General features: G+C 32.6%; 29 protein-coding genes and 2 pseudogenes across 41 annotated transcripts; 14 read left to right on the top strand and 17 right to left on the bottom strand.

Annotated features, from left to right (window-relative positions):
- Positions 1–9,780: 9,780 nt before the first annotated feature.
- On the top strand, positions 9,781–22,034 carry LOC116771666 (hemocyte protein-glutamine gamma-glutamyltransferase-like). Its single transcript, XM_032663559.2, has 15 exons — positions 9,781–9,911; positions 11,575–11,656; positions 12,143–12,273; positions 12,617–12,735; positions 15,319–15,451; positions 15,770–15,953; positions 17,112–17,329; positions 18,205–18,411; positions 18,909–19,128; positions 19,578–19,736; positions 20,104–20,224; positions 20,398–20,506; positions 20,756–20,916; positions 21,292–21,483; positions 21,733–22,034. Exons 2-15 carry the CDS (start codon positions 11,586–11,588, stop codon positions 21,823–21,825), a joined length of 2,118 nt encoding a protein of 705 aa, XP_032519450.2. The 5' UTR covers positions 9,781–9,911; positions 11,575–11,585; the 3' UTR covers positions 21,826–22,034.
- LOC116771667 (BOS complex subunit ncln) lies at positions 22,027–30,251 on the bottom strand. The gene is made up of 10 exons (XM_032663560.2): positions 29,967–30,251; positions 29,327–29,514; positions 28,755–28,941; positions 27,124–27,254; positions 26,641–26,853; positions 25,839–26,060; positions 25,179–25,340; positions 24,698–24,788; positions 24,291–24,420; positions 22,027–23,881 (listed from the first exon to the last, which is right to left on the bottom strand). Exons 1-10 carry the CDS (start codon positions 30,139–30,141, stop codon positions 23,740–23,742), a joined length of 1,641 nt encoding a protein of 546 aa, XP_032519451.2. The 5' UTR covers positions 30,142–30,251; the 3' UTR covers positions 22,027–23,739.
- Positions 30,252–32,670: 2,419 nt separating this feature from the next.
- LOC116771640 (sodium/potassium/calcium exchanger Nckx30C) lies at positions 32,671–66,388 on the top strand. 4 transcript variants are annotated; one of them, XM_032663531.2, is made up of 7 exons: positions 32,671–33,364; positions 37,265–37,288; positions 50,730–50,886; positions 56,032–56,225; positions 57,726–57,864; positions 57,988–58,240; positions 62,586–66,388. In XM_032663531.2, the coding sequence occupies exons 1-7, from the start codon at positions 32,681–32,683 to the stop codon at positions 62,827–62,829; spliced, it is 1,695 nt and encodes a 564-aa protein (XP_032519422.1). In that variant the 5' UTR covers positions 32,671–32,680; the 3' UTR covers positions 62,830–66,388. The 4 variants fall into 4 exon arrangements, with proteins under 4 accessions (XP_032519422.1, XP_032519420.1, XP_061384130.1 ...); XM_032663529.2 differs by having other exon boundaries at positions 50,730–50,895; XM_061528146.1 differs by lacking the exon at positions 37,265–37,288 and having other exon boundaries at positions 32,671–33,325; positions 50,730–50,895.
- Positions 39,458–41,022, bottom strand: LOC116771641 (uncharacterized). Its single transcript, XM_061528147.1, has 2 exons — positions 40,942–41,022; positions 39,458–40,853 (listed from the first exon to the last, which is right to left on the bottom strand). Exons 1-2 carry the CDS (start codon positions 40,949–40,951, stop codon positions 39,565–39,567), a joined length of 1,299 nt encoding a protein of 432 aa, XP_061384131.1. The 5' UTR covers positions 40,952–41,022; the 3' UTR covers positions 39,458–39,564.
- An 896-nt stretch (positions 66,389–67,284) lies between the features above and the next one.
- Positions 67,285–70,845, bottom strand: LOC116771714 (uncharacterized). 2 transcript variants are annotated; one of them, XM_061528148.1, is made up of 5 exons: positions 70,321–70,845; positions 69,462–69,699; positions 69,033–69,195; positions 68,727–68,888; positions 67,285–68,354 (listed from the first exon to the last, which is right to left on the bottom strand). In XM_061528148.1, the coding sequence occupies exons 1-5, from the start codon at positions 70,349–70,351 to the stop codon at positions 68,229–68,231; spliced, it is 720 nt and encodes a 239-aa protein (XP_061384132.1). In that variant the 5' UTR covers positions 70,352–70,845; the 3' UTR covers positions 67,285–68,228. The 2 variants fall into 2 exon arrangements, with proteins under 2 accessions (XP_061384132.1, XP_032519534.1); XM_032663643.2 differs by lacking the exon at positions 70,321–70,845 and adding an exon at positions 70,146–70,273.
- On the top strand, positions 70,802–79,587 carry LOC116771713 (uncharacterized). Its single transcript, XM_032663640.2, is given in 19 exon segments — positions 70,802–71,267; positions 71,358–71,534; positions 73,467–73,482; positions 73,485–73,643; positions 73,865–74,044; positions 74,249–74,425; positions 74,596–74,714; positions 74,948–75,089; positions 75,378–75,448; positions 75,514–75,736; positions 76,153–76,341; positions 76,729–76,826; positions 77,236–77,355; positions 77,583–77,741; positions 78,196–78,273; positions 78,457–78,505; positions 78,508–78,527; positions 78,814–78,990; positions 79,336–79,587. Coding segments are annotated over 19 exon segments (2,502 nt in total). The 5' UTR covers positions 70,802–70,991; the 3' UTR covers positions 79,408–79,587.
- Positions 79,588–83,331: 3,744 nt separating this feature from the next.
- Positions 83,332–115,053, top strand: LOC116771665 (zinc finger SWIM domain-containing protein 4-like). Its single transcript, XM_061528024.1, has 21 exons — positions 83,332–83,668; positions 106,385–106,478; positions 106,624–106,751; positions 107,655–107,866; positions 108,316–108,396; positions 108,556–108,706; positions 108,820–108,956; positions 109,350–109,483; positions 109,649–109,714; positions 110,069–110,158; positions 110,573–110,727; positions 110,937–111,046; positions 111,325–111,517; positions 111,778–112,070; positions 112,171–112,394; positions 112,580–112,707; positions 113,115–113,293; positions 113,567–113,682; positions 113,757–113,907; positions 114,018–114,549; positions 114,796–115,053. The coding sequence occupies exons 1-21, from the start codon at positions 83,371–83,373 to the stop codon at positions 114,924–114,926; spliced, it is 3,603 nt and encodes a 1,200-aa protein (XP_061384008.1). The 5' UTR covers positions 83,332–83,370; the 3' UTR covers positions 114,927–115,053.
- Positions 115,054–117,509: 2,456 nt separating this feature from the next.
- Positions 117,510–121,499, bottom strand: LOC116772174 (Bardet-Biedl syndrome 4 protein homolog). Its single transcript, XM_032664258.2, has 9 exons — positions 121,342–121,499; positions 121,016–121,149; positions 120,775–120,887; positions 120,607–120,701; positions 119,652–119,811; positions 119,162–119,438; positions 118,693–118,848; positions 118,202–118,405; positions 117,510–117,687 (listed from the first exon to the last, which is right to left on the bottom strand). Exons 1-9 carry the CDS (start codon positions 121,379–121,381, stop codon positions 117,568–117,570), a joined length of 1,299 nt encoding a protein of 432 aa, XP_032520149.2. The 5' UTR covers positions 121,382–121,499; the 3' UTR covers positions 117,510–117,567.
- A 428-nt stretch (positions 121,500–121,927) lies between these two features.
- LOC116771847 (peptide-N(4)-(N-acetyl-beta-glucosaminyl)asparagine amidase) lies at positions 121,928–126,883 on the top strand. The gene is made up of 11 exons (XM_032663833.2): positions 121,928–122,274; positions 122,393–122,563; positions 122,643–122,808; positions 124,197–124,375; positions 124,452–124,631; positions 124,922–125,092; positions 125,214–125,294; positions 125,390–125,460; positions 125,527–125,801; positions 126,063–126,224; positions 126,603–126,883. Exons 1-11 carry the CDS (start codon positions 122,062–122,064, stop codon positions 126,764–126,766), a joined length of 1,833 nt encoding a protein of 610 aa, XP_032519724.2. The 5' UTR covers positions 121,928–122,061; the 3' UTR covers positions 126,767–126,883.
- Positions 126,884–127,938: 1,055 nt separating this feature from the next.
- On the top strand, positions 127,939–130,029 carry LOC116772133 (deoxyribonuclease TATDN1). Its single transcript, XM_032664181.2, has 6 exons — positions 127,939–128,149; positions 128,442–128,621; positions 128,697–128,880; positions 129,011–129,214; positions 129,334–129,543; positions 129,883–130,029. The coding sequence occupies exons 1-6, from the start codon at positions 128,116–128,118 to the stop codon at positions 129,983–129,985; spliced, it is 915 nt and encodes a 304-aa protein (XP_032520072.2). The 5' UTR covers positions 127,939–128,115; the 3' UTR covers positions 129,986–130,029.
- A 1,984-nt stretch (positions 130,030–132,013) lies between these two features.
- LOC116771784 (transmembrane protein 214) lies at positions 132,014–139,884 on the bottom strand. Its single transcript, XM_032663751.2, has 10 exons — positions 139,671–139,884; positions 139,416–139,579; positions 138,903–139,185; positions 138,635–138,823; positions 137,811–138,028; positions 137,214–137,439; positions 136,850–136,992; positions 134,210–134,333; positions 133,316–133,712; positions 132,014–132,698 (listed from the first exon to the last, which is right to left on the bottom strand). The coding sequence occupies exons 1-10, from the start codon at positions 139,789–139,791 to the stop codon at positions 132,572–132,574; spliced, it is 1,992 nt and encodes a 663-aa protein (XP_032519642.2). The 5' UTR covers positions 139,792–139,884; the 3' UTR covers positions 132,014–132,571.
- A 295-nt stretch (positions 139,885–140,179) lies between these two features.
- Positions 140,180–155,072, top strand: LOC116771833 (protein fem-1 homolog B). The gene is made up of 14 exons (XM_061528061.1): positions 140,180–140,609; positions 141,864–142,017; positions 144,266–144,510; positions 144,719–144,866; positions 145,364–145,518; positions 147,559–147,684; positions 147,961–148,158; positions 148,662–148,745; positions 148,874–148,969; positions 149,480–149,563; positions 149,951–150,084; positions 150,308–150,426; positions 150,837–150,956; positions 151,904–155,072. Exons 1-14 carry the CDS (start codon positions 140,448–140,450, stop codon positions 152,059–152,061), a joined length of 1,983 nt encoding a protein of 660 aa, XP_061384045.1. The 5' UTR covers positions 140,180–140,447; the 3' UTR covers positions 152,062–155,072.
- On the bottom strand, positions 147,178–147,275 carry LOC116772228 (U6 spliceosomal RNA; annotated as a pseudogene).
- Positions 155,073–158,061: 2,989 nt separating the features above from the next.
- LOC116772204 (uncharacterized) lies at positions 158,062–190,795 on the top strand. 2 transcript variants are annotated; one of them, XM_061528128.1, is made up of 7 exons: positions 158,062–158,445; positions 170,016–170,134; positions 171,839–171,960; positions 172,660–172,852; positions 173,064–173,283; positions 189,645–189,846; positions 190,025–190,795. In XM_061528128.1, the coding sequence occupies exons 2-6, from the start codon at positions 170,118–170,120 to the stop codon at positions 189,840–189,842; spliced, it is 750 nt and encodes a 249-aa protein (XP_061384112.1). In that variant the 5' UTR covers positions 158,062–158,445; positions 170,016–170,117; the 3' UTR covers positions 189,843–189,846; positions 190,025–190,795. The 2 variants fall into 2 exon arrangements, with proteins under 2 accessions (XP_061384112.1, XP_061384111.1); XM_061528127.1 differs by having other exon boundaries at positions 172,657–172,852.
- A 489-nt stretch (positions 190,796–191,284) lies between these two features.
- LOC116771732 (5-formyltetrahydrofolate cyclo-ligase) lies at positions 191,285–194,957 on the bottom strand. Its single transcript, XM_032663671.2, has 5 exons — positions 194,842–194,957; positions 194,035–194,161; positions 193,048–193,300; positions 192,675–192,799; positions 191,285–191,689 (listed from the first exon to the last, which is right to left on the bottom strand). Exons 1-5 carry the CDS (start codon positions 194,871–194,873, stop codon positions 191,594–191,596), a joined length of 633 nt encoding a protein of 210 aa, XP_032519562.2. The 5' UTR covers positions 194,874–194,957; the 3' UTR covers positions 191,285–191,593.
- A 3,140-nt stretch (positions 194,958–198,097) lies between these two features.
- LOC116771730 (transient receptor potential cation channel trpm) lies at positions 198,098–331,980 on the top strand. 7 transcript variants are annotated; one of them, XM_061528215.1, is made up of 33 exons: positions 198,098–198,397; positions 208,992–209,066; positions 288,685–288,767; positions 294,614–294,770; positions 294,881–295,094; positions 297,329–297,488; positions 301,104–301,240; positions 304,491–304,647; positions 305,483–305,630; positions 307,773–307,962; positions 309,199–309,457; positions 310,559–310,742; positions 310,895–311,084; positions 311,199–311,410; positions 311,776–311,928; positions 313,927–314,124; positions 315,326–315,483; positions 316,072–316,262; positions 317,106–317,251; positions 318,210–318,431; positions 318,918–319,151; positions 319,225–319,347; positions 320,933–321,124; positions 322,143–322,226; positions 323,050–323,239; positions 323,555–323,672; positions 324,627–324,766; positions 325,064–325,220; positions 325,527–325,691; positions 326,369–326,554; positions 326,851–326,966; positions 328,558–328,718; positions 328,908–331,980. In XM_061528215.1, exons 1-32 carry the CDS (start codon positions 198,308–198,310, stop codon positions 328,716–328,718), a joined length of 5,190 nt encoding a protein of 1,729 aa, XP_061384199.1. In that variant the 5' UTR covers positions 198,098–198,307; the 3' UTR covers positions 328,908–331,980. The 7 variants fall into 7 exon arrangements, with proteins under 7 accessions (XP_061384199.1, XP_061384200.1, XP_061384198.1 ...); XM_061528216.1 differs by having other exon boundaries at positions 313,924–314,124; positions 326,396–326,554; XM_061528214.1 differs by having other exon boundaries at positions 313,924–314,124.
- LOC116771731 (venom carboxylesterase-6-like) lies at positions 231,046–234,202 on the bottom strand. The gene is made up of 3 exons (XM_032663670.2): positions 233,980–234,202; positions 231,709–232,958; positions 231,046–231,619 (listed from the first exon to the last, which is right to left on the bottom strand). Exons 1-3 carry the CDS (start codon positions 234,145–234,147, stop codon positions 231,346–231,348), a joined length of 1,692 nt encoding a protein of 563 aa, XP_032519561.2. The 5' UTR covers positions 234,148–234,202; the 3' UTR covers positions 231,046–231,345.
- LOC116771735 (allergen Tha p 1-like) lies at positions 265,039–267,320 on the bottom strand. The gene is made up of 3 exons (XM_032663673.2): positions 267,244–267,320; positions 266,181–266,368; positions 265,039–265,778 (listed from the first exon to the last, which is right to left on the bottom strand). Exons 2-3 carry the CDS (start codon positions 266,365–266,367, stop codon positions 265,594–265,596), a joined length of 372 nt encoding a protein of 123 aa, XP_032519564.1. The 5' UTR covers position 266,368; positions 267,244–267,320; the 3' UTR covers positions 265,039–265,593.
- On the bottom strand, positions 292,920–293,549 carry LOC133320288 (uncharacterized). Its single transcript, XM_061528222.1, has one exon. The coding sequence runs from the start codon at positions 293,442–293,444 to the stop codon at positions 292,986–292,988; it is 459 nt and encodes a 152-aa protein (XP_061384206.1). The 5' UTR covers positions 293,445–293,549; the 3' UTR covers positions 292,920–292,985.
- LOC133320287 (uncharacterized) lies at positions 298,396–302,166 on the bottom strand. The gene is made up of 3 exons (XM_061528221.1): positions 301,783–302,166; positions 300,289–300,472; positions 298,396–298,766 (listed from the first exon to the last, which is right to left on the bottom strand). The coding sequence occupies exons 1-3, from the start codon at positions 302,152–302,154 to the stop codon at positions 298,606–298,608; spliced, it is 717 nt and encodes a 238-aa protein (XP_061384205.1). The 5' UTR covers positions 302,155–302,166; the 3' UTR covers positions 298,396–298,605.
- A 31,142-nt stretch (positions 331,981–363,122) lies between the features above and the next one.
- LOC133320293 (uncharacterized) lies at positions 363,123–366,024 on the bottom strand (annotated as a pseudogene).
- A 17,923-nt stretch (positions 366,025–383,947) lies between these two features.
- LOC116771883 (cartilage oligomeric matrix protein) lies at positions 383,948–400,864 on the bottom strand. The gene is made up of 21 exons (XM_061528059.1): positions 400,727–400,864; positions 399,708–399,791; positions 393,817–393,984; positions 393,541–393,737; positions 393,172–393,472; positions 392,830–393,000; positions 391,753–391,869; positions 391,389–391,505; positions 390,932–391,051; positions 390,525–390,710; positions 389,903–390,132; positions 389,496–389,645; positions 388,642–388,848; positions 388,156–388,324; positions 387,568–387,745; positions 387,206–387,381; positions 386,834–386,939; positions 386,392–386,601; positions 386,041–386,224; positions 384,834–385,071; positions 383,948–384,719 (listed from the first exon to the last, which is right to left on the bottom strand). The coding sequence occupies exons 2-21, from the start codon at positions 399,784–399,786 to the stop codon at positions 384,634–384,636; spliced, it is 3,390 nt and encodes a 1,129-aa protein (XP_061384043.1). The 5' UTR covers positions 399,787–399,791; positions 400,727–400,864; the 3' UTR covers positions 383,948–384,633.
- Positions 400,865–402,114: 1,250 nt separating this feature from the next.
- Positions 402,115–409,970, top strand: LOC116771736 (FAS-associated factor 1). The gene is made up of 16 exons (XM_032663674.2): positions 402,115–402,243; positions 402,672–402,740; positions 402,911–403,034; positions 403,258–403,380; positions 403,854–404,025; positions 404,482–404,626; positions 404,794–404,916; positions 405,219–405,339; positions 405,588–405,733; positions 406,084–406,238; positions 406,524–406,660; positions 407,040–407,202; positions 407,639–407,735; positions 408,064–408,204; positions 408,374–408,451; positions 408,736–409,970. Exons 1-16 carry the CDS (start codon positions 402,205–402,207, stop codon positions 408,814–408,816), a joined length of 1,914 nt encoding a protein of 637 aa, XP_032519565.1. The 5' UTR covers positions 402,115–402,204; the 3' UTR covers positions 408,817–409,970.
- LOC116771737 (ionotropic receptor 75a-like) lies at positions 409,962–413,559 on the bottom strand. The gene is made up of 6 exons (XM_061528070.1): positions 412,844–413,559; positions 412,603–412,770; positions 412,157–412,383; positions 411,602–411,813; positions 411,256–411,527; positions 409,962–410,287 (listed from the first exon to the last, which is right to left on the bottom strand). Exons 1-6 carry the CDS (start codon positions 413,551–413,553, stop codon positions 410,056–410,058), a joined length of 1,821 nt encoding a protein of 606 aa, XP_061384054.1. The 5' UTR covers positions 413,554–413,559; the 3' UTR covers positions 409,962–410,055.
- Positions 413,560–416,628: 3,069 nt separating this feature from the next.
- Positions 416,629–418,503, bottom strand: LOC116771993 (lanC-like protein 3). Its single transcript, XM_032664010.2, is given in 2 exon segments — positions 416,629–417,527; positions 417,529–418,503. Coding segments are annotated over 2 exon segments (1,299 nt in total). The 5' UTR covers positions 418,356–418,503; the 3' UTR covers positions 416,629–417,055.
- A 148-nt stretch (positions 418,504–418,651) lies between these two features.
- On the top strand, positions 418,652–423,529 carry LOC116772201 (leucine-rich repeat-containing protein 49). Its single transcript, XM_032664306.2, has 11 exons — positions 418,652–418,879; positions 418,953–419,125; positions 419,225–419,356; positions 419,478–419,687; positions 419,759–420,037; positions 420,103–420,256; positions 420,406–420,545; positions 420,767–421,888; positions 421,987–422,185; positions 422,320–422,544; positions 422,775–423,529. The coding sequence occupies exons 1-11, from the start codon at positions 418,853–418,855 to the stop codon at positions 422,976–422,978; spliced, it is 2,865 nt and encodes a 954-aa protein (XP_032520197.2). The 5' UTR covers positions 418,652–418,852; the 3' UTR covers positions 422,979–423,529.
- An 802-nt stretch (positions 423,530–424,331) lies between these two features.
- LOC116771842 (SNAPIN protein homolog) lies at positions 424,332–425,929 on the top strand. 2 transcript variants are annotated; one of them, XM_032663826.2, is made up of 3 exons: positions 424,332–424,625; positions 424,848–425,013; positions 425,131–425,524. In XM_032663826.2, exons 1-3 carry the CDS (start codon positions 424,477–424,479, stop codon positions 425,254–425,256), a joined length of 441 nt encoding a protein of 146 aa, XP_032519717.1. In that variant the 5' UTR covers positions 424,332–424,476; the 3' UTR covers positions 425,257–425,524. The 2 variants fall into 2 exon arrangements, with proteins under 2 accessions (XP_032519717.1, XP_061384050.1); XM_061528066.1 differs by lacking the exon at positions 424,332–424,625 and having other exon boundaries at positions 424,873–425,013; positions 425,131–425,929.
- Positions 425,867–426,848, bottom strand: LOC116771840 (inactive glutathione S-transferase D3-like). Its single transcript, XM_032663824.2, has 3 exons — positions 426,442–426,848; positions 426,166–426,333; positions 425,867–426,072 (listed from the first exon to the last, which is right to left on the bottom strand). The coding sequence occupies exons 1-3, from the start codon at positions 426,781–426,783 to the stop codon at positions 425,938–425,940; spliced, it is 645 nt and encodes a 214-aa protein (XP_032519715.2). The 5' UTR covers positions 426,784–426,848; the 3' UTR covers positions 425,867–425,937.
- Positions 426,849–427,180: 332 nt separating this feature from the next.
- Positions 427,181–428,735, top strand: LOC116771839 (gastrula zinc finger protein XlCGF17.1-like). The gene is made up of 5 exons (XM_032663823.2): positions 427,181–427,393; positions 427,482–427,792; positions 427,877–427,994; positions 428,072–428,229; positions 428,421–428,735. Exons 1-5 carry the CDS (start codon positions 427,220–427,222, stop codon positions 428,710–428,712), a joined length of 1,053 nt encoding a protein of 350 aa, XP_032519714.2. The 5' UTR covers positions 427,181–427,219; the 3' UTR covers positions 428,713–428,735.
- Positions 428,736–429,366: 631 nt separating this feature from the next.
- On the top strand, positions 429,367–430,942 carry LOC116772181 (cyclin-dependent kinases regulatory subunit). Its single transcript, XM_032664278.2, has 3 exons — positions 429,367–429,560; positions 429,898–430,025; positions 430,141–430,942. Exons 1-3 carry the CDS (start codon positions 429,505–429,507, stop codon positions 430,194–430,196), a joined length of 240 nt encoding a protein of 79 aa, XP_032520169.1. The 5' UTR covers positions 429,367–429,504; the 3' UTR covers positions 430,197–430,942.
- A 113-nt stretch (positions 430,943–431,055) lies between these two features.
- On the bottom strand, positions 431,056–432,162 carry LOC116772138 (uncharacterized). Its single transcript, XM_032664189.2, has one exon. The coding sequence runs from the start codon at positions 432,053–432,055 to the stop codon at positions 431,075–431,077; it is 981 nt and encodes a 326-aa protein (XP_032520080.1). The 5' UTR covers positions 432,056–432,162; the 3' UTR covers positions 431,056–431,074.
- Between the last annotated feature and the right edge of the window lie 1,349 nt (positions 432,163–433,511).

Raw genomic sequence — 433,511 nt, 5'->3', positions numbered from 1 at the left:
TTCATAAAATTTCAAACTCACGATGTTTCCAACAGAGCTCAGGAGCCAGCAGAGACGTTGGTACATCATCAAATATAATAAACGCGGACACTAGATTACTAACATCTGTACAAGAGAATAATTTTATATATATTATAATAAGAGCAAAAATAACCGCCAACATTGTGGACATCGAGAAACAAGTAATACTAAGTGAGTTAAAAAAGAAAATAAGCCGAAAACATTGCATAATGTATCGGCTAGCCCTAAAGACGTATTTTTTTAACCGTACAGTTAGTAGATAAAGTATTTTCAGTGTAATTTCAAATGGAAATCAATCCTCCGTTTTGTCCGCTATTCCGTATAACTCATAAATTTTTAACGTAATATTTAAGATACTATAATCTTAATACAGCTTTTGCCTGATCAGGTTTCGATTGAGCAAAAATTTAGAGAAGTAACATTAATGGTAGAAGCATCTTAATTTTAGATGCCGATATAATTTTTTTTTTATAATATAAGTATATTTATAATATATTGCTATAATCAATCCCTTTTGTAGTTTTTGTTTAAATATTTTTTAGTGTTTTAACTGTGCGACTATAGTGTGTGTATCGGCTATAGCCAGTCATTGCTTCCAGCAATACTACAAGGAATTATTTATAATTTTATTATATTCACAGTATCTTAGTATTAATACCTATGATGGGAGCTTACGGGATTGTTCCAAATTTACACTTATATACAGTCGGGGTGCTTAGTTCAACAAGCAAGAACGCTTTGATTATTCCACAAGCTATACTATTGCCCCGGATATGTTCGTTGGTTTAATTCAAATTATTCTGAATAATATAAAGCGTAAGTTTTATTTCGACTGTACCTAAAGAGTATAAGGTATTCACTTTAACTCACAGTCCGCCCATAAAGATATTACCCTACTTAGGAGTTGTTAGTGTGTCATTACTATTTGTGACTTTTTATTTATTTAAATATACAAATTACGTGCTCACTGAACGGATATTTCTATATGAAGTACTAACTTCATTTAAATTTCAATATTATAACGAATAAATAGCACAGATACTTTGAACAAAATTCCATGTGCTATGATACATAAAAATATTTTATATTGTTCCTACAATCGATTGATGTAATCGTAAGATAAATATTTCCACTGCACATTTTTATATGACTATTAAAAAATATTTTTTCGATGCATGTAGGTATATATTTTAAGAGAGATATTGTTTTGCTGTAGTGGAATAACGTAAATTACTTTATGTTTAGACATGATGGACAGAATTTAATGCAATGAGATGATAATTTTGGTGAAATTTAAATAAATTGGAAATGTAGAAAAATCTAGAAAGACCTTAACCTCACTGCAGTTAAATTAGAAACAGTTTTTTATTGAATTACTTTTTGCTGGAAATTTTAAAACATCGCTAGCTGTATTTGATCTCTTTATTTAGATATTTGCTTCCAGATCAAATACTCCAGAAGGCATGCCGATGTTAGGTTCTTTCTTTTTTCTATTATATCCCACAATAAGAATAAATTAAAGTGTAATATAGAAAAATATCACATTAATTTAGTTGGTAACATGTTACTGTCGACGCCGATACGTTTTGAAATCTTATTTCAAAGCAATATTTTATCACCGAAATCAAATTCTATATATATATTTAAATACACCTAAAGTAAGCAAGGACATATTTAATCTGTCACTTGTTCAAAGGAAATATATAATCATTTAAAATATAATCATAAGAATATATACATTACACGTGTTAACAAAAATATCTGATATCCTTTCGTTAACAATGCTGTTTAATATCTATTGACGTTTCTGTCAAAACAACAATTAATTTTAAGGTAAATTGTTGAAATTTTTGTCATTTTCCTCAACGTAAAACTGTGTATTGAACAATGATTTACACGAAGATTTTTTTCCTTAATATGTTTCGTGTGTGTTTCAATCAAAACCCTTTCATTACTCAGTAACTAGTCCCTTGACACGAAATGATAAACCATAGCTTGGTATCGTGTATTTGAGTCAGCCATCTTGGTTTCTTGGAAATTCAATATGGCGACTTGAAATTAATTTATGTCATAATGCCGACCTCGATGAATGAACCATATCAATTTTATAATTGTTCAGCCCAATAAAAGTAAATTTAAGTGTTACATTTTAATTTATAACATTTTTATATTTATTAATAACAATATTAATTGTTTACCGAAGCAATTTTGACTACATCTCCACTTATCACTATTTGAGATAGTAGTGCATTGACCTTTGTGAGTAAGATTAATTTATACTAATTAATTGTTTGTTAACGAAATCCACCGTCTACGTTTAATGTCTACTTTGAATATATCACAAATATTTATAAAAAATATAATTGACTTAGATGAAAGACCAGAATGAGAGAGGTGTTGCGAGAAGTCTTTTTTAAATTCCTTTGGACGCAGATCGTTTGTAACTATCGTTTATTTATTTGCACAGAGATGAGGTCCTGAATATTAAATAAATAGTCTGATTGAAATGAAATTATTTTGCGTCTAATTTTAACATTGGTTACCCTTGCTAAAAGCTTTGCTATGATTCATCCATGTAACAATCATAAATTGTTTATATTAAAAATATTTATAGTTTTTTAATCTGTGCAATTATGTTTTTGCTACTCCTACAAGTAATGCATCATCAGAATTTTAGTCACCTATTAAATATCACGTCAGAGATGCATTTCGACGTGTTCACGATTTGTTTTTCGACGAAACATCTTTATGTCTGTACGCTATGAGCGAATACGATATTCCTAGAACAGTTTTGCCGACGCTATTTGATAATTATGCCAATTCTCAAATACATTGCCGATTCCACTGTGTTTTTGTTTAATAGTATCTATAAATAACCAGCAATGGATACATGTGTGTATAGTGAATTATGCTGTCATTATGAAAATTGCGATACAAGGTGCTTGCATCCGTAGCTTGCGGGAACGAAGAAAAATTGAGAAATTGCTTATAATAAATTAGTAGCAAGTGGGTGTCCTCGTTTCGTAAGAGGCTATGGTTTTCCTTATTATGCCTTTTATCATATTAAGGAATTGTCTGTAAAGCTGTGAAACGCTCGACTGTAATTTAAGACAGTTTATCTTTTCTTTAGTATTTGAACCGTACTATTAGGAATAAGTATAGTTAATCATACCTACTCGTAGCTTAGTTTTCCAGGTACTAGAATTTCATTTACAACTATTTTTGTTCGCGGTTTTGCTTATAATTTTGTTCGATTCCGTTCATAACGACTTTCTGGTTAGTTTTAATTTATGGTAATCTTTGTATGTCAACGAACATGCCCTCATATACAAACTTTTGGATTTAATATGAGTTGTGACTTTTGACTTTTTCTTTTATGATTGGTCGAACCTTACGCTATAATAAAACATAATTTTTAATATAGAATGAATGCAATTAGACGCGTGTAATCGTAAAATATATATTGTTAATGATTAATTCTCTGTATCAATAACTGCTTCGCGACTGGGAATAATTTTTTTTGACTCAACGGAACACGTATTGGCTTTGGCCCGGCCTTTGATTGACTTAAAAGCAACAGAGGCTAAAGGCAAAGTATTTATCATATCAAAATTAGTATTACTTAAGTCAATATTAATAGTATTATAAATGAGAAATTATGTGAGGAAATTTTGATGGACGTTTGTTCCTCATTAACGCAAAAAAATACGTAAGGGATTTTCACGAAACTTCCTACTAATGTAGCTGGGATATTAAAAAAAAATATAGGCTATAAATTATCCCGAAATACCGTAGAGTAATCGTGAAATCAATTCCAAATTTCATGCGGACGAAGTCAGAGACGGTATATAGTAGTAATATATTATTAATTTTACTTTCTTTAGTCATAACATAAGGTTATTTCCTTCTAAATTATTTCTTCATTTCGTGTGTTACGGCGTGATATCCGCCATCTTGGTACAGTCATGCTTGATTCCTTGCATCACCTCGTTTCGTAATCGCGGACTTCGTACATTTTTGTATGATTAATCGTTATTTTTGAACAATCATCCTCATGTGTGATAGATTTATTAATTTTCTAATTAAATAATAGATATATTTATACGCCGAGTTGGATCTGTTTATATTTATATAAAAAAAAAGAATTGGCACGTTCCTTAAAATAGTTTGTAGTTATATTTTGTCTATTTTGTAGCTATAGTCTCCTTCAGTGGTGTTCGGTTTACGCGCCACAGAAATAGATTTAGTCTAGACACTCGTTTTATCTAACTATATCTGTATAAACAGCGTTAGTTTATACAACAAAATCAAGTTTTATAAATACTAGCAACGTTTGCTTGATTACGAAATCTGAATTATCATATCGAAGCGATTTGCATGAAGGAATTGCAATTAATTTTAACAACATGTTTATGTTGCTTAAATCTAGATTCTAGTCCTTGCTAGATTGTGTCAAAAGATATATCTGTAAATATAAATTATAGGAATTATCTCATTCATTAATTACTATTTGTCCAACGTCGCCTTCGTATTTACATAAAGATGTTATTGTGATGCTTCAATTCTTAATAAGTATTTTTTCTTTATCAAAACCCCATAATTATTTACCCCATTTATGGACTTTTTAGTAAATTAAAAAAAAAAAAAAAGTCCACCTGGATATTTTAGTTTTAGACGGATGTAACATTTATGACCTTTGCATAACTGTTGATTGGTCAAAATAGCTATTATTTTTTTTTTATTTTATGGCTTCGTTTCCAGAAGCATATATCTAGAACTCGATGCCGATGTCCAAATTTGCACGGCCATCTTCGACTTGATGCAAAACCAGTCGCACGGGTTCAGTGTCCTATTTTGCCTTTGGGAGGATTTAGGGTACCTTGGGAATGGGCTGAGATAATGACACTTATTGACTAATTACAATAAACGTTATCAGTTTTATTGGATTTTATTTCTATTTTATATATATTATATATGATTAAACGGCTGAGCTTGATAAAAAAATATAAATATGATCATTTTTTTAATTTATAATCTATTTTCTATTTAGATACCGTTCTTAAATTCTTTACCGCATTTATTAATATTTGGTACTTAAATATTAATATTTGCGCCAAGACAATGTAGTCCAGAAACTTGGACGTTCCGCCATATTGGATATAGGATGACGTCACACAGTTGAACACGCATTGGTATTTCAACAAAATGTCTACAAGTAATAACATCAGAGCAAAGAAAATACTATTCTTTTAATTTTATTACAGTCATCTATACAAAACTGTATTATACCTTTGATGTCTATCGACTAGTTTCTATATTAAATTTATTTGTGGAATCATTTTATAGTTCGTTCTGATATTTTAATGGGAAAATAATAGCCCGTAAATATCGTCGGAATAGAAACTCAGGCCGCAAAATTTACGAAGCTTTGAGCTGAGATATTGAAATAAATTTGTAAGTGATCGCCGCATGCGTGAAAAACACATGCAGACATAAACAACACAAGCTGTTGACACTAAGATATGAATATAAAATGATTTAAATGAAACTAATATATTTCGGATATACTACGAGGATTTTATTATTTTAAAACTACATAATCCCGACGTTTCGGTTACTTTTTAGCAGCCGTGATCACGGGCAGACGAGATGTGCATGTCTGTCAGTCGGTCCTTGTTATTTATCATATAAATATATAAAATGATGTTTCACTACTAATAATGATTGTCAAATCACTTAAATATGCATATATTTTAAAATATAAATAAGTCATCATGCTATGAGCCATTTTTTTTTATTTTTTTGGAAATCTAAGCTGACTTCAAATCCTATAACTTAAGGTTTAAGTATTTATAAAGTAATACTCATAGATCACATAACCTCTAACTTCCAATCTATTTCTATACTATAAACAACTGTAATGTTTCCAAACAATTTTGCTAAAACGACTCTACTTATATACAGTATGTATTTAAACCGAGTCCCATAAAATAATTTGTTGTTGTTGCAATAAACAGAAACAGAATGACTGGAACCGCTTCTGTTTATCGACATTTGTACCTCTGCCAATAACCTAGACCAAATATAAGTTTGTTTAAATAGAAACACTATTATATTTCTTACGCTATTGACTGTGAGAATAGACATGTGTTTATTGAATTATTGAAATCATATTCGACTTAACGTAATGTGGACATGGCGCATCTCTGACATATAAAATACAAATTCAGTTAATACAGTTAATATATATATATGAACCTGTGCATAAATTTAGATGAACATAGAAGATGAAATTATTTATGTTTTGGCTGTTGTTTATGTCTTTTCCCGGTTATAAAATCCTTTTTGGGATACGCGTTATAATTTTTATGAAATTTCATCTGCGTTTCGAGGAACCGTTGGTCAGATCCTGACATGGTGATAATGGAACAAGGATCTGGACAATAGAAAAAGGAAAATCATCTTTTGATTGAAGGAAAAAAACATAAAGTTGGATTTTATTCCTCCTCCTTTTGAGTAAAATAACCGTCACAATTAGTCCATCCAATCTAAAAACCGTAATGAACCGTATGAACCGTAACAATCAGACGGAAAAAGAGAAAGACAAAAATTTGAAATTATTAATTGCAGTTTTGTTGTAGGTGTCCATATACATTCATATGTATTAAGAGAAAAGCTGACAATTGGAAACGAGAAAAAGACAGTTGAATTTTGTTTTCATATAGTTATATATATGTAACATATGCTGGGGAATTATGACTGTTTTAATAATATTTTATTTGTACTTTAAAATGCTAAAGAAGAATATGGCACATACTTAACTTATCGACTGAGAAGCGATAGAACCGCTCTAGATGACCGGGTCATTGATGGAGACTTTAAGGTCTACTGCCAGGAACGAGATTACCTAGAAATTCTGAACTAGCGAAGTTTATTTGGTATCAAGGGAGAGGAAGTTAAGACTTCCAGAACTCTAACATAGACCGCGCAACCTTGTAACCTAGCAGTTAACTACCATCCTCTCTTAGAGAATGCTATCACACAATCTAAATTTGATGAGCTTGAAGCATTACATAAGATAACTGAAGAGATCATAACAGAATCGACATCCACAATATGTACATAGATTTTGAAAAAATCTTTTCAATAAATAAAAGCCAAATCACGGATACAAAAAACAATCCAAATTTAAATTAAGGAAACTGAAAAATCAAGCATAATATAGACAAAAAATGGATATTATTGAATTCATGTTAAATAACAATGACTTACATACTGACAGATTAACGTCATAAGTGTGACGTCACTAACGTAAGAGGCTTGAAGATTGGAATGACTCAAACAGCGAGAATAATATAGATATCACTCGTAATTACTAACTGTCGAAGGCTATAAATAGTGAAGAGGGAACTTACATCACTTATAGACTGACTAAAATTTCACTATCAATTGGCTAGTACCCAAATATAATTATTATAAACCTTATAACCTAACAACGACAATGTTGAACTGATATTATTATCAAAATTAATTATATATACAAAGTTTCTAAAAGATTATATGTCATAATTACAGCATCTTAAAAAATTCAGAGTCATAGATCAAGGTCATGTAATGTCATCGCCCAGCAACGTCACAACAGTGACGCTGTGTTCAATGTCACGTACCCATTGAAAGGGACCTTCGCACTGACCACTCAATGACGTGACATGGATTCATTATTCCTGGAACGTCATTGTCACAAGCAATTGTTACGTCATTAAAATGACTTTAACAATATTTCTATTTTATAAATATGACAAATGACATTTTGATTCCCGCTATTTACTGGATACCAAAATCATATTTATATTAATAGTTGATTTATTAGAAAAAGCAGTATATATTATTTAAAATTATTATTTTATCTTATAAAATATAGACATAGACAATCTAGATGTAGATTAATTTCACCAAACTTTAATGTATTTCTCATTCATGTGTCCCATGTTTATTATTTAGCATTGTATTTTTGTTTTGACGTCATTTATTTTTACTTATCTATAATAAAAAATCTATAAAATGTGGCAGTCCACATAGTTAAAACTATTTTATTGATTGTCACCATTATCAACAAATAGAAAAATAATAATTATAAAACATATAGGAAAAACCGTCGATTGATAAATAAAGTTTCATGCTAACCGAAATATTCTCAATTATTTTTTTTTCTTACAGAGAAAAGATAATGTTATCAATATACAGCTTTAGGTGCGAAATTAAGTTAAAGATATAATTAAAATTAAAATATATAACATATAAGAAAAAATAATAATACTGACATGACAACGGTACTTCTCGAATGAATTAATCAAACGCAAATAATAGTCACGTGTAATATTAGACGCCATCTTGCAATACATCGCTTATAGCTTTTTTTTTTTGTTAACGCCGGGAAAGGTTTTATACCGACCCCTCCGTCTAGGGGAGAGGGAGGATCTTATGTGGGATTCACGGGCCAGAAGGGCCCATGGTACCCACTAAAACACCAGCGGTCACTCTCCTCACCGCCTGGTGGATCGACGCGGGAATTGCTTATACCTAAATCAAGACATCTAAATGTCAATGCAATAAGATCCTCTGATAGAAATCCAGAGACCAAAGTCTTTTGAATAGAGAAATATATTGTATGATATGATTATGATATAAAATTTTAACTACACGATATATATTATAATGATTGAATATTTTGTTGTTTACGTAACAGTGACGCGTCTCATCTCTCGGCCTTTGGGAAACACTCGCGATTACAAACACATCATTTATTTATAGGAACTAGTGAATTTCACGGCTTTTGGTGCGTTCACCATAAATTAATATATTCTAAAGACTTATCAGTTAATTCATAATTAATTAAAAATATTTTTTGTGAATTTTTAATTGATATTTTTTATGGATTGTAAGGACATTTATGTTTTTAAAGGAATCAACTCTCAAAAGCTTGTAGAGACGTAATACATAATTATTTTTTTTATTCAACAATCTTTATTTTAAAGCCTTTGTCTCTAGAAAGGAGGGGCACATTAACATGGCATTCGTTAAGCACAGAAAAGTTTGTTTTAGTCAACGCAAAATTAGATTATTACCATTCACTAGTTAATTCCCTTAACTCCGTCTGAATGTTATTAGGTTCGGGGGAAAATTAATAATATATAGATACTTAAATAAAGAAGCTATTGTTACTAAGTTACATTGTCATATATAGTATGTGACACGTGGCTTCACACATGATATTATAACTTTAATGTAAGGAAATACACGGCATTTTTGGATTAATTATTAATTATATGTTATTCTGATACTTGATGGGCTACACGAATGAAAAAATTTATCAAAATCTGATAAGTAGTTTTTGGGTAAAAGAGAAATGAACATCAATATATTTCAAATATATACGAAAAAAATATTTAGCGACTTTCAAACGTCCGAACTAAAAATATAAAAAGTTTATAAAAAAACAAAAATATTATTCGCCAACATTAACAAAAAAAGCTGCGAAATTACGTTTTTTTAACACTTAAACTTTTTTAATCTATTTATAGTTTGTGTACACTTTCAATATAAGCATTATTACTGGTGTCGTTTAATGTTAATATTTTCAAATTAATGGGGGTAAAAATGAGACGGCGAGTAAAAGAAAAAATATTAAATACATAATTTAATATATTTCATGGTCTCCCTATTGGGTGTGAAGACGCACGCGCATCCGTAGATATACCCCGAGCGTGGCTCCGACTACTCAGTCGAACGTGTGATTCGCGCCATTCCACATTAAAATAGTTTTTTTTAATTGTGCATTTCGTCTCATCAGCCAGGACGAGCTGTGATTTTTGTGTAGTGACAGCAAAGAGGTAATAAAGAAAATATATATTTTTTTAGAATTAAAATATTATACGAATCCGCGTATGAGACAAAATTTACATTTAAATAGACATACATATACACGTTTTGATAATAAATTTCGTTGATCGTGTATGCAAATTATTAACTGGTTCTGTTTTTTCTTTGGTTATATCTTTTTAAGTTTGGCCGGATAGGTAATTATTTTTTATTAAAGTTTGATTTCAATTACAAACATAATTGACTAATAAATTAAATATACTTTTTTAGTTAAAAATAATAAAGATACAACATGTAAATAAAATGTATTTCGTAGCACAACACACATATAGCGTATTAAATAATACTGTTATTGTCAGGCTCTATCCTTATTTATTTTTTTGTCTTTAAAAAGTTGCCAGTAACGGAAGATAAACTGCAAATAAGTTTTAAGCTTTACAAAAGAGGTCGGTGTGGTTTTGTATTTTTTATCCACTTTCTGGCTGACTGTAAGCTTGTGGTGTGAAGTGTGTATTTTATAACACAAATTAAGTAAATGATTAGAGCTGTTTTATATTTAAAATAATATCATAAACCTGTAGTCGGGGGAAGTTAAACATTAAAGTCATTGCAATTCAACATGACATACTTAATGGATACAAGGAGGTGTGATTTAAGATATTATTGGTATTTGAATTATTAATAATTAACAATCAAAACTATTTAAAATTCTACTGAACATATTTTAACTTATAAGGTTCTATAAAAGAATTGCAAATTCTTGAACTGAAAGTTAAGTGAATATTTTGCTTAGTTGTAGGTACTGAATGAAGATGTATAACTAAGTAAAATAAGTACGTATTTTAAAATATGCACTTAACTTTCAGTTCAGGAATTTGAAATTCTTTTATAAGATATTATTGTATATTAAAATACGATTTTTAATTTAAATAAGTAAAAGATTGTGTATAGTGTATAATATAAACGACGATAGTTGATTATAAAAATCAAAACTATATGAAAATAACCTCTGCTATATAATAAACATCTAGACTTAATGGATAATGGAATAAATTATTGAATGCCGGATCACGGATTGAGTTATTAGATTATTAAAAATATAATATAATACATAAAAAAAATATATATACAGATATGCTTATATTTATAAACAATAGATTAAGAATAAGTACCTTTACGCAGACTATAAATAAAAAAAATAATCCTAAACTTATATCCAACAAGTATTTTATATTATAATCCGTAACAAACATATAGCTATACGTCTTATTTAAATGTACACGGCGGAACGGTATTCATCGGGCTGTCAATGTTTTAAAGCTGTAATTGTTGCTAAGTAAATAATGGTTTCTTCTCCACGGCCATAACTCAGTCATAAATAATATTGAGTTAAAGCAAAAATTATACGTAATATATCTTTTTAATATTATATTGTTATATGAATGAAACGGTTAATTTAATCAGAATTATCGAGAATACATTAGTATCGATATAATACGAAGACTAAATATATATTTAAAAAGAAACCATGTTTTTCGGATACTACACGTTTTTCCATTATTTCACATCTACATACTCCTGACGTTTCGGTTCCTTTACAGCAACCGTCATCACGAGCAGACGAGATGAAAGTGTCTGTCAGTTAGTATTATTTAAAATGTTTCTTTGTTTTAGATAAAAACAAGATGGAACCTCTGAAAGTGGATGTTGTTCATTTCTATCCCAGAGAGAACGCACAAGCACACAACACCATCAAGTATGTTATATATTATGAGAAAATACGTAACATATGTACACACACATATGTCGACACACACCCACACAAACAAATATATAAACTCATTTATAGAATCTAATACATTAAAATAACTCTTTGTCAAGTAGGTATTCTTATTGAAATAAATTTGTAATGTTTACTCAATACATATTTTCCCGAAAATAATAATGCTGAAAGACCCAGCATCCAAAGCAGTCCTATTTATCACTAATTATTTGAACCTATAAATACAATTTAATCAACATTAAAATGATAATTTCTTTTGAAAAACTTCAAGATATTATTTAAATCGGAAAGTTTATTTTGTATTTAAATATAAATAATACTTTCATATAATATGTTTAGGGGAAATTTGATCATTACATACGTATATTTACAGCAATATATACTTGGACAAGTAGTTATATTTTTTTAGTTTATAGTTTTTGTTGAACAAACATCCGCATAACATTTTTAAAACTATAGATACGAGGTGGTGAACGATGAGGTCCCTACCATAGCGGTCCTTCGCCGCGGAAGCCCCTTCAATGGGGTCATAAGATTCGATAGACCCATTGTCGAAGACGAAGACACCGTGCAACTTGTGTTCACACTCGGTGAGACCTATATTAGAATTGTCTTTGATATTTTTTATACAGCCAATGTGAAAAATAATTATTAAAAAAATCTAAATTTCTATACAATTTTGATTGAATTTCATAAGTATATGCATTATGTTATAATTGTTTTATTCATACACATTTTAATAGTTTGCTTAACAAATTAATTCTACATTATGCACCTATAGATAAAACCAACATTTTGTTTTTTATTTATGTTTTCGAGGTGACAGCTCACTATAATATTATGTTAAACAAATGGTTAATATAAATATAACGTTTTTTCACACTTAAAAGGAAGTATTATTAATATTTGTCTATGTTAATGAACTTTGTTAAGGCGACAAACCGATGCATGACACACAAGGATCCATGTTCCTCCGAAGAGATGTAGTGTCAGACAAATATTCTTGGAGCGCTAAAATCACCAGCATAGACGACATACACATGAACTTTGAGGTAAAAATATTATATTAAGTAAATTTATATATATATATTGTGAAAAAGTTACATAATATGTTGATTTATTTATAGAAAAATTCAAAAAAATTACAAAATTCATAGAAAGAGGTCTTATTCGTAGAAAAGTTGTTTTTGTTTATTATTACTAGCGTGATAGAATTCCATTCTTAAATCGATCATGACCACAGTTCCCGAGTTAACTTATGATACAGTTTTATACGCTGCCAAATTCTATTTTAAAATATCATCATCGACGGTATTAATATTTTGTTTTTGTTTTAAATAAAACATTTTAATATTAAGAGACAATAAATTACTTTAAGTATTACAATTTGTCCTCCATTTTAAGTTATGTGCTTTTTAACATTCCAATAAAAAAAAAAAAAAACGTCACCTGTCACGTTTCACAATAAAAAAGGTACTTCGAATAATATAATAATCAGACGCAAACCGAATCGTAGATTAAGTATACGATGTTGTCCGTCATTCGGTCACCTTTGATTTTAAATTGGTAATTTTTACTAATTTATAATACTATTCGCGTTTGCTCACACATTCGTTTCCTTTAAATACTATCTATTTCATTTGGTATTTTGACATGACACGAGAATGTTTTATATAGAATCATTAATATATGAATCATCGAATATATTTTATTTAAAAAAAAGTTTGTCACATTTTTAAAGACACCTTTAAATCCGTTCAGCCGATCTAAAATAAATAACAATCAAATAATATAAACGTATGTTTTTATTATTAGACAAACTTCGAAAAGGTCGTGTTTTTTAGGATCGTGTAATCAAAAGCACTTTGAAAAAACGTAAATTATTTAGGTATATTTTAGAATCGCAAACGTACCTTAATTTTAGTAATATAAATTTATTTTTGAGAAAGGCTAGAGAAAAACAACAAAAAACTTAAAAAAAAATCATATGTCATCCTGACATTAGGCGTCCACGTCTAGTTTTAAAACAAAGCCTATTGTCTATGCTCTTAGACGATTATATAACACTCATTAAGCCAAATTTAACTCGTCGGTAGCTTAAGGGAGGCTTTTAAATATGAATACAATATATTATAAGAATATTAATACTTCTTTATCATTGACCGACACTTAATCAATATTAAAACCAATGTTTAGAATAATAGAACTTGTTGCCATATTTGTAAAGCTGTATTTAGAATACAAGCACTTAATTTGTTTGATTTTAGCCGAAATGTATATGACGTTTTGGCTACGTGTTAATAGAATGAATGAATTGTTGCAAGGAATTAATTAACGTTCTATGTTAATTACTTATTTAAAATATGTATAATAAATTTAATTTATGAGACTGAAAACAATATTTGGATTGATTTTTTAAAGAATATTCTCTTAAGGCATTACTTTTTCGTCTTTGATTCAGATTCAATAAAAAAATAAAATATAAATATTTAATTGTACACATGTGGCTTTTGAACTAATTGGACACGTCTAGATTGTACAGACTTCCTCGTTTTTTGCGTGTCTAAAAATCAAAATAAATGTTGATAAACGTCGCTACGAGGTTAGGTCTTATCCGTTTTCCGAGATCTGAATTATAATTAAGTATTTGTAGGTAGGATTTTCCGATATCCGTTTGAGTTATATTTAAATTTGACATTAAAATAATATAGATATTAAGAATCTCCCAGACGTAGAAGTGAGACAGTAGTATGAGTTTTCCATTATTAAGAGAATACTGACGGTTTCATTGTTTGAATTAATTAAATACGATAATGGTGTTCGTAGAAAAATTACAAAGTTTTCAATACAATACATGTATATATATATATTACTTAGTCGCTTATAACCTTAACAAATATTCACGTAATCTTTCCAAGAACACCATTTTTGTAAAGATTATTATAAAGATTTTTGCAAAGCTATTTTTCACATATTGTAGGTTTAAAATTACACTTATTAACGATTTCGTTCGCATTACAAAACTGTTATTTTTTTATTTAATATCACAGCTTTGTATTCTGTCAAGATCATCCACACACGTAACGACAATTATAGCCAGTTCCATTGAACAATTATATTTATGGATGTGAAGTTATACTAACATTCATTACATGTGAATAATTAATAATCATAAAAAGTCTCATTAATTAACAAAGATTCTGCCAGCATGCAAAGGTTACCACGGCCGCCATTTTATAGGATATGTTATTGTTTATTTGTATTGTTCTAGCATGTGAAATTATGTCATGAAGCGATCTCATCTCATGTCAAGAAATAATCATATTAGTATTAAATAAAATTATCGTTTTTGTATAGATTCCTGTGTTTATATCGACTGGACCGTGTTTGACTGTCGTTCCTGTTGTTGATAGATGTAAATTAAATCAAAGGCGCTAAAAATTATCTCACTAACAGCCTGTTCATTCTGTTTGTTCCGTCTCGAAATCATTTAATTTGTTTTATTTGGCTTTCCCACTATAACTGCCATCAGTTCGGCCTTTATTTTATAGTTCCTTGACGTGATAATGAACAACGTATTTATGTTTAAGGTTTTTGTTGTAATTTAAACCATGACAATATGTGATTTTTTCTAGGTATCAACCCCAGTGACATTGCCCGTTGGTAACTGGGCGCTTCGAGTTGTGACCAGACTAAAGGGTTCACCAGCGAGAGAAATATTTGACTATGAGAACGATCTCTACATACTCTTCAACCCGTGGAACCCTGGTTAGTTTGTGTTAATAACTATAAAATTAAAATAAAATGCTGTAAAAAAGTGTATATTTCGTCAACATTTTATAATTCAACTGTCTGATAACCTGCCCAAGGAGACAGGAGTGTAGTAGTTGTGAATATTTGATTCAAATACCAAATGTTTAGCTACTTCCTATAATATGTAAAGGCTTCTTTTGTATACCTACATCTCAGATGTTAACAGCAACAACGAACTCATTCCACCAATCACGCCATGTATATCTGATAATGTAATACATGAGGAAAAACCTAAGTCTTGATAAATGACGCAGCGAATTTTATTCTTCCTAGATGACCAGACGTATATGGAGGAGTGTGAGTTACTACAGGAATATGTGATGAACGACGTGGGCAAGGTGTGGGTGGGACCGATCAAAACCACTCGTGGGAAGCCGTGGTTCTACGGGCAGTTCGACGCCGTAGTGCTGCCATCTGTCATGTTTATGTTGGATCAGGCTGGACTACCTTTCCACCAGTGAGCGACTATTTACTAACATCAACAGACATCTTCCACCAGACTAATGTTTGGACTAGAACTTGGGAGATGCACCTTCGCGTTTTGTTCTCGCTTTACTCGAAAAAAACTCTCGGTATAAGTTGCGTGTAGCGACCTCAGCGTTTCGGTGCTGTACCGTTTTTTTGACATAGGTTCATGGGTTCGTTTTCCGGCCTTAAAATTTAAATTGGTGGTTCAATCTAATTTTTTTTTGATACAAGCAACCCCAAATAACTTTGCTATCGAAAAAAAAGCCTTCTCGATGGGACATTCCATTGTTGAGATATAACTCCGCGAATTAATGACATGAGTCCCCGGTATAGCGTCCCGCACGCTGCGCCCACTTCAAACATTTCGATTTATCAAATTGACTACTGATAATCTTGTGGGTGTCTTTTTGGAGGTATCAAAATCACAGATAAGTGATGGATTAAATTAAGAATATATTTAAATATCAGTAATGCTTCTTTGAGCATAACTAAAAGAAGCTTTGCGTTCGACTTTAGGACTATAATATAGGACCAATAATTTTTTGCACCCGTCAAAAACAAAAGTGATCTTTAATCATGATATTTAAACATAATCAGCCCCAAAATATATCACGCCTGCATCTTATCGCGGCGGACTGGAACATATAATTCGGCGATTTGAATGTAAACTGTTTGTAAGGTGACCGGGGCTGTATTTACATAATTATAGATTAACGTAATTATTGAGGGACAATTTACTATGACCTTTTGACCCCACAGCATGATATAACTCATATAATATTTTACGACTCTCATTATCAAGTTAAAAAAAAATCAGACTTTTAAACTCATTTCAAAATGTTATTATCTCATGTCAACGGACATCGGGTTCGTTAAATAAATATTTAGTTATATATGACTTGCTTCGAATGACACTTGAATTTCTCCATAAATTTATTCTTTGGCGGCAATACTATTAATATGTTGCAATCGTTTCTGTATAAACCTGCTTTATGTTTATGGATATGCAAAAATTTCGTTATACATGGACCATGCTGTAACAGAATAGCACATTTTCACAACATTAGCGCATTTTTCTCAAATATAGCGTAAGTTTCCGTAAATTAGCTCATATTTCTCAAATGTAACTCTTTCCATCGTAAACCAGGCGTGGTGATCCAATCAAGATGAGCCGCGTTCTCTCTCGTATCGTGAACTCTAATGATGACGACGGGGTTCTGGTGGGTCGTTGGGATGGTGAATACGAGGACGGCACCGCGCCAGCAGACTGGACAGGCTCCGTGGACATCCTTGCCCAGTACCTGGAGACGCAGGCGCCGGTCATGTACGGGCAGTGCTGGGTCTTCGCGGGAGTCGTCACTACCGGTGAGATCATTGATCGTATTTCATGTCACTTCATGAGGACCACTTTCTTTTTCTGGTCATATTAAAAACTATATGATTGCAAACATTTAGGTTAATCTTAAAATCTTAAAATTAATCTTAAAATACTTCAACGATGACACGATAATACGATAATACAGTAATAAGAATGAATAACTATCAAACTATCGGTGTTTAGTTTTGCGTACTAACTGTAAACATGTAGTAATCTGATCTGCACATACTCTAAATGCTTCGTGATCGTCATATGACACAAAAGGCATCTCATCAAACGGCCGCTGACATTTACTACGTGTGTCTCATACAAATATAATATAATCGTAACATCTGAATCCTGGATGCTTCGCTTATTACCGCATTTACTTGTTTAATTCGATTATCAGCAGTCACCGCAGCACTTAGATTGAAACGAATTAAATGTCAATTGATACGTGCCAAACGATATGACTTTGACAGATATATCTACAGATGTCTTTGATGGAATCATTTAGTTGTAAGAATTGAAATGTTAATAAAAAAAAAACTATTTATATTTAAATCGATGGTATATTAAAAAGGGGGATAATTAATCTCATATGGGGAAGGAAATATAACATTTATTAAACCGGATAAGACGAGCAGCGCAGGCAGTCATTAAAGACGACAGATATTAATTCATGCAATAAAATCTCTGACAGATAATTTACAGTACTCGAGGATTATAGTGTTTTAAAACAGATATTAATTTAATAAACTAATTCATATATAAAAAATAAACATTACACTAACAGAAAATATTAAAAGTTTTTTTTTTATTGAGTTTTTCCCACTTTTAGATGGATTGAAATCTTATTTATATAACCTTTATATTATGTTAGTGTGCCGAGCGCTAGGGTTGCCGTCCAGGGTTGTCTCTAACCTGGTGTCTGCTCACGACGCGAACAGCTCGCTCACAGTGGACAAGTACTACACAGAGACCATGGAAGAGCTGGACATAGACCCTAACAACCCTCAAGGAGCCGACTCCATCTGGAATTACCACGTCTGGAATGACGTCTGGATGGCACGACCTGATCTCCCACCAGGTGAGACCGATGACTCGCCTTGTTTTATGTCGAATTTACGAGTACCTATTATGTATAACTGAATGAATCAAACTAAGCTTTTAGGACACTTCGAGTTTTTATTATTATATTGTAACTTCAGAAACCAATATGATAATGTGGTTACCAAGCAATAAAAACGCGTAGTATCCTCAAAGCTTGTTTTGATTTAAATGAGTATATTCGAAAAATTTGGATATCAGTGTTATTTTAATGAAATTTAAAATTTTATCTACGACTTTAATGAATTTATTTGTTTATTAAATGTTATGTTTCTATGTATATCAGATATCGTAATTAGTTATTTTAAAATATATAAATTGCTTCTCTGAAAATGCATGGAAACAACATTTAAACTTCACTATTATCTTTTTACACGTTTTTATAATAATATAATGCAGAGAATACATACATATATATATATATATATATATATATATACCCATATAGCTATACATATAATATATATTATATCCCAGGTTACGGAGGTTGGCAAGCAATCGATGCTACTCCCCAAGAAACCTCTCAAGGCATGTATCAATGCGGCCCGGCGCCGCTAGAGGCTATTAAGCAAGGAGTCATAGGTATCAGCTACGACGTCGAGTTCATGTTAGCTTCAGTGAACGCGGACCTCATGAGGTGGAGACACGACCCTCAATCGGAAAGTGGCTTCTCTGTGGTCGACACCAACAATTATCAGTGAGTGATCTTCATTCTTACTGTCTAATAACGCCATTATATTCTTAATTATCTGTGCCGTTGACGATAGATTGAAACTATATAATGAATCTAATATAAATTAATTAAAATAAATTATTGAAGTATCACGAAATACGCTTAACTGTAAAGCTCAAAGCGGATACCAATTGTTTCTTAACATAAAACAATTCGTGAACAGAATTTTTGACATAAATAAATACTTCTTTTTATATGTTTTCGTATAGAAATATTTTATGAATATGTTGACTTATTGTAAGATTTTAATTTATCTAGCTTCCTATATATAGTATTTGTGATTCGTGATAGTACAAAGGAGTTGACACAACGATCATATTAATCTAACTCTTTCTCCATATTCCCATATCGTCCATGTATCTCGACAACCGAGTAAGTTCTTCCTTGAATCGTATGTGATGTTTCTTCCTCAGCATCGGCCGCATGGTGCTGACAAAGAAACCGTACGTGTTCGACCCGCTAGGAGACGCTGATCGTGACGACATCACCGTTCAATACAAACACCGCGAAGGCACAGCCTCCGAGAGATTGGCCCTCATGAACGGTGTACGATACTCCGAGAGAGCGAAACGGTAAAGTAACAAACTGAAAGGTTATATAAGAATTAATTTTGTCTTTTATCAGTAAGCCTCATTACGGGAACGAGATTAGAACCCCACTTCATGCACTTGGTAAATTAGCTTCAGCTATAAATATATTAAGTTAATATAACTAAGGTTTCGGGATATTACTGTGCGTTTTACTTCATAATTCGACGTTTGGTATATGATAAAAGATATTCCAATTAAGACACAATCGCCCATAAATCACTTTCTGTATTATCTGCTACAGCTTAAAAGGTTTCTAACAGTGCCATTTTCTCTGCCAAAAAGGGCCACATTAAATTTTGTTTAATAAAAGATAAATTTCAAACAAAACATGTTATTTTTGTGTATTCAGATACTACGCAGTGGCCGCTAACCTGTCCAACGACGTGTCATTCAAGTTGCGCGACATAGACACGGTGACCATCGGCAAAGAGTTCAGGGTCATTGTGGACATTGATAATAATTCAGATGAAGTAAGAAAATACTTACTAACGAATTAAATACACTTTAATCTTGAGCAACTTTATTTCAGTTCAAATTAATAGTACATAAAAATGCAATACGTTATTAAAGATTTGTTTTTATAAATTATCTTGTTAAATTGGACGTCTCATTTCTCACAACTTGTGTTATTTCAACCGTCCAGGGTCGTAACATTAAAGCGGCTCTATCGGCGACCAGCGTCTTCTACAACGGAGTGAAGTCGGACGTTGTTAAGAAAATCGAAGGAAAACTTTTCGTTGGCCCTCAAAAACGTAAGGGTCTTGTTTTAACTGTCACTATCAATCAAAAATAGATAAGTATGTTTAGTAAGAATATAATAAGTGATAGTTTGGATAACAAAAATATTGATTAAAGATTTACCTCCAGAAGCTTATATTAATTTCGTAAAATCTTTCATGGCGGAATTTACTACAGAAAAAGACAACATAATATAAATATCGCAACACACTTCCGTCCTCAAAAATTGAGTTTTCATTAAACAATACAATTACTATTAACAGACGAAGAGATAAGTATCCACGTTCAAGCGGACGAGTATCTTCCTAAGCTGGTGGAGTACTGCAACATGAAGATATCGGCTATGGCCATCGTTGACGAGACCAAACAGTCCTGGGCCGACGACGACGACTTCCAGATCCTCAAACCCAACATCAGTATCAAGGTATGCACGTCACATCCAAAACCTTAGATGCAACACAATATTTGCTTATGAATTGTAGTGATTGTGCGTGTTTTTAACTATATAACTTTAATATATTATACCTCATCCGAAGTAGTGCAGGATCACACATTTAGTTGGGTTTATATGCAAATGTGTATATGATTCAGTTATTGGGATCTCGATAAATTTACCAAGCAACACTTCCAGAATGATCCCAATATAAAAGTGTTGTACTGGATCTGGTATGAGATGTTTCTGGAGAAATCAGAAAATTAACTTCTCAGAAAAATTATTCCAAATGAAGAAACGTATCGGTTAATATAATCGTCCACAATCGGTAAAAATAGCTATTCCATGATCTTGAATGTATTCCAGTTCAACGAGGACCTGATCATCAACCAGCCCACCGCCGCCTCTCTGTCGTTCGTGAACCCCCTGGACCGTCCTCTGTCAGGAGGAGAGTTCCGCGTGACGTCATCAGGCGTCTCCGGTCGCTCGGTCCGTCTCGCTGCACCGGATGTCCCCCCACACGAACTGGTCTCGGTGGAACTACCAGTACTACCGAATGTGAGTACGCTTCCCACGACACTACTGCAGTTGTATGATAAACGTTGACGTTTTTTAAGTTGGCACACTCACAAACACTCAGTTTAAAGCCTACCTATTAAATTCTTTTTGCGTTGGAAAGCATTAAGCGACTATATTGTTCGATCGCGTTATGTATAACAGATAACATATATCCTAGGCACCACTTCAGTTTTGCCAGCCTACCGTCATGTTATTCTTCATTTCAATAACTTAAATGTTTATTATCAGAAACTTGGCAAGATCAACATCGTGGCGACGTACAGATCCAACGAGCTCAAGGACATCAACGGAGCGGCCAGCGTCGAGGTGTTCGAGGGATGAACTGAGAACAAATAATCAAGACCTAATTTAACTAAGCACCACGCAGCATACACTCAGATAACAAGATAATGCCGATGTATGAGCTTATATAATGAGAGAGACGGCTATATATTACGATATTTCTATTTGAAATTATATTTTTGTCAAAAAAAAAATGGCGTCAAGTCGGCAGCTGTAATGTAATATAAATAAAAAAAACTATTTAGCAACCGAAAACTTTTATTCAAATCCATGCATGTACCTACATTTTCTCTTACAATCACAACATGTTTGTTCCTACTGCTACCTAACAAACATTTTAACCCGATCTTAAAATTTACATCTTAAAACTAATAACACATTCGTAACAACAAAAAAAATAATGTAATCATGACTTAAAACAGATAATACGAAAAAAAAAAGCTTCCGGGAACGGAACGATCCACCGGAGATAAATAATTAAATAGATAAAAAAAAAAATCGATCCTTCCGTAACGGCTCTAGAATTAACACAAGAACAACTAGTCAGGACTAAAACGATCGTTGTATTTACTAAGAGGTAAAACACAGCACGAGAATAACGTGCGACTCGCATCACACAAAACGTGAACTGATGGAGATGTGTGTATAAAATAAGGCATTTGTACTGAAAATGATTCAATACAGCACAAAGGGTAACTCAGTGTTTGATACGGAATATAAACTTGTTAAAACTTAATATGTGTAGAATGACAACGAGACGAGATAAATTCTGTAAACATAAATTAAATAGCATCGTTCGATTATAAAATGCCGTTAAAAATGTATCGAGTTTTAAGTTTTGTTTACGTAGTTTATCGTGTTTCGTTGTCGCTCACACAATATTTCTTAATGATATGATTTTATTGCTTCAACTGTATTTATTCAATACATTTATAAGGAACTGTGGGACGTCCGGACACCAATGTGTGTGTGGGTGTATATATATATATATGTTTATATATGTTCTGTGCTATGTTCGGAATACCATATATATATTACATAGCAGTTAACATCGTTAATATTTCTTGCATATAATCCATATTTATCTTAATAACAATACTCTCTGTGTTGTTAAAATTCACTTATATGTATGTAACAGGTATTTATTGGACATGTTCATAAACATTTATCACGAGTCGAAATAAAGGGCGTATGTTAAAAATTATGTTTTAAAATTAATAAAAAAAAAAATTAATGTCTTTTTTTTCATTTACAATGTATATAGAATAGTCGAAATGTAACAACGGAAAATGATCAGATATTAGTTGAGGGACAATTTATATACTTATTGGTACACGATGGCTCAGCATGAGTCAATCACAGGTCGCCATTTTGTTTCTCTTCCATAACCTTGTATATAGATAATAAATATTGTTTTGATTGAATATAAAGTTTTTGTAAACGCTCAGATATATAATCTGTTAAATTAGTTATATGAGATTTGTTTTAAAATATTTTGTGTAATAAGATAAAATAATTTTAACAACCATTACAATACACCGTCTGCTTACACATTATATAATTTAAATAAATAAACCTTATACACCAAGCGCTTCTAATATGACATCTATGTCTTGTATATAAAGTACAAATTACAATGCTTCAGATTTATAAACTAATTCTCATTTGTTCACTCGCTTAGATACAATGTACAACATGCGTTTGGTTTTTCAATCACTAATTGTACTTTAAAAAACTATTTCATACAGATTTAAAGAGCGTCGCACATTGTACATAAGCTAAATATATATTTATTAAATATTATATAACATCTAGGGCGACGATTTGTTTGTACAGCGTACAACTCGGATTTGTCGGTAATATGATATTACGACGTACATTACATTGATATTTGTGTCGCACGTTGTACACACGCGATTATGAATTTTATTTTGTATATGTTAGGGTTGATATTTAATGAACCTTGGCTTTCCCTGTCACTATTTTCGCGTATTCTTCATAGAAACGTGGGAACACTTGCATAGCGAAATACAAAACTGTGAGGTACGCCACGATCGCTAGGGTCAGGATAAGGTCGAATACAGCGGGTTTCACACTGGAAGAAATCAACAGGTTAAAAATGAACACAGACATTTGACTTCATAACTAAACCACTAGATGGAGCCACTTGGCACATTTTGTACTTCATAAATTCGTTTCATATAATATAAACTACTTACTTTGTAAATTAACTATAAATATATATACAAAAGTATTGTCGTCTGGTTGTGGTATCGGAGTAACCGCAGTAGTAAATGCGTGTATGTGTCAACAATACACATGATCATATATTTTTTAACTGTTTGTCTGTCTGTTCAGGTTATTCTCTAAGACGGAAAAACCAATGGTGTAACTAATGAGTAACTTGGGATATCTATTTATGCAATTTTTGTATTAATACAATAGAAAAAAATTAGGGGCGGGGGGGAGCGAAGTCTCAACCTAATATATATATATAACTATACCTGTATACATATAACAGCGCCCTGGTGGGTCCGTAGAGCGCGTGTTCGGGCTCACGGCGGTCGGTCGCGTGCACACTGACGGACACCTCCACGTACTTCGCCAACGCTCGCTCTAAGGCTCCGGTCACACCTGGGTATGAGAGTCATAGAATATTATAACAATTAAAGCCTACAGAAGCTGTTGCTAACCCACAGAACACATATATATATACATAAAATTTGGTAAAATGTTCACATACTAAATATATGAAGGACATATCTCTTCACATATTTAGTTTAATACAAGCTTACAATCTTTGTATTATTTAAACATTAATAAAATGCTATCATTAGTAACTAGGTATCGCAAATTATTTGTGAATTAACTTGAATATTATAGAGCAGAGTTATATGTATATGTTACATGCCTCCGTTCTGACTGGTCGTGACGATGTGAGGCGCTCGCGGCTGAGAGGACAAATAGTTGTACCACAGCTTGATGGATTCCATGTCAACACCCTGTATAATTAACAAATGATTATTGATTACGTCATTAGTATTGAAAAAAATGTGTTTCAGAGACTTCATGTTGATATCTATAGAAATAAAACAAAGTGGATTTTGTTTGTTATATTGGAATAACGACGTATTATATGCACGCCTTTCATACATGGTACGATGTCTATCCTTCTGTTTGTTCCGGATAATCTCTTAAACGGCTGAATCGATTTTGATTCAACCATCGGGGGAGTGTTGTTAATGGAGTAAGAAGTGTTTTAGGCATCTCTTATTAATATAAATTATTTGTTTTTATATACACAACCATTCGGTGTAAATGAGGTTACAAGTACACATGTAAACGATGCGTCAACTTTGAATATTACCAAGATGATATAGTTCACATCTCACCAGGGCCTCGTCGTATAGATGCGTTTGAATGTGTTCGTCTGTCAGGTTGTACACGTGGGAGGCGAGGGCCCGGGATATTTCCACCACGTTTGTATACAGGGTGTTCAGTGAGCCCTCACTGGCAGTGTCCAGGATTGAGCTGCGAGATGGATCCCTGTGACTCTGAAAATATGGTCGGTGGAATGTTTATATGAGTCATAAAAAGCTCAAATATATTCCACGTTTAGAACATTTGGCAACATATTATTATAATATAAATTATATATTGATTAAGTACTTGTTTCTGTTAGTTTCTGTGCACACCCTACGAATTTTTAACAATACACATGGATACATTGCGACTTAATGACATTTATACTTGAAAAAAAAAATTTAAGTATCAGTAAAGATTAAAACTACCACAGATATCCGTGAAATCGTACCAAAAAGTATATATACTTTATTTTTTATACAAGCCAGTGATATAATTGAAATACTCTATATAATCATACTACTAAATTTTCGTTCCCAAACCTAGCACTATAGACTATTTTGTCAAAATTATGAATGGCAACACTGCTGAACCGTGCTTCGTTTGATAATGAGGACTTGTGGTATGGAGTACGATATGGGAATATATCAAAGGTCGTGGTCAAAGGTCATAGTCTCGGCGAGCCCCACCTGCAGCGAGCTAACGGTGAAGGCCGTCATGCGCTTGATGCTGAACCTCTCGTGATGCCAGGCGAGGGTCTCGTCGGCCAAATTGATCTTCTTATGAACGACCGGGACTCGAAGCCGGGACTTTATGGAGTTGGCCGGCGTCCACGGCTTGGGAGGCTTCGACACGTGCATTGACAGAGGCCCAGATGATATAGAGTCCAGACACATGATGAACGACACGTCCTGGAAATAAAAAAAAAAACTCATATTATCGGATTGCCAAGCGTTTATTATATTATTTTTAAGACTACCCACCACCTTAACGAAACATTAAACATCACTGTTAAAAAATTATAAATTAGCTCGTAGCACGTCCTATTACATTAGTTTAGTTCAACCGAGTGCTCGGAGTTAGATCTCACTGAGATGAAATCATTTAACGTGACATTAACCATCCCCACAATTAAAAGTACAGACAACAAAAACTCTGATCTTATTTATGCTCACCTAATACCAGTATATTTTTTTAATCTATGAAGCATTTTGGATATTAATTTATTATATATATTTGTAACAAATCCCCCTATCCTGAGCTGCGAAGCTTTCCAGGCTATACATATAGTTAGTATATATTTTTTCTTGTTTGAAGCTGCTTGGAATACTTAAACATTTCTATTGAATTGTTAATTTTCATAGTAAGGGGCTTTATAACGATGCCGTTGTTTACGGTTCTTGTTAACATAAAGCGTTGCAAATTTATCTAGATTTTAATATAGCACAAAAACAATGAATTAATATATATATATATATATATATTTATAACCTGTAAGAGAGTCGCATCAGTCGAATCCAACTGTTCTTCGAGCCACTTCTTAGTAGAGAAATAGTTGAGAGAGTGTCCGGTAGAGGTTAGGACGAACAATATCGAAGGGCCGCCTCTGTCAGAGCTGACCGAATAGAGGCGAGAGAAGATTCGCGCCAACTCTAACAGAGCCGCGACGCCGGACGCGTTGGAATCAGCACCGGTTGACAACTCCTGGAAGATATTAACATTAAAAAGATACATTATTTTACCAACTAATAAACTATGGTTTTGACTGATAACTTATAATTTAGATCAGAAATTTATATTTATATATTGTAATATTAAATACCATAGACAGTTCAAAATTTAATAATTGAGTGTCAAAGTGTCTATGTCAGTGTAAATATAAGGAGAAACATAAAAATATTATGATTATTAGTAATATAATAAAGACAAAGAAAATACAAAATAAAAACTATTTAAAATAAAGATAACACATACCGGCACTAAGCTGTTGGCGTCGTAGTGAGCTGCTATGACTATGGTCTGAGTGTTCCCAGCTCGGCCAAACAGCTTGCCGTGAAGAGTGACCGGCTTGGATTCCAGCTTGTGAGGCGACGACGTTGATACGACTGGAATTTATATTAAAACTCATCAATAGTCGGGATGATGGAACCGTATGTTTAGTCTTTGAAGACAAACCGACAATCATGGAATAAAAAATATATTATACTCCATGTATTTATTAGACTTTAAAAATAAGTTACATATATGAAAGAATTTCTAAATTTGAAAAAAAAATTGATTAGGGTTAACACTTATTCATAAAAACCTCATCTGTAACAGTTGCATAATAAATTTGATGATGTGTTACAACCCTGGAGCTGTGACTTTTAGGATCAAACGCATATTAATAGATTACTTAAGTTATGTATATTCAAATTATATATTACAATAAAATGTGTGCCACGACCATTAAGGCATCATACAGAAATTTCTAAGGTAACCTGATTTATGGGACTTAAAAACACGTAACCAAGAAAAGACAGGGAATAAAATATGTTTATCGAGCAACAAATGAGATACTCGATTAGTTAACGTAATGCTGTTGTACCAACAGACAAGTTGTTTATTTTGTATTTTATACCGGTTATTAATATTAAAGCCCCCGTTCTGATGTACTGTTTGATTCACTACGGACAACTATTTATAACTTTACTATTTATGAACATCTATTTTGTTCAACTGTTGCTATATTTGTACTATCGTATTATGTGAATATAACTATGTATGGAGATTGTTCCTATGCTATTGTACGAGAGATTTTTTACATATATACTAGCTGTTACCCGCGACTATGTCTGCGTAAGAAAAATAGTAAGAAACTATGACAAAACTTTAAGGCCCCGTATACGCCCTGCCTCCCTAAGTTACTTTTTATTGCATCAGCTACCTGCCAATAAGTCCCGTTAAACGCGGTTCAGCCATTTTAGATGTTAGCCGAAACAAACATACACTCGTACTGTGTTTACATATATATAAAAAAGTAGGGGTTTGTGATAAAAAAGCAGAAATTTAGGGTTGTATGTATTTTTGATGCCGCATTATAAAAAAATAAAAACAAAAAATTTCGTTAAAAAATTTAAAAAAAGTTTAAGGGTGAACAACCCTTATCACTAAGGGGTATGAAAAATAGATGTTGGCCGACTCTCAGACCTACTCAATACGCTCACAAAATTTCATGAGTATCGGTCAAGCCGTTTCGGAGGAGTGCGGGAACGAACATTGTGACGCGAGAATTTTATCGTATAATTATCTATCGTCGAATAAATATCTTTAATTTTGTATTGTTAGGGATTTTTCGCAATGTCGCAGTTCATTTTAAATCTGTGGCCATAATACTTACTGTTTAAAATTCATAGCAGACAGACATACAGTTAAAGCTATGTGTATATTACAGAAATTCATTTAAATAAAATTTCTACAACAATTTAAATTAATGAAACGAAATACTTTAGTTCTCTGTTTTTCATTGACTTTGCTACATGACTGATTATATGAAGAAAAACATAAACTGTGAGTATTGAGTATGAGAATACAAACGCGTCCTAAGGATAAACACAGTCACTCACCTATCTGATATCCGTTTGAGGACACGGTATTGAACATGGCCTCTAAAGCCGTTCCGGATTTATCATCGGTGATGAAGCTATGTTGGAGATCGGCGATGATGTCTTCAAACTCCGGTGACCAGTTTGCAAAGTACACGGGAATGTTGATCTCTTGCTGCATCATTGCCATCTCTAGGAGTGTCATGTGCTGGAAAATTGGTGACTATCAGGTCTTCGAAATAATGAGATGTTATTTAATTTATATTACAATTATTATATAATTAAAGAAATAAATAATTCCTTTTTAGTCTTTTTAAGACATTTTCTATGTTATTTTTATATTTGCCTGGCCGGCGGGTGATTTGTAATATCATTTAGGAAGAATAATTCATATGGTTTTACGGAAGGCAAAAAAATGGAGGTGCACAAAAATAATTTATTCTCTAAGCTGGCAGTAGACAATAGTTCAGGAACCCCTAGTAAATATAAATGTATATGAAGCTTGTATACTATATATTCTATACTTTTTTTGGCATAACGAAAACATTACAAAATGCATATAAATTAAGAAACCTACTTAACACCGGACCTACCTCTTTTTCTTCATCAGTGAGTAAAGTGACGTTCTTTGGTAAGACCAATACAAGGGCACCAGCCTTATTTCTTGTTTCTACAAACTGGTCCACTGAGATATCTTGAAGGCGTGCGACAATGCAATGACGAGAGGTTCCCCATGAGCTCAAGGAACGGCCTTCCAAGTTGAAACTGGAGCTTCGGCAACCTACATAAATTGCATATATAACAATATATTCATAGAAAATATGACTTAATATTTATTGCAGGTTGTCAATATTTCAAATTAATTGATTAAGTAATTGTTTAAGTTTATAAACAGTGAAACATTATTTATTTTTAATAACCACCTAGTTATTTTAAGTAACATCGTTGATAACTAAAAAAAATTTTAATATTCAAAAGTAGGATTAAAGATTTACTAATTGGCCCCATTAATTGTTTTTTCTCTTGCCTGTAAGCAACATATTAAATAAAATACTGAGTACAGGTAGATTATATTATCAAGAAGAGCAAATATGTTTTGAGCTAGTATTTAAAAAAATTGGAACATAGAGATAAGACACCTGTCTACTTAGAATTCAATAAGTTCTTATAACCTCAAAATGATCTAGATCTTTAAATTAATAAATTAACTTCAAGTCCTTCTGAGTAGCTTACCGTGGGGAACATTGTGTAGATCATATTGTTGCATTCTGTATACTGAAAATTCATGGGATGCGGCAACAGGGTTCACAGGGGACATTATAATAAAAATAGGAAAAACTACGAGTAAATAGTAAGGCAAATAGCCTTTAAATATCTCCGCGAAACCGTCCGCCTGGTCGAGCCACATCTTAACAACTGTTTGTGATATCTTCTTAACGTAATTAACTAAAAATCAATTATAATAACACAATCCCATTTAACGAATCCTTACGTGTGATAACTCGGTCAATGACATTGGCGTGACTTAACAGTTAACAGAGAAAAAAATGTTGTCTATGGTTAACGTTTCTTTTCACACATTTAATATTCGTGATCATTCAACAAACACTCTATTGCAATTAGAATTTCAATATATATATATATATATATATATAATTGTGAATTTATATCCTACCACAATTTATCTATTATTTGTATTATAATTGTATTAACTGATAAATGTTGTTTAGTTTTAAAACATCATGAAAAAACTTAACACTTGGAAAATGTGAATGATAATGAGAAAACAAGTAGAAACAAGTTGTCTATGTGTTAATTTTAGTTTCATTTTACTTTTAGGAGTACTTATCGAGTACATAATATATACAAATAACCAAAATAATGGTTGTCAATATTTGAATCATTGATCTAAACAAACAAATTATATGAATCACTTGGACGAATGAATAAGAATGCCACACGATTATCAAATCGGAGTCGAGCCCTGCAGAGACGCTTTTATTTAAACATGCGAGAAATAAATAAAAACCTTTGACGATACAAAAAAAGCTTCATTTATACACATTTAAACAGTGAGAACCGAAATTAAGTCAACACTTTGCAATGTCAATCATACTAAATTTAGTTTTAGTCTGTTTATCAATTATTTAAACCTATACAAAATACGATCCTACGTGAAACTTACTAACTTGTTTATTTAGGACAAAATTCAATATAATTACTCAAAACTAAATTGAATTTATTTTGAATAAGAGAAAAAGTCAATAAAATAATTACATATAATATTTTTATAATTACATGACGTATTTACATTTACAATATATTCATTGCATTTATCAATAGTTGTAGAAATAACCTTTAGAAAGCAATTACCTCTCCATAACCGTATCAGCCTTATTTTATGGTAAAAACAGAAAAAATAATGCATTGGGATAATGTTATTAAATTAACTCCTTAAATTTTTAACTAACTAGATTAACAAATATTATAAATCGTAAATTATAAAAATTTAATAACACATAACAGTTGCTTTTAAAATTATTAAATAATTTGTCTGTTAACTACATATAGAGATGAATTGTAGATAAGGACAAAATATAAGGTGCCTTATATATATATACGGTTTTCAGTGCCATGTAATAAGGCACCATAAACCGAAGCTTAGTATTTTCTCTACGTCATACGTATGTTGTACACAAAAGATAATACATTTAATAATACATAGGAAGCTCCAAATTTTATGTAAAAGCTTGAAGGAATTTTTTTGGACAAATGACTCTTCCACCTCGGTCGGATTTAAAAATGAGATTAATAGAGACATAGCGATAAAATTTACGACTTCGTGAATCGAGGTCGCTCGAAAATTCCGTGGACCAAGAATTGAAATTTTTCATGAGCTCTTATAATATCTCTTGGCAATAGCTATTGTATTAATATATTGATTATAAGCGAATTTTCCTTATTATTGATGCCTTATTTATGTTATCCTCGTGGAAAAATTAAATCGATCTGTTTGATATTGAGATTCAAATCGTATTCTATTTGATTTCGCTTCAATTACTTTTTTTTTTATCACGGAAAATAAAAATATTCATCGTCCAAAAATTGTAAAGGTTGTCCGTTATAATTCAAGGAATCCATATATATTTTTTTTATAAAAAAGAAAAATAACCATAAAATCCACAAAAAACTTTACACAGTTACGAAACTTTTGTTGGTTATCCGCCAAATTATTAAGGGCCCTTCCTTGTAAGACGGTTGTGATAATTAATGAAGCGAGTTTTGTTAAAATTTCTAGAAAAGAATAAACATTTGTAAGAACAGTTCGGATATTTAGGTGTCGCAGACGAGTTATTACGGATTCTTTATTCTGAAGTATTTTATTAATAATTTGTTGAGTGTATGTCATAGTGTACATTAATTAGGACTTGTAGTACGGCATGGCCGACGCATTCAGAGTATCTTGTACACTGTTTTTAGGGCAAGTCTATTCATTCGTAGCTTGGAGGGGCGGCGCGGCGCAGTGCGGGACTATCGAGCGGCCAGCCCGGGGTAGGGGTGGCGTTTATCGATGTTCTTACGATGTATCGATATTAACAAATGATTCGCTTTAATTTTTATATTAACAAATACTTTTGATATACTTTCTATGTAAAATACGTTTTTATAAAAGGATAAATTTAATTGTTGTAGATTATTTTATTAACATTAAAGTTAAATGTTTTCTAGTTAACAATCCAAAACATATATATGTATAGTAACAAAAATGGTAGGGATTTAAGCAATAAATTATTTCAGTCACTTTAGAAAAATTAGGCGGAAGAATAATAATGATATTGCATGAATTTTTATCGATAACATAATCATCGATATCTCGTTTCGGAGGCGATAGTAATGTCGACGACGGCCGGGGCCGTCAGTGTGGTCGCAGGGCCCGGGAGCGCGGCATGTGTGGCGCGCTGCTGCTCGCGCTGCTAGCGGCGGCGCGGGCCGGCGAGCCCAACGCGACGGACCTCGCCACCGAGCAGACAGACCTCGAGGAGAAAACGCCACTCTTCCCGCCGGATATATTCACCGAGGAACAACGACGCTCTGGCGCGGTCGTATTCCACGTGATCGGCATGGGCTACATGTTCGTGGCACTGGCTATAGTCTGCGACGAGTTCTTCGTGCCGGCGCTCGACGTGATCATCGAGAGGCTGGCCATCAGGGACGACGTCGCCGGGGCCACGTTCATGGCGGCGGGGGGCTCCGCGCCAGAACTCTTCACCTCCATCATCGGAGTGTTCGTGTCCTTCGACGACGTGGGCATCGGGACCATCGTGGGCTCGGCGGTCTTCAACATCCTGTTCGTGATCGGAGCCTGCGCCCTGTTCTCGCGCACGACTCTGTCTCTGACGTGGTGGCCACTGTTCCGTGACTGCACGTTCTACTCCATCAGCCTGCTGGTGTTGATATACTGTTTTCGTGATAACGTGATATATTGGCAGGAGGCTCTGGTGCTGTTCTCGTTGTACGGGGCATACGTGCTGTTCATGAGGTGGAACCAGCCGGTGGAGAGGGCGCTCAAGAAGCTGATATACAAAAACAAGGTGACTCGAGTGAGGAGTACGGATCAACTGATGCCGACGGTAAGCTCGCCCGCACAACCCTCCATCATAGACATGGATTTGGTCACACGCACACTATTATCAAATATATAAAAAATACTATAAGAGACCATCGCCACGCTGACCACATCACGCCAAATCCATGTCCTGTTAGTAAACTTATTAGTACATGTACATATCTGTATCAACATTCCTCTCACATTGACTCACAATATCTATCATTCAAATAAATCGATGCCGTAATAACATAAATCATTTTCGATGTTGTGGTTATTAGAAATTATTACAGACTTAGAAATACATAACTCTCACTATTAAGCATTAGTTGTATAGTAGACACTTCCGACAGCATGAGTACATTATCAAAAAGTATCACATTTAAACTTCTTGAAACCACATGATTTAAAAATGGAATTCCTATCAGCACGACTGTATACAGCCAAAATTCTAAGTCGTCTCATTGTTTTAAATGTTATGAATACTCCTTGGTGTAAGAACTATTTCCATATTGTTTATTGTTTATAATAATCCTGTTTGAGGTGCGTTGTTATGGAGACTAGTCAGACTCGCCCTATGAGTTACGTAACAGTGGCGTGAGTTGACTTGTATTTTTTGAGTCGATTAGGGTGAATTATTTTTATGGGAACGATTATTAACAATATTTTTTAAGGGAGCCAGGAATTGGGTTAAGTTTTATAGCTCGCGTGTGTTCGGATGGCGGGTGTCATGGCGTGATGTGTTCATATTTTCTTCATTAATTTTAATTTCCGATAACAATAATAAAAATAACAATTTCATATAACACGTAAAAAAATATACGCCCAGTTTTTTATATATTTTCAAAAAAATATTTTTTAAATATATATATTATATAAATATAAAATGTATATCCACAATTATGAACATAAAGCTAAATAAAAAGCAACTTTGCTACGAAACTGCTACGTTTGGCTACGGGCCTACGAGCTACGAGCTACGCCGGCTATTAAAATGTTGCTTTGTTAAAACTCGCGCTTCTATGAAATGAAAAAAAAGTATTTTTGATACAAATAAAAACATTTCTATTCGTGCTCAATCAAAAGCCAAGTTCATCACAAATGAATGTTGGAATAATATACCTATGAATATATATTTTTCTATATCTTTATAAAATAAAAATCTGTTTAATTAATTCATTAAATTAATACTAATCAGAAAAAAATGAAAATATTACCTAAAAATAAAAAAATCAAGATACCTGAGTAATATATACGTATCTATATAGGGTTTGAAGAATTTTATTCTTATCTATTTTTATTTTTTATCTGTGAATGCCGCATTGCATACGCCATCTTAGATCTTTCCTGGAGAAGAATCCAACTGCAGCGTTGGCGTCGCATACATTATCTGTATATAGACAAATTAGGAAATAAAAGTACTATTTTAAATGATTACAAATTAATTTGTAGAGATTAATTTATTTTTTTTATAGAAAAAGTATATTTTTAATTTTACCAACATTACTCGCTAACATTTGATTACAATATTTTTAAAAAATTAACATAAAATCGAGTTAGACATTGAGGTATAGAAGTTAATTTTAACATGACAATAGTAAATAATTTAAGATATTCTGTATTGTTTTTAAATATTGGAAGTAAAGGATTTTTTTTAATTATATATATAAAGGAATATCCAATGAAATAAATTCTTAAAATCGGACATCCAATCCTAGTACGGTCAGCCAATTAGAACACGAATCGAAGTCATACTGATTGGCTGCAATCGATTCTGACGGAGAATCGATTACAAAATTATTGAGACGATGACTAATTAAATTAAATATTAACAGTTTATTAGATTAGCTATGGCTATAATATATTTTTTGTTGGCTATATAATTTATCTGGTAAATATGGATATTAGTTAAAGTTAAAAAAAAACATTGAGTTTTGTAAAAAAGAAAATACTTCAATAAATTTCATAATCAATTTTTTATATACTTAAATTTAAAAAAAATATAAATAAAAATAATTCATACAATTGTTATTTTTAAAACGAACGCAGCCATAAAATATGTAATAATCTTATTTTAAATAAAAAGCCGCAGGGGATGTGCAACACGTAAATCAAAAATGTCCGTGACCTCGTATGGCGACTTCAATTTAATTCTATACAAAGATTAAACATTGCATCATACAATTAACTGAAGCTACAAGCTTGCGAGTACTCAACTCTTGAGAACTCATTATGTCTAGAAGCAGAGGCATTTTAAATAGGGCAGGGACATTGGTTAAAATAAGGCCACATGCTCAGTGCCCTTAACCGCGTCGTTAGCGTTCGACGTTGACAGTGACAATCTACTTTTTTTTTTAAATTTCTGTTTAGGTTAAGGTGAACTTTTACAGCTTTAATACGATTAATGTCAACAGAGGTTTTACAAGTGACATCAAAATAACATAGCATTATTTAGCTTGTCGTGATTAATAAAATTAAATGACAATGATTTAATTATAAATTAGGACTCTATAAATTGTATGATGTTTATAATAATTTTAACTAGATTTTGATTGATTATTAATTATTTTTATTTTATGACGGTAACATCGTCTAGTTATTAAAATAGTGTAATAGTTTTTACTACGGCAGATTTTTTAATGTACTACACTCTGATAAAAATGCTTTTACGACTTAAAGATCTATGGGACTAACTATAAATATAACTGTAGTCTGTAGGAATATCTGTGGGACATTCATTATTTAGCATACTTATCGAAAAGTACTTGCCCTTATTTTAGGTAACCGAGACACTAAATATAAAAACATATTTTATTGGATTCAAGTCTTTCTCCTCTTATTTGTATAATGGATTTTATTTTTGTTTCATAGAATTTCTATAATAGATTATGAATTAAGCTATAATAGATTATGAATTTTGGTGTAAATAAGTAATTAAAATGTTAAAATCGTTAATAGTACTGCGTCAACAATGTCCGTCGGATAATAAATGTATAAAGATATATAATTTAAAAATCTCAAATTAGAGGTTGTATAACATACAAGCCTCGGCGGAATCGTCAGATTATCTCTGGACCTTAGTCTAACCCAAACTCCATTAAAACGTGCTACATTCACATAAATTGGAGTGTCACATCTGCGTGTTGGACTAACGCCAGACTTACAACTATACTAGCTTACATTTATCCCGGTGAGCACATGCACAACTATGTACAACTAGGTACAACTCGGTACAACTGCGTTATATGTATATATTTTATATATAGGAAACAGTTGTTTCGTTAACACGCTTCAAGCTTCATATACTCAGCGGTTCCTGTAGAAATTGTCGACAATAACTCATATAGTTTAAATATTTTAATCTACTCGACATATTTGTGACTTATGTTTTCTTGCCAATTAACTTTTTTTAATATTAAATTTATTTTACAGAATGTTTTAATGTTTTAAAACAAAGTAGAAAAGATACATTTTTTCTGTATTAAAATCTATATTTAAAATATATAAGTATAGTATAATACTTAGTAGAAGTGGTTCTAAAGTTTATACAAATATAAATTTAAATTATAAATTGTATCTTTGTAAAAGATAAGTATTTCTTTATTTTACTTAACAAAAGATAGAGAGTACTTTTCACCTGTCAACATAGCATGTTCAGATGACATGACAGTACATGGTCGCGTAGCGTTGCTACGAGCATGCTACGTTACGTTCTGTAGCACTGCTATGATAACACGGACAGCTATTAATGATATTTCTTACAACGAAACAAGATAAATATTGTAAATAACAAATAAAGAACAACACACATCACGTTATGACACATATACAGAATTTGAAAATATTTATCTTTTCTAATAATTCCCTCTGTTTCTCTGAATCTTTCTTCTTCTAAGGCTATATTGACTTGAGCCCGTTTTTCCAGCACCAGTCAGCCGCCCAAGCTTTGGTGAGTTGTTGCCATATTTTCCACTTTATTTCTATCTTAATCTTTTTCTACCGCTTCCTTTTACATAGCTTCCGATGACACTGTCATCTGACACAGTAGACTTGGTTTATATTTATATATATTTATTTTTATTGAATCGAATATCATGCACAGTTATAATATATATTTATTATAAACACACGGTCTGATACGAAACGGACATTCATATGTTTTATAAATTAATAGGAGAAAAAAATAAATAAAAAGCGTTCCAAAATTGTGGGCATAAATAAGGTCGGCAGCGGCTGGCGTCGGACCAATTTTTAATGTTACCGATACGAGCGGGCAATTTAACAAAACACTGCTATACTCGCACACTCGCAGAGTTAACATAAAAGAGAAAATAGTGAAATAAATCATAACTTTACTATGAAAAAACACTTAACTTTATATTTAATTGTGTCATAGTTATTCTATCAAATCATTTAAAACCGGATCTGAGCTTAATCATCATTGCCTTGCTTATCACGTATATAATGCATTAATTTATTATTTAGTCCTTTTATTGAATAATATTATTTAGCAAATTTATATTTTCATTATAAATCCAATTTGATTTTAAATAATGCTTGCAAATAAAACAGTATGTTACCATTTATTTCCACAAACACCGTTTTATAAACTCACAAATTATTCCGATCAGTCGGTGTCCGCACGTACACAATATATATATATATATAACCCATATGGTTTATATAATAATCTTTTACTTTTACGAATTCCTGTTAGTATTCCAATAAGGTTATAATGATTATGGATTTCGAATCAATTGATTTTTTCCGCTGTAAGTATAAACAGTCTTTATTATTGTACCCTCATATTAATATCAGAAAGAATGAGAAAGCTTTTACTTAGTAGCCTTACCATCTAAGGCTACGTCTTCACTTACCATAGTGATGTGATAACCAAACCTTATCTAGTCTATCCAATGGGTTATAAAAAAAATTAAAAATGACAACTTTACCTATAAAATTCAGAGAGTTTGTTAGTGTAAAACATTAATACATGTTTAATCACGACATACAAGTCCTTCACCGTGATATTATCAATCAAAAAGCGGACGTATCAATTAATCATCGAAGAGAAACATTCGCGATGCATTAATCACGTACAGAATCTGAAATGAATGACTTGCTTATTTGTCGAAATCTGAGAGATCAGATCTGTGAAGTGCTTTATACATAGTTACATCAGAATTCCTGTAGAAATTTTTATGACCTCATTAAGAGCTACGTCCTGAATAATCTGTTCATTATTTAAATTCTTGTAGGTAGGAATTGTGTTAGGTTTAAGTTCTACTTCGTGAACCTTAAGTCATTGTTATTCCTGAAGTTTCACACAAGGATGAGAATGAAGTAATTTGTCTCGTAGTTATATTGTTTTGTGCTAAATCAGTAGATTACCAAATATAAGGCGGTCTACATAACAGAACAAGTCTTCTGTTATCCATGTTCACCCTTTAGAAACCCATGAAAGTACTTCGAGGGGAAATTAGAGAATTGCAACGTTCGAAAGGAAAAAAATACTTTTCGGTTTTCGTGATTCACATTGAATCTATTAGCTACTTTAGAATGGACTAATATATATGTCTTCTTGCTAGTATTTATATTTCCAAACTTAATCTAATATCTTTCAGATACATACATTTGTAAAATTTCTGTTAGAATAAGTTTTATATAAATTTAAGTATTGAGTTCTGATATTCTCAAGCACGTCCAACACAAATACAATCCTACGGCTTTACACGGGTCGTTTGTCTTCTATTAAAACAATATTAGCAAACGGGATTGCCCGAATCGATTCATACCTCGGCTGCCTCCGAGCTTTGGTGTAACAATATCGATGGGCAATGGGAGTTTCTCATACGAGGATGAATTCAAAGGGCACTAACAACTAAACCGATTGTATAATTTGCTGGGCAAAAACATTGCTCTTCAATACTATCGAACTATGATTTTTAAATGGATTTACAAGCGAATCGTATGTCCTATTTAATATATATACATTAAACATTATATATAATACTAGGTAGTAAAAATATTATCCAAAAAGCAAAACGTTCCTTTCACTTCCATTGAAATAATCTCCTAGTATTTTTTAAATAATTATATTATCAGATTTGAATTAAATTTCAATTTTTATATATATTTATTTGATTTAAATTACATATTAAATAATTCTAACAATATAAACTATTATATATCAAAGTTTAAATTGGAAACTATTAAACAACTATACTATAGCTTCTGAACAGTGTCAGTCCAACAATATCTTGCTGGGATTCTATTCAATCTATCTGGCCTAACGCTTGTTTGTCCGGATGCTTCATAATTCTTTGGGACATTTTCACCTTTAGCTAAATCGTCAACTCTGTTTCCACCTTCTTTTTCACTGACCATTGTAATAATTGGTGCGGGCACCTCCTTTCTCTTCTTCATGAAAGTAACTTCAGCCAGTTCTTCTTCAGAACTGATGTCGTTATTTTCTTCAATTATATCTTGACTCAGTTCCTCTAATTTTGATGACTTTACAATTTTTTTTTTAGATTTTTCTAACAGAATTTTCCCGAATAGGTCTAGTTGTTCCTCGAATTTGTCCAATTTACCCATTATGCGGTCCAATTTAGTTTCTTGTGACTGTATCGCTGTGTGTAAACACTGCAAGTCCAAATTGCCCTCATTATTACTCTGTAGTTCTGTAAAGCATTGTTTTATAACTCTTACAACGGGCGCTCGTATATTTTCATACAGTGACTGTTTTTCCTTATCATTCATAAGGTGGACTTTTATCTTTGCGTCACTCGTATCCATGTAATCTTCTGCGATGGCTTCAAAAGACTCGGAAACTGTAATTTTTTGGTGATCATTTTTCTTGTTCCTCTTGTCATTATCTTCTTTATTACAATGTTTCCGCTCCGTAGATTCAGAAAGTGAGAAGCATAGAGACTTATTTTCGTTTATGTCGTCTAAGGTATTACTTTTAGAGGACCTACTAACGGATTCTCTAGCACTGAAGCTCTCTTCATTACATTTATACTTGTCTTTATCTACGATTTTTATTGTACTCTTGGACTTTTGTTTATTAAAAGTGACATCTTTGTAATGATTTAAATTTTGTTGGCAATGTTCGCGTTTCCTTTTTATGCGTTGACTAGGTTTTATAGTATAATAAACAGGATTACTTACGTCGTTTGTGCTTGGTGGAATGGTTAAGGGAATTATGTCCGTGGCAAACTTAATGGTTTGTTCTATTAAGGGATCTTTGTAATCCGCGTATTTAGTTTTTGTTTTGTACGTTTCTCTTTTGATTTTATCGAAATCGAACTGTTCGCTCTTATCCTGTTTTTTATTTTTTTTAACTTCGTTCTGTGAATTTTGTTTTTCTACTTTCGTTGATTCTCTATTAGTCTTCCTTTCTTTTGAAAGAAATTTCTTATGCATATATATGACAGGGTTGTAAGAATTTTTAACTGGGAAATATTCAGATAAATTTACACCGTTTATTCCGACGGTTTGTTCTATGTTCGCTGAAACAAAATATAAATTTAAATTTATATCTCATTGAAACTTTGAGTATAGTAAAGAAAGGCAGTGGAATAAAATAAGTTGATTTACTTAAATCCATCAATAGTCGTTTTTTATATCCCTTATTACGTACAATTATATAAAATTCAGTTTTGTGACAAAATGTGAATGCTCTGGATTCTGACAAGTTTTTTTTTTATACTAAACCAAAGAGTTTTCATTACAACATTAATTTATTCCTGTCGAGAGCAGATCCGTTGGAGATGAAAAGTTAATTTATGGTTCAAACTCGCAATAAATTAATACAAAAATATTAAATCTTTTATGTCTCAACGAAATTTGGCTAAATCTTAATGTCCCCTGCAAACTTCGGATTCGTCTTATCGAATTGGCTCGCTTCCAATAGATAACTGTGTAATGGCTTTAGGACTATATCTGATACATAGATATATTCAATAATTATGCTCTGTTAAGTTCCTATACATATAAGAGCAGTTACAATTAAGCCTGTAGTTTGTACATTAATTCGTTTAGTATCAGAGAATTTTCATCTTTATGGCTATTGTAATTGATTCGTATATTGAATGAAAGTTAACTGCTCGGTAAACTAAGGTTTTTAAGTGACATACGATAGGCGATCCCGGGCACGGAGCTGAGGTTTGTTTGGCTTTATTGAAGCACTCTGTGCCAATATTATCCCTACTTGAAATCAAAATTTAACAGTTCTCTTACTTTATACATAAAATGTGACGTCAAATTTATTATAGACTATATACATATTTTTATAGCGTACTTAGCTAACTAAAATTTTATAATATGAATAATTTCCAACAAACGTTTCTAAGTGTAATGTCACCATGTATTCTTTTCGAACATTAAAAGAAATGACATATCCACTGAGTACTAACATTTGTCAAATGTCAGAATAGAAGTCGTATCCCTAAAAATCATACATAACTCATTCTTCCGCTCACCATTCGTTCACATTATTTACTCTTTCAAAACGTCGAAGCGATCTTCCTGGGTTATCACATACGAATATGATATATGTATCTAACATTCATTCTATTCACGACAACATTAGCGACTTCTAACTTATGATACTCTCAGTTAAATTTTTATAAATATGATATAAATGTTAGCGGCGTTTCAATCAGAGCAATACTTTAAAAGCACTGACAACATTGCTTTATTAGACGCTGTCACATGATGTCTTGTAAATTTACGGGCGTCACAATGTACAATATTAGAATACTGAAGATTAATGAACACTTTTATTATACGTAAATAGCTTTCTAAAATATAAAAAAATCATAGACCTAATTATTTTATTAAAAATTATATATGTATCAGACAAAATTATGTCCAAAATTTTTATTGCGTTTTTATATTGTAAAACGTTTAATTATATAATTTGATATAGTTTGAATTAAAACAAGTTTATGTGTCCACTAACATAACTTCGTCGCGTCTCGTTCATTGTTCCGTCCGGAGGCTGTTTTCTATTTAATTTTCACTTAACTTAATGCCTTTCCCTCCCGATGTTTTACGAGCAACAACGTATGAGCTTCGTTTGATGAGAGTACATTTTCTTTTACAAAAGTAAGAAACTCTCGCTCTACTAAAAGACACCAGCCTTTATTATCTTCCAAAGCATTTATTTCATGAACTAGAGATATTTTTTTATTTCTAAGACTGATTGAATCTACATCTATATAGTTAAATACATTTGTTATGACCGAAATCAATCTATATTTGTTATAGATTTCAATTAATGTGATTATGTCAGTACTTAAATATATACAATGGAAGCCTAATCTTTCTTTTTTTTTTAAAGTACTAAACTGTACTAAGATCCAATATAGAATAAATAATTCGGCTCACACAAGGTCAACTTGTAATAAATATATAAAATTAATAGTGACTTTATACTTAAACAAATATTTAAATTAGAAAATATACAATGAAAAATTTGTTGACTCGAGGAGGATTCGAATCTGAACCCTCTGAAAATTGTTTCCCAGTTGCTTTACCAGCTGAGCTGTCGTGTCACAGAGCTGTCGATCACGATGCCTTTATTGGTAAATTCGATCTTCCAGAGGTTCGAATACTGCTCATGGCAATGAATTTTGTCATTCTATATTCTGTAATTGAAATAAGCCATGTCACAATTCGTTTAGTAATTATAAAATAGCTTTGTCTGCTTGATGCAAAATATTTATCCACAACGCTACACGAAACTAAAAAATATTAATTTAATAAATAGATAATTCTTGCCGGGCAACACTAATACACTAATTAAGAAACTTCACATTGACAAAGTTTCGGTACATATTTGTTATTCGTTTAAAATTAAAATCATAAGCGTAACCTACTTATGAAGTAAGCTGTTCGATCAGCTTAAAAAGTTGCCAATATTTTTAAATTTCAACAGTACATATTAATATCCGATGAAAATGAAAGCAGACGAAATTAGTAGTCATTTAATTGATAGCACATTATGTAACATTGGAATACAGATTCCGAATCAAATTCATTGTTAGGAAATAAGTCGCATTCACGGAACCCAAGAATAAATGGCGACCTATTTCAGAAAGATTTGAGGCAGAGCTTACTTCGTTTTTGGGTCAGAATTTCGAGGTGAACAACGCCTTAACACGACATCCGAAGCTTCAAAATCCATTGAGATTTTGTTATTTTTTATCTAGAATATTCCTCAATGACGTATCGTTCACAGTTTTAACGTGAACACAAATCAAAGTTTATCGCTGTCTCTTCAACGTAAACCTAATATATAAAAAATGTTATTTGAAATTTTCTCTTTTATTTCTTTGTAACGTCATGCTATCACACGACTCGTTAGAATGTTTCCGAACTAAACGTATGTTTGTCAATACATCGTAATGCATATATAATTTATAACTTCGTACATTTTTATAGCGGTTTATTACAATTTGATTGAAAACTTCTCTGCAACAGTGGTTGGATAAATTTGATTTTGCAAGCAATGTCTTTTAATATTAATTAAAGTGCTTTCAAGTAGTGCCGTGGACATTTTTTTATATCCGGCTCTAGTATCCGATTCGTCTTGTTTAAGCAATTAAGAGAACTGTCAGCTTATTAATGGGTTTAACTCCAACTACCTCTGGGAGTGTTTCAGAATGTTCCGTTAATTTCACAAATCTAGCTATTTCTATTTAGTTTCAGTATCAAAAGTTTCGTGACGTTATCTCAACCAATGACAGTATAGCTTAAAATAAATTTCCATATTTAAAAAATTTCATAAGCATTATAAAAATGTTTATGATTTTAAACGCGAGTCACAGATTTTAAGTGAATTTTTCGTGTATCCGGTATGCGTTATGCAAACGAGCCTCTCACCGATTCACCGGCCAGGTGGAACTGTTGACCCAAATGATATTTAAGTTTTGAGAGCACATTTTTTTTTCACGATGAGTATCATGTAACCTTACAGACACTACATTAAATGAGCTGCTTGATTATAATTCAATTATTATTAAAATAAAAAGCTTGCAAATATTCCTGACTTACGAGTATATTTATTTATTAAAACTTATATCAGTCGACTTATCATACTGATTAGGATAATATAATGTTTTTAATATAACGTTTGCTGGTTTTAAAGTTAAGATATTCAGGAATTGAACCGAGTATTCAAATCAGTTGGCAACAAGCTGACCGCCACAGCAGGGTTTAGGGAACTTAGTCCAACACTGCACTCCGACACTCACACTTAATGCATTATTCACAAACGTGGCCAAAATCAGACTAATTTCCATTGTATTACAATACATATTTTATAATATAAAACAATCTATTGGACAATAAAAAACGTGCGTATTTCAATAATATCAAACATAAAACAGAAATAAAATTGAAGTGACAGATAAAGAGTAGAATTTACGATTAAATGTGTAATTAAGGCCATTATAACAATCAAATAACAAGCCAGTTAGTTAGTTAGTTAGACAAGAGGCGGTTAGTAACGCATGGGAGTTTATTTGTAGTTAAAATGTTTGTTAAGGATGAACTATTCAAGAACAGACTTTCGGTTTAAGAATCCCAAAAGGATTAATTTGCCTCTATCCATCAAAGTCTCTGGATACGCCATTTGATTGCCAGCAATGAAAACCGAACGCAGGCAGTAAAAAAATTATCGTATACTGAACGTGTCTGAAAAATTTACTGTTTCTATATAGATTAAATGACTTTTACGTAACTGTAAGGATAAATTAATATGGTACGATTAACATAAAACGTCTGTGGAACCTTAAAATTAATAATTTTTTCATCGATATTTAAGCATTTAGCATCATTAATGAACTTTAATCAATAGTTTATTTATATTAGATTGACGTTTATCATTATCATTAAAAATGATATCATATCATTAAAAATATAGTACATTATAATATTCTAGAATTATAGAGCATGTTCTAGAATATAATTCTAGTACCTTATCCTTAGTTATCCTTAGAAAAGCGGGCGAGCTACTGTTAATTATTTATAATTAATTATAAGATAATTAATTAAACTATTAGTTAGTTTATGTTAGAATAATGTTAGGGCTGTTGTTGTATGATTAATGTACTTTTTATATAAAAATAGTTTTCTCAAAGTTAGATTTACAGAGATCTCTCTTATAGTGGGAAAGAAAAAAATAAAATATCTATATCAGGATTATATATAACATGAACATCAAGATGTTTTAAAAACAAAATATGTTTTACGAAAGGAAAATGGTATTTCTTTGGGAAAATGCAAGAATTTCCCACCATAAATATATGGCACAAACTTTTATATTGAATTATTAGTAAGTTAAAATATTTAGATTGAAACTTTAAATTCAATCTGTGCCCTACCGATATGTTGTAAAAGTTTTTAAAGAATTTAAATTTTCAACATTCAGCGATGTGAATTCTTTAAAACATTAAACGGCCGGATTCGAACCTACATAGTGAGCTAGGTTTCTCACCCGGAGCTGATTCTATATAATCTATGGTTCTTTATAACCTTTGTTTAATAACGGACAAAACATTCCCTTAATAAGACAACACGAAGAATCTATTAGTTATTAATAATGTGATTTCTTTCAATGCTATTCGCAAAAAAGTTCTCAGAATCTAAGTTCATCTGATTGGGCTTGTCTTGTTTCTTCTACGAAATGTCGCCAGCCTGTGGGATCAGTAATCCAGCACTTTTTCACATGTTTCCGCATTTCCTTAGCTCGGATTAGGATAAGCCTTGTGAGGGAAACTTCCATATATAAAGCCTTAAGTTTTCTATACTTGATATTCAATTGGATGTTGTTTGTAATGAACGGAATTCCGATGATAGTTTTGGCTCTGTTATAAATAGTTTAAAGATAATTTCCTATAAAAATATAATTTATCTACGTTTAACGAGAATTTAATTAAAATTTTGATTCTAAGTTAACGTTAAATATATTTTTATGGAAATTTCACAAATTAATATACAAACTCAATAAGGCATTATAACATAATTTATCAACTAGCAACAATTTTAACTGTCAAGTAATGTGACAGAAACTCAACGAAACATTAAGAAAAGGTATTATTAATAAATAATTATAACAAAAATTTTAGTTTTTAATGAAATAACTATGTAGTACAATGTAATTTTTTTATAAGTATGATAATAAATTAAGTAAACGGCACTCTTTGACACTCGGCGCTTGCTAATGCAAACAAAAATGACGAATTTAACTTTTATTTTTTCAAACGACAATTTATAAGGAATTATATAAATGAATTTTAATAGTTCTATTAAATATGTATAAACGATATATAATGTGACATGTGTTGGTTTTAAGTGACACGAATCTTTAAAGTTCAGGGTCAAATAAAATTGGAAACACAGAGGAGAGAAATCGTGTTCAATATCATCATAATTCCAGCTCTGACAGCAAAAATTGAACGGACTCATCATTGGCCTTGATACGCATATTAAATAAGTCGTTTTAACGTTTTACTCTATATACAGCGATAATTATAACCCAATTCTAGTAAAATTCTATTCAACATCAGTAACAAAAAAAATCAATTTAAATTTAAAATCGCAATTTTAAAGACTTTTATTTTACTGGCAATGTTTTTGTTTTAATTTCATTTATACGTGTGTAACGTCAATAATTTTAAGAAATCATGATTGATGTTTAAAAATATAGTAAATGTCACAGTTTTTAATTACCATTTTATAATACGATATAAATTATTTATTATATATTTTATATTGCAACTATATTATGTTAACTAACAAAATCTCAAGTGATCGTAACAAAGGGTATTTTGAGCCAATTGAATAAACATTATATTAACATTGAAATTTGGGTTATAAGAAAAATTACTCTCACAATCCATCCAGTCACTGACTTTAAAGAAAACCTGAATTAATAGCATTTTATATATAAAATAAAATATTGTATTTTTTTGAAAATATAAATTTTAATTAAACTACTGACAACCAGATTTCTTTTAAAATATATTTTTTGGTATTTTCAATTTCATTTTTTTTTTCCAAATATAAAAATTCGTTATAAATATGTATACAATAAAGTCTGTGGTTTATTTAGACGTTTAGTGTCCTTGAGGTCATTCGTTAACTTGCGCGCTAAGCGTGTTACAAGGTTCCTGGGGATGTCACTGAGGGTGATTTCAGCCTTAATTTCGAGCCTGGAACGTATAAGCAAACAATATTTAATCATTTATTATACGGTGCTAAGCGAAGGTTTGCTAAAATCATCATCCATTAAGCCTTCTTTGTGTTACCAAACCAACGCTGACAGCAATGATTGTTCGTCAAGTGTTTATTTTCCACTTCGCCAAAATTAATTTAACTGCTATATAACGGACAGGGACCATTTAAATGTATTTATTTTATTAGAATGAAACTTATAACTTACATTACTAATCGTTTTATTTTTACTACATTTTGCTATAACTTGAGTTAAGTCTTTACGGATTAAGATCAACTTTATCTATCACACACTTAACCTATTTACTATTCTATAATTAAATGTAAGTGCAGATAAATTTTAACATAAAAAAAACTAAGACAAAAAGTGCGTTTCAGGTGACAGAACTCGTAAATATATTAAATGAGTATGTCAAACTCCTTGCAAATGTCTCTACCTGCATATATATCAGTTTGTAGCCTTGTATGTTTGTTCATTCTATATTGTCTGTGATTAATGAGGCTAGACCCAAACGCTTGGTTTATTGACTTCATATATAACCGTGGATTACATTTAGTTTGAGATGAGCGGTTTAATAGTTAACTTGTATTTGCTCTGTGATAGTTAATGATTCGTGATACGCCTGATATGTGTTCATATGATACAATGTCACGTCACTATTGCCTGTACATATAAGTTACCGGTTTACTAAAGACCTATTTGAGAAAGTTCGAATAACTATTTGTTCAGTGTTGTCATTTATCAAAGTTATTGTTTAAGCATCTGATTTAATTCATACAACCGATTTTTGGAATTTTCCATTTATGTAAAAAATATTCTTTTTTTTCTGACAAATGTATGACTATATTTTATGATGGATTGAATTCAAAAAGCCTCCGGAATTGAAGAAATACGTTCCAAGTTGTCGAGCAAATAATACATATTTTTATTCAGTAAAAGGCATTCCATGTAACGCAGAGAGTGACGCGGTATTCATAAAAACCCGGTTCGATTAAAAGATCCATAGAGAAGAACAACAATCGTTAAACAAGTGTTGCCCTATTAAAATCATTTAAGTATAGCTATATACAATCACTGCTAATACTGTATAATTATATTGATATTAAAATTAAATATGAATAAATTTTTTGCGCTGCTATAGGAGATGCATAGGATATATATGAGAGGATAATAAAGTAGAGAAATTTATTTAATTATAATAATCAGGCTCGTGGCGGTCCCTGGCGGTTATAAAAAACATGACGCCATATCCGCACGTACAAGTGAGGTCAACGATGTGAAGCTTCAAATTCATTCGGATTTGTCTATTTAAAACATTAAATTATACGACAGTTTTATAAAAAACAAAATATTCTGATTATAATTCAAGTATTAAGAGCATAAAATTATATATTATGTTAACACACGTATTTAAACTGTCCGTTGGTTTTCGTTCAATTAAATATTACAAGTGAATGATATTTTTTCATTCGCTTAGCTACGTATCAATAATAAACTATAATAATTTATGTAATTATTGTTACATATAATGATTTTTATTGCTAATGATCAAAATTGGTCATTTCCCCAATACAGTTTCTATATCTCCTCAGTTTTTCTGAATCTTTAAAAGTTTTGCAACACACAATACAAATTGAGCCAATCGTCAAAAACTAAGTTACGTATAACAAACGTTAAGTGACAGGATAGAAAACATTACTGCATTAAACGTTACGTTACGGAAAAAATAGCTTTATTCGTTAAAACGTAACATTTTATTTAGTCTTTTTTGAATGCCAATTTAAAAATTTATTACGACTGAGCCTCGCTAAGATAAAATTACAAGACTCCTGTATGTCATAAGGTTTGATTGAGAATTTATTATGTTTCAAATGATACAGTTGTTATAAATTATAGTTATAATTACCCACGACATGGCTCAACACAATGGACTATGAAATTATTTTTGATATTTATCAGAAGTCACCTCTATTACAACTAATAATTAACTATTGTGTGTTGCCTTATATAAATATATTATGTAGAGGCTATTGCTTGCGTCTTTGCCTCCATATTAAACCTCCTTACAGATAGCAGTTATCATAATTCTGATATTTCTTTAGATTTTTCGAAGATCCCTTAATCAGATCCTGGCTGGCGTCAGTGGATGCCCTGTGGAATAAATAATGTAATCGAATGGAGAACTTGCTCCTATTTGAAATCGATTAAAAAGTAGCCATAGTTACTCCCTATGATTACCTAAAGTCGGTCCAGCCTTTACAGAGATTAGTCAGAACAAACAGACAGCTGGACAGACAAATTTGAATAATTTAAATGCTATTATATGTACATAAATACTTCATATGCCTCAACAGAAAAGCTGTTAATTTGAAACTACAAACCAACCCTTTAATTTCATTTATGAAAAGAAGAATAGATTTTGTACCTATATAAATATATTCAAAATTAGAATATTATATCAGAGTTATATATAATATATACATAACATTACTAAGAATAAAGTTTCTTTCAAATAAGCTTCGAGAGCCCCTTGTATTGTTTTATCGCCGCCATTGTTGAAAGCCCCCAAACAAAGGGATAGTCTTTAAGATAATTAAAACTGTTACATAACAATGAGGTTTTATATAAAATATGATGCTGTAAACAATGGCTGTTGGACGGTTTCCGTTTGTGTTTTAATTAACTTTAAAAAAAAAAACATGACGTAATTTTAGGCTCTCACCAAAATACACTATCAACTTTATTATTATGTTATAATGCTTTTAGCGGTTTACCCCAATAATTCCACTTACCTAACTTTAAACTTTAAACCCAAATACTCAAAATGTCCAAATAATATGAATAAAACAACCGTGTTAGCTAAATAAGTAAAATCGATATCGAAAAACAGAAAAAAAGACCAATTTTAATATTATTTATGCAACAATAAAGATGACTGAAACATTTTTTTAGCTACTTCGATATTATAAAATATCATTTAAATGATATATTTACTGTACTGTATTGACATATGTTGTAAGCACAGGGTGCGATTAAATAGGCAATTATGTAAATCTAGATTGCTTGGTATGCATATCTTATGCATAAGTTTAATATGTACAATGATATATTATATCATATTATTGAGCTGTTCTTGTTCCAGCATGGGAACGCTACTACGTCTAGCGAGACGTCTGTGGGCACGAACACGGCTACGGTGACGGCGACACCTGGACCCAGCAAGCCCCCGCCGCCCGCAGCCAAGTTCAGACACGGTCTGCTGCAGCTCATGATACACACGATCGACCCGATGCACGACGGTGAGTTAGGTATGCACCGCAGCTTCGCTTCTCACTTACACCACATGCACGATTTTTACTCACTGTAACTCACAATTAATTTTATAACTCGTCATACTCTGTTACTGTGGGTGCATTGAGTAAAATTCTTGCATATTATCTTTTAAGGCTCATCGCAAAGAATGAATGTTGTTATTTATAGAAAAATGATAGCATTCTTTGTGATGTGTTACTATAAGGTACAATATAAAGCTATCTATTAAAGCATAATGATATAGATATATAATAATATAAGAGCTTAAAGCACCGTTTTATAATTACACGCCTGTGACAAATACACGATTGTCGATTAATTTTTTTTCTATTGCAACTGAATAAAGCAAAATTTGCTTCATAACACGACGCGTTTAAGACTTACGCTTTGGAACACGACTTAAAAAAACACACAGCTATGTAAATGCTAAAATATAAATAAATAAATGATTTACGTTAAAATTGATATTATATTACAGAATTCGTCTTAATAGATTATGTAAATATAAAACAATTATACCAACATTTAAAAGATAATGCGATTTGAAATATCGAGAGCGTAGACTTCAATAATGACTTTAGAAAATTAACACAGAAAATGAATTATATTGATATATTAAGATAAAACGTAAAAGAAACTATTGTTGAAGTCTCGTTAAGATTTCCATTTAGAAACCAAAGATTTGAACTTGGCCGGTTTTATTTATCAGTTGTGCATGTAAGTGGGGCGTGCTGATTGCTCGGGTCACGACTAACGCTGAATAAGACTCCAACTTTTCTTTACCGCATCACACATCCAACTGTTTCATATAAAAAATTTATGTAATATATATTCTTAAGTAACCACCAAAGCCTCCAATGCGTATTCACTTCTTTGATATATTAATAAAGTTCATTTCTGCTGTGTGCACACGCCAAGATTTAAGTTGCCAACAAGCCGGGCCAAGTTCAAATGCGGCAGGTCTGAGTTCAAAAGTGCCAACTCGAAAAGTCACGACATTAAAATCGTTAAGTACGAAAACGAGATTCAGAAATCTTTTGGATATATGCAAAAACAGGTCAAATCTGATTGATGAAACATCTTAGCCGTTTTGCTAAGAAATTATTTTCCTTATCAATTGTATTCGGATAAATAATCCGTCCCGATTGAAATATTTGTCAAGCCATGTATTGGGACCACGAACAATTGTATATACCCCGGCTACACCACACAGGCCAGCAGGAATAGGATTATAATTTTCAAGGGTAGTCTCCTATCTCCTCATCGACAAAAGACCCTTCTAATATACAACTCTTTATGTACACGTACATAACATCCCACAATCTTCTCTTTTTGTTCACAGCTCGAATTATTTGTATGGCACTCATATGTGGCTAAGCCTCATTGTACGCAGAGATTAACACTTTTATTTAAAGTCCATTGAAAATTCAATGTTACAACGTCTTTATACTATATATTCTTTATCAAATATGTGATATAAAATAATATTTATAATACTATAATTATCATCTGTTTAAATTTAACAGCCTTCTTTTGTGGTACTTAGTAATATCAAAACTATTATTAATTCTATACTCTAAATGTGGTACATTATCATACATTGACGATGTGACTGAGGCATTATAATGTGGAATCAACAAATAACATGTGCACAAATAGAATTAAGTCTAGTCAAAGGAAACGTATATACAGAGATTAAATGAAACTAAGCTCTTGATACAACACGATTTTTATTATTTTATATCTAAAAGATCACTACGTTTCTATTCCTTTACGGCACAATAATCACTGGCAGACGATATTAAGTGTCACTGTCTTAGATGCCATTATATGGAGATTGTTCGTTCAGAAACAGAACTATACTCGCCAAAAGAAAAAAAAAAGGAAATGTTCAAATTATTATGACTTTTACGTATAAATTTAAAAGATATTATATTTATTTTAATCAAAGAAACTTCAATGAAATTTAATTTTCATAAATACAAATTACAAAATCTCATTGCTACATAATTATATTAATTTAAGTATCTTTGTGACAGTGCTATAGATAAATTGTATCATGCGTTGTATGTATTGTATTATATTGCACATTGTTTAATATTTCGAAGGCTCCTTATTACATTTGAAACATCTATCAGATAAAAATAGTTTTAAATTTAATTTACATATTAATATAATTATATTTTTTTATGTAATTTTTTTTTAACTTGTTCAGTTTGAAAATTTGTGCTATTTCATAGTTCTAATGATAATATATTTGGGAGCCATCAACAAATCGTGAAATAGACCTTCGTGGCTTTCTATAAACATATATTTTAGATAATTTCATTAAATAATTATATTGTTATACAACAAATTTTTTATTTATGTTTGAATTAAACTTATTTTCTTAAAAATGTCATATCGATAAGAACTTATGTATCTGTATTATCTCGTCACGAACATTGAATATACACCGTGAAGTACAGAGCATACACAGAACGTCGCAAGCTCGATTCAAGCCCTGGGATTTCTTGAAGCACTGGTAAACGCGGGCATTAGTAATTTAAAGTACTAAATTCTTAGTATTGTGTACTTTATTTTGCTAAAGCCTTAGTTTAGCCATCATCAACAGCCGTCTGGAGCAAGATATTAACAATTTGAAGTTACCATAACTGATACACATCGACCAACTAAACTATATTTACTAATTTCAACTGACCTTTTTATGTATATACTTTAATGTCTTTCAGTGTAAGTCACAATACTCTGTACTCTTTCCATGACATTGTACTCTACGAAGAAGTGTAAAACATTTTTTCTTGTATCCTTATTAATAAAAATAATTTATAATTTAAAATATAAATATGGTGCTGGTGTGATCTAATATTTTAATATCATTGTTAATATGAAATGTTCAATAATAGTTTTTATATATACTAATAACATTATATAGATATTATTTCTAATCTCACTTAAAGTTTAAAACACAGTAAACATTAGGATAGCTTTCTGATTATCTTCTAATTTTAAAATTGAAGAAAATTTTATTTGAATGTACTAAACGTATTGTTCATCGAGCTTACAAAAGACAGTTAAATTTTATCAATACCTATGTACAATAAGTATTGTTAAAGGCTTTACATGTAGCAGGCGGTAGTCGGTAGTAGTGTGTAAAGATTATAAATCATACAACCCTGTAACGTTTGACCTTATTTCTTCGTCGTAAGGGCGAGAAGGTAACCTTCTGACCCCGTAGTTTATCGATTCTTATTAACATACTGTATCCGATGAGATTTTGTACAACAAACTTATCGTAACGTATTCTCATTCAGAACAAAATTTAAATCTAAATATATATCTCATGTGATTCAATGACGATGGAAAAAAATTATTTCAGTCTCAAGTATTTTGAACATTTCTTTTGTATGATTAATTTCTCGAATATTCGTTTGAAGTGTCATAAAGGGAAGTCACAATGAGAGTCTAGAGTCTGATATCAGTTGTGAAGAGTTCTCGCCTCCCATGGACTAGTCACTTGACATAAAAAAAGGCGAGAGCCGCGTTCATTTAAAGATCAATGAGAACAGAATTTATTTTTAATTTTAGAATCATTTCTGCTATAGAAAAATATATATATTCTATAGAAATATCCGTAACGTATATTACAATTTATAGTATATCAAATACATAATTATTTCCACTATTTTTTATCAAAACGAATTTCAATTTAAGTAAATATTTTTTGACAACCGTGATCAAGAACAATCCTTTTTTTTTATATTTCTTACACAAGTCTACAGCCATTAAACCGCATCGACGAATTCACAAATACATACAAAATAAAAATAGTTCCTAATAAACATTTCCTAAATAAATAAAACCTCCTGTTATATGAATATCGCAACCCATTATATATCTTATTCAGCCCAACATGAAAAATATATTGTCTTATATTTAAACCTGTTCGTACTCCATCCTACATTGTTTTCAGCGCGAATGTTTTATGGGTCAATAAAAACCAGAGTTCCCAATATATTAACATGATTTTAACACCCTACGATAGATATATTAACGTCACTACCGAGATAACTTAAAAATATCAGAAAATAAAGTTATATTCAATAAGCTATTCTAAAGGATCCTCACTAATATTATACAATCGCTTTATTAAGTGATGAACTTTTGAAGAACAGAGAAAAATAATATTTTATTTCCTTTTGTTTATAGTAAAGCTGTACTGTAATAAATGGATTACAGGGATATGATCTGGCTCGTGCGGAAATACCCTTCACCAAATTTACCGTAAAGCTAAAAATACTTTCTTTACGATAACTGAGAGTGCCGGAAGACCTAACTGCCCGAACCTTTTATTCCTTATTCCCGAACCTGCTTCCTTCTGTTCCCGATGGAACAATATAAGAAGTTTCTATATCCAAGTTATAAACGTACGATCTCGAGATAATTTACCTCACTTTAATATTTCTATCTTACAAATCGTGGTAAAATGTTATTAGATAAACTCAACATAACGTTTTACGAAATAATATGCGACTGATTAAATGTCACAGTAACTTCAAGGCTGCGAACTATTTTGAACAGCTTAAGTGGGGTCACTATCTTTACAGAAATTTATCCGAAATTCCAATTGCAATCTTCAAAAGAGACGCCAAATTTATATCTGGCGTAGTATCTCGGTTGGTCGGCGCTATCGGCGGAAATCGTTTTAAACTTACCAAGCAGTCATAGTCTGCTGATATTATCGTTTTGTGATCTGCGTTTGGAACGTACGTCTGAGAGTTCATCATTGTTACGAATAGTTGACCCATTTTTCGTACTTCAGGGTATAACTCAACACAAACTTAATATACTTGGAAGCTGTTGTTTAAACTAAAAGCTTGTACCGTCCTATATTCTACGTATCAAAATTGTATCTTTATTCAAAACGCATTTCGTTCTTTGTTGGTAACACTTTCATTTTAATGATATCTGGTTGACTAAAATTTATTTAATGTCAAAAGAAAATTGACAAATTTAGATATAATCGCCAATATGAAGTCAATCGCTTAAATGTTATTTAATTTTAAAAAATCCTAGATATAATTAAATTTAAGTATTGCTAGAAAATATTATAACATTACCATTTTTCCCAGGGAAAGTGGATGAAAAAGCTACGCAGCTTCACGCGATCGCTTCCCTGAAAGTGCTGCTAGAAGCGACGCGGCCGACCGCAGGCGGCGCTGGAGCTGCAGCAGCGAAGCACTCGGCAGCAGCAGCAGCCAAAGAGACGACCCTTGACCTTCCCAACGGAGGACTAGCGGACGTACAATTAGATGCTATAGAGGAGGTAATATCAATATCATTTTGTGAATACTAGGACGTTAGTTACAAACAAATGTCTTTATATCTTTAAACACCATCAATATGTTAGATTTTATCAATTTTTTTTATTAAGTTATAATTTTGAACACGTGCAGTGTACACGTATCTTAAGCGATTTTCTGTAAAATCCTTCTACGGGCGTCACGACGCCTTTGCCAAAAAACAATTCAAACGCTTCGGTTTGTATGACATTTTTTCTTTTACATGAGTTAACTGTAAATATTTTCATCTAAATAGCTTTGAATTATATACGTCCGAGTCTTTATCATAGTTAATATTTAAACTTATAGCAAGAAGTCATTCAAGAAACATACAAAAATTATACGGATAGAACTTTTCAGATAGAATGTTGGCCACGAAATGCGACGAGAAATGAGCTGGTGGAAAGTTGAAAAAACTGTTATAAAAGTGACGTTGAAGTTGGTAAAGCAAAAAATAACGCTGCCAAAATATAAGTTCCGGCTCACAGTTTTGCCAAAAACTAAAAACTATTGGAACGAACACAGAAAATATAAAATGTAGGGATATTCGAGTATAAGGGAATCTTATCTTTCCACTGCACTTAGCCATGCTGTTTCCAATCAGAAGAGCTTTTCTAACGCTCAAAGAGATGCAGAGCCTCTTTAATTAGGAGATTAGTATACACAACACAAAGCTAGTAATTCAGAAATTAGAAAGAGGGTGCTTTTTTATTAGACTTCTAGACTTCATTTATACTTTTACTTTTTTTACTTTATAGACTTCATTTCGTTGTTAATATTCAGTGATTGAATGAAACCTAAACCTAGCTATTACAAATTTAAATATTATTAAATTTCAACTCATGCTAAGGTAACTTGCAGAAAAAAAGAAAGGATTTTTTACGTACCCCAATACACGCGTTCACAGCATAGTATATTATGCAACCCTTTTTTAATAGTACGGGGAATAATTTAGTTTCGTGTCCTTGGAGAACATTCAAATGTTTCTGTACAATTCTAGACCACCACTGTCACTATATGTCCCTATTTTTTATGTAATTTTAATAACCAATCCGGTAATAAATATTATCAAAAACCATATATATTAAACGATTTATAGCTAGACTAATGACGCTACATTTGTAGAAGTCAGCCAGGCTATTCAGTAAGGCCATTGTGGTATTAATAGCTGGGAACGAACAAATAGAGGTCTATACGTTAAAATCAGATCGAAATACTATTGGAACATTTAACAACGGATTAACATACTGTACTATAAAGTGATTATATGTTTGTAAAGTAATCACATTTAGACCGAACCTGTACTTTAGATATGATAACATATTTCTGTCCATTTATCAAACACGACGTAAACTTTTTAAACATTAACATAACTTTTATTATAAATTCAATAGAACCTCCTTGAAGGAATCGTTAACGGGAAGCTTGTAAGTTTTATGATGTAGAATATGGAAATGTTGAATGGATGTCACATGTTCATGTAGATCGGAGACCTGGAAGAGGACACGACCCCCCTGGACATGTCCTGGCCGTCTGGTTTCCGGAAGCGAGTGACGTACTTGTTGGTCGCACCTATTGTCTTCCCACTTTGGATTACTCTCCCGGACACAAGGACTCCGAGAGGTAGACTTTTACACGTTGAACAAGTCGGCTTATCAAAGACTCCAACTACTTCTAGTTCAGACAACTTGTGCTTGATTACAAAGTCAGTACTAAAAACATGTTTAACTATTATTTTGTTCGCAGGGAAGAAATTGTTTCCTATAACATTTATAGGATCAATTGTTTGGATAGCGTTTTTTTCCTACCTCATGGTGTGGTGGGCTAATTTGGTGGGGGCGACGGCGTACGTTCCCCCGGAGGTGATGGGGCTCACGCTGCTTGCCGCAGGGACCTCGGTGCCGGACTTAATAACGTCGGTGATAGTCGCGAGGAAAGGTTTCGGTGACATGGCCGTGTCGAGCTCCGTGGGCAGCAACATATTTGATGTCACAGTCGGGTATGTTTGATATACATTCAATATAGACTAATAAAGTTATTAACATATCTATTAAATAATTTATTGCTTGTTAGTTTGTTGTAATTCATCTTACGAAATCTTAAGGCAGCCTTTCCTTAAGGCTATATGGCCCCCTAGTGGGCGCTTCAAGCTTAAAGGGATGTGCAAGAGACCCAGAAAAAAATAGCGGGGTTATGCAGAGGCGGGGAGGATTTTAAGGGATAATTATCTTTAAAATAGATGCTGATGATGATGAAAATCAATACAAATGGACCCGGCTAAGTAAAATGGAAGAACATTGAAACTGACCGTGTTCAGGTCGTTGATTAAAATTTGCAGTAAAATTTGAAACTTATATTGCGAATAACAATTGACTACAAAATCATTAAACCCAGCAACATCTGCACAGTTTAAGTCACAATTTCGATCCACCTCGCATCACCAAATCATTGCATTGTAAACATACAACATGTGTAAAAACACATTTTAATATTAATCAAACATTTAAATTTAATAATTTCGATTATTAATTTATTATTAAATTTTATAATTCGTTAATACGAAATAATGTTGAAATCTGTGTTATCACTGTTTTACTATTTCAACATATGTCTTTCGAAAGCCGACCTTTCGAGAGTTCCATCTCCAGGCGGTAAATTGCTAAGCAACGCCATGTCCGGTTGTTCTAAGATGTTGATTTTGTAAAACTAAAAATATGGAAGTGAAGTACAGTTACATCACAGTTTCGGCGGAGCTCGTTTGGAAGCGAGCCAGCGCTCCACGCCGGAGATACAACGCAAAATAATTGTATTTTCCTTTCTAAATTATCTCGCAGTTTGCTCTTGACTTTAAAGCTTAATTGAGAAAAGTTGTTGCTGGTTAAATATGGGAATCTCTCTCATATTTGCTGCTCCCTTTGAATGCACATCGCTAGAATTTTAGTATTTTGTTTTTGAGACTACCATTGTGGGGAAAATTAAGTGTTCTTCAACGTGTTCTTTTGAACTGAAATATTTTTGTCGTTTAAACATGAAATTGTTTGTAGTTAAAATATTTATTGAAATAAATAGCTATGAGTAAACCGCTTATGAATATATGTTACTTAATTAATATACGTTTAAAGTACTGACGGAATTTCAACGTTGAAATGTGCTTTAGATATTTTTTAATTCTCATGATTAATATTAACGTAGAATATTTTATAAATCTACGTCTCCTTACACACGTGCTCTTTGATCCCAACGGCAGACGAAACAAATGACTAATAAAGATAATATATTTTTATTTAAAAAATATATATACTTTTTGCAGTTGCATATCTAGTAAATGAGTGCTGAAAATAAAAGGAACAAAGCAACATCGGACAAGTAAATGATAGTATTTTATATGTTATAAAAAAGACTGATTAATTTTTTTGTCTCGAGACCTCGCTTTAACTGAGATCCTTTATCTGGGTATCACGTTTTCAATCAATATTTAATTTTCCTCTTTATTCGTAACTAATATTATATTATAAACAGGATTATAATTTGCTATATCAGACCCAAGTATTCGTTAAAATATAAAACACTGAAACATTTGTATATAGTCGTGAACATTTGTAAATGTTAAGTAATTGAAATGACAGTTCAAATAATATGATATAAAATTTTATTTGAAAACAAAAACGCGGGTTAAAACTCGAAATAAGCAAGAGGATAAATACAAAAGATAAACCAATAGAAACAACGGCATGAAAGACATTACAATCTGAAATAAAAAATATAACATTACAATTGTTTTTGTTATTCTTTAAAGATAACATTTTTACTTAACAGTTATTTTAAACTAAATTCGTTTACACACATTGTTTTTTTTTAATAAGGCAAGTTTTTACATAGCATTAGCACATAGAATTTTATTTCAAAAAATTTGTTTACAGACAATGAATAAATTACATGCCAAATAAGTAGGAACGTACACCTTAGTTCACGTTCGAAACCTGGCAAGTATCAATGTGATCTTTTCCAAATCATATATACTTTCTAACAGTATTTAGACACCACTGACGAACGGTGAAGGAAAACATCGCGAGGAAACCAGGTCTTATAATTTCGAATTATAGGCTTGAAATCGCCAACCCGTCCTGAGCAAGCGTGGTGATTAATGCTCTAACCTTCTCCATGTCAGAAGAGGCCTTTGCTTAGCAGTGGGCTCCGATAGGCTGATGATGATGATGATGTCCACCTAAGTGATGAGTGCTTCATATTATTCAAAAATACTATTGACAAATTCTACTTCATACATCGAACTTGTAACTCCGTAATAGGTGTTGTAAGTGCTATCTTGCACGGGAACATAAACCTTCAATAAAACATTTCTGAATTACTGCCGGCGTCATGTTATTACAAACTATTTCTGCTCGTATAACATTTACAATTAAAATGTTTTGTGTGACGTTTGAATATGTTCATATTCTTAAGCGATTCAAGAAAGGAACTTCAATTTTTTTATAGTTTATTAAAATATTTATTATATTTTTTTAGAAATCAGTCAAGGAATATATATTTTGTGATGTTTTTTAAACCGTAAAACGGTTTTTGGCAAACGCGTTTTCTTTTATAAGTCTTGTTATTTTCTTTTAAAAGCCGCGAAGCCTTTACTTACTTCACGTGGTACTGCTGTAAAGGTTTGACTACACAAATCCAGCAAATCAAAGAATTCCTCTAATTACGCGACGTAGACTTTCAGGATTCAATTTCAAATGCAATTCACTGCACCATTCCAGGCCTACATGTGATTTTGGTTCTTATAATATAGCGAATAAAGTTCAGATTGTCTAAAATCGTAGTTACTCAGCAGCCACCGAGCCAGACAGCGATCGATGCTCACGATACGAGGGTAGACGAGTTTTTAAATGAAAATAAAACAAAACGGCTGTTTTGTTTTGCTTTGAACGATTCTGATTGGTTTAAATGTAAAGAGCATTATTGGCTTAAATTCATTTGAATAGACGTAATTGGTCTATATTTATATATTATACACATCACACAACTGATACCTGTGATTTAGTCACAATATCAAATAATACTTTACTATCATTACTGTAACTAACTGTACCAACATTATATATGCGCATGTAATTGTATGTATTTTTTTAAATATATTCTAAGGTGATGAAAAAAGGTTCTACAACAGAGCATTCTTTTTCATGTACCACTGAACTATACAAGGGTTATGTTGGAGGCACTAGACTGCAACGGCTGAGATACATCCTCCGATCAATAATTCAGTGTTGGTTATATAAGCTTTATCTTTTATACAATAAAGTTCAAAGTCACAAGCGCTGATAAAACATGGACTGTGACCAGGAAATTCAGTTCTATTTGAATAGATTTAAGGTGCAATTTTATGTTTACGATGTTTCAGTAGAAAACTATGGCTAGATCGTGTCTGACAATGAAAACATTCTCTTTCTGACTGTACTATTATTCTCGTTTGATAAATTTACTAAAATGAAGTTTTTCTCTAAATGCAATTAAAAGTATAATTTCATTTCAATCTAGTTTCAATGGCTTTTTAATGAGCTTTCATTTAAGTTAAAATTTGAAATGGTTTGTAGTAGACAGCAGTCCAAATTAACAGTTTAACTTATTTGTCATGCATTCATATAAATATGAATGCTAATAGTTACGTGGAAAGGGAATCGGAGAATATATATATATATATCACTACATTGTTGTTGGGTTATAGTTTACAACGGTGACCTATAGTAACCCGCTCGTAAATGAACCGTAAATGACGTGAAAATTTGCATTTTGATATTATCTTTATAACAAACCTTGGCCCAAATAGTGGGCCAAATGCCAATTACAGGATTCGGCCTCGCGTGACCGAATTAAAAAAATAATTTGATACAATCTGTATTTGAACATGCTCCTTATCGAAAACATTGAACATTTAAATGTGTGTTTAAATTGTTTATCCGTTTGACCTGAATAAAATTTAGGAAAGATTATAAATTGTAATCGCTACTCGATGTTAAATATCGTTTTCAAAAATAAAAGTAACAGAAATTAGGAATACGGACTGCGCAACACAGAATACGGGATACGGTATGACTTCTAATGATGTGTCAGAGTGTATTGAAAACAATTCAAGTCGTATCATTATGTGTTAATGTCGTTTTTTTATTGAAACAACATAACTTAAATTAATTAAACTGTTTTACTTATTATTTAAGTAAAACGTAGGTTCAATTTTTTATATAACACTAAGCGAATATTTGTGTAACGAAACAAAAGAGGGACAACCATTAAGGACAGCCATTTTTTATATGTTTCACGATATCTTAACGATGTTCCAGTCTGCCGCTGCCGTGGCTGCTGTACGGCATCATCAACGGCGAGCCGGTGCAGGTCAATTCTAAGGGTATGGTGTGCAGTATTGTGCTGCTTTTCGCGATGCTGATCTTCGTCATCATCAGCATAGCCTGCTTCAGATGGAAGATGAACAGAGGTCTCGGTTTCACCATGTTTCTGCTATACTTCGTGTTCGTTGCCGTCAGTTTAGGTCTAGAGTACGGATATTTGCATTGTCCCAGCGAATAGTGCTTAGAGACATTAGTTTAAAGTCACGAGCACAAATCGGTTCAAACAACAATACATCGATGTTACGATATATGTAATTAAGATCGGTTATTTAATTTCAATATTATAGCATGAATATTTCTATATATTTTTATTGGTTCACAATTTAAAAAAAATAAATTATAATGTTGTATTTATAACCAACTCTCGCCTTATCTAAAGTAACGTCGCTTCGTTTAGTTTTTAAGTGACTTCGCTCAAACAATTTTCCAACCATTTTAAGTAAATTTTGACGTAACTTGAATTGGTGTCGAAAAGCGCAAAATGAATTACCTGATGGGGTAGAGTGGTGTTTTGACTTGATGTTTATCCGGGATCCGGGACCCGGGATCCCGCGGTAGATTTTATAGACAGAAGAATAGTAACTGACATAGATTGTAGATATATTTATATAAATGTTAGTTGTTTATAGCTTTACGGTAATTTTTAGTGTAGCCGTGTTTGAATGTTTTTTATTTAGTATATTATTATTATTATTGTTTTGTTTTAATTTTTGTAAATATTTTGATGTATCCGTAGCGAGTTATTTTGAACGCTAGGTCGAGTTACGTTTCGTCCAAGACATAGCGCGGACGTCGAAGTTTCATGTTTTATACAATTTTTTATACGAATTGGATAAATTCTGCAAATTTATTTTACAATAAATAATACAATGAAAACATATAAAATTATATTTACCTTAGATATAATGATCCCAAACAGTACCAATATTTATACCATTAGTTATTCCATAGCGATTAACTAGTAATCGAATAATCGAATGTATATAATCGATTATAGATAACGGAAAGTTTTAAACGTTCATAGTAATTTGGCTTCCAATACAAAGCACGAAAGGTGCGTCTCCACAATGAGCCCTCGCTGTCGTGTGCTGTAAATGATATGAAAATCTATGTCTCAAATATTATATTATAAATATTATAACAAATTATAATTATACAAAGACGATGTCGCCGCACAAGTGTTAGATAAAGTAATGTAAATACACATAGGAGCGGGGCGGACGCGGCCGGCGCGGCGGGTGGGGTGGGGGGAGGCTGGGGAGGTTGATATTATTAATAATAATGAATATTTTACATTATAATCAGATTACATTTAATGTGCCTAAGAGTTTGAAAGCTCTGTCATTTTTAACTAGCTTATATACGGGTAAATATCTTCGATATCCTTACTACATAGCTGCTGTCTGTAACAAGAGGCTCTGTCCCGCTCAAACTGTCGCTCATTTCAAAGTATTACGATTTCAACACTAGTCCTATCCTACGGCTGTTGTTCTAACTTTTCTCTTAAATGAAAAATTTATTGATAAATAGCTTAATTTTATATAATTTGAACATCTTAGTAAACCGTCCGTAGAGTCACTGATAACGTCGAGATTGTTTCGCTAAAATTGAATCTATCGGAGATTGTTATTGAACGTTTGTTAGTGTCACACGAACTATATGAGAACCCGCCTATTTGACGTAGCAATAAATAGATTATATTAGATAGATTGTAAAGTTAAGCTTTAACAGTTCAGAGGATCGTCAGCGGGTCTAATCAAATGACAGAGAACGCGCTTCGATGACAAAAAACTTTGATTCAAACGAAAAAAAAAATTAACGTAGTAGTTCGATGAAATTGATGAATATTTTAGTAAACGAGAGCGGTCCGGGTGCACATATCGCTAGGTGTCAGGCGTTTCATATTCTGTGATAAGGGCATGCTTATGACATATATATATGACAAACTCCTTCTCGTCTCACACTGTATATACTAAGGTTGGATTTGATAATAGTGATAATAGATTTCTGTAGTTCGCTTAGCGGCGTCGTTTGGACTTGCAGTTTGTTACAGAGCCTATCGGTGAGATCTCGATACAATTGATCGCGGTCCCCCGTCGCGCTCGTGGAACTGGAAGATCCAATCGGCCATCTATACAACTATACTTAAGACGTAAACGAATTTTCTCTCCCTCGTGTTATTCATAAACGTGTCGGTGATAACGGTTTGACGATTTAGATTCGTGTAGGACGCGGTTATATATATATATAAATTAAAAAGTTATATTTAATGACATGGAAAGCACCAAGTATGTGTGTACGTATGTGTAAGAGTATTCACTTCTTTACCTATACTATCCTAAAACTTATACACTAGCGACTTCTATCTATCTTCTCTTAATATATTAATTAGATTCTGTAAAACTTTTCATCCTTCCATTGTAATCAGCGTCCGCGGTAGGTTGTCGTGAAGCGACGCAGAGTGTTGCCATACGACACGCTACGTGCGTTACGCACTCTCATCTGTAGTCGCATCAAATGGCATTTGTTCAATACCAAATAGCACAGCCGACTTAGTTTCCATTATATTTATATTTCAAATGTTATTAAAGCCTATACGATTTTTGAAGATATCGCAATCGGTAACTTATAAGACGTCTTTATCCCTTGGTAGTGTAAGACTAGGCTTAAAGCTAAATAAAATTGAGAAAAAAAAAAATGTTAATGATCTCATTATTGAGTATGATATCCAGGTAGAATTGTTACTAGAATGATGGTTTTTATATAAATTAATAAATTTAATGGAATAACGACACACGAACCGATCATTGTATACTCTTGGACGCGGTCGGAGGGACTTCCTTTTGTCGTTAAAGATTATAATCTAATGATAAAAGATAAACTGTGTTGATGTTCAGCTTTAATGTGTCGCGTCTGAGGCAATACAATGACTTTAGTCATGACCTTTTTTCATAGCTGAGACATCGCGAGCTCGACAGTCATTGGATGTTAAGAAAAATCATTACTATTAATTTTGTTTCCTTGAGGGAATTCACGAAGACTCTGTATTAGTTCCATACAGTTTGTATTCCTTCAAACTCTAAATGGATGAATTTTTTTTTTTATATACATATATATTTTCTAAGACTGTCGAGCTCGCTATAGCAGCGTAGATTGTTAATAGTGATATTAATTAAGTAAAAAAAATGTTATTAATTAGATAAGTTTAGATTTTCAAAGTTGTAAGAGGCGGCTCTCGACGGTTCAAAGTTGAAGTTATGTATTATCTCTTTCGAAAAGTATTGATTGTTGAATTGTTATTATAATTTCCTATAGGAACTGTACATTTGAACACTTGATGTGATTTATTTGTGTTTGTTAATGTACCTCTCGAATGGATTCATTTATCTTTACTATAATACTGTCAGTTTGTCGTATAAAGTAGTTATTTATTTACAACGTGAAAGACGTGACTAATATAAACACGAACAGTGAAACGAATGCTAGTACAACAGAATATAAATCGATTATTTTGTTATGTTTTAAAATGTTTAATATTTTAAACGTGACCGTTAACAGTGTAATGTTTATTGATCGTTGACTGTTGATTGTATGTGATTATTTTTTATATTATGATAATTAAATGAATTAGTTTCGATTAGTGTTCAAGTAAGTTTTTTTTTTGTCATACGTAAAGAGCATCGGCGTGTCAACCGTATTATGAAAAATTACAATAAAAATTATAAAATAGTGAATTATTATGTGTATTTATTAAAATTAATATCCCCTTTAGATGATATTAATATAGTTTATTTGATATTAGTATGATAATATAAGGAAAACGTTCGGACGAGTTTTGATAACCTATCAAAGATTTGATATAATTTAAAATTCTTTCGATTTTAATCTTAAATGTTTGTTTTGTTTTTATATATGTAAAAAAATTCAGGAACACTTTATAAAACATCTTAAAATTCATGAAAGATAACACAGAGAAACGAAGTGACAACTGTCATTAAATTGGAATTATAAATACAAAGATATTCGCGAGTTACTAGTATTAGAAATCTCAAAGCAAGACTCATTCTTTGTTTAATGAGACAATTTGATGAAGTATCAAAAAGGAAAAGAATATACGAGAGAGACTGTCCAGTAGAATGTTGTAAAAATAATATAAATTACCAAATCACAAGGAACTAGTGTATAATAAAAGTGTTTTGTTTTCAATACAGATATTGGAACCTGTACAATTATTTTGAGAAATTACAACATTTTAATTAACTTAAAAAATGTAAATGCTAAGTTCTTAGTAATGTTTTTAAATATTTTTTTGTACATCCTAATGTAGTTGTGAATAAGGCGCAGTGAGGTTCAAAACAAGAAATTATGGTCATTTAACTAGTGAAAATCTGACGAGAGGAGATGACTGGCATGGATTGAAGTTGGACTCAGGGCTGTCACTTATATTACATAAGGCCTTTGGTATAAATTGTAATGATTCTAAGTAAAATAGCCTGAAATGCAAAACAATACGACCCTTAGTTCCCCGACATTTTTCCTGTTACGCTATTATAATAGATTCGACCAATCTTCTTATTTTATATTTAGAATATTCAAAAAATCATATTAGAAATATTGTGATTAAAACACTGTGTTGTATCATAATATTTATTACACAAAAACATGTGGTAAACTAAATTTGAAACATCGAAAAAGTCAAACATTAAATTATATTCTCATAATAAATTAATACCTATATTATGTTCACATTCTATTGTATTTTTCTGGACAGAATTAGACTTATTTTGGAGTATTTTGAGTGATCGATAATGTGATCTTTATTAGAATAACTTTTTTTAAAAAAACAATACATATTGGACATATTTTTTAATGGTATATTGTAAGCGCAACTTCACTAGCAGCCATTTTTTTTTTGTTTTTTGAAGCAAATATTGAGCTGGTCCTTTACATACATGTCAAGTTCCACGTGATGTCTGTTTAAGTAATTATTCAATTATTTTATATACCAAGTCGTTTTAGTCTACACACGTATCCTATTCATATGAAAATACTAATTTTTTCTCACACAAACGGAGAATGAAATATATATAAAAATAAAACATAGTATATAATAAAATTTATAGGTATTTTTTTTATTATTAAATAGTGCGCGAAGACCTCCCGTAACGACATTAATATGTGTCTAATTCAAAAAAAGCTAAAATGCTAACAACTTTACTATAAATACTCTTATTCATATTATACTTTATATTTATTAAAATCACATTTAATCTAACACATACAAGAATTCTGTAAACTCTTATTTGTGTTCAAAACTTTCTTATGGTGATAACATCACATGAACTAATAGCAACATTTTTGTATTCACCCTGACTAGAGAAAGACTAATTAGGAGATGTAAATGACGCATACGTAATGCAGGCAAATTTGCATTTTCAGCAATAAATTAATGTCACACTGAGCAGTCGACAATCCGAACTGTTCGAGCCACATCTTCCAAACTCAATATTTCCTTCTGATTATCATCAGAATCTACTGAAAGCTGAAGGCGATTGAATCAGCTTACCCTGAACGATATCAGAGTAAAGCTTGTCGTAATCGTGAGCGACAGAACAATAGAAAGGCAAGTAGAGCAGCTATGGCCGCACCAGCAAGTAGAGCATCATCACGACGAGGCCCTCCCGCACGCTCTACGACCGCGCTCTAGGAAATGTAAAGATATGTTTATTAATATAACTAAACTGAAGATAAAACTTAGTCTATTCTTACTAACTCATATAGTATTTTGATTTATATAGCTGGGAAAATAAACATCTACTTAATTTATATATTAATGAAATAAGTAGCTTCTGGGAGGAAAGTAATGTAAGTAATTTTTCGATATTTATGTAGTAAGTTTTGGGAATTTTTAATTGATGGGCTGTCAAACCTATTATTTCGAATGGAAGCTACATGACTATACTCTCCTCTATATGACAGAACCTGGGAAGTTTATTCAATTAGTAACAATAGTGATTCGTGCATACTTTAACGAAATCTGTTAATTTTTAAGAACGAAAACAAGTTAATACATACCCAACCACCATGTTTAACAGCCCAGGGGGTGGCGCACTGAGCGACGTGCTTGGCGGCCCAGTCAGCGGCCCGACACCAGCCCCCTACCCTCACGGCTCGCCCCACCACCTCACAGAGGAACGCCATCACTAATAATGCTCGTTGTTCTATGTGTACGCATGCCTGTGACGCATCAAAAGTGTTTGTAACTTGGGCCGTATACAATTCATATTACCACTGATACAAATAGAAGGACAGAAGAGCCTTAGCTGTTAGCTTCGAAATATACGGAAAATATTGAAGTTCTATATCTGGAATTAACCACACCTGACAGAGTTCCTGCATAATATCTTCAAATTGGACCTCATCTAGACTCAACAGCGGTATGTGTTCAGCTCGTGCCGCGAGCTGAGCCTTCGCCTTGGTCTCCCTAAACCTAAGGACAGCACGCTCAAGGGAGCGCCAGTCTCTCCAGTACATCCACCAGCCCCTGGTTGCAAAATAATAAACTTTAACTAAACCCCAAATGACAATATTAACAGATTTCTTTCTGGTATAAAAAATGTAACGATTTCATTAAGGACTTGTTTTAGAGTGATCAAATAAAGTTATTTTATGAGTTGAAAGAATTGTTCATATTTTTAGACTTTAGGAATGCATGATTTAATGGTTAAATCTTTTCTAAATGTTGGTAATACTTACTGGTATTCGGACAATTATTCATCGTAAAGAATAAGACTTCATAATCAACATTACCTATCATCAGGGTTGGCAGCTGTGACCATACAAGGAGGTGGTCTCAGATCCTCAAGTCTGAGATGTTGTAACAGCATCGCTCTGAACAACCGAACCCCCTTCTCCTCCTCAGCTCCCTCCAGGTAGGGTCCTCTCCAGTGGCCCTGGCAGTCATCTCTTCGCTCTTCATCCAAAGACACCTGTCGCCGTAAAGGTGCTCGTGGAGCCCTATATTCATCTAAAGACTGGACACTGCGAGCTGGAAAGGCATTTACATCATGTTTTAAAACGAGTTTTTACTTTCGTTGTAATATTTTTCTGTCGAAAATAAATATATACTTTTTTGTTTTTTGTGTTATTGATTGAAACATCTTAGACCTGAACATCAAATTAAATTACATGTGGAGGTAAAATACATACACAATCATATATATCAACACAAAGTAGTCTGTCTGCTTTATTGCATTAATTGATTTCAATTATCTATAACTTAAATTCAATTATCTGGACCCAAGCTCCACTGAGCTTGCCACAAATAGAATAATTAAATTAATTGTATACAACATTGATGCCACTCAACTGTGAAGAGTTTACACATGTAACTACAGACAATGACATATATAGTCTAAAGTAATCATACTCAAATGTTTAACAATAGCCCCTGTTTTGTTGAGGTTACATCAAGCATTTACTGCTCAAGCGTACCTTTCATACAATATTTATTCTTCCTTTGTCTATTTGACTTTTATAACAAACGAAAATAGTAACCGATGTTGTCAAAATATATTATTTCTTTCTTGCGAGTTGCGACACAATCTAACCTAAACGAAATCACAAAACCAAAGACAAACGTAGCATCTAGAAGCATCTTAGGACTTGCCTGTGGCAGCTCTCGGTGGGGCGAAGTTCATAACGGTAGCGGTTGTGACGAGTGCTTCCTCTGCTACCGAAACGTATACTATTGTTTAATCACTAAACATAAATGACCTTGTGCTTCATGTCATCTCACGGCCCTGACATATATACTAGGACATGCGCAGACGGGTGCTGACATGAGAGGGAACTTTTGAAACCTTTAACAACATTTTTAATGATGTATTCTTGTTAGAGCTGTGAAAGAATTACGTGTAGATTAAACATTTAATTTTTGCTAAGTTATAACAACCAGAAGAATTGGATCAATAAAACATGACATTATTATTATTGTATTGTATTTAAAACTAATTGATATAAGCTGATCGGGAAGGCGATGTTATAAAGTGTTCCATAGTTAGTAGAATGATACTGTATGTAAATTGTCAAATGTTGTTAATAGTAGGACTCAATTGGTTATCGGCGAGCGGGTCGAGCAGCTATCAGACAGGAAGGACCACTTCGTTTGGATTATGTTCAGATAATACGTAGCCCTCCGCACAGACTAACAGTCACTACATATAACGGCGCACACGCATCCGATACTATCAAACTGGACGACAGTAACGTTATTTAAACTGTGGCTATTAGAAATTTAAAATAAGTTGGGAACTGTGCTCCAGTGAAAATGTTGGAAAAATGACTTCGGACTTAATCAAGGATAATAAGAATAGAGAAGAAGTTGCTGCTACAGATGTGCCGTGCTGCAAGAAAATTACTGTGTTTGCCTGTGTCTGTGGCGTTTTTTCACTAATTTTACATGCATATAGCTATGCAGAACTCTCGGCCATTAAAATTCATGAAGACTTACATTCTAGACACATAAATAAACTGATAGAAAATAGGATTCAAGAAAGATTTATAGAGTTAATGAGTACAACTAGCCCACATAGATTAAAAAGAGATGCGATGCTTGTGAGTATAAATATATATTATATCATAATTCTCAAAAACAGCACAAGAAAATGATTTTATTATAAATTAATTTTTATTTTATTTTCCCAGAAACAATCTCCCATCGAGGAGGATAATACGGTTGCTCCACACGTGGAATTTTTCAACCCTAAAATGAGACCAGAACTAGAAGAGAAAGACTCCATAGAAATGAAAAGAACCGGTGCCAAGGGACCTGCCCCGGGAGACGACACTTGGGTTTGGCTGACGAGCTACTCCAGGGTCCCAGTAAGTTACGATCTGTCACTCATTTGGCACACGAGTAAATAGTAACGATATTTGATGTCATAAGCATTAGGGTATTACACATGTAATGCCTTAAAATTCGGGTCATGAAGCGAGGTGAGATAATTCATCCGTCAACATTTTATTTGAAAACCATAATATTCATACAAATTTAATTTCTTATCTACAAAGCCACGTACATATGTTTCACGAATAATAATATACTAGGCCTCATATCTATCATTTTATTGGACTTTCAGAATGTTCCTCTTTTAAGTTTTTACATTTAGCGATACTAAATTCTTTAAACTTTAATATGTTAATGATCCCTGGCTGACAGCCAAAAGAGGTTCTTTATATGTTGAAAAGTTTAAGATTTTGAAAAGTTCTATAGAAATTGCACGTAATAATGTAAATTTCATTTTATTATATATATAACGCATACTTTCCTCAGGGTATAAGGCCCCAGGAAACTCTTTATTGAAGCCACATGACCGACCTGTACGTTTATTTCAAGTTTCCCTCGTCACACTTCGTACGAAACACTTCCCGTTTTTCATCAAATAATTTACTTTAATACTACAATATGCGGACATTTATTTTTGATAACTACTACGATACTGTAGACTTATTGTCAAAATTACAAGTGTGTTTTTAAAATATTCAAAAATTATATTTAAAAATGTCTTAGTTGAGGGTATTGCAATATAAGAGAATTAATTTTCCCTCAGATTTCGCCTTTGCCATCGGAATTAAAACAAAGAGAAGTACATAAAGTGTATTATAAAAAATAAATATGGTAACCAAGTTGCAGCGACATCTATAGTTTGTGTCACGTGATTTGTTACCAAATAGAACGTTTACGTCAGCACTCTGGTGTAATAAGACTTAGTTTCAGGATAATTTTTAACCTGTCCGTCTTATCATTAAAAACTATTAAGTATTTTTTGAATGTAAAAGAAGCAAACGTCCATACATAAATTCATTCAAACTTTATTACAACAATGCAAACGAAATTAATAATAAGAAATAATATTGATATTTTAACAAGATAAAAACGTTTGGGATAAAATCAAACGGTATGATTACAACACAAAATGGCAGTTTTTTCTTATTAATTCAACAAAAATCGATCATTCAAGAAATAAGTGATCGCGAATGTCAACCTCATAAGCGAGATTATAAATGACTTCAGACTTAAAAGAAGCCATGGCGTAACTCTACCACCAATACAGATGTAGTGTCAACAATACATCATTGGTATAGAATCTGTGTTTGAAATAGCATAAGCTTATTTCTATAAAGTAACTTCTCTTAAGAGTAGAGGAAAAAGATCACTTCCCCTTTCAGAGAACTATTCCAGGGATGTTCAAATTTGACACACAAGATTCATCCTGGCAGGATCTTACAGTTGTTAGCAAAAAACATATTTTCGGCCGATCTTGTATGAAATATTACGTGTTATAATTAGCCTTTACCTAAGGGTTCTTAGACGCTTCCATCAAATGGCCGCCAAGAAAGAAAGTTGTTTACATATATATACGTAAACAAGTCATATGACTGCCATTATTTCTTCCTCATTACAACGACTTCGGTTCATGGATGATATACATGTTGCTCCAACAGAAAGCCTAGAATAGTTTAAAACTCGCTTTGTTACTTTATAACAACATTAACTTTAACTGGTTATCTGTTATAATATATACTTAGAATGTTGTTGTTGTACTTTTTGTTTATAAATAGAATTTTTGTTTGCATATCTGTAATTTAAAAAAATCAAGAGGACTGATCTTCGCAACTCGACACGAATATGGCATGTGCATGTCGCTTTTAATTTTTTGTAGTTCTGAATATAATCCTTAGCGTTCGCTCAGTTTCTGTATGGACTGCATACATTAAATTGATTCAATGTTTTCATAAGGAAATTTGTTTTAGTACAAAGTAGTTCAGGGATTTGCAAGGCTACTCAGGATTACTGTCCTCCTGGTGTCCAAGGACCAAAAGGTCCCATGGGTCACCCAGGTCCAAAAGGAGACAGGGGGTCACCAGGGGAGGCTGGCATACCTGGTAGCCCAGGTTCAGTAGGACCTTTCGGACCCCCTGGACCAAAAGGTAAGTGTCGTAATTGGAAACTCATATCGTAGAAATGGACTTATTTCGGAAACTATGTTGAGGATAATAGTCAAATATTAATATCTTCGTTGGTAGCGATAATTTTTTTAATAATTTGTAAGATTATTTAAGAATTAAATCAATAGACTGACTTTAGATCTCCTCAAAACTCAAAATGTAAATTTAATTCTATTATTTGAATGATATATATTTTTTAAAAGGCGAACGTGGATTCCCGGGCAACCCTGGCTTAGATGGTAGAGATGGAGTGCCGGGAGAACCAGGACTTGACGGCTTGCCGGGGCGGAATGGGGCCGACGGAGCCCCGGGTAGGTACGGACAAGACGGGATACCAGGCAGGGATGGAATCCCAGGAAAAAATGGAAAGGATGGAAAAGATGGTAAGAATACTAACCATCTTAAAGTTGAAAGATATCTCAAATATAATGATTGTTTTTTTAGTATCACCTTGGCTCTAAATGTCAGCCCTACTGGCTTTGATAGCGTCACCATCAGGGAAATATACTGATTTTTTTTAACGTCTATAAAATGTATTAAATTTGAACAAAATGGTGCTATTTTTGCGACTTATTAAATGTTTGCAGGAAAAGTCGGAGCTCAGGGCCCACCTGGTATTCGAGGCCCTAAAGGCGAACGAGGTCCAATCGGCCCCAAAGGCCCGAAGGGAAATGACGGACTTAACGGAATACCCGGCAAGCCAGGACTATCCATCTATAACTACACCAAAGAGAACCAGATGTTCATTCCCCCTTCTTTTGCATGTAAGAAGCAACCAGAAAATACGAATAAATATTTTTTAGGAAAATAATCTTTGTCCAGCATGATTACCAACTTCAATGTAGAGCTTAAATAAGCGATCAGTAAACAAGTGTTTAACTTATTCTGGCGTCACTAAGATATATCAGATACGATCCCATGTTTCTGCTTCCAGTGGATAATCCGAGACTTATAGTAAGAGAGGGGGATACTATGAGATTGGACTGCAATCCCAAAGGCTTCCCTGAACCCATTATTGAATGGAGGAGAGCTGACGGCACACCCATTATTCAGGTAAGAAGATTTTATTTTACCTTTCTTTTTGGGGAAGCGCATATTCGTTTCTAAATTATATTCATTGTTTGTTTTTTTTACATTCTGGTTGCATATTAATGACGTCATGTTCTTATTGAAATACTATTTATTGTATGGTCAAAGTTTTTACTTACTGATAATCTATTTGCTAGAATATACATGTTCTGATCCTATTTCCTGTTCTTCTTAATAAACTGAATGTTTTATTCCAGGGTTCATGGCGTGACGCCTCCGTCAGTGGTCACGTGCTTAACATACCAAACGTATCTCGTTGGCACATCGGCAAGTATGTATGTCTCGCTAACAACGGCATGCAGCCTCCCGCCAACCAGACCACGGACGTTGAAGTCAATTGTAAGTTTTCTTTTTAAAGCATGCACAGCATCAACGAAAATAGGAAAAGTCTGTCTGAATTAAAGGGTATATTATAAACAAATAAATACTTTTCTATCATATTCTTACAAATTTGCCTAATTTAACTGTAATTTAATAACATAATTTTAAATTTTATGGTCAAAGTTAAGCCTGAGATGAACCTTATATATTGAACCGTTCTTATGTACATACATGTGCTTTTTTAAGCTATATTCACACTTGTACATATATTTTAATACAGAGTTGCTTTCTACTTCTTTATTGCAGTCAGCCCATACATAAGGGTGCCAAACAACATAGTCTACGTATTTAACAAAACTGCCCACATCGAGTGTGAGGTAAAAACATTATATTATTTATATTCAAATAGAAATTCAATTATCAGAGAAATCTCTCTATCCAGATTCAAGCCTGGCCGGAGCCAGTGCTGGCTTGGGAGTACGACGATGGAACAACAGTCGAGGGATCACACTACAAGATTGAGGTGGCGCCAACACCGGATCCCTGGAGGTGGATCATGAAGCTGGAGATACCTCACATCAATGAGCACGACATGCGCCAGTACATCTGCGTGGCCAAAAATGAACTCAATAACACAACCGTCAGAGGCTATATTAGACTGTCCCGTGAGTTTAACTTCCTGTCTTGTTATTTATAAAGTCGTCATTACGAACAAACAATAATGCTACCAACTGTTACTTTAATATAAAAATGACTGCATTTTTCAAGTTCCACGTTGCTTTTTAGTGGCTGTCTATAACAAATGTACAATAAAAGTTTGTTAGTCACATTATTGATTACCAAATATGAATTTTATTTATTTATTTGAGGCTTCTGCAAAACCTGGACTTTATTTAATACCCACTTTTTTTAAATGAAAATTTTTTTTAAATGAAAAGTTTTTAAATGAAAATCTTCGTCCCAATTAGACAATTCGAATACATATAAAGAATCATATTAAGAAACTGCTGGTGGTCTCATCTTGGTGCTAAATAACTTCAAATGTATTGAATATTTTTTCACGTGAACACATTTTACCTAGATCCTGGTCCGAAACAACAATCTCAGATACAACAACAACCACGCGAATTCGGCTCCCCGCCGCCCACGTTGACCTCGTACGAAGAACTGTGCTCCGCCCAACGCTGCCCATCCTGCCCACGATGTGATCGAGCGCTCATGATCACGCCCATGAACGCCAGCTTAGGCAACAAGCCTCACCGTAATACCAGTATGTAGACATTACTTTTACAAATACACATTGACATTAATAAAATAAACTTGCTGAAGTTTTGTCTCTATAAAGGGATTCCCCAGTTTGTAATTAATTAAAAACTAATCGAGTTATGATTAGTTACATTAAACAAATTAATGCTAACTAGTCCAAAATATATTTTTTCTATTCCAATCCTCTGTTAGTGACAAGTGCCCTTACCTATTTTAATATTAAACATCAGTTTTAAAATATAAATCTTATTTTTTTTTTACCAATTACAATCCAATTGTTACCGAGCAATCACAATAAAATCCATAAGCAATATTTGATCGTAATTTATAAAAAAATATTTCAAATCAATACAAGTTTTTTATTATATATAATTGTAACTTAAACATCTAGATTGTCAGCTGTACGCGATCGGCAAACCAGTGTACCACAAGTACAAGGAGGAGTTGTTTGGTGCCTGGCTGAGAGATTCAAATTCCTCTGAAGCTCAGGTAAACAAGGAAAAAGATACCAATATATACTAACCCTAGCTCGAGACTTCATCCGTGTGAACTTCGGAATGGAACTAAATGGGAAATTAATAATATTTTCTCCAATAAAACAGATGTGATGACCAACTGACAGCGCCATCTTTAGTCTGAAGCACGCGTCATCATACAAATTATAACATTTCCTGATAAATTATAGCGTATGAACTATGTTATACTAAAAATTCATCTAACAACCATCCACTCGACCATCCAGATATTCCGCTTTCTTTTTCTTTACTAGCATGATACGCGTAATACACCAGCTATTTCCAAGGTCCAAGAAGAAGAGCCGAAAGCAACGTTTAAAGAAAGATAACGTGATGACAAAATCAAATAAGAAAATATAAAAGATAAATGTTTCTTATTACAGCGAGAGAAGCTGTGGACTACCCAGGAGAACGACGTGGAGAGATTGCACGAATTCCGGAGTAAGGCAAGCTTCAAGTCGGATAGAGTAGACGAGTTCCACAAACTCCAGAAACCTTTCTTTGTAAGTTTTAATATCATTATATTATAAGCTTGGCATTTTTATTAACAAAAAATGATATAAAATTCTGTTCATCCAACTGGCTAGCTGTGCTACCTTTAACCTCAGTACATAGCTAATATTTGGAGAACAGATGGACGAAGTCTTTTCCTAAATTAACCAATATCCCTTGTAGTAATGATTGCTATTGTTTTGATATCAACATATTTGCTATTTTTTGCTATTCCCAGGGTAATGGTCACATAGTGTACAGCGGCTCTTTCTTCTATCAAGCCAACGAGTCCGGTACACCCGGCGACATTGTGCGCTACGATCTGACACAGAGCCGTATCAAATCAGCACATCTACCGCACGCGCAGGGCAGACTGTACACGGCACAACACAACCAAGTAACGATTTAGTAACCATACCTTTGAAATATTCCGATTATTTTAATTTGTGTTCATGAAGGTCAATATGTTGATATTACAATGATAGCATTTTAAAGCTAATCGCTTATTATAACAATACCTTTATCCGTACCATATCAAATAAAGATCATTTAAGTTTTATATGTATACATTTAAGCTAATACTACCATAAGATGGCGTAGGGGTGAAACCTGAACATTTCAATTGTCTATAAGTTGACCAAAAACACTAAGACACTCTCAATACATCAGGCATTTACCCTAAACCGCTCAGAAATTACCACCGAATCTGCTGTAATTTATAAAAAAGTGCATTAAAAGTCACAATAATCGCTAACACTCAGCCAATTATGTTTGTTTACAAAAATATATAGCGATAGAACTTATCGTAATATTAAGTTATACAGCTTTTTTGTATAATTTTATTATCTAAGGTCGACTTCAGCGCCGACGACAACGGCCTCTGGGCGATTTACTCAATAGAAGGTTCGAATAACACAGCAGTTGCTAAGGTAAATGAAAATAACTTTATAATGTACTTAAATAACATTATCAGTTAAAAATTAAAACTGTTTGAATTAATTAAATTATTTGAATTATGAAGAGCTGACTGCTCGATTAAAAATCGTTATCTGTTGTGTCCAGTGTTAACGCCTTTGATGTTTTATAAATCCTTATTGTTTATGTTTTTTCAGCTGAGCTTTGATCCCAACAAGGATGATCTTAATATAGACTATATCTGGAACATTCCTTAAATCATAAACAAGTAAGCCATATTGTCTGCCACAGTGATATACATATCTTAATATAATTTTTTTAATCTGTGCTTTCTAAGTGAAAATATTTTTTCTTATTGTTTAGATGGCATGAATAAACAACAAATTTTTTTGTCTATGTTATATTTCTCTTAGTTAGGCTCAACACAGGAAGATTTCAACCAATTTTATTATTTTTTTTGTATTAGAGGAATTTTTAGGTCCTATACTACTTTACTACTTTTGAATATTTCGATATTATTATATTAGTAAGCTGAACTATGTGACGTATTGTAGGTAGGTGAAATGTTCATAGTTTGCGGCGTCCTCTATGCGTTGGATTCCGCAACAGAACGCGACAGCAAAGTATCGATCGCTATTGACTTGTACCTTAGCAAGTCGATCGATGTCACACTGCAGTTCACGAATCCATTCAGAAAAACAACACAATTAGGATACGATCACACGCATAAGGTATTTATTATATTATTTATTCGTAATAAATGTTTTTGTACAAAATTATTAATATTAATAATTTATAATACATATTTTTAAATAAAAAAGATATATTATGATTATTTTTTACATAATGTTTGAATATTTTATGAACAGCGCCATCTCTGTTGACAACAGAGAATTAAATAGCAACAATATTTTATGGTATGATTAAAATATATGGCATTTTACTTTTTAATTGCTCAGTTTTTCTTATTTTATCATCATTAATGTTTAACAATTACATTAAAAAATAGTGTTGTATAACTGTATTATTAAATATTGCATATCTGTGTATGGAATCATAATTTTAATATTTTATAGGAACTATATTCCTGGGATAGGGGTAATCAGCTGACATATCCAGTCCGGTACAACGAACTTCCGGGCCCCTAACGACCAGCAATCTACTTAATTACATGTATTAACATACTGTATGTGATGATTTTATATTATATTGAATGATAAAATTAACAATCTCTTAAATAAAAAACCAATTTGAACATTACGATGGATCTAACTATTATGGTTATTGGAATTGAAATTATATTTTTATAATAAATAATTATATATAAATGTTCTATTTTATTAACATTCCATTCCTTCATCTTCATTCCAAAAAGTTATGTAAATATAATTCAACACATCTAAGGAATTTCTGTTTTTATTCTCATAAGTACGCAGTGAAGTCTTAAGTAACACAGAAGCGGTAACAAATTTCCTAGATGGCGTTGCTATCAGCATTAATCAGTGACACCGCACTATTAAGACTTACGATCTCAAGCATTTTATTTAATTAAACAAACATAGAACACATTAAGTTTATTACAGTTTCTATACTAATAATAATTTAACGGTGGTTATTATCTCTTTTATGATAGAAATATGCAAAAACATAGTATCATAATAATGAATTCGGCTCATTAACTTTAGCCAAAGATCAGAAATAACAGTAGTAATCATTAGCACTACACTTTATAAATGTAAGCGAGATTGAATGGAGTTGCGTCCAAACAGCTTTTTTAATATAAAAAAAAAACATAATAGCCACGATCGTGAAATCGGTCGGCATTCAGCATTCAGGCCGACTTCGGGCCCAGTAATTTTTCGCCACAATAGCACCAATACATTCCGTGACTTGGCAGAACTTGTTCAGAAGTTGGCCCCTGCTCTCGATCAATACATGCGCACAACGCCATCTAGCACCGACGCGCACCCAAATTACACTTTAATAGTTCATTAGATCTGACAAAAATGGCGCGGACATACGGTTTAAATTCGGAACACGATATTGATTCGCGGTTTTGCTACGGGACGATTGGAAAAATTTACTCTAGAGGTTTCGTCACTGACGTTTCATATGTCAGACTTTTAAATTTAATTCAATGTATATTTTTTAAGTCTACGATTTACAGTATATTGCCAAATGAAGTCCGTTTAAATGACATTTGAGTGTTAATGACTATCGATGTACTTAAATATCTGTTTTTTTTGTGTATAATCAACTTTTTAATGATATTTACCCTGAAATAGTGCTTTGGTAATTTAAAATTCTGTTTCAACTGAAACAATCCATTTTGAGTTTTACAATCAAGTATCAATTATTGGATTCCTGTAATGAATTGCTTAAAATGTATCAACTTAATAAATATTAATAATTAATTTATAAAAATATAATGTAAGTACGGTTATAAATAACCGCCATAGCAACCTCTGGGAACATTCTAAATATGTAAACAGTATGAAGCACGTCTGGGTCAACATTAGCTCTGACGACTCCAAAATTGACGTCACCTAAAAGCTTTTCTTTCTTTTCTTTTACATGTTTTTTGTCATGAATATTTAACAAGTTTTTTAGATAAACTTATTATCTCACACCACGGGATATTATTAAACGAATTGACTTTACTTTATGCCTGAATCTATTTATTCCCTAAAATTTTATTGAATTTCCCTATGTGTTAACATTAATTTATTAAAAAAAAAAAATCTATCATTTTGCATTTTTTTAAACAGTCAAGCATTACTTGAATACTCGAATTTCAAATCAATTGTAACTGGTAATGCAAAATTTAAAAAAAAAACAATATGGCATAAATTAAATGTAATTTCGTTTTATTTGCATTCGCTTTAAATTTATTTATATATTTTTATTATGTGTACATAAGCAGTAGCGCATATATATCTCCCAGTTGTGTATAATTATATGTATTTATATTTATATAATTTCACTTTAACAACTCGTTTCCCACAGTTTTGTACACGAGTTGTATTTGTACTTCAAAAATAAATTCAATACAATCTCGTAGAGGACTGCCTTTCATATTTTTTCAGAATAGAAAATGGCGGCTACGGGTTGACTGTTAGATATTAAAATTTAAAGGTAGACGCGATGCGTCCGTTATGACCATCTATAAATGAGAAACGTTCAAACTGTCGGTCTTACATTGATAATAAAAACCACTACTAAGGATATGCCGTGTACATATTCAATTAAGTTGAATTAAGTAATTAATAATTATGGTTTCTTATGTCCTCTATTTTTCCACATTCTTTAGCCACAAGGTTGAAGTGCAAAACACTAAATTACTGTATTTTCTATATGTAACGAAAATATTGAATCTTATCAGCAGGAACCTAAATTTCAAGTCGAAAACGACGTAAGTTAAATTAAAAATTTTGATCACGTAATTTAATTGTGATTATAAATTTAAATTCGCCAATTGTATCATTAGGAAACTAGGTCAGAAGGTGGATCTGAAAAAAACTAGGAACAACGCCAAGTCCGCTCGGATTCCGAATTGCTAACAGATAACATTACAATATATAACAAATACATTACAATTATTCGCTATTTTCATTACATACCACATATATAAAAAAAAAACAAGTTATTTTTATGATCTACTAAGTTATTTATTTCAAAAGGACATGCAAACAAATGACACGAGAACAATGTACACGTACTTTTTTTATATACTAATAGTAAAGAGATCGGCAGAATGTTGAAGATACAATCAGTCCCAAACTGATTAATTGAATATGTAATTTTTATATCTTATAAGATTGTTTACAGTCCGAGGGAACCCTAAAAACAATTCATAACACAGATCAGCTGACTGACACGTAATTTGTATTATTATTATGTACTATATATACGTCGAGACATAGATCCGGACCGCTCCAGCGCTGCAGCGCTTCATCACACTGAACACGTTTACTTTCATTATATACATAATTTCCTTTCTATCGACGCATTATGTTGTTTATGTTCAAATTTAGTTCTGTATGTTGTGTGTAAATTTTATATGTGTTAATGTTACGGCTACGCTTACAGTCTAATGGCGATTTATATAGTACCGTTCTTAGTGTAGAGACCGATTATTGTTAAGCGTCATGTCCTTAGTAGTATACATTCAATCCTCTCACATCGTCGTAATCAACGAAAACAATTCAAAGCCACGAATTATCCGCAGATCGTAGAAGTCTTTCACAAAACGCTATTCATAAAACATCGGAACGATCCGTCGTAATGTTCCCGGAGCGGCGTTGCCTCGGTGCCGTGTACCTGCGGACGGCGGACACAATACTTGTAATACAAAAAAACATTATAAACAAATAGAGGTCATTGTACGTGGGACACCACTCAGCGGCTCTAGCGCTTTTGAAGCGAATCACAGCTGAGCGAGTCGGACACCTGACGTCGAGGTTCCCCCTCCCCCCGGCCCCGGCCGTCAGTGGTGCGCCCTCCCCCGCGCCCCGCACACACCCAGCTATCAGCTGTTAATGTAACCCCCACCCGCCTTTCCCCTTCGTTTGTGTAATGTGAGGAGGCAGGACCCGAATGGATTAGATGCTTTTTGTGCCATAATTTTTTATGTTAAGCTTGCATTCTTTATGGCGCGAGTTCGTCGAAACGTTCGACTCAACTCTCTACTTATACATTCAGATTGTGTATAAAAACTAATATAACGAAACGGCGGACGGTTACTGATATTATTATACGTGTTCGTATCTTAGTAGAAATGCTTAATTTCGTTACGAAACGTACACTATCGAAGGAAGCGCCGGTACGAAAGGTCGATTTGTTTCGATCTCCTTCACGGAAATTTTAATGATTTTATAAATTATCGTCGTCACAGAATATAACAGAAATGCCAACTTTTAATAATATATCGCACATTATGCTCGCCAAATGAATAATTTATAGTAGTATGTCGATGTAGGGCGGTCGTCCCCGCGGGGGGCTCTCCCGGGGGACGGCGGTGGGGGACGGAGGGGGCCGCGGAGCAGGAAGGGGGAGGGGGCCGGCGACAGTCGAGAGCACGTCAGTCCGCGCCGAGCGGCCGAGCGAGCGCGATGTCCACGTGTGCGCCGCGCGCGTGCTGCCGGCCGCGCGCCCCGCCGACGTTGCTCGATATCACGGCCAAGATAGTGGCGGCCGCGATCCCCTTCCAGCGTATTGAGGAGCGCTACGAACGCATCCCGGAACCGGTGCAGCGGCGTGTGGTGTACTGGTCTTTCCCGCGGGACGAGCGCGATATCTGCATGTACTCATCGCTGGCGCGCGCGCCGCCAGACGACCACCGGAACATCGCCTTCTGCCGCGGCCTCAAGCTGCTGGAGGCCGGCTGCGTGGAGAACGTGCTACAAGTCGGTGAGTGCCGGCGGGGACCGCGCCTGCGCCTGTTTACTAATACGCGCCTCGCCCACCCGCGACGTATAAATAAAAACCTCGACGTGTGCGATCGATAGCGGCTCCTCGCGGGAATTATTCATGCGTCGAGTGAGATCAGGGCTCCGGAGACGGACACGACTCCGGCCGATCGGCCGCTATCGAAGGATACCTGCGAAACTCGTCCGAGCGGTCGGATAACGTTCCTGTACGTCGGCCAGTAGGAAATCACTGCCGGTAATTGATCGGAATTCATCGAATCGTTCGAGTATGAACTGGTCAGCCGAGGGCACGTTCTGCTCGGGCTGCTTGGCCACGCGTCCACTTCCTTCGAACGGGAGCGATCGTCGTTATATCAATCTACTTTCGAAACGCTCGTGATCGTGAAATTCGGCTATGATTACCATAACTGGATGTCCCGTTATGAGCGTAGGGAATTACCGAATGGTATGTCAGTCGGAATCGGCTCGAGCACATGAGGCGCGGCTCGCCAGACCGGGCAGGCCTCTTTTAATGTCTCCGCTGTGAGTAACGGACGCGAATAAACAATATTAATTGCCCGTTTCATTTCCATAGGGTCAGGCCTGGCCCTGTTTTATTATTGCGGGCGTGGGAGGACGCTTTACATATTCATTTGTGCTTATCTGCCATCGAGATGGCTATAACTGGTCGTTTGTGGTCGTTTCGGCTCCGACGCCGCTTCGGAACCGGAGCCCCATAATGTCGGCTTAAGAAAACGCCTAATGCGTTGGAACTTATCGAGTGTATGCATTCTCATTTTAGGCTGGCCGACTTCCAACTTTAGGGCAATGCTTCGGTTACCGTTTTAGGTATAAAGACATTACATTGAAATGTACATAGTATTTCTTTATTATTATCAGCTCTTAGATGTCATGAATAAGTCATAATTGCGATTCATTTCGTTAACTTATTTTTTTCCTATGTTTAGTGAAGTAATTTGAATGTCAAAACAATTAACATTATAACAAAATGAACAGAATAAACATTTTTAAAATATCGTCGATAATAATATTATTAACGCCACCGATGGCAACATTAAAGAGACTGGCCACAAAACAAGAAATGCCAGATTCGTAAATAAAAGAAAAAGAACGGGGCGCGTTCGAAATTCGAAGGATCGGAAAGTAATAAACACGAAATGCAAATATTGTAATAAGTATTGAATAGTTGGATGTATCAATACCGGTTGGTTTTACATAGACATTGATTTAAATTTGAGACTGGAAGGGTTACTGTGAATACGAGTAACATCAATTCATGGAATAATAATAGTAATATGCTTTAGTAGTTTCACAGTTAAATTAGCATTTGAAAGTAAGCTTTTAAAACGGATCGTCCAATAAAAGACTTTAGTGACAGTGAACCATGTTCTTTGGCTGTTTTATACGTAAGTGTAGGTGACCTCATACGTAAGTACAAATTCAGCTTAATATATCTACAGCGTTTTAGAGTTGATGACTGACAAAGCTAGCAATTACATACCGACGGTTGATCTTTAATCTTTAATGGTGGTTTTATGTTAAAAAATTATAAATATTACTTGCGATAGAAACGATTCTGAGAAGGTTTCAAACGTTTTATAGCTCGTGATTCATACGTGTTGTGATCTTTGATATCCTTTTGTACAACGTGTTTCTTGGGAACCGAGCATTTTGTTACATATATTTTTTTAACATCTATGTTTATAGAAATTTTCTCAGGAACATGGCTTATAAGATGCACGTATGGTATGATTTATGTTTGGGAGATTGTGGAAAGGGAGGCGCGAGTATACATGCGTTATATAATAAATAACTTTAATTAGCTATTATGAATGTCAGTAAAAATATATATAATTAAGGGACTATTGCAACTGTGATCAAAGATAACATCGAAATTGACACCATCCAAACGGAATTGTAATTGAAAGTAGTTAAATAATAAAAAAATATACGTGTTGCGATATTTTTTTTTATAAAATCAATTAGTCCGAGGAATGATAGCAATGTTATGTGAAAGGTATATGGGATATCATAATCTATCAGACGTACCATTAACAAAGCTTTCTCGATGTACACCGGGGTTTATAACATGGCGTGGCTGAAGACGAAAACAAATCCTGATGATGCAACCATTACCCTTAGATGAATGCATTAACTAATATAGTTTTAATGGCCGTAATGAATACGGTTTCACCTCGGATATCAATTGGATCGGGGGTTATTATAAAACTATTAAGGTTTAACAATATGTTATTGTGCTAATTATTTAAACGCGTTTCATTATATCTTTGATAACCTTGATATTTTTTTTACCGTGGTTTAAAATGTATTTTCGTATGTTTAAACTAGTCTTAATTATTGAATTCAGTGTTGAAAGTCGTATCGAAACTTTATGGTGTTGCTATTATAATACAGGAAGTTGTGGTTAAGGGCGGATTAGAGCCCGTTTCAAGATTTTAAAATTATTTGATATCTTCATAGACTGCTATTCATTTTAATATTCTAACGTCATCCAAACGATATCTTTTAATACTCGTGAATCGTGATACGTGGTTTCTTTGTATATACAAAAAGTAGCACTCAGCTTAAATTAATGGAAAAAATTCCAACATCTGTCAATACAGTGGCGATACATAGCAACAAAGAATTACTGAGTAACGGCGGACATACAAACTATGTGAATGATGCTCTGTCCAATAACAGAGTCCCATAGAGACCACATGAGAGCGCTTCTGTCGCCCGACCAGCATACAACGACCCGCCTCGCTCCTTCATCACCGCCGCGGACCTGCGACGCGACATACGATCGGCGGGGGACGGGAGATCAGCACGGTCGGTCAGATTTACAAAGACACGTTGTAAGTGCCGAGCACCTCCGCGTTTTAGAGCCGGTTGGCGAACTTAATAGAATACACAGAGACGACTCTATCTTGATGTGATAAGACGCTATTTAGATCGATAATTATTTTGTGTGCTGAAGGCGAACCGGGTTCTGATGTTGAATCGTCGTATTATTGCATTGTTTTCGATGGTCGATATACATCGGACGATTCCTCACTAGAACACACTCACTACTGATACGGAAACATGCGATGTATGTAGGTCGAGGTGGTGAGCGTTACCGGGTTAAAAAACATGTTCACAGACGGATATTAGAAGGAATTGATGGCTCAATTAGTCGTGAGAAAAACAAACAAATGTTTAGTCTGTACCAGCTACGGATCGACGGCCTTGTGTTAACTGTCGACTGTCGTACATTAAAAATACACACTTGTTGGTGTGAATTGGCCGATATTGGTGCAAGTCGGTCGATTAATCATGCATGTATGTAGAAATTTCTTTGTAATCAAAATTTATACTAACATACCCTTGTTGTGAAATGCAAGCAAATTACTGACGACAGCACTGTTTTATCGTGAAATGCTTATGAAGTCGCTATACTTTACAGAGTACATTTGATTTCTACTAAGAATTCCACTCGGGGCTGATGTTGCTTTAATTAAAAAAAAATAATTGTTACATTAAATACAAAACTATTAAATTCTCCACACGTTACTCTTCAAACTGCATTTTCCTGGTTCGAAGACGTCTTAATCTTAATATAAGTATTGTAATTGACCCAACACGACCTCACGGGTCGGGCTTAAATAATAAACGCGAGACTCAATTAGCTCCAATTAGTCACAGGAAGACCGAGTTATTTCTAGACTTAGTCTTTCAAACGAGTACAAACGAACAGCTTGTATTATTTGTGTATAGAAAGATAACATATAAAAAAACATAACATTTTCGCGGCGCTGATTCATTAACTCACAATAATAATATGTTGGACTGTTGGATCCATCACCGAAGACGGAACAGCTCCGATGGAGATGAATATCATTTGTTATTGTCAATTATAATGATACGGCCGGTTTGACTGGCGGCCTATTGTTGTATAGCCGGCGTGCAAAGATGGCGGACACCGGCGACAAAGTATGCTAGAGGAGGGGGAGGGGGGAGTTTTTAAATATTTATTATATACAAATATGATTAATGTATTAATTAATTTTCTCAAATTTATATAATAAATGAAGTTGTATTAAATTCAAGTATAGTAAATACAGTTTATTCTCAGTGTTCGGACTGGCCATGGTCGGGATTATTCAGCCAACAGTGTCGGGTTGTGCCGCTCTCCTGTCAGAGGGTTCTAACTTCTGTTCCGTAAGACAGGGATTCTATTTGACGTACAGCACACAGACACTCTGATATGGATGAAAATGTACTACATTAGACAATATTCACGATTTTTCTAAATGATTCTTTTAAGATTCAATAAATTAGGTTCAAAGGATACGTGGTATATATGTAATTTTTCTATTTTTTCTAGTGTGTGTGTGTGTGTGTGTGTGTGTGTGTGTGTGTGTGTTGATTTATCATATCGGACATTTTATCATGATAGTTATTGACTGACGGTTGGATTACGCGAATTTATTGCGTGCAATCATTCAACGAATCGGTGAAGTGACAACGACGCATTGCGTCTGCCGGCAGATACCTACCATCACCTTACACTGAGTGACAGGTCATTGGCATAGAGTATATACTGCACAGATTATGTCATTGAAGTCTAATAGTTTGATATTACCTATATTTTTTAATCAATAAAACCGTAATACTAATATTAAATTTCTAGTTTTATATGGCAACCCTAACTATAATTTACGAGGGTATGCTGTGTACTTGTGTTGTTAACTGTATTAGATTAGATCAAAACTGTCACATGTGTTAGGTTGATCACTGTTCATTTAGCTTATTGATTTTTGTAGAAGTACTCGGAAAATTTTACAAATATTAATAATTATTAGGTATTAAATACCCATGATTAAGCAATGAAATAAAGGCGACAATAAAAATCATTATCATCGCAATATTTAAGTCACAAAGCAAATCAATGTGGGTCGATGCAAACATTTTATTACATATACATATAACCCACTGTTTGAATCTGCAACACACACATTACTGTCTTAAAAAAATCACGTTTTAAATCGATGCATTTTATTGATTTGCATGATCAAGTAATACAGACGGCATACATTTTACATTGTCTCGTGTTTGGTTACTTTGTTACTTGTACATATATTCGTAATCGTAGGTAATAACATATCTAGTATATCGTCGTATATTCTATATAAACTCTAAATTTGTTATCCGATATAACGTAGCTGTCAAGTTTTATCGATGGCCTTTCATAGAATCGGGGTTAACCAACCAAATATCCAGGTCTAGATACGAAGAGTTGAACATCTTGTGCAAGCTTCGCTATCAACGAACGTCTATAGGAGCCCCAGATACAGCGATAATTTAAACATGTCAAATAAATATAGATGGTATTAAACGATACGGGGTATATCGGCGCTCGATAGAAACTCTGAACAATGTGAGGAGGGGTCAGTGGTATCATTAAGACGGTTTACGGAACAGAACGGAGAGGAAGCGGTTTGTTAACAGAGCTGTTTGAGGTATGACGCATCTGAGGCTGCGTGCTAGCTCGACATTTGAGTTTATAACACCTTCCATCTATAATCATCGAAAAAAATACTTGATGAGGATACTTGTACTTCTTACATTAGTCACAAGCTGATACGGTTTCAGCGTCAGGATGTATCTTACGGGACTGTACACACGAAACAGACCGAACTATAAATAAGGCGGGCTCCTCCTACAATCATCTGTAATTTGGTGCAATAACTTGTATCAATATTAAATAAATTGGCCTCACCCGCGCGCGCCATCACTCCACGTTAATAACCGACGCCGCGGATAACTTAAAACATAATCACCGACATTCACATGTTGAGAATGACGGCTTCTCAAACAATAGATGGAGGAAATCATTTAACCGTTTTTAAAAGGAATAATGAGAAATAATGTAAGGCATTAATTAACATGTATAGTAAACTACCGGCCGGCCCTCTACGGACGACCAGCGGAGTTCGCTTTAGTTCGCCTTCCCGAGATCACTGCGCCGAGAAGACAAATGGTCTACCAACAGATTATAAATGGTTCCGGTACATCGATCGTTATATTTCACGGTTTGTGTTAAACTAGAATTAATTTAAAGAACGAGAGAGAAAAACGTTGCCAGATCGTAAAAATATAACTTTGAATTGCTGTGTTATGGTGCGTTGTTCGGCCGAGGAGCAGCGAGCTCGTTCTCAAACAAGGCCGTATACAAACAACAGCAGACATTCTACACCGCTCCCCGTGGACCTCCAGGGTTGGATTAAATTTCACATTAAAAAATGCTTAACGACATCTGCTATTGTGACGTCGACTTCATGAAGTCTCCGAATAAAAATATAGAAAACACAAACATAATTGGCTCAATGTTTTGGAGTCCCGAGATATTGTATACGAGTTGATCATGTCAGCGTCAGTGCTCGATAAGAGGCGTTGTCGCCAATTTCCTCCCTAACATTTGCCGCATTCGGTCAGAAACCTTAAACGGATGACGTCTTGGCACCTGGCGGACGTCTCCCGTCCAAGATTCAGTAGAAACTTGGCACGTCCAGCAACACAGTTGCCAATATGAACACCGGCGATTTGGCAATCGGCGCAGTCTTGACGATCTTGGCCACATCCACACCTTGTACACAGCGGTTTTATGTTACCCTCTGCAGGCTGTCGACGGTAGAACTCGACATATATTACTTAAGTTACACTTGTAACAATATATTGTGAGTAACATATTTACGTGAACGTGCAATTTCACCAACAATTAACAGTGAACGACTGTATGGGGAATCGTGACTACAAAACTCAAAACGTAATCGATTTTCACATTAGCATCGTGCATTGTCCGTTGCGTGCGCTCGTGTCTTCCAAGCCGGCTTATCTGTTTCTATCGGAACGAAAAAATACTAATTAACTGAGACTAGAAAAATAAATGGCAAAAAAAATCTCGCCCGCCGTTAGGACCCTACCACGCGGGGGTTAGATTACAGACGACTGGAAATGGACCTTATTATGTACTCTTAGGGTGTGATTTTGTTGTGCTCGGTATAATACCCCATTGCGAGAGCGGGTTTAGTTGTTTTTTTTATATCTCTACCTGCTGTACAAACCCGAGCGACATGTGCATCTCCGTCTGAATGAAGGTTTCCTTAAAACTTGGTCCTCGATACAGTTTATTGTATGTACATACTACATATACCCCGCAGCCTAGAGAACCGAAACACCAAATCAAATGATATTTCTATTCAATTCGATCATCATTGAAAAATTTACGAAAGATTATTAATCTTAGAAAAATGTTCAATAACATTTTAATTATCGATCAACTTCAAGATTCCATCAACGATTTGTACACACGTCAACCCCGGGGGGTCCGGCGGAGGAAACTAATGAATGTAGAAACAATAGTCCACGCGAGTTCCGACGGGATACAGGAATATGTGTACGGGATAATAACGCCTACACCCGTGATGTAAGGTACAATACTGTACGACATCTGGGAGAGGATAGACCGCTTCCCGCTACCATAACCTTTGATTGGATATAGTAACTTTCATATAAAACCAAATAAACCCTTTAAAATTATATAAAAACACATTAGTCATGACCAAAAAATTCATACAATAAGTCTGAAAGTGCTTATATTAGAATCGGTCCTTAGTAAACATGTGTTTGCATCACATTTATACTGTCCGTATTTAGGTAGACCATAAAAACTCGTAGCGAGCGTTACAGATCAATGTTAATTTAAAACCCGCTCTGAACACAAAAACAATTGCATTAACATATCCAATATTTAAATTTGTGCTTTTGTCTTTGATGAATATATTTGCACTCGCACTGAAACCTTCGCGTGGACTGATGAGCTAGGTTAATTCATATTGATTAAAATATAAAAATAACATTTAATATTGTTACGGAATAATCGAAATCGATTTATAACTTATGATAAAAATCGATTTATTATAATCGTATTTAAATTGAACCCGGGATTGTTCTCGACCATCTGATCCCATCATGACGACGCATAAATCCATAATTACTTTTTATACACGCAGACGATTTGTACGTTTATTTTATAAAAAATATTAACAACAGATAAAATTCATAATAGCTATCGGTAATAGGGCACCAGAGACTAGTTTGTATATTTTATTTCAGCAAAACATTCACTTTTTTGCTGGATGCGCAATAAATTCAAAATAAACATAATTATTCTTCACTTTTATTTCACACACGGCTTCCTAGTCCCTTGATAAGTGCGGCTTGCATCGCTATATGTCATGTTGTTCTTACCCGCAAGTGTTGACATATCCAATAGATCACAGACGCTTCCACACAATACTCAATAATTCCATTACGAACAATTTAATTAAATCCTCTTGCATATCCTATACTAATTTAAAGAAATAAGATTGAAAATGCTAAGAAAAATATATTTTTTTTATGAGCAATATAGTCGGCATTACTTTATGCTGTAACGATTGCTGTTCACAAAATTACGTACTAAAATGTAAAGTAACAGATGTGTCACGATCTGTCGTAAACGGAAAGTTCTCGCAGACCATTATAACACGAGCCGTGCGGATCTTCAAACTTTATGGATATCGAGGCATATACAAGAACGGCTAGGGTCTGCCCGAGCTGGTGGTGGGGGAGCCATCATCTCTTGATATCGATCTTCCGTTACAACTCCCTCGAGTTCGGAGTCCTTGGACGGAATTACTCCAGCGATTTGTGCTGGAGGGTCGTTTGGCTTTTGGTTTGGCATATATTACACATAACTCTTAATTGGTTTTCCCTTTTGCTTAAATACGTAAATAATATATAATATAAATTATTATCATATGGTATTAAATCATCTTATCTATCGTTAGCGTCTCCGAAATTGTTTGCCGACAAATATCCCCATCCAGACAGAAACGAATGTAGGCACAGACAATACGAAAACGAGTTCGTGAGGGATGCCTTATCATATGTAGATAGGCGTTCCAAACTACCATAAAACGAGCCAGCCACCCTCCCCGGCCGCCATAAAACGAGGTCATAGAAAGGAATGGCTCTGTAAAACGAGGGTTCAACCGTAGCCGGTCGCTAAAGCTTCGCCCGGTCTACATCCAAGTGATAATAAGCTGATGGTGATCGGTCGATATCCTGTGTTCACTATTTCCTAGGATAACGCGGCCCTGACTCCTCAGGGCTGTGCCACAGAGCACCTCTCCTGCATATGTAATACTGATAACTGATCGATATTACTCGCGTTTTATTTTCTGTCATACTGTTTTTATTAACCCTACGACGCCTCGTGAGCCACTGTGAGCCACCCCTGCCTGTTTAATGATTTAAATAATCAAATTGCAGGGGACGTTGTATAGAGCTGGTGTCATTGTATACGTTACTCTGCGTCTGTTTGTGTGTGTTGTATCAGTTCCATCACAAGTCTCAGAGTATATATATTTGAGATGCCATTGAACATCACGTTAGTAGTAGTTCTCACTGATTACATTAAAATGTCTTCAATCGGACACACAAAGTATTGTGTAGAATATTCTTAGTTATTCGTTGGTTCAAAATTATTATTTTTTATTAAAAGTATACAGACCGGAACAAACATTCGCCATGTTATCTGTACCGGGAATCGAACCCGTATGTCTTATCAATGCCAGGTGAAGACGGGCCGTTGAAGTGCTCGTGTAGGCCAGTACAGGGGCGGTTGCGAAATTAAATGGGATATAAATCATTCGGACGCGATTAAAATAATATATACATATATATATATATGTTGTTTTTTACCATATAAAATTAACTATACCTATGAGCGATATGTCATAGCCATAATTTGTATTGTAGGAATTTATTTATAACACGCATGATACATATGTACGTACATAATAATTTTTTTGTTGTTAGTAAATACATTAGTAATTGTCCAAACTCTATTAGTATCTATTAGGACACCATCATTTTTTGTGACAATGAGTTACTGTATACAAAAATTTTACATAAAACACAATCATTACATTGTCACATAAAAAGTAACAGATTCAGAAGTATTTGAATATTACCGTTAAATAATGTAAATAGGTTTATATAAAACTGTTCTGCTAACTTTATACGCTTCGGATCCCAATATAAAACATGCCATAATGTGAAAGAGCTTAGAACCAATAATTATGTATATTTTTATTTTATTTCAATATCAATGTATAATCATTATTACGCAACTGCAAAAATACGTTATAAATTTAATGGACGCAGCTTTTGGGAGTCATTAGGATGTAACGAAGAGTAATATCAGCTTTTAACTGACCGTACGTACTGTTTAGAGGACTGGCCGGGAAATGACGTCACTGCTGGGAATACACCTGGACGGTGGATATGTTTTTTAATTTAACGCAGCACAGGTTTCAGACGTACGTACAATTGTTATATTATTTAATAGCACGCAATGCTTTTTGAGATAATTCAGCGTTTTTATTGAGCTGAGGTGTGTATGCCGGTGTTACTTGAAGGCAATATCGCCCTTACGCCGTAAGCATTAAGAATCATAAGTGCGTGAAGTGTAATGACAATAGCTTCACAGTTTTTACAGCCGTACATTCTTTCTGGTCATTGGGTCGGTATTTCTTTGAGATTTATGTGGATTTTTGTCATATCGGTCTGCGAGGCGCGGTCGTAATCCATCATTATATGTTACACACGCGTTTTAATATGGCTGTTACTAATTAAAATTTAATATACACATGGAGGATTATATTAGTATATAAGTTCTCTTACACGTCACGACATGTCGTGTCGTATTCGTTTCGTGCTCAATTAATAAATTTTAAAATTCTTAAAACATTATAATTAATATATATTTTTTACCAGCAACAGAAATAATGTGTTGTGTGAAATAATTCTGTCTATTTTATATTTTTTTGTATTAGAAAATGTATTTATAATTATGATGTGTATAGCTAGATGGTTTCCGAGGTTAACTATTAAGTAAGGTAAGGGTCGGATGATGGTTAACAGGTATAAATTACGATAATATATCATTTATACTGGAATCGTTTAAATGAAACTAGTATTATTCGGATATACTACGCGGATTTTATTATTTAAAAACTAGATAATCCCGACGTTTCGGTTACTTTTCAGCAACCGTGATCGCGGGCAGACGAGGTGTACCCGTGATCACGGTTGCTGCAAAGTAACCGAAACGTCGGGATTATGTAGTTTTTAAATAATAAAATCCGCGTAGTATATCCGAATAATACTAGTTTCATTTAAATGAATAAAACTCGCGAAAATCTTAGATCTCATTATATACTGGAATCATATGAAAATATTCTTAGTACAAGGGAAACTTTCAATATAGTACAAAAACTATGATCGAAGTTTGTTCACATATAGTATTACTTCACGTTAACTTGGGTTCAGGCTTAAAAAAGATTTGATCTCGACACAAATACACAAAGAATTATCGAAAAAAGATATCTTTACAATAAACCAATATATATATATATGTATTATAGGGAGTCAAGAAAATTCTAACATACATAACGTTTTATTTGTATGTATTATATTGTACATATATAGTATGTACGTGGGTTCCTGTTAGCTAATGGTTTTGTGGGTCACGCTCTTAGGATCTTACCTGTTTCGAGGACTCTGTAAACGTCGTTTATATCTTACGTTTTTGTTGAAAATACATTTTTGTTTTTACTGTAGCTCCTCATATTATAGTTTGAATCGTTATTATATGAATGATATACCTACCACTGTGTCCATTTTGGGATGAAATTTACTTGATTTTTTTAATGATGGCGACCAGTGACTTGAACAATAATTTCATTAACTGCCTTATCTACGTACAGTCAGTCTGTTGTGTTGCTGCAATGGTTATCAATATTTTATAAATATGAAACCGATGATGCATAAATATATGAGAAGGAGTCGGCCAGCGCGTCGCAACTGTTCAAACACGTCACAGATTAAAAACCGCCCCCAGAAGCGTTATAATTTAAAATAAACTGCGCGTATCGAATCGACCAGCGGAGGAGGCCCGCCGTTACGCAGATTTCAATGTTTTACAACCATTTCAATGGACCCCCCGGACCTCCCCGGGGCCCCCGCGGTCGTTATACCCACGGGGCGAGGGAGGGGGATGTGTGAAATGGCACGGCTCTAGCTATAACGGCCGGTCCCCCTCAGGGTGTTCCGTATAAAACGCGTAATAGAATTTCATTCCTCCCGTTGCCCATCTAACATTGTTAGTGAGGCGCATGCGTCCTGCCATCAGCCACGCCGCCGATCACCATCGCTGACATACAGCTGAATCCCTCGAGCGAGGCTGTTCGGGACACCCTCGGAGGCCTGGTGTGGGTTAAGTATATCGTAACTATGATATGAGAATACATTCATATACAGCCCCATGATGACGGACGAGAGCTTCCACACGAAACTAAAATTCGGAAGACGTTGTAATAAAAATATAAATGTCATATACAATTTATTACATTTTACAAATATTTACTTGTCTCGAAGTATGATATAAGCAGAAACATATAGTAATATCTAGGCTGGAAGAGTTTTGACGAGTACTTATTATATTATCCAAAACGGATACACAATTCTTCATAGTCTTTGAAACGCTTATCGTTGAAAGCTATCTTGGACCTTGGTGCCTGGTATCAAATCTCATTTTATGTCTTCTCAACTTGTATACAATCCAACTAACATATAAATAAAACTAATATTTTCGGATTACTACGCGTCATTTTATTATTTTAAAACTACGTACTCCCGACGTTTAGAACCGAGATCACGGGCAGACGATATTTATTTACATGAATACTCGCGAAAGTCTTAGATCTGATTATCACATAGTTAATTATAAAAAATTATTTATAAGTTCTTAAGTGTCCAGTGAGGTTTTTATCTTCTAAGCAGAAATCATTCTGAACCACTGGTACACTCAATCTATTTTAAAGTGCTCTTAAATACTATAAGTGATTGAAATATATAAAGAAAATCTAACATATATATAATGCAGTCAACGGTTTACTATTTTAATTTTATTAGACTACTTGGATTATATTTCCGTAGTCGTGTTCACGTGAAGAAAACTACTGCTCTGTAACAACATATTATGATAAATGAAAGGATTTTTTCAACTCGAATCCTTATAAACAATGAATTTAATCAATGTTTAGAAGTAAGAAACGCCGAATAATTGTCAGTGTAGTAAAATATAGTATAAGTAGTATTTATGATTTCGTTGTCATAATACCGTTCTATACGTTCCCATACTAAAAAAATATACTTTATCAGTACATTGCATGCCTATCTTACACACATCATCAAGGAGTAATCACTAAAGCTATTTAATATTAACTATATGTATATATATATATACATGTAGGTATAATATATGTCAGTATGTCCAGATATCTTGTCCATCTTGAAGGGTGGCGCCTGCATTATTATCCAATTACCTCCTTTGAAATGTGCCGCAAATTTAAATCATGGGGGGAAAGGTCGATGAACCCTATCAATTGGACCCCACCCACCACTGGACCACATGTTTAGTTTGGCTGTTCTTATAGATAACTAGCATCGTGTTATCTGGAATACCGAACACTCGAGTAATTTATTTTTGTTATTTTTTTATCTTCATACTTATATATATATACGAGTATATATATATGTGAGTGTGTATATGTGTGTGTGTGTGTGTGTGTGTATGCGTGTGTATGACACTACCAGTTTTACCATAAGAATTTAATTTTTTTTAATTGGCAGCCCTGATAATAATAAGAATATAGGATGATATTAAATAGCCAATATCCAGGTCATGTACTACTAAAGCGTGTCTTAAACCAAAATGGCCGAGCTTGAATCAGTCATAAGTATCAAATGATGGTTATCAATATACTTTTAAAAATGATGAACTATGGCGTCGTCTTCAAAACACTCAGTGTCTATAAATATAATAGCCTTAGATTCAAAAACAATCATACAACTAGAATAACAGGTTAGGCAACGTTAAGAAATTTTAAGTATTAACAAACCACATATCTGGTCAGACAAATCAATGCCTATATTGTATATGACAGCTTCACATACAAAACACCACGTTCGTTTTCTTAAAATCTATAAAGATAGTACACAAATGATACCTTGTTTGTGTATGAAAGAACTTTCATTGGCGTTGTGGTATTTATAATGGAATATTTGATGATTATTAGAATATTATGAATACATTTTTAAACTAGACTTAATATATATACGTACTTATACGTCTTCATACGTGCTACAAACCTTCTATATAAGAAATATACTACAAGTTAGGACCGACCCCTTTAAACAGACCGTAGGAGGAGATATTTCTTTTGCTTTTTGTTATATTACTCTTAGAAGTTCGACTCACCTCAAAACTATATCTAGTGTACACGAAAGTCATAATTTCAGCTCTAAATAACATCTTATCTGACATAACGTTAAATATTCAGATAAATATGCTAAATATAAGTTGAAGGTATAAGTTGATGCGAGAAAGCGAGATCAAATACACGTAGACTGGATAGAAAAAAAATGTATGGTCAGATTGCCACATAACGGAGCTTATATAATGCACACTCCATCTCAATATCAATGAAATGTAAATAACGCTGTGTATATTATATACATATAGACAGTGTACCGCAGACGAGACGGTTGACAGTTCGATATTAAAATATAAATCCAATACAGTCTCATAAGTAGCTGACGAGACCAGGAAGAATATCGCATGCGATATAATATATCGAATGGTGTGAAGGCGTGCATTTCAGGTGACTTCTATTGAACTAGTATTTTAAACAACTTAACTACTGTACTAAATGACATTGATAACGTTCTAATTGAATCGTATGTTAAACGTGTCTCATAGAGAGCGCGTGTCGGTTAGGGAGTATTATTACAATATGTTAGGAACGAATGTCAAGGAACTTACTCACGGCTGTAGCATTTCACAAAAGGTAAGTTATCTTAAAACAAAGAATAAGAACGTTGTCACACAGTCAATAATGTGTTTGCTCAACGAATTCCCGTCTGTGAGTAACGCTTCAAACCATGCGACCAAGACACGACGTTATACACGTAATGAAATGAGGTGTACGTGTATATATTATAATAAATCAGTTTAATTAAGTTGTTACAATATCAAAAAATTACTCCGACTTTTAGGATTCCTTTATAAAATAAGACAAACGATATATTGGCAACATAGGTACTATATCATAAGGAAATACATAGCAGACGTTTGCAGTTATTTAAATAAATATATTACCTCTTCAGATATTTAAGATAGCCCAATAATTTTCACATGAAAATTCATTTATTTCCAAGAAGTATACATTAACATCCAGCCTTCATAGAGAGAACGGGTACATAAAACACTCACGAGGAACATAGACTACAGATTCATATCAAAATAACAAAAACAGACAATAGTCAATCTTGAGTTTCTGAAACAGAACATCTTCAGACAATTAGAGTGTAATCCGCCACGTTACGGCAAAGAAAGTCTGTGGGCGACGCTGGCAGTTAAGTTATGCTGGGGCACGTTATCCTTAGACTAGACTTGGACAATCGTACAAATATTTGACAGGAATCCTTCCACAGATATAAAATACACTTGAAGTCTGTAACGACAGATATCAACACGTCATCACTTGACGGTTAATTCAGAATATTGAACGAAAACCAAGATTAACTTTGTATGAGAGGCATGGACTAGAATAAGAAGTTGTTATTGTCATGTGTACGAATATATAAAAACAAATATATTATTATTTAATTATACATAAATATTAAGAATGGTTCCTTTTTAAATCCCTAATTACACTAACAGAACAAATACTATTGATATTACAAAGAATGAGGTTTAATATGAAACAATATATCCTTGGATTTAACAATAAAACGCATACTATTGTGTGGCACTGTCATGTGCTGGATATACAATAACTTAGGAAAAAACGCAATTTTCTCTTAACATTATCCAAGCTCGGCACAGTAAGGCTCTATAGTCTATAGAATGAGAATTCGCACATAACTTTCAATTATTCTTACTTGTGTATTACCAGTTTAAATTATTTGTTACTTGTGTATCAGTTATTATATATATGAAAAATAATAATAATTTAATTTCATTGATATATTAAACAAGAAAACTTGACTTAAATCACCTTAAACATGTCGTTTATATGTATTTTACACACTAACATATATAAAAACACTTAAATGTAACAGTTTATTTATAGTATATAAAATATATTCCAAAATAATAATATTCATTTAACAATATCAACGAATTTATAGAAATCAGCAGTTGTGATTGAAATTATATGAAAAAAAATACGAAAGTTCTAAAGACAAAGCTATTGTTGTAATCATCATGTTCAGTATCTTAACCGCATACGATTACTTGGTTAATATAATTGATACCGCGGACTAAATAGCGGGTACCAGCTAGTTTATAAACAAAATAATACATAGACGTACGGTCTGGTCGTATGAAATATACATATATAATGTACTTATATGTATATAGATATAATCAAGCCATTACATGTCCATCTGGCCCGCATCACGAGACCACCTGGGCGACACATATAACGTACATAAATTATATACACCCAGCGGTCCAGCGACCATCACATACCACCTTAACACTATTCCGTTTCCGGTTCCTTATTATTTATTATAATTAAGGCATTACAAAATAAGAATTTATAATAACTAACTGTAAACAGTAACAGCTGACTGTACAGAATTAAAAGACGCACTAAACTGGAAGACCGTTATTTGTTTTTAAAATATGTATAACAAACGAAACAACAGAGCTAAAGTAAAACGAAACGTAAAATAATATGTCCTGACAAAATGGCCGCTGTTTTTATCATCTGTGTTGTTTTCATATGCAGCTGAAGTTTCATAGAATGTGAATGAAAATTTTTCCTTTCTATAGTTTTCACGTGAAGAAATAATAAGTATCAGCACATTCGTATATAACACCATTATATATTATAAATGATCACTGCAATGAATATAATAAATATAAGTAAAATGTTTAAAAACTAAAATTATAAACGCTAAATCACAGACATCCAGTTAATAGTGCCGCGACATTCCTCGACACGTTGTTGAGATATTTATCGCCATATCTTGTAATTGGTCACGTTATATTTTTAATTGTGTTAATGGCGAATGGAACGTGTCAGTTATGATCGTTATAAGAACGGGCAGCTGATCGGCGGTTGTGAGGAAGAGATGAGAACCTTGAGACGTCAGTAGTAACCCTTAGAACGAGTCTGCGCTATCAGACTGAACACTGAAAGTCTGAACGTTTCACGTACATAAATCTCTTCTTAACAACAGCTATCTTGATGAAATGCGTTGAAATCTCACTAGCGCATATAATATGTGTCAAAACATTCCTATTATTTCAAACCAAGTCATACTTTAAAATTTACTTGAACCTACAAAGTACTAGTTATATCGCAACTTATCATACCAGCATTAGAATTGCAAACTACTCATTCATAATACAGTACAGTTTTTGAATACATAGAAGCTCACAATAAATAATAAAGTCCGTCAGCTATATCACTGTATGTTATAATCATCAGCATATATTAAAATACTTGATACATGTCAAGCGACGCACTTCAAATAGATTATTAAAGTGTGACAGCTGTCACGCCTACAGGCGCACAGATACACTAAAAGTATGATTAAATATATATTTACAGGTACATGTATATCTATGTACTTTAAAAAAATATATATAATACATCAAAAAAATCACACTACGAGACACATTAACGCAGTGCAATGACAGGAAATCATGTTCATTTGTAAGGCTACATTTATTATACACGAAGATACAGGAGGGGGCGAAGGGCTAATAGATCCTCACCTGTGTGGCGGCAGGCGGCTGGCGGCTGGCGGCAGGTGACGGGGAACGCCCCTTCCTGACACACGAGGAGCTTGACATTTGATATTTTTTAATATCACAAATGATTCGCGTCGCAGGCGAACGGGCCGGGTCTAGGCTTTCATGTCACAGCGTGTGTTGGATTGCTTAAAGCAAATCGCTTCCTGAAGGCATGCATGCTAAGATTATTATATAACATGCCTAATTTAATGTACATTCTTAGAAAGATTAATAGAAATATTTTTTGTTATTAATAAAACTAGAATTTATTATGATTAAGATTTATTTTATGCAATTAAATATGGAAGCAAAACTCGAAAACATGAGTCGATGTTGGCTTCTAATTAAGTCTTTGCAAAAATTGCCTTTATGTTGTGTGGACAAAGACGATATTGCCATAAGATGTTTAATGCACCCCCCTGATATCCGCAGATGGCGCCACATTCACGAACACCTGTTACAAAATGAATGAATCCTAAAAAATATGTTCAGGGGAGGCTTTATTTGTTACATACTCTGAGACGTCGAGAGTTTGTACTTTATAAAGCTGTAACAGACAACTATAATTTGATTTATATTTTAATTACTTACTCGAACAGGATTGAATGGAATCCTTCCATTAGAATTAGGAATAAAATATGAAAAGAAATTTAGATAAAGCCAGATATATAAATCGAAACTATATATAATATGTTGTAGATATCCCGTAATGGCCATCAGAATCCGTATCCAGGAATTAAAACTAGCGACAATTACGTAAAGGACGAGTCTTGCGAAATCTACGGTTAAGGTCACAAAAAAGTAACATTGACTCGAATGCACACAGCGGTCCGCAGACGGCACGCACACACCGACACGCGGCGACTGTGACGACACGCCGTGACGTCACAGTCGGCACGCGAACACACCCACACGCGCGCACACACACACAGGCGTAAATGTAAACAAAGTGACGTAGAGACGTGACGCACACAAAGGCGCTGGCCGCGGCGCACACAGCCAGTCATCAATGTAAACAAACCGGTTTGAATCGAGTCACTCACACAGGCGGACGAGCTCGAAAGTGGGCCATCTTATTTGAACGATGGAAATTAGCTAATAATATTACGATACTATATTGTTTACGTTCTAATTTCGAACTGTTCTATTTTATAGCTTTGTTTTTTTTAGTTGTTAACCACGTGTCTATAGCAAAAAAAACAATTGCGGTAGGTTATGACACGAGACCCGAAACAATATTATGACAGTTTCTCAATGTATATCGGGGTTGAGCTCGAAATTGTTGCAATATAAATTATCTATTATAGATTCTTTGGTGGGGAGGCTTAAGTCATCAGACAACGCAAAAATCAGGATTTTTTTAAAACAAAGGACGATAAAAACCAGTGCAGATAGTGGAGTGGTGAAAAGAATTAAATGTAATCACAATGCAGTCGCGAACAGAAGTTAAAACCGCCTGGATATGAAACAAGTATGGTCATAAATAAACACGAATAGCTCACGGCCCACGCATACTGTTATTACACGCGGATTTATGGCTTTTACCAAAAAATTACCGTTTTCGGGGCGGGCCATTTTTATTGTACCCGGGATAATAAAATAGAGAAATAACGGATGCGGTAATTTTGACGTTTTTTTTTTTGCAAAAATTTAATGAATGTCGTGGATTTTCGTCACTGGTCCCAAATATAAAAGACCCATTAGATTGTGACAAAAATAAATTAGTTCGTTCTCCGCGAGATATTTCATCTTATAAAAGAAATTTAATTTAGCTGTAACCCTTAATTTGTTCGCTTTCTAAACTAGTTTTTGTATTTGGTGGGTGTGAATTATGCTTCCGAGAATACGAAAGCGGATTTTATTTGTAATAATTATTAACGTATCTGGCAACTTTCTAACGTTAAAACAACGAGTGACGGAAAACATTTCATACGAATAATAAAAGGACTAAATGCTAATAATTTTAAAATCACTACTATTTTTATGAAACTATTCGTAATTTATTAATTAATTCATTACTATGTGTAAGTCCTTCCTTTTACGTAACAGTGTCTCCCATCCTTATCGAGGAGTATTATCGGAATAATATAAGAGAACATCCGACCACATGTATCTTCGGTCTAAAAATCCTTCGTTTTAAAATTATTATTATATTAAATTATTTAATTAGAAACTTTTATTTTCATCATCAAAATCACATTGTTAGGCCTGCCATGTCTCTCCGTACGATTATCAAACTACTTTTATTAAAATCAAATTATTTAAAGAACGTTCGGTGATTACTTTTCAATCGACTTTTTTAACTGCCAACAAATAAAAAACCTGTTTTCAAATCATCAACTATAAATCGTTTAAAAATTATTTTTTGTTCTTATTATATATTTAGACTTAATGTAAAACAATACAAATGAAATATAAAGAAAAAAACAGTCCGAGTACAATAGAACAGGCCTCGACCTCGCCACTGACCTCTATAACACAGAGTTCATATCACAGCTGTAACAAAAACGACTTGAATAAATATTAATTCAGATTATAAGAAATATATTCATAACTCATTTTTCAAACCTGTACATTCTAAATATGAATTTCAGTAATAACGAATGATTAGTTTTGGTCATAACGTATAACTGTAATCATATTAATCCGATATTTTCCGTTTAATTATTGAAGTCGGATAAGACCTCGTGCTGTCCCAATTACCAACGTTACTTTTAAAAATTTTACAAGTTTAAGCCTGTTTAAAAATTCAACACACGACCAATGGCAACCGCCGCGTTCTATACGGACTATATTAACGACTGGTTTATTTAAATCGTATTTAACTCGACCGATGTCTACCGCACCGCATTCCATTTTGTTCGGTATCTCGAATACTGTAAAGTGCATTTTGCGATGTAAATTAATTGTAATCATTCGTGTATAGAAATGAAACCAGATTCTCATCTATTTCGTATTACGTCACGATCTGTATCTCATCCGTTCGTAATAATTTAACCTTTATGAAGTCCCCGCATGGACCGATATCGCATAAACAGTTCCGGGTGTGATCGGCTGCACCGTACGTGCCTACAACGATAACGAATCGACAATGCCAATAACAAGGCGGACTGTGGAACAGCTGTGCTATCGCCGCCATTTTTTATTTTTATTTTTTTTTCTAATCAAACGCTTACGGCTCCCGTCGTCGAGTGCCAGTATTTTCCGTCTCCATCGTCAAACTGAATAGAAGTAAATCGAATCTTGAATCGATTCCACGTGATATTCGACTTAATTCAGTAGATTGCGAAAACGTTAAGTCGTGCGGCAATTCTTTACAAATGGTAGGTACTTCAGTAACGAACAATGAAACGTTCAATTTTAGATTTGTATGATCGATTTGGTTTTAACGAGTGCTATAATTGAATCTGTTTAAAAATCATGTTCAACTTATCAGAAAATTACGTGTTAGTCATGCTCGCACGTATTTTATTTTATACACGAAAATCATGTTTAATATCGCCTTCCTTGTGTTCTCGTACCAATAAGAGTTATGCTTTTTATTTTTAGCGTTATTATTCAATGGAGTAACCATAAAGTGGTACTTTAGACTCGTTCTAGTAAATATAAGACTGCTTCAAACAATGTTGCCCTCCACAAATGACAATTTATGACAACATTGAAAATAAGCCTGTCTCATGCTTCAGTCAATTGCAAATCATTTTAATGTGCACATCTGTTATTAAATACCTCTGTGTCATAGTTTTAATCGTCAAATGTTATTATGATCACGAGTATTTAATACTGTATAACAGGATATAAGTGTGTAAACTGTTAGTAATCTTTATTATCCCTCGTTAAATCGTGCCTATCGGTATTTATAAACACTATTTATGAACATATTTACAAAATAACAGTCTCGAATAGAAAGTTACGTTTAATGATTTACTAGATGGGTTCGTATAAATGGGTAATGTTATGATTTCAGATTCATCCTATTGTTTATTTATTATATTATTAAATATTATAAGTCATGACCTCTTTTATTTTAAAATGCATGTGTTCGTCAGTATGTTTGTAACTTATTCGTGATTATTATCTCAATAATCTAGAAATCATAGCAACCCATAGAATTTTGGTAAACGAATTTATTTTGATGGAGTAACTTATTTCTCGAATAGAAGAAATATTGTCATACAATTGTATTTACATTATATGACAATAATATTTTTATTTGTACATTAAAAGTAACATAAACCGTTCTCAAAATGTCATGCTCTAGTAAGTTACAGCGGTTCATTTAACTTGCGCAATCGTAACCGGCGACGAAAATCAAGCCGTCCTTAGACGACCTCAAAAACTATTTCATAAAGAAACGTGATAATGCAAACAGAAAAATATTTACAACCAATCGCTTTGAATTACAACAATATCTTTAAATTACAAACATCAGATAGTAATATTAAGACCATATGTTTTGGAGATACTTAAAAAAACTTTCCTTTTTTTGTATATTATAATAAATTTAAACGTTTGTCACGGGACTTTATTGGAAGTACTTGAGGTGGACCAAGTATAACCTCTACTAACAAATATTTCGATATCCCTAAAGCAAGGGTCAATACTAAACACATTAGCTAATTGTGATATACGGTCTTACGTCTGGTTATCTTCAGACCATGCCACGTATTCCTGAACTATCACCTATGTATCTGGTAGACTTGTTATTAATGCCAGCTATATTCCTAGGTTTCCACCTGAGTGGCGTGGTCCGGGCCCCCGCTGCCGTCCCTCCCTGCTCCGAACCGGAGCGCCTCTACAGGGTCACTGTCTCCTTTGATAGGTAAATATTTGGCAACAATCATGTAAGCTATATTAACAAAAAAAAAAAGTATATAGAAGACTGACATTAAATAATATTTTTAATACATCCAAAAATCTGTTTCTTTTCTTCCATTTCCCTGATCTTGTCAGTTTTGTACGTCCAGGTGTAAGATCACAGGTGTAACATGCAGCTGCGAGGCTCGCGACATCTTCTGGTGCCAGCATGTGGTGGCCCTGGCTCTGTACAGGATCAGGAACGCAGACAGCGTCCGACTCAGGGTGCCCATATCAGGTGACTGATCATGCTAGCTGAAGGATGATATACACTCGTAGAGACTTGAATTGGATGAATCATTAGGAAATTTTATTTCAAACTAGCCTTCAGACAAAAGCTAGTTTAAATAAAATTTCCTAATGCTGCAGACAAATCTTTGTTTCACCGGTCCTTTAGTATATATATATATAATGAGTTAGACACAGATAAACATAATATATATATGTTTGTCCGTGTCTAATTGTTCTTAATGTATATGCATAGTATGACATATGCACTATCTGAAGAACATAATTTTTGTCATAAACTCAATAAAATAATCATTAAAATGTTATGAATATGTATGTACTCGTATTGCTATGATGTGTATTGAGGAATGCTCTGACCACAAGGACAGTCTGACAAGTTATATGTTATACTATCAGGAATTAACAACCAGCCGGAAGCCATGGAAGGAGACACTCCTGACACATCACAGTTATATTGATGTATATTTAATACATCACATGTTTTTGTTCCATGAAAATTTGCCAAAGAAATATATTTTTAATTAATCAATACACAACCAAACATATATTATAAAATATGTGTTAAAGGTTTGGTCAATATTGTTGTACATAGTGTGTTTCAGAAAAATATATTGAAATTTAGATTTAATAGCAAACATAACAGTTTACAAGTGGTTTGTATTAATGGAAAGATGAAAAATGAGGACATGTATGCAGTCTTTCACACTCTCTGTCTCTCTATCTCTCTCTCTCTCACTATTTCTCTTTCTTTCTCCCCTTGTCACTCATATTAAATGAAAAAATCTAGACAAATCTCAATTATATAAACAAAAACATAGCTAAGATAGAAGGAATCTACATAGGAATACATCAAATGAGGAAGTTTAATTTGATTGTTTGGTGTATTTAACAGAAACACTGCTGCAAATGGACCGCCAGCAGTTGCAGAAGTTCGTCCAGTACCTGATAGCGGAGCATCACACGGAGGTGCTTCCCACTGCCCAGAGACTGGCGGACGAGGTGTTGCAGGCGCGCTCCGCTATCAACAGGATTTGCGGCGCCCCTGACCCCACCGCGGGCCCCCCGCCTGACGCACACCACGCCTGGCATCTGGATGAACAGCAGGTAGTTCTATAATAGACTAGATACATTGACGAATGGACATGAACTGTTGCCTTTGAATAATATAAATGACATTACGAAATGTATGATCTGTATGAACACATTGGCTGAATAGTGAAGAACTGTTGCCTGTATGGATAATGTTAATGACATTATGAAATATATGATCTGTATGAACACATTGGCTGAATGGTGATGAAATGTTCTTTGAATAATATGTTTTTATCTTGTTAAAATGTTGGGCTTCCATTTTGATACTTATAAAATTAATGGTCTTTTTTATAAATTGAAATATTACGTTTATGGACATTGTCTGATGATTTATTCCATTACATTTGTAACGATCCTTACATTCAACTGAATTTTTAAAATAATTAAAAAAATTGTCATCTGTAATGCTACGTCGATTTTCCTAGATACCTATTAAGAATGTCGTCATTACTTTGTTTCAGGTGTGCGAGCAAGTCAGGGCGTACTTGCTGCAGGGAACATATTACAACGCTAACAAACAACTAAATTCATTATTTTCTAAAGTGAGTATTATTGTATTAAGAATTTAAATTATTTGTGTGATTCTCAACTGATAATTCAAAAGAAATCGGAGTTAGAAATTTGTTACATGACTAAACTTTTTAGGAAGGAAATGATTCATTTTCAATTTAAATTATTAATATTATTTATGTGTGACTTAGGTCCGTGAGATGCTCCGAGCCCAAGACTCCAACGGGCCAAGGATGTTGATGCTGATGACGGAGCAGTTCCTGTCCGACCCTCGCCTGCTGCTGTGGAGGAACCAGAACACGCCCATGACAGAGAAATGTCGACAGCTCTGGGAACAATTAGGTACCTGTCACACACATTAGGACCTGGAAACCAGACACGTAGACATCTGGAATCCCACCGCTTGAAAACTAGAAAATCATTATTTGTTCTCAATGATCCTCTTATCTCTCCAGGTGCCTTATGGGTCAGCATCGTCCTGGACCCCGGGAGTAACAAACAGTATCGTATGCAGTGGAGACATCTGTTGGAGAAGTGGTCCGCAGTCGAGGTCTGCCCCACGGAAGACCCTGACTACAGATCCTTTCCATTGGTACGCGACAAACATACATACATTTTAAACATTATTAAAGCTATACATTTAATGTTTTGAAACCCATACAAGATATTGCCAGTCGTCTAAATTTAACTTTCTCATAGTACCTATTTATTCAATTTAAAATTATTCTCCATTAAGTCTCTATGTCACTATTATTATGTGAGTGTCATGTCATCTTATAGCTTATATTTATATCAAGTAATTACATAGAAGCATATTATTTTTAATTATTTAATAATATCGAGATGAAAAATTGGACAAAAATCCTTTATACATTTACACGTGATAATATTTATTAAATTTTAAGTACGAAAATTCACTTACATCGATTGAAACATGGAAACAGCAGCACTGTAATATATATTAGTTATATTAATATGTTTTCAGTACGCGAGAGAAAGGGAGAGAAACGAGAGAGACCGAGACAGAGATCACAGAGATAGAGATAGAGAAAGACATAGGGATAGAGAGGAGAGAGATAGAGATAGAGAGAGAATAAGAGAGAGAGAGGAGAGAGATAGGTGAGCACTATTATTATAAAGAATAAGTATTACAACTGACTTAAAAAGATCAGTTTAAATTGTTTGTTATTTATTTTGCTATGAAATACATACATACATATAAATATGGTTGTATTGGATTTATACATAATGATATGTAATTTCGTTATATTTGTATTTTTCCAGGGAGAGACGGAGGAGAGAGCTACATTCCCACTCTGAGAGTTCTGACGAGGACTCCAGACCTAATAAGTAAGAGAATAGTTGATGGTAACACTTTACTTCTATCACAAACTCCTGCAGTCTGAGACAACAACCATCCACAGACCTAACGCTCTATGGAACTCCGTCACAAATGATTACAAATACTTATATAGCAAACTAGTATTAAATAAGGAATTGCGATGGCCATTCTATGTGCTACTACTACGGAACCCAATTGCGAACTCAATGTTCTAAACTATATTTCAAACACAGGAACAATTACAGTATAATTCATGGTACATCATAGTATTGATGAAGTTCTGTCTCGTTTAACGTAATTCATGTAATTTCAAAGATATCTTTTATGCATACTATATGTTTATGTCGTACTCCATGTTCCAGTTACGAGAGAGAGTATAGACGAGCCAGCAAGCGACTCAGACTCCACAACCAGAGGAACGCTCCGCTCACACCGAGGACTGTCTTCCACAAGTAGGAATATTACCTGCTCTACCTGAGAAATACTATATATATGAATGTTTGTCTGTGGAACTTCACGGTGCAAACACTGAATTGATTTAAATGATCTGTTTATGTACATGAAGTATATTAAGGAATAGTTATTAATGACGTAGTCACGTGACACGGACGATAGGTGGCGCTGGATAATTGTATTTACGCCACTATTTTATTAGAGCACATAATGTTAGACTTCCGGTTTGAATCCATTTACGAATACCACGCGGATGGATTCGCGGACAAGAATTAATATAAAACATTTTGTATATTGACATTGGAATTATATTTGGCCTTTAAAACTCTTAATTATTACAGACAGTAGCTTTTGTTATGACTTAAACAATTGAAATTTTATAAGTGATTGATAATGTTTGTGCGATGTTCCAGAGCGTTGGATGCCGTGGACATCTCGTGGGAGAACGAACATCTGAAGAACATTCTCAGCTCGGACGAGTTCTGCGACCCTGACAAGCCGGACAAGACGCCCACCACTCTACAACCATACCCTAAGTTCAATGAACTCGGACAACCCTTGTGGCATGGTGGGTGATAACACTGATCAAATATATCAAACAAGGATTCACCTCTTCTATTATTTAACAACTACAATAAGTTTCTGTATACTTTATAAGTATACAAGTTAAATATTAGGTCTCACAAAAAAGTCTGTGACATATATACATAAATATATTACAATTCCCTTAGTAGCCGTTTTAATAGTGTATTGATTCTCTCTCTCCGTGAACTGTAGAACACCTGCCAGTAGTGGGTGCTCGTATCGAGGCGCTCCGAGCCCACGGCCGAGCGCCCGCCGCCCTCAGACTGGCCGTGGCCGCCGCCCGCGCCATGAGACATCGACAGGTTCATACAATGCTTAATACTAGAGGATATAGTAATAGGACTTAATATACAGTAGACAACATTTGTTTGAACTAAATCCTTTCGTTATATTATTCCAATGATAACTGCGATATAATGATTGTTTGTAACTGCTTACTGTACATATTGTTCCTTGCCCTTAGGTCACTATGAGCCAATTTTTGTTATATACAATTACATATTAATGTAGTGAATGGTATTTATTGTGTGTGTGCTATGTGTCACGAGCCCTGTCTGATGTGTGTGTGTGTGTTCTCCAGGAGGTGTCTCAGCAGCGGTGGCAGGAGTCGATGGGCGGCGAAGGCAGCGAGGCGGCGTGTGCCAGCGACTCGTGCGCCGGCCAGTGTGACCGCGCCAAGCTGTCCCTGGTCACCGCGCACATGGACCCAGGGCTTTGCGTGTCCTCCCGCGACACTTGCGCGCTCTCGCACTCACACAGGTGTATAGGCAGAGGTATGTACACGGGAGGCTGCCAACAAACATCACCTGACAGTGTGACGTCACAGCTTTGATTGATCAGCTGTTTCGTTTTTTGGAATCATTACGAGATCAATATAAATGATCTTTGTTTCAATTTATTGTGACTGAGTTGCCTCTTATCAGATATCGAAACGTCACCCGGATACTTGTAACATGTATTAATAGGAAACATAAATATAGTATCTGATTGAAATAAGTATTAATATATGGTACGTCGCATGTGCGCGGGTCAGACAGCAGATGCTGGACGGGCTGGACGCTGGAGGCGATCTGGTGCGTGTACGAGTGTCTGGCGGACGCGTGCCTGGCGCCCGACGACCAGCGGGCGTCGCCGCGGCTGCACACGTACATCGACGAGGAGCCCAACACGGGCCTGCCGCCTCGCTACCAGCACGTGCCCGTGGCCGGCACCAAGAACCCCGACGAGACGTACCTGGCGCTGGCGCTCGAGGCGGCGCTGCTGGGGCTCGGCATGCAGAGGATGCTGCCCAGCGGCCTGTACGCTCAGGAGCGGTACTGCAAACAGGTGTGGACACGCGGAAGAAACGCGCCCGCGATACATAAAAACAGCCCAATATGATAGCTGTTTGCTGTTGGTGTTTGTCTAATATGACGTTGTACACCAGGAGGAGCGTCTGATCGCTCAGCTGCAGCGGGTGGAGGGCGAGGCGGCTGCGGGGGTGTGCGGGCGGGTGGCGCGCGCCCTGCTGGCGGGCGGCCCGGCCTCCTGTCTCGGCACCAAGCTTCACCCGCGCTCCGCCCCCGCGCACACCTTCGCCCGTTTCCTATTCCTGGCGCTCCTGCCCACGGACCCCGAGCTGGCGTACCGCGTCGGACTCAGAGCTATGAGGTTCACAAACATATTTCACTCTATTGATACAGAAATAGTTGTGCTTTACATTCAGCGTCAAAATTTGTTACTTATATTTAAACCGTCTCAAAGATAATTCCCTGTTGTTGTTTTTTTTTTTCAATTTGACGTAAACTCGTGACATTATGCAAGTCAAACGATGTTATATCTGGTGTGTGTCGCAGACTACCGATGGTGGAGGAGGCGTACTCGCTGGACGGCGGCGGGGCGGCGGCGGGCGGCGCGGGGGGAGCCTGGCACACCTTGCAGCACGCCGAGCAGCAGCAGGCGGCACTGGCCAGCGCACTACTTGGTGATTATCACGACGGCACTTGTTGCACAATATAGTTGATTGTACAATATTATTATCAGTGTAGGGATCATATTGAAAACTTGTCCAATCATTGAACAGAAGCCTGAGCGAGCTTCAACTTTGTTGGGCAATATGTATGTTATGTAGAGTGTGGGGTTAGTATTGCGCAATATTTTTTCAGTTCAGTGTTCTGAGCGGTTGTGATAGATTAGTCGCGGGAATGGTTTGTCAATCTTATTGCTAAATTTTATTGAACGTTTGGATTCAAAGACGGCGTTCAATGTTATTGCACAATAAAAATATTGTGCCAAAATTATTGTAGACGTATGAGCCGCCTCACACTGTCCCGACTATCTCACCAAACCTAACATAAAGTGCTCATGTATGGACCCTCTCCGTGTCGCTAGGTGCTGCTCGCGGCACTCCGTCCCGTCTCCGCGCGGCGTTGGCGGCCGCCCAGCGTCACGTACGGTCGGCGGCACAGCTGTTCCGCCTGGCACAAGACGCTCTAAGACACGCCGCGCCTCCTGACGCTCCTCATCACCACAGAGACCTCCTGGCGGCAGCCTTCGAGCTCGGCCTTCAGGTAATCATGTCATATGTTTATTGTTTAGATCAGCTTCACGGTCCACTGATGGTAAAACTGTCGGTCCTATCACAATGCTTGTCTTTTACGAGATGATACACAGGAAAATAAAATTGATTCATCCAATTAATCTCTTCCTAAATTTTAATAAACGCTCCAATTTTATTGACTTACAAGAACCCCAATTTGCATGTCAATCCAAGGCGATATTGAACCTGAGGTCTAACCAGTATTCTGGTGATAAGTTAAACTGCAATGTGTCGTTTGTGCCAGGTTCTTCGGATGACGTTGTCCGCGGTGAACTGGAGACGGAGGGAGATGGTCCGCTGGCTGGTGACCTGCGCCACCGAGCTGGGGCTGGACGCGTTGCTCTCCATCATGCAGAACTGGTGAGTCCGAACACATGAGACGATTGCTCCGACCGGGCTACGGTATCTATACACAGGGTGTGCTGATGTGTCAGGTACGAGCTGTTCACCCCGACGGAGGCGACCGGCCCCGTGGCGGCGGCGGCCATGTCACACGCCACGGCGCTGCGCCTGGGACTCAGCTTCGAACAACAGGAGAAGCTCAGCGCCTGCGCCAGGACACTCGCGCTGCAGTGTGCGGCCAAGGTACAAATAATACCAAATTAATAAAGAAGCTCACTCTCAAGAACGAGAGAGAGAGAGATCATAATAGTACAAAATCCTTCATAGTTATGAGCGTAACGTTTATGTGTCAGGACCCGCCTGGCTGCGCCCTGAGCGCGCTGTCCGTGTGCGAGGGCTCGGCGGGCGCATTCGAGGCGGCGTGCGCGGCGGTGGGCGGCGCGGCAGCCCGCGGGGCGCTCGCCTCCAGCCAACTGTTCGCGGTGGCCCGCTACATGGAGCAGCGCGGCCAGCCGGCGCGCGCCATGAGGCTCGCAACCCTCGCCATGAGGAACCTGCACTTGCACTACAACCAGGACACGCACCCCGCCATCGCCGACGTACACTGGGCGGTGGCGCTCGCGCATTCCCTGGGCCGCGCCGAGCTGCAGGCGATGCTGCCGTTGCTGGTGAAGAACGTCCAGTGCGCGCCTGTGCTGTCAGACGTGTTGCGCCGCTGCTGCGTGGCGGCGGCGGGCTGCTCAAGGGCGCGGCCGCCTCCTCCCCGCCCGCCCACGCCCCTCAGACCCCTGCTAGAGGCCGCTCTCAGGGCGTACGCGTCTACCACACACGCACGGCTGGCACACATCTCTCCGAGACACTACGCGGACTTCGTAGACTTCCTCGGTGAGTGGAGTACTTACTCCAGCTGTACATCCGCCCACACTCCATACAGTAGTGTAGTGGATTTTTAATCTAATTACACATACGACACACCATTCACGGTTTCAAAATTGTTGATTCAAACTTAGACCAGAATGGAATTTCTTTATAATTATTTTTAGAAGGTCACAAGTCACAAGTCACAAACCTAACTAACGACTAATGTAGAAAGCTATTTAAACAGTACGTCACTTGGTGTGTCATGTCCAGGCAAGGCGCGCGACACCTTCTCCCTGGCCCACGACGGCCCGCATCAGTTCGCGGCGCTGCTCCAAGAGATCAAACTGAAATACAAAGGAAAGAAGAAACTCATGTTCCTGGTGAAGGAGAGGTTCGGATGAACGCGGCTCGGCCTCGGCGGGTCGCGGCGGGTCACGGCGGGTCACGGCGGGTCGCGGGACGAGCGACGGCATTTATGTTTATATACGTTTTACTATGTGCAATAGCGACACACTCGATGTATATTTTTATACAGATATAATTTCTAACGAGAGACGTTGAGTCCGTCTACATCGGGAGACGTAGCGCGGCTGGAACATTACCTCATCGGGAATCGCGGGCGCATCGCTCGCACCAAACCAGTCTATTCTAAAGTATTATTTTTATGTAACCTAGGATATAAATACCTCTTAAACACCGTATTGTAAGTAGTTAACGTTGTAATGATCTCAATGATTCCATTCTGTAAATATTTAGTCTGTACATATAGGAGTAAGTCTAGCTCTAGTTCGTTGAAAATGTTAGATATATAAATAATAACAGCAGAGTATGGAGCGTCGCCACCTGTACACGAACCTAACACTGTGCGGAACACCGAACGGCTTGTATCATATCTCGTAACGATAGCAGGGGAGCGGGAAGTGACAACACCAAAGATATATATTGTAAGCGAGTCAGTCCGACGAACAGCGCCATCTATGTTTCAGTATTGTCGAGTATTCATATTATATATATTGGCATATAGGAGTCTGTCGCCCCACAACTCGTTTGTCCATTTGTTTGTTTGTTTTCATTGCATTTTATTTTTATTATATTTATGTATATTACTTTGATCCGACCTCTACATTAGTTTAGATGTAAATTTATAAAAAGAAGTGCATTTATAAAGGTAGAAATGTTTAATATTAAATGATAGTGTTCAGAGAATTAGGATGAATTGATTATGAATAGTGGTAAGCTATGAGGGACTTTTGTACTTTTTGTGGTGTGTTAGGGTTGTGCAAAACGTTTCAGTTACATTGCCATAAATGAATGATTTGCACTTATCATGAGAGCCAACCCTTGGGGGAAACGATGCAGCGGTTAAACCACTATTGGTTAACATTCACATACATAGACAGACAATTGTATTTCTATTATTACAAGTACTGACGGACATTATACATATTGCTTTTACTAAAAAATGAATCAGACTGATATTTTATCAATTTTTAGTTTGTTTTTTAACAACTGTTATACTGCAAAATCTGTTACAGCTGTTGTTGCATACTTTTAGAGTTAGACCATGTCATATACCATCTAAAGACTTTCATTGACTACACCATACAAGACAAAACAGGTTAACATCTCTAAGTATGAAGTAACATATAACATGTATGTATTTAAAAAAAATATATTTCAACGAGCAATAATAATTTTTCTCCTTCATTGGCCGGTCTGTTTTAGTCTATTAAAAAAAAAAACAGGTAAAACACAAAAGCAATGTAAAATTATTACTAAAGTTAACAATATAACATCACTATATGCAATATTTATATAAGCAATAATTATATTTATTACTTTCATGATGTATTAAAATGTCTCGCATATACACAATAAGAGCATATATCAAGGTAAAGCATTGGTTTTGTGTTTTATGTTTCTAGTTTGTAACTTATCGCAATAATAAAAAAAAAATGCTGTTGACTTGCCAAATTTTCAACTTTAAGCAAATAAATCCTTGACCGCAAGTGCCTTCAGGCGAGTCCAAATTATTTACAGGCCGGCTTTTAGTTCTGATTGTATTGTATTTTACTTTGTCATATTTATAACCGCATTAATAACCTTATGATTTCAACTTGTGTTTTACGTAAAACGTAGACACCCCTTAGTGCTGAGTAAGATGGTGATAATTTCAATAAAATAATTAAACACATTTTTGTTTCTTCTTTCAAACATCTTCTTAAAGAAAAACACTATTAGACGTTGTACCTACATATATATTTTCGTAATATTACATATTTTACGATCAAGAGTCGAATTTATAGTTATATAAATAACAATTTATAGTTTTATAAAGATTAATGTAGTTTTGCCGTTGCAAAACTAAACTTATGTGCAACATTTATTTTCGTACAATTTTAAACTTGATTCGAGATCTTGATAACGAAATTTTATGTTTATGAATAGCGGCAGGGATACTTTTTGTTTCGCGCCATTATTTTTCCAACGAATGTGACATCTCTGCCGTTCAAGTTATAGTTACAGTCATGTTTCTTGTCGCTGTTGCTCTTTTCGTTGTCAATATTATTTTCTTCAACTGATTGATGCAGTTTTACTTCTGGTGCTGGTTTATCGTTTAGATCGTCGTAGCCTAAAATTATCGGAGGCAATATAATGAGGCCAGCTTGACGTTCATCTGCACTGAATACCTGACATAAGGCACAGATTATAAATTTATGATACAAAAAAAAAATAATAAGTTTAAAATTCAACTTACACATGAAACATATAAACTCAAACCGAGAACCAGTTTAAATAACATTTCGATAATAAAAACGTTATCAAACATAATCGTTGGCGGATTGCGATTTCTATTCTAAGTATGTGCATGTAGTATATTAAATAAAAAATATTTCACGTTTTGCAAAGCGTTAGTTTCAGTTAATACATGTTATATAAAAGTAATGCTACGAGTTTATGAAGGCATGAATGACATACACGACTCATGTACATAATTTATTAATAAATATTAATAATAAATTAATTTTTCCATCGTCTCCTTTAAACTTCGTCTGAAGCCAGTTCCTCTCTGGCCGTGTATGTCTCATCAGGTTCCGTCACTTGTATAGTAATTCCTGCTTCAGTAAGTAATGCCATCAATGTGGCCAATGAGCTCGCCAACTGGTAAACATTAAAACTTAAAATTAATTATCATTGCATAATAGTTGACCGCCTTTTAATCACATTTTTTTTATTACAAAATTTTATCTGTACTCAACCAGTAGTTTTCTGATCGTATAAATTTCATATTTCTTTGCATATAGAACTCTATTTATTTTGACTGAGCCGTGTTTAAATTATTAAATCAAGTAGAAAAATAATGAAAGTGTGTTTCGTCATCCATTTACTTGTCAACCTTCGAAATTAATATAATAAAAATAATGAACTTTCTAGAAATGTTATAATGTTTTGAAAGTATTTTTATAGTTTACATGGGAAGTCTTTATGACAGTTGTGTCGTAACTTAGAACGGCCAATAAAAATAGTAATTTGAATTAAATTCTATTTTTAAATAACCAGTTTATGGTAAATTTTAGACAACCTGCTGTTTATGACTATTGACTTATAGTTAACGGCTATCAAATTGCATGTTTATAGAAAGAAGCGATATTTTTTGTTAATTTCTAAAGCTCACATGAGCATCCGGTTGGTCTTCTAGCAACCTTGCTACGACGCCAGCCTCTCTAGCGGCGTGTTCCAGTCGTCCCACACGCGCGTGTCGCCCGCCGCAGTTGATCCTCACGAGCGCGTCATGCGGGGCCAGTTCACACGCGCGATCGAACGCGGCGTCCGCGCGACCGTCTCCCACACGCTCCAGTGACAACGCTATCAGTAGAACCTTCCGGAATAAAATACTATTTTACGCCCGCAATTTCAGTCGCATAGATTCGGATTTGGGCTTAAAAAGAGAACACTGTCCCAAAAATTTTATTTCATCATCAGCGCCATCTATCGTGTGTCTTCAACGTGATCTCCTACAACTCTCAATCGCTATTTTTTCTATTCCCGTCTCAAAATTATTCTCAAAAATGATAGATTTTATAGACAACATTTTGCTCTAAAGAGTAATATGCATCGTACAAGCCGTCATACGTTCAAATTTCCACTATTATAAGGTTATCTCACAGTGTAAGCGTCTCGAGGATTTAGGGCGGCGGCGGAGGCGAGGCGGCAGAAGGCGGAGGCTGGGCGGCGGCTCGCGAGCAACACCAGGCCTGCGTTGTGAGCCGCCGCCGCGCTCAGGGGCGCGGCCCACGACGCGCGGAGACAACACCACAGAGCCTGTACACACAACCGCGTGTAAAATATAGCATCAGCATCACGGGTCAAACTCAAACTGAAAATATAGATTGAGGAACACATCGACAGGGCGCGGGCCCTCGGAACTTTGCGCTCAAGTTGCTCTAAGCTACTCCGCCCTGGGTTTGATCGACGAATCAAACGTTCTATACAGTATACACAGAACCCACGTCGAAACGTAGCTGTCATCTCTTACGTTTTCTTACAAAAATCCTGAGCTTAATTTTTCTAATTGTACAGTTTACAAGAAATACTGTAATAGTGGAATATCGAGGGTGATGATTTGTTGATCCACCGCTATGAACTTCTTCTTGGAGAACAGAGCCAGGCCGAGGTCGGAGTGTGCGGCGACACAATCCGGGTGCGCGGTGAGGGCGGCCTTGAGCCTGGCGAGGGCGGCGTCCTCGTCACGGTGCTGCAGCAGCATGGCGGCCAGCGCCAGTGCCGCGGCGTGCTGGGTCGGCTGCTGAGACAGCGCCTCGCCTAGTAACTGGAACGCCCGGCGGGGAAGTCCCGTCCGCAGGCACAACGCTCCCGCCGCAGACAACGTGTCTGCCCCGCACGAGTACTCACTGGGACAGTTACATAAACGACTCTTTCAATAAATATGACTCATCTAGCCTGTGACGACTTAGACATGTATTAGCTACCGCTTCCTGTCTGAACATTGTCAAATTTAAAAAAGAATCCCATAAAAGCTCGTCCAAAAAAACTTAAAACATTTAATGTTCCCAGTGTTTCTGGATCGCATCCTCAGTACTGTTATATAATTCTATTCTTGTCACCTGACAGCGTGTTCGTAGACCGCGAGTGCGTCCTTTGTGTCTCCGCGAGCCAACAGTCGCGCGGCCAACAGCGAGGCGGCTCGCTCTCCTCCGCCCGCGGACAGGGCCGCGCGGGCCCACGACACGTCGCGAGGGTCGCTGATGGACGCCGCACATGACGCTGATACACGATACCACATGAGACTTAATGAGACCTTACGAGACCCTTTAATCCCATGAGACCAGATTAGTTAAACTTAAGATCATTTAGGCTATCCTTACGATAGCAGATGAACTTAAGGAAGGGGAAACAATTTTGTGTTTAGGAAACAATTGATACCACAATGTTGAACGCTCCGATAAATGCTTTGGAACCTTTGTTATTCAAATATTAAAGTTACAATTTTTTTGAACGTCCTGCAGGTCTGAGCTCTTTTCTTCATATTTATTTAGGCTAAGTTTCTTTGAGAAGCAGCTTTCGACAAAATCTTTAATATATAATCCCTAACAAAAATATTCAATGAGATCTAAGATTTTCGCGAGTTTTATTCATTTAAATAAAACTAATATTATTCGGATATACTACGCGTGCTTTATTTTTGTAAAAATATACATACTCCCGACGTTTCGGTTACTTTTCAACGACCGTGATCACGAGTAGTTTATGCGAAAAATATTAGTTTCATTAAAAAAAAAATTAAATCAGATTCACATTTACAATTATTAATCATTACAAGGAAATACGAGTGAGACATCATTTTCACTACAATGTACTTATTTGACGAAAAGGTTTTTATTTTGATAATTTTGAATATGAGCATCTACAAATTTCAGGTCTTGGGAATGCACTCAGAATATCAACTCCGATGTGAAATGACATATAGTTCCTTATTAATAAGTAACGTTAAAGTTAAATTGCTTTACTTTTTTGACAGTTAAGGACTACTTTAAGTAATCAAGTATTTAATAGGTTCACCCAATCCACAGTAAACGTCGGGATCCGGATGTTTCGATATTTTTTCAGCCTCCAAATAAGCTTCGAGCGCTAATTGCGTTCTGCCTTGTTTATACCTACAACGCAAGTTCTTTATAAGATCTTAGTTTAATAGCATTTTGTTATGTTTGTTTATTTCTAGGTACTTACAAACATTTCGCAACCTGTTTTAAAGGATCCGGATCTCGGGGCTGCAATCTGATACAGCTGTGATACTTTTCCACCGCCTCCTGTAACCTTCCCGCGTCGGCTAACATCGCACCCTATAACATAGTACATTGCCTAGTAAGACAACCAAAAGCCTGAAACCAGAAGCTATCTATACTACGAGTATATCCAATAAATAATGCACGGAGTAAATTAATGCGTGTCTATTGTGTCTTTAAAGAACCTTAATATAATGTGCGTATCTGTGTTTGTTATCTGCATCCTGCTGCAGACGGTCCACCAGCTCCAGGCACAAAGTGTTCTCGCCCCGAACATACCGCGCGTATAACAGCCAGTTGAAAGAATTGTTCTTAAAATCTGGAAAACAATATCGTAACAACACTACATTTATAGATAACATTAATTTACATAAAAGATGTTTTATAGATATAATATTTCCCACATAGATTACTATTTACAAAATTAACTTAAAAAAATATATCTTTTCCAAAAGCATAAAAAGGTAGGTTATTTAAATAATTCTTATTTTTAAAATCTTTACTCTAATACCGTTTGTCGACAATGTCTCAACAGAAGACTGTTTTCGCATTTTAAAAAATATGTTTCTTCAATTGTTTTTATTTTCTTATCACCGTGGAAACATAGAAGTAATGTTTCCACAATCTAAATTTAAATACCGTGAGACCAGTTCTACAGAATAGTATAATTATAGCTAGTTTTCGGTTCTATTGTATGGTTTTTATTATTAAACCATGACATATGAAAAACAATCATTTCATATATTTTGTATATATTGAAACATTACATTTATTTTCACATAAAGCTTTCAAAATAAATCAAAGAATAGAAAAAAAGATTCCTTGGTGTTTTTTAATAGTTGTAAAAGAAGAATCTGTAGTCTAGTCAAAACATTAAATATTAGTAACACCTTAATATTTATTTAGAAATGTTTTTATAAAGAAATAGAACAAATTTCAATTAGGTTATCTATATTTTAATTCAAAAAAAGAATTCGATTAATCCCACATAATTCTATATATAATTATTACTTATAAAATATCAGGACAAATATAAATGTTTCATGATTTCAAAACGTTATCAATCCAACCTGTTTCTCGACGTTTGTTTTGATGATACTTCAAAAATAAAAATTGTCAAGTGGAAATCGCAATCACCAAATGACTTGGTTAATAAAAAGATAACATTAAACACAGACTTATATCCTCCTTCATAAACATTCCATCACAATAGAATTATATTAAGCTAACCATGGAGGATATGGCACGTTTAGCGCTGGTTGAGCAGAGCGTCAAAGATGAAAATCAATATAGAAAAATACTCTTCGATCTTTTGGACCACATAAGCAATATTTTAGATAATCCCCACGATTACGATTTGAGAACTATTAAGAGTGATATCCTAGAAAAAGTGTTAGACTGTGAGGCCTTCGCCGACTACCTGAAATACATTGGATTTCAAATGGTATTGAAAGCATTAAAGTTTCGACTCTCGCTTATTGAATAACTAAAACCTGTTGGACTGTAGATGTAATAAGTTGACGTAATTATTTGCACAGTAGATTCATTATATTATTTTACAGGGACAAAAAGAAATTATGTTTCCCAGAGAACAAACTTTAAGTAAATTGAGAATAGCACAAGCTGCTCTGGAAAGAAAAATAGGTTTTTGTTGTGGCAATCTTAACAAGACTGTTACTGTAACAGATAACAAGAAGACCAGTAAACCAAAACTTACAGAAGCCAATGTATTGGTGAGAAAAAAGCCTTTCATACATAAAAACATAATAATCTATAATCAAGTATAATAATCTTATGTTCCTATATTTTCAGGTAACCAATAATTCATTTTTATTAAGAATCCAGTCACTTTTCAATGACATGATAAGGTATGAGGATGAAGAGCTCCAACAGAGAGCCAGGGAACACATCCCACTTGTGACGCTGCAGCTCATGGCACTGGACAGGATGAGGGAGCATCAGAAGAAAATTAAAATGGGTATTAACCAACATCACTAGAATGGGGTTCTGTATACAGATATTATACATGGTTGTGCTTGTGTGTGTGTGTTTGTGTGTAATTGTGTGTGTGTGTGTTTCTCTATATTAAAATCATATATTATTTTCAATGAAGACCTTTGAACATTTGTTAGGTAGGTTTTGCATGAGATGTGTGTTAAAACGGTTAATGTCCAGTTTTCTTAATTCTCTGTATTTGCGTCTCTGGTGTGGCCTAATGGAGAGCCGTTTGTCTATTGTGTGAGTCAAGTGAGACAACCTACCTTTAATAGTTGAGTTTGGGGCTCTTGCAGGCTTACTTATTGTGAGTATGCTAGTGTCTGACCCTGTTAGCTAATAAAAGAGCTTGCTTTGAGTCCTCACCCGATGACAAACATTACAATAATAAATAAATTTACATTACTAATTCAACTTATATCAAGAAAAAGTTTAATTAAAAATTTTAATGAATAGATGTTTGGTTATACTTTAGTAGAAAGTGTTTAGAATCGTTAGTTGTGATTTTTTTTCCAACCTCTTCCATATATATATATATATACATACAGTCAAAACCGTTTATAACGACATCGAAGGGACCGTATAGTTGCCGACGTTATATCCGATAGTCGTTATAAGCAATGTCGTATACACAAGTATACATATGTAGTTATATTATCATAGTTATCTATCTAGAATAGGCAGGTATGGGTTATAATATGGTACATTAATACTATAATATGTAAACGAGTCAAAAAAGAAACAAAAATATTTATAACGAAATAATTAGGTACAAAAGTAATCAGTCATTTTGGTCTGTTTTTTTTTAGCCCAGTCTCAAATATTTTTTGCATTTTACGTTTCATACTCCTCAAGGAATGAGTATCACCGGTATCAAAGTGTTCGTTAAAGGCAACAAATTTTTGCAAAATTGTTACAGCGTTAAGAGCCTCGGAAATCGTTGTTGGCTGAAACTGTTCTTCAGAGTCTTGTTGGTCTTCGTCTTCTTCGTCAGTGTTACGGTTGTTACTTTCAGCTTCTGCAAGAATTTCTTCCTCAGTTGCTAAGGCGCACACGTTCATAGGCGCAATATTCACTCAAGCGGTTGGTCGTTATAGCCGATGAACATCGATATAATTTCGTCGTTGTAAGCGATATGTCGCTGTATCCCATGTTGTTATAAGCGGTTTGTTTACTGAATAGTTTACTAGGGATTCGGACGGGACCATACAATCTGGTTGTAATAACCGATAGGTCGTTGTAAACGATGTTGTTATAAACGGTTTTGACTGTATATGTATATATATATAAATAGACATATTAATGTCCAAGCAATATTCAATATAGGTAATGCTGGAGTCTTAGGCATAACCATACCTTTATTATACACAGGTGAGATCAAAGATCAAGACATGTCTTTCGACATGGCCTTGTTAATGGAACTGATTGTGTGGTTCAAAAACAAGTTCTTCACATGGGTCGATCAACCAGCCTGTGACAAGTGTGGCCGAGCTACCTCGTTAGTCAGTGTTAGCTCCGTCAAGACTGACTTAGAAACTTGTAGAGCTGAGGTACAAGTTTAGTCTAACAAAACATGCTCTTACAGTATTTTGTATGTATGCATATAACATCCTTGTACTTCACCAGCTATATAAATGCTCGTGCGGCCGCGACGTGCTCTTCCCGAGGTACAACAATCCCATCACCTTACTGAGAACGAGACGCGGCCGCTGCGGGGAGTGGGCTAACTGCTTCACGTTGATGTGTCGTGCGCTCGGATACGACACAAGATACGTGTACGACACGACCGATCACGTGTGGTGCGAGGTGACGTCACCAGAACGTACACGGCGGACTAGTGGTACATGATGACGTCATCACACCAGAAGATGCGTCGTCGCACACATCGTTTCCGGTTCATAACTCTTCCTTCATACCGTCATGTGCTAAGATTTATGTATGTAAAGGCAGAAACACGTCATATAGCGTGGCGGTACAATCTTGTGTCGGGGTAGTATTGCAAGAAAAAGAGATGACGTCATCACATGTCACGAGTCTGTCCTAGCCTGGGACTGGTCTATTGAGAGCTCAGGTCCCATCATGAGGTCTGTTTAAAGGTGTTCGACCAGGACTCCCAGCGCTGGTTGCACGTGGACCCCTGCGAGGGGTGTCTGAACGCTCCCCTGATGTACGAGCACGGTTGGGGGAAGTCCCTCACATACATCATAGCGGTCTCACGAGATGACCTCCAGGACGTAACGTGGAGATATTCCAGCCACCATAAAGCGGTAACTTAAGTTTTGTATGTCTCACTTTGTTAATCAGCGAGTCCAATGAGACAATATAATTTTTGTCAATAAAGCTATTGACAAGCCAAACGATATGTTCTGTAGTATACATCTTCCTTAGCTGCTGCAGCGTCGCGATGAAGTGTCCGAAGCGGACCTGGTGCTAGCAATCCTGGCTCTCCGTGATCATCGTCACGACCAGGCGAGTGAGCTAGTACAGTTAGCTACATTGAGTTATATTTTGAGTGTAAGTCGTTCATTCAAAGAACTGATCTATGTAACTGATTATACGAACAGGTGAGTCCGGCCAGAAGGAGGTACCTCGTCATCAGGACATTGAAGGAACTTGTGGAATTGATGGTGGAGAGGTAATATGTTGTTTGCATTATTCATTACCGATGAAGCCGAGTACTCGACGCCCGTATATTGCTCAGGAAACCCGGCGAAATGGAATCCCACGGCCGGATATCCGGTTCGAAGGCGTGGCGGATGGAGCGCGGTGAGACGGGAGCGAGGAAACACGCGTTCATACTAACAGAACCCGGCGACCATTGTGTACAATACCGCACCAGCTCAGATACATATAGAGTACTACTGAATAACGTACAACGAGACGAGATAAAGAGCTGGAGGGGGGGAGTGTTCCACAGCGAGAACATGTTCAGGAAGTTGGAGACGGACTGGCAGCAGACCTACCTCGCCAGGGAGGGTATGTGACACGACCACACTATTACTGAGTATAGAAATATTGTTAGAAGAAAATTAACTTAAAGAGAAACATTCACATCTCGTCTGCCCGTGATCACGGTTACTGAAAAGTACCCTAAAAGTTGGGAGTATGTAGTTTTTTAAAATAATAAAATACGCGTAGTAATCCGAAAAATATTAGTTATATTTAAGTAATATCGACATCAGTAATACGAATACAAGAAAATCGATAAATATCATTATAATAAATAATAAATTTCAGAGGGAGAAAACACCGGCAGTATATCGTGGAAGCTGATGGTGGAAGGAGACTTGATGATATCGAGCGTAGCGATGGACGTCACCACCGCTCAGTACGAGGATGGCAGGATAGAGTGGACCTACGAGGTGGACCACCAGCCCCCGAGGACCTTCAGCTTGAACGGTCGGTTTAAGAGTTACTAGCAAATGAACAGCCACAGACAGACAGAATGTAGGTTTCAAATGTGAAAGTTTGTAAGGACTAAGTGCGTGTCAGAATGCCAGAATATTACATAAGTTACATTTTTTCCCTAAATTCTATGTATTTTTACCAGATACAGTATATTTCATGGATAGGGTCCATCCATGTTTCATAGACGGAAGAAGTCATAGGCAAAAACTAGTTGTATATAATTTGTAATTGTCGTTTTTCACGACCGACCACTCACCGACACGAAAGTTTTGTATATGACGCGCAAGCTCCTAGTGGGGTCTTAGAAATTAAAATTATACTTAGTGTTGAATCACAAACTTCATATAATATCATCATTATGTGTCTCAGCGGGTCGGTGGCAGATAGACGGTAGGTGGTCATCGTGTGAGGTGAGAGCTCGTCTGGTCGGGGGGAAGGGGGTGGTAGCCTGGCAACACGCGCAGATCGCCCGACAGCACGCCTCCGACGACAAACCAGCGCTCAGCCTGCTAGCCACCGTCGTGCCACGGTGACTCACACGCCTCCCACGTACAACAATCGACACGAATGATAATTACAATTTAATTTAACAACAAAATAAACTGTATATACATGAAATATGTTTATTAAATACGTTATGTTGCCATGTATTTTAATTTTTGAATTGTTATATCTGGGAAATTCTGGATAATTGCAACACTGACTACATTAAAATGACAAGTGTTATAATGTATTACCTTATAAATGCTTTATTATGCTATATTAGCTGCTTTAATATACGCTGGTCTATTTATCACAATATTATATCCGTATTAAAAACTTTTAAATATATATTAAAACTGTTATAAAAATTTGCTGTTGGAAATAAAGATTTTGCTTTCGATAAGAATTTCATTTTATATAAATGAAGTCATGATAATAATTAATTTACCCTAAAATAGTTCATAATCATCTTTAATAAATTCCTTAATATATATATTTTTTACTATTTATATACATATATTATGGTAATAAAACAACAAGAGGCTATCTACCTATTAAAAAGTTATGTTAAAACCTGCAAAGCAATTAAATCTTCATAGTCGTTCCTTGCTAGACGCCTCAACCAAAGCACCCGGCCAACAGCCGCTCTTTTTAAACCGCCGGTTCATCATGCTGCAGCGCATCTTACACTACTTTTACCTAAATATGTTTTCGGCTCCATCGATAATAAGAACTTCTGACGAAAAGATAATTCCTAATTTACCCTCAATTAGTTTCTCTAGTTAAACGACTACTGACTTTATTGAAATGAACTCTGCCAAAGAGACTAATAAGAATAAATATTATTACTTATTTTTTCAGCTGATCAATTTACTACTTCATCTGATCACAATTATCTCACTAATATTATAGGTGAATAAAAGTCTATCCGTACTTTTAAAGCAAATTTGCTCCTAAAAGCAACCTATAGTGTAATCAATGCTCTATAAGTGTATATTCCCTGTGAATACCAAAATAAGTTTGATCAAAATTAGTAGAAATTGTAATATTATTATGTTAAGGAGTTCTTGAATATTTTACCAATGTCAACATTTTTATTTATTGAAGAATTAAGCTCAAAAAGACTCGTATCCAGAGCCGTAAAAACATTAACAAAAAAAAAAATAATTGAAGAATTAAGTCAATTTAGTTGACACTGACTGCTGACACAAAATTAGACACATTCACACAACATGTGTTTTATAGTTGCATCTAAGTTCTGACAGCCTCTCTTTGCCCACTGGTCCTTCGTTAATTTAAGTTAAAAATACAGCATAAGCCCGCGAGGACAATTAATTGACTGGAGAAAAATATTCTTTCAATTCCTAAATTAAAATACTTTATTTAGGAATTTGTATTAATGAAAAGAATGTCGTCAATTAGAAGATTTATCGGTAATATATTTGCCACAAAATCTCTATAAATACAAAATACAGCGTCTGCAATTTAATGATTAGCTTTATAATTATAAGTTATTGTATATGTATAAGTTTTTTATTTTAACTTAATGTAATAAAGTTTTAAAAATAAAAGTATTTTATAAGCAATATATTATTACTTATTAGTGATGTGTTTATTACCGGTAAGAAAGCATTTGCCAAATACCTAAAAATGCGGATGTGGTCGCGGTTATTTGATAGTTATAAATAAGAGTTATATCTACGTAAGAAAAATTTTTTTATTCAGATATTGGGGCAAATCTAACTGATGACATGTATCAAGGATCATATCATGGAACAAAGAAGCATGAACCTGATTTAGAGAAAGTTTTAAAAAGAGCTTGGGATGGAGGAATGAACAGAATTATTATAACTGGAGGAAACCTGATTGACAGCAAAAAAGCTATAGAGTTAAGTCGCACAGATTGTGAGTTACGCCTTAATATATAAAAAAATTAACTCAATTTTCGATATATTAGCTTTGGTTCGGTTTTATTTACAGCTAGATTATTTTCCACTGTAGGATGCCATCCAACTAGGTGTGGGGATTTTCTCCCAAACCCCGAAAAATATTTGAATGATCTAAAACATCTGATTGAGGAGAATAAAGATAAAGTAGTCGCTATCGGGGAGCTTGGCTTGGACTATGAGAGGTTACATTTCTGCGAGAAAGAAATTCAACAGAAGTATGTATTTAATTTAAAATTGATTTTTGGTTTGCTAATTACCTTATTTTTCTTTGACTGTCATCAAGAGCATAGATTAAACATAATGAATATATAAAGCCTAAATAACAGTGGATTTAAATTATTTTAGGTATTTTGAATATCAATTGAAGTTGTGTCAAGAACTTCAATTACCGTTGTTCTTGCATTGTCGAAATGCAGCCGATGACTTAGTTGAAATTTTAAACAGAAACAGGGAACATGTAGTGGGCGGAGTTGTTCATTCATTTGATGGAACTCAAGAGGAACTGGAAAATATATTGAAATTAGATCTGTTCATTGGTATAAATGGCTGGTAGGTGGGCATTATCATTAATGTCAGAATTACATGTAGATTTTAATAGTTATATGGTCGCTTTACAGACTTGTCGTCAGGAAACTGTTTGAAAATTTAATTAGTCACTTTAATTACAGTTCGTTAAGAACGAAAGAGAATCTGGAGGTAGCCGCTAGAATACCACAGGATAGATTAATGATAGAGACAGACAGTCCTTGGTGTGAAGTGAAACAAACTCATCCAGGCTATAAATATGTTGTCACTAAGCCGGCAACGGTGAAAAAAGAAAAGTACTCTGTGGAATCAGCCTGCCAAGTGAAGGGTAGAAACGAACCTGTTAATATTATGTAAGCATTATTATCTCTTTCATATTTATGTACTTAGAAATGTAATTTTAAAACAGTTTTTTTGAACAACAAGTAATGCAAACAAGATGCATATATAAAACAATAGATCAGTAATGCAATGGATTAAAATGGAATTAATTGATAATTATCTTTCACATCAGAACCGCTTAAAGCCTAAACAGATTTATACAGAACTCAAAACTGACTGTTTTTAGTCTGACAATACAAACATGTGGTAAGGTTTTAATGTATATTGGAATAAAAGATATTAAAATTTATTTGCACATATAAGCTCCATACTGCATCAAACTATAATATAATTTGTTTTAATGTTTTCAGACAAGTCCTGGAAATACTAGCAGCCATAAGAAACGAACCCATCGATGAACTCGCTGAGGCAGTGTATAACAACACCTGCAAGTTATTTTTTAACAATAAGTGACCAATTGTAAAGTTTATTTTAAATAAAGTCAATTTTTGACTCTACCTTTCTTATTATTGACTGATATATATAAGTATTATTAAAGAATATTCATAGTTTTTATACTAATATTATATACCTGACGATAGTTAATTTATTTTCATATACTTAACTGGCCTACCCAATATAAGTAACACGCATCGACATGAAATGCTTAGTCTTAGTTTAGCGGGCATTGGATTAACGAGAGTCGCGTATTTAATCAAAAATTTCGAAAACTTAGTAACGAAATGTCATAGTTTCTGTTTAAAGGTTTATTACTTGCTGAAATAAAAGATGTAAAACTAGTCTGCCCCCTCCTGTGGCACAGTGGTACTTGGGGAAAGAGTTACGATAAGGGAGTGAAACCATCGCAGATATTCGCCGCGACGACCTGTGGAAGTGCTCGCTCCCGAAACGATTGCTCTTATTGCAGAGGAGAAGCCGCCTAGAAAGGCAAAGGTGAAACAATAGATTAAAAAACTGATTTGCACAATCTTTGGATATTATCAAGATATTTTAAAGGTGGTATTTAAAAAACGTAATACAGTCGTGAACGGCGATTATTATGCTTCTATAATGTATAAATTTCGAGATAAGTTAAATGAAAAACGTCGAGGCAAGCTGTCTAAAAGGTGGCCTGTTCCTCTATGACAACGCCCCCGTTCATACCGCTGGTGTTTTTAGTGATGTAGTCCCTAACGCGGGTAATCACAGAAATGGAACATCCACCTTGCAGTCCAGACATCACCTCAACCGACTATTATTTATTTCAAAGATTAAAGCGGGACTTAAGAGGAAGAAAATTTATACAGCGATGAAGAGTTGCAGGCGGCCGTCTTCGGTTATTTTGAGGATAAAAGATGTTTAAAGATGTTGATTCACAGATGTCAGAAGTGTGTTATTAGTCATTGTGATTATATTGAAAAATGAAAATTAGTTCATTTCACTTCCTTCATTACTTCATAGTTACTGCAATTCATTATGGTTTTATACCGAATAAATACCATTTATTCATCAAAAAAGGTAAATTTTCATCGATTTGATAAAAGGATTCTCTCATCTAACCACGATAATAAAAAATAATATTTGAAAAACTTTCATTTGAATAAGAAATAGATCAGTGCAATAGTTTTGAGTTTTGACTTTTGAGAAACGTCTTCACTACACTACTCGTGACGTAGAACAATGTTAAACGAACACGATAATGTAGAGAGGCGCATCGGCTTACTTCGTCAAACTTTACTTCGCCCCGGGCCACTTCCATTGGTTCTCAGTTTTTGCGCAAAAGTCAAAGGGCCCGATGTTGTACTAAGTACCTACCTCTCTACACTGCTCGGTCCACTTCAGTACTTGACTTCGACTTTGAAAAGCAAATAATTAAAATCATCTAATGATAATCAATGAAAATTTTCGAATTCCCCAGATGGCTTTCATGCAAGTTCAAGAAATTGTTCCGCCATAATATGTGTAAAAATACAATATTACATATTACAATATATATTACTAACGCGCTCAGACTTTGCGCGCCATATTGTTAATGAGCTCATCCGTCATCGCGACGTTGAACGTGTGTAGTGATTTCTTCGGATTAAAAGTTTCACGAGCGCTTAAGACAAGTGTAGAGGAAATAAGATTTTATAATCGTGGTTGATTATTTTTGTTATTAAGTAAAGATTGATTTCGATGCCTTATTTAAAAGATCCAAATGTCATAATTTTCGTTTCAGTTTAAATAGAAGTCGATGTAATGTACATTTGAGGTATCTTCCCACTCACACGTTACATTAATTTGCGTGATTCAATGTTCAATAAACATAGATGATTTCTTAAATGACAATTTTTATCTGTAAGATTACTACGTTGGTATGCTCGCATTAATATGAAGCGTTTTTCGTTTCACTCAATAACCTAATACAGTGCACCAAGATTTTTTGATACTTATTGACAAAACTCCAAATAAATGGAATGTAATAGTTATTATAACTTCATATGCTAATAAAAAACAACATGAATAAAAATTTTTTTATTTCAGCATTTAACACACAATCTTTCAACACAAATAAATACACTAGGAATCTTTATTATCTATAACAGTTAAAATCAGAAGGGCTAGTCTTCACCGAAATGCGTTTGACGGAATGTATTAAAAAAAAAATACTGATCTTGCCATGATTCTTTCAATTGATCGATAAAGGGCTTTTAATTAATTTAAAAAAAATTTATCTATGTAAAAATTTCACTTTAATCATTCACAATTGAACCTTCGAAACAGACAATTCATTGCACAGCTTCTACAAAGTTACCGTGAGGAACAAACACTGAGACATAAACTATATACAACAAAAATTATTCGATCTGAACTCAGATAGTTTAACAAGTAAGGCGTTGTACTTAACTAAACAATACCTTCCACACTGATGACTCATTTATAAACTAAAATTTGATAAAACACATTATCCCTGAACAGTTAAAATTTGTAAAGATCGGTCGTGTAAATATAAATTAAATAATATATCGAAAAGAAATTGTTTCAGTGTCTTTCACTGGCCGTCTACAACTACAAACTTCACGGTATCTTGGAGTACACATTCACCTGCTCTCTGAACCAGTGGAAATATGTACACATGTGCAGCTTTGTAGCGTTTAAGGCCAACTGAGTCTTGTTGTGAAGGATCTCCGGAGCCCAATCACCTCTGAAAAACAATTTTATTGTTATATAATAATTAATTGTATAGCAAACGGACATTTGCTAAAAAATGGTGAGCTAATTGTTACAAGCGTTCTCTATCAGACAGCTTTAGGGGTGTACAAGATAAAAATGCTATGGAAGAAATAGATAATAAAAGTAATTTAGAAAAAAATTAAACAGGATAATGTACATTAAAGTAAATAATTCTAATATTTATAACAAAGATACTAATAGTGATGAAGATTAAGTCATCTCTCTTTAAAAGACGCTGCTGTATAGACATGTATAGATATTTATATGAAAGCATATCTTGACAGCTTTACATAGACTCTGGTAAATCTTTAAACAACTCAGATAAAAATTCAGTTCAATGACAAGGACTTCGAGACAATGAATTGATTAAAAAGCTGTCTGTCATGACATTGATGCAGCAACAAAAAAATACATTTTAAATATGAAAGTACAAAGATTGAACGAGTTAAGTAGACAAAATTCTCTCAGATACATCTAATGTATGTTTTTAGCTAATGATCATATTAAATAAGGTGGGATCGACCAGCATCTATATATATATATATATATATATATATATATATGAAAAGTTTAAAATGAATTACTTACACAAAGACCTTAGTCGATAAATAATCAACTGTCATTTGATAGTAGTCATTTGAATATTTCTTAACAGCGGCAAAACCATTGACAGCGTAACTTTGAACAGTCTCAACAACGCCGGGTGCATACTGTTCTATAGTTGCCACAACTATAGGTGTCTTGTCAACAACGTATTCCTTCATATTGACATATAGGATTCCAAGCTTCTTGACAGCAATGGTGACTGCATCCTTGGAGAGCTGTGCATATGGTTTGCAGGCTTCCACAGTTTGGGCATAATACACTGGTGCATTGCTTTCCATCCACAGATAACCCCGGGCCGACACTGACAGACCCTTTTGCCATGCTCTCTGACTTTGTTCAAGAATACCCAAGTCATTCATCAGTTTACCAGTCGCACTCTCTGTGGGTTATATCAAAGAATCAGAAACACAATGATCACAAAAATCGGTACACTTCTACGAGTGTTCATGTTGGAACAACATAAGGACACATGTTTGCAGTTATAAACCTTTGTACATATTAATAAAAAACTTGATACTGTCTGTATTAAGTATGACACAGCAAACTAGTGGTTATGGAACAGGTACGAGGGCCTATATATTAAATAATTATGCTATTGAACCAAAATAAATAATAAACAAAAATGTTTGACAAATAATAAAAACACTTAAGATAATTTATCAAAGACAACATAAAGCCAAAGGGTAAAGATGAAATGTGTTATCAATTCGTTACACACATTTCTATCAGCAATATACAATTTAGTTGAATGCTGACTAAGTTTTACTCCTTACTGGTACATGTCAAAGGTCGTGCACTCCTAATATGATATAAATAACTTTATAGAACCTAAATATATTTCTATACACTATAAGTATATACTAGTAATGAACTTACTGGGGAAATCTCCTCCGACCCTGGATACATCATATGCAATCAGCCCACCAATACTGATCAGCACCAACAGACTGGCCCAAACCCACGGGAATCTTCTAGTGCTCGTCATTCTGTCTAGAATATCCTGTAATTAACATTCTCACTTTAGTTATTCCTAATTTGTAGACATAAAACATATAATGGTATCATAAATGAAAGCCTGATTTAAATTTCCCGAACTAAGCCCATACAATCTAGTTAATACTAGCAATAATTTTAATAAAACTTTAAAATACCATTTTCTTAACCTATACATTATATCTTTAATGTTTTTTGAAGAGAAAATCTTGACAAATATAATTAATTCTATTTTGTTATTGAGATTACTGGGACGAATAAGAAAAAATATGTGTTCACTCATTTGTTATAGATTAAACATGCAGTATGAATAACAACAAATAAAATGATTTGGTTTAAAAAAGTGCTTAGAATATATAACAATAAAAAAATCATGTAATAATATTAAGGAATATTACAAATTATGTGTTAAAATTAAAATCGCATTAATTCAATGCGCGAATATAATTTATCACTGCACGTAATAGAAACTGGATTCTATAATAGCATAATTGAAAATTAAACTGCAATATTTTACATACTTTAATTACTTCACCTGTCTTTTTTAATTACGAATACTTTAAATATAACCACTTGTAATCTCCCACCGAGTAACGGATATATCGCGTTACTATACTGTTGCTACTCAAGAATTTTGGACAACCGATATTGGACACGTAATAAAATATAATCGAGTTTTACTGTTATGATACCAAGTTTAAAATACAATGTTTCACTGGCTAACTACGATCTTCACGTTTCACGCCCATAAGGAAAATTCCTATTACGTACTTTTTTATATCAGCTACTCACCAACTGGATTTCAAAACAAGTATTTTTTGAATGTCAAATAAGATCTAATTTAACAATATCTTGTTTAGTTTTTGATATTATAATTAGATTTTAATGGGAGATGACAATAAGATTTCGATTATTTCATTTATATCTCCCGTCTCAACTCTCGAGTCTCACTGAGTTTTTGTTTGACATTGATTAAGAGCAAACATCGGTGTGGCCATTCCGATAATGAGTGAGATATCCATTTTATATTCGTCTTAATGATAAATCAAAGTTATTTAATCGGAATATTTTAAAAAGGTGAAACGGAAATATTAAGGCAATTTTTATTTAACGAATTTATAATTGCTGTTGGAGAAACGACGCTAACGGTCAGAGAGTAACCATTAAAAATAACAAAAATTAAACTTTACTTCTTAATAAAATAAGATTTATAATTTCATAAATAAAATAGTTTTTAAATAAATTACCAATCTCCGGAACCCTGGCTTCCAGTTATTTACTTAGGTTATAATCTTGCACGTGTCGATGTTTTTTTTTATTATAAATATATTTTTTTATAATTCAATTATTAGCTCAACAAAACCTTTTCTATTACGAACATTATTGAAGAATGAAAATTTCATATGTATAAAATAATATATATTGCTACAATCAAATAATATAGTAGAAAATCATAAAATATTATTTTGGTAGATTTCATAGGAAAGGGCATTATTATCTTATAAAAGGTATTGATTATAATGTCAATGTTAATGATAAATAGAAAAAACAATAATTACTTGGTGCAATTAAAAATCAATGCATTGGATGTTATCCTTTAAAAATTTACGATTTTTTCTTGCACATAATCTGAAGTACATTCTTAACAAATACATTTGTACATCTAAATACTTTTAAAAGTAATTTATATTAAATTTTTAGACTTAATGAAACTATTATATTAAAATCTATTTTTGAACGTAATATAAATAGTTTGTGGTTGTAAATGTAATTTGAGTTCGTATCCACAAGTGTAGTTATTTTATTAGAATGATTATTTTATAATTTAAATATATTGTGGACATTGATAACATGCTTTTGATTATCTACGTATAACTGAAAAACCACGATATTTTCATATTTTGTTAGCATACATATTTAAGTATAAGAAAAAGTGTATTTAGTGGATTTCACATTTAAATAAAAGAGTAAAATAGCATAAGCTAAGGCTTCATTTACAATGTATTTCAAGCTTGGTTGGTTTGTTGTTTTAAATAGGGTCTTCATCGTGACGTGCACGGTACATTCGATCAGTGTCGTGTAGAAAGGAGGAGACACGATCCGGGTTTAACTTATGAATGTAATAAAATTTAACAGCTTCTACTGAAGATTTCAAGCTCATCCCACATTTTGATAACGTTACTGTCATAGTGGTCATAAATTACGAAATGAAGAAACGCTGTTAAGTAACTAATTAAATAGAAACATATAATTCGTTCATTAGCACTTCTTTTAGAAATAATTAAGAAATAAGAATTTATAGACGTTAATTTATATCCTGTTTTTTTTTTGTAAAATCTGTACAATTAATAAAGAACTTTTGAAAGTCTAAGGATTCGTAACAATAAATTCGGGGCGAAAAAATATATAACTTGCCATTTTATTAAGATTTAACTGCAGTTTAAAACTTGAGAGAATATAATAGATAGAATTGTATTTTTAGCTGAGATATATGGACTATTATAATGTAAACATTTCAATTACCTGGCAGATCTTGTTAGCCTTGACGACTGTTTCATCTTTTTTCTTGCCCTTCAGTGTCTCCCCACAGACTTCCTTGAACTGCAGTACGGTCGCCTTCAAGGATTTCTTTTTCAACCTCGAACTAACTTCATCCCAATTCGTATCTGTATGAAATGTTAAAACAATACTAGCTAAATTAATACATAATAACAATGAAGAGTTACTATACATGTATTTAACAATGAAATAATTTATTTTACATACAAATTTTTATTTGGTTATTAAAAAAACTTTTATTTTGTTATCCTAACAAAATACCATGCCTTTGAAGTGCAAATCTTTTAAATTTTATACTGAATCAGATATATATATTCTACAATATTACCTATATACTCAATAACAGTTGCCGATTGCTTGCTGCATCTATTGAACAACTGTCTCCATGTCGCGTTGCAGGAATCGTCTAACCGCAAACAGTCAATAAGACTTTCAACTATGACCTTATTGTAACTATCAAGTGTGTTACCACTCAAGTACTGGTTTGGCAGTTTCTTCATTAGCTGGTTAAAAGTAACCTGGAGCTTATTACCGCTATGTTTAAAATATATATCCTGAAATATAACTTATGATAAATGATAGATATTTAATATGTAGAAAGCTTACGTAATCACCTCTGGTCATGATAGAAACTCTTAATCTGTGAGGCGACTAGGACATAATATTTTAGTACTATAACAAATATTATCTTCACAGCGACAGTTTTACTTTTTCATTCATAATTTTAGGCTGATAGTGTCATGTGTAAATTAATTAATTTAAATGGAAACACTCTGTATATAAACATAATGTTTATAGAGCACGGATTCGAACCCCAGTTGTGGTATTTATTTTTCATTATTTATATTCTATATGAATTTTAATTAAATATATATCTATACATGATGTTTTTAATTTATAAGTTCTGGTTTAAAACTGTATTCACCTTATATTTACTTAATTGCTTGATAAGGTCACTTGACAGGTCCTTTGATAGGGAATTACGTTTGCCATTCACCATATCGAACATGGCCAGGAGTTGGTCCTGGGTCACTTTTGTACTATCCATCACAGCGGGCTTGTTAAGAATCTCACATAAGTATAATATCACATATTTCGAGTAATTCTTCAATTCTATTAGAGGGAAGAACAAGTCTTGCCAGACTGAAAAATTAAATATAATTAGGCTGGTTGTATTTAAATTAAATTATTAAATTATATAACCATCTCAACAGACTTTCTTAAATATTAACAACTGAAATTATAATTTTAACATTGTCATTTTTAACTTATTGTTAAAATTGTTTGAAGTGTTACTCAATTAAAATTAAAATGCATAATTTTTACATAAATAAACACATTCACTTCAACAAAATTGTACCATAATGAAACATATAAATTTTTATATCACTAAAAATATGTAATTTACAACCTGAATAATGTATTTTCTAACGGTATGTTGTTACGCCATAGAGGACATGGACGGAATAAGATTCTTATCAGTTAGGAAACATGATAACAGAGTATTTTAAGAGTTAAGATAACATCTGGATATTTGGCCTGATCACATTTGATGGATAAAGTTGTTTTTAACTTACTTTTATTGTATAAAAGAAAATTTACTAAACTTGGACTTGGACAAATCGGAAATTACAAAATCTATCATTAAAATTTTAATATATGTGTCATAAAAAATAAATAAACAAAAATTAGAATAAATAATGAAAACAATTCAATAATAAGGGAATAACTGTTCAAACAATATCATACCTTTTAAACCCACAGCAAAGTTGTTAAAGCCGCCTTGGCCTAAAGTCCAAAGCAAGGACAGACCAATAGGCGGTCGATTTTGATAGGAGTTTCTTAAACTTATACTTTTAGGTAAAGAAACAAGACAAAAATCTGGATACTTTTGAGCCAATATTTGAAGCAACAATCTGTAACCATTGACAGACTGACCTAAAACGAAAATACTAATAAATTAAACAAAAGTATGATAAATGAGTGGTTTTTATAAAAATCTATAACAATAATTTACCTCGACTCATATCATTAGCAAGCGCTGTTAAGGATACATCGAAAAATAACTGCGTGTTCGCCTTTCCGGCGTCATGGAGAACATTTTCTAGTAGTTTGATGACTTCTAAAGGAGCGGCAGATAGCGGGTAGCCAGCATTGTTATGCAAAAATGTTGGATCCTCAACATCAATGGGAATTTTTGAATTAAGATAATTGGCTACTTCCTTCAACCAGACCAGAGGGGCATTGGAAAATCTAAGTTTGTTTGTGGTTATGATGCTTCCAAGCTCCGATAGATCAATCTGGAAAGAAAAAAACATTTATATATGTATTAGTAAGTAGCTTTATTCTGTCTTAATATAGTAAGGCAACAGAACTTAAACAATAAATTAGTAGGACATTAAACAGTTTTTATTAAAAATATAATCTTTTAGACAAATAAATGATATTATTAATTGCAATATGTTAAGGTAATTGACTTATTAGAAGTTCATGAAATTTAACATAGATAAATAACATAATTATTACATACCATTTCTAAAGCTTCTTCGATCGTTTTAGGAAGCTTAGGTTTAGGGGGTTCGGATTTTTTATCTTGCTTTTTCTTTTTATCGGCATTCTTTTTGTTATTTTGCGGTTTTTGAGTATCGTCGATTTCCATTCCACTGTAATATTGTTTTAATTGGGAATGGGGAACTAAAAGAACATTTAATTATAGGATATTTAAGCATGTTGTACAAATAACTATAATTAACCTAATAATGTTAAGTTAAAACAATAGTCTTACCGACATCTTCAAGTTTCGGTCCATTCTTAGTTGGTTTCTTCTCTTCTTCTTTAACATTTTTTACTTTACCGTTTTGGGATTTCTTATTTTTACCGACAACTTCCCACTGACCGCTAGACATGTCTTTTATTTTTAAAGAAGAATTAATTATTTAAATAAATATTTTGTAAATATATAGAGATTAGAGAAAGCGACAGGTAACACGTCAAAAACAAAGCAAAAAATGTCAAATTGAAAGGTGAAGTGTGATCCTATTGGTTAATAAATTCCACTTGGACAAAACGTGGCATACTATTTAATACGTTTAACGCAATTCTTAATTTATTAATGTGTGGTAAACAATTGTGTATAAAAATAAAATTATATATATTATCTTTATATATTGAATTTTAGAAATATGCTAAATATAATGTAAAAAAAAATAAGGGATAATTTGAGAATTAAATTAAAGAACATATTCCATCTTCTTTCCGAATAGTTCTTGAATTTTTACTACTTCATTTCTATTTAAAGAATTGTCTCCATTTCTTCCTATTTATTACATAGTAATATTATTTATCTAACCAAATAGCAACAAATAGAGGTGGGCACTGTCAAATTCAGAATAAAATGTCATGATCAAATCGTAAAAACTCAAATTTGAGTTCCTGTAGTATTTGTTTTTTGCACTCAGCTACTCTGTGTAGTGAATTTTGTGTTTTGCGTTATATTTTTATAACAAATTCGCTCGGCCAAAAGCAATCACGTTAAAGTGTACTAGGAACTACAGTTTTAATCATGGTGAATCTACATAATATAGAAGACAAACTAGTTATCGAGGACATTTCCAGCACCCTGAAGGATAGGGTGTTTTTTGCTGCCAGGGATGGAATGTCACTGACTCTGTATGCCCTATTGTACGAAAAACACATAGACGACATAGAAGAAATCTTAAACAGTGTAAGTAATATAGAATTGTTTCTTAATCTCTGTAACTATTTTTAATATTTTGGTAATGTCATGAGTCAAAAAATAATGTTCGACTAACGTGTTTAATTTCTATTTTTGTCTTCCAAATCAGATGTTAGCTTAATTTGCGAGTCATTCACACGTAGTAGCGTCATTAAAATATTTAATGTATACATTTGTTCTCTCATTTCCACATATCTTCTATTTAAGTCAAAGTAATTTTCGATTTAGTTTGCTTTTTTGGCAATGTTTTTATAACATTAAGTATAATCCTTTTGTTACTTTTTTTGATATTAATGAAAAATCAATAGTTTTTTTCATGTTAATGCAGAATAACCATAGAATATATATATTCTTAATAAAATTTTGAGCTACAATGAATTGAACATGTGCAACAAAAATATATATATTTAATTTTACATTGTTTTCATCAACCTTTTTATTATTTTTAATAAATATTTTGAATTAATAAATATGTAATATACACAATGTACAATACAGGTCACTTACTTAAAACCATTAGAGATTAAGATTTATATTTTATATAAGTTAAAATATTTAAAAAATTAAAATATATTTACACTTATATTATATTTTTATCCAATTTTCTACAGGGCTCTGGATTTTTTGAGGTTCAATATTTTATTTTAAAATTCAAATAAAAGAAAAATTAAAGAAACATAAAAAAAAAAGTTATCTAAAAACAATCAATAAAATTGATTTCATTATTTGTCATACATCTTGGTATAGACCAGTCTTTCCGAAAGTGGGTGATAACATCCCTTTGTGGGCGCTGCAGGCCTAAAGCAGACAGGAGGAGACACAGAAAAAAATTAGGATGTTGTGTAGGAGCCTCTGGGTTGATCTGTAATTTCATTATAGTGGTCTTTCAGTAGCTGAATAATAGCTAGAAAATAATTTATTCTCAAAGTGGGCAGTAGGCAAAATAAGATTGGGAACCTCTGGATATAGGCTTAATTTTTTTGCATATTATCATACAGTGGTTGATCTAAGAGAGGGTAACCGCTAGTATACTTCACCATACTACATAAAAAAATAATTTTGTGTTTCACAAGCCTTGATTGTATCTATCAAGTGTGTAGATTAATGAAAGAAAAATTATAAATATTGTGCTACAATGCCAACATGTTGAGGGTATGTGTGTTTGTGCGTTCCACCGATCATTCACCTCTCACTTTGTCATTTTAGTCATGTCCATTGATGTGATAATGTCAATAAATCCAGGATGTATGCTGTGATGGTGTTAAGTGTACCCCACTGATAGCGGCCGCGAGGCACGGCAGAGAAGGTGCAGTTCGGATAATGTTGGAGAAATTCCGACCCCCCGTCAGATTAGAACTTGAGGGGACCGTCAAATTTGATGAATATGTCATTGAAGGTTAGTTGCAACTTATTTGTTTATTATATTGTAAAGGAATTTGTGTACAGTGGATGTAGTGTTTTACATTTTAAATTTCTTTTCATATAATGCAATATATTTATATATATATGTCTGGTTGATGAAGTAAAGTAATCTATTTTTATTCACTCATAGCTATCATAATTGAAAAAATTCTATCATGTGATAATGAGAACTTAACAAGTTTGAGGTCAAAGGTTTTATATTTGTTTGAAAAATATATAATATTGGCTTTTAAAGTGGGTTTTAATGAAAAAAAAAAAAAAATATATATATATATATATATATATATATATGTATATAATTCGTTAAAAATTTGAACAAAGCAAATTAACAAGGTGTGCCAACAAAGGTCGTTATGCTCTCAATAAAATTACGGAGGCGCATTAAAACTATGTCCGTTGATCATTTGTACATGAAAATAGAAGTTTAACTAAATGCACAATTGAATAGTTATAACTTTTATTGTAAACTGTAATTTTTTAATTGATTAATGTTTTTCTAAATAGTATTTAAAAGTTTATTAAAATATTTAAAAAAATGTCTTACTAATCATATATTTTACTGGCATCCACTGTACAAAATCAAACATTTCGTTTATTTTTGACAGTCGGCTTTTTAATCTTTGTATGTATGTATTTTTTTGTGTTCAACACTCTTAGCACTCAGACATTGATGAAGCAGTTCTCACAATTCGTAATTTTTATAATATTACAGATAATTTAAGCGAAATATACAGATTCAAAATGTATGAAAAGAAATTATTCGATTCCGTTGTTCTGCTAAAGAAAAACTACTTCCTGAAGACGACCTTTACTAAACACATAGTGTGGGGAAATTACCTTGCATTTATTTTGTGGGTGCTGTAGGGAAAAATGTATTTTTCATGTTTAATGTTACGATCGTGAAACTAAGCGGAATTAATAAAGTTTAATTGATGAGATGTAATTGTAAGATTCTCGCGAGTATTCATTGAAATAAAACGAATAGTTTTAATAAACATACCGCCGACGTTTCGATTACTTTGCTGCAACCGTGATCACGGGCAGACGATATGTTATCCGAAAACCGGAAAATATATATTTTTTAAAGTTTTATTGATTAATGCACTATTAGTTTTATAATTATTGTTATTGTTATTGTGGTTATAAGATCTGCGGATATGAGGATGGCAACGAGTTCCCTGGGAGTGTCGTCAGTTGTGAGCGCATTGACTTTTTCCGTGGTGTGGTGCGCGTGGCTGTATATTAATAGAATAAATTAGTTTGTACACAAAGACTGTTCCGCCGTTTGTATATAGTTGTATACTATACACGTATTCTCAGTTGGCGTCCTACCAGAACTTTCTTTGAGGATGATTTTAATATATAAAGGAGTGTTTATTAAATATTTTGAAGTTCAAGCATCTTGTTCTTTGATGTCTGATAGAATTAAATGCGGTGTTAGGTGTATAATGCAACGTTCACACTGTTGTGAGGGAAACTATTGAACTTTTAATTTGAACTTTTTACTTTAATTTAATATGGAATTTAAACTTTTCCTTCAAAATTATGATGTGATTTCATAATAAATAAACCTCATGGTTATAATTTTTAAATATCGCTGTAAAAAGGGTTTCTATTAAAACGTATGTAAGTGGATTTCAGTCGCTAACAGAGTGTGGGTTACATATCTATTAAGATATCGCCTCTCCGTATTTATTTTATAGGATTGTGTCGATTGTAAAGTTTTAATTTAACGCGTTCATAAATGTTATTTTCTTTTCCTTTAGTCCTTATTTTTTTTTTTTTTTTTATAGTAGTTAAATGATCATATAAGCTTTATTGAAAATCTAACAAAGATGATAAATATTCCTAACAGTAGTGTGAATAGATGAGATTACTACGTTGAAAAAATATGCGCCGTGTAGAAATCATCTCAAACTGAAAATGTAATATAAACAGTGTAACATATTTTGTAATGAAAGTGAAGGTTACATTTCTTACAGACCGTATACAATTAAAATTCCTAATTAAATCTAATAATCAGAGCAGAAAACACTTTTATTTGTTACGAAATATCGAAAATGATCTGCATGTGCAATATAGATCTGAAAAACATACTAAATTGAACGCAACGCTATTTTTTAATAAAAATACAATAATATAATATTACTTAATGAGTATTCAAGATAAAGTTTTGCCCAAAAAAGTAATAAATTAAATACGATTGTTTTTGCACGGTGTAGGAGCAACAGCTCTCTGGTGCGCCGCGGGCGCTGGTCACCTGGGCATCGTGAAGCGCTTGGTGCGTGCCGGGGCGAACGTGAATCACGCCACCAAGACCCTGAGCACTCCCCTCAGGGCCGCCTGCTTTGACGGACGACTGGACATAGTCAAATACCTGGTCCGACACGGAGCGGACATACACAAGGCGAACAAATATAACAACACGTGTCTCATGATAGCAGCTTACAAGGGACACTTGGATGTTGTGAGTATAATTATAATTACTTGCAGCTAGTAAAAAAGAGTTTAATTAAATTAGTAATACTTTAGTGTAATCCTGATATAAACCTAGAATGCTAAAGGATCAATTCCAATGAGGGTACTATAGTTCAGTCGTAACTCGTTGCGACGCGAATCACGATAGCGCGGGTTCATGTCCTGTTAATGTTTGTGTTGTTTGTGCGCGGTCCCAGGTTCAGTTCCTGTTGGACAGCGGCGCTCGTGTGGACGAGCGCGCTCTCTGCGGTGCCACGGCGCTACACTTCGCCTCCGAGTGCGGCCACGCGGCCGTGGTCTGCGCCCTCATTGACCACAACGCAAAAATACTCACAAACGAACACGGTAAGATCAATGTAACTATATGCATGTTAATTTTTTCTATGATAAATATATGTATTGTATATTGGACATTTAAGATTACTTGTTCTGTATGTCTTTGTGTATTTAAATATAGTAGTCTGCCCATCACAACGTATCATGCTATGACCGTACTAGGATCGTGTCGGGACCGACGTACAACACTATACTCTTCCACACTATACACTGGTTGGCGACGAAACGATTTAGTGGCCATTTTCTCTTACCTTACAATACAAAGATATTTTTTGCCTGAAACTTTATTGCAACGTAGTAGTGGGTAGAGTCCTTTAAAGTGCGAAAATGCTGGTTTAATATACAGGTTGTATTTATTTCGTCTTTATTATTAAAAATCCACATAACTAAATAACAATTCTACTACCTGATGTGTTCGCTTGTGATATCTTTATTCATTAAAATTTATAACTTTTGCTGTATATTATTATATTCCTAGTTAGTAAGGTGTGTGTGTTTGTGTCTAGGCATGACACCGCTGCAGTGCGCCGCTGAGCGTGCCCGGGCCTCGGTAGTCGAAATTTTGGCAGCGAGGCCGGAGGTGTCCCGTACGCAGGCTATCGACGCGTACGAACTGCTCGGCGCCTCCTTCGCTAATGACAAGGAGTACTACTGCCTGCGGGTGAGTCGGCGCTCGTGACGTCACACGCTCATATTTTTATTTCTTATTGCCGTTGTTTATCTTTATAATCAAATTTATGTTATAAAAGTTCGTAGGGTATTGTTTTAAGATTCCAATCAAACAATGTAATATGTTCCTTCACCGTATTCTGTGTCGCGATGTCATTTTTGTTCTAGTTAGTCATTCGGACTGTGAAAAGTTTTTTTTCTTTTCTGCGACTCGGCGATCTGTTGTCTCAAACACTAAGCCACTAGTTTGTCCGATATATTATTTATCTTATGGTTTGAGCTGGAGGGACACAGCTCAGTTGGGTGTCTTATTCCATCCTGGTGAGTCTACTTTGTACCCTGAGTTGGAACCCTGTCTTTTCAATCTCCCATATTGAAGGCTTTGATCTCCACTCCATCTGTGGGCTGTTAACGTCCAGAGAGCCTTTTTTGATAGGCGTCGCTGTATTTCCTTATCTCCTGTTTGACGGTTGGTGTTTCTAAGTCAAGGTATATGAGTTTATTGCTGATGTAAAATGGGATGTTAAAAATGGCTGTCGGGGTTTTGTTTGATATTCCCAGAATCTCCATGTTTCTGTCGCTGGTTGCACCCGCAGCTGGCTGCCGTCCGTCCGTGTAGGTTTTAGGATGGCTTTGTATACTGTCAATTCACTGTGTGTGATCATTTGTGAGTGGCGTCCTATTAACCAGTACATGCTGCGCTTTGTCACGTCAGCCTTCTGTCTAAATGCATGCCCAAGTATTTGGCATTGTCATCTTGGGCGAGTTCCTCATTGTGAAGTGTCACTAGTGGACACGTATCTCTCCTTTTTTCAAATTTTTCCAAAAAAATGCTATCTATACCATCGTATCCCGGTGATTTTCTACCCTGAGGAGTTTTATTTCCCTGGCTACTTCGAAAGGGATCGTATATTTTTCCGGGAGACACATCTGTTATATCAGCGGTATCATCAGGTTTCAACTCGGGAAACGGTTGAAATACTTTACTTAAATGTTCAGCAAAGATTGAAGCTTTCTCTTTGCCTCATCTTGCCCAGTCTCCACTGTTTTTCTTATGGGGGGGGGGGGGGGAACCTGCTTCGTAGGACGTTTGATTTTTGTGTTGCCTACCTAGGTGAGTAATTTGCGTCTGTACGTGGAGTTAAGTTAGAGAGAAATGCTCGGAGATTGTCGTCGGTAAAACTTTTGATGAGTTCTTGTAGGTCGTTTGACGATCTGTTGAACACTGTTTTGTCTGCGGGATATCCAGTTCTGTGCCTTTCTAGCCTTCTTAGATTAGTTTGTTTTGGATAGATTTAGGATATTCGTTGAGTGTTAGGAGTAACTTTTATGTGGAGATTGAAGCCGCTTCGTGTATCATTTTATTGAGGCTCTCTATAGCAATTTCTATATCTTCAGCTGTTTTCAGCGGGTTTATCAGTTTAAGCTCTGTTGTGATTTTGTTGTGAGTTTTTACCTTTGTTGTACATTCTTTTTCTGGTCGCATCATTACCACCGTCGTACTTACATTCATTATGACTGTGTGTGGTCGGAAGATAAATCAGTGCTGGTTTGTATACTCATGTAGTTCTGACTGATATTTTTCGTAATGTAGAAGTCGAGTAAGTCTGGTGTTTTATTCCTATCTGTTGTCCAGCATGAAGGTTCCCTTGAAAAAGTAGAACGCTTCACGATTTTGAGTGTCATCGTTGCGCAGGGGTCATGCTGATTTTCTATGTATTTTACTATACGTACTGCCCAAGCATGTACCTTAGTACAAGATTTATGACATAATTTTTCTGTAGTATTAAGTAAAAAAAATAATGAAATATCGTTTACATGAGTTACACTCTATCACATATGAAAACATTAAATTCATATACAATTTTATTTTTCTAGGAAAACAAAAATTAAAAAAATCAAATTAATTGATAATAATCTGATACAAAGCGAATGTATCCATAGATATTTTTTTTAACCATTTTTTTTTAAACAAATAAAAATTTATTTAATAAATATTTATATTTGAAGCCCACGCCATGTTTGACCACAGATGGCGTACCAGTACTTACACCGAGCTATGGCCATGAGATACGACACACGCTACGGAGTCATCCTGAAGATACCAGCCGAGCCCATACCGGCCTACGACAACTGGAGGGAGAGCACCACAATGGCGGTGAGGAGCACTTTATTATATATATAAAAAAAGAAAGTCGTGTTAGTTACACTATTATTAACCCAAGAACGTCTGTGCGGGTTTCGCTGAAAATTGGTGGAGAGGTAGCTTAGAACAAGGGAAAAGACATAGGACACTTTTCAACCGATTGAAAAAGAAAAAAATAAGTTGATCAAATCCAAAATCTTCTTATCTACTGTCTTTAAGGAGGAACGGAGTTCGCCCGGTCAGCTATACATTTCTAATTCTGAAACTAACACAGGCGAATGTTATCAGGACATAGAGCGGCTCCCGGGGAACCCCCACGCCCTCCACATGGAAGGCCTCACCGTCCGCGAGCGTGTGCTGGGTAGGTCATGCCCGGACCTCCCCCACCCGGTGGTGTTCCGAGGGGCGGTGTTCGCGGACGAGGCGCGCTTCGACCGCTGTCTCGCTCTGTGGAAGCACGCCCTCTCGCTCAGACACCAGAACCAGGTACACTTTGAGGTTTTGTAATATTACTAAGTGGAATCTTTATCATCTGTCTCTGAAGATCCTTATAAACGGAATCTACGGCGAGTTATCTCTGCCGTTATGTATGTATGTTCTCTTACTTACAAATCCGCGGGGCATACAGAGTCACCTTACAGGTTTTAAAGTTTTTTTCAGGTTTTTATTATAACACAATGTTCCGTGCCAGAAAGTTCTTTTTGAGTAAGGTTTTTTCTGTATCTCATTGAAACATAGTAAATACCATAACGTGAAAGAAAAAACTAATAACTATAAGAATACAGTTTTCTCATAGACGACACTACTCAAATCTAGTACTAGGTTTTGTTTTGTAAATAAAAAAGAAAGAGTGGACTTCAAAGGGTTCAATATATCGTCGTATCGGCTCTGAGGAGTGGGGAGAGATGGTGAGGGGGTGGGGGAAGGGTTTGATCCGGCTAAAAAATCAAGTTCGTTTTAGAATGTAGCTCATTAGTAATTAATTCCAGGTGTCGGTGGTGAAGGACCTGCTGAGGTTCGCGCAAGTCTTCTCACAGATGATACACATCGGCATCGAGCTGCCGCTGTCACAGGTTATATATATTTTTGATCTATGGTTTTCATAATCATAAAAACTACGAAGATTTTCCTCCGCGAATACGATACGGGCATTTAATAGACGGGTTTGAACTAATGTAACATCTTTTAACATTAATTACAGGTGTGTTTCGTTCTGGAGGCGTGCGCCGAGGAGTTGAGACGAGGTCTGAAGAGGATCGAGAAGCCGCTCCCCAATCACGACCCTGACGCTTTGATTGTGAGGACGTGTATATGATATATAAAGCACTTACTATAGAAAAAAATAATAATAAATAAATGTAATAATATTAGGTTATTAATGACCTACTGAAAAATTAATAGAAGTGAAACTTCATATGCGACTTCCAACGAGGTTGCGTTAAACGTTTAACGCTGAGGGAGAGAGAAAGAGAGATACACAAATGTAAAAAGTGGGAGAGAGAAAGAGAGTCAGTCGGTAGGTTCCAAGCCCATGCGCACGGTATTGTTGGCAAGGAAACAGTGTGAGCGTCGTGAAATATGCTAAAAAAGTACTTGCGGTTATAATTATATATATATATTAATTTTTAATATTCATTAATTTCTTAGTTTGACTCGAGACACGTAGGATTTAGTACGGCAGTATTTTATTCTTCAAATTCAGTGAATGAGGATTGTTCACAATTACGAAGTTTCACTTCCGCGCGCGACCCCTGGCGCTGTATTTTATTATTAACTATAAATTGTTAGTAAATGTAGTTAATTTCAGGAGGAATACGAGAGCAACGTCCGCACGGCGCTGTACCTGGTGGCGGTGGCAGCGAAACTGCTGGAGAGTCCTGGCAACGATGAGGTCAGTCCGCGAGGGTGCTTGGTGGACGTTAATATCCCAGCATATTGCTCGGCAGCCTTGATATTTATTCTTGGTCTTCATATATTTTTATCTTAATCATAAAGATATCGTTCAAAACAACGAGCCAAACTATTTTTTTGTAACATTTACAAGGTTTTTAAGTTAATTTAATGTTTTTATCTCTTAAATGAGGCTAGTTTTTTTTTCGAAGTCTTTCTCTCGGTCACTATTTTCATAATTTTCTTCAATATGGTCTGGACGGTTCAACCTCACCACATCCTCAGCCCCTCTACGTATTATGTCCCTTGTTCATCTCAAATCATCTCCCATTATCTCATCTCTGCGTTCGTTCCATCCACCTCACCTCGCGCGACCTCTCTGCCGTAGAGCACGTGCTCGGCCGTCCGTCGCGCCATCTTCCAGCTGCGCGGCGCTCGCCTGAGGTCGGGTCAGACCCTGCTGCACCTGGCCGTGGACCGCCGCACGCCTGTCGATGATTTCCACACAAGCGACGTCTGCCAGTTAGTATATATTTATTAAATTTTCTGAACATATAGGAATCGTAACAATGAGTCCTATGACTGAGGTCTCAGTCTGATGTCCCCTACCATTTAAGATCTTCCATCCCCCCGATGTATGTGTCTGATATCCCTTACTATCGACTTACTTTCTTTCTTACTACTATTTAGGATTTTCTATACCCCCGCATTCTATCTGATGTCCCCTACTACTTTCCCTGACCAGGTTCCCGTGTCCTGTCACGGCTAGCCTCCTCCTGGAGTGTGGCTCGGCGGTGGACGCGGCGGACGACGCTCGCCGCACGCCGCTACACGTCGCCCTCATATCATACCAGCTCGTGCCAGGTCGGTGCTGTCCCACGTACAAGACGAGTAGCGCTGACACCTTATATACGTCTACAGTGGAAAGTGTTACAAATAAAGAATTAATGGCCGTCTTTTTATGGAAAGGTTTTGTTCCTTCGTATTACATTTCTGTGTTTTGGAACGATTAAAACTTGGCTGGTCGGTTGTAAAATAGTCAGATGTTTTGATTATATTAGTTGGTCCGCTAGTGTAACTGGACTTTAGAACCCAGGCTTTCATACGTAATATCTTTTTTGTTACAGAATATTGTTGTTGGTTTGTTTACAAGACTAACAAATGATTATTACAAATAATAGTTGTCTTTTCGATTGTCGGTTCGTCTAATATGTCAAATTCAAACGAGATCCACTTGCTTCATATATACATGTGTGTGTGTGTGTGTGTGTCAGACGAACGTGGTCTATCAGCGGCGGCTGTCCGCGGAGCTGTCGAGGAACTGCTGAGGCACTCGGCGCACGTGGACGCGGTGGACGCGGCGGGCATCACGCCTCTGGTAGCGGCCATCGGAGGTAATGCCAGGAAACACTTAGGAGTTCACGATAAAATGGCTGGTGTAGCTGAGTTTCTGATAGATAGATAGAAAGATGGATAGACGGAACTACAACCAACTGGAGTACTGAAGAATGATGAATATATATATCTATTGCTATGAACGTGTTGCCTACATAATTAAATAAATAAGCGTGGGGTGCTTTTTAAGATACTATCGAAATGATAATCACTCTCCTCATATCTGTCAATAAAATATTTATAACTATTGACACCATGCACACCACGCTTTTGTTAAAATAAAATACATTTTTTTTATTCACACTATTATTAATTTATATTTATTGAAATTTTTAACACTATTTTCTTAATTTAAATTTATTAAAATTTATTTTCTATTTTTTAGTTCGGTTTTCTATAAAAAGGGTGTTTTTTAGTTTTTTTAAACTATTATTTATTTTCTACTTTTTAGTTTGGTTTATTTATAATAGCTTGTTTTTTTAATTTTAATTAATTTTCTTACCTTATCGACTATAGATGAAAATTATATAAATTAACAAAAATCATATTTTGCAAATTGAAAATGGAATAATTTTATCAAATTAGTGTATTGTCATCGGTCCTCGATCAATCTACAAAATTTGAACGAAATCTGGCCGTTTAAAGTGGGGCAAAATCGCGCCCAAAGAAGTCGGTTACAAACAAACATACAAACAAACATACATGTGAAGCTAGTAATATATAGCTATATATTTAAGCCACTGTTTATTCCATTGTTGTCGTTGGTATAATATGTTATATGAATCTTCATTCTAAACCTATACATATATGTAGTTTTTTTGTCAATATAATCGTTCAATTTAGTTTATTTTCCATGTAAAAGATACAGTTTGTGTGATCAGTGTTTGGCAAAAATATTATACCTACTCTTATGATAGTGTTAATCCTATTATCTGTAACCTCCAAGGTCCCGCTGAGAGCTTGGTGCGTGCTGCCCTGAGTCCTCGCCTGTCGTGTCTGGCGGCGGCAGCCCTGGCTCTCCACGGCCGCACGTACCGACCCTCGCAAGTACCCAGAGACTTGCACGCCTTCTTGCACATGCACGGCGTCAACCCAGCTAAGTGAGCGACACACTAGCAGAACTACCAGAATATCGATGATGCCAACTATAGATTAAAAATAACACAGCGCATGGGAAATACTCTCTGAAACCATCTCATTGGCAATCCTGGCTGATTCATTTCACGCACGGGTAATATTCATTGGAATAATCTTTTGACAACCCTACCTGATTCATGTCTCAGAATATAGGGAATAATCTAAAAATTATCGTTCGTCAACGATCCCATCGGAATCATATCACAGCGCGTAGGGTATTATGGGATTATCGGTTTTGACAACCCTATTTAGGAGCTACACATCAAGCAAGACTGGAGGCTTGTAGGCAACCCTAGCTGAGTGTCAGAATTGATGGAAGAGTGTCTTGGAAGGAGCTTTCGCCGTCAACCCTAGCTTAATGTCGCAAAATATAAGCTTATCGAATAATTGCTAAAACATCGATACTCGATAGTTGAAGATGACATCCCTAGCAATTAAAAAAAATGGCTTAATATGTAGATTTCGATAGTCGATACAATACGTATCCTACAGATAGCGGCGTTAGCGGGTTTGACGGTGTACATGACAGATACATAATCTATATTTTCATATAACTTATATAATACTCGTAATGTTAGTTAATGTTGATATTAATCACATGTGAAGCAACCACGGCCGACGCTACAATATTTTGAAGCTGTTATTTATTTATTTCAGTTGCTAGTTGACTTATGAATTGACAAAACTGATTATATTAAACAACAAAATAGTTTTCACTGATACGGGATTCCTGTAGCTGAAGCTGTGTCAGTGGAATAGATGCATATGAGGCTGGGCTGTATTAGCAATGTAGAATATTATGTTTCTCTTAAAGATGCTACTTAAAATATATTATAATAATTTATAATGAATATCAGATTATTAAATAATTGTAAAATTAAAAAAAATTCTGATATTATATAGTGAAAGTTATTGTCTCTGAAGTAGCTGTCATAAGTGGTACAACATTAGATGTCACTTCTCTATGAAAACTCATTTAGATGAAAATTCTTAAAGATAAATAAAATACAATATGGTTATGTATGTAGGGTGTGTGCATTTTATTTAACACTCAGATGATATATATATATATATATAAAGATTGAACACAGGGTTGTATTGTGTTCCAATCAATATATCGAAGATGCTCAAATATATAATTTATTGTATGAAATGTGATAATTCATAGAATTAATTAATGTTAAGATTACAAGTACATTTATCATACTCGTATGTGGAGGCTTAACTAACATACAAACATGTATGTATGCTTGTACGCTCATACCAAATGACAATCTATGCACAGATAATGTATATTCTTAATTATCTGTGGATTTTTTTTTTTTTTGTATAAAAAAAGCTTAACTAATTCTCCGTTCCCAGTGTCTGATATGTAAACTGTCTTAAAGTACTAGTCATTGTATATAGATGTAGTTGTTAGTGATGGTTTAATATATAATGCAAAATTATATTTTATAATAGTTTCGGCCTCGAACGAGAACGGCGTCGCACTTGACATACAGTCACAGCTATGCACAAAATATTATTTAATAAAAAAAATATATTATGTATTGTTTATATTTTAATATATTTGATTTATTTTTTATATTTTTAATATATTTGTAGAAATTTCAGTTGTCAAGCAACATAATATAGGGTTTTGAATGTTATTTGGTCGAAACAAAATGGCGCTTTTTTCTGTTGATTTTACCAATGCCAAAGTAATGATGCTGGCATCATTACATTTAATTTTTTTTTTTTTGTCTATAACAGTATTTATTGCTGATATACATAAAAAAATATTTTAAATAATTTCTTTAATAACCGTACAGTACAGAAAACAATTTTCTTTAGAGTTTCTGTATGTTTTTCTAAAAAGAAATTTAAGAACTTTAATTCAACATACTTTTAACTGTTTCTTACAGAAAGTTCGTTTTTTTTTAATTTATAATTAAGACTGTTTTGTAACATTTCGTAGGAAAAATTCTTTAAAAGCTTTGATTATAATTTCATCTCAATAAAACGGTTTTTGTTTTAACTAATACCATATTAGATATAAAGCGCTTAACTTGTCAAGTAACGGATGGTTTTCAAGTCTTACGGCTGTCTTAAAAAATTCTGTTTAAAAACAGTAGAATTCAATATGAAAGTAAACTGTGGCCATATTTAAGGATTAGATTATTATTTTTTTAAGCATTTCCAATTAAAAAGGTTATAATCATAATAATGAATATGTATATGTTTTTTGGATCACTTACTATTCCCATATAAAGCCTATATGGCAACATTATATTTTTTTTTTAATTAATTTCATACAAAATTATTGTGATAAAAAAAAAAAATGTCAATTCATTTGTAATAATTATTTTATGAATAAAAACATTAGTCTGAAGTATAGTTTTGTAACAGACAACATTTAATATTGTATCATACTATATTTATGGTGAAAAATGATAGTATTGTTGAGTGATTTAAATTATATATATATATATATATATATATTTAAAATTTAACTTGTAAATGTTCTATAATCTATACTAAAATGTTGCTATCGTGATATTATATATTATTTTTTATATTGTAAATCTGTTGTTTCAGCTTAATAATTCAAGCAAAGACAAGTTTTTTTGGTTACCTTTTTCATTATTCATACAGAATTAATAAAATATATATATAGTTTAAAATTGGAAAATTTATTATATTAATTTATTTATGTTGTAGCAAGATGTGCAATAACTGTAGTTTTTAATAGAATAGTTTTAGATATAGCACAAATATTATATGTATATATTTTTAATGATACTCCGGTTCGGGAATCTCATGTAATTAAAAAAAAAAAAATGTTCTTAACGTCTATGTATAATTCGTCAACTGTCAGATGTCATGTATTTTGTAGATGTATGTTTGAAATTAAATAGAAGTAACAGAGATAATAATGAAATTATTGTAAATATTTTATTTTTCGTCCGAAATGAATCGAAATAAATATATTAAAGGCATTGTTGTGTGTTTTGTTTGTTTGTACCCTCGATTTTGTCCGCATCGTAATAGCATGTCAAGGGTCGTGAATGACGGAAGCCTCTTAGAATTTTAATTATTATCAATCGGAATCATTGAAGATATAATAGTTATTTTTTAAGCAAAGGCCATATATATATATATATATGGCCTATATATCACATACAAATATAATTTGATATATATATCGCCAAAAACATATTTTTTAAATTAGATATGTAAATTCTTTGTCTGTTTGTCTGTATGTTTCCTGTGAACACAAAAACTTACGTTTGAATGAGTTTTAATTAATAATTATTTTATGTACGTTTATAATGCTTTTCACTGAAGTCATTGGCTTGAAAAAAATACTTACGAATGTAGAATCTTGTATTTTTAACTGGAGATGAAAAAGAGGGATATGTGTGCGCGTGTAGCTCTCCAAAGTATTGACCGATTTTGATGTGTTTTTTTCATTTAAAAACCAGTTTTCTTGCGGTAGTCCTTAGATGTGTTTTGTTAATATTTTTCTAGCAGAGGAATAGTATCAGGTCTAGTTTAAAATCATTAACGGCATTGTTGTCTTACAATCGTAAAATGACAATAAATGCGTTGGGTATTTTTTTAATTAACTTAAATGTTGTTATTATAACGTGAACATAAAACTGGTTTCCTTATTAGGAAAATTTAGAAGTTCCGTTGTTAACTAGTTTTTCACCTCGGCGTCGTCCGCTTGGGTGGCCACTATCACTTTAATGGTAATCTACGTCCTACTTGCCTTCATACAAGTTACAGATAGACGGTAACATTTACATTTATTATATTTAGAATATTTTTGGAGAAACGAGTCTTGATTTGAGATTAATCAGAACAATAGTGTCGTTTGTATTGCCTTCCGGCTATCTCAATAGTATTGAAGAATGCGTTACAATAATTCCTTACACAAGTCAAACTTATTAATTTTAACAGCATTTTATTTAACTTACAAGTTTCTTATTTAAATTTTCTTCGCAGAACAATTCCATTAAAATCGGAGAAAACGAATAAAATATTATTTATTTGTTTTCTCTGTTCACAATTTATTTTATTGTTTGTGTCACTTCTGACTAGTGATTTGTAATAGTCTATTGGCATCGTCTTCCGTCTTCCGACGCCATGAGAACTCGAGACAATGGGAAGAAGTACCTAGTAACTGTCAGGACATCCGATAATTTATATAAGTATTGCAATTTGGTAGTTTAATACTTATCTATTGTTATAACAGACAACTGTATTTATAATATGCTCTACTACGTATGATCAATGATACTTTATGTATATACTAGCTTTTATCCGTCCGCTTTGCACGGAATAAAATACAGAACTTGAAAATTTTTATTCATTTTCAGCGCCCATCCCCCCAACCATCGTTGGGGATGAGTTATTATAAAATTCGCTTATTGATAATTTCTACATCATGCTACATGGAATATTCCTACTACCTTTGGAGCATGTTTTAGGAGCTTTATTTAAAAAATGTGTGGGTAGTATTTCGTAAAATCCGTTCATAGCTGACCTCTATTCGGCAAAAGGAATATACCTACCAAAGTCTTTAGGCTTTATGATTCCAGATATATCGTGGTGAGTCAATATATCGAAATCTCTTATGTACATAGAGACGAAACCTCTCAGCATTAAATGGGTTCTCCGTGTTGGTGCCGGGTCCAACGTTGCAGGGAGAGGAGCTTCAACAGTGCCTGGGACTTGCAACCCAGGTGTAGGTTTAAGGGGCCCCTAACTAACGCGCGTTAAACGCTCACCTCCACTGTCCAAGCTCCTCTCCTTACCTAACCAAATTTGAAAAGAACCTACTAGGGCTGCCTTCGGAATACGTTCCAAGAATGAATTGATGTTAGTTCTGGACAGGCCTAAGTCATTTAGTAGGTTGTAGATAAATTTAGCCGTTATACCTCTCGCTCCCAATTTTACCGCGTACAAATCCACGACGAACCTATTTCGAGTGAGTTATTAACCTATTTCGTTAGTGAGCTCGTAATATTTACCCCATCTTACTCAATTACTCGGATCTGGGAGAGTCATCTGGAACGTATTGAGGTAGAATTTTAGCAATGCTGGCGACCAATCATGGATTAAGGTGCGCCATTTTAGTGCTAGTGGGATGCAAAAATCTCCTATGTCTAACCACTCGTTCTGCATTTCTAAACTTATTGCATGGATCTTATATTTATCATTCTCGTCTTGCCGAATAAAAGACTTCAATATATCCGTATCTTGGACTTTCTTACTTGATCCTAACCCTACTCTGTTACTTTGTGCTCCTATGAAAAACTGCTTGTGGAATTGAAGCCTTGACTCTAGCTCTGGGGCATCTTTGTCTTTTGGGAGAAATGTAACGACGTCATCCTGGGATTTCCTTAGGATGTATCTCTTGGAAACTCTCAGGTGTTTATAGAGCTCCGATGGCCTTTTTAAGACTCATCCCAAAACGATTGCGATCCCTAAATAAAGCCCATGAATCAGCCGTTAGCGCGAGCCAACATCTTTATGACCCCTGCATCTAACTTTGACATAAGGGTTTTATTAAAATCATAGACGAGGAAAGGCCAATTTAAACGTGAAGTTAGGTAATTATCGTAGATCCAAGCTTTTCTAACAACAATATAGATAACAGTAAAAGAATGTAACTGACATTTTATCATAAGTAGTTTTTATGGCTACAAACAAGATTGGATAACGACCTGACAAATATTTATACTACAAACACGCGGAGTATCCAGTGTGCGGTAAGTGTTACGTGATTAAACAAAACAGCTAATTGGTTCCGACTCGCGTTACAGCGAACCAAACAATATTTAAATTCTGTCAAGAATATAACAATGGCGTCGGATGTTTGTAGTTATGAAAATGGGATTAATGTTAATGATTACCTAACAAGCGGTGCATGTTTCGCGGTGGTGGCTGTCTGCTGGGTGGGGTTGACGGAACCACTTTCAGTTTCTTTAATTCACTGGCTCCGTGTACACGCGTTGCGTAACTCCCCGTCCGACGGCCCGCATTCGCATGACACACTTTTTTAAATCCGTCACATAATCTAAATACTTTTGACTACTATTTGAATGCCAACATATAAACCTTATTACTATCTAATATCCCATTATTTTGTTTTGACGTTTATTTCAAATTTTCCCGCCATTTAATTCAGACAACAGTCCACAATCATTCAGCTTTAAAATCGAGACGAATTATTCCTGTTTTGTTTTTGTTGTGTTCTCGACTTTTTATGCAATGATTAAAACTCCGTGTATCTTTGTTGTGCTAAAAGTGCGATGTGTGTTTTAAGTGAGGGAAAACATCTAAAGCACCATCTGTCGAAAAGTGAGTATGGAATGTATTAAAAAAAACTCCTTAGATATAAAAAATATTTTGTTAATTATTTGTAACGAGATCTTTAATATTCATCACACCTTTTTTTCTATTACAAGATACTGATAGAAAAAAAAATTAAAGGCAATACCATTTTTTTTTTAATTACAAAATCTAAGAAGTATAATGATAGAAAATATACATTTTATAGATTTCTAAACTATGTCACTAGGTCCGTTTAAAAAAAATTACACTGTTAATAAAAATAAATAATAATGACATAGTCGACATCTTAAAATCTTAACATTTTAAAATTTATTTTCTTATTGGATTTTAGCTCGATTATTTAAAATGTCTGAGCCACTCAGTTTATTATTGTATTAATTTAATTAAGAGACAGTAAAGCTGTGGCTGTTGACTGATAAATATAATGTTACACGTAATTTATTGATCATGTAAATCAAAGTGTATAATTAAAAGAAGAGAATTAAGTTCAGTTTGAACATTTTGCGTAATATTAAGAGCTGCATCAGTGAATAGTTAATATCTGTTATTTAATGTGAACGTTACTGTTATGATTAAAATGATGAATTATGATTTGTTAATTACTAAACGTAAATTTTTTACATAATATCACTTCACTTAATAAAATATGTGTTTTTTTTAATAAATGTACATTGATATATGTATGCTTATACCTTTTAAGCAAAATCCTAGTTTTATAAAATTTTTACGAACTAATAAATGATAATAATTTTTGTCAATAAAATGATTATTTTAAGAACATGACAAACATTTGAAAAATATTTATCACTTGTTAGTCTAACCCGTTAACTGTCTAGGCGCTAATTTTATTTTATGGCCACCAGAATAAATATGTTAGTCGTTATATAAAAAAATGTATTCTTTTAGCTTGAATACAGTTGCAACGAAAAGTCTCCTAGCAAGTTTTTATATAGCACCCTTAGTGTCAGATTGCATTACAATGTGGTGCGTCTCCAGGTGCACATTTATCTGCTCCAGGTTAATGCGTTTAAACGCTGGTTTGTAAATGATCACCTGGTAACGCTCCCTATTCACGGTAAAGGTACAAGGATCTCAAATTAATTTATAGCCAGCCAGCAGATGGAATGTAACCTCTTTGAAAGAACGCAATTTTTTTTTTATATAGTAATGTTATTTAAAAAACTAACCAGTATCATTTTAAGCTCGTGTTGTTTATTCTGTAATTTTTTTTTGTAGTATCAAATGATTAGTTTTGTGAGTAACTTTTTGTTGATGAGTTTAAGTTGTAGGGATTAACAACAATTGTGTTATTCATTGCCGAATTGTGTAAAGTTTGGTTTGGTCTAGGTTGCGACGGGTTGCGAAACACCCGAAGGTCGTACCAAATTCGCAAAACATTTCAGGTTTGTATAGCGTTAGGATAAGAGTAATGTTATATTTTTTTATTACATTCATTTAATATGAATTTTTATATATTTTTTTAAATTAAAAACATATCGCTTTAAGTTGGTCGAGCTTAAAGTGAATTTAGTGGTCTGAAAAGCTTAAACAATCTTTTTTTTAATTTAATAATGTCCCAACGAGTATGGGTTTTTTGCTTGGTACAAACTTATTCAAGTACCTACCGTTTCGTTAAAATTTCATGAATAAATAACTTAAAATAATGCTATTAAGGATAAAGATAAAAATATACATAAAATAAATTAATTAAAGTCAAATTCTTGGGATTTTTTTGTTTGACAAATGTTCAATCATTTATAATTGTAGTCTGAATGACCAAAAGTCATTCAGAAACAAATAATTGCCGTTTTAAAATTGACACTTGTTAAGCGAGTTAAATCAGTTAATTCGCTATTCGATTACTAGACTATGTGAAGGGTAATTAGTATTTTCTTCACAAAAATAAATACTTTCCCAAAAAATACTAATTTAAATAATGTCATAGGGTATTTGGCAATGAAGAAACTTTTTTTTTAAATTCTCTCCGAAAGCTGCAGTAGAAGATGATTATTACTGAACGTTAAATTGACATTATTGGATTCAGGGTGTAACAGTTAAGTTACGTGACAACAGTTTATTAATTTGAAAATCAAAACAATATCATTTCAACCCAAACATGATCACTTGTTTCTTGATAACAAAATATGATCAGTGTTTACATTCTCGATCGCATTACGAGTACATCAAATAAAATAACATGTTATATAAATGTCATTGCCGGTTGTTGGAGTTCTCTCGTTACCACAGAGATCGTGTTTTAGTATCGGATGCCTGATATGACACCATCACAGATCAGGAAACATTGAGGTTGTGTGAATGAAGCCATAGATTAAATTTATAAAAAAAAAAATTGCTTGTAATACTTTTGACAAGTACCATAGATTTTTAAATTAAAGAATTGACAGTTTATGACAGATTGAAAGATGGAATGTGCCTATACGAATTGGTTACATTGATTGGATGGTGACAAAGTTAGAAGCACGTTTGAATAGTTAAATTGTTTTACGGTTATTTATTATCAGCAATGGCTTGGAGGTCTGTTTTATTGGGAAAAGTATAACAAAAAAATGATGTTTTCCTTATATGACAATGCAAAGAAAATAATAAGAGGTTCTGCTATTTAAATTAGTTTATATCAAATATTTCCAAAACCATAAACTTTGAATCCTATTACCATAAATGAAATTTGACAGTTAGTATTTTTTATTTAGGTTTAATATGTCAATTGTTACATTAGTAATCCAACTTGTTTTTATATTATGTGTACAAACGAAATGTTCGAAATATTAAAGCGAAATTACTTTAATATTTTACCTGTTTCTTTTTCTTTGCAATAATATTCTGTTATTTGTGATTATTATGAATTTGCAGTAATACCAAGTTATAAGTAATATATATATATATATATATATTGGATCAAAACTTGTCCTATTGACACTTTGACATTTTATTTAACTATACTGACATTATAGGCCTGGCATTTTTTTTTTATTAATGCTATGGCTTCCTTCACAAGGATTGTCTCTATTCTGATATTAAGATTAAAAACTAATTGTTACAACTTTTTTTAAATTTTGATTCCTTAATAAATTTGATAAAAAATTCTTGCATCTAAAGACAGATGTGATATTTCTTGCAAGGTTTTTTTATATAACTATAGACAGAGACTTAAACATTTATTATCATTAACTGAAGTTCACAATTCCAGACAATTTTACTTTATAAATCATTGTACGATTATACAAATTAATATTTTTACACGGAATTAATTCTGTTTAATTTCCCGATTTAAACGTTCTGCAATTTGTCGGTAGTTGATCACGACTTGCGATCAATTGGAAATATTAATGTTTCAACTTAACTGCTTTTGGTCTAAATATATATTGTGTAGATTTATTATTGCTATCGAATTATCGTTAAGCGATATTGGAGCCGTTTAAATTTTTTTGATACAATGTTTTTAATAAGTAATAATAGAGATATCATTTTTAATCTGGAAAGTAGATTAGGAATATTTGTGCAAGGAATTTCAAGAAAGCGACATGCTCGTTTGTTTCGATGATATGTTTTTTAGTTTTTAATCTGTTGCTTCCAAAGTGATATATGTTTATTTTCGTCTTGCGTTAATCTGTTAAATCATGGTTCAACTGCGGAATGGAGGTTAAGAAATACGACCTCATCATTAGAGAGCTCTCTGATTACAAATTAGCACGCACTTGATAATATTTATTACATACGTAACTTCTATATGAATTTATGCTATCAAAATTTATAGGTAAGAGAAGGCAAGATAAATTATTAGTGTTACATAAATAGGTATGTCAAATAATTTATATTTTAAACTTGATTAAATTCATCGCATTCTCAATACAAGACTTAAATGAGAAGAATTTAATTAGAAAATTCTGTGCTATAAAAAATAAAAGCAGTTTTGTTAGATTCAACAAATTATCATTAGATTTACCTAAGGCAATACAATATAAGTTATCAATAATATGACAAATAGTTTTATATCGTATGGATGAATTCGACCTTGGCCATAAAACATCTTTAAAATGGCCCTTCCTAACGCGGTCAGTCGGTAACGACAGTAACAGCGTGCGGTAACAAAGAGAAAATATACTTGCGTAATAAATGTGTGTGGAAATGATTTGCTATGGTTATTATTCTTGTTTACTTTATATATAATGTCGTGGTGGTCTGGAGATTGTGGGACCGCCTGTCATGCGTGAAGGCGCGGGTTCGAAACCTGGCGAATACCAATGTGATTTTTCTTAGTCATATGTACTTTTTAACAGTATTTAGACACCACTGACAGAAGGTGAAGGAAAACATCGTGAGGAAACCTGGACTTACAATTTCGAATTATAAGTTTGAAATCGCCGACCCGTCTAGAGCAAGCGTGGTGATTAATGCTCTAACCTTCTCCATGTGGGAAGAGGCCTTTGCTCAGCAGTGGGCTCCCATAGGCTGATGATGATGATGACTTTATAAATAAATATTTTATACTTTTTATTGAATCCTACTAATATTATAAATGCGTAAATTTCTGAAGATATATGGACGAATGTATGTATTGGTGTATGTTGGTCTTCCACGTATGACTACTGAAGTCTGAACATATTTAGCTTTAGGTTAGGCATCAGAGTAAGACATACGATATAATTTATCTCATATTCCCTTGTAGTTCCCGGGGGTTAAGGCATAATGGTTGTATTGTGCTCTATAACCAGATTTTTGATGTCAGATTAGGACAAGGACGAGTGAAAAATATATCTATTGAATTCGTCAGGCTTTTTCCGATTAGCGAATTACTTTACGCATAACATATTCAAACTATTATTTGAATAAAAAAAGTATGTTTTGAGTTATTCGATAATTGATAATTTTTATAATTATTAAATGGAGTATTGAATGTTATATAATATTGTTTGATTATAACTCTTAATTTAATCATATTCAGTATTAGGGTAATCAAAACAGAAAACAATTGGCCATTGTTGTATATATTATATATTTCGTGATGCTTAGAACGTTATTCGTTTTCAAGTGCTTTGGTAATTTATTTAATTTTAGGAAATGAACATTTAAATATTAACGAAAAATTTAAGTGTTGCCCACTCACTGAAAAAGTATGTCATGTATTATAAAAATAATACTAATAAAATTTTGAAATTATAAATAAAACCAAAACTGTATGCATAGTTTAGTTTCAAATATCATTCCAGTTGAATTTTCTATGAAATAGTTATATAATTTAAAAAAACAAGTTTTTTATGAGCATTTAATTTTATTGCCGTTTCTAGCGACTTACACAATAGTTTCTTTAAAATTATTCTTTTAGGTGATTTTGTAAATTATGTATATTTATATTAGTAAATTTCTTTAATTTTAATAACTAGCAAATATAACCTATTTCGTTGCTTTAAATTAATATAGAATCAATTTAAAGCTTTTTTTTTTAATTTTTTCAAATAGTTTGTATTAAGTGACCTTATGTATCTAATAAAAATTAATTGATGTCCATTTAAAAATATGAATATCTCATATAATTTAAATATTCCTCAAATTATTATATTCTATAGCACTCTCTTGAGGAACTTAATGAGCACGAAAAAAAAAATATTAAGCGTCTTGAAATTTATTTGAAAAAAAACGCGGTAGAATACATTCCAGATTAAAAAACGAGACATTAAAATAAACAAAAAACTAAGAGATAATAAAGTAACATAAAAATAACAAGAAAACAAAAAGCAAGAACAACAGAATTTTTATAAAATAACAATATTTTGTACATATAACTAATTAAATAAGACACATTATTGACATTTTTGATATAACCTCACAATTAAGTTACCTATGAAGTCTATTTTTTTAATTTCACATTCCTTAGATACTTATATTAAAAAAAACAAATGCCATGTGGCTTATAATGGCCAAGGTTTCCGATATGATGCCAGGAGATGATACTAATATTGGGGTCAATGAATATTAAACATTATTAACATCTTTTAAGAGTCTTTATAAGTTGTGTTGATGGTAATTGAAATTCACAAATTGTTTAAAGCTGTACATCTGTTGTTAGGTGGATACTTTGACCGTTAACGGGGAATTAATTGTAAAATCATATATCGTGATATTTGATGACAGATGTCTTAATTAGTTTTAAAGATGGCGGAACTGTCAGAAAACTGACATATTGTGACATTACAGATATAAAATAAGGTTATATTTTATATTAATATTTGGTATCAAAAAGAAAATACAAATTTAATGACGATCAAATTAAACTATTAGGATCTAACCGGTTAAAGTTTGGTATATGTATCAATTACTTGATCGGTGTTAAGAACATTTCGAAAGGACAGTTGTCATCGGTGGAATGAGATATTGAATACACTCAAAGCATGCAGGCGACCTTCCCAATACATCTGTCTGTACGGATATTTTGTAAAAGTGTCAGGAATTCGCGCCGTTTGCGGTCTCTAATTATATGTTTTATTAAATTTTAACTCACAATTTCCGTCACATTCATAGTTAATTTTAAAATTGGAACTTTTGATATATAATACTTAGTGAGCACAACTGATTCATTTTATTTTAATATAAAATATAGAGAAATAAAATGTGTCTTCAGAATACAAAAAGGTTTTATTTGTGTTTCTGACATATATTTCAGAATGTTTTTTTTAGAATAGTCAATATAAATATGATACAGTTCATTTTGTTCTGGCAAATATTTTCAACTAAAAATATAAAATGTTACAATATTTTATAGTAATCGGTGATTTAAATATTTTTTTAAATAACTTACATCTCGATTTAACGCAAAAATCTTTAACCATATTTAATAACTTGACAAGACCAAATAAAAAGAAGTAGGTATGTACTATAGTATAGGGTATGATTTCAGACATTTAAGTCAAAGTTAATCGGAATATTTAACCAGTAAATCGACTGAGTTATTTTAACTTGTTTACGATTTTTTTTGGTTAAATTTGTTTAATGAATGTTATTATTTGATTGTTTAGTTATCTTTTTATCTCTTTGATTAACTGTTAAATTATTTATTGATGAAGTGTAGTTTAAATATTAAAAAAAAAATTACTAATAAAATTATCTCTTGAAACTAACGTAAATGTGTTATTGTTATTGCTATACTATATATTAGACCTAGTTTTGTCGCTTTGTAATAATCCTGTTGATATTATATAAAAATATTTGCGTGAAATCTCATAGGTGTCTTAAAATTTTTATGAAATCATACAGCAAGATAATTATCGTCCTTTAGCTTGCATTCGGAATAACATCGACGAAAAAAAAAAATACAAATAATTTGAACTATAAATAAACCAATTAATGGCATTAAGTTTTCATCAAATGACACAGAACATAATAAAAAATGTATTACATAAAAAAAATGTGAATTTTTTATTATAGGTAAATGCAACGACAAATTTCTGTTTTATTATAAAGTGTTATAATTGATACAGGTTCCAATATCACACAGTCTGAATGGTACACATTCATCGTCCATGTTTTTTTCTGATCATTGTACAAATCCTCCGAGTAGCAACACTAATTAAAAGATTTAAACAACAATGCATTATTATCTAAGATATCACGCGTGTTAGCAAACTAACAATGATATAAAAACGACCTTCGAGACGATTCAGTTTTTTACAACAATCGGATTATATGAAGGCTCGGGATGTGTTTATTGTGTGTGAATATTAAAATTCCTATGAGGTAAATTAAATCGAATAAGTTGTAAATTCACCAAAGTGACATAACCACGGGTTCCAATTATACTGTCGTAGGTAGTTCACTCATGAACTTATGTTGATAGTAAATTGTAAATGACAAACGGGAAGTACATCTTAATTAGTTTCATGTAAAATCGTTGTTGTTCCTTAGATTGCTTAGTTCGAGTTTGTACCGTACGTACATACGTACGTTTTCTGTTTTCAGTTTCACATTCAAAATCCTGCGTCTGTACTATAATTAAAGTATGTTGAATTGAATGAAATAAATATATATATTATTTTTGAGAAATTTTGTCTCAAGGACAAATTTTGGAAAATTGCAATTCCAAGACTTTCAGATCTATCCTTACTTGTTACTTTTATTAAAAAATAAAAACAAGTTGTCTGTATGAAAAAATAAAAAAAAAATATCTATAACCATTTTATTATTTATTATGTCAAAACAGCTTCCAAATATTCAACTATCCGCCTTCTCTCTCCACGAAAACCAAGGATCCTATCAAAAAGAGGTTCGCTCAAGCCACTAAACAAACGTGACCTATCCGAGGTGCTTCAGACTCAAATTTTCAGAGCACGTCCCATATCGGCCTAGCAATTTCCAGCTCTAAGTAGTTCCAGTTAGACCTGTCGAACTAAACATTAATTCATTTGTAACTATATAGCTATGTACATGTCATAAGTCAGATGTAAATTTCACATCAGAGATACGTAAATACACAGCACCCTAGCGATCGAAGTCATGGCCTCTCTCATTGTTAACCAAATTCGGTTATCTTTTATTTCTTACACCCAAACGTAGTTCTCGTTTTATAGGACCTTTGAATCATAAGTGTCACTGGTGCAGATTTGAGGTTGTTTATAGCGCCCGCGCCATATTCAGTAAGATCAGTGAGTTTTATTGCTTGAGATAACTGTCAAAAAATGTTATGGCAAGTGAACCTCTTACGACGTATTATGCTTTATAACAGCCACATGTTTTCCCTAAATGAGAGAGACGTCTTAGAATGTGAATGAATTCTCTTTCAGCTGAATAGAAATACCTTACTAAATATGTGCTAACTTACAATGCTAGCTCATTTTTACTGATAATAAGATTAGTCCGCACGATGGTTCGATCAATAACGACACTATACCTAGGTTAATATAATTGACCATGCTTAAAATTAGTTAGGAAATGTTAGTTGTATTTTAAAAAGAATTTCGCTTTATCTTGAATTCATAGTTTAGACCTCCATTGGTGTTGCCACCTTATTATGTTTAGATATAAAAATTAAGTGACGCATTAAACTTTGTAGTAATACCTAATTAATCCTGAAATTTATTAAAGCTTGTTGGAGATGAACTTTTTTTTATTTTACCTGATTTTCAGTCAATACTTAAATGAGATATGTCTCTGTAGTTGTCTCCCAGATCTTATGTTATAATCCATTTAATAATTTTCCCAGCGTTGACAACCCTATCTCTAACGTCATTGTCTAATAGTTTTTACTGTTACCTCAACTCAACTTTAATTGTAAAGGTCGTATCAAATCGAATAAGAGTCATTACCGTCGCGATCACAATAGATTTTAATCAGATCTGCGTCGCAGCATCTTAACACAATGACATTTTACCGGTTATTTATGATACATCACTATACACTTGCATCAAAATGCTTTATGCAGTTTTTGGGCGTCAAAGCAACAAACGAACTTTTTCATTTAAAATATTAGTTTAATTGATTTCGTTAAAAAGTTCTTTGGATTTTTTCTTCGAACACACCCATAAAATAATTGTAAATTATTTAATCTTCATAAGACAGACAGATTCTAAAGGACTATTATCATATTAAGATACGGAATCCTAATGGAGAACGTTCCGAAACCTTTCATCCGTCAAGAGTAATATATCTCTTACACGTGAATAATTTATAACTTCAGAACGCATTCTAATTGAATTAGTTTAAGTGGTGTTGCAAAATGATCATTATCAACAATAAACGATAACTTTTGATTCGAGTTGAAGGACAGCTCTGATAAATTAATTAGTTTCAATTAAATGTCTGGATAAAATATACTTTATTTTTTTATAATTCTCATAATATGCGGACAGATATCAATGCAATAAAAACATATACATCCATGCTGTTGCTAGCTTTTTTGTGAAATGCAAATAGTTAAATTTTAGCCAATAAAATGTGCATATTTTAATAAGCAATCGATTGATCAAGGTCAGGACTTTTGTCTATTAATAATGATGGTATTCGTACGTGGTCGTCGCTTCATTGAAGGCTATTTATTAATAAGTTAAATATTTGGACTGTTTTATAAATATTGAAATCGATGTTGGGATAGGGATAATTTTACGCACTAATATGTATACTCGTAGGTTTTTCACAATGGAAATTTTTATTGTTACTTTTGAAATTTTAATCATTGAGCTCCAAACATTTTAACACCTTATTACTTATTGCTAGTAAGAATAATTTCGTAGTTAAACGTGTTCAGCGGTGATTGATGTGTTTTATTTATAACCAACAAAAAAACAAGTAGTTTTAAAATGTCTACTTTATGGACACGCTTGCAAAATATATTCTGCGGACAGCGACGCCACGTGAAGATGAGACGAAAAGGAATTTACTATCACCTTTTTAGACAAAACTAATATTTTCAGATTTATTACGCATTTTTTAATATTTTAACCTACACACTCCCGACGTTTGGTTACTTTGCAGCAACCGTTCAAGGGCATACGAGATCAATCTCATCTCAAAAAGTGGATATATTAGTTTTATTTAAATGAATGCTCGCGAAGATCCTAGATCTCTTTGCTATTTTTTTTTCTATAAACTCATTTTAAGTTCGCCAATTATGATAATCTATCGGTTATTAACATTAATATATACCATTCTCTCCGCTATGATAATATTGCAATTGTTCACAATCATGACAGATAGTGTTTTAGTTGTAGAGGCGAAGGTGCAATCGCAAAAGTCATTATGTCCGTATTTCGTGATAATTTGCTTTAAATGGGGCACTAGGGTACTAAACAATGGCTTTATGGTTGCCAGTTCTGTAAAGTAAATACTCTACAATTTTGTAATCACGTTTACATTAATGCAAGAAAAATAAGTTTTTAAATTGGGAAAGATCTTGTAAATTAGCACTGAAGATAACCTCCTTGGTTGTATCTTCAGATATGTGTAAGACATTAAAACATAACCGACCCTGATTAGGAAGACTATTGAATATAAAAATACTACAATAATTTGAGACTATATTTATAATATATCGTATAAATACTTTATGTTAGTAAAAAGTTTAAGTCCTCTTGTTACTCGACCATCACACGACAAAAACGTATAGGATCCAATTTGATAACCGTTAGTATGAAATAAATAAAAACCTTAAAAAAGGAGGTTATATCTGAACACGCTGAAATAAATAACTACAAACAAGATTGTTTAATATATTAAATGATTATTTGAAAATGTTTATCAGTGTCAAGCTAAATTAGTGCATTGTCCTGTGCGGTCCATAAAACTGAGGCCAATAGTATACTAAAATATAGTAGGTATATTGGGTAGGTATATCGTAATTTTTATATCTTACGCTGTCTGATACTGTGAGAGAAAGAATAACCTATATTAATTTTATACAGTACTGGCTGGAGATAAGGAAGCTCATTTGAGTTCACTCAAATATCTTCCTTGAGCGAAAACCTTGTTACTGACAGTTTTGTGGTCAGAATATACTGGCGTTTCAGATGAAGAAATGTTATGACGCAATGACGGCTGAATGCGTTGAATTATTTTATTACTTGTTGTTATAGGGTGGAGGGCGCCGCGACAGCGGGGAGGGGACCTGCGCGTGCGCGTGTCCCCCCCTCACCGCGCCGCCCGCCCCGCCTCACCCCCTGCGGGCCCTGGACGACATGCCGCCCGTACTCAGGTACGTAATGTCTTCAAAATCTATAGTTACCATATGTGCCACTCGATGTAATCAAATGCATACATTTAGAAAAATTCTGTCTCCTATACGAATTCCACGCCCACAAAGCAAATCTTTTATTAAACTTAACAAAACTTGTTCGTAACTCGTAATTTTTTTTTAATATATTAAACTTATATGTTTAAGAAATGTGTCAACGATGTTTGAATACATGGTTTTATAAAAATATAATGAAATAATATTTCTTGTATTGAAAGCTAACTCACACGGCTCAGTGTGGCGGCAACCTGCACCACTTTCCTGTGGGGGGTAGCAATTATAACTCGGGTCAATTAAAGACCACATCAGTACTTTGCCTTCAATGTAATTGTACATTAAGATAAACTTCATAAATATACATATTTATTAGAGCAAGATGATATAATATCTCATATCCTCTCTGTAATCACAACAATTATTTCACTGTTCTGTGTATATTTTGTGTTTCCCAACAATCCATCAGATGTTGCCGATAAGATGCAAGATAATCTCTGAATAATAAGGAGGTTGCGTCATTTTTAAGGCTGTATGTTATTCTGTTTGCCTTTTATTATAACGACAGAATATTGCTTTGTGGCATAACATTCATATATAAACGATGTATCCGTAGATTGTGGTGTAAAATGATTAGAAAATCTATAGCGGTGTTATAAGGAGAGATCAAGATTCAAGTCAGTGTTTTCTATGTGCTTCTAGTTATCAATAAATAAAGCTGTAGAAAATAATACCTATATGGCATTTTGAAACCAATTCTTGGTTAAGAGGATAAGAATAATTTACTTTAATTTTAATTTAAGTTCAACAAAAAACAGTGAAGATCAGGGAAATGACATTCTACGACGACGCATCTACTAAATGTGAACAGGTATTGAAAATTTAACAAAAGAGAAAGGACGGGCAATTGTTCGTCGACAGAATGTGATGTTTATGATTTATTCAGGATTCTTCAACTATTATGTTCAGTAGATCTTATTCCATTGCGATAAAGTATATTTTAGCGTCACGGTTAGTGAAACCAGTTACGAGTTCAACGACTTGGCAATGACTCTCAGTGATTTTGCATGCGTTCTGCATATCCAGATTTAGTATAGCTGCTTACACGCATACACTTGGCGACGCATCATCTCATCGTTAACAAACTGTGATCTTTATGGCATTGTACAAAATTTACATGTGATTTATGACATAAAGTATCATAGTAATTCGTTGCAAGATGTTCAATATAAACATGACCTGAAATACTCGATGATGCAAGACAGTTAAATAAAATTCGTTTCGTCGTAATCGCTTCCTCGTCGAGATGTTAATTGTGGTTGACCAATCTATTGGATTAAATAACGTTAGTAAATCAATTGAACTCTATTAACAGTCGAGTATAACTGACTGCTGGAGATACCGCTCTTAATAAGCCTGTAGGTTCTTGTCCAAGCTCTATCCAGTGTAATATTTGCGAAAATGAAACAAACATTATCGGTATTGTTCTGACTTTTTATAATATATGGTTGGTATTTAGGTTACAATTTTCAGGTTTAATTTTTCCATTTAAATCAGATTGATGTATAATTAGTACTTAGCAAAGAACCCACATAACTACAAATAATGATTTTGTATATAATGAGCTGATGATAGCTTAAGTGACGTTTATCGATTAATATTTGCTTATAGATCGAATCCGTTGTACACGGAGGAAGAGGAACAGGAGGTGGTCATCATAGTGGACTCGCTGGAGTCTTCGGAAGAGGTCGAACCAGCGAGGGTCCCACGCCGAGCACCCTCCACGTCCTCTGGTAAGGCTGAGCCAGAAACTTGAAAACCCTGTTAAGATTTACAAAATAATAACTATGCTATAATCAAAATGGCGGATCATTAAAATGTAACGAGAAAAGCGGATCATTTTATAAACATATTCATTTAAATATAAACTTCAGTTAAATCTCGAAATACGTTTTATTTAAAATAAGACGGAGACATATTCTCAATAACGTGATAGGTTAATGTTTAGAATTAAACAATAATAATAAGACCTTCATCGTTACTCAAATAATCAGACTCTATTAAACAAAATAATTTATTAAGACAGCAAAATAACGAAACTGTAGCATGCTTAAAACCATAGTGAAAATATGTAGTTGAATCTCTGTGTTTTGTTTTATGAACGATGATTAATTCTTAACATTTTTAATTTTTTTATTTTACGTCGGTTGACACACGAACAAGCGGTCACCGCAACATGACCTTGATCGATTGAATATTTTAGTCCAAGAAAGCTTATGCCAATTGATCGCAAAAAATCGGTCTGGAAATTGAAAACTTAAATTCTTTGTGCATATGTATACGTTGGACAGTTAGAGAATTTAGAACTGGTCTGTTGTTTAATGATACAATATCACGTTTTATTTAATATCGGTAATATAAGGTAAAACTATGAGAATCTTCTTGAAATTCCGTTGTGCTTAGAAAATAAGCATCTATTCAAAATAAAGCAGGCTACGGCAGTGGAGGCGGAAGTCATGGCCGCGTGTCGCCAACCTTACCAAAGACCGAGCAGTACGACACGCAGCCGATACGACTGAACAACAAAAATGACGGGTCAAACACCTCAGACTCGGAAGCCAGCCCCTCGTGCACGCTGTCGCGAAGTCTGAAGGACGATATACGAGCCTGCTTGGGAGGTTGCAGGTTAATCAGATAGCATTTAACACACGTACCAATTAACTTTAATTCCCAATCAAAATCCCGTTTTCCATATACAGTATAAATAGTAAACTTTCTTTTACACGTGACTTCCAATCGCGTGTATAATTATGTAATAAATCTAAACAACTTAATTTCTGTACCTACTTTATATTCCATAAATTTCATAAACTTAACAATTGTATCGTTTCATCAGGGAATTCACAGAGAAACCGGCTGTGCGATGGGAGAAAGACATCACTCATGTCGTGGAAGCAGCTGTCCGTGGAGCTGGTGGGATCAGCGCCGCACGAGCTCGTCTTCACGCGGCATTACTGGCTCTGCATGAACCCAACAATAGGACGACTCTGCCGTATTGCGGGACCGGTGTCAGGCCGGGTGATGTGACTATGATGTCTAAAACACAGTCGTATCTTGTAAGTAAATAATATATTTTTACAATCTACACTCCACATAAATACGGAAATATGTATATCACTTTTGTTTCATTGCAAAATTATACCAACTTAGTATTTAATTCTGCTCGCATTCGGTCATCAAGCGTTCTGGGTGCTCTCATATAATTATATCATCCATCTCCAACATCCATCTCATATTTTTATAATATATCAGTTAGACCAAACTAAAGGCTATTATCAATTAAAAACGTTTTATTAAGTGTTATTTTTCAAATGATATTTTTTAACACTATTGTGTAGGTGTTGCTATTTAAAAAAATACATTAATAGCTTTAAAATAATATTTAATGAATTTTGAATAATATGAGAGTCCATTACAGGACCATTAACCTAAAAAATCCTCTGCAAAGATTCAATCACTGTAACAAATGTTTAAAAACACTTTGTCAGTTCGTCAAAAGAACATATGGTAAGAAAATGACACTCGCAAATGGAAGTCAATAAATAGTTAGTGTAAGTTAGCATCGTTACTACACTCGGAGCGTTATCAGGTTTTCGTTTCATAAATCTTAGTACTATAGTATTAACGTATGATAACCTAATGAATAACGGAGAAGTGAGAACGCTTCGTATGTGGCGTGATAGTTACGCGCACCCGTCTTTAAGTTAACTGTTGCTAGAACTACAAATCAAAAAATCATGATTTATTTGTCGTTTTAATTCCGACCGTCACAATATATCATATACAACCATAAATATTACACAAGACAAAGGTCACTCGCAAATCTTCGATTAACACTAAGTTTAATATCTTTTGAAAGGTGAGCCGTTTAAAATCCTCGCCTGTCTAATTATCGCTAATTCACGTATAAATGGCATAACTGTGATTACTGCTTGTATTATTTGACAAATGAATGGAGTCTTAGGTCTATTAAGGTGTATGGAAACAGATTTTGAAGTAGTTATTAAATATTTTAGCTATAAAATGTATCAACAGTTGAGTTTCTATTGTGGCTTTAATATGCATGTTATTTTATGACACCGAACTCAGATACTAATCTTATCTTGTAAGGTTTATCATTCTTCTGTCGAAATAGTTTTATATGTTTGATGTTGCTATAAGTTTTTCGTAAACAATCCCGATCAGACGAGAGTCGGTTAAATAACAACTAAAATATCGAAGCGGTAAAGAATGAAATAAATAGAAATATTTTTTTTATAATACAATTTTTGATAGGTTAGTAGTGCCCTACGCAACGCTGAGAACAACTTAGAAACGTTTCTGTAACAAAAAAAAACTAGACCAATATTTTGTTTTCATACTAAAAATATCTGAAATATCTTTATGATGAGTAACATCCATTGCTGGGTTAGTGAATGAACATTGAATCCTCAGAATGTATCGAGCAATGAATGCATATAAAGTTGTGAATTTTGTTTCTTACGTTGACGCCCACATTTTTACGCCTACATTATTCTAATCTATATTTAAACCGTTTAAGTTAGCATAAATATAAAATATGATATTCTCAATATATTTCCGTGGCCTTAGATTAGCTTGAATAGTATCATTTTGTTATTTAAATGTCACGATGTTAGCATTGATTGGGTTTTTTTAAAATGAAAGGAAAGTTCTGACGCAGGATTCAAACATGCTTGGTACATTACAATCATTTCATAACAATGAAGAGTCCTAGAAGCATGGAACGGTTCACAATCGTTAAAACACGGCCTTCATCCGTGCAAAGACGTGCACAGTATATGCTGGCAGTGTCGTGTAGAATGGAGACACGATCCGGGATTAACTTTTGAATGAAACAAAATTTAACAGACTCGACTGAAGTCACAATTAGGAAATCCATGTGTTGGTAGATCTAAAACAACACACATTCAACTAAATGCAAACAAAGGAGACATATACTGTATAAAAAATGGTAAACTAAGAGTAATGTTATATAAAAGTTAACAATATATTACAACTTAATTCTGTTCATTTTAATATATTTACATATAAATTTACTAAAGGGACCAAACACAACAACAACAAAAATTCGGTATTTAAAGGACTCGGAAATATTGACAGGGAGGACATCATATAGAGGATGAAGGAGTTTAGGACAGCTGAAGAGAAGATGGGGAAAGGAACCTTCGTCAAGGTTACATTCATAAATAAAGTGACCCCTGATTCTTATCTTTTGTAAATGTGTAAACAGAGACGACGAAGAGTGGAAATTATTCATCTAGAGGAAGATTTTTGGGAGAAGAACCAAAGTCAAGTCGGGATATAAAGTTGGATATTTCCGTAAACTATACCTTTAGAATTTGAAGAAGCCCATAATTCATACCAGGATAAATTTTGATACCCTTTAGCCATAGGATAGAGGTCTTTCATGGGATTTTACAATAGGAAGTCAAACCAGTCGAAATGGCTGATTTAGCTAATAGGTCGGCTTTTTCATTGCCATGGATACCAGAGTGACTGGGAATCCATACCAAGGCAACAGACAAACCCCTTTGATAACACAATTATACATAAATATTTACAGTGATACAGTCTTGGGTGAAGATCGATGTTGGTTTGACTTGAAGGATCGTTGTCCTCGGGGACTCCATGCAAAATTCGGGAATTTCAAACTAAAGTCCAAAATGGACAACCCACCGTCTCCAGTCACATTGTAAAAACCAATATGGTTAACGCCTATGGTCAAGTCAAAAAATTCTGCTTAGTCCCATGTTGTAAAGTAACGTGGTAATTTCAATATTTTTTTTATTGAGATAGCTGAGACTGTTGCACTATTTAATTACAGACGAAAGCTTTTCTACAATTCTACTTACCATTTTGATTTTGCTTGTTTTTTTTATTAAAATATCAATATGTTTTATCACCAATAAATGTGTTAGAGTTCATGTCATTCATTCACTTAACGGGACAAATATCCGAGGACGCGTCTTAAGATTTATGAAGTTTCAATGCGGAATATATTAATGCTACGCGAAGATAATGAATAAAGACAATGCAGAGCAAAAGATTATTAATTTTCGTGTCCTGTGTATGTCTCGGTTGTTATTATCATATATTACCTGTTAAGTGGGTCATTGGTGTTGTGGAAATAATTCATAATAGGTAACGCATTCCTCTCAGAGTCACGACGTTTGTATACAATATTTTTATCTTTACTGATAACGTTGGACAAATTAAATTATTTTTCCAGAATACCACGCGTTTATTTCATTATTTTATACATACAAAACGTCGGGATTATGTTTATGTAAAATAAAAAAAGCGTAGTAACCGACAAACTTGGTTATCTTTTAATGTGTAGACGAGAAAATCTTATATATAAACAATGAATAAATTGCTAAGACAATTTGTTGTACAGACCCATGAATCATTGTTTTTGAAAACATTTTTAAAACTTTCTATATATGTTCGAGATATTTATTGTACATATTATATACTTATACTGAAATCGAAGAAAGTGTTGCTGAATTTGATCCCACTTGAACACACAAATTCAAAAGAAACACCTTTCTTATTAATATACTTTAGAAATGTCAAAGAAATATATTTGTTATTCTGAAATGCACGTTAGTCCATTTGCATCCTGATATGCAAACGAATAATGACCCTATTGTGTATCTCATAAGGACTAGTTATGTAAGTACATCTGATATGCAGTCCGTTGCTAAATTCCGCTCTTGAACTACATACATGGAAACATGGTGTTGGGTAATAATAAAATATGCTAAGCAATTATCATCCTTATGGTTATGAATATAAATTCTATGACCCTATTATTAGGTGACGAGCGAGGTGTATTACTAGTAAGTGCTCAGAACAATTAGTTCAGATTCCTTTTATTAATTATCTTAATTTAGTTTGAATGGCTGGAAGAATGAAATCGAACAAAATTGTCTCCCTTTTCGCGTGCGTGCATGCATGCGTGCGTGAGAGCATGCGTATATGCCTGTGTTCGTGTGTTTGTGCATGGATTACAATAAGTATATACTTGCGTGTGCGCGTGCGTGCATTTATATTAAATAACCCCTATGCTTTCATGTAGAGAGATATAATAACAGACATTTGTCATCTGACGTTTATACACAAAATTGGAATCTATTTTCACTTCCAGTGATATTTGCCTTTAATAAGATAAAGTTAGAAATCTTAATCAGCTTATAGCACCGGCTACGAGATATCACACATTAAAGTGACGATTTCAATATAAAATATTGAAACTTGAATACCTACACGAAACATTCTTTAGGATGGGGAATTAAAATAATATCACGTTAAATAGTTTTCTGAGCATGGAGGTCCATTAAAAATAATAGTACTTACATATGGTTTATTACTGTCGAGTGCCGTTATATATGTATATATATATATCTTATATATAAAATTCTCGTGTCACAATGTTCGTTCCCGTACTCCTCCGACACGGCTTGACCGATACTCATGAAATTTTGTGGTCGTATTGAGTAAGTCTGAGAATCGGCCAACATCTATTTTTCATACCCCTTAGTGATAAGGGTTGTTCACCCTTAAACATTTTTTTTTATTTTTTTAACGAAATTTTTATAATGTGGCATCCAAAAATACATACAACCCTAAATTTTTGCTTTTTTATCACCAACCCCTACTTTTTTATATATATGTAAACACAGTACGAGTGTATGTTTGTTTCGGCTAATATCTAAAATGGCTGAACCGCGTTTACCGGGACTCATTGGCAGGTAGCTGATGTAATAAAAAGTAACTTAGGGAGGCAGGGCGCATCCGGGGCCTTAAAGTTTTGTCATAGTTTCTTATTATTTTTCTTACGCAGACGGAGTTGCGGGTAACAGCTGGTATATATATAGTAACAGCTAGTATGTATATATGCTAGTATGTATGTATATATATATATATATATATATATATATATATATATATATATTCCTTACATGTCTCGCTTCTTGTTGTCAACACGCGTTGTTATTTAGAGCTTTTAATAAAACCTCTGATGTGCTCGTAACTCGTAAGTCGGTTTTGTTGTGTTAAGTTCAAGATATAAGATTAAAGAGTGTCGAGACAAATAAATATAGATGTGGGTTATAATTATTATATACGATTCTTAAATAAACATGATTTAAATTAATAATTTCTAGGGTCCTTCTGAAATTGTCTGTTTATTATTCTCAATAAGTCCAGTTGACTTGAAACTACTGTCTTTAATACAACCGCTTCATTTACAACTTCTGAGTTCGGAGAAAAGGTTTCAATACTGACGGAGTTAATCTAGAAGGTATTCAATCAGAATTGCGACTATATCGAATGTCAAATCATTAGGGTTTCGGTGATGCAACGTAAAAATTAAAAATTGCACTAACTAAAGATGGATTACTGATAAATTTTATAATAGCGCGAGTTTGTAAAGATCTATTTGGAATGAAGTAGCAACAAGAGCTTGTAATTGTAATTTTTTCTTAAATTTTATATTTTCTTCATATTTTTCATAGCAACCTAGAGGAAGACCTGACATAACAAAGACAACGATAAAATAGGGAAGTCGTTCCAGACGTCTACGTGTGATGATATATATATATATATATATATATATATATATATATATATATATATATATAGTTTTTTCCCGCAACTTCGTCCGCGTTAATTTCACAATTAGAAATGCAAAGCTAACAGAGCTCTGTTCCGCATAGCGACTAAATAATATAACCAGATTTTGGGTTTCATTAAATAACCACTTTCTTTTTCTTTCGAACAGGACGAAAAGTATCCTGTATCCGTATATATAAATCCGTATCCGTATCCGTATCCGTACGGCTGTTCTTGAGTTTTATATAGTATTACTATATTTTATTAACACGACTTTGTTTTATGTATATTAATGAGGGTAAAGTTTTTCTACTTAAAGATGAAAACAAATTGGACAAGACTTTTAAAAATTATGCATAAATAATTAACTAATTAATTAAATATTAATTCTTTTATATTGCATAAAATTGCCATAACCAATAAGGAAATAGCTTGTATTATTTAACTTAAAAGAAGATCTTATTTACAAGAACGAACCACATGATAAAGTATTACGCGAAAAATAGAAAGTTTAATCCTAAAATGTTTATTGTTCCTTTTTACTATTAAGTTCACGTAAACTATATACCGTCAGTATTTCTTTTTTTTTTCATTAATTAAAAAATTATCTAAATGTGTATCCAAGCATTTTTGCTCGAGGCGATTTCGACACCACGCTGACACTTTCGTTCGGAATTATGTTATGATTTAAATATATTTGAACAGTCGTTTAAAAATTATTATAATAGTGTTTTTATAACCATTTTATAACATATTAGATAATTTTGACTATTAAACAAAATGAGAGCTGTTGCGTTAAATTGTAAAGGAATTATAATATATTTTTCATTTATTTTTCAACCACAGATAAGTAATAGCAGATGATTCTTTCTAACATATGAATAATAAATTAAATTGTTACTTCTGAAATGATCATTGTCTTTGAGTCAATGTTCATTCTGATAATGAAAAAAATTACAAGATTAAAAAAGTCTTTATTATCAAACATATAATATTAATCGAATTATTTGGCCGTTAATAAAGATGACTGTAATATTTTTGACAATCAAGATTAAACTGGTTTTATATAGATTACGAAATTGCGATTCCTCGTGGAGTCGAAACGTTTGGTCACAATCGAATATAAGGGCTGAGTAAAATTTGAAAATAGTTTTATTTAAATGTAAGTTATTTTATATTCAAAAACCTCGACGTACATTGAGAATTCTCACCAAACCAACGACCGAACAGTATGATTACGACAGGTTTAATTATTTCAGTTTTTTATGCTTAAATCTATACAAATGTGGATAATATATGATTCCAGCTAATATAGGAAACTGTATGTGTTAAGTGTGACGTTTTAAACACGTCGTAAGGGTGGCTACCTTGCCGCGGGCGGTTAGACAGATACTGTTATAACGAACAAAACAGCTTTCAATAATTTGATAGTATTTGTAACATATTAAGAAATATATCACGATAGTTATGCTGGCTTCCATACGGTATCATATCATATCATATCATATCATACATCATAAATAATAAGTATTTAAAATAGTTATTAAATTATTATATAATCAGATGTCAACTGAATCAGATTGCGTCTATGAATATTTATATTAGTAGAATTCCTATATTTATTTTTATTACAAAACTAACAACGGCCAAATAAATATATCTATCGCCATGAATAATATTATAATGTTTATATTTTATTTTTATCTGAATAAACATATATAATAAAATTATTTTCGTGAGCACTTTTTATAAAATAGTAAAAAAAAAGAGTTTTTTTGACAAATCTATACTGACATTCTAAATATGCAGACTTTGTTTGTTTGTTTGTTTGAAGGTGCTTATCTCAGGAGCTCTTGGTCCGATTTGATAAAAAATTTCAGTACTGGATAGTCCATTTATCGAGAAATGCCATAAGCTATATTTCATTTTCAAAAAACATTAGAGATCCGTAAGAAAATTGCTACTTTGTAACCCATGGTGTGAAATCGAGAACCCATTCATGTGTGCTCCGCTTAAACAATACAAACAAATAATGTACTATAGCTTCGTGGGTCCCATTAAGATCTAGAAAGATGTCCGCAAGACCATTTACCTAACTGTCCTAGTTTAGTCAGAATATCCGCTTTATGTTCAAAAGAAATATTATATCGTTATAAGGATGAACCTACTTTAGATGTGTCATAATATTAATCCTTGATTAAATACAGCATTATCACGGGAATGTATGTATTAAAAATTCCTTTGGGTTTCATCGAAATAGGACAATTCGTTTAGAAGTTATCACGAGTATAAGTCTTAGAATTGGTAGCTGGTCATGAATTATTTGCCAAAGAGTTTTATCAACATAAGATACCTAGGTAATCATTAATATTTCATTGTGAACAAAATTGTCATTGAAATCATCACATCACCTAATTTTAATTGAGGTCTTAGAATACTATCTCTACTAATATAATAAAATATGCGAAATATTCTCTGTCTTGTCTGTTACTGAACCGAATTTGATGAGTTTTGGTATATAGATATATGGAACCGGGAAAAAGCAAAGGCTCCCTTTTATTCTGTTCTCGAATCCCGAATTCCGACCCAAAAGCCACGCGGGTTGCACCATGAAGTGCAGTTCCTATTCAGCGATCCCAGTGCCAGAGAAAAAATGTGTTGTTCACGCGGACGGAGTCGTTGGCTTTTGTCCTAACTAGTTTTTCATATATACAAGCATAAAACTAAAATATAGTTTCAATAATAATAAAATATTTAGTATTATTCTATTTAAATGTATTTGGTTTACAATAAATAATATTTAAGTATGTCATCAATCGTGTCTCAGGCTAACGTATAATGATCTCTGATCACGATACTGAGAGAAGGGTGCGAAGGACGTTCCGAAGAGTGGACGCTAATTGCTGAATTATGTTTGAAGATAATTTCAAAACAATTAGAGTGAGTCTCTGGTCGGCTGTGACAATCTATACGCTTCTGTGAACGTGTTGACTTACTCAATACCAAGAGATTTAAATAATCTACTAGTCTTATTTCAAATAGTCTCTATGTTGGCTCCGGCGTGTATGTTGTATAAAACATATTTAAAACTATTAACATATAATAGAAGATCACATCATCGTTTGTGTAAATGTAAATGATTTTAGATCAGAATTGTTGAGACACTTCAATAGGAAGGAATTTTTAAAATTGTAATATAAATAAAAAATAATTATACATGAATCCTTACCATTAAAATATAACTCCTTTAGATTTGAGAATCTCCTAATATTGAGTTAGTTTAAAATGTACAAAAGAAATGTATGAGTTGTAACAAATTTCAGCCGTTTTTATACGCTTTATGTTCGAAATTTCATCAGATACGATGTCGGTAAATTTAAATTAGAATTTAACATTTCGCGAAGTTAACAACCTCCGAGTCCCCGGATTTAATTCCTCTCCTTTGATCCCAACTCCTTATCTAATTTCCAGAACCCTTCATTATTATTCAGTAGACCCTCCTTCATCCTGCTGTGAATCATCGTGCGAGATAGATCTTAATATGTCTGTGTTATGACGATACATACATACATATGAATATATACTAAACATCTTCGACATTTTAACATGATTTTAACCTCAATGTATTATTTTACAAAATTTATATAACATAGTATAAAAATTTTACTCGTACAATCTCTTTAATTTGATGTGTTCTTAAACGCGGCTCACTTCTGACGTACGACTGTGTCTAAGCAATCGATGAAAGTTAAAATTAATTTGTACAATAAAAACTGAAGGATAACATTCGTTTTCTTTAAATTATGCAGCCGTTAATAAGTATCGTTAAATATATAAATATATAAATACTAAATTTATTATCCATACATCACATTAATCTGCGAAACATTACTTAAAGTTGTTTTACTTGGTACTTTGATTAAACCCGTTTAATGTGTCATTTATTTTTACATACATATAAAACAGCAAATAATCGTATAAATAAAATAGTAAGCAATGCATTAAATAAAATTATTCCACATTCCAAATAGTTGCAAAGTATTTAAATACAAATCTCCAAACGGAATCATTACGTGTCGGATATTGACCGTTAAGTCTTACATTATTCAGCCAAAATGTTATTTCACTTAATTAGATCGATTTCTAATTAATATGTAATATCTATAAACATTTTGCATACTGATGTCGTAATAAAGACTTAATTCATATAATATTGAAATGATATCTATTTTTGTATCACTTTCATTTTTATTTTTTTTTATTAATTAATTTTATTTTATATCTGTCACTATTATGTATTATTTTATTTAAGTTTTATTTCAGTGGATTTAAGCTTCTGAACCGTATTGAAAACGTAGCCTTATAGGATCTGTCTGTGAAGGCCCTTTACCGTGGGAAACCGTGGGAGAATCGGTTTTAAACAATTTGATCAATGAAAATATATTTCATGATCTTCTATCAATCAGTATCACTTAAAAATACCAGAGTTAAATAAGTTCTTTTGATGTTTAAAATATGATTATGTATTAAAACAGAAAATTTTATTAACTAAATGAAATCGCTTTCCAAAAGCATCAATATAGTAAATATGGATTTTGCATTTACACACACACACACACACACACATATATATATATGTGTGTGTGTATGTATGTAAATTAATTCATTTGCCTGCTATAAAAGTTTCTGTAAATAAATCGATTAAAACATAAATTACGTCAAGATCATTAAAAACTTAATTTGTTAGTGTTTTGCAATTATTGCTTTATTGTTACCTATAAATTTTTTAAAGTTACCAAATACAATTTTAATAATTTTTTACAGTATATAAGTGGTCCGAATTTGTTACTCGGATTAAATTACGTAAACTTCAACAATATGCAATCTATTTTCATCCGATATTTTGGTCACCCAGCGCTTGGATCCATTCACTGCAACAAGTCCCATGACCGACTTGCCGATTTGTCACTTAAGCTCAGGAATATTTCTATGGTTCCACTCCGTTTCGGTCATCAAACACTATATCATGCAACCTGTTTTTGGTCTCACTTTCATCTCATGGTCCCTTAAAGTGATGAAGGAAATTGCTGCTGTTTGATAGGAACTTACCGGACAAGGCCATTCGAGAAAAGCACCAACCAAATTCGCAGAACATTGAATGTCTGAGACAATACGAGTGCTAATAAAATATTACGGTATGTAAAAATGATTCGTGGAAGAGCGTGATACGAGTTATTTGGGCTATAATTAGAGAATACTGCTGTATTGGTCCTCGCATGCGGAAACTTTATTCGGTTGAACAAATGGCTCTAGTGCTATGTATTTCATTGGACATTAGTCTCCGTGTTGTGATGAGATTACTCCAGATGATGAGATATAAAGCGCAACTGTTACAAGGCGCATTATACTTTTCTAAACACTAACCGGTTAATGTGTAGCAGTTTCGGCAACAGACGTCTATATATTACATGACAATTCTACTTTCATTTCATTTGTTTGAAAAGGATTCTTTAAGGCTAATTGTAAAGTTACGAAAAAATTACAAAAATAGTCCAAGATCTCAATACACTACAGGATATTATATAAAAGACTTTGGTTTAGCCAACAGTGGCCTTACCATGAGTTAGCAGCGTAAAACTAATTACAAACAGTTTCCAGTATTTTTCCAGTATTCAAATCTTTTTTTATTATAGTAAAAATGTAGTCTTATCAAACAAAACTTAAAAGTGACTGTGTTTAACAATGAAAACTCCTGAAAATGACACTGGTGCCCGTTCTTTTTAACCTCCGACACAAAAAGAGTGTTAAGTTTTTTTCCACAATAATGTAATATCTTTTGGCCTATGATACTACGATTCAGCGCCTCGCTCTTACCATTGTAATCTCTAATTGACTATTAATGAGTAGGGTTTTCAAAATGTTACATATTTTTGTAATTGATATGTTTTTCTGGTAGACAGACTTCTATACAGATTGTTTAGTAAGACTTCTCATCCCTAACCTAAACACCGATATTTTGTCACGAATACATTTTGTTTTAAACTTCATCTAACCCAAAAATTTAACAGAGAGTCTGTTAATACTGGCCTTCCCTCCCCACTTGGCCTTTACGTTAGCTGGATAATTTTGCTTTTTACTTTAAGTGCTGAATCGAAAAAATACTTAAACACGATTATCTCAAGTGGTCACTCATAAACCTATGCTAAACTAAGTAAAGCTAGGCTATATCAACTAACAAGCTATGAACAGAATAACGAACTTATAACATTTTATATAAAATTCCTGAATTATAATTATCATATACCACGGACTGTAGATGTACTTGAAACAATATACTATATTTTTAATATATAATTAAGTGCATAGATATTTTTTCAATACAAAAACGGAAGTGTCCAAAGTCTTTTTAATACAATTAATATAATTACCGAAGTATTTTGGTTTTGCCAACCCTTTTAATAACCCTTTAATAAGACACATGAACTGATAATTTAAAATAGAAAATTAAAGATAAATGCTTTATCGGAACCAAAAATAACGAAACGCAAAATAAATAAGAAAAATACATGTAAATAAAAATACAAGTGTTTTAATTTGAAGTGTTAGAATTATGAAACATTTAAATCATACATTATAACTAACCTTTGTTAAACATAATAGTTGTTGATTGATATCGAGAACTGTTGACCTGAGAATTGCGCAACTTACAAAACGTATAATTAAATGAGTATCACACAGAACGGCTTACACTATCATTGAAACGAAATAAAAAACTCAGATGTAATGTTTTGTTATTTTACGTAAAGGTCGCCGGTTAATAATTAAGTTTATTTAATTTAATTTCATTTGTATAGCGACTGTGAGATTGATTCGTTCATTGATGCAATACAGCGAGTGTAACTTTAAAATTAGATTGATTGTATATAAGATTTATATCTGATAGAATGAATCAATGAAGATAATATAACGAATCTTAAATTAATGCGATGCAAAGCGTGATACTGGATTTCAATACGCTGGGACACACCACTTAAATAAAATAGGCTATACATTAAGCAACATCGTCTACTTTTTTGTTGAAATTAAAATCTTTATAAAGCCTTTGTAATCGAAATGTCCTAATATCGCTAGTTAAAGTCCTGTTAAAATATTTGGTTAATTCAAATTTGAGATCGCGAATTTGAATGGTACTTTTAAGCCTATGTCGATGTTTATACAAAATATCGGAACATCAATATTCAATCTGTAGGACAAAGCTTGTGTAATAAGGTCTCCAATGCGGCCCGGGGTCGTGGTCACAAACGATTCATTAATTTTCTGCGCATTCCTGTACGTAGCTTCGACAATATTAATTACTTCTACATCTCAAGAGCATAGGGCATTTGAATTACATTTGAATAATGCATATAAATACGACAGCAAAAAATTTAAATAAACATTTTGCGATATAGCTAATGGCATTTTGTAAACGTCGGGGAAATCATTATACCATCTCAATTTCAATCGTTCGAGTCAGGACTTAATTTTATCGAACTGCAATATTTCGTCTCTGATAATGAGATCTAAGATTTTCGCGAGTATTCATTTAAATGAAACTAGTGTTCTTCGGATTTTATTATTTAAAAACTACATAATCCCGACGTTTCACGTTTGACGTGAACCGTGATCACGGTTGCTGCAAAGTAACCGAAACGTCGGGATTATGTAATTTTTAAATAATAAAATCCGCGTAGTAAATCCGAATAACACTAGTTTCATTTTCGTCGCTGATTTTGGGCATTGCAGCAGATATGCTTCCGTCTTAAATGTTACATCTCTATGTCTGTCTATATGTTAACACAAGTTCAGAAATGTTGTCAACATTTTAATAAAGATGTAATCGTCCGCATTAGTTCAAAGGGCAAGTGAAATTGTGATGACACTGTCTTTATTGTTGTCGCTAAATGTCAAAGTTTATGTCGGCCTTATGGCTAGTGCAATGTGGCTTTTGTATGCGAAACAAATTCAAATGTCTATGGTGAAGATCGCCAAGAGGTTCTAGTTTTATAAAATTTGCTTTAGTTTTGTTATGGTTATAGATAAATTATAATTTGCAAGAATATGTAATCGGTGATGTTGAATTTAAGGGGTGACGCATAGAGACTGTTCCCAAAAATATAAAACAGAAGAAAAAACAAAGAAAACGTATCAAAAATTGTATTGATAAAAGAAGTTGACACAAAAGAGTTTTTAACAAGTTTTTTATTAAAAAAAAAAACGCTTTTATTAATAGTTTTTTTTTTGTCAGTAAATGGCTCTAATATTTTAGTTTTAACCCTACCGTAACATACATGTTAGTATATTATAAAAATTATGTAATTTCAATTTGTAAAAGTATTCTGAGCTCCCTGAAATGTCATATTAAAGTTTTTATTTTGCCTATGGTTTAATTTTTATTCTTAAAATATACTTTATAACGACATATAGATAACAATATGAAATAATAACTATATTTAAATATAGTTATAATTTTGCTAACGATAAATTTTGGTAACGATGCTAAATGCTAATGGTTTAAATTACAGCTCGTCTTAAAAAATAAAATTCTACATAAGATATGACACACTTGGCCCAAATTTCAATACATTTGATGGTTCCTCAGAACACGACACATCAATGTTTATTGTCACGTTACGTAATATTAAATTATGATTATAACCTAGTATTTATTTTTATTTGTTTCATTTTGTTGAAACCAAAAAAAAAAAAAAAAAGTTTTGCAAACAAGTTTAAAATAGTCATTAATTTTAAGGTAGATATAGTTTTGTGGCGTCGTCAGAGAAGATTGATTAACTTTCAGCTCGTTTCCTTCTGAAAATTAAGAAACATATTTCTCATGATTACGTCAAAACATTACATTAGATCTACCGAGATTGAAAACGAATTATCTGTTGCATGTTCGATGCAAGTTAATAATCAATCAATTATTTAAAATTTTGCCTTTATTCAGTGATATTCAAGAGATACAAAATAATACTATAGTCTGTGTGAATATTTAATATAATCTGTGTGAAGCTTTTACTGTAGCTGTCATTGTCAATTTAATTGATTACAATTAAAAGGTTCCAAATTTGAAGTTCTTTACAGCTCTCGATCGACATGACTTTTTTTATCTTATAATTATCTATCGTCGAATAAATATCTTAAATTTTGTATTGTTAGGGATATTTCGCAATGTCGCAGTTCATTTTTAATCTGTGGCCGTTTATTTTGAATAATTATCGGCAATAAATTTTTTATATATTTATCTGAGTAATGTTATATTATAATTAATTAGCGGATAAGATATAATTACTTTGAAGATAAGTTTAATTGATGCAATAATTCATTATTTATTTTATTGTGCAATTTAAATGCATACTCCATTATTGACTATAAATAAAACATTATTTTGGTTAATATCGAGTGGTTTTTGATAGTAACATTCAATTCTCGTTAACACATAAGATTACAAATCTTCTTTATCGAGTTTAAACTTACTTAATACAGCCGTGAGCGAGTGTAACTATGTCAATAGCGATTTTTATGAGTTTTTGTTACATTCGTAACGAAATATCAGTTCAGTAACATAAAATTAATAAACCTTTTGATTTAAATGTGACTATAAAATAATACATCTATAAATATCAATATGATATAAGTTTCTGTCGGTGACTTACGTCTAATATTAAAAACATACGCGACCTTTTTTTTAAGTCATTATCTATGTGGCTGTATGTGAAATAATTTAGCGCAGATTTTATTAGGACAAGTTCGCGAGATTACATTTTATGAGAATTATATTTTAAAACTTCTACTTTATAATTCCTAATACTATATTCTACGCAAACCCTATTTCATTTAGTGTGATGTGAAACTGACAAAAGGTCCCGAAACTAAAATATTAATACCACAGATAATAAGAAGACAGCAAAATTTAGAACACGCAACAAGATTTATGTATAAATGATTTAACCGTAAACAGCCTCCGATATTATTCTGTACAAACTAAATTCGCGAGTTTTATTCATTTAAATTAAACTAATGTATTTCATTTAAACATAAAGGATATTATGACACAAAATAATATTTACTACCTAGCTATTTTCTGTGTTTGGTTTTCTCTTTAGTAATTTTTTTTTTATATATTTAAACTTGTAGCTTTTTGATAACGAATGAACACATCCGTATAATAATGGTTGTATTTGTAGATAGAATGTTGTAATTTGGGTACAAGCTTCAAATGAGGTTAGGTTATTAGTTATTAATATTAATATTCAAATGAGGTTAGGTTAGGATATTTTTAATCCTTTTTCAATTTTTGCTTTTAATGTTTTAAATCGTAAAGCCCGTACGTTTGTTAGTTGCCGCCGTATCTCTCAAGTCTCACGTCTGCGTTCAGTCGTGTTCACTTTAATTGAACATTACATTGTAAGGAACCTTGCAAAATTGCGATTCCTCAACAGTTAATGCCGATGATATTTGAACTACGACTTATTCTAAAATTATTTGAAAATACATTACTTATTAAAATTTTTATCATATATATTCTAAATATTCTCTTGAATATGAAAAATATTATTTCCATTTGGAATGTGTTAGTCGTACTTATCTTTTTATAAATTAACCTAGTTTATTTCGTTATGCTTTCGAATTTTATTAATTTTTATGTTTAAATATATTTTAGATATAAAATATAATAATGATTACATATATCTATTACGGAGAAAAAGTATAAAAAGGTTATCAATTTTGTTTGTAGACGTCAAGCGCTCTGTTTACGCTTGACAGCGCTCGCGGGGAGGAACTAGCAAGAAGATTGGCCCGTGGTCAAAGAACCAGGAGGAGGTGTAGAGCAGCACTAGCTCTGGTGGCATTGATGTTGCTGCTAGCGGCTGTGGGCGCCGTGGAACTGCTCATGTCCAGGGGGCAGAGAATGTTTGGAGCGGTTCTACGATGAACTGGTAAATTTACAACAACATACACTAATATCGTTAATCATTTAGTATTAAATGTTAATAATCGTATATTATTGTCAAATATTTTTCATTTACTTTTTTCGAATTTAGTTCACTTGAATACAATATTAAAATATTTGGTTAAAAGATCTCGTTACACTAATTAACTACTCTTATTTTCCAGTTACACTCCAAACTCGTCCAATGAATACAAAGGTGGGGGGGGGGGGGCGACATACAATTTATATGTCAAAATATTCTTTATTCAAATGCCTTATGCAGTTAAATGTCGTTATGCATTGATAAAATTATTAATAAAATACGCCTTCCAGATTAACAGATTTGAATCCTGACAGTTATATTGTCTTTTATATTACTATAAGAAATCTTATTTATTTTGAACAATGATCAATCTCCTTGTATCAACTTACTCTAAAGATGTCTGTTTAACTAATTTCCCTTTATCTAACAACGAAAGTAGGTATTGCTTTTGACATTTGTGTCACAAGTTTTGTTAATTTTAAGACAAAATAATGGTAAAGTAAATACCATTGTAAAAATGTATAATAATATTAGCGTTTAAGTCGCATTATTTTCTGTTTAAAAAAGAATATATCATTCTTATTTCTGTAGAGGAATGAGTCCGTCATTAGCATATGGCAATACCGCGGTTCCGGTCGCAAATATGCAATTGAAAAATAATTGAGTGCTGTGAAAAAAAATCCAGTGTGCTTACGCCAAGTTTGCGTTGTGAGACCAGCGTTAACAGCTGTTAATTGATTAATGCTGTCGCCTTGTAGTATTGACGTGGGTTCAAAATAAGAAACGGTAAACGCTTCGTATGTAGTGTGATTACCCTGACAGATAGTAAGCGTACTGCGCGCAACCTTCGGAACGTCTGAATTCAGACATTCATTTTGTAGTGAGTCTGTTTGAGGTGTATGGTTATTAGACACCATTAAGTCTTTTTTATGTTTGTTTTGAAGCTCGATTTGAATTTTTTTTTTATTCTAATATATTGTACCTTGTAAACATATCTATGTATATTTCTTTTAAACTAATCCGGCATTACGGTTTAAATTGTAGTCCCAAATATGTCTAGTGTTGTAATTAAGTATTTAGAAATAAATTTCAACCGATAAAAAAAAATTGTATCTTAATCTTAATACGCTGTAGATAATTTACCGAATACTGCCATGAACTTATGTTACATATATATAGATAAATAATATTATATGTGTGTCTCAAACTGTGTCGGTAATATTTTGGGAAGAACAGTTTCTTGGCTGTGTATTAAATGTTTATAAAACACAATTATAGATACTTATAAGTATTTTACTGAAAAATGTAATTTTTATTAATTTCTTTATGTTATTATTAGACATGTCTGATGTCAATGATAATACGTGTGTGTTCGTCTGTATACAGTGGGAGAATAAAAGAATTTTAGCAAAAAAAGTATTTTATTTATCCTTAATGGCTATAAAATATTTCGAATACAACAAATATATATTTTCAATTGAATTAAAACTTCTGAGACTATAATAACGAAGCGTATACAATGATTCACATTCATTATAATCGATTGAAGATTACGTGACTCGATTAATATGTGTATAAACATGGTTAATTAAATACAACACAGAATTTATAAAATGCTATTATATAAAAAATAATCAAATAATAGAATTTATATGTCACAGTTAAAACAGAATTTAATAAACGTGTCCGTTGTTTAAATATTTTTTTCACATCAGTCTTCCGAAAATAAGACTTCGTCGATTCTTTGGTCTGATTCGTCCATAGGGACATCGTCTAACACTTGACACTTGAACGCGACGGCTAGAATCTGTAACAATATATATATATATTCATACGTATTCATATATATATATATATATATATATGTATAAATATATGAAAACACATTTAATTTGAACCGAACCTTTAAATTCCCGAACGCACCCGAAGTGACGTTAAAGCGATGACATCTGGTTTGCTCACTTTTACGCGGGAAAGTATTTTGTCGACGTGACTTGTGTCTTTGTAAATTGAATTTAACTTATTTAAGGTGGTTTGATTTAAGATAATAATGAGTTTGTTCTAGTTAAAAGTACTAGCTTTATAAGGCAACTTAATTTTTTTTTTAATTTTTTTAAAAACCTAAATTTATATATTCGTACGTATTTATGTATATAAATACATATATGAATACGAGATGCTATCGTGCAAACTATTCATAATTTCGATGGAAATGATCGACTTTATTTTGTTATTTATGAAATGTTTTGTAGTTTAAATGATATCAATACTGTTGTGAGAGACGACGTCCCGTCTGCCCGTGATCACGGTTGCTGCAAAGTAACCGAAACGTCGAGAGTATGTTGCTTAACATAATGAAATAGGCCTAGTACCTAATGCTAAAAATATTACTTTCATGTAGGACGCACTACTCTTCATTTGAACTTCATCTTCGCTTCCAGAACACGAGAGTAAATGAGTGCAATAAGCTAGTAATTTTTTGTTCTCCGAATTTAGTATGTACTAATATGTAAGGACTACGTGTATGTTAAATTTAATAACTTTCTGGTAAAGCTAACGTCCCAATAAAACACAGTCAGTTATCCCAAAGAAACTCTCGGTTAATGATATCATTAAAAGAAAAAAGACATTTAAAAAGATTTAGTAGAAATAATAGTGAGTGTTTAATTTGTTATTTAAAACTTAAGGAAACTATTTGTTTATGTAGGCAGACATTAACTATGAGCGGGATTTTGGAAAGATACTAGCGCCATCTATTATCGATTTGGACAACAATAATCGTTGGATCTTACTTTAGGCGCTGTTCCGGGGTGGGATCTGAGGTTGCTGATGTATCTGTCATAGTATCCCCCTCCGTGACCCACGCGACCACCGTCCTGGGAGAAGGCGACGCCAGGAGCTATGATCAGATCTAATCCTGCAAGAAGTAACATAATATACATATGTACATATAAGTCCAAAGTTATCCATACATACATATCAAAATTTTAACAATTTATACAGCGAAATCGTTCTACTTCTACAAATAACATAAACATATAATAATTTTTGCTTGTAAAAATAACAAATAATTTGGTATGAGAATGCTCGATTGTTACCAAAATACAAAAAAAATGACAAATTAATATGTATGTATATATAGCCGTATGTATAAACGCGAGTAACCTTTCTCCAAGGCGTCTTCTCTGGGCGCGTGTTTCGCGTGTTGTCGTATGCCGTGCCTCGTGGCCGGCATGTCGCGCTCGTCTCCCGTCTCCAGCTTCAACATCTTCATGACGCCGCCGGCGTACTGCGGCACGAACACCTGTCCGCCCTTAGCCTTGACGTGCTCTATGATGGGCGCCGTGTCCACCTCGGTGGGCGTGCTCATGAATACCGAGATCCTATTCGCGGATTTATAAAACGGATGCTTGATTAACTGTGGATAATAAGGTTATTAATATAACAAACACATTGCTTCTTCTTTGTCCATTATATATATATGTATATATATTATTTAGTACCTACTGTCAAAATGCATACGAATCGTTAACGTATTTCTCAAGTAAAATGCGAACAAATTCAATATATTGAAAAGATTCTCGTTTATAAAATTATACATTTTAATAGATAGAAATATTTAATGATTCATAATTTTAATATTACGATGATTTTGGTAACTTTTGAGATAAAACTTCTAATTGATATTCACGTAGAAGTATTTGCGAGTGTCAACACCGTTCCAAGTAAATATTGATCGGATATAATAAAGACCCTTCTCCCGCAGCAGTCACGATAACCTTTGACAGCATCGGCTAATATTGACTTATTTGCTTCTATTAACTAAGAAATTAATCGTTTCAATGACAACGAAATAAATAATTATATTATCTAAAACTTCTGAAATACACAAAGTTCTGATAGTTACAGCAATTTGACTTAACCTTTAAAACCATATTTTTGGAATAATCGAAAATCATCAAAGATTAGACTCTTTTATAGTTAAATGATATTTAGTAGCGGTACGCATGGCACGAATTCGCTTCGACATACTACGTACGAGGCGTTTCCAGTTTTTTATTTGCTAGCATACGTTAATAACGTGCGATATATTAATGAAATACTTCAAACTGTCCGTATGGAGTGATTAACATTCAGAACACTAACACGTACCTTATTAAAAACAATATCCGACTGTCTTTTCTTTTCCTCGTTTGTGAGAGTTGCCAATCTCTTTTCGATCTCCTCTCTGATAGCAGCCTTCGCTGGGTTTGGTACACGACTCATTCTGAACACTTTGCTGGGAATAGAGGAAAAAACGCTACATTTACATACAAAAATTGCTAGTATGTTTAATATTAAATATCAAGAATACACACAATAGTAGGAATACCACAAGTTTGTTTATTGGAATTTATAAAAATGTCTTTGATCCGGATTCTGTATTTACACCAAATCATTACAAGTTTTCTGTTCCCCCGGACACTAACTATTATCGTAACAATGTATATATGGAGCAAACACTAATGACTAAAGCAGTGACCGTCCAAATATTTGTTAGAAGGATTCTTACTGCTCAAACGCTACTTATTCTCGATAACAAAATTTATTGATTGTTATTCAGAAAATCAAAATAAGAAAACCTAAAAGAGTAAAAAAAAAACGTTAATTTAAGTTACTGGCAAGCTAAATAAATATGAAATATATGATTTGAAACTTTTTTTTTTTATTACACATTCAGATACAAGACATCATTATAATATGTTTTATGATTAGCACCGGTTTATTTACAATTAATAGTACACTGAACGCAGTTTAAACATACGGACTACGGACTGTGTTAACATATTTAATAACCCTACGATGCTGATATTCAGATACAAATTACGTTTGTACCAAGTGCTGTATTTAAATAACAAAGTTTAAGGCATTCAATGAGAACATTTTACAATAAATTGTGTACAATATCTTGTGGCTCACCTATAACAATCCCTGATATTCCGTAACAACATCTACACACAGACTAGTTTATGATAATATAATTTTATCAACATGACATGTTTACCCATTTCATTGCTAAACGTATCTGAGTTCAAGGGATCACGTGTAAGTGTACATTTCTTGCAACGCCATCTACAGCAATAAACACATACTTCTTGAAATTGTAGATAACTTACTTTTTCTGTGATTTAAAGACTTAAAACTAGATGTCGCTGGTCAATTAATGTAAGTAAAATTATTGATGATATTAATAACAACATTTATATATATATTAGATAGTAGATATTTTTATATTATTTAAGTTAATTAATATAATTGTCTGTCATCCATTCGGTGTCATTTGCAGTGGAATCAGCCGGATAAGACAGCATAATTTTATTTCATTTTATACTTCTATTTTGTACTACATAAATTATTTATTGTATGAAATCAATATACCCACTTTCTTTTTAATATATTCCATTACATGAAAATCTACGTTCATTTATAAACAAGCGTTAATTAAAATACAGGGACGAAAATCGTGCAATAAAAAGTGCAACACCCCGTCGCGTCGGGGGCCATCTAAAACCGGTTTATTGGCGTTTCAAATGAATATGTTCAGGTAAATAATTTAGATTTCCCAATAAACTCGGTGATCAATCTTACCGAAATATAACCTTAGAAAATTTAAAACCATTTTAAATCTATAGCAAGCTCAGAGCTGTTCATTATCGTCAAAACTATATACAACCATAAATCCCAGCACGATAAGCCGCTTAATAAGTACATTTGAATTTCGAATGCGCTGTTGTCGTTATAAGTTTTACCAGTCCGTTAACCTAATCTGAAACATACAGTAGTCTCAAAAACTAAACCTAAACCAAGATATTATGAACACATTGAATGTAAGAATTTTAAAATCGCTTCAATTCATTATTACCTTATTGATTGTTATAACTTGGTGCGAGTTATATTTAGAGGTTATGTTTTATCGACCCATACATTTAATGGCTTTGCCTTGTATTATAAAGTAATGGTGATAAAATCAATAACACTTCTAACTAATAGGTTTATGATGAGTGATGAATACGAGCTTATTAAAGACTCATAACCTTATCCTAAATTAAGATACTGATAAAAAAATGTTTGCATTTTATCTAATGAGGACGTGATAGTAATGTTTATATAATTCAGGAAAAACCTCCATACTACCTAATATGGTGTCAACCAAATGTAGGGACGTTTTAGGAGTACTGGATGAGATCTTTTAAGCATATACATATGTATAATGCATACAGAATTAGTTTAGCATTTTCTAAAGAGGTATTTGAACGTTTTACGTTTGTTACATCGACCAACATTTTATTTACCAGCGATAAATATTCGCCATAATGTTCTCATCAACATTGCACATACCATGACATACGAAAACCAATAAATGTATATCTCTGTTTGGTATTCGAGTTTAAAATATAAATTCGAACTATGGGTGAACAAAGGCATCGTGGCGTAAGATTAAATGTTCTTCCTGAATTTCGTTGGCGTCGTAAATTGTAGTGTTCTACAGATTTCCGCTCCACCGAGTCCTACCAGGCTGGCAGTGTATCAATAACTTTGGGAACATTAACCATATTAGAAATTTCCTTTCCGTTGCTAAAAGTAAATGTGTGAGATTTAAATTGTTACATAAAACAATGAACAGATAGTATATTTATAGCAAATGTTGCTTGTGATAAGCCATGTTTCCGGTATATTTTGAGATTACAATGCTTTTATCTTAAGTGATAACATACTCCACAATCCATTATTCTCGGCATCATTTATCGGCTTGGAGGCTCTAGACAATTTGTTACAGTCTTATAGTAGGAAATAGTGCTCGCAGCACCAAATACATGTATAATGTAATATATATATGGGTATCAATATTTTTTTTTACTCTATTGTAATTTTTCTGCCACCCTTGACAGATAATATTTGTGACAGGTGATGTTTACTTATTTTGACGTTAGGGAAATAACGTAAAAGTAAGGCAACTAAAATAACAAATGTTGTAATTAATTGCTTACTAATACTTCACTTCCTATGTGAGGTAGGTATTACTATTGAAGTAGTTATTATTTTAAGTGGAATATTTATAAAACGTAAGCAAGGCATGCAATGAAAATGCTGCTGCCTGCAATAGGTCACAACTACTCTGTGCTTAAAGATAGCTTTTTCTTCTACAGTCGTTTGATATCCATTTGTTACAGATCCAAGATAAAAAACTTCAAAACTAAATTACTTACATTGGCTTAGACACCAGGTTGAAACAATTTTCAATATATATTTTTACATTTAAGATCGTCTGTTGAGTTGTTAAGTTTTTTTTTATCATATTTTTATGATAAAACAGTAATAATAAACAGTGTAACTGTAGGTGTCAATTTGTCAGACCAAGTAATTGAATTAGCAACTCGGAAGGCGAGCGATGTGTGTCGCATTTGTCATTTTATGCATAACAGATAAGATGTATATATTTTTAAATGGATGTTTTTATGTAATTACAAATAAGTTTATGACTAAAAATAAATCGATTGCAGATAAACAAATTATGGATAATTTTAATGTTTCGTAAGTCACGAATGAGAAGTAAATTCACATGAAACAATGTATTTTTTATATAATTCAGTAGGTAACTTTTTCTTTTAAACTTGTTGACTATAACTACGAGAATATAATGAAAGCTACAATCTGAAACGATCTTCATTGTCAAGAATTACGGAGGTTAGTAGGTTAGAGCACATGGTGATTGAAATACATTTTCTATTCACATTTTTATTTATCGAAAGAGTTTAGTTTCTATACACTCGAAGAGCGGTATTTAGGATGAATGATTTGTGATCTCAGCCTGTATTGAAACTGACATGTGTATTGTATGTGTACAGTGGACATTATTTAAAAGCTACAACATTTAGGACGGTAATAAATGTATATATTACCACATGAAATTAAGTTTGGCTATTACTTTTGAAGGCCAAGCGTTGACCCAGTTGTGCGTTAAATTGATGCTAAATTTTAATATTTTATACATATATAATAGAGCTGGGTTTGGACGTGGTTAATTTCTTTTGTCATTGTTTGTACTCATAGAGGTGTGGCGACTGGCGAGTCAGTAGTAACTAGTAAGTCGGTACGTTTCTTCGTCTTTGTTAGAGTGTCCAGGGGGCGCTAGTGGCTGCCCTCAGCTGTCGCCCGCGGCCCGACGGCCGACATCGGCACCGCAGTACAACGCGATCGTTTTCAACGTTCGTACGTAAATCCACGTTCGTTATAACCAAAACTTTCTTACGTCAATTCAATGGATATAACCTAATACGCCGCGAGTGTTAAACTGTACGATGTAGTGTGATTATTATTGTAAAATAATATGTTGTTTTAAACGAGTATCGTGTGTTCAATTATGTAAATAGTGTAGTGTGAAGCTATGAGTATTCAAAAGTGCCTTCTGGATAACTCCAGTAGGATGATCAAAGCTATGTCAACTGCGAAATCATCGAACAATGAAGTCAAAACGGTTAGTTTGTGTTAATGTTAAATATATAAACATGCAGTTGTTTCGCTCAGTTCAGTTAACTCGGAGGTTATCTTTGACATTTAAGGTTAATGTTAAGTTGGTTATTTTGCTCGTTCATTTTGTTTTCCATTATTTATATACATTGGCATTTATTTATATAAGCATTTAAAAGTTAATAAATATTTTTTTTATTATTCAACTTTTCAGTTTCCGTCTCTAACTTGTTTTGAGTTTGATATGTAAAGAACATAAAATAAATTTCAATATTTTACCTAATGATATTTTAAATAAAGTTCAAATTCGAAAGATTTTCGTACATCCAAACATTGTGTTCATTATTGACATTCATATAGAGATATTAGTTTAAAATGTTTATTTTTCACAGCGAATATTGAAACTTTGATTTTAATTTGTAAACAACATGTGAACTCAAATCACAATAATTTAACACGTGTTAGTGAATTCGGCTGTTATTAACAGGTTTATGTTAAGTGTTATAATTTAATAAGAATTCAGATCAAAGGAAGTTTTGCTCCGATGGTTATACCGACAATAAAGCCTAATTTAAAACAAAGGCGTAACAGCTAGCCCGCAGACAATGCCTTCGATTGAACCGCTGGCGTGTTTAAAAAATATGAACATGCCGTATAATTTGAATTAGAAACAGTTTTATAATATATAAAATAAAAAAAAAACCTTACATTTCACGAACGAAAACCTACTAACATGGAAGGTAATATGACTAATTTAAAATCGTGTAAAACAGTACATAGCTGTAGATTTACATTCACAAATCTTTGGGGATTGGGAGGGACGTGAGAAAATATAGCAAAATTGTCACTTACCTTTAAGTGGAAATATTTAAGTGGAAATAAACTAATTAACTTACAATTATCCTGTTTCTACTCCGAGTATAATCCAACTAAATCCGACTAAACTCTATTCTTATCGTTGTATCTTTACAGCACGATCATACAAATACAAATATAGCCCGATTAACATCATGAGAATATTATAATGAATCTTTAATAGAACGATTAATAATTGATGTCATACTCCTGAAGCGGCTGTTTCTATATACCTTTCATACTCCATTATTATTATTATTTTTTTAATGGAATGCCAGTATTAGACTTCCATGTAACCTCTTTAGTGTAAATATTTAATCGTACGTTTTTTTTTAGTTATATTCGATTTGAAGCGTCACTTTAATGTAACTTATTGACATTAGTTTCCGAAATGTCATGTGTCATTCCAATACGTCATGGCCTGCTGATTTGTGTAATTGATTTCATATCACGTGGAGCAGTTTGCACTGGCAAGGTCATACCATTATCTCACGGTGTTACAGCAGCCTTGAGATAATTGTGAATTTATATTCTAAAACTATAGAAAATTTATATTATTTTCATATATATTTTTTTATTTGGATTACGTAATTTGTGTTGAAGGTGTAATTAATTCTAGTTTTAAACATTACCGTTAAGTCGGTCCGACCCTTATCATTAATTATGCAACTGGCTACCTTCGTTCTGGGTCCGTACTCTGTAGGATATTACAACAGATATGTTTTAATATGATACAGTAACAAGTGCAGTATGTACTGCGCATTGCGGAAGACTGTAGATAGAGCTAGCACAAGATCGCTAAATCGCTTGAACTATCAACATTCACGTTTCATATCGATACTCTTTGGTTATTTTTACAACACTGTAGTTAAAGTGTTATGTAATGATAGAAATATTTGATAATGAATTTAATATTATAGAAGTAGAGAGTACTGAATGTTACGAATCAACATTAATTTTATATATTTTATTAATGATTTTCTTAAAGCCCTATACATTATAGTATCCTCAAATGTCATGATGTAAAGACAACTTTATTAGAGATGAATAAATTTCTAATATTTTCGTTCCCGTCTGTCGTGTCTAGCTCCCTTAATTTGTTGATATACTGAAAAGAATATCCTGTTATTTCGTACACTCGTTAGCAGTTGCGTGTAGTAAAATAATTATATAGCAAGAATTAATTTTTAAACACACTAGTATGAAACATATAATAAATTTCCAATAAATTAACAACTAATGAATGTTCGTTTTATCGTCTCATTATAAGCTTTCACGTAATGTCAAAACTGAGGTTCAATTTTAATTATTAATACCTTTTCCTTTTTAATATTATTCGGATTACTATAAATAGCATGACACTGATGCAATTAGTGCAGAATTCGTTTGGAAATTGGTCGAATACTTTATGACCTTTAATTATTTATGCAGATCTGACAGGTAGATTTTTGCCATAATACAAATATGTAGGGACGTTGTTGCATATACTCGTGGGTGGCGGAAGTTCTGAAAACAGCCAATATTATTAATATAAAATAGCACTAAAAGGTCATTCCTTCAGATCCAATCAGTAACGACCTGATCAGAAAACCGCTGTCACTGACGAGCGAACTTTGAAACATTATTTGTAAGTGAATTACCAAAATGGAGGTTTATGTTTTCCGACATGATTGTAAAAAAAAATATTTTATTAAGGTTTTTTTTTGTCTATGAATTTTAAGTTTCTAACTTAACGGATGATCTTATCTCTGTTCTTGAATACACAACAGATAATATTAACTCATATTAATCGTATAGCTATATCGTGAATAAACTATTTCTTATTTAATATTATTTCGTTTCTTTAAATATTAACTATTACCTTAAAATATACGTCCTTACAAATTCCATTTACCAATTAATTAAAATTTATTTCTTGACATTTTATATACATGTATATGTATAGAAAAGATGGAAGCAAACTAAAATATATAAATATATAAAAACATATAGAATTAATGCAAATTATAAAAATGAATTATGTTGAAAATTGCTCTGACCCGAATCTGGTGAGCGAATTTCATAGTGACATGAGAGTGGCGTGCGTTGCGTGATAGAAAATACTAGAGCGGCCATTACTATAATAAATTATGCGATAATGTAAAAAAAAATAATGCCATGGTGGTGAAAATGACGGTTCCTGTACAACGATCCTGGCAATCTATCCCCGGTCGATCAGGTTTTACTATCATGAACACTCAAACTTATCTGACGGCGTATCCTTAGTATAGGCTTGCGCATCATTAAAATAACGATAAAATTTATGCAAAAAATACAAAATTTATGGTACTGACTAATGTCAGTTCCATAAATTATCCAACATGTTAGTATCAATGAAGATATTTGAATAAAATACTGAAAATTCTCCGTGTTCATTTTGATACAATTTGCGGTAAGCCTCTTTGGTAAGGAAAAACGCTTTAAAAAACATGTCTGTCTGGGTAGAAACTTTAAGATAAGTGACCCTAATTACTATGCTGGATCAACGTCCACACTGCACATAGGAATAGCGCAAAGAGCTCCTCAACGTCTGCAAAAAAGTAACCTTTAAATCAGCTTTGTCCGATTTTAAATATCAAAGAAAATGTGATATGAGAAGCCTTTAATACACTTACATTCACCCTAATACGTATATTCACCCTTATTCGGCCTGTTTTCAAACCAAATAAATACAAGAAAATTTTACTTAATCTATAAAATATTTAAAACTGTATCAAAGGCTAATAACTCGAATTCGTCTTTCTTATCCGACCGTATTTTAGTTTGGAACAATTCAATATTCAAATAATATCTTATTTGCACATATTATACTATTTTATATTAACTATACTTTTTGAACGACTAAGTGATTCATCAATATCCAGGCAAGATTGCGGACCGAGAGGAAAATGTTCAAATAATTCTGGTGTGTTCTATGGATTGAGGTCAAAGTTTAATAATGGAGACAAAAATAGTTTTTGATAATTACGGTTTAAAAATTCAATTTTCTGTACAAACACTGGGAGACTTTCACCCTGAGAATACTTGCTGATAATGTCGGTGTAATTATAAGTTTGAAATCGTCAATCCGCCGTGAGCAAGCGTGGTGATGAATACTCTAACCTTCTCCTTATAAGGAGAGGCCTTTGCTCAGCTATGTTCATCAACAGGCTGACGGTGATGATGATGATAATGAAATTTGGTACGACATGTTTAAAGTAGAAACAAAAATAAATTTTCTTCGCCACATAAGTAACTGTCTTCCGTAGTAATTAGTTCCTTAATATAGGCTTTGTTAGAGACAATAGATTTTTTTTATCATAACTGCACGTAACTTGTTTTATTAAAATCATTTTATTTTCATCGTATGCCTTTTTCTAAACCAATAACTGTCATGGAAATTAAGTGACATGGACGACAAAAATAAATACATTTTTATTTTATGAATAGGTTCATTATTAACTGCAGTTGCGAGCTATTTTCATTTAATGGTTGAAAAATCTAACAGTTTAAATTTATTCAGTAACTTATAATATAACAAATTGTTGTTATGACCATTATTCAAAATGTCTCGACCTCCCAAGCTGTGGATGTTTCGCTATCGGTAAAATTTATAAACATTGAGCGACGCGTGCGCAAGTCACCTGGCGACCGTCGTAGCTATTATTTACTATACAATAAACATCGTTTAAAGCAACGACATTATTATTTCATGTAATTTAATTTGCTGTTCTTAATAGTTATGCTTGTTAACGGCTGTTTTCTTTACGTTTTTGAATCTAGATTTATGGTTTTCAGATTAAAAATTCGCATACTACAAATGGTGATGATTTGTAAAAAACAAAACTCTAACTTACACCTTATTGATATTATTTATTTTGTGTTTATTTTGCAATGACTTCAGAATAAAATTCTTAAAATAAAATGCCTAAAAAATGCCATAAAATGGTTAGTATATGTCTACGTACGAAAATCTGTTCACAAAGGAAGAAATACATACTACAAAAAAATAGTGCGTGGAGTCTTTCCGAGCGGAGGAAGTGAAACTTCGTAATGTGGAAATGAAAATAGGAAAGGGTAGAAATGAATTTTTAGAGAACTGATATTGTTTCTCTAACACAAACTTAATAAACATTGCTTACCATTCACAATTGACCCCCCCATTTACTCTTTTTATTCCCCCTCCCCAGGAGAGTGGAAAGTTTAACGCAACCTTGTTGGAAGTTTACAAGCATTAGAAGTTTCACTTCTGAAATACAAATTTTTGAAGCCGCTATCTAAAACTTATATTTAAATATTTAGGTATATAAATATAAAACATTTAATTAGGCTAGTTAGTTTCCCATCAGCCCTGTATTACAAGACCGGAAATAGAGAGAATTGCCAATTAATATCAAATACAATACGAAGCTGGAATTTGATTGGTTCTCGTCACAGGATTTAGCAAGTTATTGAAATCGACACAATATGATTGGGGGATATTCGACACGTAATTATCTGGTACGATTTGGAAAGTTTTATTCGAAAAGCAGACGGAGTCTGGCACTTTATATAGTCTTGTTTTAGATGCGAATAAAATGATTACATTTGCATACAAACACTATACAGCATTACTTCGAACAAGAAATTTTAATGGGTTATAACGAGCGACGCGCGTTCCGACTTCTGATGCTTGAATCTTACTGTGTGAATGTTTTGCTATTAATTCATATGGAAACTGATAAACATAATGAAATCTAAACTTTATATGAAACTAAAAATTTTTGGGTTACTTATTTACTATGCGTATTTTATTATTTTTAAAAACTACATACTCCCGACGTTTCGGTTACTTTGCAGCAACCGTGATCACGGGCAGACGGGACGTTTTCTCTCACAAAAATATTAATTTCATTAAAACTACAAAACATTTAATAAATAACAACATAAAGGGGATCATTTCTATCGAAATTTTGGATTCCTAGTTTTCAAAATAACATGGGAAAGTCATATTTTAAACAAATAATAATCTAAATGAATAGATTCAGAAGTCTGGGAGAGATCGTAAGCAAAAAGGTTGTACATATTAGTAATTATAAATGTGAAACTTATTTAGGCTGAATGATATGATTGATGGTTTAAAAAAAAAAACTGATGAACAATTCGCTATTAAATTTAATTTCAAGTAGTTTACAAAACACTATCCATTGCACAAGTAATTGCACCGTCACACTTCATACTAATCATCTCAAGTTTCTCGCTAAATATATATTAACTATAAACGCATCTCTTTTTTAATGACAGGGGCTATAAGAAGAAAAGTATAAGAAAGTAGATAAGCCATTCAAGCAGTGCGTGTGTCGCAGAGTATGTTAGCTCTCAAAAATTATTCAAATATTGAATAAGTCTTCACATAACAAATGCCTTAAAGGCTTACTGTATGGTGAAGAAGGTCCGTTAAAATGTAAATAGAAGTAAATTTATTGATAGGTATCTTCTTATCTGTTGATATCTAATCATTCTGAACGCATCCAGAGCGGTGCGCTTGTTAATAAATAAGTCGTAGCCGGTAAACAACGAATAACAAGACCAGCTGACAGCTACTTTCATCTCGTCTGCTCGTGATCACGGTTGCTGCAAAGGAAAAAAACGTCGAGTATGTAGTCATTAAATGATAAAAATCCGTGTAGCATTCGAAAAACTCAATTTAATATAAATATCCTTATATTGTGTGAATTATAAATGACACCATTTTAATTTAATAAATGTTTATATATATATATATAGGAGGTAAGGTCAGCAATAGGTCTACATTTATCTGGTATCTTAGTTGTCTGTATTTTGGCATATTATTTGTGATTATAGTAGTTACAAGTTAAGTTTGCTATTATTTATATCAAATATATTAGATTGGGGTCACTTATTGGACCTACCATTGAAGTTTGGCTCTAAACAGCTTAATAAAAAAGACGGGCGAATTTTTTTTGTAACTTGCGATTATTATCGAATCAAATTATTAAATTTTCTTAGATGTTCTCATCGATATATAACAACAGTTATCTAATACTGGGAATAGATTGTTTATAAATAGTACGCTTGTATTGTCAAATTGCCATAACCGCTATCGCAGACGGCTATACGTATTAATAGAATGTGAAGTGAAAAAACTGGTCGAAAATATAAGAAAAAATATATATATAATTTGTTGTTATATAGAAAAAATTTATGATTTACATATAGACGAGATTAAATTTATACAACACATATTATTAAACCAACTAATAAATCACAGTTTAAGTTTATTAGATGATACAGTAACTTTTATACGTTCAACTCTTCAAATAACTGTTTGACGTCAGTTAAATGAGCTCTGTATGCTGACGCCGAGTTTGCAACGTCACATTATCTACCACCTGTTTCCCGTTTTTCCATTCATTTATTTATTTTAGACGAAACTTCTCTGCATTCCATGAATTCACCGTGCGGGTGCCGGGTCCATCGCGTAGCAGGGAGAGGAGCTTATAACAGTGACTGGGACTTGCGACCCAGGTGTAGGTTTAAGACCGTACCAAATGCGCCTCGCCTGTGCTCATCTCAACCTAACCAAATATAATACGAACCTACTAGGGCTGTCTTCCTATAATGTGTGTAAAGTTATGAATGAAAAACCATTATGTGGATAGTGTGTGTGTGTGAAAACTCGTGTTAAGCGCACTGATGTTTCTTGTTTTATATAATTTAAAAGTTATTTAAGTCACTATTTCATTATAAGTTTGCGTGGATCGTGTTCCTCGTGCAGCATTCTGTTTATAAGACATGAACTTTTTTACCTTTGTATCGCGTAACTTTAAACTGTATCTAAGCTCTACCTATTTATCTATATATATTATCAGAAACTATTCTCATTTATTACACAAATGATTTTATACATTTTAATGCTTATAATCACCTATCTAATTAAAGCAATATTTTAATTATGTTTTAAATTTAAATTTAAATGAGATGTTTTAACTAAAATTGTGGTACCCTAGTTCTTAATATAAACGAGTCTAGTGTCGCGTGTTACTCAGCTCGCATGCAATGTCTTTGTAAAATATATCATATTAATTGTTGATATTAAATATTCAACGGGTATGAATTAATTATTATAACTTTGGTTCACACGCGATTCAAAAGCTGATTTAAAATAATTTCATAGACTTGTATCGAAACTATATCTGCTTGATGCTAGATAATAAATACATTCTTTGTAACTTGTTCTGAATCCGGGCTTTGCTTCAGCAATATGTGACACGAAATTCTTCTCATATATAACAAAAAAATGTATGAAATAGTTTAGTATATTTTGGGAATTTCAAATAATGTACAGACATCATCATCATCATCTTCAGCCTATCGGCGACCACTGCTGAACAAAGGCCTCTTCTCACATAGTTAAAGTTAGAACGTTAATCATCACGCTTGCTCAAGACGGATTGGCGATTTCAAACTTATAATTTGAAATTATAAGACCAGGTTTCCTCGCGATGTTTTCCTTCACCATCCGTCAGCGGTGTCTAAATACTGTTAGAAAGTATATAATATAACTCGGAAAAGATCACATTGGTACTTGCCAGGTTTCGTACCCGCGCCCTCACGTATGAGAGGCGGGTCTTTAAAGGCGGAGGTCATTATAAGTGTGTTACGTTGAACCAAATCGTGTAGATTATTTTTATAGCTTGATAGCTATACGTGTTTAGCTATTCATGCTGTTTCCTGGTAAACTGATAAAAATTTTAAATCATACATACGAATGATGGTTATACAAACGAAAAATCATTTACATTATTTTTTATTCGATTTATTTGAGCAAAAGTTAAAGTGTTAAGTTAGTTTTACATATTGTATATTAAAATTAAAATTATTACGTACAGTGCAAATAAATTAACTATGATGCTGTTTTATACTAATACTTTCGCGTAATAGCATTTTAAAGTTTTTTTTTTGTACTTTGATTCTTTTAATAAACTTAGGAATAGAATTTTTGTGTAAGGCAAAATATCAATAAGTTTAAATTGTTATTTTTGCGAATTGCATTCAGACGTTTGAGTTTTGTAGTCGAGTTAATTTTGTCTGTAACTAAGGAGATGTTATAGTCTTGTTAAACATGTTTAGATATTAAAGCCATCGATTTATTTTACAAAAATTTCTAACCTTTTAGAACTGTTAAATGAGAAAAATGAAACAGTGAAGGCTTTGCCATTTAGTAGAACGATAAAAAGTCATACTGTACTGAACCAAGAGCTATTACACTGCGGTAGACCTGCCGGGAACGGTTGCAAACACTACTGGATATCGATTATTCTAAAAACAAAATTAATACATTTCTTTCCTATATGTAGTTTATTATAATAAAAACTAATTGTCCGTATAAATAATTTAAACTCTACTTGTACGATATAAAGTTTAATTTAGCACGTAAATTTGATAAATTTGGATAAGTTCACGAACGGCCTTTCAACCTTCAAATACAGCACTAACTATATACACAGTTAAACCGTGGAGCTTCCACTATTTTGTTAAAGCGGTAACATTTAATTGGATGCACACTGTTAGTTATTTAACGCCCGTCTGGCTCCTATAATGAAATGTTTAATATTAAAAGGTTATTAACAGCGCTTATATTTTACGATTATTTCAAAACAACTCTGTACTTTTAAAAACTGAATACAGATCGTCTTAAGTTTTTTTGTTCACGTATGAGATGCGTATGAAAAATACGGAACATGCTTGGTAATTTCAAACTTGTGGTAGGTGCATTGAACATATAACAATTGCCGGAACATGTACGCGATAAGATGAAGCTATTTTCATATTAGCATCTGAAGCGCCTTAATCTCGGAGCTGGCGATCAAAGCGTTCGAGTGGATCACCCTCGTTACTGAACCTCAAACCAGGTCATTGTGGAAACACCACTTAGTTGGTATCGCTGGAAGATATTTACGACCAGCTCTGTAAACCCGTACCTCTGTTTGTACTAAATATTATTATTAACTGAAATAATACGAGTCATTTCGTGAATAAGAAAGATATATTGTACGTCTGCTCCAGGTTGCAATACTTTTAATTTTACATTACAATTAAATTAACATAATTTTTAACATTAAATCATATGTGACAAGAAATGAATGTGGACGTTAAACGAAAGTTGAAAGTAATTTGTTGCAAGAAAACAATTATATTGAGATAAAAATTAAATAAACACCTTTATTCCATTCGACAAACTCCTTCGGGTTTCCTCCACACAGTTGGTACTCAAGATTATAATCCGTCCAACAAATAAATACGTTTCCGTTGGCAAAATATTCCACGATTCCACTGCGAATGAAGACAGCGTTAAAAAAAATTGATGTAGATATTACGAGTTTGATTTAATTAATACGCTTCCTTGAATAATAGTTTCAAATTGTAGTCATCGGTACTAAGAGCGCTTCATATTGCCTATAGCAAACTACAGTCGGCGTGAGTTGGTTGCAGAATGCCGCGTGGTTGCAATTATCTCTGGAACTACTCACACACGTTATTGTAAATGTCTTTAAGACAAAACTTCAATATTAACAACACTTTAAAATATCACACGCAATACGAAGGATGTAATCTCGTTTAAAACCGTCAATTTATTTCTATGTTTGTGAAATCAAGAAATGAGTGTGACTATAATGTTTATTTGATATTGTAATAATTAATATTTTACTTGAATTTCCTAACAGGGGGTGCAAAGCGGCCTCAAAAAAGTCGGTTTGGCGATGCTGTCTCTCTCCATATCCATCGACGATAAGAACAAAGTCAGTAATGGGGCAAGTTGTTACCCTTCATTAATGGGGAATGCGATACCCTTCCACGGAACCCATGGGGCATGTTTTGACCACTCCACATAATACAGCATGATTCAAAATGATTCACTGGAAGGTATGACCTAGATCCAGTGAACATTTTGTTTTGGTTGAGGCCTGCGCGTTGATTTTGTTTTGACAGCCATTTAAATATTTTGTATACATAAGGATTTTATTTCACCTGTGTATATGCCCTGCTCCTTATAACGTGGCTTTATATTCAGACGTGTTTTACGAGCTCTCATTTAACTTTCATCACGTACATGTCACTATTGCATACATATTTTAGATGACAAAGCATGGTTATTTGGGTGCCGCCCATTCCAGAATCCAAATAGGAGACAGCCTGAGACAGCCTCATTTATAATTTCAGTACTCCCACATGTTCTTCGCATCAACATTCAATCATCTCCATGCCATAAAGTCGAATGTCAATTCTGCTTACTAAATACATATATATAAAATAAAGAAAAGTTTGTGCTGATGTATAGACACAGGGATTTGTGTTCCAGTATTACGAAAACAATGCTTAACTGATGTTGATAATATATCACAATAATTTAGCTTAGATATCAGGAAAGACATAGACTATAAATTTTCCTGGACCTATTGGATCAAAGCATAAGAGTTGTACAGTTTATATCAGGTGACACAGAATAGAGTCGTCATATTTGTCGTTTCAACATGCTTTATACATTTCTCTCTATGTCCAGCATCAACTCAACACAGACGAAGACGTCTGTAAAATCTATTGCTTTCGTATATCAACAAGCATACCCACAAGACCGAGCGTCTATACTTAGTGACGACTTTCATGCTTATAATGTAAGTATTACACACGGATTCGATTACAGAATCAATAATCGTCATGACGTGTACATGCTTTTAATAGAAAATTTAAAATAATATGCAAACTATATTATGAAAATGAAATGATAATAATTCACAATGAAACAAGCTGCGCTATTATAATTAAAATTTGTTTCAGTGCGCCAAGTAATAAAACGTGTTGGAAGTAGTGGCATGCATTACATTACGTAAACTGTAGGTAGTATACAATTTTATTAGCATAGTTTCCTTGATGTGGATAAAACATATTTAAAATCCGCATTGAGTTAGTTATGAGTTTCCATTAATTTAATCATACGAGTTTATTATACAAGATTCGTTTAGACGTAAAACGTAACAACACATAATATATGGAAATAAATTTCTAAATTACGTCCGTGTATTTTTTAATCAATTACCATGCAAGCGGTTCGGACGTTTGCTGGGTATTTTTTTTATCGTAATTTGTTAGATGTGAAAGATGAAACGAATTTCAAAAAATCTAAGAACGTTATTTTTTTTTTTTTTATAATACTTAAGATCGGCCTGCGTTTTGTGATGTGACACGTATTTCACACAGAGTTCCTATGAATATAACTGTCTTTTTATATAAAGCAATTAATTAAAGGTCTCGTTTAGATCGTCGGTGTTCGTAGCTGCGATTGAATTTAACATATTTTAATACAGGTATAGAATTATTGTAAAGAATGAAAATGGATATATACTTGGAAGTTTATTTTATTGTACCGTCCTAATAGTTTAGCTTAAACGCATTTCCATATCGTAATACTGTATTCAAATCTGCAGGAAAAGATTTATAGTGCACACAGAGTCTATTGAGTATATTTTACGCTATAATAAGTGAAAGATTTTTCATGTAAGTGAAACGCTATTGTTGACTTTAAATGGCAGTTTAAAAGATTTAGTATCGCATAGCAGTCGTTAGAGTGGACGCGGATATTTTATTAACAAAATAACATTTCTAAGGAAAAAGTTAATTATTGCTATAAAATAAATATTATACATCTTCTAGGTTATTTTATGTTAAGTGAAATTGGCCTTCAGTAATACAGTAACTACGGGTAGTTTGAAATATATAAGAGGAATGCATAATTTTATTAGTTTTTAAATAATATACGCTTATATACACTAGTATGTAAATACCCTTAGTATGGATTATTTAACTGACAGTTTTGACGTTCACATTAATAGAATTATATCGATGCGAATGTTCAACATATGAACGAGAAAACTAGGACCTGGGTGTTTGCTTTGACGATGCAAAGTTACGTTGAGAGTGACGTAATAACATGAATCTGTTCGTAGTGAAACGTTAAGATAAATGATGAGAACTCTCATATATTATTAAGTATATTATTATAGTATTTAGTGTAGTATGCTATAATTATATACTATAGTGTAGTATGCTATAGTTTTGAGTTTGATTAAGATTGATCTATGTCGTAACGCCACTTTCAAGACTGTTGAAGTTCGGCAAGGCTATTCTCATTGATAGATGTGAAGCTGACTATAATGTTTAAGTTTTATAAATGTCGTCTGTAAGGATGTCAGTAAAAATATTACGAGTACGCAAAGTCTATCCAAACACCTAAAATCACAGTTTCATATTAAAAAAATCTATAAATGATATATTATAATAGTTGCAGATTCACTTAAGATTTATTTAATAATATTATTATTCAGTTATATTTGTTGATTAATTAAAGCAAAATTTATGAGCTGTACTTATTTAGTTTCCTAAATTGATGTATCGGACGTCGCTCTACTAAGACTTGTCCTGGGTGAACACGAGATTTATGATACTAATTTAAAGCCATTAATTTCTTCAACTTAATCGTATAGCTTTAATGAAACAACTTATATGTATATAAGTAACTAGTTTTTAATTAAACATAAATAAATATTACTTAAAAGAGATACAGAAATTTTGTTTATAATAATATATTATGTTTTTTTATATGCCTCTGATGACAGACCAATGTCTTATCTTGTCTCGATGTTTGAAGCAGCCATTAAAAGAGCGGGCGATTTAACAATACTTTTCATGACTGAGTAAATCACAATTATATTATAAAAAACTATTCGTGTGAATTTTTAGTAAAAATACATTTTTTTTTAAGAATTTTTTTTAACATAAATGTATAAAGTTATGTTTTTTTCTCGTGGAAACAAAGTTAACTTTCAATATTTTTATTGAAAACATATTTCGTTTTATACTTTCGTTCCTAAAAGCTGTCCTTTGTCGCGTATCGAATATAAACACTGTGGGACAGTTCCGAAACATCTGAAAATTGCTTTGAATGCTCTCTATAAATATAAGTGCTCACACAACATATAGTAATTTTTTTTTATGTATTTTACGAGCCTCGTTTAATTAAACCTATAAACCAGATTTTTTTTTAATTTAGCACTCAACCGAAATGCACAAGTTTAAATTCCGATGTATGAAAGAGGATGCGCTGGATTACTTATTAGTGATATATATAAAGCATCTCATTGAAAAATATTGCTGTATTTGTGCAGTATTTATTACCTTTGCACATATGCAAATGTTGCTTAAAAACTAGCTAATGCTTACATAACCTGATGTATGTACAAGAAAACAGGTATGCTGAAGAAATATTTATGTACAAAAATATGCTTGATTATGTCAATGAAAATTACATTAATTAAAATAAAATGTCTTATTTTTATAATTTTTTTAAATGGAAAGACAAATAAAAAAAATATACGTTTGTAATTTAATAATATTTTCTTTCGTATTCACGAAGTTGTTTTCTGATGTAAATAAAAAAAATATAAATACTTAAATTAAAATATACTCGTTGTTCTAAGTACCACATATATTAAGATGGCAACAGGGTTACATTACGTTTTGTAACATGACGTGTGCCGACCGCGTTGTCACACGACTCCTGCGATCACTGATAGCTTTACCCACGGTAAATACTTTCGCACGTACGTTTATATTTATAATTAGATCGGGTTTTACGTTAAAATTATAATTTTAGTACCTACAACGGAACTTTCCTTACATAAATTAACAAAATGATTGATAGCCGGCTGTGTAAACCTAAAATGACATGGATGTAGGTATGTCATCAGTCACGGCTGTTATCAAATGACTACCGGCAGTTATCAATTGCTAACTTACTCGTTACCGTTCTTAATGTTATTTTAAAACAACGTTTATATTCTTAAACAAATTTAATTAAGTTATTCATGTTATTTTTCTGAACAAAATATGATTCTTTATATATATACAATGTATATATATATGTATTCACAAACATACATACATCGTATCGTACTACAGTAAACATTTTCCACACAGGCCTCTTGTTTAAACAAATTGTCTGATTGTGGAGTTCTTATTTGTTCTTGTATCAACTTATCATGGCCTCGAGAGACGATGTGACTTTGTCAGGACGTAAAAATTTAAACTTAAACGTCTATTTTTTTTAGCATATAAAAAGTTAATATAATTTTTTTTGCAAAGCCTCATAACTGGTGGAGAAAGCACGTTGAAATTATGCTTATCTTTTGTGGAACATTTGTATTTATGCAAACGAAATACATTTGTAGTCTGTATTTATGGTTTTTGGTGGAATATTTTATAAACGGTAAAACAAGACTTCCATCACGAAGGTAATGGCTCTGTTGTGCTGTGACTATGTAGGGATGCTATGATAGTTGAATCACTTTACTAATGTACCAAGCAACACAGGATTTCTCTTGGAAAACTCAGTGGAGATTTCACGCATAAAGGATGAGTGGAAAAACGTCATTACATTCAGGAGTATCCCTTAACATTAGCTATCCTATTTTACTAATAAAGTGTAAAAAAGATAATAATTTACGATTTTATACGGGACTACTAGAAAATTTTACGTAACTCAAATTTTTTATGGTCTGATCCTCCACAAAAAGATCTGTTTTAGGAATAGGGAAATTATTACTATATTGAGTGCTCGAGTGGGTTATCATTATAATTTATTATACAAGTAATAGTTTGCTTCCTAAATCGTAGACCTGATAGTCGACTCCTAGAGTATTGTCCCAGCCCAAGCCCGAGAGGAACTGTGAGGTTTCTGAAATTGGATTTCTAATTAATTAAATTAACGGTTCGATGATCTTCTCAGAAAGGTGAGTTTAAACTATCTGCTAGTAATTTATCAGCTATAGGCAACGATTTTATTAGCTTCTTGCGATCGCTTTGTATATGACCATTAACAGAGTTAGTAGTAGGAAGCTTGTCGATTGTCTGTGTCCAACTGTACATGTACGATTGTACTTAGACTTGCTAAATTTTGCGCTCTATTATATTATCGGCTGATATTGGTATCTTCGAAACAGATGACAGAAATTCCAATTGACATTGTTGTAAAAAATACTGATATTAAACTACCATATTTGAATTTAAAATCATCGTATAATAAGTTTTAGAACGCACCGCTTAAGCCAATAGCTTTACCTTACTACCAAAGTGGAGGATGAGATTCGACAACAGAAAGTACTCTAAACTTGACGAGGTGCTTGATTTCTTAGCCTTGCGTCATTAAAATACAAAGAACAAATTTCACAAGCTAACTGTAACAGCAAAAGTTATTTTTATATCTGCTGTTGTTTGCAAAAATATAATATAAAACGAAATCGTTATCATTCGAAGTGATTTTAAAACGAATGGCATGGACCAAAAATATATTACCCTTTGTTCATAGTAGCCTCATCTTTAATAACTAGACGTGTCATTAATCTTCGTACAGCCGGCTTTTGTATTTTGTTTCGCAAATATCGAAAAAGGCTAAGGGAGATAAGTGCTTCATTGTTTATATGACGGCTTGTTTTTACTTACTGACTTACACTTGAGTGAATAAGGTTATACTTTGTTGCGGTTCCTCTTGAATGTTCCTGATCCTACCCTCTTCATACTTAAATTCTATTGAACTCTTGGCCCTAACTGGTTGGTCTGTTCACACTGAACTGTCAGTGTATTTTTTTGTAATGAGTAATGAATTGTCGCTGGTTGCTGCAGGTTTTAGGCGGGTGGAAAGACCTAAACTGTCTTTTTTTATACCTATCTGTATTGTATTTTTGTTAATTTTTCACTTATTATGTTTTTCACCGACAAATAATGATGGCATAATCTCTACAACCGCCAAATAATTTTAAATATATTAAAGCAAATAAATTACATTTCAATGCAATTTAGCTTGTTACTTATAAAAAACATCTATATTTTATAAAAAAAAAAATTCCCACCCTATTAAATTTTAGCATAACATATAAGTTTTAAAATTTATGTTGATATGATTACATTAGAGACAAAAACTCTCAGCATACCATGGATTCTCCGTGCGGGTGCCGGGTCCATCGTTGCAGGGAGACGAGCTTCAACAGTGCCCGGGACTTGCGAGCCAGGTGTAGGTTTAAGGGCAAATAAAAAAATTACGTAAAAGTATTTATGGATGCATGTACCTATGTTTGTTCATATTTGAGATAATGCAAGACAGATTTTCTTTAACGAAGTTAGTTAAAATTAACCGGCTTGTTGTTTATAGTTATAAGCGAAGCTGCAGACTCAAGATAGCACGTATAAAATATTAAATAGCTACCTTCTACCAAGGTTGTGTGTTCGCTTCGTGTTTATTTAACAGACTGACAACGCGTGTTGCGCAGTGCTCCTCGACATTACTGTGACATTCCTGATAGTGTTTTGATATGGTGACACATGTCGTCCTGTGTTTTTCTTGTTGTTGCAATTGTTATTTCCTTGGTATCATTTCAAAGGAACGTCTCATCTGGTTATTAGTATTAGATGAAACGATATCAAAACTATATAATAATTTTCAATAATCTCATTATTACTTAATGAAATAAAACAACGTAATATAGATAGTTAGCAAATGTTAGTTCAGTGTTTTTAATGGAAATAATTGATGTGACAATTGTTTTATGATATCTGGTAATACACTAACTCACTGACTGTTTGGAGATGACTTCCCTGGGTATACCCACGGAGGCGCCGATACATACAATCCTATTTACATCGGCGTACACACAGAAACCATGTAAAACTATAGCCAAGGTGAGTGAAATGTTATGTAAATTATTTAAAAAAAACTCGCAACGAATTGATTGAGTCCGTTTAATGAGGAATTATATTTGCTTTATTGAGTTTCTGTAACATATTATTGCTCGAAGCATTCAGAGACATTTTAAATACCAAAATATATGAAAGTGTATGTAGCGATTACTAAGTACGTGATTTAAATCAAAACCCTCGTTAGACAGGCAAGTAAATAAATATTTTTTTTTAATTTCATAATAAATTCTTGCTGTACAAGTCCTTAGATGTCAATTCAATAAGTTCTTCAATAAAATGTTTTATATTTATTTCATATAAAACTGTCCTATCAAATTTTCGGATATATGTAAAACTAATTTGATATTCATTAAGGATCAGGCGAACGCGTCATTAATAAATGTTGCATACATAGAATTAATATCAAAGCGATATAATGGTTTGCATTACTTAATGAGAATCGAGAAGCAAATGTGATGTTGCGCTTACAAACGCTTACGACTTTCGTTTATATTGAAAATACGGTACACGGACAATTTGCTAAATGAAAACAGTGCGGTGCAGGGAGTTAAATGATTAGGTCCTATAAGGGAACCCGAATAAACCAAGACGTAGACTTGCTTCATAATATTGTTTTATGTAATTTATAAGAAATAAAAAGATAATATTTGGGAGCTGACCATATTAAAGTTTTAACTCTTTGTTAATATAAAACTTAGGTGTTTGCAAATATGTCAATAGTATCAGGACGGCTTTTTAAATCGTTCGTATTTTTAACCTCCGAGTCACAAAGAGGGGTGTAAGTTTGACGTCAATGTCTGTGTATATCATGCGGCTCAACCGATTTTGATGCGGTTCTTCTCATTTGAAAGCCTGTTGTCTTGCGAGCGTTTTTGGCTATGTAAGATAATATTGGTCCAGAGGTGTAAGAATATAATGATTTTTTGGTATATGATTACTCGAATAAGTGCTTCACGAATAATTGCTATGTGAAAATCACTGGCGGTTTTTATTATATGAAGATATTTTGTAATTATAATAATTACCACTTGAAATGAAACATGGCCAAAATCGGAATTTGATAAAAGGGGGAAGTAGATTTTGTAAAAATGGAGACTTATCTAGTAAAAGATGCTTTCTACGTATTTGTTTTTCGCCTACAATATGTATTATTCAATGACGGATACGTTATGGGGCGACTTATCCTTAATACGCACTACTTTTCATTTAATTACTAAGTTGTTTTACTATATGCTTAATTCAGTACACGAAATGCACTTGCCTAATCCAACATACATACATCCACACACTATTTCATGCGATCGAGCCAGATACACACATATATATTTTAAGTCAGATTTTAAAATTATTTAGGTGACCTATAAAATACGTGACTTGGTACAAATACGTGGAGCTGATGCGGTTAGGAACGCGTTTGCAACGTACAGTGCGGTCGATTACCAATAAATCATGTGTACAATTGCGGGTAACGTTCATTATATCGTCCACATCTATAAAACTATCAATTTTATGCTGAAAATAGGAAAAGAATATTCGAACAGCCAGTTTTAATTGGAAAAATTAATTTAAGCTCTTATCGACGTATTTTTTTGGTGTATTATGTTTGCTTATTTATTTAAAAAGATACATACATCAATGTAAGTGTGTCTGTTTATTGTTTAGCTGTAATAAAACTCCTGAAAGGGAGCACGGAATTTGTGACATTGTGTAGGAACTGCGTGTTGTTAATTTTTAAAGCTTTTTGTTTTGTCTACGCAGAAGCAATATGAAACTTATTCGAACACCGGTTCCTAATTTAAATTTTTCTGCAAACTGCGTTGTTCTGTTTAGGCGCGTCTATATAAAGCATTACCCTCTTTTCTGGCTTTGAAGTAGGATAAAATTAACACGTATTGCTATTACAGACGTTGACTTTGTTATAATTCATGTTTATCGACTCACCTTCCAAGTTGAATTTCAATGAGTGTTCGTTACTGAAAGCTATTTATAGCTTTAGAGTCTATCACAGTATCATATTTATGTCAACACTGGTTCTTCTTAAGACACTATTCGGATCTTTTTATTAACCTAGAACTACGTTTTTTTACGGTATATATTTCCTAAGTGAGATTTTACATCGTCTTTTCATAAAAATGTATATAAATTCAAGTATATGGAAAATACAAAGGTCTTAAGAAACTGCTTTATTAAAGAAATATTATAATAAGAGTATTGAAAACGATTCTATATTTTACGTTTCTCTGCCCAAAAAGTATAGCACTTTTTTTTTTAATAATTATGTACTAAATTTGAGTTTTTTCTTATATATTTATTTCAAATTATTTATTTTTATAACCGAGAAATGAGTAAGTCACACTGTTTATTAATCATAAATTCATGGAATAATTTGACGTATCATAGGATGTATATATTATGCAGTCGACGGATACTAGCGTCGATAAAAAAAAAAGAAACTAAACGTCAAACGGCTGCCATTGTTATCGTCTGCAAACTAATGACTAGGCTGTATGGATTGATGTTGTTTATCGTCGCGTTTAAGGGCAAATAAAAAAATTACGTAAAAGTATTTATGGATGCATGTACCTATGTTTGTTCATATTTGAGATAATGCAAGACAGATTTTCTTTAACGAAGTTAGTTAAAATTAACCGGCTTGTTGTTAATAGTTATAAGCGAAGCTGCAGACTCAAGATAGCACGTATAAAATATTAAATAGCTACCTTCTACCAAGGTTGTGTGTTCGCTTCGTGTTTATTTAACAGACTGACAACGCGTGTTGCGCAGTGCTCCTCGACATTACTGTGACATTCCTGATAGTGTTTTGATATGGTGACACATGTCGTCCTGTGTTTTTCTTGTTGTTGCAATTGTTATTTCCTTGGTATCATTTCAAAGGAACGTCTCATCTGGTTATTAGTATTAGATGAAACGATATCAAAACTATATAATAATTTTCAATAATCTCATTATTATTTAATGAAATAAAACAACGTAATACAGATAGTTAGCAAATGTTAGTTCAGTGTTTTTAATGGAAATAATTGATGTGACAATTGTTTTATGATATCTGGTAATACACTAACTCACTGACTGTTTGGAGATGACTTCCCTGGGTATACCCACGGAGGCGCCGATACATACAATCCTATTTACATCGGCGTACACACAGAAACCATGTAAAACTATAGCCAAGGTGAGTGAAATGTTATGTAAATTATTAAAAAAAACTCGCAACGAATTGATTGAGTCCGTTTAATGAGGAATTATATTTGCTTTATTGAGTTTCTGTAACATATTATTGCTCGAAGTATTCAGAGACATTTTAAATACCAAAATATATGAAAGTGTATGTAGCGATTACTAAGTACATACTTAAATCATAACCCTTCATACACAGGCAAGTAAATAAATAATTTTTTAAATTCAATAATAAGTTCTTGCTGTACAAGTCCTTAGATGTCAATTCAATAAGTTCTTCAATATTACGTTTATATTTATTTCATATAAAATTGTCCTATCAAATTTTCGGATATATGTAAAACTAATTTGATATTCATTAAGGATCAGGCGAACGCGTCATTAATAAATGTTGCATACATAGAATTAATATCAAAGCGATATAATGGTTTGCATTACTTAATGAGAATCGAGAAGCAAATGTGATGTTGCGCTTACAAACGCTTACGACTTTCGTTTATATTGAAAATACGGTACACGGACAATTTGCTAAATGAAAACAGTGCGGTGCAGGGAGTTAAATGATTAGGTCCTATAAGGGAACCCGAATAAACCAAGACGTAGACTTGCTTCATAATATTGTTTTATGTAATTTATAAGAAATAAAAAGATAATATTTGGGAGCTGACCATATTAAAGTTTTAACTCTTTGTTAATATAAAACTTAGGTGTTTGCAAATATGTCAATAGTATCAGGACGGCTTTTTAAATCGTTCGTATTTTTAACCTCCGAGTCACAAAGAGGGGTGTAAGTTTGACGTCAATGTCTGTGTATATCATGCGGCTCAACCGATTTTGATGCGGTTCTTCTCATTTGAAAGCCTGTTGTCTTGCGAGCGTTTTTGGCTATGTAAGATAATATTGGTCCAGAGGTGTAAGAATATAATGATTTTTTGGTATATGATTACTCGAATAAGTGCTTCACGAATAATTGCTATGTGAAAATCACTGGCGGTTTTTATTATATGAAGATATTTTGTAATTATAATAATTACCACTTGAAATGAAACATGGCCAAAATCGGAATTTGATAAAAGGGGGAAGTAGATTTTGTAAAAATGGAGACTTATCTAGTAAAAGATGCTTTCTACGTATTTGTTTTTCGCCTACAATATGTATTATTCAATGACGGATACGTTATGGGGCGACTTATCCTTAATACGCACTACTTTTCATTTAATTACTAAGTTGTTTTACTATATGCTTAATTCAGTACACGAAATGCACTTGCCTAATCCAACATACATACATCCACACACTATTTCATGCGATCGAGCCAGATACACACATATATATTTTAAGTCAGATTTTAAAATTATTTAGGTGACCTATAAAATACGTGACTTGGTACAAATACGTGGAGCTGATGCGGTTAGGAACGCGTTTGCAACGTACAGTGCGGTCGATTACCAATAAATCATGTGTACAATTGCGGGTAACGTTCATTATATCGTCCACATCTATAAAACTATCAATTTTATGCTGAAAATAGGAAAAGAATATTCGAACAGCCAGTTTTAATTGGAAAAATTAATTTAAGCTCTTATCGACGTATTTTTTTGGTGTATTATGTTTGCTTATTTATTTAAAAAGATACATACATCAATGTAAGTGTGTCTGTTTATTGTTTAGCTGTAATAAAACTCCTGAAAGGGAGCACGGAATTTGTGACATTGTGTAGGAACTGCGTGTTGTTAATTTTTAAAGCTTTTTGTTTTGTCTACGCAGAAGCAATATGAAACTTATTCGAACACCGGTTCCTAATTTAAATTTTTCTGCAAACTGCGTTGTTCTGTTTAGGCGCGTCTATATAAAGCATTACCCTCTTTTCTGGCTTTGAAGTAGGATAAAATTAACACGTATTGCTATTACAGACGTTGACTTTGTTATAATTCATGTTTATCGACTCACCTTCCAAGTTGAATTTCAATGAGTGTTCGTTACTGAAAGCTATTTATAGCTTTAGAGTCTATCACAGTATCATATTTATGTCAACACTGGTTCTTCTTAAGACACTATTCGGATCTTTTTATTAACCTAGAACTACGTTTTTTTACGGTATATATTTCCTAAGTGAGATTTTACATCGTCTTTTCATAAAAATGTATATAAATTCAAGTATATGGAAAATACAAAGGTCTTAAGAAACTGCTTTATTAAAGAAATATTATAATAAGAGTATTGAAAACGATTCTATATTTTACGTTTCTCTGCCCAAAAAGTATAGCACTTTTTTTTTTAATAATTATGTACTAAATTTGAGTTTTTTCTTATATATTTATTTCAAATTATTTATTTTTATAACCGAGAAATGAGTAAGTCACACTGTTTATTAATCATAAATTCATGGAATAATTTGACGTATCATAGGATGTATATATTATGCAGTCGACGGATACTAGCGTCGATAAAAAAAAAAGAAACTAAACGTCAAACGGCTGCCATTGTTATCGTCTGCAAACTAATGACTAGGCTGTATGGATTGATGTTGTTTATCGTCGCTTTTCGGACTAAAAATTGAAAAGATATAAGAAAAATGACATTTTTTATTAGGAACTGTCATAGGAGCGAATAACGAGTAAGTTTTAAATTAATTATGTTTATTTATACTTAATGACATTCTAATATTATAGTTGCGAAAGTTTGTGAGGATGCATCGATGTATGTTGCTCTGCCGCGGAAAAACTACTGGACAGATTTTGATGATGTTTGCGAGTGACAGCTTAAGCAATGAAGTCACGTGACATAGAATACTGAATGTCCTGCCAGTTGGTTATCGTGGCTATTTTCTTTAAGGACACATTATTTTTATATAATCGAAGTCCGGACGGGTGACGTCACCAACGTAAACTAGTATTTCAAATATTTTTTTAGTTCGATGATACGAGTTGGGAACCTTGATGTAAATTTATCACTGTTTGGTAACATTTTTATGTAAACTTTGATTTATGGATCAATTGACGTCAGCAGTGCCAAAGTACGCTTAATACCCTGTAATACCCAGCTCTGCTTACGATTTCAATATTTTTTTCGTCATATATGATCATACGAATTAATATGGTACGTTGTTTTAACACAGAAATAATATTTACACAGATAAAACGTAATCATACCACTCTGAATTCACGGAGGTTAATAATTATAAATAAAGCCACAACAACGTTATTTAAACATTAATATAAGTAACTTCATTAGAATTATTTATTCATATACCACCTATGTGGTACGACCTCCTTATGTAATACAATAAACAAAGCTGGCATTATCTGTGGCATTAGAATACAGTCCTTAACATAGTCTTTCGAATAGCGTCATGTTTAACAACCGTGGACGAAATGCAAAACATTTTATAACTATAGAATTAAATGTTGGATAGTATTGGACACTATGATATGAATTTAATGTTAAATATTGAAATGAAAACTACATTTATAGGAAATGACGTGTTTGCCTATATTTTTTTAAATTTTGCATCAGGTTTCGATTACTTTGCAACGATCACGTTGATTCGTGTGCTCTCCGAAAAATATCGAGAGCTTTTTCGGTTGGGCGTCCGGAATCGAGAACAGCGTTTATGTGTTTTTCATATCGGTATAGTTTTTAAATTTATAGACTAGACTATGTTTTTCCCGCGGCTCCGTCTGATAACTTCATGCATTATTTCGGTAAATTTACACAATATATACAGAGTTATACTAGTTATTCTAATCTATATTTTACAGTTAAAATTTAGTAATTTTGCTACAGAGTATGAGTAAATGTATTATAATAAATGTCATTAACCCAGTTATGATTGTTAATTTTTGTTTCAGTATATAACAATACTCGTATTTCAAATGTAAATAGTGCTGTGACATGAGCAACGCATGTTAACTGATGTACTTATTCATTTCTTTTGATATGAATTTATATAAAATCTAAGTCAATTTTCTTAAAAAAAAAACGTGATTTATGCAGTTTTTTTTTTAATTCGCCATGAAGGGTAGATATTTTTTATAATGAAGCCGTATTCAGATGTCAAAATGTTAGATACTCTTAATACAAAAATAGATACACGTAGTGTCTCTCAAATGGAAATATAAAACGACCTGAAAAGGGAAATTCCATCTGAAAATGTTCTCGTTTAAATAAATTCACATTTTGTAAATATCTCTCCGACCGTTATTTTTTTCAATACATTTTTACAGCCATATTGTTGTTTGATCTTGAAAAAGTATTCTCAATATAAAATTTGTACAATAATAGATTTTGTTTCAGTATGAAAAAGGTTTAAATTTCATTACAGTTGTAATCTCGTTTAGTGTCGGTTACAATTCTCCGCCATTTTGTTTCTATCAATGATATTATTGTGATTTGCAAATTGTTTGTACAGACAGGAGACAAACTTGTATTGATTATTGATATATATATATATCAATAATCAATATAATATCAGTATTAGTTGCTTTATAAAATGTTCTTCATAAACCTTTATTTTATCTCTCTATCATGTTTGGAGATCAGAAAAATGCAACAACTTTTGTGTTTCCCAGGACCACTTTATTACAGTTCTATTTGACGTTTGATAGCTTTTTTGTACCAGAAAAGCAATATCACACGTCACAAGCGTAAAGAATCGTAAGACGATTTATGTAGGAAAGAAAACTGAATAGAAAAATAGTTATATATAAGTATATAACTTCACATGTATAATGAACATAATGAACAAAGAAATATATAATAATGTTAGTATGTAAATAACTTACAATTTTAATTTGACTTTATCACGCAATATTTTAGTACTTGAAAGTAATCGAAGGAGAAAATGTATTGGGGAATGGAAAATGCTGTTGTACAGTTGTTTTTTACCATTTTCACGTAGCTCCCTTCCGAGGAACATTTCTTTTTTAACTCTATATCTGCTCTGTGCTTAGCAAAAAATAAAACTACCGTATTCCCTCTTGGTTTTTCTTTCACAACTCTCTTAGACTAATCACTACAACTACAACTCTGGAAATGTTAGCGTACAAATCCGTTAATCCAATTAATGTTATTTGATCAAGTTTATTAATGTAATGTAGTCAATCGTCCAATTAGTTTAGTTATCTTGATTATAATAAATTTATATTAGAATTTGTGATTAACATTTGTCGAAGTTACAGTATACTGAGCCGATAAAAAAACGAAAATATAGACAAGATAATTTCTTTTTCTTATAGTGATATCGATTTAAACTTAATGTACTCAAAGAGATTGACTGAATGACAGAAAATATGGTTTCCGGATAATTTTTCACATGTATTAACATGTGAAAAATGCAGTTGTATTGGAAATTTCTATGATTCTAGGATGACGATAAATAAGATATTTTGATTGTACACATCTGTACACATTCAAACAACGCGTTTTTTAATATTTTATATTGAAAATTTTCAACCGTGACCTCGGGCAGTGCGATGAAATTGGTCACTGGTGCTGAAAAGTTATAGAAACTTCTGGAAAATTTAGAAATCAAATAATAAAAATAGTATCGCATAGTATCCGAAAAACTTAGTTTCATTTCTAGGATTACTTCATAACATTGTTAAATATGGTTGCTCTACGCTCTGTAGTGTAAATTTATGCGAAGTTAATATACAAAATTTTTTTAATTTAAAACTATTCGGTACACGTGTTCATTGAGCTGAAGTGCTGTAAGCTAACCTCAAGTTTTACATGGGACTACATACGGAGTGTGGGCCGTTTTTCATTGATGAATCCTCGCACATGTAGTATTGATGTGGGTTACGGAATGAGAGACGGGGAACGCTTCGCACGTTGTGCGATTACGAGAACTTGTGTTACGCATACCGTACTTCTGTTTATTATAAACCTACAGCCTTTAACGGCTTCGCTTGCGAATCTTATGTAACAATCATTAACTGGTTTTCCAGTTGGAAATTTTTTATATATGATTAATGGTATCCATAGATTTTGTTATTGCAAACAAAAATATTATAACATTGTCTTCGATACAAATATAGGCACTTATTTTATCAACATTCAACTGATAATATTCAAGAGCTCGGACGAAAATAATACGAAGTGGAAGTAAGTGTCGAATATGGAAAAGACGGAAGAGATTGGTGGAATCATTAGGGGATTGAAATCGGCTTTAGTAAGTAATATTGTAATGGGCAGGAATAGTTACGGATTCATTAGTATTACTTTTCGATAGTACAAACGATTTTGATATATATAATATCATTTTTAAGATTAAAACAATTTGTGTACATATTTATTCTTGCAGACTTATAAAGTCTTCTCGTAGGTCGTAACAATATTTAGCTGTTATACCTCCCGCTACCACTTCTACCACATACAAATTACAAATCTACGACGAACTTATTCTTAGTGAGTTCGTTAGTCTGCGACGGTGGTTGGAAGTGTGGAGATGTCATACTATTTATATGATACACTATATGTTACTTTCATTGAAACAGCGCATACATTGGAAGAGAGTTATTTATAATTACAACAACTTATATACGAACACAATACATATTTTACTCTTAGCACCAGCTTAAATCGTCCCCCTGAACACCGTTGGTATCAATGTTTTTCAGACATAAATCATCCAAAACGTTCCTATAGCTGACCATTTATGGATGAAAAAACTTCAAACGCTTGTGATTAAATTGACTATACAATACTAAGAATTACAGTGCTCGATTCGACTTAGATTTAATTTAGATCCAATATTGCCTATAAATTTGAAAGTTATCGAGACTTTTATATTGTATTTCATTAAGTATATGAGATATAATACGTGAATTTATATGTACTATGTGCAGATGTTTAAAATACATATAACATTATCCAGCAAAGAAATGTATTTACGCATCTGTCCTAAGCAAATATTTTATTGATCAATATAAATTTATTCGTTAAATTTAACATCTCCGGTATGATTGGACAGGCGCCGGTGTAGCGTTAAATTTATGAAAGGGAATAGTTCTTAAATATTCACGCGTTACACGATGAGCGGCAGCGGTGACGTCTCTAGTCTCCTTGACCATATCTTTTTTGACTAAAATTCTTAATGACACTAGCATTAACGTAGTTTAGAAGAAAATTATCTATGTTTCAAACACATCAAATTATAAAAGGTTTTACATTTATATTTCTTCTTCATTATAATATTTGTTTTGTTATTATGATATTAAATGAAATGTAGGCGTTTTTGGGAATACCTTGAATAGTAACGAAAAGCTTGTCGATCGGAGCAAAGTCCGTCGGACCAACGAAATAAAGTAAGCAAGGTCGTGTTATTATTAGTTGCATTTGAAATGTAAATATTTATTTCTTTCGTGCTTTAAAAAAGCTCTCTTGTATATTTAGATGACGGTCGTGTGGCACGCATCTTATCGTAAAAATTGTGAGATTAAAAATACACAAAACACATACGTGCCTACCGAGTAACACACCTTTGTTTTTGTCTATCATTTTGTACGATGTAAAAATAACTTAAATTACACCAAAAACGGAATTTAGTGAATACATGAAATACTTACGTTTCGTATTAACAAAGTACTTTTGGCTTAACTATTTTCTTCGTAGTCAAATAGTTGATATCCCGCATTATTCATAGCCGATAGCCTAACCAATACGTCGTACTTGTTAGTATAAATCTCTCGGAGGCTGGAAATAAGCGATTAAACCAAGATTGGCTGGCTCCAACAGCCCCCGGCTAGTTGGTAACGTCAGACGGATCTTTAATATTGCGCAAACAGTAATTGCTTTTTATGAAACATATTTTTCATTAACTTTCAAGTATATGAATACGAATGTAAGATTAACTTATTTTATTTATCGTTTGATCTACATAAATCTTTATAAAAAACAATGAGGGTGACCAGATTTACAGTTCGTAAATTAATCGATTAATGTATTAAATTATATATGTTAGGGCAACTGTCTCGATTAACGAAATACTATTCTGCTGTCACTACCGAATGCCGTTAGACGATGCGAGATAGTTGCAGTGATAAATCGTTGAAATAAGATAGAAGACTAAAAATGCTAAACAACGTCACGTGACCGCCGTGTGATGATTAAAACTACAATGTAATTTTATATTCTGAGATATTTACACGAATATCGAAGCCTTTTAATATTATACACATTATAATATACACTAAATTCTATAAACCTAACCGCGTTTTTCAACTTTCATGGTCCAAATTAACTGAAATTTTGTGTAAAGTCAGTATTAACAGGTCGATAAACAGAAAATGGTTATTAATTTAAAAACAGATTAACACGAACGTGGACGCAGACGAAAGTGAGTAGTTTTAACAAACTATAGTTTCAGAACACCACAGTCATCCTAAATTGCCTGCAGAGCGGTTCAATCGAATGACGTATCTCGAGATTTGGTTCCGTCACCTAATCGTGAAGCAAATGTATACCGTATATGAAAAACAGATAGAAAATATAAGCATATCCTGGTCAACGCTTAAACGTAATTAATATTATATATGATTGGAAAAAATCACCCAATAAAGGCATGTAATGTAAATAGCTTTTTGGTTGTATATTGCTACGAAATACAACTTTGTGTGATGTGATCTTTATACAGTTTCACTAGAAGTTTAATTAAAATGTCTATCGTGATTATTTAACAAATACTCATACTAAACATATACATATTTATATTAAGAAATCAATTTCTTAATTTTCGTTAGCCTGTTGTTACATCACTAATTGGTAGTGTCAGTTTTATGAGAGTACTATAAATATCAAACAAATCAAAGATACATCATATACCTAAAATTTATTTTAGTAGATTACGGGAACTTCACCATTACTGATGATAAATGTCTGATAATAGCCGCCCAGCCTCAATATCATCCCACGCAGTTCCACGTTCAACTCAAACACAGAATTACCTCTTGATTCTGCACCACGTAGGCGTACAGCAAATATAAACATACAGTAATCAGAACCTCCACATTATTTTAAGAAGTTATACCTTTAACTTCTTACTTTTTTCTTTCTTTTAATATTTTCTATGACAAAGGTTACTCGGAATAATAAAAGGTAGCTAAAATCTTTACTTTTCTTTTATTATTCCCAGTGTTTAAGCTTCTGTCTATCAAGTATTTTGAGACGCATATTAATACTAAGTACTTAACTTATATTCAATTCCTACTTACATGTGAATTGTTTGGACTTTTATAAATGTTCTTATTTTGTTAATTTTAATAATATCATCGCACTTATTGTGTCACATCTAAGCCGTGGTGGCCTGGAGATTGAAGGCCGGCCTATCATACGTGAGGGTGCGGGTTCGAAACCTGGCAAGTACCAATGTGATCTTTTACGAATCATATGTACTTTCTAAGAGTATTTAGACACCACTGACGGACGGTGAAGGAAAACATCGTGAGGAAACCTGGTCTTATAATTTCAAATTATAAGATTGAAATCGCCAACCCGTCTTGAGCAAGCTTGGTGATTAATGCTCTAACCTTCTCCATGTGAGAAGAGGCCATTGCTAATTAGTGGGCTCCGATAGGCTGATGATGATTTAAGCAGCTAAAAATTAGACAAAATTGTTTGTATAGATTTTATTTCGTTACAAAACAGATATGCATAAATGAGATCGATGGCCGTTTTGGATTCGGTTCGCGTGAGTCAAATACAAAAACAGATTTGATGGGATTTGGACCGCCGTTATCATAATTTGCTAAAATATATATTTGCGCACTGTTCCTTTGGCATATGCATTGTGTTTTGTTATCTTATTAAACCTCTGTTATGATATTCAGCACATAAACTGTGGCCCGCGGCATCAAAACGTTCCTATATAAACACCCTATTTTCCAATACGTTACAACAAATAAAATCTATATCATATTAAGATTCCGTACATGTTATTGTGAAGTTTACCATGAGATACTTACGTAAAGTATTCATGCTATATAAGATCGTTTAATATAAAATGAAAAGCAAAACTCCATGAATCGATTAGTTTAACATGTTTTTTTATACTCTTACAAAAAAACCTCTCACTTTTTAAACTCCCACAGTAATCTCATCCTAAATTGTAATAACAGTTTTTAATTTAGAAATGCTCATCAAATTCTCTTTTCCCAAAACAACACGTTAAGCTCGGGAGTGTTTGAGCTCCAAGATTGCAACGAACAGACAAATCTCTGAGGGCTGGCACACAAATAACATTAATGGTATAAGTTTTTTCATTTCCACCAGCGAAGGCATTAGTTTGAACGGCAAATACGTTTTTAGTTTGGGATATGTTGGCGTATTGGAAATACGGTGAGATTGTTACAACATATAATCTTTTATTAGTTGCTACATACTGTGATACTGTGTACTGTGATTCTGTAATAATGATATTGTCACGGTACACAAAGCCTCTTAACTATCGGTCCCAAATTGATTTGGACTTGTGAATGACCAACCACAACTTTTGTGGTGACACGAAAAACCTGAGCTGCTATTACAATAAACAGCGTCGACGAAATTTACAATTATGTTAATTTTAATTTGCATACATTTTGATAGTTCTATATTATTTTTTTTAAAGTTAATATATTTAATATTTGAATCTATTATTTAAAAGACAACATACATACAATTTCCGTTATGGCAAAAGTTAAGTAATATATTTAACCTTCAAATAAACTAGGATTAAGAAATCCTGTGAAACAACTTCATTAATATTTCCTCAGAAATGCAACCTTTCTGGATATTTTTTCGCACAGCCGTACAGCCTTATTTATCTGAGAAATGCTTTTTTAAGATACCACCCAGCGTCCTTTCGGGCGATCCGGCGTGTCGGACTGAAATAAACCTTAACACAAGGGAACTAGTTATCAAATGTATTAATCTGCTCCCGGCCGTTAAAGGTATTGGCAGGGTAAAGAAAAACTATTTACTTTCACAACGCGGCGCTCTTTCTTTAAGATACCTGTTGAAGCTTTCCCTGTAGACTGAAATATTTTTATGTATTGTGTTTATTATGAAGAAAAATCAACATCTGTTTTGTACATACCCTTATATATTCTCTGTTATCGTTATTTGATACAAACAAGGTAATGTAACTGTGCATTTTTTATGCTTTTTTCTGAATACGTAAGTTTTCTCTGGAGGGAATTTAGGTTTTCGGTTCAAAAGTAATGTCCTTACACAGAAAGTACATAGACTCTCTTCAGTCTTGTATATTTGTAACTATTATTTATAAATATATTTTTCTTACAGGTAAGTTATTTTACGGACGCTCTGTGAGTATATCATCGTGTTTATAGATTTAATTGAAATGATAAAAAAGTAATTATATATTTTATAGATTAAGATAAAAAAAATTATCTTTCTTTTATAATTTCATGGTTTGACTGGAAAAGATAATTTTGTACCTTTAATAAATAAATATTGGTATAGAAGTTTTTACGTAAAATTGACGTATTAATTATGCATTTAACATATTTTATATGAGTTGTATTTATGTGAAGTTAAATAACCCGTGTACATATGTATATATCAAACCACAATACAGCATTCTACAAACCAGGTCATATAACAATACATACTGATCAGCAACCGTAGAAAAATATTTATATAAATTAAATGTAAATTAATTTAACAATCACTCTATGTTTTAAACGAAGAAATATTTCGCAATTGAATTACATTTTGATTTATTTTTAATATTAGTTTGTATATTTAATAAGGACAGGTAAAATTTCCAATAAAACATTTATATTTGGATTTAAATCAGAAACGAATGCATTACAGACCATCGTCGGGAATGATTCGCAGCTGATGAAATTGTTTATTAAATGTATGAAAAACAATCTATCTAAGGTATTTTTTATAAAACTTACAATAATACTTAAAATACGGACGAATGCATTTGTTTTATCTTAATAAAAAAAATAATATTATAAAGAGAATGATATAAGCGCTTTGAAATACTGTAATAATTACGCAATCTGGTTCACAGTCTTAATTATAACTACATTATCTTAAAGAACAAAATTAGAAAAAAACATTAAATTATAACAACTTTGTCATAAGCTGCGCTACCAATACAATAACATGAAAGCCGATCAAGGTCTGCGCTGATGACACAGGTTTAGGTGCCTCGTAATGTCTGTCAAATATCTTGGACCAGAATTCTGTTCGCTCCTGGTTTAAGTTGCCTTGCATCTCCTCTTTATACAAAGTCAGCTTGTCAGCTACTTCTGAGCCACTCATGTACAACATATGCATAAAGTAGGGTGTAATCGCGTCCCATGTAGTCGCGTTGTAGTCCATGGGGAAGGGTTTCCTGAAAAATATGACATGATAATGTTAAAGAAATAAAATAATCATAATAATAATAATTAAGAAATATTTTTCTTCTTCTTTTAAACGTACCCAGTGAAAGCTAATCCAACAATGCGTTTGGTAATAGATTCTTGCGCCGTCTTGTCGCCAATTCTTAGGTCGAAGTCGAATAAATAATTAAGTATAGCGCCATGTTTTGCTCCGTTTATTGGTATGGTTGGATATGTCCAATCAGAGTTATGTGAGCCTCTGTAAGCATATTCAAACAATCTGACATTATCTGGAGATGTCAAAGCTCTCTCCCTCGCTCCTCTCATTATTGGTATAAGGATTAAAACGTCTCCGTGATAATCCAAATAATCCTCAATGACGTCCATGTTTATGGTTTTCTTTGCAAAGTAGAACTCTCGTATTTCTTGTGCTACAGCAGTTTTGTTGGAATCGTTCTTAAACGACAGATCGGTCTGAATGAAATCCTTAAAATTCATTTCCATTTTTGACAGCCAATTATTAAGAACGGCTTGTTGCGCTCTCACTGTACCTTCTCTATCAGTATAACCTGCTACATATGGTATTTTAGAATATTTTCCTGATCGTAATATATTAATTGGAGCATCGGACAAAACAGTTTCGTTTGGATTTAAATTGACATCTTCAACACAGGGTGCAAAAAGTACTGAGGCGTTATAAAAATCGTTATCAGTAAGAACGCCGTTTAGGACATTAAGGTCAGTTCCAGCGAGTAATTTTGCAAGTTCTGATCTAGATTTATGTGTGTATTCTAGTTTTGCCCCAACATATCTAGCACTCTCTAGAGGTTTAAATGAAACTGCCCAAGGAGCTAAAGCTGAGCCACTGAGCACTAAAGCTTTGTGGACTAAATCGTTTGATAGTGGCGATAGAGTGATAAGATCGACCATAGCAGCTGCAGAACCATGGCCAACCAGCATGACATTATTGGGATCACCCCCAAACCCTGCAATATTCTCTCTAATCCACTGTAAACCCTGGATGACGTCTTTTAATCCCGCATTTCCTGGTGCTTCTTCAACTCCAAGACATAAGAAACCAAAAATAGAGAGTCGATAATTCATTGAAACAACCACTAATCCACTTTCCACGAGATGTCTGAACGAGTACAGTGTCCCAGAGGTGCTTTCATAGTCTTCACCCTCAATCCATACCATAACGGGTTTGGGGGTTGTCAAGTTTTTTGTGAGAACGTTCAACATCAGACAGTTTTCAACTCCGATGATGCCTCTATACGAAGGTTGAGCGCATATTACGTCAGTGTCGATGGCGTGATAATCTCCAGGATATTTTGGAGCTGGTGAAGGCGCCTGGAATATTAGAAATAAGGTTACTACATTTTTGAAATTTAAAACAATTACCAAGGGACTGCCTACTTCTCAATCGGACGCCGTATGGCACTTGGCAAGCGACATGCGGCTAAGATTATTTTTCAATCCAAATGAAAGATTACAAATCAGTCTGGAAACTGGACCGAATATTCTCTATACATTAAAATGTTTCATTAATGTTTCGGAGTTTTTTTGTCAAATTTGTTGTAATATATTCTAAGGTAAATCAATTAAAGCGTTGTGACTTCGAGATTGTGTGTGTGTGCCCAATGCAATTTTATCTTATCATTGGGTATCGTTTGATTTATTATCAATTCTTGTTTATTTCTTACTAACACTTCGTCCAGCTCAAAAAGACCGTACCTATAAACTATAACGTACACATTTTCCTTAAGCTAAATGAAATTTGCTACAGTATATAGGTGTGTACATATACAATCAAGTCTTCAAAGTCATTATGATTGTGTTAAAGTTTTTTTAATAAACAAATACGAGTACACGATTATCTTCCTTATGTCAGTGTTCATAATGATCATTATTGATTGCATAATTTACCAGTTCTGAAACTGGTTTTTGGATGACAGCCACAAAATTGAAACGCATCGTATTTGCCATTATTATAATGACGTAATGCACAGACAGAAGCTTAACGGAGTTGTGTTTATAGTTTCTGAAGTAAATAAATAAATTAGAACCTTATTTATATAATGGTATATAGCAGACATTTGCTATAGATTATGCACGAGCATTCAAATTCAACACCTGTGTTCAGGTAACTTAGGTATCAATTTCTGCATCAGTTTTAAACTATACTGATATGGAAATTATACGGAATATTCCTCGCTATGTTCATTTATGAACCGTAAGGTTCAAAGTATAAAATAAATATTTGCATACGTCTGTTATCAAAGTGTATGTGCTAGTAGTTTCGCGAGCAGTTTCAAAACAGTTTGCTCCAATCTAAGTCGTAAGTTATGATTTATGTCTATTAAAACCTCACCTTAAATCTATTTGCACCGGAGGTGTCGCCGGCGTAATGTATTCCGTAAAATGAGAGATAGTCTCCATCCAGCGCTCTTCTGCCAATTATAATTCCCTGCGTGGTATTAACCCTCGGGTCTTGGGCACGTGATATCGCCAGCACGCAAATAAATACCAGCAACCACATTTTTAAGTAGCACACGTGCGCTCTGAACGATACCCAGCGCCGGAGTGAGGTGACGTCAGTCGTCACCACATTACGATACCATGCTCGTGATACTGGCCTTGCCATTAGACTTCGCGTTTTAATGACAGGTTAAATGTATGTCTTCAGTATTTTTTGTATTTTTTTTTCATGTGCATAAACTTCTGCTCCCCTCCAAAACAGACGTGGTTTAAATAACCGGTATTTTTTTATTATATTTTTGTATTGTATAGATAAATGATTTTCATAAAAATCGATAGAATAGGTTCCGAATACGAAACAGTCAACCCACATTCAAACTTCTGTGTATTTAATAATTTCAACTAAAAGTAATTCGGATATAAAAATGGACTATGAAACCGAATTTAATGCTTAGTTCTGTAAATCGTTTTTGTGTGATCGAATTTCAAAGTCACAAGTGAATTATTTTAAATACTTCTTTATATCTGAGCACATACATTAGATCTACCCTTCGTCTATGTTTACGTAATTATGCTACATACGCAGAGTTTACAGTTTTCATTTATAAGTCTTTGAAAATTATAGTTTTACCGAAGTCTACTGAATGATAAACAGCCAACGCTTTGTACGAAGGGTGGCGATCAGAGACTAAGCATTCTTTTTTTTGTAGCTCTTTGGTTAACTGAATTATTTATTGTGCACGTTCTAGGCCTAATGTTTGCCAGAATTTGATCTTCTTATCACCTTGTAATTGAATTATTGTTGATACTTTTTAAGATTGACACTATCCAACTTGGAGGAGAACGTTAAATATAACATTCGTTTTCCTTATTTTCTGTAAACAGAATTTTAACTTCTCAGTTGTTATCGAGCTCATTACGGATTCGTTTTTTTTTTGTTTAAGTACTCTCTACTGGATTGACAAAGTACAAAACTTGTATCATTCTATCTTTATATATATCTCCGTCACGCCTAAAAAAATTTAATAGTATTTTTATTATTGCGAATATTTGTTTATTATGCTTAATACATATAAAATTCCTGCATATGTTTGTCTTTGACACATTATCTAGTAAGCTGTAATGTGACAAACTATACTTTAGCGTCTCAGAATAATGCAACGGAGCTTAGATTTTCCTAAAGCTGCAAGGATTACTTTAAAAATCAATTTATTATTTACTAAGGATCTAAGAAGAGATACGTCGCAGAGCTATTAATTCCTTTTTAACTTATGTTTTAAAAACTGACTGCATTTTTTTCTATGAATCTCTGTAAACTTCCAGCATTCGGTCCTTTAAGTAATTTTGAAGTATTATTAAGAATAATCCAGATTAGTACATATTTTCCATTACTGCTGAGAAGACATCTATATCATATATATATAAACTTGTGTTTATGATACATGAAAACTCATTTATCACAGGCAAATAAATCGTGAACAATATGTTATTAAATATGAAAAGTAGACAGATATTCTCATCTGTATTGATTTGCTGTACTCCGTCTGATGGCTGAGAAAATTCAAATCCAATTGGTCAAATCACCAATAGTGTTGCCCAAAATCGGTCTTGGTCTTGTTCTTGCATTTTTGCAAGACCAACAACGCCTAATTTTAGCAAGACCAAGACTGACTTTGCAAGATTTAAGCAAGAACAAATCCAAGCCTGCGAGATTCTAGCGTCTTGCAGTTAGAACTGAGTGTAATTTCAGGGAGTTCGGGGTATACGCTTAGGGACTCTATGAGACGCATAACTGTTGACTTTTGACTGTTGACTGTTGCATCGCAATGTATTTACACAATTTTAACTCAAGGAGTATACTCTAGAGTCTAGACTCAGTGGACTGGACACTTAATTTAAGTTATATACTTATCCCATATAATACAATTTTTTGAATTTCTCCTAAAATGTTTTGACATTTATTATTTGGTTGGTTTTTACCATGGCTATGTTAATTCAAGCTCAAAATGTACCTACTCTGTTGCGTTATTCTAATATCTTAAGTAACGTTTAATAAAAAGCGACAGGCTAATAGGTAATTGCAAGACCTGCGAGACTCTTGCTGCAAGACCAAGAGTACAATCCCAGACCAAGACAAGGTGTCTTGATGCAAGACCAAGACTGGCCAAGTCTCGTCTTCTTCTTGCATTTGGTCAACATTAATTACCAGGTGTAGTGGTCATCTGGAGTGGTCTCCAGGTTGACTATAATAGTCTTTTCTTTTCAAAATATTTTATTTAATTATATTTGTAATGATCAATTTATTTTTGTAAACACCAAATACGAATGAAGAAAGATCATGAGTCATGAATCGTCAGTAAAGTGAAAATTAAAATTGCCTCTGTCATTCGCACTTACGCACGTAAAATTACTTATTTTTTCTATGAAAACGTCTAATAATCATTTTAGGTATGACAGTTACTTTTAATATTAGTTATACATCCCTATTTAGTTTTTATTACAGCTTGAACAAGAATTTAAGGCTTGTTAAAATTTTAATCTTGTTAATATAAATGTTCATGAACAGAAACTGATTATAGACGGACAGCGGAGTCTTAGTAGAGCCGTTTATACAGCCTTCGTGTTTGAACGCTAAGTTATTGAAACTGTATCAAGGTTGTATTTAGTTGTAAGAGAGATTATTTCTATGTAACTATTGTGTCGGATGAAAACGTAATGTACATTGTGAGCTTCCGTAATAACGTATACAATTTTCATAAAAGTTGGAGTTTATACAAAGAATTACCTACTACATATAATAAACTTAAAACACAGCCTAACTGGCACCGTGCTGTTGTCGTGGATAAAATATTTGTATGTCTAATTTGTTATCAATAAATGAGTAGTTATAAAAACACTATAAAGGTTGAGTTTAAATCAGTAACACAAAACAAACAATTGACTCACAACATTTGGCTTGAGTTTTTTTTTTCAAATTTTAAAACCGACACGAGTAAGTCGATTCCACAAAAGGAGATTTCAAAGTCAAATTTTTCATCAATTATATATCTCATATAATAGATTAATTCTTATAGTCATATGATGCTGAATATGATTTTTTCTCATAACATTTACAAATAACATTTTCTAAAAAAGTCATTATGAATTCTTACTTTTCAAGAGGCGATAATCTTTTTGGTTAAACATTATATTTTAGACATTTAGTAAGTATCTTTAATTTCCTTTTATAATAATCATTAGTGAATATCTCTTTTCTTATTAAAACATCTTAGATACTAGTCAATTTTGATGAAAAATACGAAGTATTATATAGTGTATTATATTATTGATTTATGTTTATTTTGTCAGGCAACAGTTAAACATTTATAATTCAGTCATTCCCACGGTAAGAACTAACGAAAAAACTATTTTTTATTTTGTATCACACATATAATTATTTATTAAAGACCGAACTAATTCTATTTATAGGAATCAAATAAACACTGTTGTGACTTGATTCCTTTAAGTATGACAGAATACTGTGTCTTTCCATATCCTTCCTCTTGCTATGTGATTTAGTTTCAATTTTTAATTATGGACTATTCATATCGAAATAATTAATATTACTTATATTTAAATTCTTTTATTTTTTTTAAATAAACTGATTTTAATGTATAAACTAATTTATTTGACATAAATTAAACAATAATGTCTTAACTGTATGATTTTTGTTGCATTTTATTTTCGTAAAAAAATTTCAGAAATCACTTTTTTTGATGTTCCAATAGAAATGTTTTAGACACATCGTGTAAAGTACGTAATATTTATGTTTTACGTCTCTCAGCGTGTTTGCTAAATTAAATCTTAAGGAGAAACTTATTCTGTTTTCTCCAATATATTTAGACGAAGAACTAAGATACATATTGAGATTATCTTTGCTTATTTCTTTTTTAAAATATAATATTGCATTTCTTTGAAATCGGACAAGAAATATGTGGTTATCAGTCACAGGTTAATTTTGATTTAGTTGTATGAAATATAAAGAATCTTATTCGACTTGTATTTTCTTATTTTAAATGGACTTTTGTATTTGACAAATTAAATAAATAATTGTTTTATCAATATGGTCAGTAATCTGTACTTTCGTATTATAAATACTTGTATTCGTTCTTTTATATTTTTTACTTTAAATTATTTATACTTTTGTGTTTTTTGTCTAATTTTATTTATTATTGGACGTATAGTTATGGATGTCCAAGTTACATTATAATTTCCGTTCATTTGGTTACTTTTTTATATTACACAGTTTTATTACAAGAATATAGTGGAATTTTTACAATTTTATGTCAACAAAAAAATCTTAGGTTAATTCTTACGTATTTTTACTGTAGTACATGTCTATAATAATAAATTTATATTGAAAATATTGGAGTGTAATGCGTTATAACAAGATATCTTACAACTGTGAACGTGAAAATAGTTAAATACCTACTTAGAAACAGTTATTATTGAATTAATAATTAATTAAATATTTTCAATATTTTTATATTCTTATAAAGTTTTAAGTGTTAGGTTTTGATGTACTGAGTTTTTTTTTGGACTCAAAGTATCTATCGGGCGTATTACAAAATACATATGGTAGCGATATCTGTCACATGACTGTGACACGTGTTATAGTTATGTATGTTAGGCGGGAAATTCGAATCGGTGTGATTTGCTTGTTTCCAACAGATCGACAAATTAAATTATTGGTGAGGGTTTTAAATGAAAGGAATTTGATATGTTCATGAACTATTTTAATAAATCAATTGTAAATAACCTCACGTTAAAATATGTCTGTGGTTATTTAATTAAATCAATTGCAACAATAATTATGGAATAAAACTAATATTTTTCGGATTTACTACGAGAATTTTATTATTTTAAAAGCTACGTAATCCCGACGTTTCGGTTACTCTTCAGCAACCGTGATCACGGGCAGATGGGATGTGAATGTCTGTCAGTTGGTCCTGTCATTTGTCATCTACCGCCATCGATTTCTTAATTTTCTGGTGTAACGCTCTGGACGCTGGCAGAATGCGCTTACGGTGTCACGAGGTCCTGCTGTGTGTTCACGGACATGGGATAAGGAGGGGGTTTGATAGATTTCAGCCATCTTCTCTGTTTAAATTGGGATGTTTTTTTTAATTTCAATAGCCTCGCGGATTAACCTCGGTATGTACCTTGTCTTCACGAGCGAGGATTTGTGGTTTATCAAACCGAATATAGTGGCCTGGTTTGTCCAATATGTGTTCACACGCTGCTGACTTCGAAGCGCGCCTATTTTGTATTGCGGCTATTATTTAGTTTTTAAAATAATAAAATTCGCATAGTAAATCCGAAAAATATTAGTCTCATTTTAATGAATACTCGCGAAAGTCTTAGATCTCATAATATTTGTGGAATTCATGTAATAATTTAATTTTTGTATATTTTTTTATTAATTTCACATTCATGAACATGCGGATGTCCGCGTAATTTTCAGTTTCACCCCAGATATGGAATGTTTCGAATCAAATAATTAATATTATTTTGGTGTATTTGCTAAAATGAATTTTAAAGATTGCCTAAGAAATCTGTTATTCTTGTCCGTTACTGTCTTGTATATATATGTAACAGAGATTTTAAATCTCCCGGTAAAAGGTTTGTTATAGAAAAGGTTTTTGTTTTGTCACAAACCCACCAAATTTACTGTAACATGTTCACATATCTTTAAAGTCTCTTTCGTAATATGAATGCTCAACGATTAGCGTAATTGTAGGTTTCAAACTGAACAAAAAATACGAATCTAATTATGCTTTTGTAAGCTTAGTAAAACGCGTGTCGTTTATACGAGAGTTCATGACGTGCGAGCTTCTTGCGAACTAAAACTGGCCTCTATAATCAATTACCGGGTGATTGAAAAATACTTATTTCTGCGTATATAATTTAAAGGCATCAAATTAGCAACAACAAATAAACCGTAATACTTTGAAATAAGGTTTATTTTTGAATTTTAAATGAAATTAAGTTTCTGTCATTTCGTCTTTCGTGATTATTTTATTTTATAAAATCAAACCTTTTGATGTTATAATAAAAAAATGTATGAAAGGTAAATTTATAAACCTGAACTAAGATACTTCGTTCAGATATATTTTTAATATAAATTCAAATCAGCTATACCATAACCGAGTATGGCAACATCGTAGGTAAATGGCATAGGAGAATAGATTGTCTTCGTCATAAAAAAGTGCAAGTGAATTTAATATTACAAAATAAAACGCGTACAATATTACGTATATATTATTTTTAATTAACTTTAAAGACCTAACACTGGTCTCGGACATGTTTATATAAACAAAAATGTTTATTAGAAATAATGATTAATATAAGGACCCAAGCAGGACTCGAATCGGCAACCTCCTTAATAATTCGTCTCAATTGCCTTATAAAGTGCGCTAACTTATTGAGACATGATGACAAAATCATAACCTAAATTTCTATGGACGATAATACATTATAATGATATCTTTATTACGAGATAAAGTATTTACTACACTACGATGTGAACGTTATTATTTATAGTTAATATGAAAACTCCTTATAATTTAGTTATATACCAACTGTTTCGAGACGATCTTCGCATAGCTCGTCATTAGTGCGCTACTTATTAAAATTCTTTCGAAGATTCTCCGTCTTTTAACTCTTCCGTCCCTTAATTTATAAGATAAAAGATTTTGTTCCGTTGTTTAAACAAGAATCTTTATTAAAGCAACAGTCTGTAATAAAAAATAAATCCCGATACTAACTTCCGAACGCGCGGTCATTTAACTTTGTAATATAAATCTGTAATGGGATACAATATATACAATTCTACGATGAAACATTGAAGAAGAAACTCAAAATCTATTTTAGCATGAAATTTAATGATGACTATTTCGTATTATTTAATCTTCGTAAATTGTTTAGTGTTATAAACTTCGACGCAAAAGAGTTTGTTTCGTCGTAGCGTAGCTCTAAAACGATTCGACCGATTTTGATGAGATTTTCTACATTTGAAAGTTCAATTTACTTGCGGTGGTTCTCAGCTATGTTGTATTAATATCGGTCCACCAGTGTAAGAGCATCAACTCTTCCAAATAATATGAGGCATTTTTAGCTAATGATTACTTAATTACTCAGTCCAACTCGTGCCCGCATAATCGTTTAATTACAATTAATATGGGGGTTTTTAATATGTAATAAAAAAATTAACTAAAAACCAAATAATTCGACGGTTGGATGAGAAATAATAGAGTTTTAACCGTGTCACTTGTAAATGATACAACATTTATTTTATGACCTTTTTTTCGAGTCATGAACATTAAATCGACCTGTACCACGTTTTTATCCTGAATACTCTATTAATTTTATATAGTATTACACACGAATAGAATTATTGCTTTGAAACTTTTATTAGAACATGTTACAATTCCTGACTGCAACTTTTAATGGTAAACGTCTAAGTGAGTGAATCAAATAACATATAGTATGTCCTTTTGCGAGATAATAAACGATGTTACATTCAAATAATTTAGAATTACTAAATTACTAATTAATTTGCATAATTTATATTATAAATAGATTATATATATACATATATATAGATCTTGTTATAACAATACCGTATCAAACACGTTATGTTCGTGAAATGACGACGTTTGTAGAGACTACAGATAATTTAAAATGTATAACTTTATATTTTATTATGACAGAAACGAAAATAATCACAATCATTACATATCTTATAGCTGGCAGATGTTCATTAATTTGTGGCGACAAGTTAATGTAAACACGGTCAGATATTTGGGTCAAATCTATTAGAGTCGCCCGTACTCCCTCAGCAATCAACAAGAGATGAACCTGGTTTACGCGAATACGAATTTTGTTAATGAATTAACATTCAATTATAATGTTGTTGTTAAGTTCGATTTAGTTAATAATATAGGAATTAATATTGATGTAAAATTTATCGTTGTAGACCTCTTTAATGTACTATCACATGCTGATAAGCCTTTGTTTGTATTGTTGTGTGATAATAGAAAAACTGGAAACGCTCCGTATTGCGTGTGACTTGAAACGTGTGGTCACACTGTCGCTGAGCCCGAGATCGATCATGTTAATATATGTAAAAATAAATGATAATTTAATTAATGTGACGTATTCAGTATAACCAGTGCTGTATTTGGTAATTTTTATTTGTATCTTATAATTATTTCAGGTTCTGATATTATTTTCAAATACGTCCTTTTTATAATTAAACAAAATATACGACCCTCATAATACCAATAGCGCGTGGCAGGCGGGGAAACTGTGGTCTAAAATTTGAATAATTAGTAGGTAATGTGAAAACTATATATAATTTAGTATTTTAATTAACAAAAAAGACTCCAGTAACACAAAAGATAACATTATTTTACCATTTAATGAGTTCCAGAGAAATATTTAAAATTTAAATTTTCACAAGTCACAAAATAGCTTAAACAGCTCATTTTTTTATCAACTCGACCATCCTTAACAAGATATTTACACATTATTTTCGTAGATATCACAGTTAAAATTTTTTCATTGTGTTTTTTTTTTCTTGTATATAATATATTAACAGTGTTGTAAATTGAATTTTTTTTTGTGTTCATATAACTTTAAAAATATATTTTTATTAATTTAAGTCAGCGAGTGCAAAAATTGGTTTGAACTTTAAAAAATAGTTTCAAATCAATTTGATTTATTATTAACTATTTCTAAAATTTCAAACCAATTCTTATTTGTTTTAATATAATAAATTTTATTTAATGGTAACGAATTAACGAAAATACATTTATACAAAAAAGGACGACAAAGGCAATCAAAGAACAGAAAGCAATCATGTTCTATACAAAATTTTAAACAGATACAACGATTTCTTTTATTCTTTGTGTTTATCGTTTTGAAATTTCTTTCAAAGTATATATGTATTATAATACACAAGCTTTATCTTACTTGTAGATTAGATAAGATTAACATAGATTAATGACATATATAAGGAAATAAATAAAATCTTTTTTACTCATATGGACCAGGATGTCTCGAGGGTAATTAAAAATCATAAGTCGTGGTGGCCTGTAGGTAAAAGGCCCGACTCTCAGACGTGCGGGCGCGGGTTCGAAACCTGGCAAGTATCAATGTGATCTTTTCCGAGTCATATGTACTTTCTAAGAGTATTTAGACACCACTGACGGACGGTGAAGGAAAACATCGTGAGGAAACCAGGTCTTATAATTCAAAATTATAAGATTGAAATCGCCAACCCGTCTTGAGCAAGCGTGGTGATTAATGCTCTAACCTTCTCCCATGTGTTAAGAGGCCTTTGCTCAGCAGTGGGCTCCGACAGGCTGATGATGATGATGAATTAAAAGTCCATGCGATAGTTTCATAACACTATGATTGATGCTTTCTTTTCTCGATGTTTCCACTTTCGCGACTAACATAGTATTTACTATAGCATTCCTATTGTTTAAAAAACTGCTGTAATAGAAGAACATTAGTAAATTTTAATATATTTACGCCGCAATCATCTTTAATTAAAAAAAAATATAAGGATCAAGATTAGTTTGAGTCCTTATGCAATTTCACTGTATTTTTTAGTCTGCCGTAATCAAATTGATATAAATTTTATTTTTAGTATTTACTTTATATATATTGCTTTACTTTTGGAATACAACAGAAGAAATAATTTTTAATATGAAAATTTGTTTTAGCTTTTACGTAAGCGTAATCGAATGTATGAAACATCTTAAAAAGTTCATTGCTTTGTATGTGATACAATAGTTAGTCTTCATTTGTATCTAGCAATTTAAAACGGGCCTAGGTTTTTTTAATTATTTTATTTTTAAATATTCCATGATTTTCGATTACATTACAGCTTCCGTATAGATCTTAGACAACATTGTATGTAGCCATGTTCATAGTTATCACTCAATTTTTTACCACAGTAAATTGACGAATGACCATTAACGGTCCCTTAAATATACATTTACCCTTGTTGTCGCTGGCGATCGTGTCAATCATTTCTATAAATCCAAACAAGAATTTGGAATCAATTAGTTGCTAGGGAAAATTCAGAAAATTAATAGACAAATCCTTTCAAAACAAGTTTTCTATTTCGGAATTCGATTTTTTTCAAATCTCAACTAGTTTTTCATAAAACTTGGTCGGAAAAAAAAATTCTTTGTGTGAAACTTTCTCGTTCTGAAATTATTCCATTAAAAAGTTGTTAAATACTTTACCAGTATCCTGGAGGTTAAATTGCAATCAGGTCGCTGATGACAAGTTTTATACTCCTAAATGTATTGTTAACTAGTTTTTGTCTGCGATTTTGTCCGTTTCGAATTTTTATTAAATAACCAAAAAAATGTAATAAGTATGTATTACATATATAATACATCATCTCATATCTTAGTTACATAAATAAAAAAAACATAAAAAATTGCTGCTGTAGTTTTTGTGTGAAAGACAAACATACAACCATATATCCTAACAAACTTGTCGCGTTATAATACTAATAAGTTTAGTTCACAGTTTGCTGTTTAATTATATATCATTTTGTCAACTTTACACTCATTGGACAACATTGAGAGGTCGTTATTGAGAAAATACATAGGACAGGACTACTAGAACTACACTTATAAGAACTATCACTTCTTGCTATCTTTTTGGTTTAATAAAACTGACACCAAACTCTCACTAGATCTTAATTGTTTATAACCAAACATTATGTCTATAAAAATTTCTATAAGGAAAAAATGTGAAACTCATTCATATAAAACGGTTTTAAAAATTGTTTCTAAGTGACACAGTACGCAAACAACACATGCCGGTCTCGTAAGCTTTTAGAGAATGTAATGTTCTGAAGTGAAAATGCTCAGTGGTGTAATGTTTTTACGGTTAGCATACATTTTAAAATGTTCATTATTTATATCTTACCCCGTTTCATATTTCATAGCGTCTAATGAGTTTTGTAATTAACACAGATTTTGTATTTAAAGGTTCGTGAGGATTCAAAATCAGTGTATTCGATTTACTATGCTATTTTGTATGTAAATTTTATTCTATTGGTCGTAATACATGTGTATTTTTAATAAAATATGTTTATTTCATCTCATAAAAAGGTATTTTGAATAAATTCACGACCGTGAAGAAAATGCAACAAACACAAAATCTCATAAATCCTTTCCGAAAATTACTTATGAATTGTATTTGGTGGAAGTATGTTTTGATAATTAAATAAAAGTATTTCTGAGTAGAAACGTTATTTTCCTGTAAGATCAGTGTAAGGTCAGAAGTCAAGCAGTAATCCTTTTAGGTCCGCAGCTAATCTTCAACACCTTTTAAGGTCCACGAACAATCTCAACTTAAGATCAATCATCTGTTACATGCCCTTAATTCCTATAAAAAATTATATGACATTATACGAAACTAAACGGTTACTTATAAATTGAATTTTATTTGGTTTGTATCTACCCTCATCAAAGTACAGACCAGGAAAAAATTATAAAAAAAAAAATCCAAAGTATATCTTTAATTAGGAGCAATCACAATTCACAAGATTTCCAGTCTGATAACTTTTTAAATTATACTATACTTAAAGATCAGGCCTGCGATAATCAGAATTGTCCTAATAACTTTATTTGCACCCGCACCAGCTTGGTTAGTTTTTCAAATTTGGTGCCGTTAAAATGCTGACAATTAAACTAAATATAACATTTGTGAAATATTTTGTTGGTTACGTATGTAATTATAACAGATAATATATTTTTTGTAAGATTTTCTGACCGTGTCTATTATCTGATTATACCCGTATCACGAGTTTGTTTTGTGAACTAAACAATGACCTAACTCCTTCATTCGCATACCATAACACAACCATCTAGTCGTGGTGGCTTGTAGGTTAAAGGGCCGCCTCTCACACGTGAAGGTGCAGGTTCGAAACCTGGCAAGTACCAATGTGATCTTTTCATACGTACTTTCTAAGAGTATTTAGACACCACTGACAGACGGTGAAGGAAAACATCGTGAGGAAACCTGGTCTTATAATTTCAAATTATTAGATTGAAATCGCCAACCCGTCTTAAGCAAGCGTGGTGACTAATGCTCTAACCTTCTCCATGTGTGAAGAGGCCTTTGCTCAGCTCAGGCTCCGATAGGCTGATGATGAACACTACCATAGGCGACTATTTATGAAATTCAAACAATTTTAACTATCAAATAAATCCTAGATTATATAGTCATAATTAATGGTATACAAGTTTTTTGCGTGCACTCATTAAAATCAAACAAATTTTTCGGATAAAAAGCTTTCTTTCACCGAAAAGTCAGGATTATGTAGTTATATTACTTAATTATTGAGATGATAGTTATGTTTAGTTTAAAATGCTCTGTTTTGAACTAACATAATCTATAATTTTTGAAATTATTATACTTGCATAATAACGAAACGATCAGGAAATTCATATAATGTTTAAATTAGACATATGTAATTTCAATATAAAATAGACATTGAGATTAAACAATTTATATGGGCACACAAAATATTCCTACTTAGAATTGTACTTTCCTTCGCAAGCTTACTGAATTACTTGGATATTTAAATGCAAAGAAAATAAGACGGCTTAATTAAAATTGAAGCCCAAGAAAATTACTTTGGTTATTCCGTTTTTATGAAGCATCTGCAATTCCGCTGTCCAAACTTCTCGAAGATCTTAAAATCTCAACTGTTGTTAGGTTGGCATTACTGAAGCCAGTTCTGAATTGCATCATTGAGGCGTTATAGAAATATATCCATCTGCATTTAGAATCTTTAGCAGATGCGATAATTTTACAAAAAAATAAATCCTAGATTGTATAGTCATAATTAATGATATTAGTGTGCTCATAGAAATGAAAAAATTTTTCGGATACAAAGCTTTCTTTCAACTTAAAGTCAGGACTATGTAGTTATTGAAAAACTTACTTTCGTAGTTAAAATTGTTTGAATTTCATAAATAATCGCCTGTAGTAGTGTTAAGGTATGTGAATGAAACAGTTAGGTCATTGTTTACTTAACAAAACAAACTTGTGATACGGGTATAATCAGATAATAGACACGGTCAGAAAAACTTTACAAAAAAAACTAAAAATACTCCATCTACCAATCAAAATCGAGAAATACGAATTCTCCCTTGTCATTCAAGCACAACAGCTGTGTTGTATAGTAAGTTTTAGACGAGTTTAGAGAGTTTTTCGATCGATATAAAACAAAAATTTAAGGGCGCATTCAGAAAATAAGTTGCTCTACATAGAAGTACCTCCTGCATATGTACCATTCTTTTAATTACTACGCAAGATTATCTATCCTTTTTTAACATAATCGTGGCTCTCGGGTTATGTGAAGGATACAAAAGGTCATTCCAGTCTGATTCCGGAGCATATTTTATTAATTATACAATGTTAAATAGACCTCTTCAGTGTAACGGCTCAAAGGGTCGTTGCGGGTCAATATTTAATTAAGATTTCCATAAACCAACCCGCGTTAAATGACTTACTCAAGCTATTTCTGTTTTACGTTTGAACTAAATGTAGTTTTGGTCCTAGAAGTTCTATTTCATAAATATTGTCAGTAATGTGTTACTTATATGATATAAATTTCTATATGTAAAACTTATCAAGTTGGACTGTGCATGTTTGTCGTTCCTTTACAAAATTTTGTTCTAACGCTTTTCCTCTAATCCTACTAACATTATAGATGAGAAGATTTGTGATTATGTACCTGTATCTATGGAAGTAGGGATGCTTCTTGCTCCCCAATCACTGCTTAACTGATTTTGATAAAGCTTTTTTAGCAATGCAGTCCAGACATCAGGATAAAACATTTCGGTTCTATATGAAGTTTAACTCAGGCTATAGTTGTAGCAGCCCGTTAGTCTTCCTGTGCTTATTTCAAACTTAATTTGACAAAGTCGCAAACAAAAGCTAGCGTTAATGAAAATAAGATTCAGGAATAAAATTATAGATACCTGTTTTTTTTTTGTCTCCGTTTATAGAAGAGAGTAGGAAAATATATTAATTAAGTAATGGAATAACAAAACTATTTAGTGCTTGTTAATATAATTTTGACGTTATTATGAAGTCTTCAAGGTTCACTTTAAAAGATAAAGGTAGGTTTTAAATTAATTGATCGCTAGTGTGTTTATTGGAGCTGGGAATTAGGAGATTTTTGTTATATTTTAAAGCGACTCGAGGACGCTGGTTCAAATACCGCTCCTGTTCATAATTTTTCAGATTTAAATTCTCTATTTAAATTTTAATTCATTTGCTATATTAACATCGCTTTAATGGTGGGAACATAAATGTGGAAAAATATCTAGATTATAATTTATGCTTCACTACATATAAAATAATTTTATACTCATTTTAATATTGAATCATCTATGAATAGTAACAGTTTATCAAACGTTCTGTGATGCCTCAGTTTTGATGGTTCCTCGTCTTAGGGTTACAAATTAATTTATTGGAAACATCAATGTCAAAGTAAAGTCGGTTATTGAAAGTCGATCAAGCTTGAATATTAATAGCTTGATTGATATTAGGACTATGTAAATATCATTACAATAATTGCATATCACTTAGTTTATGATATTTTGGGTCACAGTTAATCGGCCAAAATTAATTGAATTTAATGATCAATGATTAATTTATTATGTATATTATAATAGCCTTCTAGATATTTAATCGCTATATACATCCAAGTCAACAACTATTCAAAGTTCAGAAGACTGTGAACAATTTGATACTGAAGTGCCAGCCTTCAGCTCTCACACTGAGAATGTTTTATACCGAAAATTAACATAATATATTAAATACATGGATAGTAAGTCGTACTCTAATATAATAAGAATAAATAGCATCGCATATATTCTTGTTATATTAGAGTTAGGAGAAGCTCAGCGTGTTCAGTTTAAATTTAAAACTTAAGCGAGTGTAGTTTAAACAAAATTATGTGGTCGGTCTTTCTATGATACGTGTTCTCTTAGTGAGCTTGCTTCGGGTGATTCGTTCAAACGCGGTATAATTGTTAGTTATTGTTGGAGACACCCGCTCTGACTAATTGAACTAGCTCTTGCTTGCGACTCCGACCATATGGTCTGCAGATTTAGTTTCTATTAGAAACAAACAAAGTGTGCTTTAAAAAATTATTCGTTACCAACATTCGTTTGTGTCACATGTCTAAGTGGAAACCACAAATCTTTAGTTTATTTGCGGGTTTTTTAATAAATTATGTTATAAAAGCTATGTGTGAGCTATATTGTCGTTATGTATATACATACATATGTTATATTTAAGAGATATCTATTGTAAATATTTAATTGTTATCAAATAAAACCAGCATCACCTTAAACCTGAGCGTTTTAAGGAATAGTTTTGATCGAACGCTGTGTATGAACACATGTTTCTCCAACTTAGAACATCTAATAATCTGAAACATCTGCAGCTCGCAGTGAATAATTTTGCGTTCCTAAATAACCACGATCGTATTAATATTCTTTATTTTTACTTTACTTTACTTTACTTTACTTTATTATATATACATGTATCTTCATATGAAACAAAACAATAAATTAACAAAGTTATTACTTCTCCTACAATACAACTACATTAATTTCGATCAATCGATTTGTATTACTTCTCTATTTAATTCAGGTTGTATTTTCTACAGCAATACATTTATGTTAGTTGTTTTCATTTTAGTTTTCTTATTATATAAATGGATATAGCGGCGTAACTAACATTTAACTTTTCAACCTAGTCGTATCAGTTAACTTAAAGTCTTGCTATCCTGAAAAAAACTAACGAACAAATATTTGAAATTTATATTCTTAATAATTTCTTACATTAAACAGAACACAAAAGCTTCTAGTAATAAATTTTAAACGTTTAGAGGTAAGTTGTAGAGGACAGGATGAGCGCGACGTCGTGGGCTTTTGTTAAAAATTACAAACCGGTGCAATTATGTTGAAGTTACGCCTCGGAGAGAATAAATAAATGGATTATATTAAAGTATATATACTTTATATAGTTTGGCAAATTAAAACATTAAATTAGGATCGTTTTTGTGAAACATGGAAAATAATAATCGAGAAAAATGAAACAGTAAATTGGAAAAGTTTCTTCAAATTTACTATTCGGAAGCCTTTTTTATGTCAAAGAGTATGTATTTTTTTAGATATTTCTTATTATCTTTTGGTTAACATTGATTCGATGATACAATACATTGAAAAAAATGCTTTTCTTTTGAATCAAAATGTTTAACTAAACTTTTACTTGTTTCTTGTTTGATACATATACGGCTACTACGGTGTACGGGAAATTTATTATACCTCGTCATCAGGAGAAACATAGTTGTTTTTGAATAATATAGTTTTTAAATCAACAGCCTAGTAAACCTCATAAACTAGATCTTGGTTTTTTTAGATCGGTGTATTCAGACATATCAGTCACAGTTCGTTCTAAAGAACTGCTGTTTCATTAGAGTTTGAACTTTATTGTCGTTAGATAACGTTTTACATTATTTAATAATGTACGACATTATTTATAGTTTAATGAATAGGAATGGCAATTTATCTTGTCTCTTATATTACACACATATATATATATATATATATATATATATATATATATATATATGTACATATACTAGAACGAAAGACAGTATGGCGAATTCGTTGTTAAGTAGTTACAATCCGGAGACGAGGTAAAACTGCTAAAATGTGAGCTTTTACAACTTTATGCAGGCGTATTATGATCCAAAACAAAGGCTGAACAAATGTCGAATTAGTATTGGTTTTGGTATTGTCGAATTAGTATTATACTTATATTTAATGATTTTAATTTGACATTTAAATTTGTTCAGTGTTATACACAAAATATGTCCTCATTGGCTTAATCGTTTAAAAATCTAAATAAATTATTCAAAAGATAATAAAAAAATTAAAATGTTCGTAGCGATTTCTGAACCGAGCGAAATTAAAATGGAATAGCAAATGTTGAAGGTTGTATTAAAAGAGTGCTTCTAACTTAACTACCCTTTTCAAGCCAGCTTCCTTTTTGTTTTTGACGGACCTATCATTTTCGCGTACCCTTATTAGCAGTATACTCCGGATATCGGATGAGTTGTGTTATTTATCAACGACCCTCATTCAAAAAGAACTAAATTTGACATTTTGAAAAACTCCCGACGGATAATGTTCCAATTGAAAAATTATAACTATAAAATAAACTTTTGAAAAACCCAAATAAATAAGGTCGGTCAAAAAAAATCTGAATTCATTTTAGGGTCAAAACATTTTTAATTATTAGAATTTTGTAACAGGCAAGGTGTCTCTACTGACTGAATAATCTCAAACATCCGTTACATCTGAGGGTTTGATATTTTGAAAAAAGTAAAAATGTCATTGTCGAAAAGTGTCTAACTGAAACCCTTGCAGCATTTGTTAAAATAATTACATCATATATGATATGACATTTCAAGCAAACACCGTGTAAAAGCACTTGGTGGATCTTCTCAAACATATCTATGGATCATGCTGAATAAATATCACCTGTTGAGAGAAAATGAGATGTACAAAGATATGAACACATAATCAAACTTTGATCCTAAATTCACCCGGGCGTTGTTTCCGATTCGTCTGGCTTCACAAGATTTTTAGGACGTGCCCGGTCATGGCTATTTTTAATAATGCTAACTGACCTTTTAAGTATTTAGGATTCGACCTCGGATTGAGAATATATACATAAATATCTTCCTTTAACTAAATAGCATATATATGCTTTAGTATATTTTTAAAGGTTAGTTGTATAAGTCAATCTTTGCTTCAGATTACGTCTTTGTTGAGTAATGAAAAGGTCAAACATAAAACATTGTGACGACTGACCAATATATTATTATAGTTTAAATTAAACAACTGAATGTGGAAACACCACCCCAGCCTCGATGTGTGATATAAAAGCGAATGTTAGTAGTTAGTTAGTTTCGTAAGGATGCCGCTGTCGTTTACAACGGATGTGGATTACATCCCTACTAGTGTAGTCGTCGAAACAATTGATTTCCAATCATACAATGACAGGATTGATTGATGCTGAAGGATTCACAACTCGTCTGGAGGACAAGATTAATATACTGATCGTGCTAACTTCAAACTCAATTTCAAATCCAAATCGTGCCTTAATATTGGTATTATTCACATTATAATTTATGTCACAAATATATATCTTTTAGAGTAAAAATAAGATAAGTTTTCTATAGTACTTAAATGTTATATATATACACATACAAGAAATTTAATTTTATTAATAGTTTATATATAACATTTTCTTTGTAATTGAAGTTGGTAAATACTAAACAGCTATAAAAGTATTCTTTATGTCAAAATTATATCAAAGCCGTCCAATATCTTAATTATGTGACATTATGATATTGTTTTGTCAATAAAAAAAATATTCATAATTAACAATAATTTAATAAAATCATTTATGTAAATATTTGAAATACAATCATGAAAGGAATATAACACAAAAAGGTTCTATTAATCTAAACAAATATTTAAAATTATTATATTAAACTGTTGAAGTCCTCAGCGAAAAAAAAAAAACTACACCACATCATGTTACGACGCAAATTTAAAATCTTGATGGTCCATTATCAACATATATTTTAGCATTGACGTACAAAATGGCTGAAGCCAGTGTTAATACTTTCAAAATACAGATTCTTAAATATTTCTAGTTCAAAATAAATGAATTATAAATATAAAACATATGTATTATAATAAATAACTATGTACTTGTATTGATATAGTTTCTAAATATTTTTTATTTATTAAATAATTTTATCCTGGCAACACCAACAGCTGCTTTAAGTTATGGCAGAGCTAGCCAGCGTGATATAACTTTGAACCAGTACGGGTATAATTTTAGAAGATTTTTATTATACTTGTAAGAAGAGCAATATTAAATAAAGTTATTATACTGTAGTTACAGCCAGGCAGATGAAGTAGTGCATTTTTAATAGCCGTCTACAGCTTGGATGTTCTTAAACCTAAACTTTACTTTGGACGTGTCATAAATCATTCGTAGACATTTAGTTCACACTATACTATTATGGAAACGACAAAAGTATTTTTTTTTTAATTTAAAACAAAATAATATAATTTATATAAAGTGTGCGGGCTCTGGGTATAACTCCCTAATTTTCTACAACCCCTCACGTCAGGAACAACTTAAACAAAAGGTTTAAAGCATTGTTTGATGGAGGCTTGGATTCTTAAAACTTTATATTATTATTGAAACACAAACGAAATATGAATCAATATTTAATGTTTCGGTGTACACCCTTGATTTGAATGTTTTAATACATAGAACCTTAAAAAGGGAAAATTATTTTCATATTTAGAATAATTTAGTCGACATGAATATACATTTTTTTTTGCTTTGTTTATATTTCTTATTTCTTTTCGTTGGCCAAAGCCTATTAGAGTACTTCGATGGCAGCCCAAGAAGATTCTTTAGAAATTTGGTTAGATAGAAAGAGGAGCTTGGACGGTGGAGGTGAGCGTTAAACACGCGTTAGATAGGAGCCCCTTAAACCTACACCTGGGTCTCAAGTCCCAGGCACTGTTGTAGCTCCTCTCCCTGCAACGATGGACCCGGCACCCGCACGGCGAACCCATTGAATGCTAGGAGGTTGCGTCTCATACTAAGCTAATGTTTGATTTACATAAAAAAATATGTACTGATGTTATTTTGTAAACGATTTTTTTTATTATATACTGTCAAACATTTAAAGATATATTTATTTAGTGTTATTTAACAATTAGAATTTTGTTGCTGAAATATTTAAAATACTTTAACTGTTTCCTTATGATTCAGATTAATATAAACGTTGTTTTTCGCAGTGCAGGTTAAAGGTTTTATAAACACTATCGGAACAAAGAATAATATTTTACGAACATTAATTATAAAAGTTTGATAGTTGAAGCTCTAACTTGCAGACAAAGAGCGAAATGAGGTAATACGGAAAAAAACCTTTTGTTCAAAGTTTAACATCTTCAACAACTTTACATTATAACTTACAACTGATTGCTTGTTTGAAATGAAAATTTAAATAGTTTGTAAAAAGTCTTAAATGAGATTGTAACTGTAACGAAGGTGCCACAGTTTAAATCTGAGGGTAGGAACACAAATATGAATTTCTTGAGTGCCTTAAACTTGGATCATAACATCGGTATATGAGGCTGTGTCTTTAGATTTGTTCGGTTCAGGAAATATATTTTATAAATCACTTATATGTATATACTGATTATACATGTTCGTAACATTTTAAATATTTTTTTAATACAATAAAATCTATATGTTTAATAAAAAATAAAAAACAATTAAATAGAAATCCATTTTTTGTAAGCAGAAACCTGAAGTGACTTACGAGTAGTGGATTAATTTGCTTGTATTTTTTACCTTAGATTTTCTTTCACTTTCAGCGTCCTGAAAAGTATACATTGAATAATTGATAACATCAGCAGGAAATGATGTTTCTAAATAACAAAGGCGCGTAGCATTTTATCAAAATATACCAAAACATATTATGGTAAAGAGTTCAGCGAAGTTTCTTATTACGAACATTATGTGCAAGCTGTTACCTAAGTTCTCGCAGCAAAAGGTTCCTGTTGCTTACTGTTTGACAAACAGTTCACTAATTGATGTACATATATATTAAGTTGTAGGGTTAATCACACCTCTCCTTCACTTAGTTGGGAACATAAATTGTTACGTGTCTGAGTGTACACAAGTTTATATGATTTATACTGAAGGTATCACTTGATGTTAATTAGCGAGGTGGTTTCGAGCATCATTAGCCAGAAGTTCCAGAAATTTTTTAAAACATATTCAAACTTATGGTACAGTAAAAATACTTAATAAACCTCATAACCTCATAACCTGGGTATGTCCGAGCTTACGTGATGGCTTCCTTGTTTTGTAACAATGATTAAATATGTCAATTTTGATTCGACAGCTTCTGATTGATACAGTGGAGAGATAGAGTGAGTTAGCAATGTCAGAGGGTAAGTGACACATACATCGTACGTAGGTATGTACACACAATATTGTCTTCCCGGCAATATTAGTTTAATTTATTTAGTGTATAATGTATATCTTACTTACGTATGAAGTAGACAATAATTACGAACTAAAATAATCTACCCCGTATATTTTTCATTACCATCCGCGGTATTTAACACATTTTATAATAATAAGTGTCCAAAATATATTTGGTGATTTTTTTTTTTTATTTCTACTTACAGCATATTTAATTACTAATTGATAAACCTTATTAATACTTAATTTACGAAGATTCAGAATATTAATAATAAAAAAATTATTTATTCTATAAAAAAATCACAGTTGAATATATTAATACCTACAGCACGCATTTTAATATAGATGTGATTTGATCATAGAAGTTACGAACTAAACAAATCAAATCTTAACGGCGAACCGCTGAGCAGAGCCTTTTACGAATTGGCTATATATTGTATTACCAGTTCTGTGGTGTCAAGTTTGTGAGATAGACCTGTTACAAAATAATTAAAATATAGAATTGAAAGTATCGCCTGAAGCCTCGTGCTGGCTTTAACAAAAATATTAATTACGGAACCTGTTAGAGGCTTGCTTATCGCTCTATTTATCTTTGGAATCTGTTAATTTTTGTTTTGTGTTATCTTTGATCTTTTAGCTAATATATTTTCGATGTTGATTGTACGAAATACAAAATTTTGTAAATACAAATAAATAATTGAATATTTCGTCTTATTTTCTCATCAATCTAAATCACGCTAAGTAAAAGTTCTTTATCTCAGTTTATAGTTAACGTTAGAAACTTCTCGAACGTAAAAAAAATAAATAATGAAGATTATTAAGTATGCATTTTTAATAGTACTTATTAGTTAGGAGGGGGAGGTTATAAATTCGAACCGAATAGTTGAGAACTCTGATTAATATATATATATAATTAAATTCTTTTGATTCGTAAATGAGAAACGAAAAGGCGTCTTAAACTATCTCAACATATTAAGGCATATCATTTGAGTATTACAAGGTGGATATAAAACCTCTGTTGTTAAAGTTTATTTCATGTTTCCAAGGAAAATTATGCTAACTAGGCTTGTTGTCATTTTTTTTACAATTATACCTATTATTTTATAGGTAATTTAAAATAAAAATAATTCCAAACAAATTGTTGAAATCCAATTAAAGTGAATCGGTGTTATAGACAGCGAGAGCTTTGGTTCAATATATTTTTAATTATTTATTTAGTAAAGCTTTTAGCGTACGTATTGGCTTCCCACTGCCAAGTTCTTAAACGGTATCACACACTTCAAAAACCAATTTAAATCTGAAGTAATTGTATGGTACTGTAAGTTATTAGTCAGTCAGTCATCACATTCTAAAATAATTTTAATAACGTAGTTTCAAGCGACTTATATTCACAAAAATATGCAAAAAATAATTATCCCCACAAACGTTCAAACATTGAAAAATAATCGCTGAATTAATTCTACTGTTTGAAGTCAAAAATATTCCATCAGAAAAGCGGAAAAGCCTCGTAATTTTTTCAAATTATTTTTATTTATACATGCGAGCGTAACGGAGCTGGTCGGTTTCCGCCTTAATTATGCAAGGTCCGGACAACTCTGTTCATTTTGATCCTGGAGTACAACCAGTCTCACCTGAGCCCTGGTCATATTAAACATGTTACTGTATACAGCTTTTATTTATACGGTTACAAAAATAATTTAGTAATTCTGATCTGTGATTAACAGTTAATAATGTTATAAGGAAAATGGTTGAATAATATGAATTTAATTCATTTCGGTATTTCTTGTGACGGAATTGCTCACAGTGATATTAATTTCAGTGACGTCCAAATTTTACGAACAGATTGGATGCTTGTAATCTCCTAATCGTAATAGAATTTGGGCTCGAGGAATTTCAATTTACTATAAATAACGCCATCTGTTGGTGATTTGCTCACAGCGGAAAATTAATATATGCTATGCTATGCTGTAATAACAAGGACCAACTGACAGACATTCACATCTCGTCTGCCCGTGATCACGGTTGCTGAAAAGTAACCGAAACGTCGGGAGTATGTAGTTTTTAAAATAATAAAATCCGCGTAGTATATCCGAAATATATTTGTTTCATTTAAATGTATAAAACTCGGGAAAATCTTAGATCTCAAGATATGCTATGGCTTACGCAATTCACTGCATATATTTTATATTTTTTTAAGTTTAGTTGCCACAATATGAATGATTGTTCGTAATTATAAAAAACAAATATGTAGGAAGTGTTCCTAGATATGGATAAAACCTTTGTCTAGGCAATCTAGGCAATAGGCAATACATACGGGAAATATTAATAGTATAGGTAATAAAAGAAATAGTAATTTTACTTACATATATAAGTTCTTGACATTAAAGATAGGTACGACTCTACATTAATTTTATTTTGTCTCTCTTTCTTTATTCGTGTATATTCCTCAGCAGCCCTTAGAATTAAGGAACGGATAAATAAAATATATAGGGTTTCGCAGTGGAGACGAAATTCGTCTGAAAATGTTCCCATGAAGAAAACATGTTTGTTTGCTCATTAAGGGACTTGTTATATAAATGTGTCACAGCTAAAAATTTATATGTCACACATTTATATAAATAAGAACGATTTAAATATTTACGAATTATTATTGTATTTTAATCTGTATTTCTTTCTGCGTGAATTGGAAATAAATTATCGTGTAATTGGGTTGCTGTTGTATTGATTACGTAACATGAACCTTCTCTTATAGGGAGAATAAATTAATATTTGCCTCGATATAATTGTACACGTGATCAGACTTCTAAAATATAAGTTTATAAAACTACTTATAATGACGATCGAGATTTTGATACAATTTAGTAAAAAAAATGTTTTTAAATTCTAAAATGGCTTTGGATACTACGTTAAATATATATTCGAGCGAAAATATACATATACATTGAAATATAATTAATGTAATGTATATTTAGCTATAATGATATATAAAATTTATAAACGAACATTAGTTTTATTTATTGATATATATTTAAAGGCGTGTAAACGAGAAAATTACATGTCAGCTATAGTAGAGCCTTCCAGCTTAATAGTCTTCTTCATCCTGGCAATTATCCCAGCATTGGCCAGGGTCTGCCTTCCTGCTTAAACTCCTCCACTTTGCACGATCTTTAGCATCCGCGGTGGTAAGTCCATTGGCTCTCATATCCTGTTTCACGGTGTCCAGCCATCGCTTTCTTGGGCGTCCTGGGGGTCTTGCTCCAGGGACCGACATATCAAGGCAAATTTTTCCGACGTAATTCTCAGGCCGGCGTGCAACGTGACCATACCATCTCAGGCGACTCTCTTGAAGCTTATCCGCTACGTCACGGACTCCAAGACTACCTCGGATAAATGTGTTACGTATACGGTCAGCTCGCGTTACGCCACACATCCACCTCAGCATCTTCATCTCCGTGACGTGAAGCTCCTGAGTGTGCCTGGACAGTGTTGGCCAACATTCGCTTCCATATAAGAGAACCGGTCGGATTATGCTCTTGTATATTATTCCCTTGAGCTTGGTAGGTATTCTGCGATCGCAGACCACACCTGTGACCTCACGCCATTTCGCCCAAGCAGCGCTGATCCGGGCTTGGACATCGTGATCGATGCCTCCGGACTCATGCAGAATAGATCCAAGGTACCTGAACTTTTCCGACTTAACGGCTGGTTCAGGACCTATATGGATAGTGCAAGAGTCCGGGCTTCCGCAAGCCATGTACTCGGTCTTCGTCACATTTAGTTTGAGACCACCGTTCTCAAGCGTACCCTTCCAGAGGTTCACTCTTCGCTCTAGCGTCAACCTGCTCTCATCAATGAGCGCTATGTCATCGGCATACATCATCAGCCATGGAGGCTGGTCCTGGATGTTAGCCGAGACAGTGTCCAGCACTATATTGAACAAGAAGGGGCTAAGAGCCGAGCCTTGGTGAACCCCTACTGAGATCGGAAAGGGTTTTGTATCGCCAACAGCAGTCCTAACCATTGAAACGGAATCGCGGTACATGTCTCTGATGATGTCAATATAGGCCTCAGGGATCCCTTTGAATCGCAATGCCCACCAGATACATTGACGAGGCACGCAGTCAAAGGCCTTCTGCAGATCTAGGAATGCGACATGCAGAGCTCTCCTTTTTTCCCTGTATGCCTCCATCAGAGTTCTGATGGCAAAGATGGCGTCCAAGGTGCCCGATCCTGGCTGAAATCCATATTGACATTCCGAGACAGTACACTCTCGGCGGAGCCTGAGGTCGATCATACGCTCAAAGAGCTTCATGGTGTGACTCATGATCTTAACGCCCCTATAACTACCACAATCTTGAACACTGCCCCTGCCTTTGTATATAGGGGTAATGTAACTATAACGCCACTGATGTGGCATAGTCCCAGTGTTCAAGACGCGGTTAAAAAGGTCCGTCAGTATGAGCACACCAAGAGAGCCCAATGATTTCCACGCTTCGATCGGAATATCGTCAGGTCCCACCGCTTTCCGATTCTTCATGCGTCGAAGACAATTCCGAGTTTCGTCAGGTGTTATCGGGGCAATAAGTCCAAGATTAGGAGGTATTTCGGTTGGAAGACTGCACGGGTGCTGAGTATTTAGCAACTCCTTGAAGTAGCATCTCCATCTCTCCTTCACAGAGGCATGATTACACAGCAACGTGCCTTGGGAATCTTTGACGCTAAGACATTTTGCGATATCTCGCGTCGCCTTATCCCGAGCTCGTGCCAATTTGTAAATGAGCTTCTGCCCCTCCGCAGTTTCAAGTGTATCATATAATGGTGATAACCTATCACTGCGGGCTCTGGCAACAGCCCTTTTACTGGCACGTTTCGCTGCTATGTACTCTAGTCTGTCTTCAGGAGAGTTTGATTGCTGCCACTTCTTAAAGGCAGTCTTCTTTTCACGAATCACCTCCTGCACTTCGTCATTCCACCACCATGTCTCCTTGTCAATGACCCGTCCTCCCTTAGAAAGGCCTAGAACTCGTTTACCTGCTGTGATAATTGCTGACTGGGCTCGATCCCAAACTTCCTGAGCAGTTTCGGTATTAGTCGACAGATTTTGACTCTCAACCTCTGCCCGAAAGCTGGTCTGCATCGTTTCATTCAGCAACCACCACCTGATGCGAGGCTTACGTTTCTCGGCCACTTTCTTTTTCGGGGTAACGACATAGTCCATGACAAGAAGTCGATGTTGGGCCGTCAGGCTTTCACCAGGAATGACTTTGCAGTTAGTCACCTTGCTGATATGACACCGTCTGGTCAGCAGATAATCTATTTGGGTTGAGTGGGACCCGCTCTTATACGTGATAAGGTGCTGTGGAGTCTTTTGGAAGAACGTGTTCACGACGGCTAAGTCAGACGCAATACAGGTTCTGAGAATATTTTCTCCCTCTGCATTGCGGCGACCATAACCAAAACCACCGTGTACACGGTCAAACGTTTCCGTAGCCCTACCTACGTGGCCATTTAAGTCCCCCCCAACAATGATTACTTCAGCAGCTGGTATAGCACGTAGAACCTCTTCAAATTGCTCCCAGAATGACTCTTTTCGGACCCGCTACATCCAGCCTGAGGAGTATAAGCACTGATCAAGTTAGTAATCACTCCCTCGATCAGTACCCGCACCCGCATCAGGCGGTCGCAGCGACGATCAACTTCAAGAAGACCATTCCGAAGCTCTTCAGATAGCACTACCGCTACACCAGCTTTACCTGAAGGCGACCCAGTGTATATCAGCCGGTAACCCTGTCCGATGTTCCGAGACTTATTGCCCTTCCAGCGAGTTTCCTGGAGGAACGCACACTGGACCCGACGTCTCATGAGTACATCTGCGAGTTCTCTGCATCGTCCGGTTAGAGAGCCAATATTCCACGTTGCAAAGCGGAGTTTCCTTTGGGGTACTAACGTCTTTAGCCGTGCCCGTACTTGACACGGTAGCACTTGCCCACTTACCGCAGGTGTAGGGCCATGTGCCTGCGCGTCGTTTATCGGCGACGCCCTAGCCGTACCCAGTCCATAAACTTTTGCAACCATGAGAGTGGCGGGAGTGGTTTTAACGAAGCGACTGCCGTCTGACCTCCAAAACCCCGTTTTACGGGTTAAACCAGGAAAGGAAAAGATAGAGAAGGGGGGAAAGAGGTTAGGAAGGGGAATGAGGGGAGGTACAGGACACCACCTTCATGGACTGAGGATAGAGGTATGAAAGTGGTGGCTCGAGGATCCGGGGTCGCGTACCCGTATGCCCAAGGCTAAATATCGGAAAAATACTTAGTAGGACACCCTCTGGATACCAAGCCTATAGCCTTCCAGCTTAATAGTAAGCCATTTAATCCTAAATAAGTGTTATTTGTATAAGGTCCAGTTGTTAGGGTCAAGCTTATCTCCGCTAAGAGTACTTCCGCTGATGGAGTGGTCTCAAATTTATTGCACCCGACCTGATCGTTATAAATGTTGTTGAGATGTGGAGTTGTTTCACTTTTAAACCGGTGTAGGATCCGAGAGACACGATACTTTTGATTTTATTATAAAATTTAAATCTATATGTGTCTTACAAAAACACAACTCGTGACTTATGACCACCCACAGCCAGCTAAGTACACCACGACTATATCTTTATTATAATCTATTCAGTATATCCAAAACTTGAAATCTGTGCTAAGTCTAAGGACTTTTTATTATTCGGTAACCATTATGACGTACATTAAATGTGACGTCTTCAATCTTCCAACCTTATATTTCATCCACACAACTTTACTTATCCATACAGACTTCATTGCATATCTTATAATCGTCTCACTTACGTAACACAAGGGCACTTCACTGTTTTAGTATGTATTTTTAATTTCTTCTGTGTTTTCTGTGTGTATGTAGTAATTTTTTATTTATAACTTTTACACTCGTTTCAGATGTTTGTGTTGCGACATTTGTTCTTTCGTTCCTAAAACCACTTTCAAACTCAGGCTTTTTCAAGTAAATATAGTCATTCATTTAGTATGCACTTCGTGAAATGTTACCTACTTGGAAGTTTATACGTCTTTCAATAAAAATAATAAGAATTCGAGTGTGGAAATGAAATATGAAACCAGAATAAGGTATTGAAGTAGTGAAGCCGAGAATAGAGGTCGTATTATATGAATGAGATCTGAAGGTGGTTAAGGAAATTGTCTTTATAAATTTTGAGGTATTGCTGTATGAATGAAAATCAACAATATTTGATGAACTAGATATAAAAAGCTAATTAAATTAAAAGCTTACGATATTAGATTAGATTCAGAATTTTAACAGCTCCTTAAAAAAAATAAAATTTATAATGATCTAGTAATCGGAAAGATGGACGAAAGTAGAGTCAATATGTTATACATTATATAATTTTTAATGTTATTAAGCATGAAATAAAGAGGTGAGAATATTGACGGATAAAATATACACGTTCATCATCAATAGTTATAATCAGAACCGTGCGTATTTCTCACAGTTAGTAAGTCCTTTAAAACTCACGATATATATCTGTAACTTATAAATTGGGAATCTTGGATCGACAGTGTAAGTTCGGGAGTGTATTTTTATTCTTCTAAAACCGATTTAATGTTTGAGTCGTTATTTTAGTGTTCCGTTTTATACATGACTGGTTTTTGCCTGCGACTTCCCCCGCGTGAACATCGGAGTAGCGTCATAAAGTGATACAACAAAAGATATTAAGTGTGAGGCATGTGACTTCTTAGACAATGAAGCTGGTGTGCGGCAATCTCCAGGAACTAACTACACGTAATTCCGGCATAAATTAGAGTCTATATGTTATTTTGTTATTTGAGCTACATAATGAGTAGTTTCATCAAAATTCACTTCATGTTTTTTTCGTGAAGAATCAATAAACCTCCTTATTTACGTCCTTACAAACGTTTCCGTTTACAATATTAGTATAACATAAATTATTAAGTTAACTCACACACAAAATTACATCGAGTCTCAAAATTAAACGAAAGATTAGGACAGAATTCAATCTTATCGAGTTCTGTTTCTTTTTTAAACCTTAAAGCCAAAGTTGTGGAAAAACAACCTAAATGTACCCACCCACGTATATTACTGAGCAGAATCCAGGGCATTTTGTTCAACTTTATCTGCGATATAAAATTGAGTATACCATCGAGGAAATATGAAGTACGCTGCGGAACTTTATGGTTTTGAGAACCGCAAACATACATTATGTATACAAAAATGAATTATTATATACATACCTAATAAAAAATTGTTTGTGTTTACTAAAATATCACGTTTTAATGTAAAAACCTTTGTTTTTTGAATACTATCACATTCTTTACCTCTCATTCCAAATGTGTTATATATTACGCTTTGATACTTGTGTGTGTGTGTCTGTGTGGTGATGTAGCTCATAAACGGACTCATAAAAGCTCATAAAAGCTAGTTTCCCTGCAGTAGATTTTAGCTATGATCGGTTGATATCGGTAAACAGGTTAAGAGAATATTTTCCAAAGCAATTTAAGGCATAAATTGCCCCCGTCCTAGTAAAACCGTTGAATGACAATTAATGTGAAGAGGTTTTTAACTTAATAAAATTTGATTATCTTCACTATCATTCAGATTTATAATATGCTTTAATAAATTAAAATTTAAATGTTAGCGACATGACAAAATTATTTTTTACAGAATTAACAATAATTCTAAACAAAAAAAAGATAATGTCAATTAAAAAGGACAAAAATATGTTTAAATAAAAAAATTAAATAGGATAATATAACATAAAAATTAATAAAGGCGAGCAGGAATCGAATCCGCTACCTCAATGTAATCACGTTCCAGATATTTTTTTATATTAAAAATTTATTTTGTATGATAGTTCAACGTCGTTTTAATATTAAAGACAGTGATACGAATGCAATTGATATTTTTTTTATATATAAAATAAAACAATATGCTGTCAAAAGTCAGTAAAGTCGCGTGAGTTGTGACGATAGCATAGTCATAATTAATTGTTTTTTTTTTTATTTTTATTTATTAATGTGTCACATACTGATCATTCATCAATCTTCGCTCGGTTCATTTCAAGTTTCGTAAATTTTTTAGAGATTACCGTCTTTTTCGTTTATAAAATATTCATACAAATATTATTTCTTTACCCCGTTCGTGCTAAGTTTGCTGATCTTAAAGTGGAAAGCTTGTGAATTTTCGTCCGGAAAACAATTCTGGAAAAAATTATACACGATCATCATAACTCGTTAAAGTTTATAAGAAAAATAATAAAAAGCTTATACTCTGTTAAGATCAGCTTAATTATATACAAATAAAATACTTATAAAAGGATCTATGATTTAATCGCTAATAAATCAGCAATTTCAGGAGATTAGTTTTGTGAAATCCTGGCTCTACTGTGTTAAAGCCGGCTCATGTTTAAAATCTGTTTTTTTTTTTTTTTCGGGAAATAACTCCGTCTTAGTAATCTCTTTGTTGATTCATTTTATGAAGGCCTCGATTTAATTACGTTCAGAATAGATAATACTCATATAATATTAAAACAATATGTAATAAAATACCATTAAAATAAAGATAAATGTTGTGTCCCAGAAGAGATACGATACAATCTTTTTGACTCAACTTTCATTATAAAGTTGGCCGAAAGAAAGACGTTGTCACTTGATACTAACCAAAAGTTTGTGTTTTTCTTATCTATTTAAATGATTTGGAAATAATAATAGACTGCTGCTTCAAAAAATTATATAATTTTTCCTATCTCCAAGTCACCATTGCTCGAAATGTACGTCTGATCAATCAGCGCACTAATTTTAATGACTTGCAACAAATAAATAGGTCGTATACAACTGTCGGTATAAAAATAAAATATATTCAAATAATAATAATACTTATCACAAAAAATATTTACATAGAATTATAAAATTATTTTTCTAAAATCCAGAAGCACTACTTGACTAAAGAGTTCAATTTAATTCAGGAAAGCTAATGACAAATATGGACGCATTTTTTTGTAAACGGTTCGTAAGAAATTGAAGGATAAAGCTTTAATAAGAAATTGAAAGTATAAATATATTAGCGCAATGAAGAAAATTACATTTTATGCAATGGAAGGCATTTTTAGAGGTAAAGTCTCCTCTCTAAAAAGAGTCAAAGAAGAGTTACAAGATAATATAGAGATTAAATATCTTAGAAAAATTACAGACGAGCGAAACCTTTTTTAAAATTTTCTTTTAAAAGTAACGATGTCCTCATATCGCTTGTGTCTTTAAACCGTTCGCCATTAGACGTCTCTTATTTCGTCTTCATATTTCTCAGCGTACACTCCCTCCGGGTCGAATTTCTCCACCAGCTGTTTCCAATAATCACGTTCGTTTTTTATCAGGTGTTTTATTACTTTGCGTACGCCATCCTTCTGTGTTTCAGTGCATTTGTCGCAACCGCTTTGGAGAGCGTCGGCAATATGAGCTGTGAGAAATATAGAATTAACGCTTCGGACTTATAATTTAATTATTTCGAACTATTTCGATAGATTGTTAACAGACGGATTGGCACTTCATGATATATAAATCTATGTATTATTTAACTCACCGTAAAAAAAATATTTATCACTAATTTTAAGTTCAATGACGTTGAAGACTTTCGCGTGTACTCTTTTTAATGAAACTTATTCTTTCCGATAGCTATACTTTTTTTATCATTTACTCACAATCTGTTAGTTACTGGCAGACACTTATATCTCGTCCGCCGAAAAAAAACTAAATTATTCAAAAAAGTTATTGTCATTAACGTAAAAGCTTACTTTAAGTGTAAACTGTTATTATTGTAGAGTAAAATCTTCTCAATCACATTAACGGTATGAAAGCTTACATTTCAATTCTTTTCCCTCCGGTGTGCATCTACCCTGATCTAGGACACATTTCACGTATGCCGCTAGAAGTCTCTTATTGGAGAGCACATCGTCGATATTAACTGAGTCGTATCTCTTTTCGTATGTTTGTGTGTTTATTGCTGTGAAACACGCTACCAGGAGCACAGAAATTGGGAAGAGGTCCATTCTGAAACACCGATTAGATCACATCACATTACAGTGAGCCCGAAGATATTGATCAAGATTATCGTACATTTTGGGTTTATTGAAGTCTATAAGATTAGCGTATTATAATTTTGGATATACTAAATTATATGAACAAAAAGAAAAATGAGCAACTTTCTCTGTATATATTATATAGGTACATTATACGGCGTTGTTTTTTTTATTATGAGAGGAAATCATTCAAAATAAATAATACTATTTATAATCGCGTGAGTCGAACCTGCGACCTGCTTAGTTTCGAGTTTCAGTCACTTTACCAATTGAACTATCATGACACGTCGCATTTATTTTAATTTGACTTGAGCTACAAGTCATCGTTAATTAAATTATGACTTCAATGTTTGGAAAATGAGTAGTATAAGAATTATAATTTAGTTCATAGTAAACATAAAACTATTTTTAAAAGAATAAATATATTTTTGTTTCAGGTAAGCACCGGAAATGAACGCGACAAGATTCAGGAACAAAACTAACATATTAATAATGATTTTATGATTTACCTCTGAGTCTATTATGTTATATTTTTATTTTTTATTTCGACCACTTTACAGTGAAATAAAACTAATATTTTTTGGATTTACTACGCGAATTTTATTATTTTAATGTACTTAAAATGCCGACGTTTGGTAACCGAAACGACGGGATATATTAGTTTTATTTTCATGGATACTCGCGAAAGTCTTAGATCTCATTATTTTGCAGTGACGCAGTGACCACGATTATCGGAGTATGAGATGAAAGCGTCACAAAATCTTTAAGTTCATACCAAAAACCATAGTTTTATTTAACACACATTTGTCAAGTCTAAGATGAGTCTAAGATAATTATAATACTTACGTTGTTCATCTAAAATTTCTATGAAAATAACTAGAACTATAGACTGTCACGTAACAACTCCGACTACAATTGTAATGACATTTCTTTTATATATAGCTCCCTGTTACATAGAACGATCTTGACCGAGAAGAATTCTTATTAAAATTTAATAACTAAAAACACGCGATGTCTCTTTATCTAGATTAATTCACTTTCAATTATAGCATCAATATTAAAATACTTAATACTTGTGAATCTAATCTCTGATAATCGTCTCACAGAAAAATTATATATTTTTATTCAGGAATTACAAGGACAAATTAATTTACATTTAAAACGACCCTGTTGAATAAAACACTTGTATTTACGGATGATGTAGTTTAAAACAGTAAAAGCGCGTAGTGCATCCAAAAATATTAGTTTTATTTGAATGAAAACTCGCGAAAGTCTTCGATCTCGTCGAGCCTTATTAACTTTTTTATTCGGATAAGACATCATATATAAAATCCTTATTATAAACTATTTCTCAAAACATTTCAAAAAAATGTAATGTATCTATTTTTCTTTTACATTTCTTTACATTGCGTGGATTTTTAAATATACGACTATTTATTTAAAGATTTTTTTATCTAAATTATTTATGTTTTAAAACGAGGGTTATTCAATACGGGTCTTATTTAAGTTATGATTTCTTGGGAGCAGTATATACTATTTCGTCTCTATCTACGGCCTCGTCAACAAACGGCTCCGTGGGGACCTTCGAGTTATGGGAAAATTCATCAACAACAATCTTATGGGAAATTTTACTTCAACGGCACAATTACCATAAATTAATATTCATTTTATACAGAACACTAATATTCTATTTTCTTTTTGTGTGATAAACTTATAATGTATTACTCTTCATAATCCCATTTTAATTCGCTAGTTTAGTCCGTAATTTAATGCGCTGTAAATATCTTATAAATCCCAGAGAATCCGTTGTTGTATCGTATGCATATGTAAATTGTAAAATGGAATACAATCTGTATTTTGTTAGCGATTTAGACGACTAAAATGTTGTTTATTTTACCCTGTTACAAAAGAATTATATCCTCCACTGAAAGCCACTTCGACCGTTGATCTTTGTTCGTATGTATAAAATATTCGCCAAAGAAACCTACGAAAGCTGTTTACATGTCTTGTATCAAATATTTCATGTACAGGTTTTATTTAACAACTCCAAAAAAATATATATAATTTTGTCGAAAATCATCTTTGTGTTTTAGAGATTCAAGAAATACCATATAATGAGATGTAAGGTTTTCGCGAGTATTTATTTAAATGAAACTAATATTTTTCGGATTATACTAAGCGTATTTTATTTATTTAAAAACCACATACTCCCGACGTTTCGGTTACTTTTCAGCAACCGTGATCACGGGCAGACGACATGTGATCTTTCTTTATATTTCATTTAAAAAACTTAATCTGTCGCAGAGTTCGAGTGGTCCTAGAACAATATGAGATTTAAAACGCATGTCATGTCGCTAGGAATTCTTCCTTTTATACGTTGTAGACTTCCAATATCGAAGATTACTTTCAGACTCATAAATTTTATTGAAGAACAAAAATATCTTTGACAAAAATATTGGAAAGTTTGTCCGCTTTAATGTAAATTGTTGGATCAATGTTTATTTGTTCATGCTTCTTAATTTAATCACAAATCGATCTTTCCATTGTTAATGGTTTTTTTTTTTAACTAATTATTATAATATGTTTTATAAATCTTCGCTTGAGCTCTCTCTTATAATGCTCTAGTTTATGACTTATACTTCTATGATCGTCTTTCAAACTAATTCGTTATTTCATCGATGCGGAGATGATACAAATGTCCAAATTTAATCAGTCATGAACATAATGTCTAACTTTGTTAGACGGGTTTGGAATCGGTCTGTCATTAAGTCTCTTGTTTTGGTATCCTAACAATATTGTTTATGAGAGGTCACAGTTTACTTGACTGTTGGAACAAACCAGTCGAAACGCTTAAAGGATTATGAAGTGCTCCGCCTCCCATGAACTCATTACTGGTGCAGCCGACAAAGAATTCTTCATTGGATCATCAAAATTCTTCTCATACTTTGAACATTTAAAAAATATTCATTAACGATCGTGTAAATGCTGCGGAGGTGGAAATTGAAATTTGTATATAATTTAAACCTAGCAATAAAGATGTTAAATTAAATAATAATAAAAAAAAATATACGTACTTTTAATGGTTTATATTTGTATTTTTGGCTTGAATTCTGTATTTTGAGATGTGATTCGTTTTATTTTCTTTTGGAACTGAATGGTTTTAAATAAGTAAAATGTAATTCAGATTTTAAAGATACAAGATTGGTTAAAGGTACAAGATTTGAGAGTATAATAATATAGGAAGTTAATTTAATTGTTTTTATATAATTATTTTACTTAAAATTATCGTCAATATATAGACAATATTTTTCTTGTTATTATACCCAGAATTCCGTAAACCCTATATATTTAAGTTACTTATATAATTAATATGGAATTGTCATATAATTATTTGGAACAGCATTCGCGTCTCTTTAATAATACATACAATAATGTTATCATAACGTACACTCCTCAGTTAGCTCGAGACTGAGGTCTACATTGTTTGAATATTATTAAATTAACACAGCACAACAAAATCTCCACATTGTCTGAAATTTTAAACACTCTTAGTCTTATTTCAGGCAAGTTAGTTATTTCAATGTCACATATGGACAGTACTATTAAAGTACTGCCCAGACTTTGTTTAGTTTTGAAAACTATAAACCCGCTGATAGTGTTTCTTGTATTGAAATTAGTTTAAATTTTTAACAAATATCATTCGGGTACTATATTTTCTATGATTTAAATAAAAAAACATTAACTCAGATCTCATCTTTACTATGATTTTGAGCTTTATTTCATGTGCCCGTTAAAATTTACTCTACATCTTGTTATCTATTATGTCGTGTGTAAAATCTCTATAATGTTATTGTATATTATTTTTTAACATTTCAGTAATAAATCAGATTTTTCAGATTTATATTCCTTTCTTTATATTGTAAAATATTCATTTAAAATAAGCGTCTTAACATTATAAATATTCCTTTATCCGGATACGTTCTTTAGAGAATTCAAGAGCTCACTTTGTAAAAAAAATTTATAATAAGAATGAATACCTTGTATTTGGTGCTCATTAACATAAGTTATTTTATATATCTATAAATTTTCTATATATTTAGGTTTTCCTTATATCTATATAGATAAACAAGTCGCTAGATTGATTGATCGAGATCTGATTGTAATGATTATTTGAATGGTACTTATTTAAAGGCAACGATAATATCCATTTAATTTATATGAAAAAAATATCATACAATAGTTTGCTTGTATAAATCTTACGAACTGTCCTGTGGTTAGGCAATTTTTAATAAAAAAAGTTAAAAAAAAAAACATATTTTCTTAACATATTTTAACACTGCAAGAGATAACATCTTTTTCAAAATTTTATACTTTATTTAGAAGAACATAATATAACTCAGTCAGTATATTCAAATTAGTTTCTATGGAGGGGATATTTTTACAATATTTGGTTAAATAAAAAAACATTTCTGTTGCATTTATTTTGCATTAATACAAATTCTATGAGTTTTGTTGCTAACTATTTAATATATGCCACCAACTCTTATCACAAAGCACTAGCTGGGTGTTAAAAGCTTTGTTCTGTAAGCATAATGAAATACGAAAGTTGACTGTAATTTAACGCGCATTTTCATTCCATATCCATTAGTACGAATTTTTCATTGTTTACTTCAACACTGATAGTTTTAATGTGGTCACGACATACATAATCGGATGACGTTCCACGTCTGTGGTTAGATAGAACGTTGGTATTTTGATAGCAGTTGGAACCTATATAAGAAAAGGTTAACTAATGCACTAATACTTTTTACATTTCTATATCATAGAAGTACTGAAGGGAATTTTGGCATCAATGCTAATTAACTAAACGAAGAATTGCTTTCCAAAAATCCCTTATTCAGATATGATACGCATCACTCCAGGTCGTCCAGAGCATAGTAAAAAAAATCACGCATATTTCGCGTTACGAACACACCCATCAAATAGATCTAAATTTAACGCCCAGCGGTTCAGAATAATTTACTACCTTCGAATCAGTCGTTTTTTCAGGCTGTCATGAAACCCTTTCCTTTGTCGATATCGATAGATTTAGATTTTATTTTCTTCCCCTATTCAGCACTTCTCCGTAGTCGGTTTGTCATCATCACTGGTGAATATGCGATCGGCATAATATTAAGAAAGTCGCAGAATTTAGTCTCGTTAACCTAAAGTGTGAGCTAAAGTATTTTTTTCAGACGACTGACAGTTTGAGCTCGAGTGCGTTCTAATTTGTGTAATGAAGAAAAGAGTAAAGAAACCAGGAATATTACACTTCGAGATTAAAAAATCTTTTGTTTGTTTTAGACAGATGATGATAACTTTCGTAAAATATTTTAAAGACGACTTCAACTCTAAGAATGTCAGAAATTTTAATGCATCATTTCCACAATATATCTTTATATATATAATTCTTTTGTACGTGCGTATGTTACTTAACTCCTCCTAAACTATGTTACCGATTTAATTTTTTTTTTTTTATATTCAGATAGTTTAGTTTCACAAATCAGAGCCACAGATGGCGCTACAGTCGATTTCTAAGATATATGTAATGAAAAGACTGAAAAATACGTTACTATATGTATTTTTAGCACACTATATATTTCAGTACTTACATTATTAATCAGAAAACTTTGATGTATTCTAAGTGGAATTGGCCTAAAGATTGATTGTCTCCGTCGTACATGGATAATTCGTTATCTTTTTAATTTACTTTCTATAACTAAGTTAATTCCCATATCTATGAGATACCAACCGGTAACGAATTTTGCGTCCATAAATCAAAAAGTTTTGGAGCTTCACACACGTTGCATTGATTCTTTTGGTGGAAAAATATCTTAGAAACTCCCAATATACTGAAGCTTCTTCACAACCTCCCATTATCGATCAGACCTACGCAAATGTGATTATCATACACGTGTTTGTTGAATGTGTGTGTTCAATAGTTGTATGTCAGACGAATGTCATTTTAATCAATTATAAATTCTATAATTAAGTTTCAAACAACGTTATTATTTGATCAATATACAGATACAGCTAATCTGTGACCAGTTCTTGTGATGTCAATGTCAAAGTTCGTTGAGAAGTTTTCAAATCTGTTTGCTAATAAGATTGTTATCTTGTTTCGTTAGTTAAACATTTCAAAGGGTTTTAAATTGGACTGGTTATAATAATAGCTGTTCGAAATATAAATACTTCATTTTTTTTTTTTTTATAGAGGAGGTTTTAATATAAATTGTAAAGTTCTTTGTTAAAAATTTATTCCTTCATATAGTAAATTTTATTATTCATTGTAGTGTCACTTTATTAGAGTAAAATAAGACATACTTACTATAAATGTTTTTATTTCATTGATATTACAAAATAATATTGGTATTAAAATATTCAATACTTTTTGTTTATATTAAGAATAAGTCCTATGTGTAATAATAAAATTACATTTAAATAAAACTAATATTCCTCGGGTTACACAATGCGTAATATTATTATTTTAAAAACTACGTACTCCCAACGTTTCGGCTACTTTAAGGGAACGTGTTCACGGGCAGACGAGATGATCTCTCGGTGTAAAATACGCGTAGTATAATCCCGAAAAATATTAGATTAATTTTAATGAATACTCGCGGAAGTCTCAGATCTCATTATAAAATTACATGTTATTAAAATTCGTCATTTTCGTTTCGTTTACTTGTGGTATGTATGCTTATATACATGTGGTTAAAAATATGTCTGTCGACATTCAAAGAATCTCGTCAAGCATTAGGGTTAATCCAGAAATAGAAAATAAAATTATTTAGTTTTTTATATATGCATTTTTAACACTTACGAGGATATTGATTGATAAGTTTCTCGGTTGAACATCGTGAGGAAACCTGGTCTTATAATTTCAAATTATAAGATTGAAATCGCCAACCCGTCTTGAGCAAGCGTGGTGATTAACGCTCTAACTTTCTCCATGTTAGAAGAGGCTTTTGCTCAGCAGTGGGCTCCGATAGTCTGATGATGATGATGATGATGATGATGATGATCCTACAACTACAAAATTGGCTATATGGTCGTCATTCAATAGGAGTCATTGATGGATAGAGCCTTTTTGTACATAGTGACGCTAAAATAATATTATATTTTTCTGCTACTTTTGCTAATCATTAGAATTAAATATAGAGTGAGATAGATGGAAGGACAGGCAATGAAACATGTTACGATTTGATTAGATGGCGTCGGCGAAAGTCAATTTATTATTAAATGACACTAATATATTTCGGATATACTACGCGAATTTTTATTATTTTAAAACTACATAATCCCGACGCAGCAACAACCGTGATCACGGGCAGACGACATTGAAGTAGACGACTGAAAAGTAACCGAAACGTCGGGATTATGTAGTTTTAAAATAATAAAAATTCGCCTAGTATATCCGAAATATATTAGTTTCATTTAAATGAATAGAACTCGCGACAGTCTCAATCTCATCAAGCAGAATGAACTGGAGATGAAAATGTAATTATTCAAGAACAACTGAATTAATACGCGTTTATTTCATGATGTATGGGACTAAATTTGAAAGCTTTATGATATTTTGTGGTCGAAATGAAAATGTATATAAAGATAAATAAATTATAGTAATACTGGCATTATTTTCTCTTTATTATGAATGATCTTGTTACACAGTTATATAATTATATATAAATATAACTGTTTACAACACTTTTTCTGGAACAGATCCTTACTTTGGGCAAACATTTCAAGTTACACAACCTTCGTTTGTCTGAACATCGTAGAGACGAATGTACATTTCTGGAGTAATGTAATTAATTAATTTGAGATGATATATCTCAAATATATTGTATATAAGATATTAAATAATATAACAAGATCTACCGTGTAGGTTCTCGTGCTCCTTATAAGTAAGAATTGTCATTCAGTATGCTACAGATAAGCTGTCAGAAGGTGTTGCAGTTTTTTAATATCATTGTCATTCATTAAAAAATTGTACATTAATATAAAAAAAAAAAAAATTAATATATTTTTTAAGAAAGATTCTTTCTTTTATTCTTTGTGTTTATCATTTTGAATTTTTTTCAAAGTATATATGTATATATTATAATACACAAGCTTTATCTTACTTGTAGATTAGATAAGATTAACATACATTAATGACATAGATAGATGAACATAGATTAACGACATATATAAGGTAATAAATAAAATCTTTTTTACTCATATGGACCAGGATTTCTCGAGAGTAATTAAAAATCATAAGTCATGGTGGCCTGGAGGTTAAAAGGCCCGACTCTCATACGTGAGGGCGCGGGTTCGAAACCTGGCAAGTATCAATGTGATCTTTTCCGAATCATATGTACTTTCTAAGAGTGTTTAGACACCACTGACGGACGGCGAAGGAAAACATCGTGAGGAAACCAGGTCTTATAATTTGAAATTATAAGATTGAAATCGCCAACCCGTCTTGAGCAAGCGTGGTGATTAATGCTCTAACCTTCTCCATGCGAGAAGAGGCCTTTGCTCAGCAGTGGGCTCCTATAGGCTGATGATGATGATGATGATTGTTTGGAAGTCCAGTTAGGAATACCTCCGTAAAATTATTTTCATACCTAATGTAAATTGTCAAAATCTTTTAAAGTTACGATGTAAAAAATTATATTTAAATTTATGTCACTAAAATATTTTCAACAATCGGATAGTTTTACTATGGACTCTTAATATAAACTGCTTACTAGGAAACTGTATTTTAAAATATATTTAAAGTGACTTATAATTTAGTCATATGCACCCGACAGATGCGTGAAAATTTAATTTTAATTATTTATGAAATAGTACTTTATTTTCGTTTAGTTTTTTTTTCCTCCTTCATATCTGAAATTATTGTGACATTTTAGATTATAAGCCCCGAGTCCTGTTAACACAAAATAAATGGATTTTTAAGTTTTTTGCGAATACATTAAGAAAATCTCAAAAATTGAGCCAATTTGAGATATCGATTAAGAATATCATTCCTTTACAACAAGTGGTTTTATATAAACTCGTCTGTCTGCGGTTTGGATATGGGACGAACAAAGAGCTGTCGGGACCTACAAGGATTAACGATCATATCTCAGACATTTCAAACAGACGTGAATCGAAGGCAGCTGTATGTGAACATACAGAGGACGAAAGAATATAAAATCCGTTTTGGAAAACTAAATCTCAAACATAATTCCTTGAGTCTAATTAAATGACAAAAAAAAAAACATCCTTTTTCAATACGAAGATAGTTGGCAATTACCTTATACCTGAGACCATTCGTCGAAAATATAAAATCCCATGTCCCTGAACATACTGCCCTCAAGGCATAGTTATCCCTCTCAGATCATTCCGCAAGAAAAACAATAAATCATTCGAGATAAATGACAAAAAAACCAATCTTATCTTCCGCGTCGTCTTCCCGTGAACACGGTTACTGAAAAGTAGTCGAAACGTCAGGTAGAAAATAAAATATTTGTTAAATCATATATATTTCACAAAACTACTGCCGTTCGATTAGCCAAAAAATTAATGAGTAAGGAGTAACAAAAAAACATTATTGTCTCTAGCATTACTTATTAATCAAATAAAGATACTCCAATCAATTCCTTTGTTATACAACTGACTCGTTATCTCAACAAATATCTTATTCCTTTAATTATCAGTTAAATAAATCTCCCGTCTCATAAACTCGTATTGACATTAACATACAAAAATGTACCTTATTTTAAGGGCGTTAACTTGATATTAGAGTGTTGTACTGCTCGTTAGGCTTTAATTGTGGCAAGATAAGTTCAATTCTTGCTAATTTGGCCACACAGAAACAATGAGATCACGGTAATTGGTGTTTACAAACATATACACAACACCGACAAGACAATGAAATACAATTAGAAAAATAATCAAGTATATTTCAGTGCTGGAGTAAAATAAAGGCTTTTTATAGTTAATACTTTATAACAAGTAATTGTGGAATGAATATTTTTTCGTAAGGAATGCGGTGTACCGAAAAACTTTCCTTATATTTACAAAAATATGATTGAATATTAAAAAAAATTAAGTTTCTGTTTTAAATTATATATTATTTTAGTTTTAATTTAAATTATCGTCATACAATTTAGAGCGCTCCAGGATCGTAAAAAATAAATAACATTTTTTAGGATCCATTGAGGTCGCGCTAAAATGGAGGTACGATATTATGCCGCAAGTCTACACTTCGAAAAGCCATTTTGTATTCATAGTGAATCAGTATATTTAATTCGTTTCGAGTTTTTAACAGACTGAAAACATTATTGCAGAACTTTAATCCGCTTAAAACAGCCTTTAAAAGCCTTTAAAAGCTTTTGTAAACAGTTTTAGATAAAATTTATCAATATAAAACCTTTGTATAAAGTAATGATCAAATTTTTGGTTCCCCAAAACAATATTTACCACTTTGTTAGTTGTCTGTCTTTTATAATAATTCTTAGTTGTTATTTCTTACTACAGTATCATACGAAGTACTTATTAAATAGATGAGGATAATATTAAAAATTAAATTTATCCAAATACGAGCTAAAAAACTCTTTTATTTTATTCTGTTGAGCTGACTTTAAAACTCGAGAAAACCTATTTGAGACTGATTCCTTTTATCAGAAAATTCCTTCCTAACGAATTTAAAGTTCTTGGATATATTCCAAGCGGCGAGGAAACGTTACAGAGCAATACATCTTCAGAATTACGTACTCACTCACTAACGACCGACTTCTGGCTTGATAAAACCAACTTCGGAACAAGGAAGGGTGTAATTAAATATAAAATAGCATTTTTTCTTGGCACAATATAAATTTTATTGTCTGTATATATAAGATATTTAAATTAACATTATGTTTATATAATAACTAAGCGATTTTATTGTTTTACTTCTACATTTTCCTCGCGTTTCGATTATTTTACAGCTTCAGTACAGTAATTGCGGGCAGACGAGATCACTTTCATCTCGTAGTTATATCCGACAAATATAGTTTAATGTAAGAGTGAAATATTTGTTTGCTTAAAATATAGTGTTATTTATAATTATCTATTTGATAGTTAGCATAACATAAACATGTTTGAGAAATATATATGTATATACATTTTTATGACAAAGGGGGCAAACGAACAGACGGCCTACCGGGTGGAGGTAGTAGGAGGTGGTCGACACCATGAAGATCCGCAACAAAGTTGCGTTGACACCCTTGATTGGGGAAAAAGGGAAGAAAGGGTGAGAAAAGGGAAAGGGCATTAATGGGTGGGAAAATGGAAAGGGCAACCGGCACTCTCACACGGCCATTTAAGACTACTTCACGCAGACCTTCTGTGATAGGGATATACTTCCCCGGTCGAGCCAGCCCATGTTCGAGCTGCAGTAATATGACGACAGCTAATGAGACGAAACCTTTTAGCATTCAATGGATTCACCGTGCGGGTGCCGGGTCCATCGCGTCGTAGATAGAGGAGCTTCAACATTGCCTGGGTCTTGGGAACCAAGTGTAGGTTTAAGGGACCCCTATCTAACGCGCCTTGGACGTTCACCTCCACCGTGCAAGCTCCTCTCTCTACCTAACCAAATTTGAAAAGAACCTACTAGAGCTGCCTTCGAAGTACGTTCCAAGAATTAATTGATATTAGTTCTGGACAGGCCCAGGTCTTTTAGTAGGTTGTAGAGAGATTTTGCAATTATACCTCTCGCTATCACTTCTACCGCGTACAAATTCATGACGAAGCTATTTCGAGTGAGTTCGTTTGTGATCTCGTAATATTTATTGACATTGACGGCATGGTCATTGGGGATGTTGGTTTCCCAAGGAACCGTAAGCTCTATCATCACAACGCGTTTTACAATTCACGAATACATAAATATATCTGGTCTGGAGGAGGACGCACAAATATCCTCTGGGATTTTGTATTGTTTCATTATATCATATTATTTATATATAAATATGCGTATTTATCGGATGAGACACATGAAAGAGGCATTTTCTTAGTCATTAAACATCTAGTAGCCCGTAAAAGGGTCGCATCGGCTTCAGTGCAGTGCTTTACGCTAATTGACCGTCTGTGACGTTTCAAGACAACGATCCAACCGTCGACTGTGCCATGATGCTTATATTTATCTATTTATACTCGCCACATGGCTTAAGAACTTTTTCTTTGCATGATTTATTTATGAAGTAAGAATATGTAGATGTTGTATAATTATGTATAAATGAATAAAATCCTATCACGATGTGAAACTTATATTCGTTGATTACAGTAAATAATATATTCTGACATATTTTGTACCAAAAATATACGAACTTTTCAAGAATAAGACGAATTCAATGGTTTTTTTTTTTACATTTTCACCAAAACTACTTCGAGAAGAGGTGTTTTATACATTCCAATACTATGTAAAAAAATTAAAGACATTATTCTTGGTTCATATATATAATCAAAATATAATCGTAAGGATTTAAAATGCTGCTGTAATTGAAACCGTCCCTGTCTCCTCTTTAAACTGTGATCCGTGTTCCAAGCTCCTCTCAATGTTCCAACAGAATGGGTACGTTTTATGTAAAGAGGATTTAAATCAGTCTCAATATATTTAAAAAGACCGAGCGCAGTGTGCACAGAATCTATTTATTCGATAAAGTAGATAAGTTTTTAAATGTTCTAAGGATTAATGTATTATTATGTATAATATAAAAAAAATCACTATACGTATTTGAATATGAAGAAAAAATGTGTCGTACGAGGTCATTATTCGTATAATAGTTTACAAAAGGCGTATTGCTTTGTTTGTATCGTATAGTTCTTGTTATGGATTCCTTAGAACATCTCCATAATTTTTTTATATAAGAACATTAAATTTTCTTCAATTGCCTGTACTGTTCTTCATATTTAAGTGTTTTTTCGTTTCATTCCAACAATTCCTTTTCTTATCGCCGTCAATTTAGTGAGATGCTTAAAGTTCCTTTCTTTCTGATCATCTTTTAGACATCTATCAGTTTTCTAACAATATATCTTATTAGTTATTTTGTTGTTAATTCCATCTATGTAAATCACTCCTAACCACTAGGCGATATATTTCACAGTACGCAGCTGTGTGTTACGTTAACTATTTGTTAATGTATTCTGACGGCTGCCACTTTAACTGCAACTCCCGGCTATTACTTGGAAATTTTGATTAAATATGCATGTTGTATTGACTATTCAGATCCTAAGGAATCTCTAGAAAGCATAATCTTTGTATGTTCTAGTGCTCACCATTATTGCAATCTATTTAACGGATTTCGTCTTGTGTCATTGAAATGTTCGATAAAGTTTCGGATTTGAACTTTTGGTACGATTCAATGATATTAAAATCTTTATTTTATTCCAGAGAGAGTTCCTAGGGTATTTCAATCTCAATTCCATGTATTTTCCACACAACGACGGATTGGAATGGAATCCAATACGTCGTTCTGACGCGAGGTACCAGGAAACAATTGAATGCAGCACTGATACTTTTTGATTAGAAGCTAAATTCTAATATCAAGTAAATAATTTTCTATGTACATACATTTCTTTGTACGTAACACATACGTATATATATATTGGTTATTTGTCATCTGTTTTTTTTTATTAGGAGCAATATGAAGTACAAAAGCTTCCATTTTCAAATATCAAAGTGAATGGTGGCCGCGGGGGCGATTCAATTCACGGATTTATTGGATGGCAGATAAATCATTTTTAATTGCAGCTTTTTGACAGCGATCAAAATATACATTTAACATCAGATAATAAAATTTTAATGGTTATTCTTCATCAATCAAAAGCGTTAAAAAACGCCTTCTAGTGCGAACATAAGAAGCATGAATTAAAATTAATAACATTATTTCAATAGTTCTATATCATCTGTAATGTTATACAATAATGTGTTATTTTCAGTCATCAAGCGGTTATCATTATAGGGGTAAATGATATTATTTAGTCCCTTGGTCACGTAAACCGTCATGTACGGGTATTAACCTTAGTACGAAGGATTTTCTTTTTCATTACACATCCGCCAGCGCGTGGAGGGTTCCGTATTGGCTCTAGCCGAGTTCGCTTACAGTTAATTGAGCATCAGAGATACGTTTAAGCGGTAGTTGGAGAGAATAATGTACTTTAAATTTGCAAACTTGTAACATTTATTAGAAGTTATGGTTGTAGCGTTGGGATAGTTTTGAGAAATTTCCTAAATAACTCCCAATTTATTATTACTTGAATATATAAAGTAACTTTACATAAAGTGTTTAGTTAAATATTTTTAGGAACAAATAAATATAATTATCATAATATTTTTTAGGAAGCGGTTGAAGTTTCTTGAATATTATAATTTAATTTAATTATAATTTACGAATACCATAAATTCTGAAATTTAAATATGGAAAAGGAGCTAATATTGAACTTCAAATACTAAACTCTTTGGAGCGAGACTCCAGAAAAAACTTTTTAAATCAAATAAAATGTATCTCTAGGTTTAAGGACTTTAAATAGATCGAAATTTTTTCAAGATCTTCTGTCACTCCACACACACTTTTTGTTCTAGAAAACCTTTAATTTCTAAAATATTACATAGCACTCAAGTGAACGATTTAACTCGCTTACAGATAATTAAAATTTTCAAGTTCAGTATAACTTACATCGTTGTGTAACTGCCTTTATATTAGGAGTACTTCAAAAAAATAAAAATTTTAAATGTACACGATACATTCGAGAGAATTAATGAAAAGGGTTGCCAGATGCGTAGATATGCATCACATTTTTTTTATAAACAAAAGTATATAGTATTTTAGCCGTTGTTCGACCTCATTCAACCAGAGACGTATTGTAAAGTTTTCCAAGATACATAATAATTGAGCTACCATCATAATCTCTTAAAATAATATAAATTCATATGCATTTATACATTTATTTCACCGAAATTTTATAACATAAAATGACATTACTTACCTGAACGTGCAATGCTGACATTCTTATTATAGTCAAATACATTGTAAGATTAGTGTCGGAATTTTTACTTAACCAAAAACTCAAAAGTGTTAAGGAAAATATAAAACTTACTTTTCATTGTAAATTTTATTACCAATATATACAGTAGAATATATTTTATGAGATACTTTATATCAGAACGAAGTACATTAATGATGTTAACGAAAAAACCTGTATTTACAGAAAAGTTTATACAAATTATATTTATTTGATAAAGCAATAATCAAGAGCAAGCTTTAAAAAGCAGTTAACTGAAACAACAGAGTATAACGTGAAGCCAGAATTTAGAATGTGGTTCGTTAACATCTGCTTTATACTTATTCTGGTTCTAACATTTGAACTAAACAAAAGTTTTAGATTTATGAACATAAAGCGATATGAGATGGATATAGAGAGAAATATGTGAATTGTGTTAAAATAATAGTTTATTTTTCGTCAATAATGTCTAATCACACCAATATAAAGTTTAATTGAAATCCTTTAAGTATATTTTTGAATGACTGAGCAGTTAACATCCCTAAATACGTATATGTCGCAGTCTGGCAGAAACTGCTATTTGACTGAATGACTAGCGCGTTCGTTGAATGAAGACATTTAATTGAATGATTAAATCGAACGTTGATTGAACAGGCGTCGTTAAACGTCAGAATAGTTAACGGATTGTAACATAGCCCTTTGAATATAACGGACGTAAAATCAGTCCGGTGATTGCAATTTAGTAACCTAACCTAACTTAACCTTATCCCTCATTTCACATAGTGACTTAAGTTCAAGACAAGACAAGACAACCTTCTGGAGTCCCAGACACTCCTATAGTTTAATAAATTACTTTTGAAAAAATATATTTTTAGCATGTCTTAAGACCTAAAATAATAAGGCGTGTCATGTCATTTCCTCATTTTTATTTATCTAAAGTAAGTTACCTTTTAAGTTGCGAACTTATGGTCACTGTAACGAAACATTACAAAGTCGGCCATATATCAATCAACGACTATGCTAATTGAGGTTCAGTTAAGACGTTGAACGTTACATTAAACAATTTGACGAGTTGTTATTTAGTCTTATATACAACCTAGCAACACATAACATTCGCATTTATAACATTAGTAGAACTCTCCCAGATCCGAGTAATTTAGTAAGATGGGGTAAAGTTACTAAAAAAACTTGCTATATCTGTGGGAAGGCAATTGGAACTGTTAAGCATTTACTGGTGGGATGTAAGGTACTCCTGGATAGCGGTCAATACTCGCGTCGTCACGATAGGGTTCTGGAAATCATACGCGGAACGGTAGGTCTTTTAGTAGCCAGAGCGCAAAGGGAAATAACCACAAACGAGCTATCAGTAGGTTTTGTGAGAGGAGGCACTAGGGCTACAAAATCAAACGTCAAGCCTTACTCTGTCCTTAAAATTGGATTGGACTATAATGTTAGATACGTATGAGAAACAATACAAAATCCTAAAGGATATTTGTGCGTCCTCCTCCAGACCAGACATATTTATGTATTCCCGAATTTTAAAGCGCGTTGTGATAATAAAGCTTACGGTTTCTTGGGAAATCAACATCCCCAAAGACCATGCCATCAAGGTCAATAAATATTACGAGCTCACATACGGACACACTCAAAATAGGTTCTTCGGGGATTTATACGCGGCAGAAGTAGGGGCGAGAGGTATAACGGCAAAATCTCTCTACCACCATTCTAAAAGACCTGGGCCTGTCCAGAACTAATATCAATTAATTCTTGGAACGTACTTCGAAGGCAGCTCTAGTAGGTTCTTTTCAAATTTAGTTAGGTAGAGAGAGGAGCTTGGACGGTAGAGGTGAGCGTTTAAGGCGCGTTAGATAGGGGTTCCTTAAACCTACACCTGGGTCACAAGTCCCAGGCACTGTTGTAGCTCCTCTCCCTGCAACGCAATGGACTCGGCACCCGTACGGCGAATCATTTGAATGCTAAGAGATTTCCTCTTTATAATGTATGTATATGTATTTTTTATTAGTAGAAAATATAAATTGAAAAACTAAGAAATTATGTTTAATTTCTTAAATAACTATTTGTGATGCTGTGAAAGCAAATGCGTCAACAATTACAATTTATCTTTTTAAGTTCGTTTTGTTTCCTTTTGAATTCTCATAAGTCCTTTGTTTTTTTTCTCAATCCTTTGTCTAATCCTTTGTTTCAATATTATTATTGTAGCTTCTAGTGTTTCTATTTATTACAGTAGCGGGTTACGATTTGTTTTTACACTGTTTGCTTATCTTGACTGAGATAAGTGTATACAGAAATTAAACATGGAATATTCATAAAAAAAATATTTATTTAAATTATAGCAGTGGCGTAACTACAAACATACATTATACGTACATTCACCTGATGTGGGGTAAACTATTAACTTTTACATAACTGACCTGATAAATCTCCACGTGACAGGTATCAAGAACACCAGCATGACCTTTTTACCTAAATCTAGCGCAATTTTATAACATTCGATTAATATCTTCCAAAAAAATCGTTTTCGCTCATTACGTTATAACAAAAAGGCCTTAATATTCTTTTTTATAAATGATAACTTTAATGATAACATTGGAGAGGATGTTTAAGTTAGGAGGAAATATTTCTGACGGTATATTATAAATGTTTTCATTCTATTAATTATTAAAACTCAAGTTAATTGATTTTTATGTTCTTATAATTCGCTAGACTATAGTTTATTGTACTTCAGTCTATACTTTTTCTTTCTCAACTCTGAACTCCTCAACATAATATTTTACATATAGCAATTATTAAAATTTCATAAAACGGGAAAACAAACGAATGATATAAATAGAGAAAAAAAATGTTCTCGGTAGAATAAAAATTACATGTGGTCCTAAAACAACATGTGACAGTTCACGGTCTCGGTTAAAGGAATAATTCTCTTAATACACACATGTTTATCCTAACAAACCTTTTTAGGCTGACACCCCTCGTCATCCGGAGACATCACAAAGGACATCAAACTCGGTAACGCTCGTGACCTACTAAATTTCATTTTTATTTTACCTTTTCTTACTGGTTCAGATCGAAGTAATTTGCGACATAATTGTAGCAACCGTCTAAGACATTTTACGCAGGGTTAGAGTAATGTTCTTTTAATGCTCAAATTATTTTTAATATATAACATTAAAAGCCAAAAAGTTGATACTGTTTTTATAAAACATTAAATTTTTTTTTTATGGAAGCACTAGGAAATATTGTTTTTTGGAAATTAGTAATAGTTCAAGTTCATACGAGTTTCTTTTGTTTTCTTTATATTTTTATAGTGGTTACGAGTTTTGTTTAAAATAGTTACTTCTTGATTACCCTATGATTGAAACTTTTTTGGCATAAGATTTAGTGTTAATACCGTAATTCTATGCACCAATAAAATAAATACATAAGTCTTATCATCAAGAGATACATTCAGATTTAATAAAAATATATTTGGTAGTAAGCTCTTGGAAGTAATATATTTGATTCTGAGTTGTATTTGCTGTAGTTGTCTTTATATAAATCAATTGAAGCGTTGTACCGAGAGACCACACATATACAGGCGGTTAGATTTCAATAAGTTTGTCTGATGTTTTATTGAAAGCGTCTAAAAATAAAAAATAACCTCTCAAAAGATAACACTTTTTTTTGTTATAGATTAACTAATGAAAATTTTTGAGTACATCACTTCATGAAATAATATATATATATTAGATTATAAGTAAATATAATAACCTCAGTATATTTTATTTCGTGTAGTCTTACTCTTCCGTAGTAATGAAACGGTTCACAGCGCTTTAAACCTTCATAAATGGCTCCAAATTCCTCCTCTAATATATCAAAGAGTTGAATGCTGGAATGAGCCTCAGGGGATGACAACCCTCTGATAAAAGTACAGATTTATATAACGTACCGGGACATATAATGCTGCCATGTGTGGATTAGTCTCGTTTGTTTTATTTGTGCTATACAAAAGTCGAATCAACTTCCGAAGACTGTATTCTATTAAGAGCGATCTATATCAATATATATTATCTAAGAGTTATAGCGGAGTAACGAGCTATTGGAATGCAAACTGCTGAGTCGTGTGGAGAGCCCTTTATACCAGATACATTATTACTTGAAGAGTTTTACTCAGAGTTCTCGGAATAAATTGGAGCATAGTAACGATTGTTTAACTGTAGTTGTAAAGTTAATATAGAGTTATTTTACGTAGTAAACAATAATTATTTCAAAGATAGATATATAAGGTGATGTTGGCTTATCTATTTCATCACTTAACTCGATACATTTAAGTTTTATTTTCGTTTGTCATATACTGGACAGTTTTTGCTAACTCAATAACATTTTTGATAACTCGAATTTTAAAATTAAAAAGTTTTTTTTATTACATCGTATCTCATTTTTTAGTTATTAAGGAATGTAAAGATGAATAGTTTTTAAATCTTTATTATAAAGTCACGAGGGCTTTAAATTTAAAGGCCGTTTAAGGAAAAAAATATATACAAAAAATAAATTAAAAAGTAACCTCAATCTGAACGTGAAAATATAGAGAATAACTCAATAACATTTTCGATACGTTTAAGATTTTTTGTTTTAATTACCTCGTATTTCGTCGGAAATTACTAAAGCATTTTTTAGTTGTTTATATGTACCATAATGGTTTTTTTTTTAAATTACTATAAAGTCACGAGGGAGGCTTTACATTTAAAGGATGTTAAAGGAAAAGACAAAAAAAAGAACCTCAGTTATTAAGAAAATGTTCAAGTTAGAGGTGTTTTATATATATTTAGGGTAACCTCAAAACTAAACCTGGGTCGCACTTCCCAGGCGTTGTTGAAGCTCCTCTCCCTACAACTCGTCGGGCCCGGCACCCGCACGGTGAAAGCATTGAATGATAAGAGGTTTCGTTTAATTGTTACATTGTCCACTACTAATGATTATTTTCATTTTATCTTTTATCTGCTCTTAACTGACTTTCAAATACATATCTGCAGTAAATTATATAATTGACTCGAGCAAGAACCTGGTTATCCTGGTTATCTGGAGCCAGCCGTTATCTGGAATATAGCGATCAATCTGTTTCTCGGTGATTCAGAGCTTGCAGATCGATATTTGCTAGATTCGAAGCTTTTATCGTTTTTATTTTTTACTTTTTCACGTTAAAAAATATAATTATAGTATTTTTTTATCCATATTTTATCCTCTTTCTAATTATTGTTAATTAATTTAAAAAACAATTTGTTTTCATTATATATATATATATATATATATATATATATTTCATTATATATATATATATATATATATATATATACATACCTTATGGATTCAAATTTACAATATAGGTCTTAATATTGTGACTTTGCTTGACATATGTGTGTAATTTATCAAAATTTGTCATTAACATTACCGTTCGTTGAGATTCATCTCAAATAAAGATACATTTAGAAGTCTTCCTCCTCGAGCCGGGGCGATTTATTTGTACATGAAATTCGATGAACAATTCTGACACAAAACCCATATAAAATATTTCTGTTATTTGACATTAAACGTATGGTACAGGTACGTCGGATCAATGTATATACGACAATTTTAACTAATATCTCTTTATAATTATATATTATGTTTTAAAAATTAGACATATACAAATTGTTAAGTATTATATAAATATAAAGTTGTATTTTGTCGATACTTTAAGTCATCGTTAGCTATATTATAAGTAATGAAATAACCTCATGATACCGATAAATTTAAGTGAACCCAGCTCTTAGGGATTTCAACTGCTTCGTTTATATAACTTTAGTTTTTGCAGCGAGCTAGTTATGACGAGAAAAATTAAAAATAATATTTGGTAAAAATATAATGTACATAAAAGTTATTGATGTCAGTATGTATAACAAAAGACCTTAGGATGTCACACATACAGGTGGTTCTTGTTAATCCCATGGGAGTGTTCTTATTAACAAGGAAATGCCTCGCACAGAATCCTTATGACCCCATTGTCTATGTCTTTGAAGTATTACCCCTAATTCAAATTTTTGAGACTAGTCCCTTTCTCCGAGTTTGCTTCGTTATACTGAATACGAAGCGTTTTTCGTTTTTGATTAAATTTACTTCGTAACTGTACTGCAAAAAAAAAAAATTCTCAGCGTTTAAACTTTCACAAAAAAAATAATGATTTAGAATTGTTTCGTAAGTGTATTATTTACAGAGCTACAGATGATTGCACTTTAGAAAAATTCACTTCTCCTTCGAGGAGCAATATTATTACTCTCTGTTTATGTTTTTCATTAAGTATTAATAAATTTTATAATTATAAATTCACGGAAAGCAGTTGTTTTACAGGAATAATTTACATAGAATAGCTTAAAGATTTTATTTTCTCGTAACACATTATATATTTAAAATGTGTATTTTAGTAGAACATTGACGTAGTAGACCACAAAATGGGGAAGTTAATTTGATTTATTACGCTTCTGTGCGGAAGTAATAATATAACAACATTTCCGATAACAAAATAAGGCTGCTTCTGAGGTTTATGAGGGAAATTCTGGCATAAAATACACTATGATTCTTCAATTGTCTTCTTTTATGTTATCTTTTAAGCTCTGATTTCTTGCTAATGCAGAGGAAATTTGTTTGTCTCTTTATTAAACGTTTCTTACTCTCTGTTATAGTTAATGAAATATTTTTATATATATATATATATTGTGAAAATCAATTCCAAAAGTAATATATTAATACAATTCTCTTGGTACATCTTGGATATTGATTATTATTAATTTCATTTTCTTTGTATGATAATTCTAACATTGTCTTTACTCTGACGACTCTGCAAAATCAGTTCATTTCTCATTTAAATATTTTTTTTATCATCGGATGTCAGATACATATAAATACTTATGTGTGGCATATATTATATAGTAATTTTACTTCAAATTAATGATATAACGCCTTAGATATGCTTTATATTCCCGTATCCTTACTATATGTTTCAAATTAAACAATCCGCTATTACGAGTAATTTATTTATGTACATTTTTCGCTAACCCCATTACACTGATTGGTGACATTTATAAATGATCTGTCACAAATTTATGTCCACCTCACCTCTTGCTATAAAATGGACAATCTAATTTATAATAATTTAAATATATTTACTTTAAAAACAAGCTTTAAAATACTGCAATATTGTTGCAGAAAACTACACGCAGTTGGATAGAGTCCACGTTTCAGAAGAGGGAATGCAAGTGCTTTGTGCCCAGCGCTAAGGACGAACACGTGTAAGTAAATGAGGATATAGTGTTATAGACATGTTTGAATCTTACCACATCGGAATAGAGTTTAAAATTATTTGAATCGTACGTAATGTAGGAGTATAACATTTTTAACTCTGCGTAAATAGATATTCAACAGAAATAAAATTAATTTGAGTAATATTTGAATAGTCATTGTTCAGCGTCCACCAGACTTGTATGAAAACATAGCATCATATATATTAGATTGTAAGTATGTTCATTATCACATAGTTATGAAGTTGTGTAACAGAATATCGGTAAGCTGCCTTCTAACTATTTGCACACTCCGTCAGTGCGGTGACGTTTTAGATACATAGTGTGAGGTGTTGCGTTGTTTGGAGGAGTTTGTTACTTGAACAAAATAACTCACCGAAAAAATTCTCTATATTTTCTCATTCAGATTGAGGTTCCTTTTTTATTTATTTTTTGTATATTTTTTTTCCTTAAACGGCCTTTAAATTTAAAGCCCTCGTGACTTTATAATAATGATTTAAAAAACTATTCGTCTTTACATTCCTTAATAACTAAAAAATGAGATACGATGTAATGAAAAAAACTTTTTAATTTTAAAATTCGAGGTATCGAAAATGTTATTGAGTTAGCAAAAACTGTCCAGTATATGACAAACGAAAATCAAACTTAAATGTATCGGGTTAAGTGATGAAATAGATAAGATAACATCACCTTATATATCTATCTTTGAAATAATTATTGTTTACTACGTAAAATAGCTCTATATTAACTTTACAACTACAGTTAAACAATCGTTACTATGCTCCAATTTATTCCGAGAACTCTGAGTAAAACTCTTCAAGTAATAATGTATCTGGTATAAAGGGCTCTCCACACGACTCAGCAGTTTGCATTCCAATAGCTCGTTACTCCGCTATAACTCTTAGATAATATATATTGATATAGAACGGTTAAATACGGTCAGTGCTTGAGTCACGAGTTATTATTTAGTTGTGGACATTTATCGAAAAATTTAATCTTAAAAGATTTAAAGCTACTCTGCATTGATACTGTCATTTACATCTTCGAAACTCAATAACCTTAACTGAAGATATCTCGATAGCAAAGTATATTTGAATATTCACAAGAAAGAGCACTGTTGTTAAAAACCAAGTTGCTATGAAACTTTCAGAAACTTCATCAAAACCATCAAAGCAATTTTCCACTATTTTATTTAATATGTATGGTAATTGAAACATATACGTATATATAACCTTTGATATTAAACATTGAAATTTCTGAAATTGCAGAACATTTGTTTCAACTTTCCTTTTAATTATTTGGGGAATTAATTCCTTCCTAAACCCTTCGTCACCTAACCCTCGTTGTAATTACCGTAACCAGAGGACGACAGTTGTGTTGTCTTCTTAATTATAACAATTTAATTTACGTATGCAATAACTAAAACTCCCGTTCTTTACTCTTTCATGGATTTATATTGTAAAAGTATAAAAAAATCAATGATGTTTTCAGTAACAATAAAAATAGCAGTTAATGCAGTAAATCTTTTATGCGTCAAATTTCCCAGCTTTTACTGACGTATGATTTCGTGAATTCAAAATAGATTTTTTTTGTAAATTTTCCCAAATTTGTTTGGTTATTTATTCTCAGGGCTTTCGAAAATAAAATCGACATAGATAACGTCTCTAGACTGCGGCATTTACATCCCGTAAACTGTATTTACGAACCCGGATATCAATAAATATATAAATAAATTATTTGAATTTTAAATTGTTTAATTTTTTTTTTAAATAAAAGGTTATATTAATGTAAAATTTCTTGCAAATCTATTATAATTAATCCATGGACCAAAAATGTCTCGTTCAAATATGTCGATTCATATAAATTAATGTAACCAAGTTTTATGGTTAAAACTGTACATATTATAAAACATCTTCGTCGTGTATAGTTATAACTCGACTTTTAGTGGCAGTGCCCTCATCCGTCTTTGATGGTTTTGGGGGCTCCTGAAAATAAACACAATACATTTATAAAATGGGGAGGCTTGAATCTTCTAAACCGAACATTTTCCTCACTTACATTGGCGTTCCTTGCCGTGATGGGTCGCAACGTGTCTACATACATCTTCCAGAACAGCGTCACGTGATTTTTAGAGACCATTCTCTTCTGGAACTCATGCGTTAAGCTCCAAGTGTTTTCTGAAGTACGGCACACAATACCTTTTGATTAATGAAAGCGGCATCGCTAATTAATGTTCATAGCAAAAAACATTCTTTTATGATGTACGAATATTGAGTCGTTGTTACAGTTAAACATCGTGTGATGTGGTTAGGTTATCGAGAGATCTGTCTCATTATAACAACCTGGGAACCTTCACGGATACATAAGTATACTTTACTGTAGCTCCACTTCAAGGAAAATAAAGGGCAAGGGTGAAAAAATGGCGTCTATTTAATTTTAAAATCAGTCACTAAGTTTCATTATACGGTTATATCGGCAATTTGGAACACTTTCTATAAAACTTTAAATGTCGTTATTGCCTATGTATATTTTTATTGCAATTCTCAAGTAGATATAGTAATACAAATATCCATTTCCCTTAATGCGAAAGGTCAAAGAAAGAGCAGAAAATGAAAGACGAATGCAATTTACAAAGAATTTACATCAGCGATGGTAAAAAGGAAGTTGCGACCTGATTCGAGGCCCTTTGATATTTCAAATTAATTTAAACGTAGACATAAATATCACACAGCTATATCTTCTCTTCATTTTAAAGTTTGTGTGCGTATCACTAGAGCCTATTATTTTACTTTATATCATATATTTATTGGGTAGTTTCTGCCCTGGTCTGCTAGTTCTTGGACAGTTAATTTAATATAAATTTTTACCTAAAAGTGAAGCAATCTTTAATTTTTCCAAGAGTTCAATGACTAAGGCTTCCTTGTCTTTATTAACGGGATAGTTAGTCTGAAAGGATAGAATAGTTTTTATTATACTTTACTAGAATAATATTAAGTTTGATAGTAAAACGATTCTAATAAAAATATTTTAATAAATAAACCAATAATATCTTATTACTCGTGGAATATTTCCTCAATTCATGGTCACTGTTAATAGAAATGAAAACTGAAAAAAAACTTTATTATTTTTGGGAAAAACGGGAATCTGCTTAAAAATATTACTCGTTGTAGTGTCTGTTTGGAGATATCTCATAAACGTAAAATGTATCTAAAATATATGCTTTTTATTTAGTCTAGTGACAGCAAATTCTATAAAGATGCCGTTTTAGGTCTTTGGGGAAATTAAATGCTATGGGGAAAATATATGCTCTTGAAAGGCTCCGATAATATTAACTTAATATTTTGCAATCTGATTTTATTGCCTTCCATTATAGTACAACTATATTTACTTCAAACTGCAGACATAATTTCATAATAAATGATTCAATAAGATTGCAAGAAGAATTAATGTAAGCATTTATACAGCGGGAGGTAGTATAACTTGGATTAGAGACTAACGATTAAATAGTCCAGAATTACAGTCGTCTGTACATCCTGTTTCCACATCGTTAACTTCCGTAGTGCCTCGTGTAACATATCCGGTGTTATCTGCCCCAATAACATAAAGTGTATCAATACCAGTCCCATATGTTTATTGAGTTACAATATCTATATGTATGCACAGTTACCTCGTTATATGGAGTTGATAGGGCCTGATTATCAGCAAGGGAAGAGTTAGTAGCGACGAACAGCGGTGAAAGAAATTTGCTGCAGGAACCAGCTTGAATGCTTACTGAATTTGTAAAGTTATTATGAGAAATACAATGGACATTGATTTTAAATCAACAACAACAGTTAATGAAAACTTGAGGCTAAATTAAGGACGTTAAGGCTGGTTTTCCCGAGAATATTCGTTCAACGATGAAACATCACACCAGTTAGCGCTTAATAACTTTAAAAAAGAAAAATGTAATATCTGAATGTTTAAAAAATTCTGACACTAAAATAGAATCGTAACCTGTTTTCATATACGAAGGATGACTTTTATTTAATTTTCTAACACTATTCTCGTCTCTTCCCCTTCGTTTTCTTATTTGAAACCATCTTCGCAACGCGTACTCGAATCTGATGGAATGTTATCTCCTATGTATAAATAAAAATCAGATCCAATAGAAATAGTTTATTACAAAAGGCAACAAAACAGCTAATAAGCCAATAGTTTTGTTCACGTCTACCTTCTTCGACAACATCTATGGCCACAGTATTCACAGCGTGGTGTTTGAGAATTGGATGATAATCTTGTGAATATTGTTGACATAGACACTCTTTCTTTCTTTTCTTCGTTGGGTTTTTGTTTCCGTTTGGGTGCCTTCCTTATTGCCTGACGTTTTGTTAAAGGTCGCCTTTTTTTCTCAACTCGACCTACTATTCGCTTAGTCTTTTCTCTCTTTCTTTTTTGGTGGATTTTATTGTCTGTTTTTGGCAATGGTGATTTTGGTAAGTCGGGTCCGGTAGCAGCCATGTCTAATTTGCTTATAAACGAATAAGTGGCCGAGGATGGCATGGACATTTCGCTATGGGCCGCATCATCATCGTGGCTATCAACGTACATGTCACCGGTTGAATTATTCCTCTGACTTTCTTTTTTACTTGTGGAAGGTTGTTCGTCGTCTCTCTCATCGTTTTCCATTCCAAATTTCTTCCGAAAATAACTGATAATTTTGTATTGACTTATTTACTATCGCTCATGAAAATGTTCAAAACTGTCTGTCACCCGAGAGAAAACTGTCACATTTTTCAATTTATATTTCTTTTGTTGTATTCTTTAAAGGATAGCATCAAGGTCATATGTATTTTATAGTATAATATTGCATGGGTGTTTTATTTCATTGGAAAAAAAGTTAATAATTTACAATTTAGCTTAATCTTATCGTAGGGTACTGTAAAATTGCAATGTATTCGATTGACTAAACCTGGCAAAGAGGAAATTGTCAAAAAAGTTTCCGAAAGTGAATGTTGTTTGTCTATTAAAAGTTTAACTGAACTCAAAAAATAATAATAATAAAGCCGCCATTCCCCTTCATATAACGTTAAAAATTTGAGTTACTTGTTAAGTAAATTGATAAATATTTGTAGAATCACAGACGCTGCAGATTTTTATGGTGCTTTCTCTTTGCAGAATCAAAGACGGGGCCCATAAAAAGCACTTGAGTACATCACTCCTATTTTATAATTATTATTATAGATTGGTTGTGTTAAGATTTATAAGCCTGCCAGAAATTGTAATGTGTTAATGCCTCATTGCAACTATGATAGGACAATGTAAATGATTTTTAAATACCCTTATTAAATAGTATAGAAAAATATAATTTAAATATAACAAACATAACATGGTCAACAAATTTGTCAGAATATTCAGCCGTGACGTTAAAACAATGACGTAAAGTCCGTTTCGTCAAAGTTAGAAATTTAATTTGTGAAGGCTGCAACTATCTGGACCTTAGGTTTAACAATGTTAGAAACTTGTAGCAAAGGTCCCATGTTTAATGGACCCATAGATTAATCTTGATTGAATAGTGTAAGTTTGGAATGAGAGCAAAAAAATGTTATAAGAAGTTTTAGTTTAAGAGAAAATAGTAATATGTCAAATTCAAAATTCGGAGAGCAAATTCTGAGATTTTTCGAAATATGTGTGTTGAATCTACAGATAAAACTTGATCTGATAAACTAAAATCCGGACTAGGGCAGCATTTAAACTTATAAAATTTCCAAAAAATGTGATATTGTAATGTTTTTTTTATATGTAAGTGCATATAAAATATTAAGAACTTATAAGGTTTCAATGGACCTTGTTGACAGGTGCTGGTGCGGATTGAGCAGGACAGCTCATGGAGCCAACATCCCAGTGGCGCCACCTGGGGAGGCGTGGGTCCCACAACGTCATACTCAAGCTGGACCCACTGACGCTTATGGCACTGTCGAATTCCAGGGAGGACCACATCCAACGAAAGCACAGGTAAAGCCTTAATGACTTCAGATTGTATAAGATTTTATTTTACTAAACAAATTATATTTAACCTATTAATTCAATATTAATACTATGCTAATATTTTTCTTTTGCCATAGTATGTGCGGCTCTCCCATGACACAAGACCAGACCTGATCGTCCAACTTCTTACGCGGGAATGGGCACTAGAACGACCAAAACTTCTCATCACTATACAAGGAGGGAAGGCAAATTTTGACCTCCAGCCGAAACTTAAGAAGGTTTTGAGGAAAGGTCTTCTAAAAGCTGCGAAGACTACTGGAGCGTGGATTTTTACTGGAGGGACCAACACGGGTAAGATAAACATAAGAAAGTCATTCTAATATGGAAGAATATTACTATATGCTAGACTAAAATAACAGCCTAAACAATGGACCCTAAGTACATGTCTAAGTCAAGTCCCTTATGTCAACATCAACTGATAACACTCTGTGGTATTAAACTTAAACGAAATAGTTACCTAATTTGGCTGGTGTACAGAGCCTTGGTGCCAAACGGGGTAACAAAATTTATGTCGGAACATAAAAACTCCAACTATCGGGACAGTGCTCTCCATTGCTTACATTGCAACGCTTGATAATCATTTCAGTGCTTTCACAGCGTTCAATATCGTATTTTTATTGTTTCACTCTCTTGAGTCGCTACAGAAAGCAAGAATAATAAATAACAAAGCGAAAACAGGTCCCGTAGGAGCCAATTAAATCACGGTTCTAATACGATATGCGATTGTGAGGGTTTATTGTTGCTTTGCGTTTGATACTGTTGTTGGTCACAGTATTAATACTTTAATCTCTGGCATATTTTATAACTCATAATGTATATATAGAAATTGAATAATAATTAATATATACGGAAATTTTATGTTATAATAGGAATAGCTCATAAAATTACTTAACAGTAAAATCATACCTTTCATAGTAAGTAGTAAGTTAGTAGAAAAAAATTATTTCTAGCGGATATTTGTGTTGTTTTAATAGTTATGACAATTTAGTAAGCATTTGAATAGCATTAGTTATTTTTTAAAACATTCTAGAATGACAATTACAAAATTTTTACGTCATATTCTCTCATCCGTGCTGTAGTAAAGGATAATCAAAATGTCTGCTATCAATTAGCAACTTCCTACCGTAGTTTAGCTAACTCATGAATTGAAATCAACAGCAGACTGAGTAATGAGTATGTCGACTCTGCTTGAAGTTTGTAGTTGCGAGTTTTTCGAGTTTCTAGTGAAGTGAGCGAATTCGATTATGAAGTACAGTTGAAAATTTTATAACTCGATAAACTGAAAAAAGTTACATGTGTAGTTTTGCAAAGCAATTTTTAACGAAATACTTATAATAAATAAAAAAGATAGAATTATTTCTGTATTTATTTATGTAAATATATTTCTGTCATAAAATATCAATATTTAAATAAAGTATTAATTAAATTTTATTTTTTTATTATTGTTAAATGAGGGCCTTAATCACTCATATATGAATTATATATATATATATATATATATAATAACAACTCTATTTAAGAACTTTGTCGTACATTCAGTCTTTTCCTTGATATTCTTCTAGAATGTAGGCGTATTTAAAATAAATTTCATTTTACTGCAAGTGTTCAAGATTTCATACTATGTATATTTTTTTGGTTTTTAAATCTTAACCTTTTAACTTAACAACTGACAGATTATAAATTGTCAACATATGACCTTAATGGTTACCATAAGGACATACAATCAACGAGATTAGAAAGTATCAATGAATTCACTTTTATTCTGCTTATCCATAAAAGTAAGAAAGAAAGCAAAAATACTTAACAAGTGCGAGTCGGACTCGCCCATGAAGGGTTCCGTAGCAGCAAGTAGATGACATAATATAAAAGTTATTGTAGACCGTTGTAACTTTGATCAAGGTTTAAAAAAAAAATAACTTGGTTTTACATAGTATTTGTATGAACGACAAAGTTATATATGCGTTTTTTTTAATGTATTATTTCTTAAAAACTAATAATGATATCTCGTTCAAACCAATTTTCGTTTAAAGTTTCCATTGAAATCTACAGCATATATTTTTTTTAGTTTTCTCACTCTCATATTTTAGAAGTTAGAGGGAACACTCATTTTTCCACCTTTGAAGCGTCTATCTTTGAAACAATTGATTTTGACGAAAAATACTTTTAGGAACCTTGTCTTTGTTAAAACCCATCATCAGCTAAAGGTTAGCTGAATGTTTTTTTTAATCAGCTCCATGCATGGAGTGCCCTTTAATTTTTAAATTATTTAATTTTTATTCAAAATTTGATTCAATACAAAGTTTCAACTATGTAGACCCAACCGTTTCGGAAATAAATGGCTGTGACATACGGATGGACAGACGGACAGACAGACATGACGTATCTATAAGGGTTCCATTTTTTGAAATTTGGCTACGGAACCCTAAAACAGGGATATAATTGTACAATATATATAAAAAACATACTGCCATTAAAATTGTATGTGACATAAATCTTTTCACTACATACCAGTCCACGTTCCCCAGGTGTAACTCGCCAGGTCGGGGATGCGTTACAGCTGGAGAGATCGCAGCGCGCTGGTCGTGTTGTCAGCATTGGAATAGCGCCCTGGGGTATAGTGGAGGGCTCCAACGAGCTGATCGGCAAAGGACGAGATGTACCCTACCACGCTATAGCTTCACCGAGGTAACGTAAATTATTCGTACGTAGAAAATATTAATATAAATTTTTATAATTTTAGCAATTTCTTTTTTCATGGTAAATTAGATTAAGTGTAATTAATAATAATTAAGGAAGTTATATTTTTGACTGTAATAGTTAAGGTAGCAGGACATAACTCGTTATAAATACTTTATTTTAACTTAAAAGTATTGATTTCGTGAGTTTTATGTTTACCTAACATTATATTTGTAAGATTGTATCTTACTTGCGCTTCACTTGAATGCTTCATGTCATTTAATATAAAATCAATTAATACGAGAAAAAACATTGTCTAAACTCTATACTGAAAGTCTTAGCGTTTAAAAAAACTTACAAGTTGTTTTAAAAGTATCTTTCTTTAAATTATGATTTTATATAAGAAATTTATTATCGAAATATATATATCATCTGTGTTTCAATGAAAACTATTGTGAAAGAAGCAGTTTGAACAAGTACGATTTTCTAGTATTCGTTTTAAATAATGTTAAAATACTCTTTATACTGATACGACTAACTGTATTTGATTTGACGACTATCCACAACTGTGCAGTAAGTTACTGTGAGCACAGATCCTAATTATAATAAAATGAAACACACATTAACATATTATTATAAAAAAGTTTATCGAAACATGTTGCCCATACATGTTTAGGTTTCTAACAAAACTATAAAAAAAAATAAAGTTGCCTTATAAAGCCAGTACTTTTAACTAGAACAAACTCGTTATTATCTTATATCAAAACATCTTCAATAAGTTAAATTCAATTTACAAAGACACAAGTCACGTCGACAAAATACTTTCCCGCGTAAAAGTGAGCAAACCAGATGTCATCGCTTTAACGTCACTTCGGGTGCGTTCGGGAATTTAAAGGCTCGGTTCAAATTAAATGTGTGTTCCCTAAATATATATAAAAAATATTTAAATGAAATACACCACAAAATCTTTCTCCGCAACATTTTATTGTAAAGAAAGTTCTAGAAATTCTTTTAGTCTTCCATCTTAGGGATTTTATTTTCAAAACCAACTCCGTAGCTAGATTGTTTTCAGCTGCTAGTAATTGCGATTATGCAATCCAAGTCTTAACCATTGCTTAGATTGAATCTATAGTTTAATGTCTTGTTTGATCGGATCTGGAGTGATTATGACGGTGGATGAACCGAGAGTGTTCATCTGGGCCTGGTATAGCACATCGTTGATCAGCTTCTCAGCTAATATCCTCATATTGGGAAGTAGACTACGTAATTTTGCAGCTACGTTTATACCTGAAAAGATCGAATGTTAACAAGGAGTGACTGATCAAATAGGATATCTAAAGCTATATGTAAATATGTTTATACACACACACACACACACACACACACACACACACATACATATATATATGTGTGTGCACAAGAAATATCTTTATAACTTAAACTAGTCTATTTTTCATAAACATTATTTTACTATAGTATTTTTTGAGTAAAAAAATTAAATAAAAACAGAAATTATATATATGTATATATAGTGATTTTAGCAAGTAACTATATAACGTAACCAAAACAACCAGACCCAGCTTAAATTTTTACACAACATACAAAGTTTCCAATATATTAAAAACGTATATACAAAATAAATCTATATGTTAAAATGAAGGGAATTATTAAATTCGGTATTTTCATTTTAGTTACATTTTAGATCACAGATGTAATTGAGATCCTTAGATAGTAAGCATCGAATCAATTAACGTAGTATTTACGACTTCAAAACGAACAATATAATGCTTCTGTGAGAAATAATCTAAACTGTATACGTTTGAGAGACACTTAATTAAATCGTGTCTCAAATTAAAATTAGATTTTAAGTTATTGTTTTTATGTTGTTAATTTAAGGTTTTTTTTTTTGGGGTTAAAAATTATTAAAATATAAATAAGTTAGCTGTTAAGTTTAATTGTATGTAATTGTTACATAGAAAAATAATGAATTAATAAATATTATCTTCACACTCATGAGCAAATTTATATTATTTTTTGCATTAAAAACTTTTGCATTGAAAGATTTAAAAGAGACAGTGGACGATTTCGTTAAATAAAAAAAGTTGAAGAGTTACAAACACTTAGAAGGCCATCAAGACGTAAACCGCTGCGAGCTTAACATAATTTATAGATAACAATCTTTCAATTATAATTGTTATCCTCCATAAGGTCCGAGGGACTTCTGGACATTACAAAGGGCTTTAGGGATATTTATTGTCTGGGAGTTATTTATTGAAAATTCGAGATCATATGCGGAATTTCTGTTTTCAACGGATTTGTGATATTCACATAAAGTATCTGTAATGGATCGGAATGCTTAGTCGAAGAATTTGGAAAGAGCCCGGAGCTATGCAATTTTCACCAGTAAATATGTTTGATTTACTTTGAGTCAATATAACTATTGTAAAGTTTTGGCTGACATTTTTATTAACCCGATATATAGTTTACATGCTTAACACAAGCTTTTTTGTGAGTCGCAATTCGTGCTTTAAATCTGTTCAGCGCTTATCTCGGACGTATAGAGACGAGTGACTTAAATAAGTTGATGTGATATATTTTAACCATAAATAAATATATATACACTAGCTAAAAAAAAAAAAAATTCTCGATTTTTTTAAATATCATATAAATTATAAAGCATGTAGTAACAGTATAAGTAAATAGTAGAATTAATTAAATATTCTGTTCGTTTTAGCGCATTAAAAAAATAATATTTTTAATACTAAATGATAATTTTAATTGACCTAATGGACGTTTATTTCTCTCTCACCGATAGCGTCGTATTCGTCTTCGACTTCAGTACAATATCTCTTTGCCTTCTCATCTTCGTAATCGTATTTCTGTAACAAACTGTTTCCCTCCATCATGTTCGTGGGTGAAGCGTACTCCTGGTAGCCCACCTCGTCTTCCACATCGACGTCTTCGTGTTTCTGATGCGGACTTTCGTCTTCGTCCTAGAATAGAAATAAATTGACATCGTATGTTTTATATTTGAAGAGACTTAAATTTTTGTAAAGTGGTTATTTACATAACAAAACAAAAAAATACCATAAAATTTATTCCTTTGACTTAGCTTTTATTTAGCTTTCTTGAACGGTGCAACAAATAGGTAATACGTCACATGAGCACGTATGAAATATATTTATACTAAGAAAATTATAATTTTAATAAGTGCAAAAAAACCGAAACAACCGACATTATTAAATAAGGATATGTATATCATTACTTTTACATACTTTTTATACAATAATAATGATTTTTTTCTTTTTCAATTTTCTCTTATTTTGAATCTGAGGCGTTACAAAATGTTTTATAATTTTTTAAATAAAATAATCCTCACACGGAAGCAGTTATGCGAACGTTATTAAAGTAGAAAAAAATATAAGTTTTATATCTGTTAAGTGAACCTTACTTTTGTTCAATGGTGAGATGACCTGACGCGTTTTTCAAACGGGCGTTTTTGTTAAATAAACGCCACGTTAAAGTATACTAAATTATAACGGAATAGAATCACGCAAAATTAACATATTATTATTTAGTTTAGTAATATATTGTCTATATATATATGTAAAATTTTTGTTTCAGATCAAAGCTCGCTGTACTTAACAATCGTCACGCCTACTTCCTGTTGGTGGACAACGGTTCTGTTGGTCGCTACGGAGCCGAGATCGTGTTGAGAAGGAAGCTGGAGAAATACATAGCAGCGCAAAAGTTGCATCCTTGTGAGTTAAGCCGGCTCATATTAATTACTCCGTCGTAAATAACTTAGTTGTATACGTTGATTACATTTCATTTATTATGTGTTGTTGAATTTAATCACACTCAGAATTGCTTCCATTTAGTAAAATGTCTTCTAAGGTGAGGCAAGGAATGCTTATTTAATTAGATTTAAAAGTAATATTCTTTTACTGCTAATAAAAAACTCAAACGTTCAAAAACCTAAGATTCTTCTTCTTTTATATAAAATATATATTAAAAGTTAGAAAAGTATCATACAGGACGTGCCATTTCTTTATTTAAAATTATGCACTACCGCTTCAAGATGAATATAACTCAAGTGTATGGCCAAATGTTGTCGCTGCCCGTCATCACTAACTTATTATTGTGTGACCGATTCAAAAACGCAATTAGTATTTTAATGTAAATGAACTTAAGATTCGTATTATTTTCGATGTTAGACATAAGTTAGACCGGTCGTTGACCTAAATAAGTCTGAAACGCTTCAAACGTAAACTAAACAAACGCTTCGTTTCATTGGACTAACCGGTTCCGTCGAGTCCTTAATTTCGTCGTTACTTCCCTCCTCTCCCAAAACAAAAGACAGCATATTATAATACCACAAATTCGGTGTGTATATTTCGTCTGGGTTGGTAGCTTGGACCCGACTTTGCAATACACGCCTGTGTGCCCTACGGACACACGCATGCATGCTTTCTATCTTTCTCAAAACATGCAACCTAGTCGCTGAGCGGTCGTATTGTTGGACCAATTCAGTCAGTTTCCCGATGGCATCGTGTCGTTTTTTTTTGTGTTTGTAAGTGACACAACTCCTGTCCCACAAACACGGCAATTCTTTGTACATTTGTATGAATTTCTTTAATAGTTTGCGACCGAATATGACATTACCGTCCGCCATCTTGCGAGCGGAGCGTCGCGCAGGTCACTGAACGTGCTCGGCGTACCACCCGCCCCCCGGCCCGTCTCTCCCCCTCGCTCGCCCTTCACATGTAGCCGGCTCGATACGGTGTTGGATAGCCCAGACTAAAAAAAAGAATAACCGAGCTAATATCAACCATTAGCTATTAACGAATCTATTATAAACTGAATATTATAAAGGTGTATACATTAAAACGTCATTTCAAGAAATTATAGTTTTATATGTTGGGTGAATATCAAAGCTGTGTGTATTATAAGAAACGTCAATATGTTTTTGTAGTGTCAAAAAGGAATGCTATTGGCCGAGTCATGAAAGTATGAAAGTTATTCTGTTCATATTAAGTTTGTGTGACTTCAACAGTAAAGTACTTTTTTCAATATAAATGTACATACCCTTAATGTTTTATGTAATTTCACAAGCTTGTAATATAGTGCTAGCCCTAATGATAACCTGGAAAATACAGGTGTTTTTGGACACAATTTATGTTACATCAAAAACCATAAAATAATTCATAGCCATATCTTATTGTTATATAAAATACGCCGTGAACAACTATTTGTGACCGAAAACGTCTTCATTGAAACATTAAACGATCGTAAAAAAATAAGTGTAGCCATAAAAAAAAATCTATCAATATTAAGATATTATAACACCAAAAATAAATTTACCGTCACCAAGTGTATACGAAGATTTCGGCCTACGTGACCCTCTTAAGGTCATAAAATATATACGATCCTCCTGTTGGGGAAGTTATAAAAGACTTATTAGATTACCCATTGGGTCTCCGATGGGTGCAGAAGTCTATAGCTTGATTTATATTATATCTATGCTATTACATTGACTTCCCTTAATAGCCACACTATATTTTTTAAAGCCGACGCTCAACATGGAATTCAGCTTAATTAACATCATAATACCCTTTTTTTTCTGAAAGCTCGTAGAAACTGGCAGTTTTTTTTTTTAATAATAAGGTTTTGTAGCAACAGAACTCCTTTATCCAACTTTTTTATGGAAAGAACTTGATACTTCGGTTGTTTTTTTTTATTTTTTGATAATTACGCGATATTTGAAAGTCATTATAAATAAAGCTAAATTTTATATCTGCGGTAACCATTATGTATAAAATTATGTTTTTAATTCTGGTTTATATATTTCGTTAAAAGCGAAATTAAGAGATCCTGAAAAAGGATTTCATTGAATACGATTATAGAAATAATATAAAAGTTTTAAAGATTTAATACAATTTTATTTTTCTCATTACTTCCATTTGGACATGCTAAGATCTTAGACCAAGTTATGACCATGACCATAGAAGTTCCATTTTCAAAAAAAAATAATTAAAAAGTTAAAAGGTATTTCTATAAAATATACATTCCTCGACGCTAGATACTATACGTGTTAGGAATTTTTTAAACTATTGTTTCGAAGACCTTGTTGTTGTCTATACATTTTATGAAATTTCAGTTGTTGTTTCCAGCAAGGGATTAAGATTTTAAATGTATTTGTCGTAATAATAAAATAAAAAAAAACCCTAAGGCCGAAAAAAATACAGGCAAATAAAAAAAAAGGCTTTGAAAAAGAGATGTGTCTGTTTCCTTCAGACATTCCATACAAATAATAAATTGTTCAAGTGTGCTCAAGCCAATCTGGAAGTACTATTTGTTATTCCCGCGAGGATTCCAATTAAAAGCTTTAAGAGCGTACAGCTTTAAAGAACTTTATATCCTTTAAACTTCTGGATTATGTTCTAGACGTAAAATACAATTCAATGAATATCGTATATGTCGTGTTTGAGAATATTTTGATTAATTTAAAACCTCTATTAATTTTAAGGCCCAAAACTTTTAAGAAAATATCGAAGCATCGGTATACTTTCGGGTCGCATAAAAACTAGCATATTGTGCGTCCATTACGAATATCTTAGTCACATATAAAAATATTTTATGTTAAAATGTTTATATGGTTACAGTGGTCGACATGGTGTTGTCGACATAACTGGAAAAGGAGATCAGTACTTTTGTGACAAATAAAATAATTAACTTGTGTAATAATATTATGTGACTCTTGGTCTTTTCACATACTTTATTCTTTTCAGTCAATATACATTGGGCTCACACGAAATAACCAGCATGAGATATGAATAACGACTGTGAGAAAATACTGACTCTTCTTTTAAGAGAATTTCTATAGCAATGCTACTATATTTTCTGATTAATATAACCAGACATTTAGTCATACAAATATAAGCTGACTAACAACACATTTAAATATTTTTTTTTAAGTGTAGAGATGTTTACATTATTCGTCTGTTACAGACACACACTCATCAACACCAGTGGTGTGTTTGGTAATCGAGGGTGGTACGAACACGGTGCGTGCTGTCCTGGAGTACGTCACGGATACACCCCCTGTGCCTGTCGTGGTGTGCGACGGAAGCGGCAGAGCAGCAGACCTTATAGCCTTCGTGTATAAGTATGTGGAAATATTAATGAATGCTAATTTATTATGGTGTGCAAAAAAAGAAAAGTATAGTACTATTTCAAATAGAATGGAGCATACATACGCGGTTTTTTTGTTGTCTTCAAACATTTTAACAGACAAAGCAAGCTGTTTTTTTGTGTTCGTGACTGACTGGCTTTAATCTTAAAACAATCTTAATTTTTATCCATCCAGAAATAAAAAATATACAAAAAAACTAACAATTAGGATTGAAGGAGTCTATTCGAGAAAAAAATGTATGTCACGCCAATTTCATTCAACTATACATATATGCTCGAGGTCCAATTTTGGCAGAAAATATAACAAGCTTCTTATAAAAACATATATATAATGCAATGTTAGTCGACTCTGTTCCTTCAGATTCTCACTCCTTACTTTGGATCGCAACTTGGGAACTTAGTATCAGCTGTTGGACTGAGCATGCGGGCAGTCTTTCGGAATTTTGTCGACTAATAATACATTAGTTCGTAATCTTAGTTTCACCTCAAGTCACTTAAAGTTAGTGTTAGTTTAGGACTTTCGTAACAAGATCTATGTTGTGTACGTTGATGTGTATTGTTTAATAAAATATGTCTTGAATTTCGTAGTATTAACGATTCAGTATCTACTGTAAATAATGTAGTAATATACGAATTTAAACTTAAATGTTGCCGTATATTAGAGTATATTTTCGTTTGTTTTATAATTTTATAACGAACGTATTATTATATGATAATTAGGATCAAACAAATTGAAATAATATTGAGAGGCCGTTTGAAAGGTGCAATAAATTCTTTGAATCGCTCTGATGCTGAATTTCTCCATCAAGGTACGCATCAGAGACAGGGGAGCAAACGATGCTAGAGTCGATGAGAGACTTCCTCATCGACACGATTCAGAAGACCTTCGAAGTTGGGCTTCAACAAGCCGAATGTCTCTACAGCGAACTGCTTCAGTGCACCAAGAAGAAAAATTTGGTACGTATGTAGAAAACAATTTACAGAGCGAGCAACAAGACCAACAGTTCACATTTGGTCTGCCCGTGATCACGGTTGCTGCAAATAACCGGAACGTCGGGTGTATGTAATTTAAAAAAATAATAAAATACGCGTAGTAGTAGCAAAATATTAGTTTCATTTAAATGAAAGTCGCGAAACTCTTAAATATCATTATAGTTTACAAAGAACTATTCAAGCAAAATATTTAGTATGGAATAAACATTTTTGTGAATAGTTCAAAGATCAATTTACATCATTGCATGCCAAAGATGTTACAAAGGAAATCCTGAATTACATATAATGTTTATCGAGTAATTATTAACTATTAATTGATTATCAAAAAAAATATAATATAATATTTTTTTGTTTGTATCAATGAAAACCGGATTTTAATAACGGATAATTTTGTTAATTTCGTATCAATGTTGACCTATAATGGTATTAATTTAAATATAAGACAAATTTTATCGAAGTTCTTTTATAAATCAAAATGTATGGCACATTTAAGATTTTGAGCATTTGAAAATTACTTTCGATATATATAATTCCCACTCGATAGAAAACGGGCGTTTGTTTTATATTGAAAAATATATTATCATTTGAATAGAAACCTTATAAATTTGTCACGTGAATAGCTTTCGGTTTTTTTAAATATTTATTTATATATACATAAAAAAATACATAAATAAAACATAACTTTATTTATGAAGTTTGTTTACAGTAAGCTAATCTAGTTACATTTCCTGAAGAGAACTGAGTAAACAAACATGAAGTATACTTAATTAAAAGCCTCATCATTCCGGTTTCGTTACGGAATTAATATCAAAGAACCAAATTCATATCCATTCATCGCTAAACCGTGCAAATTGAGTGATTCAACGTCTTAGTAAATATTCAAATGAGGCGAGCGCTCTCCAGATACGCGGGATTTTCCATGTGAATGATAAAATGGATGGTTCCGAGATGTTTACAGGGCAATGGAAAATTCCTTTTAAATGTCCTCTCACTATTATTTGGCGGTTATTATAAAATTGCATTAAATATAATAAATAAACGAATATTACACACATTGTTAATTAACAAACTTAGTCGGATTTCAGTCGTATTTGAGCTTTTAATAGTTTTAGTGGAAGAAATTTCCTTCTAATTGTAATTGTTGCAGAATTCTTAATGACAATATAATCCTAACATTTGGTACAGTGCAGACTAACGATTTCAAAAATGTTACCGAACTGTGCAGACTTTATACGTGCATTGTGAAAACTATATAACATTATTAAAACATCGACATGTTAACTAAGGATTTAACCATTATTATATCTCGCTTTCCATTTAATAGGAATACTTTAAAGCGACATAATTGTTACCCTTGTTCTATTAATCAAAGTATTTATCAATATATATATTCAATAATTTAAATAATACATTTTTTTATTAAAAAACATATTGTATCAAAGAATACATAAACACTACATTGTCCGCAACAGAGTAATTAGTGTGAATTGAATGACACCCAGGGATTAATACACGCACATTAACCGATTGATTTATTATATAAGACTAACCAGCAGTCGTTAAAATACTCACCACGAATTCAAATTGGATTTACGAATAGATATAAATATAAAAGGAAGTTAGATATGAATTCAAATATTTTATTAGAGCTTATCGTAACGCGAAGTCCAACGTTAGTATATATTAATAGAAATATAATATTAATATATTTTTGCACACACGATTCATACAACAGTAACTTGAATAGAAACGAATATGCGGCTAAGCTAAACATTGATTTCAGTTAATGTAATTCTGAAATTGCATCGACACGGGATCGGCTATCCTGAAATTTGTTTGACAATATAACGACTGCAAATACATTCTTCACAATGAATTTGTTGCAACATTCAACGGAAAATAGCTTCATGATATCACAAAATGTACACAGAAATGGATTATTATGTCAAATCTCACTCAATTCGTTTGACATATAAAAAATATTTTATATAAGTTATTTCAAGAAGCGATATAAATATATATATATATATATATATATAAATATATATATATATATATATATATATATATATATTGCTTAATAAAGCAACATTTTTTTCAATCAAGATCACGATCTTCCGGATTCAAGAACGCGCTGAAGGTGGAGAGGTACAGGAGTTAGACCAGGTTATCCTGACGGCACTGTTCCGAGCCCAGCACCTGTCACCCAGCGAACAGCTGTCGCTGGCTTTGACCTGGAACAGGGACGACATAGCCAGGTCCGAAATATTCGTGTATGGACAGGAGTGGCCGCCAGGTGGGTTAAATTTTTACGTCCTATAAATACACAGGACCCTCGGGTGCTTTAGATGAGGAATTCTTCCTATATATTTTATAGCCTCAACCTCATTTCGCAGAGAGCTCATAAATTATTCATATCAAACAACGCACGGGAAAACATCGTTACAACTAAATCAATTTCCACCGAATAATTGGTATTATTTTGAATCACTTTATCCTCATTAGAAGCTACACTCAACTCCCTGTCAAGTGAGATCATTAATGATTGATCATGATGAAGTGCTATTTTTATTTTTCATCTCATATCTTTTGGACATGTAAAAAAGCTTACCACTAATATTAAACTTGAAATATCTTGTATCAGCAATTAATGTAAGCCAATTGTTTACAATCTGATATGGATGTTTTACTTGAAACGTAAACATCAAAGAAATTTTATCGCCACTTAATCAAATTCTTATTTCTAGACGACCGGTACGCTTAGAAGTTTTAACACTTATTATACGTTTGGATGAGCGATTCAATTCTAATCTAACGATGGCTCGGCCGTTAAATCACTTTATGTAATCGCGTAAAGTGATCGGAGGCATTTACTGACTGAACCAGATCAATATCATATGTCCTGGGCTTGATATACATATATTGTAGTTGCAATTTGATTTATTTTTATTATTGGGTCTTAAATATAAACAGGATTTTGCACAATTCTTTCAGTAAAATCATTCATCTTTCACATCTTTTCATCTTATCAGTCATATCTTTATTTTAATGGTGAATATCCGATGACTTTTGTCGAAATATATTCCTTTGAATCATTTTCCTTTAACTGGTGATATAGTATAAATGTTAAAATATTATACTTGTGACATATATATAAAAGTATAATATAAAAAATTTCATTTAATATATTTTTCGGTTTTTATTCTTACGTTAATGCCTTTGATAATGCCATGATAAACTCATTTACAAAACACCTCGCTGTTACGTGAATTGTTAATATTTATGTCTGTATGTAACCGATACATGTTAAAACATCTCATAAAATATTCACTCACCAACTCCTCCAACCCGTCGATCTTTCTTAAATATTAATAGAATATTCCTCTAAGGTAATTTTCGTTAGTTTAAGATATATACAATTATAGATCACTCGGAATATATACGTCAATAATATAATAAATGGTTATTATAATTTAAAAATAATAATGATCCCGTTTGTTACACTGACTATAAATGTTAAATAATCTCGTAGGTGCCCTCGACGAAGCGATGATGCAAGCTCTCGAGCATGACAGAATTGATTTCGTGAAGCTACTCCTTGAGAATGGAGTTTCTATGAGGAAATTTCTAACTATACCGCGTCTTGAAGAACTTTACAACACTAAGAGCGGGCCGAGCAATACCTTAAGATACATCCTCAGGGATGTCAGACCGCATCTACCCAGAGGTTATGTCTACACGCTGCATGATATAGGATTGGTCATAAACAAACTGATGGGAGGCGCCTACAGGTAAGATAGTCGATAATTTACTATTGTTTATCATATACATATAAATAATGTAATCGTTATTTCATATAAAAGTACATTTTTGGACGTTCACCAGGCTTTTTTATATTAAACCCGTTTCGATTCCACAGAGATTATATTCCTTTGAAGATGATTTTTATATTGAAATCAACATCTCCAACGGACGTATTAATATACACCACATATATATGACCCAGTTCCAACTGTTTACTTTTGAAACTCTAAGAAATTAATATCTAAACACAAACAAACGTGTATTTAATTGAAAAAAATCATTTCCATGCAAATTTGTGATGTTAAAATTACCATTCTTATTCCTTCAATGCATCTATAAATCAAACAGCCGCGTGCTCCTGTGAGATAAGAGTTTATTTATTCAGTTTAAATCTCATTTTCATGAGGTGGCTCGCTTTGTCAGTGACGGATAGGATTTCTTTGTCACAAAGGAATGAAACGAAAAATATCATTCGATAAAAATTACAATCCCGCAATTTTCGTGTCAAGGAGATCGACGTAAGAAGGTTGTGGTTTTATAAGATTCGTTTGTTTTAAACATTATTCGATATGGTTATTAGTGGAGGGGTAAACAATTTTGCTTGATTTTTTTAAAAATAAAACTTAAGGCATTTCAGTTTTTAAAATCTTGCAGGTGGAAAACCGGGGAAAATAGTTAATTATAATTTTATTATACTTAAAGCAGCTATGTGTTTGGTGTGATGTAAGGCTACTTCATATATACATATATATATATATATATATATATATATATATATATATATATATATTATTTTTATTGTAAAAATGTATTTTTAAAAATATAATGTTATCTGATTTAGCGTCAAACATTAATTTTTTTTTAATATTTAGAAATTTTTTAGAAATTTTTGTTATTAATTATATATCTTGAATGTTCATTAAGCGCCTTAAAAGATCTTAATTAATCGGCCAATATAATAATTAGATTCAATTACATTCTGTTTCCGAATACAGAAGTAAAATAAGGTTAGACTAAGATCCGCTGAATAATGTCTTTGCCTAAAAAAATTCGAATTGTTAAAGAACATAGTCCTATTGCTACCACAGATGCTACTACACCCGCCGCAAGTTCCGTCCGATATACGCGAAGGTGATGAACAAAAGCGTAAATGTTCACCGCAACAGCGCCTCCTTCACCCGTCACAATGCTGGAGGACTATCTCTCATCACCGGTTTCATGCCTGTCACCACCGAAATGGCACTCTTCGACTACCCGTTCAATGAATTATTGGTGAGAAATTATTACAATGTGGATAACTCTTACGTATAACTTATTAAATTATATATAATGATCGCAACTTTTGACTTTGAATATGAATGAATTTAAAAATATTGTTACGTATTTATTGAGAGAAATCAAACAAAGTCTTAAAAATGTTTTAGATGTGGGCTGTGTTGACCAAACGCCATCAGATGGCATTGCTAATGTGGACTCATGGGGAAGAGGCTCTCGCTAAATCTCTAGTGGCCTGTAAGCTATACAAAGCAATGGCCCACGAAGCAGCAGAGGATGATATGGAAACAGAAGTTTATGAGGAGTTGAGGCATTATGGAAAAGAGTTTGAGACCAAAGGTGAGGACCATAAAAATATCAATTCCTTACACATAAACGTCAGCGGTTTCTGGTCACAAGACTAAGAGATCTGCCTTTTAGTGTAGATAAATAATAAAATCGGTGATATTACAGCTCTCGAGCTGTTGGACTATTGTTACCGTCAAGACGACGACCAAGCACAGCAACTACTGACTTGCGAACTTCAGAATTGGTCGGGACAGACCTGTCTGAGTCTCGCCGTCGCTGCTAACCACCGCGCTTTGTTGGCCCATCCCTGTTCCCAGATCATACTAGCGGACTTATGGATGGGTGGGCTGAGGACGAGGAAAAACACCAACCTCAAGGTGAACAAAACATACGAAACGAACACACACACTCACTTATCTTTCTTCCATCTTATTAACGCACAGACTTGTATTGGCACGTAGTAGTTATTAGAGAATAACAATATCGTTATAGACTTACGATATAGATGTCTGTGTGTCAATGAGTCGCTTGAAGAGCATGCAACTGGCGTCGATTATCCCAAAACAAAATTACATCAAATCTATATAATATAACTATACTATACTTTGAACATACACGACAGTCATTATTTATCTCGCATAATCGGCGCCAATTCCTTAGTATTTGTTGCATGGCGCTTAAGTCAAAGTGATAGTTAGCATAGCATTTCGTTTGCCACATCGGCTTTGTCGTGATGTCAAAGGTAATTCTGAGCCTGCTGTGTCCGCTGTACATTCTGCAACTGGAGTTCAAGTCCAAGGAGGAACTGCAGCTCATGCCGCAAACGGAGGAAGAGCATCTCGAGAACGAGAGCTTAGAGGACGATAGGAGCACCAGAGACCCTAATGACGCTGAGGTAATTTATTGTTTAGTTGCTTACCATATGCTTCATATACTCGAACATAGCTGGGCTTAGAATAACAGTCAAAAAAGCCACAGTCGAATCAAATAGACATTTAATATTGAATACATTATACTAACATTTGTACATCATTCGGTTTGGGCACCTACATAATAAATATATATAACTATACCGAAATGGTTTCTGAGCTGTTGTGTTATTCAGTTTGAATTGTTAGGTGAGTTCAGTTATCCTGTAAATTGTATTATTCAGCAACAAACAAAGTAGGTCGAGGATAAAATATTTGCTTTGCGTTCGCACAAGCAAGCACCAACTGCTTTTTTATTATTACTTCACGTTGAAACGACGTCAGACGTATGATATATAATGTCAGAAGTTAGTTAATAACTTTATTTACTTACCATTTAACTCTAGGCTAGTTACGAATATATATTTTTTTGTTTTATTTATTTACCAAAAATAATGAATCCATAAAATTTTGAGATCAAGACAGGTGAAGCATAAAATATATATACATTTGTCGAACTATACTTAGGTGGGAGTGGTGAAACGTCGAACTCTTTCTATCAAGAAAATAGTACCACCAAACCAACCTACCACCAACAGTACTCAGGTATAACATGAAAACCAAATTAAACCTTAAAGCGTAGACTATGACAGTGTTTTATCAACTTTATCCAATATTAAATATTTAACAGTGATTCTTGTAACATAAAAGGTTGCACGGACAGCGACCATAAAAAATTTGATTTTAATAAAGGAATGAAAATTTACGCATAATGTGAGAAATATGAGAGAATTAATTCATTAAGAGGTTATTTTTCAAAAGAAATGTAAGGCATACTTAAGTATATAAATAAGGATATCTGGAGTAAAATATTTCAAACGATAGGTCGGGGATTTGAAGCTGAAGGGAGCGCTTTCTATAAAGAAGATAATTCCACCGGGACAGCATTGTAAGGCGAAGGTATATAAAAGGCCCTCGCACACACAATGCAAAGCTTCAGAATGGATTATAAATCATATAAAGCTCACGTGAAGTCTAATGCACCCTTAGACCAATTAGCCTGAATTCTAAATAACGCACAAGAAAAAACAGTATTGCTCTTTGCCGTAGTTTTTAGGAAAGGCTTTATGTTGGAACTATTATCCTTGCCCGTTTATTTTGTTCAATATTTTTTTTATAATGCTACAAATATCAACCACGTTCTACTCGCAACTATATCCGGATTCTACACTTAATTATCGATATAAATATGCACTACACCCTAGTTGGAAATTCTGTCAATATGCTGAAAGTCATTAATTCTAAATTGCAATTACAATCAGAATAAAAAAATTCCGTATATTTCTTCGTCATTTGTACAACATCAGGTTTTCCCATTCATCCATTATGTCAAAGTATAAAAAAAAAATTACATGCAAAATTATTAAAACCTTTTTTTAGAACATGATTTATTACGCCCCTAAACAAGAACTTATCAAATTGTTAAGTGTCATTGATTAATTATATCGAGGGACTTACTTTAAAGGCTTGACATTTCTTGTGTGGCCGTTTAATATAAAGGAACTGAAACAATCATACCACAAAATTTCCTATAAAAACATATCACTCATACACCATTAACTTAACTTTTTTATTGTCCTTGCTTTCGCTTCTTTTATCTTCTTATTTAGTCTTTTTCTTTACATGTACATGTACGTAGAAAATTTCAACAAAATTTATTGCAATAAACGCTATAGCTGATATGAAAAAAATACTACAGTCAATTAGAAACGGTAGTCATAAAAATTTTGGATATTTTTCTATTTCTTTATCTGATTTCTTCTTGAGAATCAAATCACCCTTTTTTAATATATTTCTCACATAGAAACTTCTCTTCTAGAGGACTATTGTTTCTAATTATGTAGCCCACTGCCTCGCTTATTGCGTGATGTCTGTCTTGTTTCGGATTCTTGGTAACCTCTATACGATTTTCTATACTCAAGCAGGCCTTGATTGGCTCAGGGGCCGAATGTGAAACTCGTGTTGATCAGAACGGGAAGGTCGGCAAAATCGGCTGGGATCCAACATACCGTGACCTGCCGGAGTACCACGTGCCGGAGGACAAGAGGATGAGGCCGCTGAGATTGAGGAAGAAGATATATGAGTTCTTTACCGCACCGATAACTAAGTTTTGGGCGGATTCGGTGAGTTACTCTAGCTGTATGTCAATATAAACTTACATTTTACAATTATGGACTTGTGTAGTATGGATGGGATAATATGGACGTGGAGTTTGGTTACTTATAAAATCGTAAGTAAAGAAATATAAAAAGGGAGTGAGTTGTTGTTTATGTTGTTCATAATTTTAAATATTCTCGAACTTTCTCGTTTCTCTTCGAAGTCGATCCAACATCCGTGAGTACACTGAAACAGCATTAACAAAAGATATCAAACAGATACAACGACTTCATAAATATTACATAAAAATTACATTACAGTTCTCTTTAAGAACCAAAGCCCTTTGTTAATAAACAAAGTTTTGGTATTATAGCTTGCAATTAAAGTGACCGAATTATTGTTTAAAAAGAAATTACAGCAACAGAAAATTCTTTATGTAATTTAAACATGTAAATTTTACTTGCGGTAACATGGAAAAAAACAAGGCTTACGTTAAATTTTAATGAAAGGAAAAATCCACTGAAATAACAAAGGTTTCCACGAAAAACATGATAAAAAAAATGTTACGAATAAAATTCTCAAGTCTCAAACGCAAACTGTTTATGGGATAATGTATTACATTAAATATTTGCTCATTTTTAACCCAACATTCATAAATATGGATGACAAATCATTTTATTCCCGAAAGTCTTTATCTTAAAGGAAACTTAAAAGATATGTTTGTTGATATTATTTTTCTGCTGGTGCTTGGGTTGGGTTGATGGGTTCCAAAAACTCATTTAAGTAATCTCTATTCACAAAGTTTAACTACATATTATGTATATCTTATTGATATCTCATATGTATAGCAAAAACTTCTCAATATCCTTGTACTATTTAACATTTGCTATAGAATTTTTTTTTATCTGCTACCTTCACGCAGTAACCTGAAGTCATTTTTTTCAAATTACCAAAATTTACCCTTCTTAAAATGGTAAATTTTAAATAACTCTTTATTACAAAATGTATTATTTTATATATGTATGTACTAGAAATGTGTCAATATTTAAATGGTTCTTTCATTGAATCATGATTTATATTAATAATATTGAGTAATTATAACGAAAATAAAATTAGTCAAGCCTAATACAGAAAGATTTTGTACCGTTTGTGTAATGCAAGTTTTATTTAAATTTAATTTTATTGCATAAAAATAACTTGTTTTGTGATTGAGTGATTTGTCCTCAGATCGCGTACATATTGTTCCTGCTGATGTTCACCTACACTGTGCTCGTGAAGATGGATCCCACGCCGTCTTCACCCGAGATATATTCAATATGTTACATACTTACATTCTTATGCGAAAAAATTAGAGAAATAATTACATCGGAACCCGTAGCTATAAGGTGAGTTTACTTGTAATCTTAAAAATCTTAAAAATACTTGGAGCTGATAGGAATAAGTTAATCGACATGTCTCCGCGGCTCTAACAGAAATAATATTTTATAGTACAATAAATTTTAAACACATAAATACGTTGATATAACATTAGCTAGTTCTTTACTACAGAAGAGAAATCTTAACTCGTTTTATATTATATTTTAATAAACAGGTTGTTGACTGCATTATGGCCCACATAATGGCTTCCCTTCCCACTGAAATTTATTTTTTTTTTTTTGCTAAAAATGACCAGAAATTATCAGTGAATAAACCATGTGTCAATGTTTGCTATCGGACCATGCAAACATCCTGCAGGGAAATGCCGCGTGAACAAGGGATTATTAGGCTTTGATAATTTACTAGATTGAAAACGCTTGGTTGCAAGCTTTTTAATTGGAAAATTTCTTATGTGACCTTGTTCGATAGGGATAATAATAAGTGGTAAACAGAATGAAAATTTAGAGCTTTCATTTCGAAGCGGTAAACTCTGTTATATTTTTTCCAACAAATTTCGCTGGTCTTCTTGCTCAAGGACCTAAAAATTGCTTTCCCAGACACAAGTTCAGCGTGTGGGCCTGGAATATGTGGAATACTTACGATGCTGGCTTCATAATATTTTTCCTAGTTGGTCTCACCCTGCGCTTGCGGGCTGTGTCCATGGATGTCGGCCGCGTCATATATTGCGTTGATATAATATATTGGTATCTGAGGATACTTAATATATTGGGCGTCAATAAGTATTTAGGTAACATATTATATTTATTACACACAAATATATATGTCATAAGGCTCTCATAAACAGAAAATATACCTTTATTGTTTTCCCTGCTATCAAGTAAATCTTCAAAGGATATCCAAATTTGTTGTTTATAAAATATATATATATATATTTAGGTTTCAAACGAAATCATTAAAACATATAGTTGTCTTATAGTTGCCAGTACTTTTAAGTAACAAAACAAACCTTAACGTTAACAGACCCATCTTGAAGAGTTTAAATGAAACTAATATATTTCGGATATACTACGCGGATTTTATTATTTTAAAACTACATAATCCCGACGTTTCGGTTACTTTTTAGCAACCGTGATCACGGGCAGACGAGATATGAAAAGTAACCGAAACGTCGGGATTATGTAGTTTTAAACTAATAAAATCCGCGTAGTATATCCGAAATATATTAGTTTCATTTAAATGAATAAAACCTGCGAAAATCTTAGTTCTCATTATCTTAAAGAGTTTTAACTATTTGTTATTTAAAAAGAAAACAAATATCCAATCACTTATTTAAACAAAACTAACGTACTTACAGAATAATACGAACACCTTAAACAACTTAAATTTAATTTACAAAAACACTCACAAATCGCGTCGACAACTACTTTCCCGCGTCGCAGTTAAAAAAAGTGAACAACCCAAATTTAAAGGTTCGGTTCAAATTAAATATGTGTTCCCTAAATATATATATATATTATTTTACACTTTTAAATACTATTCAATTGTATAAATTTTCTTTAGAAACGTATATCAAGTAAACATTTATAATGATGGTTTAAACAGTTTGCTGTAACAATAAAAAAAATTGTAGGTCCTTTAGTCACGATGATGGGTAAAATGGTTAAGAACATGATATACTTCGTGGTTCTGTTACTCGTCGTGCTAATGTCCTTCGGAGTAGCGCGGCAGGCCATCTTATATCCTGACAAAGAAGCCAGCTGGTATCTAATAAGAGAGGCAAGTTGAAACAACTTTCAAATAACGTAATAATAAAAGCTGATAGAAGTAACTATTTAAGCAGTTGAAGGCAAAATGTTTTCCAAGCCCGACAAAAACTAAACGACATTTAGAATAATTTATTACAGTTGCAGAATTCCGTTTTTTAATTGCATGAAAATTAATGTTGATGGTTATTTGATACTTTGCATTCTTGAATATTTTTAAAAGAACAACGATAATTCGTGTTCATTTGCATAGAACTTAATGCATTTGCGTCACAACTGGGAATAGAGATAAACATTTTTAAATAAAGAGATATGTACATTAAATTTCGTGGTGACTACCATCAGCGAAACTTACAGGTGTTCTTTCAACCGTATTTCATGCTATATGGGGAGGTATTCGCTGAACAGATGGCACCACCTTGTGGTTTGCCAGGACTCGAAGAATGCAGGGTGGGACATTGGGTCCCGCCGGTGGTGATGAGCATTTACCTGCTCATAGCCAATATCCTTCTAGTCAATCTCCTTATAGCGGTCTTTAATAATATCTTCATTGAAGTCAACGGTGTATCGCATCAGGTTTCGAAAATTGACGTTGTCTTGTAGTCTTGGTTGCATTTTATTTTTTTTGGTATTTGCTGGACATATCGTTGAGATTTAAGAAGATTAAAGAAGATATTGGACCAAATACTTTAAACGTCGAAACTGTACAGAAATCGAGGGAAATTCAAAGGAACGTCTAAATCCAAAGATCACGATATGACCCGCAGTGTAATATCCGTTGTAATTAGCTGCCTGTTGCGAGATTTGATTACGTTAGAGTGGTTTTAGGGTTATATTATGTTTTGCGTTGGTTGTTTATATATTTTGTAGACCGCTAGTTTCCTATTTTTTTTTTTATTAAGAAAACATTTTATTGATTTTTCTCACCTTTTTTTGTTTGATTTTCTGTTGACCCTCCCAAATTGTTATAGATATTCTTCCAACCGTACTTCATGCTATACGGGGAAGTGTTTGCCCCGGACATTGATCCACCTTGCGGTTTGGGGATCGGGGACAAAAAGTGTGTGACCGGGAGATGGATTACGCCCATAGCGATGACGGTGTACCTCCTCGTGGCCAATATACTCCTCATTAACCTCCTTATCGCTGTCTTTAATAATATATTTAATGAAGTCAATGAAGTCTCGCATCAGGTTCTTTCTTTTTGCTTTTTATGTTTTTATTTCTCTGTGTTAGAATCTGCAATAGAGGCTCATTATAAAACCTTCGTTATAGACATGCAAAAGATGATTTTATCCGACACCTTCTAATTTTCTGTAAATAACCCTCATATGCAAATCTAAAATTAATACCATTGTCGGATGTGCCTTTCTGTTGCAGATTATAAAACGTGCATGAAAAGATATATAATATTATGAAATAATTCCAATTTAAATGCAAATCGTGATAAAGTTCGTCAGAGTTATTATAACACATACCGTGAAACGTGACAAAGGGAGCTGTTAAAACATATCATAATGATATCCTTTATTATTTCAACAATATATTCTCATCACTTTGTACCATAAATTGATTTTATATGCTTTACAAGAATTTTGTTATTTTATTGTCTATAGACGTATTTTATTTCTGACTACCCCAAATTCCGTTCAGGTTTATAATATAAGAATAACCCGCAGGTCTGGATGTTCCAAAGGTTCACTGTTGTCATGGAGTACGAACAGAAACCAGTCCTACCGCCTCCATTAATAATATTCTGTCACATTTACGCCACATGCAAATGGGTCACCAGAAACGTGTCCCATAAAAGATTTCAATATGATAATGGACTGAAACTTTTCTTAGAAAAGGAAGATATGGAAAGGTTGTATGACTTTGAAGAGGAGTGTGTAGAAGGATATTTTAGGGAACAGGTATATTGCATAGCGTTCGATTTTACTCTGACATTTCGCGTAATATGGTTTTTTATGGACTTTCATTTTCTAGGAGGTAAAACTATCGAATTCGATCGAAGAAAGGGTGAGGAATACGACAGATAGAGTTGAAAATATCACGACCAAAATAGAGGACCTAAATCAAAAGGCAAATTGTCAAGTGCAATCTGTGAAGGTAAATATCAAGTGATTAGCAGTAATGTTTTTTTCTTAGTTCGGAGAACAGTTACAGTACAAGACCAGAACTTATTCGGCATCTTTAATATTTTGTTAATCAATTAAATAATCAAAATTACTAAAATATATATGGTACAACGTACGAATGATATTTGGGTTCAAATAGAAGAAAACAGAATAATTAAAAATATGAATATTACTAAATTAAAGAATCACAAAACAATTAAAATAAAATAAAAATATATCTTTTCATGGAACCGTTACATGAATATAATTAGTTGAACTCCAAAACTTAAACTTTCAAATCGTTTTTTTAGTGACACCAAGTCATCTAGTCATGAAGGACTCGGTTATATTTTGGTATCATGAACGCTCGTTGTAGGAAAATAGTTTCGTATTAGAATTGGTAGAGAGATTATACTGATTCAATCACGTGAACCAAGAAAAAATACAGGATTTTTAATGTTAGAATCATTTGCGGGCAAAATTATTTATACACTATTTATTCTGAATAGTAATTGTGTTCAAATTATGAGGGTTGAGATACTTCAAAGAGTTCATCAAAAGTAAGATTGCTAACTTGAGAGATGTGAAATCTGAAAAGTTCTGAAAGCGAAGCCAAGCACGCGATATGATCTAAGGGATAGGAAGTCAAATATTATTATTTTTTACATTAAATATGATAGTACCTTGTAACGTCTTATATATTTTGCATTTTCGCAAAAAATAATGTAGTTTTAAATTTTAATGCCTTTCAATGTTAGGTTCAAAATCATATTGAAATGTGCATTCAAAGGTATTTTTACAGAGTAAAACTTTATTGTTACAATCTCCTATTATGCCGACAGGAAACTATTACCGGTTAGGAACGCAATTTGTTGAGAATCACCCAGAAACTCAACAATTGCAATGGAAATCTCACTTTATGAATAACAAAATACGAATTAAATTTGAATAAATAGGTTTATTACATTATTCATCGTCTAAGAGATCAACAAATATTTCGATTACATCCTCTGTCTGATTTTACACGTCTTATCTTATATTATCTTTACGTGTGTCAGATACAAATCTGTGTGTCAACCCTACTCTATTCCGGATCGTTACACATCCCTTTTGTTTTATTCATTATGACCTTTTTTCCGCCTACGCCAGCTAATTTGCTAAAATTTGTACGCGACATATAAAATAAAGTCGGAAATTTATTTGTGAAACACTTGGTGTCGTTTTTATATGGCCCCCTTGCTGGTCGTTTGAAACATTACAACGATCAACATGAAAACAATATATCCGTTATTGTTATAATATTTCTGAGAGGAAATAAATGTGTTTCTTACTTCGATGTTTCTTGAAAAATTACAGTCTTTTTCTTTCGTTGTCATTCATGACTCGTGGTATTTGATAAACAAAATTTTCCAATTAAATACATGACGTTCAAAACTGATTATTTGTTGTAAATGTTTTCACAGCTGCACTGATTTGAATAACAATTATTTTGAAAGTGTAAAATATTTTTGCACAAATTTGTCTATGAAGATAATAAAGAAATCGATTGAAAAACATTATATAAATACGATCCACAGAGCGTAGAGTTCAGACTTAGAAAACTTGAAGACGTGGCTGAGCAGACGATGAACCACCTAGCAGTGATCCATCGGTTCATGGCCACTCATCCGTCTCTGGTCAACCGAGGCTCCACGGACACCCTGGGGCCCCCGCCGCCAACCTTCCAAACAGGTGGCGCTAGACTACGAACCGCCAGCGACAGATCCGAGGTACGCATGTCTGTATATACATGAAGTATATGTTGTCCCTTGCTCTTTTAGTTTGTTAAAAACAACATTGTCCTATATTCTCCGATATGATAAAATATCCTTTCATATTTACATTCATATGACAACGATATCAAATTGGTTTGTGCTTATCTCAGCATGTTCATTACTAATATTGTCAATATGTTTCTTGCAACTTCTTTATTTACCTCATTACCGTATTTAACGCGTTTCCAGAACTTTGATTTATCTTTGTCTGGAACCACGTTTACGCTTATATGTATTTTGCGATCCGTTTTTTGGAGATATACGAGTATGTACAATGAGATCGTTTCTAAAAATTACTGAGTCAACCCATGTCAATATAAACTGTTTGTGACCCTAAACATTTGCCACTACAAAAAACAAAGGTTTTACCTTAAAATGGCTTCCTTAAGCCGAAAGTAGGGCTGTTATCCTTGACATTATATAAATGTTTCAAAAAGCCGAAATCCTAAAACCTTTTTTGGCGTTAAGAAAACTTTTAAGAATCATTTACATGGACTTTGAAAAATAAATCTTATGTTTGAAGTAAAGTGACACGCGCTTAAAAATTTTAAGTGATAATAACTTCTTTGATATATTATCACATTCTTTGACTATTCTTCATTTCTCTTTACTTTATTATCTTCCCGATATACTTTTAATGACAGTTTATACGGAAAACATTTTAAAAATGTTAGCATTACATATTTTGTTTGCTTAACATTACTCAACTTAATAATATCGAAATGACTGAAAATCATACAAATGCTTGCTGTCATACTTTATATAAACTCATTTTATGAAACCGAACAAAAAATAACTTTTTTTCTGTTACTATTATTGTCCTTATATCTTCTAAATCCTCTCGTGTAAAATTTGAATAAGTTCGATTAAGGCGCCTTGGTTGGAGCGCTAGGCTGTATCTTATTATCTTATTTGGCAAACTATATCCCCTCAAGTCCTAAATCTCCAAACGGATCGCAACCTATCCGTACAGGTGCTGTCGGACAGTGACACCGCCGCTCGGTTCATCGTCCGGCCCGTGCAAGAGGAGGACGAGCTCGCCTCGCAACCCTCCGAAGTAAGAACACACGCGATTGACATTATATTAGAGCAGCGCCACAAACTATTTTACTGCCCAAACACTTAACTTCAGCGTAAAAAAAATTACACCATATAAATAAGAAATAATCTCGAGTACATAAATAAAAAAAGGGCAGTTACAACTGGCATACTCATTTTGGAAAGGTTAAATTAACTGTTAATAAATAATGATTTTTTGTATCTCTTGGCTGGGTGTTAACGTATTTAAAAGTAAATATTGGACATATGTAAGTTTTGTGTTATATAACCATTTTAAATGGGCAGTAAAATACGACGTGAGATAATGCATCGAGTAGAGAATAGAATACATAATACTGAATAAATACAAAGCGCCGTGTGTCGCGTGAGACGGTACCATTTTAAATTTATTTTGTTCATGACACACTCCAACATGTACGCAGTATTCCGCTAGCTGTACTTCACATTTTACCGCTTTACTTGTTCTTTGGTTTCGCACATACATTTGTAAAGTGACTTCCATTTTAATGTTTTATGTACACTATTTATAATATGTTAATTTTCACCAAAATCGACATTCTAGTAGATGCCTCGCATCACTGCTCAGTAATTTTTGCATCATTAACAGCTTAATTTGGAGCAGAAAAGTTATTTTGGTGATTTTTTTTTGTTGAGGTCTTGCTACCATTCATATAATATATTATTTGAGTAAACTTTTTGAAATTAATTTTTTAACAGAACTTAAAGACAACCACTCATAATTATTTTTCTATACACTGTGTTTGAGTAATACTTTAAAATCAACTAAATAAGACATCCCAAGTCAAACGCTCTACCTTTAGGAGGAGTTACCTCAATCAGGGCCAGAGGTTCCAGTTGAAAAGGAACCAGAGGCGGATTCAATTTCCACATCATCAGCTGGCAGCGTTGCCGGTCCTGACGTGACAGTCATCAGGCCAACTGCCCCAGCAACACCAGCAAGACAAAGGTCATCCGACAGCAATAGAACTGAACCTAGTGACGAGAAGAAAGGTATCTGAAATATGCTTATAATACTCCCTATTTAAAACTATCGCTCCTGAAATTTGATGAGATGTCCATATAAATAAAAAAAAACACGATTTCATGGCTTAGAAATGAATCGTTTGAACTGAGTCTCGCTTACATTATTCAAGAAGCTTTGACACTTGTCCGTAGAAGCAAATTAGGGCAATGGCTTTATAAAGTGCCGTGAAGGCACATCTGGCGGGAACAAATATTTAGCAGGCTCCACTTAACGCTATTTAAGGGATGTCTGGTAAAAAGAATTGTATTGCTTAGAAAATAAGATCCATTATTGATATATAGTGTCATCGGCTGTTGACGACGCATTTTTACCGGAAGTTCGTGAGGTACCGACGGAATTAAGTAGTCTTCGTCCACGTACCACGTCTGCGGGTACGAGAAGGACTGCCAATACCAGACGGTAAGCATATCTTGCGTTCAGTAATCGCTAAAGCCAGCACAGCAAGAAAGACGAATTACATTTATCATTTCCAAATCAAATAATACACCGAATTGTGCCTCCAATAAGATTCAAAGTCGTTTGCAGGTTACCTTATGTTCTTACAAAATGTAAATATTTGTGATCTTATGAAAGATGAAATTGCTTTATAGACTAGATCCATCCATGAGTTTTGTTTGGCATGTCCTACTTTAGTTTGATCATGTTTACTGTTCAAGGACAGCTGATTTTGTTTCCTATCACTCACACGATCGGTTATCACATATTCGATTCAAAAAAAAATTTCCATCGTCATGATTGTTTTAATTTTTATTTTTTGTTACTTTCTTGCATCTGTTAGGAGACGGTTGTGGAAACAGTAAGTCGATTAGTCATTTGGCGAATGGCCTAGCTTATGAATAGAGATGTAGTTAGTTTTATATATCTATATATTTATCAGCTTATATTACACGCTAGTATATAAATAATAATAAAAAATATATCACGTAACATGCACTCTGTCTGTTGTCCGACACATTTTATATTCTATAACTTCCAGCGGAGATTTGAATTAAATCACATGTTAATTCTTTCTTGTTTATTTTTTGTTGGTTTTATTAAATAAACTATTTCTGTTCTCACTAATTATAATCAAATAAACTTCTAACTAAATATTAGTACGCTACATCTAAATTAAACTCTTATAAGTAATCGCATTTTAATATATCTTAATTATTATTCTTGATTGCATACTAAGTATTTATTAAATCTAAATAGTCGTACATTTACCATAAGGTAAGGTATTGTATATTAAGAGATTTATTCTTAAACTTGATGCACAGTTTACTTGATACGTTTCCTAAAATTCTTTTTGTTTAATATCACAACACTTTTTTATTATTGGTCCAATACAAACCGGGACTCATTTTCATCCAGGCGTTCCGAGGGGGGCAACGACTGTGGCATGGGCGGCCACTCAACGCAGCATCTGGCTCCGAGAAGACAACACAGCCAGACGCATTCAGAGCCAGATAACTCGGCCGTTGACGCCGGCTCCTTGCAAAATTCTGTCACAGGTTTTGCTTGTTAAAAAAGACTTAGTCTTCACGACGAATGCGATTCGTTTTAGTTTATTGTATTTATAATATATTGTATACTATTATGGTATATGATAGGTAGGAATAATTTTTAAATTCATCTTTACTATCCTAGCCCGCAGAAAAAATATAAATCTGAGTAATTATTCTTAGTTTCGGAAGCTCTAAGCTTCATGATATTTTGTTTGTGACATGTCTCTTAACGACAATGGGTATGTAATTTTTATTGACATCACTATTATCAGCCTTAAACCAATGAAAACTGCCGTTATCAAGGTTGGGAGGCAACGGGGGGTGCTGCTGGCATTTCATCAGGTCGCACTCGTGTGGGCGGAGCTCCTAGATCTCTGCTCCTAGCCATGCACGAATACACCAGCATAACGGATGAGCTTGAAACAGCCTATGGATTATTCTCCCCACCTCATACTCCTAGGTAAATAGCAGGATTAAAGTTAATGAGATCCAATATTATCGCGAGTATTCATTTAAATGAAACTAATATATTACGGATCACTACGCGTATTTTATTATTTTAAAAACTACATACTCCCGACGTTTCGGTTACTTTTCAACAACCGTGATCACGGGCAGACGAGATGTGAATGTCAGTATTAAGGTTCAAACAAATGGGTTAATTGTATTTTTTTTTATATAGGTGACAATGGTTCAGCTGCCACAACCTTAGTCTTTACGAATTCCTTGGTTAATGCTATCACTATATAATTCCGTTGTTTCTTAGAACGCCTATAACAAATCGTCTGCTATCCCCTGGTCGAGCGTCTCCAAGACGACGTCATGCAAGTGAGATGTCGAACCCAGAGTTCGCTCTCTTCATGGAGAAGGAGCATCTCCGAGGAGCGGAGGAAGATGACTACATCATAATGGAGAACCTCATCCAAAGACGGTAAGTCCGTTAATTTTGGAGTTCAATGACCTGCTTGCATTAACAGCTTGTCGGTCATATAAACTACTTAGTGCCTATTCATACGGTTTGTATCAACTATTGTGAGTAAACCATAAAAAATATTACAGTTATAAGTGGACTTAAACACTAATTATCACTTAACATTTTCCTAGAATTTCATGATGCACGTACTAAAAAAATATATTTTTAAAAATTCCGATGCTAAAACAATTTTCATGTAATAATACGTTGTATTCTTATAAAAATTCCATATATATTCAAATGTTTTTTATTTAAATATATAATTATATCTATGGAATTTAAATTTATAATTTATTTTTATTTAGCTGCAAGTCTTGTTTTTGTCACCAATGAAGAATATGAAGATTGTGTTGCTTCATATTAAAAAAAAAATTGAAAATACTTAACTTTGCACCTTCATTACTTAACACTCACTAATTCACTACAATTCTTAATAGTAATTTTCATATGTAATCTATGTTAACTTAATAAAAAAACATTACACCCGGCCAGTGTTATTAATATTTCAACGCTTACACTCTCATCTCAAACCTTCCTATGAAAATAAAAAACTTGCATGACATGATAGCTAACTTCGCGGACATACCACTAACACTGAACATGCAGCACTATACATGGGAGAAATTAAACTGTAGCCTAGAAATGGAGTCTCTGCTGGGCAGATACGATGATGACGAAGGAGAGGGGGCCTCGGCGGGATCCGGGGGCCAAGCTGTCGGGGGGCCCGACGTCGGGGTCAGTATCAGCGTGTGCGTGAACAGCGTTCCAGATCAGACCTCAACTCTACTCACTGTTAGCGACCGGCGAATCCCTCATCAGAGGTATGTGGACCAAAATTAAATATTTTTGGAAGCTTTTTCAATAGTTTTTATTGTATTATCTAACTTATAAATATTGATTAATTGATTTGTAGTTAATGTTAATTGATATTCAAATCTTCGTACATTTCATTGTTCCTCACACACTTATTTATCGGTATATTTATTTCAACATCTTCATATTATATCAATACATAGCTCCTAGTTGTAATTTTGTTACGTCGTTCTTGCTGATTCATTGTTTTCTAAATCGTGGTACATTTTCATAGTAATGTTACAATTAATGAATAATGTTGAAGACACTCTCTGCGGAGATCTTCTGCTATCGACAGTCGTGAGCTGCCGTCTCCTCTCCAGCCCCTCCTGGGCGAAGAGTGTGGGGAAGTGCTCCTTCCAGTACCCCGACAGCCTTCAGGTTAGTACTCTATATACTCGATTATTACGTCCAGTAAAATATGAGGCAAATAAATTACAATGAACCAAGCAGTTATGCTACTTGTTTTTGTATGAGAAAGGTGGGAACAAGCAGACGGCCTACTTGATGGGCAGTAGCCACCGTGGCCTGGACATCCGCGACATTGATGTTGCGGATGCGTTACCAACCTTGATTGTTTAGGAAGAGGAAGGGATGGGAATAAGGAAAGGGTGGGAACAGGGAAAGGGCCACCGGCTCTCTCACTCATCGGAAGAATTTTATTTTTGATAAAGCCTCGTTTCTCATCTGCTTTTATAAGATTTTTCCTCTTGTGTCAATGTTTTATTGTTTTATTCATAAAAAACACCTACTAAATTAAAAGTTATTTCTATTGAAATATCCTGATAATAAACAATATTAATTTAATTATTCATCATAAGATAGAATATTATTTTTCATGAATAAACAGGTCAGTTACCAAAAAAATATATTATCAACTTTAAATTAAAATAGCATTATTTTTCATGAAAGCTTAATAAAGTTTTTCCGAAAACTCTATTGTTCTAAACAGTAATAGTGTTACGTGTTATGTTACGAATTTAATGAACGTTTCCGGATAGTCGAGAATATTTTTTATAGTATTACACAGTTTTATTTCTACTTGATAAAAAATATTTTTTTTAATTCAGTCTCTTTGAAATCATTATCAGAATTGTTGACGGTAACGGAATATATATATATTTATATTTTTATTATATATAATAATACATACTTCTATGCTTTTGACTGACACTTAATTTGGCGATAAAATGAACAATCGAACTTAAAGTATTACTTTAAAAGTAATCGATAAATAATGATCAAATATCAATGCCTCATCTATATTTAGTAAACATAACTCAGTATATTGTAGTTAACAACCCTTAAATGAATGTCATAGAAAATTAATGTAAGGGGCAACCCTAAATTAATGTCATTTGAATGAAATCCTTTTCATGAAACGTTAAAAAGGCGACGCAAATCGACCTTTACGCGCGAGCCTGTTGTATCACTGAGATATGTGTGTGCTTTGTCAGTAATTGTATAAATAAATTATTACGAAGATTAAATTTATTATTTATAAATATTAAATTGAGCTAAGTTTTTCGGATATTACGCGTTTTTTCAATCTCGTCTGTCTGATCATGTTTGCTGTAGACTGTAGAGAAAACGAAAGGTCGGAAATTGTAGAAAGAAAATAATGAAGAAGGTTTATTATGCGCCAAATTTAGTTTCAATTAAATTTGTATAAAGGAAAATGATATCATTAACAAATATTAAATTATACAAATAATCACAGAAATTCACGTCGTGGTAATAAGCGTAACGAATTAATTTGATTGACTTATATAAAACAATATTTTCTTTTGCATGAAAATATGTTTTAGAAAGCCAAGTATCAGTATTTTTCTGGCTTTAAATGAACATAATTCTAACTATATTTGTATTTACGCACACCAGATTGAAGGTTTCATAAGAAGGGGATGTCTCGTGTTATTGGACAATAGATATAGTTATCTTTTTATAAGATGGATGTGTTTTGAAATCCCAGGAGACACGAACGCCTCCAGTGAGTTGTCTCTGTCGCACATGGTGAGTGAGAGCCTCCCTCCGCGGCCGTCCATCGTCCTGGACTCCTCGCAGCTTCCTCGTCAGCGCTCAGCGGAACAGCCCCAGCCGCCGCAACCCTCGAGGCCGGAGACCATGTGTTAGGTACACAAAATTATTTACTTATATTCTACGTAATAAATTTAAAAACCCAATGAACTTTTGTAGTAAGGTAAAATATCATAGTTTCATTATATACATCTGGATATTTGGTAAAAAAAATTATATCAAAAAAAAAATATTCTGCCTCACATTTATATTTTTTTTTAGTTCAATCCGTTTTGAATTTTTCAGATTTTATAAAGGATTACGAAGAACACAGCGAATATAGAAAACGACCAAACTTGTTTTGAAACTTTTTTTAATATGGCAACACCAAAAAATACTTAATAATAAGTAGCTAGTATTAACCGTATCAATGTTTTAGGTAGAGATTGTAAGAGGACGTAAAATAGTATTTAATATGGTTGTTAATCGTAAGCCAAGTCTAAAGATGAAATTAATACGCCCATCAGACAAACACACACATTTATATACCCTTTCATAATGGTATTGATTTTTAATTTTATTTATGGCAACAATAAAATTTATACCAACTCCATTATTATTACATTATAACATTTTATTTATTTAACAAATATTTATAATAATTTTATTTATTTTAATTTTACACATTAAAAGACACTTTAAACGATACCAATGAAGATTTCATTTTCAATAAAAAAAAAATTACATAGTTGCATAGAAACCTAACGACTTGTCACTTTGACAACTGTCATTAATGTCCGAAAGGAGACACTTGTCACTTAATAACTATATCTTCAATAATTTTATCATTGTCAGCCGAAAATAATTTTTTAATAGTTTTTCAAATAGTACATTTTTCGCTTCCTTTAAATAAACGTTGATAAAAATATAACTTTTATTTCTGGTTTTAAAAGATTTATTGCTTGAAATTTTAAAAGCAAGCATGCGTGGCAGACACGTATAGAAAATTGTGAATAAAAGTATAATATCCTAATATATAAGAATATAATAATTTTATCTACAATTTTTTTTTCTCATACCCCATATCAAACTGTATCGCGGCCATTTTTTATTTATTCTCGAAATTTGTCCATTAAATTATACCAAATTTTATCACTCTAGAAAAATATAAATACAATATTACTTATATAATATCACATAAATCTTTTATAACCAACGCGTTGTTTGTGAATATCTGCCAATATTTATTTAGTTACAACACATCTGTCAGTGTAAAGGAAATCAAGTCGACCATGTTGATATAGTGCAGAAAGTTTTCATCATAATTTTAAATTTTTACACAAATTAAATTACTGACTTATGTTTCAGAGATATCGAAAATAACGTATTTATTAAAAAATATCTATAAAACTGCGAATGAAAATATATTATCTATATAGATAAGAATATAATAATTTTATCTACAATTTATTTTCTCCAATACCCCATACCGTCATATTTTTATATATATTCTCGATATTTGCATTTTAACTTTCACTACGAATTGAAAAATATCAAATTTTATAACTCTAGAAAAGTTGTGATCGTGAATATCATATAAATGTCTCATAACGAGAGTATCGTGAACTATTTGCCAATAAATATCACATATCTATTAGTGTGAAGGAAAATTAAAACGGTCAACATATAAAAGATAATCTTTTGATCATAGTTTTATATTTTTACACAAATTTAATTACTGACTCGTGTTTCGGAGATATTGAAAGTGACGTAGTTATAACAGAAATATCCATTCATATCTGACATGTCAAAAATTAACGCGTTTACAAAATGGCGACGACGAAAAAAAAAATTGTTTATGTACAGTGTAGTCTATGTAAAGAGTAGTCTATGGTCTAAACATTGACAATACGCGCACTAGAGCTCATGTAAGTATAAGTAAGTATCGGATTCGACTACATAGTGTAGAAGACACAAATATAAATCGTCTGTTTGTTTGTACATAAGTTATAAGTAGAAAATATAATAATAATAATTTTTTTGTCTATTCTAGCTTTCTTAATCTGCTTTTCTAATACTTTATATATCTAACCTAATATAAAATATTATATGTCTGTACTGACTTAATGTGAATTAAAAAGTTAGCCAAAACCAATTAACGATTACGTTAGTTAAGTTGCCTTGATAACTGACGAAAACTATGAACTGGTCAGTATAGTGAGGTTTCTAACACACTAAGCGCACAGAAACAATAATTTGCTAGGTCACAAGTTCCACCGACACTGCTCGATTATCCATAAATATGTGAATGAGACGGGAACTGTACAGTTTTGGTTAACTTCTTAACTCGAACTAAGATATCGAATAGTGCAATTCGTTTCATACATATTAATAGCTAGCTAAGTAATACTAAGTCCTGAATAAAACGACTGGCATTATATTGCTGAGAAACTATTTATATTTTAAATCTATTTATTATATCATATATTCTACTTCTATAAAATATTACTTCTGTACATATCACAGAGACTTTATATACATATATATATCTTTACATATATACGCATGCTATATATGAGGCCCTTATTTATTAGTAACACTACCTATTTATTCGTATATGATTTTTTTATTATCTGTCACTTTCTACAATATATATACTATACGAAGTTTATTTTTTTAAAGCACAAATCAATCCACGCTCATCACGGATGTGTTCAGTTTTACCAAATTTCGTATAATGAATGTTAGGTGGAAATATTGTTTTTCAACATACGCAATAATACATTTGTGTTAGTCGTAATGATTTTATGAGTATTATATTAGATAAGTGTTCGTTAACATATAGTAAATGTTCATGTAAATGACAGCTGACTCGTTTTTTACAAGTGTACGTATCTAAGCACTTCGAATCATTGTTGATAACAAGTTATCCGACTTCAGAGAGCCAGTACTTAAGACTCTCGAGTATCCATTTAAACGAAACTAATATTTACGGATTATACTAGTATTTTATTATTTTAAAAACTACATACTCCCGACATTCAGATCACGTCCGCCCGTGATCACGGTTGCTGCAAAGTAACCGAACGTCTAAGTATATTAGTTTCATTTAAACCGATGCTTATATTAAATTTTCATATGTAAAAAGCTGTAATTTCCTTATTTTATTTTTGTCTGTAATATTTATATCTCCACTTAATCGTTCGTGTTTGACTCGACGCTTCATTGAGCACAGCTTATCGCGAACTTTTTTTGCTTCCAGCACTTTTTCTGTATAAGATATATGAATTCTGTTCCTATTGGGATTCCTTCACTATCAGTTTGTAAGAGTGACAGCACTTTGTCTGTACATTGATACAATAAACATATTTGTGATATATATATTTGTATGTTATTTTTGAACCATTCCTTAATTCCTTATTAAAACCTATTTTTAAAGAACTTATATTCTCAAAACGATTCAATTAATTTTGTATTGCCATTATTTAAAATAGTTATTTATTTGATTAATGTTGTCGTTTTGTTTAATAAATACAATTCTATAAACACATAGTTGAAAATGCACATTTAATTTGTACAAAGATAACATATCATGCCTCAAATTATAATAATATTAATTAAGAAATTTAATAAGCAATTATTGTAGTATCGGTTTTTAAATATATTACAGATTATTAACAAAAAATATATGTATGTCTATAAGTAAATAACTACATAAGACAGTGGATCGTTTTAATAAATAAAGACTTAAAAAATTAAGAAAAAAGTTATTTTGTTGACGTTGACACGTACGTTATGTGAATGGAATGGTAAGTCACTTCAACTGGTTGCAGTTAAAAAATATATAGATATAGTACCCTTAGTAGACGTCAGCCTCATCACACTCCATACAGACCGTTTTCGGTTTCAATAGAATGAATACTAAATAAAACGATGTATTACTTGGATGAGACACGGAAATAGGTTCTGAAAAGAAAATGGTTTCTTCATATGACGTGATACTACTTCATCTGTCACATGGAAACTGCGTGAAAAATGCCAATACACTAATGGGTCAAATCACTTAACAATTATTATAGGGCGAGACCTTTAATCTTATTTCGGATTTAACTCGAAAAATATTATATTTGAAATGGTACTTACTGTTTTTTTCACAGACTTAAGCATTCTTTACAGACAAAAGTAGAAAAAAAAAATCTCACATTTTTTTAAACAATATATGTAGATTAAAAATTTGAATCTTATACTTTCTTATTTCTAATGTAAATGACTGTTTTATATTTTATATCTACACCTGCTTTAAGCTATTGAAATAAATACAACTTGATCCTTGAATACATTTTTATTAAGTTTTCACGTCGTTTTTTATTTTTATTTTTTTTATTAACACAATTTATGAAAGGAAAAATAGACAAATATTCGCATATATACAGCCCAAAGTTATATCAATATCAATTTGTTGTGAAGTCTGTGAGATTGTGGAACGTATATAGGAAGCTTCATGACATATTTGGTAAACAATGATCTTCTCAGTGACGGACAATATGTGTTCTGCGGAATCCGTTAACAAAGGATCTTCTGGTAGACACGCGTTTATAGGGAAAAGCTGCAGAGTACAAATGTTAATGGTATGAGGTTTGAAAACTTATGTAAATCAATTGAAGTGTATACTGAGAAAGGAGGTCCGACAATAAATAGAGAACAGATTCTTCATGAGAGAAATCAAAAGATCAGATAAAAACATTCAAATATTAAGTCAGATCACCAAGACAGAAACATTATTAGTTAATTAGTCATTCGCATCGAAGACCACGTTTCATTATTTATAATACGATAGATTTTTTTTCTGTCTAATAAGGCTTCATATGTATACTTCCAGTTCCTCTTATCCTATAAGAAGACATGTTTGAGGCTTGATAAATTAAATCTTCTAATAATTGAGAAGTTTATTGAAGCATTTTCTTAAACGACTTGAAAACGCAAACGCTGAGATTAAAAGCATTATTAGTATTAAAAAGTATTAAAAACTTTTGCTAAATTAACTCTTTGGTTTCATCAGCGTAACGTTGTATAGAAGTGTAGTTATTTTTTACCACCTCTTCTCAGCTGGATTCCAAGTCGTTTTGAATATAAAATTATCTTTATACTCATCTGAGTATCTACTTATTATGTTTTAATGTGGTTTGCCTGAAATAATCATTGATTTTCAACTATAAGAAAATCAAAGCAGACGATTTTAATCGCTTATTTTTTTATATAATAAATCTATATTTTTTTTAATGTACAAACATTTATATTCATTTTCAAAGCAATATATATTTCCTAATTACTTAATATTTCTTGTTTCACCTATTACTGTGTTGAAATGACGGTACTAATCAAACCGCGCCGCTCGCACGCTCTCTTTAAAGCGACCTAGCGTAACAGGCAGCGTAGCGAGTGCAATAAGTTAAAATTATGTTTAATTTTACACCTTCTTATGTCAACATGCTTTTAATAAATGAGTTTTTCTGTTTTTTCAAATGATAAATATGAAAAACTTTCTAGCTAAATAAAAGTAACCGAGTATATAATTTGGCTCTAACGATGATTACAATATTAATATTTAATTTTAAACCAAAAAAAAAAGAATAAATAAAAGTTTGCTATGTTCGTTACGTTTGTGAAATAACGAAACATTGTAATATGAGAATCGCAAAACAAAATTAAAACGTCGAAATTCAAAAAGTTTTGCTATCGTACTATTTTCTACGTCTTAGTACTAAAATGTTATTTAAATGTAGTACACGCGATATTCAAGTAACATTCTCCAATTTTCATATTGGAAGATCTTCCATTTTTAATTTTCATTTTGGACGAGCCGTCTCGAATACTTTAAAAGATGTCCGTAGCCTTGTGACTACTAGAAAAATTTGAATAGTTAAGTGACTTTTTTTATAATAATTTAAATAAAATTTAAACGCATATTTAAAAAGAAACTCATTCGTCTTCTTCCTTAAGTTATATTTATTTTGTACAACAGTTATCGTAGAGACGTAACAAAGTAGCCTAAAGTTTTGGGTTTGAGTCGTTTGAGCAATCAAGAGTTCTAAATTTACCAGTTGCATGTCTTAAGACTTATTACTGGTTTCCTTTGTGACAAATGTGTTTACTAGTCATACTTGGCGAAGGCCCAACACTTTAATTCCAAAGCAATATAACTTTGGCAGTTTTTCTCAATGAGCTCAAAATATTATTCTATACACTATAATATCCGCGATATGAACAGTCAATCATTGATATCGCGTAGGAACCTCGTGTATATCTTGAACGAAAATTTACCCATTGTTAATCATCGAGGAAAACGCAAAACGAGCTTACGTTTTACTGAAAAACTGGTAATATTGGCCTGTAATCAAAACTTCAGGAAAAGCTCATTTCCAAACTATAATTCAATGAAAATATTTGACAAAAATATCTGATCAATGACCTGATCTAAATATTTACCACGTTTATATGGTAATACGTCAGATAACTGAAACATCTTTTCCGTCTCCGTCGCAAGAAGATTTAGATCTAAAGCACCTCTTAAAACGTACAGAGCATAAAGTTCCGTGTCCTAAAACACTCTCATGCAGATTTTCCCCTATCACCTTTAATGTAATAAACGTAAGAAAAGCATATTAACTGAAGAAGTTACTTTACGAGCAGTTTACGCAACAATACCTTTTCATAATTTGTTCTCTATTTGAATACCTAAACCCAATACTCAGAAGTTAAGTAGATTACGTTATTTATTAATAAATTAAGGATTTTATTCGCAAAAATTTATAAAATATCTTTTTATTTTTATTTTTTATAAAAAGGTTGAAAATGTTACAAACATGTTAATGCCTAATGTAGGATAATCGGAATTTTTGTAAATTTCGTTGCGATTAATAGATAGTATTATTTGAATCCTTCCATAGTTTTTTGTTAATTACAATATCTGGTCTAATAACACTTACTACTCAGTTTCTTTTTATTGTAAATAGTTTTGCTCCTGATATTGACACTTCCTTGGCTATTTGCTCAATTATCCGCGCATGTTTTGTTTGGTTGAATGCAGTAATCGCAGGATCTTCTTAAGGTTAAAGATATGAAACCTCTCGCATCCCAAGGATTCACCGTGCGGGTGCCGGGTCCATCGTTGCAGGGAGACGAGCTTCAACAGTGCCTCGGACTTGCGACCCAGGTGTAGGTTTAAGGGGCCCCTATCTAATATAATATATGTGTGTTAACTGATATAGATACAGACATATCCAATGTATATATATTTGAACAGAATAAATCCCATGGACCGTTAGCAGGTAGTTTGTGATGTTCATTACGTTCAATGCTCTATAAATTAATCTAAGGCAACCACACAGACGCTTAACTGTGTTGCAATTTCGTTATTCATAATTGATAATTTTAACGGCAGTTGTCATAAATTGGAGACAATTAGTAAGTTTAGCATTAACTGTTAATAAACATGACAAATTTAACTGGGCGTTAAATTTCACAAACATATTAATATTGTTAATGAAGATTTAAGGGTTATTTTAGAAATTAAACACAATATTAACATTAATAAACAAAAGTTAGCTCTAAAATTACTTCATCTTTGTACTATTTAGGACTGAAAAAGTATTGTATGTAATAGATTTTCATCGGGAGAAAAGAAGTTGCGAAATAAATTAACATTTCCCTCAATATAAGAGCTCGTAGTATTATAAGATGAGTAGCTTCTCTTGAAATAAAAACTCACAACAGCCACTCCTCGTAACAGCTTGGAGGACTTTAAACGCTCCACGATTCTCCGTATTCGTTGGTAACATAACCCTTCTGGTTAAACAAATTCTTGGCTTTTATCAAATGCTTGCTTCATTTTAAATCTTTCTGAGTATAAATTTGAAGTTATACTTGTTTTAATTTCTGATAGATCGTAACGAAGACATGTAGTTGCTTTTTGTTTAACATACGCTATTTAATTTCAATCTGAAATCTTTAAAATCAATAGCAATGTCCAAAAATACTCTTGATGCACCACTGGTCGTATGGGAGAGATATGATTTCCTGTCAAAAAATATATATTACTTTAATATAACCTCAATGAAAAATAATATTAAAATTATGTAGTTTGTTTTAAAAGATGACATAGAACTAAGAATCTACAAGAGGCACCAGCCTTTACTTAACTTATAACGTTAGAATGAGAATAGATGAGAATAAAGTAACAAAATATAAAACATTTTATATATCGGCGCAAGCAGGTTCAATGACGGATGCAACATGAAAATAGCTGTCATCAATTATTATAACAACTTATTGGTCGTCGTTACAATTGTTAAAAGTAAAACGAAATCAAAGAGAATAGTACTATGTTTGAATTCTGGTATAAATATGACGTCTGGACGCACGACAGCGGACTGCGGAGTTCAGCGAGTGCGGATCATAAAGAATGTGATTATGAAGAACCTTCGAGAAATACAAGAACATTTAGAAGAATTGAAGTTTCATTTTAAAATATCTGGAGCGTACTGAAACGAGTGACATTAGTGACGTCAGCGAGGCTGGCGTTCCTGTCTTTAAAATAATGAATTTATAATAAATCCGATATATACAATGTATTAAGGAACATAATGATCCTATTTGTGCTGCAGGTTCTAAAAAAGATTACAAATTATTGAAAAGACTACAACGTGGACACTGACCTGACTAATGACGAGTTTGTGATGTTACCTATGAAGGAATGACCGAGGCATGTCATTGTGATAAAGGTCTTACAATATTTGAACAAGTTTTTCAAGATACCACTCATGAGAAGGTAGGTAAAAAAACCCTTAACGAATAATTTTCCGCATCAGGTCAGAAAGCTCGACCTACGTGCTAGAACGTCTTGGAATTAGTACAATAAAAATCCTACACGGATTAAAAACGGTTGTAATTTTTTTTAAATTTGTATATTATAATTTCTGGACAATATTAAGTGCACTTTTAACTAATATTGATTGTTGTTAATTACTAGTGTCAATGAACTGACGTGGGTTGTCAAGCTGCTCACTAACAGGCTCCACGAATATTCACAGTAAATTTATCACAGAGACGAGTAACGAATGCTCTGAATTCAACCCGATGGTTAATAATTTCAAAACTTTTATATTGATATTTATGTATCAGTAAACAACGTTTTCTTTTAAATGAAAGTAATATTTTTTTAGGATTACCACGCGTATTTAATTATTTTAAAACCTACATACTAACGACGTTCCGGTTACTTTGCAGCAACCGTGATTACGGATTCCCTATTACTGTTAGGCACTTACAAATTGTAATTGTAACAAGTGTAACTTTCATTGTGTATTTTTATAATGTACAGAGACAAATGCATATAAACTACATTCAAGTAGAACCAGTATTCCCAACATCCGAGGTCTAAGGAATCGCATAAACTTAATCTTACTCAGAGAATTTTAATCTCAATATATTTCTGTATCTCAGCTCCACACACGGACATTTAACATCAAGGAACTAAGTCTCATGCTATACTCAAGACGTCTCACAACTTACATGATTAAACTGTTTATATGTTTCTTATTAAACTAGTTCCTGTCTGCGACTTCATTCACCGTGTGTTAGAAGATCAGTAACGTTAAATTTTTACGTAATGAGCAACGAAACAAATATAAAAACAATTTTATTAAAATTTACACACTGTAGAAGGGAATCCTTGAGGTTATAGGGCATATATTGTTTTAGATTCAAATTTAATATAACAAGCACTGGGACGCAAAAAATACAATTAATGACTTACGTCTTAACCTCACTGACGGACATGAAATACATGATTATCTTCTTTGAACAATTTACATTAATATCGTACATGTTTTATCAAAAGTTATGTGACTTTAACTACTTAATTGTTAAGAGCAGTTAATGATAATGAGGTGTAAGACTTTCGCGAGTATCCATTTAATATATTATTATTTTAAAAACTACATTCTCCCGACGTTTCGGTTGTTTCGCAGCAACCGTGATCACGGGCAGACGAGATGTTAATGTGAGACATTCATATCTCTTGAAATACGCGTAGTAATCCGAATAATATTATATTCATTTAGGAGATAATGATATTTTTTCTATTCCTATCTTGTATTTTATATAAAACATTTTGTGTGGGTAATTGTAAACAATATTTCTAAGTAAATAATCCTGTATTAATTATATAAAAAGTTATTTTAATCATTTATTTGAAATTTATGTTTACATTGGAAGTTAACTTTATAGGGTTCATTGAAGTGAAACTTAGAAATTACAGAAGAAGCCTTTTGTACCATCCTTGACCCTCTAGTAAGGTATCGAGTTAACTAACCGCCGATTTAAATTGTCCGTAAACACACGTGTCAATTCTAAAACGTTTAAGTAGAACTAGCTGTCTGAATAATAGGACCCATAACTTACTTGCCACGTCTTGTGACAGTTATCGTGTTTACTTGACAGTTAAATTAAATGACAGAGTTCAGATTCACGAACATAATCAACAAAGGATGGAGGGATAGAGGAATTATACTACAATCTATTCCAAAGTATACACAATGAAATTATATACATTAATAATATTGGACTTACTGAGAGCTTTTCGAATAAATAAAACTAATATTTTCCTATATACTACGCGGTTTTTATTATTTTACTTAACTACAAACTCCCGACTCTTCGGTTACTTTGGAGCAACCGTGTCAGTAATCACAGATATTTTCATCTCGTCTGCCCATGATCATATATATATATATATACTTGGATGAACCTTATAAAGTATTATGTTCAATTTGTACAGAAACTTTGTTAAATTACTTTTAAAACCATATTTATTACATGTGGTACATTCACACTAGATTAAATACAAAATTACACATGAACAGTAGTTACTGTGTTTCATTGATGAGTGAAAATCTTCAACTATTAATGTATTGGATGGTATAAAGGGCTGTCCACACGACTCAGCTGTATGCATTCCTATAGCTCATTACTCCACTACAACTCTTATTTGATCTAGAACGCTCTTAACACGATACAACAGCCCTAAATTGATGCGATCATTATTGGGGGAAATTTTTCTAAGAATGGACGAATGACTTCATTTGAAAAGTTAAGGCTTATTGAGTGTTTAAGTAAAATTATGCACTAATATTTATAATACTTCATAATACTTGTGTGGGCTGATGTGTGGCTGTGTGATGTGACTTTAATCGCAGCAGTTACTGATAAGGCCCTAGAGTATCATCAGGTGTTCTCCTACTTGCTGACCAACCTCTGGGACGCTTTGACAGTACGGTAAGGCTTTTAAATTGAAACCGTTTAGAAATGAGAAGAGGTTTTTTTTTCGTATTTGTTTTCGTAATTGTTTTAATTTAAACATAAGATCAATGTTAAGCTAATATATATATCGGATTTTATTATAAATTCATTGTTTTAAAGAGAGGACGCCAGCCTCGCTGACGTCACTAATGTCACTTGTTCCAGTACGTTCCAGATATTTTAAAATGAAACTTCAATTCTTCTAAATGTTCTCGTATTTCTCGAAGGTTCTTCATAATCACATTCTTTATGCTCCGCACTCGCTGAACTCTGCAGTCCGCTGTCGTGCGTCCAGACGTCATATTTATACCAGAATTCAAACATAGTTCTATTCTCTTTGATTTCGTTTTACTTTTAACAATAGTAGGGACGACCAATAAGTTGTTATAATAATTGATGCCAGTCTTGAGTTATTGTTATGTTGCATCCGTCATTGAAGCTGCTTGCGCCGATATAGATATATATATATATATATAACATAGTATGAGAAATACATCGACAGGAGCAGGAATTATGCAAAATACGGAATATTTTATTTCAGTCACTTCACCAATTAATTACTGTCAGGAAAGCTTAATCGATAAAGCGACTGGATTGAAATGTTAGCAGAAGTTTACAGGCTTGAATACAGCTCTCCTCTATGACTTTTTTAATCTATATTTTCTATTTAAATGGTAATTTATGAGTATATAATAATAGATTAATTTAAATTTTTTTACATATAAAATATATTCAGTATTATCTGATTATGTTATCAAGTTAAATGACGCAAATATAAAAACATCTATATAAATTAATTTATTGTTCTATTATAAACCATATATATTTTAACATTCAACCATGACTCGTAGACTGCAGACTGATTTTTGTAAATATTTTTCTGATGCTCTTTTTATATGAATATGAAGTAACAATAGACGAACGGTGACACATCAATGTTCTTAAAACCACCTTTGACTTCTCAGTACGTAAAAATTATATATCACAAGCCTTTTTTTTCTCGTGGGGAAACGCTTAATGCATACTCTCTTGCTTGTGGAAGAAGAAAAAGGAGTTATGTCGGACTCGCGTTCTGATAAGGACGCACTACCGACTAAAACCCCACGAGTTGTCCCACGCGCCGCTCGTCTGCTAAGCCACAGGGCCCGCAAGGCGATTCTGCTGTGATATCACAAGCCTAGCATAGGGAATAACATTTATTAAACGTAAATAATTCCTCTTATGGAATGAATCAACTTTCTGGCGAGTGCTTAACCATTAACACTACGCTGTTCTCATCCGACTGAACGTTTCAAAAACCTACAAAAGATAATTATATTTAATTTTACATATTGTTAACAGAACACAATAAACATGTAAGGAAAGAAAATAATATATTTTTGTTTTTATTTATCATTGAAAAATAATAGACACAATGCTCATATTAATTTACTGTCAAATAAAATATAATTAATGTCTATAATAATAACTTATAAGTATATTTTGAACTAAGTTGTAATATCGTTATAGATTAGTTAAGTAACAACTGTTATGTCATAAGGTTCAACACGAAATGGTAGTTTTTATCTTATATTACATTTTAAATTAAGTTAATTATATTAGTGAATTTAACAAATAATTTTCGTAACAGAACATATTTCACTGCTAGCTGGATAGCTATTTATAAAGATGATGGGGTCAAAAGATATTATTTAATTCAAATTATTTGAAATTGACAATAATATATTGAGATACTTTCATTCAGGAAGCTTCGTTATGTTTATAGTATAATAATAAGATATTGTATATGAAAGCAAACTAATACAAGAATAAAGATATGTACATAATGTTTAAAAACTTTTTATATTCCACTGGCTTGTGATTAACCATCTCTCCGTCTTTGTAGATGGAAATTAACCAATGTTTTAAACGCACTATCCCAGTTGTATCTTAATAACAATTTAAGTGAAAACACAAGATATATTATGTGAAGTGCACTTTGCTATAAATGAGCTTTTTTGTAACTGTCTCAGAAGTTTCATCTTGAAACAGCACAGAAGTAACGAAACGGAATAAAAACTATCTTGTATAAGAATATCCGAGTCATCAGCTGTTGAAACGGTGTTAAGATACATCATCAGCTGTACAAACAAAGTTTTAAGATACATTTGTCACCCGTATTACTTAATATTTTATTAAGGAAGTTTGAAAATTTAAGTAAACTTTAAAATTTAAGTGGCGCGAAGGATGACAGATTTAGTCGACTAACTTTATGACAGTTATACTTAGGGTTAGGTAAAAGTTGTGAATATACAAAATCTTTTTAAATATTACGTCATATAAATATTAATATTTTCTTGTCCACCTAAGTTTGGTACTGACGAGTGATACTGTAGTTTGATGAAAAAAAAATAATGAAATCAAATTAAGATAATGTATCAATCAACGACCCACAAATGGTGGACTCTTTTCTCGACCAACCGTTGCTATTATTTCAAAATATACTTTCAATGTAATACTAATTATTATACTAATTTTTATTGTCGCTTGACAATAAGATGATATTAACTGGGTTTAAATATGCTTTGTTTTAATGTTATATTAAGATAAGTTTGATCAGATATTTACATAAACGAATTTTCGTAAAAAAATATATATTTCATCCTATTTTATTTATACATAGCTAACTAACAAACAAGTATAAAATAAATATATGAAGTGTTTTTAAAGAAATACGAATTATAACCAGTATTCGTAACCCGAACAAAAAGAGACTTAAAGGAAGAAGTAAACGAACTAAACCATAGTAGAAGAAAGTCTAAATTGTTTATCAGAGCTTAAACCTAAGGAAACTTAAGTAACTTCTATAAATAATGTAATAAGAATTATTTCAGGTCTTTCCTTCGTGACTGTATCTTCCTAGTAACTATTTTTATAATACGAATTATACCTTATGCTAAATACAACAAAGGACTTTACGTTTCACAGCCTCTAAGACTGCACCGTCTCCTTTAATCATTGAACTTTTTTTTTAATTTACTTTATAAAAACAGTTCATTCAAATGTATTAAAAAGTTATTTGATGTTTGCGTGTATGTTAAAAAAAATCAATTTCTTCGAAGCTTAGTATGATTCGGTTAATAAAATTAATGCTACCTTATGTAAACATTTACAGTATACTTTTAACCTTAATCATTATCTTGAAGACATTCAGAGACTTAGTCTGCAAACTTCTTTGTTAAAATGTATTATGTACCTTTAAAACTACTTTGCAAAGATCATTCACATTTAACAGTGATATTGTAGGAGCTGTATCTATATTTAATGAGTTATTGTCACTTCTGCTTCGGTTCAAACAAAAATATTCCTGTTAAAATTTCTTATAAATATTCTGAGTTCTTGAATCCTTATTAAAACATAATAAGTATAGTAGATCTCTCGTTCATCCATGCCATCAGTTCTAAAAGTTTTATTATTGAGTTGAATTTTCAATACAAATACTTAATTTAAATAATTCTTTCAAGGAGCGAGTCGTGGTGCTGTATATATAATCTAGATGTCGACATACAATACATTAAACTACAGCATCTGTAACGTCTCGGCTAACATAAACTAATAAGAACTTGGTCCGCAACACCTGCCACGATAAATCGTAACGGATGGGTATTGACTAACTTTAGAATGTTATGACTACCAACTATTCTACACTGATAGACAGATATCTAAAGATATCTAAAGATTGTAAACAATTTAAATGTTTTATCATATGTACAAATATGTTTAAAATTAAATCCAACCCTGTAAAATAAATTTTACACTGTAAATTCATGAAGAAATATTATTTAGTGCATACTAAGTAGGCAAAGTTAAACGGGAGTAGAAATAAATGTCATTCATAAGGGATCTACACGTAAATTATATAGAATGGCAACCAGAGTTTCCAGAAAAGCTACGAACTTACTTATATTTATATTATAGTAAAAATTACATATTAAAATTTATAACCTATACTAAAAACTACATGACTGCCTCGACGTTGGGATAGCAATCCCATTCCATAGCTTGTGTGGTATCAGGAATCTCCTGGTTCACAAGGCTTGGTGTTCGTTCCGCGGAGTCAGCGGCGTCACTCGTTAAACGATGCTGCCCCGGTGATGTTCATTTATTTTATAATATGTAACGCGTACGTAACACGAAAGTAAGCATTGATTGATTTTCTTATATAAACAGATAAAATATAAATATTGGGTTAAATAAGGCATCAGAAACGATTCGGATCGTTTGATTTGCTCATTGTACAACAATTTGCTTAGCTACGTATAAAAGTATATATACATATACATATACGTAGCAACATTACCCGAGCCTATAGCTACGAAACAAACATTCTGTCATGTTTGCTATGTTCATACTTTGTATCAAATTATATATTTCAAGGGCCTCTACTGACATGTATACGACAAAGATAACGTGGCATTGTATTTTATATATCAACATACGCAAAGCGGACATTGTGTTGAAGATGAGCAATTTTCCTTACCAAGTATGACCGAGAAAAGAAAGTAATGAATAGTTTGAATTCAATAGTTTTCATTTTATATTAATATTTGATTCCCTGGACAACAGTTTATTACAATTTAATATGTATGGCAGAATATTAATACAGTACCTTAAAATAAACAAAAGTCACATACAATAAAATATCACAAATTTCCTCAAGTTGTTTAAATAGAACTTTCAGATCAACAGTAATTAGTTTACGAAAGAAAATTGTCTGATAAAATATTGTAATTAAATTAATTTAAGCTTAATTAGTCACGTGCTTTTTAATAAAATTTCTCTTAAATGAACTGCAATCCGCATCCGCATCTGTCCGCATCTGCAAATGTCTCAACTGCAGATAGAAAATCCCTGGTACGTAACATAAATGCTGTTTTACATCACTCCCAAAAATTTAGTAATTAGTAACGGCATTATGACTTTATAACAAAAAAGAAAATGATTTTTTTTATTAATTATATAATGAAGGTTTAAAAAGCAATTTTCACTGTGATGTCCACTGTTTATAATGCTCAAACAATCTTGAAATTCGAAATTTTCAGACAAGTTTTATTAACGTAACCAAAAAGATTAAACTTTTTCATTCTGTGCAGAAAACCTGTTTGGTTATAAAATTTTATTTTCATGAAACGAGAGGGTAAATACCATATATTATACATACATCCTCGCAAACGCAAGAAATAATATTAGTGGGATATGAGTTTTGATAACAATTCTAATATTACTGCAACTCTTGGAAGATCGTACTCACAGTTGTAGAGAGATGTATAACACCCTTAACAGAACCGAAACATTAGCTTTCTCGAAACACCAACACAGACATACATATAACTTGAACCATGTAGCAAAATTCAAAGACCTCTAAACAACAAATAAACATATAGATGTGGTCAAATCATGTCTGGTATTAAAGTTCTGAAAGACAATATTAACAAAATAAATAACTTTACAAAAATATAGAATCAGTTTTCATTACATAAACAAACGGGCGGTTCATATCATCATTGATGGAATTTTTTCAATATTACAAAATAAAAACAAAACATATATGAGAGTTTTATTTGTCAAATGGACTTCGTAATATCCCTTTAATCTAGTTATATATTATAAAACATCTGGCAGTATTTTTTATATATTCCTATCGATCATTATTATTGGCTATACATGAAAAATTATCTTCATAATGGAATGTTGACATTGATTCGATTCCTAATCTATGTACAGGAATATTTAATACTTTTATAGCAATGTCAATTCCAGTAGATATTATTGAAATAGAGTGACACTTATAGCAGTCACAAATAATTTTATAAAATCGAGTACGAAATATATGAGCTATCCTCGCATTTTATATTTTAATAATATTTATTAAATTGTGTTTTATTTGAAAATAGAGTTAGGAATAAAATGCAATAATCTGCAGCTAATCTGATAGCTGTGAAATGTAAATATCACGAAGTGGACGTTGCGTTGTTGAGGCCATGCCGAGGAGCTCACAGAATATAGACATCGTAACATAAAAACATCTTAAAAGATATAGGTATTAATATATTTAGAACACTGAATTTGATAATAAACAATGTCTCAAAAATACCTGCTAAATCAAGATAAATAATCTACCTGAAATAGACCCTCTATTATTTGTTTCGTATCAATATCCGGAATCCATCTTGAGTCAAGCGACCATCTTTCTGCCTTTCGCCAGCAGTTTTAGTACCTCTCTGTATAGGCGGCGCCACTTTCTTTATATTGAGACTTATATAAAACACCCAACTCATGGATATTCTTCATTATAAGACTCATGACGCACCAGGTAGATTTTACCTGGATTCCGGATATTGATGAAAAAATAATAGGTAAGTTTTAATTTAAGGTAAAACTGTCTATTATTTGTTTCGTATCAATATCCGGAATCCATCTTGAGTGATATGTTTGTTATCTCCTGGTGTTTTATAGAAATTGTTGACGCTATAATGTGTAGCAGATTAAGGTGAAAATAAAAAATTAATATTAGATTGATTTCTATAACATTTTTCAATGAACTGGGTTGAAATAATGAGAAAGACATAGATGATGAGTTCGAATTACGTGAATTATAATCAATTAATTCCCTCTGGTAATAATTTTGCAAGGTGTGAATAATTTTCCAATTACTAGTAGCTAGTATTTGATCTATAGGAAAGCTTTAAATAAAATTAAGGGAAGTCACGGCTGATCTTACCGAGCCTGGTGACGCTTCAATATCAGCATCTTTTAAAAGTGACTTTACCCATCCACCAATCATTGTTCTCGAAACTGGTTTTTCCACACCTCTCGGTGTAATAAATAAGTGATTTAAGTCTTTTCGTCGTTCCGAACTCAGAGACAATACTCTTTTAATCCAAAAGTTCGTGTTCAAGTTTTGAATGGGATGCGGTCTTAACCTCCATCCGGATTGCCTATGGTTTGGATTGTCGGTTTTGGAACCAAAGGCTGGCCAAAAGATCAAATTATCTTCCTCATATAATAAACTCTGATCATCAATTCGCAAGAGCGTGAGAGCAGCTAGCTAATTTTAGTTAACTCTCAATCGAGAGCGCATCGTACGCGTTCGCTCTTATATTGTGGTATAGGAAGCGAGGGCACGTAACGGTGGCTGAATTCTACGACCGGAAGCAAGTACCAGAAGTGTCGCGGCATGCCTTGAAACATCGGAAAGGCTATTTTCATTAGGATTGTGCGAACTCATATTCTAGCAGCTTTATTGGGTTCCAGATAGGTGACTTTGCCTATTTTTCGCGTGAGATTGATATTGCTCTTAGAATATGTTTAATTAAGAAATCCGACTATAAATCTATATTATTTAAGTGCGTAAAAGTTGAAATTACCGATTTATGAACAAGAACAGTTCTATATGCTAGACCTATATCACAATGAGGATGAGCTAGGTACCGCGCTACTTGACTTCCGTTCGGAAATTTATGAGCCATGCTGGTTTATATGTATTCAATGTAGAATCTCTCCAGCTTGACCGAAGCAACCGTTGCTCAGACTCCGTCCATCCTGTTATAATTTCCTGCCAACCGAAATCAGCCAAGCTCCCAGTTGTAATTTTTGAACTTTCGGTGGGTATGTTCCTGTTCGTGTGTCTAGAAGTACGCGGTTCAGATCTGGAATTAGATATGGGGGACTTATGGTTCGGTTCTGAAGATCCGATTGCCAAAACACCTTTTGCCATTTCGGAGCTATTATAATATAAAGTCTTTTGGCTTGGTTCAAGTGAGCAAGTACCCTGGGGATTAAATTGGGTTGTGGGAATAGCCATATTAGCTTGTAATCCCAAGAGCGACAAAAGGCATTGTATCTGCCCGGTATATATTGTGCTATTAGCTGTATGTTCACTTTGTCTAGAACCGATAGAAGCCGCCGAGTTTGTTCCAGAAGCTTCAGAGACCGAGTACCTACTTCCTTGTTTATGTACGTTACAACGGTCCTGTTATCGGTCTGAAGAAGTATTTGTGAGTTTTGCAAGTGATCCTGTTCGAGTTGAGTAGCTGCTAAGATAGCAAACATTTCTTTTTTGTTCACATGCCATGATTGTTGACGTTTCGTCCACGTTCCTGATATGCTGATTTCGTTGAGCTGTGCACCCCAGCCTGTGTTGGATGCATCTGTAGTCAAAAGGTTGGTCAATTGAGGTATTTGAATCGGCATTGACCCTGCTATTTCTGTCAGCCACCATTCCAATTCCGACTGTACAGGTTGGGGAATACTCACGCGGCGGTGCGGGTGAGTTTTCGGCAACTGTCGACTGTAGTATTGCAGTGTTCGACAGTGACGCCGACCCCTGCGAGTTACAAAACTCGCAAAGTTGAGTCTCTCCATAATGGACTGGTATTGTCGGAGAGACCATTTGCTCTGTTTGAGCAGATACAGAAGTGCCTTGCGTAGCGATAAGCACTTCTGCCCCGACAGGGACTTTGTGTTTCGTTTTGTGTCCCACGTTATGCCGAGAAACTCGAGACATTGTGTCGGGGTTAAGACCGATTTCTGAAAATTTATCATCCAGCCTAAGGTCCTCATCATGCTTAGCGCCCATGCTATATCGTTCTGTAAAGCCGATTTGCACTGGTTCGCAAGGAAAAAAAAATCGTCGAGATATGCTACGCATCTGATGCCGTGACTTCTCAACAATTCTGCTATCCAATTGGTTACCGATGCGAACGTTCTTGGAGCCGATGCAAGGCCGAAAGGTTAACCGGTTATTTGTAGCAGCTGGTGTTGATGCGGATTTTGGTGGTAATTAAACCTTAAGAACCGTCGATGTTGTTTTAATATCGGAAGGCGAAAATGGGCCTGTGTGATATCTAATTCTACCATCCAATCTTCGAGCTGCAGAAAGGTTGGCACTCGAAAATGATTGAAAAGGCGAAAGGATTTTATCTACACCAACATGTTCAGTTGTTTGAGATCGAAGATCGAAAACTCCTTGTTGGGTTTGGGCACTAAAAAGAACGTTGAACGGAAGCTGGGAGATGGCTCCGCACGTACGATCACTCCTGTTTTTATCATGCTTTTGATTTCCGCTGACATATTGGAAGTAGTTTTTGTTCTGTAATATCGCATGACTATTTAACTTGGATAAATGAGAGGAGGCTGAAGGGAGAAGGGGATTCGAACACCACTTAATAGTTTGCAAATTTTTTCCGGAGCTCCAAAATTGCTCCGAACGTTTTGAAATTGTTTCAGACAACCTCCTCGAAAACTCAGTCATTCGCCACGTTTATGCTTAATTGAGGACTGAAGCCGAGATTTCCGGGACTTAGATTTGTCTCGTAATTTATTAGACATAAATCTGGGGTTACTGGACTGCTGCCGCGGCCGTTTTCCCCTTTTTGAAAGGTTTTGACGAAAAAAGGTGTCATAAAGTTGTTTACTAGTAGAGGCTTTCGGATTTTGATATAATATATCTTTAGACTGTAGTTTAGACTCATAGTTTGAGTTTTCGTGTAATTTATTCACCCCTCCTATTTTCTGGAGGTAATCATGAATAGCTTCACTGTTAAAAAGATATTCTGAACCTGGGGGTATTTTATAAATAACATCGCGACCTGGGGGTATTTTATGAATAACATCGCGATGAAATTCTTCCGTGATTTATCTTAACAGTGTTTCCCTTCGTAAAATTATGAAATCTGCTCGTCTACCGCACACTATTTGTAATAAGTCATCCGTTATCCTGCTATAGTTGGAATCTTTTGAAAATAATGATTCGATTTTATTAAACAATGAATTTCGAGTAAGTGATTGTTTTGATTCACTCGCCCAATTGACAACTATCTGCAATGTTTTATGTAATTCCGCTTTTTGATTAAGTAAGGCATTAGTTAATCCAGCGAACGAACATTCTAATAAATAAGAACGGGGATCATCCTTTAACATTGCCGATTCATAACGTTTTAATTCGTCGTTAACAGATGATTCTATAAATTCGAGGGTAGCTAAATATTTCTTTTGTGTATCGGAAAATTTAATAGCATACCAATCATCACAATTAAATCTCTGTAACTCAATTAATTTTTGAAGGTATTTATCATTTGATTTTACAAAAACCGGATCTTTCACTGTTGTACTAATCTCCGATAAAATTTTTAGTTTAATTGGGGATTGACAACAGGCTGCTCTAAATTTAAATGGTTTGACTGTGCTGTGTTATCATGCTTTAAATTTGTATTCTCGTTGCCTTTCGTTAAAAGATTTGTTAAGAAGGCAATTTGTTGAGATAAAAATTCAAAATGAGCGTAACTTACAGTATTTGACTTTTTTTTCTTTGTTCTCGATTTGCTGGATTGCCTGCTGGACTGCCACTACAACTATCAGACGACACATTATCACTCTCACATGAACTTGTTGATGATGACCGTTTCCGTTTCCGAGAAGTGGATTTTTCTTCAACACTTTGGTTTTTCATTTTATTAACAGAGAGGTTACACAAACACTTAAAACACTTGTAAAGTAATTTCGCGTTAAACTTCACTTTCACTTGCTGACTTGTTAAAGGCGCGAAAAACGACGCTATAATGAAGAATATCCATGAGTTGGGTGTTTTATATAAGTCTCAATATAAAGAAAGTGGCGCCGCCTATACAGAGAGGTACTAAAACTGCTGGCGAAAGGCAGAAAGATGGTCGCTTGACTCAAGATGGATTCCGGATATTGATGAAAAAATAATAGGTAAGTTTTAATTTAAGGTAAAACTCTCTATTAATATGTCACAGTAGACTTTATCCTCAGTAACGATCCTTTCCAAATATTGAAGCGAAAATTATTGAAATCGTAATTGAAATAATAATAATAATAATTTTGATCTACGAAATATATAACTTTATGTCCATGCCTTAATTTCTAGAGAGACAATTCCTTGTGGCAACTGTTTTATCTGTAAAGTCTCTAAGTAATCCCCTGCCAAGTTTGTCAGTAAAAGTTTAAACATTCAACTCTTCTGATCCGAGTGAATGATTTTGACAACGGATAAATAATATTTACGTACCTATCAAATAAACTGTCCGCTGAATGTAAAATTTAAGATGATGATTTAATTTTGGTGTGAAACTACGGAGGCTAAAGAAATTCTGATTTATTTAATTAGTTGAGTTTCCAAACTGTGAATTTATTTAGCTTGACACACCAAGATTTACTTTACCAATATAACAATTAGTCTTATTGTAAAGCACTTCAAGTGATCTCGCTCTAAACCTTAAAGCTTTCACTTAAAACGAACAGACCATAAAGTTCCGTGTCCTAAAGTACTCACACGCGGATTATCCTCTATCACCTTTCATGTAACAAATGTAAGAGTAGGCAGTGCGTATTCACGTAACAATGTGTTTATGAAATTCATATATAGTCGATTCTTATGCAGTCAATCTAAATCCTTTAAGAGGTTGTACTTGCCATTATCATTCTTCACCAATTTGACTCGGGTAACCCAAATCCCAAACTTCGCCATTCCCATGTTATCGGCTTTTGAATTTCTTTATGAAAATTACCGATTTTTTTGTCGATTACTCACTTTTTTGTGTCTATAGTCTCAATTTTGTTTTTTTGTTATCCTATTTATGTGTAGTACATAAGCCGCCTTTTTATTTTAAACCATAAATAAATAGTTACAAAATAATAAAATCTCATAATATAAAACAAGCTTAGTTTCATTTAAGTGAGTGCACGCGAAAATCTCACATGTTACATATCACAGAATTTTAATTGTAACTTAAAAACAGACATCTCATTAATTTTGTGTAAACTACTAACATGCTATTGAGTCCTACATTAAGTTGTGATAATTTTTGGAAAATATTGGGTTTTATTTAAAAAAGTGTTTCAAACAATTACTTAAGTTAAACTTTACAAAGACAAACATGCGTTAACTGCAGCGACCTCTTTGAACGATCTCTTAATTCAACTCAACCCTTCAAACAGTAAACGACAAAGCGTCAAAGCAAAAAGAAACATTCCCACAAAGGAAACAGTAAGAGAGATTTTTTGAAAGCAAACGGAATAAAGCTTCCTCGGGTTTGTATAAAGAAACTATAATAAACAAAACAAAAAAAAATCCTCAAATAATGTAGTTAGTTCAAAGATGAAGTGCATAACTATCTAACTCTTTAACAAAAAAATATGAAAAGAGCTATTTATATTTGTGATTCTATATTTTTTTTTATATTAAAGCTAATAAAAAGGAAAGTAATTTAAGTAACATACATATTATATAGAATAATATAAAAAATGTCTCAGACCTTAGACCATGAAACATACGTGTCTGTTATACTCATACATGTAGAGCAAATACATTCAAGGAAAATACAAAAATAGGAGTGGTTCTTAACATTTTTAAATATTAAATATTTGTTATGGCAACATTAAGTTCATAATTGTCAAATATTATCCCTTCCACGTATTCATATGTCGGTGAAGTGACGTTACTAATTAGAACACTCCACTAACAAGCTCTCTTTAAAGTAAATTAACATCAGAAAGCCGTCTAGCGAATGCAATTAATTCAAAACGGCTGTTAAATAATTTGTAATACTTCAGAAATTTATGCGCAAATAGAACGTTCATTTCCTCTTAAATAATTTAAATATAAAATATTCTTCAAGGAATCTATGTAGGAATAGGATTTGTATTGTATATCAATCAATGATAGTATCAGATGATTTTTTTATAAACCACAACAGAGATGCACAGTATGCTATACATAATGCTCCAATTATTATAATAAACGTAGCTGATTTAGTTGAAATATTAAAGAGAATAATAAAGGTATCAAACAACTAAAAAATATAGAACTCATATAATCATTACTTGGCTGTATGCACAATAAATAACGTAAATGGCAACACCGACTTTAATATTTTGTCATTGGTGTTTGGTTTCCCTTCAAAACGCATAAATCTTTCGCCTTTTATTTTGACATTGGACAATTCTTGATATATCTCGAAACGGTTCTCTCATATTTTTATGACGTAGAAATAGAATCTTAGAAGTTAACAGACTGACTAAATTTATTATAATTAAACTTAATCAAAATAGAAGTATTTTAATTAACTGCCAACAAGTACACACAGGAATAAGAAATACCTTAGTAGGAGTAAAGACACCTGTAGTTAGTTATAAATGTTAATTATTTTTAAGGACCTATAAACTCCGACATATAAAAAATATTCTGTGTCACGGAATAGGAAATACTTTATAGTATCGTTATCTTATTTCCACAGACGTTTGGATTCCATGCTTTATTGATAATAGTCACTTTATTCATTAAAGTTTATTTACTTATAAAATATTATTAAATTAGCTTTTAATAAAAATGTATTGTATAATTAAATTAAATGTACATTAAACCTAGTAAAAGATCCGGCGTCACGTACATCTAGAGCAGTGGACGTGTCCAACATTAACGAACAGGAACAAGACTAAGATCTTTTTAAATAATGGAGGTTTTTAATTCAATTCTAAAAGAAAATATGTAACTATATTTTATCGTTAAATGTGTATAACAAGACACGTTCATGTATATTTAATATTTAGTACAAATATTAAGAAATAAATAGATCATAATATGTATGTAATCTTTACATTTATTTAGCTGTTTCAAAACAAAAATATGTGAATTTTAAACTTGTGAAAGATTGTGTTGTTAGTACTGTGCCGTAGTTTTGGTCTTGTTATGATTTAAGACATGCACATACGTCTGTGAGTATTATTGTACAAGGACCAATGTGATTTTTCCGAGTTATATGTTCTTTCTAAGGCGGTAAAGAAAAACATCGTTAATAAACCCGGACTAATAATTTCAGATCATACGTTTGAAATCGCCGATCCGCCTTGAATAAGCGTGGCAATTATTGCTTTAACCTTCTCCATGTGAAAGGCCTTTACTCAGCAGTGGGCACGCATAGGCTGATGATGATGATGATGAAGTAAATTTGCATGTGCGTATGTGTTATATTGGTAATTTAATGAGATCTAAGACTTTCGCGAGTATTATTCATTTAAATGAAACTAATATATTTTCGGATATACTACGCGGATTTAATTATTTTAAAACTACATAATCCCGACGTTTCGGTTACTTTTCAGAGATGGTAATTTAGTTACTATTTTTAAGTCCCCATCTAATTATATAATTCTTTATAATCTAAAGTTTTGTAATAAGTGTAATTTTAATTCTTATTTTGTGTAATAAACTGAGACAAATGCATATAAATTACATTCAAGTAGAACCAGTATTCCCAGCATCCGAGGTCTAAGGAATCGCATAAACTTAATCTTACTCAGAGAATTTTAATCTCAATATATTTCTGTATCTCAGCTCCACACACGGACATTTAACATCAAGGAACTAAGTCGAGACGTCTCACAACTTACATGATTAAACTGTTTATATGTGTCTTATTAAACTAGTTCCTGTCTGCGACTTCATTCACCAAGCATAAGTATTTAGTAGGTAGTCAGTATGACATTTCTAAATAATAAGAACAAGAACAAACCTAAAAACACACAAAGTTTTTATTATAAATACATCGATACGTTATAATCGAAACCTTAGGTTCTGTATATATACCTGTATGTTACAATCTTTCTCCAGTCACATTTATATCATACCTTATTACGAACTTTAACTATGAAAATTTTGTTAACATACCCGTAAAGGAAAGTTTTTTATTAATAATATTAAGGATTTATTGTTAAACTGAATGTTCCTTTTATGAGCTTTATTGTCTCAGAGTTTTATTTACGTATATTTTGATTATTTTTACCAATATCAATGAGAAAATTATGTGAGCCCAATATTCTTATATGTAATATTATTATGATTCACGTATAAATAAAACAAATAAATACTTAAAAAACGAGAGATTTGGTAGTCATGTTACCATTAAATATTTCTTATATATTAAGTAAAACAATATATAATAATTTATTAACATTTATTAAGATCTAGCAGGTGTAAGTATATTTTCATTAAATGCCAAAAAATCTTCTATCTTTAAAGCGGCTTCAGATTGGCCTATAATGATGAATAGGTATGAGAAACAATACAAAATCCCAGAGGATATTCGTGCGTCGGCCTCCAGACCAGACATATTTAGGTATTCGCGAAATTTAAAGCGCGTTGTGATAACAGAAGCTCACGGTTCCTTGGGAAACCAACATCCCCAATGACCATGCCATCAATGTCAATGAATATTACGAGATCACAAAGGAACTCACTCGAAATAGGTTCGTCGTGGATTTGTACGCAGTACAAGTGGGAGCGAGAGGTATAATGGTTAAAACCTCTACAACCTACTAAAAGACTTAGGCCTGTCCAGAACTAATATCAATTCAGTCCTGGCACGTACTTCGAATGCAGCCCTAGTAGATACTTTTCAAATTTGGTTAGATAAAGAGAAGATTGGAAGGCGGAGATGAGCGTTGCACGCACTTTAGATAGGGGCTCTTTAAGCCTAAACCTGGGTCGCAAGTCCTCCTCTTCCTATAGCGCGATGGAACGAGCACCCGCACGGTGAATACATTGAATGCTAAGAGGTTTGGTCTGATATTATTAAAGTTTTTAAATGATAGTCATTTTATGGAAGGGCTTTTTATCAACCTTGTTATTTCTGGAACGTCACCGAATTTCCTTTTACGACACGTATAAATTCAAACAGAAGTGTTTTATGTATACTTAATCTTTGCTCATTTGAAACAATAATAAAAAATTCCAAATTCCACACAATATCGAGGGCATGTACTGTTCAATCTCGCTTATTTTACAATCCTCTCTCACGTCGGATGTTTGTGGTTTATTTCAGTCTTTTATAAATCCTTTATATTAGTAGATATGTATAATACGTGTTCTATAGCGCTGCTCTTGTGTTATATTTTATAGAAGAGTTATATTTGGAATCGTATTCAGCTATTCAGTTACCACCTGGCGTCCTGTGAGGATCGCTTTATATAAGATTTAACTTTATTGAGGTGAGCTGCTAAAAGATCCATCTACGCTATTTTTTACCGCATCTATCATTAGATAACTTTTTAAAATTAAATATTTACAAAATAATATATGTATATTGTGGAATAAAATATAAAATCTAGAAGAAAATGAATGAACGTCATATAAAAATATGATTGTTGTCTATACATATAATAAACTAATTAAAGAGATAATTTACTCCAAATAAACAAATTTTAGTGTTTTTATATTATATGATAATAATGTTTTAGTTGGTACGGACAAATGTAGCCTGGATGTGACCTATCATTCTTGGCATAAATTATTTTATACATACATATATATCGGATTTTATTACAAATTCATTATTTTAAAGACAGGACGCCAGCCTCGCTGACGTCACTAATGTCACTTGTTTCAGTACGTTCCAGATATTTTAAAATGAAACTTCAAGTCTTCTAAATGTTCTTGTATTTCTCGAAGGTTCTTCATAATCACATTCTTTATGATCCGCACTCGCTGAACTCTGCAGTCCCCTGTCGTGCGTCCAGACGTCATATTTAAACCAGAATTCAAACATAGTTCTATTCTCTTTGATTTCGTTTTACTTTTAACAATAGTAACGACGACCAATAAGGTGTTATAATAATTGGTGCCAGTTATTTTCATGTTGCATCCGTCGTTGAAGCTGCTTGCGCCGATATATACATAGTAGTCGTTCTTGAAAACCTAAAATTTAAAAGAGATTTTATATTAAAAATGAAACATATTAACTTTAACAATCACAGTGAATCATTGTAAAAATAAACTGTCCCTCACATTTTGTATTTTTATAACTTTCGTGTTGATTTGTTTGACTGCCACAACTTTACAGATTTTTTGAATCTACACGCTTCTGAACTTAGTGATAAGAATAGCCGAAGAATCGAGTTAAATGTACGTGAATAAAGTTATATCAAATAACATAAAAAATAAGTAGTGAACATTTAAGTGACATTTAATGTATTAGGAATTTTCTTGTTTATTTCATAATTAGTAAATACTGTACGTATTGTTAAGGATATTTACAGTAACGAAATTTACATTAAGTACATAATAAGTTGAAGACTTAGAATTTGCATTTATTTTCTCAATAAATACATCTTATTGTTATGAAAATGTACTTCCAATGTAGTATAATATTTTATGATCAAATAATAAAATATCCCACAATCTTTCAACATGTTGTAAATTTTTTTTTCGTATCTCGCTGCAGACGTCTCTACAATTTAATAAAGAAATATCTAAAATCCATTACGAACAGAGTTTCCTCAGAAATAAATTGTCAGAGGCAAATGGCAATTTCAATACATTTAATTGACAACTAGATTTGAAAAGGACGAACGCTTTTAACGTGTAACCTCCCAGATAGATGGTCTAATTAGTTTAGTAAAATTTTGATCATCGAAAATATTTTAAACTATCATATAATTTTGACTCAGTCTTTACTTACTTTATTTTAAATTTATATGTAGTATATAAAGTAGTTAAGTAACAATATTAATAAGATGCAACAAACTAGAGAGCGTAACTGCCTATGACATATTTGATATTCAGTACAAAACAACATTTCACATGTCCGAGTGTTCATACAAGGGGTTGTCAAAAACATGACATGACCGTGGTCCATTAGACGTAGCGGACAATAATATAATACTAATTAAATTAAACGTGTTTGACAACTATAGGAAAATGTAAATAGTCTATCTGTTTTTAAACCGATTGAAATTAATCTCAAAATTTTATATTAATATTCTGTTTTAAATAAATTGTAATAAAATATTTTAAATATTAAAACGAGGTTAAAAATCAACATTTTAAGATATATCCAACGAAATCATCAGATTTAAGAATATGTATAAGTATATAGTATGTATTGGAATATGTACTATAGTCTATAGTACTATAATATATAGTAAAAGGCAAGTTTTGGAGCCCACCAAGCTTTACTTAGGAACAAAAACTGAACAGAATAATATAAAACAACACTACATGGCTATCAGAGTAGGTAATGAAATAGATGAAGACGGGAGCTGTGACGAATTAACAAGAGTAAGTGACACGCCTCTTGAGTTTATACAAAAATGTATCCACGAAACAATCTTCTTTACATCCACAAAGAAATGAAAGGAGGAGTATGTAGAAAAGTACCCATGACATGAAAAAATTGTAAAGCTACCTACTTGAATAAGGAAATTGACAAAACCCAGGTCCTACTATAAGAGATGTCATTGGTTTGAGGATATCATCGTGTATAGCCTATGGAAGTCAAACTTCGCTATAAGATCAGAAAAGGAGAAATAAAACAATATATATATATGTAATTAAAAAGAGTTTGAAACCTAGATATTTGTAAAAAAATACGTGAAGTGAAAATGCTCTAAACTTTCATCTTGCTACGAACTAGAATTGAGCAACGCGTTTTGCCGAGTGCTTAGAGAGAAGCTGACATTCAATATTCATCATATAACAGGGACAAAAAGTGCAAGAAGAAGAGACAGCTCTGTGTCAGTAGGGCAGATAAAATACTTAACATTGCCAATCGAGAAATAACAAAAATAAATAAACTATTTTTAGAAGGAAGGATTTTAGCCATCTAGGGTCAGCGGAAGTTATGTTAAAATATAGTACATAAATATATAGAGATTTATAATTTTTCAGCGTGAAGTAGTATAAGAATATATTTTGTTTAGATCGAAATAAACCTTATTGCACACAAAATAAAGACAGAAATAATTTAAATTATATTTAAGTATAACATACGATTACAAGTATTCTTTATTTCTACTAATTTCTTTGCGAATTTTCGTTAACAGAACGTATGTACAAAGATCCGAGTACATCATTAAAGACCGTGAATAAGATGAAATATCTACAACAAATTGATAGTCAACTGTCTGACATCAGACACCCGCACTTTGATTGGAATTGGGAGGCATTACAAGCAAGGAGTAAGTATAAACGTGACAAATTACATTCACTGAGACGTATAACTTTAATACCGTGTTCAAAAGTTAGAAAATTTAAGATATTTAAAGGTATTCCTATATATTCCTATATCTATGTACCCTACACATTTATGTTAGCATGTGTACGATTACATCAGTTAAAAATACTTCACTCAATATAACCAACCATTTATAACCAACAACCGATTTATGCCATTTTTCATTTATCCCCAAACACAGCGTCGCTTCAACTTAATCATTAAAAGTGTCTTAAAGTCGTCCGCCGATATCATCCATTAATAAATTACTTTGTATAATGGATTGGTCAAATGATTTATCATACTTAGAAATAGATTTTTCTCCTATTTCAGAATTATTTAATGCGTTATCGTAAATAGACAATAATAAACCTTAACTTATTATATGAATGTTTATTTTTGAGCTATTTATTTATCTGTGTAAAAAATTCAATCACTATAGAAAATGTTTATACAAACCTCAGTGAAATAGGACAGAATTGGAATTCGATAGGTTAGGTTACGTTCGCTTCTATTAGCATGTAATCAATACTAACTTGAAGCGTTTACATTTCCGCTTCGGCTTTGTGATAGCTTTTTTATTTATTGAATATAAGCGATACAGTGTTTTATTTAATTTATAGCCGGAGACTGGCAATTTAAGTGTCTTTTCTTACATACTAATATGTTGAGACAACACTGAATTTTTAATTTAAATGATTCTGCATGTCGGTTATGTTTTATAAAGATAAAATTGATGTAAGGATGAATTACTGACAAACATTCATCCATATTTACGTACTGAGATATGAGTGAGTAAATTATCTTGAAGTGTTATCTATATAAAAAATCCTTTTACTTAAATTTCAATGATTATCTTCAGGGAATTCAGAGACTTAGTTTGTAAACTTCTTCGTTAAAATGTATCTTTGGATCTTCGTTAAAATGTAATAAAACTAATGGAAGTTATTCTCAGAAGAATTTATTGATAAATATTCTAGATTCTTTAATACTTAGTAACACTAATTATTCAAAAATATTAATATATATAGTATAGCAGATTTATTGTTCGTTCATTTCTTTTATTCTAAAAGTTCTATTAGTGGGTTTAATTTAATTTCCCATACAAATATTCAATTTAAATAATTCTTTCAAGGAGCGAGTCGTGGTGCTGTATATATAATCTAGATGTCGACATACAATACATTAAACTACAGTATCTGTAACGTCTCGGCTAACATAAACTAATAAGAACTTGGTCCGCAACACCTGCCACGATAAATCGTAACGGATGGGTATTGACTAAGTTTATAATGTTATGACTATCATCCACTCTACATTGATACAGAGGAGAGAGGTAGGATACATTGTAAGAATTAACATTAATTTACATAACAGTAATAATATTTTTAATGTTATTTGACAAGTTGCCATCATTTATGCCGGACCTAAACTCAAACTGACAATCCAATATGATGAGAAAATTCAAGATAGTGAGGAAAGGAAGGATGTTATAGTCGTGTTGATTAATTTACACACATTGCAGAACATTTTTCCAATTAATATTAAGTTATTTGAAGCTAAACTATTTATGCTTACATAGCTTGACAGCAACGCTTCCTCACTGACTTGGCGTGACTGACTACGTTTAACATGTATGCATCCTGACAAATTTTCCTATTTATATAATTAATATAATTAAATAATGTTTTTAAATTGGCCCATCATATTCCATGTAAAGCATTGAAATTAATTTTTAAGTATGATCATCTTATTTTAGAGTAAAGAAGTTGACACGGCGGTAAATATTACATTTTTCTTCAATGACTTTGAAAAAAAAAAACTTGTTAATAAACATTTATTAAAGTGATTTTAACACGTGATATTATTATTAATGAAATTTTAAAAGACAGCGCAGCCTTCGTTCAATGTACTCCGACATGTTCAGGTCACTACATTATTTTCTACCATATATTATCATTCCATTTTCTCGTCATAACTAGACAACTGCGCTGAACAACTAAACTGAAATAATAGATGCAGTTAAAATCAACAGACGTAGTTTTATAATAAAACAAATGTTATTAATTACAAAAATATAAAACAATTATTATTTAAATCAAGCAACACACGTTACTATGTCATATTTAAACTTTCTTATCATAAATAAAAAACTACATATCTTCTCCGAAAGAAAAAAGAAACGCTGGCATTAACATAAACTAATTTTAGAATAAAGTATTGTTATTCATTTTATATGGTAAAACATTGATTTTTCAAATATCTCGTAGATTAATGTTAGGTAACTCTTTACATATAAGAAGAATTCAAATTAAAAAAAAAAATTTTGTACAACACTAATAAACGAATACATATGAATTTTGAATTAACATAAGACTTTCCGCATTGTAGAGGCGGAGAAGGTTAAAATTTAAACTTTGTTTGACCGAAGACGGAATTTATTTAACAAATGCTATCTAACTATACAAAATAAAATATTTACAGACAACGTACGAAAAGCAAACGAATATTTTTATAGAATTAACAGATATCAACAAGACGATGATTAAGAGGTAAATGCACAGACCACAAAATGCGTATGATAAAAAGGTTATATATATGTCGAAGAGCCATGTCCAAGTTGATTATTAGGAGCTGTGACGTCAGCGATGTTATCGTCACATAACACTATTTCCACCTATCAGGTTATCCATTTTCACCAATAAAGCACTCTCACTTACTCACACCACTTTATTTTCAACTTTAACTAACACTTAGTAATTTCTCCTGGATAGCTCTCACACCACTGTGTCCTCGCCACAGATGTCTCCGAATATAAATGGTTTTCGTGGAGTCATTACATTTACTCTTAATTTTAAATAATAACTTACAAAGATTATTCATAGTAATTCAAATAAACAGTAATCATTACAAAAGTTTTCGTAATCAATTATTAAACCAACTAAACTTTATATTGCCATTTAAAATTTAAAGAAATCATAATTGAATAACATTGATTACAAAATGGTTACTGTTTAAGTTTGTGTTTTACTAAAACTCACAAAATAACTTATCTTTACATATTACAAATCACGATACGAATTGCCATTTACTTTCCTTCAATACAAATCGTACGACGATCTATAAAACAAATAATTTTGTTAAAGTTATTACTAACGCCTTGACATTGTTTATGTCACATCTACCCTCTAAAGTGAAATACATATGAAACAACTATACATATGAAACAACTACCCTTTATAATGGTTTGTTAAATGTCGTTGCGCCGACACGGCCATTCTGCGGCCTGGTGCGTGCCCTGCACCAGTTTTACTTTGTTGTGATATATCAACGTATCAACATACGCTGTATTAAAGAGATCACTTGGATTCTCTGAACCTGTATTTGTGTTTTTTTTTTTTTACGCAAAATGCTCCACGCATCTTTGCTTACTTTTATTGAAGTGGGTTTGTTGCTGTGGTCTGGGCGGTCTTGTACGCCGTGGTCCACAGGGGCTCTAAGGGATTGAGGTAGGTCGATGCTGTGGTCTGGGACTTTCGTCCGTGGTCCACAGAGGATATTGATTTTATGATGTTGCTGTGGTCTGGGCGGTCTCGTACGCCGTGGTCCACAGGGGCTCTAAGGGATTGAGGTAGGTCGATGCTGTGGTCTGGGCGGTCTCGTACGCCGTGGTCCACAGGGGCTCTAAGGGATTGAGGTAGGTCGATGCTGTGGTCTGGGCGGTCTCGTACGCCGTGGTCCACAGGGGCTCTAAGGGATTGAGGTAGGTCGATGCTGTGGTCTGGGCGGTCTCGTACGCCGTGGTCCACAGGGGCTCTAAGGGATTGAGGTAGGTCGATGCTGTGGTCTGGGACTTTTGTCCGTGGTCCACAGAGGATATTGATTTTATGATGTTGCTGTGGTCTGGGCGGTCTCGTACGCCGTGGTCCACAGGGGCTCTAAGGGATTGAGGTAGGTCGATGCTGTGGTCTAGGACTTTTGTCCGTGGTCCACAGAGGCTCTAAAAGATTTGAAGAAAGGTAATATTTTAGTACAGGTTCTAAAATTTTTTTTTTTTTTTTTTATTGACCTCATGTCAAGTTCCTCAACTTGAGAGATCTTTTGATAAAGACAATTGTCAATAAATTGATACTTTACTAAGCAATGAATGTTGGACCAAGTTTATTGATCGTTCATTGGATTCAACTTCTAAATTTTCAGAAGCTTCAACATTTAATGGACCGACAGTCCAATGTGGAGGATCATCAATCTGATCCGCCGACACGGTTCCTGCTGCTGCTGGATTTGGTGCTGGACGTAATTGATCATGAGCTAACTTACGCGGCCGGCCTCTACCGGTTACACGTTTTAGCATGTAACGATCATGTTCCAATATTTTGCATATTTCGTATGGTTCAGTATTTTTCAGATCCAAAGAAGTTTGTTTACGAGGATTAGTTTTGATTAGTGCATAGTCACCTCTTTTAAATGAACGTAGCTTACCCTTACTTTTTTCAAAACTCTGTTTATCATATTCCGCCGAAGCCAACATTTTCTGTTGCACATATTCCTCCAATACATCAAAATTTATAAATTCATTCTCAAAATCAATTAACCTTAATAGTTCCGATGACACACAATGCTGCCGACGAGTGAGAAGAGTTAGAGGTGCAACTCCAGTAACTCTATGAGGCGTGCAATTAAACGAGAGTTGCAATGCTTCAAGAGCAGTCTGCCAGTTTTCGGTAGTGTAATTTTTATAATAGTTAGGGCATTTTTTAAAGTGCTCATGATACTTTCAAGCTGTCCTTTAGCTCGGCTTATTCCTGGTGCGATTGAATGTATGTTGCTCCCAAAGCGGTTACAATAAACTTTGAATTCACCAAGAAACTCTCGACCTCCATCAACCATGATCTGAACTGGTGTTCCAAAAAGATGTACTAATAGTTTCAAGGCTGCGAGACTGATCCTTCACTACTCCTAGTTCCTAATTTCCAGGTAATGTCCATATGTACTACTTGAAATGCTGCCGTGGGTTTCTGGATTGGATGAAGTCGTACTTGTTGCTACCTGACGAGTTTTTTGATGTTCTGCAAATTATAAAATTTTCAACAAATCTTCCGATTAAAGTACTCATTTTATCAAAAATGATCAAAAACATATGTCTTTTATTTTTTTGAAGAGTTCTCTCCCATCCTGGGTGATGTAATGCGGTGTGAAATGAATTTATTAAATCTCGTCTGCCCGTGATCACGGTTGCTCAAAAGTAACCGAAACGTCGGGAGCCTGTAATTTTAACAAAATTAAAGCACGCGTATATCCGAAAAATATTAGTTTCATTTAAATGAATTTACTATACTCCCCTGAAATGATGATAGGAACGACAATGACTTCATGTTGGCCAAGCACAGGATCTGTTAAAATTTTCTTTAGGACACCTCTTAGTGTATAGTTTGCGGCTGCGTGGTCGCTGCTCATGCTATCTTATTAAAGGACGAAGTAAATCATCGAGTCTTCGTTCTATTTGTAACCATTCCATGTCTTTGCTTATCATATTGACAGATATTTCATTAGATGGGTTTCTACATCTATGAATTCACGGAAGTAAATCCTTTTTATGTTTGGATGCTTTCAAAGCATTACAATTTTAAACTTTCGACCGTATAAATAGTGTCGAAAATGTTTTGTTGCCCGTACTACTGCCAGAGTCTCGAGCTCATAAGAGTGGTATCGGCTCTCCGCGTCAGTAGTTTTTTTTTTTTTTTTTGACTCATATACACTACTGGATGACGGCGCCCATTAACGATCGGAGCTAGAACTGCTCCGTATCCAATGCTACTATCATCTGTATACAGCTCTGTTGGTGCTGTTTCTTTCTCGAATAATTTTATGTTCAAGTAATTCCTTAATAATTGAACGAACTGTTTCCCTCCTCATAGGACTTAACGATAGATATGTAGAACGTAGACCATATCGATTATCTTTTAAGCGTATTTGTAGTACTTCGGTGTTTAACATGTGATTTTCATATTTGTTGAGCAAAATTATTAATCTATTTATTAGATCTTGATCAGTTAGGTCGCAATTTAAATTATTAAATTTATCACTCCTAGACATCACATGACGTATAGCAGGTTGGTGAAGAAAAATAGCACCATGCGAGTTTATTATCACACTAAAATTCGTGTTTTCAATCAAATTCATTCCAATTAAAACATCTGAACATATTTCACAGTCAGGTACAATATGAAACTGAATCTCTATTCGAAGATCATTTATAACGCATACTGTTGTTAATGTTGATAGCGACACTACTGTAAATTGTCTCAGACCTTTCAAATATCGTACTAAATTTGTTCGTTTTATAGTTCCTTGTAATGTATTCAATGTATTAAGGTGAGACCGTTTCACGTATCGTATCGGCGATGCCACAGAGATCAATTCGGGTACTGATGACGCTCTAACATTTAGTAATTCGATTCGCAGTTGTTCATCCCCTATACAACAATCACTGCCTTTCTTATACGTCGCCATAGAACCCACGCTTGTGACAAAAATTGCGTAATATCCTTAGTATTATCATAGTTATGTTCTTTAAAACGAACGATGTCCCGCGAGTATCCAGTCTCTGGTTCGATGTGAAAAGTCGTAATCAAAACATCCCGCAATTCCGATCACGTTGTTGTAAATATTAACCAATTGTCAACCCATAACTTTGTGCGTCCTCTGAGTAGACTCCGGACCTTCATTCTGATTTCGTAATCAGTAAAGTTATAGGTTTCCATTGCAGTTGTAATATGTTGATACCATTCTCTGATTCCAACATTCATGTCCCGGTCATATGATGGCAGGTATCAGTAATTTTAATTTTGGCTTCTGGTTGACCAGGAATACGATCGACATACGCTTTATCACTTTTAGCATTTGTGAAAAAAATAATAATAATAATAATTCGGTATTTACCACTGCAACAGAGCCTCCAGTAATGTCAGATGGACGAGTAGAAGTAGGTAATCCCACTTCTGATGTCGAAAAGCCATGTCCAAGTTGATTATTAGGAGCTGTGACGTCAGCGATGTTATCGTCACATAACACTATTTCCACCTATCAGGTTATCCATTTTCGCCAATAAAGCACTCTCACTTACTCGCACCACTTTATTTTCAACTTTAACTAACACTTAGTAATTTCTCCTGGATAGCTCTCACACCACTGTGTCCTCGCCACAGATGTCTCCGAATATAAATGGTTTTCGTGGAGTCATTACATTTACTCTTAATTTTAAATAATAACTTACAAAGATTATTCGTAGTAATTCAAATAAACAGTAATCATTACAAAAGTTTTCGTAATCAATTATTAAACCAACTAAACTTTATATTGCCATTTAAAATTTAAAGAAATCATAATTGAATAACATTGATTACAAAATGGTTACTGTTTAAGTTTGTGTTTTACTAAAACTCACAAAATAACTTATCTTTACATATTACAAATCACGATACGAATTGCCATTTACTTTCCTTCAATACAAATCGTACGACGATCTATAAAACAAATAATTTTGTTAAAGTTATTACTAACGCCTTGACATTGTTTATGTCACATCTACCCTCTAAAGTGAAATACATATGAAACAACTATACATATGAAACAACTACCCTTTATAATGGTTTTTTAAATGTCGTTGCGCCGACATATATATAGATTATTTTTTTTTTATAACTCTGTCTTAATCCCCACACGTATAAAAGACTATTGTCTTTTTGTTACAAAAGTATTTATAAAACAAAAATATTTAACTTAATTCTGTTCATAAAAGTCACATTCGTTACAAAGTTGCAGCATACTTTGTATAAGCAAAATTCAGCAGCTCTCGTTCCGTTTCACTGGCGAGAGTGACGAGACGCCTTAAGCAAATCAATCACTGAACTTCCAATTTGTGTTCTTGGTACGTAGAGTGTATAATAACAGAGATATATAAAACATTAGCTTATGTTAGAAAATATATTAAATTGCATCTTCTTAAAATCACATTATAACACATCTCCTAATACAATTATTTTTTTTTAATATGTATTGAGTCTAAATCAATGTCTCTAATTTTTTGAATAAAGAATTAATAAGTTAATGTAAACGTGTCACAATATTGTACTCATTTGACATAAAGTATTTTAGTTTGTAATGTCCCAGTAAATACGTTGTGACATTTATTTGAAGTGAATATTGTAAGAATATATAATATTGGATGTCGGTATTGAGGACAAATAGACAAACATGTCAGCTGTTTTTTCAGACTTCGTTTAAAGTTGCGAAATTTTTTTTATTTCGATGTACATTGCTCGTTCGATGGAAAGTTAATAGATATTTGTTTTCTACATATGCCTACAGATGGTCCAGTGTAAGTTTGCTCAAAAAATCACTTTTAGAGTTTCACAAACAACCAATACGCTGATTTAATTTTTGTTTCATTGGCTTTCAACAGCTGTGACTCGATTTCTTTGTCACGTTGTATGTTTAGTTATTTCAGCTTTAAATCGATTTCCTATAAATTTAATTGTCTTTTCTAAAAGAAACGTTAGTTACTTAAACAGATCTAAAATAATATAATAGCCACAAGTTCCATCTCAATGTTAGTAGAGTATACTATCTATAAACACTATGGATAAAATAGTTAAAAAATGGTCTTATTAGTATTTACAGAAATAGAAATGTTTTTCCGTAATTTCGAATACAAAAATTACAATTTTTATCAAAGACGAGCGGCTATGATGGAACCAGATAGTACTCTAACTTGTCTTAAAATATTAATATACGTTATGAATAAGGCTAGAAATATCTCTTGCATTACCCAAAAAGCATGATTCCAACATTCAAGATATACATGAAATAAGAAGCAGATTATTACAGGCTAACACAGATCTTCATAGTAAAGTTCATAACCATCTGTTAATAGCAAAAAGGAATATAGATTGGTTAGTGAGAACCTTATATCTATTATTATATTTTTCCATGGAAATATAGCATGAATAAAATATATATTTAGAAACAAATGCACTTACTAAGTGGAGTAGAATGTTTAGTTTAGAATTGTTTCTTTACATAAAATAACATGCGCGCTTATCTAATACAATATTTATCTTAAATGGGACTCCATTCTTTGGTTGTGGCCTTCCTCGCGTTCCAAGCTCCCAGCAAAGCATTGGAATAGTTTTTTACCGTCTTGGTTCCCTTTCAATTATAATATAGGTGTCTCCAAAAAAAGGAAAAACAGGCTGATACTGAGATAGTGGATCACCTAAGATTTTGTTTCGACCTTTCCACGGTTGGAATATCAGTCAAGCACTATCCAATCGGAATTTTAAAAAAATACAGTTTTATTTCTCGTTTTCGACTAATATTGGAGGGATTGTCAAACGAAAATATCATTTTGTTTCCGATGAAATAATATTTTATAGAACCTTAAAACAATTTCAATGCGACAGTATGAGATAGAAACTTTTTGCAATCCTGCAATAGATAGTACAAAGTATTAACTTTGTCGGCGACTTTTAAAGCAGTTTACGCTCTTTTAAATGAATATCTTTTTTTTTGCGCAACTGTAACGGAAAGATTGTAGTTAAAGAAAATATATCTTTAATAATAACACCTGCAGTTAATCCAGGAGCTGCTAAATATTGTGAGCATCATAAAGTGTTCAGGATCAGCCTGAGGAGAAGCTCATCAAACATACTCTTTGATACAGACACCCACGCCTTTATTAGTCTAGTAGGAAATACTTATATATATTATAATAAAACCGTCTCTTCCACTATATTTATACATAAGCCAACAACCACAATAGATGCTTTCACTTTTTATCTATGATACCGCTTGGACACTGCTATATTTCATTTTATTGTGTCTTTGTTTTCATTTTGAGGTCGTACAATAAAGAGTATTATTATTTAAAATTACAATACTAACCTTATCCTTATTTAATTAGTATGGTTTAGTAGAGTTTGCCATTCTGATGATTTTATACTGTGTGGTATCTATAAAAATGTTATTAAATGCTTTAAGCTTTTAAATATTCTTTGCCTTCGTTAGACACATATACATTGTATATAAACATATATATATATATATATATATATATATATATATATATATATATATATATGTCGAAGAGCCATGTCCAAGTTGATTATTAGGAGCTGTGACGTCAGCGATGTTATCGTCACATAACACTATTTCCACCTATCAGGTTATCCATTTTCACCAATAAAGCACTCTCACTTACTCACACCACTTTATTTTCAACTTTAACTAACACTTAGTAATTTCTCCTGGATAGCTCTCACACCACTGTGTCCTCGCCACAGATGTCTCCGAATATAAATGGTTTTCGTGGAGTCATTACATTTACTCTTAATTTTAAATAATAACTTACAAAGATTATTCGTAGTAATTCAAATAAACAGTAATCATTACAAAAGTTTTCGTAATCAATTATTAAACCAACTAAACTTTATATTGCCATTTAAAATTTAAAGAAATCATAATTGAATAACATTGATTACAAAATGGTTACTGTTTAAGTTTGTGTTTTACTAAAACTCACAAAATAACTTATCTTTACATATTACAAATCACGATACGAATTGCCATTTACTTTCCTTCAATACAAATAGTACGACGATCTATAAAACAAATAATTTTGTTAAAGTTATTACTAACGCCTTGACATTGTTTATGTCACATCTACCCTCTAAAGTGAAATACATATGAAACAACTATACATATGAAACAACTACCCTTTATAATGGTTTTTTAAATGTCGTTGCGCCGACATATATATATATATATATATATATATATATATATATATATATATATGTATGTATATATGTTTATGCTTGAATATATAAGTTACTTTTTGTATCAATTTCGTTTTTTTATAGTCACTAATTAATCTCTTTTTAGATTAATTGGGGAACATTTAAATTTTTTACCTTAAGCCCGTCTTTTCTGACTGAATAATTTGAAAACAGATGAACAATATTGACGCAAAAATTTAAGATAATAGTTTTGGTATGAAACTACGGAGGCGAGACAGTTTCTCATTTATTTAATTAGTTGAGTTTCCAAGCTGAGAAGTTTATTTGTGTTCACAAAACCACTATTTACTTTATCTGAGTTATGATACCAACGTAACATTTCGTCTCATGTAAAATACTTTGAACGACCACGATTAAATCTTGTTGAAATATTTTAATTCATGATCCATTAAATATGGAATAATTAATGAGAATAAGAAAGATTTTCTTGCATTTCTCCTGCTGTAATATTACTCCCTCGTTTATTGTCAAGGTAGCAGAAATTATCATATACACTAGTTCTCTCAAAGACCTCTATATAATTAAATGTATAACTTATATATTTTTTATTTCCACGTTCTTAAATTTTCTTTTATTATTATTATCTTCCAAACCTTAAAGCTTCCTCTTAAAACGAACAGACCATAAAGTTCCGTGTCCTAAAACACTCTCATGCGAATTTTCTTCTATCACCTTTCATGGAATAAATGTAAGAGTAGGCAGTGCTTATCATATATATATATATATATATATATATATATATATATATAAATCGACTACAATAATATAATTTTATCTTAATGAAATGCATCACATCTGTCAAGTAGGTTTTGCTACGCTGATTACTCATTTTCAAGACCTCTTTGTTAAACGGTATGATGAATATTTAACACAAACTGCTAAATGACATTTTTAAACTAATTCGTTGATATTTTTTCTCTTGCTAGCTGGTACCTTTATTTAAACAAATGGAAGTAAGAATTCGTTTTAAAGATGAGTAACAAAGAACTTTTTTTTAACAACCTGTCACTGACATATTAAATCTCTTTGGTAATCTATATTAATAAACTAGCAGATATAACAGATAAGAAATGTTCTTTCAATATAAGGTTGCTATCACCATGGCAACATGATTAGTAGGAGAAAGGAATCGATGATAAATTCCACAACAAATTAGGACAACTATTCCTTTGTGATCTCTCGTTCGGATGTAAGTTGGTATAGCTTAAAGTGAATTTTCTTAGACGTCACAAATACCGTTTTAACTTTGAGCAAAGTTGCAAGTATAACTTGGTTTGAAAATCGTATTAATTAAATTAATATATAGCCTCCCCGATAACAATCTACATCCACGATTACTGAATGTGGTTAAAGGGAATGTTGTCCAAGTAAAATCTTTAATAATTTTGCCAAACTTACCTTTTCACATCACTTATATTATTTGCTCAAAAATAATCAAATAATCATAATTAAAAAATAAAAGCAAAATTATGCTCATTATTATCATGTAAACATATCTAATTATACATAACATATTTTATTTTCCAGATACGGAAAACGACAAACTAGAGCAAAGGAAAACAGTGCAACAAATTAAAAAAATATCATATTATATACTTCATAATATGACAATAACACTGAACCAAAATTTGTACGAGACTTTAAAAACTTCTAATGACTTCTACAAACACAATTACTATAAATTTATAAACACACAGAAGAGATATAATATAAAAAAATTAAATACTACTTACGTCCCTCAATATGCATTTTTTTGAAAAAAAAAACCTTTAAAAAATAATATAATTAACAAAAAACTATATACAAAACTTTAAGTCTTATTTAATCAAAAAATGATATCATCAACATCATCACCAGCCTATCGGAGCCCACTGCTGAGCAAAGGCCTCTTCTCACACGGAGAAGGTTAGAGAATTAATCACCACGCTTGCTCAAGACGGATTGGCGATTTTAATCTAATAATTTGAAATAATAAGACCAGGTTTTCTTCACGATGTTTTCCTTCACCGTCCGTCAGTGGTGTCTAAATACTCTTAGAAAGTACATATGACTCGGAAAAGATCACATTGTTACTTGACAGGTTTCGAACCCGCGGCCTCACGTATGAGAGGTGGGCCTTTTAACCTCCAGGCCACCACAACTTTATTAAAATACAATTAATTATAATACAAATCATTAAATAATTCTTCAAACACTTCTAAAATATTAGAAGTGTCGTATTTTTATAAGTATTTTACTTGAATCATAATAGTTCTGAGTAGAAATAATGTTACGGGACCAATAGAAAATACGATTATATACTATTACGTTGGATAAAATCCTTCTGTATAATACAGATCGAATAAGGAAATTGAAATAGAAAATTATTGATGAAATCTGACATACAATAATGTTTTAGACTACACTTATACATATATTAATATTGAGTTATTACAGAGAAACGAAAATCTTCGTTCAATGCACTTCAACATGTTCTCGTCACTACGTTATATTCCATCAAATATTATCTTTCCATTTTCTCGTCGTAACTAGAAAACCGCACAACCAAAATAATATAAACTTTTCATATCACTGGAAGTTGATTGCATTCAGATTTAACACAAGAATATTATAAATTATTCCTACTCTTACTCTATGATAAAATATATTACTGTAATGTGAAAAATTTAAAACAAATGACTGACAATATTGTATAATTTGACACAAAACACATCAATTACGATGTCAAATAGAAGGCGTACATTTTATACAAGATCGACATCCGAATTGCACAAACAATTTTATTACCACAAAACGTGCCTCTGTTTAAAGATAGATATGGTTAAAATTAATAAATTTAGATACTGAGGAAAATGAATATATTTACAAAATATTTATGTATAATAAAAAATACACATTAAATAAGTGTAATTCATAAACCTGGCAAATACCAATGTGATCTTTCCGAATCATATGTACTTTCTAAGAGTATTTAGACACCACTGACGGACGGTGAAGGAAAACATCGTGAGGAAACCAGGTCTTATAATTTCAAATTATAAGATTGAAATCGCCAACCCGTCTTGAGCAAGCGTGGTGATTAATGCTCTAACCTTCTCCATGTTAGAAGAGGCCTTTGCTCAACAGTGGGCTCCGATAGGCTGATGATGATGATGATGATGATGATGATGATGATGATGATGATGATGATGATGATGATGATGATGATGATGATGATGATGATGATGATGATGATGATGATGATGATGATGATGATGATGATGATGATGATGATGATGATGATGATGATGATGATGATGATGATGATGATGATGATGATGATGATGATGATGATGATGATGATGATGATGATGATGATGATGATGATGATGATGATGATGATGATGATGATGATGATGATGATGATGATGATGATGATGATGATGATGATGATGATGATGATGATGATGATGATGATGATGATGATGATGATGATGATGATGATGATGATGATGATGATGATGATGATGATGATGATGATGATGATGATGATGATGATGATGATGATGATGATGATGATGATGATGATGATGATGATGATGATGATGATGATGATGATGATGATGATGATGATGATGATGATGATGATGATGATGATGATGATGATGATGATGATGATGATGATGATGATGATGATGATGATGATGATGATGATGATGATGATGATGATGATGATGATGATGATGATGATGATGATGATGATGATGATGATGATGATGATGATGATGATGATGATGATGATGATGATGATGATGATGATGATGATGATGATGATGATGATGATGATGATGATGATGATGATGATGATGATGATGATGATGATGATGATGATGATGATGATGATGATGATGATGATGATGATGATGATGATGATGATGATGATGATGATGATGATGATGATGATGATGATGATGATGATGATGATGATGATGATGATGATGATGATGATGATGATGATGATGATGATGATGATGATGATGATGATGATGATGATGATGATGATGATGATGATGATGATGATGATGATGATGATGATGATGATGATGATGATGATGATGATGATGATGATGATGATGATGATGATGATGATGATGATGATGATGATGATGATGATGATGATGATGATGATGATGATGATGATGATGATGATGATGATGATGATGATGATGATGATGATGATGATGATGATGATGATGATGATGATGATGATGATGATGATGATGATGATGATGATGATGATGATGATGATGATGATGATGATGATGATGATGATGATGATGATGATGATGATGATGATGATGATGATGATGATGATGATGATGATGATGATGATGATGATGATGATGATGATGATGATGATGATGATGATGATGATGATGATGATGATGATGATGATGATGATGATGATGATGATGATGATGATGATGATGATGATGATGATGATGATGATGATGATGATGATGATGATGATGATGATGATGATGATGATGATGATGATGATGATGATGATGATGATGATGATGATGATGATGATGATGATGATGATGATGATGATGATGATGATGATGATGATGATGATGATGATGATGATGATGATGATGATGATGATGATGATGATGATGATGATGATGATGATGATGATGATGATGATGATGATGATGATGATGATGATGATGATTAAATAAGGACACACATGAGAAATAGGAGTGCCGTAGAATAACAATATATATAGTTCATATAGAATATCAATACTAGTTAATAATCAATCAATATTTACAGATGACTTTAAAAAAATATATTTTAATAACAATGTATTAGAACGAGACCTATGTTTAGTAATAAACGATTGATTAATATACAGTAATCATTGTTTTAAAGCGTCTGTTAGTCATATACGTATATTCTTTAACATAACATATAAGTTATATTCATGCAGAATTAAAGTTTCGATTACCTTTAAACCAATATTAATATTGCCTTACAACTTACTTGTTTAGAACACCGATGAAGTTAATCTCGTTTTAAATAAGTTTAAATGAAATAGATAGAGATAAAAAAAAAATTACAATAATTAAACATAGAGATATAGTTGTTTGTCAAATAATTTTGTTGATCCATCACTAAAACAGCCCTGTTATTGTAACATATCGATAGTTATAAGGAACGATAAACAATGGTTACTCAATTTATTTTTGCTCAAAATTATTCCGAAGACTTCGATGTGTATGTTTTCAAATAATAATGTAAAGGATGGTATAAAGGACTTTCAACATTACTCAGCATTATGCATTCCTATAGCTCATTACTCCACTACAACTCGTATACAAAATAAACCTTCAGACATGATGGTAACAACGCAAGTTTATGTGTGAAGAACTGGACACTCCGCGTGTGTACTGTGATGGTACAAACTTGTGGTAAACCTACAACAGATGATGAGAAAAAAACAAAGATTGGCCGAATCGGTATTTATAAAAAAGGGTATTAAAAAATTTTGAACATCCCTCGCTGCTGATTTAACACTACTGTATATTATACTACTATAAGTTTCAAGTTTTATAAATCATAGAAATGATTTACGATATAAATATAGTAAACCGTTTTTAAGAACAAAAAAAATTAATATCTGTGAATATTATATTCGTGTATCCTTGTTAAGCTGAAGGATAGTTTCTGAATATTATTTAAATGTAAGACAATATTATTTTCATAATCATTACATATGAATAATATTATATATTAAATAAAATTGAATAAACCAAACTAATAGTTTTGAGTGAGAGATCAAACGTTGTAATAAATAAAACGTTGCAAATAGTTGTATTAATAACAAAAAACATTGCTATCAAGATGTTTTAATTTAACTATTGAATATATTATTTTATATAACTGAAGAAACGTGATTAATATAAATTATTATATTATTATAACTATTACGATATCTTTATTATTTTCAAATATACTTCAACACTTTCCAAAATCATTCATCATCAAACATTTAAGATACATTAAACGTTACCCTTTTTTAAGTTACGACTCGCTTCTGAAATTACAAATATTTCTATATTTATATTTATATTTATATTTATATTTGCGCGCGTTAGTTAGGGGCCCCTTAAACCTACCCCTGGGTCGGAAGTCCTAGGCACTGTTGAAGCTCTCTCCATGCAACGCGATGGACCCGGCACCCGCACGGTGATTTCATGGAATGCAGAGAGGTTTCGTCTCGTCTTTGAACACAAAATATCTAAAAACCATTACGAACAGGATTTTTAAAAAATAATTTGTCAGACGCAAATGGCAATTTTAAGATGTTCATTTAATTAACATCTTGATTTGAAAGGACGGACACGGATAACGAGGAAACGAATTTTTTTTTGAGAGGAAAAGCAAACATTTGAAATTACGAAAAGTAATTGAACATTAAATTTAAAATATTCGGTTCGTTCGTTAATTCAAACGTATAATTTAAGTTTTTAAAACAAAACAAATTTAAATATATTAATATTTTCGTATATAGCAAATAATATAAAAAAAGTTTTAGAGTTTGTTTCATTTAAACTGATTCTCAAAATCCAAATTACTTTAAATATAATTAATACAAATAACTTTAAAGTAACATAATAGGCTCCACTTACTTTCTTATATATTATTGATTTAATAAACTTTTCTTTTCTTTTATTATTAAGATAAAATATCTGCAATGAAAGTAAAATTATTTTATAACGGACTTCCAAAGAATGCAACGAGTTAAATGTCAGTCTGACGGCATTTACTTTAGAAATAGATTTAAGGAAGTGTATGCTGAAAAAAATGACCGTTTGAATAATAAAAGGCTGTCCGGTTTAATTTATATTAGCTAGGTTTTTGAAAAAAAACTCTTCTAATTATGTTTTCATTTCTTAAAAAGGAACCCCTTTCCCTGAGATCAAAAGATTAGTTATCTTCATACCTCCTCACGTTTAAAATTTTACCACGAGAGTTTTTTTGTAATTCAAATTTGAGATTATGTTTTTTATTAGAGGTAAAATATTTAAAATGAGAAAAAAGTTGCCCAAAGAAATCACGAGGCCCTGTTAACTAGGACAATTAAAATAATATCAGAGTATAAAACAGTCGAAAACATAATATATGAAATGAAAATTTTAACACTGAGGATAGCCGAAGGTGGCTAAAGATACGAGATGTCGAGATTATCATATTTTTTCTTTACAGTTTATCTAAAATTTAAAAGAAATTTACTAAAGAAAGATTTCATCTTATATAATTGAGTCTTTATTTAGACATATCTCATTGACTGACATTTATCAAAACATGTCAATTTGACGTAACTTTTTTTTTTACTTATAACAATAAAAATCAAAATGGCTTCGATTTTGTCTCTATCTAAATTAAATTGACGTGTAAACTTGTCTTCTTTTTATTGTCTTAATATTAACCATGTTTGTGACATTTGCTTTCAGACAGCTTTTACTTTATTTAATATTCAATTGGTATTAAAATAAGAAAGAACTTTTTCTAATTTTCATAGAAATTCGTTTAAATTTTCATCAATCATTAAAGATAAAACACAAAATTACATCACTCGAATGTGAAAAATTATTTTATTCCAAATTTGATTTTAAAATTCATGTTCTTAATAAGCGAACTTCTTCGTGGAACTAAAATGTATATTGCCTCCCCAAACTTATGGAACTACCCTCAGTCTTATGAATATTGAATAAGTTATTTTCACTTCTGTTTCGGATCGACAAAGGATGCTATTACTGTTGAAATTGGTTGATGAATATTCTAAATTATCTCACACGTATTCTTAATTTACTTAAAATTATTTTATAAGTATAAAATTAAGGGTAAAGTTACACGCGATTAACGTTTTGCTAGAATGTTAGATAGAATATTTAATTTTAATTTTTTATACGTTAGTCTACTTAAGTATATATATATATAGTTTCCTTAAATACAATTTTCCTGTCAAATCTCTTTTTAATTTTTACATCCTCACAGTCACAAGATAAAGACAAAAATATACCATTGATAAAATATAAGAGACTCGTGCATCTAATTGAATTTGTGTTGTTTTAGATCTACTAAAAAAGATCATAATTGTGACTTCAGTCGAGGCTATTAAATTTCATTGCATTAATATGTTAATCCCGGATCCTGCCTCTTCCATTCTACACGCCAATGGCCGAGTATACTGTGCATGTCTTTGCACGGATGAAGGTCATATTTAAAACAACCTAACCTATAAGAGACTCAACTACATATAGTGTTAGTAATAATGATTTATAATAATTTAAAATCTGATGTACTTTATAATTCTAAGCTTAACGTTGTTTATATTCTGATATTTATTGGGAATTCTTATGATAGTAAACTAGCGCCATCTGTATATTTGTTATAATAGTGTAAATTAATGTTAATAATGTTTCTGTACAGTAATTTAAATGTCCAAATACTTAACAATTGGTTTTATAATTTATAATGTTCAGTGTTTTATTATTTAATGGAAACTCTTATGAGGGAAACTAGCGCCCTCTTTATGATATTGTAACTTACCCTAACCTAAATATGTTACCTTTGAATATTATAAATTGGATGTAAGTGCTAGACTCGGATTCTGTTACGAGTTGTGAAGCAATAAACATATAAGTGGAAGTACTGCCTAATTTATTTCTAACAATAGATAAAAAGATATTAAAATGCGACACCAAAATATTATGTGTTACTTACGGGCAACACATTAAAAAATTAATGAACATCGTCGGGGAAATATTGTTGTATGGATAAAATATCATATAAGGAGTGACGGTGCTGACTCCGCGGAACGAACACCAAGCCTTGTGAACCAGGAGATTCCTGATACCACACAAGCTATGGAATGGGATTGCTATCCTAACATCGGGGCAATCATGTAGTCTTAATCGTTGATTAAAAGTTATAATATGTAATTCTTATTATAATATAAGAAAGTTTTGTAGTTTTCCTGGAACCTCCGGTTGCCACCCTATATAATTCATTAGCAAAAATAAAAATAAATAATAATCTGTATGTACATTAAATACAGTAAATAAGATATAATGTAGATGTTAGTAATTGTAGATTATGTTTCAAGTTCTCCTTCACGTTTTTCCTCTAGACAGTACTCAAGATTATAATTCGTCCAACAAATAAAAACGTCTACATTTTCAAAATATTACACGATTCCAGTGCGAATGAAGCCTTAGCATTAAAAAAAGTTTTTTAAGTTGGCTTAAGTTAACAGTACAGATTATATCATCTGTATTTTGTAGGTTTAATATATTTAAGTGCTTAAAGTCCATAAGTGCTTTACGAGTATAAATTTAATTTAATAAAAATTATTAAGGCTTTCATATTGTTAGTTAAAATATTTTTAATATTAGGTACTATACAATAATGATAACAGTTATATAATCTAGATATTTTCCTTAGCTTTATTATTATAACGAGCGTTTGAAATAAATAAAAATAAGCATAAATTTTGTTTAGTCTTATTTTTTTTATTATAAAGTGGAAATTTGAAATAGATCTTTTTTTCATTTGAAACAAGAACTGGTCTTCGTACATCCATTTGATATCGAAAACTTTATTACTAAATAAATTATTACCAAAATAATTCATCTTTAATAAAGTATTGAAATTAATTTATATCAATATAGAAGTTTTATTTTAACGTAACGAATCTCGCATGTTGTATGCTGAATAATTTATGAGCTCCGAACGAAATGAGGATTTTCTCCAATGAAGCGAAACTGAAAAAAAAATAATATTATTATAAAATATTAACGATTCCAAGTATTTTGAAATATTATTAAATCGACATTCCAAGTGAAAAGCTTTAATGCGATTTTAATAGGTTTATTCAGGACCGCTATAAGTTTGAATATTTAAAATTATTCCAAATAACTAACGCCGAGTAAATTACAATAAAACTGTGATAAAACTATATTATTTTTTCAGTATATTTAGAACATTAAAAAAGTAATTAATAAATGAAACTGACGTGACGAGGTCACGGTCACCTCGTCTGCCCGTGATCACGGTTGCTGCAAAGTAACCGAAACGTCGGGATTATGTAGTTTTTAAATAATAAAATCCGCGTAGTAAATCCGAATAATACTAGTTTCATTTAAATGAATACTCGCGAAAATCTTAGATCTCATTAAGTAATTAATAAGTATACGAATGAATGCTGATATACAGAAAACCAAATAAAGCAAAGGTGATTATGGTTGACAGATAAAATAGATAATAAATTATTATTAGAACATTAATAAAATGGCGGTAAGCTGGTTAAAATATAACTACAGTCTTTTTTAAAAAGAATAAAATAATAATAATTAAATTTCCTTTATTAAATTCGACAAAATCCTTAGTGTTTTCTCCACACAGTGCTCAAGATTATAAATCGTCCAACAAATAAAAACGTTGACATTGGCAAAATCTTTCATGAATCCAGTGTGAATGAAGCCATAGTATTAAAAAAAATGGCGGTAAACTAATTAAATCATTATTTAGTTTTTCTTCCACATTCCTCATGCAATGGTATTTTTACAACAAATTGGTATTTTTGAATTTTACGAATTTAATAAAAGGAATAGCTTTTCAATCGTATATTTTAAAGGGAAAAAAGATAAACTATTTTATTACTGACATTAATTGAACAAAATTTATCGCAGTTATTTTTATATACCGATTTTATTTTTTAACAATTACTAGACGCGAACAATGATATTAATACAAAATATGTATTTTTTTTAAACAAAGCTTCATAAATTTGTGTTTTATTACTTCATTGTAAAATTTTATAACATCAATTTCATGTTAACTTGTAATCCCTAACACTTCCTCTTGAAACGTACAGACCATAAATTTAATGTCCTTAAATACTTTCATGAGAATCTTCTACCATTTTTGATGTAGTAAATGCAATTATAAGTAATTTAGTATATATATACGTATATACATATATACGTATATATATATTGTAGGAATAGGAGAGAGATGAACCACAAATAAGCAGTTGTCAGGGGAGATCAGGACTCTAGTCACGGACTCAGTCACGCCCGTTAGTGTTATAGATTAATCGATCGTAAATTTTCGGAGTGTGTTTAAATCTTTTGTTTGTGTTATATTAAGATTTGAATTCACGATAAGATTAAATCGAGATAGTTGAAAGTTATTAATTCAAATCGCTTTTAGTTTTGTGTAAATTTAATAAATTAATAGTGAAATTGTACCTAATATTCTTTGAAAAGAATTAGGTACAATTCTGATCTTGTTGCTATAATTGAAATTATCTTCCAGAAGTTTCGGTTGTATTTTTTTAAATTTATGGTACATTTTATTTTCGATTTAAAAATGCAATAAAATTGCAGACTTTAAATATATATGTACTATATATGATACGAAATCAGAAGAAAATATAACCTTTGTGAAAAAAGAATTTTTCTATGCCCTTTTTATATCACGTCTACAAAGCCTTTGGATGCTTGCAATACCTCCGTTTCCACTTAGTCGTTGCCGACCTATCAATTAGTAGTTCATCATGTCTTGAAGAACGCCATACTATCATTGGGCAGATTAGTAGCACCTTTATTTATGAAATGTTCGCAGAAGGCATTTCTTGTATAGCCGCACTGTGAAAAACCTTTGTCCCGCCAAGGTGTAAGGATGGACTACGTGCTATTGGTTAAGCTATGACAAAAGTTCATCTTCCAAACATTTCTTAATAACATCTTACCAAACATTGGCATCTTACCAAACATTGCTTAATAACATATCTCATTTTACAGGCGGTAAAACACACCGGTACTCAAGCTGTCTTCTGAGACTTTAATGTCATTTAGCACGGTCCTGCGATCATGGGATCAAGGACAATATTCATACCACGTTTTTGAATAATGCAAAAAGATCAACTTGGTATCTGGGCGCATTTGCAAAATAAATTGAAGGAATACTCCATATTCGTGAATGCATGTGTAAGTACGTTTTGTATAGCGTCATGTTTAGCCCAAGTTAGTTATTATCAGATTACCAAAGTAACATAACAAACATTTCAAGAGATTCAAAATCATACACTGTTTGGAGGAAACATGTTATGTTCCGCAAAAACGTTTATAACCCCATTTGGTTGCTATTCGGTAAAAAGTGACAGTCATAAATTATGCGTGTCTAAAACATATTTTTAACACGTCCAAATAAAACCGTGTAAACAGCAAGAAATATATATAAAAATTATATATACTTTTTTGCAAGTTATCCTTTAAACAAGAACTCTATGAACCCAGCAAAGTTTAACGATGCTTCTACATCCGTCCGACTCAGCCAATCGTGTTGTATATTAACCATTACATTGGGCAAGAAATATATGTTTATTATTTAAATAAATTTATTGCCCAACCTAGAACAATGGATCATTAAGATTTGCAGCAATTCCGCTATGAATATAAATTGTAAAATTTACATGAGTTAATTTTCCGTTGGAAAACGGAAATACACCTACAACGGCAAAATTTGTTTAACGGGATTTTATTTCTCTGATGAAATTAAGTATACGGATATTTTTATTGAATATACATACGTACACAATAAATATAATATATATTGTGAAGAATTAATTCATTTAAATTAGCATTATAGCACATGTTATAGAAGAAACTAGCTTTTAAAGCACATATATTAAGCTAACCTTAATTAGTACATTATTATGGATCGTTCCTTGAGGAGTTATGAATGATCAGGTCTGTACCAAACTATCCCTGTTCAATTCTTGATGAAGCAAATCTGCATATCTTGATTGAAATTCTAATACATGTAAACAGCCAAACATTATTGGATAACCCTTATTAGACAGAACCCCAAAACTGAGATATAGGATAGATATTACTTCCTTAAAATTGAGTATCCATTGAGACCTGCTGACTATTTCAGCCAAAATAATCATCGTTTAAAGACAATGCTTTCATAAGTGAACAATAAATTTCGCAAGTCCCAGGCACTGTGGAAGCTCCTCTCCCTACAACGCGATGGACCCAGCACCCGCACGGTAAATCCATGGAATGATGAGAAGTTTCGTCTCATTCTATGATGCAGTCCAATAGTATGATAGTAGTAAAAATTCTAAACTCCTTAAAAAGCATAAATAATCGTATAAAAAAAAAGTTATATATTTTTATTATTTTTACACTTTATTAATTCCAAACTCCATTCCTAGTTAGCAAAGATTCCTCGAAACCGGTTCTTTAGAATAACAAAGTATTACATATAAGGATTGAAACGACAAACAATATTTAAAAAAAACTACAAAGGCGTTAATAATTTTTCGAAAAAAATCTAAATTCATAACATTTGTCTCCCGTTTTAATTAGAGGCAACTGTTATTACGCCGCCTAAAAAGCCTTAGATAAAATAATATGACTTTTAATTCCCCCGGATCTTAATAATTTTCTTTTAAAAGATCTAATTGACTTCCTGATTTGTGGCTGGCTTCTAGACATTACGACACCTTTAAATATAGTGGCAATCCTATGTATTGCCTTACTTTTTGAGACTCTCGGTAGTATCAGACGAGATAACTCGTATCTTTGCTCTCTCTTTCTCCTACTCATTTTACTGGTGCTGGGTCTCATCTCTGTAGCAAGACTTTTCTTCATCGCAAGAACACCATCTCCTATAACCATTCTATCGATGCTCTTTAACTCTTGCAGGTTTTGAACTTCTTTTGAACGATCAATAACATTAAATATCTGATTAAAATCTATGTCTTCCGCCATATTCTCTGTTTCCTCCTCGTCATTGAAGTCCTCCATTAAAATATTTCCAAAAGAATCTAAATTTAAAAAAATATTACATAAATATAACTTTCATATCAAAATCAATATACACTCAATAACAAAAAGTATGTCAAATGTAACATATTTTTTTTTTTATTTCGTGTCATCAATTTTCATGCAATATAAACTTTTTTGTTTCACTTCAGAAATAATGACTATTTGGGTATGAAATTTAAGTAAAAAAATAAAATATTTTATCGTTTATTAATTTATATTTATAATCTTTTAACAAAAATAAACTTATATAATAAAAACGAAGCAACATCAATATTTGTAATTATTCTGTAAGCAACTGGAAACATCCAAACATTCAACAGTCCTTAGAATGTTTTAAAGAAATCACACCAGAAAGATGAAAATAGAGATTGCGAAAAATAGTTTTCATATTCACCGTAAAACGCGCAAACAATTAGTGTAGTCATTAACAAACAATTATCTGTTTAGTCTGTGATAATATCAAAAAGGTGACTCATAATTTTTCATGACAATATGACATTTGATATTTGACACATATTAACATAATGCTGGCAAAGATTTTCTGAGTAATATATATGTTGAATAAAATTAGTTTGAGACAATATATAAATATTATTCTTTTTTAGCTGAATGGAGTATTAAAAAATTTAAAAAAAAAGTTCAAATTGACAGGATGTGAATTGCTGTATTAATTCTATTATATTAAAAATCAGATCGATGTAAATTTCTGTGTAAGAAATTTTTTTTAATATGCACCAATACAAAATAAATATATAGAAATATTTGGATAGATATATATTTGTTGTTATGAGACTAACAATAGCCCAAACGATATTTTCTGTTTGTCTTAGTACTTAGTACTGCACTGAGTAACAGATTATTAGTTATATTAAAACTACAAATAAACGAAGTCGTGGTCTATATCCAACTTTTTAAGGAGCCTTGGTGGCAGTTCTGATACTATGTTCGTTGGTATTTTATCTGAAAAGATTTACTATCATTAGGAACCCGAAAAATACGACTAAAGAAAGTTCAAGCCCAAATGTGGAAAGTATAACTCATTATGGGATATAAATTATTTCTAAAACTACCCACCGTTACAGCGGTACACAAGGTTGGACCAAATGATCATTTCCTGGGAAAAGCAGAAAACTCCCAGCCTTCCACCCTTAAGCGTGAAGTCGTAAACGTTGCCGGAGTCAGCCACGAGACTGTTGTTCTCATATATCTTCAGTCTAATCAGTCCTATCTTGGGTCTGTGTATGAGACGCCAGCGGTACGCGGTCTTCTCTCGCCAGCCGACGTTTCGAGGATCCTTCCACAGAAGTGTCACCTGAGGTTTATAAAAATCATTAATGGAAAAAATTTGGACCTTTACTAAATGTGACTTCATGTCAGTAGTTCTTTGTATTATACACTTTTCATACTTTTCCAGTATACTTTATATAATTAGAGTTTCCTTGTTCACATCCCTTGGATATTTTTCTTTTTGCTAACTCGTATAATATATTAGGACCTAAGAATTGTTAAAATTGCTACGAAATAATGTTGCTCAGAATATAAATCTCCAAAAAGTTTATATTATAGTCGTTTTAAATACACCTAAAAAAAGTAAGTTGCTATTGAAACTGTAAGTCTATTAATTGAATACATCTTTAGTATTCTGCATTAATTACTATTAGGTATTCAGTAATGTTAGTTGCTAAGAATAACAACATCTAATCGACATTTTGCTCTTGTTATTTAAAAAGACAACTGCAGTATTAAAAAAATAAAATAAAACGTAGCTATAATTATCTGTAAGTACACCAGCTAATTAATGTATCAAACAATTTCTTTTGTTCAAGGAATAGGCCGTCGGATTGTTTTTACGTTCCTCGCAAATAAACTTTGTGTGTTTCGTATAATAAATAATTTAACGTCACATTACTTGTCCCTTGAGACCGGAACCGCGTAGAAAATACAAAAGCGTAGAGATTAAACGGAATATTGTCAGTAAGTCGCAGAAAATACGATTAAATCATTTTTAGTACAATACACTTCCAACTCCACAGGCTTATGTGTGAAAAATTTTTTTGTACTACAATTTATTTGTTCTAACGAAGAAGTCTATAATAATAGTCTTAGTATTTAATACGTCCATAAATCTTTTTTAAAGGTGCCTATACTTTTAATATTTCTTGTAGCATCACTAAATAAGCCAAAGTTGTGAAACAGTGCATCTTATCTTACATCTACTATAAATGCAATTTCAGTACAGATATGATTGTGGAGTGATGCTAGAGTTATAAGAGATGTGGACCTGATCAGGAGTAGACTCCGTGTTCCAGAGCGCGTTCCTCAGTATCTTCCCAGGTCCAGTGCTAGAGTGCACCAACTTCAGCTGTATCCCGGGCTCCGCGACCGCCCTGAACGGCGTCGTCTGCCAATACGTCTGGCTGTTCTTCTTCCACATCACCACATAAAACCGCTTGTTGTTCTGGTAGCTGATCGTAGGTTACATATAATTTAAAAACTTCAAAACACCAAAGATCCGTAATTCCGAGCAAAACTGATAAGAACGGTTTAGGTCCCATCAAAAGGGAGTAAAGGAAATAATTTTATTAATTACGGCATTATTATACCCTTACATGCAAGAAGTTCTAAAGCCTACCCGAATATGAAGCCGACGTAGTCATCGTCTATGTGCGAGTCGACAAATAAGGTGCCCTCAAAGTCAACTCCTCCGAAGCTGTCGAATCCGACCGCCAGTCCAGGATCTGAGTTGAGGGTTTGAGTGATCTCAGCGCCCTCGTGTGCGAGCTGCCAGCGTGGGTCTTGCTGGGAGGTACCTTCTGGGTCCAACCTTACCGTCATATACTTCCTAGAAGATGTGAAAATGACAGTCACAAATACTTATATCAGACATATCTTATGAGACGTCAAAAACTTCTCTTTTATTTGATGTCGAGATGCAAAAGACAAATTGTATGCACTATTTCATATTTCGTGTCACCATTTGAAATTTGAATACTGAATTTAAAATTAAACATTATAATATTCACAAATTATTAAATGACATGAAATTTTAAATGAACATATATGTACGGGTGTACCTGAAGTCGGTGCGAAAAATCCTCGAATTATTCGGGCAATTGTCGAGTGCGTTAGTGATGTTGTCTCCATCAAAGTCGTTGTCGCAAACGTTCCCGACACCGTCACCTAAAATAAGTATGTCCGGTTTAGTTGCAACTTAAATATCGCTGTTTTTCTGTTAGTTTGCAAACTGAGTGAGGCAAAGAGAAAACCAAAGATTACGGTCTTCGTAAAACGAATGCATCAGGGAACAGCTGTTTAAATTTGAATTTGGAATTCCTAACTAAAGAAGAGATATTTGAGAAGGAAGTGGAAAGTACGACGAAACACAGATTTCATATGTAGGGACCCATTATTAACTAAATAGCTATGGATTTTTTATATATAAGTACCATTAGCGTCAGCCTGATCAGGATTGTACACCAAAGGACAGTTGTCTTCGAGGTTCGGGATCCCATCACCGTCTATATCATCATCACAAGCGTCTCCTTTGCCATCATTATCAACATCTTGCTGATCACTGTTCGCTAAATTCGGACAATTATCCAAACCGTCCTGTATGCCGTCCCTGGAAAACAAATATTATATAACACAAAGCAATACTTAGATTAAAATGACCTAAATGTCTGATGGTTTGTTGCACTAAATCTACTGCGTCATCCATTCAATTAGGACTAAGCAAAAGATGAGCAGTTTTTTTAGAACAATAAATATCTATTGAATATTAGTTACTTCATTATTTGTTTATACTGACTGGTCTCTATCCACGTCACTGTCACAGGCGTCACCAACGTTATCTTTGTCGGAGTCATCCTGGGAGGGGTTCCGTACTCTTGGACAGTTGTCGCACAGATCACCCACACCATCTCCATCCATATCTTCCTGTTGTGGGTTGAACACGAGAGGACAATTGTCGTGGTCGTTGGGAATACCTGAAAAATTACAATTGTCTATAGTATGTCATGCTTTCCTCTTGTAGGAATAGTCTATGTCTATTTTGGTATCGTTTTTGTCATTCATAAAATGTATTAAGGTTTAGTTTAATGAATGAGAACAGAGAAACGCTTCGTATGCAGTGTGACGTGTGGCCCGAGTATTTCATGTTTTCTTCATCGTAAAATAAATTAATAATTCAAGTCTTTTTAGACTATTGACCAAAAATTTTGGTGCTCTCCTGTAGTATGCTTACCGAAACGATCAAATCGTTTTTAACTTCTGCCGCTTCAAATAAAGTATTTCTATTGTATTAAATATTAACGTAACGACTTGTTCAATTATTAACAGAGTTATTTTTGTACTTTTTTCAAGTTAAAGTATAGTTTTTAGTATTATTTTCCCCTACCATCATTATCCATGTCGGGATCGCAGACGTTTCCGAGTCCATCGTTATCTGCATCTTCTTGTCCAGGGTTAAATCTTCTTGGACAATTGTCACAAGCATCCCCACGTTTGTCACTGCGATCCTCGTCCCTATCTAGCTGATCTGGATTAGGTGTCAAGGGACAATTGTCCTATAGGTAAAACAAAAACAAAATTTTAGTACAAGATAGTCTATTCGCGAACATTAGGGTAATAAAAATTAACAATGAATGTACCCTTTTTACATTAAAAATACTGTATAATATCTGCAATAAAAAGAAGTACATGGCCGTACAGAACGAAAAAAAAGAATAAAGTATAAGATAATATATTCCCAGATACTAAGGTATTAACAATGAATGAACACTATTTTTGCATCATATCTGCCATAAAAAGACAGTAGACCAAAAATTCTTATGATGATGATGTTGCGCTCTATGGTACCTGACAGATATCCTGACTTACTAACCGGTACATTCGGTATGCCGTCACCATCAGCATCAGGATCGCACGAATCTCCGATACCGTCCTTATCTGCGTCCTCCTGTCCCGAGTTGGACACATGGGGACAGTTATCAGCAGTGCATTGCAATTCAGTACAAGGCAACTGTTGATCCGGATATCCGTCTAGATCACTGTCCGCACCGCAAACAGTACCATTACCGGCCCAGCCCGTCTGGAGGTCATTTTTTTTAAATTAATCAATCCAGAAGAAGTCACATATAATCTACTTTTAAATCATAAATCTATAAAATCTATAAAACTTTTGGTCAGTATAAAGTTTACAATACGCATTCCTTCTTGAGTTTAAAGTTATGGAGACTAAGGATATAATTTAAACATGTCATTTATACATTGAAATGGTTTAAAATTTATAGAATATTTTATGTCTAATTTTTAAAAGAGTCAAGATTTACTACAGTACAATATTTAATAATTTCTCCTTCCTTTCACTACTAGTAATTAACTAGTAATTGCCAAATCATTGATCGTCGTGATGCAATTTGTCTCTGCATTTATAGACATGCCCAACTATACAGATTTACTTCAAGTACAGACGTTTAAAAGTAATGAGATAAAAGAAAAATCAATTGTATAGCGAAACAAAAAATGCACAGCCTTTATAATCACATATCTTTAGACATAACCAGCCAGCTAAATGTCTCAACGCGCTCACACACACACATGCTGAAGTAGGATAAACGTTTGTAAGCCATACACATATATTATAAACAAAAAAAGATATTCCTAACACACACACGCACACAAATGCAAATACGGTTTCCTGGCGCACGCACACATGCATATACGATATATTCTTACCGCACACACACAGCCCTGTCCGAAGCCACACACGGCGTTATGAGAGCGGCAGAAGGCTGGGTCGCAGCGCCGCAAGGAGTCCGCCTCTATGCACGGCCGAGACGTGTTCACGTAGTAGTGGCCGCCGCAGGGAACGCACGTGAACGAACCCTGGCCGATACAATTAATATTACCGCTTTGGTCAACCCATACACACCAATATACGATATAAGCAATATATGTTGCTGATTTACTGACATAGTATTTACTTATATACATCACTATGACACGATACTGAGGCTTCATAAACATCAAGTTCAATCAACTGCGATGTCCGCCATTGATTTAACGGTTACAGTGATAGCAACTAATGTAAATATTATATATCTATATATAAACTTTCATGTCCAAGATATGAATAAACGTACAGGTGTGTTGACACACAGCCGTCCCCGAGGACAGACGTCTTGGTCACACTCGTCTACATCCACGCATCCCTCCTTCCGTCTCTCCTGGCCAGCACCGCTCCATCCCGAACTGCCCCTGTACCCTGTCGGACATGCGCCACACTCGAACCCTCCCTCCGTATTACGACACGACACCAGTTCGTCACACGGACGTATTAAATCACACTCGTCCATATCAACGCATGTGTAACCTGAAAAATTGACACTTATTTGTAGCCTTTTGTGTCCAAAATCATTATGGACCTTACGAACTTTACAGAGAATATACATATGATGAACTAGCTTTTGCCCGCGAGTCCGTCCTCGTGGACATTAGAGTTGCACTCTTCAATTACGATCACTGAACTCGGACTGCACTTCATGGTCCCACCCTCGTTGTTTCGGGATAGGGGTCGGGGTCGGGATTGGAATAGGGATAAAAGGTAGGCTATGTTCTTCTTCAGGATTCCATCTATCTCTATACCAAAATTCATCAAAATCCGTTCAGTAGTTTGGGCGTGAAAAGGTAGCAAACAGATAGACCGGCAGAGTTGCTTTCGTATTTATAATATTAGTAAAGATCGTCCGTAGATTGACAGCGTACCGTTCCATTCGTAGCCCTTGGGGCAACCTTCGCAGATGTAGTAGGGACTGCTGTTCGAGGGGCTGCAGCGTCTCTCCCCGCAGGGTCGACGCGAGCAAACGTGTGCACAACGAACACCATCACCGTCGTATCCCCGGGGACACGGTCCACACCGTGGACCTGACGCCGTCTCCTGGCATTCAACTCCTGGCAAAGTACTAAAGCTTTTAGTACTACCAAAAATTACCAAAATAATTCGATCCATGAGATGAATTGCAAAACAATTTCTTTTTTCTTTATTAATTTAATGAATTTTTTATTTTAATAAATTAATTAAATGGATTTAATAAACGACAAAACATGAACCATCATTAATAATTTACTTAAAGTTTTAGAAGAATCTAGTTTAATTGTAAATATATTCTTACCTTGGAAGCAAGTGTTGGAACGGCAGGACAGTCTGACACACTGCTCCCCATTCCCCGTATAACCGGCGGGGCAAGACCCACAACGATACCTACCATCCGGTAAATCTTGACATTGAACTCCTGAAATTTAAATTAAGTATACTTTGGCAATTTAACTAATAATGAGATGTAAGACTTTCGCGAACGTTCATTTAAATAACTAATATTTTTCTGATTACTACACGTTTGTAATTATTTTTAACAACATACTCCCCACGTTTCGATTACTTTGAAGCAACCGTGATTACGGGTGTAAGTAGTTTTAAAACATAATAAAATACCCGTAGTGATCAGAAAATATTAGTTTCATTTAAAATTAAATAATTCTTAAGGTATTTAAAAATTGTATAGAAGTGATATTTATATAAATCTATATTAAAATATTGTGCTATCAAGTAAGGTACTTTCAAATACTAACTTCCTCCAAAGCAAGGATTGGAGCTACAGGCAGATTGACATGTTTGTCCGTCGCTGGTCTGTCTTCCTGGACACCGCTCGCATCTAAATCCTTGTTCCGTGTCGATGCAATATTCGTCTGGAGTGACAACATTAAAAACAATCCATAGATCATTGATCACATGAGAATTAATCCCAGATATCAAAAAGTCTTTCTAAGTCTCATATAAAATAAATAAACACGTTTAAATATGAAAAAAAAATGACATATATTTTACAGTTTACACTAAACGAAAGGAAAATATATGACCAATTGAAGTGACTTGATATCAACATTGGTGTAAATAAATCATCTGAATAATATAACAGATCCAAGCTCCGCTTACTTTTAGAGCATGGGCGTCGATTGCAAGTTATAGGTCTGCATGTTCTTCCATCACCTTCCATCCCTGATGGACAGGGTCCGCACTGGATGCCTGTCGCCGTGTTGCGACACTGCACGCCTATTTACACCATCCATCAGATACTTGATGATCAACAACACTTCCAACATTCAAATACTCTATCTGATAGGGGGGCTATTTAACTCTTTACTATGTATAAACACTATAGGTAAGTGTACGATGTTTGATTATCAGCTCTAATGTGTAGGGTAATAGAGTTTATAATATTTATCCTCTATTAGAATTCCTTTATACATATAAATATTCCTTTATACATATATATATATATATATATATATATATATATATATATATAAGTTGGCTGGTATAACAAGTGTTTTCTTATATGTTATAATATAATAATGTTTAAGTTAGATAAGTTGATTTAAAAAAATTTACTAATCAGGATAGCAGTACACAAAAAGTGCTTGAAGGCTTACTTTAATTATTTTTTTTATAACAACTTTATATTCATTTATAAAAGGGTTATGTACTTTGATATCGATTGCATGTAATTCTTTTTTTATAGTTTAAAATGATTTTAATATAGAAAAGGTTTACGTTAAACTCTGACATAGGACACCCTTATAATGTTATCGCTGGCAGCATTTCCATGAGTGAGCAACGAAAGTTTAATAAAAAACAGTGTATTTCATGGACAGAGTTTCTTGTCGTATCTTAATACTCTTTCATGTACAATGACAACTTGTGGCACGGAAATCAACATATCTTTACCTTTAATGGAACTGCCAAGGCTAATCAAGCAACTCGAATTTAAATAAAGGTGGGCGGGACTTGAAACTCTGCCATGGACTCCGGTACGTTTAGAAGGGTATCGACGTAAAATAAAACGCGCGTACTGATCGCATTATTTAATAAAACCCACACTAATACGTTGCTTGATTTTCCTTAAACACAGCTGATGTTAGCGAAGCGATAATAACTTACAATACTTATTGAGTGAGACAATGAATTAGGGATAGTTTTACAAGGTTAGTGATTATATTGAATGTCAGTAACCAGGATAGCACGAAGATCCGGAACATCTATCTATGGGAGGTGGCGAGACTCGATTGCAACAAGCTCGGAGTTGATTTCTGAGTCCGTCTATAGTCCCTTTTTGGTCTGCAAGCTCACGACGCAGAAGTTCAATCGTCTGACGGAGAAGTTTCAGTTGACGGATCACTTCATCTGGAATAGACACATACTTTTAATGAATTTTAGGAGACGTAACAGCTGATGTCACTTTATGGCTGGTTGGCATTGCTTATACTAAGACATAAGTGATGCTTATAGGTGTAGAAGGTGCCTGCAGGTACATAACTATCACTTTGCCGTAACTATTAAAATGTTTACTCTTACCATCGCAAGATTCTATATCCGTCGCAGGAATGTCTCCTCTTTGTGAGCCAGGTGTCGTTGGTGGCAGAGGCAGTGGGGCGTAAATGTTAGGATCTATATAGTTATTACGCGGATCGTCCCCTTGCATCTCATCTTCCATCTTCATTCTCTCTTCGCGTTTTATAAAATCTTTGACTTCCTCCACATCAGAGTCCACTGTCAATAAGGTCGGAGGTTTAAGGTCCCTGTGGTTGCAGTTCAAGGCGTCTAACGCTGTCTTTTCGCTGTCATACACCTCCACTGGAGCATTCTCTTCGTGGTACTAAACATAAAATGTCTTCATTCAATTTATAACTTTGCAAATTTTATAATAATGTAATAGTGTCTTACCAATTTTAACTTTTCGTTCGCTAGGAGTGTTAGCACGTCATGCCTACCGGACATTGGATGCCAATGCAGCGGCTTGCACCCCACCGCCAACTTTATTCTGGAGTGGGTCACGATAAGAATCAATGTGCCATGAAAATGAGAACCCAAACTCCAGGAAACTGACTTGATGTGATTCCCGTTCAGACTTTCCAATGACACTAGAAATAACTCAGTGAATTATTATTTGTACTTTTTCCGTTTCCTAATTTTCCAGTTTTTGTTTGATTTATTACTTACCCTTTTTACTTTTACTATTGTAATAAAGTGAGACGGAGTTATCATCTGTGCTCTTCGCGTGAAGCAATTCCTCACGGACTAAGTTATCCCCGTACGGACCTCGGACTATAATAGCTACTTCACCATCTTCGGTGGCTGAAGCGGCGGCTATGACGTCATTTGTTGCTTCTACAAAAAATCAAATACAGATGAAAAACACAAAATAATGGAAATGAATATTCATGTTTATAAATTTCCATTATTCTATTTTTATTAATTAAGAGATAAAATGGGCTGTAAAAATAGATTCAGGCCTAAAAATGAAAAAAAAAAATTAATTTATTTATTTGTAAATATCAAAACATTATTCGCCAGTGCCCTACAAATAAAATCAAGGAACCTAAACATATTTACTCGCATTTTCTCTTGATTACATTGGAAATCTTTTTCGTTGTTCCAAATTAATGGTGAACCGATTGTTAGTTCAGGAGGGACCACACGAGCTATTTGTCATTGTTACCAAAACCTCATTAATATCGGAGCAACGCTACAAATTTTTTATTCATGTAAATGGATTTTTATTTCTTACTAACATTAAAAATTACTGAACAGTAATTAATTAACAAAGCTTAAAACCGATCATAATAAGTAGAGCATAATGTAGATACGAACAAAGGCGAAGGAAACGGTATTCATTATTATAAAGTAAATAGAAATTGTAAGTAAGTTAAGATTCGTGATAATATTATACATTGGATTTCGTGAATCGAACGATAAGCGTACTGTAACCTACTGAACTTTGATAGGGAAATCAAATTCGGGTCTCAGCGATATAGCTGTATTTGTAACGAGTAAAGTTTAATTTAAGATATAACACGTCATTGACACAATCGTTGGCATTGCGTAAAAACGATGTATTGTAAATTAGTTAGTATTTAAACTCACCTAACCTAACCTATTAAGTTTAACTGGGATTATTCTGAAAGTATCTAAACTTACAACTTTATATGAAATTGTTGTAGAAAGTATTTTAGTAGCGCGCTCAGTCTTCAAGCATCTGTGTCTTAACAGTCCACTGTTACAGGAAGGCATGAACATTTGTTATTAATGTTAAAATAATTTAAGAGATTCGGTACTTTTAAATTAATGGCATTAAATTAGAATACAGAGATTTATTTATCTTCATGTACTTATAGGCTATTTCTTTGTCGTTTTTATTCTTTATCGTTGAATAACATTAAAATTATATGGCTTTAGTAAGGGAAGTTTTCGTTTCAAAAATATCAACAGGTGGATAACATTTTATACATATGTAAAATGACATAACAGTGCTGTGAACTTCGAAGTTATTATTAGCCAGCAACCAATGACACATACGAGGCTTGACTCACATGAAGCCGACCATTTGGTCATTTTATATTACATCGGCTGAATATCCTGTGCACGTTTTTGGACGGACGAAACCCATAAATGTAGAGGTTAATAAAATTATTAAATATATATAAGAAAAAATATTATCTTAATTTGAAGTAATAAAATGTAATTACGATGTAGAACATTTCTTACTTTAAAAATTATTTTATAAAGATTTATATGTACTTAAGCTAAATTAACTTTTTAATTGTCATTTTAATATGAGTCTGGCAGAAGACATTTAGTCTAATTTCTTAAGTGACAACAAAAGCGGGAGCTTCTCATCTTAGGTGAATATTATTGTTGTGTTTTTTAAACACTCTTTGTGCTACAAAAATAATAAGTCATGTTTAGATACAAAAAACTCATATTTTATGAAAATTTCTGAACATAATATCTATATACATATATCTCATTTAAGTTTCTGAACGGATTTTTATTATTGTGTGTGTTATTCTAACGGACGTCAAAGTTTTAATTGCATTCAAGCAAGACTTGACTTCAATGTTAAGAATTTTAAATTAACATAAATTAAATTCAAATATTCCTTAATTCTATCTTTTAAGGTTGTTTCTATTTATTTAACTTATTAATATGTTTATTCAACATCAAATAATCAACAATGAGCCAAGTCTGATATAAAATATCAGTGCCCTTTATGAAATTAAGTCTTCAGGGATAGAAAAAAAAAATTGCGGCTCAATAAAAATGTGTCGGAATACTGCCAGCATCAATATAACGGTGACAGCAAAAAGTGTTGCCATGTAGGGCTTTCCTGTTTCTACCGTTCTGTCTGGATAATTATAAGAACAGCTAGAAATAAACGCTCGGTTTGTGGGCTAACATTAGATATTAACTGCTTGGTATTTACTTGTAAGAGCATTACAGAAGTGTCTCTATACGGCGCCGTAATGGAAGCTTTAAATATATAAAATTTCTTTGATGTTGGGCTTAAAGTAGATTATTTTATAGTTTAAGGAAATTTTCTTTTCTTATTAAATAATATTAGTGTTAAATTTATGATGAAATATTTTGTTTCAATTCCGAAAGACGATAATATTGTCTAGGTTGTAACTTATTCCTCTTACGCTAAAAAAAAGTAATGTGGGCAACATAATGGCGGAGACCAGGCCTTATACGGTATGTTGTTTAGTGAATTAACTCTTAATAATGTATTATATTCTATAATTAGACGGTCTCTTTCATTTCAATCTATGCAAAAATGAGATTTTATTAACACATATAAAACATAAAACAAATTAATTAAAAATAATATACTTAATAATAATATACATAATTCCGTTTGTTACTTAATTGTAAATGTATTTATTTATATAAGACATTCGCCTTATGATACAACTAAAAGAAAATAATAGGGCATTATACCCACATATCTCTTTATTATACTAAAAGTATTTAGGATACTTATAAATAAAGACAAAGATATGCAAAAATCAAATTTACCTATAATTTTTTTTTATTTTAACCTAATTTTTATTTTTAACCAACTCTTCAATCTCGTAGACATATTTATGCAAAAAAATAAGCAGAACACTTCATTGTTGTACCATATAATCATATAAATTACGCAAACAAAGCCGTTGGACACAAAATAGTTTTAAAATTAACTATTCTCTTTGAGGCTATGCGCAACACTTTCATCTCGTCTTCTCGTAAACACGGTTGATAAAAATTTATCTTGCTTAAGAATTTAAAGGAGTGAAAATTTAAAGATATATATGGAAACTTTTAACCCAAAAAGGTTTCTGTAAATCAAACCCTCACAGATAATAAAAACTAGGTATGATAATAAAAATAGCATTGAAACTTGTTTCTCTCATTACCACCTTAAAAACAAAGAACTTCATTCATATTTTTTGGTTTTCGTAAATTGGAAGTATTCACCTAATGTATAGAACACAAACATCGCCTAATTTCGAGTTTCCATAGACAAAACAAAATTAGGAGGAAAATTAAAATAAAACCTGTTCACTATGAAACAAATTCAAAATTAAATTTTGTTTGTTCCAAACGATAAAAATGTATATATTTTAAATAAAACTCGCCTTGTTAAATTAATTTCTTTTTCTGTCACAAATTCCTTCTAAAAATCGAAATTGAAATAGAACGTAGGTATCCTTTACATAGGGGAATAAAATATATATAATATGAAAGCAATATTTAACGAATATTTTCGGCTATAATTTGTTAATTATGCATTTCATACAAATATTTGAAGGGAATGTTATTTTAATGAGATCTAAGATTTTCGCGAGTATTCATTTAAATGAAACTAGTATTTTTCTAGTTTAGTTTCATAGTAGTAGTTTTCTAGTTTAGTCTAGTTTCATATAAATGTTATTTTAAGTTTTCTAAGATATTTATTACTTTTACTTTATTCGAGCATTAAAAAAGGGATTCTTTCTCGGTGACGATGTCAAAGTTCCAGGGCTTAGAGCAATATACATTACGGAGAGAAATATAAAGAAATTACTGGTAAAACTTCAAAATGGTTGTTTACTAGACAAAGAAAATTGTATAACTCCGAATAGTTGGACACTGAATTAGAAAAACATTTTTTTTTTACTTTAACACTTCTAATTTTTTTAATCGATATACCTCAATTCAAATTATATCGCGATACCTTAATAAATTACACATTTATTAGTGTAAATTTAAACTTTATGTACTATAGATTATACTTGAAATTGTCAATGAAACCTTCCACAACGTTAGGCGGAGTTGTAGGCGTAACTGCAATAAATTGAGCTGATGTCACTTCCACTTGCATTATACGCACTAGCCAGGGACTAAACAATAAAGACAGAATATTTGAATTTATAGAACATAGATTTTTTTTTTATATCTTATTAAAAGCTCTGTGAAGTTCTTCATAATTCCTAGTTAGGTTTAATGTTTCCTATGATGACATTAATGACAAAAACATTTACACCACATCGTTTTTAATTTATAATGATAAAAACAGTCACGTGTTGACAATATAATCATCGTTAATTATATAATAACTGTGTAGCGAAAAGGATGAATGAATGAGATTGTTGCCTATAAAAATGTAAACAGATTGCTAATACACTTTTCCTTGTGATAATTATATGTAAAAGCAAAACATCGAAAATATGTCAAATTTTTAAGATTAACTACAAACAAAATGTAAATCTTAAAAATAAACATAACGGTAAACCTTTCCGCAACAAACATGGCGGATAATAAGAGAATTTTTGATTTTCGAAATGTCTGAATCACGTGTTACGCAAGCGCACCAAATATGTCCAACCATCTGCTGACCCAATGACTTCTGCCATCGCTAATCGGCCATTGAAAATTAAATTTTTATCAAATATTACTGTTATTGTTTCAAATAATATTAATAAAACAGATATTTTTGATATGTCAACAAAAAAGAAGTATTTTTAATTATTATTTTTTATTTAAAAAAAAATAAAATTCACGACGTTTCTATATATTATAAGGAAGCCGTATTTTATTTACAAAATTTATTGGTCAGTTTATTCTGGTTTATAGAAATGTATGTACCTACTGATAATAGATAAATAAAAATAATGTTCGTCATTATTTCTGTTTATCACGTACACATGTAATTTGCATCCGGATAATATAAAACATCGGATAACAAATCGTAACGAATAGATTGTGAACGGTAGTTGAGACAAAGGTTGATTTCATTAAGACGGGTTGGAAAAATAATGACAGAAAGATGAAGTATTTAATATATTAATTAAATACATAATGACAGATGTTTATTAAACTAAGCATTTAACTGGTTATTTGATTTAAAATAAATTTAATTTATTTATATAGAGACGATATAAAACTGATAGTATATGGCAACACTATACAATCTTAGATCTCACTATACAATATATTTTTTTAATTTCATTCTTTCTACCATTTTAACAGTTAATTTTAATTTTTTGGATTTATTATTATCGCCCTTGACAATCTAAGTCGCCATTTTTTATATTAATTATTATATTTTATTCCGATTTTTCGTATTCAATATGAGATGATTGGAATTATATGTAAATAATCTATCTATTAAATTTAAGTGTACAAAAAACAATGTTGTGTATATCATATAAAAATTGCTAGCTTAAAAAACTTTATAATAATATTGTTATCAATCGTTATTATTCTATCGGATGAAATTTAGGACTTTTAAACATACATTTACTCACTTCTCTACTTCCTCCAGAGCTGTATTTTCGTTTTTTTTTTTCCTATCTCCCGTCTTACTAATGAGCACACAAATAGTCTCGACCCGACTTGTTAGTTGCCATTTTTAAACAAAGACGTTCTAAATTCAAAACGCCTGTAGTTTCTCTTTGTTTCTAAATTCAACATAGATGTCGCAAGAATTCTTTTTTGAAATTGTACGCAGTGTAAAAAATAAGGATTATTCTTACTTCCTGCATCTCGCGATTTTAATCAAATCTCGATCATTTATAATTAATACTAACCTTCGTCTAGTGTAAGTGAAAATGTAGAGGATGCGACGAATAGAAGCACTAATGCACCCCACACGGCATGCGAAGCCATATTCCCTGCGAAAATAAAATAAAAATGTTGAAGGTTTCACATTTTTGTTCGTATTTTTCGTTTTGCAAAATAATTCTATATTTTTAACTGATATATGTATATAAAATAGGATGTAATTGTAATGAATAAATAAAATTTAATTTATTTTCATTATGACTTCTTTAACAATAGAGAATAAATTTCAAAATCCAAATATAGGAATAAAGCGTATAAAAAAGTGCAACACCAATCATTCTCATGAAAGCTCATATATTTAATTCTCGCGGCGCATAAAACAGATTCTCTTCAAACTTCTAGACCTAAATGTCTGTTTTCTAATATATCAATAAATCCTGATACAAAACCTAGCTAAGATCGAGGCTGATTCTATTCAACAGGTTACCAAACACGTATTAAACCTATTTTAATTCAACCATAGACTTTGTTTTTTTTTTTATTTTTATTTTAACTTATCGGCTCACATCTTTATTATAATAAGAATAAAAATATATTTTCCAAATGAGATTTACAACAAGAATGGCGCATGAAACAAGTATAATAAAAAGAAAATCCCAATTTTATTTATAGAGATCGCAATATTACACATTCAGTTATTGAATAAACATTTTACGTTATTAGCTTTATAATAAATACATCTTGTGATCTTAAGTTAAAGACATATGTACTAGACGCAGACTTGTACGGATTTAGACATCACAAAAAGTTAACAAGCTCGGTGCTACAAAGTGCCGTCAACTAGGCAATGTTTATTTTGCTCTTTTTTAATCTAAACTTTAGTATTTTAATTTAGTAAAATCTTTACACCCATTTTCAGACTATCGATAGATGATTATTAAATATAGCTATACAGATAAATAGCTGGTTAACTAATTTTATATTTTATTAGTAAAAAACTTCAACGATAAACAGTATTATTATTAATATAGAATAAAAAAGATACCTTAAATCTAATGAAATCACTTAATTTTTTTTTTTTTAAACAAAGGCACAATTACGAATTACAATTCGATTTCATGCGCTTGTATATTTTTTAAAACACGCGTGCGCAATGTGCTTGCGCGCACGACTAACTGTCATGAATTATGAAAGTTGAAACTTCAAACATAAAGGCTAAGTTTAAAACCGTTTACATATCAATTAAATAACTAATAATTTAGTTGAATTTTGATTTTGTTCTTAAATATATTTATTGTCGCATTAAACAAATTGTATTTTACCTTTTTAAAAATTATAATAGCACATAATTTCAGAAAATATCGATATTAAATTACTTTAAATCATTATGAAGAAAGGAATAGAATCTAATAAAAAAAAATTCAATAATGTTAGCCTTCTTGTAACAATGAATTTATTTTTTAAAACGGCTGAATAAAATGATTGTCGAAATTTAAAAAGAGTATAATATTATAATATCCGTATTAGTGTCATAATGTCATATTAGGTGGCATTGTATTTAATATTGAGATCTTAAAATGTGTAGAGATAATATGTTCAATATAGATAGCTAGATATCAAAAATATCTCCTTACAGTGGTAGAAGATATTGAAATTTCAAAATCTAACAACATGCAATAAGATCAATCAGTTAAAATTTGCTCAAAATTTGAAGAGTGCAATACTCCTCAATAGTTATGGGGGATCTTATCTAAGGAAATTAATTTAATGAATACAGTGTTCTTTATGTTTTATCACTAATAGTAAAGTTGCTTAAAATGCTTTTGGGAAAGAAAACTAAATCTTGGCTCATTAATTATTATCTCTAGTCTTTTCTTAAGAGAGTTTTACATTTTGCAAAACGTCTTCTAATTCATGTAAAAACAGCGTGTTTTAACACAATGTTTAAAAAAAAAGTTATTAGACAAATACGATTCAATGCTGATAATGACTGGTTTCTACAAAGTTTCTTATCATCTATACTGTGATGTTCATTCTTGGGTCATAAATATTAATTGTTTCAATTGGTTTATCGGATACTTCTTACTAACAGCTTAATTTTACATTAGTCAATAAAACAAAAAAATACAATTTAAAATGTTTACAAAATTAAAAATAATTGTTACAGAATTATTTGTAACGTATGTGATAACTTTTAATATTTGAATGAATCAAATAAAAATTTAGTCACCAAGCAAGAGCAAGACGAAACTTATCATTACATGGATTTATTTAATTATGTTAAAGGTTTTCTAAATATGTATTCAAAGAAGTAAACCTTTCATTATTGTGTAATTTCCATTTTTAATTTGTGTAAAGGACCTCAAAGCTTTATAAGTGTTAAGTTTTATGGTAAAATTAATATAATGGCAACTTAAAGAGCAATGTCTATGGGTCATAAGTAATGTTTGAGTGTGATTTGTCTGCAATATTAAATGTCATACTTCATAGGAGAGTAGTATTTTTGTGCTCAATAATATCGAAATGGCTGAGAATAGAGAAGAAATTCTTGCGAATTTTCAAGTAATTATCAATAGTCCACTGTTAAGTTTTGTTAATTAGCTTTATAAAAGTCTAGTGTTTGAAATGTACAGGTTATGTGTAATACAAAAACAGTGACTGTAAAATTCTCCTTTATCTCTTTGTACTACGTCTCATGCGAATTTTCATTGTTTTATCAACGTTGGATATGACCTTACATGATTTATTCCTAAGCGTTATTAAACAGATATTGTTATTGGTTTAAGTCATCTAATTTTTATAGTGTTAAATCTTTTTGGTCTTTTATTTTCTCTGCATTTCTAAATGTACGTATTCCTACGTATTCCAAAGAAAATCCTGGAATTTTCTCTATACATTTATGTTGACCTCTACCTACCCTAAATGGAAGATCAATAAATTTCTTTGTTTTATTCATATATGAAATTAAAATGATCTTATTATGCCTATAGGGAATAACAAATATTGAAGATGTTGCTGAAGCAATATTCCATTTAGAAGAAGCAAATTGGGATTTACTTGTAAGTATCACATCTTCATTATGCATATTTTATGTACATTCTTTTTATATGCAAGCAATTGAATCTTGTTTTATTACTTGTCTGTAATAAAGAGCATAATATCTTTAATATCTTCAAAGAATAATATTTAATATAATATAATTTCTATAAATATATTTTTATATTACCAGTCTGCCATAAACCGAGTGATGCCTCAAGATGGAAGCAGCTCAGCATCCCATTCCAATGACACTCACGATGTGGAGATGATAGATGACGACATATCTGTGATAACTCCAAAAACTCACCCACCCGGTATGTCAATCAAAGTTACTACAACATTTGAGGATTCGGACCTATAAAACTAAACTTACTATACATATAAGACAATTTATATCAACAGAAGTATCAGTAATTATGTTTAAGTGACAATACAGACAATACCATTTTAATACAAAATATAATATAATATAACAACAATAATATTATCACTATTAATTACAAATTCATAATAACAAATTTTTTAATAATTCCACAGATCGGGAAGACAGTCAAGCCTCAACATCATCCCCTAGAAATAATTCCCTCAACCTAGTAGAGTTACAAGTTCATTGTAATAATAAGATACACGAGATCAAAATATCAGGTTCAGCGACAGTCAGTAAGTACATGGATTTGTCAATTATATATGAAATGCATATAAAATATATATATATATATATATCAGTGTTATCTCTATAGCTAATTTATTACCAATTTGAATATAAGATAAAGCAATAAAAATTAATTCTTAATAATTTTGTAAACCTTCTTGCAATTATTGTATTAAGTTACTGCCTTACTAATCATATTCTTTCTAGTTATTAAAACTGTATTTATTGTATAAACGCATGAATATCTTGTCTAATCTATGCAATATGTTCGAGTTTTGTAAAATAAAATTATCAAATAGTTACTTGTACAAATTTTATAATCTGTGCTTTGAGCTTCTCTTGAAGATCTACAGCTGACTTCATTGCTCCTTATGCATAACCACAGATTATATTTTTTATTGTCTCTCGTTGAACTGTGAAGTATTATGATTAAAAACTTAATTAATATATAATATTGAGCTAATATTATTATGAATTACAGATGATCTCAAGAAGCGTTTGGAACTGGTATGTGGAATTCCAGTTTGCAGACAGCAAATATCTGGTCTAGGTGGTTCCAGAGCGACCTCCACTGCTGCATTGTCGACACTCGGTCTAACAAGGAATGCTGTTCTACGGCTGAAGGCTGCCGATACTGTCATGGCTGATGATGAGTGAGATTACATCATTATATTTTACCTTTACCTTTTCTTAATTAGATTTTTATAACATTTAATTTTCTATAATTAATTATTAAAAATATTGTATATATCATATTTTATTATTTTGTATGTGTGTGTGTTATGTATGTAGCTGGTCCTACATATATGGAAAATACCAACTATCTCTAAGTACCTTGGAAAATATAAAATCATATCAATGGTGTGCAGAATATAATTTTAAGGAGAGCATTCAGCAATTTGTAGTTCCTTATTTAAGGTGATAAGACATAATGAAAAAAATTTTCTTATACCTTATATAAACATAGCAACAAATGGCTAGACTTGATAATTTACATTTCTTTGTTTTTATTAATTAGTATTAGATATTATTTCAGATTTTAATTTCATGTGTTGAAAGACTTATAATTTTTAATATTTTAGTTATAACATAGCACATTATGATTCCAGGGTAGCGGAAAGATTGACAACGACCTACGTACTCCGAGTTAAGCATGACGAGAGGGAATACACACTCAAATATCCTGGAACGAAAACTGTACAAGAAGTCAAAAACGACCTCTACTCACTCACAGATATACCCGTCAGATATCAAGTGAGTTAAAAAAATATTGATTTGATGTACACAATAGTAATAAAATAATTTTATTTATTAATGAGAAATAATATAGTTGGTAATATTTTTTTATATATGAATAACATGTCAGACTCCTTATTGCCTAATAGTGGTCATAGTTACTTTAATAGTTATGTTATATCTAGGTATGGACGGGCTGGCCGACTGTGTCAGGTCTGGATGACACAGTGTTAGCTATGGTCGGTCTAGATCTACCACAGCATGAGCTCACAGTCAAAAGAGCACCCAGATTCAAGGAGTACAAAAGAGTAAGTATTCATATATATATATGTATGAATATGTATGTGTGAGTGATATAATGAATACATGTTAAAATTATTACTATGTCTACATATATATGGTTGAGTTATTTTTGCTGATTAAGATTACTTTTGTTAAAAATATTGATAAATAAACTGAATAGTTATAAATTTATATAGCTAATAGAAATTAAATTTGTAATTCATACAAAGACTAACAAACTCATATAAAATATAAAGCATTCTCTGAATATGAAACGATTTGTACTAGTAAGTTATTTTAAACTAAATTAATTAATTAATTTTAACAGATTATAGTTGAAAGTTCAGATAGTGAGAACAGTTCGGTTGAAGAAGTAGAAGACGGTGACAATTTCCCAACGGAGGATGATATGTTTGTTGATGTAACCTCGGAAAGACTGCAGCCATTGAGTGAGTTACATGGCTTCTATAGTACTGTAGTAAAAATATATTTATATAAATGTACTAAGAGCATTTATATATTTATATATATGCTTCATATTTATTTAGATTTATGTCCATATTATAGTTGTTTATAATATTGTAAGCATATCATAGTGTTATTGAACAGAACACCTGTAAGTTGTCTAATATTGTCTCCATATACACAAACTAATATAAATCAGGGTTGCTATTTAATGTTAAATTTTATTGTCCAGTGTCGGATAACATTGAAGATGAAGCCCTCGGCTGTATAGAGTTCTCACAACGTTTCCGAGCCCGCTATGGTCCTAACACACCTAATTTCTTCGAGGGTACCCTACATGATGCAATCAAAGAATCCTGTCTCAAACCAGCCAATGAGGTCAGTTCTACCGGATAAGAAATTTAACGTATGATAAAGATGTACGTAATATTGAACCGACAGTGTATGAAAAAAAAAAATATTTAAATATTACTTTTTGTTACATAACATAAGCGAGTAGAATACTTATGGTTGTATCTCCTAAGACATCAATAGATTTAATAAATTTTAATCATAGCCTGTAAACCCCATAGAAAAAAATAAGATCGCTTCTATGAATCCTTGTCACAAACTACTATATTTCAAAATTATACATATAAAGATAGATTACATCTCATAACATGTTTCTATGAACTTTTTGATGTTTAGTATATATTATAATGTGTACAATAATCTTTATTTCATTTCAGCGTAAGCTGTTAGGTGTGTACCTGCATCACGAGCAGTCTGTGTTGTCTAACGTGTTCTGTGCACAGCTTCTGGGATGTGAAACTGTGCTGCAAACCCTCGCAGCTAACTTTGTGCTATACGGCTGGGATCTCACACATCCACATAATAATAATATGTTAGTTATTCCCATAATATATATATTATGTATATAGTCTAGCTCAGTCTTTCCCAAACTGGGTTTATAACCCCAATGAGAGACCGAGAAACAAAACTGAGGCGTTGTGTAGAGGCCGGGGGTGATCACTTCTAATTCTCTCTGAAGAATATGATATATATCCCTTCTGTGAAGTACCATGTCACAGAGCATAGATGGCGCTGTCAGTGGCTAGCATATCTGTTTAATTTAAGTATACCTAATTATTTTGTTGAGATATTAACTGTTATTCATATATTTTTCCAGGTTGTTGTCATCTATAGCCAGTTCCCTGGGACCTGTCGCCAGTATGACTGTCCGCAGCATCCCAGTGGAGCGTCTCCCCGCCTTGCTCGTCATCATGAGAGTGAGATCCAACACCGAAATATACTCCGTCATTAATGGTAACTTTAATAATGAACATGTTTAGTTGTTTTTCTTACTTATATTATAATTGCAAATATTTATAAGGACGTATGGATGTTTTTACTCTTTCCCGAAACACTTTTTTAACGGATTTTGATGTAACTTTCCTGTTATGAAGCTCAGACATCAGAATAACATACAGGGTGTCAGTTTATTGCTTCATTCCGTGTAGTTTGACAGGGAACACATATCTTATATGAGGTTATGCCACATAGGCGATAGATGTCGCTAGTGATTGGTTGCAATTTTTCTATTACACCGCGGACAAAACTTGTATTTTATAAGTTTTGTGTGAGACTTATGAAGTTATATACTATGGTTTCATACAATAATATTATTTAACCATTGCCTTTCCAGGTAACGTGGGCGTGTCTGAGCTGGTTGGTGGTTTAGTGGAAGCGCTTGAGAGGTTCGCCGTGCAAAGGGCGGAGGACGCGAGGGTCGAGAGGGAGCGGGACGCGCGGCAGAAGGTCAAGAGAGAGCAGGACGAGGCCTACCAGCGGAGTCTAGAGGCGGACAGGTTAGCAATTTTTTTTTTAAACTAAATACAGTGATTGTGGGTTTTGAAGTTTCTACTTATAGTTAACTGGTCTCCCATCCGACTAGCACCGGCGGCCTCAGCACTTAATGGCAAACATATAGAAGTAATAAGTAGAGAATTGTCAAAGTAAAGTGGATGTTGCTAGGTTAATAAAACTAAATTATATGCAGGAGGGAGGGGGTTGCGATATTTGATAGTAACTGACACCATCACGTTAACTGTAAGGCCAGATTGACCAGGGTTAAGGATCGTGGGGTAGCATAAACTGATTTTGATAGGCTTTGTACTTGTAAGTAGTGATGAGGGAGAGAATAGTAGAGCAGGAATAGTCTGTGTCCTATTTGAAAATAGATTGGTTAATTTTATTACTTTTTTTTTATTAATTTTATGATTTGGTAATATATTTATTTTCTAGAGCGAAAGAAGAAATAAAAAAACAGCAGGAACTAGAAAGAAATCAAGAATTAGAGAGAGCGGAGTTAGAAAGACTTATGGAGGAGGCCAAAAAAGAGGTTAGTTTATCACATGTAGACCGAGGACGGAAATTAAAACGTGTGTGTGCTAACGTTATTAATACTATACTATAAATACTAAAATGTTGCTAAAACACGCGGGATTCGCTTCACGTGCCAAATTATTATTAGTATCTGTCTAATTTCTCTTCTAACAAGTGTAGCTGCTCTATATGAATCTAGTTATCAAAGAATCTAATGGGATCTAAGACTTGCGCGAGCATCATTTGATCATCATTAGATCTTTCATCATCATTAGATCTCATTAATATATTTTTTATTAGTATCATTTAGCCTATATATAACGAATTGTTCGTTCGTATCTCAGGAGCAGCGTGCCGGTGCCGCAGCCCGAGTGCCGTGTGAACCTGCGGCGGGTGCTGCGGACGTGGCCCGCGTGCGAGTGAGACTGCCGCCGCCCCACCACGAGTGTCTCGAGCGACGCTTCAACGCCACTGACACGCTCGCGGTACCTAACACACTTATATACCACCATCACACAGTCATAAGTACAACTTTCTTACAGTATACACATACTAGACGCACACACACACACACACTCACACGCGTGCAAGCCAATTTTGTATTAATTTATTCATTTTCAATGTTTTTAAACTTTTGCTATGGAATTTTCGCAGGCGTTGTTAGACTTCCTCGCCTCAAAGGGTTACCCACAGGAGAACTACAAAGTAATAGCTAGCTGGCCTAGAAGAGACGTGAGTACATAATTTTATATATATATATATACAACCAACCATGCTTCACTTCAAAACCGATTTCTAGTTCTCGCATTTCTTTCTAGTCTTTTCTTTTATCGGCTTAAATAATAATAAAATTAAATAACAAGTCGTCTTTGCAAAAAAAAATTCCATCTAATTTAGACTGACGAGATTGCATATGTCTATTTATTCTTAAACGTCCTTTGTATGTAATGACCAGCGAACAGAGCATTTTATTATATGGGAAAACAATATTAATATTTTACATGAAATTGTTCCAGCTGACGATGGAATCTCACAGCAGCACATTGAAAGCGTTAAAGCTGTATCCGCAGGAGACGGTTATGTTGGAGGAGCGGTGAACGGACACTACACAAGAACGGACCAGTTTCACGATTATGTTATATACAGTTAGGCCACGTACACACTGGAAGAATAAAACATAGGACTACAGAGAAACGTTTGCATATATGCTCATGGATTTATTTTATCTAATTTGATTTACTCCAAATGATAAATGTATTCAACTTCCATTCTGAATTTATATCCCATATGGTTCCTGGCGGAAATTTACCAGTATTATGGCTATGGAATTGTGACTCTGCGAAAGTTTACTGATATTTTTGATTTACTTTAGTTAATTTTGATGTACTGGAATGTGAAACTAGTACGTTTCCCGTGTCCCCGCTCGTAGGATTCCAAAAGCTGGTTTTATTTTCATTAAAAACAATTCCCGGCGAGTTGTGTATGTGAAGAAACTTGCAGCTGATTAAATATTAGTTTATATTTGTATAAATGGTATTGTATGTGAATTAAAATAATTAAAATATATCATAGTTTGGTTAATGCGAAGGGCGGTAGTGATTTTTTTTTATCTACAAAAATTATCGGTAACAAACCTTCTTTCCTACAGTCTTCGTCCATAATTTAAAAAAAAATCCGATGTCGGATAAACAGATACAGATAATAGTTTTGGTTGGCGGGCTATGACACGGTTTCGTTTTCCTCACTGCCATCCTGATTTCTGCTTCAAAGCCACATTACCTCATTGCTACAAGCGATAAGTCTATAAAAACTTAATTTCCTTCTATCAAACATAGCAACAGCATTCGCCTGTTCGCACTAGTATAACAAAACTATTTTTATTAGAATGAAATAGATATTTTTTTACAAGTCCTTATCACATTACATCTAACTACTGTTCACCCTTTTCATGATTCGGGCTGGCAATGAGTCGTTATAAATGATTTCTTTATTATTTTTAAACCCCAATCGACTTCAAATCATAATCGCATAGCAAATATATTTTTCGCTACACAAGTAACTCGTACATCCAAGGCCTATATTGTTTTAACGTGCCCAAAGACCCTTCGGGCCTAACGGTTTAAGCATACATAAGATGAATTACGCTAATACCTATCCAAGATTTTGAACTTTGTAATTTTTCACCAAAAAACCACTTGACTTTAAGTGTATTGAAGGTTATATTCAAATAATAAACAGAAAGGAAAATGTTGTTTTTATTTTAATTACACAAATAACCTATTGTACTACTGGCCAGTGCGAATTTGTAACATCAAACCTGTGCAAAAAAGTTTTTACTAAAGTCTAAATTCTATACGTTTCATGTTAGTTGTGTAAAATATCATCTCTCCGATCAGTATCGCCACGGATAAAGCTATACCGAAAGCAAGAAGTACTAAAGCCATAGAAAATTCTCTTATATTAACAGAAAATATGCTGGCATCTGGAGTGCGAACACAAGGAGGCTTCGGTTCGTCCCAGACTGATTTTAGTCTATGCATTAAACCAGCTTCATAGATTTTCCTTATTCTGAAAAAAAATGTGTTTTAATAAAACTTACAAAATAAAATGCTTCTTTGGTTGGTCAATTATTCAATGATTCATTCAGCACTCAATTTGACATACGAATTGCATATGACAGTTAGCTTTTTTAAATTGACTGTTTTTTTTAATGTATAATATGGCCTTCATCCGTGCTAAGACGTGCACAGTATATTCTGCCAGTGTCTTTAAATAGACTCGGTAAATAAGTTAAAGAAAATTGACAAGTGTCTCGCTGACATATAGGTACCTACTTGTAATAAACATACTAAACTAAATGTGACGTTTAGAAACTAAAAAATTGTAATAGAAAAAATACTTGAATCATTAAAAACTAACAAAACACTAGCTATATTTTTAAACAGCTTCGCTTCCTGCTTAGCGTCAATGAATTTTACACTCCGTATAATCTATTTGAATTTTTATTTAAATATTTAGCTCAAAATTGCTTTCATTTATTTCATTACTTCTGTAACTTTATTGTGAGTGAAGGTGATGAATTTCAGCCATGTATGTGTCAATATATATTGGTAGTCTCAACCTTCTCCATAATGTTTTAGTAACTTCGCCACTGTTTTGATTTGATGAGTGAGAGCTTCTTGAGGTTCTTTTTATCCTTTTCAAATTAATTCATTCAAACCTAAATTATTATTGTTGAAGCGAGAGGAACGCTATACAGGCGATTCAAGACATTCATCCTCGAAGATGCTCTTTGCATTGCCGATCAAGTTGAGGACTTTTTTGTTCGATAGCCCAGGTATCTGTTTTGGATTTTATCAAAAAAAAAAACGAAACGCTGAGGTCGCTTCACTTAACCTACACTGAGAGGATTTTTTCCATTGTAGCTAGAAGTAAATCCGAAAGTCCACCTCCTAGTAGCCCCCAAGCGACAACATACCAAAAGCTTTAAATAATTGGTTTACAAAGCTAAATCTAAAACAAAATATTTTAGTTACCCGATAGTAACATGTTCCTTGTAAGGTGAATTTTTTGGTAACGCAGCGACCATGTTCTGGGGCGGGAACAGCTGGATCTCATGAGCGTCGCATATTTCCCGTTCGCTGAACGTCTGCCTCATAATACGATAAGCGGTCACGCTGTCCACGTGGAAGGCGAAGTCCCCTCGTTTCACCAGAACCATACCATATTCAGGTGTAAAGAAATTATAATGATGGCTGGTGACAATTTTCTGATGATAAATTTCTATGGCTACCGGATCGGTCGTACGCTAGAATTTAATTTCCCGAAATAATTTACTATTTAAACATCTTTTGATTTAAATCTATTTTTAAGTCATCCAACCTTAAAATAGTCTTTATTATACAATACGTCCTCGACCCCCGCCTTAAGATTGCTATTCAACAGGTCTTTGAGACTTTTTATTGTAATCGGCGCCTCTCGTAGCAGCGTCGAAACAACAGTAGCATTATAATATTGATACAAAGTTAGAGAAAATACAAAAGTTACGAAAGTTACCACTTTTATCGACGTCGCTCCTCTTATAATAGTAGTGCCTGTAATAAAAAAATAGCAAAACTATATTTAAGTAGGAACCGAGGCGGCATTTTTTTTATGAACACGTACCTACTCAACAAAAATGTTTATAAGTGATAACAAAATTTTTGTTACATTTTACAGACTCTTTCGCGTTAATTGTCATTTAACAATTATACTAAAAACATAATTACAAAAAACGTATCAAAATCAGTCAATATGTTTAAGGGCACACACAAGCATGCCCACAAAGACAACGACATCAAACTTATAACATCCTTCTTTCTGCATCGGGGTTTAAAAATCTATGTCAGTATAGTTAAAACAGAATATATCAAAAGACCCACTATGTTACAAAATCACCTTGTTGGCTGAGAGCGCTAAAGATGAATAAAAAGGCCATGGATGTGGAGGAATCCTCGTCATCCCCAGGCTCCTTCAGGAGGTTCAATTTCAACATGACACAGAGCATCGTACCGGCTAAGGAAACAAGACCAATAATACTGTACCATACTGTGGTTGTCAGCGGTCTAGTGTAAATAGAGTAGAAACCACCCGGGTATTTGGGGTGACGCAGAATGAAACAGGGCCTGCAAGAGTAAGAAATATTTTATAACTGCCACTGAGACGAAGATAGTTTAATCCAAAAGTTTTGAACAAATAACAACATGCACATAATTTATATGTCAATTGACATAATATCATGAAGTGACTAAGATCTTAATGAGATGCTACATTTTTATTAAAAATTAATAATCAATCCACGAGCTAAATTATTGAAGATTATATCTGTTGCTTTTTAGTAATGCCTTGATTGCCAAGTTGGTGTGGTGTAATCGACGAATCTGGCGCGATCTGGGCGGTAGAAGATTGGTGTTCCACCGATATCTGCTTCACGACGCTGCAGGGCCCCAACCATGCCGTCAAAACTGCCGTTCCGCAGGTAGCCCCAAGAATTAGTTCTTTCTAATTTATACCTTTTGAATAACAAATAAACCTTTACGTGGAGATTTTCTATCATATATAAAAAAAATACTTCAACTCAATTACCTAAATTTACAGAGATCCTCTAAATATTTCAACAGCACATAAAATTTCAACTTGTGCAAGGAATCTACGATCCCAGGTTTAGCGTTGTCCAAATATTGTTTGAATGTTTGATTCACAATTGGGTCAAGTACAACTACGACACATTTCAGTACCACTCCCGATAAATCAATTCGACTATTTCTTTTCATAGTCAAGCGTGATTCAAAATAACCCAAACTCTTAACCACTGAGGAACCGTTTGTATAGAACCCTTTGTTATATATTTCATGTAAATAAAACATGTTGCTTCTTTTGATATCTTTCGAAATTATTATAAAATCTGAATTTACCTCGATCGGGTATTTAGATAACAAACTTACGGTTCCGGAAAGATCATCAGTTTGTACCAACCAAGTGTGAGAGCCGCCAAGCAATTGTGTATCTATTTTGTCCAAAATTACATACCAGAAATCACATGACGTGTCCAAGACAAAACCAATTTTCGAATGACCGTAGTGACTGAAGTATTTACTTTTAAAATCTGATTTAACTGTTAATATTCTAAAATTGTTCTTCAGTAGTACTTTTTGCAACGATTTAGCTTTGTGATTTTCATTACAATTGAAGATGATGCAATTTTGAATGCTCTTTAGTTTTAAAATATCTATTATAACTGGCGACGCCATAGCGTGGAGTGAGTTTAATAGAAAAATAAAATAAAACAAATCCATTCTCAAATCACAACTTTGACGGGTTTTTAAAAAAAATGAATTCCATCCTTGAAGGCTATACCTTTTATCGAGTAACGTTGACAGGAAAATTGTAGATGCACGTTAGAAACGATTGTTATATTATATTGATTGTATTATTATCATAATAGATACTGTTTTACAAGATTAATAAGATGTTGTTTAAAAGTCTACTGCAGAGAACAATTCAACTGCGTACATAAAAATTGGTTGAATTAATAAAAGTTGTTGAACTAGAGAGAAATATTAAAAACTATTACTTGGTACTTTTAATGCAGGTGTTATTAGTTGTTATTTCTTTAAAAAGTATTCTCTATATAAAAATTCTACACGAAGCAAATTAATACTATTTTATAAAACAATGAAAATCATTCCTATTCAAAACTTGAATTCTAATGAAGCTATAAATTATTTAGATCAAAAATAATTTCCACCAAATAAGCTGATCGAGGATCTATAGTTTGTGTATAGGTTAGTATTTAATAACAACCGAATGCAAAATAAAATCTTTATTCATTAACTGAATGACATAACTGTAAGCAGCATCTGATCAAAAAATATATACTATTAATATGTCAGCATTAGACTAAATTCAAATTCAGCATTAACATTATGCGTTTTAATTAAGCATCTACGAATTGCAACCAAGAAAAATCATCTCCACAAGGAGCTACTTGCCGAAGTGTGGAGTGAAGTCGCATTTAGGACACACGACTTCCAATAGATTGTTTAATAAAAGGATGATTGTAAAGTAGAAAGCAAACAGAATGTGAATGAGATAAATCGAATTATCACTGCAATGCCGTGATTCTCTGTGATTACACTTTTCACAAATCTTCTCACCATCGTTTTCGGGTGGAAATTCATCTTCGTACAACAGGTTACCCATGTTGCTGGTCAAACTGCGAACAGAGAAAATTGCGTCTTAGATTGCATCTTCTTTTTAATACCATAGTTACTGATTATGTTAATGTCTGGATTTAAAATATATAATACTAATTTTTATAACCGACGATTAAAAGATATATCAGAATTAAAAATTTATTTCTTACCTGTTATTTTTATTCCCGGATTGAGAATTTGCCTCCGAAGCAGCCATGATTGCAACGATCATTTAAAATGAGGAAATGCGCATGTGCATCACTATTTTCCAGAACCTATATCTTACTCAATTTAATGATTCAGGGATAATATATTCCTTCTCCACCATCATTTCTAAACTTATAAAAACTACCTATGATTTATGCCTGCCATGTCATTAAACTTACAACGGAAATCAATCTGTATTCTTATTAAGTAAAAATAGTATAGTATTAGGAATAAATATTTTAAAAGCTGTTAGCCGCGACTTCATCTGCTTTGTTTTATGTTTTAATTACTGAACGTAATGTTTGTGCAACACATATCCCAGAAAAAAAAGAGCTTAAAAAACGTAATTTCTTAGGACTATAGTTTTAACGACGATATGGCAAGTAATTTTCAGACTAAAAAAATGTCTAAGATAAAAAAAAAAATATCCAATTTTATTTATATCTATCCAGATTTTTCCCTGACACAAGCACAGCTGGACAATTTTGTCATTTTTTTGCGATAAATGTTAACGCAGTAGCAAAAAAATTGCTTGAGACGGATCTTATCAGTAAATTTTGTAGTATATTTTTATATAAGAGCAATAAAACTATATTGTCTATATGTGAGAATAATAACTGATTAAGAGATTTCAAAAATAACTAACAGGTAGATTTTAGAGGAACATAGTTCTAATCTAAACAGATAAGTTATTTTTTGTTTCATTTGAACTTCTTTTGTTGACTCTCTTCTCAATGAGGATCAATTTAAATTATAATTAATATTTTTGTATATTTATTTTCCTTTCCTTTCTTTTACTATCAAAGATGTGTTTTAACGAAAGTTGACTTTTTTCATGTAGAATTCTTTTTTTTATTCTCCTCATGATATGATTTCTATCACTGATATTATCCTTCACGTTCGAACTATCCAAATGATATGGGTTATATATATTTTTGAGATCAATAAAGAACTAATAGTAAATACATAATATATTGTTATTACAATCTAGTTAATTAGGACATGGCAGGACACTCCTTTGAATTCTTTTTCGCTGCGCTTGAAAAGAAAGCTGTCGGAATCGAACGGTGTTTTGAACATTGGTTACGTATACCGGCCCTAAAATTGAAGTTGAAGGTCGGGTCTAATTATTTCCCGAAGAAATACCCCAGATAATTAGGTTATCAAACAAAAAAAATCTCGACTCGATAGGACATTCGTTTGTCGAGATCATCTCCGTGAATAAAAGTCGCCAGTAGGTATAGCGTTCCAACCTCTTCGCTCCCATCAAAATGCTTTTTTCTTCAAGTCTTAGTAATGAGATAACCAGCTTTTAGAAGGTAGAAGATATATATTTTTGAATTCATAACTCTTTGTGGCTTTAAACGTTCACCAGATTATTATTTTTTTACAATCTCAACTTTGATTTTCCATCTAAAATGTTAGTGTAGTCAATGAAAACCTTTAGAACTATTACCTACTACCTACTACCTTTGAAAACTATTAATTTTGGTACCAATCCTATTTCATTTGCGTCTGATTCAAATTATTTGATTGAAAGTACGATTTCGAAAAATTTAATCAAACCAGTAGAGTGAAGGACATATATATAATTAGAACTTTATTTTTTGTTTGTTTAAAATATGCCTTCATCCGTGCAAAGACGTGCACAGCATATTCTGCCAGTGTCGTGTAGAAATAATTATTTATTAGACCTTAACAATATGTATGTAACTCTGATATGTCAATAAACCATTTAATTCAAACAGACTGCTCAAATTCGGTAAAAAAAAAGTAAGTCGGGCATAGACAAAAAAAATACATTTTTTTTTATATTTTTATCGTATTTTTTTTTTTATATTTTTATCAAACCATTTTTGATAATGCAAAAGATGTATAAAGGAATCTTTAGGTTTGAAGAAAAAGAAAAAATAGGAAATCATACATTTAGGAAGTTGGTTTATATGAAAATAATAATGAAACAGAAAATTAACTTTAAAGTTTATTTGAATAAAGTAAAATTGACAAACTACTGTCAGATGGCTTTTATTATTTATTTAGAATTAGTGTTCTGGTTGACAAGAAAATTGAGCCTTGAATAAGTTATGCTTCTACATGTCACAAATTGCCTTCTACAGCCTATTGTTATGATCATAAAATTCACATTATAAGAAATGTTTCGATGAGAACCTTATTGAGATTAGACTTCCTTTGTGGCCAGTATTTAATTATAATTATCTGTATTTCTTTACATTTCCATAAAATATTCCATATAATTATTTATATGCTTATTTTAAAATATCACCAACTCTTAATAATTTAAAACTTAACAAAAATATTATGCATCTTGTTTACATATAGTATTAAATTTTATAAGTTAAATAACACGGAATTCAATACTGGCTTTATGGAAATTTTAATAAACATAAGTAGAGAATACATCCTGGAAAGGGAACTCTGCCTTGTCTGGAACAAGGAGGTCCGATAAAAAGCAGACTGTTCCTGCCGTACCCTCATATAGACTCTCGGGATTATCAGGCAGTCGGGCATCCCGCAAGAAGTCCTCAGTATTCATAAAATCAGCAAACAGCTTAGCTCTATAAAGATATTTCTCATCACCTGATAATCTGTGGAGAAGCAAGAAAACATAACCATTACCGGCCACACCGTGGCATAAACCGGGACCTTTACGAAGGAGACCTTTAGACCATACAAGTTCTGCAGCCCTTACACAGGCATTGTAATACTTCTGGTCTTTGAACACCAGGTATGCTTTGGCCATCAAATAAACAGTCCCAGGAGCTCCATGACACCAGTGGACTAACTTATGATCAGATAAACCAACCTCCTCCATGCAACATGGCCAATTGCCTTCCTCTGTGTAAAGATGCTATGAACTCAACTGTGCTCTTTATGTCCTGGGCTGCAGATTTATTGTATTCCAAATAACCAGGTACAGATAAGAGCATTTGCAGAATGAAACTGCTACCATGAGCTGCTCCTAAATATTTAGTATTGTAATAATGATACATTAATGGAGAAGGACTATTGTGTGCCGATGCAAATTGACGACCAGATGCAACAATTATGTCGCAAATTTTATACAATTCCTCCGGAGTGAATATTTCAGTTTTCAACTCACGGCTTATCCACAAAGCTCCGGCAAGATAACCGGCACGACCAACAAAAAACTCGTCCCCTCCGCACTTTAAAAACTTTGGGTTTAAATAATAATTGTACAAAGATTTATATGTTTTTAAGCTATGGGTGAACTCCTCATCCCCCATTTCTTTTTTTAAAACAGTCGCCAGAGCGAAGGTGCCGGCGTCGCCAAGAAGGTATGAGGTTTTATCGCCGGCTGACGTCTCTAATGCCGGCGCAAGATAGTCGAGTCCTTTTGCAATATACTCAGACTTCATCTCCGAAAGTAAGGGATTTCGAGATAAGTAATAAAACATATACGATATGCCCGTGATGCCGACATATAAGCCACCTTCAACATTTTTTCGGTTTGGCTGAATGCGCTTGGTAATATTCTTAATATGTTCATTTATCTGGGACAACACCTCGTCCTTATCAATATTCAAATTAGTTCCCGACTTATAGTCGTCGTAAGGATTAGGAAAATATCGCACCATTTTTATTCCAGGAGTAAGTGTCGATAATAATTTACCAATGGTACGAAATGGGAATACTTTAGAGAATAATTTGTTCATCAATTAATTCCTTAACTTAACAACTCGTTGAAACTGTTGGCTCAAAAATATTTGACTAAAACACAAACATCACTTTCGAAAATTTGTCTGTTCTATTGTTTTTATTTTCTTCTTTTCCAATTTACGGTTGTCATTTGAACTTGACAACTTTGACGGCTCAGGGTTGTGGAAAATTCTTTAAATTTACAATCTTGTATTTAGATTAATTCTTGATAAACAATTATGGAAAATAGGTTTCAAAAATAGACTTATTATATTAGAATAAATATTACTAAAATAATTTTCTTATAAATGTAAGAAAACTGACTGATTAAGCGGCCTGATGGGCGTTAAAATATTTTTACTGTTTTTTTGGTAACTTAGCAACAGTTTAAGATTATGATAAAATGGACCAAAACTGCCTTTTTACGAATTTATTTTCTTGAAGTAAAAGTGACAGGAAATGGGGCCAAATCGAGATTAATTTTTATATCGATGTTCATTTAATTGTTAATCTAATGCCTATAAAGTATAACCGTGGAAATGTAAGTCATATAACACTCAATTGCTAATTTCTAACATGAGATATTTCACAGGGACCTTTTAAATGTTTTGTAGGTAAGAAAAATTGGTTTTCGTACCAGAGGTATATTAGCACAATCCCTTGATGTCAGCGCTCCACGTGTGGACTCTGGAGCAGGAGGAGATGGTAGGTTATTTCTACAAATTCGACCTGCTCTGGCTGATCCACGTCATGCTGTATTACAAAGATCTAATTCAACTTTGTCGGGGTAATTTAAACATATATATAAATATAATTATAAATATTATTTTCGTGTTTAATAAAAAAAAAAGAGAAACTAATTAAATATTTGTATCGAAACCCATAGTAACTCATATTTATGCAAAGAAGATCCTAAAGACGACAGCAATGGACTACAGGCTGTTGGAGAAGGCAAAGTACAATTATCACGCACCCCACAGGAAAAAGACCGTCTCCCGGATAGGATTAGTCTTGATAGGTGCCAAATACTTGATATTTTATAATAAGAATATATATTTTTATATTTCTTCAGCTAGTTTATTGATTATTGTGGACTAAAAAATTTTCAGCATTTCTCAAACTTAACTATTAATTTCCAGACGGGGTCTCTCATCAATACCTCATATCGTGGGCGAGCCAGGCTTGCGACTGCTCTCCCTACAACATAATTTGATTAATACCCTTTCTGGTCTGTCACCGCTTGATTTAAGTAAATTAGTTTTTCTAGATGTCTACGACAACCAGATCGATAAAATATCATCGCTTGATAGACTCTTCAGCTTAAGAGTACTACTTATGGGAAAGAATAGGTAACTCGTACGTAAAAATATTCTATCTTTTTACTTTTGACATAATGATGACAAGTAAAAAAATTCCACAGAATAAAAAGAATTGAAGGATTATCCAACCTTATAAAATTGGAGGTTTTGGATTTACACGGTAATCGGATAATTAAAGTTGGCGGATTATCGAATCAGAGCGAATTAAAGGTGCTCAATTTAGCGGGTAATCAGATCAAAAGTATGGCACCATCAGATCTTCAAGGCCTGATCTCGTTGAGAGAGTTAAACTTAAAACGTAACCGCTTAAGGAAACTACTCGGTTTTCAAAACACTCTAAAGCTACAGAAGTTGTATCTTGGAAATAATGATTTGCAAAGGTATGCTGCGAGTAAATTAAAATTATAAAGGTCCAATTCCTATAATAAGATCGATCTCTTTTTAGTATCGAAGACGTCGCTTCATTGGCTGAAGCAACGTCGCTAGTGGATGTATCTCTGGACGGAAATCCGGTAGCATTAGGCGGAGACTGCACGCCGTTTCTAGTTTCCTATCTCCCCAATCTAGTTACGTTGACGAACATGCATGTTAGTGAGCAGGTAAGAAGAAATGGTTTAAGATTTCTTCTCGAACATTCTCAATGTACTCAATTGATCATCAAAAAATAACAATTTCTTAAAAAGTTTGGAATTAAACGAAGCATTCGTCCTTTAATAGTAATTTGTTCCCAATTGTGATATGTGTGAAGGTACGACAAGCAGCTATGGCTTGGCGCAGTAACAAGGAAGCAGCTCACGCAGCGTACTGCGCTCTCAGTGGCTCCGCGCAACAAGCCGCTAGGAGAGACCAAATTATACATAACGCAAGAACTAATTGGGAACTACTTAGGTTATTTTGATTTTTTTAATGCATAACTTTAAATTTATGACCCGAATAAAATATCTTTCTATAGATTTCAAAGGTTTTCATGGACTAAACTAAGTATAACGCTTGGATAAATTGCAAATAATTGTGGTCGCTGCAAAGCGCTGTATACTGTATAATATAGACACTATATAAAAATTCGGCCGAATGATGATAAAGCTACAGCTGAAAAATGTAAATTTCAGATCAGAAAATAAGTGTTTTATTTCCGCCACTACGCCAACAAAACAAAATGAAGATGAAAAACAAATTGAGGCCCGATCGTCTAAAGGTACAAAGAATGATGCAACACAAACAGTGGAGACAGTCTGCACTCCGGATCTAATAGCTTCAACTCAACACCTCGAGGTGCAAGAACCCAATAAAGGCAATAGAAGTAATAGCGAAATAAAGACAAAAACTATTCATGATAGTACAAATTCAAAATCAGTGCCCACTAAGAAACTCCAACGAAGTTCAACTGCCCGGAAGCCATCTGAAAGACGAGTGAACTTCTCAGAAAGGAGCGCCTCCCAAGAAACGGACGCCTCGCACTCAACATCCACCAGCAGCGATTTACGTCTCCCTCCGATCTTACTGCCAATAATATCATCCTTGGAAAATGTTAAGCTAACAGATAGTTCCGAACCTATACTCAAAAGGTGGGAGAGCATATCCAGCGTAGAACCAGTTGGAGATTCGTCGTTTAGCTCCCTACAATCATCAACCAGTGACAGCGACGAGGAGACCATTAAGAGACAATTCCGTAGAGTCCCAACAGTATTGAAGAGGCGTGAACATTTTAGCACGGTGCGATCAAAATCAGTCTGCGATCCAGAAAGCAGAAGAGTTAAGACAAGCAAAAATGTTGACAGTGAAAACGCTAGTAATATATCTTCTGGTACGAATTTCTTTTCTGTTGGCACATCCTCAACATCTGGAAGTGATAACAATAGTAAGACTCTTAAGCGGCAAGGCTCATTAAATGGTAGACCGAACAGAAACATCCGCAGCGCCACAATAACGAGAAGAAGTGAGCGCGCTTCCTCAGCTCACAGAGCATCCACGGCCCGAGCCAAGTCAACGAAAGCTATAGCCAACATGAAGTACTCGGAACCAATAAAGCCAGTACCACCGAAGGACCGAGAACAAGGAGTCGATTATCTGATAGAAGTCAGTGAAGGCGTTGTCAGTGCGTGGGGCGCGGGAGCGGTCAGACGACTAGCTAGAGACTGGGAATGGGAGAAAGCGAAGACTGTCAATCATGCAGCTTTCCATTACGTACATTTTAATGCTGTTGCGCAATGCCTACCGGAACTGAAAGCCAAGTAAGTCTATCCACGAAGTATAACATTTATAGAAAACAAATAAGTAGTGTTGTACTTCAACCTTAACAATCGTCATATTATCTTTATTCTCTAAACAGGTTTCCAAACGTCACTTCCTTATCTGTCCGGGCGACCGGTTTACAGAATTTGGGCCAATTACACGCTCTGGCTGAACTACGGGGACTGACATCGTTAACCGTTATGCCGGAGGGTAACCCTATATGTGTCAAAACATGGCGGGAGTACTCTATATATAGACTTGCTCATTGGGGCCTAAAAGAGATTAATAGTGAAACGGTAAAATATTCTAATCAATATAAATACTTGTAAAAGAAACAATCGACATTATATTTTTATTCGAATATTTGTGTAATATTAATACGTATTTATTAAATATTTAACAAAATTTTGCCATTACTTTGAACGACCAGGTGACGGATGAGGAAATCAAATCTGCCAATGCAACGTATGCTGGCCTCAGTGATGTTGTACTCCGTGCACTTCCAGACGCTCCTTTACAACCATTACTATCAAGATTAGGTAAAAGTAGGAACAGTACGATCAGCGCCAAGGCCTGGCTGCGGGCTGCAGATCCCGCATTAAGAGACGTTATCGCCAAAGAGGCTTTGCAATATAAGAAAAGTCACGTGTCACAGGTAAAATATAAACTAAAATATCTGCTCTATGTAAGTCTTTAAATATATAGGAATCTCTTTTAATTTAAGAAAAAATATTTTTTTGCAAACATAAGTATGGTTCTTATAAGAAAATAAGCGTGCTTGTTTTTCCTGAGCATTAGTAAATCCTAGATTATTCAACATAAAACGACAAGCTGAAAACATTAATAACTTATAAATGTTAAATCATGTAATTTTATATTGTATAGGAGGATATGACTTGGCGGGTGCGCGGTCGCGGTCAGTTATCGCACGCTATAGATCTAGCGTGTGGGGCCGCCATTAGACTAAGAACACTCGAATTACAATGGCCGACGATTTTCGTCGAAATGATCGAGGAAGTGTTACAAGATTTTTCTGACATGGAAAATCATGTTAAAGAACAAATGCGTATGCTTATGGATACATTATAAGTTATTGTTGATCTTTTTAGATAGATTTTTATCAAAGCTAGTGTGATGCTCTACAAAATACAGAAAAAAATTTAAGATAACTCATTTACAATGTTAACATTCTTCTTTACCATAGACAATTTAGTATATTTTTATTAAAAGTGCTAAGAAATAAAAGTATACAACTAAAACAAATTCATAACATCGTTCCTGTAGTTTAATTTCATTTTACATGTTCATAAATGTATTTTATACAACCTTATATAGTTTTCAGTTATTGAATGCGGAAGAACATAGTTTATATTTATTATACAGAACTGATAGATTCACATAGTTGCTCAATAGTTTATTAAGATAGAACTTTCACGGCTTTGTTCCTATAGGTTAAAAAGAATCATATGCAAATATTCAAGAAATTGACGAATAAACATCAGTTTATAGTCTCTAATAATTTATGAGTGAATAAATCTAACAGACTTAATATGTCGAAAATTCTATAATGTACAATGCAAAAATATCACAAATTTAGATATTAGGTAATGGTCAAAAAATTGTAAAATATATTATACTGAGTAGAAAATAAATATTTTATTGAAAGTTATAAAAATTTTATTTTCCGACAAAATATCTTCCATACTCAAACCGGTTCTGAATGTTTTGTACTAATCAAATGAGAGCTACACATTCTTCATTTGAATAAATTATTTATTTTAATTTAACTTTTTAAATAATCTGTGACCGTTTGTGTGCGGCCGAATGTAAAACATATAATTCGTCAATTCGGTTTACCGTTTACCAGTGTTATTGAGAAAAACAAAAATATATAAAAATAAATTGTCCATCTACATACTTAAATAAACGGTGTGTTTCTCAATTCATAACTACTTTTATCATAAACCGTTTTTATATTATATGAAAATAAATAACCTTCACATTAATATAATCTGTCATTAAGTAAATGTTTATATTAGGATTACAGCTAGTACTAATAGTTGAAACTTTATATAGCTGATTAAGATATATTATAATAATATTAATCCACCCAGACCTATTATTTTATTTCCTAAAAAATATGTTAGCAGACACATTTTTGCTATACAATTTCTTTAATTAAATATAAACAGCAATTTTACTAAAAAAATATTTTTTTTTCTTTGGAACTATAAACAAGAATGCAATCACAATAATCTAAAATGTTTGTCCTTTAAACTTGCTACAAGTTTTGTAAGGTACAAAAAAGTTTTTCAATTTTATAGAATCGTTAATATTTTTTTGAATTTGTAAAAGAAAATTACCATAAGAATAAGGTTCCTTCAATATCGATAACAATATCGAATCAAAATGAATGATTCTGTAATGATTTATGGTCTATGGAAATATTGTGTGTTTTTGGTTAACATAATATATATATCGCGTTTAAATAAATAAACTCATGATTTGAAAATTAAATACCTAAAAATTTTCGGCAATTTCTTAATACTCAGATTCTAAAGATGTTTTAGTTTATTCTCTTAAAGCCATGGACGACACAGAAAGTACAACTACATCAGCCGACGAAAATACAGGCAATTTGTGTGACAATCCTACAAGAGACACGTTAGCAGAAGGATTATTAGGGCTCCTGAAACCTACGGTGGACCAACTCGACGATCGCGTGAGAGCTACTAGGTAAGATTAATTTGACTTCCTAAAAGGCCTGTTGGGAAGAAAATCTATAACATAATGAATTGCGCCGGGTAGTAGCGCTGATAAAAATAATCTATTCATTATTTATATAATATGATCATTGGTCATACCCAAATATCCTAATATAACTAAGTTTAAAAAAGTATATGTATTGTTGTAATGTGTGTATTCAGTATTTGTTACTTCTAAAATCAATATTTTCAGAATTTCGCAGTTGGAGTTGAAGCAACAGATAGATTCTTTAAATGAAGAACTACTTAAAGTTAGAGAGGCTCTTAATAATCATCCAGATTTAGATCCGTATGTGAAGAAACTAATAGCTTGTAAACATAAAGTCACTGTTGTACTTAATGTCTTACAAGCATCTCAAGTAAGTTACTCAAGTAAACTTTATGATGGGTTATTTCATGTATATATATATACTTTAGTACATTATTCAAACACATTACAATCAAAACAGGTCTTAAGTAGGTCAATGTATTTTCAGGATAGATTAAATGAAATAAGACGGATGGTGAATAAAGAGAAAAGTGTAAGGAAAGTTGCCGAAACACCATCAGAACCAGAACAAAGTACAAGTAGCGGTATAACAGCTCAGGGTGGCATTAATTAACATGGAAACTCCATATCAGAACCACATTAAGAAAGAAGACTTCAACTATGTTTACGAACCGGCAGAAGACAGCTTCTTGCTGATTGATGCATTAGAAAAAGACCTTGAATATCTAAATAAGAAGAATCCGACATTTTGCTTAGAAGTTGGTTCAGGCAGTGGTGTTATTATCACAGCATTTGGCATGGTATTTCCTAATACAGTATGCTTTAGTACGGATATAAATTTTAAAGCATGCTTAATGTCACACAGCACTGCGAAACATAATAATGTTAAAATGGACGCCATCAACATGGATTTAGCTACATGCTTTGTTCAGAACAAGTTTGATGTGGTTATTTTTAATCCTCCATATGTTGTAACGGATTCTGAGGAGTGTGGTAGTCATGGTATAGAGGCGAGTTGGGCTGGTGGTGTCAAAGGCAGGGAAGTCACTGATAGACTTCTTTATATGATACCAAAGATATTAACTCCGGGTGGCACCTTTTACCTTCTGCTGATAGAAGATAACATTCCAAAAGAAGTTGTTCAAATTATGTCTAAACTTGGTTTCAAATCAGAGACAATTATCGAGAGAAGAGTAAGGAATGAACGGCAATTAGTTATAAAATTTTATAAATAAAAAATTTATTAATCATAATAAAATATAGATTATAAGATTTATCAACATAAATATATGTATTATTTTAAGTTCCTCTTAACCAATCCGGCAAATGCTCTAGCTCCCTCAAGATTCTCTTCATAACCTGGCAGAATACTGCATTCTTTGTACCATCTCTCAATATTAGGGAATTGGCTAAGATCCCAACCAAGTTCCTGAAACAAAAAGTTTATTAAAGTATAGAGTGACTGATACATATTTACATAATATGTACTAGTTCATAATTAATAAAAAAAAAAATTCCTTACAACTACAGAACTAAAGGATGCTAGAATGGCTGTATCTGCTATAGTGGGCTTGTCACCAGCAACCCACTTCTGATCTTCCAAAAATTGATTTAAGAAACCAAGTGTCGCATTCAAATCATTTCTTAATTTATCCTTAATTTCCGTCACACCTTCAAATAAAATGGGATACTGAAATATAAAGAAAAGTTGCATTTATTAAACAAGCGATGAAGGAAGGCTATACTAACAATTAGGCTTAATATTTTTTCTTAGGAATATAAAAATAAAAATACATACACAAATAGCCCTGAGTCTGGGGTACAAAAATGAACTATCGAAATAAAGTCTTGAGTTTACAATAGCACGGCGTTGAAGATCTTTCGGGTAGTGATCGTCGTTTTTACCGTATTTATCAGCCAAATAGCAGGCTATTGCCCGGCTTTCCCATATCACAAAACCGTTATCTTCAAGTGTTGGCACACAATGTTGAGGATTTATTTTGATGAAAGATTCTTTCAGTTGTTCTTTTTTCATTAAGTCTATGATAACAACTTCGACTGGTACATCTAACAATTTCGCGGATAACAACGCCCCTCGTGAAGGAGTGCTAACATTAAAGTGGTACAATTTTATTGACATATTGAAGTTACTTATAGTGTAAACTGACAACACAGAAACAATCTAGTCTTGTAAGAATTTCAAAACAACGAGTTGTATTTATAGTCAATCAGATACAATATCGATTCTACAAAAACTTAAAATATCGATAATACAGTTCTAATATGAAATTGTAATGAAAAACTTTTAAATGAATCTAACAAGTTGATAGATTTCATTATTGTTATTAAAATAGGTGAGTTTATATTTTTTTAATATATAAATATTTTGTTTGGCAATGAGAATGAAAACAGGAAATTTTAATTTTTAAACAAATCAAGATTATTTCGTGTTGTAGACTGCCAATTGATAACGAGCTTATGAAATCGATATTTTCAAGAATGTACCTTAAACATTTATCAAACATAAATACATTAAGATTTAAGAGGTGATCGGGTGACATTTCAATTATATTTTAATGTTGATATATACAATAAAATTAATTAATAAATGTTATAAATACCCTGTTTTTGTAATGGAAGGTAATAAATGTAGAATTTGCTTAGAAATTGGAGACGCACTAATAAACATATTTAATTTAAATTACTCGTCAAATATATCATCAAAAATAATGTCTTTAGCCAATATTGAAGTAAGTCCAATTTTTTGTAAACTTTTTAATTCCTATGTTGACACTCAAAGCATATAATAAATAGGTGTACATTATAAATTATTTTTAGATAAAACCTGACGATGGTTTGCCAGATGGAATATGTGAATCATGTAATGATCAACTAAACAACTGTATTAAATTCATTGATCGCTGTAAAAAGTCGGATTCCATATTAAGAAACGTGTGCTACAATGATATACCATCTAAATCACAAACGACAGACTTAAATAATGTGTGTATTAAATTAGAAGTTAGTGAAATAGATATACAAGAAAAATTTAGTTTACAAAATAATACTAGCTGTGATAAAGTATTAAGTGATTCCAATAATACAAACAAACAACAATGCTTTACTTGTGGAAAAGTTATGTCTTCCAAGTAGGTGAAATGATCATCATATTTTACACAAGTGACAACTTATTTTACATTAAATAGATTTTTTTAATTTTTTATATTTTGCAGGTTCCGGCTGAAAACTCATTTAGCAACACATGCTACCGAGAAAGCATATATCTGTAGCATATGCAAGAAATCATTTTCAATATTACAGAATTTGAATGTACATTTGAGAACTCACACGGTATTGTTTGGTAATTTGTATTTTTATCATTTAAGATTCTAAAGATGTACCTATAATGGTGGATTTGATGTTTTCAGGGTGAGAAACCATTCAGTTGTTCAACATGCGGGAAGACATTTGCTCAGTCATCAGGTTTAACGGCACACAAACGTAAACACACAGGACTTTTGCCATACCAATGTGTTCTGTGTCCACGTAAATTTAGAACTTTTGGTCATTTGCAATATCATATAAGGTTAGCAGTAATAGCAATAATAGCAGTAATAATATTAACGTAAATTTATATGATAATTTTAATTTTCAATAAATACAAATGACAGTATCACATATATGTCTTTATTATAAGTGAATTACTATTAGGGTCCTAGAAGAAAGTCTACAAATAAAAATCTTAAATAACACATTAATCATCTGTCCATATTTCAGACAACACACGGGTGAAAAAAAATATGAATGTGATGTTTGCAGCCGAGCATTCATAACCAGAAGTGATCTGAAACAGCATGTAATGACCCACAGAGGTGATAAACCGCATATTTGTTCGATATGTGGCATGAGACTGTCGCGTGCATCAAATTTAAAGCGTCACATAACATATTTACATGACAAGAGTAAAACTTTCAATTGCTCTCAGTGCCCTTCGAAATTTATGAATAAAAGTGAACTGACAAAACATGAAAAAAAGCATCAGGAGCTTAAAGTGCCTAATAGTAATTAATAAAAATATTGTAATTTATTTAATATTGTTATTTTATTTAATATTTCAGTATGCCTTTTATTCGATAACATATATCTTGTTTGCACAAACGAAGCTTGTTAGAATTTAGACTGTATATAGAAATGTTTGTTGACATTTTGTTATTATACAAAGATGTAAAAAAAATTGCCTAGAATCTTAAAACCTGTTATAAACTGCATCTTTTTAAAGTATATATAGTTCTTTATTTAAACGAGGCAAATAAAAAGATTGCTCCAATTTAATAGTAAGCATCAACGGTTGGACCTCAAGCAGAGTTGATAAATAAAATATGCGTTTTATCCGGTCCAATGTTAATAGCGAGAGAACGCCAATCGCTATTATAGGGATACTATATATTTTTTTTGTTATTTGTAAATATTCTGTAATTTTCCTTACTTCCCAGTTAGTTAAAGATTCTTTCATCCCAGTTTCAAAAGAAACTTTTATTTATTCGAGAATTTTATTATTATTAAATAAACTTAAAAAACCAAATTATTAAAGTCCTTTATAAAATTATCTTATTCAACCTGAATTTTATACATTGAAATATAATATTATCTTAATTTTTTTCCGCTTGAATGATGTTTTTAATCTAGATTTTATATTTTGTGGCGTGTGGCAACATTTTTCGATTCGAATTTTCAAATTCGTTAACGTTTATAAAAGTTTTCTTTGTGGCATTCATAAAGCGAAAAAGTCTTGCCTGATTTGAGACATAATTTCCGAAGCTTTCGTAAACAACTTTTTAAGTTTAATAAAAAGCTAAACAATATGTCTAGGGATATTTACTATTCCGAAAAATATTACGACGAAGAACATGAATACAGGTAAAGTTTGTTTCTTATAAATAAAAATATGTTATTTTCATCCTTGAAACATAACTGTTGCGATAGTTTAAATGTTTTTAGATGATTAGTATTTGTTCATGTTTTAAATGTGTTTGCACTGTTTAGAACCGAATAAACTTTAAAATTATAACCTGAAAACCAACCGTGTCGAAAGCAACAGAGATTTCTTAGATTTACTAGAACACCGGAAAGCGTTTGACCATGAATAATTCATCACTTATAATTGTTTCTAACAACGTAAATTCATTTAGTTTTCTAATAGGTAAGAATGAATGTTCCTAATAATCGAAAGTTTCACCTATGTTTTTGTTTTAAGGCACGTCGTATTGCCAAAAGAGATGGTGAAGTTAGTGCCTAAAAACCATTTGATGTCGGAGCAGGAGTGGCGAGGTATAGGTGTGCAGCAAAGTCAAGGATGGGTGCACTACATGACACATCAACCTGGTAAATAATATACATACTTGTATCCTAGATTTTCACCTGTACACATAATATACAATATCTAATAAAATGATGTACATGTACATTTTATTTAATTGTTTTGATAATTTCATTACAGAACCCCATATCCTTCTTTTCCGAAGAAAGAAGACGACTCCACCAGAGAAAAAGTAATTTGATTGGTATAAGGAAGTAATTGTACAGAATTGTCATGGAATTTAGACATAATTAATTTTAGTTTGCCTCATAACAAACATTGATTACTTTCATTTGACATGAAAGACATTATAAATTGTACATACGCTATGTTTTCAACTGACATGTAGATTTTACAGAGTTAAAAACTAAATACATAAAAATTGTTTGGCCATGTAAGCCAATTGTAACCACACCTATGTTGTCGAACATGTAATGCATCTATGCTGTGATGTGACCCGCTAAAGGTTCCTAGTTTAAGTATAAGTTTCCGTCACTATATTAGTTTGTTATGGGTGTATTGATCTTCATTCCGTTTTAATAAGTAACAAATTAATTTAGTCATTATATATAAGTTTTGTATCGACTGTGGAAGATTATGTAATTTTTATTCAACAGTCGTAAATTATCAATTTTATAATCACTGTGCTGAAATACTCTGTTATAAATGGATGTGGATTGATTAGAAAATCATGTTTGACAGCTTATATATATATATAATCTTCCACGAGATAAATGTTAAATTGTTAGAATCGCAAATTGCTTGTATTGAAATTTGGTAATACAATATTGATTTTGCTTAAGTAGGTTTTACCGTTTTGACGTATGTGAAATTGTAATCACTTATAATGTAAATAAATTTTAATGGCTGTAATGGCTGTCGATTCAGTGTTTTTATAATGAAATGTAATTGGGTACAAATAAATTATTTGGTGCTATGTTAATTGGATTTTTTTTTTACTGATAAAAACATTCATTTACAGAGCAAAATGCAAAGAATATTTTTTTTAAGAATTAAGTATCAATGTCATGCTCCTACTTTAAATAATTAGACATGTTTTAGATGTTGTAAATCTTTATTTTCTTTTTTTCTTAGCAGTAGGTGACAATGTTGGCAGTTTAGTTGTATCTGGCTGGGAAAATTCCAAAGATTCCACTTTTAAATCATCTGTTGATACAGTGTCTAACAAGTCTAGGCTTTGTAGCTGTTCTTGTTCCAGACTATGAAGCATTTGAAATCCTGGTTCCAAGGATGGAGTAAAGGCTCCGTCTAGAGCAGCAGGGAAGTGGAGTTCGGGGACTTCTTCTAACTTCAATTGAGGAGCTATATCACCAATAGCCAGTGCTTCACATTGGTTTCTCAAATCTTCACATTTATTTTTTATTTTAGCATGGTACCTCACAATGCGAGTTTCATAAAAATCTTGAAGATTTCCCACATTGAGATCTGCAAACAATTTAGAAATGGTGTCTGGGAAGCCTGATTTTAGCCCACTGGCATCTCGGTCAACAATAGTCCTTAATAATTTACACATATTTGTCATGTAAATGTCTAGAGCATCTGCCACAGCAGCCAGTGCTGTATTGGTGCTAAATGCAAAGCCTACATGGCCAATGGATATTGCTGCACATTGTTTCAGTGCACGGTTATGGCTTTCTGGAGTAAATGGTAGAATTACTGGACCTCTTCCAAGGGAGAAGTCACAGTATTGTTTTGGAAGAAAGTTTATGGGCGGTACTGTTTCATGTTCCACATTCAAGTCTGGTTGTGGAGGTGGATCGGGTATGTTTATTGCATCTACTCTTGAACCTTCATAAGCAGCGTTTTCCCCCTGATCAATAATGGCTGACAATTGGCGAGAGTAAGCATGTAATTGTATCGTATGTGTAATAAGATTTGGTTTAGGCCATTCAATAGGATTCGACTTTACCGTTATAGGAATTTCTGGTATATTTTGTAATCCCAATTCAATGATCGGATTAAAATTAACTGTTTGTAACACTGTCTCGTTGTTTTCTTCATCTTCAAATTCTCCCCACAATTTTCTATTCGACATATTATACAGTCCAATGAAGGTCTAAGTTATGAATCAATAACACTTAAGTCTAATGTTTGTGTCCAATGTGTTAATATTTTTATTATTGTATTCCGAATTGACAAATGTCATGCGAATTCTGACAGCTATAGACAGCTGTCTAGTTCAGAAACCGAGAAACGCTTGAAATCTTAAAACCATAGACAGAACAAAAAAAAACTCAGTCCGTGAAACCGTCGTGGGGCTTGCGATTGTAACAAAGCTCATTCTACGATGACAGCACTGTTTTGTTATTATAGAACGACATTAATTATCTTGATATAATTAAATTGAAGGATTGAGGACATAAATTAAAAAAAAATCTAAAATACCCATTACCCAGTGTTCTACACTATATAAAATTGTATACAGATATTAAAGTATTGATTATATTTATCCTACACATAATATTTCCACTTAATAAAATACAATCAAGATTTAAAAAAAAATTAACAATCAAATTTGTAAAAGTTATAATATATATAATTTAGCAGTTTTTTTCTGTAGATATTTCAAAAAATATATGATACAAATTAAAATACACATACGAGTGAGTAGATACATTTCCTTTATTTGTTTAAATCAAGACTAAATACTTTAAATTGGTCTACAGACTTATAAGAGTTAATTAAATTAAGCAAGAAATTTTTTTAATATTTAAATAATTAACCAAATTTTTTTAGAAATTAACTTCAACTGAAAAGAGCTTTATTTAAGTAATTCATTGTTGCCAGTTATATTAAGACTATAAAGTTTGTTTTTAAATAATTAATTTAGACTTAGTTCTAAAATGCTAATATCATAAATGTACAAATTTTATATACATAGTGCAGTCTAAGTTGTTTAGTTTCAAAAATAACATTTATTTGTGAATTACTTGTAACTAATATTATTTTGAAGGAAAGACTAGAGTAACATATTAAAAATTTGAAAGCATCAAATAATGCTCATTCAACTGTTTTGCTTAGCTTATAAAGTCTAGAGACAGCAGTAAAAATACTTTTACCAATTAAATGTATGAGAAAAATTTATAAAAGAATTTAGCGGCTGTCTTATCTAATAAACTCAAATTTTCAGTAGGTAATTTCAGTTTCTAGTACCCATAGCGTAAATAGTTCATATTTTATGGTAGTTCAAACTGCCTCGTCACTCGTTACGACTCTTACCTGTCTTGTTTCTTTTGAATAATTAAGAAAATCCAAATGATTTTAATTATTATTGAATTTATTCATAAACTGTTTCTTATTTTAACACAAAAGGTTTTTTAAGTTTGATTTTAATGTCAATTTTACTAATGATCGTTTTAAAAATGTTGTATAATTAGTATCATCAAAATAACAACTCAAAAATCAAAATGATCTAGAAGCTGCAAGGAGGTTTTAAGATTACATACAATATAAAATTATTTTGTTCATTATAGCTACCCTATGCTAATTGC

The sequence above is a fragment of the Danaus plexippus genome, assembly GCF_018135715.1.
Source record: "Danaus plexippus chromosome 16 unlocalized genomic scaffold, MEX_DaPlex mxdp_23, whole genome shotgun sequence".
Lineage (NCBI taxonomy): Eukaryota > Metazoa > Arthropoda > Insecta > Lepidoptera > Nymphalidae > Danaus > Danaus plexippus.
This window is presented reverse-complemented; position numbering and strand designations above follow the sequence as displayed.

What these genes read in the sequence shown, in the direction of transcription:
- LOC133320287 (XM_061528221.1), bottom strand. Translation starts at nt 302,154, where the DNA reads ATGGCGGACGGTAATGTCATATTCGGTCGCAAACTATTAAAGAAATTC. An exon ending in TTAAGGACTCGACGGAACCG is followed by an intron (nt 300,473 to 301,782) that starts GTTAGTCCAATG and finishes TTTCTATTCTAG; the next exon opens with GACGAAGACGAAAGTCCGCA. An exon ending in AGACGAATACGACGCTATCG is followed by an intron (nt 298,767 to 300,288) that starts GTGAGAGAGAAA and finishes CGATCTTTTCAG; the next exon opens with GTATAAACGTAGCTGCAAAA.
- LOC116771732 (XM_032663671.2), bottom strand. Translation starts at nt 194,873, where the DNA reads ATGTTGTTACGGAATATCAGGGATTGTTATAG. An exon ending in AATATCAGGGATTGTTATAG is followed by an intron (nt 194,162 to 194,841) that starts GTGAGCCACAAG and finishes CTCTATTCCCAG; the next exon opens with CAAAGTGTTCAGAATGAGTC. An exon ending in ACCCCGGAACAGCGCCTAAA is followed by an intron (nt 191,690 to 192,674) that starts GTAAGATCCAAC and finishes ATATTGTTACAG; the next exon opens with ATTCTAGCCGTCGCGTTCAA.
- LOC116771784 (XM_032663751.2), bottom strand. Translation starts at nt 139,791, where the DNA reads ATGTCTAGCGGTCAGTGGGAAGTTGTCGGTAAAAATAAGAAATCCCAA. An exon ending in ACCGAAACTTGAAGATGTCG is followed by an intron (nt 139,580 to 139,670) that starts GTAAGACTATTG and finishes ATGTTCTTTTAG; the next exon opens with TTCCCCATTCCCAATTAAAA. An exon ending in TTATCGACTAAGGTCTTTGT is followed by an intron (nt 132,699 to 133,315) that starts GTAAGTAATTCA and finishes ATTGTTTTTCAG; the next exon opens with AGGTGATTGGGCTCCGGAGA.
- LOC116772181 (XM_032664278.2), top strand. Translation starts at nt 429,505, where the DNA reads ATGTCTAGGGATATTTACTATTCCGAAAAATATTACGACGAAGAACAT. An exon ending in GACGAAGAACATGAATACAG is followed by an intron (nt 429,561 to 429,897) that starts GTAAAGTTTGTT and finishes TTTTGTTTTAAG; the next exon opens with GCACGTCGTATTGCCAAAAG. An exon ending in CTACATGACACATCAACCTG is followed by an intron (nt 430,026 to 430,140) that starts GTAAATAATATA and finishes ATTTCATTACAG; the next exon opens with AACCCCATATCCTTCTTTTC.
- LOC116771842 (XM_061528066.1), top strand. Translation starts at nt 425,258, where the DNA reads ATGGAAACTCCATATCAGAACCACATTAAGAAAGAAGACTTCAACTAT.
- LOC116771840 (XM_032663824.2), bottom strand. Translation starts at nt 426,783, where the DNA reads ATGTCAATAAAATTGTACCACTTTAATGTTAGCACTCCTTCACGAGGG. An exon ending in CCAGACTCAGGGCTATTTGT is followed by an intron (nt 426,334 to 426,441) that starts GTATGTATTTTT and finishes TTTATATTTCAG; the next exon opens with TATCCCATTTTATTTGAAGG. An exon ending in CATCCTTTAGTTCTGTAGTT is followed by an intron (nt 426,073 to 426,165) that starts GTAAGGAATTTT and finishes TTTTTGTTTCAG; the next exon opens with GAACTTGGTTGGGATCTTAG.
- LOC116772174 (XM_032664258.2), bottom strand. Translation starts at nt 121,381, where the DNA reads ATGCGAAAACAGTCTTCTGTTGAGACATTGTCGACAAACG. An exon ending in TGAGACATTGTCGACAAACG is followed by an intron (nt 121,150 to 121,341) that starts GTATTAGAGTAA and finishes ATTGTTTTCCAG; the next exon opens with ATTTTAAGAACAATTCTTTC. An exon ending in CGACGTTTACTGTGGATTGG is followed by an intron (nt 119,812 to 120,606) that starts GTGAACCTATTA and finishes ATCGTGTATCAG; the next exon opens with CGTCATGTGCGGCGTCCATC.
- LOC116772204 (XM_061528127.1), top strand. An exon ending in AGCACCCTCCACGTCCTCTG is followed by an intron (nt 171,961 to 172,656) that starts GTAAGGCTGAGC and finishes TTCAAAATAAAG; the next exon opens with CAGGCTACGGCAGTGGAGGC. An exon ending in CTAAAACACAGTCGTATCTT is followed by an intron (nt 173,284 to 189,644) that starts GTAAGTAAATAA and finishes TTTTGTTTGTAG; the next exon opens with ACGTCAAGCGCTCTGTTTAC.
- LOC116771883 (XM_061528059.1), bottom strand. Translation starts at nt 399,786, where the DNA reads ATGGCTTCGCATGCCGTGTGGGGTGCATTAGTGCTTCTATTCGTCGCA. An exon ending in TTCACTTACACTAGACGAAG is followed by an intron (nt 393,985 to 399,707) that starts GTTAGTATTAAT and finishes GATTTTTTGTAG; the next exon opens with AAGCAACAAATGACGTCATA. An exon ending in ATTTTTCGCACCGACTTCAG is followed by an intron (nt 386,602 to 386,833) that starts GTACACCCGTAC and finishes CACATCTTCTAG; the next exon opens with GAAGTATATGACGGTAAGGT.
- LOC116771640 (XM_032663529.2), top strand. Translation starts at nt 32,681, where the DNA reads ATGTGTGGCGCGCTGCTGCTCGCGCTGCTAGCGGCGGCGCGGGCCGGC. An exon ending in CGGATCAACTGATGCCGACG is followed by an intron (nt 33,365 to 37,264) that starts GTAAGCTCGCCC and finishes CCGTTTTTCCAG; the next exon opens with CACCAGTCAGCCGCCCAAGC. An exon ending in ATATTTGATGTCACAGTCGG is followed by an intron (nt 58,241 to 62,585) that starts GTATGTTTGATA and finishes ACGATGTTCCAG; the next exon opens with TCTGCCGCTGCCGTGGCTGC.
- LOC133320288 (XM_061528222.1), bottom strand. Translation starts at nt 293,444, where the DNA reads ATGGAAAACGATGAGAGAGACGACGAACAACCTTCCACAAGTAAAAAA.
- LOC116772133 (XM_032664181.2), top strand. Translation starts at nt 128,116, where the DNA reads ATGAAAAGAATGTCGTCAATTAGAAGATTTATCG. An exon ending in GTCAATTAGAAGATTTATCG is followed by an intron (nt 128,150 to 128,441) that starts GTAATATATTTG and finishes TTTTTTATTCAG; the next exon opens with ATATTGGGGCAAATCTAACT. An exon ending in TTCATTGGTATAAATGGCTG is followed by an intron (nt 129,215 to 129,333) that starts GTAGGTGGGCAT and finishes CTTTAATTACAG; the next exon opens with TTCGTTAAGAACGAAAGAGA.
- LOC116771666 (XM_032663559.2), top strand. Translation starts at nt 11,586, where the DNA reads ATGGAACCTCTGAAAGTGGATGTTGTTCATTTCTATCCCAGAGAGAAC. An exon ending in GTCGACACCAACAATTATCA is followed by an intron (nt 19,129 to 19,577) that starts GTGAGTGATCTT and finishes TTTCTTCCTCAG; the next exon opens with CATCGGCCGCATGGTGCTGA. An exon ending in AACTACCAGTACTACCGAAT is followed by an intron (nt 21,484 to 21,732) that starts GTGAGTACGCTT and finishes GTTTATTATCAG; the next exon opens with AAACTTGGCAAGATCAACAT.
- LOC116771667 (XM_032663560.2), bottom strand. Translation starts at nt 30,141, where the DNA reads ATGTGGCTCGACCAGGCGGACGGTTTCGCGGAGATATTTAAAGGCTAT. An exon ending in TCTACACAATGTTCCCCACG is followed by an intron (nt 29,515 to 29,966) that starts GTAAGCTACTCA and finishes CAATTTATGTAG; the next exon opens with GTTGCCGAAGCTCCAGTTTC. An exon ending in TCACCGTTAGCTCGCTGCAG is followed by an intron (nt 25,341 to 25,838) that starts GTGGGGCTCGCC and finishes CCATATTTTCAG; the next exon opens with AGTCACAGGGATCCATCTCG.
- LOC116771847 (XM_032663833.2), top strand. Translation starts at nt 122,062, where the DNA reads ATGGAGGATATGGCACGTTTAGCGCTGGTTGAGCAGAGCGTCAAAGAT. An exon ending in CCGATCACGTGTGGTGCGAG is followed by an intron (nt 124,632 to 124,921) that starts GTGACGTCACCA and finishes GTCTGTTTAAAG; the next exon opens with GTGTTCGACCAGGACTCCCA. An exon ending in GTGGAATTGATGGTGGAGAG is followed by an intron (nt 125,461 to 125,526) that starts GTAATATGTTGT and finishes TATATTGCTCAG; the next exon opens with GAAACCCGGCGAAATGGAAT.
- LOC116771731 (XM_032663670.2), bottom strand. Translation starts at nt 234,147, where the DNA reads ATGTGGTTGCTGGTATTTATTTGCGTGCTGGCGATATCACGTGCCCAA. An exon ending in CCGGTGCAAATAGATTTAAG is followed by an intron (nt 232,959 to 233,979) that starts GTGAGGTTTTAA and finishes CTAATATTCCAG; the next exon opens with GCGCCTTCACCAGCTCCAAA. An exon ending in GTTGGATTAGCTTTCACTGG is followed by an intron (nt 231,620 to 231,708) that starts GTACGTTTAAAA and finishes CATATTTTTCAG; the next exon opens with GAAACCCTTCCCCATGGACT.
- LOC116772201 (XM_032664306.2), top strand. Translation starts at nt 418,853, where the DNA reads ATGCCTATAAAGTATAACCGTGGAAAT. An exon ending in TCTAATTCAACTTTGTCGGG is followed by an intron (nt 419,126 to 419,224) that starts GTAATTTAAACA and finishes CGAAACCCATAG; the next exon opens with TAACTCATATTTATGCAAAG. An exon ending in ACTAATTGGGAACTACTTAG is followed by an intron (nt 420,546 to 420,766) that starts GTTATTTTGATT and finishes TGTAAATTTCAG; the next exon opens with ATCAGAAAATAAGTGTTTTA.
- LOC116772138 (XM_032664189.2), bottom strand. Translation starts at nt 432,055, where the DNA reads ATGTCGAATAGAAAATTGTGGGGAGAATTTGAAGATGAAGAAAACAAC.
- LOC116771736 (XM_032663674.2), top strand. Translation starts at nt 402,205, where the DNA reads ATGGCTGAGAATAGAGAAGAAATTCTTGCGAATTTTCAA. An exon ending in ATATACCCGTCAGATATCAA is followed by an intron (nt 404,627 to 404,793) that starts GTGAGTTAAAAA and finishes TGTTATATCTAG; the next exon opens with GTATGGACGGGCTGGCCGAC. An exon ending in TGGAGGAGGCCAAAAAAGAG is followed by an intron (nt 407,736 to 408,063) that starts GTTAGTTTATCA and finishes TTCGTATCTCAG; the next exon opens with GAGCAGCGTGCCGGTGCCGC.
- LOC116771737 (XM_061528070.1), bottom strand. Translation starts at nt 413,553, where the DNA reads ATGGATTTGTTTTATTTTATTTTTCTATTAAACTCACTCCACGCTATG. An exon ending in GAGGATCTCTGTAAATTTAG is followed by an intron (nt 412,771 to 412,843) that starts GTAATTGAGTTG and finishes GTTATTCAAAAG; the next exon opens with GTATAAATTAGAAAGAACTA. An exon ending in ACACCAACTTGGCAATCAAG is followed by an intron (nt 412,384 to 412,602) that starts GCATTACTAAAA and finishes TTACTCTTGCAG; the next exon opens with GCCCTGTTTCATTCTGCGTC.
- LOC116771730 (XM_061528214.1), top strand. Translation starts at nt 198,308, where the DNA reads ATGAGTATTCAAAAGTGCCTTCTGGATAACTCCAGTAGGATGATCAAA. An exon ending in TCGGAACCCGTAGCTATAAG is followed by an intron (nt 315,484 to 316,071) that starts GTGAGTTTACTT and finishes TTGCTTTCCCAG; the next exon opens with ACACAAGTTCAGCGTGTGGG. An exon ending in ACCTAGTGACGAGAAGAAAG is followed by an intron (nt 323,240 to 323,554) that starts GTATCTGAAATA and finishes ATTGATATATAG; the next exon opens with TGTCATCGGCTGTTGACGAC.
- LOC116771714 (XM_061528148.1), bottom strand. Translation starts at nt 70,351, where the DNA reads ATGAACTTCGCCCCACCGAGAGCTGCCACAG. An exon ending in GCTGCCAACCCTGATGATAG is followed by an intron (nt 69,196 to 69,461) that starts GTAATGTTGATT and finishes TTTTGCAACCAG; the next exon opens with GGGCTGGTGGATGTACTGGA. An exon ending in CTGTTAAACATGGTGGTTGG is followed by an intron (nt 68,355 to 68,726) that starts GTATGTATTAAC and finishes TACATTTCCTAG; the next exon opens with AGCGCGGTCGTAGAGCGTGC.
- LOC116771665 (XM_061528024.1), top strand. Translation starts at nt 83,371, where the DNA reads ATGTCCACGTGTGCGCCGCGCGCGTGCTGCCGGCCGCGCGCCCCGCCG. An exon ending in ACAGCTCTGGGAACAATTAG is followed by an intron (nt 108,707 to 108,819) that starts GTACCTGTCACA and finishes TTATCTCTCCAG; the next exon opens with GTGCCTTATGGGTCAGCATC. An exon ending in GGACTTCGTAGACTTCCTCG is followed by an intron (nt 114,550 to 114,795) that starts GTGAGTGGAGTA and finishes TGTCATGTCCAG; the next exon opens with GCAAGGCGCGCGACACCTTC.
- LOC116771833 (XM_061528061.1), top strand. Translation starts at nt 140,448, where the DNA reads ATGGTGAATCTACATAATATAGAAGACAAACTAGTTATCGAGGACATT. An exon ending in GGGAGAGCACCACAATGGCG is followed by an intron (nt 147,685 to 147,960) that starts GTGAGGAGCACT and finishes GAATGTTATCAG; the next exon opens with GACATAGAGCGGCTCCCGGG. An exon ending in ATCATACCAGCTCGTGCCAG is followed by an intron (nt 150,427 to 150,836) that starts GTCGGTGCTGTC and finishes TGTGTGTGTCAG; the next exon opens with ACGAACGTGGTCTATCAGCG.
- LOC116771735 (XM_032663673.2), bottom strand. Translation starts at nt 266,367, where the DNA reads ATGGACCTCTTCCCAATTTCTGTGCTCCTGGTAGCGTGTTTCACAGCA. An exon ending in GGAGGGAAAAGAATTGAAAT is followed by an intron (nt 265,779 to 266,180) that starts GTAAGCTTTCAT and finishes TATTTCTCACAG; the next exon opens with CTCATATTGCCGACGCTCTC.
- LOC116771839 (XM_032663823.2), top strand. Translation starts at nt 427,220, where the DNA reads ATGTTGATATATACAATAAAATTAATTAATAAATGTTATAAATACCCT. An exon ending in GGAAAAGTTATGTCTTCCAA is followed by an intron (nt 427,793 to 427,876) that starts GTAGGTGAAATG and finishes TATATTTTGCAG; the next exon opens with GTTCCGGCTGAAAACTCATT. An exon ending in CATTTGCAATATCATATAAG is followed by an intron (nt 428,230 to 428,420) that starts GTTAGCAGTAAT and finishes TCCATATTTCAG; the next exon opens with ACAACACACGGGTGAAAAAA.